Here is a 520,000-nt window from a genome sequence, read left to right on the forward strand (position 1 = left end):
TGGGGAGTGTTTTTTGGAAGGGCCATCCTGCGTGACACTGCAGTGCCACTCCTAGATGGGCCAGGTGTTTGTGTCGGCCACTAGGGTCGCTTATCTTACTCACACAGCTACCTCATTGCGCCTCTTTTTTTCTTTGCGTCATGTGCTGTTTGGGGAGTGTTTTTTGGAAGGCCATCCTGCGTGACACTGCAGTGCCACTCCTAGATGGGCCAGGTGTTTGTGTCGGCCACTAGGGTCGCTTATCTTACTCACACAGCTACCTCATTGCGCCTCTTTTTTTCTTTGCGTCATGTGCTGTTTGGGGAGTGTTTTTTGGAAGGGCCATCCTGCGTGACACTGCAGTGCCACTCCTAGATGGGCCAGGTGTTTGTGTCGGCCACTAGGGTCGCTTATCTTACTCACACAGCTACCTCATTGCGCCTCTTTTTTTCTTTGCGTCATGTGCTGTTTGGGGAGTGTTTTTTGGAAGGGCCATCCTGCGTGACACTGCAGTGCCACTCCTAGATGGGCCAGGTGTTTGTGTCGGCCACTAGGGTCGCTTATCTTACTCACACAGCTACCTCATTGCGCCTCTTTTTTTCTTTGCGTCATGTGCTGTTTGGGGAGTGTTTTTTGGAAGGGCCATCCTGCGTGACACTGCAGTGCCACTCCTAGATGGGCCAGGTGTTTGTGTCGGCCACTAGGGTCGCTTATCTTACTCACACAGCTACCTCATTGCGCCTCTTTTTTTCTTTGCGTCATGTGCTGTTTGGGGAGTGTTTTTGGAAGGGCCATCCTGCGTGACACTGCAGTGCCACTCCTAGATGGGCCAGGTGTTTGTATAGGCCACTAGGGTCGCTTATCTTACTCACACAGCTACCTCATTGCGCCTCTTTTTTTCTTTGCGTCATGTGCTGTTTGGGGAGTGTTTTTTGGAAGGGCCATCCTGCGTGACACTGCAGTGCCACTCCTAGATGGGCCAGGTGTTTGTATCGGCCACTAGGGTCGCTTATCTTACTCACACAGCTACCTCATTGCGCCTCTTTTTTTCTTTGCGTCATGTGCTGTTTGGGGAGTGTTTTTTGGAAGGGCCATCCTGCGTGACACTGCAGTGCCACTCCTAGATGGGCCAGGTGTTTGTGTCGGCCACTAGGGTCGCTTATCTTACTCACACAGCTACCTCATTGCGCCTCTTTTTTTCTTTGCGTCATGTGCTGTTTGGGGAGTGTTTTTTGGAAGGGCCATCCTGCGTGACACTGCAGTGCCACTCCTAGATGGGCCAGGTGTTTGTGTCGGCCACTAGGGTCGCTTATCTTACTCACACAGCTACCTCATTGCGCCTCTTTTTTTCTTTGCGTCATGTGCTGTTTGGGGAGTGTTTTTTGGAAGGGCCATCCTGCGTGACACTGCAGTGCCACTCCTAGATGGGCCAGGTGTTTGTGTCGGCCACTAGGGTCGCTTATCTTACTCACACAGCTACCTCATTGCGCCTCTTTTTTCTTTGCGTCATGTGCTGTTTGGGGAGTGTTTTTTGGAAGGGCCATCCTGCGTGACACTGCAGTGCCACTCCTAGATGGGCCAGGTGTTTGTGTCGGCCACTAGGGTCGCTTATCTTACTCACACAGCTACCTCATTGCGCCTCTTTTTTTCTTTGCGTCATGTGCTGTTTGGGGAGTGTTTTTTGGAAGGGCCATCCTGCGTGACACTGCAGTGCCACTCCTAGATGGGCCAGGTGTTTGTGTCGGCCACTAGGGTCGCTTATCTTACTCACACAGCTACCTCATTGCGCCTCTTTTTTTCTTTGCGTCATGTGCTGTTTGGGGAGTGTTTTTTGGAAGGGCCATCCTGCGTGACACTGCAGTGCCACTCCTAGATGGGCCAGGTGTTTGTGTCGGCCACTAGGGTCGCTTATCTTACTCACACAGCTACCTCATTGCGCCTCTTTTTTTCTTTGCGTCATGTGCTGTTTGGGGAGTGTTTTTTGGAAGGGCCATCCTGCGTGACACTGCAGTGCCACTCCTAGATGGGCCAGGTGTTTGTGTCGGCCACTAGGGTCGCTTATCTTACTCACACAGCTACCTCATTGCGCCTCTTTTTTTCTTTGCGTCATGTGCTGTTTGGGGAGTGTTTTTTGGAAGGGCCATCCTGCGTGACACTGCAGTGCCACTCCTAGATGGGCCAGGTGTTTGTGTCGGCCACTAGGGTCGCTTATCTTACTCACACAGCTACCTCATTGCGCCTCTTTTTTTCTTTGCGTCATGTGCTGTTTGGGGAGTGTTTTTTGGAAGGGCCATCCTGCGTGACACTGCAGTGCCACTCCTAGATGGGCCAGGTGTTTGTGTCGGCCACTAGGGTCGCTTATCTTACTCACACAGCTACCTCATTGCGCCTCTTTTTTTCTTTGCGTCATGTGCTGTTTGGGGAGTGTTTTTTGGAAGGGCCATCCTGCGTGACACTGCAGTGCCACTCCTAGATGGGCCAGGTGTTTGTGTCGGCCACTAGGGTCGCTTATCTTACTCACACAGCTACCTCATTGCGCCTCTTTTTTTCTTTGCGTCATGTGCTGTTTGGGGAGTGTTTTTTGGAAGGGCCATCCTGCGTGACACTGCAGTGCCACTCCTAGATGGGCCAGGTGTTTGTGTCGGCCACTAGGGTCGCTTATCTTACTCACACAGCTACCTCATTGCGCCTCTTTTTTTCTTTGCGTCATGTGCTGTTTGGGGAGTGTTTTTTGGAAGGGCCATCCTGCGTGACACTGCAGTGCCACTCCTAGATGGGCCAGGTGTTTGTGTCGGCCACTAGGGTCGCTTATCTTACTCACACAGCTACCTCATTGCGCCTCTTTTTTTCTTTGCGTCATGTGCTGTTTGGGGAGTGTTTTTTGGAAGGGCCATCCTGCGTGACACTGCAGTGCCACTCCTAGATGGGCCAGGTGTTTGTGTCGGCCACTAGGGTCGCTTATCTTACTCACACAGCTACCTCATTGCGCCTCTTTTTTTCTTTGCGTCATGTGCTGTTTGGGGAGTGTTTTTTGGAAAGGCCATCCTGCGTGACACTGCAGTGCCACTCCTAGATGGGCCAGGTGTTTGTGTCGGCCACTAGGGTCGCTTATCTTACTCACACAGCTACCTCATTGCGCCTCTTTTTTTCTTTGCGTCATGTGCTGTTTGGGGAGTGTTTTTTGGAAGGGCCATCCTGCGTGACACTGCAGTGCCACTCCTAGATGGGCCAGGTGTTTGTGTCGGCCACTAGGGTCGCTTATCTTACTCACACAGCTACCTCATTGCGCCTCTTTTTTTCTTTGCGTCATGTGCTGTTTGGGGAGTGTTTTTTGGAAGGGCCATCCTGCGTGACACTGCAGTGCCACTCCTAGATGGGCCAGGTGTTTGTGTCGGCCACTAGGGTCGCTTATCTTACTCACACAGCTACCTCATTGCGCCTCTTTTTTTCTTTGCGTCATGTGCTGTTTGGGGAGTGTTTTTTGGAAGGGCCATCCTGCGTGACACTGCAGTGCCACTCCTAGATGGGCCAGGTGTTTGTGTCGGCCACTAGGGTCGCTTATCTTACTCACACAGCTACCTCATTGCGCCTCTTTTTTTCTTTGCGTCATGTGCTGTTTGGGGAGTGTTTTTTGGAAGGGCCATCCTGCGTGACACTGCAGTGCCACTCCTAGATGGGCCAGGTGTTTGTGTCGGCCACTAGGGTCGCTTATCTTACTCACACAGCTACCTCATTGCGCCTCTTTTTTTCTTTGCGTCATGTGCTGTTTGGGGAGTGTTTTTTGGAAGGGCCATCCTGCGTGACACTGCAGTGCCACTCCTAGATGGGCCAGGTGTTTGTGTCGGCCACTAGGGTCGCTTATCTTACTCACACAGCTACCTCATTGCGCCTCTTTTTTTCTTTGCGTCATGTGCTGTTTGGGGAGTGTTTTTTGGAAGGGCCATCCTGCGTGACACTGCAGTGCCACTCCTAGATGGGCCAGGTGTTTGTATCGGCCACTAGGGTCGCTTATCTTACTCACACAGCTACCTCATTGCGCCTCTTTTTTTCTTTGCGTCATGTGCTGTTTGGGGAGTGTTTTTTGGAAGGGCCATCCTGCGTGACACTGCAGTGCCACTCCTAGATGGGCCAGGTGTTTGTGTCGGCCACTAGGGTCGCTTATCTTACTCACACAGCTACCTCATTGCGCCTCTTTTTTCTTTGCGTCATGTGCTGTTTGGGGAGTGTTTTTTGGAAAGCCATCCTGCGTGACACTGCAGTGCCACTCCTAGATGGGCCAGGTGTTTGTGTCGGCCACTAGGGTCGCTTATCTTACTCACACAGCTACCTCATTGCGCCTCTTTTTTTCTTTGCGTCATGTGCTGTTTGGGGAGTGTTTTTTGGAAGGGCCATCCTGCGTGACACTGCAGTGCCACTCCTAGATGGGCCAGGTGTTTGTGTCGGCCACTAGGGTCGCTTATCTTACTCACACAGCTACCTCATTGCGCCTCTTTTTTTCTTTGCGTCATGTGCTGTTTGGGGAGTGTTTTTTGGAAGGGCCATCCTGCGTGACACTGCAGTGCCACTCCTAGATGGGCCAGGTGTTTGTGTCGGCCACTAGGGTCGCTTATCTTACTCACACAGCTACCTCATTGCGCCTCTTTTTTTCTTTGCGTCATGTGCTGTTTGGGGAGTGTTTTTTGGAAAGCCATCCTGCGTGACACTGCAGTGCCACTCCTAGATGGGCCAGGTGTTTGTGTCGGCCACTAGGGTCGCTTATCTTACTCACACAGCTACCTCATTGCGCCTCTTTTTTCTTTGCGTCATGTGCTGTTTGGGGAGTGTTTTTTGGAAGGGCCATCCTGCGTGACACTGCAGTGCCACTCCTAGATGGGCCAGGTGTTTGTGTCGGCCACTAGGGTCGCTTATCTTACTCACACAGCTACCTCATTGCGCCTCTTTTTTTCTTTGCGTCATGTGCTGTTTGGGGAGTGTTTTTTGGAAGGGCCATCCTGCGTGACACTGCAGTGCCACTCCTAGATGGGCCAGGTGTTTGTGTCGGCCACTAGGGTCGCTTATCTTACTCACACAGCTACCTCATTGCGCCTCTTTTTTTCTTTGCGTCATGTGCTGTTTGGGGAGTGTTTTTTGGAAGGGCCATCCTGCGTGACACTGCAGTGCCACTCCTAGATGGGCCAGGTGTTTGTATCGGCCACTAGGGTCGCTTATCTTACTCACACAGCTACCTCATTGCGCCTCTTTTTTTCTTTGCGTCATCTGCTGTTTGGGGAGTGTTTTTTGGAAGGGCCATCCTGCGTGACACTGCAGTGCCACTCCTAGATGGGCCAGGTGTTTGTGTCGGCCACTAGGGTCGCTTATCTTACTCACACAGCTACCTCATTGCGCCTCTTTTTTTCTTTGCGTCATGTGCTGTTTGGGGAGTGTTTTTGGAAGGGCCATCCTGCGTGACACTGCAGTGCCACTCCTAGATGGGCCAGGTGTTTGTGTCGGCCACTAGGGTCGCTTATCTTACTCACACAGCTACCTCATTGCGCCTCTTTTTTTCTTTGCGTCATGTGCTGTTTGGGGAGTGTTTTTTGGAAGGGCCATCCTGCGTGACACTGCAGTGCCACTCCTAGATGGGCCAGGTGTTTGTGTCGGCCACTAGGGTCGCTTATCTTACTCACACAGCTACCTCATTGCGCCTCTTTTTTTCTTTGCGTCATGTGCTGTTTGGGGAGTGTTTTTTGGAAGGGCCATCCTGCGTGACACTGCAGTGCCACTCCTAGATGGGCCAGGTGTTTGTGTCGGCCACTAGGGTCGCTTATCTTACTCACACAGCTACCTCATTGCGCCTCTTTTTTCTTTGCGTCATGTGCTGTTTGGGGAGTGTTTTTTGGAAAGCCATCCTGCGTGACACTGCAGTGCCACTCCTAGATGGGCCAGGTGTTTGTGTCGGCCACTAGGGTCGCTTATCTTACTCACACAGCTACCTCATTGCGCCTCTTTTTTTCTTTGCGTCATGTGCTGTTTGGGGAGTGTTTTTTGGAAGGGCCATCCTGCGTGACACTGCAGTGCCACTCCTAGATGGGCCAGGTGTTTGTGTCGGCCACTAGGGTCGCTTATCTTACTCACACAGCTACCTCATTGCGCCTCTTTTTTTCTTTGCGTCATGTGCTGTTTGGGGAGTGTTTTTTGGAAGGGCCATCCTGCGTGACACTGCAGTGCCACTCCTAGATGGGCCAGGTGTTTGTGTCGGCCACTAGGGTCGCTTATCTTACTCACACAGCTACCTCATTGCGCCTCTTTTTTTCTTTGCGTCATGTGCTGTTTGGGGAGTGTTTTTTGGAAGGGCCATCCTGCGTGACACTGCAGTGCCACTCCTAGATGGGCCAGGTGTTTGTATCGGCCACTAGGGTCGCTTATCTTACCCACACAGCTACCTCATTGCGCCTCTTTTTTTCTTTGCGTCATCTGCTGTTTGGGGAGTGTTTTTTGGAAGGGCCATCCTGCGTGACACTGCAGTGCCACTCCTAGATGGGCCAGGTGTTTGTGTCGGCCACTAGGGTCGCTTATCTTACTCACACAGCTACCTCATTGCGCCTCTTTTTTTCTTTGCGTCATGTGCTGTTTGGGGAGTGTTTTTGGAAGGGCCATCCTGCGTGACACTGCAGTGCCACTCCTAGATGGGCCAGGTGTTTGTGTCGGCCACTAGGGTCGCTTATCTTACTCACACAGCTACCTCATTGCGCCTCTTTTTTTCTTTGCGTCATGTGCTGTTTGGGGAGTGTTTTTTGGAAGGGCCATCCTGCGTGACACTGCAGTGCCACTCCTAGATGGGCCAGGTGTTTGTGTCGGCCACTAGGGTCGCTTATCTTACTCACACAGCTACCTCATTGCGCCTCTTTTTTTCTTTGCGTCATCTGCTGTTTGGGGAGTGTTTTTTGAAGGGCCATCCTGCGTGACACTGCAGTGCCACTCCTAGATGGGCCAGGTGTTTGTGTCGGCCACTAGGGTCGCTTATCTTACTCACACAGCTACCTCATTGCGCCTCTTTTTTCTTTCGTCATGTGCTGTTTGGGGAGTGGTTTTTGGAAGGGCCATCCTGCGTGACACTGCAGTGCCACTTCTAGATGGGCCAGGTGTTTGTGTCGGCCACTAGGGTCGCTTATCTTACTCACACAGCTACCTTAGGAGGAGTACTACTACTTGCTGAAGTGATAGTGTGACTGTATATCTGACTTGTGGGGGAGACAGTGGGGAGCAGTTAGAGTCTGAGAGCAGGAGTACATATTTTAACGTACAGTGCACACTTTTGCTGCCAGAGTGCCACACTGCCATTGTGACCACACTGACCACCAGTATATATTGTGATTGTCTGCTTAGGAGTACTACTTGCAAGTTGCTGATAGTGTGACCAGTGACCTGACCACCAGTTTAATTAATCACCACCAGTTTAATATATATATATATATATATATATAATTGTATATAATATATATATAATTGTATACCGCCTACCCGTGTTTTTTTTTTTTTTTTCTTTCTTCTTGATACATACTACTATAGTAGCTTACTGTAGCAGTCTGCGGTGCTGCTGAGCTGACAGTGTCCAGCAGGTCCGTCATCAGTCATTACATAATAAATATATATACCTGTCCGGCTGCAGTACTAGTGATATTATATATATATATATATATATATTAATTTCATCTCATTATCATCCAGTCAATATTAGCAGCAGACACAGTACGGTAGTCCACAGCTGTAGCTACCTCTGTGTCGGCAGTCGCTGGTCCATCCATAATTGTATACCACCTACCCGTGTTTTTTTTTTTTCTTTCTTCTTGATACATACTACTATAGTAGCTTACTGTAGCAGTCTGCGGTGCTGCTGAGCTGACAGTGTCCAGCAGGTCCGTCATCAGTCATTACATAATAAATATATATACCTGTCCGGCTGCAGTACTAGTGATATTATATATATATATATATATATTAATTTCATCTCATTATCATCCAGTCTATATTAGCAGCAGACACAGTACGGTAGTCCACGGCTGTAGCTACCTCTGTGTCGGCAGTCGCTGGTCCATCCATAATTGTATACCACCTACCCGTGTTTTTTTTTTTTCTTTCTTCTTGATACATACTACTATAGTAGCTTACTGTAGCAGTCTGCGGTGCTGCTGAGCTGACAGTGTCCAGCAGGTCCGTCATCAGTCATTACATAATAAATATATATACCTGTCCGGCTGCAGTACTAGTGATATTATATATATATATATTAATTTCATCTCATTATCATCCAGTCTATATTAGCAGCAGACACAGTACGGTAGTCCACGGCTGTAGCTACCTCTGTGTCGGCAGTCGCTGGTCCATCCATAATTGTATACCACCTACCCGTGTTTTTTTTTTTTCTTTCTTCTTGATACATACTACTATAGTAGCTTACTGTAGCAGTCTGCGGTGCTGCTGAGCTGACAGTGTCCAGCAGGTCCGTCATCAGTCATTACATAATAAATATATATACCTGTCCGGCTGCAGTACTAGTGATATTATATATATATATATATATATATTAATTTCATCTCATTATCATCCAGTCTATATTAGCAGCAGACACAGTACGGTAGTCCACGGCTGTAGCTACCTCTGTGTCGGCAGTCGCTGGTCCATCCATAATTGTATACCACCTACCCGTGTTTTTTTTTTTTTCTTTCTTCTTGATACATACTACTATAGTAGCTTACTGTAGCAGTCTGCGGTGCTGCTGAGCTGACAGTGTCCAGCAGGTCCGTCATCAGTCATTACATAATAAATATATATACCTGTCCGGCTGCAGTACTAGTGATATTATATATATATATATATATTAATTTCATCTCATTATCATCCAGTCTATATTAGCAGCAGACACAGTACGGTAGTCCACGGCTGTAGCTACCTCTGTGTCGGCAGTCGCTGGTCCATCCATAATTGTATACCACCTACCCGTGTTTTTTTTTTTTTTTCTTCTTGATACATACTACTATAGTAGCTTACTGTAGCAGTCTGCGGTGCTGCTGAGCTGACAGTGTCCAGCAGGTCCGTCATCAGTCATTACATAATAAATATATATACCTCTCCGGCTGCAGTACTAGTGATATTATATATATATATATATATATATATTAATTTCATCTCATTATCATCCAGTCTATATTAGCAGCAGACACAGTACGGTAGTCCACGGCTGTAGCTACCTCTGTGTCGGCAGTCGCTGGTCCATCCATAATTGTATACCACCTACCTGTGTTTTTTTTTTTCTTCTTGATACATACTACTATAGTAGCTTACTGTAGCAGTCTGCAGTGCTGCTGAGCTGACAGTGTCCAGCAGGTCCGTCATCAGTCATTACATAATAAATATATATACCTGTCCGGCTGCAGTACTAGTGATATTATATATATATATATATATATTAATTTCATCTCATTATCATCCAGTCTATATTAGCAGCAGACACAGTACGGTAGTCCACGGCTGTAGCTACCTCTGTGTCGGCAGTCGCTGGTCCATCCATAAGTATACTAGTATCCATCCATCTCCATTGTTTACCTGAGGTGCCTTTTAGTTGTGCCTATTAAAATATGGAGAACAAAAATGTTGAGGTTCCAAAATTAGGGAAAGATCAAGATCCACTTCCACCTCGTGCTGAAGCTGCTGCCACTAGTCATGGCCGAGACGATGAAATGCCAGCAACGTCGTCTGCCAAGGCCGATGCCCAATGTCATAGTACAGAGTATGTAAAATCCAAAACACCAAATATCAGTAAAAAAAGGACTCCAAAATCTAAAATAAAATTGTCGGAGGAGAAGCGTAAACTTGCCAATATGCCATTTACCACACGGAGTGGCAAGGAACGGCTGAGGCCCTGGCCTATGTTCATGGCTAGTGGTTCAGCTTCACATGAGGATGGAAGCACTCAGCCTCTCGCTAGAAAAATGAAAAGACTCAAGCTGGCAAAAGCACCGCAAAGAACTGTGCGTTCTTCGAAATCCCAAATCCACAAGGAGAGTCCAATTGTGTCGTTTGCGATGCCTGACCTTCCCAACACTGGACGTGAAGAGCATGCGCCTTCCTCCATTTGCACGCCCCCTGCAAGTGCTGGAAGGAGCACCCGCAGTCCAGTTCCTGATAGTCAGATTGAAGATGTCAGTGTTGAAGTACACCAGGATGAGGAGGATATGGGTGTTGCTGGCGCTGGGGAGGAAATTGACCAGGAGGATTCTGATGGTGAGGTGGTTTGTTTAAGTCAGGCACCCGGGGAGACACCTGTTGTCCGTGGGAGGAATAGGGCCATTGACATGCCTGGTGAAAATACCAAAAAAATCAGCTCTTCGGTGTGGAAGTATTTCAACAGAAATGCGGACAACATTTGTCAAGCCGTGTGTTGCCTTTGTCAAGCTGTAATAAGTAGGGGTAAGGACGTTAACCACCTCGGAACATCCTCCCTTATACGTCACCTGCAGCGCATTCATAATAAGTCAGTGACAAGTTCAAAAACTTTGGGCGACAGCGGAAGCAGTCCACTGACCAGTAAATCCCTTCCTCTTGTAACCAAGCTCACGCAAACCACCCCACCAACTCCCTCAGTGTCAATTTCCTCCTTCCCCAGGAATGCCAATAGTCCTGCAGGCCATGTCACTGGCAATTCTGACGAGTCCTCTCCTGCCTGGGATTCCTCCGATGCATCCTTGCGTGTAACGCCTACTGCTGCTGGCGCTGCTGTTGTTGCTGCTGGGAGTCGATGGTCATCCCAGAGGGGAAGTCGTAAGCCCACTTTTACTACTTCCACCAAGCAATTGACTGTCCAACAGTCCTTTGCGAGGAAGATGAAATATCACAGCAGTCATCCTGTTGCAAAGCGGATAACTGAGGCCTTGACAACTATGTTGGTGTTAGACGTGCGTCCGGTATCCGCCGTTAGTTCACAGGGAACTAGACAATTTCTTGAGGTAGTGTGCCCCCGTTACCAAATACCATCTAGGTTCCACTTCTCTAGGCAGGCGATACCGAGAATGTACACGGACGTCTGAAAAAGACTCACCAGTGTCCTAAAAAATGCAGTTGTACCCAATGTCCACTTAACCACGGACATGTGGACAAGTGGAGCAGGGCAGGGTCAGGACTATATGACTGTGACAGCCCACTGGGTAGATGTATGGACTCCCGCCGCAAGAACAGCAGCGGCGGCACCAGTAGCAGCATCTCGCAAACGCCAACTCTTTCCTAGGCAGGCTACGCTTTGTATCACCGGTTTCCAGAATATGCACACAGCTGAAAACCTCTTACGGCAACTGAGGAAGATCATCGCGGAATGGCTTACCCCAATTGGACTCTCCTGTGGATTTGTGGCATCGGACAACGCCAGCAATATTGTGTGTGCATTAAATATGGGCAAATTCCAGCACGTCCCATGTTTTGCACATACCTTGAATTTGGTGGTGCAGAATTTTTTTAAAAACGACAGGGGCGTGCAAGAGATGCTGTCGGTGGCCAGAAGAATTGCGGGACACTTTCGGAGGACAGGCACCACGTACAGAAGACTGGAGCACCACCAAAAACGCCTGAACCTGCCCTGCCATCATCTGAAGCAAGAAGTGGTAACGAGGTGGAATTCAACCCTATATATGCTTCAGAGGTTGGAGGAGCAGCAAAAGGCCATTCAAGCCTATACAATTGAGCACGATATAGGAGGTGGAATGTACCTGTCTCAAGCGCAGTGGAGAATGATTTCAACGTTGTGCAAGGTTCTGCAACCTTTTGAACTTGCCACACGTGAAGTCAGTTCAGACACTGCCAGCCTGAGTCAGGTCATTCCCCTCATCAGGCTTTTGCAGAAGAAGCTGGAGGCATTGAAGGAGGAGCTAAAAGGGAGCGATTCCGCTAGGCATGTGGGACTTGTGGATGGAGCCCTTAATTCGCTTAACAAGGATTCACGGGTGGTCAATCTGTTGAAATCAGAGCACTACAGTTTGGCCACCGTGCTCGATCCTAGATTTAAAACCTACCTTGGATCTCTCTTTCCGGCAGACACAAGTCTGCTGGGGTTCAAAGACCTGCTGGTGACAAAATTGTCAAGTCAAGCGGAACGCGACCTGTCAACATCTCCTCCTTCACATTCTCCCGCAACTGGGGGTGCGAGGAAAAGGCTCAGAATTCCGAGCCCACCCGCTGGCGGTGATGCAGGGCAGTCTGGAGCGACTGCTGATGCTGACATCTGGTCCGGACTGAAGGACCTGACAACGATTACGGACATGTCGTCTACTGTCACTGCATATGATTCTCTCCCCATTGAAAGAATGGTGGAGGATTATATGAGTGACCGCATCCAAGTAGGCACGTCAGACAGTCCGTACTTATACTGGCAGGAAAAAGAGGCAATTTGGAGGCCCTTGCACAAACTGGCTTTATTCTACCTAAGTTGCCCTCCCACAAGTGTGTACTCCGAAAGAGTGTTTAGTGCCGCCGCTCACCTTGTCAGCAATCGGCGTACGAGGTTACATCCAGAAAATGTGGAGAAGATGATGTTCATTAAAATGAATTATAATCAATTCCTCCGTGGAGACATTGACCAGCAGCAATTGCCTCCACAAAGTAGTACACAGGGAGCTGAGATGGTGGATTCCAGTGGGGACGAATTGATAATCTGTGAGGAGCGGGATGTACACGGTGATATATCGGAGGATGATGATGAGGTGGACATCTTGCCTCTGTAGAGCCAGTTTGTGCAAGGAGAGATTAATTGCTTCTTTTTCGGTGGGGGTCCAAACCAACCCGTCATTTCAGTCACAGTCGTGTGGCAGACCCTGTCACTGAAATGATGGGTTGGTTAAAGTGTGCATGTCCTGTTTATACAACATAAGGGTGGGTGGGAGGGCCCAAGGACAATTCCATCTTGCACCTCTTTTTTCTTTCATTTTTATTTGCGTCATGTGCTGTTTGGGGAGTGTTTTTTGGAAGGGCCATCCTGCGTGACACTGCAGTGCCACTCCTAGATGGGCCAGGTGTTTGTGTCGGCCACTAGGGTCGCTTATCTTACTCACACAGCTACCTCATTGCGCCTCTTTTTTTCTTTGCGTCATGTGCTGTTTGGGGAGTGTTTTTTTTAAGGGCCATCCTGCGTGACACTGCAGTGACACTCCTAGATGGGCCAGGTGTTTGTATCGGCCACTAGGGTCGCTTATCTTACTCACACAGCTACCTCATTGCGCCTCTTTTTTTCTTTGCGTCATGTGCTGTTTGGGGAGTTTTTTTTGGAAGGGCCATCCTGCGTGACACTGCAGTGCCACTCCTAGATGGGCCAGGTGTTTGTGTCGGCCACTAGGGTCGCTTATCTTACTCACACAGCTACCTCATTGCGCCTCTTTTTTTCTTTGCGTCATGTGCTGTTTGGGGAGTGTTTTTTGGAAGGGCCATCCTGCGTGACACTGCAGTGCCACTCCTAGATGGGCCAGGTGTTTGTGTCGGCCACTAGGGTCGCTTATCTTACTCACACAGCTACCTCATTGCGCCTCTTTTTTTCTTTGCGTCATGTGCTGTTTGGGGAGTGTTTTTTGGAAGGGCCATCCTGCGTGACACTGCAGTGCCACTCCTAGATGGGCCAGGTGTTTGTGTCGGCCACTAGGGTCGCTTATCTTACTCACACAGCTACCTCATTGCGCCTCTTTTTTTCTTTGCGTCATGTGCTGTTTGGGGAGTGTTTTTTGGAAGGGCCATCCTGCGTGACACTGCAGTGCCACTTCTAGATGGGCCAGGTGTTTGTGTCGGCCACTAGGGTCGCTTATCTTACTCACACAGCTACCTCATTGCGCCTCTTTTTTTCTTTGCGTCATGTGCTGTTTGGGGAGTGTTTTTTGGAAGGGCCATCCTGCGTGACACTGCAGTGCCACTCCTAGATGGGCCAGGTGTTTGTGTCGGCCACTAGGGTCGCTTATCTTACTCACACAGCTACCTCATTGCGCCTCTTTTTTTCTTTGCGTCATGTGCTGTTTGGGGAGTGTTTTTTGGAAGGGCCATCCTGCGTGACACTGCAGTGCCACTCCTAGATGGGCCAGGTGTTTGTGTCGGCCACTAGGGTCGCTTATCTTACTCACACAGCTACCTCATTGCGCCTCTTTTTTTCTTTGCGTCATGTGCTGTTTGGGGAGTGTTTTTTGGAAGGGCCATCCTGCGTGACACTGCAGTGCCACTCCTAGATGGGCCAGGTGTTTGTGTCGGCCACTAGGGTCGCTTATCTTACTCACACAGCTACCTCATTGCGCCTCTTTTTTTCTTTGCGTCATGTGCTGTTTGGGGAGTGTTTTTTGGAAGGGCCATCCTGCGTGACACTGCAGTGCCACTCCTAGATGGGCCAGGTGTTTGTGTCGGCCACTAGGGTCGCTTATCTTACTCACACAGCTACCTCATTGCGCCTCTTTTTTTCTTTGCGTCATGTGCTGTTTGGGGAGTGTTTTTTGGAAGGGCCATCCTGCGTGACACTGCAGTGCCACTCCTAGATGGGCCAGGTGTTTGTGTCGGCCACTAGGGTCGCTTATCTTACTCACACAGCTACCTCATTGCGCCTCTTTTTTTCTTTGCGTCATGTGCTGTTTGGGGAGTGTTTTTTGGAAGGGCCATCCTGCGTGACACTGCAGTGCCACTCCTAGATGGGCCAGGTGTTTGTGTCGGCCACTAGGGTCGCTTATCTTACTCACACAGCTACCTCATTGCGCCTCTTTTTTTCTTTGCGTCATGTGCTGTTTGGGGAGTGTTTTTTGGAAGGGCCATCCTGCGTGACACTGCAGTGCCACTCCTAGATGGGCCAGGTGTTTGTGTCGGCCACTAGGGTCGCTTATCTTACTCACACAGCTACCTCATTGCGCCTCTTTTTTTCTTTGCGTCATGTGCTGTTTGGGGAGTGTTTTTTGGAAGGGCCATCCTGCGTGACACTGCAGTGCCACTCCTAGATGGGCCAGGTGTTTGTATCGGCCACTAGGGTCGCTTATCTTACTCACACAGCTACCTCATTGCGCCTCTTTTTTTCTTTGCGTCATGTGCTGTTTGGGGAGTGTTTTTTGGAAGGGCCATCCTGCGTGACACTGCAGTGCCACTCCTAGATGGGCCAGGTGTTTGTGTCGGCCACTAGGGTCGCTTATCTTACTCACACAGCTACCTCATTGCGCCTCTTTTTTTCTTTGCGTCATGTGCTGTTTGGGGAGTGTTTTTTGGAAAGCCATCCTGCGTGACACTGCAGTGCCACTCCTAGATGGGCCAGGTGTTTGTGTCGGCCACTAGGGTCGCTTATCTTACTCACACAGCTACCTCATTGCGCCTCTTTTTTTCTTTGCGTCATGTGCTGTTTGGGGAGTGTTTTTTGGAAGGGCCATCCTGCGTGACACTGCAGTGCCACTCCTAGATGGGCCAGGTGTTTGTGTCGGCCACTAGGGTCGCTTATCTTACTCACACAGCTACCTCATTGCGCCTCTTTTTTTCTTTGCGTCATGTGCTGTTTGGGGAGTGTTTTTTGGAAGGGCCATCCTGCGTGACACTGCAGTGCCACTCCTAGATGGGCCAGGTGTTTGTGTCGGCCACTAGGGTCGCTTATCTTACTCACACAGCTACCTCATTGCGCCTCTTTTTTTCTTTGCGTCATGTGCTGTTTGGGGAGTGTTTTTTGGAAAGCCATCCTGCGTGACACTGCAGTGCCACTCCTAGATGGGCCAGGTGTTTGTGTCGGCCACTAGGGTCGCTTATCTTACTCACACAGCTACCTCATTGCGCCTCTTTTTTTCTTTGCGTCATGTGCTGTTTGGGGAGTGTTTTTTGGAAGGGCCATCCTGCGTGACACTGCAGTGCCACTCCTAGATGGGCCAGGTGTTTGTGTCGGCCACTAGGGTCGCTTATCTTACTCACACAGCTACCTCATTGCGCCTCTTTTTTTCTTTGCGTCATGTGCTGTTTGGGGAGTGTTTTTTGGAAGGGCCATCCTGTGTGACACTGCAGTGCCACTCCTAGATGGGCCTGGTGTTTGTGTCGGCCACTAGGGTCGCTTATCTTACTCACACAGCTACCTCATTGCGCCTCTTTTTTTCTTTGCGTCATGTGCTGTTTGGGGAGTGTTTTTTGGAAGGGCCATCCTGCGTGACACTGCAGTGCCACTCCTAGATGGGCCAGGTGTTTGTGTCGGCCACTAGGGTCGCTTAGCTTAGTCATCCAGCGACCTCAGTGCAAATTTTAGGACTAAAAATAATATTGTGAGGTGTGAGGTATTCAGAATAGACTGAAAATGAGTGGAAATTATGGTTTTTGAGGTTAATAATACTTTGGGATCAAAATGACCCCCAAATTCTATGATTTAAGCTGTTTTTTTGTGTTTTTTGAAAAAAACACCCGAATCCAAAACACACCCGAATCCGACAAAAAAAATTCGGTGAGGTTTTGCCAAAACGCGGTCGAACCCAAAACACGGCCGCGGAACCGAACCCAAAACCAAAACACAAAACCCGAAAAATTTCAAGTGCACATCTCTAGTTAGTGTACCGTCCTGTCCACAAAGCCGCCAGCAGAATTTGGAGGATGCAGGCCAAATTTTATGTAGTTTAGCCAGCGTGTAATATAAATTATACTTTAGTTTAAACATCAATTCTGAATGGTTGATGCATCTAGACATTTTAAAAACATTTAGAAAAATCTTTTCCCAATCATTGTTTGTGAGGTTAATATTTAGCTCTGATTCCCATCTAGCTTGAATTTGACGTTTTGTGACCTGGAGAAGCCAATTTAGATAAGATATATGGTGGGGGGCTGGGAAGAGAGTGTGAATCAGGTGAATTTTTCAGGATCCAATGTCTAATACGTAGATACATATAGAAATCAGAAGTTGGGATAGAATATTGCACTTGTAATTGTTGAAAAGATTTGAGAGTCGAATTATCATAAAGATCATTAATTGTAGAGATTCCTAGGCGGATTTAGTTCTAACATTTTGATATATGACTGGGACTAGTCTTTTTATAGCCAGTTCTTTTTATATATATATATATATATGTGCTTATGTATACAGTTCTATAGTTTATTGTATGTGTTTACTGTATGAGGATTTCTGGCTTGTGGACACCCCCACCCCCGATGTGTTCTGTTTTGTTGCCAGGAGTTTAAGACAACAAACACTGTAGCTCTAATTTCAGGGTTAATGTAGTTTCCCTTTTTGTTTTAGGTTTTTTTTTCTGTTTTTTTATTTCCCTTTTTCTGCTCTACTAGTAATGTTTTCCCTACAATTGTGTTCCTTGATATTTCCCTCTCTCCTCCTTGGAGTCCTGATGTGACGCCTGACACATCTCTTTCAGGTTATCGTGACTATTGACATCTCATGGTTAAGTTTTATTCCTTAAATGTCCACGTTTTAAATTCCCCTAAGAGACAATTGGCTTTAGAGACCTTCCATAAGGAAAAGGCAAAATTGTTCGCCCTCCAAGAAACCCACTTTTTATCGATTGCCCCTCCCCTCTTACATAATGCTCGTTACCCTATTACCCTAACAGCTATTTTGCAAATGGGCCTTTTAAAAGACATGGGGTGGCAATTCTATTCCATACAAAATACATTCTATTCCCAACAAAATTAACCCTAGTGTGAATGTGTGTGTACATGTGATAGGGAATATAGATTGTAAGCTCCATTGGAGCAGGGACTGATGTGAATGGCCAAATATTCTTTGTAAAGCGCTGCAGAATATGTGTGCGCTATATAAATAACTGGTAATAAGTAAAATAAATAACTCTTTACTTTGAATTATCTCATCAAACCTCAGATAAAAATGGTCGATACTTTATATTAGTGGGGAAATTAGAAGATAAGGACATAACGTTGGTATCTTTATACGCCCCTAATTCTCAACAATTACCGTTTCTGAGGACATTATTTGAAACTTTGCATAAAGTTCAGAAGGGGTCACTTGGTTATTATTGGAGATTTTTATTTGGTCCCCGATGAGAAAATAGATAAAGCACCGTCCTCTAAAGTTACAACCCCGAAACTGGGTTCTCAAAAAAGGTTACAACTTTTATTAGCGGAATTTGATCTCTACGATGTTTGGCGTATCCGCTCCCTAACTGTGAAAGACTATACTTTTTTCTCACATGTACACAACTCCTCGAATAGATTTGATTTTACTAGATAAATGGTCGTTGCAACATACGCGTCGATCTACTATCAGTTCGGTAGTCTAGTCTGATCATGCGGCAGTAACATGGACATGGGACTGCTGTTCCTCGACAATACCTCCACGCCCATGGCAGTTTACAGAATACTTATTAACCTCCCCTGAAGCAATTGAATCCATTACAGATACATTGACTTCTAGTCATGTCTAGCCACAAATTCACTTGACGACACCTCAGTACCTAACCAGTGGTGTGCTTTGAAGGCTGTCTTGCAAGGCTCAGTTATTCAGGTAGGAGCCAGATTGCAAAGATAGTTTCTCAAGCAACAGACTGATCTTGAAGAGAGACTACTCCAAGTAGAATCTTTAAATAGGGCTCATCCTACTCATTCATTGAAATGCGAATTAGTATCACTTCGCAATCAACTTCATACACTGTTCCTAAACTGTATGAAACACGCATACGCTAAACTGCAACAAAAATTTTATTCTTTGGGTAATACAGCGGGTACATTTTTGGCACGTAGGCTTCGGTCGAGACAGACTAGGAACAGAATTAAAGCTATTCATTCTTCTGAGGGGACATTGGTACATAACCCAGCTGATATTGCGGAGACTTTTGCCAACTATTATGAAAAAAAAAAAATCTGCAGTCTGACTCTTCTCTGTCTCAGCCTAATCCCACAATAATCTCTTCATTTTTAAAAGACATACGCCTCCCTAGACTTCCACCTGAGGAGCTTAACGCTTTAAATGCGAAATGGTCAGGAGAGGAAATGAAAGCTGTAATCGCTTCACTGCCAGCGGGTAAATCCCCAGGACCGTATGGTTTTACTAATTCTTTTTATAAGCAATTTATAAGCAATTAACTCCCGACAAGACACCTTCTCTTACTACCCTTTACAGATATGCCACTGATCAAGGGTATCTACCTATGGAAGTGATACAAGCTCAGATTATTACTATCCCCAACAAGGGAAGTACCCTACACAGTGCCCAAACTACAGGCCCATCGCACTCCTTAACATGGCTAAACTCATAGCGAATAGACTCTCCCCTCTTAATCCCCCAGTTAATACATGCTGATCAGGTAGGCTTTGTAAGAGGTAGGCAAGCCTCTGATATTACAAGAAGGGTATTTGATTTAGCGGAGCACCTGGTAAAAATAGAGAGAGAAGCTGTATTTCTCTCTGTAGACGCTGAGAAGGCGTTCGACCACCTACACTGGGGATTCCTTAAGGAGGTTTTACTAAAGGCAGGTTTACATGGGGTGATCTTATCTTGAATATTAGCATTGTACTGCTGCCCGTCAGCCTCGGTGTTTAGTAATGGTTTAATGTCCTCTCCCTTTCTAATCTCAAATGGCACCAGACAGGGATGCCCCCTATCTCCCCTTATGTATGTCCTAGCCATTGAACCTTTCGCTGCTTCATTACGACAATCTTTACTTTTCCCGGGCATACGTGTAGGCTCCACTCACCATAAATTGACTCTCTTTGCAGATGATGTCCTGGTTTTTATTACTGATCCTGATACTTTGTTCCCTATTCTTCAAGAGGTGATTAACCATTACAGCAATGCTTAATATTATAAATTCAATACATTTAAAATGGAAGTCTTGCCATTCAATCTGAGCCCTAACAAGATATCCAGGTTTAAATTCTTATATAAATATAATTGGAAAAAAGACTACATCATCTACCTTGGTCTCAATATCTCCAACACCTTGTCCACGATAGCAGAGATTAATTATGCCCCTTTACTCGCTCAAATAGAAGAGATCTTAAAAAGATGGAGGGGTCTGGAGATATCATGGCTAGGTAGACTAACAGCCTATAAAATGTCAGTCCTCCCAAAATTGATGCATTTATTTTGCACGTTCCCTTATTTAATCCCTCTGAAGAATATTAGTCAAGTCCATTCAGTGATACTCCAATACATTTGGAAGGGTAAACCCCCACGTATAGTTTACAGACACTTAACAAGGGCTAGGAAATTAGGAGGACTGGAGGTACCGTATCTACGCTCATATCAAATTGTATGCCTAGCGGCTCAATTAAGTGATTGGTCCCTTCCTGAGGGATACGAAACAATGGATAGATTTAGAGAAAGAAATATACCCACAGTTTAACCTATTAGACTTTCTCTGGACTCCCATTCAACAAAGACTCTTCACAACATATTCCGCATACTATCTTGGACTCTCTTAAAGAATGGGACGATGTGGTAACCAATTCAAAAGCTCTTTCTTTACCTTCTCGTAAATTGTCTTTAAAAGCTCTTTCCAGATTAATCCCTGATTTAAACATTTCTAAGTGGTTGGCCTGTGGTATTACTACTATAGCAGACATCGCTACCCCCTTCCCCACATTACAAAGCCAATTTAATCTGCCCAATACTGAATTATTTACATATAACCGTATAACACATTGGATTACTGTCTCGATAAGAGCTTCAGGGCTGCTATTGCTCCCTCCTTCTACTATGCTGTCAAAACTGATAGCAGGTAATAGCAGAGGTTCCATTAGATTTTGGTACACCACAACTCAAGATAACTTGTTACAAGACAAGACCCTGGCTTAATTACACTGGGAGGCAGACTTGAATTGTACATTTACACAGCAACAGTGGGAGTCAATATACCTTAATACTCACACTGTGTCTAAATGCAATAACCATAAGGAAATGCATTTCAAGCTCCTACATAGATTATATTTTACACCAGCCAAACTACACAAAATTTGGTCTACCCATTCGAAGTTTTGTTGGAGAAATTGCACAGAGATTGGGGATATTTTTCATGTTTTTTGGACTTGTTCTAAGATACGTCAACTTTGGCGCGATGTTTTCACTTTAGCTTCTACAGTGCTTAAAATGACTCTCCAAGAATCTCCCTCATTGGCCCTTTTCCATATTTTCCCTACACATCTCTCCCATGCTGATTACTACTGTATGTGTTGGGCCATATCTTCATAGCCACTAGGGCCGCAATAGCCCAAAACTGGGGGGAAAAACCTACTCCCATTGTTTCTTAAAATTGTCCGTAAAATGCACCAGGCCTTTGTCATGGAGACTCAGGGTCTATCCTATTCGTTTACTGCAAAATATCTTCTAGCTAAGTGGTATAGCTGGCATGTATATTCAACTACTGGTGAAGGAGTAAATACTGTACATTGCTTGAATTTGACGATTGATTTACCATTGTAATTGCCTTGTTGTTCATTTATATTTTAGTACTTTTCCTGTCTATCACACTATTATATACACTGTTTTATATTTTGATATAACCATTATGTATCTGCATAATTTGTTGTACGATATGTGATTACTTTGGATGACTCCTTGCTCCCCCCCCCCCCCTCCTCCCTCCCATTTTTCTTTTTTGTATCCTTACCCTTTCCATATACACGGAAAAAATCGTAATAAAAAAATGATTGATGGAAAATGTGATCCATGATAAATGGCCTCTTAACCACTTCACTGACTAATATGTTTAAAAAAAAATGTCCCCATAAATGTCAATTTTGTTTATTATCAAATTTATGTAAATAGTAGATATTTAAACCCAATTTAGTATAATTTTATAAACAGATGTGCAGATTTATTAATAAAATTACACTGAATTAGGGCATAGGCATCACAATGTGGGTGCGGCCCACATCTGGATGTTAACTAGCAAAATGCGTCTCCTCTCAGTGACAGAGAGACAAATGCTGTACTGTGCATTCTCATGCCGTACCCGGCTCCTATCATTGAGGAAGAGCCACAGTGCATGCACAGTCTTTGGGGGAAGCCCAGCATCTCCCGAAATGCTGAGCACACCCCAGTGCCTTAACTAGGCATTTTAGTGCTGTGTGCAAGAAACGGCATTGGCGCCCCCCCTCCCCCACCCCACCTATGCAAGATAAAGGCAGTGCGCGACGCAGGAGCGTGAAAAATATATAGGGGTGTGGCTTCATGGGGAAGGGGCGTGGCCACAAAATAATACCAATTCATACTACGGTGCACAGTAGTCTACATTATTCAAATTACGCTGCACAGTAGCGCCACTACACCAGGTAGAGCCCCTTTTTACACATTACGGCAGACAGCGTCCCCCTTTTTACACATTACAGCAGGCAGCATCCCCTTTTTACACATTATGGCAGACAGTCCCCCTTTTTAGACATTACAGCAGGCAGCGTCCCCCTTTTTACACATTACGGCAGACAGCGTCCCCCTTTTTACACATTACGGCAGACAGTGTCCCCTTATTACACATTACGACAGACAGCGTCCCCCTTTTTACACTTTACAGCAGGCAGCGTCCCCCTTTTTACATATTACGGCAGACAGTCCCCCTTTTTACACATTACAGCAGGCAGCGTCCCCCTTTTTACACATTACGGCAGACTTCGTCCCTATTTTTACACATTACGGCAGCCAGTCCCCTTTTTACACATTACGGCAGACAGTCCCCCTTTTTACACTTAACAGCAGCCAGTCCCCCTTTTTACACATTGTGGCAGAGAGGAGAGAAAGAGAGAGAGAGAGAGAGAGAGAGAGATACTTAACATCTCTCCCTGCTGGCAGTCAGGCTCCTCCTGCAGGCAGATCCATTCCCGGCAGCGGAGAAGGAGGAGGAGGGAGGGAGACTGGAGCCGCAGCAGCGCTATGTAATTGGTAGAGGCGCCGCTGCAGCAGCCCCCTCTCCTTCCACATTGGCTGCCCGCCGCTGTGAATGCTAGGATGAGGGAACCGCATCCCAGCATTCACAGCAGCGCCGGGCATCCAATACGGAAGGAGAGGGGACTGCTGCAGCGGCGCTACTACCGATGACATAGCGCTGCTGCGGCTCCAGTCCCCCTCCCTCCTCCTCCTTCCCTGCCTCCGGCGCTGCTGCTCTCCTCCAGCGCGGCGCACGGCACAGAACAGGTGGCTTGTAATGAGTCGATTTGACTCATTACAAGCCGCTGGCCGTGCGCCCTCAGGGCAACTGCGCTGTGTGCCAGGCCCACCTGGCACACAGGTAGTTACGGCGCTGGCACACCCCATGAGTGATATAAAAGGGGGTTCCACAAGGCCAGGTCCACTCACCTGCGAGACCATGCTCCCAATATTACAGCAAACAAGGACTTCCCAAGAGGGGTGGTATACATGTGACCGGCAGTCAGGAGACCGACGGTCACATGACCTCCCCCAACATCCCGCCCCCTCACTATCCCCACAGTCGGCATGCCGACCAATAGGGACTACTTCCACTTGTGGGTGTCCACGACCGCAGGTCACCACCGAGCCCGCAAGGGGCTTGCTGCACTTGCCCCCCACCGTCAGTATGCTGCCGGGATTCCGGCGTCGGTATGCTAACGTCAGTCAGCCATACCACCCCCCCCCAAAGAAAACTTGCCCTCTTTTTGGACGCGCGCGAGCGGGCTACTTGTCTTACTGGGTGTCACCAACCCCACTACTGAATTAGTTTTTTACTTAATTTGATCATTTTGAAGATCTACAATTTTGGGGACATTTAAAAAAAATGGTTTTATAATGTCCCCAAATTTTTTTTACAGTATTAAAATTCCCAAGGAACACCCTTCAGTGCTGATGGGAAAAGAGACCAGGTCTCCTCCTGTGCCAGAGTTTACTGCACTTGAGCAAAACTCTGGGAAAATAGCTGTTGCACCATGTTCCCGGTGAATTGTGCAGTTCTGTGACTGCTGACATGGGACTACAGAGATGTATGTATTGAATAAATGGGTGGAGGGTGTACAGTGTGGGCCTCCCTGGACCCAGGGGCCTGTGTGCACCACACACCTTGCACCCATTATAGATGGGCCACTGTTAGCATGGTTGCATCAGATGAAACCATGCCAGTCTAGTGGTTAAGAGGTTAATGCCACCAAAAGCAAATGCTGTTTGATCTTAAGTAAGATCCATTAAGCCCCGAAACTTAATGCCCCCCCATACATTTGCTGCGGTGCCCGACAGCCGATTCGGCAGACGGATGACCCGGCGGGGGGGGGATTGACGGAGGGAGTGAAGTTTCTTCACTCCCTGACATCACCCGGCCCCATAGCCCTGCATGCTGATGTGGACGATATTGTCCATATTGACTTGCAGGCATAAACGAGCCGACACCAACGATGAACGACCACAGGGCCGCGCATCGTTCATCGTTGATGTATACACACTGACAGATAAGAACAATTTGTCGTTCATTACCGAACGAGATTGTTCATATCGGCCGCACACATCGGCAAGTGTGTAGGGCACTTAAGGGCTATAACACACGCGACGGCTCCCGCCGCCCGGCAAAATCCCGGACAGCTTTTTCATGCCGCCATGCTGCTGAGACACATTCTAGCAATGTGTCCTTTCACACGGTACGGCCCCGGCACAGCTGCCGGATTGCAGTCAGAAATATCCACTGGAAGGTCCGGCTGCCAGGCCGGGGCTGTGCCGTCTTTGTAGGCAGAGAACCGTGTGTGTGAAGGGGAACTTTCACACACGTTTTTTTTAGCCACTGCTGCTGCGCATGCGCACAGCATTACACACGGATCAAAGCCGTTGTGTGTGAAAGACCCTGCCGGATGGCAAAAAGCCGGACAAACTTTGGGGGTCATTCCGAGTTGTTCGCTCGTTATTTTTTTCTCGCAACGGAGCGATTAGTCGCTAATGCGCATGCGCAATGTCCGCAGTGCGACTGCGCCAAGTAAATTTTCTATGCAGTTAGGTATTTTACTCACGGCATTACGAGGTTTTTTCTTCGTTCTGGTGATCGTAATGTGATTGACAGGAAGTGGGTGTTTCTGGGCGGAAACTGGCCGTTTTATGGGAGTGTGTGTAAAAACGCTACCGTTTCTGGGAAAAACGCGGGAGTGGCTGGAGAAACGGAGGAGTGTCTGGGCGAACACTGGGTGTGTTTGTGACGTCAAACCAGGAATGACAAGCACTGAACTGATCGCACTGGAAGAGTAAGTCTCGAGCTACTCAGAAACTGCACAGAGAAGTCTTTTTGCAATTTTGAGAACCTTTCGTTCGCAATTTTGATAAGCTAAGATTCACTTCCAGTAGGCGGCGGCTTAGCGTGTGCAAAGCTGCTAAAAGCAGCTTGCGAGCGAACAACTCGGAATGAGGGCCTTTGTCCGGCTTTTTGCCATCCGGTGTAAACCGGGTAATGTGCAACAGCCCTGACTCTCACTCTTTCCTGGTAAGCCAGGCCTTCATCAGGTTGTTAAAGTTCCTCCCCGTTAGTTATGCATTTGCATGAGAGTCATCAAGAAAAAGGGCCATGTCGGTGCTCTGTACATGCGAATAACATACTGTAGATTGAAGTAAGATATTAGGCACCGCCCCACAAAGTACTAAGGGACAGATTTATTAAGCCTGGTGAAGTGATAAAGTAGAAGGTGATAACGCACCAGCCAGTCTGCTCCTAACTGTCATTTTTCAAACCCAGCCTGTAACCAGAGCTGGATTAAGGCTTCGGGGGGCCTGGGGTACTTAAGACAGGGGCGCCCTAAGATATAAAATTAAAATCATAGCGTTTTCAATCACTACAACGAAAATTACAATTAGGTTGTAAATTTGAAATAATCTTTCAGACTAATCCATCTTAAATGGAATATTTAATATTATTGCATATTTTACACAAAAACAATAATATACAATATTTTTTTATCAAAGTTTTTTTTAATACAGTTGTCTTAATCTAATTTCTCCCTAGTTCCTAATAATACAAGTAGATATAATACACCCCAGAGAAATAAAATGAAACATAATGGTGTGACCACTAGACGGTACTGACTGTCCACTAAGGCATAACCCTGAGTCCTAGCTGCCGCTGCATCCTATCGTTACTTACACTTCCCCAACCTATCCCTGACCTAGTGGCGGAACCAGAGACTGGTGTGCCTTGGTGCCAAATTCACATTACACCACACAGTACGAGTCAAAATGAACATTTCACCACACGATATGAAACGAAATTCACATTACGCCACATGGTATAAGCCAAAGATCACATTACGTAACATGGTATAAGCCAAAATTCACATTACGCCACATGGTATAAGCCAAAATTCACATTACGTAACATGGTATGAGCCAAAATTTACATTACGCCACACAGTATGAGCCAAAATTTACATTACGCAACACAGTATGAGCCAAAATTTACATTGCGCCACACACCAAGAGATAAAATTCACATTATGCCACACTGTATGAGCCGCAATTCACATTACGCCACACTGCATGAGCTGCAATTCACATTACACCACATGGTATGAGGCAAAATTCACATTACGCCACGTGCGAATGAGCGGCTGCGGCCCGGCCTGAATAGACCCCATAGTGCTCTCCAAACACATTATATAATACACAGTGCCCCCAAACACATTATGTGACACATGGTGCCCCTCCAAATACATTATATAACACACATTATACATTACTTGTGGGTGCAGTCCTGTTGACATGTGGATTCCGGTAGCAGGTGCTGCTGACAAATGTACCCTCTACTGCCCCTGCAGCGGCATGTCTGTCACCGGGCATAGAGGGCGAGTGTAGAGAGGGAAGGGTCGGGTGGATGACAGGCGCGGGTGTAGAGAGCGGGTGTGGGCGGGCGTAGCGAGCGGCCGTAGGTAGCGGGATGTCTCTGCACGCAGGAAGTCTGTGCGGGCGGATGGCCGCAGAGAGCGGGCTGTCAGTGCTGCCGGGCGTAGAGCGTGTGCGGGCGTACGGTGTAGTCACAGTCAGGAATAGAACTGCACGCTCAGTAATGAGTCAGCTACAGGCGTGTGTGAGGGGGGTGCTGGACATTAGGGGTTGCCTGTGTGCACCAGGCACCCACCCATGTGCACGCCTATGATAAATATGTCTATAATACATATATATATATATATATATATATATATATACACAACACACATATATATATATATACACAACACACATATATATATATATACACAATACACATATATATTCACACACACATATATATATATATATATATATGTATATACATACACACACATGTGTGTGTATATATATATATATTATATATATTTTCTCTGACGTCCTAGTGGATGCTGGGAACTCCGTAAGGACCATGGGGAATAGACGGGCTCCGCAGGAGACTGGGCACTCTAAAGAAAAGATTAGGTACTATCTGGTGTGCACTGGCTCCTCCCTCTATGCCCCTCCTCCAGACCTCAGTTAGAATCTGTGCCCGGCCAGAGCTGGGTGCTCCTAGTGGGCTCTCCTGAGCTTACTAGTAAAGAAAGTATTTATTAGGTTTTTTATTTTCAGTGAGCTTCTGCTGGCAACAGACTCACTGCTACGTGGGACTAAGGGGAGAGAAGCAAACATACCTGCTTGCAGCTAGCTTGTGCTTCAAAGGCTACTGGACACCATTAGCTCCAGAGGGTTCGAACACAGGCACCTGTCCTCGATCGTCCGTTCCCGGAGCCGCGCCGCCGTCCCCCTCGCAGAGCCAGAAGAACAGAAGCTTGAAGACGACAAAATCGGCGGCTGAAGACTCCTGTCTTCATTAAGGTAGCGCACAGCACCGCAGCTGTGCGCCATTGCTCCCAGCACACTTACACACTCCGGTCACTGTAGGGTGCAGGGCGCTGGGGGGGGGGGGGCGCCCTGGGCTGCGATTGAAGTACCTTTTGGCATAAAAATACATATATACAGTCTGGCACTGTATATATGTAAAAACCCCCGCCATTTTTTCACACAGAAGGCGGGACAGAAGCCCGCCACTGAGGGGGCGGGGCCTTCTTCCTCAGCACACCAGCGCCATTTTCTCTTCACAGCTCCGCTGGAAGCAGCTCCCCAGGCTCTCCCCTGCAGTATCCAGGTACAAGACGGGTTAAAAAGAGAGGGGGGGCACATAAATTTAGGCGCAAATAAGACATATAAAGCAGCTATTGGGTAAATCACTTATTATCAGTGAGAATCCCTGTGTTATATAGCGCTGTGGTGTGTGCTGGCATACTCTCTCTCTGTCTCCCCAAAGGACTTTGTGGGGTCCTGTCCTCAGTCTGAGCATTCCCTGAGTGTGTGCGGTGTGTCGGTACGGCTGTGTCGACATGTTTGATGAGGAAGGTTACGTGGAGGCGGAGCAAGGGCAGATAAGTGTGGTGTCGCCCCCGTCGGGGCCGACACCTGATTGGATGGATATGTGGAAGGTCTTAAATGACAATGTAAACTCCTTACATAAAAGGTTTGATGACGCTGCAGCCTTGGGACAGCCGGGGTCTCAGCCCGCGCCTGCCCAGGCGACTCAGAAACCGTCAGGGGCTCATAAACGCCCTCTATCTCAGATGGTTGACACAGATGTAGACACGGAGTCCGACTCCAGTGTCGACGATGCTGAGGCACATTTACAGTCTAAAATTACCAAGGCCATCCGATACATGATTATTGTAATGAAAGATGTATTACACATTTCTGAGACTAACCCTGTTAATACCAAGAGGGTTTATATGTTTGGGGAGAAAAAGCAGCCAGTGACTTTTCCCCCATCTGATGAATTAAATGAATTGTGTGAAGAAGCGTGGAGTTCCCCTGATAAGAAATTAGTGATTTCTAAGAGGTTACTGATGGCGTACCCTTTCCCACCAACGGACAGGTTACGTTGGGAAACATCCCCTAGGGTGGACAAGGCACTGACACGCTTATCTGAAAAGGTGGCCCTGCCGTCTCAGGATACGGCCGCCCTAAAGGAGCCTGCGGATAGAAAGCAGGAAGCTATCCTGAAGTCAGTGTATACACACTCTGGTACTCTACTGAGACCTGCTATTGCTTCAGCCTGGATGTGTAGTGCTGTAGCAGCGTGGACAGATACTCTGTTAGACGACATAGATTCCCTCGACAGAGATACTGTTTTGCTAACCCTGGGCCATATCAAAGACGTCGTCTTATATATGCGGGATGCTCAGAGGGACATTTGCCTGCTGGGCTCTAGAATTAATGCTATGTCCATTTCTGCCAGGAGGGTCTTATGGACTTGGCAATGGACAGGAGATGCTGATTCTAAAAAACACATGGAGGTTTTGCCTTATAAGGGTGAGGAATTGTTTGGGGACGGTCTGTCGGACCTCGTGTCTACAGCGACAGCTGGAAAGTCGACTCTCTTGCCTCAGGTTTCCTCACAGCCTAAGAAAGCACCGTATTATCAAATGCAGTCCTTTCGTTCCCAAAAAGGCAAGAGGGTCAGGGGCGCATCCTTTCTTGCCAGAGGCAGGGGTAGAGGTAAGAAGCTGCACCATGCAGCCAGTTCCCAGGAACAAAAGTCCTCCCCTGCTTCCACTAAGTCCACCGCATGACGTTGGGGCTCCACAGGCGAAGCCAGGTGCGGTGGGGGTGCGTCTCCGAAACTTCAGCAACCAGTGGGTTCGCTCACAGGTGGATCTCTGGGCTATACAAATTGTATCTCAGGGATACAAGCTGGAATTCGAAGCGACTCCCCCCCGCCGTTACCTCAAATCAGCCTTGCCAGCTTCCCCCATGGAAAGGGAGGTAGTACTGGCGGCAATTCACAAGCTGTACCTCCAGCAAGTGATTGTCAGGGTCCCCCTCCTTCAACAGGGAAAGGGTTACTATTCCACAATATTTGTGGTACCGAAACCAGACGGTTCGGTGAGACCCATTCTGAATTTAAAATCCTTGAACACTGTTAGGGTCTCCTGCCCTGTGCTGCCACGTCGTCATGGCAACCGGGAGACAAGTGCTAGCAGAGTAACCTGAGCGCAGCTGATACTCCGGTTCGGGTCTTTTGCTGTGCAGTGGTTACAGGCTCTGTGCATGGTAGGGGATCCGGTGCTGGTTTTTGTGCTCACAGTCTGTGAGGTCTGAGTGGGGCGTGGACAGCACCTGCTTTATAAGGCCTCTTCTTAGGGTAAGCAGATGCTGCTGAATCTTTGTTGGTTAGTCAGTTCCTGAAAGTTAGCCAGTACTGTGTAGCTTTGTATTTGTTTGTTGCTTACTGCAAATATGCCTGGGGATTTGGTATTACACTCTGCCAATCCAGACCTAGCAGTAAGACTGGAGTCAGTCGTTTAGCTTGCTGGGGTTCTGTTACTACTCTGTGAACTTAGCAAGTTTGCGGCTGTATTCTAAGACTTGCCTGTCTAATCCTGTCTCACTGTGCTAGGTGTCAGGGGTCAGTTTAGTGGCAGTAAGCTGAACCTGTGCACTGCAAGTGAGAATTAGGATTGTGGAGACTCTCCTTGTGTCTATCATTCCATCTCTGACCAAGGAGTTTACTGCCACACCCGTTGGTAACCCTTTAGGGTTTTGCTGTTGCCCTTAGCAACAGCATTTCGGGTTCTCTACGTATTAAAACACAACATCTTGCTTTTCTCATCTGAGCATTACTAATACAAGGGAGACACCTAGTTCCTTAGCCTCTGGGCTTCTCTGTTCACTTTGTGTGTATTTTGTTACCCTATCACCTTCTGTGTACGTTATGTCATATTCCCCAGTCTGTCTGTGAGTCCATTTGTTTTGCATAACAGTTCAAACACCAGTACATTCCTGCAGGCACTGGTGTGCATAACATATTCAGCAGCCTAATACTCCTGTTGAAATTCTGTGGGAATATGGAGCATACCCCTCAAAATACGTTGCAACAGGTGGTCGATCAGGTGCAGGTCCTGACTCGACAATTTAATGATTTGTCCATTAAAATGCACACCTCCCAGGCTGCTGGCGGAGCTCCCGCAGCAGCAGCACCTGCAGGGGTTAAGGAGCCGAAAGTAAATCTCCCGGATCGTTTTTCTGGAGATCGCTCGCAGTTCTTTTGTTTCAAGGAGAGCTGCAAGCTATACTTCCGGCTTAGGCCTCAGTCTTCTGGGTCGGAGATTCAGCGGGTGGGCATAGTGATTTCCTTGCTACAAGGAGACCCACAGGTCTGGGCATATGGGTTGCAGCCTGACTGTCCGTCGCTTAAAAGTGTTGATGCTTTTTTTACGGCACTGGGCATGTTGTATGATGACCCTGACAAGACGGCCTCAGCCGAGGCTCAGATTTCGATCCTTAAGCAAGGGCGAAGGCCAGTTGAGGTTTACTGTACGGAGTTTCGGAGGTTGGCCCATGATACCCAGTGGAATGACCCAGCCCTGAGACACCAGTACCGAAGAGGTCTTTCTAACCAGATAAAGGACCAACTGGTACAATATCCCTTGCCTGATAGCTTGGATCAGCTCATGCAGTTATCCATCCAGGTGGATAGACGGCTGAGAGAGCGTAGGCTTGAAAGGGAGACTGAGATTTCCTTCCTTCCCAAGGGAACTTCAGACTCTGAGGAATTTTCCGAGGAACCTATGCAGATTGGGGCTACCCGCCTCTCCTCGCGTGAGAAGACGCGGAGGAGACAGCAGGGGTTGTGTTTGTACTGTGGGAATAAAGGTCATGTGGTAGTATCATGCCCAGAAAAGCCGGAAAACTTCAGGGCCTGAGGGTGATGGGAAATATCCTGTCAGGCCAGAAGTCAGAATTTCCCAAGAAGACTTTTATCATTCCGGTGACCTTGAAGATCCTCGGTCAAACTGTCAAGACTGAGGCCTTTGTGGACAGTGGGGCCGACGGGGTTTTTATGGACTGCCAATTCGCCCTGAAACACTCTGTTCCCTTAGTACCCTTGGCATCGGAAATTGAGATTTGTGGGTTAAACGGGGAACCATTATCCCAAGGTAAAATTACCTCTTGCACTAGCCAGATTTCTTTGTTTATTGGAGCCACACACTCTGAAAAATTGTCCTTTTATGTGACTGTCTGTACTTTTGCCCCATTGGTGTTGGGGTTACCCTGGTTAAGGGCCCACAATCCTCAATTTGACTGGGTCTCTGGGGAGATTCTTAGTTGGGGTACTGATTGTTTCAGGAGTTGCTTGAGCCTTCCAGTCAGGCTCTCGCAGCTAAGTTTGCCAGGATTGCCAGGGTGTTATGCAGATTTTGCGGACGTGTTCTCCAAAAAAGTTGCAGAGGTACTACCTCCCCATCGCCCCTATGACTGTGCCATTGATTTGTTGCCAAATGCTAAGCTTCCCAAGAGCAGGTTGTACTCCCTGTCACGTCCTGAGACTCAGGCTATGGCAGAGTACATTCAGGAGAACTTGGCTAAGGGATTTATCAGACCTTCACAGTCTCCAGTTGGGTCGGGGTTCTTCTTCGTGGGTAAAAAGGACGGTTCGTTGCGACCCTGCATCGACTTCAGGGAATTGAACCGTATCACGATTAAAAACTCATACCCACTGCCTCTCATTTCGGTCTTGTTTGACCAGCTTCGTACTGCCACCATTTTTTCTAAGATTGACCTACGCGGTGCGTACAATCTAATCCGAATAAGAGAGGGGGATGAATGGAAGACTGCCTTTAATACCCACTCAGGGCATTATGAATATTTGGTGATGCCTTTTGGGCTCTGTAATGCCCCGGCAGTCTTCCAGGATTTCATGAATGATGTGCTCAGGGAATATTTGGATAGATTCTTAGTTGTATACTTAGATGACATCCTAATCTTCTCCCATTCCCTGGAGGAACATCGGAAGCATGTACGCTTAGTCCTCCAGAAACTCAGAGACCACCGGCTTGGGGCGAAGCTGGAGAAGTGCGAATTTGAAGTTCAGCAAATCGCATTTCTAGGATATATTATCTCCCCAGAAGGTTTCCAAATGGAGGGTTCCAAGGTACAGGCAGTCCTGGATTGGGTGCAGCCCACTAGTTTGAAGGCGCTTCAGCGTTTCCTGGGCTTTGCGAATTTTTATAGACGATTTATCGCTGGATTTTCGTCTATAGTGGCCCCCTTGGTGGCACTCACTAAGAAAGGGGCGGATGTTGCTCACTGGTCTTGTGAGGCTAAAGCGGCTTTTGCCCGTCTCAAAAGGGCATTTGTTTCGGCCAAGGTGCTGCGACACCCAGATCCAGAGCGTCCTTTTGTGGTGGAGGTGGATGCCTCTGAGATGGGTATTGGGGCAGTGCTTTCTCAGATGGGAGTGTCTGATAATCGCCTTCATCCCTGTGCTTACTTTTCCCGTAAATTTTCGCCTGCCGAGATGAATTATGACGTGGGTAACCGGGAATTGTTGGCTATTAAGGATGCACTCGAGGAGTGGAGACACTGGCTTGAGGGGGCTAAGTTTGTGGTCTCAATTCTCACTGACCATAAGAATCTGGCATATTTAGAGTCAGCGAAGCGTCTCAATGCCAGGCAGGCACGATGGGCTTTGTTTTTTGCTCGCTTTAATTTTTTGATAACATATCGCCCTGGGTCAAAAAACATCAAGGCTGATGCGCTCTCGCGGAGTTTTGCTCCAATCCAGGAGACCACCGAGGAGCCGTTGCCCATTGTTTCCCCATCATGTATTAAAGTGGGCATTACCCAGGACCTCTTATCATTAGTCCTTAGAGCACAGGAGCAGGCTCCTCCAGACCTTCCGGTAGGTCTTTTGTTTGTGCCTCCTAGGTTAAGACAGCGAGTGTTCCAGGAATTCCATGCCAAGAAGTCGGCAGGTCACGCGGGTATTGCCAGAACTCGGGAGTTGCTATCTAGGGCGGTGTGGTGGCCCTCGGTGGCTAAGGATGTGGATCAGTGGGTTCGGGCATGTGACATCTGTGCCCGAAATAAGACTCCTAGAGGGGTTCCTGTTGGCCCATTACATCCACTCTCTATCCCATCTAAGCCATGGACCCACATTTCAATGGATTTTGTGGTGGACTTGCCCAAATCCTCGGGGATGACAGCCATCTGGGTTGTCGTTGACAGGTTTTCGAAGATGGCGCACTTCGTTCCACGGGTTGGGCTGCCATCGGCCAGACGCCTGTCTGAATTATTTATGCTGCATGTTGTGCGTCTCCACGGGTTGCCACTTGATGTGGTCTCTGACCGCGGATCCCAGTTTGTGGCCAAATTCTGGAGGGCATTTTGTTCCGATCTCCAGATTTCTGTCAGCTTGTCGTCAGGCTACCATCCGCAGTCTAATGGGCAGACTGAAAGGGTGAACCAGTCCTTGGAGCAGTTCCTCAGGTGTTATGTCTCCAAGTGTCAGACTGACTGGGTTGCTCATCTGTCCATGGCGGAGTTTGCCTATAACAACGCGGCTCACTCTGCTACAGGGATCTCTCCCTTCCTTTGTGTGTATGGGCATCATCCTAAGGCCAATTCTTTTGACCCCCTGGACTCCACGCCTGGTGGTTCCTCTGTTGTTTCGGTCCTTAGAGGTATTTGGCGGAAAGTGAAGAAAGCCCTTGTGTCTGTGTCATTAGTGACCAAAAGGGTTTTTGATAAGCGGAAAAGACCCTGCAGCTTCAAATTAGGAGACTTCGTCTGGTTGTCTACCAAGAATTTGAAGTTGAGACAGCCATCTCATAAGTTAGGCCCCCGGTTCATCAGCCCTTATAAGATCACCAGGGTTATCAATCCGGTGGCATTTCAGTTAGATCTGCCCCGTTCTTTGGGTATCAATAAAACATTTCATTGTTCCCTTTTAAAACGGGCGATTAGTAATCCTTCTTCCAGTGGAAGACCTTCCCCTCTTCTGATACGTGGCCAGAGGGAGTTTGTTGTTGAAAGGATTCTTGACTCCAAGGTGGTTCGGGGTCGGCTGTCATTTTTGGTGCACTGGAAGGGGTATGGCCCGGAGGAGCGGTCGTGGGTGCGCAGTTGTGATCTTCATGCCCCCAGACTGATACGCTCTTTCTTCTCGCAGTTCCCCGATAAACCCGGTGGTAGGGGTTCTTTGACCCCTCGTCAGAGGGGGGGTACTGTTAGGGTCTCCTGCCCTGTGCTGCCACGTCGTCATGGCAACCGGGAGACAAGTGCTAGCAGAGTAACCTGAGCGCAGCTGATACTCCGGTTCGGGTCTTTTGCTGTGCAGTGGTTACAGGCTCTGTGCACGGTAGGGGATCCGGTGCTGGTTTTTGTGCTCACAGTCTGTGAGGTCTGAGTGGGGCGTGGACAGCACCTGCTTTATAAGGCCTCTTCTTAGGGTAAGCAGATGCTGCTGAATCTTAGTTGGTTAGTCAGTTCCTGAAAGTTAGCCAGTACTGTGTAGCTTTGTATTTGTTTGTTGCTTACTGCAAATAGGCCTGGGGATTTGGTATTACACTCTGCCAATCCAGACCTAGCAGTAAGACTGGAGTCAGTCGTTTAGCTTGCTGGGGTTCTGTTACTACTCTGTGAACTTAGCAAGTTTGCGGCTGTATTCTAAGACTTGCCTGTCTAATCCTGTCTCACTGTGCTAGGTGTCAGGGGTCAGTTTAGTGGCAGTAAGCTGAACCTGTGCACTGCAAGTGAGAATTAGGATTGTGGAGACTCTCCTTGTGTCTATCATTCCATCTCTGACCAAGGAGTTTACTGCCATACCCGTTGGTAACCCTTTAGGGTTTTGCTGTTGCCCTTAGCAACAGCATTTTGGGTTCTCTACGTATTAAAACACAACATCTTGCTTTTCTCATCTGAGCATTACTAATACGAGGGAGACACCCAGTTCCTTAGCCTCTGGGCTTCTCTGTTCACTTTGTGTGTATTTTGTTACCCTATCACCTTCTGTGTACGTTATGTCATATTCCCCAGTCTGTCTGTGAGTCCATTTGTTTTGCATAACAGTTCAAACACCAGTACATTCCTGCAGGCACTGGTGTGCATAACAAACACTTATATAAAGAAATTCAAGTTCAAAATGGAATCGCTCAGAGCGGTTATTGCAAGCCTGGAAGAGGGGGATTTTATGGTGTCGCTGGACATCAAAGATGCTTACTTGCATGTCCCCATTTACCCACCTCACCAGGAGTACCTCAGGTTTGTGGTACAGGACTGTCATTACCAGTTCCAGACGTTGCCGTTTGGCCTGTCCACGGCACCGAGAATATTTACCAAGGTAATGGCCGAAATGATGATACTCCTTCGGCAGAAGGGAGTTATAATTATCCCGTACTTGGACGATCTCCTCATAAAGGCGAGGTCCAGGGAGCAGTTGTTGATCAGCGTAGCACTCTCTCGGGAAGTGTTGCAACAGCACGGCTGGATTCTGAATGTTCCAAAGTCGCAGCTGATTCCTACGACGCGTCTGCTTTTCCTGGGCATGATTCTGGACACAGAACAGAAGAAGGTGTTTCTCCCGGTGGAGAAGGCCCAGGAATTAGCATCTCTGGTCAGGGACCTCCTGAAACCAAAACAGGTATCGGTGCATCACTGCACGCGAGTCCTGGGAAAGATGGTGGCTTCATACGAAGCCATTCCCTTCGGCAGGTTCCATGCGAGGATCTTTCAGTGGGATCTGTTGGACAGTGGTCCGGATCGCATCTTCAGATGCATCGGCTGATCACCCTGTCCCCAAGGGCCAGGGTGTCTCTTCTGTGGTGGCTGCAGAGTGCTCACCTTCTCGAGGGCCGCAGGTTCGGCATACAGGACTGGGTCCTGGTGACCACGGATGCAAGCCTCCGAGGATGGGGGGCAGTCACTCAGGGAAGAAACTTCCAAGGGCTGTGGTCAAGTCTGGAGACTTCTCTACACATAAATATACTGGAACTAAGGGCCATTTACAACGCCCTGAGTCAAGCAGAGCCCCTGCTTCGAAACCGGCCAGTACTGATTCAGTCAGACAACATCACGGCGGTCGCCCATGTAAACCGCCAGGGCGGCACAAGAAGCAGGATGGCAATGGCGGAAGCCACAAAGATTCTTCGGTGGGCGAAGAATCACGTGCAAGCACTGTCAGCAGTGTTCATTCCGGGAGTGGACAACTGGGAAGCAGACTTCCTCAGCAGACACGACCTCCACCCGGGAGAGTGGGGACTTCATCAAGAAGTCTTCACACAGATCGCAAAGCGATGGGAACTGCCACAGGTGGACAGGATGGCGTCCCGCCTCAACAAAAAGCTAAAAAGATATTGCGCCAGGTCAAGGGACCCTCAGGCGATAGCTGTGGACGCCCTAGTGACACCGTGGGTGTACCAGTCGGTATATGTGTTTCCTCCTCTTCCTCTCATACCCAAGGTACTGAGAATAGTAAGAAAGAGAGGAATAAGAACAATACTCATTGTTCCGGATTGGCCAAGAAGGACTTGGTACCCGGAACTGCAAGAAATGCGCACAGAGGACCCATGGCCTCTGCCTCTCAGACAGGACCTGCTGCAACAAGGGCCCTGTCTGTTCCAAGACTTACCGCGGCTGCGTTTGACGGCATGGCGGTTGAACGCTGGATCCTAGCTGAAAAAGGCATTCCGGATGAAGTTATTCCTACGCTGATAAAGGCTAGGAAAGACGTGACAGCAAAGCATTATCACCGTATATGGCGAAAATATGTTGCTTGGTGTGAGGCCAGGAAGGCCCCTACAGAGGAATTCCAGCTGGGTCGTTCCTGCACTTCCTACAGTCAGGGGTGACTATGGGCCTAAAATTGGGGTCCATAAAGGTCCAGATTTCGGCCCTATCCATTTTCTTTCAAAAAGAACTGGCTTCACTGCCTGAGGTTCTGACGTTTGTTAAGGGAGTGCTGCATATTCAGCCCCCTTTTGTGCCACCAGTGGCACCCTGGGATCTTAACGTTGTGTTGGATTTCCTGAAATCCCACTGGTTTGAGCCACTTAGGACCGTGGAACTAAAGTATCTCACGTGGAAAGTGGTCATGCTATTGGCCTTAGCATCGGCTAGGCGTGTGTCGGAATTGGCGGCTTTGTCATGTAAAAGCCCATATCTGATCTTCCATATGGACAGGGCAGAATTGAGGACACGTCCCCAATTTCTCCCAAAGGTGGTATCATCGTTTCATTTGAACCAACATATTGTGGTGCCTGCGGCTAATCGGGACTTGGAGGACTCAAAGTTACTGGACGTAGTCAGGGCTTTGAAAATATATGTTTCCAGAACGGCTGGAGTCAGGAAGACTGACTCGCTGTTTATCCTGCATGCACCCAACAAGCTGGGTGCTCCTGCTTCAAAGCAAACTATTGCGCGCTGGATCTGTAGCACGATTCAGCAGGCTCATTCTGCGGCTGGATTGCCGCATACAAAATAAGTAAAAGCCCATTCCACAAGGAAGGTGGGCTCTTCTTGGGCGGCTGCCCGAGGGGTCTCGGCTTTACAGCTTTGCCGAGCGGCTACTTGGTCGGGTTCAAACACATTTGCAAAGTTCTACAAGTTTGATACCCTGGCTGAGGAGGACCTTGTGTTTGCTCATTCGGTGCTGCAGAGTCATCCGCACTCTCCCGCCCGTTTGGGAGCTTTGGTATAATCCCCATGGTCCTTACGGAGTTCCCAGCATCCACTAGGACGTCAGAGAAAGTAAGAATTTACTCACCGGTAATTCTATTTCTCGTAGTCCGTAGTGGATGCTGGGCGCCCGTCCCAAGTGCGGACTTTCTGCAATACGTGTATATAGTTATTGCTTAAATAAGGGTTATTGTTATGAGCCATCTGTTAGTGAGGTTCAGTTGTTGTTCATACTGTTAACTGGGTAAGGTTATCACAAGTTGTACGGTGTGATTGGTGTGGCTGGTATGAGTCTTACCCTGGATTCAAATTTCCTTTCCTTGTAATGTCAGCTCGTCCGGGCACAGTTTCCCTAACTGAGGTCTGGAGGAGGGGCATAGAGGGAGGAGCCAGTGCACATCAGATAGTACCTAATCTTTTCTTTAGAGTGCCCAGTCTCCTGCGGAGCCCATCTATTCGCCATGGTCCTTACGGAGTTCCCAGCATCCACTACGGACTACGAGAAATAGAATTACCGGTGAGTAAATTCTTATTATATACACACACATATTTATATATACACATATATATATATATATATATATATATATTATATATATATATTATATATATATATATATATATATATATATATAGTACTACAGTAACTCCGGCACTCCACTATATGAGCTGAAACTTGAATTACTTGCTCCTGTGCCTTCCATCAGGGGAGTTACCCCAGAATCACAGCAAAGAAACAGGCGGCACTCGAAGTCAGCAAAAACAAGGTTTGTATTAAACAAAAGAGCGTTGACGTTTCGGGGACGTGCTCCCCTTCCTCAGAACAATTTAACACTGTGCAAATCAAACAATAAATACCCACTTACCCCATGGGCCTCCCCCACCAGCGTGCGTCCCCAGTTACGTTGCCTGCAAACTCCGACTTGCACTCCCAGCTTCTGGCGGCGGGGCGGATGTGACGTAGCAGGGCCCGGCCTGGTGACCATGGCAACCCATTGTCCCGGCCAACAGCAGGACTCCCGCGATGCCTCCAACTCCCTACAGCCGAGCGGAAGTGACGTCCCGGAGTTCGGCTCGTGACCATGGAGACACTGTGTGTACAAAACATAAACAAAGCAAATGTACAATGATTAGGTGAAAAAACATTAGGCATTATTTAAGCTGTTCCACATACTATCAAATTTAAGAACAGGTTTAAAAAGTGAAATGTGATACAAACAACAACCTTAAAAACATCATAAGAATAAAACCATCAAAGAACCCAGCAATCAGCATTAAGTGACTGGTAAAGGGAAAGGGTCAGATGGCAGACCCAACAACAATATTATTAAAACCACTACTGTACTGATAAATTATCAATGACCACAATTTGACATCATGACCCCCCAGTCTAACAAAACAGCTATATTATCTATTATACTAAAAATATTGCTGGATAGCCCCTCACGGCCTAAAGTGCACCCAAAATGATACTAATTATTGATTCAGAGCAACCCAAGAACCCAAAAGACACTGATTAAAAGAGGAAATCACAGAAAGTGAATGAGACCAAGTGTGTCATTCAGACCCTTAGGTCGCAACGTCTGTAATTTAAAGATCCACCGGGACTCCAATTGCAGGAGCTTCTTCCCCCTATTCCCCCCTCTGTGGGACTCAGGGACATGGTCTATAATCCTGTGTCTCAGCATAGCCATATTGTGTTTACGTTCCAGAAAATGTCTGGCTACTGGTTGTTCAGCCACCCCCGTATTTAACGCATTACGTATGGCTTGTCTATGTTGTGCCATGCGGGTTTTGAATTGGCACTCTGTCTTTCCAATGTAATAAGTGCCACACGGGCACATAATTACATATATGACAAATTTAGTGCTGCATGTCAAATTTCCAATTAAATGGCCTTTAACATGCAGCACTAAATTTGTCATATATGTAATTATGAAGTCAGTGGAACCGCCGGGACAGCAATTGCTGAGCTGCCCTGCCGCTGCGTGTGGCGACGGCTCCCGGGAGCGCAATACCGCAGATCGGATCTCTGTGGCGGCGACGGGGGTCCCTTTGAAAAAAGGGGGCCCGGGGTACTTATCCCCAGGACCCCCCTCTTAATCCGGCTCTGCCTGTAACATGGAAGTTTGGAGCTGATTGGCTGGTGCAATGTGTACCATTGTTACGCACACCAGTGCTAACAGGAGTATACCGGTGTATGAACAGAGAGGGAAGCGAAGCAAACGAACTCACAGACAGTATAACATAACATACACAGGAGGTGATGGAATAACTAATAAACACAAAGTGAACGGAGAAGCCCAAAGGCTCAGGAATTGGGTGTCTCCCTAGTGTCAGGAATGCTCAGATGGAATAGAGCGGACAATGAAGCGATGTGTAGTGATTTAACATGTGGAGCACCTGAAATGATGTTGCTAAGAGCAACAGAAAAAACCCCAAAGGGTTACCAACGGGTGTGGGAATAAACTCCTTGGTCAGAGCTAGAAATATAGACACAAGGAGAGTATCCACAATCCTAACCCCCACTTGCAGGGCACAGGTTCAGCTTACTGCCACTAAACTGACACCTGGACAGTGAGGGAGGATTAAGCAAGCAGGTCTGAGAGTACAGCCGCAAACCTGCTGGGTTCACAGAATAGCAAAAGAACCCCAGCAGGTCAAACAACTGACTCCAGTCTTATTGCTAGGTCCGGATTGGCAGAATGAAGTACCGAATCCCAAGGCCTATTCGCAGTAAGCAACAAGTAAATACAAAGTCACACAGTACTAGCTAACTCTCTGGAACTGACTAACAAACAAAGATTCAGCAGCATTTGCCTAGCCTGAGAGGATGGTTTATATAGCAGGTGCTGTCCACGCCCCACTCAGACCTCACAGACTGTGAGCACAAAACCAGCGCCGGATTCCCTGCCGTGCGCAGAGCCTGTAACCACTACACAGTAAAAACCCGGACCGGAGTATCAGCTGCGCTCAGGTTACTTCGCTAACACTTGCCTCCCGGTTGCCATGGCGACGTGGCAGCACAGAGCAGGAGATCCTAACAGTACCCCCCCTCTGACGAGGGGTCAAAGAACCCCTACCACCGGGTTTATCGGGGAACTGCGAGAAGAAAGAGCGTATCAGTCTGGGGGCATGAAGATCACAACTGCGCACCCACGACCGCTCCTCCGGGCCATACCCCTTCCAGTGCACCAAAAATGACAGCCGACCCCGAACCATCTTGGAGTCAAGAACCCTTTCAACCACAAACTCCCTCTGACCCCGTATCAGAAGAGGAGAAGGTCTTCCACTGGAAGAAGGATTACTAACCGCCAGTTTTAAAAGGGAACAATGAAATGTTTTATTGATACCCAATGAACGGGGCAGATCTAACTGAAATGCCACCGGATTGATAACCCTGGTGATCTTATAAGGGCCGATGAACCGGGGGCCAAACTTATGAGATGGCTGTCTCAACTTCAAATTCTTGGTGGACAACCAGACGAAGTCTCCTAATTTGAAGCTGCAGGGTCTTCTCCGCTTATCAAAAACTCTTTTGGTCACTAATGACACAGACACAAGGGCTTTCTTCACTTTCCTCCAAATACCCCTAAGGACCGAAACAACAGAGGAACCACCAGACGTGGAATCCAGGGGGTCAAAAGAATTGGCCTTAGGATGATGCCCATACACACAAAGGAAGGGAGAGATCCCTGTAGCAGAGTGAGCCGCGTTGTTATAGGCAAACTCCGCCATGGACAGATGAGCAACCCAGTCAGTATGACACTTGGAGACATAACACCTGAGGAACTGCTCCAAGGACTGGTTCACCCTCTCAGTCTGCCCATTAGACTGTGGATGGTAGCCTGACGACAAGCTCACAGAAATCTGGAGATCAGAACAAAATGCCCTCCAGAATTTGGGATTCACAAACTGGGATCCACGGTCAGAGACCACATCAAGTGGCAACCCGTGGAGGCGCACAACATGCTGCATAAATAACTCAGACAGGCGTCTGGCCGATGGCAACCCAACCAGTGGAACGAAATGCGCCATCTTCGAAAACCTGTCAACGACAACCCAAATGGCTGTCATCCCCGAGGATTTGGGCAAGTCCACCACAAAATCCATGGAAATGTGGGTCCATGGCTTAGACGGAATAGAGAGTGGATGTAATGGGCCGACAGGAACCCCTCTAGGAGTTTTATTTCGGGCACAAACGTCACATGCCTGAACCCACTGATCCACATCCCTAGCCACCGAGGGCCACCACACCGCCCTAGACAGCAACTCTCGAGTTCTGGCAATACCCGGATGCCCTTCCGACCTCTTGGCATGGAATTCCAGGAACACTCGCTGTCTTAACCTAGGAGGCACAAACAAGAGACCTACCGGAAGGTCTGGAGGAGCCTGCTCCTGTGCTCTAAGGACTAATGACAAGAGGTCCTGGGTAATGCCCACTTTAATACATGATGGGGACACAATGGGCAATGGCTCCTCGGTGGTCTCTTGAACTGGAGCAAAACTCCGCGAGAGCGCATCAGCCTTGATGTTTTTTGACCCAGGGCGATATGTTATCAAAAAATTAAAGCGAGCAAAAAACAAAGCCCATCGTGCCTGCCTGGCATTGAGCCGCTTCGCTAAATATGCCAGATTCTTATGGTCGGTGAGAATTGAGACCACAAACTTAGCCCCCTCAAGCCAGTGTCTCCACTCCCCGAGTGCATCCTTTATAGCCAACAATTCCCGGTTACCCACATCATAATTCATCTCGGCAGACGAAAATTTATGGGAAAAGTAAGCACAGGGATGAAGGCGATTATCAGACACCCCCATCTAAGAGAGCACTGCCCCAATACCTATCTCAGAGGCATCCACTTCTACCACAAAAGGACGCTCTGGATCTGGGTGTCGCAGCACCTTGGCCGAGACAAATGCCCTTTTGAGACGGGCAAAGGCCGCTTTGGCCTCACAAGACCAGTGAGCAACATCCGCCCCTTTCTTAGTGAGTGCCACCAAGGGGGCCACTATAGACGAAAATCCAGCTATAAACCGTCTAAAAAATTCGCAAAGCCCAGAAAACGCTGAAGCGCCTTCAAACTAGTGGGCTGCACCCAATCCAGGACTGCCTGTACCTTAGAACCCTCCATTTGGAAACCTTCTGAGGAGATAATATACCCTAGAAATGCGATTTGCTGGACTTCAAACTCGCACTTCTCCAGCTTCGCCCCAAGCTGGTGGTCTCTGAGTTTCTGGAGGACTAAGCGTACATGCTTCCGATGTTCCTCCAGGGAATGAGAGAAGATTAGGATGTCATCTAGATAAACAACTAAGAATCTATCCAAATATTCCCTGAGCACATCGTTCATGAATTCCTGGAAGACTGCCGGGGCATTAGAGAGCCCAAAAGGCATCACCAAATATTCATAATGCCCTGAGTGGGTATTAAAGGCAGTCTTCCATTCATCCCCCTCTCTTATTCGGATTAGATTGTAAGCACCGCGTAGGTCAATCTTAGAAAAAATGGTGGCAGTACGAAGCTGGTCAAACAAAACCGAAATGAGAGTCAGTGGGTACGAGTTTTTAATCGTGATATGGTTCAATTCCCTGAAGTCGATGCAGGGTCGCAACGAACCGTCCTTTTTACCCACGAAAAAGAACCCCGACCCAACTGGGGACTGTGAGGGTCTGATAAATCCCTTAGCCAAGTTCTCCTGAATGTACTCTGCCATAGCCTGAGTCTCAGGACGCGACAGGGAGTACAACCTGCTCTTGGGAAGCTTAGCATCCGGCAACAAATCAATGGCACAGTCATAGGGGCGATGGGGAGGCAGTACCTCCGCAACTTTTTTGGAGAACACATCTGCAAAATCTGCATAACATCCTGGCAATCCTGGCAAACTTAGCTGCGAGAGCCTGACTGGAAGGCTCAAGCAACTCCTGAAACAATCACTACCCCAACTAAGAATCTCCCCAGAGACCCAGTCAAATTGAGGGTTATGGGCCCTTAACCAGGGTAACCCCAAAACCAATGGGGCAAAAGAACAGACAGTCACATAAAAAGACAATTTTTCAGAGTGTGTGGCTCCAATAAACAAAGGAATTTGGCTGGTGCAGGAGGTAATTTTACCCTGGGACAATGGTTCCCCGTTTAACCCACAGATCTCAATCTCTGATGCCAAAGGTACTGAGGGAACAGAGTGTTCCAGGGCGAATTGACGGTCCATGAAAACCCCATCGGCCCCACTGTCAACAAAGGCCTCAGTCTTGACAGTTTGACCGAGGATCTCCAAAGTCACCGGAATGAGAAAAGTCTTTTTAGGAAATTCTGACTTCTGGCCTGACAGGATATTTCCCATCACCCTCAGGCCCTGAAGTTTTCCGGTTTTTCTGGGCATGATACTACAACATGACCTTTATTCCCACAGTACAAGCACAAACCCTGCTGTCTCCTCCGCGTCTTCTCACGCGAGGAGAGGCGGGTAGCCCCAATCTGCATAGGCTCCTCGGAATATTCCTCAGAGTCTGAGGTTCCCTTGGGAAAAAAGGAAACTGCGGTCTCCCTTTCAAGCCTAAGCTCTCTCACACGTCTATCCACCCGGATGGATAACTGCATGAGCTGATCTAAGCTATCAGGCGAGGGATATTGTACCAGTTGGTCCTTTATTTCTCAGGGCTGGGTCATTCCACTGGGTATCATGAGCCAACCTCCGAAACTCCGTACTATAAACCTCAGCTGGCCGTCGCCCTTGCTTAAGAACCGTAATCTGAGCCTCGGCTGAAGCCATCTTGTCAGGGTCATCATACAAAATGCCCAGTGCCGTAAAAAAAGCATCAACACTTTTAAGCGATGGACAGTCAGGCTGTAACCCATATGCCCAGACCTGTGGGTCTCCTTGTAGCAAGGAAATCACCATGCCCACCCGCTGAATCTCCGACCCAGAAGACTGGGGCCTAAGCCTGAAATATAGCTTACAGCTCTCCTTGAAACAAAAGAACTGCGAGCGATCTCCAGAAAAACGATCCGGGAGATTTACTTTCGGCTCCTTAACCCCTGAACTTGCCGCTGCTGCTGCGGGAGCTCCGCTAGCGGCCTGCGGGGTGTTCATTTTAATGGACATCTCATTAAATTGTCGAGTGAGGACCTGCACCTGATCGACCACCTGTTGCAAAGTATTTTGAGGGGTATGCTCCATATTCCCACAAAATTTCAACAGGAGTACGGCTGCTGAATATGTTACGCACACCAGTGCTAACAGGAGTATACCGGTGTATGAACAGAGAGGGAAGCGAAGCAAACGAACTCACAGACAGTATAACATAACATACACAGGAGGTGATGGAATAACTAATAAACACAAAGTGAACGGAGAAGCCCAAAGGCTCAGGAATTGGGTGTCTCCCTAGTGTCAGGAATGCTCAGGTGGAATAGAGCGGACAATGAAGCGATGTGTAGTGATTTAACATGTGGAGCACCTGAAATGATGTTGCTAAGAGCAACAGAAAAAACCCCAAAGGCTTACCAACGGGTGTGGGAATAAACTCCTTGGTCAGAGATAGAAATATAGACACAAGGAGAGTATCCACAATCCTAACCCCCACTTGCAGGGCACAGGTTCAGCTTACTGCCACTAAACTGACACCTGGACGCCCTGCACAGTGAGGGAGGATTAAGCAAGCAGGTCTGAGAGTACAGCCGCAAACCTGCTGGGTTCACAGAATAGCAAAAGAACCCCAGCAGGTCAAACAACTGACTCCAGTCTTATTGCTAGGTCCGGATTGGCAGAATGAAGTACCGAATCCCAAGGCCTATTCGCAGTAAGCAACAAGTAAATACAAAGTCACACAGTACTAGCTAACTCTCTGGAACTGACTAACAAACAAAGATTCAGCAGCATTTGCCTAGCCTGAGAGGATGGTTTATATAGCAGGTGCTGTCCACGCCCCACTCAGACCTCACAGACTGTGAGCACAAAACCAGCGCCGGATTCCCTGCCGTGCACAGAGCCTGTAACCACTACACAGTAAAAACCCGGACCGGAGTATCAGCTGCGCTCAGGTTACTTCGCTAACACTTGCCTCCCGGTTGCCATGGCGACGTGGCAGCACAGAGCAGGAGATCCTAACAACCATGCAGGAGAGCTGGTGCAATGTGACCAGTGGAAGTGAATGGATGTGCAACAGTGAGGATGGTGACTGGCACCACTAACCAGCCACATTGGACGGGATATTTGCGGATTCCAGCTGCTACTACTTAATGAATGACTGTGGCATATTTAGTATATGAAGTTGTGGCCGCCTATTCACAAATTATGTCATTTAAATTTCTATTTGGACTGCAATAAAGAATTTATAAATGGAAAAATAACAGATGTTTATAATTGAATTTAACTTAAATTAACTGAGTTTTATGTGTATTTAATTATATGTGTATGGTGAACATGACTTTCACATGTAATAATAACACTGTCCAAATAAGAAACAAATTGCATAAGAAATGTGATCTGACAAAATGCTTTACTTTCTGAATAAAGATCACATAAAAAAAAAATAATAACACTGTCCAGACATTGGGGGTCATTCCGAGTTGTTCGCTCGGTAAAAATCTTCGCATCGCAGCGATTTTCCGCTTAATGCGCATGCGCAATGTCCGCACTGCGACTGCGCCAAGTAAATTTGCTATGCAGTTAGGATTTTTACTCACGGCTTTTTCATCGTTCTGGCGATCGTAATGTGATTGACAGGAAATGGGTGTTACTGGGCGGAAACAGGCCGATTTATGGGCGTGTGGGAAAAAACGCTACCGTTTCCGGAAAAAACGCAGGAGTGGCCGGAGAAACGGAGGAGTGTCTGGGCGAACGCTGGGTGTGTTTGTGACGTCAAACCAGGAACGACAAGCACTGAACTGATCGCAGATGCCGAGTAAGTCTGAAGCTACTCAGAAACTGCTACGAGGTGTGTAATCGCAATATTGCGAATACATCGTTCGCAATTTTAAGATGCTAAGATTCACTCCCAGTAGGCGGCGGCTTAGCATGAGCAAATCTGCTAAAATCCGCTTGCGAGCGAACAACTCGGAATGACCCCCATTATTCTCTGTTGTGCATTGTACACTTCATGACAATATTATATTGCGTAGAGATAGGGTAAGGCAAAGTATGTATTTACTGCTACTGCCGTCAGCCCACCGTTTTACCTTTCTTTATGCTATGTTATGCCTGATAGACAGAAAGATAGATAGATAGATAGATAGATAGATAGATAGATAGATAGATAGATAGATAGATAGATAGATAGATAGATAGATAGATAGATAGATAGATAGATAGATAGATTTGTATTTATTTATTTATTTAGGTGTCCATAAAAAAACAGCACTCAGGAGTCTTCTCACATAAGCAAAGCATCTATATTCAGTAACAAGACATGGTGTATGTCAAATGTTTTCGGGGACACACACAGCCCCTTCCTCAGGACAATGAACCAGCTACAGTTATGCTACAATTTTAGAGACGAATACATAGGTGCGTTCGACTGAGTATATGTGCACAAATACTTGCGTCATTTTATACTATCATGATCCTAGAGACCTCAATGTTCAAAGGTAACAGAGACATATCTGAAAATACTACAACTTGGGGGTAATTCCAAGTTGATCGCAGCAGGATTTTTGATAGCAATTGGGCAAAACCATGTGCACTGCAGGGGAGGCAGATATAACATGTGCAGAGAGAGTTAGATTTGGGTGGGGTGTGTTCAATCTGCAATCTAATTTGCAGTGTAAAAATAAAGCAGCCAGTATTTATCCTGCACAGAAATAAAATAACCCACCCAAATCTAACTCTCTCTGCACATGTTATATCTGCCTCCCCTGCAGTGCACATGGGTTTGCCCAATTGCTATCAAAAATTCTGCTGCGATCGACTTGGAATTACCCCGCTTGTTATAATTGCTAGAGATGGTTTAACAGACTATGGAGGTCTAGGACTAGACAGTGAACTCTACAGTCCTGGTCTAGGAATGTAACGATGACTGAGTGTTTTACAATACAAAATTCACATTATAGAAAAAAAATCAAGGCTGCAAGATTTTTTTCAATGCAAAAAATATCTAGAAAGGTGCATATTTGTCAATCCCCACAATAAAAGCCCTGATAAGTATCATTTTTTTTGCTGCATATCGCACCTATAAGAGATTCATTATTGGTCTGATTCAAGTGCGATTGTTGCAATCATAGCTGCTGCTTCCTTGGAAGTTGCAGCAATGCTTACATATGATAATGCAGTAAGAGGCATCTGGTATAAGTAGATGCCATGTTGGATCACTCTGTGATACCATTGTCTGGCTGAGTAACCTTGAAGTTACCCAGACCGAACACCGCAGCTGTCACCGGCGTCAGGAAATCTACATCGAAAGACGTAGACCTTGGCCTTGGCACTCCCACAAAATTAAGGCGACACACCTCTGTTCTGTGAAACAGAGGCCATTGCCGTCCAAGCCACCTAATGTCTGTGGCCTAACGGCAGCCGAGAACGCAGGGCCCATGCTGCACATATGCAGCATGGGTCCCGAGTATACGCAATATACCAAACATCGGTACAGTATGAATTTTACATAATAGCGAAAGGATCTGACTCAGACCCACTACTTTCACTCAGAGGGGACAAAGCCTCCAATAGGAGTCCGCCCCTGAGTGAAGTCATCGCTAATGATGGGCACAGACCAGTGGTTCCCAAACTTTTTGAATCATGAAACCCTAGAGTATCAGATTTTTTTTCACAGCACCACTAAGCCAATAGTTTCTTATTGAAAAATGTAGAAAGAAATGTTAAATTAAGTAAATTGTCTTTAGATGTTTTCCTTAGGGTCACTACTGGTAAGGGACAAGATTTGCTTCTGAATGTCAATATATTTTATGATTAGAAGCCACCAACACTGATTTTGCTTTTTGCATTTACCATGCATAATTTCATTTAGTTCTGGACCACCCCTGCAAGTGTCCCGAGGCACCCCAGGGTGCCACAGCACACAGTTTGAGAACCACTGGCATAGACCATACAATTATCTGGCTTAGCCGCCTGATATCAGCAGGTCAATGTACAGTGTACAGTATTTATGCGTGACTGATCCAAAAAAATATCCATCGATCGGACATGCCGCATCATCCTTCATGTCCGTCCGATCAGTGGCGTAACTAGAAATTTTCCTCCCCCAAGCCAAAAAATCCTTCGGCGCCCCCCCCCCCCCATACCCCCCATAATTGGCATTAGCAAAGGGACAAATATGTGCGCGCCGTAGGCGCGTGCCGCCAAAAGGGGGTGTGGCTTCGTTAAAATGGGCGTGGCTTTACATAAAGGGGCGTGGTATTGCAGGAAAAGACTACCTTATACCCCAGTTTTGCAACCTGCACGCCCAGACGTTAGCCACCACAGGAAAGAAAAATAATCCTGATTCATGCCCCTTACATTATTTGTCATTTTTCCTCCTTATAGTAATGCCCAGTATACATTATTCCACATACTGCAATGGCCCTTAGACATTATGCCACACACAACAATGCACATGACACAATATGCACACACTGTAATGCCCCCGACACATTATGCCACACACCGTAATGCCTGTGACACATTATGACAGGAATCGCAATGCCCGTTATACATTATGCTACACACTGCAATGCCCCTGATACATTATAGCACATACAATGTCTGTGACACAGTATGACACACACCACAATGATCCTGAGACATTATACCACATACCACAATGCCCGTGATATAGTATACAACACACCGTAATGCCCGACACATTATGACACACACCGCAATGTCCGTGATACATTATGCCACACACCGTAATGCCCATTACACATTAAGTTCTACAGTAAGGCTTCTAATTACTTTTAAATTACCTGCTCGTTGTCAGGGGTTTCATGCTCTTGGTTCCATGCATGGTGCCAGGGGTTTTCATGCTCAGGGTGTCATGCTCGTTGCCAGGGGTTTCATGCACTGGGTGTCATGCTCGTTGCCAGGGGTTTCATGCACTGGGTGTCATGCTCGTTGCTAGGGGGTAGTGCTTGTTGCTAGTGCCGTGCTCCCAGTGCCACATATGCCCCCAGTGCCAGATATTCCCCCACAGTGCCAGGTATATGCCCCCAGTGCCAGGTACATGCCCCCAGTGCCAAATATACCCCTCCCCCAGTGCCACATGTGCCCCCTCAGTGCCTGCTACCCCCAGTGCCAAATATTCCTCCACAGTGCCACATATGCCCCCTCAGTGCCTGCTCCCCCACAGTGCCAGGTATATGCCCCCAGTGCCAGATCTTCCCCCACAGTGCCAGGTATATGCCCCCAGTGCCAGGTATATGCCCCCAGTGCCAGATCTTCCCCCACAGTGCCAGGTATGTGCCCCCAGTGCCAGGTATATGCCCCCAGTGCCAGATCTTCCCCCACAGTGCCAGGTATATGCCCCCAGTGCCAGGTATATGCCCACAGTGCCAGGTATATGCCCCCAGTGCCAGGTATATGCCCCCAGTGCCAGATCTTCCCCCACAGTGCCAGGTATATGCCCCCAGTGCCAGATCTACCCCCACAGTGCCAGGTATATGCCCCCAGTGCCAGGTATATGCCCCCAGCGCCAGATCTTCCCCCACAGTGCCAGGTATATGCCCCCAGTGCCAGGTATATGCGCCCAGTGCCTGCTCTCCTCTCCCCCCCCCCCCCCCGCACCTTTGTGTTGGAGGGACACTGAGCGCATAGCGCGTCTCTCCTGTGTCCCTCCTGGCTCTCCCCCGGCAAGTCTAATAAAGGAAGTGCCGGTTCGTGAGCCAATCAGAGCTCACGAACGGCACTTAGACCGGCCGGGGGAGAGCCAGGAGGGACACAGGAGAGACGCGCTATGTGCTCCGTGTCCCTCCAAGTCCTTACAGCAGGGAGGGAGACCGCAGATTGACATGCGGACGCTCGTCCGCATGTCAATCTGTGCAAAGTCAGTGGCGCCCCCGCAGCCCCTCGCCCCCAAGCCACCGCGAGGACTGCGGGGGCAGTAGTTACGCCACTGCGTCCGATGCAATATTTTTAAGTTGCAAGTCAGTAGCATCAGGCAGTGTATGCACTGCCGCTCCCAACCAATGATCTGTTCCTTCACAGCGGAGAAGCGGGAAATGCAGTACCTCAGTCCCCATAGACTTCATAGATAACTGCTGCGACACCTTCGTAATACATTCGAAGGAAACTTAATTACTGTCCAAAAAAAGCACAGCATAAATATGCCCATAGTGTAAATTGTTACTTTTACACCTTTATAAATACAGCCCTATGGGGCAGATTTATTAAGCCTGGTGAAGTGATAAAGTGGAACGCACCAGCCAGTCAGCTCCTGTCATTTTTCAAACCCAGCCTGTAACATGGAGGTTTGGAGCTGATTGGCTGGTGCAATGTGTACCATGCAGGAGAGCTGGTGCAATGTGACCAGTGGAAGTGAATGGATGTGCAATAGTGAGGGTGACGTCTGGCACCACTAACCAGCCACATTGGACGGGATATTTGCGGATTCCAGCTGCTACTACTTAATGAATGACTGTGGCATATTTAGAATATGAAGTTGTGGCCGCCTATTCACAAATTATGTAATTTAAATTTCTATTTGACTGCAATAAAGAATTTATAAAGGGAAAAATAACAGATGTTTATAATTGAATTTAACTTAATTTAACTGAGTTTTATTTGTATTTAATTATATGTGTATGGTGAACATGACTTTCACATGTAATAATAACACTGTCCAAATAAGAAACAAATCTGGACAGCCCCCCATTTAACCCCCTAACACTCACCCTTTTCCCTACCCTAACCCTCCCTTGTGGGTGCCTAACTCTAACCGTTAGGTGGCTAACCCTAACCCTCCCTTCCCCGCTGTCTAAACCTAACTCTCCCCGCTTGGTGCCTAATACCAGGGGTGTATCTAGGGGTCTGAGCGCCCCTGGCAAAGTAAGGAACTGACGCCCTCCACCTCCCTCCCCCAGGGACACAGAGGGGGGAGTTACAGATACAGTAGGCTGAGGTCAGGGACACTGAGGGAGAATTACAGGGTGGAAGGCTTACAGGGAGGCTGAGGTCAGGGACACTGAGGGGCAATTACAGGGAGGGTGTGGGCAGGGACACTGAGGGGGAATTACAGGAGTGTGTGGGCAGGGACACTGAGGGGAAATTACGGGGAGGGTACGGGCAGGGACACTGAGGTGGAATTACAGGAGGGTGTGGGCAGGGACACTGAGGGGGTAGTCACAGGGAGACAGGGACACTGAGATGGAATTACGGGGAGGGTGCAGGCTGGGAGACTGAGGGGGAATTACGAGGAGTTTGCAGGCAGGGACATTGAGGGGTAATTACAGTTAGGGTGCGGGTAGGGACACTGAGAGGGAATTACGGGAGGGTGCGGGCAAGGATACTGATGGGGAATTATGGGAAGGGTGCGGGCAGGGACACTGAAAGGGAATTATGAGGAGGGTACGGGCAGGGACACTGAGGTGGAATTACAGAAGGGTGTGGGCAGGGGCACTGAGGGGGGAGTCACAGGGAGGCTGAGGTCAGGGACACTAAGGGGGAATTACAGGGAAGGTTCGGGTAGGGAAAATGAGCGGGAGGAGCTACAAGGAGGCTGAGGTCAAGGACACTGAGGGGCAATTACAGAGAGGGTACGGGAAGGAACACTGAGAAGGAATGACAGGAGTGTGCAGGCAGGGCACTGAGGGGGGAGTCACAGGGAGGCTGAGGTTAGGAACACTGAGGGAGAATTAAAGGAAAATGGTGTGGGCAGGGACACTGAGATGGAATTACGAGGAGTGTGCAGGCAGGGACACTGAGGGAATTACGGTTAGGGACACTGAGAGGTAATTACGGGGAGGGTGCGGGCAGGGATACTGAGGGGGAATTATGGGAAGGGTGCGGGTAGGGACACCGAGAGAATTACAGGAGTGTATGGGCAGGGTCACTGAGGGGGCAGTTACAGGGATGGTGCGGTCAGGGACACTGAGGGAGAATTACAAGAAGGGTGCAGGCAGGGACACCGAGGGGATATATGCACACATACATACAGTTAAAAACCCCTCTCTAATTATGATGGCACTACATGTCCCAGCAAATCCAGTTGACAAGGTGTCCTGGCACTTGTAGTCTCAACACAGCTGGACAGGCAGTCACTGGTCTAGATACCTCTCCACCAGTGACTGCCTGTCCAGCTCTTTGTAACCTGTGATCCAGATTGCCAGGATAGACTATGCAGTGCAGCTACGGTATCGCAGAAAATGTACAGATGTACAGATTGCTGCACTGCTGACTGGTGCTGATTGTAGGGGTGGTCTTCAGTATGCCGACTGTCGGGATCCCGGCGCACAGTATACCGGCGCCGGAATCCCAACAGCCGGCATACCGACACTTTTTCTCCATTGTGGGGGTCCACGACCCCCTGGAGGGAGAATAAAACACCGTGCCCGCAGCGTGGCGAGTGCAGCGAACCCGCAAGGGGCTCATTTGCGCTCGCCATGCTGTCGGTATGCCGGCGGTCGGCCTCCCAGCGCCGGTGTGCTGGTCGCCGGGAGCCCGGCCACCGCCATACCATCCATACTACACCCGATTGTAGTGACTGGTGGTTGGTGACAGACCATGTGGGACCAATGAGAAGGGGAGCGGATGAGGAAGAGGAGGTGCCTCGCCCCTCCCCATACCTGGAAGTGCCCCGCTCCCCGGCTATAGTCACCATCATTGTGACTGTAGTCAAAGAGAGTGTCAGACTGCAATACGCTTCTGAGAGTCTGGCAGTGGATGAGCACTGCTAAGGAATGTACTCAGTGAGAACTACTATATCATTCTGGCACTGCCGGGTGGTGCCCCCCCCCCCCCCCCCCCCCCCCCCCCTTGGCCAGCGCCCCTGGCAAGTGCCATCCTGGCCAGAGCCGGCCCTAACTGATATGATGTCCTAGGCAAGATTTTGGCTGGTGCCCCCTAGCACCGCCGCTAGTTCTGCAGGAGAAGCCTGGCATGAGTCAGCTGTCAGCTCTGCTAACGTCGGGCACCTTTTGTTTATGAAAATGCATATTATTTGCATTACTATATGGCTAGGGTGCACAAGCAGCTTCTGCTGATTTAAATGATATGCAGCATGCCTATGCGACTGCAGCTGTATCTGCATACGAAATGCTACATTACAGTGATTTCCAGGAATACACGCAACGTAGCATTTCGTATGCAGATACAGCCGCAGTCACACACAGAATATAGGCATGCCGCATATCATTTTAATCAGCAGGAGCTGCTGGTGCCCCTAAGCATGCCAAATGCCCTAGGCATTTGCCTAGTTTGCCTATGCCTAAGGCCGGCTCTGATCCTGGCCAATAGGAAGATACACGCCTGCCTAACCCTAACATCCCCTTCTATGTGCCTAACCCTCCCTCCCACAGTCCCTAACCCTAACCTTCCCGTGCCTTCAACTTAACTCCCCTTCTGCTGCCTAAACCTAAATCAGGACAGTCGTGATGCCAGCTGTTGATATTTTGACGCCAGCACCCCATTTGGCGTCTGTATTTCCCTGCCGGGATTGTGTTCTCCCTCTGGATCCTGGCATCGGTATATCGACCACTGGGATCCCAATGCTTTGGGAAGCTGCTTCCCATAAAAGGTATAGAATGTTGGCTTAAACAATACAACACTGGACGTGCAGTCAGGGGAGGCAGTGCCTCCTCTGTCATTAATGATTACAACAATACAAAGATACTTATGACACATTCTGTGTTATAAGTATATGCTTTATATTGTTGTAATAATTTTTACAATTTAAAAACATGCTTAAAATAACTTTCGGAGACACAGAGAGCAGTGCCTCCCGTGGCCAATAATAAAGGGTCGGAAGTGGGTGGCGGGGCCAAGCAACGGGCAGTAAAAAGCCCATTCAAAAAAGTGGGGTAAGCGGCACTAGTATAAGTGCCAGCGACGTTCGGTGAGGTCAGGGGCTGGGGAGGCACTGCAGCTAAACCCCCCCCCCCCCCCCCCGAAAAAAAAAGTGCTGTCCCCCCACACCGCTAACACCAGCACCAGGCAGAACCAGCCAGGGGGGGTAATGCCATAGCAGGGGAGACACTCAGTGTGGGGTCCCTCTGCCATGCCATTAAACACCCCCCAAACCAGTCAGCCCAGGGCTGGAATTCCTCGGAAAGTGGGGCCCCCAAAAAATGAAAATGGGGTCCCCCCTCCTGAGCAATAACCAGCACTGGGCTGATAGCCCAGTGCTATGCCCCGCACCCCTTGTGGCGGTGGGTGCGGGGTTCATTGTATGCTAATACTGTTCTTTACAGGTGGCCTACAGATCCCAGCAAGCCTGCCCCAGCATGGAGAACCACAAGTGCCAGCATGCCCGGACATAAATGGCCCACTGGCACCTGTAGTCCACCTGTAAAGAATAGTAATATTGTTCTTTACAGGTGGCCTATAGGTCCCAGCAAGCCTGCCCAAGCATGCTGGCACTTGGAGAACCACAAGTGCCAGCATGCCCGAACATAAAGGGCCCGCTGGCACCTGTAGTCCACCTGTAAAGAAAATATAAAAAAAACACACTACACGTACTTTAAAAAAACCTTTATTAAACAGGGTCTTCACCTGGGGGCGGCGGCCTTTAAGCTCTTTTGCGTGGCCGCCGCCTTCCCAGGGCTTCTGGCGTCTTCACCTGGGGGGGGCGCCACCTCCCCAGGGCTTCTGGCGTCTTCCCCCAGCGTCTTCACCTGGGAGGCGGCGGCCTTTAAGCTCTTTTGCATGGCCACCGCCCATCCAGGACTTCCACGGCGTCTTCGGTCTTCAGGAGCTCTTCTCAGCTCCTCCTCCGCCGTCGGACTGACAGCCGCTGCCTCGCGCTGACTTATATAAGTCAGCGGTGGGGGTGGGGCGATGACGCGGCGAGCCATGATTGGCTCGCGGCGGCCATCTTGAATTTCAAAAATGACGCTGAGGCGCCATTTTTGAAATGGGTACCGCTTCCGCTGCCAAACTCTGCAGAACTGTCCGTACTGCCGCGTCCCGCTACCGCCGCCCGCATCTCCACCGCCAGCACCTCCGCCGCATCCCGCACCTCCGCCGCCCGCACCTCCGCCGCCACACAGTGATTTACAGCGGATCCAGTGACGGATCCGCTGGCCAATCACTGTGGCCTCACTCACAGGGACGTGCTTTCATAGGTTGAAAGCACGTCCCTGTAGGAAAGCGGCACCTCTAATGGTGCCGCTTTCCCATGCAATTTCAATGGGCTTTTCCTGCCCATTGCTAGGCCCCGCCCGCGCCCGCCCCCTGCTCCCATATCTTTTCTCAATCACTACGGGAGGCACCACGATCGGTGCCTCCCAAACTAATTCTGCACACTTTAATGATGAGTAAAATAATAAAGAAGATACTTATGTGTCATAAGTATCTTCTTTGTATTATATTACTCATTAATGACAGGGGAGGCACTGCCTCCCCTGCCTCCCCTGACTGCACGTCCCTGATAAGTGCCTCAGTGACAGGGGCGTGCTTTCAGCCCATATGAAAGCACATCCCTGTCACTGATGCATATATGATTGGGCACCAGAATCCCAGCTCTCGCTAAGATCCAGCCCACCCTCCACCCCGAGAGAGGCTCCTGCACCAGTGCACCTGTTCCCCTGCTCACCTCTCACTGCCATCACTCCATGTACAGACGGGCTGGCCTCACACTTAGGGGGGCGCCGTAGCCCGACATACTGGAGCTTGTGAACTATGCGCTCCGGCCCTTCCACAGGTCAGTGTCCCCGCTGTCAGCAGCGCTGCCAGACAGCCGGCGGGGGTGTATAACCCGCCATCTCCCGGAGTCCGTGCTGAGCGCTGCTGTGTACTGACCATGTGTTTCAGAGCGCAGGGCAGCCCATGGTCAGTACACAGCAGTGCTCAGCAAGGAGATGTGCGCACTGTGCTGGGAGTATAAGGAGAGGGGGGGGGGGAGGGGACTGAGTACTGTGTGTCTGCCGGGTGTGTGTGTGTGGGGAGGGGGGGGGGGGGTGATTACTGCAGTGAATATGTGCTGGGGTATAAGGGGTGGAGGGTTATTACTGTGTGTCTGCGGAGGGAGGGGGGTGAATACTGCAGTGCACAAGGGAGCATAGGCGCCAAAATGGCGCTGCAGCGATATAGGGGAGAGGGGGGGCACACGCGGCCGCGGGCCAAACGGGGAAAAGGGAGGGACGGGGGCAGGTATACCCGTCCTCCCCGTCACACCTAGGAGAGCAGGGCTGCCAGTAGGCTAGCAGGGGGAGGGAAGAGCCATGAGGGGGTTGAAAGGCTGAGGCAGAGGGGGGGAGGCTGCATTCCAGGCTAGAGCTGCAAACAGATCCCACCCACCCACCACTTTTGTGAATGTATAATTTCTACTTTATGCCTGTCAGCATTTTGTGTGTTTTAAAAAAAATAAAAATAAAAATAAAAAATAAAAGGAAAATAAATAAATAAATAAAAGAAATAAAAAACACTGAGAAAAAAAATGGGACGTTTATGGATGCATTGGTGGTCAAGAATTTTGTAGGGTAACAAGGTTTGTAAAGATACAGTCGGTTTGGGTAACCGGGTTGGAAAGAAGTTGTGTAATGTCTATGCAGTTTGTCTTTTGTCACAGTTGGTACGGAGATATATGTAGCAGGGCAGGCGGGAAGAAGCGGTGCGCAAGGCAGGTGGAGCAGGGGAGCCAGCTGAGGTTGCAGATTCACCGTCGTCGAGGTGCCGCACGCCAGGCTCCAGCTGTCGGCGGCGGACCGTCGGGTGCGCACCAGGCCAGAGTGATCTGTGGGGGCTGGCTCCATAGCGGGGGCGTTGCTGAGGGCCTACGGCGTAGGTATGTGGCACGCCCCGTCATAAATCAAGGAGGAGCATGGCTCCATAGCGGGGGCGTTGCCGAGGGCCTACGGCGTAGGTATGTGGCACGCCCCGTCATAAATCAATGATAGGCATTGATAGGGTTTTGTGCCTTGCCCACCGTTCTCTGTCCCTACCCTGCAAAATGTAAATAAGGTAATGTTTAATAAAACTGTGGCCAATGATTAAATCCCAGATCTTGTCTCCGAGTATGATTTCAGTAGAGGAGATATTGGGGTTGGTTTAGCAGGGACGCAGCAGGCCACCCTCTCTCCCTTATGTGCTGAGGTATAAGGGGGGGTGATTACTGCATATTTGCTGGGGTATAAGTGTGGGGGGGTGATTACTGTGTGTCTGCGGAGGGAGGGGGGTGAATACTGCAGTGCACATGTGCTGAGGTATAAGGGGGGGGGTGATTACTGTGTGTCTGCGGAGGGAGGGGGGTGAATACTGCAGTGCACATGTGCTGAGGTATAAGGGGGGGGGTGATTACTGCATATTTGCTGGGGTATAAGTGTGGGGGGGTGATTACTGTGTGTCTGCCAGGGTATAAGGGGAGGGGGGGTATTACTGCATATGTGCTGGGGTATAAAGGGGAGGGGCGTTGATTACTACATCTGTGCCGGTGTATAAGGGCAGGGGGCAATTACAACTGCTGTCTCGATCAACTGCCCTGCAGCTGTAATCCTGCTTCCAGGCAGACCCTCCACTGCTCTCTTTAACCTCGGGCGCCTCTGCTGCCCAGTCTATGGCTGCTGTTACTCTCCAGACTTTGCGGGCATTGGTGGTGGTATCAGATGGGGAATTAGCTGCGGGTGTGGCAACTTTAGCAGGCACTGGCAGCTGGTATGGGCGTCAGTACAGTAGCGGGCACTGGCGGCGGCCATAGCGGCAGTGGTAATAGGCATGCCTCACCAGCCACTGACCTCACCGCACCCCACTGGTAGATATCTGACGAGTAATAAATAGGCAAACCCTGTCAGTCAGAGGTAATACTGCAGCTGTGACAGAAAGATGAAGAATGACTGCTGACACTGAATGGGAATATGCCAGTAACATTAATAGCAAAGCCCAACCCCTGCAGCATTCATCATTATACAGAGACCGCTGGCTCCAGTGAATTGCTACTAGTTGTTACTCTGTAACACAGTAAACAACCAGCTAATCCACACAACACGTTATGCACGATAAAGACACTGCAATCAATTCAACATTTCCTAAACTTCCCATAGCAACATGTGTTTTCTGCACTACTACAGGGAGCGCGAGCGCTGTGGACATTGCATGCAACCCTGCTTCTAGCCTGGCACCAGCAACAACAAACAAAAGGCAATGCATGCTTCCTATGAAGGGTCTGGCGTCACTGGGAGGGCGGGGCATATCAAGAGTGGGTTGGGCCTCTGGCAGATCTGGTACTGCAGTAAACTCACTGTAGAGGTGTCAGCATTTACTCAGACTCCTCACTGCTTACAATCACAGGCTTACTCACACAAGAGGGAACACAAACAGCTCATTTTGGGATCATTGCAAATTGGGCATCAAGGTCTATTGCAGCATCAGCCAAAAGGATTTAACTCAGAGCTGTGGGAAATCTGTCCAGTGTTGTCCCAGCTTGCAGAGATGTGACTCTATACTGTGCCTGAGACCAAAAGCCCCTGCACAGCCTGCAAAGCACACATCTATCTGTAAGTTCTGTTACCAGGCTCATGCTCTGGCTATTCTGCAAGTGCTGTATGTATGTGGTCTTGTGTGCATGGAATGGAATGCACACACATTACTCTATAGTTGTAGAAGCAAAATAAGCTTTGCGCTAGTACAAAGAATACGGTCTTAAAGTGTGCATGTATTTATAGATATGTATGTGTATATATATATATATATATATGCGTGTATACATTTTTCTAAAAAAATGTATATATATATATATATATCTATATATATATATATATATATACGTGCAATATGTGTTCATGTATGTACTTTGACTTATTGCCTTGAAAACAATTAGTATACTAGATAATTCATTATTTATTTACCCTATCTCTATGGTACTATTGATGTGATAGATAGATAGATAGATAGATAGATAGATAGATAGATAGATAGATAGATAGATAGATAGATAGATAGATAGATAGAGATCTATACACTATATATATATATAAATTTTATAATGTGTGTGTGTGTGTGTAAATCCTCAGGTTAGGATGCCACCCTGTGTATCTAGAGAAGCATGCCGGCTTTGGAAGGCATAAATGAACCCACTGCAGGGTTGTAAGATTGGGTGCTGACATATTGCTCAGTGATGAGAATAACCCATACGTACAACTACTGGGGGCTATGGGCTTTATGTAAATGGCTGTGGCTGGACGTGGTGTGTATTCTTAGTTACATAAGCAATGTGTAAGCAGACACAGGGTAAAAATATCATGATGTAGTGATTGTAAAAGTGGGAAAGCATGGCAGTAATGTGATGAGAGAGCAGTTGGTGTCATGTCCAGGCTGCATCCACACACTGCGAAACCAGTGACATGCTATATACTGTACTCTGTATAAGCAGGACTGGTGTTGTGTCATGCGCAGTGCCAGATCTACCCCAAGGAGGGGTGCAAACAATCGTCTTGAACTAACTTGCCTACATAGAAGATAAGTGTCTATCCAGTGGGTGTGATGTGCACTGATGTTGCCTAATAACAAGGAATAACAGTTTTGTGTAATGGTAACTTCTCTGTCCCTGTGCTGTACACAACTGCACCAACTCAACATAACTATACTGTAACATAACATATTGTAGCATCCTGTATGTTTTTTTTGCGAAATGCTGATGGTATGAGATTACTGCACTCATAGCGCCTCTTATTACATGGTACAGCTGTTGTACTACTTTAGTAAGCCAAATAAGTAGTAGCATTGGTGGGGGTACCCCTCAAGCCATCTCTTTGTTCCCTGCAGCCTGCACAGAGGGTCCTGCTATTGTCTGTGGAGGCCAAAGTCCCTCTCTTATTACATATGCAGACGGGCAGGAGATATGTTTCCCATACTCTAACAGGCAGCTCACTGCAGTGCATGTATAACATCTTTGCAGTACCCATTGACCCAACTGGTTCCTTCTGGTTTCAGCTTGAAAACATGGCTTCTTATAGGACACAGAAAAGAGGGACATATTACTCATATACTGGTCATATTACAATTACGGGACACTGTTCCGTTGCAGACAAATACACATACCCCTTGTACCTTCTTCTGACATGTGGTCGAGGTTAAACTGTTCCAGAGCAGACCTACTGCAAGGGTCAAGAGGAGATTAAGTTACCCCAGGCCTCTTAAAATCCTAAAACAAACCTAATGAGCTAATCATAGATGACAGCAATAAATCTTTTAAGTGTTTGCCACAAGAGGGGTCCCCAATGTCTGCGATTTCTTATTGTGATTAGAGCTGTCCGTTTATGCAAAGAGAAACTTAAAGTGGGAACCGCTTGGCCCCATACTTCCAGTTGATCCGAGGAGGTTTTTGCTGTACAATTTACTGACAAGGAAAGCAGCCTTGCTAAAAATCACAACTTGATTCTTTCTTGTCATTTCCGACTAATAGATGTGACCTATAGAGAGATGTATTTATTATGATTACAGCTGGAATGTTTTATGCAGTTTAAGAGACATTAAAGTCAGCGTTTGTGTAAGTGTTATTAGCAGGCAGTCATCAGATGTGAGTTTTGCTGTGTTTTTCCTGCGTCACATGTTGCTGGGCCCACTCAGATGTATCATGAATACAGATTTCTACAGTCAGCTCACTATACAAAAGTAGACTTGGAACATAGATCACACTCTTTAAAAACAGAAAACAGTTGGGTCATTCACTGATGCTTTGTGCAATAGGGGTAAGGCATGTTGGGTCTGTCACGTAGTCTGTTGCAACAGTTTTAGCTAATATTTATTGAAAGGATCCATATTAAGGAGATTACGTTTCAGGTATGTCAAGGACATATTTGAGAAGTCACAATTCCATTCACACATTCCTCTCCCGCTATGAATGGAGTAAAAAGGAGGGTGGGATTGAAACTCAGTGGTGTTGTGGTTTATTGAGTCAAAGGCTTGGGACACTTCAATTAACTCTGATTTTCTCACCATTATATGACGTGGTTTGTTACTACTTAAGTATGTTTGTTAGTACAGTGGCGTAAGTTTGTCCCAGTTGCCCGGAGGCAAGAAAAATATTGGTGCCCCCCCCACCCCTATATATCATCCGTAAGCCAATAAGATACCGTTTTGAGATCCAAGTAAAACCGAACCCGCTCATCTCTAATTCTAACTATATGAAGCTACTACAAAACCCGTTGCAACTAGGCAGATCTATGTAGGGGTCCAGCCACACGCTACATAGATCTGCTCAGTCACTCACAATGCTGATTATTTCTCTGACAATTATTTTGTAAGTGTCATATCCAGGATTAGAACCCACAACCTATTACACTGGAAGCATGCACCTTACTGATGGAGATATCTGCTCTTGAATAGGAAGTATGAGAATTCTAACTACAGTATATGAAGATACTTGTAATTGTCAGAGAAATAACTTCATATAGTTAGAATTCTCATGCTTCCTTTATAGGAGCAAACAGCTTCATCAGTAAGGTGTCTGCTTCCAGTGTATCTATAATAAAGAGGGTGTGATTGGTGTAGTGACTAGTGGGGAAGTCGGCTACAGAAGAGATACCAGCTGCTGTCAATTAACTTAATTGATTAATGTTGCTGAACACACGGAACAGGAGGAGAGGTGCCCCCCTTCAAAGCAGGAGCCCGGCGGCAGCTGACTCTGTTGCCTCCCAGAGTTCTGCCTGTTTGTTACAGATCACAGCATTTTAGAACAGCTTCACGTTCTAGGTGTACTTTGCTGCTACAAACCTGCACCTGTATATTTTATGAATGCATAAAAGCTAAGCAGGGACGGGGTATGGCACCTCCAAACATTATATGAGTATGTAAATTATTTAAATGGATTATATTTGAAAACGTTCCTTTTGAAAAATATGAATTTATATGACAATGGCAAGCAGCCAACATACAAACAAGGACATGCTCAGCAGCAACGTAACATAGAAAGACAGATCTGTTATTTCCTTAGGCGGAATCCGGTCTCCACTATTGGTCGACAGTAACTAGGTCAACAGGGTTTCTAGGTCAACAGGGCCTCTAGGTCGACATGTTCTAGGCCGACAGGTCAAAAGGTCGACATGAGTTTTTCACGATTTTTTTCTTTCTTTTTAACCTTTTAATACTTAACGATCCACATGGACTACGATTGGAATGGTAATCTGTGCCGAGCGAAGCGAGCCATGCGAGGGGACACGGTGCACTAATTCGGGTTCCCGGTCACTCTACGAAGAAAACAACACCAAAAAAACCTAAAAAGCTCATGTCGACATTTTGACCTGTCGACATAGCCATGTCGACCTAGACACTGTCGACCTAGTTACTATCTGCCTTCCATACCACACCCCCTTAGGCTGTCCTTGGTAGATAGGCATAATTGGCAACTATGGATGAATTTGTCATACAGTCTGGAAGTGGAATGGTTAAAGAGAGAGGAAATAGATGGATGTTTTTGTTAACTTTTTGCAAAGAGGCATTTTTCTGTCAGACAGGTTATACATGCAGTGACAGAGCACATGCCCACCTGCATTAGGCCGTACTGTATGGATTATTTCATGGTAGGGTACAATATGAAGGGGGTGGGGAAGAGCATATAAATAACAGGCTTACCTTGCTCCTCACCTCTATAGGGGGATTCTAGTGTTTTGCACGCCGGCAGTCCACTAAATGGCACCTGACAGAGCAATTCAAGTGTTACTCCGTTAGGCCGCGCACAGCCGCCAGTGCTGACATTACTGTTATGTTGTTCCATAATTTTGACAGGGTGGTAACTAGTGAAGCAATGATTTCCAAATAGTGGGCGGGATGTACTAAGCGGAAAATGCAGTAAACCCCCTGTTTACTGCATTTTCCTGATGTACCATCCCCCGGCCGGCAGGTCAGCGCCGCGGCGGGGTTCGCCAGCTTTATCCTATGGGCTTCTCTCCGCGGCGCTGTGTGAGGGATCCGATCGGATCCCTCCCAGCATGCCTTGCGGCCACCCCCGTCACCCTGCGCATGCGCAGACTGACTCCTGGGGCCGAATCCCGGAAGACAGGCTGCCGCTGTGCATGGCGGCGGACAGCTCTTATCGGAAGAGCTGTCCTCCGCAATGCTGATCGCATATGTAAGTACATATGCGATCAGCATCGTGGCGCAGGGCGGCGATGTACATTAGTACATCCCGCCCAGTATGTGTACTAATTGGATTTCCTTCCATAATACATGTTTCTATCTGCTGGGGTCGGGATTCCAGCGTTGCTTATGTATCCAACAACACATTTCTGTAGAATGTGTCTGCCACAGTGCATATAGCTGCATTGCATCCCATACATGATTAGCGTGGTCCGCTCATACCCTGCTGAGGAGCAGGCTCACCCATTCTATAGACTGTGAGATCCCAGCCAGAAAGAGTCAGATGTTATTATGCAGGGTGGAAAGGTGGGGGTCTCCTGCTGCATACTAAGCAGATAGGCTTTGTTATTCATCATCATTTTGGAAGCAGATGTCTGAGACGTGAAGTCGCATCATTCAGCGTTAAGAAAGCTCTGTGATGGGATTCAGTATGCAGCACCGAGTGCAGTGCTTTGTCACCGGACCGATAATTTATTCCTTGCCGAAACACTGGAAATATCCACATAGCACATTCTTTCACACAGTTTATGATTAGCGCTTTGCTACATGTTACATAAGGGCACGAAGATCATTTCATTTGCATAGCTAATGAGTAATTGTTGTGTCGCTGTATAGCATTATTTTGGGAACAGCATACAATGCTATGTGTTTGCTAGACTATTTGTAAGTTGTTGTTTTTTTGTGGTACTGTTGCTATTTGTGTTTGTGGAAAATATTCATGGTTTCCTTAGAAAAGCTCTGCCTGGCAGGTTTTTCAAGGATGTGGAAATATGTAAGTAAACAATGTTCATCAGGCCCGATTCAGCATGGAACGCAACTATGATCCGTTCACATGCTGAAGCCCTTTTGCAGTGCACACGCGCGCAGAAAACGCACTGCGCGTGTCTCGGTCTGTTTGACAGGCAGAGGCGTTCGCGGGGCGGGAGGGGGGCATCAATGTGGCGTTTAGGGGGCAGCATTGGGGGGAGCGTTTGCGGAAGCGGGCCACGGCAGATGCGACCCAAAACATGGCAGATAGCTGTCTGCCTTCACAGCTAGGCTGAGTGCTACCCTTATCATGCGTGCACTTCGCTGCTGAGCGAAGCGTTCACATATCAGCGGGGGGGGGAAGGGCTCGGCATGCAGCGCGGACTTGCCCTGTCCTGGGTGTCCCCCCGCATGCTAGTGTAAAGGGTTGTAGTTTTTTTTTCTCACAACTACAATCCATGCTGAATTAGGCTCATAATGCACTATTAATTATACCCACATGTTTAACATGTATTTAAGCATACAGAAAGTCTTCTCATAAATAAGCCAAGCTTTGCCTCTGATTGTTACTTTGAAGAACAAATGTCAGATTTACGAAGTTATACTGTAGGAAAAATCTTTGCAAACATTTTTGGAAATGGAGTGGCACTAATGTATTCTCAAGAGTGTTCCTTCAGTCTGCAAAATGCAGAACGAGAATACCTAATAACCACTAGCTTCCCCCCCCCCCCACACACACACACACACACACACACACACACACACACACACACACACACACACACACACACACACACACACACACACACACACACACAAAACCCGCCCCACACCCCAATAATCATTCCACCCCAGGCTAATGTCCGGCCAGGATGTCAGGAGCCATCAACGGTAATTAGCTCCTGATCAGGCCGTGTTTTTGACTTGAGGCCATATGGTTTTACTGAGTGGTTTTACTTTTAAGATGGGTTTTGTGGTAAAAGCCCTGGTAGGTACAGTTCCATAATATGCAATTTTGCTGCTCTGATGTGGTAAAATTAGTCATCCATAGACAGCAAAACAGCAGTGCCACCAGATGACTATTGGTTCTTGATAGAAATGGCATGGCAAAGCAAGAGGTTCCTCTAAAATGCACAATTCATGTTCATGTTGTTAAAAGTTGTTTTAATTATTTTTATGACATAAGTAGCAGTTACACAGCATTTTATATTTGTAGCAATGTGTTTATCTTGTGATGTACTTACTCCAGTACACACACACATTTTGTAAAGCAGTTGGCAAAACCATTGATCTATCCAGTTCAATGAGGATTTCAGAGACAATAGCCTATTGAGATACCGCAGGAATAACATGGGTGAGGTACAGAAACTCCAGTGCTTTTTAAAATAATTGGATAAGTGAAATCACTTACGAAAACAAAACCATTGTATGGAACTAAGCTTGCTGGGGGAAAAATGTACAGTTACAATATGGCGGTATTTCAGAAGGGTTCACTACGATCTGCCGGCGGTCGGGCTCCCGGCGACCAGCATACCGGCGCCGGGAGCCCGACCGCCGGCATACCGACAGTGTGGTGAGCGCAAATGAGCCCCTTGCGTGGACCCCCACGAGGGAGAATAAGTGTTGGTATGCAGGCTGTCGGGATCCCGGCGCCGGTATACTGTGCGCCGGGATCCCGTCAGTCGGCATACTGAAGACCACCCTTTCAGAATATTTACTGAAATGCAGCAAGTCGCAGTAGTTATAGGTGGAAGGTTGGAAAGAACGGTGGTTCAATAGCCACGGGCAAACAGATTGCAGAGTTTCCAGGCATAGGGGGACATTTACTAAGCAGTGATAAGAGCGGAGAAGTGAGCCAGTGGAGAAGTTGCCCATGGCAACCAATCAGCACTGAAAATAAGAATTTCTCTATCGTCCTAGTGGATGCTGGGGTTCCTGAAAGGACCATGGGGGAACAGCGGCTCCGCAGGAGACAGGGCACAAAAAGCAAAGCTTTTCCAGATCAGGTGGTGTGCACCGGCCCCTCCCCCCATGACCCCCCCCCAGACTCCAGTTAGATTTTTGTGCCCGGCCGAGAAGGGTGCAATTCTAGGTGGCTCTCATAAAGAGCTGCTTAGAGAAAGTTTAGCTTAGGTTTTTTATTTTACAGTGATTCCTGCTGGCAACAGGATCACTGCAACGAGGGACAGAGGGGAGAAGAAGTGAACTCACCTGCGTGCAGGATGGATTGGCTTCTTGGCTACTGGACATCAGCTCCAGAGGGACGATCACAGGTACAGCCTGGATGGTCACCGGAGCCGCGCCGCCGGCCCCCTTGCAGATGCTGAAGTAAGAAGAGGTCCAGAATCGGCGGCTGAAGACTCCTGCAGTCTTCTAAAGGTAGCGCACAGCACTGCAGCTGTGCGCCATTTTCCTCTCAGCACACTTCACACGCAGTCACTGAGGGTGCAGGGCGCTGGGGGGGGGCGCCCTGGGAGGCAAATGAAAACCTATTAAAAGGCTAAAAATACCTCACATATAGCCCCCAGAGGCTATATGGAGATATTTAACCCCTGCCTGGATTCACAAAATAGCGGGAGACGAGCCAGCCGGAAAAGGGGCGGGGCCTATCTCCTCAGCACACGGCGCCATTTCCTCTCACAGCTCCGCTGGTCAGGACGGCTCCCAGGTCTCTCCCCTGCACTGCACTACAGAAACAGGGTAAAACAGAGAGGGGGGGCAAATTTAATGGCAATATTTTGATATATATAAAGCAGCTATAAGGGAGCACTTATTATAAGGCTATCCCTGTCATATATAGCGCTTTTTTGGTGTGTGCTGGCAGACTCTCCCTCTGTCTCCCCAAAGGGCTAGTGGGTCCTGTCTTCGTGTAGAGCATTCCCTGTGTGTCTGCTGTGTGTCGGTACGTGTGTGTCGACATGTATGAGGACGATATTGGTGTGGAGGCGGAGCAATTGCCAAATATGGGGATGTCACCTCCTAGGGGGTCGACACCAGAATGGATGCCTTTATTTGTGGAATTACGGGATAGCGTCAACTCGCTTAAGCAGTCGTTTGACGACATGAGGCGGCCGGACAATCAATTAGTGCCTGTCCAGGCGCCTCAAACATCGTCAGGGGCTGTGAAACGCCCTTTGCCTCAGTCGGTCGACACAGACCCAGACACAGGCACTGATTCCAGTGGTGACGGTGACGAATCAACCGTATTTTCCAGTAGGGCCACACGTTATATGATTTTGGCAATGAAGGAGGCGTTACATTTAGCTGATACTACAGGTACCACTAAACAGGGTATTATGTGGGGTGTGAAAAAACTACCTATAGTTTTTCCTGAATCAGAAGAATTAAATGACGTGTGTGATGAAGCGTGGGTTGCCCCTGATAAAAAGCTGATAATTTCAAAGAAATTATTGGCATTATACCCTTTCCCGCCAGAGGTTAGGGAGCGCTGGGAAACACCTCCTAGGGTGGACAAGGCGCTAACACGCTTATCTAAACAAGTGGCGTTACCCTCTCCTGAGACGGCCGCACTTAAAGATCCATCAGATAGGAGGATGGAAAATATCCAAAAAAGTATATACACACATGCAGGTGTTATACTACGACCAGCTATAGCGACTGCCTGGATGTGCAGTGCTGGGGTAGTTTGGTCAGAGTCCCTGATTGAAAATATTGATACCCTGGACAGGGACAATATTTTACTGTCGTTAGAACAAATAAAGGATGCATTTCTTTATATGCGTGATGCACAGAGGGATATCTGCACACTGGCATCACGGGTAAGTGCTATGTCCATTTCGGCCAGAAGAGCTTTATGGACGCGACAGTGGACAGGCGATGCGGATTCAAAACGGCATATGGAAGTTTTGCCGTATAAAGGGGAGGAGTTATTTGGAGTCGGTCTATCAGATTTGGTGGCCACGGCTACAGCCGGGAAATCCACCTTTCTACCTCAAGTCACTCCCCAACAGAAAAAGGCACCGACTTTTCAACCGCAGCCCTTTCGTTCCTTTAAAAATAAGAGAGCAAAGGGCTATTCATATCTGCCACGAGGCAGAGGTCGAGGGAAGAGACAGCAACAGGCAGCTCCTTCCCAGGAACAGAAGCCCTCCCCGGCTTCTACAAAAGCCTCAGCATGACGCTGGGGCTTCTCAAGCGGACTCGGGGACGGTGGGCGGTCGTCTCAAAAATTACAGCGCGCAGTGGGCTCACTCGCAGGTAGATCCCTGGATCCTGCAGATAATATCTCAGGGGTACAGGTTGGAATTAGAGACAGATCCACCTCGCCGTTTCCTGAAGTCTGCTTTACCAACGTCCCCCTCCGAAAGGGAGACGGTTTTGGAAGCCATTCACAAGCTGTACTCTCAGCAGGTGATAGTCAAGGTACCTCTTCTACAACAAGGGAAGGGGTATTATTCCACTCTATTTGTGGTACCGAAGCCGGATGGCTCGGTAAGGCCTATTCTAAATCTGAAGTCCTTGAACCTGTACATAAAGAAGTTCAAGTTCAAGATGGAGTCACTCAGAGCAGTGATAGCGAACCTGGAAGAAATTTACCCCTCACACCAGGGGTACCTCAGGTTCGTTGTACAAAACTGTCACTATCAGTTTCAGACGCTGCCGTTTGGTTTGTCCACGGCACCTCGGGTCTTTACAAAGGTAATGGCCGAGATGATGATTCTTCTTCGAAGAAAAGGCGTATTAATTATCCCATACTTGGACGATCTCCTAATAAGGGCAAGGTCCAGAGAACAGCTAGAGATGGGATTAGCACTATCTCAAGAGGTGCTAAAGCAGCACGGATGGATTCTGAATATTCCAAAATCCCAATTAATGCCGACAACTCGTCTGCTATTCCTAGGGATGATTCTGGACACGGTTCAGAAAAAGGTTTTTCTTCCCGAGGAAAAAGCCAAGGAGTTATCCGACCTGGTCAGGAACCTCCTAAAACCAGGAAAGGTGTCTGTACATCAATGCACAAGAGTCCTGGGAAAAATGGTGGCTTCTTACGAAGCAATTCCATTCGGCAGATTCCATGCAAGAATTTTCCAAAGGGATCTGTTGGACAAATGGTCAGGGTCGCATCTTCAGATGCACCTGCGGATAACCCTGTCTCCAAGGACAAGGGTATCTCTTCTGTGGTGGTTGCAGAGGGCTCATCTATTGGAGGGCCGCAGATTCGGCATACAGGATTGGATCCTGGTGACCACGGACGCCAGCCTGAGAGGCTGGGGAGCAGTCACACAAGGAAGAAACTTCCAGGGAGTGTGGTCGAGCCTGGAAAAGTCTCTTCACATAAACATTCTGGAACCAAGAGCAATCTACAATGCTCTAAGCCAGGCGGAACCTCTGCTTCAAGGAAGACCGGTGTTGATCCAGTCGGACAACATCACGGCAGTCGCCCATGTAAACAGACAGGGCGGCACAAGAAGCAGGAGTGCAATGGCAGAAGCTGCCAGGATCCTTCGCTGGGCGGAGAATCACGTGATAGCACTGTCAGCAGTGTTCATCCCGGGCGTGGACAACTGGGAAGCAGACTTCCTCAGCAGACACGATCTTCACCCGGGAGAGTGGGGACTTCATCCAGAAGTTTTCCACATGCTAATAAACCGTTGGGAAAGACCAATGGTGGACATGATGGCGTCTCGCCTCAACAAAAAACTGGACAGGTATTGCGCCAGGTCAAGAGATCCGCAGGCAATAGCTGTGGACGCGCTGGTAACACCTTGGGTGTACCAGTCGGTGTATGTGTTTCCTCCTCTGCCTCTCATACCAAAGGTATTGAGAATCATACGGCAAAGCGGAGTAAGAACGATACTAGTGGCTCCGGATTGGCCAAGAAGGTCTTGGTACCCGGAACTTCAAGAGATGGTCACGGACGATCCGTGGCCTCTACCTCTGAGAAGGGACCTGCTTCAACAGGGTCCCTGCCTCTTTCAAGACTTACCGCGGCTGCGTTTGACGGCATGGCGGTTGAACGCCAGATCCTAAAAGGAAAAGGCATTCCAGAAGAAGTCATTCCTACCTTGATTAAGGCAAGAAAGGAAGTCACCGCGAAGCATTATCACCGCATTTGGCGGAAATATGTTGCGTGGTGCGAGGATCGGAGTGCTCCGACGGAGGAATTTCAACTGGGTCGTTTCCTACATTTCCTGCAATCAGGATTGTCTATGGGTCTCAAATTGGGATCTATTAAGGTTCAAATTTCGGCCCTGTCAATATTCTTCCAAAAAGAATTGGCCTCAGTCCCTGAGGTCCAGACTTTTGTCAAAGGAGTACTGCATATACAGCCTCCTGTGGTGCCTCCGGTGGCACCGTGGGATCTAAATGTAGTTTTAGATTTCCTCAAATCCCATTGGTTTGAACCACTAAAAAATGTGGATTTGAAATATCTCACATGGAAAGTGACTATGTTACTGGCCCTGGCTTCCGCCAGGAGAGTATCTGAACTGGCGGCTTTATCTTATAAAAGCCCTTATTTAATTTTCCATTCGGATAGGGCAGAGCTGCGGACGCGTCCGCATTTTCTCCCTAAGGTGGTATCAGCGTTTCACCTGAACCAGCCTATTGTAGTGCCTGCGGCTACAAGCGACTTGGAGGACTCCAAGTTGTTGGACGTTGTCAGAGCTGTAAAAATATACATTTCAAGGACGGCTGGAGTCAGAAAATCTGACTCGCTGTTTATACTGTATGCACCCAACAAGTTGGGTGCGCCTGCTTCTAAGCAGTCGATTGCTCGTTGGATTTGTAACACAATTCAACTTGCACATTCTGTGGCAGGCCTGCCACAGCCTAAATCTGTTAAGGCCCATTCCACAAGGAAGGTGGGCTCATCTTGGGCGGCTGCCCGAGGGGTCTCGGCATTACAACTCTGCCGAGCAGCTACGTGGTCAGGGGAGAACACGTTTGTAAAATTCTACAAATTTGATACCCTGGCAAAAGAGGACCTGGAGTTCTCTCATTCGGTGCTGCAGAGTCATCCGCACTCTCCCGCCCGTTTGGGAGCTTTGGTATAATCCCCATGGTCCTTTCAGGAACCCCAGCATCCACTAGGACGATAGAGAAAATAAGAATTTACTTACCGATAATTCTATTTCTCGGAGTCCGTAGTGGATGCTGGGCGCCCATCCCAAGTGCGGATTATCTGCAATACTTGTACATAGTTATTGTTAACTAATTCGGGTTATTGTTTAGGGAGCCATCTTTCAGAGGCTCCTCTGTTATCATACTGTTAACTGGGTTTAGATCACAAGTGGTACGGTGTGATTGGTGTGGCTGGTATGAGTCTTACCCGGGATTCAAAATCCTCCCTTATTGTGTACGCTCGTCCGGGCACAGTACCTGACTGGAGTCTGGGGGGGGGTCATGGGGGGAGGGGCCGGTGCACACCACCTGATCTGGAAAAGCTTTGCTTTTTGTGCCCTGTCTCCTGCGGAGCCGCTGTTCCCCCATGGTCCTTTCAGGAACCCCAGCATCCACTACGGACTCCGAGAAATAGAATTATCGGTAAGTAAATTCTTATTTTACTTACCGATAATTCTATTTCTCGTAGTCCGTAGTGGATGCTGGGGACTCCGTAAGGACCATGGGGGGGATAGCGGCTCCGCAGGAGACTGGGCACAAAAGTAAAGCTTTAGAACTACCTGGTGTGCACTGGCTCCTCCCCCCATGACCCTCCTCCAAGCCTCAGTTAGGATACTGTGCCCGGACGAGCGTACACAATAAGGAAGGATTTTGAATCCCGGGTAAGACTCATACCAGCCACACCAATCACACCGTATAACTTGTGATCTAAACCCAGTTAACAGCATGATAACAGAGGAGCCTCTAGAAAAGATGGCTCACTACAGCAATAACCCGATTTTTTGGTAACAATAACTATGTACCAGTATTGCAGACAATCCGCACTTGGGATGGGCGCCCAGCATCCACTACGGACTACGAGAAATAGAATTATCGGTAAGTAAATTCTTATTTTCTCTAACGTCCTAAGTGGATGCTGGGGACTCAGTAAGGACCATGGGGATTATACCAAAGCTCCCAAACGGGCGGGAGAGTGCGGATGACTCTGCAGCACCAAATGAGAGAACTCCAGGTCCTCCTCAGCCAGGGTATCAAATTTGTAGAATTTTACAAACGTATTTGCTCCTGACCAAGTAGCTGCTCGGCAAAGTTGTAAAGCCGAGACCCCTCGAGCAGCCGCCCAAGATGAGCCCATCTTCCTTGTGGAGTGGGCATTTACATATTTTTGGCTGTGGCAGGCCTGCCACAGAATGTGCAAGCTGAATTGTACTACAAATCCAACGAGCAATAGTCTGCTTAGAAGCAGGAGCACCCAGCTTGTTGGGTGCATACAGGATAAACAGCGAGTCAGATTTTCTGACTCCAGCCGTCCTGGAAACATATATTTTCAGGGCCCTGACAACGTCTAGCAACTTGGAGTCCTCCAAGTCCCTAGTAGCCGCAGGCACCACAATAGGTTGGTTCAGGTGAAACGCTGAAACTACCTTAGGGAGAAACTGAGGACGAGTCCTCAATTCCGCCCTGTCCGAATGGAAAATTAGATAAGGCTTTTACAGGATAAAGCCGCCAATTCTGACACGCGCCTGGCCCAGGCCAGGGCCAACAGCATGACCACTTTCCATGTGAGATATTTTAACTCCACAGATTTAAGTGGTTCAAACCAATGTGACTTTTTGGAACCCAAAACTACATTGAGATCCCAAAGGTGCCACTGGAGGCACAAAAGGAGGCTGTATATGCAGTACCCCTTTTACAACGTCTGAACTTCAGGGACTGAAGCTAGTTCTTTTTGGAAGAAAATTGACAGGGCCGAAATTTGAACCTTAATGGACCCCAATTTCAGGCCCATAGACACTCCTGTTTGCAGGAAATGTAGGAATCGACCCAGTTGAATTTCCTCCGTCGGGCCTTACTGGCCTCGCACCACGCAACATATTTTCGCCAAATGCGGTGATAATGTTTTGCGGTTACATCCTTCCTGGCTCTGATCAGGATAGGGATGACTTCATCCGGAATGCCTTTTTCCTTCAGGATCCGGCGTTCAACCGCCATGCCGTCAAACGCAGCCGCGGTAAGTCTTGGAACAGACAGGGTCCTTGCTGGAGCAGGTCCCTTCTTAGAGGTAGAGGCCACGGATCCTCCGTGAGCATCTCTTGAAGTTCCGGTTACCAAGTCCTTCTTGGCCAATCCGGAGCCACGAATATAGTGCTTACTCCTCTCCATCTTATCAATCTCAGTACCTTGGGTATGAGAGGCAGATGAGGGAACACATACACTGACTGGTACACCCACGGTGTTACCAGAGCGTCTACAGTTATTGCCTGAGGGTCCCTTGACCTGGCGCAATACCTGTCGAGTTTTTCCCAACGGTTTATAATCATGTGGAAGACTTTTGGGTGAAGTCCCCACTCTCCCGGGTGGAGGTCGTGTCTGCTGAGGAAGTCTGCTTCCCAGTTGTCCACTCCCGGAATTGCTGACAGTGCTATCACATGATTTTCCGCCCAGCGAAGAATCCTTGCAGCTTCTGCCATTGCCCTCCTGCTTCTTGTGCCACCCTGTCTGTTTACGTGGGTGACTGCCGTGATGTTGTCCGACTGGATCAACACCGGCTAACCTTGAAGCAGAGGTCTTGCTAAGCTTAGAGCCTTGTAAATGGCCCTTAGCTTCAGGATATTTATGTGAAGTGATGTCTCCAGGCTTGACCATAAGCCCTGGAAATTCCTTCCCTGTGTGACTGCTCCCCAGCCTCGCAGGCTGGCATCCGTGGTCACCAGGACCCAGTCCTGAATGCCGAATCTGCGGCCCTCTAGAAGATGAGCACTCTGCAACCACCACAGGAGGGACACCCTTGTTCTTGGTGACAGGGTTATCCGCTGATGCATCTGAAGATGCGACCCGGACCATTTTTCCAGCAGGTCCCACTGGAAAGTTCTTGCGTGGAATCTGCCGAATGGGATTGCTTCGTAGGAAGCCACCATTTTACCCAGAACCCTTGTGCATTGATGCACTGAGACTTGGCTCGGTTTTAGGAGGTTCCTGACTAGCTCGGATAACTCCCTGGCTTTCTCCTCCGGGAGAAACACCTTTTTCTGGACTGTGTCCAGGATCATCCCTAGGAACAGAAGACGAGTCGTCGGAACCAGCTGCGATTTTGGAATATTGAGAATCCAATCGTGCTGCCGCAACACTACCTGAGATAGTGCTACACCGACCTTCCAAAACTGTCTCCCTGTCAGAAGGAGACATCGGTAAAGCCGACTTTAGGAAACGGCGAGGGGGAGACTTCTCGAATTCCAATTTGTACCCCTGAGCAAATGCCGTTTGAAATCCGCATCACCTGACCACTGTCGTGTCCATAACCCTCTACTGGTAGAAATGGACAACGCACTTAGACTTGATGCCAGTCGGCAAATATTCCGCTGTGCATCACGCATATATAGAAATGCATCTTTTAAATGCTCTATAGGCAAAAATATACTGTCCCTATCTAGGGTATCAATATTTTCAGTCAGGGAATCCGACCACGCCAACCCAGCACTGCACATCCAGGCTGAGGCGATTGCTGGTCGCAGTATAACACCAGTATGTGTGTAAATACATTTCAGGATACCCTCCTGCTTTCTATCAGCAGGATCCTTAAGGGCGGCCATCTCAGGAGAGGGTAGAGCCCTTACAAGCGTGTGAGCGCTTTATCCACCCTAGGGGGTGTTTCCCAACGCACCCTAACCTCTGGCGGGAAAGGATATAATGCCAATAACATTTTAGAAATTATCAGTTGTTATCGGGGGAAACCCACGCATCATCACACACCTCATTTAATTTCTCAGATTCAGGAAAACTACAGGTAGTTTTTCCTCACCGAACATAATACCCCTTTTTTTTGGTGGTACTCGTATTATCAGAAATGTGTAAAACATTTTTCATTGCCTCAATCATGTAACGTGTGACCCTACTGGAAGTCACATTTGTCTCTTCTCCGTCGACACTGGAGTCAGTATCCGTGTCTGCGTCTATATCTGCCATCTGAGGTAACGGGCACTTTAGAGCCCCTGACGGCCTATGAGACGTCTGGACAGGCACAAGCTGAGTAGCCGGCTGTCTCATGTCAACCACTGTCTTTTATACAGAGCTGACACTGTCACGTAATTCCTTCCAACAGTTCATCCACTCAGGTGTCGACCCCCTAGGGGGTGACATCACTATTACAGGCAATCTGCTCCGTCTCCACATCATTTTTCTCCTCATACATGTCGACACAAACGTACCGACATACAGCACACACACAGGGAATGCTCTGATAGAGGACAGGACCCCACTAGCCCTTTGGGGAGACAGAGGGAGAGTTTGCCAGCACACACCAGAGCGCTATATATATATACAGGGATAACCTTATATAAGTGTTTTTCCCCTTATAGCTGCTGTTTTATTTAATACTGCGCGTAATTAGTGCCCCCTCTCTTTTTTAACCCTTTCTGTAGTGTAGTGACTGCAGGGGAGAGCCAGGGAGCTTCCCTCCAACGGAGCTGTGAGGGAAAATGGCGCCAGTGTGCTGAGGAGATAGGCTCCGCCCCCTTATCGGCGGCCTTATCTCCCGTTTTTCTATGTATTCTGGCAGGGGTTAAATGCATCCATATAGCCCAGGAGCTATATGTGATGCATTTTTTTTGCCATCCAAGGTGTTTTTATTGCGTCTCAGGGCGCTCCCCCCCAGCGCCCTGCACCCTCAGTGACCGGAGTGTGAAGTGTGCTGAGAGCAATGGCGCACAGCTGCAGTGCTGTGCGCTACCTTGTTGAAGACAGGACGTCTTCTGCCGCCGATTTTCCGGACCTCTTCTGTCTTCTGGCTCTGTAAGGGGGCCGGCGGCGCGGCTCTGGGACCCATCCATGGCTGGGCCTGTGATCGTCCCTCTGGAGCTAATGTCCAGTAGCCTAAGAAGCCCAATCCACTCTGCACGCAGGTGAGTTCGCTTCTTCTCCCCTTAGTCCAGTGATTTTCAACCTTTTTTTACTCGCGGCACACTGAACAATATTTTAAAATTGCCAAGGCACACCATCAGTTCCCCACAGAAAAAAACAAAACACACACATTGGCCCTCACAGTAAAAAAAAAAAAAAAATCCACACATACATTGGCCTACACTGAAAAAACAATCACATTGTTCCCCACATAAATCCTATTGCTCCCCACATGAATTATTCACATTGTTCTTATTCTCCCCACATAAATCCTATTGAAATACTATTGTTCCCCACAGGAGAAATAAAATAACAAATATTATTATCAGCTGTCTTCCTCCCTGTCCCTCAGTGGCGGGGGTTGTTCATAGTGGAGTTCTGCGAATACAGAGCAACGGGCGGTTGGGCAGGTGTGGAGGTGGGTAGGCAAGGAAAGCTGCGTATGCAAGCGGGAACTGGAAGATGTGTATGCAGGCAGGTGGGCTGGCTGGGTGGTGAGATGCGGCGGCTGTGACCTATGATATCACATAGTTTTCAAGGCATAGGTCATGGCAGGAGCACGACTGATCCTCTAAGAAGATCCCGGGCCAACAGTTCACTCTGACGGTGCAGGAAGCTGCTCTGGCTCCGCGGCACACCTTGCAACTGGTCGCGGCACACTAGTGTGCCACGGCACACTGGTTGAAAAAGCCTGCCTTAGTCCCTCGATGGAGTGAGCCTGTTGCCAGCAGGTCTCACTGAAAATAAAAAAACTAAAACTAAACTTTTCACTAAGCAGCTCAGGAGAGCCACCTAGTGTGCACCCTTCTCGTTCGGGCACAAAAATCTAACTGAGGCTTGGAGGAGGGTCATGGGGGGAGGAGCCAGTGCACACCAGGTAGTTCTAAAGCTTTACTTTTGTGCCCAGTCTCCTGCGGAGCCGCTATCCCCCCCATGGTCCTTACGGAGTCCCCAGCATCCACTTAGGACGTTAGAGAAATAACATCTATAATTTGCATACTTTAAAATGATATAGAGCTGCTGATTGGTTCATGGGGCAACTTCTCCACTGGCTCACTTCTTCGCTCTTATCACTGCTTAGTAAATGTCCCCCTCAGTCAGATTTATCCCTGTAAATTTCCCTATTTTTCAGTATTGGTGATGTACACTATATACTGTATCCTGTGTTTCTACAATATATAGAGTACTCATCATTCATTCATTCTTGTCCTCAAAGATTCCGAAGTTAATATTTGTTATCTAAAAGTACAAGAAAACCAAGCTCAGCAAACATGACACTATGGGGCTTGTAGTCCTCCAAGGTTAGTGCTGTGGACACTTTATAAGCCACAGTGTGTCCATCAGCTGTGGACAGCGCTCGAAGGGCTGAGTTTCTCCTGTAAAGCGGAGTGGGCTGCAGGCTCCTCTGACATCTGGGGGAGAGAGGGGCGTGAGTTACCAGTAGCGTAGCTCGGTGTATATAATTTTATCTATTTTTCTGTATATTTACCTACTACATGTACACTGGCAATCACAGCATAACAGTATCAAGCACGCAGTATATTGTCATACTGCCGCCGATGTAGTTGAACTGGGCTAATTTATCCACGTGTGACCCGAAAACAACACACATGTCCCAGAGTGGCATAAACTAGTCCAGCTTCAGCCATGTCTGAAAATCCTTTCAGCAGGTGAAGTAGCATACCCTCCAACTGTACCTTTTTAATAGGTACAGTACCTTTTTTTCATGGTCTGTACCGATTTTTGCCTCTCCAAACTTCCATTGAAAGTATAGGAAAAGGGGCGTGACCACGCCCCCTTTACACGCGACCACGCCCCTTTTTCGGATTTGTACCGATTTTTCTGTGTAAAATGTTGGAGGGTATGAAGTAGCCGGCCTTTAGGGGAGATCTGTCAGACCCTCTACAGTGGACAAGTAGATACATTGCACATATACAATCAATTAATCAGGCCTGGGATTGTTCATGTCTGAGTGTCAGTGGTCAAATTGTGGTAAAACAAATAATAATAGGGTTTTAATAAAACAAAAACAATAAAACAAAAAAGGGATGGAGCTGGAGAAAATGTAATAATGGACAGGAGATGTAAAGGTATCAATGTAAGGGTGTTGGTGCTAACGAGTTTGGGCCCTCATTCCGAGTTGATCGGTCGCAAGGCGAATTTAGCAGAGTTACACACGCTAAGCCTACGCCTACTGGGAGTGTATCTTCTTAAAATTGCGACCGATGTATTCGCAATATTGCGATTACACACTACTTTGCAGTTTCTGAGTAACTTCAACCTTACTCTGCCTGTGCGATCAGTTCAGTGCTTGTCGTTCCTGGTTTGACGTCACAAACACACCCAGCGTTCGCTCAGACACTCCCCCGTTTCTCCAGCCACTCCTGCGTTTTTTCCGGAAACGGTAGCGTTTTCATCCACACGCCCATAAAACGCCGTGTTTCCGCCCAGTAACACCCATTTCCTGTCAATCACATTACGATCGCCGGAGCGATGAAAAAGCCGTGAGTAAAAATACTATCTTCATTGTTAAATTACTTGGCGCAGTCGCAGTGCGAATATTGCGCATGCGTACTAAGCGGATTTTCATTGCGATGCGATGAAAAATACCGAGCGAACGACTCGGAATGAGGGCCTTGGTTCATTAAAGGAAAATGTGTAGTTGCTGGTGTGTGACAAATGTTTGGTACATAGGGCAGAGGTTCCCAAACTGTGTGCCGGGGTGCCCTGGGTTGGTGGTCCAGGACCAATTCAAATTATTCATGGTCAATATAATAGGCAAAACCAGTGCTGGTGGCTGCCAGTCATAAAATATGTGGCCAAACAGAAGCAAATCTTGTCCCTCACCACACAATTGACCCTAAGGATGACATATAAACGTGATCTACTTAATGTAATATTTCTTTCTAAATTTCTCAATAAGAAATCTTTGGCCAAGGGGTGCCGTGAAAAAAATTATGATATTCTAGGGCGCCGTGATTCAAAAAAGTTTGGAAACCACAGACATAGGGGTCAAACTGCAGTCTCCATTGGCAGTAGCATCACTAGGAGGGTGCAGGGGGTCCGCACCTGGTTCTCACCATCTGGGGAGGGGGGAGGTGACACAAAAATGTCAACTCCTCCTCAGTGACAGAAACCAAGTGCTGCACTGTGACATTACAAGCGGCACTCAGCTTCTGTCATAGTTTAGGAGCTGGCAGTGCAGGCAGACAGGTCTTCGGGGACAGTTTAGCATTTGCGGGAATGCTGGCCACGCCCCCAGGGTCATGAAAACAGGTTCCGACTGTTAAGCCACGCTCCTTTCCATGAGACCACATGGGAGGCTTGTTGGCACACCGGGTGTCACTGACCACAGTGATGCCCCTTCCCATTGATAATGAGGACTTCTGTCTGCAGTGGTAGTTAGCCTTTTGCAGATTTCTGTGAAATCTCCTGCATCAGGCTATTAGTACATAGCGGTGATACACCAACTGATGCAGACAGTGCAGTTTCGGCATCATTTTATGAAAGACTTGCTTGACAAATAGGCCCCTCCCTATGTCTTGCATTCTATTGTATACAAAAGTAAAAGAAGATCATTTTGAGGTGATTGTGCCTTATCACTTTTATATGTATGTATGAACAGATGTCTCCACAGAATGTTAAAAAGAAAAAAGACAAAAAAGTGTCCAAGTGTTTGGGGATTTTTTACCATGTTAACGCTGTCTTCAGACACCTCAAGCAGTGCTAAGCGGACAGCTTTCTTTGCTTCGGCTCTTTCTGTGCTTCGGATGAACTTTGGAGGTCTACCAGCAGAGGCGTAGCTAGGGTTTCCGGAGCCCAGAGCAAGATGGAAAATGGCGCCGCGCCCCCCCCCCCCCCCAAAAAAAAACAAACACACAAAAAGAAGCATGTGCGCGCGCAGCGGAAAAAAAATGGGCGTGGTCACACACCAGAAGGGGTGTGCCACGCTCCCAGAAGGGGTGTGGCTACTGAAAATGGCCCACAGTGCCAGTTACATTGCCTTACAGTGCCAGATACAATGCCCCACAGTGCCAGATACATGCCCCACAGTGCCAGATACATTGCCCCACAGTGCCAGATACATTGCCCCACAGTGCCAGATATATTGCCCCACAGTGCCAGTTACATTGCCCCACAGTGCCGGATACATGCCCCACAGTGCCAGATACATTGCCCCACAGTGCCAGATACATTGCCCCACAGTGCCAGATACATTGCCCCACTCACTGCCAGATACATGCCCCACAGTGCCAGTTACATGCCCCACAGTGCCAGATACATGCCCCACAGTGCCAGTTATATGCCCCACAGTGCCAGCCCCACTCAGTGCCAGTTACATGCCCCACTGTGCCAGTTACATTGCCCCACAGTGCCAATTACATTGCCCCACAGTGCCGGATACATGCCCCACAGTGCCAGATACATTGCCCCACAGTGCCAGATACATTGCCCCACAGTGCCAGTTACATTGCCCCACAGTGCCAGTAACATGCCCCACAGTGCCAGTTACATGCCCCACAGTGCCAGATACATTGCCCCACAGTGCCAGTTACATTGCCCCACAGTGCCAGTTACATGCCCCACAGTGCCAGATACATGCCCCACAGTGCCAGTTATATGCCCACAGTGCCAGTTATATGCCCCACAGTGCGAGGCCCCACTCAGTGCCAGTTACATGCCCCACTGTGCCCGTTATATGCCCCACAGTGCCAGTTATATGCCCCACTGTGCCAGTTATATGCCCCACAGTGCCAGTTATATGCCCCACAGTGCCAGTTATATGCCCCACAGTGCCAGGCCCCACTGTGCCAGTTATATGCCCCACAGTGCCAGGCCCCACTGTGCCCCCCCCACCCCGGTCACTCACCGGCGCCTGTTGTGTATGTGAGGGGAGGAGAGCGCAGCACAGCGCCTCTCCTTCCCCTCACCGCTCCAGGTCTCCGGCGGCTGTCTGGCGCCGGTTCGCTAGCCAATCAGAGCTTGCGGACCGGCAGCCAATCAGGAGCCGGTCCGCAAGCTCTGATTGGCTAACGCCGGAGACCGGGCGGACACAGCAGCGCTGCTGGCAGCGCTGCTAGGGCTTCCAGCGGCGGTGAGGGGAGGGAGAGACGGTGCGCTCTCCTCCCCTCACATCTCGGGTTGACAGGGGCGAGTGGGGCATGATGCCCTTGCCGCCGGCGGCACCCCCCTCTCCTGGGCCTGCCAAGGCGCCCAGGGCACGTGCCCCACTCGCCCTACCCTAGATACGCCTCTGTCTACCAGGCATTCATTTCCCAACCTCCCGAACCATATTCAGTGCCACGCAGACAGGAGTTACAGCCTTGACATGAGCCTTTATAATGACTAGTGCAGTGGTTCCCAAACTTTCTTGAGTCACGATGCCCTAGAGCAGAGCTGGCCAAACCAGTCCTCGAGATCTACCAACAGTTCACATTTTTCAGACCACCTAGCTGGTGCACAGGTGTAGTCATTACTAATGAAGATGTGCTGCATTCATTCCTAGCTGACAATTCTACAGATCTCCAGGAGGCCTGGAAAACGTGAACTGTTGGTAGATCTCGAGGACCGGTTTGGCCAGCCCTGCCCTAGAGTATCAGCATTTTTATCACCGCACTCCTATGCCAAAAGTTTCTTATTGATACATTTAAAAAAAAAATTATTATTATTTTTTCAAATAAATAAAATTAAGTATACTGTTCCTACCTGCAATCCTTAGGTTCATTAATGTGGTGGTGTACAGCTGTGCTTCTGATTGTCCATGTTTTATGATTGCCAGACATTAGCACTGGTTTTGCCTATCACTTTAACCATAAATAACCAATCTGAGGCACCCCTGCAAGAGCCTCGCAGCACCCCAGGGTGCCTAGGCACCTAGTTGGGAACCACTGGACTAGTGGCTATAATGACAAGCTGTTACATTCTATATTGTTTGTATGCATTAACTCACGTCAGTGGCCATAATAGCATTCCATCTGAAACTGCTTTATGAGTCGGCAGAGAAATACATAAAGCATTCTGGAAATTGTCTGTTTTAAAATTGCTTCCAAGGTGTTCTGCAGCAGCAGGTCCTTGTTTTTTTGTCTTGGCAATGTCAATGGTGAGCACTCTGCAGCTTGTCACTGAACACTACAGGGTAGCCTACTAAAGTGGTCAATTAGCCTATAGATTTGGCACCATGGAGGCCGGCTAACGGACTGCATTACACTAATTACAGTAAATTGTCTCTGTCATATTTTGTTGTCCTAAAACAGCATCCTACAAAGAAAATCTTCTGTGTTGACAGACGTGTGATATATTTTTTTCACACTGATATTGGAATGGCAGGTAATTTTAGAAAACAGCAGGTAACTATTCCACAAGTGTTACAACACATCTTAGCACAAACAAAGGCAGCAGTAATTAGTATGAGAAAAAGAAAATGCTAAACTAGTGGTTCCCAAACTTTGTTCATGGCACTCCTAGGGCCAAAAGTTTATTATTGAGAAATTCCCGAAAAACTATGACGTAAATTGTGCTTGTGAGTTACAGTTCTGTGTGTCCACATATCTCATGATTGGCAGCCACCAGCTCTGGTTTCTTTTACATGGATCAGAAATAATTTGATTTGGTCTTGGACTACCAACTCGTGGCACCCCTGCAAGTGCCCTGCGGCACCCAGTTTGAGAACCACTGTGCTAAACCCTTACTTTACCTATATGTCACTTACCTGTACTGGGTTCTGTACAGGGAATGACACGGGCCATGAAGCAGCCTCGGCATGTGACTGTAGAGCGTGCATGCACTGCTCACGTGCCATGAGTCAGAGTGGTCTAGCACCACGGCATGCCCCTTTTATTTGGATATGAGCCACAGGTGGGATGGAGGTCAAGGGGGAGGTCTAGCAGAGAGCTGGAAGGCTGTGCTGCTGAGCCAGCTCCACTCTTTGTATGGCCGGACCGGCCCATCTGGCCTTCAACCCTTCTGGCATTTGCCTGAAGTGCTAGATGGACAGTCCGACCCTGGTTCTGTATTATAGGTTTCTGCTCAGGAGATAGCACATTTGTGCAAAAGTACGCAATGGGTGTGTGGTTCATTTGGTCGACCATATTTAGTCATTAGGTTGACCCCATATGGTCGACACTGAAAAGGTTGGAATGGTCAAATGGTCAACAGGGTCATTAGTTCGACAGGTAAACCGTAGACAATGGAAATGGTCAATAAGTACAAGTCGACACATGAAAGGTAGGCATTAAAAATGGTTGACACAAAAAAGGTTGACACACCATTTTTATGTTTTCTTTTTTCTCTTACGTCCTAGAGGATGCTGAGGTCCACATTAGTACCATGGGGTATAGATGGGTCCCTTGGGAGCCATGGGCACTTTAAGAGTTTAATAGTGTGGGCTGTCTCCTCCCTCTATGCCCCTCCTACCAGACTCAGTTTAGAAAATGTGCCCGGAGGAGCCAGTCACAGCTAAGGGAGCTCCTAGGAGTTTTTCTAGTTTTATTGTTTTTCTAAGAGTGCTAGGTACAGGAAGGCTGCTGGCAACAGCCTCCCTGCTTCGTGGGACTTAGGGGGGGGGGGAGTAGGAACCAACTCTAGAAGTTAATGGTTCTCTATCTCCACTGACAGGAAACTGAGCTCCTGAGGGTGCTGATCGCAAGCCCACGAGGCGACCGCTCACTCCTGCAGCACGGCCGCCACCCCCTAACAGAGCCAGAAGATAGAAGAGTGGTGAGTATGACGCCGGTGACCTGGTAAGCGGGTCGCCGGCGGGAATGGCGGCACAAGGGTGGGAGCGCAGCCTGTCAGAGGGCTCAGCGGTACTTGATGTGCAGCACTGTGAGGGGCGCCCTGGGTCAGCGCAAATACCCTACACTAGTCACAAATGCTAACAGGGGCATATCCCACTGTTATCAGCTAAATCACCCCAGGCCAGTATAATCTGTGAAAGCGGGAAGACGCGCCATTACAGGGGACGGGGCTTCTCCTCAGAGCGGATCCAGCGCCATTTTCTCCCTGCAAATCACACTGAAGAGACGCTGACAGGAAGCGCTGCCCTCCACATAAATCCAGCATACCTCTGCGGTACCAGGGTGTTATAGACAGGGGGGGGGAGGGGGAGAGTGTAATAATCACTGTTTAATCTATTAAGGTTATTCAATCATGCCGTTTAGTGTATTAACTGCCTACTGAGGCACTCTGTGGCTGGCTCCATATACTCTGTGTCTCTCTGAAGGTACTCTGGGGGAAACTATGTCTGCATTTTCCTGTGTGTGTGTGTGTGTGTGTGTGTGTGTGTGTGTGTGTGTGTGTGTGTGTGTGTGTGTTTGTATAGCTCACATAAACATGTCTAGGAACTCTGTATCTTGTGCTGCAGAGTGTGTTTCTTCTTCCTGAAGAGTCTATTCCATGTACTCATGACTGTAATATACTGTCTCAGCCTTCTGAATTTGAACCCCCATGGGTGGATTCTATTAGGGGAATGATATCCCAGATTTCATTTTGGATAGCTCAAAATGAGACTAAAACACAGGTTTTGAGAAAGTCTGTTGATGTTTTGTCATATTCAGCTCCCACTACCTCATCAAAGACCCCAATTGTATACCCTGAAAAGCGTGCTCTTGCCCAGATAATGCAAGCTGACATGGATACCGACTCTGATACAGGGGATGGTGATTGGGATATGCAGGGGGGAGATGCATCCCTTGCTAAGGGGGGTACAACTCATGATTGAGGCTATTAGGGACATTTTACACATTACTGATAAAGTGCCTGAGCAAGTAGAGGAGGCTTACTTTACTGACAATAAGAAATCCTCCTTTACATTCCCTGCTTCTACGGAACTAAACACATTGTTTGAAAAATCCTGGGAAAACCCAGAGAAAAGATTCCAGATCCCAAAAAGGGTTCTCATTGCTTCTCCTTCCCCTGAGGAGATCAGGAAAATGTGGGAAATCCCACCTGTAGTAGATGCTTCTGTATCTAGGTTGTCAAAGTAGGTGGTTTTACCTGTCCCTGGGTCCACCGCTTTAAAAGAGCCGGCTGACCACAAGATTGAGACTCAGCTCAAATCACTATACACAGCTACTGGCGTAGCTTTAAGACCCACTATTGCCTGTGCATGGATTTCTAAAGCCATAGTAAAGTGGTCAGGCATATTATTAGAGGAATTGGATTCTATGGATAGAAGTGACATTGAATTGTTTTTACTTACATACAGGATTCTGCAGGTTTCATGGTGGAGGCCATGAAGGACCTTGGCCATCTTAATGCGAGGGCTTCTTCCATGCTGGTCTCAGCACGCAGGGGACTCTGGCTGCGCCAATGATCTGCGGATGCGGAATCCAAGAAAAGTGTGGAGAACCTGCCCTCCACAGGTCAGGCTCTGTTTGGGGAAGCATTAGATGCGTAGATCTCCACGGCAACTGCGGGTAAGTCAACCTTCCTTCCCTCAGCAACACTGCCGACTAGGAAATCTTATCCTACGTCTACTATGCAGTCCTTTCGGACAGCGAAAGTTAAAAAGTCCAAACCCCCTTCCACTTTCTTTAGAGGAGATCGGGGGAAATCCAGAAAACCTGCTCCAACAGGTTCCCCGGAACAGAAACCTGTTTCTGCTTCCTCAAAATCCTCAGCATGACGGTGGACCTCCCAGCCTGGAGAACGGGTAGGTGGGAGCAAGACTCAGAAATTTCAGTCATGTCTGGGCGTCATCATGCCTAGACCCCTGGGTACAAGATATTGTTACCCAGGGGTACAGACTGGAGTTTCAAGAACTCCCACCTCACAGATTCTTCAAATCAGGCTTACCAGCTTTGCTGACAGAAAGTGCTATCCTACAGGAAGCCATTCAAAAATTGCTAAAGTCAAATGTCATTGTTCCAGTTCCACCTCACCTAACAAACAAGGGTTATTACTCAAACCTGTTTGTGGTACCGAACCGGATGGTTCGGTCAGGCCAATATTGAACCTAAAGTCATTGAACCCTTATTTGAGGGAATTAAAATTCAAGATGGAGTCTCTGAGAGCGGTGATCTCAGGTCTGGAGGAAGGGGAATTTCTGGTATCCCTAGATATCAAGGATGCGTACCTTCACATTCCGATCTGGCCGCATCACCAGGCTTATCTAAGATTTGCGCTGCTGGACTGTCACTATCAGTTCCAGGCACTGCCTTATGGCCTCTCCACGGCACCGAGGGTGTTTACCAAAGTCATGGCGGAGATGATGCTACTCCTCCGCAAGCAGGGTGTGAACATAATTCCTTATCTGGATGATCTGATAAAAGTGTCTTCCAGGGAGAAGCTGTTACAGAGCATTGCTCTCTCAACTCAACTACTCCAGGATCATGGATGGATCCTGAATCTTCCAAAGTTGCATTTGGAGCCGACAAGGAGACTGTCCTTCCTGGGGATGATCCTCGACACGGAAGTACAGAGGGTGTTTCTACCGGCGGAGAAAGTGTTGGTGATACAAACAATGGTCCGGGATGCCCTGAAGCCAGCCTGGGTATCGGTCCATCAGTGCATTTGCCTTCTGGGGATGATGGTTGCCTCCTACGAGGCTCTACAGTACGGAAGATTTCATGCACGGTCTTTCCAACTGGATCTCCTGCACAAATGGTCGGGATCTCATCTTCACATGCACCAGAGGATAAGTGTGTCACCAAAAGCCAGAATCTCGCTCCTCTGGTGGCTGCAAACTTCTCACCTACTAGAGGGCCGCAGGTTCAGGATTCAGAATTGGAACCTCCTAATCATGGATGCAAGTCTCAGAGGTTGGGGTGCAGTCACCCAAGGGGAAAACTTCCATGGAAGGTGGTCAAGTCTGGAATCCATCCTTCCGATAAACATTCTGGAACTAAGGGCCATGTACAACGGTCTTCTATAAGCGGCACATCTACTGAAAGATCAGGCCATTCAGGTTCAGTCGGACAATGTAACGACAGTGGCCTTCATAAACCGTCAAGGCAGAACGAAGAGCAGAGCTGCAATGTCAGAGGTAACAGGAATCATCCTCTGGGCGGAAAAGCACGCGGTGGCGCTGTCAGCAATCTTCATTCTGGGAGTGGACACTTGGGAAGCAGACTTCCTCAGCAGACACGATCTCCATCCAGGAGAGTGGGGCCTCCATCCGGAGGTGTTCGCGTAGGTGACAAGTCTTTGGGGCGTACCTCAAATAGACATGATGGCCTCCCGCCTCAACAAGAAGCTTCGGCGGTACTGTTCCAGGTCGAGAGACCCACAGGCAGTGGCGGTGGATGCCCTGGTAACTCCGTGGGTGTTCAAGTCAGTGTATGTGTTCCCTCCACTTCTACTCATCCCAAGGATTCTCAAGCTAATAAAAAGAACAAGAGTTCAGGCGATCCTCATTGCTCCAGACTGGCCAAGAAGGGCTTGGTATGCGGATCTTCTGGAGTTACTGCTGGAAGATCCGAGGCCTCTTCCTCTTCGCGAGGACCTTCTGCAACAGGGGCCGTTCGCTTATCAAGACTTACCGCAGCTACGTTTGAAGGCATGGAGGTTGAACGCCTTCCGCATTCCGAACAAGGTTATTCTTACCCTGATACAGGCTAGGAAAGGAGTAACGTCTAAACATTACCATCGAATGTAGAAAAAGTATGTGTCTTAGTGTGAATCCAAGAAGTTTCCTACGGTGGAGTTTCAACTAGGGTGGTTTCTCCTCTTTCTGCAAGCAGGTGTGGATGTGGGCCTGCGTTTGGTCTCCATAAAAGTCCAGATTTCGGCCTTGTTCATTTTCTTCCAGAAACAATTGGCTGTCCTCCCTGAGGTTGAGACTTTCTTGAAAGGGGTACTGCACATCCAGCCTCCCTTTGTGCCTCCTATGGCACCTTGGGATCTTAATGTGGTGCTGCAGTTCCTGCATTCGGATTGGTTCGAACCTTTACAGAAGGTTGATGTCAAATTTCTTACTTGGAAGGCGGTCACACTATTGGCATTGGCATCTGCTAGATGTGTGTCGGAATTGAGGGCATTGTCCTTCAAGAGCCCCTACTTGATTTTCCATGAAGATAGAGCTGAGCTCAGGACACGTCAGCAATTTCTTCGGAAGGTTGTGTCGGCTTTTCATATCAACCAAACAGTGGCTACTGAATCCTCAATTACTTCAAAATCCTTGGATGTAGTAAGGGCTTTGAAGATTTATGTGAAGAGAACTTCTCGTAACAGAAAGTCGGACACTTTGTTTGTCCTTTATGATCCCAAAAAGGTTGGGTGTCCTGCTTCTAAGCAATTTCTCGCTGGATCAAGTTTACTATCCAGTATGCTTATTCTATGGCAGGCTTGCCGTGTCCAAACTCTGTTCAGGCCCACTCTACTCATAAAGTGGGTTCTTCCTGGGTGGCTGCCCGGGGTGTCTAGGCTTTACATCTTTGCCGAGCAGCTACTTAGTCAGGATCGAACACGTTTGCTAAGTTCTACAAGTTCGATACTTTGGCCTCTGAGGGCCTAAAGTTTGGTCATTCGGTTCTGCAGGAGCCTCCGAGCTCTCCCTCCCGTACTGGGAGCTTTGGTACATCTCCATGGTATTAATGTGGACCCCAGCATCCTCTAGGACGTAAGAGAAAATAGGATTGAAATTACCTACCGGTAAATCCTTTTCTCTTAGTGCGTAGAGGATGCTGGGCGCCCGCCCAGTGATTCGTTTTCCTGCATTTGTTACTTAGTTAAGTACTGCATTGTTACTTGGTTAAGTACTGCTTTGTTACTTGGTTAAGTACTGTTGTTCAGCCATTGCTGACTTGTTTTGAGCTGGTTAGCTTGTTTTTCTGTTGTTAAGTGTGAGCTGGTGTGAATCTCACCACTATCTGTGTATTTCCTTCTCTCGAAGTATGTCCGTCTCCTCGGGCACAGTTTCTAGACTGAGTCTGGTGGGAGGGCATAGAGGGAGGAGCCAGCCCACACTATTAAACTCTTAAAGTGCCCATGGCTCCCAAGGGACCCATTTATACCCCATGGTACTAATGTGGACCCCAGCATCCTCTACGGACTACGAGAAAAGGATTTACCGGTAGGTAACTAAAATCCTATTTTAACTCCAATTCCGCTCAATGTGCTCCAGGCAAGGTGCCTCGCTCTGTTACATCTGCGCTCGGCATAGGTTATTATTCACAATCTTTGGCCATGGATGGTAAAGTATGAAAAAGTTGGGGGAATGGGGATAAGGGGGGAACGGCAAAAAATCCTAAAAAGTTGTGTCGACCATTGTCACATCGACCATTGAACATGAAGACCTTTTGTAACTGTCGACAATAAGCACTGTCATCCTTTTACATGTCGACATAATGTCCATGTCGACATATAGCCAATGTGGACCCAATGTACAGTATGTTGACCATTAGTGGTTGACAATCAACCTTGTTACTGTCAACCTATAGTTTGGAAACCCTGCAAAGTGTATAGATTCCTTTTTAATTCCATAAGGTTTTACTGATATGTGGTGCAGATTACCTTGCACTGTACTGGGGGCATTATGTGTATCTGGCACTATACTTGGGGCATTATGTGTACCTGGCACTATACTGGGAACCTTATGTGTACCTGGCACTATACTGGGGGTGTTAAGTGTACCTGGCACTATACTGGCGGCATTATGTGTATTAAAATATTCTTGCTCAGAATGTTAGTGGGGCTGGAGCCAACCCTGTTCAGTACAACTATTAGAACTTTAACAATTATTGATTTTTATGTGTGCAACAATTTATTGCTGTGAGCCTTATCCATAGTTGGACACAAACGGATTTGCAACCTTTTCAGAGCTTGTTCGTGTATCTGGGTTAGATGCGGCTGGACTTTGACTGGAGGCTTCACTGTGTGTATGTGTGTATATATATATATATATATATATATATATACACTGCTCAAAAAAATAAAGGGAACACTTAAACAACACAATGTAACTCCAAGTCAATCACACTTCTGTGAAATCAAACTGTCCACTTAGGAAGCAACACTGATTGACAATCAATTTCACATGCTGTTGTGCAACTGGAATAGACAACAGGTGGAAATTATAGGCAATTAGCAAGACGCCCCCAATAAAGGAGTTGTTCTGCAGGTGGTGACCACAGACCACTTCTCAGCTCCTATACTTTGTGGCTGATGTTTTGGTCACTTTTGAAAGCTGGCGGTGCTTTCACTCTAGTGGTAGCATGAGACGGAGTCTACAACCCACACAATTGGCTCAGGTAGTGCAGCTCATCCAGGATGGCACATCAATGCGAGCTGTGGCAAGAAGGTTTGCTGTGTCTGTCAGCGTAGTGTCCAGAGCATGGAGGCGCTACCAGGAGACAGGCCAGTACATCAGGAGATGTGGAGGAGGCCGTAGGAGAGCAACAACCCAGCAGCAGGACCGCTACCTCCGCCTTTGTGCAAGGAGGAACAGGAGGAACACTGCCAGAGCCCTGCAAAATGACCTCCAGCAAGCCACAAATGTGCATGTGTCTACTCAAACGATCAGAAACAGACTCCATGAGGGTGGTATGAGGGCCCGACGTCCGCAGGTGGGGGTTGTGCTTACAGCCCAACACCGTGCAGGACGTTTGGCATTTGCCAGAGAACACCAAGATTGGCAAATTCGCCACTGGCGCCCTGTGCTCTTCACAGATGAAAGCAGGTTCTCACTGAGCACATGTGACAGACGTGACAGAGTCTGGAGACGCCAAGGAGAACGTTCTGCTGCCTGCAACATCCTCCAGCATGACCGGTTTGGCAGTGGGTCAGTAATGGTGTGGGGTGGCATTTCTTTGGGGGACCGCACAGCCCTCTATGTGCTCGCCAGTGGTAGCCTGACTGCCATTAGGTACCGAGATGAGATCCTCAGACCCCTTGTGAGACCATATGCTGGTTCGGTTGGCCCTGGGTTCCTCCTAATGCAAGACAATGCTAGACCTCATGTGGCTGGAGTGTGTCAGCAGTTCCTGCAAGACGAAGGCATTGATGCTATGGACTGGCCCGCCCGTTCCCCAGACCTGATTCCAATTGAGCACATCTGGGACATCATGTCTCGCTCCATCCACCAATGCCACGTTGCACCACAGACTGTCCAGGAGTTGGCGGATGCTTTAGTCCAGGTCTGAGAGGAGATCCCTCAGGAGATCATCCGCCACCTCATCAGGAGCATGCCCAGGCGTTGTAGGGAGGTTATACAGGCACGTGGAGGCCACACACACTACTGAGCCTCATTTTGACTTGTTTTAAGGACATTACATCAAAGTTGGATCGGCCTGTAGTGTGTTTTTCCACTTTAATTTTGAGGGCAACTCCAAATCCAGACCTCCATGGGTTAATACATTTGATTTCCATTGATAATTTTTGTGTGATTTTGTTGTCAGCACATTCAACTATGTAAAGAACAAAGTATTTAATACGAATACTTCATTCATTCAGATCTAGGATGTGTTATTTTAGTGTTCCCTTTATTTTTTTGAGCATTGTATATATATATATATATATATATATTTATATATATATATATATATATATATATATATATATATGTGTGTGTGTGTCCACTGTGTAGGATAAAAGGCACTCTCCATCCAAGTATATTCAAATGTATTATTTTTATTGTTCAATCGCATGCTCACAAAGTCTTTTTTTTTTACTGTTTTCTTTTTTTATTGAAGCAATATATGTAATACATACAGTGACACCCAGATTGGACGTAACAAATGTCATAAAAATAAATACAGATGCATATAGAATACAATCGAGTCGTAAATTTAAATACATTATCTATTGCTGTAATAGGATAATACCAATCAGAGAATTAACTTTGCTAGGGAATCTCAGGATTCATGCTCACAAATTCTTTACAAACATTGCCAACGTTTTGATTCTAGTTCAGAATCTTTCTCAAGGCTAATGTAACACTGCAGAGATAAAAACAAAAAAACAAACCACATAAGTGAAAGATACATGATAACATATTTATACAGCAACATAAAAGCCTGACAGGCCCATACAATGTGCAAAATCACACATTGTCTTCAGAATTATAATGGTCAGATAGCTATCTATCAGGGTTATCTATCAATACATAAATGTTGCTATACAGTAACATATAAGGTGAAAATGTGAAAAGAAAAACTCACCCATGTCAGCATCAGTCAGGCATACACAAGCTTGCTTGATGACCTGTTGACACCGGGTGCTACATTAAATAGGTCCGTGCCCAGAAGTAACGATCCATACCAGAAGTGTCAATGTTTATAGTGTAGTGTATATATAAATACTAGTGCGTACTTATATAACTGTGGACAGGCCAAAATGCCGCCATGGTTTTTGTGTGTATGTCGACATAGGTCAATATAAGTGCACCGCGTCCCCTCGCATGGCTTGCTGCGCTCGCCATGCTTTGGGCACGGTGCCTCGCTGCGCTCGGCACACTATTATGTTCCTCCCTCCAGGTCCACTGGGATGGTAAAGAAGGAACAAGTCGGTTTCAATGAAAAAAACATGAAAAACTCATGTCGGCATTTTGACCTGTCGACATTTTGCATGTCGGTATTTTGACCTCGTCGGTAGTTCAAATGTCGGTATTTTGACCATGTCGGTATTTTGACCATCGGTCAATTGCTGTCGGGATTTTGACTGTCGGGATTTTGATTGTCGTAAATTGACTGCATCCCGGTGGTTGGCCATCCTTTCCCTAAAACATCTAGTAGTGAGACCAACATAAAACAAACCACATGGGCAGACCAATATGTAAATTACAAAATCCAGTCTGCAATGTAGGTTCCATTTGTTCGGTATCTTATTTCCATTATGCGGATGATTGAACTTTGTACCCGGCATCATCGAGCTGCAAGTTACACAGCCAGATAGTGGTTTATCAGGATTCAATAACGGACAAAGTAATAACTGTTTCAAATTTGGACCATGTCGATAAGACATCATCGGAGGACCCATACATGTAAAAGGTAACGAATTATCTGTTTTAATGATTGGCCAGTGGTGCAGTAAAGATTTCTCGATCTGCTTAGACCTAACACTAAAGTTGGTGACACACAGTGGACGGTCAATGGCTTCTTTGGGCTAACTTGGTTGAGTTACTTTACATCTGGCTTTTTTCAAAGATTTTTCTAGTAGTTTAGCAGCGTATCCTCTGTCAATAAATCTACTGGTCATCTCTTGTATTTGTTTCTCTCGTTTGTCTTCAGTGGCGTTATTCCTCAGTACTCACAGATATTGGGAGATGGGTTGGCTATCCTTTTGTGCAGGTGGATGGTGACTTTATGATAATAAACACGTGTTCTGGTCTGTGGGTTTTCAGTATAATGTCATCTCCAGAACCGTATTTTTTGTTAAAATAGTCATGTCCAAAAAATTGATAGTTGAGCCATCTAACGTCGAAGTGAATCTGATCGGTTCAGGTAAGCGATTAAGATTATATACCATAGTTATAAACTGCTCCTCCAATCCATGCCATAAAATAAAGACATCATCAATAAACCTCACATAAAATAATAAATGTTTACCATAGTCAGGGAAGATACATCTTTCTTCATAATCGAGGTTGGCATATGCCGGTGCCAGGTTTGACCCCATGGCTGTACCAGAGATTTGCATGTAGAAGTCATCCTTATATTGAAAATAATTATTATACAGCACCATCTGTGCCAAATCCAGTAAAAAGTGATGGGGAGGGTCCGATGTTTGGCAATTTTGTAATGCTTTATCAAGAACTTGTAGCCCAGCTATATGTGGTATGACTGTATATAGTGACGAAACGTCCATAGTTGCTAATAATACGCTTTCAATCCTGGATAATGGACTTAGCTTCTGTAAAAAGTCATTGGTGTATTTGATGTAACTAGCACTCTTTTGGACCATCGGTTGTAAGAAATCTTGATAAAGGTCACATGACCCAAACGCGTTGATACTGCCATCAGGAGTGTGAGTAGCCAACATCAATTTTTCATCTGTGAAAGTTTTATTCTTGTATACACTTTTTTTGGGACTATTTTTGTTTTTATTTTTATTTTTTCTATGCGGATGGTTTTTTATTCTATAGATTTTTTTATTGTTCTGTATCAATAAATTTGTTTTTATGAAAAAAACTGTGGATACATGCCATTTGGGTGGATGTAAGCTGGAAAGAAAGACACCCCACTGAGCACCCAGTAAAGATACCTTGATAGGAGCTGCATTCCACTTCAGAGTGGGAGTCCGGGTACGAGATTTTTTTTGGGATAGTATACATGCTAAAGATACCGTGATGTGTTTGATCCCTACATTGCTTCTTTGAGTGTTGTGGTACGCATCCTTTAGTGATCAGTTTTCCTCTGAGGGCTCCCATTTCGATTGTTTGACCTGCTAGGATAAGAACATCTAAAGATACCTTGATATGTGTACACCATTCTCAATTTGTGTGAGTGGGGGTACGCTTCAATTGGATTACTGTTGTTAAATTTGTCAGCGTATTCCAGAACCTACTACACATTCTGTTCTATTTTTTCCTCTTTTTCCCGTTTCTGAGCCTATAACGCCATAAGGGTCGGAGACGTATGGATGGGAGTAAACAGTGTTTGAAAGAACCTTTATAGGAGTCACCATACATCCTTCTGTGGGAGTTCGGGTACGCTGTATAATTTACCCCAAAGATACCTAGATGTGCTTACCAGCTGTATTCTTTCTGTGAGTTTTGGGGTACGCATCCCACACGGCTCTTTCTCCTTTCTGGACAAATTTCTCTTCCATATTTTCCCCCACACTTTGTGGTGTACTTTTAATACACAAAGGAGTTAAAAGGAAGGACACATAGAAATATTTTGGGCACATGTTATGTTTGGTGCGTAGGTACGAGTTGGTCCAAATTGCTCTTGTTGAATTCATATATTGACCCACAAGAACGTACCACACACTATTGTATATTTTGTTTTTCACGCTAACACTGAACACACAAGACATCTGGGTGGAGAAAGGACTGACGGATCACAATTTCTGAAAGATACCTTTATGAGAGTCATCTTACGTCGTGCATTGTGAGTTTGGGTACGCAGTGCGCTATACCCCAAAGAAACCTAGATGTGTTTGCAGCTTGCATTTCTTGTGTGAGTCTGAGGGTACGCTCCCAACCAGACTATTCTTCACTTAAATATTTCACACTACCTTCACATTCTTTGGTGAATTGAACACTGGATGACTGAAAGGAAAGGATAAAGATACCTTTATGAACACATATTATTTTTACTTTGTGTGAGTCCTGGTACGCTGGAGTTAAACCTCGATATAGAGACATTTGATATAGAGACTATTTACAAACAAGAAAATACTACACATTGGTGGTTGTTATTTCTGTTTTTTATTTTCACATTCTGGAGTTCACGGAATAGAGATTAAGCTGTCAGAAGATTTGCAAGAAGGAGTCATCAACGTCCAAGGAAGGAAACAAAGGGACGTATATACATTTTTATGTTGCGCTGAGTGTGTAGAAAGGGCTTAAAATTCTTGTATTGTATTCCTTGTTTTAAATGTGGTGACATTTATCTAAGCCTTTAACACCTTAGCTGCATTGCGCCTGTTTGGTCAACTCTCCAGACCCAGCCGAAATTGCCAGTGGTTGCAGTAGTAATATGTTCGATATATGAGTCCCGGCACTCCTTCCAATAATTGATAGTTACCCAGGTCCCCCCGCAGACTGCAGTACACATAGAATTGAAATAAGGCAGCTCCAGGATTTGTAAGCGTGGAAAAAAATCCTATTGAAAAACAACACATACAGATGGAGCCATGCTCATCTAGGCTTCTCTGCTGCACCTAGGTGCACCAAGGTTTATTAGCATAAGCCTTTCATCTATTGTTCTCAGCTGCAATACAATAAGAGAGAACAATACAGCAGAGGATTAAGTCTGACTGCCCTGGCTCAGTTAATCCTATTAAAGGCAAATATGAAGAGGGCTCCATCTATAGATACCAACGTTTTGGGGCCAGTAGCCCCTTTATTAAGGTGTGAACCCTCTTACCTTATAAAGATAGTGTTCCCCATACGTGAAGAGGAGCATCACCTGCGCCGCCCGCTCCAGTGTCCGCCAGAGGATTTAGGGCGTTTTACGGAGATGACATCACGCAAGGTTGGCGATGCGGTAACCATAGCAACCCGTGCCGCTTCCCACCGCGCATGCGCCCAGACTCTGCAAGAGAAATTGAAAAATGTGCATAATAGAATATATATGACCCTGTAGGATGCGGGGATGTTTGTGGAATACATAAATTGTGAATAATTAACATGAATATAGTATTCTGTATGCCATCCTGGGAGACTCAAAGGGGCCTAAGTGGAAATTATCTTACAAGCGGGAATACTACTGACTATCAGTCTTTATAGTGATAAGTCAGAGCCAGTGTGCTATATAGAGTGCTATGAGGGAACTGCTTGTAATGGTCTATGGATAGCCTATATTTATATAGTAGATGGATGGTCATATAAGACCTAGCTTTGGAAACAGGTATGTGTCACTACTATGGAATACGTCCACAATATGGCATGTACAACACCTTCACATTAACATGTGTTTGCAGTATGTCAAGTAGATAGCCACCACTTGCAATCACAAAAGTCTGCTTACATACTGTATAATGCAGTGCCGTTTGTATAGATAGAAAGAGAGAGACAAAGAAAAGAAAATTGAATAAAGGGAAATAGGAAAAGGAGTGATTAAGACAAAATAGAAAAGACAAATAAGACCAATTGTAACACAGAAGCAGAGGGACTGAGAGTAAAATCAAAAGATATTCCATGAAAGCTTTTCATTGAGTCCATTGGGGTGTATGTTGTCTAATTTGAAGATTCACCGTGCTTCCAGCTTCAGTCGTTTTCTATCCCTGTATCCGCCCCTGAGGCTAAAAGGTACGTGATGTCACGTCATGTCCTTTACATGCAAAGTGTTGTGTCACCGGTTGATCAGATTTTCTACTCTTGATGGCTGCATTTATTGCTGACCTGTGTAGCGCCATCCTTTGTCTCAGTGTTCTCATGGGCTTCCCCAACATAGCTGAGTCAGTTTCCTGTGTTTGCATAAATTTTGTCTTTTAGACATATGTGACCAATCAAATTCAGCCATCATCATCGGCATGTAACTTACAGATCCTCTAGCCAGCTACATTGGCAAATATAGTTGCCGTTCATGACTGTGCGCTCTCACCACACCCGTACTTTGGCTGCGCCTGCATACCCACTGCCTGTGTGTGTACTCCTATTACAGCCCTGGCTGGTCCCCTAGTTGTATGCTGTCGCAGATACGCAGTATGCCTGAAAAAAAATGTGTATTGGTAAATTGCAGGCATGCACACGTAATAAAAGTTGCAGCCAAACAAAGCCGCAGATCGCATTTATGATTAAGGCCGTTTGTGGCTGGGACGCAATAGTCTTCTAAAAAGATTATCTGCTGGGTTTAACATGTTTGAATGTTCACCATCATTAAGGCCAGTAACCAACTGTTTGTAGCATGTAATCTGGTATGGAGATGGACGTATATGTTCTAATGAGCTCATACCCATGTGACCATATACAGGCTCAATGCTGCAGGCTGAGTCACGGAACCCAAGGTGAATTAGAAAACCTATACAGTAGGGAACAGGGACAAAGTTCAGTTCTCTAGATCGCCCTACTGCCAAGGGTCAGAGCATGCACCAGGAAGCCCTGGTTGGGGCCTCATTGAGCAGGAACGTATAGGGAAGGGCATCTCGAAAACGTTGAATGGCACCCGCCAGCCTGCTCACAGAAAATACGCTATTCTTCCACTTTCTGGCCTTGTTCTGCAAATTTACTTAATGAACACTGAAATCACAGCATCAGAATTAAACATTTTTAATTATACAGGAGAATAAATATAGATTAACATTTGAGAACCACGAGAAACCATAACGGAATTTTTAAAGTATGAACCATGAAAATAGAATATATATTGTTAAGTGTAAACCTACTGTTATAGTCCACTGATTTTTGACAACTATTATAACTATTTGGGGCAGTACAGAAAGTATAATGGTTAGCATTACTGCCTCACAGCACTGAGGTCATGGGTTTGATTACCACCATGGCCCTAACTGTGTGGAGTTTGTATATTCTCCCCGTACTTGCATGGGTTTCCTCCTGGTACTCCGGTTTCCTCCCACAATCCAAAAATATACTGATAGGTTAATTGCCTCCCAAGAAACATTAACCCTAGTGTGAATATGTGTGCGTGTACAAGTGGTAGGGAATTATGGGGGTCATTCCAAGGTGATCGCTAGCTGCCGTTGTTTGCTGTGCAGTGACCAGTGAAAAAAACGGCTAATCTGCGCTTGCGTATGCACCGCAATGCGCACGCGCGACGTACGGGTACAAAGAGCATCGTGGTTTTGCACAGGTTCTAACGAAGCATTCAGTCGCACAGCCGATTGCAAGGAGATTGACAGGAAGAGGGCGTTTCTGGGTGACAACTGACCGTCTTCTGGGAGTGTTTCGAAAAATGCAGGCGTGGCCGGGCATTTGCTGGGCGGGTATCTGACGTCATTACCGTATCACTCGTCGCAGCAATCATGGCACAGGATAAGTAACTACAGGGCTGGTCTTGTTTTGCAAAAAATTTGTTTGCAGGCGCTCTGCTGCACAGGCCTTCACACTCCTGCAAAGCGAAAATACACTCCCCCGAGGGCGGCGACTATGCGTTTGCACGGCTGCTAAAAACTGCTAGCGAGCGATCAACTCGGAATGACCCCCATAGATTGTAAGCTCCACTGGGGCAGGGACCGATGTGAATTGCCAAATATTCTCTGTAAAGCGCTGCGGAATATGTGTGCGCTATATAAATAACTGGTAATAATAATAATAATAATAATAATAAAATCCAGACTCTGCTACAGAAAGTTGAAACCTCTTCTATAACTCATATGGGTTACTGTGTGTATGCGTATGCTCCTCACAGAGCCGGAAGATAGAAGCCGGGTGAGTATGAGAAGAAAGAAGACTTCAAAGGCGGCAGAAGACTTCATGATCTTCACTGAGGTAACGCTGCGCGCCATTGCTCCCACACAGATCACACACAACAGGCACTGTACGGGTGCAGGGCGCAGGGGGGGGGGCGCCCTGGGCAGCATTATTAACCTCAAAGAACACTGGCATATAAAATAGATACTGCAGAGGCAGTATATTAATAAACCCCCGCCAGTATAAATAATTTGAGCGGGATCGAAGCCCGCCGGTGAGGGGGTGGGGCTTAATCCTTCCAGCACTAACAAGCGCCATTTTCTCCACAGCACACTGCAGAAGCTGGCTCACCGGACTCTCCCCTGCTGAATACGGTTACAGAGGGCATAAAAGAGGGGCACAGTGAAGTGTATTTATATATATATTACTATAAAAAGCGATGTACTACTGGGATTTTATTCCAGTCCGGTGGCGCTGGGTGTGTGCTGGCATACTCTCTCTCTGTCTCTCCAAATGGCCTTATTGGGGGAACTGTCTCCATATAGATATATCCCTGAGTGTGTGGGGGTGTCGGTACGTGTGTGTCGGCATGTCTGAAGCGGAAGGCTTACCTAAGGAGGAGGTGGAGCAGATGATTGGTTGGACATGTGGAATGTTTTAAATGCAAATGTGACTTTATTACATAAAAGATTGGACAAAGCAGAGTCCAGGGAAAAAGCAGGGAGTCAATCCATGGCTTTAACTGTGTCACAGGGCCCTTCAGGGTCTCAAAAACGTCCCCTATCCCAAATAGCAGACACTGATACCGACACGGATTCTGACTCCAGTGTCGACTACGATGATGCAAGGTTACACCCAAGGGTGGCCAAAAGTATTCATTATATGATTATTGCAATTAAAGATGTTTTGCATATCACAGATGACCCCTCTGTCCCTGACACGAGGGTACACATGTTTAAGGAAAAGAAACCTGAGGTAACATTTCCCCCATCTCATGAGCTGAACGCATTATTTGAAAAAGCTTGGGAAACTCCAGACAAAAGACTGCAGATTCCCAAAAGAATTCTTATGGCGTTTCCTTTCCCTGCACAGGACAGGGTACGGTGGGAATCCTCGCCCAGGGTGGACAAGGCTTTAACGCGCTTATCCAAGAAGGTGGCGCTACCGTCTCCAAAACACATATGGGTGCTTTGCTCAGACCGGCAATAGCATCGGCTTGGGTTTGTAGCGCGGTAGCAGCTTGGACAGATACCTTGTCAGCTGATATTGATACCCTAGAGAGGGATACCATTTTGTTGACCTTAGGTCATATCAAAGACGCAGTCTTATATATGAGAGATGCTCAGAGAGACGTCGGGCTACTAGGTTAAAGGGCCAACGCCATGGCGATCTCGGCTAGGCGAGCACTGTGGACCCGCCAATGGACGGGTGATGCCGACTCAAAGAGGCATATGGAAGTTTTACCTTACAAGGGTGAGGTTGTATTTGGGGAAGGTCTCGCGGACCTGGTTTCCACAGCTACCGCGGGTAAATCTACTTTTTTGCCTTATGTTCCCCCACAGCAAAAGAAAATACCACAGTATCAGATGCAGTCCTTTCGGTCGCATAAGTCCAGAAGAGGTCGGGGCTCTTCCTTCCTCGCCAGAGGTAAGGGTAGAGGGAAAAGAATGCCTGCTACGGCCAGCTCCCAGGAACAGAAGTCCTCCCCGGCTTCTACTAAATCCACTGCATGACGCTGGGGCTCCACCCAGGGAGTCCGCATCGGTGGGGGCACGTCTTCGACTCTTCAGCCACGTCTGGGGTCAGTCGGACGTGGATCCTTGGGCGATGGAAATTGTATCCCAAGGCTACAAGCTGGAATTCGAAGACATGCCTCCTCGCCGATTCTTCAAATCAGCTTTACCAGCTTCTCCCCCAGAGAAGCTGCGATTCAAAAGCTGTGTCAACAGCAAGTGATTATCAAGGTTCCCCTAATACATCAGGGAAAAGGGTACTATTCAACCCTATTTGTGGTCCCGAAACCGGATGGCTCGGTCAGGCCCATTCTAAATTTAAAATCCCTGAACCTGTACTTAAAAAGTTCAAGTTCAAGATGGAATCGCTCCGGGCGGTTATCTCCAGCCTGGAAGGGGGGTATTTTATGGTGTCACTAGACATAAAGGATGCATACCTTCACGTACCCATATATCCTCCTCATCAGGCATACCTGAGATTCGCTGTACAGGACTGTCATTACCAGTTTCAGACGTTGCCGTTTGGGCTTTCCACGGCCCCGAGGGTGTTCACCAAGGTAATGGCGGAAATTATGGTGCTCCTGCGCAGGCAAGGAGTCACAATTATCCCGTACTTGGACGATCTCCTGATAAAAGCGAGATCAAAGGAACAGTTGCAGAAAAGCGGGTCGCTCTCCCTGAGAGTACTACAGCAACATGGCTGGATTCTAAATCTACCAAAGTCACAGTTGGTTCCAACGACTCGGCTGTTTTTCTTAGGCATGATTCTGGACACCGAACAAAAGAGGGTTTTTCTCCCGATGGAAAAAGCCCAGGAACTCCTCATGGTCAGAGACCTGTTAAAACCGAAATGAGTGTCAGTCCATCAATGCACTCGAGTACTGGGGAAAATGGTGGCGACCTACGAGGCCATCCCCTTCGGCAGGTTTCATGCGAGGACTTTTCAGTGGGACCTTCTGGACAAGTGGTCCGGGTCCCACCTTCAAATTCATAAGAAAATAACCCTGTCCCCCAGGGCCAGGGTGTCTCTCCTGTGGTGGCTGCAGAGTGCTCACCTTCTAGAGGGTCGCAGGTTCGGCATTCAGGACTGGGTTCTGGTGACCACGGACGCGAGCCTCCGAGGATGGGGAGCAGTCACACAAGGAAGGAATTTTCAGGGACTGTGGTCAAGCCAGGAGGCTTGTCTACACATCAACATACTGGAATTGAGGGCCATATACAACGGCCTATGACAAGCGGAGAATATTCTTCGCGACCTACCGGTTCTGATTCAATCAGACAACGTCACAGCCGTGGCTCATGTAAACCGCCAAGGCGGGACAAGGAGCAGAGTGGCAATGGCAGAAGCCACCAGGATTCTGCGCTGGGCAGAAAATCACGTAAGCGCTCTGTCAGCAGTATTCATTCCGGGAGTGGATAACTGGGAAGCAGACTTCCTCAGCAGACACGATCTCCATCCAGGAGGTGGGGACTTCATCAAGAAGTTTTTGCAGAAATAACAAGTCTATGGGGACTTCCTCAAATAGACATGATGGCGTCACGCCTCAACAAGAAGCTTCGGAGGTATTGTGCCAGGTCAAGGGACCCTCAGGCAGTAGCGGTGGACGCCCTGGTGACACCATTGGTGTTTCAGTCGGTCTATGTGTTCCCTCCTCTTACTCTCATCTCAAAAATATTGAGAATCATAAGACGAAAAAGAGTGCAGACAATACTCATTGTTCCAGATTGGCCTCGAAGGGCCTGGTATTCAGATCTTCAGGAGATGCTCACAGAAGATCCTTGGCCTCTTCCTCTCAGGGAGGACCTATTGCAGCAGGGGCCCCGCGTGTTCCAAGACTTACCGCGGTTATGTTTGACGGCATGGCGGTTGAACACCGAATCCTAGCTGGGAAAGGTATTCCGGAAGAAATCTTCCCTACTCTGATAAAGGCTAGGAAGGAGGTGACGGCGAAACATTATCACCGTATCTGGAGGAAGTATGTTTCTTGGTGCGAAGCCAAGAATGCTCCTACAGAAGATTTCCATTTGGGCCGGTTTCTCCACTTTCTACAGACAGGAGTGGATATGGGCCTAAAGTTAGGCTCCATTAAGGTACAGATTTCAGCCCTATCTATATTCTTTCAGAAAGAATTGGCTTCTCTCCCAGAAGTCCAGACTTTTGTAAAGGGAGTGCTACACATCCAGCCCCTTTTTGTGGCACCATGGGACCTTAACGGGGTGTTACAGTTCCTAAAATCTCACTGGTTTGAGCCTCTTCAAACGGTTGAATTAAAGTTTCTCACTTGGAGGGTGGTCGTGTTGTTGGCCTTGGCATCTGCAAGGTGGGTGTCCGAATTGGCGGCCTTGTCTCATAAGAGCCCCTATCTCATTTTCCATGTGGATAGAGCAGAGTTGAGGACTCGTCCTCAATTTTTACCTAAGGTGGTGTCATCGTTTCATATGAACCAACCTACTGTGGTGCCTGTGGCTACGGGAGACTTGGAGGATTCCAAATCCCTTGATGTAGTCAGGGCCTTAAAAATTTACGTAGCCAGGACGGCTCAGATTAGGAAAACAGAAGCTCTGTTTGTCCTGTATGCAGCCAACAAGGTTGGCGCTCCTGCTTCTAAGCGGACTATTGCTCACTGGATCTGTAACACGATTCAGCAGGCTCATTCTACGGCTGGATTGTCGGTTCCAAATTCGGTAAAGGCCCATTCCACTAGGAAGGTGGGCTCTTCTTGGGCGGCTGCCCAGGGCGTCTCGGCTTTGCAGCTTTGCAGAGCGGCTACTTGGTCGGGTTCAAACACTTTTGCAACATTCTACAGGTTTGATGCCCTGGCTGATGAGGACCTCATGTTTGCTCAATCGGTGCTGCAGAGTCATCCGCACTCTCTGGCCCGGTTTGGAGCCTTGGTATAATCCCCATGGTCCTTACGGAGTCCCCAGCATCCTCTAGGACGTAAGAGAAAATAAGATTTTAAACCTACCGGTAAATCATTTTCTCCTAGTCCGTAGAGGATGCTGGGCGCCCGTCCCAGTGCGGACAAAATTCTGCAAGACTTGTATATAGTTGTTGCTTACATAAGGGTTATGTTACAGTTAAGATCAGTCGTTGGCTGATACTGTTTTGTTCATACTGTTAACTGGTTGCGTATATTCCAGGTTATACGGTGTGGATGGTGTGGGCTGGTATGAATCTTGCCCTTAGATTAACAAAAATCCTTTCCTCGTACTGTCCGTCTCCTCTGGGCACAGTTTGTTTAACTGAGGTCTGGAGGAGGGGAATAGAGGGAGGAGCCAGTGCACCCCCATTCTATCCTAAAGTCTTTAGAGTGCCCATGTCTCCTGCGGAGCCTGTCTATACCCCATGGTCTTTACGGAGTCCCCGGCATCCTCTATGGACTAGGAGAAAAAGATTTACCGGTAGGTTTATAATCTTATTTTTAGTTGGCTACAAACAGAAAATGTAAATAATACAACTGTGCAAACATGACTGCAAACCATAGGTTCTCAAACTCGATCCTCAGAACCCCAAACAGCTCATGTTTTCCAGGACTCCTCACAGAATCGTAAGGGAAATAATTGACTCCACCTGAGGATCTTGTAAAATGTGTCCGTGTGTAATGACTACACCTGCTCAACTGCTAGGTGACCTGGAAAACATTTGGGAATCCTGAGGATCAAGTTTGAGAACCACTAGGCTAGACCACAGGTTCTCAAACTCGGTCCTCAGGACCCCACACAGTGCATGTTTTCCAGGTCTCCTCACAGAATCACAAAATAAATTATCAGCTCCACCTGTGGACCTTTTAAAATGTGTCAGTGAGTAATTAATACACCTGTGCACTTGCTGGGTTAACTGCAAAACGTGCACTGTGTGGGGTCCTGAGGACCGAGTTTGAGAACCTGTGGGCTAGACTAATGCAAAATTCCAGCAGAAAGTTACTGTCGCTTTAAGAAAGTTTTTCTATTATTAAAATCACACATTCCTTGCAGTTGAGGTATATACGGTAATCTTACAGGCTTAATTAACATATTACTTTATTAGTTTTGGAAATTATGATATTATTTCTCTACATGATCATTGATTTTTGCGAGGAAATAAAATAAAGATTATTGCAGCCTGTATTGGTAAAGGTCTACAGTATTTTACACATTTTAACAATGTCTTAAGGCCCATACACATTTGACGATGCACACGTCGTTAACGACTTCCCTTGAACTTCCCTTGAACAGCTGAGCAAACGACATGAGCATACACACTACCAACAACCAAAGACCAAAGACCATTCATCGTTGAAGCATCCAAGCTGAACAGTTTATTAAAATAATGAGCTGTGAACAGTGGCTTGGTCGTTGGTCGTTCACACCATACACATTCAACGACGTCTCTGGTCGGTAACGACCATAGTGGAAATTGAGCATACGTGCTCCACAGATAAGCGAGGGTCGTTAACGTCCCGCGGGGCCGCGCATCGGTGGTCGTCGGATGCATACACACTTGACGATATAATGAGCGACGTCGTTGATGAGGGCTGAAATGAACGACGTCGCTCATTTTATCGTCAAGTGTGTATGGGCCTTTAATGGGAAAAATCTTGCATATGTTCACATACTGTAGCATATGTCCTGGTATTCATGTAAGATATATACAGCTACAGCAAGTTACGTATTCATTATTTGATAATGCGTTCTATGTTTGTGTAGCCAAAGATTTAAAAACAAAACAAACATTTTTTTTATACTCTCTCATTTGAAACAAGGGAGTTTTACACTTCCATAATATAAATAATTTAGTTATGAAAGGGAAATTGATCTTGAGATAAGCATGAGTGTAGCATTGTGTCTGTGTTTTGGGTATACTGAGAATCTCCATAGGAACTGTCAGCTAAAATAGTTTGGTCACGAGGATTTTGTGCTGAGAATAGGCAATTCAGAAAAGTTTCACAAATGTTTCATAGTCTATAATAATGTATGTGATCATCTGCTTATGTGGGGTGGGTGCTTTGCAGATTTCAGATGGGGTTTGTGAGTTCAAATCATTTAACTTTGTTGAAACCAAAAACAAGATTGTTTTAATCGCCAGATTCCTAAGAGCCCTAAATGAGCCATGGCCCTCATTCCGAGTCGTTCGCTCTGTATTTTTCTTCGCATCGCAGCGTTTTTCTGCTTAGTACGCATGCGCAATGTTCGCACTGCGACTGCGCCAAGTAATTTTGCTATGAAGATAGTATTTTTACTCACGGCTTTTTCTTCGCTCCGGCGATCGTAGTGTGATTGACAGGAAATGGGTGTTACTGGGCGGAAACACAGCGTTTTATGGGCGTGTGGATAAAAACGCTACCGTTTCCGGAAAAAACGCGGGAGTGGCTGGAGAAACGGAGGAGTGTCTGGGCGAAAGCTGGGTGTGTTTGTGACGTCAAACCAGGAACGGCAAGCACTGAACTGATCGCAGATGCCGAGTAAGGTTGAAGCTACTCAGAAACTGCTAAGTAGTTTGTAATCGCAATATTGCGAATACATCGTTCGCAATTTTAAGAAGCTGAGATTCACTCCCAGTAGGCGGCGGCTTAGCGTGTGTAACTCTGCTAAAATCGCCTTGCGAGCGAACAACTCGGAATGAGGGCCAATATACAGAATGGCCTTACTTCTAGGGGCCTTCAGTATAAATAAAATGAGCAAACCTTTATGTCACTGAGAGGTGCTAGAGACTTCGGTTTGAGCGCATTCATTGTTAGTCCTTTGACAAAGCCATCCCTCAAAAAATCAGAAGGTAAGCTTTATGGTACAGGGAGAATGTATATGAACAAACATTGGAGGTCATTCCGAGTTGATCGTAGCTGTGCTAAATTTGGCACAGCTACGATCATCTTCCCTGACATGCGGGGGGACGCCCAGCACAGGGCTAGTCCGTCCCGCATGTCAGTCCGGCCACCCCCTGCACAAATACAAAAACATTGCACAGCGGCGATGCCTTTGTATTTGAGGAGTAACTCCCGGCCAGCGCAGCTCCTGCAGCTGGCCGGGAGTTAAGTGACGCAGCCGCAGCGGCTGCGTGAGGTGTCAAGCAGCCGCCGCGGGCCGCCCCCCCCCCCCCAATGGTCCGGCCACGCCTGCGTTGGCTGTACTGCTCCCCCTAAACGGCGCCATTCAGCCCCCTCCCACCCAGCGACCGCCTCTGTCTCAAAGGCGATCGCTAGGCAACGAAAGCTGCCCTGCTCCGGCGACTGCGGCATCGGCGCATGTGCAGTTCCTACCCGATCGCTGCGCTGAGACAAACTGCAGCGAGCGATCGGGTCGGAATGACCCCCATTGTACTTTTAAATGATAATGTGACCTTTAAGTGAAGGGATTGTCCTATTATATATATATATGGGTGCAGAGAAGGGTGGGGAGGGCAGCAGAGCCACGCAGGCACATCTTGACCATGCCCCAGGGCTAAACAGTGTTTCAGATATCTCTGGTTAAATGAAGTAATAGCCTTGTGTCTTTATGCAGGGCTGTAACTAGGTGGGTGCCAGCGGTGCCTGGCACACAGCCCATATGCACTGTGGGCGCAGAATCGCTGGCAACACCCGCATTTCAGTGCAGCAATGTGTGTACACAGTAGTTAGCTGCTACTGGTGGCTACTTGTTATGGCCGGGCAGCGCCGCAGTTTGGCGGGTACAGTCTGTGGTCCTTCTGGCTTCTCGCAGTAGTTAGCTGCTGAGGGCAGCTACTTATTACAGCTGGGCAGCACTATCTTCTCACGCCTTCCAGCTATTGCAGCATTTACTGTGAGGTAAAGTGTGCTCCAGGGACAGACAGGGACCGACACACATACTCTCTCTCTCACACACATAATGTGGGCTCTACCTGGCATAATGTGTATCATGGAGTCTACCTGGCATAATGTGTATAAGGGGCCCTATCTGGCATAATATGGGCTCTACCTGGCATAATGTGTATAAGGCGCTCTATCTGGCATAATGTGGGCTCTACCTGGCATAATGTGTATCAGGGGTTCTACTCTACTGTAATGTGTATAAGGGGTACTATTGGTGGTGTAATGTGAATAACAGACACTACTGTGTAATGTGAATTGGTATTATTATGTAGCAACGCCCCTTCCCCATAAAGCCACGCCCCTATATTTTTTCAGCACGCACTGTCCCTATTTTAAATATGGTGGGAAAGGGGGCTCTGATTCTTTTTCTGGCACAGGGGACCAAAATGTCTCGTTACAACACTGTCTTTATGTATGTGGGATATGAGGGTCAGTAAATATATGAGGATAAAAATTGTTTGGAAATGGTGAGAGGTAGATCATGATAGAAACGTACGTAGTAGATGCATTTGGCATCCCGGTGGTCAGTTTAGAACGTGGCCCCTCATCTACATTTGTTTTAAAAGCCTTTTGCGTCTTTTATTGTAGACATAAGTGCATTCTACTTATACCAGTTTACCTTGGTCATGCAGAGAGGCAGGAAAGCAGTTGTCTCAGTAATGGCCGCAATCAAGTGCATATGGATGCACGCTGCAGCTGCACATGGTACATCTGACAATAAAAGTTGCAAGGTATCAGATTCCTGATTGCAACTATGGGGTGATTCTGAGTTGGATGTGTTGACATGATGCTGTGGAGGCCAGATTTATTACCTTATGCTAATGCCAGGTTCCGTAGTACTAAAGCGTGAATCCGACAGGTCCACTAGGAGCCATGGGCACTTTAAGAGATTAATAGTGTGGGCTGGCTCCTCCCTCTATGCCCCTCCTACCAGACTCAGTTTACAAAATGTGCCCGGAGGAGCCGGTCACAGCTAGGGGAGCTCCTAGGAGTTTTCTTAGTTTTTATTTTATTTTATTAAAACATTATGTACAGGAAGGCTGCTGGCAACAGCCTCCCTGCTTCGTGGGACTTAGGGGGGGAATAGGAACCAACTCTAGAAGCTAAAGGTTCTCTATCTCCACTGACAGGACACTGAGCTCCTGTGGGTGATGATCGCAAGCCCACGAGGCGACCGCTCACTCCCGCAGAACAGCCGCCACCCCCTATCAGAGCCAGAAGATAGAAGGTGGTGAGTACAGCGCCGGATCTCGGTTAGCGGGTTGCCGGCGGGTATGGCGACACAAGAGTGGGAGCGCAGCTCTGACAGGTTGCGCTCCAGGAAGGCTCAGCAACAATTAGTGTAGGCGCTTGGAGGGGCGTCCTGGGCCAGCGCGGTCACCCTAAACTGGTCACAGACGCTAACAGAGGCTATTCCCGCTGTTAGCATAGATACCTCCGGCCAGTATAATCACATTTGTGCGGGAAGCCGCGTGTCATTACATGGGGCGGGGCTTCTCAGAGTGGATCCAGCATTCACCAGCGCTATTTTGCTCCCTGCAGACATACAAGAAGACCCTGACAGGGAGCGCTGTCCCTCCAGATAACTCCAGTTACTGCAGTACCAAGGTGTTATAGACAGGGGGCGAGTGCATTGTTAGTAATAATCAACCTTTTAAAATTGGTTACTCAGCGCCGGGCTTTTATCATAATATCTGCTCACAAGGACACTGTGTGGCTGGCTCCTTAGACTCTGTGACACTCTGAAGGTACTCTGGGGGAAACTGTATCTGACATTTTCCTGTGTGTGTGTGTATATTCCACATTACCATGTCTAAGGACTTTGTGTCCTGTGCTGCAGAGTGTTTATCTTCTCCTGAGGAGTGTATTCCATGTACTCAGGACTGCAATATACTGTCTCAACCTTCTGAATCTGAACCCCCATGGGTGGATTCTTTAAGGTGAATGATATCCCAGATTTCTACAAGGATGTCACATACTGAGAATGAGACGAAGTTTTTGAGGAAATCTGTGGAGGGGGTTACAGTATTTGGCCCCCACTACTTCATCAAAAACCCCACCTACATACCCACAAAAGCGTACACTTGCCCAGATAATGCAAGCTAACACTGATACCGACTCTGAGACAGGGGACGGTGATGGGGATATGCAGGGGAAGGATGCATCCCTGGCTAAAGGGTTGAAACTAATGTTTGAAGCCATTAGGGATGTTTTACACATTTTTGAGAACGTACCTGAACAGGTGGAGGAATCTTATTTTACAGAAAGTAAGAAATCCTTGCTTACCTTTCCGGCTTCCAAGGAGTTAAACTCTTTGTTTGAAAAATCTTGGGAAAACCCAGAGAAAAGTTCCAGATCCCAAAAAGGGTTCTCATTAATTTTCCTTTTCCTGAAGAGGATAGGAAAAAGTGGGAAAACCCACCTATAGTTGACGCATCTGTATTTAGGTTGTCAAAAAAGGTAGTTTTACCTGTTCTTGGATCATCCGCTTTAAAAGAACCGGCCGTAAGATTAAGACTACACTCGAATCACTATACACAGCTAATGGCGTCGCTTTACTGCCCACTATTGCTTGTGCGTGGATTTCTAAAGCCATAGTAAAATGGTCAGGCACATTGCTAGAGGACTTAGATACTATGGATAGAAGTGACATTGATTTGTTCTTACGTCACATACAGGATTCTGGAGGGTTCATGGTGGAGGCCATAAAAGACCTTGGCATGCTGAATGCACGGGCTGCTTCTCTGGCGGTCTCAGCACGCAGAGGACTCTGGCTACGCCAATGGACTGCAGATGCAGAATCCAAGAGAAGTGTGGAGAACCTACCCTTCACAGGTCAGGCTGTGGTTGGGGATGCTTTGGATGCATGGATCAACCTTTCTTCCCTCAGCAGCACCAACAGCTAGGAAATCTTATCCTTCGCCTACACTGCAGTCCTTTCGGACTGCAAAATTTAAGAAATCCAAACCCTGTCCCACTTTCTTTAGAGGAGGTCGGGGAAAGTCCAGAAAACCTGCACCATCAGATTCCCAGGAACAGAAACCAGGTTCTGCTTCCTCAAAATCTTCAGCATGACGGTGGACCTCCTAACCTGGAGGTCGGGCAGGTGGGAGCGAGACTAAAAGCTTTCAGTCACGTTTGGGCGTGATCATTCCAAGACCCCTGGGTAAAGGATATTGTGGCCCAGGGATACAGACTGGAGTTTCAAGAATTCCCACCTCACAGCTTCTTCAAATTAATACCAGTTTCGCTGACAGACAGCGCTATTCTACAGGAAGCCATTCAAAAATTGTTTCAAACAAATGTCATTGTACCTGTTCCACTCCACCTACAACACAAGGGTTATTACTCAAACCTGTTTGTGGTACCGAAACCGGACGGTTCGGTAAGGCCGATATTAAACCTAAAGTCATTGAACCCCTACTTGAGGGAATTCAAATTCAAGATGGAGTCTCTGAGAGCGGTGATCTCAGGTCTGGAGGAGGGGGAATTCCTGGTATCCTTGGATATCAAGGATGCATACCTTCACATTCCGATCTGGCCGCCTCACCAAGCTTATCTCAGATTTGCGCTGCTGGATTGTCACTATCAGTTCCTGGCACTGCCTTTTGGCCTCTCCACGGCACCAAGAGTGTTCACCAAGGTAATGGCAGAGATGATGCTACTCCTCCGCAGGCAAGGAGTGAACATAATTCCATATCTGGATGATCTGCTGATAAAGGCATCTGCCAGGGAGAGGTTGTTGCAGAGTATTGCTCTCTCAACTCGACTACTCCAGGATCATGGGTGGATCCTTAACCTTCCAAAGACACATTTGGAGCCGACAAGGAGACTGCCCTTCCTAGGGATGATACTCGACACAGAAGTGCAGAGGGTGTTTCTGCCGGTAGAGAAAGCGTTGCTGATCCAATCAATGGTACTGGATGTTCTGAAGCCAGCCCGGGTATCGGTTCATCAGTGCATTCGCCTTCTGGGGAAGATGGTGACCTCCTACGAGGCACTTCAGTACGGAAAATTCCATGCGAGGTCCTTCCAACTGGATCTCCTAGACAAATGGTCTGGATCACATCTTCACATGCAGCAGTGGATACGCCTGTCACCAAAAGCCAGAATTTCACTCCTCTGGTGGCTGCAAACCTCACCTACTTGAAAGCTGCAGGTTCGAGATTCAGAATTGGATCCTTCTAACCACGGATGCATGTCTCAGACATTGAGGAGCGGTCACCCAAGGGGAAAAACTTCCAAGGAAAGTGGTCAAGTGTGGAATCCATCCTTCCGATAAACATTCTGGAACTACAGGCCATATACAACGGCCTTCTACAAGTGGCTCATCTTCTGCAAGATCAGGCCATTCAGGTTCAGTCAGACAATGTAACGGCATGGTGGAATGAAGAGCAGAGCGGCAATGTCAGCGGTAACAAGAATCCTCTGGGCAGAAAGGCACGCAGTGGCGCTGTCAGCAATCTTCATTCCGGGAGTGGACAACTGGGAAGCGGACTTCCTCAGCAGACATGATCTCCATCCAGGAGAATGGGGCCTCCACCCGGAGGTATTCGCAGAGGTAACAAGCTGATGGGGTGTCCCTCAGATAGACATGATGGCCTCTCGCCTCAACAAGAAGCTTTGGAGGTACTGTTCCAGGTCAAGGGACCAGCAAGCAGGGGCGGTGGACCCACTGGTAACTCCGTGGGTGATCCAGTCAGTGTATATGTTCCCTCCACTTACACTAATCCCAAAGATTCTCAAACAAATAAAAAGAACAAGAGTTCAGACGATCCTCATTGCTCCGGACTGGCCAAGAAGGGCTTGGTACGCGGATCTTCTTGAATTACTGCTGGAGGATCCGAGGCCTCTTCCTCTTTGCGATGACCTTCTCCAACAGGGGCCGTTCACCTATCAAGACATCCGTGGCTACGTTTGATGGTATGGAGGTTGAACGCCAGATCTAAGCTCGGAAAGGCATTCCGAAAAAGGTAATTCCTACCCTGTTACAGGCTAGGAAGGGAGTAACGTCAAGACATTACCATCGGATTTGGAAAAAGTATGTGTCTTGATGTGAATCTAAGAAGTTTCCTACGGTGGAGTTTCTCCTCTTTCTGCAAGCAGGTGTGGATGTAGGCCTACGCTTGGGCTCCATCAAGGTCCAGATTTTGGCCTTGTCCATTTTCTTCCAGAAACAATTGGCGGCTCTTCCTGAGGTTCAGACGTTCTTGAAAGGGGTTCTGCATATTCAACCACCCTTTGTGCCTCCTACGGCACCTTGTGATCTTAATGTGGTGCTGCAGTTCCTGCAATCGGATTGGTTCGAGTCTTTAATCGGATTGATTCGAGCCTTTACAGGACGTGGACGTCAAGTTTCTTACTTGGAAGGTGGTCATTCTGTTGGCATTGGCGTCTGCTCGACGTGTGTCGGAATTTGGGGTATTGTCATTCAAGAGTCCCTACTTGATTTTCCATGAGGATAGAGCTGAGCTCAGAACGTATCAGCAATTTCTTCCAAAGGTTGTGCCGGCTTTTCATATCAAGCAACCTATTGTGGTGCCTGTGGCTACTGACTCCTCAATTACCTCAAAGTCCTTGGATGTTGTGAGGGCTTTGAAAATCTATGTGATGAGAACTTCTCGTCACAGACAGTCGGACTCTCTGTTTGTCCTTTATGATCCCAACAAGGTTGGGTGTCCTGCTTTTCTCTGACGTCCTAGTGGATGCTGGGTACTCCGTAAGGACCATGGGGAATAGACGGGCTCCGCAGGAGACTGGGCACTCTTAAAAGAAAGATTAGGTACTATATCTGGTGTGCACTGGCTCCTCCCTCTATGCCCCTCCTCCAGACCTCAGTTAGAATCTGTGCCCGGCCAGAGCTGGATGCACTTAGTGGGCTCTCCTGAGCTCACTAGAAAAGAAAGTATTTGTTAGGTTTTTTATTTTCAGTGAGATCTGCTGGCAACAGACTCACTGCTACGAGGGACTGAGGGGAGAGAAGCAAACCTACCTGCTTGCAGCTAGCTTGTGCTTCTAAGGCTACTGGACACCATTAGCTCCAGAGGGATCGAACACAGGGCCCGACCTCGATCGTCCGTTCCCGGAGCCGCGCCGCCGTCCCCCTTGCAGAGCCAGAAGACGGAAGAACCAGGAGAAAATCGGCGGCTGAAGACTCCGGTCTTCAATAAGGTAGCGCACAGCACTGCAGCTGTGCGCCATTGCTCCCACAGCACACCACACGCTCCGGTCACTGGTGGGTGCAGGGCGCTGGGGGGGGGGGGGGGGGCGCCCTGGGCTGCAATATGTATACCTTCTTGGCAAAATGCACATAATACAGTTATAAACTGTATATGTGCCTAATCCCCCGCCATAAATATTATTAAAAAAGCGGGAGAAGCCCGCCGCTGAAGGGGCTATCTTCCTCAGCACAGCCAGCGCCATTTTCTCTTCACAGCTCCGCTGGAAGGACGCTCCCCAGGCTCTCCCCTGCAGTATACACTACGAGAAGGGTAAAAAAGAGAGGGGGGGCACATAAATTTAGGCGCAAAAGGTGATATAAGCAGCTATTTGGGGAAAATTCACTTTGTATTAGTGTAAATCCCTCTGTTATATAGCGCTCTGGTGTGTGCTGGCATACTCTCTCTCTGTCTCCCCAAAGGACTTTGTGGGGTCCTGTCCTCAGTCAGAGCATTCCCTGTGTGTGTGTGCGGTGTGTCAGTACGGCTGTGTCGACATGTTTGATGAGGACGCTTACGTGGAGGCGGAGCAGGAGCCGATAAGTGTGATGTCGCCCCCTGCGGGGCCGACACCAGAGTGGATGGATATGTGGAAGGTATTAACCGACAGTGTCAACTCCTTGCATAAAAGGTTCGATTACGTAACAGCTTTGGGACAGCCGGCATCTCAGCCCGAGCCTGCCCAGGCGTCTCAGAGGCCATCAGGGGCTCAAAAACGCCCGCTACCTCAGATGGCAGACACAGATGTCGACACGGAGTCTGACTCCAGTGTAGACGAGGATGAGACAAATGTACAATCCACAAGGGCCATCAGATGCATGATTACGGCAATGAAAAATGTGTTGCACATTTCTGACATTAACCCGGTTACCACAAAAAAGGGTATTATGTTTGGGGAGAAAAAGCAGCCAGTGACTTTTCCCCCATCTGATGAGTTAAATGAATTGTGTGAAGAAGCGTGGTGTTCCCCAGATAAGAAATTAGTGATTTCTAAGAGGTTACTGATGGCGTACCCTTTCCCGCCAACGGACAGGTTGCGTTGGGAAACATCCCCTAGGGTGGACAAGGCGCTCACACGCTTATCAAAAAAGGTGGCACTGCCGTCTCAGGATACGGCCGCCTTAAAGGAGCCTGCAGATAGAAAGCAGGAGGCTATCCTGAAGTCTGTGTATACACACTCAGGTACTATACTGAGACCTGGTATTGCTTCAGCATGGATGTGTAGTGCTGCAGCAGCATGGTCTGATTCCCTGTCAGATAACATTGATTCCCTTGACAGGGATACTATTTTGCTAACCATAGAGCATATTAAAGACGTAGTCTTGTATATGAGGGATGCACAGAGGGACATTTGCCGGCTGGCATCGAGAATGAATGCAATGTCCATTTCTGCCAGGAGAGTATTATGGACTCGGCAGTGGACAGGTGATGCTGATTCTAAAAGGCACATGGAAGTTTTGCCTTATAAAGGTGAGGAATTGTTTGGGGACGGTCTCTCGGACCTCGTATCCACAGCAACAGCTGGGAAGTCGACTTTTTTACCTCAGGTTCCCTCACAGCCTAAGAAAGCACCATATTATCAAGTACAGTCCTTTCGACCTCAGAAAGGCAAGCGGGTCAGAGGCGCGTCCTTTCTGCCCAGAGGCAGGGGTAGAGGGAAAAAGCTGCACCAGACAGCCAGTTCCCAGGAACAAAAATCCTCCCCTGCTTCCTCTAAGTCCACCGCATGACGCTGGGGCTCCACAGGTGGAGCCAGGTGCGGTGGGGGCCCGTCTCCGGAACTTCAGCGACCAGTGGGTTCGCTCACAGGTGGATCTCTGGGTTCTACAAGTGGTATCTCAGGGATACAAGCTGGACTTCGAGGCGTCCCCCCCTCGCCGTTACCTCAAATCAGCCTTGCCAGCTACTCCCAAGGAAAGGGAGGTAGTACTGGCGGCAATTCACAAGCTGTTCCTTCAGCAGGTGATAATCAAAGTTCCCCTCCTTCAACAGGGACGGGGTTACTATTCCACAATGTTTGTGGTACCGAAACCAGACGGTTCGGTGAGACCCATTCTAAATTTGAAATCCTTGAACACTTATATAAGGAAGTTCAAGTTCAAAATGGAATCGCTCAGGGCGGTTATTGCAAGCCTGGAAGAGGGGGATTTTATGGTGTCACTGGACATCAAGGATGCTTACCTACATGTCCCCATTTACCCACCTCACCAGGAGTACCTCAGGTTTGTGGTACAGGACTACCATTACCAATTCCAGACGTTGCCGTTTGGTCTGTCCACGGCACCGAGGGTATTTACCAAGGTAATGGCCGAAATGATGATACTCCTTCGAAAGAAGGGAGTTATAATTATCCCGTACTTGGACGATCTCCTTATAAAGGCAAGGTCCAAGGAGCAGTAGTTGGTCGGAGTAGCACTATCTCGGGAAGTGCTACAACAGCACGGCTGGATTCTGAATATCCCAAAGTCGCAGCTGGTTCCTACGACGCGTCTGCTGTTCCTGGGTATGATTCTGGACACAGAACAGAAGAAGGTGTTTCTCCCGGAGGAGAAGGCCAAGGAGTTGTCATCTCTGGTCAGAGACCTCCTGAAACCAAAACAGGTGTCGGTGCATCACTGCACGCGAGTCCTGGGAAAGATGGTAGCTTCTTACGAAGCAATTCCCTTCGGCAGGTTCCATGCAAGGATCTTTCAGTGGGATCTGTTAGACAAGTGGTCCGGATCGCATCTTCAGATGCATCGGCTGATCACCCTGTCCCCGAGGGCCAGGGTGTCTCTGCTGTGGTGGCTGCAGAGTGCTCATCTTCTCGAGGGCCGCAGATTCGGCATTCAGGACTGGGTCCTGGTGACCACGGATGCAAGCCTCCGAGGTTGGGGAGCAGTCACTCAGGGAAGAAACTTCCAAGGACAATGGTCGAGTCAGGAGACTTCCCTACACATAAATATTCTGGAACTAAGGGCCATTTACAATGCCCTAAGTCAAGCAGAATCCCTGCTTCAAAACCAGCCGGTGCTGATTCAGTCAGACAACATCACGGCTGTCGCCCATGTAAACCGACAGGGTGGCACAAGAAGCAGGATGGCGATGGCAGAAGCCACAACGATTCTCCGATGGGCGGAGAATCACGTGCTAGCACTGTCAGCGGTGTTCATTCCGGGTGTGGACAACTGTGAAGCAGACTTCCTCAGCAGGCACGACCTCCACCCGGGAGAGTGGGGACTTCATCCAGAAGTCTTCCAGCTGATTGTAAATCGTTGGGAAAGGCCACAGGTGGACATGATGGCGTCCCGCCTCAACAAAAAGCTAAAAAGATATTGCGCCAGGTCAAGGGACCCTCAGGCGATAGCTGTGGACGCTCTAGTGACACCGTGGGTGTACCAGTCGGTTTATGTGTTCCCTCCTCTTCCTCTCATACCAAAGGTACTGAGGATAATAAGAAAGAGAGGAGTAAGAACTATACTCATCGTTCCGGATTGGCCAAGAAGAACTTGGTACCCGGAACTACAAGAATTGATCTCAGAGGACCCTTGGCCTCTGCCGCTCCGACAGGACCTGCTACAGCAGGGGCCCTGTCTGTTCCAAGACTTACCGCGGCTGCGTTTGGCGGCATGGCGGTTGAACGCCGGATCCTATTGGAAAAGGGCATTCCGGTTGAAGTCATTCCTACGCTGATTAAAGCTAGGAAGGATGTGACAGCAAAACAGTATCACCGCATATGGCGAAAATATGTTGCTTGGTGTGAGGCCATGAAGGCCCCAACAGGGGAATTTCAGCTGGGTCGATTTCTGCACTTCCTACAGTCAGGAGTGACTATGGGCCTAAAATTGGGATCCATTAAAGTCCAGATTTCGGCCCTGTCTATTTTCTTTCAAAAAGAACTGGCTTCACTGCCTGAAGTTCAGACGTTTGTTAAGGGAGTGCTGCATATTCAGCCCCCTTTTGTGCCTCCAGTGGCACCTTGGGATCTCAACGTAGTGTTGGATTTCCTAAAATTACATTGGTTTGAGCCACTTCAGACCGTGGAGTTGAAGTATCTCACGTGGAAGGTAGTCATGCTGTTGGCCTTGGCCTCAGCTAGGCTTGTGTCAGAATTGGCGGCTTTGTCCTGTAAAAGCCCATATCTGATTTTCCATATGGACAGGGCAGAATTGAGGACTCGTCCCCAATTTCTCCCAAAGGTGGTATCAGCGTTTCATTTGAACCAACCTATTGTGGTGCCTGCGGCTACTCGGGACTTGGAGGATTCCAAGTTGCTGGACGTAGTCCGGGCCCTGAAAATCTATGTTTCCAGGACGGCTAGAGTCAGAAAAACTGACTCGCTGTTTATCCTGCATGCACTCAACAAGCTGGGTGCTCCTGCTTCAGGGCAGACTATTGCTCGCTGGATCTGTAGCACGATTCAACTTGCACATTCTGCGGCTGGACTGCCGCATCCTAAATCAGTAAAAGCCCATTCCACGAGGAAGGTGGGCTCTTCTTGGGCGGCTGCCCGAGGGGTCTCGGCTTTACAACTTTGCCGAGGTGCTACTTGGTCGGGATCAAACACTTTTGCAAAATTCTACAAGTTTGATACCCTGGCTGAGGAGGACCTTGAGTTTGCTCATTCGGTGCTGCAGAGTCATCCGCACTCTCCCGCCCATTTGGGAGCTTTGGTATAATCCCCATGGTCCTTACGGAGTACCCAGCATCCACTAGGACGTCAGAGAAAATAAGAATTTACACACCGGTAATTCTATTTCTCGTAGTCCGTAGTGGATGCTGGGAGCCCGTCCCAAGTGCAGATTTTCTGCAATACTTGAATATAGTTATTGCTTAACTAAAGGGTTATTGTTATGAGCCATCTGTTGAATGAGACTCAGTTGTTATTCATACTGTTAACTGGGTATAGTTATCACAAGTTGTACGGTGTGATTGGTGTGGCTGGTATGAGTCTTACCCTGGATTCCAAATCCTTTCCTAGTAATGTCAGCTCTTCCGAGCACAGTTTCCCTAACTGAGGTATGGAGGAGGGGCATAGAGGGAGGAGCCAGTGCGCACCAGATATAGTACCTAATCTTTCTTTTAAGAGTGCCCAGTCTCCTGCGGAGCCCGTCTATTCCCCATGGTCCTTACGGAGTACCCAGCATCCACTACGGACTACGAGAAATAGAATTACCGGTGAGTAAATTCTTATTTTAAGCAGACAATTTCTCGCTGGATTAGGTTCACTATCCAGCATGCTTATTCTATGGCAGGCTTGCTGTGTCCGAAATCTGTTAAGGCCCACTCTACTCGTAAAGTGGGTTCTTCCTGGGCGGCTGCCCGGGGTGTCTCGGCTTTACAGCTTTGCCGAGCAGCTACTTGGTCAGGGTCGAACACGTTTGCTAAGTTCTACAAGTTTAATACTTTGGCCTCTGAGGACCTAAAGTTTGGTCAATCAGTTCTGCAGGAACCTCAGCAATCTCCCTCCCGTACTGGGAGCTTTGGTACATCCCCATGGTACTAATGTGGACCCCAGCATCCTCTAGGACGTAAGAGAAAATAGGATTTTAATTACCTACCGGTAAATCCTTTTCTCGCAGTCCGTAGAGGATGCTGGGTGCCCGCCCAGTGCTTCATATTCCTGCATTGTTACTTTGTTCAGTTTGTTAGTTCAGCCGTTGCTGAATCGTTCCAAGGGGGTCATTCCGAGTTGTTCGCTCGCTAGCAGATTTTTGCAGCATTGCACACGCTAGGCCGCCGCCCTCTGGGAGTGTATCTTAGCTTAGCAGAATAGCGAAGGAAAGATTAGCAGAATTGCGAATAGAAAATTCTTAGCAGTTTCTGAGTAGCTCCAGACCTACTCACAAATTGCGATCAGCTCAGGCCGTTTCGTTCCTGGTTTGACGTCACAAACACGTTCGGCCAGCCACTCCCCCGTTTCTCCAGACACTCCTGCGTTTTTTCCTGGCATGCCTGCGTTTTTCCGCACACTCCCAGAAAACGGCCAGTTTCCGCCCAGAAACACCCATTTCCTTTCAATCACACTCCGATCACTTCAACGATGAAAATTCTTCGTTCGGACGTGAGTAAATCTACTAAGTTTTGTGCTAAAATACTTACCGCATGCGCACTGCGTACCATGCGCATGCGCATTTTTGCCTTAATCACTCCGTTGCGAAAACCGGCAACGAGCGAACAACTCGGAATGACCCCCCAAGTTGGTTAGCTTGGCTTTCCTTTTGTTGTATGTGTGAGCTGTGTGAGTCTCACCACTATCTGTGTATTTCCTTCTCTTAAAGTATGTTGTCTCCTCGGGCACAGTTTCTAGACTGAGTCTGGTAGGAGGGGTATAGAGGGAGGAGCCAGCCCACACTATTAATCTCTTAAAGTGTCCAGTGGACCCATCTATACCAAATGGTACTAATGTGGACCCCAGCATCCTCTACGGACTACGAGAAAAGGATTTACCGGTAGGTAATTAAAATCCTATTTTCTCCTTTAGGTTTTCACAGCACACAGACGGCAGCATAAGCAATGCTGTTAGCTACAGGTGCAGTCTGTGTGCTTAGCCTGATCTTGTGAGACCAAGCTAAGAGTACCGCACTAGGGGGGACATTCCGATCCGATCGCACGCTGCACTTTGTCGCAGCCGTGCGATCGGGTAGGAACTGTGCATGCGCTGCGGCCGCATTGCGCAGGCACGTCATTGCCCAGCGACGGCCGTCGCCAGGCAGCGACGCCGCTAGCGAAGAAAGCGGTTGCAGCGGTGACCGCAAGAAGATTGACAGGAGGGAGGCATTCCGGGGCGTCAACTGACCGTTTTCTGGGAGTAGTGTGGCGATCGCAGGCGTGTCCAGGCGTTTGGAGGGCAGATGTCTGACGTCAATTCCGGGACCATCAATGCTTGATTCATCGCACAGGGTAAGTAGCTCATACCCTGGTCTTTTTCTACACAAAACTTTTTTTACATAGCAGGGCTGCACTCGCAGCCTTGCTATGCAAAAAAACACTCCCCTATAGACGGCGTCTAGTTGATCGCACAGGCTGCAAAAAGTTGCAGCGTGCGATCAACTCGGAATGACCCCTTAGGGCAGCTAACAGCATCGGATTTGCTGTTAGCTGCCTGCATAACTTAGCCTGGGTGTTAGTGACAGATGGGGCCGCCCCCTTGAAACCAGGGGTGGCCCCGATGACAGCTTAGGGCAATTCACCGTTGATGGCAGAAATGAGCGGCGCCTTCACTGCTTAGAGGTGAAAAAAAAGAAGAAAGAAACCTAATGAATCTGTTGTGCCGGTGCTGCCCCCCCTTCCCAGGACCCAGCGCTCCAGGCTGCAGCTTGATCACGGCTAATCAGGCCCTGCTCATATCACATGAAGCTAGACCTGGCACAGATTTGTCCATGCTGTATGCACAAACAGGAGCAGGGTTTTTATCGTGTGTTAAATTGCAACTGTTTAAACATTGTACAGAAAGCAAGGTTCCTTCCTTAGTGCAATCAGTTTGCTTTGATTCTGCCTGCAAACACCTTGGATAAATAACCCACGTGATTTAAACAGGTGCTTTTTGTCAGCAAGATAAAGGCAAGTTCAATGTAGAATTGGACAAACACACATACAGGTCCTAATTTATGTTTGTACGCAAATCATACTTGCCTACCTGACCCTCTCCATGAGGGAGAAAATGCTCTGTTCCTGGACTTTCCTGGTAATGTATGATTGCCAGCACCCAGGGGCAGATTGGGAACAAAAAGTGGCCCTGGAAAAAATTGTACTAGTGGCCCCACATGGGCAGCAGCAGAGGTGTAAGGTCTAGCCATGGGCCATGGCAGCAGCACCCTCCCCCCCAAGACTTTCCAGATAGTGGGCATGTCCAGCATCAAGGGGGAAGTTAAAAAGAAATAAAATTAAATATTATGAGCACATTATATGATACACCTTTAGAATTTAGGAAACTATATAATTCTTTAGAAAGATATATTTTCTTGCTTATTACACCAACAGTGGGGGTCATTCCGAGTTGTTCGCTCGTTGCCGATTTTCGCTATGCTGCGATTTATTGCATGGCACGCAGGGCGCATGCGCTTAGTTATTTAACTAAAAACTTAGCAGAATTGCTGAGGATTCTGCGGCGCTTCTCAGTCGCACTGCTGATCGGTAAATGATTGACAGGAAAGGGGCGTTTCTGGAGAAACGGGGGAGTGGCTGGCCGAACGCAGGGCGTGTTTGTGACGTCAAACCAGGAACTAAACGGACTGAGCTGATCGCAATCTTGGAGTAGGTCTGGAGCTACTCAGAAACTGCTAAGAATTATTTAGTAGCAGTTCTGCTAATTTTTCGTTCGCTATTCTGCTAAGCTAAGATACACTCCCAGAGGGCGGCGGCCTAGCGTGTGCAATACTGCTAAAAGCAGCTAGCGAGCGATCAACTCGGAATGAGGGCCAGTATCTCAATCACTATTCACTCAATCTTATATGTCAGCCAAGCAGGCAGACAGAGCATACACTAGATCATCTGCAATCACAGGCTAAGTGGCAAAGTAATTTTCATATATGCAAATTATTTTGCATCTTATTCATTATGTCTATAAAAAGGACCACATGTCCTCAAACAAAACAGGCCCCGCCGGTGCGCCGGCCCACCGGGAATCTTCCCTTTGAGCCCTGTGGCCAATCCGCCTCTACCAGCACCTGTGGTGAAACACCTTTCTTATCAATTAACTAGCTCACCACAGGTGATGGCAATCATACATTACCAGGAAAGTCCAGGAACAGAGCATTTTCTCCCTCATGGAGAGGGTCAGGTAGGCAAGTATGCCATGCACAGAAACAATGTAACCCACCCAAATCTAACTCTCTCTGCACATGTTACATCTGCCCCGCCTGCAGTGCAACATGGTTTTGCCCAATTGCTTACTTTTTTTGTTTGCAAACAAGGTTGTGCCTTGTAAATGTTTGCTGCTTTAAAAAAAATGTACAAGTTCGTCCGGAAGCTCCATTACATCCAGCCCCATATCTTTATTTTACATAAGGCAAGAGCTTTTCAGTTCCAGTCCTTAAGTACCCCAAACGGCTAATTTTTTTCAGGATTTCTTTATTCAAGCAAAGGTGATTGAATCTTTTTTTCAGTAATCGTCCCATCTCTTTCTGCAAACAGAAATCCTGAAAACTTGACCTGTTGGGAGTCTTTGAGGAAGATGAAAACCCCTGCACGAGAACTTGGAGTCAGCACGGGAGCACACGTATACCGCTTTCACATCGCAAATGCCGGATCCCACCCGGTAAGAGAAACGTGTCCTTACCGGGTGGGATCCGGCATTTGGTCTCCTTTGATGGCTTTCCGACCCGGCAATATACCGGGTCGGTTGCCATAGCAGCGGGGGGGGGGGCGCAGCAGCAGCAGGGGTGGAGGTGGCGCTGGGAGATGAGCTCATCTCCTGCGCCGCCTCTCCCTATGCTGTGAATGGGAACCGTGTTGCATCGACGCGGCTCCCATTCACACTGCGCCTGACCCGGTATTCAACCCGGGTATAATCCTTCTTTTATACCGGGTTGAATTACCGGGTCAGGCGACCCGCTAATTCGCCGAAAGTGCTTTCACATCGCACACTGGCCCGTGTCGACACGGCAATATGCCGTGTCGATACCGGGTTATTTGTGCGATGTGAAAGGGGTAGTACTTGTTTTGTACCTTATACAAGTCATATATAGTTTCACAAGAACAAAATTGTGCTCTGTAATCCTGTTAAACATTGAAAACATGCACAGACAGAGATGTGCATAGAGGAGAAGATGTTACATGAATGAAGCTTTCATTTGCCAAAATAGTAAAACAGCAGATAAAGGTGTTAAGGTGTTTTGTCGCCATTGAGGTAATTATTGGTTTGGGGATGTTCAATCTGTGCAGTTATTGCTGTCTGGATAACAGTCTCCGGAAACCACACAGTGTATAACATAGTCACAACAACACATTAACATATGGATTATTAATCAGAAAATTGTTGAGGAGAATGTGGTTCATATTTTGATGCACAGTGTTATTCAGATAATAGCGTATCAGGCTTATGTAAGACACTGCCCAAACTAATTCTCTGAAACATAACTGTTCTAAGATGGTTATCGTTACTTTCTAAATTCTGCATAGTGTTCGTTCTACAGTGTAACCCACAATGTATTGTCATTGGACTTTTTGTTTTGTATTCTTGACCTGTTCCTTAATATAAATTCAGCTGCTGTTTTGCACTATAATAAATACAGATTAAAAATTGAGATAACCCAAGTGAAAATAAGAAGGATTCTCATTCAGAAGTTTAGTTCACAGGTTCTCAAACTCGGTCCTCAGGACCCCACACGGTGCATGTTTTTCAGGTCTCCTCACAGAATCACAAGTGAAATAATTAGCTCCACCTGTGGACCTTTTACAATGTGTCAGTGAGTAATTAATACACCTGTGCACCTGCTGGGTTACCTGCAAAACATGCACTGTGTGGGGTCCTGAGGACCGAGTTTGAGAGCCACTGGTTTAGTTCATTACAAGCACACGAAGACTCAATTTTACGTTTTTTAGGGCCTCATCAGTTTACAAATTCCTTAATCAAACAGGTGACGTACTTGAATAATGCAGCAGGTTGCATGAAGTGTGCCAACCCATCATTCTGGTATGTGAGGTTTTGTTTGAGATGGTATTTCAAGAGATTAACTTGACTTAAGTGATATTTAAAGTATGTGTGTTGTGTGTGCTTGAAAGGGCCTTGACACTTCAGAGACTTTACTCCTAAACCCTTATATAAAGGAATATTGTTCTAAATGTTTATTTTTTTATATTTACATTGCATGCAGGAAAAGAACTATGAAGTACAGTCTATTTCATCGGTAGCCTGCCTTGGTGGACTTCTTTTTTCACCTTTCCTTCCACTCTTATCCTGCGTCGGACTTGCTGACCGGGGAACCTCTTCCAGTCCATTTATGCCGGTACAATGTTTAGAGGCCCCCCGGTTCTCTACACTTGCACATGCAATCACCTGAGATGCTGGTAGTGGGTGTAAAGAGCCAGGAGCTTCTAAACATTGGGAATGGATATGGACAGGAAGCGGTTTCCCCGGTCAGCCAGTCCGACTTTGCCCTTATCCTCCTCCCCACATAAGACAATTATATCATTCTAACTATATAATGGAAGGAGTGGTCCATGGAGGTGGGGAAAGGAATTGTCAGCTTGCAAGTCTAGGAGAATCTCTGAACTTCAAATTGGCTTTTAGTTGATTTTAGTTGCTGTCTGTAGCAGAAGTTGTCACAGTATGTAAGGAAAGCAGTTTTATATATATATATATATATATATATATATATATATATATATATTTTTATAATGTGACAAGTCATATGGAAAACCATTGCAATATAGGGTTGGTGTGCCTTTAAAAATAAAGTGCAAAGAGAAACGTGCTGTAATGCATTGCAAGCAGTTAAGTTTAGTCAGGCAGTTTAGTCAGTAGGCACACTACTATCTTTCTTTGGGTTACAATTGTGTAATAGTGGAAATGTATCAAACCTTCTAAAAAGTGGAGAAGTGGAGAATAGCCAATAGTTGGCAATAGCTACCAATCAGCTTCGAGGTAGCAATTATCAAGTACATGCTATAAAATGATCGGTAGAAGCTAATTGCCGATGCAATGGTGTGACCCTGCAATGCGGCTATGTGTCGTAACGATGCATCGCATCCACCATACACACTGCCCGACATTCTGTATGACAGCAAAATGTATTGCTACCTGTTGCATGTAACTATACCGCGGTCTCCCATGGATCGTCCAATCTGACGTGCAGCACATCAGATGGGAAGATGCGATGAACAACAATGTGTATGATATTTCATTCCGATCCTATTTGGAATGATACAATATATCATAGGCCGGGTACGCATCAGAATGATAACGATAAGTTCCCAGACAATCTGACGGGCAAAAATATCATGCCACCTGTACACACTGCAGTGGCACGACGGTGCGATGTACCATGCCTTGCTGCTTTCAGCATTACATCGTACATAATATCTTCTGATTGTCCAGAAGATATCTCTTACAACTCACGGGCGTGCGTAATCGGGCGTACACACTATACGATCTAGCTGATATGTCACTCTGATTTGGCCGGAAACGACATACAGTATAGTGGCAAAATCGTTCAGATGTGTACCCGGCCTTATAGCTTGTACCCAGCTTTATCCAATCTTTAAAAGGTTTGATACATTTCCTCCTTAGTCTGCTAGTCCCCTCTATTCTTTTCCAATGCTGCAGTGTTGTTAGACATCAGTTTAAGTAGAGCTTAGTATCCTGGCATGAATAATCCTAAACCTAGTCATTTATAACATGTATTTCCTACTTTTTTTGTTGTATTCAGAAACATGAAAACCCACCCAGCTGTTATCCTACTCTTCTTTTTCGTGATTGGCTATGGCTCAACTGAAAATTCTACCACATCAAGGGGTTGTGGACTGGACATCTTCCCACGCTACGTATATCTTTGCGATCTGGATGCCATTTGGGGGATAGTGGTGGAGGCAGTTGCTGGAGCAGGTGTGCTTACAACCTTGCTGCTAATGTTGATCTTACTGGTAAGACTTCCATTCATCACAGAAAAAGAGAAGAAAAGTCCACTGGGAATACATTTCCTCTTTCTTCTTGGAACTCTGGGACTGTTTGGCTTGGCCTTTGCGTTCATCATACAAGAAGATGAAGCAATCTGTTCCAGTAGAAGGTTCTTGTGGGGGGTCCTCTTTTCACTGTGCTTCTCATGCCTACTTGCACAAGGCTGGAGGATTCGTAGGCTTGTCCGGCATGGCAAGAGTCCTTCAGGGTGGCATCTTGTTGGAATGGTCATATGTCTCATGTTGGTTCAAGTCATTATTGCTACTGAGTGGATTGTCTTGACAGTCGTCAGAGATAAGAAGATGGCTTGCAGCTATGAGCCAATGGATTTTGTCATGGTTTTAATCTACGTCATGTTTCTCATGGTTGTTACCTTGGGTCTCTCCCTTTTTACACTGTGTGGAAAGTTTCAGAAATGGAAAAAAAATGGAATATGCCTTATTATTACAACTTTTCTTTCTGTTTTAATTTGGGTAGCTTGGATGACTATGTACCTTTTTGGCAACAATGAGCTGAAGAGAAAAGACCAGTGGAATGATCCTACTTTAGCCATTGCTCTGATATCAAGTGGATGGGTGTTTCTTATTTTCCACGCAATCATAGAGGTCCATTGTACCATTCTGCCAGCACCACAAGAGAACACTACTAATTATTTTGATACCTCGCAGCCTCGGATGCGAGAAACACCTTTTGAAGAAGATATCCAGTTACCCCGTAGCTACATGGAGAATAAAGCTTTTTCTATGGATGAACATAATGCAGGTAAGATAAACAAATTATTTGTTTACATACATGTCATAACATCAAGTCCACTTCATATGGCCAACGTGTTTAAGATAAATTAATGTGTAGCTGCAGTCTTGCCAAACAGCCCCTCTTGGCGCGCTAAGTCTCATGAGACTCTGCAACAGTTGGATGTCTTTTGTGCCTCTTTTTATTTAAATGCATCTTAGTCGCAATGCAATGCAACTAGAATGCACCAGTAGACGGTGCTGATTTATATGATATGTGACACTTGTATATCTGTGTTCGACTGAGTCTCTGAATCTGTATACAAAATGCTACAATGTAGTGGACGCAGCTTTTTTCCACTTCAAGTTCCATTGTGCTTCATATACAGACTCAGTCACACACCAAGTGTCGCATATCAGCTTAATCAGCACAGTCTTCTTGTGGGTCCTAGGTGCATTGCATTTCATCTAAGATGCAGTTTCAGGTGAAAAAGTTGCTCAGAGCAAGCAGGGACGCGTCTGTTCACTCCCGCCGGGTATCTCGTGACGCATGGTGAATGTATGGTGAATGCTAGATGTATGAGGACACATCTGTAATATGTTAGAAGGAATGCTGAAGGAGACAGCACTTACAAATTACCTGTAAAATGTGTCTGTTGTGCAAAAACGTTAGCATACCTCCCAAATATCCAGATTTTGACAGGACAGTCCTGATCTCTGTTGCGTTTAGCAGTAAAGTTTTTCTTAGGGGAATCCAAGGGGGTTGGGGATAGCTACAGAATTGTCCTCATACACTAACCCTCAAGACGTCCGGAGCAAGTGAGCTGCGCCGAGAGGTGTAGCATAGCGTCTTTTTTTGTAAACTTGCATCTTATTTACACCACAGATGCCGCAAAACAACACTTAGTCTGTACCAGAGACGCCGGGCGGTGACTTTGTGACTTTAATCACACACAAATTCATTTTAAACACGTACAGAGTTGCAGATGAAAATCAACGGAACTTGGCGTGAAAAAAACTGCTGCATCGTAGCGCTTCATATACAGATTCAGACTCTGTCGCATACAGATGTACAATTGTCACATATCAAATGAATCAGTGCAACCACATTAAGCGGTTTAGTCTGATTGTTTAATTTGTATGACTAAGATGCACGTGTCAGTTGAAGGGGACCAGATGCGCTAAGAAGGGCTGTTTGGTGTGACTGCTCCAATAGTGAGGACACATCTTCAGTCATGCTCCCAGAGGATATGGCATACCCTAATCATGATGTGGCTACAGTCTATGAACAAGCACACAGCCACACACACTCTCATTGTGGACAGTGAATATGCTGGGGGATTATGGATTTTTTTATAGACATCGTATTAAGTAAAATTGAGATTCAAGACTACGGGGTGACTCAGACCTGATTGTAGATGTGCTAAATTTAGCACATCTACGATCAGTTTCTCTGAAATGCAAGGGGATGCCCAGCACAGTTTTAGTCCGCCCCGCATGCCCCCCCCCCCCCCTCCCCCTCCCCTGTTCACAGGTGCAAAAGCACTCCCACGGTGGCAAAGCTTTCGCACCCGCCAAGTACCTCCCTACCTCCGCATCCGCGGCGGCCCGCCCCCTCAACAGATCGGACATCCCTGCGTTGTCTGGACCACGCTCCACCAATGGCATTCAAATGCCGTTGGCACGCCCGCTCACGCCCCGCGACCGAAGCGATTGCACCAATGAGATGTTTTCGCATCTCACTGGGTCTTACTGGGTGTGCTTGCGCACTCCTGAAATGGCTTCAGACTGCGATCGCTGCCGTTACAGCGGTCGGGTCTGAATTAGGCCCTATGTTGTAATGTAAATATTGTGGAGCCACATATATAATGAGTAGCTCCCTAATAATATAGACAGCATGGTTACTGTTTTCCCAGCTAGAAGGAGAGGGAGATGTGTCTCATCATTGGCTAGCTGCGGTTCGTTGGATTGTAGTCGCCTGCCATGTTTTAGTTGTCACTGTTGCCTCTTTCCCTCAGTCTCTGTCTAGTGACTTTTTACACTGCTGCAAGACACAGGTCCTTGGCATTCCCATAGCTCTCTATAACAGAGGTAGTGCGCAGTAGCTTCATTGCATAGATGAGTGGAGCAAAAGATATACTAAAGTGGAACAAGATGCTGTGAATGCCTTCTGTAGACATACCGTACCGTGGGCTAATACAGTGTTTCCAAAGCCTTTCATGATAGCTTAGTGTAAGATTACTGGTAGAGGTCCAGAAGATACTAAAAGTGCTACAACATGGACATATGTTTAAGTGTTTATATTCTCAGATCTGGTAAAATATGAGGCCAAAGGTAAAAAAGGTTGTGAGCTGCGGCCATTTGTTTTTAAAGCAAAATCAAACTGCCTTTCGAAGTATTTTTGAGCTGAAATGTTTTCATGTCATACTCGGCCTTGGCTGGTGTAGGTTAGAGTAAGCATTGATTGGGGCATTGGATTTTCAGATCATCTGTACAGTGCACTTGATTAGATGAAATGAACTAGTGGTTTATGTGGCTGGACACTGATTTGTTTCACTAGTTGTATTGTGTTTTAGAAATGACAGAGAAAAGAATAAACTACAGAGAGAAACAGATTTTTAATAAAAACTACTACCTTTGTCTTGTAAGACCTCCGAATTAAGAAGCTATTATCCCATTTTGAATTGACTTTAGTTCAGTGCTACAGCACAGCAGACACAAGCAAGCATTGTGCCATAATATAGCTACACCGGAATCTGACATGGGGGTTATCAGTGTTTTTCTGTACATACTTGTGTAGCTTATGATGTGCTCCACGTTCCGTTGGAATGTATAGATCATATTTTATTTACCATCGTAATTCTCCTCTGTAAACGTGTTTACAATTCTGTGTGCGTATCCTCTTACCAATGAACTTTACGTGTGATATTCCTATCAATGTAAAACATCTTGTATCATGAAAAACATCAGACTCCTCCTAGATTTCTTCATAGGTTCTACCAAGAGATAATGTAAAACTATGTCTAACATACACATTCACATACCTGCCCACACAGTAACATACATTCCAGGAAGACATTCGGGTTAAGCAGATACATGTGCACACTTTGGGCCTTTTTCCATATAGGGCGATCACATACTGAACTATTTTTACGCCCAGTGCGCAGGAGCCATACTGCACGTGCGCACACAGTGAGATGCAATTGCATCTCACTTCAGTGAATGCCTCTACGTGAATGACAGGCAGAGGCGTCTGCAGGGCGGTCCGGGGCGGCGACGCCGCAGCATTGCGGGGGTGACAACTCAGCGTTGTGGGGGCATGCCGATGAAATGGAGCGGGTTTGTGGTGGCCACGTGACTTCACATGCTGCCACTGCGACTTGAAAAATGGCAAGGCAGGGGGCATCCACAATTCAGCGATGCAATTGAATTATGATCGCATCGCAGCCAGGCATTTGCAGGGCAGCCTTGCCCTGTGCTGGATAGCCCCCAGCATGCGAGCAGAAGCACTTGCATTTTTGCTAAAGTAGCAAAACTGCAAGGGGGGGGGGGGGGCGTGGCTTGGCTGAGCATGGACTAGGAAGCAAGGTGGAAGAGCTTTGTCAGTAATCCTACATATTTCCTCTCATCCCCGCTGGTGAACGCTATTTTTCCTACCTACAATAACCTGGTGATGCAGCGCTCATTCTGAGCTGCCTTTCCTCCTGTGTATCTGCGGAGAAAAGCTCCATTATGCCCAGAGACCTGCGCCGCACTGTTCCTCCCGCTACACTCAGCCGGAAGTGAAGCGCCATCTTAGTCTCCCTGCCTCCCAGTCTGAATCGCGCAGTGCCAGACCCACTGGTGACCGCGTCTCCCGCTCTCCCTGCCGCTGCTGTTAGAGGCCGAAGCCTTGAAGTTACTGCCGCCAGCCTTCTGTAATCAGTGGTCCGGACGGGACTCCTCATAAACCGCCGCTGCTGCTGCTATGACCCACGTGCGGCACCAATTCTCCTCTCTGCAGAGCTGCTGGGGTTCTTTACATTATCCACTCCTGTGTCCCAGCTCGTCACAAGTGCTGTTACACTGACTGCCTGAGGTGAGAACCTACCTCCTCCATTTTTATTCTGCACCCCACACTTCCTTTACCTCTAGAGTGGGGGAGGGGATAACCTCCACTCCTGGCCCCCACATCACTATTGGGACTGCTCTCTGGGGGCTCCTGGTCCCTGGTGGACTCTACACCCTATATTGAAAGCCTGTGTAACAGGTAGGTACGGTGTAGTGTTGCTGCAAGTGCAGGTGTCGGTTGACGTACCTAGATTCTTCACCTGGAATCACCTCTTCGACTGGATATCACTGCTGGAACCCTAGGCAGAGGAACAAGGAACCCCAACCCCGGAGGACCCAACACAATAGTCACCACGCGTTAGCACGGTGACATAAAGATTTATTATTCAGGATGAAGACTGGTCACCACTGTAGTAATTAAATGGATAAAAGGCAAAGGCACTTCACAATACACGGCAAACCATAAAGTGAAATCACAGTGTACAATCAGGACAAACCATTAAACCCTTTCTCTTACGTCCTAGAGGATGCTGGGGACTCCAAAAGGACCATGGGGTATAGACGGGATCCGCAGGAGCTTGGGCACACTAAAAAGACTTAATCTGGGTGTGAACTGGCTCCTCCCTCTATGCCCCTCCTCCAGACCTCAGTTAGACTTTGTGCCCAGGAGTGACTGGATGCACACTAGGGGAGCTCTACTGAGTTTCTCTAGAAAAGACTTTATGTTAGGTTTTTTATTTTCAGGGAGACCTGCTGGCTACAGGCTCCCTGCAGCGTGGGAGTGAGGGGAGAGAAGCAGACCTACTTCTTCTTAGTTAAGGGCTCTGCTTCTCGGCTACTGGACACCATTAGCTCCAGAGGGTTCGATTACTTGGTGCGCCTAGCTGCTTGTTCCCGGAGCCACGCCGTCACCCCCTCACAGAAGACAGAAGACAGAAGTCGGGTGAGTATGAGAAGATCAGAAGACTTCAGGACGGCAGAAGACTTCAGTAAAGGTACAGCGCAGCGGTAACGCTGTGCTCCATGCTCCCACACACATCACCAACGGTTTTCACTGGGAGGGGGGCGGGGGGGGGGTGTTGCCCTGGGCAGCATGTTACTGGAGTTTGTTGGGCGGCTTAAAGACTGTAGGTGCCTCGGCACCGTTTACAGACCCTCGCCGGCATCTTTTTTTCAGATTTAAAATTGGCGGGCCGAAGCGCGCCGGGAAGTGGGCAGAGCTTCGTCCCGCAGCTCACGGGCGCCATTTTCCCTACAACACGCGGCTGAGGGATAGACGCTGCCGGGACCTCCACGCTTCTCTCCCAAGTAACGGGGGGCATTTTCAGAGGGGAGCCGCAGTGTGGTGCTTAATATTAACATAAGGCAGCGCTGGGTACATATATCGTTTCTTGCGATATATGGGCGCTGGCGTGTGAGCTGGCATACTCCCTCTGTGTCCTCTATCTGGGCTTTATTGTGGGCCTGTCACCTAGCTGGGACGTTCTGTGTGTTGTGGTGTGTCGGTACTACGTGTCGGCATGTCTGAGGCTGAAGGTTATTCACCGGAGGAGGTTATTGGCGGAGCGGATGCGGGGCTAGAGTTGGGACTGTCGACGCAGCCGACACCTGATTTGCTAGCATCGCTCAGTACGATAAATTCAAATGTAGCTTCCTTATCAAAGAGGTTAGATAAGTCTGAGTCACAGACGCAGGTGTGGAAAAAGTCCATGGAAGAGGCTTTGTCTCAGGTACAGACCCCATCCGGGTCGCAAAAGAGGCCATTTACTCAAGTGGTAGATACTGATACCGACACGGACTCTGATTCCGAGGTCGATTTCACTGAGGCAGCTTTACATCCACGGTTAGTTAAGAGTATTCAGTACATGATTGTGGCTATAAAAGATGTTTTACACATTTCTGATGAACCTGCGGTACAGGAAACAAGGATTTGCTTGTTCAAGGGAAAAAAAACCTGAGGTGAAGTTTCTCCCCTCTCATAAAATGAATACTCTTTGTAAAAAGGCTTGGGAGTCGCCGGATAAGAAATGGCAGATTCCCAAGAGGATTTACATGGCGTATCCTTTCCCCTCTGATGACAGGGAAAAATGGGAGGCATCTCCAAATGTTGACAAAGCTCTATCTCGTTTGTCTAAGAAAGTGGCACTTCCGTCTCCTGACACAGCAGCTCTCAAAGATCCGGCGGATCGCAAACTGGAGACGTCTCTGAAGTCCATTTTCGCTAATTCGGGTGCATTGCTCAGACCGTATGGGTGAGTAGTGCTATTGCTAAATGGGCTGAGAATTTAGCTAATGATATGGATACTCTTGATAAAGATAATGTCCTTTTAACTCTCGGTTATATTAAGGACGCTGCAGATTACATAAAGGACGCGGCAAGGGACGTCTGTCTCTTGGGTTCAAGAACCAATGCCATGTCGATATCAGCCAGGAGGGCGCTGTGGATCCATCAATGGAACGCTGATGCCGACTCCAAGAGGGCTATGGAAGCACTACCCTTCAAAGGTACTGTCTTGTTTGGGGACGGCTTGGCTGACCTGGTCTCGACCGCGACTGCGGGTAAGTCCTCTTTTCTTCCTTATGTTCCCACACAACAGAAAAAGGCACCACATCAAGGATGCCTACTTACATGTCCCGATATATCTTTCACATCAGGCCTTTCTCAGGTTTGCGATACAGGATTCTCATTACCAATTTCAGACGTTGCCGTTTGGGCTTTCCACGGCTCCGAGGATTTTCACCAAAGTCATGGCGGAAATGATGGTTCTCCTTCGCAAACAAGGGGTTACAATTATCCCGTACTTGGACGATGTCCTGATAAAGGCGAGATCCAAGGAACGGTTGCTGAGAAGTGTAGAGTTGTCACTGTCGGTTCTGTGACAGCACGGTTGGGTGCTCAATTTGCCAAAATCCCAGTTGATTCCGACCACTCGGCTTCCTTTTCTGGGCATGATTCTGGACACGGAATTACAGAAGGTATTTCTGCCAGAAGAAAAGGCTCTGGAACGGCAGACTATGGTCAGGGAACTTCTGAGGCCGACGAGTGTGTCGATCCATCAATGTACTCGGGTTCTGGGGAAGATGGTTGCGGCGTACGAAGCCATTCCATTCGGCAGGTTTCACGCCCGGGTGTTTCAGTGGGACTTGCTGAGCAAATGGTCCGGGTCTCACCTGCACATTCACCGGAAGATAAGTTTATCTCCCAGAGCCAGAATTTCTCTCCTGTGGTGGCTACAAGGTCATCACCTCCTAGGGGGACACTGATTCGGTATCCAGGATTGGGTACTTCTAACAACAGATGCAAGTCTCCGGGGCTGGGGCGCAGTCACCCAAGGAAGAAACTTCCAGGGGAAATGGTCGCTTCAGAAAGCCTGTCTCCACATAAATGTTCTCGAGTTAAGAGCCATTTACAACGGCCTGCTGCAAGCAAGAAGCCTTCTTCAGGGTCGACCTGTCCTGGTGCAGTCAGACAACATCACAGCGGTGGTGCATATAAACCGTCAAGGCGGAACGAGGAGCAGAGCGGCAATGGCGGAGTCCACAAGAATCCTTCGCTGGGCAGAACAACACGTGTGCGCCCTGTCAGCAGTCTTCCTACCGGGAGTGGACAACTTGGAAGCATATTTCCTCAGCAGACACGATCTCCATCCGGGAGAGTGGGCTCTTCACCAAGAGGTATTTGCAGAGGTGACAAGATGCTGGGGAATTCCGTTGATCGACATGATGGCGTCTCATCTCAACAAGAAGCTCCCAAGGTATTGTTCCAGGTCAAGGGACCCCCAAGCCACTGCAGTGGACGCCCTGGTGTCTCCGTGGGTGTTCCAGTCGGTGTATGTGTTCCCTCCACTTCCTCTCATTCCAAAGGTACGGGGGAATCATTCGACGAGCAAGGGTTCAGGCGATTCTCGTCGTTCCGGACTGGCCAAGAAGGGCCTGGTACCCGGATCTTCAGGACTTACTGGTGGAAGATCCGTGGCCGCTTCCTCTAAGTGAGGATCTGTTGTTGCAGGGGCCATGCGTGTTTCCAGACTTACCGCGGCTGCGTTTGACGGCATGGAGGTTGAGCGCCAGATCTTAGCTCGTAAGGGTATTCCCAGGGAGGTCATTCCAACTCTCATTAAGGCTAGGAAGGAGGTTACGGCGAAACATTATCACCGTATTTGGAGAAAGTATGTTTCCTGGTGTGAGTCTAAAATGGCTCCTGCGGAAGATTTTCACTTGGGTCGCTTTCTCCACTTTTTACAGGCAGGGGTAGATGCAGGCCTGAAATTGGGTTCCATCAAAGTGCAGATTTCGGCTTTGTCTATTTTCTTTCAAAAAGAGTTAGCTGCCCTCCCAGAGGTTCAGACTTTTGTGAAAGGAGTAATGCACATCAATCCTCCGTTTGTGCCTCCTGTAGCTCCATGGGACCTTGATGTGGTCTTACGGTTTCTCATGTCTTCCTGGTTTGAACCTTTGCGTAAGGTTGAGTTGAAGTTTCTCACTTGGAAGGTAGTTATGCTTTTGGCGCTGGCGTCTGCCAGGCGGGTGTCAGAGTTGGCGGCTTTATCTCATAAGAGCCCGTACTTGATTTTTCATTCGGATAGGGCGGAATTGAGTACTCGTCAACAATTTCTGCCGAAGGTGGTTTCTTCATTTCACATTAACCAACCTATTGTGGTTCCGGTGGCTACGGAAGCGGTGGCGATTCCAAAATCTCTGGATGTTGTAAGAGCGTTGAAGATCTACGTCACTAGGACAGCTGTTGCTAGGAAGACTGAGGCGTTGTTTGTCTTGTATGCTGCCAACAAGATTGGTCATCCTGCTTCAAAACAGACTATTGCACGCTGGATTTGTAGTACGATCCAGCAGGCTCATTCTTCGGTCGGACTACCGGTGCCGAAGTCGGTGAAAGCCCATTCTACCAGGAAAGTGGGCTCATCTTGGGCGGCTGCCCGAGGCGTTTCGGCGTTACAACTTTGCCGAGCAGCTACTTGGTCGAGTTCTAACACGTTTGCTAAGTTCTATAAGTTTGATACCCTGGCCGATGAGGACCTGGCGTTTGCTCAGTCGGTGCTGCAGAGTCGTCCGCACTCTCCCGCCCGTTCTGGAGCTTTGGTATAATCCCCATGGTCCTTTTGGAGTCCCCAGCATCCTCTAGGACGTAAGAGAAAATAGGATTTTGGTACTTACCGATAAATCCTTTTCTCCTAGTCCGTAGAGGATGCTGGGCGCCCGTCCTGGTGCGAACTATTACTTGCAGTGTTTTCTTGCTGGTTAAATTAGTTTATACACGGGTTGTGTGTTGTTTTGTTTCAGCTTGTTGCTGGTGTTAATGCATACTGTTATCTGGTTTAAAGTTACTCCGGTTGTACGGTATGTTTGTGGTGTGGGCCGGTCGGTTTGTAGCCCTTAGTTTAAACAAAAATCTTTTCCTTGAAATGTCCGTCTCTCCTGGGCATAGTTCCTATAACTGAGGTCTGGAGGAGGGGCATAGAGGGAGGAGCCAGTTCACACCCAGATTAAGTCTTTTTAGTGTGCCCAAGCTCCTGCGGATCCCGTCTATACCCCATGGTCCTTTTGGAGTCCCCAGCATCCTCTACGGACTAGGAGAAAAGGATTTATCGGTAAGTACCAAAATCCTATTTTCCATTGGCATTAATATACTAGTACTCTGTAGTATTCCAATGTGCCCACACGGTGCCGATATAATCTCGGTTGTCACTGTAAGCTACTCGTATTTAGGCATGTACCTAACACAATAGTTACTCTAAGTAATGTAGAAGTCAATTTAAGGGAGCCCTTTTACTAATTCATAGTCTTAAAGGTAGCAAATAAAGCTGGTAATTGCCAGTCAATAGCACAGTATATACGAAGCACAGTTCCGTAGTGCATGTTAGTTGTAGCAGATACGTAGTATAGAGCAAGCCGTTCAGTGCAGGCATATAATTGCAGCAGATTTCTAATATGAACCAGTTAATATTATCCTAGCCACTGTCTATGTTGTAGTTTTTTTTTTTAAAGGACAGTAAAGATATACCTGCAGCAGCCTTGTGACAGAAAGCAAGGGGTAGAGGATGAAGCAGAGTTAGGTGGTATTGGAGGAAGTAATATGGTTTCCGTGTCGCGACCTTTCCCCTTCTGACAAGGTGACTTCTCTTAATCTGAGAATAAGGCTCCCCCTTTTTATTATAAGATGAGTCTCTCCTTATCTCCCCTGGGATCCGACATCCCTGAGCAACTGTACAGTCTGTGGGCAGGCTGCTATATAGGTGACCGCTGGTAGGGATGGCACTACTTCCCAGCACTATCACTCCTTTCATCAGTCAGTAGCATGAGGTGAAGAGCAGCTAGAAGCAGGGGATGATAGGTGTAGCCCTGTTACTTTCCCTGGAGTGTACTTCCTCACTGACAGGTCGAAGATAGGGCTAATTAGAGGGCAACAGTCTCTCCTTCTTCGCTTTGGGATACCCCCCTGATTGCCGGGCAGTGCCCCCCCTTGAGTAGGTGAAATCCCTGGCTGCTTTAACTCGATGCTGGGTTCCTAAGCAGTGTGACAGCAGCAGAGGGAGAGGCTGACAGTGATAAGGACACTTCATTGACCTCTCTTCTCAATATTGATACCTTTGGATTTTATTCTGGCCTTTCCATTAATTCGAACAAATCTCATATTCTGGTGTTATCGGTAACCCGTTGCCTATTTTCTGTTCACTACAATGGACCCTGCTCTTCCGGTATCTTGGTGTCTGGATCACTCCTAATATTAAGTGGGAGCAAGACATTGATCCACTTGAGGATGACCAATGTCTCCAGATGTTGTGCTCTCTTAAATATACTACCCCGTGTATCAAATATCAACAAGTCTACTTTTTTATCCTTCATAGATCATATTAAACCCCAGTCTTTTTATGTAAAGCGGGGTTGAGACCTAGTGTGGTTTGTCCATGATGTGGTGCCACTGAAACCGTTTTCTGGCACTTATTATGGTTATGTCCAATGGTGTATGCTTTTTGGGAGGCAGTTTGGACAGATATATTACTTACTGAACCGACGTTACCCCCTTTCTCCCCTAAAATGTGTATATTTGCTCTAGACTTAGAGGAAACCTACTGCCCGGCAATATAATATATAAATATGTTCTTTGCCTGACTACCTTGGCAAAATTGATTATAGCAAGGGACTGGTTTGCTGCATCCTTTCCTAACCTGTATAACTGGCGGGCTTTGGTTAACGAGGTATCTGGGCATGAAAGGTTCACACATATATCTTGAGGGACCCTGGGATAGATGGAACACCTCCCGTCTGGCTACAGCTATGGCAACTCCAGCTTAACTCTCTGATTAATTGAACATAGACTGAGAGGGTGCCTGATATATTTTTGAGATTTCTATTGTGGTACTTTCTCCTTTTATTTTCTGGTCTACTCTCACTCGTAAGTCACTGGACTCCTGGTTGATTTTGAGATACCGTTGAAAAAAAAAAAAACCTGAACTTTGCTAGCACTAGACAACATGCCAGCGGTTCTCAACATCCGGCCTTCCAGCTGTTGTGGAACTACAAATCCCAATTTATCGTACCACAATTTTAGCATTCCCTAATATAAAAACCTGTGGTAAGGCATGCTGGGATGTTTAGTTCCACAGCACCTGGATGGCTGCATGTTGTGCACCCCTGCTTTTGACATTCACTGTCTTCAGCATTTAATGCAATGCCAGTGTGTAATTAGCCTTACACAGGCCAGAGAATAGGAATCTACACTTAGATTTGATATTAAATATACAAACTAAGAGGAAATTTACTGTTGCATTTGGTCAACAGAGGAAAAAATTTGGATAATTCCAGGGACACGTATATAAATACATATATAAAAATATATAAAACCTGTGACTGTCCCTTCAGGGACAGCTGGCTACCATGCATTAGCATGTACTATGGACTATTAAACACACAAGATGTTTGAGATTACAGTGCCTATAATAAAAAAAACGGTGGCACGGGGGCGTGGCCTGGCTTCTGAGGCAGCAAGACGTGTGGAGCTGGAGCTCCTGCCCGGGCCTCTGAAACTTGCCCTTCCCGCACCCTGCTGTTCTCCTGGGACCCCCACAGCCCGCCATCCTTGCTCCTGGGGTCCCCCTGCCCTGACCTGCAAGGTCCGCGGAGCCGGCAGACACCTCCTGTGTCTGTGCGGGTTGCGGCCTGCAGGTCTCAGTGAAGCCGGGACCTCTCCTGCCGCCGAGAGCCGAGACGCAGCTCCTGCTTCCGGGCCCGGGGTGCCGAGCGGTGCCTCACAGGCCGGACCCCCGCCGCCTACCTCCAGCCTGGTCCCTCCGAGCTGTTTCGGAGCTCCCCTGTATCCACTCCCGCCCGAAGTGCAGCATCGCTGACGCCGCGGACCTCCGTCCTCCTCTACAGCCGGAAGCTGGGACCCGACGCCACCGGAGTGGAGGTGAGGGCCGGGGGCGCCGAGCGGCTGGGGGGAGAGCTATAGATGATAGGACACCCGCCCTACGGTGGAGGCTAGTGTGTAGCACCAGCCTGCCTCTGCCCTGGGCCATCTTGTCCACCCTCCCTGGCCCTGCTGGATGAGCCCTCGGAGCGCTCCGGTGCCCGGTATACTATCGGCGGCCCGGCAGGCCCGGGTCCTCACGCTGAGGGCCCCCCTGTAGTGACCCCGCGGAGCCTGCATCTCACCTGGCCTCGGGCCCCCTGTGTTGGCTCTCCTTCTGGGGCCTCCTGGAGCCCACACCTCAGCGGCCCTCCGACCTTTCTAACGCCGGCTCTACCTGCGGCCCCCTGCCTCTCCCGGCGCCTGGGATGACATTCTCCGCTGCCAGGACCTCTTACCCCTCCTCGCTCCCCGGAGGTTGGCACCGTCCCGGTCACTGGCTGGTCCGTGGCCGGGCTCCCTCCTCCCACAACCATGCGTGTGGGATAACGGGCGGATTGCGCCAGCCCATCTCCGGTGATTTCTGACTGGTGGTCTCCCCTCCGGGACTGCGCGGGCCCTCCCGGCCGATGGGGCCCCTCGCCCTGCCCCACCCACGCTGCCTTGTTGGCCACGCTATGATATCTCTCTAATGCTCCCGCCTTACCCCCCCTGGGCCTTAGCCACACTGCTGGAGCGCCATCTCTACCCCCTTTGCGGCTGTCTACCCTCCTTCTCAACCGTGCAAGATGCCTAGAGGTGGCAAAAAACCACAGGGATCGGACCTCACACCATTCTTTACCAAAAAGAGCACCCCTGCCAAGAATGGGTTTGACGTTCCCGACCACCCTCAGGGTACCCCCGACTCTGACCCCGATGACGACGATCTCACGCCTCTTACCCGCAGAGACTTCCTCTCCCTCCTCAAGAAGATGCGGGATGTCAAGACCTCCGTTCAAGCTCTCCACTCCCTGAAGTCTGTCATTGCCGAAATTGGCTCCAGAACGGACCAACTCGAGCGGCGATTGGAGGAGGTGGTGACGTTCCAGCAAACTGTCAAGACTGACTTCCACCAACTCCGACAGGATGTTGCCCGGCTGCGGGAGGAGCATGAGGACCAGGATAATAGAGCGAGGAGGAATAATCTAAAGATTCGGGGCATTCCAGAAGACGTTGAAGCGGCCCACCTTGAACTTTACCTCAAGCGCCTTTTCATCTTCCTGTCACCTGATACCCCCGAAGACCACCTACTCCTGGACCGAGCACACCGAGCTCTTCGGCCCCGCTCCCAAGACTCTTCTCAGCCTAGAGACGTCATTCTCCGAATGCACTACTTCACCGCGAAATAGTCCGTCATGAGGGAAGCACGGCGATTGAGGTCTGTGACTTTCCAAAATGTCTCCCTGCAGATCTTCCAAGACCTATCCCCCCTCACCCTGGCCAAGCGTAGGGACTTTAAGCCCATCACTTCCCTCCTCTCCCAGCACAATATCAAGTATCGCTGAGGCTTCCCATTCCGTATCCTGGTTTGGCATCGGGGGAAACTACTAACAGCCAGAAATCCACCCGAGGCTCAATCGCTGCTCTCCAAATTGGGCATCCACACCAACGTACAAGACCCCTCTGCTTCCTCTCTACCTCCCCGGTCGCAGCGGCACCTGCCTCTGCCCCCAGCTCAGAGTGGTTCACGGTTCCAGCGTCTTCGACCTCTCGGACTCCTCCACCAGTTCCCTGATGGACTTGTAGCTCTTTGAGTTGTTATACTTTGCCTATGTTTATGCCGGCCTTTCCTGGTCGTACTCCCCACCTGGGGAGCTGTTTATCTTTAGATCTCCCACGTTCTCACCCCTAGATCCCTTAGTCGCTTCTCAACTGTTTTATTGTTACCTTTTGTTACGATATGACCCTGTTTATGGTTCTTATTTCCCTTTTTCCTCTTTCTCCTGCTTCTTTTTCTCTCTCTTCTTCACTACCTCTCAGGAGCTGGCGCTCCACCCGTTCTTCACTCCAGTTTTCTCTCCAACCTCTCTTTGAAGGTCCCTCCAGGGGGGACCCGCTTATTGGACATCACCAAGCGGTTGGTGATGCATCGCCTGGATGCCAGGCGGCGCCCCCTACGGGCTTCGAGCCCGTTTGCTGACCTAGGTGCCCTCCCGATGCTTAGCATCCCTTCCCCGTCAGCACCATTGGTCCTGGCCTCTACTGCTGGACGACCACCTACCCTCCCCCCCCCCCCCCTCCGGTGCTCTTTCCTTCCCCCCTCCTTTCTGACCACGCTATCCTCTGCTCTGCTTCTTCGTCTATTCTGCTTTCCTCTTTACTGCTTGCCCATGGGTCTCCGGGTACTCTCTTTTTTAATGTGAAGGGCCTGAATAGCCCTCAAAAGAGAGGTAAGCTCTTTGCCACCCTTAAACTTCACAGAGGTGACCTGGTCTTCCTCCAGGAGACTCATTTTCTACATGATGCCCACCCTACCCTACAATGTAAACCGTACCCTGACGTGTCTCATGCCTGTGACCATTTGGCTAAAAAGCGGGGAGTTGCGATCCTATTTGCCAGCCATCTCACCTTTGAACTCCTCGACTCCCACGAGGACAGGGAAGGCCGGTTCCTTGTGTTGGTGGGGAAACTCAATCACAAATTGTGCACCTCAGTCAACATCTATGCCCCTAACCAGGGACAGGAGCGGTTCTTTGCGAAACTAGACACGCTCCTCACTCAAGTCCGGCAGGGCGACCTCATACTAGCTGGAGATTTTAACGCTGTGTTAAATCCGAACATAGACCGCTCTCCCTCTCTCTCCTCTGCTTCCCCGTCGGACTCTCTCTGCTCTAGATCCCTCCTCCGTCTCATGCGATCCCAGCTTCTCTACGACTCCTGGAGGATCAAAAATCCCGCAGCACGTGACTACACCTTCTACTCCGCTCCTCATAACTCTTACTCCCGCATCGATATGATCATGCTCAGCCACGAACTTGCCTTGAACCTCCGGGCTGCCCATGTTCACCCACTGATATGGTCTGACCATGCCCCTATCTCCTGCGATCTCTCGGGTCTTCTCTCTCGCCCCCGCCCCATGACTTGGCGCCTCAACGACTCCCTCCTTCACAACCCGGAGACACGCTCCCACCTTCGGGATAAGCTTTCTGACTATTTTACCCTGAACGATTCCCCCGACACTTCCAGGTCCACTCTTTGGCTGGCACACAAGGCGGTCCTCCGGGGGCACATCATCAGCCTAGCTTCACGGGCCAAGAAACAATCCCTCACCCAGCTTAATAGACTTTCTATCAGACTCCATTCCCTCGAGACCCAGCATAAGACGTCCTCCGACCAGACCATCTTGTCCGAACTCCGTACTGTTAAGGCGGAACTTGATCTCCTTCTCTCCAGACGGGTGGCTAAACGTCTTAAATGGCTTCGCCAGTCTTTTTATGAGAAGGGGGATAAGGCGGACAAGATTCTGGCGGCACGACTCCGCTCTGCTAGGGCCAAAACTAATATTATTTCCATTAGAGACCCTCTTAATCGGTTAGTCCATGACCCTACCGCCATTAGGGCGACGTTTCAATCCTATTACAATAACTGATATAATCTCCCCCCCCCCGCCAGGTCCCTCCTCCCAGCCCCACTCTGACTTGATCTCTCACTTTCTCTCGGCCTCCAACCTGCCTAAATTGCCCCGAGACGCCATAGACCATCTTAACAGGGAGATCTCGGTGGAAGAAATTACCCAGACCATTCTCTCACAAAAGATTGGTAAATCTCCTGGCCCGGATGGGTTTACAGCTCTTTACTACAAACAATTCTCCGATCTCCTCTCCCCCCACCTTCAATCCCTGTTTAATAAGATCATCCATGGCGACCCCCTTCCATCCGAGATGTTGGAGGCTAGAATTGTGGTGATCCCTAAAGAAGGCAAGGACGCCCTCAACTGCGCTAGCTACCGCCCTATATCTCTCCTGAACCTGGACCTTAAAATTTTTGCTAAGATTCTAGCTAACCGCCTCAACCCGTATCTCCCTTCCCTTGTCCAGTACGACCAAGTGGGGTTTGTCCCGGGCCGCCAGGCGAGAGACAACACCAGATGCGCTATGGATCTTATACATATCTCGAACTCCAGGGGATCCCCCACTATCATACTCTCCTTGGATGCTGAAAAAGCTTTCGACCGGATCTCCTGAAGTTTCTTAAGAGCCGCCCTGGAGGCCTTCGGCTTGTCTGGTGCCTTCCTCTTTGGTGTCCTGGCGCTATACTCCTTCCCCTCTGCCACAGTCCTAATTAATGGGGTCCCATCCGCCCCGGTCAATATATCGAATGGTACACGTCAGGGCTGCCCCCTGTCACCATTGATATTCGCCCTTGTTATCGAGCCTCTCACCTCTCAAATTAGAGCTCACCAGGGTATACATGGTCGTACCGAGCCCAAAATTTCCCTCTTCGCCGATGACGTCCTACTTTCCTGAACCCAGCCCCTTATCTCGCTCCCGAACCTATTTTCAGTCCTCCATTCCTACAGTCTCGTATCAGGCTACAAGATCAATTATTCCAAGTCCGAGGCCATGCTACTTCATGTTTCCCCCCCGTGAGGCTGACTCCCTCCATGCCAATTTCAATTTTAGGTGGCAGCCTACGAGGATCAAATACCTAGGGATTTATTTGACTTCCCGTTACGACTCTCTCTTTAGAGAAAACTTCCCACCCCTCCTCACCAAAATGCTTGCTGATCTGACATCCTGGAGGAGTCTTTTTATTTCGTGGCTGGGCAGGATCATTGCGGTTAAAATGAACATAATCCCCAAATGGCTCTACCTTTTCCAGACCCTCCCTGTGGCAGTCCCGGCCTCCTTTCTCCGTACTATCCAGCGAGCACTTGTGCGCTTTATCTGGAACCACAGACCTCCCCACATTGCTGCCAATACCCTAAAACGGCCGACCTCCGCGGGCGGCAGCGGTCTCCCGGATATTAAACTCTACTATCTGGCCTCTCAGCTCTCCCATATTGTTGCCTCCTATGCCCCCTCGGGGTCTGCTTCCTGGCTAGATATTGAAGCAGCCTATCTCAACCTATTGGACCTGTCTCCCCTGTGGGGTTTGCCCTCGACCTCCCGACCCCCAGCCTCCAAACTCCTCCCCACGATCAAATTTAATCTTAAAATTTGGGATTCCTATCCCTTGAAGATGGGCCTTACCACTACCCCCTCACCCTTGACCCCTATCTGGCAGAACCCTTTGTTTCCTCCTGGATACTCGGCTACGAGATTCCGTACATGGATAACGTTGGGTTTTAAATTCCCAACCGATTTTGCCGATCGTGGCCAATGGTTGTCTCTCCCTGACCTACAACAGAAGACCCCCTCGCACCCACTTAATCCCTTTCAATTCCTGCAAATCCGGCACTTCTTAGGCTCCCTGCCCTCCGACGAACCCTCACGCCCTGAAAAGTTTATGCGTACACTCTCCCCTCTCCAAAGGCTCAATCTCTTCACTCTACTCCCTTTTACTGGATTCGTCCCTTCCTTCCTCCTGGCCTCACGAGCTCGCCTCGGAACGTGATCTCGGGCCCCCTCCGGAGGGTGGCGACTGGGAGGACATGAGACTGGGGATTGCTAAGTGCTCCATTGCTACCGCCTTCAAAGAGACGGCTTACAAAATCTACTACCGTTGGTACTATACCCCGGACAGGCTACATAAACTATTTCCGTCTACTTCCCCTGCTTGTTGGAGGAATTGTGGATCGAGAGGCGACATGCTACATATATGGTGGACATGTCCGTCCATCATCCCCTTTTTGAACTTAGTCCACTCTCTCCTCGTTTCTCTCCTAAATTCCCCCGTACTGAGAGATCCCTGGATCTTTCTGCTGTGCTACCCCCCTCCAACACTTGATAAATTCTCCCGTAAACTGACTACACATATTTTATCCGCAGCTAAATCACTGATAGCCCTCCACTGGAAAGAGTCCTCCCCTCCCTCTCTCTCAGCCCTCAAAGCCAAAATTTGGCATATTGCATCTATGAAACAGATTACGTACTACCTTCATGACCGTGGTCATGTTTTTGAGCAGGTTTGGGCCCTCTGGCTCACAGCTGAACGTCAACCACCACCTCGCCTCTCACGTGGACCCATGGGCATCGCCGACTGACCTCTCTCTGCCTCCTTCTTATTCTACACTTGCATTCGTTCTCTATCTTTTACCCTATACCCACTAGTCTCAGCAAATATACTGTGATTGGATTCCTCTGTCGTGGTCTTCCCTTTCCCCTACCCTCCTCCCCCCTCCTTCCCGTCCCCCCCAAATTGGATACTTAATTACTGCTATGTTATTTTTGTTTGCTTTTATGGCTTATTCTAAAATTGTGGCTTCCGTTGGACGTTGGTACTTCTGACCACCAGTCCCCCCTCTCGATATCTGTTTATCTATTGTAATTTGCCACGCAAAATAAAGAATTTAAAAAAAAAAAACGGTGGCACTTTATTCTCAACCATCCATGAGCTACTAGTTAGAACTTGCTCATCCTTATGAAGAGTTTATGTCTTGTGTCCATCTGGAAGCTGAGGCAACACAGGGACAGGACACCGCTGTGTTAGGTATATACGTACATTAGACTGGACTATCTATGTGCAAATGAGACATAATAAGCCTGGTACACCTGTCATTGTTTGTCTACGATATGGATTCTTCTTCATGTGAACAAAAAAATTAAAAAGACCAGTTTTCCCCAAAAATAAAGTGTGAAACCATTCTTACTGCTTAGACCATGTTCCTGAAATACCATAGAGAAGCAACATGTACACTATGATAGTTATTTGCTAGAGTCTAACAGTAATAAAGCACGTCTTCCAGTAGTATCTGCTTATGAAACTACCACCTATAAGAAAGTTTAGAAATGTCAGTTTAATTTGTAGGTCTTAACAGAAATCATTTAAGGTGCATTAAATCTGACAGACAAAATCGTTACCGCTGCTCTATGAATAGACTGTCTCCAGGAGTCTGAGAACTGAAGTTTGATATTTCTGTAGCTGTGAATTCATAAAAACACTGGGTAACGCCTCTCCTGATATCATTAGTCGGGTGGTATTCATGTGACCGCCGGTCTGCTGACCGACAGTCACATGACCTACTCCACCATCCCGCCGGCTCAGTATCCTGATGGTCGGCATGCCAACCAACAGGGACTATTTCCACTCGTGGGTGTCCATGACACCCATAGAGTGGGAATAGAACCCGTGGCGACCGCAGGTCGCCACCAAGCCCGCAGCGTGGCGAGCGCAGCGAGCCCGCAAGGGGCTTGCTGCTCTCGCCCCTCCCCGCCGGGATCCAGGCGTCGGTAAGCTGACCGGCAGTCAGGAGACCGCCGGTCAGCCATACTACACCCCATTAGTCTCCTCATGAGGGTTACTATCAGTAACTTTTACCAAATATCTGTGCTGTACTCAAGGTCAGAAGTAGTTATATGGTCTAAGAAGAAAGATACAGTAGTTTCCTTTTTAATGAGTGTCTGTTACTGGATAGCTGGTATACCATGACTTCATGTGCATGCACCCCAACCCTCACAGTTTAGGTGGAACAGTCCTAATTGTAGGGGACTCTCCTATCAATGATTTTTGTCCAGATTTCAGGACAATTGTTGAATGGTTTGTTATGTATTGAGGAGGTGGTGGAGGAGGGTAAGTGGGCTGAGGGTTGCACAATGCTATGGATGTGATGGTCATACTCCAGGGGGCGATGCAGTCAAAATGTCGGCGGTTGGGATCCCAGCGTTCAGGAGACTGACGACGGAATCCCAACAGCTGGCATTTTACTGATAGACGGAAAGCAAACACACGGCCGGAATTTCTACTCAGTTGGTGGGTCCACGTCACCAACCGAGTGGGCTGAAGCATGGCGAGCCTGCAAGGGAACTTGGTAACAATAATCCTGCAGATGAGATGTCTTTGTCGGTATACTGACAGCCGGCATCCCGTCTGCCGGTATATAATACCGGATCCTCCAAGGGTATGTGGCAAGATCGAGTGTATGACATAAATAACTGGATAAATGGATTAGCTCTGTATTCCCACCTCAAATCCGATAAAAGAGATTTACTGTTGACATCTTCAAAACGTTGTTGCTAGTGCGTCTCACTGTCACACATTGCTGCTTTTCCCATATATACACAACGATCAGTCATAACATCTGCCTAATATTGTGTAGGTCCACGCCTAAACAGCTCTGACCCATTAAGCGTAGACTCCATAAGACCTCTGAAGGTGTCTCGTAGTATCTGGCACCAAGGCGTCAGCAGCAGATCCTTTTAGTCCTGTAAGTTGCGAAGTGAGGCCTCCATGGCTCAGACTTGTTTTTCCAGCACTTTCCGGGAAATGTGGAGCATAAAACCAACACCTTGAACTGTTTGTCATGTTCCTTAAACCATTCCTGAACAATTTTTGCAGTGTGGCAGATTGCATTATCCTGCTGCTATTATTATTCAGCAACAATGTTTGGATGGGTGGTACAGGCCAAAGTAACATGCACCTGAATGCCAAGACACACAGTTTCATTGCAGAACATTGTCCAGAGCATCACACTGCCTCCGCTGTCTTGCCTTCTTCTGGTGCTATCTCTTCCCCCAGGTAAATCACACACGCGCACCCAGCCTTCCACATGATGTAAAAGAAAATGTGATTCATCAGACCAGACCACCTTCATTTCGGCAGTGGACAGGGGTCGGCATGGGAACTCTGACCGGTCTGTGGTTACGCAACCCCATACGCAGTGGGCTGCAATGCGCTGTGTGTTCCGATACCTTTCTGTCATAGCCAGCAGTAGCTGCTGTGTGGCATCAGACCAGATAGGCTAGCCTTCATCCCCCACACGCATCAATGAGCCTTGGGTGCCCATGACCGTATTGCTGGGTCCCTGATTGTCCTTTCTTGGACCATTTGTAGTAGGTACTAACCACTACACACCAGGAACACTTCACAACATGCCATTTTGGAGATTCCCTCACCCATGGATCTAGCCAGCGCAATTTGGTCCATGTCAAAGTGGCTCACATCCTTACCCTTGCCCAACTTCAGGAACTGACTGTTCATTTGTCTCCTAATATATCCTACCCCTTGACAGGTGTCATTGTAACAAGATAATCAGTGTTATTCCCTTCACCTCTCAGAGGTTTTAGTGTTTTGGCTATTTCGTGTATATTCCATCTCTGATTTCCCAAGCACTCAGGAAATGCCAAGTTGTAAATCTAAAAATTTGCTGCAATAATGCACGTTTCTTTAGAATTGTCTGGTCAGGAAGAGAAAAAGTGTTTCACAGTCTGTGCGGCTCTTCCCAGTACTTTGTCATATTAGGGCACTAAAAAGCATGTAGCTTGCAGCAATTCTGCATGAAGCTTGCAACTACGTGAAGCATAGACTAGATACTTACCATAGGTGACAGTCATAGATTTCTCATTATTCCTAGTAGGCCAACATGATGTGCTTTCCCTGCACATTGGGCCTAATGCAGATGTGGTTGTTCTTGCGATTCCTGTTGCCATTCACAATCGTGACTATATGCTGATATAGGCAGAAGCTAACCTGAGCATTGCTGCCTTTGCATTTCCATCTAACGGCGTACAACTGCTGATACATTGGTACCATCGTCACATATCATTCCATAACCCAGTTTCAGAGTGCCTCTGAAGACGCGCAGGCTGAGCTGCTCTCCTGGGACGCAGACAGTAGCAAGTAAGAGCGCAACTGATAATTTATGCGAGCCCAGAAAACGCTGTCTGAACGCCCATGACACTCCTGCATTTACCCGCCAACTCCGCATTACCACTCCCAATCACTGTCTTTTTGTCACTCACTTCGCGACTAATCCCTTGTTGGAACCGCCAATCACTGCGGCTCAGATGCATGCGCAGTATGAAAACATGGACCGATTTGTGTACAATAGCTGCTTTGCAACCGCATCTTAATTAGACCAGTTGTGCATGTTAGAGAGAAAGCAAAATACCTAAAACTATTAAGCTGGGTTCACACTAGACAATGTATCGTCTGTTCAAGTAAACGGACGATATATCACTAGTGAGTCGGCAAGACATATCGCACCGGCCCTGCACACAGCCGATGCCTGATATACTGTATCTACAGAGATATCTGCACATCTGATTGTGTGTGTGGGCAGTCAGCTGACTGTCTGCACATTGGCTGCTGGGACTGACGTCAAAGCTGCCCGTCCAGCTATAATGTCAGGATGGCATGTCGAGTTGCTGATCGATGGGTGTATATGCTTACCTGAATCGGATGCTTGGAAGGCAGATCCGGTAGTCGGCAGATATCTTGGGTAAGTATGTATCCAGCTTTAGTTTAGGTGGAGAAATATTTAGAAATTGATGTCTGAGTCTTATAGCACTGGTAAACAGTTATTCCCATTGAAATCTGACTACAGTAATCTGGCCTAAATAACACACGCCCAGACGAATGGAAAATGGCACGTGATGCACCAAAGAAAACATGGCTACATCAGACTGCCCAACACCTTTAATCATTGCACTTCCATATTGATGATGCCACGCAAGCCACCCTAAGCCTATCACAGTAGCGTGCGATTAGTGCCGGCCAGCTTACCCTACCAGCGCTAAGGACAATTAAGTCTAAGTTAACTCGAAGTCTACAGTAACATATAATCTATGGCCTTTAACCTCATGTATCAAACTCCTGTTTTCCTGTAGATTGTAAATAGGATCACGGCCACCTTACCTATTTGTTTGTTAATAGCTGGTTCTGTTTCATTACTGTGTTTCTTCCCACTTATAAGGTATAGTTAGAATGTCTGGAAGACTGCGGAGAGTGTAGGACAGCCTCTGTGATGCAGGCAGTCTGTGATTTTGATTACACGATCCGTGGATAATCGCATCAACACGGACGGCCCCCTGCTGATTGCCACCTGCGCCTGTCCTCCCCCACAGTATCCACCAGTATGTTGTAAATTAATGTGGAATATGCTGTCATTATCTCAAATAAAGGTTTAATAATAAAGTTCGTCAATGAGCACTCAAATCAAGTTACAGGGTATAGAACAAATGTATAAAAAGTGACCTGATCATGGCTCTAGATAAGCTCTGATAATAATATATACTAGTAGGTTAATTCCTTCTTTAAAACTCCGATTGCACAGCACATAGTATATCTCTGCCACTTTGAATTTTTTTTTTTCACTGCTAAGCATTAGAATAGAATATTGTAAACATGAAAATAAGAAACATGTAATTAGAATGGATAGAGGCCATTAAACTCGGTCCTCAGGACCCCACACAGTTAATGTTTTCCAGGTCACCTGTGGTGATACAGAGCGCACCTGCCGGGTGACCTGGAAAATGTGAACTGTGTGGGGTCCTGAGGACAGAGTTTGAGAACCACTGAGGTAATAGACTGAGGAAGGAGACATCCTATGTAATACTAATGCTATGTTTTCTGCTCTAATTTATGCAGCCATGAGGTCTGGGGGATTTCGCAATGGTAGTTTAGGGAGCAGACCCAGCGCCCCCTTCAGGAGCAACGTGTACCAGCCTACTGAGATGGCCGTGGTGCTGAACGGTGGAACAGTAAGTATTAAGACTATGTAAACCTGTACAGTCTGTTACTTATATCCATAAATGTAAGACCTATAGCTACACCAAACAAGCGAATCCTCCTGTCTGATTAAGTTGTGATGCAATCATCTCTATTTCAGTTTTGACACATTGTTTTTAAATGGAGTGGCTATACATTAGCCCAGTCTAGTCTATTCTGCACAGATTATAGACACTAAGTGGCAGACACTGTTTCATTATATACAGACAAATGATTGATATGCAGTAATATATATATATATATATTGCTCTAAAGATGGGTACAGTCATGCTGGCTTAAAAGAGTTACCCAGAACGCTTGAAACATTGTAGTGTTCTATAATATGGTAATCAATATGGTAATTCCTGTGTGATATTAAATCAATACATTAATGCCTAAAGCATCTACCAACACCCAAATAAAATAAATAAATTTCTTGTAATGTACTTACTGTTCCGTGAGCCCTACAGAAGGTTTGGTGCTGTTGTTGTTAGGAGGGATTAGATTGTGGTGTAAGTAAGGAAGGGAAATGCCCATGAGAGAAGATGGCCCTGCTCCTGAGAGCTTACAATCTATATTTATAAATGCGATCCGGATCCTTTCTTCTTCTCTCGTTATTATTATTATTATTATTATTATTATGATCCTTTATTTATATGGCACCACAAGGTATCTGTACTCTTTAATTGGCGCCCAATTACAGAGTACATATACATATAATAAAAAACAGGGAAACAGTGACTTGAAGTTGAAGACAATATAGGACAAGTACAGGGTAACTAGGCATAACTACAACAGTAGACGACACTGAGATAAGTATCAAGGTGGCCGAGAACTGTAGGATTTGGGGAGTTGAGGATTAGTAAAGTAAGAAAAGGATAAGCACATGAGGGAAGAGGGCCCTACTCGCAAGAGCTTACATTCTAAAGGATAACCAGAACATTTGAAGGGACACTCCTAAAGTAAGAAGTAACTCTTGTAAATAGTGATTGTTTTTGAATGAGATAAAATTAAGACATAATGAAATATATACAGAATATACAGATGTGTTCTCATACATCTAGCCGCGGTACGCCATGCAGGGTGAGATTCCTGGTGTGAATGAGCCGCCAGATCCTGTGCAACTCTGCCAACCTCAGGCGTCTTTTTTGACTAAAATGCCTTTCAGTCAGAAATCAATGTGACTAGGACACACAAGGAGACTGTGCTGATTCATTTCATATACAGTATGTCACTAATACAGTGGTTCCCAAACTTTTTGGAATCACGGTCCCTAGAGCAACAGAATTTTTTTCACGGTGCCTCCAGGACAAAAGCTTCTTATTGAGACGTAGAAAGAAATATTAAATAAAGTCAATTGTGTTTATGTCATCCATAAGTTAAATTGTGTGGAGAGGGACAGGATTTACTTCTGTTTGTCCACATACAGTATTTTATGATTAGCAGCCACCAGCACTGGTTTTGCCTATTACATTTAACATAAATAATTTTAATTGGTCCTGGACCACCAATCAAAGGCACCCCTACAAGTGTCCAGAGGCATCCCAGGGTGCCTACGCACACAGTTTGGGAACCACTGCACTAATATATTGTGTGCGACTGAGTCTGTATAAGGCGTAGAACAGAACTTGTATTGGAAAAAAAAAAGATTTAGCTGCTACTGTGCAGCAGTTCATGTACGGATTCAGACAAGTGTCTTATATCAAATTAATTAGGACAATCTCCTCATGTGTCCTATTCGCAATTCGTTGCGAATAAGAAGCTTTTTTGGCGGAAAAAATAAGCAAAAAAGACGCCTGACGCTAGAAGAGTCTCACTCCATCTGGCTTGCCAAGAGGGGTTGCTTGGCCTGACTGCAGCAAAGATCTATGAGGACACATCTATAACTCCTTCCATTCAGTGGTGCAATGGAGGCGGCTTTATTCATGTCTTTTCCTGAGAGCTCTGTCGTTTGCCTCACAGTCCTAACTGAAAGCTAAAGGCTATGTGAAGCTTTGGTATGACCTTGCAGCACTATATCGCTGAGCCTGCAGTTTCTTATTGGTTCTGCTGCTCATACCCTCGCCACAGCCATTTTAAAGTGATGAGAGAAAATAATCCAAGGGGTTCAGAGATAAAAGAGCTCGGCTGTCAGGTCCCGGAACTCCATCACAGTTAAGTAGCTAGTCAGTGAGAAATCACCCAAATAATTGGTAATGCTGCTATAGGCATTAACATACTAGGGGACATTTCTGAACATCAGTGTACGGGAATAAGGTAATGTTGTTCATATCATCCAGATTTTCTGTCATTTCTTTAGTCCAATTTAAAAACTAAAGCAATAGTCTGATTAGCTGCTAGGGGTAACACCCACTTTTCCTTTATACCGATTTTCATAAAAGTTCCTCATTACTTCTAGTCCTCCCTAGTTGTATAGAATGAATACCAGGATGCTGTAGGCAGTACCTCAATTAGTGATTGGATATTTGGTACAATAAATTAATAAAATGTTTGTAGAGAGTGATATAGCAATGCAATATAATATATTCTTTTAAGCTGGTAAAACATATACACTTAATGTTAGACCTGAAACACTCCTGCCTGGGTTTGTAGTAGAAAATGTGGATTTATTTGGGATAACATGCACAAAATCTATAAATTTTCTCTCTTTTTACACATTTTTACTCATTACAAAAACAGATCGATAATTTTTCACTTAGCCGCTGGTTCCCATCCTCTGGGTGAGGATGCATCAGACAGCTTGCTGCTGGAGTGATTTGTTCTAGGCTTATTAGTCATTACCCCTCTCCCTCTGTCTGTCTCTCTCTAGAAACAGTGGTTAGATATCCCTGTAAGCTTTTAATGAGATATTCCCATCTGTGGTCATCTGCAAACATCGCACAATCCATGTAAACCATTCATAGCACATGACAGTCTGCTGTACATGTTATTCCCAGTCACAATTAATCAACCCATGTACTCATGTAATCATCACCGGACATGCTTATTATACGCTCTTCATTTAATAATAAACATGATGGATTATTAAAGCATTACAATCTCAGCAAGATTGACAGGTTATTATATTGTCTTGTGGTTAATAATATTTATTTGGAACACATGAGTAAAAAATCTGTTCCGCTCTAAAGACACAACATGCAACGTTTCAGAGCTTGACCGTGGTCATGTGACAGGAAATGAGTCATACTTTATTAAGTTGCCATGAAGCTGCACTTTTTTAGGTGGAAAAGCTCAGTGTGACTTGACTTTTAGCCTTCAGTTCACATGTTTAATATGGAGCAACCTCATAATCCTGAGATTGTCAACACATTAAATATAATGTGTGTATGTATATATATATATATATATATATATATATTGTGCTTAGGCAACGGTAGCCAGCTAGACATCTTACAACTTGCTGTCAAATGTTTATTTAATTTTATAACACTTTAAGTATACAATATTAAAATAATTCCCTTCTAAGCATAAAGGGTGAAAATGTGACATTTTTCAAATCAGCCCTCCAGGCATCCAGGGATTTTACCCCAGTGTTTCGTATTGTACTCAAACATATGACTAAGCCTTAAATACAAATTACTTTTTAGTCAGATGGCCTGTTGTTTTAATTTTAGATGGTTGTCACGGCTCTGAAAAAGTTAAATATGTTTTCCGTTTGATTTTCTTCCAAGGGAGAAAACTAGGATAAGTCTACATAGAAGCATTGTAAATTATATATGATAAATGTATGGCTTTTACAGGAGTTTACACCAGAAAAGCTTTTTTCGTTTTTAAACAAACTCAGATATCATAAAACGACAAAGAAAAACAAGTAATTGTTCTGCCTAATTATCTATGGGATACATAATGTATACGTCTCCTTTCCTGACAATGTAGCTGAAGTGGCCATAAAGATTGCCATTATTATTAAGCAATCTTAGTATACATTAATTACGAGATAGTAGACGGGGTTCTAAAATTACCTTGCAGCCTTTCCTAGGAAAATCACACACACAGGCAGCTTTGTACCTTCCTGACCCAAGATTACTGAAATAAATGTTTGTGTGTAATTAGCAGTTTGACAGTTTTACAATAAGACCCACACTGTTGATAAAATTATCAATGGTTAACAGTGAGATCCCCTGGGCCTTGGGTATGTGCACCAATTTGTTACACATGGTTCACAATGATCATAACCCAACTTCGTGTGAGGTATCATTCTAGCCGCAGCACAGTAGGAATCGCCTTGAGAGTTGCACCAACACTCCATTGGAAGAGTTATGAAGGGTCCCAACAGCATCTATATTCCAAATTGGCTCCTAAACCTTGTATCGGTGGTTATACCAACATCAAACAGTTGGAGTGATACAATAGATAGAAGTTCCACTGAGAAATAGATGCACTAATGTCGTTTAATGAATCATCAGCTGGCTTGTTAAGTACTTAAGACCTATTAATGTTGTTCATTGGTTTTGCACAATTTGGCAAAGCTAACAACTCTTCTGAAATAGCCAACAATGAATGATCTGATTATTACAAAAAAAACACCCTGTGCCCATATATAAATAAAACCTCCAGATTGGAATGCATTATAATTATGGCCAGCCAATCAGTGGCCTAAATCAAATGCTTCTTTGGCTCTAAGCTTGTGTGTGAAATGTACAGAAGAGCTACAATATTTAGTGATATACTTGAAAAGGTCATGACCACGACCACTCCAAGGCAGGCTTAAGAAACATCAGAATTCTGCATGATATCACTATTATAGTACAATAGAGACCACGTCTGGTTTAAATATACAGCGGTGACATTACGCATGTTGAAGAAAAAAGTCTGCCCAAATTCAAAGTGTAAATGGATCCTAACCAGTGGAGACAGCCATTTTGTAAGTGTGGTCTAAGATTTAGTTATACCATTGAAGGATGACAATCAAGCTTAGGGTCGCTAGCTCCTTGCATAGGCTGCTCACGAATATTAGTTCTGTGTAGATAAAGGTGCACTTTGAGAGCTATTTGGCTACTGCACATGGCATGTCCAGTAGTTTCATCGTAGTAAATCAAGCTCTCTGTATAATAAAAGTAGAACATACTTTGCTTTAAGCTTTTATCTAGCTATTTATCATTCCTAAGTGGATGTAGCATTTACCTGCATCCAGGTAATTATCAGCACTGTGTGATGTACTATGCATTATAGATATCATTGATTTATCAATTACTCTAAGTCAAGGCCACCTTATACACCAACAGCCGTCACCGAATGATAATTATCCAGCTATATTTCTATGTAAGTAGCAGTTTTTACAAAGTCTGCTGAAGATTGCCAAAGTTATCCAACATGGCTGATGCACATACACTATTTGCTAGGCCAGGGACAGCTGTAAGACAGGGTACATGTGGGATTGATGATCTTGCCTTGTGAAGTTATATTCACTGTTTCCTGGAATATGAGCATAGTAGCAAAGTTGGGTCTTTTAAATATTAATGGAAAGGACTGTACTCAAACATAAATGAAATGTGATTAATAAACTTGCCCTACATTAAAATGCTGGAACTGAGTTCCCCCAAATGCACTTGTCCCTAACATAATTTCAGACTCATATTGAGGTTTCTGTCTTTTTTATAAACTGCAGTGGACACAGTGGAACTTTCAGTCAAATCAAGGAGCCAGCAGGATCTTCTAAGGAGCCGTGGAAGATTTACATCTATAGGATTCAATAGACATGATGCCATAAGGCCTTTTACACTTTGGCATACATGTCTTTTGGCGGTTTCAAAAGCTAATGCAGCGCATGTAATCAGGGACCATTGGAGCTCAATGTTTCCAGTGTTGTCGTACCCACTTGCGTTTAGGAGCGTTGCATTGCTTTGTGGTGTTTTGAACACTTCTTGCTCCATTTTTGTGTTCAGCACAAGTCATATTCATTGAGGTCAGTTAAATACTCTTCGTTGATTTCCCCAAACACAAGTACCTGTGCTCTTTAACCACGGCATGTCAAACCTGTTTATGTCTCGTGTGTGTTGCCACAGGCATTTCCACTCGTCTCGTTCCAATGTCAGGGGTTAGCTGGCCTAGAGTTAGTTGATTGTAGTTATGTTTTGTCCCATTGGCTACCTCTGCTTGTCCAGATTCCCCCCCCCCACCTTTCCCCATCACCATAACCCCCCCCCCCTCCCCCAGTAATCTGCCCTATAGGCTTCTGTCTCTACGCAGCCAACACTGGGTCATTTTTAATGATGTAATTCCAAATAGACATTAAGTATAATTTTATTTCCCTGGTTTTGCCATATATCCCAAACATAACTTTTAGTACACCTTAGAACACCACAGAACGTATAAAGGGTTTATTGAACTCTCAATGCTTATGCTTATTAAATGTGTTTAGATTGACATAGAGTCCATATTCTCAGATATCCATTTGTTGTCCTTATTTCCAGATCCCAACTGCTCCTCCAAGTTACACTGGACGACATCTGTGGTGAAAGGCACATAGGTTCCAGAGTCACAGACTATTTCACCTACTGTCCCTGTCTTTATGAGGGAGAAATCAGTAAAGGTAGCAGGACACAACCGCACAACACTCAAGAGCTCTGGTAATCCTATCTAATAGGGTTTATCTAAATGTGAACAGCTGTGAACTCTTAAAATAACATCTAAAGACGGATATTGTCGCAGCTGACTTGAAGTGACTCCACACACTCAACAAGATTCACTTTTACAGAACAACTGTTTGTTGATGGACGATAACATTAAACAGTAAAGGGACACAATCCTGTCTGCTTGCTTGGTCACTAAATCTCTATTTTAAATCAAAGTCAATATTTCAGTTAGTAAACAAGAAAACAGGCCAAGTAGTGTCCATGGCGGCTATTTGGGCAAAACAAGGGGTTTTCTATGGCTTCAAAGTTTAAGATGCTTCGTCTCTGAAACAGGAAATTCATCACTGAAGACTCAAACCAGGATAAAGGAAGGCCTTATTGCTCTATAATATACAGTATGGCTTAGAAGACTACTAAACTGCAAGCTGATGTTTGTTTTTGCAAATACAGTTCTACAGGGTACTGTGCTGAAATGGTCACATTGCAATGATAATTTATAACATGCCAAGGCCCGAATTAACAACGTGGTTAGATGGAAAGTGGGGGGGTGCTCGCCCCTCTCCAAAGCAATAGTTCTCATCAAGACATGCAGACTTTTAAACAAAGAAAACATAACCGATTTTAGTGTTCTCATCTGTCAGGATTGCACATTTAAATAAAAAAAAGAAAAACAAATTTCCGTGGTTTTAACTAAAGCTGTACTTAGATGGGAATCTAAAGGAGCCTTTAATTAAGATAATAAAACACAAGACAACTATTTTAAATCTAATCACAAAGAGACTATTGTGTAGTTTAATTCTACATGGTGCAAGTTTGCAAATATAAATTCAATGTGTATGACTTAGTATTAAGGATTTAGTGTTAGTAATTTAACACTTGACAACAAGAAGTTGTTTTTTTAATGCAACCACTGGTGTAAACAATAGAGATCTCTATCCTTACAAAAAAAATATTGTGGTGTCAGTTAATGGGGTAACTCGGCTCTTTCACTGATATGTTTTATTGTAAGACATGATAATAATCAGCCGGCCAGATCATGTCTTTTAAAAAGTAATCCATAAGATTATTTACCAGTAGGTACAGTATAACAATAGCCTAAAGATAAACTAAATCTGGCGTTTATATTTCCGTAAGACTGATACACATAACACACGTTCCCAACTACTGTTATGATCCGAGTAACTTTCCATGTGGATATAAAAAAGTAAGAGGAATTTCCCTCAGCAGTATTTTTGTGATTGGAGGAAAAAAGGTTATAATAAATGCTTATTATATCTCATCTTCATCTGTGCTATGATAGCTTTCCTGCAGCCCATTATTATTTTTACCATGGTTTCATCACATTTTAAGTCACACATTCCTTTACGATCATAAGTCATACGTGGTCACTCATTCGCTCTACTTTCCTGTAAGAAGTAAGTCAGTCGTGAATTGTATGGCAGGGTTATTGGGTTACATTGTGATATTCTTGTTTACAGTAGCAAATTGGTTGCCAAGGGCATAGGAAACCTTTGAGGGAAAGTCACATAAACTGAACAGTATCACTGCCATGAAAATTACACGAAATGTGTAGGAGAGGGATTGTTACGTAATAGTCTCATAACTTGTAGTATACCTTATTCGTATTCATTACAATTTGCAGAACAGTCTCCTCTCCCCAACTCTTGCCCTGTAATCGGCACTAAACACCGGCCTAACCCATACCTCCCAACATGACCCTCTCCAGGAGGGACAGAATGCTCTGCTCCTGGACTTCCCTCTTAATTTATAATTACCATCACCTGTGCTGAAACACCTTTCTCATCCATGAACCTGTTCAAAACAGGTACCCGCAATCATAAAAGAAGAGAAAAGTCCAGAAGCAGAGCATTGTGTCCCTCCTGGAAGGGGTCATGTTGGGAGGTATGCTAACCACCAGGTGATAAAATCTCTGTTAAGATTTCAGAAACTCATACAGGTCTGTGTGTGGGCTTATCTAGCCAGATCCTAGAGGGCACAGCTGCTATTCTGGCAATGTCTGCATTCTTCGACCATCTTGTTCAAGCCTTGATCAGGGGCTGCACGCTTAAGCTAAAACCTATTATGTACTTTAAGTACTTTATACGGGGGGTACATTTTATTTGAATTATAGAACTGAGGTATTCATGCACCACCCCTACACACACACACACTTGCTGCCAATGGGACGCTCATGGATTACACAGGTTCTGTGGCTGGCTGACTTCAAGCCTGCATTTCAGCTGGTTTTAATCAGCCACAGAACCTGTGTAATCCATGAGCGCCCCAGGAAGAAAGGGATAATATGGTCACTCTGCTTTACCAATAATGTTTTAATGTTATTTTTAGGGAATCTTCTTTCTAAATTGGTTGTATTTCTATTTGGGTTTCCTATTGTAGCCTTGCTATTGCAGCTTAAGGGATACTTGTAAATAATCTAATCTCATTGGATCATTACAGGGCATACCTGAAGAGAAGTCAGAAGGTTTCCGTTATTGGTCTGTGTGGGCAATTATATGAGTGCAGTTACAGGCCCCAGTATGTTCCAGAAGTAATACATATGAGGTCATACTGGAGAGTGATCCCATCGCTCGCTGCTGAGGATGAGTGACAGAATATCTTAGCCTGTATTCCAGTAATAGGGATAGTTCTGCTGGATGTTTTTCAGAATTTGCTGAAGAGTAAGCAAAAATGTCTGTTTACTGTAGCTTCAACTTAGTCACATAAGGAGCTACAGTTGTTAGCGCTTGAGGTGGTGCACTCCAAGCTCTTCCAATTTCAGTCCCATAGCAAATGCAGATCAAAAGCAGTTACAGACAGTAGAAGCAATTAGAGTAGCCTATCATTTTAGTTACGTATTTTAGCCCTGTATTGACACTATTGCAAATTTGTGTCGGCCTTGCATCACTATGTGCATGACCGGACATAATAGTACCTGCCCATTTTTGTGATTCCACAATGGTGGCTGGAATTAGAGGAATTTTGCAGGAAAAATATTCATAGTGAAGCAAATGAGCATCTGTAGACATGTTTTACCTCATACAAAAATTTTAGTTAGACATTAAAAGTAAAAACAAATAAAATGCTGGTTTTGGTGAGCGTTTTGTAGTTGGCTGTTATATAGCCCAGACATACACATTATGACATGGCTTTATAGCCCCAGGTGCCTTAGGAAAATTATAATATATATATGCAGTAGCACTTAAACCATACTTGCCTACCTGACCCTCTCCATGAGGTAGAAAATGCTCTGTTCCTAGACTTTCCTGGTAATGTATGATTGCCATCACCTGTGGTGAAACATCTTTCTTATCAATTACCTAGCTCACCACAGGTGATGGCAATCATACATTACCAGGAAAGTCCAGGAACAGAGCATTTTCTCCCTCATGGAGAGGGTCAGGTAGGCAAGCATGACTTAAACCTACCCAAAGATTATGATGCAGTTTGCACTATAAATGATCTGTTGCGCAGTACATGCACTAGCACAGTGGTTCTCAAACTCGGTCCTCAGGACTCCACACAGTGCATGTTTTGCAGGTAACCCAGCAGGTGCACAGGTGTATTAATTAGTCACTGACACATTTTAAAAGGTCCACAGGTGGAGCTAATTATGTCACTTGTAATTCTGTGAGGAGACCTGCAAAACATGCACCGTGTGGGGTCCTGAGGACCGAGTTTGAGAACCTGTGTACTAGCATACTGATACAGTAGTTACTTATGCTAACATTATCCTAAATAGATTTTATGGTAGAACCAATGTTGTGTTCCAGTGACATCTGATATATGTATGCGTCAGAAAAACAATGTAAGTAAACCATGGCAAAAATAAAATGGCTGCTTAAGTTCTGCCTGTTGGATACATATAGTGGTGGAGGTATTGAATGAGCTGAGCTAATTATCATATAACTACAACCATTTTGTGAATTTTGGCTGAACCCACAAAATGGCTGCCACCTACGAGATTTATTTACTAGTTTTGAATGCAAGTGGAAAATAAGATTTGATCAGGATTTAAACATGAGAAGAAGGTGCATTTAGGGAAGCCTTCCTAGTTTTTACCAACGCAAAAGGATCTTATTTATTCAACTGTGCAAAGAGGTTATCCCATATTTTTAAAGGGATGTATTTTTCATCTTCCAGTTGTGCATGTCTCAGTGCACCTTGAGGGATGTAATAAAAACTTTCAAATGCACAAACTTGACGCATGTAATAAAGTGGGTCCTAATGACTTACTCTCATGAGTAATGTTTTCAGCATGAAATGGCAAAAACATGTTAAAATGAATAAAAGGAGTGGTACTAAGATGGCTTTACTTTCTTTCCACCATGCACATTTTGAAGTGTACCTGCACCCTTGCAAAGTAGGCGCATCCTCCTTTTATGGGGGTACAAAGAACCAGGAAGTGGGTGTGCAGCTTCCAATGCTCTATTATTGCACAATTCTTCATTGAGCCTGCTCCCAGGTAACAGGTGCAATTCAAAAGGGAAACTAGCACTTGGAATGCGAAAGGGGGTCATACAAATTTAATTATTCTGTTCTTCTGTCCAACTTCTGTAAAAGAAAATGTACGTATGTACAGAATGTGAGGTTAGTATTCTTATGTGTGGGCAGTTATCTTGTGTTTGCTGTTTAGTATTTATTTCAACATTTGTAGTGACAGACCTGCAAATATAATAGGTTAAGTAAAGCTACTGTATAACCTGTAGTTTTTTTAGTTTTCAGGTATTACTATCTTATTACATACTGTATTTGTCTATTGTGAGCCCCTTCTACATTATTACATTTTTAAATGTTTGTATGCATATTAGCAATGTATTATGTAGACAGAAGTATGTGGAAATGTTTTAAATTTTGTTTTGTTGAATCTCTGTCAACTCTGAGGCACATAGTAGGTCCTATAACCTTTTTTCTGTTCAATTTTTTTTTTATCCTAAAAAACCTATTAGACAGTGCTGTTCTTCTGTTCTTGTAGGGTACAATATTGAGGGGAGTTCCCCCTTAAGGAAGTACAGTTATTTTGAATCAGTCTTTTAGACCCAGTAGCTGGAAACTGTGTCAGTCTTGTCATTGAGAGCCCCAAATGTATATTTATCCAGGCATCGCCAACCACAGCAGTTCCTAGAACACATTTTTGGGTCTATTTACTAAAGTGTGAGATTTTTAGAAGTGGAGATGTTGCCCATAGCAACCAATCAGATTCTAGCTATTATCTTCTAGAAGGTGCTTGATGAATGATAAGTAGAATCTCCATCTCCATTTCTAAAAAAAACTCACACTTTAGTAAATATACCCCTTTGTCGCATTGCAGATTATTCTAATCTGTTATTAGCTTCCATCACTCTTCTAAAATAAATTGATAGAATCACTTATGGGGATATCCAATTTCCGGTGAATTAACATCGGGTTTTCAGACTTTTTTTCCGATGTTTCACTGATTTTTTTTTTTTTTACAGGCTATCCAATATGGATCGCCCGTAAAAAAAAAAAAAAAAAAAAAGGTTGTCCTCCCCAAAAACACACAGGTTCAGTGAAACCTGTGTGTTTTAGGTAGAAACAGCCCCGTTTTCGCAGGCGAAACAAAATCCCCGATAACTGTGGCGATCTGCAGTGTCCCTTGCCCGCCGCAGGCTGGAACTGCAGGGAGGGCGCCACGGCACAGGAGCCGGCACTTGGCACTTAACCCCGGCGGGGAAGCTGGGGCAACGCCACGACCCGAATCCCCCATCTTCCCCCGCCCCCGGTCACATGGGGAGCGGTCATGTGACCGAAGGGAGACGGAACTGCAGCGCTGCACCGGGAGCTTCAAGAGCCAGCACCCAGTGCAGCATCAGGTAACCCCCAGTAAGCCGGCGCTCGTGCCGTCTTATCGAGGCTAATAGGATAGCCCCCAACAAGGCAATTAGCCCTGGTAAATTACCGGGGCTAATTGGATATCCAGCTTAGTCTAGTCACACTGGGGATAGATGAGAGTCTGTGTGAGAGTCTGTGATTGTTATAGTGCTGGTGATTTTCTTCAGTATTCTCAATGCAGTTGTCTTGTTGAAAATATTGTGCTTTTAAATGAATGTCAGGTCACTTTGCTTTCAATAATTTAAGACCACTACCAGTTCAGCATAGCGATATAACATGAATTTTGTAGTACAGACACATACATATTCATACAGCAGATTGACAGAAAGGCAGATTTAGGACCCTCTATTGAAGGCTTAGTTTTATGGTCTGAAATGTTGTTAAAAAATTATTTAAAAAAATAAAATAATTTTAATTAGAAAATCTACAATGAAAAAAATATTTTCAGGGCAATCTGTAGTAACAGAAGTCCAGTGAGAAAAAAAACAAACATTATACATTTATACACTATACAATTATCTGGCAGATCTGGCTGGTTGGAATGAAAATCTGGTACTGAATGAGAGCAAATGACAATCGACCACTATACAGTTATCTGCCGGATAACTGCATAATGTATGTCCTGCTTTACACGGTGGTGTGGGACTGTAAGGCTTGAGCAGCACATACACTATACAGTGAGTAACTTACATATTTGAACTCATTAAACTCCACCCAATAGTACAATTTTAGTTCTGTATGGATGTAGCAATGATAGCTAAGAAGTGACGGTAAGTCGGGGAGGCACAGTGCGCAATATGTCAGGAGGCAGGAGAGCCAATCAGTGTCAGCTGACTATATATTTTTCCTAGCTTTGTCACTACTGGTTTGGCCTTCTGATAAAGCCACAATCTTGTAATCCCTTTGCTAATCTAAATTACTTTGTAACTTCCCTGCAGCCGAACTCACAACAGACAATCCAGGATGCTCTAATGGAAAACTCCATGAATTTCTTCTTTTATTTGCTTTTTTATTTAATATATCAGCATCCCCTGATAGTTTTCAAGACACTCCCTAGTGTTTGCGGTCATATAATGCTATAGGACTCGCAGGATGTAATTGGACTGTAGACTGTGGAGCTGCAGGCTGAGGTTGTAGATGTAGCTTGACCAGACATCAGGGCCAACAACCTCTGCCTGTATACAGTAAATTGACACTAATACTCCAGGCTGAACTGTGTGCCGTGGCTCCTGGGGTGCCTCGGGACACTTGCAGGGGTGCCCTGGGTTGGTGGTCCAGGACCAATTCAAATTATTCATGGTCAATATAATAGGTAAAACCAGTGCTGGTGGCTGCCAGTCATAAAATATGTGGCCAAACAGAAGCAAATCTTGTCCCTCACCACACAACTGACCCTAAGGATGACATAAACGCGATCTACTTAATATAATATTTCTTTCTAAACTTCTCAATAAGAAATTTTTGGCCTAGGGGTGCCGTGAAAAAAAATCTGATATTCTAGGGCGCCGTGATTCAAAAAAGTTTGGAAACCACTGCTCTAGGTCATCATAACCAGCATATGCTGGACAGTGAGAGACTCTCCCAAGCCACAAGGTTCCAGAGAGGGAAACTCTACTGGTATGATAGTTGGGTGTTAGGGGCTGTTCATTTAGAAAAACAAAAATCACTTTTCTTTTTTTATTTCACGTGCAGCTCACTATACTGGTTGAATGTGACTGAGCAAATAAATAAATGAGTGGTTTTTTTTAATATGTGTGTATGTGTATATTTTTATATATCTCTGAATGTTTATGCATAGAGTGAGAGGGACAGTTATCCACTGGATTTACATTATTTGCTTTAGAGGCATTAGATGTAAAGATAACAAACACTATTCAGCGCTATTAAAGTTCCAGAACAATAAAGCTATACTGTACTCCGGACTATATTTTGAACCATTCAAAAATGGTTGTTGTTGGGAGAGTTCTGACATACAGTAATGTACCCCAGCAGGATTTTTTTTAAACTTTGGGGTACATTTACTAAGCAGTGATAAGAGTGGAGAAGTGAGCCAGTGGAGAAGTTGCCCATGGCAACCAATCAGCACTGAAGTAACATATATCATTTGCATACTATAAAATGATACAGAGCCGCTGATTGGTTGATGGGGAAATTTCTCCACTGGCTCACTTTTCTATTCTTATCACTGCTTAGTAAATGTACCCCTTAATCTCAGAAAAAGTAATCATTGTATACTGCATAAACTTGATTATCCTATAGGAATTTCCAGGAGAATGCTGAATATAGGGATGTCCTGAATTCCTGGGCTAGTAAGACACCATCTGGGATCTTGCTTCTTGTGAAGTGGACGGGGCAATGATGATTCAAATAGCATAATCAGACTCCTCCTCCACTATGCAGAAATGCAGTTCGCATCGTCGCACAGTGATGGGTAGAGCCTGATGATGTAAATCGGGTAAACATGGCCCTGCGTCTTTGTTCCACAAATCATGTCCTTGCGTATTGGTGGGTGTGATGATGCAGTTCACATCACATTCCCCTACGCTCGCTTGGCCCAAAAATAAGCCAAGCATGATATAGCAGTGTATATAAACATTTATTACCTTTGGTTGTCTATATTTTGTTATCATTTTGTATATAGTTTTATGGACAGGGGTTGTAATTTTTTAATTATGGTTCAGCCTTCTCTGACATTTGGTTAAGGATGGCTGATTACTTACAGTAAAATCCTAGTAGCCTGTTAACCTGGATTAAAATGTTTAGCAGCTTTCATTGACCAAGGCGACTGTGTTATGTTAGAAAAGACCAGGCATGGGGAAATTCTGTCACTGACCCCTGTCAGCCTTCACCTTGACATAACCAGCACATCAAATAGGGTGGTCTTCAGTATGCCGCTGGCCGGGATCCCGACCGCTGGCATGCCGACACATATTCTCCCTCTTGGGGGTCCACGACCCCCTTGAAGGGAGAATAAATAGCGTGGCACGTGTAACGCGCCACCGTGCCCGCAGCGTGGCGAGCGCTAGCGAGCCCGCAAGGAGCTCATTAGCGCTTGCCCAGCTGTCGGTATGCCGGCGCCGGTATACTGATCCTCGGGATCCCGGCCGCCAGCCACTCATACTATACCACATCAAATAAAAACATCCATTTTAATGGAGAAATTACCACTAGTTAATATTATTTTGATTCTCCCAATTCTCCAGTTGACTGGTTGATGGATTTCCCATGGTAGTATAGTAATAGGGATCATGTTACTAAATTATAGCACCAGGATTATCAAAGATGGACAGCAAGAAAACAGTAAGATTGCAAGCTACACATATGGCCCCATTTCCCAGCATGGTAAAGGGATAGTCACAGTAGCCAGTCCCTTACTAAAAGTCAGTAGGTAACTGATCTGTTCTACAGTATTTCACCAATTGCAGATTTTGTTAGTGAAAATACACAACAGTTTGTTCTGAACAGCCCTATATTTATTACTTGCATATTTGGGTGTTTTATATTGTATTCTTTTGCTGCTGATTGTTACATTTCTGGTATTTCTTTAAATCTGGTTGAATTTAAAGACAATCATAGATATTTATGTACTATAATGACTATAGCAAATAAAACAAAAGTTTGTATAGCATGGGAAATGTTTTATTTTCAATATGCTGTTAACAGAAAATAAAGACTTTACCATTTATTCTCTTTGTGGTGAATATCCCTTTATAGACTAATACATTTTGCATTTTCTATGTCAATTACCATATGTACATTTCTAAAGTAATAATACATCATAACATTCTAAGTAAACAGGTACTTTCTCTTACAAGCTGCACTACCACCTAGGGTAATATTTTACTAAGGTACCCCTCCTAGTCAGAGATGGCGCCCATCAGGCTATCTGCCGCAGCTGTTTTCCTCGATGCTCTGCCAGTTCTAGAGTACTATAATAATGTGATTGGTCCTCCTTCCATCTTTTTCCTAAGGCTGTATGAGAAACGGAGAAGCTGTGGGGATAAAGGCCCAGGGTTTCGGTTTGGTGGAGGGGCCAGGGCTGTCTTAATAGCATTGAAGGTCCTGGGCAAAGTAATGCACTGGGGCCCCTACCCACCTATTTACTGGAATACATTTTTAAAAATCATAACTTACCCCTCCTCTGGTCCTGAACTGACTCTCCATATGCTTCCATACAGTGAATGGCCGTCAGCACTCTGATTGCTGGATAGCTCCAACCATCTACCAATCAGCAAACTGACAGCCAGAGAGTACTGCAGTCTGATTGGTGGATAGCGCCAGCCATCCACCAGTCATTAAGCAGACACCATTCGGTTACTTGTTGCAGCCTGGGAGACAGGTATGGAATGCCGACCCAGCCCACCTCTGCTGAAAGGCCCCTAGAATCGTGGGTCCCTGGGCATCTTCCCAGTGTGCCTATATGTTATGATGGCCCTGGTAGGGGCACCTTAGTAATTAATGTTACTAGGTGGTAATGCTGCCTTAAGTTACTATATTCGTGGAGTTTGTGAGAACACTTTAATAAAACATCAGCATAATTTGGAGTCATTTGTCCTCCAGATCCTTGAATTCCATTTCCACTGCAAAAGAGAACAAAAATAATTAACTAGGTTTAACGTGTGACTTGAGATTATTCTCTTGTGAAAAGATAAAATGCTTTTATTGTGGTCAGACATTCAATATAAAAATAAACAGCACACCCTGTACCAGAGGCACAATCGTCAATTAACAAAGCATCCTCGTACACTGGGAAGCCAGCGACGGTATCTTGCTGAGGCGATGTACACATGGAAATAATGGGCAAGTCATGGTTGAATTCTATCAATAGAGCAGAAACTAAACAGTTTAGTGAATGATGTAGAAGAGGCAGACAATGTAAGAGCCTTCTAAACATGATACTTTAGACAAGACCTACAAAGGAAAGCCATTTGTGCCGAGAAGTGCTTAAATGGTGCTAAGCATCCATTCAGTATTTAATACTCTGTTTTGGTAACACCAATCATAATTACATATAGCATTAATCTTATATAAACATTTGCTATAGACACAATACACAGGAAGGTAGTATGTGTAATCAGAGATAACCATGAACAGAGCTTTCATTATACATTATACGTTGTAATAAATAAGGTCATAAAAATACTTTTTAAAGGCTGATAGTATGATGAGTAGGATTCATTAATTTCATGTTATATAGAGATGTGGTTGATATCAGTTTTTCCACATCAGGTTTTTGGGAACCTCTTATTACTACTGTATTGGGGGATCCTACTCTTCTTACTATTCAATGCTATCTCTGGCTTCCTGCATGCCTCTGTGCTAAGGATGGACATCAACCATTGTGTTTAGCAAACACTGATGGTTTTGATTCTGATCACTGATCTATGCTGTGGCAACATACCCCCATCACACATTGCTAATCCTTACCCTCATGTCAGCAGTCTCTTAGCCCTGCTCTCCTCTGACTGTCCTGCTGCAGTCACATGTCCCCACCTGTGCCACCCACCGATGGTACATACTATCAGTGTTCTTCCATTGATGGTTTTCTGCCATCGCGGGAAGGTACAAATGACATCATCAATGGTGACCCATTCAATATCTATTCCTACTCCATGCCCCTCCCTGCATCATATAGGGCACTTGTTTTTCTCTGTAGTTTTCCTTTAAATTGGTCTTCACCATCAGCATTACCGGATTGCAGCCCAATACTAGAACTGCCAACATCCAGAAGTCTAAAAATCTGATATACCTGACATCCTACAGTTGTTCCAAATGCTGGGGCGAGAGTATGTAGCTAAGACAACACTTTATTTAACCCCTTCGCTGCCGAGGGTTTTCTCACGCCTGTGCCTAGGCCATTCTTCATTGTTTGCGCTCATCCAACATGAAGTACCCACACAAATTATACCTTGGGTTTTTTCAGAAGCCATCATATTTTCAGGATGTTAATTAAAATGAAACCAAATTGGCCAACAAAGTAATTATTTTATATTGACATTTTAAGAAAATGAGACTAAAAAAAACAAACTTTTTTTTTTCCAATAAACATCACAAATAAATATTTTGGGTTTCTAGCATAAATCAACCATTCCAAATTGCAACTGGCAGGATACTATGTGTTATGCAAAGAATTCTGAAAATGGTAATGTGTATGTATGTATATATATATATATATATATATATATATATATATATTCCTCTTTAATATGTATGTCCCCCCTTTTGCAGGTGCAGTCATGTGATAGTACCCAAAATGCCCTCGCTCCCATATATTGAGAATGGGTTTTCTGCAGTGCAGGGTAATACTCTCTGGTGATCACCAGACAATAGGTATACGTTGGCAACATCACAGAACACAAACCTAACCAGCTAAGACTACAACTGAAACATTTCCAGTATTAAGTTGTTTCCATTTGGGAAATGTCTTCATCTCCTTCCAAGTGGTGGCATCTCTTCAGAAGCTGGTGGTGTCAGGCATTCAGTAGCTGACAGGCATTCTGCACTGATACCTAAGCCAAGTATAAAAATACTGTAGAATCCTCCAGGCTGAAGCCAGAAACAGAAGTAAATCTCTCTGCTTTAGGGTGGATTTACAAAAGCTTCCAAAAATAAAAAGTGTCGGTGTTGCCTATAGTAATTAATCAGATTCTATAATTTCTCTATTGCATCCTTGAAAATGATAGACATGATCTTATTGGTTGCTATGCGCAACACCATGTTTCATTTTATAAGCTTTAGTAAATCTATCCCCTTAGTGTTTCAATAATAGAATGTTAAGAATTTTCTGTGGTTCAACCACATGTACTTGATACAGCAAGGAGAAGTTATTAATCTTAGACACTAAAAGCTACTCAACTTTTCTCAGAATATCCTCGATGATCTTGGATACGCTTACATATTAAGATTATTTTCCGCTATTGCCCTTTTTCTCTTCATCCCCTGGTAGTTCCAGTACTTCCTTTATGTCAGAGACAACGATCTTCCACTCAAGGTTGCTGTATACAGTCTTCATCATGCAAGTGACATGTAGGGAATGCATCCCGAGCCTCTCTACAAAGGCTGAGTGAGCTACCGACTCTTGCTTCACCTGTAGTAGATGGGCTTTCTTATCTCCTTCATTCTGGTACAGTAATCTTCCAGTGACACCATGCCGTCTACAGATGGTGTTTGGAAGTATCTCAGGATCAGAAAGTTTGTTATGTTTCTAAGAGTGTTAATGAATACAAAGATGAATGTATTTAAAGAACTGATTTCCTGTGTTCTAATTAAGTTGAGATACCATGGATTCAGCTCCTCACATTTGCCCATAAAAAATAATAATCTGTGCAGATACAAGTTGATGTTACAAGGAGCTTCACATCCAAGTGATTACTCCAGTCGTTAGTGAACTTGTAGAACTCTCCATACTCCTCATTAACATGCAGGTTACTGGTCCAGATTAGTTTGGCACAAATCCTTCCTGGGCAATGTATATTTATTTGATTTCTTTTATTATCTCCGTTTTTATCTTACTCCTCAGCCAAGACAATGGGGGTAATTCAGACCTAATCACTCGCTAGCATTTTTTGCAGTACTGTGATCAGGTCAGAACTGTGCATGCATATGCACCACAATGCACAGGCGCAGCGCACAGGTACAAAGCGGTTCGCTGCTCGGCGATGGGTTTGTGCGAAAAATCCATTCGCACGGTCGATCGCAAGGAGATTGACAGGAAGAAGCCGTTTGTGGGTGGCAGCTGACCGTTTTCCTGGAGTGGCTGGAAAAACGCAGGCGTGTCCAAGCGTTTGCAGAGAGGGTTCCTGACGTCAGTTCTGGTCCCGGACAGGCTGAAGTGTTCGCAGTGGCTGAGTAAGTCCTGGGCTACTCAGAGACTGCACAAGATCTGTTTGTACATCTCTGCTACACAAGCGTTCGCACACTTGCTAAGTGAAAATACACTCCCCTATGAGCGGCGACTATCTGTTCGCAGCAGTGCAAAAAAAAACCTAGCGAGCGATCAGGTCTGAATTAGGCCCAGTGTCTCCTATTTTTGGCTTCTTGTCTTTTACTTTCTCCAGCTCTTTTTTTCCTATTCCACTCAGCTTCATCATCATCATCATCATCATCAATGACTACCTTATTACTCTACACAGTGTATTATGAGGTAGCCAATGTGCTGGAAGTATTTCTTTACTATCTCCCCCAAGCATTCAGATTGTTTCAGGTGTAAAGTATCTTTCGTAACATGCCTTGAAGCTCTGAAAGATGATCCCCAGGCATACTGCTCACCATCAATGTGCATAATGATCACTGTGTATTTCTCAGCTACAAAGCTGAAAGACTAGAGAGTAATAGGAAGTATAAGAAGGTGTTGCTGTGTGTAGTTTTAAGACACATGTGTCCTCATACACCTAGCCTCAATACTCCATGGGGCAAGAGATGACTGGTGCGAATCAGCCGCACGCAGCGGTTTAGCGTCTTTCTTGCATAAATGTGCTTCTCAGAATAGGATGCAGCAAAACTGCTTTGTGAGACTGCAATACTTCATTTGATAAGCAACACTTGTATATCTGTGTGCGACAGTCTGTATCTGCATACAAAGCACAACGGAAACTTGGCGTAAAGTACGTCACATCAAATGAATCAGTACAGTCTCGGGTTCTGTTGCATCACATTGCGATTAAGGTGCACATTCATGTGAAAAAGACATTTGGCGCAAGTCGAGACAAATAATAGCGTGCAGAGACAGGACGTTTGGCATGACTGCAGCAATAGTGTATGAGGACACAACTGTAAGTGCCAAGTAAGAGATATTCTTTCTGAGAGAACGTGTTAAATACGGTATGACTTCAAATTGTATAAAAGAAAGTAATAGGGTAAATAATAACAACTAGGTGATTCATCGCGCCCTACGGCGCTCTTCACACCGTCGTGAGGGGCTATGGCCACTTAACCCTTGCACGCTCTTGTGGCGTGCAGTAGTTGTATTATATGGAGTATTACTTCCAATCATAATTGTGTGAGTGGTTAAATATTGCACGGACAAAGGGCGTGCGATGGTTAAGGGGTCATAGCCCCTTGCAACGGCGTGAACAGCGCACGCAGGTCATGATGAACCACCTAGAGCTGCAGCTCCATCAGCCCCACTGTTAATCCTGCTCTGAGTACACACAGCAGCCAAAGGACAGAGCCTCCCATTTGATGTAACCTGAGTTATCAGGGTGTGATAGACCTGCTGCTCACCCAATGAGAGCTCCTAGCCACAGCCAGCGTTAGCCACACAGTCACAGAGTGACAGATCTGGGCAATTATATCGGAGATAGCTTTAAGCAGCTTTTCTCTATGGTGTGATGTACATGTAGGGCCTGATTTGGGATCATATAGGGGGTCATTCCGAGTTCATCGCTAGCTGCTTTCGTCCGCAGCGCAGCGATCAGGCAAAAAATCGCCACTTCTGCGCATGCGTATGATGCGCAGTGCGCACGCGCGACGTACTTTCACAAAAGCCGATGCAGTTTTACACAAGGTCTAGCGACGCTTTTTAGTCGCACTGCTGATCGTTAAGTGATTGACAGGAAGTGGGTGTTTCTGGGTGGTAACTGACCGTTTTCGGGGAGTGTGCTGAAAAACGCAGGCGTGCCAGATAAAAACGCAGGAGTGGCTGGGGAAATGGGGGAGTGGCTAACCGAACGCAGGGCGTGTTTGTGACGTCAAAACAGGAACTAAATAGTCTGAAGTGATCGCAAGGTAGGAGTAAGTCTCGAGCTACTCTGAAGCTGCACAATTTTGTTTTGTAGCAGCGCTGTGATCCTTTCGGTCGCACTTCTGCTAAGCTAAGATACACTCCCAGAGGGCGGCGGCCTAGCGTTTGCACTGCTGCTAAAAGCAGCTAGCGAGCGAACAACTCGGAATGAGGGCCATAGTCACTGTGTTTGCATGACGCCATAGCAGCATGATTAACTACCTGATGCTAAAGTGAGAATCCATACTGCTAATGCGAGAATCAGTACAACTTCAATCAGAAAGCAGAACCGCCCACTCTTTCCATCCACAGCCACAACCATCATTAGTACGTATTGGCAGTTGTGTAAGGGGTCAGTCAGAATCAGGCTTCCCTTTCCATATGCCTGACGCAGAATAGTATATACAAAGGGAAATAAACTGTCCTATCGTGAATACAATCACACTTAACTTGTATTAATGATAGAATCCCAAATAGTTTGATCATTAGCAAACTGGCAAATAGTTAACAACAGAGTTACTGTAAGTGTTCAAAAAAATGTGAATACTGTGACTATGGCTCATGTGCCTTAATCCAAGTTGCTGAGTAAATGGCTGTGTAGAATTGTAATGTATATACCCATATATATGGGGCAAGGTGGGTTTCAAACCTGCAAGGAGAGACTATTAGGAAGATTGTTTACTCCCACTTTGCTGAAAAGTTTCAAAGAATATCTGGCAATTCCCGAATATAGGGCCTTATTCAGAGATGTACAGAAGCCTGATGTGTACGTACATCTCTCATGTTTTTAGGTCTACTCATGCACAGATGCTGTACTACACATGTGCAGATCTGGGGTTGCGATGTCCCTTGCAGTGCCCCAAACGCTGCGGCATGACTGACATGCTACTGTCTTTTGTGGGCGGTGATAAGCAGCATTCGAGAAAATGTAGCTGTCGGCCCCGTTTTTCGGGTGTGCTGAAGACGGGTAACTCTAATGTCCGATGGTCACGTTGATGATCTGATGCTACGTTCTCGGAGGCAGCAGCGGATCACAGAAGCCATCAGTGGGCGTCTTTTAACTGAAGACTTGTCCTGCGTCTTTTGCACATTTTAGCACAGCTGCTGTGTACGAAGACTCACTGCGGCCATATCTGAATCAGGCCCGCAGACAGGCAGACCGATAGTAACACAATTATACAGTAATGTGTTCATCTGTTTATACGGACATGTATCTATGTAGCAAAATCTAAATCTTCAAATCTTAGAAAAGTTTAGAGACTCATGGGGCAGTTGTTATATTAAGCAAAAGATCTCAGTCCCTAAGGGTGCATACACACGGTGAGATTCGGACTTATCCGATTCTCACCGTGCGACAGGGGGCCGGGTCGGCACTTAGCCAGTATCGCAAGCACATAATAACTGTGCTTGCGATGCTGGCTATGTGCGATTTCAATCCTGACTATCTCTTCTATAGAGATAGTCAGGATTGACTTGCCTGCACAGCCTATTTTTTCTTCCGATGCCGACCGCGCGGGGCCGCGCATCGGCATCGATTCGGGATCGCAAGGTGACTGTCACCTTGCGATCTGCACTATATTTTCTTCCGATTCTGACTATATAGTCAGAATCGGAAGAAAATATCTTACCGTGTGTACACATTAAACGTTGCGCTTACAGATCTTGCACTCTTACAGTAAATATCAATATCAGGTTAATATGAGTGTGAGAGCTACAAGTACGACGTTCAAGGGGTGATATCAGAAATATCAATGCACATCCATATTGTCTCTATATTTTATTAATTAACAACAGCTATGATACTTTACACCAAATAAAAAATCTACTTTGCTAAAAAGCCACAACATATGAGCTCTGACTACATACAACCACAACAATCTACTGGAAATCAATAGATGTTTAATATAACTGCTATTAATAACAAGATGCATGAATCTTGGAATAATACTATTGATTTTAGGAGAGACAGATTGTTTTCCTCACTGCATATTGTTTAATGACGTGCTGAGTAGAAGGATGCAGTGTTGTACAAAACAGACAGATTTCATGGCCGGGATGTAATGAAGTCCAAGTTTGGTGGCAGTGCGGGATGCTGGATGAACTCGGATGTTTTTCTTAATAAATACTTAATCATTGCCTCTTTACAACAAGTCTGAGTTCGTCCGGCATCCCGCATGGACGCTTAACTTGGAATTACATGCCACCCTATATTACCATGGTGGTAGCAGCAATCAAACCTCAACCACTACTAGTGTAGGTAATCCTTTTATGCTTCCTAATTTTATGTCAATTATCTGTACCTTCAACAACTTGTTCAGAACACCCTGGCAATATCAGCGCAGAGCAATTTATTTTCTAATGGGCAACTGCACTGGATAGTCCTTCCTATTTATATCCTCCTACATTACAAAATACTAAGACACTCATTGTTAACTGCACGTTGACTCACCAAGATCTTCAGCTCCTCCTTGATCTCACATCTTCTTTGCTATTTCCACATGGATGTCCCAACACTACACAAAGCTCAGTATGTCCATAACAGAACTTACCAATTTCCTTTCTCCCCTAGTCACCAGATTCCTTCACACCACTCCCAAACCCACTGCCGGGGGCGGATTGGCCCACCGGAACAGCGGGTAAGTTCACTGATGAGCCGGTTCACCGGTGCAGGTCGGCTGACACTGGCTGCTGGATTTGACCTCACTTCTGGGATTTGCATTCCAGCAGCTGGAACCAGGCCCGGTAACAAGGGGGTACAAAGGGTACACCTGTGCCGAGCCCCGAGGTTCAGAGAGACCCCGGTGCCTGATTTTGAACTATAGTTTGCGCCGGTAGCACAAACGATCTGCTGCTTGTGTGCAGCATCAGAAATCAATGACGTTGCAGTGGCAATGTCATTACTTGCGATGTTGCACCATGCCAGCCAGCCTTTCTTGTGCCAGAGCCTACCTCCCTCGGAAGCCACCACCTAAGAGGAGCAGGAACAAGTGAGTCGGGCCGGTAGGGATCAACACACGGGTCGGGCTGCAGTTTAGCAGAAAGCACCCCATCATCTACTGCAGTGCAGATGCCGTCCCCATCCCTGAGACAGCAGCAGCTCCATGGACACAAGCTACAAAAAGTACACACTGACTGTTACCAGCCTTTATCTTCACTGAAGGTGAACAGTGTGGTAAGTGTATTTTTTAGTTTAATTGCAATGTCAAACCTGGGCATTTTTCTCTCTCCCCTCCTTCCCTCCTCTCTCTTTCCCGCTTTCACTCCTCTCTCTCTCTCTCTCTCTCTCTCTCTCTCTCCCCCCTCCCTTTCCTCTCTCCCTCCCCACTATCTGTTCCCTCCCCCTCCTCTCTCTCTACTCTTTCCCCTCTTTCTTCACTTACTCTCTCTCTCTCCACCCTCTCTTTCTCTACTCTTTCCCCTCTCCCTTCCATCACTTTCCTCTCTCACTCTCCCCCTTTTTCCTCACTCTCACACTCCCTCTCTTTCCCTTTCTTTATCCATTAGGCAGAGAAGGCTGCTGCTTCATATTCAGTGGTACTACTGCCCAAGGGATAAGTTAAATAGAGGGTCAGATTCTATTAGCTATGGGACTTAATGCGTGACTGTAGCTCTGCCGTGAACTATTCAGTTACTGTAGCTACCCTGTGCAATAAGCCCCAGACGCAGGATAATTCCATAGCTCTGGGCACTTAACCCAGGAGCCATGAGTTAACATGCGTCAGCTGCATGCTTACAGCATGTGGAAATTGGCAAGTTATTGAATAGCTTCAGGCGTTAAATCCGGGAGCTGCAGCCATGCTACACCTACAGATGGAGCCTTCTTTATCTTACCCTGCCTAGTCGCAGGCATGCACTCCCAGCGTGAGTAGGCGATCCGTCTGCCTAGTCACGCCGGGAGTGCACAGAGCCGCTTCCCATTGTAAGAATTTCTGCCTGGGCACGCACGCGCGCGCCTGGATGGAGACGCTCACAGTGACTAGCATGGCTCCATCTGTATGTCTAATTGAATCTGCCCTAAAGTGTAAATGAATGCCTTGTGGCTCATGAATTTGCCCCTCTTATTTCTCCTACTCCTACCCAGTCTGTGGTGTAATAACATTTGGTACTTAGGTGTTACGTGTATTTGGCACACACAGGGGAAGCATGTGTGGGTGTGGGAGTCGAGGGTAGTGGGCTTGGGGGTGGTGTGGGAGAGGGGGCCCAAAATAAATCAATGTACTGGGCCCCAAGATTTCTGTTGCCATCCCTGGCTGGAACACAAACTGGAAGCTATCATCTGCTTCAGCTAGTGGGCACATCCGGGTGCCGTTAGCCAGGAGCAGGCACTGGGGGCATCTGTTGGGCTCCAGCAGCAGCTGTCTAGGTGCTATTTGAGCCATGGAGGGGAGAAAACGCTATGAAGCCAAGAGTCACTGCTGCCAGTTGGGTCAGTGTGTCATCACTGACACCCTTGGACCATGGAAATCCTGAGGCTCGTGTTCCTGCTCTTCTGGGCGGCTAGTTCAGGAGGTGAGATGGTAGGAGGGAGAGCAGGGGGCAGCTCTCTGGTGTTATTGCAGCCTGGCTATCCCAGAAGGAGGGGGATGTAAGGCTGGGCACACAGTGCACACATCCAGAGTTTGTCCCTATGGGCGGTCTGGCCAGCCATCCTCCCTCAACACATTAGTTTGCCAAGTGCAGCAGCCAGCAGGGCACATTGCCAGTCTGGCAGGCACAGTGCTGTGCCCCAGCAAGGCTGCTCTTTACATTCCCACTATGGGCAGTATTCAATTGAAGTTGGAACTGCCGTCTAATTGGGAAGACGGCAGTTTCCGTCTTTTTAGGTAGAATCATGATTCGACCTATTCAATGGTGCTGCCATTTTTCCAACTTGTCGGCAATTCCGACTTGTCGGAAAACACATGGATCGGCGGATTAGCCGCGGGAAAATCTGCATCTAGCAAGGGGCTGGTGCAAGTTTGATGGTGAGAATGGTGGTTGAGTCTAAAGATGCACAAAGTGGACCTCTCAGTCTTTGCATATTAGGACACACGTTTCTACATCGGGGGAAGGGCTTATACGGGCATTAGCATAAAGTCCAAGGTGCGACTATGGCAAGTGTATGCAGCAGCATGCAACTTGTAATTAGCCCCCTTATCAGAGACTCCACAAGCGTTCAAGCTACACCGCCTGCCCCACTCCCAGCTACACCGCCTGCCCCACTCCCAGCTACACCGCCTGCCCCACTCTCAGCTACACCGCCTGCCCCACTCTCAGCTACACCGCCTGCCCCACTCTCAGCTACACCGCCTGCCCCACTCTCAGCTACACCGCCTGCCCCACTCCCAGCTACACCGCCTGCCCCACTCCCAGCTACACCTCCTGCCCCACTCCCAGCTACACCACCTGCCCCACTCCTAGCTACACCGCCTGCCCCACCCCCAGCTACACCACCTGCTCCACTCCCAGCTACACCACCTGCCCCACTCCCAGCTACACCACCTGCCCCACTCCCAGCTACACTACTCATACTGTAAACGCTCACCCATGCCCAATCTCCACTTGGGATATGGTCATTAGGTCAACAACACTTAGGTTGACAGTCATTAGGTCAACATGTACTAGGTCGACATGGAAAAACGTCGACATGAGTTTTTCACATTTTTTTCTTAATTTTTTGAACTTTTACATACTTTACGATCCACGTGGACTACGAATGGGCACAATAACCTGTGCCGAGCGCAGCGAGACACCTTGTCCGAAGCATGGCGAGCGAAGCGAGCCATGTGAGGGGACACGGTGCACTAATTGGGGTTCCCCGTCACTTTCCGAAGACGACACCAAAAAAAGTAAAAAAAAAACCCTCATGTCGACCTAGTGACCATGTCGACCTAATGCATGTCGACCAATAGTGGCCGACCTAATGACTGTAGACCTAAGTGTGGTCGACCTAATGACCCATACTCCTCCACTTTGAGCCACAAACAATGGGCTAAGGGGGTTATTCAGGTTTGTTAGCAAACTAAAAGAACACAATAATGGGAAAACCATGTGCACTGCAGGGGGGGCAGATATAACATGTGCAGAGAGAGTTAGATTTGGGTGGGTTATATTGTTTCTGTGCAGGGTAAATACTGGCTGCTTTATTTTTACACTGCAATTTAGATTTCAGTTTGAACACAACCCACCCAAATCTAACTCTCTCTGCACATGTTATATCTGCCCAACCAGCACTGCACATGGTTTTGCCCATTTGTGTGCTTTTTTGGATTGCTAACAAATCTGAATAAGGCCCTAAAGGCCAGTACTCACTGGCCGATGCGGGAGAGATGTGTGCTGAGCGTGCGGGGAGAGACGGGGGGGGGGGCACTCATTTCACCCAGCAGGTGAAATGAGCAACCTGCTAGATTGGCCTGCACGGCAGGCCAATCTAGCACCAGCAATAGCGATGCGCGGGGCTGCGCATCGCTATCGCTGTAGGGGGTACACACGGAGCGATCCTGCTTAAAATCTAAGCAATCTAGTCAGATTGCTTAGATTTTAAGCAGCGATCGGTCCGTGAGTACCCCCCTTAAATGTAATAGCCTGCAAGCTGCCAGATGTGTGTAACTTTGTGCAAGTCTGACCGTATTTTTAAAGCAGCAATCATTTACAAGACAAGACCAACCTAGTTTTGCCTTGTAAATGATTACCGGTTTAAAAATACAGGCAGAGTCGCACTAACTCCCGCACCTCTGGCATCTCACAGGGTATTGCAATTAGCACTGTATGGTGGTCATTCCGAGTTGATCGCTCGTTGCCGATTTTCGCAGCGCAGCGATCAAATGAAAAAACGACAATTCTGCGCATGCGCATGGTATGCAGTGCGCATGCGCTATGTACTTTCACACAAAAGTTTGTCGTTTTACCCAAGCTCGAGCGATGTTTTTTCATCGCTCGAGTGATCGTAGTGTGATTGACAGGAAGTGGGTGTTTCTGGGCGGCAACTCAGCGTTTTCAGGGAGTGTGCTAAAAAACGCAGGCGTGCCAGGTAAAAACGCAGGAGTGGCTGGAGAAACGTGGGAGTGGCTGGCCGAACGCAGGGCGTGTTTGTGACGTCAAACCAGGAACTAAACAGACTGAGGTGATCGCAGTCTAGGAGTAGGTCTGGAGCTACTCAGAAACTGCAGGGAATTATTTAGTAGCAATTCTGCTAACCTTTCGTTCGCTATACTGCTAAGCTAAGATACACTCCCAGAGGGCGGCGGCTATGCTGCTAAACGTAGCTAGCGAGCGAACTCGGAATGAGGGCCATTGTGTATAAGTGAATCACAGTAAGTCCTCTAGTTTGTCTTAAAAGAGAGGGTGGTGTTCTCAAACAATATGGGGGGTGTAAATCAGATCTGATCGCAGCAGCAAATTTGTTAGCTAATGGGCAAAACCATGGTGGTCATTCCGAGTTGTTCGCTCGTTGTCGATTTTCGCTATGCTGCGATTTGTTGCTAAATGCGCATGCGCATTGTACGCAGCGCGCATGCGCTTAGTTATTTGCTGTTGATCCTGCGGCGCTTTTCAGTCGCACTGCTGATCGGTGAGTGATTGACAGGAAAGGGGCATTTCTGGGTGGTAACTGGGCGTTTTCCGGGAGTGTGCTAAAAAACGCAGGCGTGTCAGGGAAAAACGCGGGAGTGTCTGGAGAAACGGGGGAGTGGCTGGCCGAACGCAGGGCGTGTTTGTGACGTCAAAGCAGGAACTAAACGGACTGAGCTGATCGCAATCTGTGAGTAGGTCTGGAGCTACGCAGAAACTGCAAGGAAATATTTAGTAGCAATTCTGCTACTCTTTCGTTCGCTATTCTGCTAAGCTAAGATACACTCCCAGAGGGCGGCGGCTTAGCGTGTGCAATGCTGCTAAAAGCAGCTAGCGAGCGAACAACTCGGAATGAGGGCCCATTTGCACTACAGGGGGGGCAGATATAACATTTGCAGAGAGAGTTAGATTTGGGTGGGTTATTTTGTTTCTGTGCAGGGTAAATACTGGCTGCTTTATTTTTACACTGCAATTTAGATGTCAGTTTGAACACACCCCACCCAAATCTAACTCTCTCTGCACATGTTATATCTGTCCCCCCTGCAGTGCACATGGTTTTGCCCAATTGCTATCAAAAATCCTGCTGCGATCAACTTGGAATTACCCCCATGGTTTTGCCTATTAGCTAACAAATGTGCTGTTGCTATCTGAATTAGGCTTATAGGTGGTCATTCCGAGTTGATCGCAGCCAGCAACTTTTAGCTGCTGCTGCGATCAATAGCCCACGCCTATGGGGGAGTGTATTTTAGCTTATCAGGGCTGTGATCGCTTGTGCAGCCCTCCTAAGCTAAAAAAAAATCACACAAAACAAGACTAGGCCTATACCTACTTACCCTGTGCGATGGATCCAGCGATGATGGGCCTGGCTTTGATGTCACTCCTCCGCCCTCTGTTGTCCTGGACACGCCTGCGTTTTTCTCACCAATCCCCGAAAACGGCTCCAAACGGTCCGGATCCGCCCTGCACCACCCTCTTCCTGTCAATCTTCTTTGCGGTACGTCCTGCGACCGCTTTCTTCTTAAGCCGCTGCGTAACCCGGCGACTCCTGGAGCTACTGCGGGTACTGGAGGGGGTGTGTGGGGGTGCGACGGATGGGGCCCAGAGGTACTGCGATTGGGGGAGGGCCGGGTAATGCTTTTTCTGCTTCTCCTCCTGTCAGCAGCTAAGCTGCTGTCCTCCATTTGGCAGTGGCTCTCCCAGAGAGCAGGCAGTCACTTTTGTTAGCACCGGTGTCCCAACGCGCCGCATTACAGGGAAGAAGATGCACTCACTAAACTACAGCTCCCAGCAGCCCTAAGGGCCGGAATGCTTTGGCGCTAAGGGCTGCTGGGAGCTGTAGTTTATGTAGTGCGTCTACTTCCCTGTAATGCAGCGCGTTGGGACACTGGTGCTAACAATAGTGACTGGCTGGCAGAACTGACTGACTGGCTGAATCAATGTAAAAGGTGAGAATGCTGTGCAGTGTCAGTGACACTACACACAGGCCCGGCGCTAGGCGCTCAGCAAAGGGATGCAGTGCAGGGAGGTACCAGGAAGGAGAGACGTTCTCCCTGCTCTGCATCCCTGTGCTGTGCTGCTGCTGCTGCTGCTATCCCTGCTGCCAACTGCTGTCACACATGCAGCGGCACCGGCATCACAAAACCTCCTCTCCCCCTCGGCGCCGGCAGCACAAAGCCTCCTCTCCCCCTCCACTCCCCTGTGTGACATTCAGTGGCCGGGCGGGAGCCAAAGGGGGCGGAACTAGATGGGAATAGGGGGCGGAGCTAGACTGGACCATGTTGCAGCAGGAGGATGAGCTGCTACAGCTTCGGCCAGCCGGACTTCATTAGGTAAATGTCTGGAAAGAGAGTGAGTGTGTGTGTGTGTATATACAGTGTCTGTGTATACTGTATATATGTGTGACTGTGTATCTGTGTAATGTATGTACAGCATGTATGTGTGTTTGTTTGTATGTATATATATATATATATATATATATGTGTATGTTGTGTGTGTATCTGTGACTGCGGCATAATGTGTGTAAGCGTCACTGGAACTGGGGGCGTTACGTGTGTAAACGACACTGGTACAGGGGGCGTTACGTGTGTAAACGTCACTGGTACAGGCGGCGTTACGTGTCTAAGCAGCACTGGTACAGGCGGCGTTACGTGTCTAAGCAACACTGGTACAGGGGGGCGTTACGTGTGTAATCGTCACTGGTACAGGGGGGCGTTACGTGTGTAAGCGTCACTGGTACAGGGGGGCGTTAGGTGTGTAAGCGTCACTGCTACAGGGGGCGTTATGTGTGTAAGCGTCACTGGTACAGGGGGCGTTACGTGTCTAAGCGGCACTGGTACAGAGGGCGTTACGTGTCTAAGCGGCACTGGCACAGACGGCGTTACGTGTGTAAGCGTCACTGGTGCAGGGGGCGTTACATGTGTAAGCGTCACTGGTACAGGGGGCGTTACGTGTGTAAGCGTCACTGGTACAGGGGGCGTTGGGCGTTACGTGCGTAAGCGTCACTGGTACAGGGGGGCAGGTGTGTAAGCGTCACTGGTACAGGGGGCGTTCCGTGTGTGTCACTGGTACAGGGGGCGTTCCGTGTGTAAGAGTCACTGGTACAGGGGGCGTTACGTGTGTAAGCGTCACTGGTATAGGAGGCGTTACGTGTGTAAGTGTCACTGCTACAGGGGGTGTTACATGTGTAAGCGTCACTGGTACAGGGGGGCGTTACATGTGTAAGCGTCACTGGTTCAGGGGGCGTTACATGTGTTAGCACCTCTGGTACAGGGGGCGTTACATGTGTGTCTCTACTACAGGGGGTATTATGTCCCTTTGTAAAGTATGAGAGGGTGCAAATTTCTAGTTTGTAGGGGGGCACCGAACACCCTAGCACCGGCCCTGACTGCACACCCACTGCACGGCACTGTCATCTTTTACATTGATTCAGCGTCCATACATTACCCTCCGCGATATCACCCACTCTATCCGTTACATTAGCCATCTCGGGGCTGTGTTGCGGAGTCAGGGCATCTGTGGATCTGGGCGCGGCTGTGGTGGGGAGGCACTTCTGTTACATCAGGCGCAGAGGAGGCTCCGGGGCTCAGAGAGTATGCGGCGCAGGGAGGGCTATAAAAGCCTTCCGCTACGTCGCTTTCATACACATCTATGCTGGTGGCCGCAGCAGCTTTTGTTCCACCTGCCCTGCGGCTAGAGAGTGGGGATTGTTGATGCCGGAGGGGGCAGGCGGACTGGCAGCAGGACATAGGATGCTGCAGTAAAAGTTTTTTTTTTTTCCCTATCAACAGTGCAGAGACTTGCTGCAGATGCAGTGGCATACCCTCCAACTGTACCTTTTTGGCAGTTTTACAGTACCTTTTTTTATGGTCTGTACCGATTTTTGACTCTCCAAACTTCCATTGAAAGTATAGGAAAAGGGGCGTGACCACGGCGCTCTACCCATGGCCACGCCCCCTTTTGAATTTGTATCAATTTTTATGTGTAAATTGTTGGAGGGTGTGTTACTGCAGATGCAGTGGGACTATTTTGGGGTGTGGGGCTGGCGCTGCAGCTCCATCAGTCCCATTGTTGATCCTGCTCTGGGAACACACAGCAGCCAAAGGGCAGAGCCTCCCATTGGATGTAACCTATGTGGGAGGGCGTTTCTCGCCCAATCAGCTGTGGACTGGGTGTGGTAGACCTGCCACTAACCCAATGAGAGCTCATAGCCACGCCCAGCGTTGGAGACACAGGCACAGAGTCACAGATCTGGGCTATTATATTGGAGATAAACAGTAAACATGGGCCCTCATTCCGAGTTGTTCGCTCGGTATTTTTCATCGCATCGCAATGAAAATCCGCTTAGTACGCATGCGCAATGTTCGCACTGCGACTGCGCCAAGTAACTTTGCTATGTAGAAAGTATTTTTACTCACGGCTTTTTCATCGCTCCGGCGAACGTAATGTGATTGACAGGAAATGGGTGTTACTGGGCGGAAACACGGCGTTTCAGGGGCGTGTGGCTGAAAACGCTACCGTTTCCGGAAAAAACGCAGGAGTGGCTGGAGAAACGGTGGGAGTGCCTGGGCGAACGCTGGGTGTGTTTGTGACGTCAACCAGGAACGACAAGCACTGAACTGATCGCACAGGCAGAGTAAGTCTGGAGCTACTCTGAAACTGCTAAGTAGTTAGTAATCGCAATATTGCGAATACATCGGTCGCAATTTTAAGAAGCTAAGATTCACTCCCAGTAGGCGGCGGCTTAGCGTGTGTAACTCTGCTAAATTCGCCTTGCGACCGATCAACTCGGAATGAGGGCCATGGTCATAATCTTTGAAGAGTAGAACTAAACAATATGAAACATAAAGGCATGTCTTAACTTCTAGTTTACAGCCACAGACCTTGATTTTTAAGTTTTTTACTTTCTGCAAAGTGCATAGTACCATTTGTACCATCTGTGTGAGGTATGTCATTCTCAGCATCTGCTGTGTAGGATTACATACGTAATACCAGCGGATGGGATGCCGGCTGTCAATACCCCGACAGCATCATCTAGCCTGCCAGAATGCCGGCAGCGGCGCGAGCGCTAAGAGTCCCCTTGCGGGCTCGCTGCGCTCACCACAGGATTGGTACACACTCTATGGGTGTCGTGGACATACGCAAGTGGGAATAGCCCTGGTGCACCGGGATTTCGGCGTCAGTATCCTGAACCCTGGGATCCCGGCAGCCGGCTTTTTTTAACTGCATCCTGCTATGTATCCTGTATAATACAGTGCAAGATTTATTGAAGGTAATTAATCAAAACACAATGGAATCATATCGCGGCTGATGCAGTGTTGAATGCAAGTCAGTTTTGCAGCCGTATCTGTTTTGCAGATCTGATGCTGAGTCATGTGTAATCTGGTTGCATTTCCACTTACGGGTTAAGGGACGTAGCTTGGCGGTAATGGAGCGTTTGCATAGTTTGGTTCAGATATGTAGAGGGTGTGTCGACACAACTGTGGGCTGCGCATAAATATGTCTGTTGTAAGTCACATTTCTAGTACTAAAGGGCCCTACACATTTAACGATCCGCCGCCGAGCTGCCCAGTGGCGGATACAGCCGACGGGCGACACGGCGGCGGGGGGGGGGGGGGGGGGGGGGGGGGGGGGTGGAAGTGACGGGGGGAGTGAAGTTCCTTCACTCCCCCTGTCACCCAGTTCCATAGCAGTGCAGGCAAATATGGACGAGATCATCCATATTGGCCTGCATGCACAGCCGACGGGGCACCAGCGATGAACGAGCGCGGGGCCACGCATCGTTCATCGCTTGTGCCTCCACACTGAAAGATATGAACGGTATCTCGTTTAATAATGAACGAGATCGCTCATATCTTTCAGTCAGATCGACCAGTGTGTAGAGCCCATAAGAATAGGTATAGATAATGAGAAAGTTAATGAATAGAGGCAAAGAGGTTACATTGGTATGTACAACTCTACATAAGGTTGCATTTATGCATTTAGGGGGTAATTCTGAGTTGATCGCAGCAGCAAATTTGTTAGCAGTTCGGCAAAACCATGGTGGTCATTCTGAGTTGTTCGCTCGCTAGCTACTTTTAGCAGAAATACAAACACAAAGCCGCCGCCCTCTGGGAGTGTATCTTAGCATAGCAGAATTGCTAACGAAAGATTAGCAATTCTGCTTTTAAGTATTTCCTTGCAGTTTCTGAGTAGCTCCAGACCTACTCCTAGATTGCGATCAGCTCAGTCCGTTTAGTTCCTGGTTTGACGTCACAAACACGCCCTGCGTTCGGCCAGCCACTCCTCCGTTTCTCCAGCCACTCCTGCGTTTTTACCTGGCACGCCTGTGTTTTTCTCTGACGTCCTAGTGGATGCTGGGACTCCGTAAGGACCATGGGGAATAGCGGCTCCGCAGGAGACAGGGCACAAAATAAAAGCTTAAGGATCAGGTGGTGTGCACTGGCTCCTCCCCCTATGACCCTCCTCCAAGCCCCAGTTAGATTTTTGTGCCCGGCCGAGAAGGGTGCAATCTAGGTGGCTCTCCTGAGCTGCTTAGAATAAAAGTTTAGTTTAGGTTTTTTTTATTTTCAGTGAGTCCTGCTGGCAACAGGCTCACTGCATCGTGGGACTAAGGGGAGAAGAAACGGACTCACCTGAGTGCAGAGTGGATCGGGTTTCTTAGGCTACTGGACATTAGCTCCAGAGGGACGATCACAGGTTCAGCCTGGATGGGTCACCGGAGCCGCGCCGCCGTCCCCCCTTACAGAGCCAGAAGAGACGAAGAGGTCCGGTGAAATCGGCGGCAGAAGACATCCTGTCTTCAGACTAAGGTAGCGCACAGCACCGCAGCTGTGCGCCATTGCTCTCAGCACACTTCACACTCCGGTCACTGAGGGTGCAGGGCGCTGGGGGGGAGCGCCCTGAGACGCAATATAACAGTATATACCTTAGGTGGCAAAAAGAATACATCACATATAGCTCCTGGGCTATATGGATGTATTTTAACCCCTGCCATTTTTACACAAAAAAGCGGGAGATAAGGACGTCGTGAAGGGGCGGAGCCTATCTCCTCAGCACACAAGCGCCATTTTCCCTCACAGCTCCGCTGGAAGGACGGCTCCCTGACTCTCCCCTGCAGTCCTGCTTCAGAATCAGGGTAAAAAAGAGAAGGGGGGGCATTTTTGGCAGCAAATAACGATAATAACGGCAGCTATAAGGGAATAACACTTATATAAGGTTATCCCTGTATATATATATAGCGCTGGGTGTGTGCTGGCAGACTCTCCCTCTGTCTCTCCAAAGGGCTAAGTGAGGTCCTGTCCTCTATCAGAGCATTCCCGGTGTGTGTGCTGTGTGTCGGTACGCGTGTGTCGACATGTATGAGGAGGAAAATGATGTGGAGGCGGAGCAGTTGCCTGTGTTGGTGATGTCACCCCCTAGGGAGTCGACACCTGACTGGATGATTGTATTTAAACAATTAAGTGATAATGTCAGCAATTTGCAAAAAACTGTTGACGACATGAGACAGCCGGCAAATCAATTAGTGCCTGTCAAGGCGTCTCAGACACCGTCAGGGGCGCTAAAACGCCCGTTACCTCAGTGGGTCGACACAGACCCTGACACAGATACTGAGTCTAGTGTCGACGGTGACGAGACAAACGTAATGTCCAGTAGGGCCACACGTTACATGATCACGGCAATGAAAGAGGCATTGAACCTTTCTGACACTACAAGTACCACAAAGATGGGTATTATGTGGGGTGTGAAAAAACTACCAATAGTTTTTCCTGAGTCAGAGGAAATAAATGAGGTGTGTGATAAAGCGTGGGTTTCCCCCGATAAAAAACAGCTAATTTCTAAAAAATTATTAGCATTATATCCCTTCCCGCCAGAGGTTAGGGCGCGTTGGGAAACACCTCCTAGGGTAGATAAGGCGCTCACACGTTTATCTAAACAAGTAGCGTTACCGTCTCCTGATACGGCCACCCTCAAAGAACCAGCTGATAGAAGGCTGGAAAATATCCTAAAAAGTATATACACACATACTGGTGTTATACTGCGACCAGCAATCGCCTCAGCCTGGATGTGCAGTGCTGGAGTCGCATGGTCAGATTCCCTGACTGAGAATATTGATACCCTGGATGGGGACAATATTTTGTTAACTATAGAACATTTAAAGGATGCATTACTATATATGCGTGATGCACAGAGGGATATTTGCACCCTGGCATCAAGAGTAAGTGCTATGTCCATCTCTGCCAGAAGAGCGTTATGGACGCGACAGTGGTCAGGGGATGCGGATTCCAAACGGCACATGGAAGTATTGCCGTATAAAGGGGAGGAGTTATTTGGGGCTGGTCTATCGGACCTGGTGGCCACGGCAACGGCTGGAAAATCCACCTTTTTACCCCAGGTCACTTCACATCAGCAGAAAAAGACACCGTCTTTTCAAACTCAGTCCTTTCGTTCCCATAAGTACAAGCGAGCAAAAGGCCACTCCTTTCTGCCCCGGGGCAGAGGAAGAGGAAAAAGACTGCACCATGCAGCCGCTTCCCAGGAGCAGAAGCCCTCCCCTGCTTCTGCCAAGTCTTCAGCATGACGCTGGGGCTTTACAAGCAGACTCAGATATGGTGGGGGCCCGTCTCAAGAATTTCAACGCGCAGTGGGCTCACTCGCAAGTGGATCCCTGGATTCTACAGGTAGTATCGCAGGGGTACAAACTGGAATTCGAGGCGTTTCCCCCTCGTCGGTTCCTGAAGTCTGCTTTACCAAAGTCTCCCTCCGACAGGGAGGCAGTTTTGGAAGCCATTCACAAGCTGTATTCCCAGCAGGTGATAATCAAGGTACCCCTCCTGCAACAAGGAAAGGGGTATTATTCCACGCTGTTTGTGGTACCGAAGCCGGACGGCTCGGTGAGACCAATTTTAAATCTGAAATCCTTGAACACTTACATAAAAAGGTTCAAATTCAAGATGGAGTCACTCAGAGCAGTGATAGCGAACCTGGAAGAAGGGGACTATATGGTGTCTCTGGACATCAAAGATGCTTATCTCCACGTCCCAATATACCCTTCTCACCAAGGGTACCTCAGGTTTGTAGTACAAAACTGTCATTATCAGTTTCAGATGCTGCCGTTTGGATTGTCCACGGCACCTCGGGTCTTTACCAAGGTAATGGCCGAAATGATGATTCTTCTACGAAGAAAAGGCATTTTAATTATCCCTTACTTGGACGATCTCCTGATAAGGGCAAGATCCAGGGAACAGTTAGAAGTCGGAGTAGCACTATCTCAAGTAGTGTTACGTCAGCACGGGTGGATTCTAAATATTCCAAAATCGCAGCTCATTCCAGCGACACGTCTACTGTTCCTAGGAATGATTCTGGACACAGTCCAGAAGAAGGTGTTTCTCCCGGAGGAGAAGGCCAGGGAGTTATCCGAGCTAGTCAGGAACCTCCTAAAGCCAGGCCAGGTCTCAGTGCATCAGTGCACGAGGGTCCTGGGAAAAATGGTGGCTTCTTACGAAGCGATTCCATTCGGAAGATTCCATGCAAGAACGTTTCAGTGGGATCTACTGGACAAATGGTCCGGATCGCATCTGCAGATGCATCAGCGGATAACCCTGTCGCCAAGGACAAGGGTGTCTCTCCTGTGGTGGCTGCAGAGTGCTCATCTACTAGAGGGCCGCAGATTTGGCATTCAGGATTGGATCCTGGTAACCACGGATGCCAGCCTGAGAGGCTGAGGAGCAGTCACACAGGGAAGGAATTTCCAGGGCTTGTGGTCAAGCATGGAAACATCTCTTCATATAAACATTCTGGAACTAAGGGCCATTTACAATGCCCTAAGTCAAGCAAAACCTCTGCTTCAGGGTCAGGCGATGTTGATCCAATCGGACAACATCACGTCAGTCGCCCACGTAAACAGACAGGGCGGCACGAGAAGCAGGAGGGCAATGGCAGAAGCTGCAAGGATTCTTCGCTGGGCGGAAAATCATGTGATAGCACTGTCAGCAGTGTTCATTCCGGGAGTGGACAACTGGGAAGCAGACTTCCTCAGCAGACACGACCTTCACCCGGGAGAGTGGGGACTTCACCCAGAAGTCTTCCACCTGATTGTAAACCGTTGGGAAAAACCAAAGGTGGACATGATGGCGTCACGTCTAAACAAAAAACTGGACAGATATTGCGCCAGGTCAAGGGACCCTCAGGCAATAGCAGTGGACGCTCTGGTAACGCCGTGGGTGTACCAGTCAGTGTATGTGTTCCCTCCTCTGCCTCTCATACCAAAAGTACTGAGAATCATAAGAAGGAGAGGAGTAAGAACTATACTCGTGGTTCCGGATTGGCCAAGAAGGACTTGGTACCCGGAACTTCAAGAGATGCTCACGGACGAACCGTGGCCTCTACCTCTAAGAAAGGACCTGCTACTGCAGGGGCCTTGTCTGTTCCAAGACTTACCGCGGCTGCGTTTGACGGCATGGCGTTTGAACGCCGGATCCTGAGGGAAAAAGGCATTCCAGAAGAAGTCATCCCTACTCTGGTCAAAGCCAGGAAGGACGTAACCGCAAAACATTATCACCGCATTTGGCGTAAATATGTTGCGTGGTGTGAGGCCAAGAAGGCCCCTACAGAGGAATTTCAACTGGGTCGTTTCCTTCATTTCCTGCAAACAGGACTGTCTATGGGCCTAAAATTAGGGTCCATTAAGGTTCAAATTTCGGCCCTGTCGATTTTCTTCCAGAAAGAACTGGCTTCAGTACCTGAAGTTCAGACATTTGTAAAAGGGGTGCTGCACATACAGCCTCCTTTTGTGCCTCCAGTGGCACCTTGGGATCTCAATGTGGTGTTGAGTTTTCTAAAGTCACATTGGTTTGAACCACTTTCCACTGTGGACTTAAAATATCTCACATGGAAGGTATCGATGCTGTTAGCCTTGGCTTCAGCCAGGCGTGTGTCAGAATTAGCGGCTTTATCATATAAAAGCCCTTACTTAATTTTTCATTCTGACAGGGCGGAATTGAGGACTCGTCCTCAATTTCTACCTAAGGTGGTTTCTGCATTTCACATGAACCAACCTATTGTGGTACCTGCGGCTACCAGGGACTTAGAGGACTCTAAGTTGCTTGACGTTGTCAGGGCCTTGAAAATATATGTTTCCAGGACGGCTCGAGTCAGAAAATCTGACTCGCTGTTTATCCTGTATGCACCCAACAAGCTGGGTGCTCCTGCTTCTAAGCAGACGATTGCTCGTTGGATTTGTAGTACAATTCAGCTTGCACATTCTGTGGCAGGATTGCCACAGCCAAAATCAGTAAAAGCCCATTCCACAAGGAAAGTGGGCTCATCTTGGGCGGCTGCCCGAGGGGTCTCGGCTTTACAACTTTGCCGAGCAGCTACTTGGTCAGGGGCAAACACGTTTGCTAAATTCTACAAATTTGATACCCTGGCTGAGGAGGACCTGGAGTTCTCTCATTCGGTGCTGCAGAGTCATCCGCACTCTCCCGCCCGTTTGGGAGCTTTGCTATAATCCCCATGGTCCTTACGGAGTCCCAGCATCCACTAGGACGTCAGAGAAAATAAGATTTTACTTACCGATAAATCTATTTCTCGTAGTCCGTAGTGGATGCTGGGCGCCCATCCCTAGTGCGGATTGTCTGCAATACTTGTATATAGTTATTGTTACAAAAATTCGGGTTATTATTGTTGTGAGCCATCTTTTCAGAGGCTCCTTTGCGTTTATCATACTGTTAACTGGGTTCAGATCACAAGTTGTACGGTGTGATTGGTGTGGCTGGTATGAGTCTTACCCGGGATTCAATATCCTTCCTTATTATGTACGCTCGTCCGGGCACAGTATCCTAACTGAGGCTTGGAGGAGGGTCATAGGGGGAGGAGCCAGTGCACACCACCTGATCCTTAAGCTTTTATTTTGTGCCCTGTCTCCTGCGGAGCCGCTATTCCCCATGGTCCTTACGGAGTCCCAGCATCCACTACGGACTACGAGAAATAGATTTATCGGTAAGTAAAATCTTATTTTTAGCACACTCCCTGAAAACGTCCAGTTTCCGCCCAGAAACACCCACTTCCTGTCAATCATTCTCCGATCAACAGGGGGACTGAAAAGCTTTGTTCGCCCGTGAGTAAAATAGCATAGTTTTGTGTAAAATTGCTTAGCGCGTGCGCCCTGCTGTGCATACGCATGCGCAGAACTGCCAGATTTTAGCCTATTAGCAATTCTGCTAAAAATAGCAGCGAGCGAACAACTCGGAATGACCACCCATGTGCACTGCAGGTTGGGGGAGATGTAACGTGCAGACAGAGTTAGATTTGGGTGGGATGTGTTCAAACTGAAATCTAAGTTGCAGTGTAAAAATAAAGCAGCCAGTATTTACCCAGCACAGAAACAAAATAACCCACCCAAATCTAACTCTCTATGCACATGTTATATCTGCCACACACACACAAATTTGCTGCTGCGATCAACTCTGAATTACCCCCAACGTGCACTGCAGGTGTGGCAGAAATAACATTTGCAGAGAGAGTAAGATTTGGGTGGGTTATTTTGTTTCTGTGCAGGGTAAATACTGGCTGCTTTATTTTCTCTAACGTCCTAGTGGATGCTGGGGACTCCGCAAGGACCATGGGGAATAGACGGGCTCCGCAGGAGACTGGGCACTCTAAGAAAGATTTAGTACTACTGGTGTGCACTGGCTCCTCCCTCTATGCCCCTCCTCCAGACCTCGGTTAGAATCTGTGCCCGGACAGAGCTGGGTGCATTTTAGTGAGCTCTCCTGAGCTTGCTAATAAGAAAGTATTTTAGTTAGGTTTTTTATTTTCAGAGAGCTTCTGCTGGCAACAGACTCTCTGCTACGTGGGACTGAGGGCAGAGAAGCAAACCTACTAACTGCGGCTAGGTTGCGCTTCTTAGGCTACTGGACACCATTAGCTCCAGAGGGATCGAACACAGGAACCTAACCTTGGTCGTCCGTTCCCGGAGCCGCGCCGCCGTCCCCCTCGCAGAGCCAGAAGACAGAAGCCGGCGGGTTGAAGCAAGAAGACGTCAAAATCGGTGGCAGAAGACTCCTGTCTTCATATGAGGTAGCGCACAGCACTGCAGCTGTGCGCCATTGCGCCCACACTAACCCACATACTCCGGTCACTGTAGGGTACAGGGCGCAGGGGGGGGCGCCCTGGGCAGCAATTGATTACCTACTGGCAAAAAGCAGCATATATACAGCTGGGCACTGTAATATGCATGAGCCCCCGCCATTAATTTTACACAAAATCGCGGGACAGAAGCCCGCCGCTGAGGGGGCGGGGCCTTCTTCCTCAGCACTCACCAGCGCCATTTTCTCTCCACAGCTCCGCTGAGAGGAAGCTCCCCAGGCTCTCCCCTGCAGAAGCACGATAGAGAGGGTGAAAAAGAGAGGGGGGGCACATAAATTTGGCGTAAAAACAATATATACAGCAGCTACTGGGTTAACACTAAGTTACTGTGTGATTCCTGGGTCATATAGCGCTGGGGTGTGTGCTGGCATACTCTCTCTCTCTGTCTCTCCAAAGGGCCTTGTGGGGGAACGGTCTTCAAATAGAGCATCCCGTGTGTGTGTGTGTGTGTGTGTGTGTGTGTGTGTGTGTGTGTGTGTGTGTGTGTGTGTGTGTGTGTGTGTCGGTACGTGTGTGTCGACATGTCTGAGAAAAGGCTCCCCTAAGGAGGAGATGGAGCTAATATGTGTGTGAGAGGGTGTCTCCTTCGACAACGCCGACACCTGTTTGGATATGTGTAAGTGCTAAGGTGAATTTATTGCACAAAAGATTAGAGAACAGACAGGAAATCTACCCATGTCTGTCCCTATGTCGCAGAGACCTTCAGAGTCTCACAATGCTCACTATCCAAGATAATAAACACTGATATCGACACGGAGTTTGACTCCAGTGTTGACTACGATAATGCAAAGTTACAGCCAAAATGGCATAAAAGTATTCAATATATGATTATTGTAATAAAAGATGATTTGCATATCACTGATGACTCATTTGTCCCTGACACAAGGGTACACATGTTTAAGGGGAAGAAAGCTGAGGTAAATTTACCTCCTCTCATGAGGAAAAAGAGCGGGAATCTCCAGACAAGAGACTGCAGCTTCCCACAAAGAATTCTCAGGCAGTATCCTTTCCCCACTAGAGCCAGGATGTGATGGGAATCTTCCCCTAGGGTGTCACGTTTGCCCAGAAGGTAGCCCTAGCTATTCTCAGGGATCCTGCAGATAGCGTGCACATTCTGGTACACTACTCAGACCGGCGATTGTGTCGCATGGGTTTATAGCGCTGGGGCGGCGTGGACAGGTACCTTATCAGCAGAAATTGAGACCCTAGTATGTATATATATATATATATATATATGTATATAGAGAGATATGTATATATATTAAAGATGCTGTCTTAAGAGATATATATAATCAAACATGCCCAAAGAGACATGAGTATACTGGGTCCTAGAGTCAAAGCTATGTCGATTTCTGCTTGACGTGTCCTGTAGAATATGCAATGGACAGATGATGCCAAGTTAAGTGGCATATGGAAGGCTGAGGATTGTGTGGAGAAGGGTTCTCGGACCTGGTCTCCACGGCTATAGCTGGTAATTCTGATATTTTGCCTTGTATTCCTGCACAGCCTAGGAAAGCACGTCATTAGCAAATGCAGCTTTTCGAACAAAGAAACAAGAAAGTCCGAGGTGCGTCCTTTCTTGCCAGAGGCGGGGCCAGAGGAAAGAAGCTGCACAACACAGCTAGTTCCCAGGAACAGAAGTCCTCCCCGGCCTCTATGAAAATCCACCGCATGTCGCTGGGGCTCCACAGACGGAGCTAGGCCCGTGGGGGCACGCTTTCGTAAGTTCTGCAACAAGTGGGTTCACTCCCTGTTAGATCCCTGGGCAATAGATATTGTGTCTCAGGGATACAAGCTGGACTTTGAGAAGAGGCCTCCTCACTGACGGCCCTGCCGGCTTCCCCCCGACGAGAGGGAAACAGGGTTAACTGCAATTCACAAATTGTATCTTCAACAGGTGGTGGTCAAGGTTCCCCTCCTTCGACAAGGAGGGGGTTATTATTCGACCATGTGGTAGTCCCGAAACCAGACGGTTCGGTCAGACCCATATTGAATTTAAAATCCCTGAACATATACCTGAAAAGGTTCAAGTTCAAGGTGGAATCGCTAAGAGCGGTCGTTACAAACCTGAAAGGGGGAGATTTTATAGTGATTCGGGACATAAAGGAGGCATACCTTCATGTCCCCATTTATCCACCTCATCAGGCGTACCTCAGAATTGCGGTACGGGATTGTCATTACCAATTTCAGAGGAAATGTTGGTGCTCCTGCGGAAGCAAGGTGTCACTATTATCACGTACTTGGACGATCTCCTCATAAAAGCGAGATCAAGAGAGCAGTGGCTGAACCGCGTATCACTTTCTCTGGAAGTGTAACGGCAACACGGCTGGATTCTATGTATTCCAAAGTCGCAGTTGGTTCCTACAGCTCATCTGCCTCTCCTAGGCATGATCCTAGACACAGACCAGAAAGGGGTTTATCTCCCGATAGAGAGAGCTCAGGAGCTCGTGACACTGGTCAGGAATCTATTAAAACCAAAACAGGTGTCAGTGCATCACTGCACTCGAGTCCTGGGAAGGATGGTGGCATCATACGAGGCCATTCCTTTCGGCAGGTTCCATGAGAGGACCTTCTAATGGGACTTACTGGACAAAGTGGTCCGGATCACATCTTTAGATGCATCGGTTAATCACCCTATCCCCCAGGGCCAGGGTGTCTCTCCTGTGGTAGCTGCAGAGTACTCACCTTCTCGAGGGCCGCAGGTTCGGCATGCAGGACTGGGTCCTGGTGACCACGGATGCAAGCCTCCGAGGGTGGGGGGCAGTCACTCAGGGAAAAAGTTTCCAAGGGCTGTGGTCAAGTCAGGAGACTTGCCTTCACATCAATATCCTGGAACTAAGGGCCATATACAACGCCCTAAGTCAAGCGGAGACCCTGCTTCGCAACCAATCGGTGCTGATTCAATCAGACAATATCACCGCAGTGGCTCATGAAAACCGCCAAGGCGGCACAAGGAGCAGGGTGGCGATGGCGGAAGCCACCAGAATTCTTCGATGGGCGGAGAATCACGTACGAGCACTGTCAGCAGTGTTCATTCCTGGAGTGGACAACTGGGAAGCAGACTTCCTCAGCAGGCACGACCTCCACCCGCGAGAGGGGGGACTTCATCAAGAAGTCTTCACGCAGATTGTAGGTCGGTGGGAACTGCCACAGGTGGACATGATGGCATCCCGCCTCAACAAAAAGCTACAGAGGTATTGCGCCAGGTCAAGAGACTCTCAGGCGATAGCTGTAGACGCACTGGTGACACCGTGGATGTTCCAGTCGGTTTATGTGTTTCCTCCTCTTCCTCTCTTACCCAAGGTGCTGAGAATCATAAGGAAAAGAGGAGTGAGAACAATACTCATTGCTCCGGATTGGCCAAGAAGGACTTGGTATCCAGAGCTGCAAGAAATGCTCACAGAGGACCCATGGCCTGTTGCAGCAGGGACGACAGGATATGTTGCACCAGGGACCTTGTCTGTTCCAAGACTTACCGCAGCTGCGTTTGACGGCATGGCGGTTGAACGCCGGATCCTAGTAAAAAAAAAAAAAAAGAAGGGATTCCGGATGAGGTTATTCCTACGCTGATAAAGGCTAGGAAGGACGTGACGGCTAAACATTATCACCGTATACGGCGAAAATATGTTGCTTGGTGTGAGGCCAGGAATGCCTCTACAGAGGAATTCCAGCTGGGCCGTTTCCTTCACTTCCTACAGTCCGGAGTGACTTTGGGCCTAAAATTGGGGTCCATTAAGGTCCAGATTTCGGCCCTATCCATTTTCTTTCATAAAAAACTAGCTTCTCTACCTGAAGTTCAGACATTTGTAAAGGGAGTGCTGCATATTCAGCCCCCTTTTGTGCCACCAGTGGCACCTTGGGATCTTAACGTGGTGTTGAGTTTCCTGAAATCTCACTGGTTTGAGCCACTTAAGACCGTGGGGTTAAAATATCTCACGTAGAAAGTGGTCATGCTATTGGCCTTAGCTTCGGCTAGGCGTGTGTCAGAATTGGCGGCTTTGTCATGTAAAAGCCCCTATCTGGTTTTCCATATGGACAGGGCAGAATTACGGACTCGTCCGCAATTTCTGCCAAAGGTGGTGTCATCTTTTCATTTGAACCAACCTATTGTGGTGCCTGCGGCTACTCGTGACTTGGAGGATTCCAAGTTACTAGATGTAGTCGGGGCTTTGAAGATTTGTGTAGCCAGAACGGCTGGAGTCAGGAAAACTGACTCGCTGTTTATCCTGTATGCATCCAACAAGCTGGGTGCTCCTGCTTCAAGGCAGACTATTGCTCGCTGGATCTGTAACACGATTCAGCAGGCTCATTCTGCGGCTGGCTTGCCGCCTCCAAAATCAGTAAAAGTCCATTCCACAAGAAAGGTGGGCTCTTCTTGGGCGGCTGCCCGAGGGGTCTCGGCATTACAGCTGTGCCGAGCAGCTACTTGGTCGGGTTCAAACACTTTTGCAAAGTTGTACAAGTTTGATACCCTGGCTGAGGAGGACCTTGTGTTGGCTCATTCGGTGCTGCAGAGTCATCCGTACTCTCCCGCCCGTTTGGGAGCTTTGGTATAATCCCCATGGTCCTTACGGAGTCCCCAGCATCCACTAGGACGTTAGAGTAAATAAGATTTTACTCACCGGTAAATCTATTTCTCGTAGTCCGTAGTGGATGCTGGGCGCCCGTCCCAAGTGCGGACTTCTTCTGCAATACTTGTATATAGTTATTGCTTAAATAAGGGTTATGTTATGGTTGCATCAGGTTTGTCTGATGCTCTGTTGTTGTTCATACTGTTGACTGGGTATGTTATCACAAGTTATACGGTGTGATTGGTGTGGCTGGTATGAGTCTTACCCTGGATTCCAAAATCCTTTCCTTGTAATGTCGGCTCTTCCGGGCACAGTTTCCTTAACTGAGGTCTGGAGGAGGGGCATAGAGGGAGGAGCCAGTGCACACCAGTAGTACTAAATCTTTCTTAGAGTGCCCAGTCTCCTGCGGAGCCCGTCTATTCCCCATGGTCCTTACAGAGTCCCCAGCATCCACTACGGACTACGAGAAATAGATTTACCGGTGAGTAAAATCTTATTTTTACACTGCAATTTAGATTTCAGTTTGAACACACCACACCCAAATCTAACTCTCTCTGCACATGTTATATCTGCCCCCCTGCAGTGCACATGGTTTTGCCCAACTGCTAACAAATTTTCTGCTGCGATCAACTCCGAATTAGGTCCTTAGGGGGTAATTCTGAGTTGATCGCAGCAGGATTTTTGTTAGCAGTTGGGCAAAACCATGTGCACTGCGGAGGGGGGGGGGTTGGGGGCAGATATAACATGTGCAGAGAGAGTTAGATCTGGGTGGGTTATTTTGTTTCTGTGCAGGGTAAATACTGGCTGCTTTATTTTTAAACTGCAATTTAGATTGCAGATTGAACACACCCCACCCATATCTAACTCTTTCTGCACATGTTATATCTGCCTCCCCTGCAGTGCACATGGTTTTGCCCAACTGCTAACAAAAATCCTGCTGCGATCAACTCGGAATTGCCCTCTTAGTTCTGTGAACGTAATGCGAGCGCAATTGGAGCTGAGTTGCATTCAGCCCTACATAAGCCCCATTATTGTGATGCCTACTTGCCATGTTCAAGCTCCATACTACAGCTGGCATACATAGATCTCTCATGGAAGACGCATGTGATTGCTGGCAACTGAAGAAAATGTATATAAAACAACAAAGGCTCAATAAATATGTCACCCCAAATACATAAGCACTGTACATTGTGTTATAAGTATTACTGTATTATTTTGTTCACTTTCAGGTAAGCAAACTTGAACCTAGAAGCTGGTAGAATGCATGCCATGGGGAACCTAATGTACATCAGGTTAGTGGACGGATGTGGCAGTGGCTCTTGATAATATCAGATATTAAGCAGTTATTAAATGATGAAATGGTGTGACATAATTACAAGGTTCTCGGGTTACTAAATATTGCTTCAGTGCTGATCACCTACAGTGTGTGTATAACTGAAATTGGGAACTGCCAACTCAAACAGCCCTATCACATTGCTTCCTGGGCAACAAGTCACAGTCACCCTGCGATTAGGTTCATCATAGAACAATGGAACAAAATAATTGCTGAAGCGGAGGACTAATTCATTAGGAAGAACTCCTGGTGGTATGACGTGGTATGATATGTCGACAATCATAATGTCAACATTGGCCATGTCAATATTCATCATGTAAATACTGATGACATGTCAACATGCTAGAATGTCAACATATGGTCACTGGTGGTACAGCGCTGACTTACTTGCTCCTGATGGCTGCAGCGGCTTCATTAGCATCTTCTGGGTCCAGGCGTTCAGGTGAGTGTGACTTCCGGTGCCGACATATAACAGAGCTGCAGTTTTGGAGAGTGTTCTCCTTCTAACCCATAATCCTCCCCTTAGTGCCTAGCCCTAACCTTCCCCTAGTGCCTAACCCTCCCGCAGCCTAACCCTTATGTCATCATTCTGAGAATGTTGAACTATTGCCTGTCGACATTTTAAATATGTTGACATTGCGGTGTCGACATTAGTACTGTCTACATTGTTAATGTTGGACTAATCTCCTGGTGGTATTATTGGTGATTACGGTTGTGTTTCTTTTTATGTAATCCAGCGTTCACTGTATAGGAAACTGTTCAAGCACTGTGGGGGTCATTCAGGTGCAGTCGGATTTGCTATCACTACTGCTTCCTTGGAAGCAGCAGTGATAGCGCCGGATGTAAATGCAGCAGGAGGTGTCTATTACATGCAGACACCTCCTGCTGCACTAGTGGTCCGAGCTGCGTCCTGGGATGCAGCATCGGATGAAAGCACCCACCATCGGGCGGCTTGCTGCACCCATGATGCTACACAACCCACTCATTGCAAAGGCCAGGAAATCTACGTCCTACAAAGAAGATCCCTGGCCTCTTGCCACCCTCTAAACTGCAGCGACATGCCTCCGTTTTTCCAAACAGAGCCCATCGCTGCCTCTTCCCCGCCCCCAAAATGACACTTTGCTGCAGTACTTTGCGCTGATGGTCTCAGGTGCCACCGCACCTGAATGACCCCCAGTATGCGGTGACAGCTCTGCCTGCAAAGTAATAGTATTGCTGGACTCTTTGATGCTGAGTCAGAGTTGCACTCAATTCCGTTTTGCAATTTTTTGCACTTTGGGGGTAATTCCGAGTTGATCGCAGCAGGAACTTTGTTAGCAGTTGGGCAAATCCATGTGCACTGCAGGGGAGGCAGATATAACATGTGCAGAGAGAGTTAGATTTGGGTGGGGTGTGTTCAATCTGCAATCTAAATTGCAGTGTAAAAATAAAGCAGACAGTATTTACCCTGCACAGAAACAAAATAACCCACCCAAATCTTATTTTTTCTACACATGTTATATCTGCCTCCCCTGCACTGCACATGGTTTTGCTCAACTGCTAACAAAATTCCTGCTGCGATCAACTTGGAATTACCTCCTTTGTCTGCTCCAAGTCCAAGCTTACGCATCAATGAGCAATAAGTGGTAAACCTCTCATTCACATCTCCATTCGAGACTGAAGATTCTAATTTATTTCCCACCATGCATTTGCGTATAACTTGATCTGCCTCTTAGTTTTTAAAAAACATTCTTACAAAAACAATACAAGCACAATATACACTTATAAAAACAAAACAAAAGTCTTATTTTGTGGGTTAAATAGATAATCTTGAAAATACGCTGGGTGGAAACAGCTAAAATGTCCATGTCTCCTATATCACCACCACATTAACTCATATTAGCTTACTAATATTCCTCATAAAATATTGATAAGTTTATAGTCACCTATAGCTTAATCATGAGAGAGGGGAGACACCTGCACTGTAATTTATACAGGAGTCACTACTTTGTGTCTGAAACGTAGTACACACCTAGAAATGTGCAACTAGAAGGTGCAAGGTGTATCCTGTTGTAAGGGAGGTTGTGTAGGGAGGTCAACTATGGAACCTGTGGAAGTGGTAGATAATTCAGTTATTGTATCACAGGACTGCATCTACACTATGGGGTCTATTCAATTAGTGTCGGATCCTCTCCGCCGGAGAGGATCTGACACTGCACTATTCAATTTCCAGGCATTTCCTACAGCTTTAGCCCGTTTTCGACAATGCCGATCCGACTTTTATTAAAGTCAGATCGGCATTTCCGAAAACGTGCCAAAAACCTGTCAAAAATGCCCGGAAATCTGCCAAAATACGTGTTTTCCGAACAGTTGGAATTCCCGACTTGTCGGAAAAATGGCACTTCATTTGAATAGGTCAAATCCAACTTCGACCTATAAAAGTCGTAAACTGACGTTTTTCCGACTTGTCGGATCAATTGAATACTGCCCTATGTAGACAAAAGTGATTGGACACTGTCACAAATAGATCAATGAGATTTTATTGACATCAGTACTTTGTAGGTGCAGTGATTACTGCAGACACACCTCTTGGCAAATTGCCCACAAGTTCCTGGACAACAGCAGGCAGTATGTTTTGCAATTCCGCCCTATGGGGGTCATTCCGAGTTGATCGCTAGCTGCTGTTGTTCGCTGCGTAGCAATCAGTGAAAAAAACGGCTAATATGCATATGCACTGCAATGCGCACGCGCGTCGTACGGGTGCGAAGTCCTTTGTGGTTTTGCACTGGTTCTAGCGACGATTCCAATCGCACAGCCGAACGCAAGGAGATTGACAGGAAGAGGGCGTTTCTGGGTGTCAACTGACGGTTTTCTGGGAGTGTTTGGAAAAATGCAGGCGTGGCCGAGCGTTTGCTGGGTGGGTATCTGATGTCATTACCGTGTCACTCGTCGCAGCAATCATCGCACAGGATAAGTAACTACAGGGCTGGTCTTGTTTTGCACAAAATGTGTTTGCAGGCGCACTGCTGCACAGGCGTTCACACTCCTGCAAAGCGAAAATACACTCCCCCGTGGGCGGCGACTATACGTTTGCACAGCTGCTACAAACTGCTAGCGAGCGAACAACTCGGAATGACCCCCTAAATACAGTGACAAACTACGTCGCTGAAACTCGAGTCGATTTAGAATGCACCTGTTGCTCCAATTCGTGACAGATCTGAACTCTGAACTGGCCAGTCTATCTGGATTCTCTGTACAGAAGTCCAGCGTTGCCCTGGAAACATGACATTGCGCAGCCTACAATGATCTCCTTTTTAAATTTGGTTAGCTCCTTCCAGCAAGCCATTTTGTTAGCAAATGATCTAATCAGTGCCCCTCTACCTGTCTTATACCTTCACAAACATGCATTTGCTGCAGGAGCACACCATTTTACTTGAATGTGGGGGGGATATCCAATCACTTTTGTCTACATAGTGTAGTAGGCACTGGGATCGGTATGAAATACCTCCAATCAAAATCCCGACGGTCGAAATCCCGACAGCAATTGACCGATAGTCAAAATACCGACAAGGTCAAAATACCGACATGGACAAAATACAGACATTTAAAATACTGACAAGGTCAAAATACCGACATGTAAAATGTTGACAGGTCAAAATACAGACATGAGTTTTTCATTGTTTTTTGGTGTGTATGTCGACATAGGTCGACATGGAGACCATATAAGTGTACCGCTGCGCTCGCCATGCTTCGGGCACGGTACCTCGCTGCGCTCGGCACACTATTGTTTTCCCCCTCCAGGTCCACTGGGATGGTAAAGTATGAACAAGTCGGTTTCAATGAAAAAAATCATGAAAAACTCATGTCGGCATTTTGACCTGTCAACATTTTACATGTCGGTATTTTAGCCTTGTCGGTATTTTAAATGTCTGTATTTTGTCCCTGTCGGGATTTTGACCGTCGGTCAATTGCTGTCGGGATTTCGACCGTCTGGATTTTGACTGGAGGTAAATTGGCTGCATCCCACTCCACTATATGGTGGCTATGAAGCTGCTATGCTGGGCATATATGTGAAGGGTACAGGGCTTTATATGATGGACTTCTGTTGTATTAAATGCTGGTGATGTGCACAATATTTACTATTCTCTCCATATCTGACTACTCCCCAGGGACGTGCAGCTATCTCTGACTCCCAGGAGAGTAGACCAGCCTCTCAGTTCCGGGGATTGAAGACGGGATTTGCAGTGAATCACATCATAATGCCCCGCCCCTGCTGCAATTTGCAGCACTGTACAGCAGGAGGCAGAGCCAGGATGATGTATTTGCAGCGTTATGTCCCCATATTTTGATGCAAACCTACGGGATCTACCGAAGGCAACATAGAAAAGAACGTTTTTGAGGCGTACGATAATTACGCACAATTACCGGGGTTATTTCCGGTTTAAATCACTTTGCGGCTCAGTGGAAAAGGGTCCCAAAAAATAACCCAGGTCCAGTGACCTGGGAATCCCAGCCAGGTAGCGAGCAGGGTCGGACCCGGTAAGGGCATGGGTAATGGAGCATTGTAAACAGGTGACCTGGGTCCTGTTAAGAGCATAGGTAGAGCCGTCTCACCGGCGCTTGGAGATGATGTCATCTTCAAATGCCGGCAGAAGAGAAACATACTGCATACAGGAGCATTGTTAATGGGGCCGACCGTGGAACAATGAAGCGGTGGTGTAAACAGGGTTTGTCTCAGGTTGGAACCGTTTTCAAAACCCCGGGTCAGACCTGGGATTTAGGTGGAAAAGAGGTATAATGTGCATACTGCGGTTTCTAAATGAATACCATATGGTTAGCTAATCACACTGAGAAGAAAAAGGTTCAGTGTGATTGGCAAGTTTGCGAAATGTATAAATATAACTTTTCTACCAATTAGGTTTTATGTTTAATTCTAGAATTGTTGACCTTAATTCTCATTAGAAATGATATGAAGCTATTTATCGGAGTAGATTATTTTCAGTTTGAGAGGAACACGTCAGTAAACCCTGATAATTGCCTCTGAAATGTACTTGCAGCAATCACCAGAGCTTGTACTTTGCCAGTGTATTTTTGCTGAGCCCACTGTGATTTTATACATCAAAGTGAAGACTTTTCTGCTAACACAAAATGCCCCAGAGGTGACTGGCTGCTTGGCTTACATACAGCTCTGATGTTTACAGCTGGGAGCACAGTTATAATACGGATATACTTAGTGACCAAATTACTTCTATTTCTCTCTCTATAAGCTGCCCTATTTCATTCAGTTTGACAAAACGCCACATCTAACCAATGTATTATTACGTCCCCTTAGTGTCACTTTTACAGTCTCTGTTGTGAGGCAGAGAGGTGTTGATTGTGCTGGAGGTGTAAATGAATGAGGTTATACAATAGAAAGTCTGCACAATTTGATAATTGAGGCATTAGATCAACATATAATAGGGAATTGTGGCAAGCTGCAAAGTCAGATGCTTAAGATTAAGATACATCTGTTATGGAAAAGGATAATAGCCATTTTACATTACATTACATGCTATTAAACCATAACTATTTAGTTAGACAATTGCTAGATAGCAAGCGTTTGTGTGTACTGTATTGGTGCTAAATTTATGCTGCGCTAATCTACACAGTTAATCAGTGGCGTTACTAGCGGGGTGCAGGAGGGTGTGGACCACAACCGGGTGCAGGCCCGCCATCAAGGGGGGGGCAGTGGGAACTCCATTCCCGGGCCTGGACTGAGATGGGGCACGGGTGGCTGGAGCTAGAATCGAGGCCCATGACAGTTGCCTGTCTGTGCACCTGCAGGCAGCCTCGGAGGCACAGAACCAAGGTGCTATTTATACAACAGAGCCGGCCGTGAGCCAATCAGCTCACAGACCATGAGAAAATCAGGAGCTCCCAAATGGCTCTGATTGTTCACGGCTGGCTCTGTAGTAAAAATACTGCCGCTGCTCTGTCCTTCCGTGCGGGTGGTCTTCAGTATGCCGGCTGTCGGGATCCCGGCACACAGTATACCGGCGCCGGGATCCCGACAGCCGGCATACCAACACTTATTCTCCCTCGTGGGGGTCCACGACCCCCCTTGAGGGAGAATAAAATAGCGTAGCGCGCGTAGCGCGCGTAGCGCACCACCGTGCCCGCAGCGAGCCCGCAAGGGGCTCATTTGCGCTCGCCACACTGTCGGTAAGCCAGTGGTCGGGCTCCCGGCGCAGGTATGCTGGTCGCCGGGAGCCCGACCGCCGGCATACCATACTACACCCTTCCGTGCTGTGGCTGCCTGCCAGTGCGCAGGCAGCTGGCCCTGTCCCCAATCTTCACTGCTGCCTCCTGGACATTAGCATATAATGTAATGTGTCATTCGGACGGGGAATCGCATTGCAGGCAGGGAGTCAAGCTGCGTGGCCGGAGTTAGGCTGTGGGAGACACGCTGCAGTGGATGGGGGAGGGGGGTGAGATGATGTCAGGATGTCACTGACACCACCGTCGCCGATACCACGGATAATCCGCAATAAAATATAATCCGGCACAGTGCTGGAACCGAGGGTGTCGGATTATTTGTGGCGTACCTTTACTTTGATGTTACTATATTACAAACATTATGTTGGTATTAAGAGCCACTCACTTTACAATTTGTTTCACGATTTAAAACTATCTGTAAAGTCACATGTATACTTCTACATGCAATACAATTAGATAATAATGAGGTAAATATATGTCCGAGATGTATATATTTCCAAAGCGACAGCTTTTCTACGCCACCACTTCTCAGCGGGTAAGAGCTGAAAATTTATAGCAGCACTAACATTCAGTGTAAAGACCGGCATGCTTTACACCAATTGAGAGAGCCTTTTTACATGTATGAGCCATTGGGCCCCTTATCTGTACCTGAATGACACACTTACAGTATTCATTACTTGTCAGACTTCACATTGATGTTTTTATTTATGTTTTGTGCTCTTTGAGAGCTGTATATATTTTAATATGATAGATTTATATTTTAACCAAGTCTGAGTGCCCTCAACGGAGTTACTTTTTCTTCTTGATCTAAACATTCACTGTCGACATTCTGAACGTCAACTTGATGACTACATTCCATATGTATTAATCTCAAACAGTAAAAAGGGAATTTGCTTCACAGGAAAGTTGTACGGTGCCAAATGTACATTAACAAAAAAACTCTTATTTGCTAAGTTGGTGTAAGAGTCATGACATGATTTGCAAGCATTTGGTCATAATAATGTATAATTATTTGACAATATCTATGTTTAGTCTATGTTTCATTCTATTCGGTCTTCTGAAGATAATGTTATCTAAAGCTAAACATCTTCCAATGTGGTAGAATGAGCGAGCATCTATTGCACATTTACTATGACTTGTTCTAAAGCGCTGAATGCTGGACTGGACGTTGTAATGTGAGAACTCTACAGGCCGAGCAGCTGACATTCTGTCCAAGGTCGTAACTTTAGTCTAAAAAGCACGTCTTATGTTTGTTATATGAAACATGCTACTACCTACTTTGAATAGTCACATGAGCAACTATATATAGATGCATGACCTGGCATCAGCATTAAAGGGTATTTACATGGCAAAATCTGTTATGAATATCAGATAAGACTGTATAGTAGGCAGAAGGTCTTGATTAATTGACTAAATTCCAGAAAAGTGCTAGTGTTATAACAGTGATAAAGTCCTCAGTAATTTGTTGGCTGTATACAAATAAAGATGAATAAAATCTATACTTTTAGTGGGATAAGGATTGTATTGCAGCACATGAATAATAATAATATAATAATATAGGGGTTGGGTATGAAATACCGTCAGTCGGGATCCTGACAGTCGGGCAGAATCCCGACACATTCCAGTAAATATTTTTACCCTGCAGCCTAACCCTAAAGGCCTCCCCCCCTCCCAGTCATTCCCTAACCCTATCCCCAGTGCAGTGGTTCCCAAACTTTTTTGAATCACGGCGCCCTAGAGTACCATAATTTCTTTCACGGCCAAACGTTTCTTATTGAGAAATTCTGAAAAAGATATTAAATTAAGTAAATTAAGTAAATTGTGTTTTTATGTCATCCTTAGGGTCAGTTATGTGGGGAGGGGCAGGATTTGCTTCTATTTGTCCATATATTTTATAATTGGAACCTACAAGCACTGGTTCTGTCCACTACACTGACTGTAAGTAGTTTGAATTGGTTTTGGACTACCAACCCTGGGCACCCCTGCAAGTACCCAAAGGCACCCCAGGATGCCTAGGCACATAGTTTGAGAACCACTGCCCTAGTGCCTAACCCACCCTGTACTTACCTCCAGGATGTGTCTGGATTCTGGCCGTCGAGATCCCACCTGACTGACGGTATTTTGACCGCATCCCATAATATAGGTGTGGTCATGGTAAATAGGAGCCTTAGCTTAAATGACGATTGAGCTAGATAAAGATGATTGGATGACTACATAGAAAATGTTTACACCATTACTTTAAATTTCTTCATTTATGAAAAGCATTTACATATATATTTACGAGTAACTTATACAATTTATCATTTAAAATGTAAAAATATTTTAACAACACAATTTATATTTTAGGTTAAATTGTCCTTTAAGCACTAGCTTTATGGTATGGGGGACTTTCAAGCATATCTGTGTTACTGATATCTGGCTTTTAAGATGTACTTGTGCTGTTTCTTAATAATGCTGATATCACAGATAATGTTGCTTTGTGTTGATGCGGGAACCCATTACACTGGCTTTTGTCAGCAGTTTCAGTAGAAGATGTCCTATACTTTCTATGTGAAGTCATCCCCATGCATGAAGCTTGGATTATCCCTCTGCTGATGCACACAGATCACATCTTCAATGTCTGTACTTATCAGCAGGTTTGTTAAACCATTAATTAGTTCTTGTTGTTTCCTGTCTTACTTAACAGGACATCCTGCAGTTCATTTTGAATCAGAAGGACGGAGCAAAGAGCCAGGTTTGAAGATGAGCTGAATATTTGGGGTGTACTGCAGGGCTTATAATATCGCACTGGCCAGAACGAAGAATGCAAAGATCACATGAAGAGGGGGGAAAAAATCATATTAGAATAAATACAAACTGACCTTTTCAGGTATTTTACTACAAACCCATTTTGATTGGGTTTTTAACAGTTGTAAACTGATTGAGCATGTTCCTAATATGTCTTGTAAAGCACAAACATTTGATATTGCGTCATTACATGGAAAAAGTATGTATACATACTGTATCTTAAAACAGACTGGCTGTAACGTTAATACACTCTATTAGGTATAGGAGCCAGATGTACTAACATGGAGAAACTTTTAAAATGTACCAGTTGATTGGAGCCAGCGATTTTGTATCAACATTTACTGGGAATTAGGGACATTGCTGCGGCAAGAAGCACAAAGTGTTTCATCCCTCTGAGATGTCATTGGCTCCTAGTACATGGATAAGTTGCATATCCAATAATAGTTCTGTATACAACATGGCTGCCTCCACAGAGTGTGATGAGTACACTTTAAGTGTAGATAAGTAATATATTATAGTCCATTACTTGGGTGTTGGCCATTATGTATCTCTATATTCAGAGTACTAGTTCGGATACCCACCATTTGTGAGATACCACCCACTTCATCTGGTCAGCTTCCCCCCCAGAAGATGGAGATGAAATTCTAATTTCAGGGCTCCGCAACCTCATAAGTAGAGCAAACACTCCTCTGCTAGTTGGGATAAAGGGATTGTCTGAACCAAGTTATGTCTGATTGTTATTCTAAAAGTGAAAGGAAGCACAATTTTGTTGTACATGAGTACATGTTTTATTACTGGTAATATAATAACAAAATATCACGTAATATAGCATATTTAGAGAAATAAATATATTTTTTGTTCATTGTAGCTTTGGTTTTGGAAACATAAAATGTAACGGACAAACTGGTTATCTCATATGATGATACTTTAATGGCAGGAATCCCTCATACGATAAAGGTCCACTAGGTTATTCCTGTAAACATCAGTTTAAATAGTTTCACTTTGCCACCAATTTTTCCTCAAGAAACACAGATTATGGGGGATATTCAGTTACCCGGACATGCTGTCGGGTGTAATGTATCGCTGGGGGGGGGGGTATCTAATTAGCCCCGATAAGCCGGCGCGTGCCGCGGTTTATCTGGGATTTTGTTTCACCTGCCTCCGGCAGGCGAAGCAAAATCCCAGATAACAGCCCCGTTTTCATCCGAAAATGGGGCTATTTCACCCGAAAACACACAGGTTTCAATCAAATAGCCCGAACGCAAAACCCGAAGAAACATCAGGGGTTTTTAGTCCCGATGTCTCATAGGGGATAATTGAATATCCCCCTAAGGATCTGGGGAATAATAATTTAGTGAAGATATTTACAAAAGGTCCTTATAATTTGATTATACATGCCACAGTTACATGTGTCTTTAAAAGAAGCAGAATAAGTGCTCATTAAGCAAGTATCAGGGATCCTGGTTAGATCATTCAGGTTTACCTATCGCCTACATAGGAGGACCATTTTTGCAGCCACTTGTTCCAAGTGAATTAATATACTGTATTCGCAATGGCTGTCTTTTCTGTGGTAAAATTAGGAGGCCAATTACTGTTTCAGGATGCACCACCACAAGGGGGGACACAGACCTAGATAATAAGAAACAGAGGAGCTACATGGCTTTTGCTAGTCTTGCACAAGCTACTGTATGTACAACTAGTCATGCTTGCATAATAATTTAAATCAGACACATATGTCTGGACTAAAAAGGCTTGTTGGTGATGAGAGCCCAAGCAACTGTGGATAGTTTGCAGTCTGCCTATATATGACCGGCTGCGGGAGGTTTAGGATGACTGCTTTGGAGCCTGCAATTATGGCCAAGAGATGGACCACACTGGCTCTGGGTACTACAAAGGAGTCTTCTTTATCAAAATTATTTTAATTGGTTATTAGAGAAGCAAAGTGCAGGAGTGAGGCAGCAGGTAAGCCGGCAGCTAAACTGTAGGTTTCTACCATCATTGGTGCTGCCTCAGAGGCTCATCTCTAATACCAATAACATCATGTTGGCGTGTAAAGTCTGCTTGCAGTACATGAATCCAGCATGAACGCACTCAGAGCATAATTCAGACCTAATTGCTGTTGTGCAAAATCGCACAGCGGACGATTATGGAACAACTGCTCATGTGTACGGATCGTAATGCGCAGGCGCGAGGCCAAACTGCAAAAAAATACGACTTTTTTTATCACTAAGTGATTGACAGGAAGCGTACGTTTGGGGGTGGTAACTGGCCGTTTTGTGGGAAAGCCTGGAAAAACGCAGGCTTTCCCAAGCATTTTCAGGGAGGGTGTGTGACGTCAGCTCCGGTCCCGATCAGCCTGTTTCTGTCGCACTGTAATGGTAAGTCCTCGGCTACACATAGACTGCACAGACTGGAAAAATCATTCGATGGCGAGTGAGTTGCGAATGGATTTGCAGCCGACTGGCATTTGCAAAGCTTTTCGCACGGCATATGCAGACTTGCACGGGGCGGTATTTCACTCTGTCTGGCCGGCGACTAGCCGATCACAAACCTCTGCAAATTCGCAGGGAAGCGATCAGGTCTGAATTAGGCCCTCAGTTATTACTACTGACTGATCATTTGGCAGGGGATGCGGTCAAGATGCCGCCGGCCGGAATCCCGGCGGTCGAAATACCGACGCCGGAATACTGACCGCCACAATCCCGACATATTCTCCCTCCGTGGGTGTCCACGACACCCATAGAGGGAGAATATAATAGTGTGCCGAGCGTAGCGAGGCGAGCCCGCAAGGGGCTGCGTTCCGCTCGCCACCCCTGTCGGGATTGTGTGGTCGGGATTCCGGCGTCGGTATTTCGATCGCCGGGATTCCGGCCGGCGGCATTTAGTACTGATCCCTTTGGCAGTACTGGGGGGGCAGATATAACATGTGCAGAGAGAGTTAGGTTTGGGTGGGGTGTGTTCAAACTGAAATCTAAACTGCAGTGTAAAAATAAAGCAGCCAGTATTTACCCTGCACAGAAACAATATAACCCACCCAAATCTAACTCTCTCTCTGCACGTTGTATCTGCCCCCCTCTGCAGTGCACATGGTTTTGCCCATTTAACAAATCTGCTGTCAGATCTGAATTAGGTCCATTGTGCAGTGTAGGCAATGGCCTGATTTAGAGGTGGACGCAGTGTCTATGTTGTATGCAGTGGAGTGATATCTAGGCACTGTGCTTGTGTATACATCTCACTGTTCGTTCATGTTCCGCAATGATCTTGCAATGGTGGTTGCTGTGAGGATTTATTTGCAAAGTGATTGACAATCAGGGAGTGTTTATGGGAGTAACACGGGGGGAGTGGCGGCTCAAGTGCAGGTGTGTTGCAGCTGCTTCGGGGGCATGTCTGCGATTCCATATGCAGTACAGATGGCTCTGATATCTTACTTCTGATGGCCATGCTGCACGATTATAGGCTTTCTCAAAAGGCTGATGATCAACTAATGTACGTTTGATGGTCGCGTCTTCACACACAAGCATCTTAATAGAAATCCCGGTGGCTGCCACATTTGCATGTCTTTGCACAGCCTCTGCGTACGGAATCGCAGCTGCAACGGGATTTGCGCTCATCTCTAAATCAGGCCCAATGTCCTCAGAGCTTTCAGTAATGTTTCATAGTACACGTCTCATTTATAGAGCCACCCTCTGTCATAGAATACAGGCTTTTGTTGGCACCATGCACGATTCCAGATCCTATAAGGTGCAACATACTGCTTGCTAAGTCAATATAAAGAGATCATCTGGTTTATAATGATACAGGAAAGGGTATATTTGATTTGGTAAAGCAGATGTCTAGAGTAATGTGTACTAGATATACAACTTGTGCAATGTGCACACATACAGCATGCCTTCTATCCATTGACCACTGTTACTAACTAAGCCTCAGACTGAGTGGTGTCTACGATTGGTAAGTTTCAGACCAGTTTCTGCTCTGGTTCTTGCACTTTTCTTGACTTGTGACACTTTCTAGCCAATTAGGTTTAAAACACCGTAGGGCATTATTAATTAGGAATGCCCTAGGGTTTTTTAAACCTAATTGGCTGCAACAGGGAGTATGTATGGGCCCAAAATAAATGCCACTCCACATAAGGATGTATAAGATATCGAACTGAATGATGACAGCATCTGACTTCATACGTGGCTACTGTCAGAATGCACTTATGGCGCCCAACCAGATCTATCAGAAGTGGCCACCCATGTATGACTGAAATTGGCCTCTTGGCAGTCAGATCAGTCTATGTTTCGGCACATTTAGGGTAGTAGAATTCAATCTTTAGTATTAGTAAAATGCAAAACTTGCTTGCCAGGAAGTTGGTGTATGACCTTCCCGCTATGTCACACATCCTGTGATATCACTACTGGCCCAATATCCCCACTTGCATAGACCCAAAACAGGAACTGTGCCCAGCAATGGTTGAATTGCAATCTTTCCAATAACTGTTCAGTTAATCCAGATTTGATCTAATTTAGCCATCCACATGTGTGCCAAACTGGGACAGTGACCCTATCCCTTGCAGCTGTTTCCAGGATAAGCTTACTGTTTGCCTAACTTTAGTTGTACTATTATGTACTATTATGTTGCAATTTTTGGGCAGAGGGAGCAGCGATACTTTCACTTGAACTGAAACTTAAATAAGCACAGTGTTTGCTTTAGGGTTTTTTATAATTACTTATTATTACTTTCTCAACTAATTACTAAGTATAGTGGCGCTGCTATAAAGACGAAATAAAAAATAAAAATGAATAATTATATAGCCATCTTAATGTACTGGCACACAGTGCAGCTGCTCAGTGTAGTGCCCCACAATTCTAGGGGCCTCCGAGCAGGAGCGGGTGGTGGTCACACAATCAGCGGTAAGGCAGCATTTTCTACCTGCCTTGCAGCCTGTAGCCAGATAGTGAATGGCTGCCAGCATACTGATTGGTGGATGGCTGGATCTGTCCACCAAGCACAGCGCTGACAGCCATTCCCTGCAAGACGGCAGGAGGGCCATGTTATGATTTTATTTTTTAAATTGGTTCTCAGTGAATGGGTGTGTAGGGGCGTGAGTGCATTGCTTTGCCCAGGCCCTACAATGCTGTTAAGATGGCCCTGACACAGCTAAGTCTCATACTTCTCAAACACTATGAGATTTCCCAGAAAGGGGGAGCTATGTATAATATTCTGAATAACTAGAAATGTTTTTTTTACCATTTATTATGACATATCATGAAATGCCTTAGAAACAGGGCTGTAATTAGGGGTGTGCGAGCAGTGGTGTCGCACTGGGCGCAGGGCCCTGGGGTCAACACTCTGTAGCCAGTAGCGCTACTGCTGAGCCGCCTGGAGCATTCCTTGGAGGCACCCTGCAGCGTGTGGAGCTGATGGCAGTGTTCTATTTCCCAGAGCCATGGCCCTGCCCCCTAGTTGTGACACCATAATGTCATGGGTTTAGGGGGCGGGGCCCGGCACAGGACACAAATGGCACCGCACAAAGGGGGTCATTCAAAGTTGATTGCAGCAGCAAATTTGTTAGCAGTTGGGCAAAACCATGTGCACTGCAGGGGGGGGGGCAGATATAACATGTGCAGAGAGTTAGATTTGGGTGGGTTATTTTGTTTCTGATCAGGGTAATTTAGATTTCAGTTTGCACAACCCACTCAAATCTAACTCTCTCTGCACATGTTATATCTGCCCCCCCCCCCCCCCCCTGCAGTGCACATGGTTTTGCCCAACTGCTAACAAATTTGCTGCTACGATCAACTCTGAATTAGGCCCAAAGTGGGTTTGAACAATGCGCAAACTGAGTGAGTTGCAGCGCAAAAATCCCTTTGATGGCATTGTGCGCCTCGATTTGCACACATGGACGTAGATTTGTGGTTTGTGGAACAAACTGGTGCATTTGCAGACAATTCGACCTAAAGTTGGGAGGAGCTGTTTGAAATGGGGACGTCCATTGATAGCATGGAAAAGGTGCACCTGCTTTTGCATAACAGGGAAAAAAATGTAATTAATTTTGCTGAGTGGAATTGGGCAAACAAGATACAGCGGTGAAGAGTTGCCATTTTCACTCAACAAGCCCATTTACACCATCTTTGAGCTAGCGGAGATATAACATATGTGTATATATTGGTTATAGAATGCGGTACCTTCCAGTTTTATCCAATATTGAAAAAAACAATGTCAAACACACAAAAGTGCCATATTAAATACAGAAGTCCTGTTAGAACTGATCTAAGGCATAAGTAGGGTTGCACTGAGCAAAAGTGTAAGACGTTAGAACAGTTTAATTACATTAAAAGAGTTCTACAGTATCAGAGGAGGTTGGACTTTGATGTAAATCTTCCACTTGGCGCCTCTGCATATTCTTATGTAAAGGTACACTTCTGGGTTTGGGAGAAATTATCAGACAGCAGAGTGCAAGTATGTACCGTGAAATTGGGTTGGGATCGAGTGACCAGTGGTCGGGATCCTGGTGTTGGTATGCTGACCGGCGGGATCCCGGCCGCCAGGGGGGCGAGCACAACAAAGCCCCTTGCGGGCTTTGTGCCTTGCTGCGCTTGCCACAGGTTCTATTCCCACTCTATGGGTGCCGTGGACACCCACGAGTGGGAATAGTCCCGGTCAGTCGGCATGCCGACTGTCGGGATTTCCAGCGGTTGGGATTCCGGGGTCGGTATACTGACCGGTGGGATCCCGACCGTTGGTAACATGATTGCATCCCTTGGAATCTAAAACACCATCTAGGCACACCATTTGAAAACTAAGACATTTTGAGCTGTGCATCATGTACACTTCATAATTGATGTCCAATGTAGAAAACCTTTCTTTGAACTGAATCAACGTTTAGCCAATCATTACATTAGAAACTAATGACATCATTGGAGAACTTTACATTTCAGTAATGTTAATAGTTCACAAGAAATAGAGATGATTTACCAAAACTTGTTCAGCAGTGTGTAGGCAACGTGTGCACTGTAATGGTAATGGCCATTTTTTTAAGCCATTTGCCATAGGTAATGAATATTGTATTTTCCATATTGCCATTCCATTCTTAAACTGTATGGTATCTGAGATATGACAATGCTGTTGATTAGCATGTGCATGGCATATGTTCTTGCACTGTGTCTTGAGAAATGACATGTTATCTGAATTTCCCAATTTCCACTAAATGTTTGAAAAGACTGTAAATGAGGGATGGGGAGGGTATGGGGTTTCTATTGAAGAATGCTTTTGATTTTGTATAAAACACATTGTAAGGGTGTTTCTGTGTTAATACAAACAATAAAGATTTTATATAAACTGTTTTGGCTAGATTACGTCATTAAAAAAACTTACTTAACTGTTGTTTATTGACTTAAATAAAAAAAATGTTGTATACAGCAATAGGTCACAAAGGCCAATACAAAGTAAAAAAAAGAAAGACATATAAAGCTTACTACTTATAAGGTAAGCGCATGTGTTGAGCTGAATGTAAGAGGAACACGTGTATTATGAAGTGGACTGGATATTTTGCCACCTCTCTGGGTAATGTGTGAGAAGGGTTTGGAAGATGTGAAGTGAACAAATTTGCTAAATATTTTGTTTTTGAACTTTCCAAATGTAATAGTACTGGATTGAAACATAAATCCAAGAGTTTAAAAATGAAACTAGTTATATAAAATCGAAAGCATACCATACAGTATCCTATGCTGGTGGTTTGTGTACCATACAGAACCAAATGCTGATGACTTGTAGATCAAGAAGACCCAAATTCTGACGGCTTAGGAGAACACGGAATGCTGACTGGCGGTTGGCATTCCCTCTACTGTCAGATCAGTGCCAGTCTTTAAAATAAAAAATGACCACAACCACCACCAAAATGCTTGGGCTATTGTCTGCACTATAAAATCCCGGCAATATGTAAATGATTAGAATTGTGGCAGATGGACAGTACCGCACTGTAGACTGAGAGGGAAGGGCTTCAGTAGACATTACTCTGTAATGACTCTGTAAAGACTGATTAGCGGCTCAGTATTAGACATGTGTATCTTATGGCTTCTCACTGCTATTCATGCAGAAAAGCCTATGAGCCAGACACAAACGTCTTATTGTACTTGGGACAGGTCATGAGGTCAGGAGTAAACAGAAAGCTGAGCATCGTCTGCATACAGATGGCATTAAATGCCAAGTGAGCTGATTATCTTACCAAGGTGAACAAGCGAGACTGTCCTAAAACTAATTATTGGTCAACAGTTACTAAAAGATCTAAGGAGGTATTATTAGCTGTGCTTCGAATGAATGATATGCATTTTCAGAATGGCTGCAGGGAATTTTGTAAGATTTGTGCTGGAAACTGGCCCTAAGTGTTCTAACCTACAATTCCCCTATCACTTTCCTTTAGTGCAATATACCCAATGAGTTAGTTCCACTACGACTTCTCCCTTGTAATACACCAGCACAATAATTGAGAAAAATGAACTGAAATTGTCCTAGCGCCAGATCTACGTAGGGGCAACATTTTGTGAAATGTGCAATGTATAAATACAATGCAGAAAGTCATATGCAAAATGAAAAGTGTAACGCCAATCTCGTACTGTCGGGACTCTGGGAAATGATGTGTTGTTGATGAATGATCCAGTAGGATATTATTGTAGCTCTAGCAAATGTAATAAGTTAAAGCACCAGGGTCCTAAGGTAATTCCTGATGTTATATGAGCCCTGTCATATAAGACTACAGATATTCCACTTGTAGAAGTATGCTAAATTGCCCATTCTAAATATACTAGTTACCAGCCCATCAAAAAAACAGAACAACACTAATGTCAGCGCAGGCTACTGTGCGCGCCCGAACAGAGCAACAATTGAATTGCTCCATCAGGCGCCATCTAGTGTCCGACAGTGCGCAAAACACTTGAATTCCCACCATAGAGACTGAGTAATATAGAAAATAGGATTTTAATTACCTACCGGTAAATCCTTTTCTCTTAGTCCGTAGGGGATACTGGGAATCTATTTAGTACCATGGTGTATAGACGGTCCACTAGGAGCCATGGGCCCTTTAAGAATTTGATAGTGTGCGTTGGCTCCTCCCTCTATGCCCCTCCTACCAGACTCAGTCAAGGAAACTGTGCCTGAGGAGACGGACATACTTTGAGAGAAGGATATAGAAAAAAGGAAAGTGGCGAGATTACGAACCATCACACACAAAACAAGAGGAAAGCCATGCTAACTAAACTTGAAACCAGGAACAGCAACAGCTGAACTAAACAACATTACTGAACCAAGTAACAGTGCAGGAAGAACGAAGCAGTGTATCCCCTACGGACTACGAGAAAAGGATTTACCGGTAGGTAATTAAGATCCTATTTTCTCTTACGTCCTAGGGGATACTGGGAATCCATTTAGTACCATGGGGATATACCAAAGCTCCCAAACCAGGTGGGAGAGTGCTGAGGTTCCTGCAGAACAGATTGACCAAACTGAAGGTCCTCAGAGGCCAAAGTATCAAACTTGTAAAACTTTGCAAACGTGTTCGAACCTGACCAAGTAGCTGCTCGGCAGGGCTGTAAAGCCGAGACACCCAAGGCAGCCGCCCAAGAAGAACCCACTGACCTAGTAGAGTAGGCCTGTACAGATTTTGGAACCAGCAAGTCTGCCGTGAAATAAGCATGCTGGATAGTAAGCCTGATCCGGCATGCAATTGACTGCTTTGAAGCAGGACACCCAATTTTATTGGGATCATAAAGAACGAACAGCGAGTCCGATTTCCTGTGACGAGCTGTTCTCTTTACATACACCTTCAAAGCCCTGACAACATCCAAAGACTTTGAAGTAGCGGAGGTGTCCGTAACAACCGGAACCACAATAGGTTGGTTGATGTGAAATGCGGACCCCACCTTAGGAAGAAATTGCTGACAAGTCCTGAGTTCAGCTCTGTCCTCATGGAAAATGTAATAGTAGGGGATCTTGTAGGACAATGCCCACAGCTCCGACACACGTCTTGCTGAAGCCAAGGCCAGAAGTGTGACAGTCTTCCACGCAAGGAACTTTACGTCCACCTCCTGCAACAGTTCAAACCAGTCCGATTGGAGGAAGTGTAGAACCAAATTGAGATCCCAAGGTGCCGTGGGAGGCACAAAGGGAGGTTGGATGTGCAAAACACCCTTCAAGAACGTCTGGACCTCAGGGAGAGAAGCCAATTGTTTCTGAAAGTAAATAGACAAGGCCGAAGTCTGGACTTTAATGGAGCCTAGACGAAGGCCCTCATCCATTCCTGACTGCCGAAAAAGCAGGAAATTTCACCGTAGAATACTGTTTGCTTTCACACCAAGAAACATACTTCTTCCACATACGGTGGTAATGTTTAGACGTTACCCCCTTCCTGGTTTGGATCATAGTCGAGATGACCTTGTCAGGAATCCCTCTCCTGGCTAGAATCAGCCGTTCAACTTCCATGCCGTTAAACGTAGCCACAGTAAGTCTTGATAGACGAACGGGCCCTGTTGCAGAAGATCCTCACGAAGATGTAGAGGCCATGTATCTTCGATCAGCATCTCGAGGAGATCCGCGTACCAGGCCCTTCGCGGCCAGTACGGAGCAATGAGTATTGCTTGAACCTTTTCCCTTTTCATTCTTTTTAGGATTCTTGGAATCAGAGGAAGTGGAGGACACACGTACTCCAGCTGGTAGACCCACGGAGTTGTTAGAGCGTCTACTGCCACTGTTTGTGGGGGATCAGTACGAAATCCCACTGGACGGGATCCCGGCGGTCGGAATACCGACACTGGAATCCCGACCAGCACAATCCCAACAGGGGGGCAAGCGCAACGCAGCCCCTTGCGGGTTTGCTGCGCTCGCCACGCTGCGGGCACGGTTCCTCACTACACTCGGCACACTCATTTATTCTCCCTCTATGGGTGTCGTGGACACCCACGGAGGGAGAATATGTCGGGATAGTGCCGGTCGGGATTCCGGTGTCGGTATTCCGACCGCCGGAATTCCGTCCGGCGGGATGTTGACCGCATTCCGCTTTTGGATCTCTCGACCTGGAACAATACCGCTTGAGCTTCTTGTTGAGTCGAGAGGCCATCATGTCGATCTGTGGATATCCCTATCGGGTGCAGGTCGTGTCTGCTGAGAAAGTCTGCTTCTCAGTTGTCTAATCCCGGAATGAAGACAGCCGACAACACCACGGTGTGTTTTTCTGCCCAGAGGAGAATTCTTGACACCTCTGACATTGCTACTCTGCTTTTCGTTCTGCCCTATCGGTATATGTACGTTACCGCCGTCACATTGGCCGACTGGACTTAAATGGCCTGATTCCGAAGTTGAGATGAGGCCTGCAGATGGGCATTGTAGATAGCCCTGAGTTCCAGGATGTTTATTGGCAGGACGAACTCCTGACTTGACCATCTTCCTTAAAACTGCACCCCCTGGGTGACTGCTCCCCAACCTCTGAGGCTTGCGTCTGTGGTCAACAGAATCCAATTCTGAATCCTGAACCTGCGACCCTTGACGAGGTGAGAAGTCTGTAGCCACCACAGAAGGGAGATCCTGGCCCTTGGCGACAGACGGATCCTTTGGTGCATGTGGAGATGTAATCCGGACCATTTGTCTAATAGATCTAGCTGGAAGGGCCTCGCATGAAACCTTCCGTACTGAAGCGCCGCGTAAGAGACCACCATTTTTCCCAGAAGGCGAATGCACAGATGCACCGAGAGCCGGGTTGGCTTCAGGACAGCCCAAACCATCGACTGGACTACCATCGCCTTCTCCAAGGGAAGGAACACTCTGTGAGACAGTGTGTCCAGTATCATTCCCAGGAAAGGAAGCCTCTGTGTCGGTTCCAGGTGAGATTTTGGTAGGTTCAGAATCCACCCGTGATCCAGGATTAGTCTGGTTGAGAGGCCAATGCTGTCCAACAACCGCTCCCTGGACGTTGCCTTTACCAGAAGATCGTCCAGGTACGGAATTATGTTCACTCCTTGTTTGCAGAGTAGTAGTAACATCATCTCTGCCATCACTTTGGTGAACACCCTCGTTGCCATGGCGAAACCAAATGGCAGGGCCTGGAACTGGTAGTGACAGTCCTGCAGTGCAAACCCTAGATAAGCCTGAGGTCAGATCGGAATGTGAAGATACGCATCCTTGATATCCAGAGACACTAGGAATTCCCCCTCCTCCAGACCTGAGATCACCGCTCTCAGAGACTCCATCTTGAATTTGAATACACGTAAGTACGGGCTCAATAACTTGAGGTTCAGTGTCGGTCTTATCGAATAATCCAGTTTCAGTACTACAAACAAGTTGGAATAGTACCCATTGTTTTGTAGATGAGGCGGAACTGGAACAATGACCTGAGTCTGTACCAGTTTTTGAATGACGTCCTGTAAAGTCATACTTGCCTCTTGTGAAACTGGTAAGCCTGATTTAAAGAACCTTTGAGGTGGGAGCTCCTGGAACTCCAGTCTGTTGCCCTGGGAAATAAGATCTATGACCCAGGGATCCTGGCACGAACTTGTACAGATGTGACTGAAGAATTTTAGCTGGGCTCCCACCTGCCAGTTTTCCAGGCACTGCGGTCCACCGTCATGCTGAAGGTTTTGAAGAAGCAGAGCTTGAGTCCTGTTTCTTTGAACCGGCAGTTGCTGGTTTGCGTGGTTTACCTCTAGTGCCTCTGGTGGCTGTAGAAGAACCTCTGGGTCTGCCCCTAAACTTGGCCGTCCAAAAGTACTGTAAATTGGGACCAGAGTAAGCCTTCCTAGCTGGGGGAGCTGCAGAAGGAAGATATGTGGACTTACCCGCAGTAGCTTTGGAGATCCATTTGTCTAGTTCATCTCCAAATAAGGCCTCTCCTATGAAGGGGAGGCCTTCCACTCCTTTCCTGGAGTCTGCGTCAGCAGTCCATTGGCATAGCCATAAGCCCCTGCGTGCTGACACTGCCATAGCAGTGGTGCGTGCATTAAGCAATCCTATTTCCTTTATGGCCTCCACCATAAAGTTCGCAGAGTCCTGTATATGTTGCAGGAGAAAATAATCTCCCCTTGAGGTAAAGCATCTAACCCCTCAATTAGGTGACCCGACAATTTGACAATGGCTCTTGTAATCCATCCGCATGCTATAGTGGGTCTCTGGGCCACCCCCGCAGCTGTATACAAGGATTTGAGTGTGGTCTCAATTTTACGATCAGCCGCATCTTTCAGGGAGGCTGCACCCGGGACAGGCAATACAATTTTTGGTGACACCCTAGATACTGATGCATCCACTATCTGTGGATTTTCCCATTTTTTCCTATCCTCAGGAGGAAAAGGAAAAGTTGATATCAATCTTTTAGGGATTTGAAATTTCCTATCAGGATTAACCCCCGGTTCTTCAAACAGGGTATTTAGTTCCTTTGATACAGGAAAAGTGGTTGAGGATTTCTTTTTTTATATTAAAATAAGATTCCTTACTCTTCTCTGTCACCATATCAGGGATATGCAGAACTTCTCTGATTACCTCTATGAGAGCCTCTATTCCCTGTGACAGAGTACCCTCCCCCACCTCTGAGTCCACCTCCCCCTCGTCCATGTCTGACCCCTCATCATCAGAGTCACACTGCAGGATATGGGCCACAGTACATTTTTGCGGACAAATGGCAGGGGACTGAGACGCTGGTTTGGTACTGAGTGTCTTTTCATAAACTCAGTCATAGATTGTCTTAAGTATTGCATCTCTTTCTCATTACGGGACAATTTAGTAGAAATATTGGAAATCATTCCCCTAATGGAGTCCAGCCATGCTGACTCTGCCCCGCTAGCTTGGGAAGGTACATTACACTGAGTACACACTAGAGAACTCCCTGGAGAAGAGAAACACTGTGCCTTACATGAAACACACTCTTTGCCTGACATACTGTAACAGTGACAGCACACATACACAGGAACAGGTTAAATGCCCAATTAACCTACAAAGAGCCCTTCCAGGGAGCCACAGAGAAGGTATGGAGCCAGCACATGGCGCCCTTACCGCTAATGCCAAGCTTAGCCGTGTCGCAGACTAAGTACCTAGATTAGGGACTTAGTACACTAATAACCGCTCCCCCCTGTTATGACCCCCTGGTACCGCTGAGGTAATCTGGAGTCTCTCCGGAGGAGCTGCGCGTCACTGTCAGTCATAGTCTGTGTCAGCTGCAGAGGGAAAATGGTGCCTGTGAGCTGCTGGATCCGCTCACAGTGAAGCACCGCCCCTTCAATGGCGTGCGGTCTTTCCGCTCTTTTTTATTCTGGCTGAGGTAATTTTGTGCCTAAAATGGAGTCAGCCCCCTTTTAAGTCTGTAATGCCAGTCTGGGTACTGTGTACACATATAGTGTACTGAGACTCAGTTCGCCTCCTCAGTAGCTGTGCGTCTGCACTGTGTGCACTGGAGACCCAGCCGCCCCCTGTAGAAGCTCATGCTGCCATAACGCCGGCTTAGTACTCACCACTCTTCTTTCTTCTGGCTCTGTTAGGGGTGGCGGTGTGCTGCGGGAATGTACGCTCGCCGTGGTGGGGCTTGTGAATAGTTCCCTCAGGAGCTAGTGTCCTGTCAGCGGAGAACGGGACCATTAACCCTTCAAGAGCTTGGGCCGTTCTCCCCCCTATGTCCCACGAAGCAGGCAGGCTGGTGCCATCCAGTCGTGCCTGAAAATAACAAATATATAAATTAAATGCAGGAAACTCTTCAGGAGCTTCCAGAGACATGACCAGCTCCTCCGGGCACATATTCTAAACTGAGTCTGGTAGGAGCGGCATAGAGGGAGGAGCCAGCGCACACTATCAAATTCTTAAAGTGCTCGAGGCTCCTAGTGGACCCGTCTATACCCTATGGTACTAAATGGATTCCCAGCATCCCCTAGGACGTAAGAGAAAATATAGAAAGAAGACATTTCTTGCACATAAGGACCTATACCTATACTGTCTCTTTAAAGGGAAAACCTAGCAAAGATTTTCTAAATATGATCCCATGCAAGGAAATAGTACGTATGTAAATAAAATCTGTATATATATATATATATATATATATATATATATATATATATAATAAAAATAAAATATAGTCGCGCATTCGAACAATAAAGTCTTGAAATATATATCAGTCCAGATGTATTTATTGCAGCAATCCTCCTTCAAGAGTAACCCATACTCCTCGGCACATGTAGAAAAGAAAACAATGGAGGGCGCAATGGTGAGTGTAAAATCAGACATAATTTACTAGCAAAGTATTCACTCACATACATTAAAGGTAAAAGGTAACCAGCGCAATGTAGACAAAAGGTGTAGCCTCCGGATGGTCCACACCGATGACCACCGTTGCTCCCTGGATACCACCAGCCGCTGTGATCTTTCAGCCGCACGGACTCCAAAACGGACCTCACACGCCGGTACTCCGGACACTGGATCCAAGTCACAAGTCCTGCTGGCCACGCCCAATGCGTTTCGTCACGGGACTTCGTCAGGGGGTGTCACACAAAAACTGTGTGCAAGTGTACCTAGAAGAATTGATACTGTTTGGAAGGCAAAGGGTGTGACACCAAATATTGATTTGAATTAGATTTATCTTCCGCTCTTTCACTTTGATTTTGTTAATCGGAAAAAAACAAACCTATTAACACTTCTATTTTTGAATGCATTCTTACTTTGCAGCATTTTTTCACACCTACCTAAGATTTTAGCACAGTGCTTTATATATAAATTATATATATATATATATATATATATATATTACGTGAGTGGACGGCACTCTGGACGCTTTAAATCAGGTAAACGTTAGCCCCTTCTTGCTGTCAACGTTTTAATTTATTAAATTTTCCTCAGTTACCTTCCACCAGGAGGCAAGTACAGGCACCGGACCAAGCTATCCCTGCATACCAATGAGTGCCGGACTGAGAGATAGATATATATATATATATATATATACATACACAGAGAGAGAGAGAGAGAGAGAGACAGATTTCCGTACTGCGAATGTGTGTCAGAATGCAATAGCATTTAGATTTGAGCGTATCTTAGGGTTGAGCACCCTTATGCCACGAAGATGCAGAACAGGGACGGGTAAGCTTTAGGGGAGTACAGTAAGCGCACGCGTGTTGCATGTCCCTTGGAGATGTGAGCTAATGATGCTTGAACAGAAGCCCATATATGCTTCTTAAGAGGAGTGTCTTACCAGAGTCATGGTGTAAATATATGTGACAATGATGATGATGACGACGACATCAAAAAAACTATCTGATTTACTAGCCTTGAAAAAGAGTCCAGTTAGGCTTGAAATGCGTCGGATGCTGTGACTACAAGGACTATCAGGAGAGGCTAGCCTGTTTTTCAAGCTTTGGAGTCCAGCAGGGTGCGCAATCCAGATAGCACTCTGCTAATAGTACCATCAGTGCCTCCATCCACAAAGACCAGGTAAGGACACTCTATTTCACATCCATTGAACTTGCTGAAACAGAATTCAACTGTTCACCACTGCACTGACCCATGCCAGGGTCTGAGGATAACCTGGTTTAAGCACCTTTTGCACAGACTTTTGCAATACTTTAGTTTATCCTGATTTACTGGATTTTATCTCTCTTGTCAGGACTTCAGGCATAATCCTGTTTTTTTTACGCACCAATATTTCACTGTGTTCTTTCTCTATGTACCATTTTACTGTCTGTATCATTCTCCATTTTTTATATTCACATTGTGTAATTTAGTTTTTATAATTTTATATTCCCATTATGCCATTTAATTTTTAGAATATTATATTCACATTGTGCCATTTAGTTTTATTTTATTGTGCTAAATAAATGTCTCTGTGAAAACACTGAGCGCACACTGTTGCTATACCATATACACTGCCGCTTCTGATTGGCTGTTTACATAATATCCCTGCCAGCTAATAATACTTATTTCATTATTATTGTTAGTATATAAAGATGTTTTGGCCGTCTATTCTTATTTCTCATTTGTCATTTGCATATGGACTATTAAAGAAAAGTTGATTCCCATTGGATTTATAAAGCAGTATATAATACAAATGGGGGTATTTGTATTCAATTACATTTTATATGAAAAATGCGACTTTTGCATTGGTTTCTAACACTGTCAAGCTCCATCTCTACACTACTGGTGAATATAAGCATAGAAATGTGTGCACCTACTGTATTCTAGAAATACTGCTCTGGTTTCAATTGTACTCATCTTGTGATACATGTAACAAAACATACAATAGACACGTAAAACTAGATACATGGTGCAAATGCATCAGACTGTAACTGATGTCCAACACAAACAATGGAATAAGCATTAGTTGCATTTTGAGCTTTGTTTTATACATACTGAACCGGGTGTGGTATGGAAGGTAGATAGTAACTGGGTCGACAGTGTCTAGGTCGACCACTCTTGGTCGACAGTAACTAGGTTGACAGGTTCTCTAAGGCGACAGGGTCTTTAGGTCGACATGGTCTAGGTCAACAGGTCAAAAGGTCGACATGAGTTTATGTTTTTTTGTCGTTTTCTTCGTAGAGTGACCGGGAACCCCAATTAGTGCACCTCGCATGGCTCGCTCCGCTCAGCACTGGTTACCGTTCCCAATTTTAGTCCACGTGGATCGTTAAGTATGAAAAGGTTAAAAAAAAAGAAGAAGAAAAAAACGTGAAAAACTCATGTTGACCTTTTGACCTGTCGACCTAGAACATGTCGACCTAGAGACCCTGTCTACCTAGAAACCCTGTCGACCTAGTTACTGTTGACCAATAGTGGTCGACCTAGATAAGTGTCTAGGGAAAGGCCTAATCTATTCCTTCACTCTGAGCTCTCAATGCCTGCCTGACACCTGAAAACATCACCTGCAGTGAAAACCCCCTACCCCAGAAGAGTAAAAAAAAGGTCCTAAACCTGTCCCTCTTCCCTCTACAACTGAAAATCAAAATATGGGAAAATAAGAATTTACTTACCGATAATTCTATTTCTCGTAGTCCGTAGTGGATGCTGGGGACTCCGTCAGGACCAAGGGGGGGATAGCGGCTCCGCAGGAGACAGGGCACAAAAGTAAAAGCTTTAGGATCGTGGTGTGCACTGGCTCCTCCCCCTATGACCCTCCTCCAAGCCTCAGTTAGGATACTGTGCCCGGACGAGCGTACACAATAAGGAAGGATTTTGAATCCCGGGTAAGACTCATACCAGCCACACCAATCACACTGTACAACCTGTGATCTGAACCCAGTTAACAGCATGATAACAGCGGAGCCTCTGAAAAGATGGCTCACAACAATAATAACCCGATTTTTGTAACAATAACTATGTACAAGTATTGCAGACAATCCGCACTTGGGATGGGCGCCCAGCATCCACTACGGACTACGAGAAATAGAATTATCGGTAAGTAAATTCTTATTTTCTCTGACGTCCTAAGTGGATGCTGGGGACTCCGTCAGGACCATGGGGATTATACCAAAGCTCCCAAACGGGCGGGAGAGTGCGGATGACTCTGCAGCACCGAATGAGAGAACTCCAGGTCCTCCTCAGCCAGGGTATCAAATTTGTAGAATTTTGCAAACGTGTTTGCCCCTGACCAAGTAGCAGCTCGGCAAAGTTGTAAAGCCGAGACCCCTCGGGCAGCCGCCCAAGATGAGCCCACCTTCCTTGTGGAATGGGCATTTACAGATTTTGGCTGTGGCAGGCCTGCCACAGAATGTGCAAGCTGAATTGTACTACAAATCCAACGAGCAATCGTCTGCTTAGAAGCAGGAGCACCCAGCTTGTTGGGTGCATACAGGATAAACAGCGAGTCAGTTTTCCTGACTCCAGCCGTCCTGGAAATATATATTTTCAGGGCCCTGACAACGTCTAGCAACTTGGAGTCCTCCAAGTCCCTAGTAGCCGCAGGCACCACAATAGGTTGGTTCAGGTGAAACGCTGACACCACCTTAGGGAGAAACTGGGGACGAGTCCGCAGTTCTGCCCTGTCCGAATGGAAAATCAGATATGGGCTTTTGTGAGACAAAGCCGCCAATTCTGACACTCGCCTGGCCGAGGCCAGGGCCAACAGCATGGTCACTTTCCATGTGAGATATTTCAAATCCACAGATTTGAGCGGTTCAAACCAATGTGATTTGAGGAATCCCAGAACTACGTTGAGATCCCACGGTGCCACTGGAGGCACAAAAGGGGGTTGTATATGCAGTACTCCCTTGACGAATGTCTGGACTTCAGGAACTGAAGCCAATTCTTTCTGGAAGAAAATCGACAGGGCCGAAATTTGAACCTTAATGGACCCCAATTTGAGGCCCATAGACACTCCTGTTTGCAGGAAATGCAGGAATCGACCGAGTTGAAATTCCTCCGTGGGGGCCTTCCTGGCCTCACACCACGCAACATATTTTCGCCAAATGCGGTGATAATGTTGTGCGGTCACCTCCTTCCTGGCTTTGACCAGGGTAGGTATGACCTCTTCCGGAATGCCTTTTTCCCTTAGGATCCGGCGTTCAACCGCCATGCCGTCAAACGCAGCCGCGGTAAGTCTTGGAACAGACATGATCCTTGCTGAAGCAAGTCCCTTCTTAGTATCTCTTGAAGTTCCGGGTACCAAGTCCTTCTTGGCCAATCCGGAGCCACGAGTATAGTTCTTACTCCTCTTCTTCTTATAATTCTCAGTACCTTGGGTATGAGAGGCAGAGGAGGGAACACATACACCGACTGGTACACCCACGGTGTTACCAGAGCGTCCCAGCTATTGCCTGAGGGTCTCTTGACCTGGCGCAATACCTGTCCAGTTTTTTGTTCAGACGGGACGCCATCATGTCCACCTTTGGTCTTTCCCAACGGTTCACAATCATGTGGAAGACTTCCAGATGAAGTCTCCACTCTCCCGGGTGGAGGTCGTGCCTGCTGAGGAAGTCTGCTTCCCAGTTGTCCACTCCTGGAATGAACACCGCTAACAGTGTTATCACATGATTTTTCGCCCAGCGAAGAATCCTTGCTGCCATTGCCCTCCTGCTTCTTGTGCCGCCCTGTCTGTTTACGTGGGCGACTGCCGTGATGTTGTCCGACTGGATCAGCACCGGTTGACTTTGAAGCAGAGGTCTTCCTAGGCTCAGAGCATTGTAAATTGCCCTTAGCTCCAGGATATTTATGTGGAGAGAAGTCTCCAGACTTGACCACACTCCTTGGAAATTTCTTCCCTGTGTGACTGCTCCCCAGCCTCTCAGGCTGGCATCCGTGGTCACCAGGACCCAGTCCTGAATGCCGAATCTGCTGCCCTCTAGTAGATGAGCACTCTGCAGCCACCACAGAAGAGACACCCTTGTCCTTGGAGACAGGATTATCCGCTGATGCATCTGAAGATGCGATCCGGACCATTCGTCCAGCAGATCCCACTGAAAAATTCTTTCGTGAAATCTGCCGAATGGAATCGCTTCGTAAGAAGCCACCATTTTTCCCAGGACTCTTGTGCATTGATGCACTGACACTTGGCCTGGTTCTAGGAGGTTCCTAACTAGCTCGGATAACTCCCAGGCTTTCTCCTCCGGGAGAAACACCTTTTTCTGGACTGTGTCCAGAATCATCCCTAGTAACAGCAGACGTGTCGTCGGAATCAGCTGCGATTTTGGAATATTTAGAATCCACCCGTGCTGTCGTAGAACTACTTGAGATAGTGCTACTCCGACCTCCAACTGTTCTCTGGACCTTGCCCTTATCAGGAGATCGTCCAAGTAAGGGATAATTAAAAAGCCTTTTCTTTGAAGAAGAATCATCATTTCGGCCATTACCTTGGTAAAGACCCGGGGTGCCGTGGACAATCCAAACGGCAGCGTCTGAAACTGATAGTGACAGTTCTGTACCACGAACCTGAGGTACCCTTGGTGAGAAGGGCAATTTGGGACATGGAGGTAAGCATCCTTGATGTCCAGGGACACCATATAGTCCCCTTCTTCCTGGTTCGCTATCACTGCTCTGAGTGACTCCATCTTGATTTGAACCTTTGTATGTAAGTGTTCAAAGATTTCAGATTTAGAATAGATCTCACCGAGCCGTCTGGCTTCAGTACCACAAATAGTGTGGAATAATACCCTTTTCCTTGTTGTAGGAGGGGTACTTTGATTATCACCTGCTGGGAATACAGCTTGTGAATTGTTTCCAATAATGCCTCCCTGTCGGAGGGAGACGTTGGTAAAGCAGATTTCAGGAACCTGCGAGGGGGAGACGTCTCGAATTTCCAATCTGTACCCCTGGGATACTACTTGTAGGATCCAGGGGTCCACTTGTGAGTGAGCCCACTGCGCGCTGAAACTCTTGAGACGACCCCCCCCACCGCACCTGAGTCCGCTTGTACCCAGCGTCATGCTGAGGACCCAGCGTCATGCTGAGGACTTGGCAGAAGCGGTGGAGGGCTTCTGTTCCTGGGAAGGGGCTGCCTGCTGCAGTCTTCTTCCGTTCCTCTACCCCTGGGCAGATATGACTGGCCTTTTGCCCGCTTGCCCTTATGGGGACGAAAGGACTGAGGCTGAAAAGACGGTGTCTTTTTCTGCTGAGATGTGACTTGGGGTAAAAAGGTGGATTTTCCAGCTGTTGCCGTGGCCACCAGGTCCGATGGACCGACCCCAAATAACTCCTCCCTTTTATACGGCAATACTTCCATGTGCCGTTTGGAATCTGCATCACCTGACCACTGTCGTGTCCATAAACATCTTCTGGCAGACATGGACATCGCACTTACTCATGATGCCAGAGTGCAAATATCCCTCTGTGCATCTCGTATATATAGAAATGCTCTATAGTCAATAAAATACTGTCCCTGTCAAGGGTATCAATATTTTCAGTCAGGGAATCCGACCAAGCCACCCCAGCGCTGCACATCCAGGCTGAGGCGATCGCTGGTCGCAGTATAACACCAGTATGTGTGTATATACTTTTTAGGATATTTTCCAGCCTCCTATTAGCTGGCTCCTTGAGGGCGGCCGTATCTGGAGACGGTAACGCCACTTGTTTTGATAAGCGTGTGAGCGCCTTTAATTTTCTATCGGGGGAAACCCACGCATCATCACACACTTCAATTAATTTATCTGATTCAGGAAAAACTACAGGCAGTTTTTTCACACCCCACATAATACCCTTTTTTGTGGTACTTGTAGTATCAGAAATATGTAACACCTCCTTCATTGCCCTTAACATGTAACGTGTGGCCCTAATGGAAAATACGTTTGTTTCTTCACCGTCGACACTGGAGTCAGTGTCTGTGTCTGTGTCGACCGACTGAGGTAATGGGCGTTTTAAAGCCCCTGACGGTGTTTGAGACGCCTGGACAGGTACTAATTGGTTTGCCGGCCGTCTCATGTCGTCAACCGACCTTGCAGCTTGTTGACATTATCACGTAATTCCCTAAATAAGCCATCCATTCCGGTGTCGACTCCCTAGAGAGTGACATCACCATTACAGGCAATTGCTCCGTCTCCTCACCAACATCGTCCTCATACATGTCGACACACACGTACCGACACACAGCACACACACAGGGAATGCTCTGATAGAGGACAGGACCCCACTAGCCCTTTGGGGAGACAGAGGGAGAGTTTGCCAGCACACACCAAAACGCTATAATTTTACAGGGACAACCTTATATAAGTGTTTTCCCTTATAGCATCTTAATATGTAATAATATCGCCACAAAAATGCCCCCCCTCTCTGTTTTAACCCTGTTTCTGTAGTGCAGTGCAGGGGAGAGCCTGGGAGCCTTCCCACCAGCAGTTCTGTGAGGGAAAATGGCGCTGTGTGCTGAGGAGAATAGGCCCCGCCCCCTTTTCGGTGGGCTTCTTCTCCCGTTTTTCTGACAACCTGGCAGGGGTTGAATACATCCATATAGCCCCAGGGGCTATATGTGATGTATTTTTAGCCAGCATAGGTACTTTCATCGCTGCCCAGGGCGCCCCCCCAAGCGCCCTGCACCCTCAGTGACCGTTGGTGTGAAGTGTGCTGAGAGCAATGGCGCACAGCTGCAGTGCTGTGCGCTACCTTAAGAAGACTGGGAAGTCTTCAGCCGCCGATTTCTGGACCTCTTCTCTCTTCAGCATCTGCAAGGGGGTCGGCGGCGCGGCTCCGGTGACCCATCCAGGCTGTACCTGTGATCGTCCCTCTGGAGCTAGTGTCCAGTAGCCTAAGAAGCCAATCCATCCTGCACGCAGGTGAGTTCACTTCTTCTCCCCTAAGTCCCTCGATGCAGTGAGCCTGTTGCCAGCAGGACTCACTGAAAATAAAAAACCTAACAAAACTTTTACTCTAAGCAGCTCTTTAGGAGAGCCACCTAGATTGCACCCTTCTCGGCCGGGCACAAAGATCTAACTGAGGCTTGGAGGAGGGTCATAGGGGGAGGAGCCAGTGCACACCACCTGATCCTAAAGCTTTTACTTTTGTGCCCTGTCTCCTGCGGAGCCGCTATCCCCCCCTTGGTCCTGACGGAGTCCCCAGCATCCACTTAGGACGTCAGAGAAAAGAGAGATTGGGGAAAAGGATAGTACAGAGACTGGAGTAAGAGGGAGAGATATGAAAAGAAGAGGGGGAGAGTGATGGGAGGAAGAAGGAGAGATAGAGATGGCAGGGAAATGTATTTCAAAGTGCTGCGCTCCGTCCTAAATTGTTGATTGTAATAGAATGAATCAGTATTAAAATGCTAAGGTGGTATAGTTGTAAAATTGTATCCCAGTAGTAGCTAGAAATAATATGGGTTGTTAGGCATGTAGTCAATTCAAAATGCTTTACTGTTTGAAAATGCACTGACATTGATGGCTGGAAAATGGACTGAGAGATCGCAGGAAAAGGGACAGGGATGGAAAGAAGAGAGGGTTAAAGATATGAAGAGTAGAGAGATATTGGAGCAACAGGGTAGAAGAGACATGGGAGGAAGAGGAAGAGAGATGGGAAGAATATAGTGAGAGATGGAAGTAAGAGATGGAGAGATTGGAAGAGGAGGGAGAGAGATGGCTGGAAGAGAGAGAGGAAGAGAGATGGGAGTAAGAGGGGAAGAGAGAGGGAGATGGGAGAAAGAGTGTGTGTGATTGAGGAAGAGGGGCTAAGAGAGATGGAAGAGGGGGAGAGACATGGGAGGAGGGAGAGAGAGAGAGAGAGAGAGAGAGAGAAAGATGGGAGGAAGAAGGGAAGAGAGATGAGAGGAAGATAGTGGAAAGAGATTTGAAGGTGGGGGTAGAGAAATAGCTAACGAAGGGACAAAATACTAATAAAACACCAGACCACAAAATGTTTTAAGCTCTGAAATAGTGACAATGAAGTAAACATTATCTGCAGTATAGAAGACAGTACTCTGTTATCAGCAGCAGCCAAGCATCTAAATCAGGCACTAGAGCAGCCGGGTTCTTGCATTCATGCAGAGTAGAGGAGACGTGATTGACAACAGCTGTAATTGTTTTTCTACACAGCATGGGTCACGATGCCCTGGTTGACCAATAGAAGCACTAAATTTAGTTTCTTCCCTGCTGCTCTGCCCTGTCTGCCCAATTCAGTAGCTAATAACTAGATGGAATCTGATTGGCTGAAGCATCAGTTTCTCTGACAGCATGTAAATCTAGGCACTATGTTTTAAATTAATCTAAATTAATCGTCGCCTCAATAGGCTTATATACTTAAAGAAGAAGCGTCTGTAAAACAAATTACATATAGAGGTTTCATTTAAAAAAATAAGAATTTACTTACCGATAATTCTATTTCTCGTAGTCCGTAGTGGATGCTGGGGACTCAGTCAGGACCATGGGGAATAGCGGCTCCGCAGGAGACAGGGCACAAAATTAAAAGTTTGACCACTAGGTGGTGTGCACTGGCTCCTCCCCCTATGACTCTCCTCCAAGCCTCAGTTAGGATACTGTGCCCGGACGAGCGTACACAATAAGGAAGGATTTTGAATCCCGGGTAAGACTCATACCAGCCACACCAATCACACTGTACAACTTGTGATCTGAACCCAGTTAACAGCATGATAACAGAGGAGCCTCTGAAAAGATGGCTTCCAACAATAATAACCCGATTTTTGTAACAATAACTATGTACAAGTATTGCAGACAATCCGCACTTGGGATGGGCGCCCAGCATCCACTACGGACTACGAGAAATAGAATTATCGGTAAGTAAATTCTTATTTTCTCTGACGTCCTAAGTGGATGCTGGGGACTCCGTCAGGACCATGGGGATTATACCAAAGCTCCCAAACGGGCGGGAGAGTGCGGATGACTTAGCCAGGGTATCAAATTTGTAGAATTTTACAAACGTGCTCTCCCCTGACCACGTAGCTGCTCGGCAGAGTTGTAATGCCGAGACCCCTCGGGCAGCCGCCCAAGATGAGCCCACCTTCCTTGTGGAGTGGGCATTTACAGATTTTGGCTGTGGCAGGCCTGCCACAGAATGCGCAAGTTGAATTGTGCTACAAATCCAACGAGCAATCGTCTGCTTAGACGCAGGAGCACCCAGCTTGTTGGGTGCATACAGTATAAACAGCGAGTCAGACTTTCTGACTCCAGCCGTCCTTGAAATATATATTTTTAAGGCTCTGACAACGTCCAACAACTTGGAGTCCTCCAAGCCGCTAGAAGCCGCAGGCACCACAATAGGTTGGTTCAGGTGAAACGCTGATACCACCTTAGGGAGAAACTGAGGACGCGTCCGCAGTTCTGCCCTGTCCGAATGGAAAATCAGATATGGGCTTTTGTACGATAAAGCCGCCAATTCTGACACTCTCCTGGCCGAAGCCAGGGCCAGTAGCATGGTCACTTTCCATGTAAGATATTTCAAATCCACCGATTTAAGTGGCTCAAACCAATGGGATTTGAGGAATTCCAAAACTACATTGAGATCCCACGGTGCCACTGGAGGCACAACCGGGGGCTGTATATGTAGTACTCCTTTGACAAAAGTTTGGACTTCAGGAACTGAAGCCAATTCTTTCTGGAAGAAGATCGACAGGGCCGAAATTTGAACCTTAATGGACCCCAATTTGAGGCCCATAGACAATCCTGTTTGCAGGAAATGTAGGAATCGACCCAGTTGAAATTCCTCCGTCGGGGCCCTCCTGGCCTCACACCACGCAACATATTTTCTCCAAATGCGGTGATAATGCTGTGCGGTCACTTCCTTCCTGGCCTTAATCAGGGTAGGAATGACTTCTTCCGGAATGCCTTTTTCCTTCAGGATCCGGCGTTCAACCGCCATGCCGTCAAACGCAGCCGCGGTAAGTCTTGGAATAGACAAGGTCCCTGCTGAAGCAGATCCCTTCTTAGGGGTAGGGGCCACGGATCTTCCGTGAGCATCTCCTGAAGTTCCGGGTACCAAGTCCTTCTTGGCCAATCCGGAGCCACGAGTATCGTTCTTACTCCCCTTTGCCGTATAATTCTCAGTACCTTGGGTATGAGAGGCAGAGGAGGGAACACATACACTGACTGGTACACCCATGGTGTTACCAGGGCGTCCACAGCTATTGCCTGAGGATCTCTTGACCTGGCGCAATACCTGTCCAGTTTTTTGTTGAGGCGGGACGCCATCATGTCCACCATTGGTTTTTCCCAACGGATCGCAAGCATGTGGAAAACTTCTGGATGAAGTCCCCACTCTCCCGGGTGAAGGTCGTGTCTGCTGAGGAAGTCTGCTTCCCAGTTGTCCACTCCCGGAATGAACACTGCTGACAGTGCTATCACATGATTTTCCGCCCAGCGAAGAATCCTCGCAGCTTCTGCCATTGCCCCCCTGCTTCTTGTGCCGCCCTGTCTGTTTACGTGGGCGACTGCCGTGATGTTGTCCGACTGGATCAACACCGGCTGACCCTGAAGCAGAGGTTTTGCCAGGCTTAGAGCATTGTAGATCGCTCTTAGCTCCAGTATATTTATGTGAAGAGACGTCTCCAGGCTTGACCACACGCCCTGGAAGTTTCTTCCCTGTGTGACTGCTCCCCAGCCTCTCAGACTGGCATCCGTGGTCACCAGGACCCAGTCCTGTATGCCGAATCTGCGGCCCTCTAACAGATGAGCACTCTGCAACCACCACAGAAGAGACACCCTTGTCCTCGGAGACAAGGTTATCCGCTGATGCATCTGCAGATGCGATCCGGACCATTTGTCCAGCAGATCCCACTGAAAAATTTGTGCGTGGAATCTGCCGAATGGAATCGCTTCGTAAGAAGCCACCATTTTTCCCAGGACTCTTGTGCATTGATGCACAGACACTTTTCCTGGTTTTAGGAGGTTTCCGACAAGTTCGGATAACTCCCTGGCTTTCTCCTCCGGAAGAAACACCTTTTTCTGAACAGTGTCCAGAATCATCCCTAGGAACAGCAGACGTGTCGTCGGGCTCAGCTGGGATTTTGGAAAATTTAGAATCCACCCGTGCTGTTGCAGCACTACTTGGGTTAGTGCTACCCCGGCCTCTAACTGTTCTCTGGATCTTGCCCTTATCAGGAGATCGTCCAAGTAAGGGATAATTAATACGCCTTTTCTTCGAAGAAGAATCATCATTTCGGCCATTGCCTTGGTAAAGACCCGGGGTGCCGTGGACAATCCAAACGGCAGCGTCTGAAACTGATAATGACAGTTTTGTACCACGAACCTGAGGTACCCTTGGTGTGAAGGGCAGATTGGGACATGGAGGTAAGCATCCTTGATGTCCAAGGACACCATAAAGTCCCCTTCTTCCAGATTCGCTATCACTGCTCTGAGTGACTCCATCTTGAACTTGAACTTTTGTATGTACATGTTCAAAGACTTCAGATTTAGAATAGGTCTTACCGAGCCGTCCGGCTTCGGTACCACAAACAGCGTGGAATAATACCCCTTTCCTTGTTGTAGGAGGGGTACCTTGACTATCACCTGCTGAGAATACAGCTTGTGAATGGCTTCCAATACCGTCTCCCTGTCGGAAGGAGACGTTGGTAAAGCAGACTTCAGGAACCGGCGAGGGGGAGACGTCTCGAATTCCAACCTGTAACCCTGAGATACTACCTGCAGGATCCAGGGGTCCACTTGTGAGTGAGCCCACTGCGCGCTGAAATTCTTGAGGCGACCCCCTACCGCACCTGAGTCCGCTTGTAAGGCCCCAGCGTCATGCTGAGGACTTTGCAGAAGCGGGGGAGGGCTTCTGCTCCTGAGAGGGAGCTGCTTGCTGCAGTCTCTTACCCTTTCCTTTGCCTCGGGGCAGATATGAATGTCCTTTTGCCCGCTTGTTCTTATGGGAACGAAAGGGCTGCGGCTGAAAAGACGGTGTCTTTTTCTGCTGGGAGGTGACCTGAGGTAAAAAGGTGGATTTTCCGGCTTTTGCCGTGGCCACCAAGTCCGATAGACCGACCCCAAATAACTCCTCCCCTTTATACGGCAATACTTCCATATGCCGCTTGGAATCCGCATCACCTGACCACTGTCGCGTCCATAAACTTCTTCTGGCAGAGATGGACAGCGCACTTACCCTTGATGCCAGAGTGCAAATATCCCTCTGTGCATCTCGCATATAAAGAAATGCATCCTTTAAATGCTCTATAGTCAATAAAATACTGTCCCTATCCAGGGTATCAATATTTTCAGTCAGTGACTCCGACCAAGCCACCCCAGCACTGCACATCCATGCTGATGCGATAGCTGGTCGCAGTATAACACCAGTATGTGTGTATATACTTTTTAGGGTATTTTCCAGCCTCCTATCAGCTGGGTCTTTGAGGGCGGCCGTTTCTGGGGACGGTAACGCCACTTGTTTTGATAAGCGTGTGAGCGCCTTATCTACCCTAGGGGGTGTTTCCCAGCGCGCCCTAACCTCTGGCGGGAAAGGGTATAATGCCAATAACTTCTTTGAAATTAGCAGCTTTTTATCGGGGGTAACCCACGCTTCATCACACACTTCATTCAATTCATCTGATTCAGGAAAAACTACAGGTAGTTTTTTCACACCCCACATAATACCCCTTTTTGTGGTACTTGCAGTATCAGAAATATGCAAAGCCTCCTTCATTGCCGTGATCATGTAACGTGTGGCCCTACTGGAAAATACGTTTGCTTCTTCACCGTCGACACTGGAGTCAGTGTCCGTGTCGGTGTCCGTATCGACCGACTGAGGTAATGGGCGTTTTAAAGCCCCTGACGGTGTCTGAGACGCCTGGACAGGTACTAATTGGTTTGCCGGCCGTCTCATGTCGTCAACCGACTTTTGCAGCGTGCTGACACTATCACGTAATTCCATAAACAAAGCCATCCATTCCGGTGTCGACTCCCTAGGGGGTGACATCACCACTACAGGCAATTGCTCCGCCTCCACACCAACATCGTCCTCATACATGTCGACACACACGTACCGACACACAGCAGACACACCGGGAATGCTCTGATAGAAGACAGGACCCCACTAGCCCTTTGGGGAGACAGAGGGAGAGTTTGCCAGCACACACCCAAGCGCTATAAATATATAGGGACAACCTTAAATAAGTGTGTTCCCCTTATAGCAGCTTAAATATTATGAATATCGCCAAATAAGTGCCCCCCCTCTCTGATTTTACCCTGTTTCTGTAGTGCAGTGCAGGGGAGAGCTTGGGAGCCTTCCTACCAGCGGAGCTGTGTGGGAAAAATGGCGCTGTGTGCTGAGGAGATAGGCCCCGCCCCCTTTTCGGCGGGCTCTTCTCCCGGTTTTTTCTGTAATCCTGGCAGGGGTTAAATACATCCATATAGCCCAGGGGCTATATGTGATGTATTTTTAGCCAGTATAGGTAATCTCATTGCTGCCCAGGGCGCCCCCCCCAGCGCCCTGCACCCTCAGTGACCGCGGTGTGAAGTGTGCTGAGAGCAATGGCGCACAGCTGCAGTGCTGTGCGCTACCTTAAGAAGACTGGGAAGTCTTCAGCCGCCGATTTCTGGACCTCTTCTCTCTTCAGCATCTGTAAGGGGGCCGGCGGCGCGGCTCCGGTGACCCATCCAGGCTGTACCTGTGATCGTCCCTCTGGAGCTAATGTCCAGTAGCCTAAGAAGCCCAATCCATCCTGCACGCAGGTGAGTTCGCTTCTTCTCCCCTTAGTCCCGCGTTGCAGTGAGCCTGTTGCCAGCAGGACTCACTGAAAATAAAAAAACCTAACAAACTTTTATTCTAAGCAGCCCTTTAGGAGAGCCACCTAGATTGCACCCTTCTCGGCCGGGCACAAAAATCTAACTGAGGCTTGGAGGAGGGTCATAGGGGGAGGAGCCAGTGCACACCACCTAGTGGTCAAACTTTTAATTTTGTGCCCTGTCTCCTGCGGAGCCGCTATTCCCCATGGTCCTGACGGAGTCCCCAGCATCCACTTAGGACGTCAGAGAAAAAAATATTTTTGGTTTGTTTTTCACACAGTTTCATACAGTACCTCTTTTGTACTATAAGACTGAAAAAAGTTTAAATAAAGACCTATAGGGGTGTAGTAGTTACAGTTAGCAAGAAAACTGCTAACATACAGTATATCAGTGTGTATATAATAGGATTTTAATTACCGGTAAATCCTTTTCTCGTAGTCTGTAGAGGATGCTGGGGTCCACATTAGTACCATGGGGTATAGACGGGTCCACTAGGAGCCATTGGCACTTTAAGAGTTTGAGAGTGTAGTCTGGCTCCTCCCTCCATGCCCCTCCTACCAGACTCAGTCTAGAAACTGTGCCCGAGAAGACGGACATACAGTACTTCGTGAGAAGGATTTAACACAGATAGATTCACACCAGCTCACACATGCAAGGCAAACCAAGCTAACTAGCCTGAACTCAGCAATGGCTGAAAAACATTACTTAACCAAGTAACAAGGCAGTACTTAACTAAGAACAAAGTCGTACTGAACCAGATAACCACTGCAGGGTAACGAAGCGCTACGGACTACGAGAAAAGGATATACCGGTAGGTAATTCAAATCCTATTTTCTCTTACGTCCTAGAGGATGCTGGGGTCCACATTAGTACCATGGGAATGTACCAAAGCTCCCAGAATGGGAGGGAGAGCGCGGAGGCTCCTGCAGAACTGACTGACCAAACTTTAGGTCCTCAGAGGCCAAAGTATCGAACTTGTACAACTTAGCAAACGTGTTGGACCCCGACCAATTAGACGCTCAGCAAAGCTGTAAAGCCGAGACACCCCGGACTGCCGCCCAGGAAGAACCCACCTTACGAGTAGAGTGGGCCTTAACAGATTTTGGACACGGCAATCCTGCCGTAGAATACGCATGCTGGATAGCGAATCTGAACTGATCCAGCGAGAGATCGTCTGCTTAGAAGCAGGACACACAATTTTCTTGGGATCATACAGGACAAACAGAGAGTCCGATGTTCTGTGACGAGCAGTCCTCTTCACATAGATTTTCAGAGCCCTTACAACATCCATGGACTTTAAAGTAATTGAAGAGTCATTAGCAACTGGCACCACAATAGGTTGGTTGATATGAAAAGCCGACACAACCTTTGGAAGGAACTGCTGACGTGTCCGGAGCTCAGCTCTATCTTCATGGAAGTTCAAGTAGGGACTTTTGCAAGACAAAGCCCCCAACTCCGACACACATCTAGCAGAAGCTAAGGACAACAAAGTGACAGCCTTCCACGTGAGAAACTTGACCTCAACCTCCTGTAGAGGCTCAAACCAATCTGACTGGAGGAACTATAACACCACGTCAAGTTCCCAGGGCACCGTTTCTGTAAGAAAATGGATAAGGCAGAAATCTGGACCGTTACGGATCCCAACCTCAGGCCCATATCCACACCTGCTTGCAGAAAGAGGAGAAACCGTCCCAGTTGAAACTCCACCGTAGGAAACTTCTTGGATTCACACCAAGATACATACTTTTTCCAAATGCGATGGTAATGTTTAGACGTTACTGCTTTTCTAGCCTGTATGAGGGTAGGAATGTCTTTGTTCGGAATGCCCTTCCGAGTTAATATCTGGCGTTCAACCTCCATGCCGTCAAACGTAGCCGCGGTAAGTCTTGATAAACGAACGGCCCCTGTTGCAGAAGGTCCTCGCGAAGAGGAAGAGACCTCAGATCTTTCAGCAGTAAGTCCAGAAGATCCGCGTACCAAGCTCGCCTTGGCCAGTCCGGAGCAATGAGAATTGCCTGAACCTTTGTTCTCTTTATGAGCTTTAAAATTCTTGGAATGAGTGGAAGTGGAGGGAATACATACACTGACTTGAACACCCACGGAGTTACCAGGGCATTCACCGCCACTGCTTGTGGGTCTCTCGACCTGGAACAGTACCTCCAAAGTTTCTTGTTGAGACGTGAGGCCATCATGTCTATTTGAGGCACGCCCCAACGACTGGTCATGTCCGTGAACACCTCCGGATGGAGGCCCCATTCTCCTGGATGGATGGAGATCGTGTCTGCTGAGGAAGTCCGCTTCCCAGCTGTCCACTTCTGGAAGGAAGATCGCTGACAGCGCCAATACGTGCCTTTTTGCCCAGAGGAGGATTCTTGTCACCTCTGACATTGCAGCTCTGCTCTTTGTTCCTCCCTGTCGGTTTATGTAGGCCACCGCCGTTACATTGTCCGACTGAACTTGAATGGCCCGATCTTGTAGAAGATGTGCCGCCTGGAGAAGACCGTTGTACACGGCTCTTAGTTCCAGAATGTTTATTGGAAGAATGGCTTCCAGAGTTGACCATCTTCCTTGGAAGGTTTCCCCTTGGGTAACCGCTCCCCAACCTCTGAGACTTGCATCCGTAGTTAGAAGGATCCAGTCCTGAACTCTGAACCTGCGGTGCATGTGCAGGTGAGATCCTGACCATTTATCTAGGAGATCCAGCTGGAAGGGTCGCACATGGAATCTTCCGTGCGGTAGAGCCTCGTAGGAGGCAACCATCTTCCCCAGAAGGTGAATGCACTGATGAACCGATACCCGGGCAGGCTTTAAGACATCCCGGATCATTGATTGTATCACCAACGCTTTCTCCACTGGGAGGAATACCCTCTGCACTTCCGTGTCTAGGATCATCCCCAGGAAAGACAATCTCCTTGTTGGTTCCAAATGTGACTTTGGAAGGTTCAGGATCCAACCGTGATCCCTGAGCAGTCGAGTCGTGAGAGCAATGGACTGCAACAACTACTCCCTGGACACTGCCTTTATCAGCAGAACGTCCAGGTATGGAAATATGTTCACTTCCTGCTTGCGGAGGAGAGCCATCATCTCTGCCATCACCTTGGTGAACACCCTCGGTGCCGTGGAGAGGCCGAATGGCAGTGCCTGGAACTGATAGTGACAGTCTAACAGCGCGAATCGGAGATAAGCCTGATGTGGAGGTCAAATCGGAATGTGGAGGTACTCATCCTTGATATCCAGGGATACTAGAATCTCCCCCTCCTCCAGACCTGAGATCACTGCTCTCAGAGATTCCATTTTGAATTTGAACTCCCTCAGATAGGGATTTAATGATTTCAAATTTCAAATTCAAAATTGGCCTGACTGAACTATCCGGTTTCGGTACCATGAAAAAGTTAGAATAGTAACCCTTGTTATGCATATGAGGTGGAACTGGAATAATGACCTGTGACCCTTCCAATTTTTGGATGGCTACCAGTAGGATAGCCCTGTCTGCCAGCAAAGCTGGTAAGCCTGATTTGAAGAAACGGTGAGGCGGGAGCTCTTGAAATTCCAGCCTGTACCCCTGGGACACAATATCTTGCACCCAGGGGTCGAGGCCCGACGCCACTCAAACGTGACTGAAACTTCTGAGCCTCGCCCCCACTGGTCCTTCCTCCAGGCCGTGTGGTCCACCGTCATGCTGAGGATTTTGATGTACCAGAAGCAGGATTCTGGTCCTGGGAGCCTGCAGTAGCAGTTTTTTTGGATTTTGCCCGCCCTCTTCTAAAGAAGGTGTTATGCTGTTTGCTCTTTCTTGATTTAGGAGTCCGAAAGGACTGTGATGTAGCTGAAGAATAGGGTTTCTTCGTAGCAGGCGCAGCAGAAGGAAGAAAAGGTGACTTATCTGCAGTTGCGTGGAAATCCATCTAGCACGCATCTAGCACTTCCCCAAAAAGAGCCTGACCTGTGTAGGGTAGGTTCTCCACGCCTTTCCTGGATTCCGTGTCGGCAGACCATTGGCGCAGCCAGAGTCCTCTACGAGCTGACATGGAAGATATCCCTGCAGCCATCGAACCCAGGTCTTTCATGGATTCCACCGTAAATCCAGCAGAATCCTGTATGTTACGTAAGAACAATTCAACGTCACTTGTATCCATTGTATCCAATTCCTCAAGTAACGTGCCAGACCACTTTACTATAGCTTTAGAAATCCATGCACAGGCAATGGTAGGCCGCAGTATCGCCCCCGAAGCCGTGTATATGGATTTGAGCGTAGTGTCAATCTTGCTATCAGCTGGTTCTTTCAACACGGCAGATCCCGGGACAGGTAAAACCACCTTCTTTGACAGTCTGGATACAGATGTGTCAACTATGGGTGGATTTTCCCATTTCTTTCTATCCTCCTCAGGGAAGGGGAGTGCAACCAGAACTTTTTTTGGGATCTGGAATTTTTTCTCTGGGTTTTCCCAGGACTTTCCAAATATAGCATTTAACTCCTTAGACGCAGGAAAGGTTAGCGAGGCATTCTTATTATCCGTGAAGTAAGCCTCCTCAACCTGCTCAGGTTTGCGTCAGCAATATTTAACACATCTCTAATGGCTTCAATTATCAACTGCACCCCTTTTGCAAGAGATGCCGCCCCCCTCAGCACATCCCCATCAATGTCTACCGTGTCAGAGTCGGTATCCGTGTCATCTTGCATAATCTGGGCAAGAGCACGTTTTTGAGAGTGAGTGCCAGGGGGCCCTGAAGGTGCCGACCCGGACCAAACAGCCAGTTCTGTAAAACCTGAGTTGCAGTTTCATTCTGTGCTACCCTAGTAGAAATCTGAGAGATCATATCCTTAATAGAGGTTAACCACTCAGGTTCTCTGATTGGAATCTGTGCTAAAACCGAGCAATCCTGATTACATGGAATGGGATCATCCTGGCATATGACACGGAGTCCCTAGACATGGCGTTTTGTGAGACAACAAGCACCCACACTCACACACACGGAAATGGCAGACAGCATTTTCCCCTAAGAATGCCAAGAGAGACACAGAGTTTGGAGCCAAACCACACACAGCGCTTTTTAAGATAAAGGACACCCCTCACCAGCACTAACTGTGTACCTTAATAGGTTACACAGTCTATTACACAGCCTCCCCCTCCCCCCCCCCCTTCTACCTACCCCCTGGTACCGTACAAGGCAGCTGGAGTTGATGTGGAGGGACAGCTCTCCCCTGTCAGCGTCTCTGCATGCAGGAAAGATGGCGCTGAACGCTGCTGGGTCTGCTCTGAGGAGAAGCTCCGCCCCCTTTCATGGCGCTGCTTCCCGCTCTGGTTTGAATTTATACTGGCCTGAGGTATGTGCTGGCGGGGATCTGGGGTCCCCAACAGGCTTGCCGACCAGTGTAGGGTGTAGGCGCTGGCTCTGGGTGCCCCTCACAGCGCCGCACCAAGTACTGATGAGCCCTGATGCGCGTTAGTATTGCGCTCCCTACCCCGTTGCCGCCATCTTCACACTGGCTCCCTGCTTGCCAGGGGGGGCGTGACTAACTCGCCACTCTGAAGTCTTCTGGCTCTGTAAGGGAGTTAGCGGCATGCTGCTGGGGTGAGCGATCCCCTGTGGCGGCAAACGTTCGATCCCCTCAGGAGCTCAGTGTCCTGTCAGCGGAGATAGTGGCTCAGACCCCTTAGGGCGGACACTACTTCCCCCCCCCTTAGTCCCACAAAGCAGGGAGGCTGTTGCCAGCAGCCTCCCTGTGCCTAAACGCTATTGAAAAAAAATAAAACTAAAGAAACTCCTATGAAGCTCCCCTAGCTGAGACCTGCTCCTCCGGGCACATTTTCTAAACTGAGTCTGGTAGGAGGGGCATAGAGGGAGGAGCCAGCCCACACTCTCAAACTCTTAAAGTGCCAATGGCTCCTAGTGGACCCGTCTAAACCCCATGGTACTAATGTGGACCCAGCATCCTCTAGGACGTAAGAAGAAAAAAAAGGGGGGGAAAAAGTATGTATATATATGTATATATATATATATATATCTATCTATATATACACACACAAACACAGTATATATATATATATATATATATATATATATCCCCTGTTGAGTTCATGTATGAAACACAAATAATAAAAGCATAGTGCAACCTGTTTCAATACAAATTAAGAATTTACTTACCGGTAATTCTGTTTCTCGTAGTCCGTAGTGGATGCTGGGAACTCCGTAAGGACCATGGGGAATAGCGGGCTCCGAAGGAGGCTGGGCACTCTAGAAAGATCTTAGACTACCTGGTGTGCACTGGCTCCTCCCACTATGACCCTCCTCCAAGCCTCAGTTAGGTACTGTGCCCGGACGAGCGTACACAATAAGGAAGGATTTTGAATCCCGGGTAAGACTCATACCAGCCACACCAATCACACCGAATAACTCGTGATATGAAACACAGTTAACAGTATGAAACGATAGAGCCTCTCAACAGATGGCTCAACAATAACCCGATTTAGTTAACAATAACTATGTACAAGTATTGCAGATAGACCGCACTTGGGATGGGCGCCCAGCATCCACTACGGACTACGAGAAACAGAATTACCGGTAAGTAAATTCTTAATTTCTCTAACGTCCTAGTGGATGCTGGGAACTCCGTAAGGACCATGGGGATTATACCAAAGCTCCCAAACGGGCGGGAGAGTGCGGATGACTCTGCAGCACCGAATGAGAGAACTCCAGGTCCTCCTCAGCCAGGGTATCAAATTTATAGAATTTTGCAAACGTGTTTGCCCCTGACCAAGTAGCTGCTCGGCAAAGTTGTAAAGCCGAGACCCCTCGGGCAGCCGCCCAAGATGAGCCCACCTTCCTTGTGGAATGGGCATTGACAGATTTAGGCTGTGGCAGGCCTGCCACAGTATGTGCAAGCTGAATTGTACTACAAATCCAACGAGCAATAGTCTGCTTAGAAGCAGGAGCACCCAGCTTGTTGGGTGCATATAGGATAAACAGCGAGTCAGATTTTCTGACTCCAGCCGTCCTGGAAACATATATTTTCAGGGCCCTGACAACGTCTAGCAACTTGGAGTCCTCCAAATCCTTAGTAGCCGCAGGCACCACAATAGGCTGGTTCAGGTGAAACGCTGACACCACCTTAGGGAGAAACTGGGGACGAGTCCTCAATTCTGCCCTATCCATATGAAAAATCAGATAAGGGCTTTTACATGATAAAGCCGCCAATTCTGACACTCGCCTGGCAGATGCCAGGGCCAATAACATGACCACTTTCCACGTGAGATATTTCAGATCCACGGTTTTTAGTGGCTCAAACCAATGTGATTTTAAGAAATTCAACATCACGTTGAGATCCCACGGTGCCACTGGAGGCACAAATGGGGGCTGAATATGCAGCACTCCTTTCACAAATGTCTGAACTTCAGGTACTGAAGCTAGTTCCTTTTGAAAGAAAATCGACAGAGCCGAGATCTGTACTTTAATGGAGCCTAGTTTTAGGCCCATATTCACTCCTGCTTGCAGGAAATGCAGAAATCGACCCAGTTGAAATTCCTCTGTTGGGGCCTTTTTGGCCTCGCACCATGCAACATATTTCCGCCATATGCGGTGATAATGTTTTGCCGTAACATCTTTCCTGGCTTTAATAAGCGTAGGAATGACTTCCTCCGGAATGCCCTTTTCCTTCAGGATCCGGCGTTCAACCGTCATGCCGTCAAACGCAGCCGCGGTAAGTCTTGGAACAGACAGGGGCCCTGCTGTAGCAGGTCCTGTCTGAGCGGCAGGGACCAAGGGTCCTCTGAGATCATCTCTTGAAGTTCCGGGTACCACGCTCTTCTTGGCCAATCCGGAACCACGAGAATTGTGTTTACTCCTCGCTTTCTTATTATTCTCAGTACCTTTGGTATGAGAGGTAGAGGAGGGAACACATACACTGACCGGTACACCCACGGTGTCACTAGGGCGTCCACCGCTATCGCCTGAGGGTCTCTTGACCTGGCGCAATACTTCTCTAGTTTTTTGTTTATGCGGGACGCCATCATGTCCACCTGTGGACGACCCCATTGATTTACAATCATTTGGAAGACTTCTGGATGAAGTCCCCACTCTCCCGGGTGGAGGTCGTGCCTGCTGAGAAAGTCTGCTTCCCAGTTGTCCACTCCCGGGATGAACACTGCTGACAGTGCTAGTACATGATTCTCCGCCCATCAGAGAATTTTTGTGGCTTCTGCCATCGCCGTCCTGCTTCTTGTGCCGCCCTGTCGATTCACATGGGCGACTGCCGTGATGTTGTCTGACTGGCTCAGCACCGGCTGGTGTAGGAGCAGGGATTTTGCTTGACTTAGGGCATTGTAAATGGCCCTTAGTTCCAGAATATTTATGTGAAGGGCAGTCTCCTGACTTGACCATAGTCCCTGGAAATTTCTTCCCTTTGTGACTGCCCCCCAGCCTCGTAGGCTGGCATCCGTGGTCACCAGGACCCAGTCCTGTATGCCGAATCTGCGGCCCTCCAGAAGATGAGCACTGTTCAGCCACCACAGAAGAGACACCCTGGTTCGTGGAGACAGGGTTATTAAACGATGCATCTGAAGATGCGATCCGGACCACTTGTCCAACTGGTTCCACTGAAAGATTCTGGCATGGAACCTGCCGAATGGAATTGCTTCGTAAGAAGCTACCATCTTTCCCAGGACTCGCGTGCAGTGATGCACCGATACCTGTTTTGGTTTTAGGAGGTCTCTGACTAGAGAAGACAACTCCCTGGCTTTCTCCTCCGGGAGAAACACTTTTTTCTGGGCCGTGTCCAGAATCATTCCCAGGAACATTAGACGTGTCGTGGGGACCAGCTGTGACTTTGGGATATTCAGAATCCAACCGTGCTGGCTCAGCACTTCCTGAGATAGTGCTACTCCCACTAACAACTGTTCCTTGGATCGTGCCTTTATTAGGAGATCGTCCAAGTATGGGATAATTAAAACTCCCTTTTTTCGAAGGAGTATCATCATTTCCGCCATAACCTTGGTAAATACCCTCGGTGCCGTGGAGAGTCCAAACGGCAGCGTCTGGAATTGGTAATGGCAATCCTGTACCACAAATCTGAGGTACTCCTGGTGAGAATTGTAAATGGGGACATGTAGGTAAGCATCCTTGATGTCCAGGGATACCATGTAATCCCCCTCGTCCAGGCTTGCAATACCGCCCTGAGCGATTCCATCTTGAACTTGAATTTCTTTATGTATGTGTTCAAGGACTTCAAATTTAGAATGGGTCTCACCGAACCGTCCGGTTTCGGTACCACAAATAGTGTGGAATAGTAACCCCGGCCTTGTTGAAGTAGGGGTACCTTGATTATCACCTGCTGGGAATACAGCTTGTGAATTGCCGCTAGCACTGCCTCCCTGTCTGAGGGAGCAATCGGCAAGGCGGATTTTAGGAAACGGCGGGGTGGAATCGCCTCGAATTCCAGCCTGTATCCCTGAGATACTATTTGAAGGATCCAGGGATCCACCTGTGAGCGAACCCACTGATCGCTGAAATTCCTGAGGCGGGCCCCCACCGTACCCGGCTCCGCTTGTGAAGCCCCACCGTCATGCGGCGGACTTGGAAGAGGAAGCGGGGGAGGACTTTTGTTCCTGGGAACCTGCTGTTTGCTGCAGCCTTTTTCCCCTGCCTCTGCCTCTTGACAGAAAAGACCCTCCTTTTCCCCGCTTATTTTTCTGGGATCGAAAGGACTGAACCTGATAAAATGGCGCCTTCTTAGGCTGCGAGGGGACATGGGGTAAAAATGCTGACTTCCCAGACGTTGCTGTGGAAACTAGGTCGGAGAGACCATCCCCAAATAATTCCTCCCCTTTATAAGGCAAAACTTCCATGTGCCTTTTGGAATCTGCATCTCCAGTCCACTGGCGAGTCCATAAGCATCTCCTAGCAGAGATAGATAGTGCACTTACTTTAGATGCCAGCCGGCAGATTTCCCTCTGTGCATCTCTCATGTATAAGACTGAGTCTTTTATATGGTCAATTGTTAACAGGATCGTGTCTCTGTCTAGTGTGTCAATATTTTCTGACAGGTTATCTGACCATGCAGCGGCAGCACTGCACATCCAAGCTGACGCAATTGCTGGTCTGAGTATAATGCCTGAGTGTGTATATACAGACTTCAGGATCGCCTCCTGCCTTCTATCAGCAGGTTCCTTAAGGGCGGCCGTATCCTGGGACGGTAGTGCCACCTTTTTTGACAAACGTGTGAGCGCTTTATCCACCCTCAGGGGTGTTTCCCAACGTAACCTATCCTCTGGCGGGAAAGGGAACGCCATTAGTAATTTCTTAGGAATCACCAATTTCTTATCAGGGGAAGCCCACGCTTCTTCACATACTTCATTTAATTCATCTGACGGGGGAAAAACTACAGGTAGTTTTTTCTCCCCAAACATAATACCCTTTTTTGTGGTACCTGGATGTAAATCAGAAATATTTAACACCTCTTTCATTGCCTCAATCATGCAGCGAATGGCCTTAACGGGCATTAAATTTGACTCATCGTCGTCGACACTGGCGTCAGTATCCGTGTCGACATTTACTTGTGCCACCTGAGATAACGGGCGTTTTAAAGCCCCTGATGACTTTTGAGACCCTTGGACAGGCACGAGCTGAAGACTCGGCTGTCCCACAGTCGGCATGTCGTCAAATTTTTTATGTAAGGAGTCTATACGTGCACTCATTTCCTGCCATAATACCATCCACTCAGGTGTCTGCCCCGCAGGGGGTGACATCTCTGCTAAAGGCATCTGCTCCCCCTCCACATTATTATCCTCCTCAAACATGTCGACACAGCCGTACCGACACACTCCACACACACAGGGAATGCTCAAATAGAGGACAGGACCCACAAAAGCCCTTTGGGGGGACAGAGTAAGAGTATGCCAGCACACACCAGAGCGCTATATATATACAGGGACTAACTGAGTTATGTCCCTAATAGCTGCTTATACTGTATACAGTGCCAATTTAGTGCCCCCCTCTCTTTTCCCTCTTACTGTACTGTAGAAATGCAGGGAAGAGCCAGGGAGCTTCCTTCCAGCCGAGCTGTGAGGGAAAAATGGCGCCAGTGTGCTGAGGAGATAGGCTCCGCCCCTTTTTCGCGGCCTATTCTCCCGCTTTTTTTGGGATTCTGGCAGGGGTATTTACCTCATATATAGCCCCAGGGGCTATATATTGAGGTATTTTAGCCAGCCAAGGTGTTTTTATTGCTGCCTCAGGGCGCCCCCCCCCAGCGCCCTGCACCCTCAGTGACCGGAGTGTGAAGTGTGTATGAGGAGCAATGGCGCACAGCTGCAGTGCTGTGCGCTACCTTGGTGAAGACAGGATGTCTTCATGCCGCCGATTTTCCGGACCATCTTCCTGCTTCTGGCTCTGTAAGGGGGACGGCGGCGCGGCTCCGGGACCGAACATCAAGGCTGGGCCTGTGGTCGATCCCTCTGGAGCTAATGGTGTCCAGTAGCCTAAGAAGCCCAATCCGGCTGCAAGCAGGCGAGTTCGCTTCTTCTCCCCTTAGTCCCTCGCTGCAGTGAGCCTGTTGCCAGCAGGTCTCACTGAAAAAAACAAATTCTAAGACTATAACTTTCTAAGAGCTCAGGAGAGCCCCTAGTGTGCATCCAACCTCGGCCGGGCACGAAATCTAACTGAGGCTTGGAGGAGGGTCATAGTGGGAGGAGCCAGTGCACACCAGGTAGTCTAAGATCTTTCTAGAGTGCCCAGCCTCCTTCGGAGCCCGCTATTCCCCATGGTCCTTACGGAGTTCCCAGCATCCACTAGGACGTTAGAGAAATAATGATTGCATATATACTATGGAGAAACTGTGCTAGGAACTAATGCAAGTTCCATATAGCCAGTATGGGTTTTCTTAAAAACAATAATTTAATTTACACAGTATTCCAAGTGAGAAGTAATAGGTATTACATGTACAATGTAAAAAATAACAATAGGCTTACCTGCCCAACCAATGTTTCCAGAAAAAAACGGGTTTCTTATTCATAGAAATTCCAAATGATAACCGATAGGTAGAAAACGTACAAGAAATTAGTTAAATAAACGTGTTTCGTCCTAGCTTGTGGACTTTATCATCAACTTGATGAAGTCCACAAAACTGTGTAAATGAAATAATTGTTTTTAAGAAAAACAATTCACACAGGTTATTTGGAACTTGCGATAATTCCTAGCACAGTTTATCCATAGTATATATGCAAAAAATAATTATTTGTATTGAAACAGGTTGCACTATGTTTTTATTATTTTAATTTTTAATTCATACATGTTGAACTCAACAAGGGTCATTGAAATGAAGATTATATCATAAAGGAAGCTAAGTGTTTTTGCTCTCTATTTCAAAAGAATCTTTTATTCTATATTTATACACTATTAGACGCTTCATTCACTTCGGTGTATTATGGTGGTCATTCCGAGTTGTTCACTCGCTAGCAGTTTTTAGCACCTGTGCAAACGCTATGCCGCCTCCCACTGGGAGTGTATTTTAGCTTAGCAGAAGTGCGAACGAGGGGATCGCAGAGCGGCGGCAAAGTTTTTTTGTGCAGTTTTAGAGTAGCTCAATACCTACTCAGCGCATGCGATGACTTCAGACTGTTCAGTTCCTGTTTTGACAAACATGCCCTGCGTTCGCCCAGCCATGCCTGCGTTTTTCCTGGCACGCCTGCTTTTTTTCGAACACTCCATGAAAACGGTCAGTTGACACCCCGAAACGCCCACTTCATGTCAATCACTCTGCGGCCAGCAGTGCGACTCAAATGCTTCGCTAGACCTTGTGTGAAACTACATCATTCGTTGTAATAGTACGTCACGCATGCGCATTGCGCCGCATGCGCAGAAGTGCCGTTTTTTTGCTTCATCGCTGCACAGCGAACGAATGCAGCTAGCGATCAACTCAGAATGACCACCAATATTTCTTGTGTGTCTCACTAACACACGTCCTATTGTGATAAGCTGCCGCTCATATATAACTTGGGGAGTGTTTAAGTATCTGGGGTGATCACGTAGTTTACACACTTTGGCGCCTATATCTTCATTTACTATATGAAGACATATATACACACACACACACACACACACACACACACACACACACACACACACACACACACACACACACACACACACACACACACACTATAGTTTCTCTAAATGTTCTTTCCATGAACCCAGAAGGGGCCATTTATCAAAATCTGAATTGCTCAGTACTTCCACAGTATTTCTGCTAAATTGTTTTTAAGATACATTTAATTTAGACTTTGAAAGTCACGACCATTTATCCATGACCTCAATTGAGCTTCATCACGAGAGTTTTGTTGAGGAATTAAAGAACCAGAAACTTCATAAAGATGCAATTCTCACTACTTAGTTAATGATAGAAACTGCCAGTAGTGTAACATTGTTGTCAGGGGCAGATTAACCATGGGGCAGATGGGTCTACAGCCCCAGGCTTCCACAAAAAATAGGCCCATCATTATGACATCATGATGATGACCAGCCACCAGTCGGGCACACGGTCAGGAATAAATCATAAGTTAAAAAATTTAATTTCTATTTTCCTCACAAACTGATGCAATTTTTCTACTTTTATGTCATTACGGAATACTTGCCTACTTTCCTGTAAGCTGGAGGAGACTCCCAATTTTTCTGTATGTAGTCACCTGCACCAACCGGAAGAGATGCCAGCTTTCATGCATCCCACCCACTTCCTAGTGAAGTGGGCAGGATGGGGAGATAATACCTGGTGATATTGCGGTTCCTTATGGGATTATGCAAAACCATGTCATTTCGGCCTTACCCCTTCCTCGCCTATTCACAAATGGTAGCATTTTGTGGTGATGGGGCCTAATGACATAAGAGCCGGCCACGCCCCCCGATGTGGCCAGCATGGTCTCCTCTCTGGGCTTCTCTCGAAGAGGAGACACAAAAAGTTGGCAAGTATTATTTAGGGAGACATTCAGGTTGATAGTGTAGGGGATGTACACGCCCACATGGCACTGGCCACACCCACACAGCACTGGTCACACCTCCTCCAGATCTCACAATACGCCCTTGATCATTTTTAGCCCCAGGCCCATGTGCCCCTTAATCTGGCCCTGATTGCTGTAAAGGTTATAGAGCAGCGAGAATAAATGGACTGTGCAACAAAAGGAAGCTGTTATGAAGTATCCTTCTATCTGATACTCTAACAATGAAACCTGCATTATTTTGAATAAAAGAGAGCAAGCTGGATGGGTTTTCATGACATTAAACCACATGGATTTACAGGGGGAAAAATGGCTAAAATACAATTTCCTAACTCATAAACATTTTTCATTTAAACCTTGTGAACTCAACCAACCTTTACTTTCTTGTTTGTCCCAGAATTCTTGCACTTTTTTAGAAATATCCTTAGACTCTCTGAGATTTTTTTGCCACTGGCGTAATTCTTGGACTTCTGGATCACAACGCACCTGGCAGAAACAAAACAAACAAAACAACAAGATATGTTGTGGTAGAACTCATGTCTGCTCTTGCCCAAAGCTACTGCTGCCATGGAAAGGTTACTGGGAGGTAAAGGGTGTGCTGGCAAACAGAGAGCTACAGCTAATTCCTTCATATGGGCCAGTGTAGCATGCAGAAAGGTTATTAGGGAATGCAGTATGTAACCCTGCTTTATGCAATGTTAATTATGTGTGCTGTATTGTAACTGTGGCATGTATTACCTGATTGGCCACAGCATTTGTCTCATGTTATTATAAAGGAGAGTAACCTATAAAGACAGGAGACATAATGGTCTCCGGGCATTTGCACGGTTTGCTACAGAATGTTATTTGTATTCACACTGGCGCCTGTGAAGCTCAAGGGGGAGAAAAGCAGCATCAGAGGCTTTAAGAGAAACAGGAACAGTAGAAAGACAAACAGTAGGAAATAGCAGCTCTGATTTTCTTATACAAAGGGATCCATTGGTGCAAGACAATACATAAAAATGACCAGTAAAGTGTACTACACCTAATCTATATGTTATCTTCTTTATAGATTTTTGAATAGGGGATGGGGTTGAAGAGGTCTTCATCCTATCCACCTTGCTGGCTTTCAAGAATGACATAGACAAAATGGCTGAGCACAAGGGAGTAAGGGCCTAATTTAGGTTGCATCGCAAAGGCCATGTGACCGCAATTTCAGTGACAGGATCCGTGTGCGCATACTCAGGTCCTGTCCTGCATGTGCAGTTAATGCGGTCGGCCGGCATTAACTGCGAACGCCTCTGCCTAACTGACAGGCACAGGCGTTCGAGGAGTGACCACCGAGCGTTTTGGGGCAACGCTGGGAAAACAGGAATGTGTCAGCTGCATTTTCAGCCCATCCGATCATAAAAATGTAGGCGGGACAGTTTCTGTGACCACGGCATAATTGCGGCACGATCGCAATGACAGCGTGATCAAAAAGCAGAATCAGCAATCCTTACTGAATAAGGTCCTAAATGTGGCAGCCGTATGCTGAATGCAGTCTTCACTGGCATTTTAGTTAAAAGTAAAATGTCTGCAGTGCTCACTTGGGCAGCCTCTCTGCCAATATGTACACAAGAAACTCTACTAAAGGGGTGGCCAAGGCATCGATTGCGACCGACCAGTCAGCCGTGAACACTCAACCGATTGATCACGATGGACGCCCAGCAGCAGCCAATAAGAACCAGGCTGATTCTTATTGGCTGCGGCACCAAAGTCACTGCTGGTTGATTCTGCGGTTAGGTCAAGCCGCGTCTGTCATGTTTTCGTTGGCATCAAATGTATCAGCAGCAGTTTCTATGACACATCACAGAAACAAACTGGATTCAGAAAATCGCATTCCTTATATGCATGATAATACCCAGTTCTGTGAATGAGAAGGATATTAGAAGTCACAATGGCTTTCAGTGACAGGAAGTGACCATGGTGAGAATGATGTAACAGCATCCAATGCACCAGTGGTTATCTTGAGGACCCTGACGATTTATATAATAGTGATACACAGAATGGAAGTTGCTCAAATCAATTTATTGGTCCATCACAAGTGCATTTAAGGGAGTGGTTCATCTAAACTAGATTTAAATAAAAAAAAAAAATTCCCTCCAGCACACTGCAATGAACCAGTAAAATAAACATACATCCTGATTCATTGTGGTGTGCTGTGGAAACCTGTTTATTTATAAAACATTATTTTACCGTATAAACCCTTCAAAAACCCTGTGACCAATCCACAGACTGGAAGATTGTGAAGAGTTAGCAAGTGAATTATATATTTATATATCTATATACTGTACACAGCGAGTAACCAAAATATTATGACCACTAGGCAACTTTATACAAAGTAGGTATTCTGCAGATAATGCGGACGTTGGATGTCTGAATCTGCCTGAGAACGCAAAGGCGAAGGTAAAAAGACACTAATTAAGTGGATCACTCATGAAATAATGGGGGTCATGCCAACCCGATCGTACGCTGCACTTCTTCGCAGTGGTAAGATCGGGTTAGAACTGTCGCCGTGCAACGACGTCGGGAACGAGGAAAGTGGTCGCAGCGGTGACCGCAAGAAGATTGACAGGAGGAAGGCGTGTCAGGGCGTCAACTGACCGTTTTCCGGGAGTGGTCCAGCGAACGCAGGCGTGTCCAGGCGTTTTGAGGGTAGATGTCTGATGTCCAATCCGGGACCTGCATCGCTGGATCCGTCGCAAATGGTAAGTAGGCATAGGGCTGGTCTTGTTTTACGTGAAACTTTTTTAGCATAGCAGGGCTGCACAAGTGTTCGCAGCCCTGCTATGCTAAAATACACTCCCCCATAGGCGGCGTCAGATCGCACGAGCAGCAAAAAGTTGCTTCGTGCGATCAACTCGGAATGACCCCCAATGGGTATACTGTAAACACTGGTTTACTTACAGGACTAAAAAGCATATACCTTAAACACACTTGATACACTTTAAAATTGAGGCGCTGCGGCCGCAGTAATTAACTTTCACCTTTATATTATTCACAAACCTTACGTACACAAAGTCGCACAGTGTACGCATTCTGCGTACGTACGCCTAAAGGGCGTAGTGACTACACAGTTTGCGTACACAGGCCTATACGCTGTTAGCATAATGCAGCAGCCCGAGTGTCTGCAAATACACTTTAATACCTTCACAGGGAAAGGAAACATGACACCAGATTGTATTTAAAATGCCGGATTCCGACACACCAACATATAATTACTGAAAGGGTGTTACAATAACAATACAATACAATAGAATTATGGCTACAGTCAATGGTACATACGTGTTTGGTTTTCGCCTGCGCTTCCCAGTCTGGTCCTCAGTCATCTGGGTAGATGACCTTTAGAGTCTGTGATAGTGGGCATGCAGCTGGCTCTTTATACAGTGGATTAAAACATAATACAATAGACAATGTGTTCTCTTCTACCATTGGTTCGGGGGGTGATCATTGGTCAGCTCAAGAAGTGAGCGATGGCCTTGACTTGAGATGTGATTTCTGTTGTTTGCATCTGAGTTCTTGCCCCATGACCAGTTAAACCCATCACATTAATCATACATAAATCTGGTATTATTAATAATTTAATGCGGTAATATAAGATAATATTCTTATTCCCACCAGATTAATGTTTACGTGACTCTGAACAATATGATCCCACACATGATATGATTATCTATTTCCATCCTCAAGATATACATATCTCCATATATATCCATATACTTATATATATATATACACACACAGACACACACAGACACACACACACACACACCTGCTATTACAAATTGTTAGGAATTATATCTATATATATACACAAATACTATATATATATATCTCTAAGAGTTTAGACTATGAATGTTATTACCTCAGATTTCTAAATGTCTGGTTTGTATTTTTGTTAGCTATTGCTAATTGAGTTTCTCCTCAGCCTAGGTTCCTGGGTATTGTCTTTTTGTTTGTCTTGTCTTCAGACAAGACCATGACAATCCAGTATTTATTGTTATCGACATAAACTAGGCTACTCTAGAATAATAGGAGTAAACAAAGGTGTTTGCCTTCTTCTTAGAATTTCAAAGCTTTGTGTAAATAAGGCCATTGTATTTGAGTCTCTGGGAGTTTAATTTATGTGTGACCGATCTTCATGCTATTAGAAGAGGAAGCAGTCAGTGGGGGATTTATGCAATATATGGATTAGATATATGATATGTCTTTGTGGCTTTTCCATGCGAGTACAAATTCCACTGTAATTACTCATACCACGCTCTAATGCGCAGGACAGCGGAAGCGACCATATGCAAATTGCGAATATGTGCACGCACGGCCGAATACGTACGCACACGGAGGCCATCTATGTGGTGTTTCTACGTAATGTGTGTACTGTAATATTTTCTGACTTCGACAGTCCACCCTTTGGCAGTCATCAATAACTGCCATTAACTAATCAATAAACAGGAAAAAAATATTACCTATACAATATATACAAAAGCTTGGATGATCGGGGGAGAGTTGTAGGTGGGAAATGTATGACCAAGTGGGATAGTAAAAAGCATGTATGTATGAATCCATGTCTGAGGGGCATGTATCATTGTGCCGTATATGTTCTAAATAAGCTTTGAGGTATTGCGAAATATACTTTAAATCCTTCTCATCCCGTATTAAGGGTCTGTAAATGGGCCAACAAACACTACCGAGCTCTTTTCGGCTTCTTGTTCCAACAAATGGGGTGCACATTTAGTTGATGATACATGGAGGGGGAACATATGTGAGTGCTAGTATATGTGGATATCACCTGTCGACTATGTGTGCCATTAACTGGAGGTTGAAGAGATGAAGATGAGACACATATATAAAAATACATTCACATAAACATTTTGGGTAGGGCTGACGTCTTTTCCGGTTGGATGTATCTGGGCAGAGGGGCAGACAAAGAAAAACGAGTGAAAGAAACAGGCCATGAAATTCATTTGCAATCCTTATCATAACGCTGTCTCTATGGATGGATCGTAGATTAAATCTGCTGCTATAACAGCGCCCTCGCTCCTTAGACTCATCAAATTTGTGCCGTGCTTGCGCCGCGTTAGAATTTGAACACACCTAAATATCAAACCAATAATTATGATGACTCCCAGGATACAAAGGAGAAACTTCCCCAAACTCATAATGACATTTTGAGCCCACTCTCCTAAACCTGAGAACCATTTGCGTGGGTTCAGCCATGAGACCCAGCCGGTCAGTTCATTACTCACAGTCGCTAAGGTAAGGTTATGTTTCCTCCTGAACTCCCACTTCAACTGCAAGATCTCGTCCATCTTCTGATCGATGATCTCCGTTGGGTCGTAAGTGCTGTTCGTAATATATGTACAGCACTTCACACCATATTGAGTTGCCAGAGTAACACAGTACCCACATAATTAAGGACCATCCTGTGCTGAATCAGTTCCTTCTTGTAGGCTTGTAACTCCCTTCCTGTGTACCTGAAGGTGTCATCATACATCTCAGTGGTATTATCTATCAAGTTCGCTAGTGCATGGATATACTTATAATTTATAGTTCCTCTGGCAGTACGGGTGATGTCTAATGCGAGAAGGAACTGAATCCCGGTGGATTCGTGGATCAAATCAGAGGTTGCGTGCTCTGCCCTATCTATGAGGTGTCTCTTGATGATGTGTTCATAGGGAGTATGAGTATAAGGAGCCTGAGCACTGCAGTGAACGTCTTTCATTTTATCATGGGTTATGGTCATGACCTCCGGTAGTACTCTCCCAATATAACACAATCCCTCTGAGATCGGGGCAAGCCACTTGTACGCCTTCCTCCCACATGTCAAAGTCAGAAAAATATCTCTATGCACACTACCATATTTGCACCTCACACAGGTCCGTGCTGCGCATGCGTACGCTCTCCCGTACGTGCGCATACTCACAGTCGCGGGCACCCGCAGGCGCATGGTATGCGTATTTACGGTAGAGTTTATGCGATCGTAGCGTGCGACTCAATCATTACATATTTTCACTATATAATGTATTTTGTAGATCATGGTCCCTTTGATAGATTCTGCAAGTTTGGTTAATATAGAATGTTCATGAACAGAGAAATCCCTCTTTGTTTGATACGAAGGGTCAGACAGGAGTAATACAGTGGTGTTTAGTATCCATCGGAAGAATATTTAATTAGAAATATTCCGGTGTTGGTTTGAAGCAGATCAATCGCTCGTGCGAATAGTTATGGACATAAGAAGTTTATGAACATTTACTTTATTTGCACTTTATTACCCATGCGGCGGGAAACCCAGTTTCCCTCCCACCTGAGCTGTTGGAAATAGTCACAGCCCACCTGTATGAATCAACCTATGACCTTTTGTTATAGTACGAAGTCGAATTCCTGTGTCCAATGAACAATAAGATTGTAGGGACCATTGAATTGCATTGTGTGTGGGGCATAAATAGGCAGGCCGACCATATCCAGTTCACTCTCTTCAACGGTTCTCATTGCTGATAATCGGGAGCTGGATATCGAGGCGCATGCGATCGTTTCCCCTTGTGCGTAAGTGTTTCTCCGCAATCATATTGTCTTGATGTTATTGTGAGCCATCTCTCTCTCCCCTCTTTCTCCCTTATTTTCCCTTGATTGTATTGATTGTATTGTATTGTATTTCCTGTGTAGTTATCTGGTTAGTTAGTCTATGTTATATTGTAGTGTATGCTTTGTACTGTGATTCTTTTGCAAGTATAATAGTCATAATACATATAATAGGTTTTGGACCCTAAGCCCAGGTATCTGTGTATTTCTTATAGTGTTAAGTATTCCCTGAGCGTCGGTGACGCTCAAGCAGCTTTGTAGTTAATCAGGTTACACCAGGTTGCACTTACACTCTGTCACCACACTAAGGTTTACTGTATATTTCGTTGTTAAAGGTATAGATATAAAGGTTTAACGTTATAAGCGTCTGCACCGCTGGTGATCTCCTCGTGGTCCCGAGCGTCCGCTACGCTATAGCGAATCATTACGTTAGTCGGCAGCCAATAGCGTGCCTGCCTGTGATCTCTGGGCCGTAAGCGAACGTGACGCTTGAGCGTCTCGACTACGGTTGAGCGATCGTTACGCAACTTGCGTACCCTTACGGTACTTCTTACGTAGATAGCGTACAGTGTTCTTAGACCTCTTAAAGTGTTTTATATACGATAAATATTTAGCTTTATCAATTGGGGGCCGTCCAGTCCTTCACATATCTGCACTAGGTAATATCAGCAGACATTATCCATCAGCAAAGGGCGGGAGGTTGTATCCCTCGTAGTGCTGACGGGATAAGCGTCTGCTTCGGTTAGGTAAAGGGTGCTGAAGGAATCCGGGAACCGGAGGTAAGAGCAAAACGCTAGTGTCTTTTAAAACTGTTTATTTTTCTGTCTTGCGTACACACGCACGCACACATATATATCTGCATTTCTTTTCCATTTGTGTATTTTCGTATATCACTCTCCTGTTTGCCAGGTTTATAGTTGATAAACGTGCTAAAAGAGATTTGCCGTTATTTCATAGTTTAAGAATAGAGGTAATATAGTTAAAGTGTAGACAAACACACAGTTTTTGCCTGGGAGATAAGGCGAAGTCAGTGTGGTGTGTGGTAGATGATCAAGGATCATCTACATTGATAAAAGTATAAATTGTGTTACGGTGGATCTTTGCTTTGCGTACACGTGTCTCTAACAAAGACTTGCGTACGCAATCCAAAGGCCGACGCACGCAGCGTATATTACGCAACGGAGCGTCTGGGTACGCCCACGTAACTCAAACAACAGGCGATAAGTAGAGCAACACGGTAAATAACGCAAAGCGATAAATAGCACAAATTGATTTCAGCTTTCCAAAACTTAGTTTAAATACCTTACTTTACTGCAACACCTCTGGGGAGAGCTACGGGAAATGATTTTTTTTTCTGATCAGAAAACTATAAGAATGATAGTGGGTTGAAAACGGTATGAGTGTATTGAATCCCGCTTTGTGGACTTTGTGGTCTATGTGATAAAACGGTATTAAATCCCGCTTTGTGGACTTTGTGATCTGTGTGATCTATGAGCACGGCCTGAAGTGAAAACGTGCAACAGAGTGTGATAAAGTTTTCGTTGTGTTACGCTCTGGCTGTTTTGGAGCACAGTAGGGAGACTCCAATGATCCTACCATTTATGGGCAACAAGTGTCTATAAGTGGTACGATTGGACCGCACGGTTGTATGTGTGACCAATAACGCAACGTGATATGAGGTCGTATATCTTGCCCTCATACGTGTTGTAGGGAGCACATGCAAGCGTGATTTGTGTAAAGAAAAAGGAAGGGAATGTTCTCAGGAAAATCTCTAAAGATAGGGCCTGCAACGGCTACACGTGTCTGCTAGAAGGCGGACCGGAGATACCCGGAGCAGAAGAAGTTCAGTGGAAGAGCTTTAAGGATTTCCAACGAAGTTCTGTGTTTGGTGCATTTTAGGAAGTTTTTCTGTGTTAGAAAGGTCCACAATGGCAGCCAAGTGCACAATACAGAGACGGTCGGAGGTCAGGATTCAGACTCCAGAGGCTTGCAGACCCCGAGGGTCTGCTCGGTTAGTAATGTGGGGGAAATATGGTCCCCACACTGAGACCTTTTGTGATGAATGGACACGAATGACTGCGGGGGATAAGGCACCATTTCCCGGGATAGGTAGTTTTGACTCAGAGGTGTTGCATAATTTAAGGAGAAGGATATGTCTCATTAAATCAGCAAAGAGACGAATCAAGCATTATGATTGTTTGCAGATATGGCTACAGGAAAGTGACATGCAGAGAAATGTAACTTACTTACCTAACTTTCATCTTGAGAGGAGAGACATGGCAATGGAGGGGATTGTGGTTGCGGAGAAAAGCACAAGGGTGAACAATAAAAACGCTCTTAGCAACTGTAGTATAGATGATAAGAATAAGTGTAATAAATGTAACAATGCTAATTGTAATACTGTTGAATGTACAACTATTAACCCATGCAAGTCGCACCCCATGTTAAACTTCCCTCAGGAACACCAACAAGAAAGTGAACCCAGAAAGATGTCGGCACCTCTTCCAGAAGCCATCACACAAGACATCCAGGTGGACGCGACCCAATCGGTAAAGACTGTAAACAAACCCCCTAATGGAGGGTCAGGTGAGGTCGTGTCCACAGGTACGTATGGTATTATACATTACGCACAAACAAATGTACCTCATATTGTAGAATCAATTCAGAATGACGTTACTGGACTTAATCCTGTCAGGGTAATTGCAGTACCAAATGGGAAAACTGACTCTTCAGGAGTCACCCCCGTCAGGAACATCGCCATGTACTGCCCCTTTTCCCGAACAGAATTAAGAACAATTCTGTCTGAATTTCCTGATCCCAGGAAAGACTTAGTTGCTTGTCAAAGATACATTAGAGTGCTAGGACACACTGCAGAGCCAAATAACAAAGATTGGAGGACAGTTTTGAGGGCATGTTTACCCCCCGATGTTGATTCATTGAAATTTATCGCTGATTGTAAGCTAGATGAGGAAGTGCCACTAACAAACGAGTATAACCAAGATAATGTAAAAAGAATCAATCTACAGTTGAAAGAATATTTTCCTACAGTAGTAAAGTGGAATAAAATCTTTACAATAAAACAAAAAGAAGGTGAATCCGCATCAGAGTATTTTCACCGGGCTCTGCAGGATATGGCTAGGTACACTGGTATAGATGACATTGAAACTAATGTACACCACAGAGAGGTAGCTGTGTCCGTATTAATGAACAACTTAAAAGACACACTAAAAATTAGGGTACAAACTTCCATACCACATTGGAGAGGTATCTCGGTGGCGGCATTAAGAGAGTCCGCTATCGAGCATGACCGAAATATCCAAAGAACCAGGGAAGCGCAGGGAGAGCGGTTGATGGCACTGAACATCCAAGCACTAGAGGATGCATCAAGTCGACCGGAATCCCAGGCCCCTAGCACATGGAGAAAGCCAAGGATTTGTTATCATTGTAGAAGAGAAGGGCATTATGCCAGCAACTGTAATAACCCACATAAAGTCAGACCCCCTAGACCAAGAAATGAGCAAAATTATGACACACCAAATCACAATCAGGGATCATATAGGCCACACCCATGATATGTAGTCAGGAAAGGTGATCATTAGGACTGATGGTAAGCCTGAGGTAACGGTTAATAAATTGGGAGGTCATTCACTGAAGACACAGGAATGACCAGGTGAAACGTTGTAAATGTATTTGTGAAGAAAAATGTTTTTCTCTCTCTCTCTATCCCCATCTCTGACGATTATTGGTAAGAATTCACACATTGCATATCCACTTGGTCCTTGCAGAAGTCTACCAAACCCCAGCATGACCTATCCGCCACAATGTATTTCTGGCCAGATACAAACAGTGGAGTAATGCAGGTGCTGGTGGGGAGGGACTGTTCAAGGAGACCATTAGACACGTAGATATGACAGCCTGATAATGCTAACAATGTTTTCTTAATGTTGAAAAATGTTTGATAAAAATGCTTTGTTTCTCGTTTCCTATTGATGTTTGTTGTTGAGTTATGTAATATATATATGCACATGAAGTGTTCTCTCTCTCTCTTTTGTTTTTTTTTTCGTTTTCTCTCTCTTCTCACTCATGTTTTCATGGTTTAAAGATGGTATGTCACCCCTCAGTTGGACCAATGGTAATGCCAGATTTTTGCTCCTTACAGAAAGATCGCTGATTAGGAAGGAATATTGCATCACCAGAATGTTCATTTGGAAGACTGAAGAGACAGCACCTTTTTGAGAGGACAGCAGAACAAAAAGAACAACAAGACGAGAGAACTTATTATCGTAACAAGTTCTCTCCCCCTCAAACTGTTTTCTTATACCCCCATTACAAATTTCTTCTTTTCTCCTCCTGTAAGATGGACTTGCCCCAAGAGACTGTGATATGGATTTTCCTGTTGACCATGATGTTGACCAGAGCAGTCTGTTTCGGTGAGAGTACCAGTGAGGTCGAGAAAGGATCCAGAAAGGTCCTGATGACTGAGACGGAGGTGTAAATTTCCAATAGCAACCCAATCACCAAGCAAAGGCGAGTACCGGACACGATCTAACGACCTTGTTATTTGTAAACATTTTGAAGGATTGTTAGTTTAAGAAGAAAACTGTATCTGTAGGCTCTGTAACAATGTCATTGAGGATGGGTGCATTAAGAAATGCCAATCCAGTTTTAATATCCATATGGACCGGCATCTATTGAGTGACTATCACTCCTTAGTGGGTAGTGTGTTAAACAAAACAGATTGTTGGGTATGCTCTCAAGTACCTCAAGGTCATAGCAAATCAGGGCTAGTACCATTTCCTTTAACGATAGGGGAGGTACTTGAGTTAAATGGTGGGAGACCGGTGGACCGGAGGTTTAATATCTCCAGCCCTCCTAGTTTGAAGCTCCACCAATACCACGTGGATAGGTCCCTATTATGTTTCAACATCTCCAATCCCAGAAAGCCGGGAAATTGGGAAGTGTCATGGAGTAACCACACCATGACCTTTTCGCATAGAGCAGATAGAATGCCTACAGATACAGAGCTTGTACGCCACATAGCCAGTAGAGGAAAATCTTTCCGGTATAGGTATACCTTAGGAAATAGGATTACTAAAGTTGGAGAAGTATCACCAGGATACTGTGCACATATCGTACAACCTGATACGTGTACTAAGCAGATGGAAGAATTAGGGTCAGGAGATTTCACATGGAAGGTGTGTAATATGGTTATGTCCTACTCCGTCCCATATGTTCTCCCCGATGATGCATATTTCATATGCGGGAGAAAGGCGTACAAGTGGCTTGCCCCAAACTCTGAAGGATTGTGTTATATTGGAAAAGTACTGCCTGAAGTAATGACTGTATCACATGACAAAATGAAAGACATACACCGTGGTGCCCAAGCTCCTTATACTCACACCCATTACGAGCACGTTGTTAAAAGGCACCTGATAGAGAAGACAGAGCATCCGGCCTCTGATCTGATAAGTGAATCCACCGGGATTCAATTCTTAATCGCGTTAGATTTCACCCGCACCGCTAGAGGAGTGCTGAATTATAAATACATATCGGCGCTCGCAAATTTGTTAGATAATATCACTGAAATGTATGATGACACGTTTAGATATACTGGAAGGGAACTTCAAGCTTATAAAACAGAACTGGTGCAGCATAGAATGGTTCTTAATTACCTCACAGCAGTGACAGGCGGATATTGTGTTACATTGGCAACACAGTATGGCGTGAAGTGTTGCACGTATATCACGAATAGCACCGAGGATCCGGTCGAGGTCATAGACCAAAAGATGGACGATATTCTCCAATTGAAGTGGGAATTTCGCCGAAAACACAATCTCACTCTTGCTGCTGTAGGTAATGAGCTGACTGGTTGGGCGTCATGGTTGAACCCGCGAAATTGGTTCTCCGGTTTAGGAGACTGGGCTCAAGGAGTCATAATGGATGTTGGGAAGTTTCTCCTATGTATCTTAGGTGTTGTCATATCAATTGGATTGATATTTAGATGCGGGCAGGCTTTAATGAAGTGCAAACAAAGTACAAGAGTGATGAGTTTGAGGAGTGAGGAAACTGTAATTAACCTGGACTTGATTTATGACCCAAATGTAGAAACAATGATGTGATGAAAATGCGATTATACGGTCCGTTTCTTTCACCTGTTTTTTTCTTTTTTTCTCCAAGATAAAAAGACCCACTTGGACAAGGAAGTTGACGAGACGCTATACAGACAACGGATTGACCAAAGAAGAAGTTTTGACCACTGTAGATACGGACATTTGATGAACTTTGCCATGGATCCCCAGTTTCCCTAGAATTCTTAAACTTACGCTAGCCCAACATTTTTTTTTGTAAATCTAATGGCATTGACAAAGCTTTTTGCTCGCACCTAATGGGCAAAACAGCGCAAAGAAGACGACTTTCAACTGATACCGAACAAAACTTCAACCGACAGATGTACATTAACCTGACATAGAATACCACTGCATTTTCCAAAAGTGTTCTTTATCTTCATCTCTACAACCCTCAGGTAATAACACACATAGTCGATAGGGAATACAGGCACAGATATCAGCAACCACATACCTCCCCCATTCATGTATCATCAACTAAAATGTGCTCCCCCATTTTGTTACAACCAAAGCCGAAAAGAGCTCGGTAAAGTTTGACAGCCCATCCACAGACCCGTACCACGGGATAAGAAGGAATTCACATGTATACTTCGCAATACCTCGAAGCTTGATTTACAACACGTACGGCACGATGATACATGACCCCCCCAAACATGGACTCATACACACATGCTTCTGCTATCTCACTAGGTCATACCCTCTTCCCACCTACTCCTCTCTCCTCCCTTACCCAACCATGTAAATGTATTAACCCCTAACATATATTTTTCTCCTTTTGAAATGTTTTCAGGAAGTGGCAGTTATTGTTGACTGCCAAAGGGTGGACTGTCAAAGTCAGAAAAATATCTCTATGCACACTACCATATTTGCACCTCACACAGGTCCGTGCTGCGCATGCGTACGCTCTCCCGTACGTGCGCATACTCACAGTCGCGGGCACCCGCAGGCGCATAGTATGCGTATTTACGGTAGAGTTTATGCGAACGTAGCGTGCGACTCAATCATTACATATTTTCACTATATAATGTATTTTGTAGATCATGGTCCCTTTGATAGATTCTGCAAGTTTGGTTAATATAGAATGTTCATGAACAGAGAAATCCCTCTTTGTTTGATACGAAGGGTCAGACAGGAGTAATACAGTGGTGTTTAGTATCCATCGGAAGAATATTTAATTAGAAATATTCCGGTGTTGGTTTGAAGCAGATCAATCGCTCGTGCGAATAGTTATGGACATAAGAAGTTTATGAACATTTACTTTATTTGCACTTTATTACCCATGCGGCGGGAAACCCAGTTTCCCTCCCACCTGAGCTGTTGGAAATAGTCACAGCCCACCTGTATGAATCAACCTATGACCTTTTGTTATAGTACGAAGTCGAATTCCTGTGTCCAATGAACAATAAGATTGTAGGGACCATTGAATTGCATTGTGTGTGGGGCATAAATAGGCAGGCCGACCATATCCAGTTCACTCTCTTCAACGGTTCTCATTGCTGATAATCGGGAGCTGGATATCGAGGCGCATGCGATCGTTTCCCCTTGTGCGTAAGTGTTTCTCCGCAATCATATTGTCTTGATGTTATTGTGAGCCATCTCTCTCTCCCCTCTTTCTCCCTTATTTTCCCTTGATTGTATTGATTGTATTGTATTGTATTGTATTTCCTGTGTAGTTATCTGGTTAGTTAGTCTATGTTATATTGTAGTGTATGCTTTGTACTGTGATTCTTTTGCAAGTATAATAGTCATAATACATATAATAGGTTTTGGACCCTAAGCCCAGGTATCTGTGTATTTCTTATAGTGTTAAGTATTCCCTGAGCGTCGGTGACGCTCAAGCAGCTTTGTAGTTAATCAGGTTACACCAGGTTGCCCTTACACTCTGTCACCACACTAAGGTTTACTGTATATTTCGTTGTTAAAGGTATAGATATAAAGGTTTAACGTTATAAGCGTCTGCACCGCTGGTGATCTCCTCGTGGTCCCGAGCGTCCGCTACGCTATAGCGAATCATTACGTTAGTCGGCAGCCAATAGCGTGCCTGCCTGTGATCTCTGGGCCGTAAGCGAACGTGACGCTTGAGCGTCTCGACTACGGTTGAGCGATCGTTACGCAACTTGCGTACCCTTACGGTACTTCTTACGTAGATAGCGTACAGTGTTCTTAGACCTCTTAAAGTGTTTTATATACGATAAATATTTAGCTTTATCACACATATGAAATAGGCATCATCTGGGAGAACATAGGGGACAAAATATAACATCACCATATTGCAAACTTTCCAAGTAAAGAAACCAATCCCTAGTTCTCCCATCTGCTCAGTACAAGTGTCGGGCTGGATGATATGGGCACAATACCCTGCCGATACTTTTCCAACCCACATGGTCTTGCTTCCACGGGTATACTTATACCGAAAATACCTCCCACTGTTGGCTATTTGGCGTACAAGTTCAGCATACAATATCCTTTCACAGTGCCTCCGAGCTCCATGACTACCAGAGCGCTTACTGATACCAGCCGTTACTCGAGTGATGTGCTGCTCCTGAGATCCTACAAATTCGTACTCGCCATCAGAACCCATTCCAGATCCCTGCTCGACCTCTCTGGGACCCTCACCAAAACAAATTGTCCCGATCAAAAACAGAATTACTAGTAGAACCCGAAAACGCAGTCTCTTGTGATCAATCCATTTTGTTAGGGGAAAGAAGGAAAATAAGAAGGAGAAAAGAAAGGAAAATGCAGGGGGAGGTGAAAAAAAGAAAATTGTGCGACAACCGTTCTAGATCTTGTTGCTCTCTGTGCTCAGATGAAAAGACACAGGGTACCAGCGCTGGCTGTAAAAATTATAAAAAGACGGTTTGCTGAATATAAAATCACAATTTATTAAACCATTAAAAAACAGGAATCGATTCCTATTATCTGATTGATAACACTTATGATCATAATCTCTCCCTGGATGAGATATATTAAAAGTCCACTCTTCTCTGAGACATATGTTGTTAAGGCTAGGACAATCTCCAGATGGCATTCACTGTAGCAGAAATAGTTACCAGTTCCACAATAGATGTATATGATGGCATCAGCTTTAGGAAAAGTCCATTGCTAGCTGCAGGTGTGGATCGGTCTTTGTTTGTAGTAATTTCCCAGTGATAGGAACAGTGTCCAATTATAGCCAAAAGTATCAGAGTCTCAATGTAATGTCGGAGAGTGGTGTCCAGGTAAGTGAGTAAGCTCAACGCGTTTCGCTGGCAACAGGGTGATCCAGCTTCCTCAGTATTCTCATTCTCCACCCTTTGTGCATGACCAGGCACACTGCATTAATACTGGTGTCCTTATGTCCTTATGCTGGTGAGATATACTGGATTTGGGCAGAGCTCTGAAGGACCGAGTAGGCATGTGGCGTTTGAACTGTGATCGGGTCCATGTATTGTACCCTCCTGTCGGTGAACGTAAGAGATGAGGTGGAAACTTTGAAGAAAAATCACATAGAGGTTGGTAACAGATAAGTTTGTAGAGGCAAAGAGGATTTTATAAAATTTGACAACTGGATTGGGCACTATGGGGAAGTGATTCTCTACTGTCTACACCCCAAAAAAAAATTCTATGTGTCGTATCTCTACTGGGACTATCCCAGCCATCAATCCAGTGTCCTGTCCATCCTAAGTTCATAGGGAACCCGGTATCTGTGAGATAATTTCCTCTACCTGTGATGGACATGAATCTAGAACCGTGAAATGCAACATTAGTCTTCGTGGGTATCCAACATACTTTGTGCTTCCTGGGCGATAGCACTCTATATGTATACCATCTCTAACAAAACTCCTGTTAAGTTAATCAGGGGCCATTTCTGCTAGAGAAAGAAGCAAAAGTTTAGAGGCCTCATCTTAACCCCAGCAAGTTTTGTCAAAAGGGTAAAGTTGCATTTATTCCATTCTTCCCATTAACCGAATCTGTGTTTTCTATATGGCTCGTGATTCCTTACTATATGTCCCTTGATCCCGTCTACGTGTTTAATAATGTGGCTTGTTTTCTCTGTCTAGGGGTCTATATTGACTATGTGTTCTACTACTCCTACAGTCTCTGGCAAAATCCCCTTTATTTCTACAAATGTAACATATTCTCGGTCTTTTCCAACTACCAGGGTTTTGGGGTTTAGTCTGATGAGGCTTTGCTGCAAGAGCCTGTAGACTTATTGTCATCAGCTTCTCCTCCTGTTGTTTTCTGCGCCTAGCAATATTCTTATGATGTTCAATTGCGCACTCTCTAAGACAAGCTACTGTGGCTCCTCTCCAATTAGGCAAAGATGTTTGTACCCTGTCCCTTACTGTCTTATTGAGTCCATCCATTAGCACAGAGACAGCCACCTCCCTGTAATTCGCATCGTTCCCTGTATCTGATATCCCAATGTATCTATCCATTATTTGCAGAGACCGATGGAAATATTCAGATGCCATTTCATTTTCCCTTTGTTTTATGGAGAAAATTCTTCTGCACTTACCAGTAATGGGGAAATACAACTCTAGTTGCCTGTTAATTTGTTCCACATTCTCCTGATTGTGTTCGTTAGTCATAGGACCATCCGACTCTAATCTACAATCAGTGATACATTTTTGGGTGTCAATATTAGGGGGTAGGCACGCTTTCAAAAATATCCGCCAATCTTTGTTAGCTGGTACATGAGCATTACCCAGATCTCTGATAAACTTTTGATATCTGGCTAAATGCTTCCGGGGATCGGGGAATTCTGAAATGATTGACCGCAGCTCAGCTCTGGACCACGGGCAATAGATTGCATTATTCCTGGTGAGGATTACTCCTTAACTATCGGTTCCCCCATTGGGAGTTACTATTTCCAAGACAGGATGTAATCCTACCATTCCGTTCCTAATCTGTTTGCTGTAAGGTGTTGTCGTCTCTGTGTAATGACCCGTCTCACACTTACCGGTAGCTGTGACCTCACCAGTTCTTTCACCGGGGAATACCGTTACTGCTTTAACTGGATGGACAGGCCCCACCTGAGTTTCCTGCAAGGCGACTGCCTGAATGAGAGCTGCGATTTGGCTGGGTCCTTCATCTTCCTGTGACCTATAACCCTGAAAAGACTTCAAAACAGAATACATCTTGCAAAAATTAGGGTTAATACATTTCTCTTGCATTATACTATCATTCATAGATATACCATTGACTGTAGCCATCTCTTCCCTCTCGATCTGTGTCGATAATGGTGTGTTTGTGTCCTCATTCCTGCTAGGTTTGGAACCTGCTTTGCGGGTTTGTTCCCTTTGCATTTCCCCCTCTTGTTGCCATAGTTTTAAACAATCATTACGTCTGATCCTTTGTTTTCTGGATTTAATTAGACATATTTTACTACTTACGTTCTGTAGTACCTCTGGTTCAAAGCTGCCCACCCTAGGGAATGATGCCCTATCGTTGTCAGTCATACGTACCCATTCATCACAATAAACTTCAGCGTGTGGACCATATTTTCTACACATAATAAACCTTGCTGACCCTCTCGGCCGCAATTCTGACCTTCTCGGTCCCAACTCTTCTGCCTGAACCCTGGCTACCAGACGTCCCTTAGTTGAGCAACTGGTTCCCATAATTTGCTGGTCTTGCCTTCTCGGCTAATCCCACAAATACCAAAATACTCAATATAAGGCGACGGTGAAAGTTCTCCGAGTGCTTCCACCCACTCTCGCCCACGTTGGCCGGTACTACCATACACTGTCGATAGCGAAGGCGATGTACCCAAATTAGGGCCCCTAATTGACCTATATTTACTGGAAATTTTTTAGGAATAACTTACCCTTTCCAGTAAAGTATCTGTCGTTGGAGATTTTCCTGAGAGAGACCAGCGAAAACTCCCTATGCACTTTTTATACACAAATCACGCTTGCGTATGCTCTACACAGCGCTAATGATACCGTGATTTTATGCAAAAGTTCGTAAAAGGGGTATCAAGTTGCGATATATATCGCACCCACAAACGCGCAGTCCAATCGCACAGCGTATAGGTACTTGTTACCTATCCGCCTGACGACCACTGGAATCGAATCCCAAGCTGCGAAACCTCAGCCGGAGCGTATCAAAAAAACTATATGGGTCACAAAGTTCACAATTCCCTACCAAGCTCATGTGTAAGTCTCCTCACGACTTACGTATTCCAATCTATACTAACGTGAGTCAGCCACCTCACGCCGCCAAGCCTCCACTCACTTGGTGTACCAACTACGGGATCCCGAATTCCCGGGTTCAATCCATTCACTCCTACTTTCGCTCACTCAAATACACTTTGTTTTTCTGTACAGAAAATTTTTCACTCGTTCTGATTGGCAGCTTTACCCCCAGAGGCAATACAGTTTAAACAAAAGTTTTATACTAATCTGCTTTAGAAACTGGATAGTTTTGTGCTATTGTAGCATAGCTACTGTCCCACCTTTTAACTAAAAGAAACTATTGTGTAATTTGTACTTAGCATCCACACTCTTACGCACTTTGCGTAAACACGCGGCCGTGCGTGTCTTTTACGCTGCGTGACTGGTCCTGTACTTTGTTCGAGACACGTGTACAAAACTGTGCGTCCGCAATAAAACAAATCCCACAACCTCTATAAATGTGAGCAATGCTAACTATAATCGCTCACAAGCACAACCGCTTGTTCTGTGTAACCTTTAACGACCGGGCCAGACCTGTGTGTTGTTCTTTATATTTACTTCCTTAAACACTTTTATTTCAAATGTAACTATATAGCAACAAATGTATCCGATTTCACACAGATCTAAATTAATCTAGCAATCTGAGTCTTGTGGCAACAATGTGAGAGGGTATGCAAAGTATCGGTGCCCTTTGTGTACGCTTTTTGGCGCCAAAAAAAAATCAGATTTTTTAAATAGCTTTTTTCCTGTTTTACGGGTTCTATCAGCATCTCTGCAGACCAGACAGAGCAGACGCAATCTAACAGCACACAAATAGGGTTTTCAGCACATCCATCGACCATGAAAAGGTTACGTAGGATGACTTTCCGCCCTTTGCTGATAGATTAAGTCTGCTATGACATGTTAGGCTGTGAGCATGTGAAAACCGGACGATGCCCACAATTGTAAACGCTGGTTTACTTACAGGACTAAAAAGCATATACCTTAAACACACTTGATACACTTTAAAATTGAGCCGCTGTGGCCGCAGTAATTAACCTTTCACCTTTATATTATTCACAAACCTTACGTACACAAAGTCGCACAGTGTACGCATTCTGCGTACATACGCCTAATGAGCGTAGTGACTACACAGTTTGCGTACACAGGCCTATACGCTGTTAGCACAATGCAGCAGCCCGAGTGTCTGTAAATACACTTTAATACCATAGCAGGAAAGGAAACATGACACCAGATTGTATTTAAAATGCCGGATTCCAACACACCAACATATAATTACTGAAAGGGGGTTACAATAACAATACAATAGAATTTTGGCTACAGTCAATGGTACATACGTGTTTGGTTTTCGCCTGCGCTTCCCAGTCTGGTCCTCAGTCATCTGGGTAGATGACCTTTAGAGTCTGTGATAGTGACCTGGCATGCAGCTGGCTCTTTATACAGTGGATTAAAACATAATACAATAGACAATGTGTGCTCTTCTTCCATTGGTTCGGGGGTGGGACATATCCTGTGCACCGGGGATCATTGGTCAGCTCAAGAAGTGGACGATGGCTAAGACTTGAGATGTAATTTTTGTTGTTTGCATCTGAGTTCCCGCCCCATGACCAGTTAAACCTATCACATTAATCATACATAAATCTGGTATCATTAATAACTTAATGTGGTAATATATGATATTATTCTTATTCCCACCAGATTAATGTTTACGTGACTCTGAACAATATGATCCCACACATGATATGATTATCTATTTCCATCCTCAAGATATACATATATCCATATACTCATATATATACACACACACACACACACACACACACACACACACACACACACACACCTGCTACTACAATTTGTTAGGAATTATATATATATATATATATATATATATATATATACAAATATATATATCTCCAAGAGTTTAGACTATGAATGTTATTACCTCAGATTTCTAAATGTCTGGTTTGTATTTTTGTTAGCTATTGCTAATTGAGTTTCTCCTCAGCCTAGGTTCCTGGGTATTGTCTTTTTGTTTGTCTTGTCTTCAGACAAGACAATGACAATCCAGTATTTATTGTTGTCGACAGAAACTAGGCTACTCAAGAATGATAGGAGTAAACAAAGGTGTTTGCCTTCTTCATAGAATTTCATAGCTTTGTGTAAATAAGGCCATTGTATTTGAGTCTCTCTGAGTTTAATTTATGTGTGACCGATCTTCATGCTATTAGAAAAGGAAGCAGACAGTGGGAGATTTATGCAATGTATGGATTAGATATATGATATGTCTTTGTGGCTTTTCCATGCGAGTACAAATTCCACTGTAATTACTCATACCACGCTCTAATGCGCAGGACCGCGGAAGCCACCATACGCAAATTGCGAATATGTGCACGTACGGCCGAATACGTACGCACACGGAGGCCATCTATGTGGTGTTTGTACGTAATGTGTGTACTGTAATATTTTCTGACTTCGACAATACGATACAATCTGAAGGACTGGAGTGATTGTTGGTACTCTGAAGCATTAGTAAAATGACTGCACTGGTGATTGCTCGGGAGCAGCAATTGTTAAAGTGTACACATAGTGGAAAAGTAGACGAAAACTGGGTCTAAGAGTAAGGCATGTGGTCTATTGGAAGCGTGTGCAGAACAGAGAGTGGGCAGACTTGTTCAATCCCACAGACGAGTAACAGTGCTTAAGATTAGGGATAATCGGAACCAGGGACCAATTCAGATCGTCTCTCAATGGACAGTACGCCGCACATTACATTGTATGAACTACAGAAGCAGAAGGCCTGTCCATACACCACTGTCATCTGCTGCAAACATGGTGAGACGTCTCCAGTTTGCTCAGGAACACGGGAATAGGACAGTTAATGATTGGAAACATATCATGTGATCTTATTTCAATTACACCATAAACATTCTTTCTTCATCACTAAAGGCTTGCAGAGGCAACAATATGGCACGTGGTATGTTTTTATGGGAGTGTCTGGGCCGTTTCATTTGTGTGGAGAGTTAGTAGAATCTATGAGTAGAAGAATATTAAGTGTGTGCAGAAGATGACCCAACAAAAAAAGTATCAACCTGCAGGTCATAATAATTTGTTCACTCAGTGTATACAGTGCATCCGGAAAGTATTCACATCGCTTACATTTTTCCACATTTTGTTATGTTACCGCCTTATTCCAAAGTGGAATACATTTATTTTTTCCTTCAAAATTCTACACACAATACCCCATAACGACAATGTGAAAAAAAGTTGTTTTTAGATTTTTGCAAATTGATTAAAAATAAAAAACTAAGAAATCACATGTACATAAGTATTCACAGACTTTGCTCAATACTTTGTTGATGCACCTTTGGCAGCAATTACAGCCTGAAGTCATTTTGAATATGATGCCACAAGCTTGGCACACCTATTTTTGGACAGTTTCGCCTATTCCTCTTTGCAGCACCTCTCAAGCTCCATCAGGTTGGATAGGAAGCGTCGGTGTACAGCCATTTTCAAATCTCTCCAGAGATGTTCAATCAGATTCAAGTCCGGGCTCTGGCTGGGCCACTCAAGGACATTCACAGAGTTGTCCTGAAGCCACTCCTTTGATATCTTGGCTGTGTGCTTAGGGTCGTTGTCCTGCTGAAAGATGAACCGTCGCCCCAGTCTGAGGTCAAAAGCGCTCTGGAGCAGGTTTTCATCCAGGATGTCTCTGTACATTGCTGCATTCAACTTTCCCTCTATCCTGATTAGTCTCCCAGCTCCTTCCACTGAAAAACATCCCCACAGCATGATGCCACCACCATCACTGTAGGGAAGACTATTGGCCTGGTGATGAGCGGTGCCTGGTTTCCTCCAAACATGACGCCTGGCATTCACGCCAAAGAGTTCAATCTTTGTCTCATCAGACCAGAGAATTTTGTTTCTCATGGTCTGAGAGTCCTTCAGGTGCATTTTCGCAAACTCCAGGCGGGCTGCCATGTGCTTTTTACTAAGAAGTGGCTTCCGTCTGGCCACTCTACCATACAGGCCTGATTGGTGGATTGCTGCAGAGATGGTTGTCCTTCTGGAAGGTTCTCCTCTCTCCACAGAGGAATGCTGTAGCTCTGACAGAGTGACCATCATGTTCTTGGTCACCTCCCTGACTAGGGCCCTTCTCCCCCGATCTCTCAGTTTAGACGGCCGGCCAGCTCCATCATCCATGTATGGATGATAGAGGCCACTGTCTCATTGGGACCTTCAAAGCAGCAGATATTTTTCTGTACCCTTCCCCAGATTTGTGCCTCGAGACAATCCTGTCTCGGAGGTCTACAGACAATTCCTTTGACTTCATGCTTGGTTTGTGCTCAGACATGCACTGTCAAGTGTGGGATCTTATATAGACAGGTGTGTGCCTTCCCAAATCATGTCCAATCAACTGAAATTACCACAGGTGTGCTCCAATTACACTGTAGGAATATCTCAAGGATGATCAGTGGAAACAAGATGTACCTGAACGCAATTCTGAGCTTCATGGCAAATGCCGTGAATACTTATGTACATGTAATTTCTTCGTTTTTTATTTTAATAAATTTGAAGAAAAATCTAAAAAAAAACCCTTTTTTTTAACGTTGTCATTATGGGGTAATGTGTGTAGAATTTTGAGGGAGAAACTAAATTATTCCATTTTGGAATAAGGCTGTAACATAATAAAATGTGGAAAAAGTGAAGCGCTGTGAATACTTTCTGGATGCACTGTATATTAGATAGATAGATAGATAGATAGATAGATAGATAGATAGATAGATAGATAGATAGATAGAATCTTTTAAATATTATAGCAAGACAGAGAAGAATAGGTTAAAACAGGGGAATTGATCTAGTACCCACAGGAAACGTTCACTGGGCCACCTGTTGTCCACCACTACTGACCTAAAGGCTCCAAATAGACAGACATGTTATCTATCATTAGTAACATGACAAAACACATTCTTTATAATCAAAACAATGACCATCTAATGTAATTTTAGGAAACATATTTCATTTAATTTTGATAATATTACAAGGGATTTGCTGACATACAAAAGGGGGAATTCAATTGGCGGCAATCATTTACAGAATGCTAATTGATCCCCTGGAGCAAATCAATTAACCCATAAGTCAGTGGTTCTCAAACTGTTTGCCGTGGCACCCTGGGGTGCCTCAGGACACTTGCAAGGGTGCCTTGGATTGGTGGTCCAGGACCAATTCAAATAATTTATGGTCAATGTAATAGGCAAAACCAGTGCTGGTGGCTGCTAATCATAAAAGATATGGACAAACAGAAGCAAATCTTGTCCCTCACCACATAACTGATCCTAAGGATGACATATACACACAACTTACTTAATTTAATATTCCCTTCTAAATTTCTCAATAAGAAACTTTTGGCCTAGGGGTGCCGTGAAAATAATTCTGATATTCTAGGGCGCCGTGATTCAAAAAAGTTTGGGAACCACTGCCCTAAGTCACTTTTTTTTTTTTTTTTTGCATCTAAATTGACACAAAAAAAAATCCCTGATAACTAGCGGGTTAACGGGTGCCGCGATCCTGTTATCACATAGGTCCCTGAACTTTTCACGGAATCTAGGTGTTAACACCCATTAACACATGTTAACCTGACGCCCGTTATCACATTAAGCTAATGGGTGTTAAAAAGGGGATCAGGTAAAAAAGGGTCTGGAAATGAATAGCCCCAGGATATAAATTTTGAGGCTAATTGAATTCCACCCAAAGTCGTACCCTATGGGGCATATCAGAGCTAGAAAAGCAAACTAAAAAACAAACAAACAAACAAACAAACAAACAAACCAAAGAGGAGCAAATTTACCTCTGGACAAAACATGTTATAAAGTAAGGGGTGCAAATGCATTCTTATTTTTTAATATTGACTCATTTGGCATGTACAGCACCGCACACATTCTGGGCAGCTTTGTTTTCACACTACAGTTTTGAATTGAGCTCGGAAACACCGCTTCCCAACTCTATCTGTTTGCTCATATTACACCTGCCTCCATGCAGTGCAACATGGGATTGCCAAGGTGCATTTTGCTACTTTTTTTAGTGCCTAACTAATTCTGCATCCGGGTGTGGTATGTAAGGTCGACAGTAAGTAGGTCAACAATGTTTGGGTCGACCACTATTGGTTGACAGTGAGTAGGTCGACAGGGTTTTTAGGTCAACATGGTCTAGATCGATATGTCAAAAGGTCGACATGAGTTTTTGATGTTTTTTTGGTGTAGTTTTATCCGTACAGTGACCTGGAACCCCAATTAGTGCACCGTGGCCCTCGCATGGCTCGCTTCGGTTACCGTTCCCAATCGTAGTGCACGTGGATCGTTAAGTATCACAAAGTTCAAAAAATGAAAAAAATTTGAAAAACTCATGTCAACCTTTTGACCTGTCGACTTAGAACATGTTGACCTAAAGACCCTGTCGACCTACTTACTGTCGACCAATAGTGGTCGACCTATACACTGTCGACCTACTGTCGACCTAAAGACGGAATCCCCTGCATCCAGCCCCCACGCTTTATGCTCCTTAATTGAACATTTAATACAAATGGCAGGTTAGCAAGCAGGAAAAGTGCTATCATTGATGCAATTACCTCAATTACAGAATGTAATACAGGATAGGGTTTCATCATTGAGAAGTTTGATTGCATATGGCCCAATTTCCAGAATGGGAATAGCAAGGTATAGATGTTTAGAGACAATATAATAACGAGATTTATGGTAAGAACTTACCGTTGTTAAATCTCTTTCTGCGAGGTACACTGGGCTCCACAGGGAATAACATCGGGGTGTAGAATAGGATCTTGATCCGAGGCACCAACAGGCTCAAAGCTTTGACTGTTCCCAGGATGCATAGCGCCGCCTCCTCTATAACCCCGCCTCCGTGCACAGGAGCTCAGTTTTTGTTAACCAGTCCAATGCAGTAGCAGTAAAAGAGACGACAATCGTGAGGATGTCAGCGGCTAATGCCATACCAACCCAAAGAAGCTAAGTGTGTCAGGGTGGGCGCCTTGTGGAGCCCAGTGTACCTCGCAGAAAGAAATTTAACAACGGTAAGTTCTTACCATAAATCTAGTTTTCTGTTGCGGGGTACACTGGGCTCCCCAGGGAATAACATCGGGGATGTCCTAAAGCAGTTCCTTATGGGAGGGGACGCACTGTATCGGGCACAAGAACCCGGCGTCCAAAGGAAGATCCTGGGAGGTGGAAGTATCGAAGGCATAGAACCTAATGAACGTGTTCACTGAGGACCACGTAGCTGCCTTGCTCAACTGTTCAAGGGTCGTACCAGGGCGGGCCGCCCAAGAAGGTCCAACAGACCGAGTAGAATGGGCCTTAATGGTAGCAGGAGCTGATAGACCAGCCTGTACATAAGCATGTGCAATCACCATTTTATTCCATCTGGTCAAGATCTGTTTATTAGCAGGCCAGCCACGTTTGTGAAAACCAAACAGTACGAGGAAAGATTCAGACTTCAGAAGCAGTTCTCTTCATATAGATACAGAGAGCTCGTACCACAACCAAAGACCGCTCTCCAGAAGACAACTCCGGAGAATTAAAGGCAGGAACCACAATCTCCTGGTTAAGGTGGAAGGAAGACACCACCTTAGGTAGGTAACCAGGAAGTGTTCTAAGAACTGCCCGATCACGGTGAGAAATCAGATAGGGGGACTTACAGGATAAGACACCCAGGTCTGAAACGCGTCTAGCAGAGGCAATGGCTAGCAGAAACAAGACCTTAAGAAAAAACCACTTAAGATCTGCGGATGCAAGAGGTTCAAATGGAAATTCTTGCAAGGCCTCCAAGACCACCGACAAATCCCAAGGAGCCACAGGTGGGACATAAGGAGGCTGAATGCGCAACACACCCTGAGTGAAGGTATGAACATCAGGCAGAGATGCAATTTGTCTCTGAAACCATACCGACAAAGCAGAAATATGAACCTTGAGGGAGGCTAGACGAAGACCTAAGTCCAGGCCTTGCTGTAAAAAAGTCAAATGTTTGGCTGTACTAAACTTGTAAGCATCATGATTGTTATTTGCGCACCAAGCAAAGTAAGAATTCCAGACCCTATGGTAAATCCGAGCAGAAGCCGGCTTATGGGCCTTTAACATAGTTTGAATGACCGCCTCCGAAAAACCTTTGGCCCTCAGTACGGAAGCTTCAAGAGCCACGCCGTCAAATCCAGTCGGGCCAGATCCTGGAAGACACAAGGGCCGTGAACGAGGAGGTCTGTTCATTGTGGAAGTAGAAGTGGACGCCCTAGCATGAGGCCCTGAAGGTCTAAGAAGCAATGCCGTCTGAGCCACGATGAGGGGGATGTTTCTTGAAGGATACGGCGTAACCTTGAGTGACGACTTCCCGTACCCAGGCATCGGAAGTGGTCTTCAACCATTCCTGGGTAAACGCTAGAAGTCGGCCCCCCACCCTGGGATCCCCTACCGGGAGGCCACCCCGTCATGCGGCAGGCTTGTCAGGTTTGGAAGCAGGCTGACGGGCAGCCCAGGCCCGTTTGGGTTTAGTAGGTTTGGAAGTGCGACCGTGTCTCGGGTACGCCTGACCTTTTGCTTTTCCCAGAGGACGAAAGGAACGGGAGGAAGTACTCTTAGCCTTCGGCGCAGTACTAGACAGACATGCTGTTTTAGCAGAAGCTAAGTCAGCCACTATCTTGTTGAGGTCTTCTCCAAAAAGAATGTCTCCCTTAAAAGGGAGCACCTCCAGGGTTTTCTTGGAGTCCAGATAAACGGACCAGGACCGCAACCAAAGAATACGGCGAGCCAGGATAGATGTAGTAGAATACTTGGCTGCCAGAATACTGGCATCAGAAGCCGCCTTCTTCACATAATGTGAAGATGTGACAATATACGACAGGCATTGTCTAGCGTGATCAGAAGCATTGGAAGGCAACTCTGAGTCCAACTGCTGGGCCCACGCCTCAATGGCCTCTGCTGCCCAAGTTGCTGCAATAGTGGGCCTATGCGCAGCACCAGATAGGGTGTAAATTGCCTTTAAACAACCCTCCACGCGCTTATCCGTCGGTTCCTTCAGAGATGTGACGGTAGTCACAGGCAGAGCTGAGGATACTACCAGCTGCGCCACTTGCGAATCCACTGGCGGGGGTGTTTCCCAATTTTTACTTAGCTCCGCAGCAAGAGGATAGAGAGCCAGCAACTTCTTGTGAGGTGTGAATTTCTTACCTGGAGTTTCCCAGAATTCCTGACATATGTCCACTAAGTGGTCAGAGTGAGGTAAAACTTGCTGAACCACTTTCTAACGTTTGAACCTGTCCGGCTTATTAGGAATGGCATCAGGCTCTGCGTCAGTGATCTGAAGAATCATCCTGATCGCCTCCAACAAGTCAGGAACATCAACCTGCGACCCAGCCTCCACATCAGAACTATCATGTTCAGAATCTGCGGGGTCAGTATAAACACCATCCTCATCAGATGAGGTGTCTGGGACAGTGGTAGACTGTGAGGAAGTAATGGCCCGTTTAGATGACCCCTTGGTCTTATGCGGGCAAGTGTCAGTTTTCTTTTTAGACAGTGACTGGTTTAATTGCTGTAACTAACTGAAGATTTGATTTGCCCATGGCGGATTAACTGCAGGGACCATAATCTGTTGTACCGGCACAGGAGGTCCCATAGGGGGTGTAAGTTTAGTTACAAGCATAGTTACTATAGAGGAAAATGTAGCCCAAGGTGGGTCATTTTGAACCCCCGTTGCCACTATTCCACTGGGGGGTAGGGAACCCCCAGAACCTGAACTCTCTGCTGCCAAGTTTTCCTCAAACATGCCTGCAGCGTCACCTCCATACACTGTGGGATCAGCTCCAGCTCTGTTGCCCCCTGTAGCTGACATAGCTAAAAGCACAATCTCAGGCAACACAGTACAATATCAGCAGCAATATACCTGACAAGCACCCCCTGTGCAGCTTATATATTCCGCAAACAGGGAATTCAAGAGGTATATGGTGACTAAAGATCACAAATAAAACGAGTTTTATGATAAGAACTTACCCTTGTTAAAACTCTTTCTGCGAGGTACACTGGGCTCCACAAGTCTGGACAATGGGGTGTAGAGTAGGATCTTGATCTGAGGCACCAACAGGCTCAAAGCTTTGACAGTTCCCAGAATGCACAGCGCCGCCTCCTCTATAACCCCGCCTCCCAGCACAGGAGCTCAGTTTAGTTAACCAGCCCAATGCAGTAGCAGGAAAAGAGACAACGGTTAGTAGCACATACACCACACTCTCACGACAAGAGAAGTATCAGCGGCTAATGCCACATCAACCCAAAGAAGCTAAGTGCGTCAGGGTGGGCGCCTTGTGGAGCCCAGTGTACCTCGCATAAAGAGTTTTAACAAGGGTAAGTTCTTACCATAAAACTCGTTTTCTGCTGCGAGGTACACTGGGCTCCACAAGTCTGGACAATGGGGATGTCCTAAAGCAGTTCCTTATGGGAGGGGACGCACTGTAGCGGGCACAAGAACCCGGCATCCAAAGGTAGCATCCTTGGAAGCGGTAGTATCGAAGGCATAGAACCTTATGAACATGTTCCCGGAGGACCACGTAGCCGCCTTGCACAATTGGTCAAGGGTCGCACCACGTTGGGCCGCCCAAGAAGGTCCAACAGACCGAGTAGAATGGGCCGTAATGTGAACAGGAGCTGACAGACCAGCCTTCACATAAGCATGCGCAATCACCATTCTAATCCACCTGGCCAGGGTCTGCTTGTGAGCAGGCCAGCCACGTTTGTAAAATCCAAACAAACCAAAGAGAGAATCAGACGGTGAAAAATCAGATATGGGGAACTACAAGACAAGGCACCCAAATCCGACACTCTTCTAGCAGAGGCAATAGCCAGCAAGAACACCACCTTAAGGGAAAGCCACTTAAGGTCAGCTTGAACCAAGAGGTTCAAATGGAGGCTCCTGCAATGCCTCCAAAACCACGACAAGTCCCAAGGAGCCACAGGCGGGACATAGGGAGGTTGGATACGCAACACATCCTGAGTGAAAGTATGAACATCAGGTAAAGTCTCAATTTTTCTCTGAAACCACACCGACAACGCAGATATATGAACCTTGAGGGAGGCCAGACGCAGGCCTAAATCTAGGCCCTGCTGTAGAAAAGCCAAAAGTTTGGCTGTACTAAACTTGGAAGCGTCATAATGGTTAGATGCGCACCAAACAAAGTAGGAATGCCAGACCCAATGGTAAATCCGAGCAGAGGCCGGTTTCCGGGCCCGCAACATAGTTTTAATGACCTCTTCAGAAAAACCCTTAGCTCTTAAGACGGAAGCTTCAAGAGCCACGCCGTCAAAGACAGCCGGGCTAGGTCCTGGTAGACACAGGGGCCCTGAACGAGGAGGTCTGGGCGTTGTGGAAGTAGAAGTGGACGCTCTGACGATAGGCCTTGCAGGTCTGAGAACCAGTGCCGTCTGGGCCACGCCGAAGCTATGAGAAGCAGATTTCCTTTTTCTTGCTTGAACTTCCGAATTACCCTGGGCAGGAGTGACACCGGAGGGAACACGTACGGCAGCCGAAACCTCCACGGCACTGCCAGCGCATCCACGAATGCTGCTTGAGGATCCCTTGTCCTTGCTCCGAAGACCGGAACCTTGCGATCGTGTCGAGACGCCATCAGATCCACATCTGGAAGACCCCACCTTTCCACGAGGAGTTGAAACACTTCTGGATGGAGGCCCCACTCGCCGGCATGCACGTCCTGACGACTGAGAAAGTCTGCTTCCCAATTCAGGACTCCCGGAATGAATATTGCCGATATTGCCGGTAGATGGCGTTCTGCCCAACGTAGAATCCGTAAGGGCTTCCTTCATTGCCAAACGGCTTCGAGTGCCGCCTTGATGATTTATGTAAGCCACTGTGGTGGCGTTGTCCGACTGTACTTGAACAGGACGGTTCTGAATCAAATGCTGGGCTAGGTTCAATGCATTGAAGACCGCCCGCAATTCCAGAATGTTGATCGAGAGGAGAGATTCCTCCTTGGTCCACCGACCCTGCAAGGAGTGCTGCTCCAGCACCGCGCCCCAACCTCTTAGACTGGCATCTGTCGTCAACAGGACTCAGTTGGATATCCAGAAGGGACGGCCTCTGCACAATTGTCGGTCCAGGAGCCACCAGAGCAGCGACAGACGGACCTCCGGAGTCAAAGAGATCATGTGAGACCTGATCCGGTGAGGCAGGCCGTCCCACTTGGCTAGAATCAGCTTCTGGAGGGGGTGAGAATGGAATTGAGCATACTCCACCATGTCGAATGCTGAGAACATGAGGCCCAGCACCTGCATTGCCGAATGTATCGACACTTGCGGATGAGAAAGGAAGCAACGAATCCTGTCCTGAAGTTTCAGGACTTTCTCCTGAGACAAGAACAACCTCTGGTTGTGAGTGTCCTACAGTGCTCCCAGATGCACCATGCTCTGAGCAGGGACCAGGGAGGATTTCTTCCAGTTGATGAGCCACCTGTGGGCTTGTAGAAACCGGACCGTCATATCCAGATGACGCAGAAGAAGATCTGGGGAATTTGCCAGGATTAACAAGTTGTCCAGATACGGCAGTATCCTGACCCCTTGACGGCGGAGTACAACCGTCATCACCTCCATAACTTTGGTGAAGACTCGTGGAGCCGTTGTTAAACCAAAAGGTAATGCCCGAAACTGGTAATGGAGGTTGCCAATAGCGAACCTCAGGTATTGTTGATGTGACACTGCTATAGGAATATGCAGGTAAGCATCCTGTATGTCCAGGGAGACCATGTAGTCCCCAGGTTCCAAGGCCAGAACTATAGAGCGAAGGGTTTCCATACGGAACTTGGAAACCTTCACAAATTTGTTCAGTGCCTTGAGGTTGAGAATGGGCTGGGAGGACCCATTCGGTTTCAGGACTAGAAACAGCGGAGAATAGTACCCCTGGCCCCTCTGAGCAAGAGGCACCTGTAATACGACTCCTGTATCCAGGAGGGTCTCTACCACCGAATGCAGAGTGTTTGCCTTTGTCTGGTCCGACAGGACGTCTGTCTGGCAAAATCGATGAGGGGGTCGGTTTTTGAAGGCTACGTCGTAACCTCGAGTGACGACTTCCCGTACCCAGGCATCTGAAGTGGTCTTCAACCATTCCTGGGTATACCCTAGAAGCAGGGCCCCCACCCTGGGATCCCCCAGGGGAGGCCCGCCCCGTCATGCGGCAGGCTTATCGGTCTTGGCTGCTGGCTGACGGGCAGACAAGGCTCTTTTGGGCTTCGGCTTACCAGGTTTGTAAGTGCGGGCCTGCTTATGGTACACCTGACCTTTTGCTTTACCTGAAGGACGAAAGGGGCGAAAGGACGTGCCTTTGGCCTTCGACACAGAAGGAGCTGTATTAGGCAGACAGGCAATTTTGGCAGTAGCCAAGTCAGCCACTATCTTATTTAAGTCCTCCCCAAACAGAATATCCCCCTTGAAAGGGAGTACCTCCAGGGTTTTTCTAGAGTCCCCACAGACCAGGATCTCAGCCACAATATCCTGCGAGCCAGGACTGACGTAGCAGAGGCCTTGGCTGCTAGGATACCGGCATCAGAAGCCGCCTCGTTAATATAGCGAGAAGCTGTGACAATATATGACAAGCATTGTCTAGCATGGTCAGAGGAGATTTCAGCCTCTAACTCCAAGGCCCATGCTTCAATAGCCTCTGCCGCCCATGTAGCTGCAATAATGGGCCTTTGTGCAGCCCCCGTGAGGGTGTAAATCGCTTTTAGACAACCCTCGACACGTTTATCCGTAGGCTCTTTTAGAGACGTGACGGTAGTGACAGGTAGAGCTGAGGAAACCACCATCCTAGCCACATGTGAGTCTACTGGAGGAGGTGTTTCCCAATTCTTAGACAGCTCTGGCGCGAGGGCATAGCGAGCCATCATCTTCTTTTGAGGCACAAACTTCGTACCCGGGCTTTGCCAGGGTTCCTGACGTATATCCACTAGGTGGTCAGAGTGAGGTAAAACTTGTTTAACCACCTTCTGACGCTTGAACCTATCTGGTTTCTTAGGAGGAACGGATGGCTCGGGATCATCCGTAATCTGCAGATTTAACTTAATAGCCTCCAAAAGATCAGGAACATCCACATGTGAAAAACCCTCCCCATCAGCCGTATCTGAGTCAGAACCTGTGGGGTCAGTGTATGTGCTGTCTTCATCAGACGAGGTGTCAGTGACAGCAGTGGATTGTGAGGAGACGAGCGCTCGCTTAGAGGACCTCTTGGACTTAGGCGAGCGTTGGTCAGACTTTTTAGTAGTCAGGGACTGGTTCAACTTCTTTAATTGAGCAGATAAATCGTCCGCCTACGGCGGGTTAGCTGCAGGGACCACATACGGTTGTACCGGCATTGGGGGTCCCATAGGGGGTGTTAGTTTATGAACTAGCGTATGCAGAAGCGTGGAAAAAGCGGCCCATGGAGGGTCAGTATGTGCCTCCGTTGCCACAGTACCACTGGGGGGCAAGTAGCCCCCAGGACCAGAGCCCACAGCTGCTATATTCTCCCCATATGTGCCTGTGGCTTCAGCAACACCAGCAGTGTGTTCCGCCCCAGAACCGTTACCCTCAGAAGCAGACATGATACAACTTGCAGTATGAGGTAACACAGTACAATTATTAGCAGCACTATATCCCTAAAGCCAAACCCCTGCGCAGTGTACTCAGCACCAGCAGAGATAAAGGAGAGATATGGTGACTAAATCACAGAGAATAATACGTAATACAGTATATCTTTGTGAAAATCCTATATTAAATAACACCTGACACACCAAGCCCCCTCAGGTTATAGAATATAGGGAAAGCAAGTTGAGTGAAAGACACGAGATGGACACCACACTCAGCTATCAATGCACACACAAATAGTCACAGTTTGTACAATGCAGAGGTTATTACAGACAATAATACTGCACTGGACTAGCTTACACAGCTATATAGTCAACAGATATAACACTACACAGTAAGAAACTAGATGTATATCACAGGGTAATTTTACTATAAACCCCTGACTAAATGCACTCTTTCTTAACTAACACTGACTAAAAAGGCAGGTAGAATACTTAAGTGTCATGTAAAGTCACAGCACTGACAACCAGGCGGCTTTACATAGGAGGATTTGCCCAAGCAGTCCCAGGAACAGTGAGCTGAGGAGTAATGGCGCCGCAGACACTGACAGGGAGTGAGGAAAGACAGAGATGCAGCTCCTGGGCGGGAACACTTGCTGGAAATGGCGCCCTGGGGCTGGGGGAGGGGCTTCAGGTCTAAGCCTTATCCCCCTTGCTGGCAAAACCACCGGGTACTGTAGGCGATATTAAAATCGGTTTTAAGAGAAAACCTGACCTGTGCCCATGCCCTGGTGATCTAGTGGGATCGCCTGTATCCACAGTGTCCACCGCCAGCGCGCGCGGCCCGCCTCCCACTGACCGCGCCGGATCGTGATAAAGACCGGGTCCCGCGAGCGGGACCCACTTACCACCTCCTGAAGCGCGGCCACGCGATCCTGGAGAGCCCCAGCCTTGTGTGCCTAACGTGAAGTAAACCGGAGCCTCCGCTGTAGGTACCTGGCAACCAGGGCTCGGGAGTGTACAGCGTCGCTGGGGAGAGCTGGAGCTGCAGCAGAGAATGTCAGAAGACATTTACCACCGCTGCTGCCCTTGAAGTCTTCACTTTTTACCTCATAAAAAGCTTTTCTTAGGGCTGCTTGGAGCAGCCCCTCTGTTTAGTGCCTGCTTACTGCAGCACCAACTGACAAACTGAGCTCCTGTGCTGGGAGGCGGGGTTATAGAGGAGGCGGCACTGTGCATTCTGGGAACAGTCAAAGCTTTGAGCCTGTTGGTGCCTCGGATCAAGATCCTACTCTACACCCCATTGTCCAGACTTGTGGAGCCCAGTGTACCCCGCAGCAGAAACATACACAATGAGTATATCTTGTGAGACGCCTATATCAGATAATAAACCTGACGCACTGAGCCCCCTCAGGTCATAGAATATAGGGATAGCAATCTGAGTGAGGGACACGAAATGGAGGTCACACAGCAACTACATGCACACACATATAGTCACAATGTACAATGCAGAAATTATGACATGCAATAAAACTGCACTGGACTAGCAATACAAAGTAATACTCAGTATAGCTATATAATTAGTAGATATATCAATGCACAGTAAAGACTGGACGTATATCACAGGGTATTTGTACTATATAACCCTGACCAAATGCACTGTTTCTTAACTAACACTGTCAACAGACATGTAGAATACTTAAGTGTCTTGTAAAATGCACAGCGCTGACATGAAGGCGGCTTTACAAAGGAGGATTTGCCCAAACAGTCCCAGGAACAGTGCTGCTCTGTGTAATGGCGCCCAAACACTGACTGGGAGTGAGGGATAGAGATATATGCAGCTCCAGGGCGGGAACATTACTGTAAATGGTGCCCTGGGGCTGGGGGAGGGGCTACAGGTCCAAGCCTTATCCCCCTGCTGGACCTCACCACAGGTACTTTGGGCTGTAATAAAAACGTTTTTTATGAGAAAAAAATGACATGTGCCCTTGCCTTGGTGGTTTAGTGGAGTCCCTGCCCAACCACAGTGTCCACACCAGCGCGCGCGGCCCGCCTCCCACTGGCCGCCCCGGACCGCGATTTCAGCGTGACCCGCCTAGGGGACCCACTTACCTCCTCCCTGAGTGCAGCCACGCGATCCAGGAGAACTTCGGCGAGTGTGTGACTAATGGGGAGCAAACCGGAGCCTATGCTGTAAGTACCCGGCAACCAGGGAGCGGCAGTATACAGCGCCACTGGGGGAGGTGATGGAGCAGCAGCAGGAGATGTCAGACTGACATCTGTCACTGCTGCAGCCCTTGAAGTCTTCTATCTTCGCTTAGAAAAGCTCTCTCAGGGCTGCTGGAGCAGCCCACCTGTTGTATGCCTGCTTACTGCATGGCACCCCAATGTTATTCCCTGTGGAGCCCTGTGGAGCCCAGTGTACCCCGCAGCAGAAAAATAAATATTGGCATATATTTCATTTGCAAAATTAAAACAGTTTGTACAGTATGATTACTGATACTAAACGTGTTACCTAATAAAAAATCTAGGAATCCACACACACACTTACAACTCGCTAACCATTTCCTGTGCATCTGATCTCTGCCAGGAGGAAGGTGATGACACCTAAACGTCCTCTCCCAACACCTCTTAACAGCTTTGTATTATTCCTGTGGCCCCTTTACAGTCTACTATGCAAGATGAAAGCAGATACTCTGTCCTCTTCAAAATTAAAGTGACATAGAAACAGAATTTGGTAGCAGATTAGAACCACATGGCTGCCCTTTAGGGTTAGGATATTAGGAACAGGGCATTAGGATTACTTTAGCAGTTTGGGATAAGGTATTAGGGTTAGGATTTATCATTAGAGTGAGGTTTAGGGCTAGGGTTGAGTTAGAGTTAGGGGTGTTAGGGTCAGGAATAGGGTAGGTAGTGAAAGAATGAGAGAACTAAGAGCCAGATTCAGAGGTGGACACCATACCGATATTTGCGCATGCTGATTTATTATCAGTGGCAGATGCAGTGAGAATTTATTTTGTTTGTTGTAGCTAACAGGGGTGTGGCTACAAAAACACAGGTATGTTGCAACCATTTCTGGGCCTGCCTGAGCCCGCGACTGCGTCTTCTTGTGCAGTAGTAAAGGCTCCATTTGTTACTTGCAACGGACATTCGAGCAACCACAGGGGTATTGAGAGGTCCAAAGGTGCCACCGATGGTTCACCTCTGTACACAAGCGGTGGATCAGAGATGCTGTCAGTGGGCGCTCTGTACAAATCCCCGTAGCTGCGGCATTACATACTTTCACAAATGCAACTGCGTCGGAATATGCTGCAAATGTAACTGCATGCACCTCTGATTTAGCCCTAAGTCTTCTACTTTGGAGAGTTTTATTTATTGTTTCTTAAAGTACTTCACGAGTACTAAGAGGTGCTAAGAAATTGGTTTTAGATACCAAAATAAGCTTTGGTACTATCAAGATAATTTTAAGTATAACTTTTTCTGTTCCGTTAAGTAACTATTAATGTAATTTTGTATGTATGGGAAGACCATGGGCTAAATGACAGGTATCCGGGTGCAGAGAAAGGTATGACCTATATGAACCCTATGCTGTTAATGTTCCATGGAAACAAGCAATGATATATTCTGTGGATAAATCTGAGATTTTGCTCTGTGCTATGTATTGCAATGACACACTGTAAATACATCAGGCATTCAGGGCTGTTATATAATGCTCGCTGTCATGAATTACTCAGTGACCTGACAATATTTCATTATCAATGCTCTGCTAGACAAACTACGCAACATGCACAACACAATCTAATGTAGTCTCCCTCAGGAAATAGATTTGCATTTTACAGTTGCTAATTATATCTTTTCTTCAGTTCTGCCCCCATTTCAATGTTCTCAGGAGTCTCTTTTAAATTATTTACAATTAATGATTAAAAGTGATGATATGTCTGGAATTCAGCTGGTAGACATTTGAAAAAAAAAAAAAAACAAGAACAGAAAAAGATTTAGCCTAGTGTCAACAGTTCTCAAGCCGATATGCATCAGGTCAACATGAGAATGTCGATACAACTGCAATGTCAGCATGCTTAGCATGTCGATATGCATGTGTCATCCGTGTACAAGTCAACGTGAAAGAATGTCAAACTAATGTCCCTCGTGGACCACCAGTCACTTACCTATTCCCTGTCTTCTTCTGGGTCCTGGCTGTGACGTGTGCGGCATTTCCAGCACACACCTCTGAGGAGCAGCGGTTCTAGTAAGTGTTCCTCCGCTATTCCTAACTCTAAGCCCTACCTCTAACTGTCCCCCTAGTGCCTAACCTTAATCCCCCCCCCCTTCCCCAACAGCCTAACCCTACTCTCCCCCAGCAGCCTAATCCTCCTGGCGGCACCTAGTCATAACCATCGACACTCTATAGAGACTGTCGATACAATATGTCAAATGCACATGTGCAGTACGGGTTTGGTGCGTGTGCAAAGTACTAAACATCTGTACTTTACACTATGCGCAGCAACTCCGTCCACATCTGAATAAGGCCTACTGTCAGGCTACATCTCTAAGTAGCCCTACTTTACATGAAAATGTCATTATTAACCACCGATTGAGTGACCACCTCTAAGCCTTGGTACACAGATGCTATATTGATGACGCAGTAATCATCAAGATCCCATGCTTGCAAAATCTGAGTATTTTAGAGGTGTTCTGTTTTAGACACCTTAAGTATCCATATCAGTCGACGTTTTTTAGTGTTACTTCCACGTCGGTAAAAGCTGCGTTACAAATACTATACGTTCGACAAGAAATATCAATAAAGGAAAAAAATAAGAATTTACTTACCGATAATTCTATTTCTCATAGTCCGTAGTGGATGCTGGGGACTCCGTAAGGACCATGGGGAATAGCGGCTCCGCAGGAGACTGGGCACATCTAAAGAAAGCTTTAGGACTAACTGGTGTGCACTGGCTCCTCCCCCTATGACCCTCCTCCAAGCCTCAGTTAGGATACTGTGCCCGGACGAGCGTACACAATAAGGAAGGATTTTGAATCCCGGGTAAGACTCATACCAGCCACACCAATCACACCGTATAACTTGTGATCTGAACCCAGTTAACAGTATGATAACAGAGGAGCCTCTGAAAAGATGGCTCCCAACAATAATAACCCGATTTTTGTAACAATAACTATGTACAAGTATTGCAGACAATCCGCACTTGGGATGGGCGCCCAGCATCCACTACGGACTATGAGAAATAGAATTATCGGTAAGTAAATTCTTATTTTCTCTAACGTCCTAAGTGGATGCTGGGGACTCCGTAAGGACCATGGGGATTATACCAAAGCTCCCAAACGGGCGGGAGAGTGCGGATGACTCTGCAGCACCGAATGAGAGAACTCCAGGTCCTCCTCAGCCAGGGTATCAAATTTGTAGAATTTAGCAAACGTGTTTGCCCCTGACCAAGTAGCTGCTCGGCAAAGTTGTAAAGCCGAGACCCCTCGGGCAGCCGCCCAAGATGAGCCCCTTTCCTTGTGGAACGGGCTTTTACAGATTTTAGCTGTGGCAGGCCTGCCACAGAATGTGCAAGCTGAATTGTACTACAAATCCAACGAGCAATAGTCTGCTTAGAAGCAGGAGCACCCAGCTTGTTGGGTGCATACAGGATAAACAGCGAGTCAGATTTCCTGACTCCAGCCGTCCTGGAAACATATTTTCAGGGCCCTGACAACATCCAGCAACTTGGATTCCTCCAAGTCCCTAGTAGCCGCAGGCACCACAATAGGTTGGTTCAGGTGAAAACGCTGGAACCACCTTAGGGAGAAACTGAGTCCTCAATTCCGCCCTGTCCGAATGGAAAATCAGATAAGGGCTTTTACAGGATAAAGCCGCCAATTCTGACACGCGCCTGGCCCAGGCCAGGGCCAACAGCATGACCTCTTTCCATGTGAGATATTTTAACTCCACAGATTTAAGTGGTTCAAACCAATGTGACTTTTGGAACCCAAACTACATTGAGATCCGAAATTGCCACTGGAGGCACAAAAGGAGGCTGTATATGCAGTACCCCTTTTACAAACGTCTAAACTTCAGGGACTGAAGATAGTTCTTTTTTGGAAGAAAATTGACAGGGCCGAAATCTGAACCTTAATGGACCCCAATTTCAGGCCCATAGACACTCCTGTTTGCAGGAAATGTAGGAATCGACCCAGTTGAATTTCCTCCGTCGGGCCTTACTGGCCTCGCACTACGCAACATATTTTCGCCAATTGCGGTGATAATGTTTTTGCGGTTACATCCTTCCTGGCTTTAGATCAGGATAGGGATGACCTCATCCGGAATGCCTTTTTTTTTTTTTTTTTTCAGGATCCGGTGTTCAACCGCCATGCCGTCAAACGCAGCCGCGGTAAGTCTTGGAACAGACAGGGTCCTTGCTGGAGCAGGTCCCTTCTTAGAGGTAGAGGCCACGGATCCTCCGTGAGCATCTCTTGAAGTTCCGGTTACCAAGTCCTTCTTGGCCAATCCGGAGCCACGAATATAGTGCTTTCTCCTCTCCATCTTATCAATCTCAGTACCTTGGGTATGAGAGGCAGAGGAGGGAACACATACACTGACTGGTACACCCACGGTGTTACCAGAGCGTCTACAACTATTGCCTGAGGGTCTCTTGACCTGGCGCAATACCTGTCGAGTTTTTTAATCATGTGGACGACTTCTGGGTGAAGTCCCCACTCTCCTGGGTGGAGGTCGTGCTGAGGAAGTCTGCTTCCCAGTTGTCCACTCCCGGAATGAATACTGTTGACAGTGCTATCACATGATTTTCCGCCCAGCGAAGAATCCTTGCAGCTTCTGCCATTGCCCTCCTGCTTCTTGTGCCACACTGTCTGTTTACGTGGGTGACTGCCATGATGTTGTCCGACTGGATCAACACCGGCTGACCTTGAAGCAGAGGTCTTGCTAAGCTTAGAGCATTGTAAATGGCCCTTAGCTTCAGGATATTTATGTGAAGTGATGTATCCAGGCTTGACCCTAAGCCCTGGATATTCCTTCCCTGTGTGACTGCTCCTCAGCCTCGCAGGCTGGCATCCGTGGTCACCAGGGCCCAGTCCTGAATGCCGAATCTGCGGCCCTCTAGAAGATGAGCACTCTGCAACCACCACAGGATGGATACCCTTGTCCTTGGTGACAGGGTTATCCGCTGATGCATCTGAAAATGCGACCCGGACCATTTGTCCAGTAGGTTCCACTGGAAAGTTCTTGCGTGGAATCTAACGAATGGGACAGAACCCTTGTGCATTGATGCACTGAGACTTGGTTCGGTTTTAGGAGGTTCCTGACTAGCTCGGATAACTCCCTGGCTTTCTCTTCTCGGGAGAAACACCTTTTTTCTGGACTGTGTCCAGGATCATCCCTAGGAAACAGAAGACAAGTCGTCGGAACCAGCTGCGATTTTGGAATATTGAGAATCCAATCGTGCTGCCGCAACACTACCTGAGATAGTGCTACAACGACTTTCAACTGTTCCCTGGATCTTACCCTTATCAGGGAATCGTCCAAGTAAGGGATAACTAAAATTCCCTTCCTTCGAAGGGATATCATTTCGGCCATTACCTTGGTAAAGACCCGGGGTGCCGTGGACCATCCCTACGGCAGCGTCTGAACTGATAGTGACAGTTCTGTACCATAACCTGAGGTACCCTTGGTGAGAAGGGTAAATTTTGACATGAAGGTAAGCATCCTTGATGTCCCGAGACATCATGTAGTCCCCTTCTTCCAGGTTCGCAATCACTGCTCTGAGTGACTCAATCTTGAATTTGAACCTCTGTATGTACGTGTTCAAAGATTTTAGATTTTAGATTTAGAATCGGTCTCACCGATCCGTCTGGCTTCGGTACCACAATAGTGTGGAATAATACCCCGTTCCCTGTTGCAGGAGGGGTACCTTGATTATCACCTGCTGGGAATACAGCTTGTGAATGGCTTCCAAAACTGCCTCCCTGTCAGAGGGAGACGTCGGTAAAGCCGACTTTTGGAAACGGCGAGGGGGAGACGTCTCGAATTCCAATATGTACCCCTGAGATATTACCTGAAGGATCCAGGGGTCTACTTGCGAGTGAGCCCACTGCGCACTGAAATTCATTGAGAACGGGCCCCCACCGTGCCTGAGCTTGTAAAGCCCTAGCGTCATACTGAGGGCTTGGCAGAGGCGGGAAAGGGTTTCTGTTCCTGGGAACTGGCTAATCTCTGCAGCCTTTTTCCTCTCCCTCTGTCACGAGCAGAAAAGAGGAACCTTTTGTCCGCTTGCCAACAAAGGACTGCGCCTGATAATACGGCGTCTTATTTTGAGAGGCGACCTGGGGTACAAACGTGGATTTCCCAGTTGTTCCCCTTTCAAAGGCAATACTTCCAAATGTCGTTTGGAATCCGCATCACCTGACCATTTTACTGGTAGAATTGGACAACGCACTTATACTTTATGCCAGTCGGCAAATATTTCGCTGTGCATCATGCATATATAGAAATGCATCTTTTAAATGCTCTATAGGCAATAATATACTATCCTTATCTAGGATATCAATATTTCCAGTCAGGGAATCCGACCATGCCAACCCAGCACTGCACCTCCAGGCTGAGGCGATTGCTGGTCGCCGTATAACACCAGTATGTGTGTAAATACATTTTTGGATACCCTCCTGCTTTTTATCAGCAGGATCCTTAAGGGCGGCCATCTCATGAGAGGGTAGAGCCCTTGTTCTTACAAGCGTGTGAGCGCCTTATCCCCCCTAGGGGGTGTTTCCCAACGCACCCTAACCTCTGGCGGGAAAGGGTATACAGCCAATACTTTTTAAGAAATTATCAATTGTTATCGGGGGGAAACCCACGCATCATCACACACCTCATTTTATTTCTCAGATTCAGGAAAACTACAGGTAGTTTTTCCCTCACCGAACATAATACCCCTTTTTGGTGGTACTCGTATTATCAGAAATGTATAAAACATTTTCCATTGTCTCAATCATGTAATGTGTGGCCCTACTGGAAATCACGGTTGTCTCTTCACCGTCGACACAGGAGTCAGTATCCGTGTCGGCGTCTGTATCTGCCATCTGAGGTAACGGGCGCTTTAGAGCCCCTGACTGCCTATGAGACGTCTGGACAGGCACAAGCTGAGTAGCCGGCTGTCTCATGTCAACCACTGTTTTTTTATACAGAGCTGACACTGTCACGTAATTTTCAACAGTACATCCACTCAGGTGTCGACCCCCTAGGGGGTGACATCACTGTTACAGACACTCTGCTCCGTCTCCACATCATTTTTCTCCTCATACATGTCGACACAAACGTACCGACACACAGCACACACACAGGGAATGCTCTGATAGAGGACAGGACCCCACTAGCCCTTTGGGGAGACAGAGGGAGAGTTTGCCAGCACACACCAGAGCGCTATATATATACAGGGATAACCTTATATAAGTGTTTTTCCCCTTATAGCTGCTGTATTGTTAATACTGCGCCTAATTAGTGCCCCCCTCTCTTTTTTAACCCTTTCTGTAGTGTAGTGACTGCAGGGGAGAGCCAGGGGAGCTTCCCTCCAACTGAGCTGTGAGGGAAAATGGCGCCAGTGTGCTGAGGAGATAGGCTCCGCCCCCTTTTCGGCGGCCTTATCTCCCGTTTTTTTGTACATTCTGGCAGGGGTTAAATGCATCCATATAGCCCAGGAGCTATATGTGATGTATTTTTTTGCCATGTAAGGTATTTTAATCGTGTTTTATTGCGTCTCAGGGCGCCCCCCCCAGCGCCCTGCACCCTCAGTGACCGGAGTATGAAGTGTGCTGAGAGCAATGGCGCACAGCTGCAGTGCTGTGCGCTACCTTATTGAAGACAGGAACGTCTTCTGCCGCCGCTTTTTCCGGACCTCTTCGCTCTTCTGGCTCTGTAAGGGGGCCGGCGGCGCGGCTCCGGGACCCATCCAGGCTGAACCTGTGATCGTCCCTCTGGAGCTAATGTCCAGTAGCCAAGAAGCCCAATCCACTCTGCAGTCAGGTGAGTTCGCTTCTTCTCCCCTTAGTCCCTCGATGCAGTGAGCCTGTTGCCAGCAGGTCTCACTGAAAATAACAAACCTAAACTAAAACTTTCACTAAGAAGCTCAGGAGAGCCCCTAGTGTGCACCCTTCTCGTCGGGCACAGAAATCTAACTGAGGCTTGGAGGAGGGTCATAGGGGGAGGAGCCAGTGCACACCAGTTAGTCCTAAAGCTTTCTTTAGATGTGCCCAGTCTCCTGCGGAGCCGCTATTCCCCATGGTCCTTACGGAGTCCCCAGCATCCACTTAGGACGTTAGAGAAAACCTGAAAAACAAAAGATTAGCTTGTAATTGACAATCATAATTGCACTACTTTTATCTCTATAGTCACAATTTTAAAATGTCAGTAGAGAGTTTACAGACTATTCTGGGTGAAATATTTAGCACACAGAAAACCTCCTTCAGATATTGGGGGTAATTCCAAGTTGATCGCAGCAGGAAATTTTGTAGCAGTTGGGCAAAACCATGTGCACTGCAGGGGAGGCAGATATAACATGTGCAGAAAGAGTTAGATTTGGGTGGGTTATTTTGTTTCTGTGCAGGGTAAATACTGGCTGCTTTATTTTTACACTGCAAATTAGATTGCAGATTGAACACACCACACCCAAATCTAAGGGTGCATACACACGGTGAGATTTGGACTTATCCGATTCTCACCGTGCGACAGGGGGCCGGGTCGGCACTTAGCCAGTATCGCAAGCACATAATGAGTGTGCTTGCGATGCTGGCTATGTGCGATGTCAATCCTGACTATCTCTTCTATAGAGATAGCCAGGATTGACTTGCCTGCACAGCCTATTTTTTCTGCCGATGCCGACCGCGCGGGGCCGCGCATCGGCATCGGATCGGGATCGCAAGGTGACTGTCACCTTGCGATCTGCACTATCTTTTCTTCCGATTCTGACTATATAGTCAGAATCGGAAGAAAATATCTTACCGTGTGTACACACCTTAACTCTCTCTGCACATGTTAAATCTGCCTCCTCTGCAGTGCACATGGTTTTGCCCAACTGCTAACAAAATTCCTGCTGCGATCAACTTGGAATTACCCCCATTATACTATCCTCATCTACTAAAATACAAAATATAAAGAACTCAGATTTAGCTGCTAATATCTACTATGGCTGGAATTTAGTAGCCTCTGATTTGCAGAAGTTGCAGCTTTCCATCAGTATTTCAGGGACTAGCAAATTACTTTATGTAATAGAATGGAAATAACTGTAACTTTTACATATTTGAAACTATATTTATCAAAATGCATCACCGTAACTCCCCGCCCAGTTTTTTTGCAGTATTCAAGGTACTCTACAAGTCACCAGATGTACAGTAATAGGCTGCAATTTTTAAAGTAGCCAAGAAAGCAACATAAAAGCCCTGAGAAACAGCAGAGGTGCACCCTGCCAACATGATAGTTGGAACCATGTGTGAAAAATATAGGGGGGGGGGGGGGGGCTGAGATCCGGCTTGCCCCCCTTTAGATCTACCAAAATAGGGGAACAACAGCAGCCCAGCTGACTGCAAACTTGATCCTGTTCTGTGAGTAACCAGTTTTATTAGACATGGGGGGTCATTCTGACCCAATCGCACGCTGCAGTTTTTCACAGCGTAGCGATCGGGTCAGAACCGCGCATGCGCCGGCGCCGCAGTGTGACGGCGCATGGCCGCCCGTCGCTGTACTACGATCGCCTCTGCCTGATTGACAGGCAGAGGCGGTCGATGGGCGGGTGGGGGCGAAACGGCGGCGTTTGTCCGCCGTTTCGTGGGCGTGGTCCGGCCAACGCAGGCGTGGCTGGACCGCGCAGGGAGTGGCCCGCAGCAGCTGCGTAACATCACACGCAGCCGTTGCGGGCCGGGGAGCGAAGAGTAGCTCCCGGCCAGCACGCTAATGTTGCGCTGGCCGGGAGCTACTCTTGAAGTGCGATGCCTTTGCACTTCTGTGGGGGAAGGCAGGGGGGCTGGCACTGACATGCGGGGCAGACTAGCCCTGTGCTGGGCGTCCCCCCGCATGTCTGAGGTCATGATCGTAGCACAGCTACGATCAACTCAGACTGACCCCCATGGACCACCAAGAACTCCACTAAGCAGGATAATTCAGTTGTAGTGCTTAAGCCACCAATAAGACCTATTATAGTAATGAAGTTTGCAAGTTCACTGGTGGCAGGTTATATGATAATATGAATCATCCTTCACTAATGGTCATATCAATCATCCATCACTTTGTTCTTCATGATTTTGTGCACTTGTGGACCCAACTTTAAGAACAATGGGGCAGATGTATTAACCTGAAGACAGGATAAAGAAGTGATAAGCGCAAGGTGATAATGCACCAGCCAATCATTACGGATTTGAAAAATGACAGGAGCTGATTGGCTGGTGCTTTATCACCTTGCACTTATCACCGCTTTATCACTTCTTTATCCCTTCTCCAGGCTCAATACATCTGCCTCAATGTCTGAGACATCTTTCTCCATCACCATTATCCAGGCAACAGTTGAATGTGGAAGAATAGAGCTGATCTCCTCCTGTAGTTGGTGTCCCAGTGACTTACTGAGTGACTTTATATTTGTGTGTGCATTTTCTCTCCACTGCCTCTACATAAGTACATACATACAGAAATGTATTCACCTACTAAAACTATTGGCAAGCTCCTGAAGCCCTAACAGATGTACAGATTTGTGAAAAATGATACAAAGGTAAACATAGCATTGCCCATAGCAACTAATCAGATGTCTGCATTCTCTTTCTAAACTGTACTGGTCATTACAATGCTAGCTCAAATCTGATTGGAAGCAGTGCCGGCTGCCGCCCTTGGCCTGAACACCATCCAAAGGCTGCAGGGGGGGACTGGCCAGGATATATGAACATACATGTGAAGTTGTATGTAACATATGTCCTGGCTTCCTTTCCCGGGATTCAACAGCTACCGCAGTATGCCTCACACTGCTCAGCCTGTCACTCGTCATTTAGCCCGCCCCCGGACTCCTGTAAAAACAGCCAATGGGAGTCCGGGGGCAGGGGGGGGGGGGGGGGACTAAATGACGATTGAAAGGCTGAGCAGTGTGTCCCATGCTGCGGTGACTGCTGATTCCCGGGGAAGGAAGCCAGGACATATGTTACATACCACTTTGCATGTATGTTCATATGTCCTGGCCAGCTCCCCCTTTCAGCCTTCGGACGGTGTTACAGCCAGGTGCAGGAGACACCAATGCTAGCAATTATTGGCAACAACACCGTTTTCCTTTGCATCCATTTTCTTTAAATCTGTTTACAAGAAGTCCATTTAGAGACATTTTAATACATTTTGATTTCATAAGTTGATTTGTAAAACAACCCAATTTCTCTATTACAGAATAATATTTACCCGATACCCTTTCCAAAATGACTGTATCAGTGTCGCTGCCTCCTCATCTGATAGTAGTAGAGATAGTGGAATGGGTGGTCTTGGACTACAAAAAAATATATAATTCTATTAGTAATATTAAGTAATACACAGTGTATAATAACTAGTTATGTCCATGCATATATGTACATTTGTTTTATTCTATCACTCTAAATATTACTTTTGTTCTTCCCATTTCCTTTTGTATGTATTTACTGTAGCTTTCATCAATAGCATATACCATTTTTATGCAGCACCATACACACAGAATTTGTCAGGCAGTTTTCCCTGACAGACTCGTCTACAATCTAGTATTTGATGTCTGGGATACAAAGTGACTTGCCCAAGGTCACAATGAGCGGAGACTGAATTTCTGAGGCAGCTGGAATGAGGCCTGGACTACAATTGTCACTGGAAGGGGAAGACCGCAAAAAAAATGTTCATGAAAGAGATTGTTTCTTTCTTATTTATTAACAGTTACTTATACAGGGCACACATATACCCCTTTTACACTCGCATGAAAATCCCGGGATATTGCACGTGAACGCGCATCATCCCGGGATTTTTGTCAGTGTGAAAGGGTACAGGGACAATTTCCCGGGTCGAGCATCCCGGGATTTCAACCCTGGTCTCGAACCAGGGTTGGTCCCGGGACCGTCCCGGGAAGCTGTGTAGTGTGAAAGGGCCCATCCTGGGATTCACTACCCGGGACTGTTAAAAGGCCTCCGATTGGAGCTTTCATGGGCTCAGAAAAGATGATGTCATCTTTCAGAGCCCTGGGGAGCGTCCTGCATGCGTGTGAGGAAGCAAGCATGGCGACCTGGACAGACCAGGAGGTTAGAGAGTTGCTGAGCATTAGGGGAGAGGAGGAAATAATGAGGCAGATCACAGGCAGTTAAAGATGCAGTGATTTATAAAAACATCTCCAAGATGCTAGAAGCCAGGGGAATCATCCGCACACAGCAGCAAGTGTTAAACAAAATGAAAACTCTTAAAAAGCAGTTCCTTAAGGTGCATGACAACAACAGGAAAAAGAGCGGTGTTGGCCGTATCGACTGGCAGTACTATGACATCTGCGCCAATATCTTTGGAAACACAGCTATATGCAGTCCGGTGAGTCTGTCTTCCAGTTCACAGTACACTGCTACAGAAGGCACTCCAGAAGAGACACAGACAAGCAGTGACGTCTGTCCGCCATCACCGTTGTTAATTGACGACACACCTGAGGACAGCGACACATCCTCCCAGCCGTCCATAAACACATCCAGAAACGACGACAGCATAACTGCAACCATTGAAGACGTCGTGGATGCTCAGACCAGTGACAGTGGGACTGTACAAAGTGCCGTCACCGTCACCCCAACTTTACAGAAAAACAGTAAGTACATGTTTAGAAATTAACACTCATAGCACAAATCCACAATTGTTAATCATCCGGTTATGTGCGTAGTATGAGTGGCCAGTGTGGCAGCAGCGTGGCGAGCGCAAATGAGCCCCTTGCAGGATCACTGCGCTCAGCACGCTGCTGGCACGGTGGCACGCTTTGCAATTTCTGCCCCCACCCAGGGGGGCTTTGCATTTTTAGAAATAGTTCAATGTTGCAGAGTAGCTAGTGTGTAGGTGGATTAATGCCACAAACACGTTTGCTAACGCTGCTATTTTTATATACGCTCATTTTGTATTTCTTCTCTTCACAGTTTACACCGTACCGCCTAGAAGGAAGAAACTGAACAGAGCGGAGCAAGTGGCTAAAGCCATGTCAAATGTCCTTGTCGAGCAACTCCGAGAGATGGACGCTACAATGGCCCTCATTCCGAGTTGATCGCTCGCAAGGCGAATTTAGCAGAGTTGCTCAGGCTAAGCCTACGCCTACTGGGAGTGTATCTTAGCTTCTTAAAATTGCGACCGATGTATTCGCAATATTGCGATTACAAACTACTTAGCAGTTTCAGAGTAGGTTCAGACTTACTCGGCATCTGCGATCAGTTCAGTGCTTGTCGTTCCTGGTTTGACGTCATAAACACACCCAGCGTTCGCCCAGACACTCCCCCGTTTCTCCGGCCACTCCTGCGTTTTTTCCGGAAACGGTAGCGTTTTTATCCACACGCCCCGAAAACGCCGTGTTTCCGCCCAGTAACACCCATTTCCTGTCAATCACACTACGATCGCCGGAGCGAGGAAAAAGCCGTGAGTAAAAATACTATCTTTATTGTAAAATTACTTGGCGCAGTCGCAGTGCGATTATTGCGCATGCGTACTAAGCGGAATTTCACTGCGATGCGATGAAAATTACCGAGCGAACGACTCGGAATGAGGGCCAATGTCCGCACAGGAGGATGCAAGTCTCGACAGGTTTCTAGAGGCAGAACGCCAAATGCATGATGCATTTCTTTCCCAAGTCATGACAATGCAGGTACGCATGAGTAGAGAGCAGTATGACCGCCACAGGGAATTGCACCAACTGAACATGGCGTTCTATGAGCGTATGACCAATACCTCAAGAGCACCAATCCAACACCACAACTCACAATACCCTGGGCCCAGGTGCGACAAAATGCTTTGGGCCCCCCCCCCCCATCCCATCCAAGTCCACCCCCTCACCCCTTGAGAGGATCTGGTGAGGGGGACCTGCTCAGGGCCAGAGAAATGGATACCTAGCAACAGTGCCGTAACTAGACATTTTAGCACTGTGTGCAAGAAACGGCATCGGAGCCCCACCCCTGCATGCAAAACAGGGGCAGTGCGCGCCGTAGGCGCGTGCAAAAATACATAGTGGCGTGGCTTCGCGGGGAAGGGGTGTGGCCACAAAATAATACCAATTCCTAAAACGGTGCACAGTAGTCTCCATTCTTCAAATTACACCGCACAGTAGCACCACTACACCAGGTAGAGACCCTTTTACACCTTACAGCGAACAGATTCCTCTTTTTACACATTACGGCAGACAGCGTCCCCTTTTTACACATTACGGCAGACAGCGTCCCCCTTTTTATACATTACGGCAGACAGCGTCCCCTTTTTACACATAACGGCAGACAGCGTGCCCTTGTTACACATAGCGGCAGACAGCGTGCATTTTTTACACATTATGGCAGACAGCGTACACTTATTACACATAACGGCAGACAGCGTGCCCTTGTTAAACATAGCGGCAGACAGCGTACACTTTTTACACATAACGGCAGACAGCGTCCCCCTTTTTACACATTACGGCAGACAGCGTCCCCTTTTTACACATTACGGCAGATTGCGTACACTTTTTACACATAACGGCAGACAACGTACACTTTTTACACATAGCGGCAGACAGCGTGCCCTTGTTACACATAGCGGCAGACAGCGTGCCCTTGTTACACATTACGGCAGACAGCGTGCCCTTGTTACACATTACGGCAGACAGCGTGCCCTTGTTACACATTATGGCAGGCAGATTCCCCCTTTTTACACGTTGCGGCAGGCAGTCCCCCATTTTTACACATTGCGGCAGGCAGATTTCCCATTTTTACACATTACGGCAGGCAGATTCTCCCTTTTTACACATAGCGGCAGGCAGATTCCCCATTTTTACACATTGCGGCAGGCAGATTCCCCATTTTTACACATTGCGGCTGGCAGTCCCAACAAATAAAGAAAGAAAGAGACAGAAAGAAATAAAGAAATAAAGAGACAGAAAGAAATAAAGAGAAAGAAAGAAAGTAGAATCATACTTACCCTCTCCGCTGGCTCAGGCTCCTCGTGCAGCTTGACGATTCCCGGGCAGTAGACGAGGTGGAGGAGGGAGCCGCAGCAGCGCTGTGTTATTGGTGGAGGCGCTGCTGCTGCTGCCCCCCTGCTTCACTATAGGCTGTTCTCGGAAGACAGCCTATAGTGAAGCAGAGGGGCAGCAGCGCCTCCACCAGTAACAAAGCGCTGCTGCGGCTCCCTCCTTCACCTCCGTCCTCCTCCTTCCCCCGTCCGTGCCGCTGCTCTTCTCCTCTGTGGGCGGCTGTGCGCTGCGGGCAGCGGTTGCCCGCAGCGCACAGCGGCATGTAATGAGTCAGTTTGACTCATTACATGCTTGGGCCCCTGGACAGAGGCGGGCCCCAGTGCAACGCACTGCTTGCCCTGCCGGTAGTTCCGCCTCTGGCCCCAAATACTGCACCATCTAGTGCGCAAAGCACAGAGTTTACTGTATTGCGCAATTTGCCGTGAAACACAGTGAATTTCTTATTGTTGTTATTTGTTGTTAAATAACCACAGTGTGGTCAGTGTTTATGCACAACTGTTTGTGCCTTCTTTAATTTTTTTTCTATGTTCTGTTTTGTATAGTGTCTACATTAAAGCACTTTTTATTTATTTTTTACACAGTAATAATATACTGCAGGGACACTGTGGTTTATGGTGTTGTATCTACAAGCCTACCAGTGTTTGTTTTTTTTGTTTTTTTATGCCAATCAAAACTTGATTGCAAATCTATGCATAACATTCCCATTTGTGCGTAACAGTAGACCATGTTTTCAGTGTTTTCTACATTGTTTCTGCATATATACACAGTTGCTGGCAATGTGTTTTTTTTTTGGAAAATCAGAAATATTGAAACCAAAGATCAAAGGTGGAATACAAAATAAAAAAATTGTAATTCACCAAACATGTTGTGCTGATTCTTAAACACTATTGTACCAGTGCTGCAAGGTTGGACTTAATAGTGTGGCGTATTTGTTCTGCAGCAGAGTTTGAGGCAGTCCCAAACAAAGCACCTTCCACATGTGGGTTCATAACCTCAGGGTCCTGCACAGTCCACTCAGGAAGGAATAGCTCATTTTTCAGTTCATAGATGTTGTGCAGTATACAGCACGCAGCTACTACATTAGGCATATTCTTTAGGTCCACATCATTGCGCTTCATCAAACAACGCCATCTTCCTTTTAACCTGCCAAAGGCGTTCTCAACCACCATCCTTGCTGAACTCAGGGTGTGAGTATAGGTTTGTTGCTCTGGGGTTAACTGGACCTGTTGGGTGTAGCCTTTCATAATCCAGGGGCGTAAAGGGTATGCAGCATCCCCGATGATGTGGACAGGGATCTCCACCCCATTCACAATCTTTGCACACTCTTTGGGGTACAGCCAGCCTCCCTGCTTCTCCTCTACGATGTTGTACAGGTCAGAATTGGCAAGAACTCGGGAGTCATGAGATCGGCCTGGCCAGCCAATAAACACATCTAGGAAACTAAAGAACAGTAAAATTTAAAAAAAGTTAGAATGCAAAACTCACACATGCAAATCATCCCACCACCCCAAAAATAAACACTTACCAATATTTGTGGTCCACAACAGCCTGTAATATGATGGAGTGCCAGCCCTTCCTATTAAAATAGTCAGCATGGTTGTCACGTGGGGCAATAATGGGGATGTGTGTCCCATCAATCGCTCCTCCACATTGCGGATAGCCTCGCTTCACAAATCCTTTGATGGTATCCTGTAAACGCTGTCCTTGTGGTAGAGATATGAAGCGCTTGTATAAGGTAGATACAATTGCTTTAGTCACCTGGTGGACTATGACACAGCAGGTGGAGATCGCAACACCGAACAAGCATGAGACTGAGCGGTACTCTCCTGGGGTAGCATACCACCACAATGCAATAGCTAATCTCCTGCGTGCCTCGATGGGTCTCCTAAGCCTGGTGGTCTGCATGTCAAGTGCTGGGGTAAGTAATTCCAGGATGTAGTTAAAGGTTGCACGAGACACACGGAAGTTAGCCATCCACTCCTCATCCTGGTAAGCTTCCACGGTCCTCATAAAGGCTTCTCCGTGCCGGCGATCTCTGGACCAAAATGAGCGGTTAGGGCCCATACTCACGCTCAGGATGGTACTCACCCTGGATGATATGAGGGCTCTCCTCCTGCGCAAATATTGGCGGCGACTAGCAGCCCTATCCAGCATAAATTGCGCCCTCCTCCTCCTTATAAAATATATGTGCAGTATACTGCACAGTGTGACAAGCTGCATCATGCTCTCACTGGCTGTATGAAACATCTGCAAAGCAGAAAGAATCATGAACTCAGGCATACACACTGGTACTCCGTCGGCCATGACTGCAGCAATGGTGTGAGCAGGCACCACCCCTCCCTTTGTTGACAACTGTGACCTCATCTATGTGAGCCAGAAAAGGCCATTTCTAATGACATACATATGCATTTGCAGGGATATCCCGGGATCAGTGTAAATGGGGCTGTCCCGGGTCGATCCCAGGTCTTAGTGCAGTGTGAAAGGGGTCAGTCCCGGGAAGGCATCCTGGGACGCATCCCGGGAGTGACCCGGGAGTGCGAGTGTAAAAGGGGTAATACAGATGTGTCCTCATACATCCAGCCTCAATATGTCATGAAGTGCGAGATGCCTGGCATGAGTGAGCCACTAGGTCCAGTGCAACTATGCTAATGTCAGGCATCTTTTGTTGCGGAAAATGCGTCTTTGTTGCAACACAATGTGACTAAGATGCACAAGGAGACTGCTGATTAATCTGATATTCGACACTTGTACATATCTGTCTTTATACACTGTTGCTGCGTGAGGCTGCATACTGTGGCGATGCCATGATAGCGCAGCCTACCGCAGTCATAGAGTTGCAATTTTCTGCAACTATTTGCATAAGCAAGCTCCCGCTGTCCCCGACGCCTTCCCCTAGCTAAAGTAACGGGTAGTGGGGGCTCAAGACCCCGCTAACCCCGCTCACTACCGTGTGCAAGCTCCCTCTATGATCGGGTAGCAGGAGCACTGCCGCCCACTACTGTATCTGGCTCCCCCCCCCCCCCCCATTACCTTTTGCCACTAGCGGGAGCGTGCATACACTGCGCTATGCCGCGACTTTTAGTGCAATGATCTAAAAGGACACATCTGTATATTGTGTGACTGAGTCTGTATACGGAGCAGAACAGTGCTTGTATTGGAAAACAACTGCGACTGCTACATTGTAGCACTTTGTGTACTGATTCAGTCATATGTCATATATCAAATTAATCAGCATTACGTTGCGACTAAGATGCATTTTTGGCTGTTTGGCATGACTGCAGCGTAGATGAATGAAGACACATCTGTTTATTCAGTGTCGGACTGGGGCATGAAGGGCCCACCGGGGGATGCAGTGGTAGGGGCCCATGTTTAGGGGTGTGGTCAGTCTCCGGAGGGGGTGTGGCCAGCTGCTACATTGGATTGCCTAACCATTAGTGAGTGCATGGGCTGGGCACCTTGACAAATATATATAAATACTGCTAGTACGTGCATGATAATGTACCAAATAAAAAATTGCAAAACACTGTAGAGAATACATCATAGTCCTGTGCAGTATAAGGTAACATATGTATAATGTATAATTCAAGAACACAGTCTGGAACCTGATCACTAGAGGAGGAGGGCCCCCAGGCAGTGGGTCCCACCGGTGGTTTCCCTTGTACCCCTGTGGGCCAGTCCGACCCTGTGTATGTTACACAGCGCTTTAGAGAACATTCATTAATTTTCATCAGTCCCTGCCCCTATCACAATCAGTGGCGTAACTACTGCCCCCGCAGCCCTCGCGGTGGCTTGGAGGCGCAGGGCTGCGGGGGGCGCCGCCACTGATTTAGCGCAGATTGACATGCGGACGAGCCGTCCGCATGTCAATCTGCTGTCTCCTCTCCCTCCTTCCCTCCGCTGCTGTGAAGAAGGGACACGGAGGGCACAGCGCGCGCCTCTCCTGTGTCCCTCCTGCGTCTCCGGCGGGTCTATTAAATGAAGTGTCCGTTCGTGAGCTCTGATTGGCTCACGAACGGGCACTTCATTTAACAGACCCGCCAGAGACGCAGGAGGGACACAAGAGAGGCGCGCGCTGTGCCCTCCGTGTCCCTCCTTCACAAAACAGCGGGGGAGTGGGGGGGGGGGTTAACTGGCACTGGGGGAGCATATTCGCCACAGGGGGAGGGGGAGCATATTTTGCACTTCGGGAGGCATATGTGGCACTGAGGGGGCATATGCGGCACTGGGGGGGTATATGTGTACCTGGCACATGGGGGGGCTATATTTGGCACTGGGGGCATGTGAGTACCTGGCACTGTGGGGGAATATCTGGCACTGGGGGCATATGTGGCACTGGGGGTGTATATGTGTACCTGGCACATGGGGGGGGGCTATATTTGGCACTGGGGACATGTGAGTACCTGGCACTGTGGGGGAATATCTGGCACTGGGGGCATATGTGGCACTGGGAGCACAGCAATAGCAACAAGCACTACCCCCTAGCAACGAGCATGACACCCAGTGCATGAAACCTCTGGCAACGAGCATGACACCCAGTGCATGAAACCCCTGGCAACGAGCATGACACCCTGAGCATGAAAACCCCAGGCACCGTGCATGGAACCAAGAGCATGAAACCCCTGGCAACAAGCAGGTCATTTAAAAGTAATTAGAAGCCTTACTGTAGGACTTAATGTGTAATGGGCATTGCGGTGTGTGGCATAATGTATCACAGACATTGTGGTGTGTGTCATAATGTGTCACAGACATTACGGTGTGTGGCATACTATATAACGGGCATTGTGGTATGTGGTATAATGTCTCAGGGGCATTGCAGTGTGGCATAATGTATAACGGGCATTGCGGTGTGTGGCATAGGGTATAACGGGCATTGCGGTATGTGTCACAGGCATCACGGTGTGTGGTATACTATATCACAGGCATTGTGGTATGTGGTATAATGTCTCAGGGGCATTGCAGTGCAGCATAATGTATAACGGGCATTGCGGTGTGTGGCATAGGGTATAATGGGCATTGCGGTATGTGTCACAGGCATTACGGTGTGTGGTATACTATATCACTGGCAATGTGGTATGTGGTATAATGTCTCAGGGTCATTGCAGTGTGTGGCATAATGTATCACGGACATTGCGGTGTGTGTCATAATGTGTCAGGCATTACGGTGTGTGGTATACTATATCACGGGCATTGTGGTATGTGGTATAATGTCTCAGGGCCATTGCAGTGTGTGGCATAATGTATCACGGACATTGCAGTGTGTGTCATAATGTGTCAGGCATTACGTTGTGTGGTATACTATATCACGGCATTGTGGTATGTGGTATAATGTCTCAGGGTCATTGCGGTGTGTGTCATAATGTGTCACAGGCATTGTATGTGCTATAATGTATCAGGGGCATTGCAGTGTGTAGCATAATGTATAACGGGCATTGCGATTCCTGTCATAATGTGTCACAGGCATTACGGTGTGTGGCATAATGTGTTGGGGGCATTATGGTGTGTGCATATTGTGTCATGGGCATTATTGTGTGTGGCATAATGTCTAAGGGCCATTGCACAGTATGTGGCATAACGTATACTGGGCATTACTATAAGGAGGAAAAATGACAAATAATGTAAGGGGCACGAATCAGGATTATTTTTCTTTCCTGTGGTGGCCAACGTCTGGGCGTGCAGGTTGCAAAACTGGGGTATAAGGTAGTCTTTTCCTGCAATGCCGCGCCCCTTTATGCGAAGCCACGCCCATTCCAACAAAGTTACACCCCTTTTTGCGGCGCACGCAGATTCATCGCTTTACTAGTGCCAATTATGGGGGGGGGGGGGGGGGCAGAGAATTTTTTGGCTTGGGGGAGAGGAATTTCTAGTTACGCCACTGTTCACAATGACACTTACACACAGCGTTCATTTTTGTTATGAGCCAATTAACCTACCAGTATGTTTTTGGATTATGGGAGTACTTGGAGGACCCCCACAAAGACACAGAAAGAACATAAAAACACAAATAGGGCCATTGTTGGAGTCAAATCTATGATCTCAGTGTTGTGAGGCAGCAAGAGTCAGTGTTGTGAGGCAGCAAGAACCACTGCACCACTGTGCTTTGTTGTGCTTGTCTACACAAATCCATTACCATCATAAACACCTACTACAGTGGAAGTTGCAAAACATACAACAACAAACACTAAAAGGAAATGTAATCTACAAAAAGAACTGCTCTACTCTTTGACAATTCCATTGTAAATGGTATAGAATTGAGAACAGGAACTAACATGAAGCAGATGGGATACGGTCATTAGGTCGACACCACTTAGGTCGACAGTCATTAGGTCGACACTGTTGGTCGACGTGCATTAGGTCGACAGGGTCACTAGGTCAACATGTACTAGGTCGACAGTTCAAAAGGTCGACATGAGTTGTTTTTTAAATTAAATTTTCTGGACTTTTTCATACTTTACGATCCACGTGGACTACGATTGGGAATAGTAACCTGTGCTGAGCGCAGTTGTAGCGTAGCGAGGCACCTTGCCCGAAGCATGGCGAGCGAAGCGACACGGTGCACTAATTGAGGTTCCCTGTCACTTTACAAAGAAAACAACACCAAAAAAGTAAAAAAAAAACCTCATGGCGACCTTTTGACCTAGTACATGTCGACCTAATGACCCTGTCGACCTAATGCATGTCGACCAATAGTGGTCGACCCAATGAATGTCGACATAAGTTGTGTCAACCCAACGACCCATACCCAAGCACATAATGTGGTGTCTACCAGAGATACAGCTCCAAAGGATAAGGAACACATAATAAAAAGCATGAAGTCAGCATGAAAGGAGGGGTGGGTAGGTAGATGCAATTGTACACATAAAGACAAATTAACTGATAAGTGCTAAAGTTACTTAGGATGTAAAGAACTGATCTTAAGAAGGTTACAACTACTGTGAGTATTTCAGAAGTTTTACCAATACCTAGAGGTGAGTAGGTACAGTATTACTTGTTGCATCAGTGTCACAATCTGGAGTTTCAGGCTGGGTTACTTGCTGTTACGCTGGGGCTGAGGTCATCCCCTGTGGTTACCACGTCACCTTCCACAGTGTGTCCTGCTGTCACCATGCATGCCTGAGTTACCGCTGGCAGTTGGAATGTTTCAGCTGTCTCCTCCACTCAGAGTATCCGATGACAGCACCTGACTCCACCAGCCAATCAGGTCTCAACCGTTGGTATATTAGTGTTTCCTGTGCACTGGCTCACTGCCAGGACTATCAGATACTCACCTGGTCCCGTGCTCCCAGCCGCACTGGTCACAGGTTACTTCTACGACTCCAGTCCGGTTGACACCGCAGCTCCAGTCCGGATGCGTCTCCAGGTATAGTCAGGTTGCTTCTCCGGGTCCAGTCCGGTTGCTTCTCCGGCCCCAGTCCAGAAGCCTTTCTGGTTCCAGTCTGGTCACCATTCTGGTTCCAGTTCGGTTATCATCCTGTATCCACTCTCTCTGCTACCTACATCATACAGCCATTACTCTGGTGCCAGTTTACTGTCTACCTTGGCCTCAGCTCCAGTTACATCTCTAGCACTAACCAAGCTAATAAAGTTCATATATTTCTAGGGCTGTACTACCACGCCTTTGGGCAGTTCCTGCAAAGATCAGCTCAGTATCATGTTACATCCTAACAGGTTTCCATCACCATTGGGTATTCCATTGCATCCTATGTCATCTGTCCCATGAGTAAGAACTGGATTAGGCCTCCCAGTTTCCAGTACACTACCTCCACCTCTGTTCCAGTCACACCTCTCTCAACCAAGTCCAACCCTAAGGCATGACAATCAGGACCTTCAATTTGTGACTGGGGAAGTGCTGTGTAGAGAAGAAATTTGAATTTATGGAAAACAGAGAGTCCATTTGGGAGATAGAAGTATTTACAAAAATTAAGATCTGCATCCATCTTTAACGGGAACCAAGATATTAAGTGATCAATTTGAATGCTTCAGGAATAATTTAGACTAGCAGAAGGGGCAGTAAAATAACTAGAAGTATTTGTGTGGACAGGCTTTTAAAATAAGAAACATAAAAAAAAAAGGCTTCTGAGTTACAACAAAATAAACAACACAGAATGAATGAAGAATATGGGAGGGAATAGAAGAGATACCAACAATATTGTGGCTATTATGGAGGAACAGTGCAAAAACATGACAAGACATAGCTATACCAATATACTTTCATGGAGAAGGACAGAGAGGGATGATTAGGGGTGGAATATCAATTGCTGCACAGCAGGGGGAAGGGCCATGATTATGTGATCCATCGCAAATTGTGTCATTGAGCCCCAAGACTGACAGCCACATCTACTCTCCTGACTCCTGGTAGAGCTCCCAAAATTTGTAAGTCTTCCGAACGTTCCTGGGGAGTAGGCGAGTATGGTGAGTGTCCCAGTAATCAAATGTAGACAATGAGCTATGAACTTCTCCTATGTATTTGATCTTCATGTCACCTAAGTAACTGCTGATTTATGTGTAGCTATTGATGAGTGATGGCAGCAGAAATAATAAGAAAATAATCCATGATTGCCTGGCCCTGAATGTGTAAGGGTTAGTAAAGCTTAACCCCAATGACTTGTGACTTTACCACTGTGGCGCAGAACTCCTGTCAGCTACTTCCTTGTCTGTGCAGCAGACTGCAGGTCATATAAAAATAGAATGATAAGTATGGGCATAGACCAGTATACAGGCAACAAGGAAAGGATGAGTGCTGTCACCCATGGCAGCTGTTCTGGACAGACAGGAATTGGATCTATCACTAATTCACACTATGTAGAGACTGTGTGTGTTATCTTATCCCAAGAACTGAAAAACGTAGCAGGCTAAGATCATCCTGTCTGACTACATGTCCAGGTTTATAGCTCACAACTGTATATATGGACATTAACAAAGGATACACAGACTAACCATATACCGACTCCTTTTGCCAAAGATTCAGCAAATACTGATCAAAATATAAACCCTAGTATATATATTACGGTTCAGTAGGGGCCTAAACAAAGTCATTTTATACAGACTACTGTAGTTATCTGTGCACTAAGACTTGAAGGAACATAACGTCGGTACAACGTGCCCTCTCGATTAAAAACTATGTACCCATATACCTCAGATAGATGTTGGAGGGGCTTGCCTACTGAAGGAACCTATATGCATGTTTGGTGGGCTTGCCAAAAACTAGCGACTCTATGGCGTTAAATCATTTGGCTCCTATCGCTCCTATTTGCCACTCCAATCCCCCTAGACCCCAAATACTTCCTTCTGCCTTTAGAACTTCCGCTATTGACAAAACATCAGAATAAGCTATTATGCCATGTCGCTTCTGCAACAACATGCCAAATTGCAAATGCCTGGAAATTGCCCTCTCTCCCATCCCTACAATCGGTCATTGCTCGCATTTGGTACGTTTACAGAATGGAGAACATGACCAGTATAATTAAGCAATCTGCCAAAACATTTGATAACATCTGGGGCCCTTGGCTGGCTTCTTAGAATGCCTCCTCCCCATTTTGTGGCTACCTGGGTTAAAATCTCTTCTTTGGATAAGCTACCTGGCTGAGACCCCCACCACTCGGACCTTCTTCCTTCTTCTCTGTCTCTCTTTTTGCTCTTACCCTTGATTTCTTTTTCTCTGTTTTCTTTTTCCTCTCTTTATTATCTCTTAATCCTCTTTGCTGGCTCGCCACGCTATAGACTTATAGACTCATGAGCTTACTTTTTTTTTTTACTTGTTATAGGTATAACAATAGCTGTATGTATTTGTGCACTTTTGATACTCTGCTGATATTTGCGGCGGCGGGGGGAGGCGCTGCAGGGAGAGAAGTGTCTGCAGGCTGCTGGGGGAGCTGGGCCCGGTGGGAGGAGCTGGCTGCGGGGGGACATGTCTGCGGTGGCGGGGGGAGGTACTGCAGGGAGAGAGGTGCCTGCGGGCGGCTGGGGAGGACTGAGATCGCGGCCCGGTGGGAGGAGCTGGCTGCGGGAGGACATGTCTGTGGCGGCGGGGGTAGGCGATGCCCGGCCAGGCACCTGTCTACCTGCAGCGCCTCTCCCCACCGCCGCAGACATGTCTCCTCCCCCCCCCCTGCAACCAGCTCCTCCCGCCGGCCACCGATCTCAGCTTCCCCAGCCGCCTGCAGCACCGCTCGTCTCTTAAGCTCAATCCGACTTGTTTTCAAGTCAGATTGAGTTTGTTGGAAAGGGGGCCAAAACCTGTCGGATCTGTCCCCATTTCAGAGAGATGCACGCGGATCGGTGGCTATTCCACCGATCCACGTGTTTTCCGACAAGTCGGGAATTCTGCTATATTGTTCAACGATATAGTCATTTAACAATACGATATAGTCATCCATCGCCGGCATTTCTCCATTGCCTAGTGTGTACCTGCCTTAAATTTTGTGAAACCCTAAGGATTTGTCCAGATTCAATACTGAATGCATCTCTAATAGTAAGGCTCTGTAATGACAACAATTCTAATTATGGTAGGAACCTTTATACTGATTTATGGTGTGTTTACCTCATGCCCTTTTAAAAGCTTTGAAATCTATCCATGTTACAGTTTGTTCATTACCAGAGTTGAAGTATTCAAAATATTTTTATATCTTTTAACCAGCCGCCAATAGGCATTCTATCCAGAGGGTAATTTTTATCTTTTAGGAACATACTACTACCCTTTCTATTTGTCTCTTTTGTAGTTAGTCAATTAATCAAACCTGCAGTTCAGTATTCATGGGATAGCATTATAATTCTCTCCTGTTTGCATTTCCTTATAATGGTATATGTAGGAGTAGATAATGGAGAAACAAGACACCCATCTGTGACATATAGGTAGATTACAATAGTTTATTCACAGTACACTGAACATAAAGATTAAAACGATGCATGATTTACATAACAGGACAAAGGGGGTCATTCCAAGGTGATCGTAGCTGTGCTAAATTTAGCACAGCTACGATCATGTTCCCAGACATGCGGAGGGACGCCCAGCACAGGGCTAGCACGCCCCGCATGTCTGTCTGGCCCCCCCACACAAGTACAAAAGCATCGCACAGCGGCGATGCTTTTGTACTTGTTGAGATAGCTCCCAGCCAGAGCAGCTCCTGCGGCTGACCGGGAGTTGCTCGTCGCTGCCCCTGGTCGCAGCGGCTGCGTGTGACGTCACGCAGCCGCTGCGGCCCGCCCCCCGCACGGTCCAGCCACGCCTGTGTTGACTGGACTGCACCCCCAAAACGGCGGGCAAACGCCGCCGTGCCACCACTTCCCACCCAGCCACCGCCTCTGCCTGTCAATCAGGCAGAGGCGATCGCTAGGGAAGGACGGTCTTCGGACTGCAGCGAGCGATCAGGTCGGAATGACCCCCAATATCTGCAAGTTCATGTGACCTAAAGCATGGGCTCATGTTAAAATGGGAATTGTAGTCTATATAGTCAGTCTCCCGGACTTGCACCCAGGTCTGTCAGTCAGTTTGTCCCAGTCAGTGGTTTTGCCAGCCTTCTGTTCAATCAATGTTGTCAGATATGGAATCACCTTGCTTGACTAAATGGCAGAATAGCCTCCAGATTGCTGGGATGCATTTGCTAGGTCATTGTTTGACTAGGATTAAGCCTAGGATTAAACACAGGACCTCTGTGCATCAGTGTCTGTTCCTTTTCCTCTAGGTTACTAGAGTAGGTGCTGCTGTTTTCCTCCCTTTAAATCTGGTTGTGTGTATTGCCCTGAAATCTTTGGGGGATATTTAGTAAGAGGTGGCTTTGTCAAACTGCATGGTTTTGGTGCTTCATTGTGCATTGGATTCTTCTTTATAATGATGGTATTTCTTAATGATTCCCTATTTTATACAGGGCTCTTAGACCCTGTTAGACTGTCTCAATCCCAGAATTTAATGCAGAACTTTGATATAAGTGCTTATGTAGAGATATCCTGTTGGTTATGTAGTTATGTGAACGGAGGTCTCCTGACAATACCTCCCCCTACATCTCGCACCGTCACAATCCCGACGGTCGGCATGCCGACGAACAGGGACTAATCCCACTCGTAGGTGCAGATGCCTGCAAGAGGCTTGTTGCGCTCGAACCCCCTTTCCCCCCCAACCGGCATTCCGCTGCCGGGATCCCGGCGGAGGTATGCTGACCGCCGGTCACGCATGCCACACCCTCCTGTTGTGTACCCTCCCATCCCACCTTCCCCAATTTGTAATACTGATAGCCATTTATATCTTCACATCTTATAATAACTTGCATAAGGAAAACTTGGTGGAAAACCTGTTATATGTTGTGGATTGTTACCTGTACACGTTTGTAGACCATATATTGTAAGTAAAGAATTCAGAAAAAAGGCATTCTGCTCCCTGAAGAAATACGAATACAGAGCAAAACTAGGAACATCTTTACATTTGCCCAATCTCAATTCATAAAAGGGCATTAGCTTATTGCACTGAATTAAGTTTCTGACACCTGTTTTGTATTTCCATCAACAAACAGCCAGAGCAATCCTGCATGCCCATGCTAAAGCCGACATCTTGGTTTGCAAAACCCAGTCCTAAAGTAAATGCAAACATAGCTGCTGTACCATCAGGTCAGCAAGGAGCTCATTCCCCCAAAGACGCGGATTGTAATTATACCCCATTTCACTCTTTGCTCTCAAGGATTATTGGCCTGCCCTCCCTGCTACCCTTCTTACTGCCCCCTTCAATCTGTCTTCCATGCATTACCTTTTGCCTTGTGGTTCTTTTAATCTTATGAAGCTTGCACTCTAGTTCTTATGTGTAGGTGACAGTCCCTATTAACTGTCCAATCATTCATTGTGCCAATAGTTTATTATAATTTCCGAGATATTGCTGTCTGACTTTTACATGTAACAAATCTGAACAGAATGTGTGCGCTATATAAATAACTGGTAATAAATAAATAATAAATATCACATATACACGGTCGAGTCACATTATTATGACCACCAGGCTAATAGCAAGACTAACCGCCGTGTGCAACACGGACAGCAGCTAGATGGGCTGAACTGTCGTTTTAGACACACGTCTGGTAGCCCCCAGGTTCATTTAGATGGTGAGCTGCTCCACTGTAGCGTGTTGGTCGGCCGTGAGGCACCTTCGAAGCAGACGTTCATCTCTGACATCTCATAGTTTCTACGTCGGTTATTCGCAATGGTGCCATTTGTCCAGTCACGATGCACCTTCACCACAGCAGCACGCGGACAGTTCACAAACTGCGCTGTATCAGAAATACTGCCACCCTTGGCCCGAAAGCCGATAATCTTCCCTTTTTGTAATGCAGATAAATCGCCCCTTTTACCCATGACAACAACAAGTGATACTGTATGTGTGCAGACGGCCTATCGCACACCTTATACTGTATACCCACCAAGCCAGCGCATGATACGTGACATACTTCATGGGCTGCGCACTGCCGACGTCAAATGTAGGAGGTGGTCATAATAATAATGTGACTGGACCATGTAAAATGTAGCCAGGACTTAAAAAAGTTGTGTGTTATGTTTGTTGGTATACAGTACTTTGTGATAAATGTATACATTAGATGTATAATGCAAAATTTAAATGAAAGAAATGCTTCAATGATTTGTCATTATGTGCCAGCATAATATTTCTAGAGGTATGCAATCCTAGATGGCATAGAGTTTGTGCTGGAGAAGTAATTTACAGACAGGCGGTAATGAATATTTTAAGACATTTAACGGTGTACTGTAATATGGATAACAATGTTTACTATGCAGAATGTTATAATGCTTATAATGAAATTTATAAAAAATAAAATGGGATCTTAGATTAGATTTCTATGATGTATTAGCAACAAATGGCAACGCCTGTCTAAAGTCAGCATACTCAGATAAAATATGCACTAGACTGGTCAATGCAATGTAAGTCCTAATGACCAAATAACTGTAACCGAGATGGCCTATAACACTCAGTGCAGAAGGAGAGAACACAGTTACAGTTGGCTATTGGAAGGGCGGCATGAAATGGTTACATTTTTGCTGCCACCATGTTTAACAATGCCATGTATGAATCGTTTCTAAACCATTTGATTGTTTAAACCAGGGGTGTCAAACTCGCAGCCCCTACCACATTCTCTTGTGGCCCGCGGCCAGGGATCATTTTGCGGCCCAACCGCCTTGCTTGTAGCGAGGGCAGGAGAGCACAGAGAGCGCCTCTCCTGCTCCTCATTCCGGTCTCCAGCAGCAGCACAGGTATTTTATATCAGGCGCCGGTTCGTGAGCCAATCAGAGCTTGCGGACCGGCAGCCAACCAGGAGTTACCAGTCCGTCAGCTCTGATTGGCTCACGAACTGGCGCCTGATTTAAGATACCCTCGATGCCGCCGGAGACTGGACTGAGGAGATGGAGAGGCGCGTGCTGCGCTCTCCTGCCCTCACACACAGCCAGGCAGCAGCGGTGGTGAGCACATTAGGAACAAATGTTATCTGGCACTGTGGGGGCATATGTAATCTGGGACTGTGGGGGCATATGTTATCTGGGACTGTGGGGGCATATGTTATCTGGCACTGTGGGGGCATATGTTATCTGGCACTGTGTGGGCATATGTGTATCTGGCACTATGGGGGCATATGTATATCTGGCACTGTGGTGGCATATGTTATCTGGCACTGTGTCGGCATATGTGTATCTGGCACAGTGTGGGCATATGTATATCTGGCACAGTGTGGGCATATGCGTATCTGACACTGTGTGGGCATATGTTATCTGGCACTGTGGGGGCATATGATTATCTGGCACTGTGTGGGCATATGTGTATCTGGCACTGTGGGGCATATGTATATCTAGCACTGTGTGGGCATGTGTGTATCTGGCTCTGTGTGGGCATATGTGTATCTGGCACTGTGGGGGCATATGTATATCTGGCACTGTAGGGGCATATGTGTATCTGGCACAGTGTGGGCATATGTGTATCTGGCACAGTGTGGGCATATGTGTATCTGGCACAGTGTGGGCATATGTATATCTGGCACAGTGTGGGCATATGCGTATCTGGCACTGTGGGGGCATATGCGTATCTGGCACTGTGTGGGCATATGTGTATCTGGCACTGTGGGGGCATATGTAAATCTGGCACTATGGGGGCATACTGTATGTGTATCTGGCACTGTGGGGGCATATGTATATCTAGCACTGTGTGGGCATATGTGTATCTGGATCTGTGTGGGCATATGTGTATCTGGCACTGTGGGGGCATATGTATATCTGGCACTGTAGGGGCATATGTGTATCTGGCACAGTGTGGGCATGTGTGTATCTGGCACAGTGTGGGCATATGTGTATCTGGCACAGTGTGGGCATATGTGTATCTGGCACAGTGTGGGCATATGTATATCTGGCACAGTGTGGGCATATGCGTATCTGGCACTGTGGGGCATATGTTATCTGGCACAGTGTGGGCATGTGTATCTGGCACTGTGGGGGCATATGTATATATGGCACATTGTGGGCATATGTGTATCTGGCACTGTGGGGGCATATGTTATCTGGCACTGTGTGGGCATATGTTATCTGGCACAGTGTGGGCATATGTTATCTGGCACAGTGTGGGCATATGTTATCTGGCACAGTGTGGGCATATGTGTATCTGGCACAGTGTGGGCATATGTGTATCTGGCACTGTGGGGGCATATGTTTATCTGGCACTGTGGGGGCATATGTTTGTCTGGCACTGTGGGGTCATATGTATATCTGGCACTGTGGGGGGAAAAGGTATATCTGGCACTGTGGGGGCATATGTGTATCTGGCACTTTTAGGGGCATATGTGTATCTGGCACTATTGGGGGCATATGTGTATCTGGCACTATTGGGGGCATATGTGTATCTGGCACTGCACTACTGAGGGCAGGTCCGGTGCTACCCGCTCAGCAAAGGGATGCAAAGCAGGTAGGTACCAGGGTTGGAAAGGTGCTCTCCCTGCTTTGCATCCCCGCTGCTGCGCCTGGGCCCCCTGTCGCTGCCGGCTGCTGTGCCTGGCACACTGTTTGACAGGCAGAGGCGCCGGCAGCATGAAGCTTCCCCCTACCTCCCCTGACAGTGTCATCTTTAGTCCAGCGTCTGTGTGTGTCCAGCACAAAAAGGGGTGGGGCTTACTGATGCTGAGGGGCGGAGCTACACTGGACCATGGCCATGCTGCAGAGGAAGACAGAAGAAGGCAGAATTGTGAGTTGTGGGAGAGTGAGTGAGAAAGTGTGTGTGTGTGTGTGTGTGTGTGTGTCTACAGAATGTGTGTATTTGTACTGTATGCGTGTAATGTATGTACAGTATGTGTGTGTATGAATATGTGACAGCATAATGTGTGTAAGCGGCACTGGTACAGGGGGCGTTACATGTAAGCGTTACTGGTACAGGGGGTGTTACGTGTGTAAGCGGCACTGGTACAGGAGGCGTTGCGTGTGTAAGCGTCACTGGTACAGGGAGCGTTATGTGTGTAAGCTGCACTGGTACAGGGGGGCGTTACGTGTCTAAGCTGCACTGGTACAGGGGGGAGTTACGTGTGTAAACTGCACTGGTACAGGGGGGAGTTACGTGTGTAAGCTGCACTGGTACAGGGGGCGTTACATGTAAGCGGCACTGGTACAGGGGGGCGTTACATGTAAGCGTTACTGGTACAGGGGGTGTTACGTGTGTAAGCGGCACTGGTACAGGAGGCGTTGCGTGTGTAAGCGTCACTGGTACAGGGAGCGTTATGTGTGTAAGCTGCACTGGTACAGGGGGGCGTTACGTGTCTAAGCTGCACTGGTACAGGGGGGAGTTACGTGTGTAAACTGCACTGGTACAGGGGGGAGTTACGTGTGTAAGCTGCACTGGTACAGGGGGCGTTACATGTAAGCGGCACTGGTACAGGGGGGCGTTACATGTAAGCGTTACTGGTACAGGGGGTGTTACGTGTGTAAGCGACACTGGTACAGGAGGCGTTGCGTGTGTAAGCGTCACTGGTACAGGGGGCGTTATGTGTGTAAGCTGCACTGGTACAGGGGGGCGTTACGTGTGTAAGCTGCACTGGTACAGGGGGCGTTACATGTAAGCGGCACTGGTACAGGGGGCGTTACATGTAAGCGTTACTGGTACAGGGGGTGTTACGTGTGTAAGCGACACTGGTACAGGAGGCGTTGCGTGTGTAAGCGTCACTGGTACAGGGGGCGTTATGTGTGTAAGCTGCACTGGTACAGGGGGCGTTACATGTAAGCGGCACTGGTACAGGGGGCGTTACATGTAAGCGTTACGTTACATGTAAGCGTTACGTGTGTAAGCGGCACTGGTACAGGAGGCGTTGCGTGTGTAAGCGTCACTGGTACAGGGGGCGTTATGTGTGTAAGCTGCACTGGTACAAAGGGGCGTTACGTGTGTAAGCGGCACTGGTACAGGGGGCGTTACGTGTGTAAGCGGCACTGGTACAGGGGGTGTTACGTGTGTAAGCGGCACTACTACAGGGGACGTTACGTGTGTAAGCGGCACCGGTACAGGGGGTGTAACGTGTGTAAGTGTCACTGGTACAGGGGGCGTTACGTGTGTAAGCGGCACTGGTACAGGGGGCGTTACATGTAAGCGGCACTACTACAGGGGACGTTACGTGTGTAAGCGGCATCGGTACAGGGAGCGTTACGTGTGTAAGCGGCACTGGTACAGGAGGCGTTGCGTGTGTAAGCTGCACTGGTACAGGGGGGCGTTACGTGTCTAAGCTGCACTGGTACAGGGGGGAGTTACGTATGTAAGCTGCACTGGTACAGGGGGCGTTACGTGTGTAAGCTGCACTGCTATAGGGGGCGTTACATGTAAGCGTCACTGGTACAGGGGGCGTTACGTGTGTAAGCGTCACTAGTACATGGAGCATTACGTGTGTAAGCGGCACTACTACAGGGGACATTACGTGTGTAAGCGGCACCGGTACAGGGGGCGTTACATGTGTAACGGCACTGGTACAGGGGGCGTTACGTGTGTAAGCGGCACTGGTACAGGGGGCGTTACGTGTGTAAGCTGCACTGGTACAGGGGGCGTTACATGTAAGCGGCACTGGTACAGGGGGCGTTACATGTAAGCGTTACTGGTACAGGGGGTGTTACGTGTGTAAGCGACACTGGTACAGGAGGCGTTGCGTGTGTAAGCGTCACTGGTACAGGGGGCGTTATGTGTGTAAGCTGCACTGGTACAGGGGGCGTTACATGTAAGCGGCACTGGTACAGGGGGCGTTACATGTAAGCGTTACGTTACATGTAAGCGTTACGTGTGTAAGCGGCACTGGTACAGGAGGCGTTGCGTGTGTAAGCGTCACTGGTACAGGGGGCGTTATGTGTGTAAGCTGCACTGGTACAAAGGGGCGTTACGTGTGTAAGCGGCACTGGTACAGGGGGCGTTACGTGTGTAAGCGGCACTGGTACAGGGGGTGTTACGTGTGTAAGCGGCACTACTACAGGGGACGTTACGTGTGTAAGCGGCACCGGTACAGGGGGTGTAACGTGTGTAAGTGTCACTGGTACAGGGGGCGTTACGTGTGTAAGCGGCACTGGTACAGGGGGCGTTACATGTAAGCGGCACTACTACAGGGGACGTTACGTGTGTAAGCGGCATCGGTACAGGGAGCGTTACGTGTGTAAGCGGCACTGGTACAGGAGGCGTTGCGTGTGTAAGCTGCACTGGTACAGGGGGGCGTTACGTGTCTAAGCTGCACTGGTACAGGGGGGAGTTACGTATGTAAGCTGCACTGGTACAGGGGGCGTTACGTGTGTAAGCTGCACTGCTATAGGGGGCGTTACATGTAAGCGTCACTGGTACAGGGGGCGTTACGTGTGTAAGCGTCACTAGTACATGGAGCATTACGTGTGTAAGCGGCACTACTACAGGGGACATTACGTGTGTAAGCGGCACCGGTACAGGGGGCGTTACATGTGTAACGGCACTGGTACAGGGGGCGTTACGTGTGTAAGCGGCACTGGTACAGGGGGCGTTACGTGTGTAAGCGGCACTGGTACAGGGGACGTTACGTGTGTAAGCGGCACTGGTACAGGGGACGTTACGTGTGTAAGCGGCACCGGTACAGGGGGCGTTACATGTGTAAGCGGCACTGGTACAGGGGGTGTTACGTGTGTAAGCGGCACTGGTACAGGGGGCGTTACGTGTGTAAACTGCACTGGTACAGGGGGCGTTACGTGTGTAAGCTGCACTGCTACAGGTGGCGTTACATGTAAGCGGCACTGGTACAGGGGGCGTTACATGTAAGCGTTACTGGTACAGGGGGTGTTACGTGTGTAAGCGGCACTGGTACAGGAGGCGTTGCGTGTGTAAGCGTCACTGGTACAGGGGGCGTTATGTGTGTAAGCTGCACTAGTACAGGGGGGCGTTACGTGTCTAAGTTGCACTGGTACAGGGGGGAGTTACGTGTGTAAGCTGCACTGGTACAGGGGGCGTTACGTGTGTAAGCTGCACTGCTACCAGGGGCGTTACATGTAAGCGTCACTGGTACAGGGGGCGTTACTTGTGTAAGCGTCACTAGTACATTGAGCGTTACGTGTGTAAGCGGCACTACTACAGGGGACGTTACGTGTGTTAGCGGCACCGGTACAGGGGGCGTTACATGTGTAAGCGGCACTGGTACAGGGGGAGTTACGTGTGTAAGCGGCACTGGTACAGGGGGTGTTACGTGTGTAAGCGGCACTACTACAGGGGACGTTACGTGTGAGAGCGGCACCGGTACAGGGGGTGTTGCGTGTGTAAGTGTCACTGGTACAGGGGGCGTTACGTGTGTAAGCGGCACTGGTACAGGGGGCGTTACATGTAAGCGGCACTACTACAGGGGACGTTACGTGTGTAAGCGGCACCGGTACAGGGAGCGTTACGTGTGTAAGCGGCACTGGTATAGGAGGCGTTGCGTGTGTAAGCTGCACTGGTACAGGGGGGCGTTACGTGTCTAAGCTGCACTGGTACAGGGGGGAGTTACGTATGTAAGCTGCACTGGTACAGGGGGCGTTACGTGTGTAAGCTGCACTGCTACAGGGGGCGTTACATGTAAGCGTCACTGGTACAGGGGGCGTTACGTGTGTAAGCGTCACTAGTACATGGAGCGTTACGTGTGTAAGCGGCACTACTACAGGGGACGTTACGTGTGTAAGCGGCACCGGTACAGGGGGCGTTACGTGTGTAAGCGGCACTGGTACAGGGGGCGTTACGTGTGTAAGCGGCACTGGTACAGGGGGTGTTACATGGGTAAGCGGCACTACTACAGGGGACGTTACGTGTGTAAGCGTCACTGGTACAGGGGGCGTTACGTGTGTAAGCATCACTGGTACAGGGGGCGTTACGTGTGTAAGCGTCACTGGTACAGGGGGCGTTACGTGTGTAAGCATCACTGGTACAGGGGGCGTTACGTGTGTAAGCGGCACTGGTACAGGGGGCGTTACGTGTGTAAGCGGCACTGGTACAGGGGGCGTTACGTGTGTAAGCGGCACTGGTACAGGGAGCGTTACGTGTGTAAGCGGCACTGGTACAGGGGGCGTTACGTGTGTAAGCGGCACTGGTACAGGGGGCGTTACGTGTGTAAGCGGCACTGGTACAGGGGGCGTTACGTGTGTAAGCAGCACTGGTACAGGGGGCGTTGCGTGTGTAAGCGTCACTGCTGCAGGGGGCATTACGTGTGTAAGCGTCACTGTTGCAGGGGGCGTTACGTGTGTAAGTGCCACTACTACAGGGGGCGTTGTGTATAAGTGTAACTAACACAGGGGGTGTTACGTGTGTATGCGGCACTACTACAGGGAGCATTCTGTGTAAAAGCATTATGTGCGCTGTCCCTTTGTAAAGTATGGGAGGGCGCAATTTTATAGTTTGCAGATGGGCGCCGAACACCCTAGCACCGGCCCTGACTGAGGGCAAATTTGTATCTGGCCCCATATGTGTATCACACATCCATTCTTTTGGCACGTGTGCGCGCACAGTACCACTAAGAAATTTTTCCTACTTGCACCACTGCATTAAAGTAAATGTTTTCTTCATGATACTTGACATATCTTTGATTATACTATATTGTTGGTTTTTCAAAATAAACTTTAAAAATTGCATATAAGACTCTTTCTTTTTCTTGCAGCCCACACCAGACTTAGACCTTGATTATTCGGCCCAGTTGGGATTTTGAGTTTGACATGCCTGGTTTAAACCATTGATGGTAGTCATGCACATGAGGAGAATGGAGAGTTGGTCTGCACAAAAGGAATACTGCCGCTGAGCCAGTGTTTTCCCTGTGGGGTATTACATCACTGCGCATTAGAAGAACACACATCAGGAAGAGGAAAGCAATGGTGGCAACCATCACAATCCTGAAATTGAATACCAAAACCATTGCCATCGCCAAAAACATTGATGGGTGGGATCCATCGGTTACACCTGGCCATCGCTAGAGCACACTACAGTTTATATAAGTACAGCATTCAGTTCACAAAATATTTGTTTAGGATGAAAGCTCAGCATGAGAGTGATCCACGGTACCGTAGAGATGAAGCATGCAGTGAGGATTTATCTGCAAAGTGATTGACAGTCAGGGAGCGTTTGGGGAGCGGTAAAGGGGTATAGCAAGCAAAATTAAGGCATTTCGTGACCGTTATCAGGGAGTGTCTCGGCCTACAACTGTGATCCCGTACGCAGAAAACATGGCGCCAGCATCTCAATCCCGCAGCCATTCTGCACAACCGTAGTATAACTCACGAAGGTTATCGAATGTTCTGCAACCACCACTGCATATTTGCACACAGTTGCTGGGATCTGCGATGCAGCCAGTGGGTGCCCCAATACATTCCCAAGCGGCAGCAGCAGCATTAGCATGCGGGATCGCAGCTGCAAATGTATTAGTGTACACCTTAGAATGGGGCCCTAACCCAGTTACAGACATGCATTTTATATCACAGGAAATGTCAGGCTCTTTCTAGTTGGTACTTACTGCTCCTTCAGCCATTCATGAACAAATGGAATCTCAATGAAGTCTTTACACTGTGGATTTTTCCTTATTGGATTTTGACTGAAACAAAAATTAATGTATTAAGCCATCAGAATATACTGTATCATGGCCCTCATTCCGAGTTGGTCGCTAAGAGTCATCGCAACGCAAATGTACGAAATGTAAGTATCTGCGCATGCGCAAATGCGTGATTACGCATGCGCGAGTACATACGTACGACAACTGTGCTAAATTACTCAGAAAAAAAAAAGCCGTAACTTGCAAACGAAAACGAGGAGTGGCGTGGGCGTGGCGGAGGCGAGACTTCGCAATGCTCCGACATGGGCGTGAAAGTGGGCGTACAGTGTGGGAGTATGCAACTCGCAATGGGCGTGTTTTTCGCAAATAAACATTGTCGCTGTTAAAACTAACATAGGAAACCGTAGCAACATTCACGCAGCAGCCGAGTAGGTCTGCAGTTACTCTACATTTGCGAAGTACTGGTACAAGTGTGTATGCAGTAATTAACAGTTAATTGGAGAGCACATTCATCTGATGTCCAATTACTTGTTAATTAATGAGCAGATGAAAGTTACCAACCAGCAATTGTCTGAACACACATTACATGTTTATTCTACTCACATATAAATCGCACACACTGTCAAATAAGGGTGTTATTGTGGTTTTCGTTGGTGTGTAAGCATTTGTGAAATGTTTTAATGTGTGTTAGACTACCAAATGCAAACAAGTGAAATTATTTGTGTAAGTTATTGAAATCTGCAACATTTTTTAAAAATAAACCAACACCCACATAATGCAGCATGCACTATTATTTAGTCTTAAAAGTCACAATAATATTTGTTTTTAATATCTGACAATGTTTTAAATTATGTCCTGTTGACCATAGATATTTCTACAAAGTGTCGGGTCTGTTTACTTAATATGGACATTAAAGTGTGGTGCAAAACATACCTTTTTAAGTTTTTTTTTTTTTTTTTCGGAGAAATTGCAGATTGGTCTCCAAGTGTCTATATGCTGACCTAATCTTTCTGGAAATAAGATTTACCTAATGCATTACCTTGAAGAAACTGCACCAATTTTTAATATATATTTTTTATTACTGAAATAATATTTCACACCATTTAAACAACATGGCTCCACGTGAGTCTCACAGGCAGAGATGGACCAAGCAGCAAGCAGATGGCACTGACAATAATTATATAGCAGAACTCAGTACTCTGCAAAATTCTGCTTCTGACAAAAGTATATTTTTAAAGCATAAATAAAACATATTACACACCCTGCACACACAAATTTTATACCAAATGAGAAAGAATTAGGATCCACCACACAAACACAACAATACATAGCACACTAGTAAGAGGAAGATGGCTCTGGTGTTTATACAAATAAACTCACAGGCTACAATACCTCCAAACAGAAAGAAAACATTTCACTAAGAGGGAGTTATCCATTCTGGCCACACAAGCCAACTCCAAAATAACATAGAGGCAACAACAAAAACATGGGTGCTGCCCATCTGGAGAGACATCATTTTCTTCTTTTTCTACCCGCCTGAGGCTGTTCTTCTTTGGAAGGTCTGCGGAGCGACCTTCGTTGGGCCTGCCCAGTGTCCTGTTCTTCCTGGGCAGGGGATGGAGCCGATGTGGTTGGCTCTCTGCCACTGTGGGCAAGGGAGACAGCGATGTCCTGGAGCCCTTGCAAGATGTTATTTGCAAGGCTTTGGAATGAGGAGGCAAGTTGTTCTTGGCCCTGCCTGATCTCTGCCAGACTTTGGCAGAGTTGAGCAACACCTTGCTCAACACAGGTTCGGTGCTCAGTGAGCCGGACAGCTATCTGGCTTACCTCCCGGATGACCCCGTCTTGAAACCGATTTAGGCTCTCACCATACCTAGCGATTTCAAGCAGGATCTCCGGGATAGCAGAGGGTTGGGTGGGGGGGCCAGTAGGAACCTGCAGAGGTGGGATTTGTTGGCCCACACTGCCAGACCCACTAGGTCCCTCCACCTCAGCCTCAACCACATAACCGGCCTGTGACTCAAACTGTTCACCCCCCTGTGCTGTGTTTTGTGGCAAGCAAATTGAAGAATGTGTGGGGGAAAAGTAGGATACAAAATTAGTTTATTATTCTAAATACAGTTCAAATTACAGACAAATTAATGTGTAAACTTACCTTCCAAGTCATGTCCCGTCAGAATCTCAGGCAGGTCCGTGTCCATATGAGACACCCCTTGGCCCTCCTCATAACTGACACAGGGCATCGCCATCTCCTCCAAGTCAGTATACTCCACAGCGACAGGTGTTCCACCCCCTGTAGCCCTTGAGGCATTCCACTCCGCAGCCCTCTTTGCCTTCAGGCGGGATTTGAAGTCGGCCCACCTACATATGTATTGTGAAAGAGGGACAAAGTGGAGTATTATTATTGGTCTAAGTAAATATATAGCACATGTGTTCTGCTTGTGTTTGCTAGACATAACATCACATGTAACTACATTTTTTAGTCAACTTAGCACAGAAAAAGGACTGTCAAGATGCACTTACCGTCGTCTCACTTCCTGCGATGTTCTGACGACAGAGCCAACTTCATTCACAGATTTTGTGATGTCTCTCCAGATGCGATCTTTTGAAGCAGCCCCCATGTTTTTGGGGCCTCTATGGATTTTGGACATGGCCTGCGTGACCAAGACACGCAACTCCCTCTTAGTGAATGCAGGCTGTCTTTTCTTCCGTCTGGAGGTAGCCTGTGAGGTTTCTTCTTGTTGGTCATCACCATCTTCCTCCTCACTAGCAGCTTCTGTCTGTTGTGTTTGTGTGGCTAAAGCCAATTCTCCCTCAGTTTGGTCACTCTGTGTGTGTGGCAGGGTATCCCCACTCAATTGTTGGGGTACAGAAGCAGAAATTTGCAGAGTACTAGGTCCTGCCTCTTCACCATCCGCAGAGGCGCATTCCAACATGCGCCTTTGGCAATCTAGGCGTTTTTTCATCAATGCCATCTGCTGCTCTGCAATGCGGTCCATCTCTGCTGCTATTTGCTCACGAGAAGCCATGTTTGCGATGACGTGTTTACGCCGAGGTGTGTGCTTATTTATACCTACGTGCGTCGCGTTAATTCACACAGGTGTACAGTATGTTAATCTGGATAATGATTGCACTGCTTATTTAACGGCCTACTTTGCACGCTGTGAGTGTAGGTAGTTTGGAGTTTCACAGTTGAGTTTGCAGGCTTGTGCGTGAAGGTGCTATTGGAATTTTATGAGTGAGTAATTGTGAAGCATACATTTGTACTTTTGTTCGCGTTTAGAATATAGACAGTGTAGCATTTTGTCTGCGAATTAACGTTAGTGAGTATTCTGGGATTCGTCTTGTTTATATTTTTAATAAACGATTTTAGTTTATGTTGATTGTTTGTTAATCTTTTTAACACATATATTTTGCAAGTCCATTTTTAACAAAAAACCTGTGCTTCATTGTTTTTAAGCTAATTTAAGGTCTCTTGTAGGATATTTTGTTTGGCTGACTGAACCCTACAGTCTTATTGTCTTTTTGTGTGCCAATTAACACAAATTGATACAACCTTTATTTTGGATCAGGTAAGTGCCCTTGGCCTGTGTTGTTGCCTGTTTGTGTTAATGGTCTGTATGTTGTTTTTGACTGTTCTTTTTGGTCTCTTGTAGGTTCTTTTGTTTGGCTGACTGAACCCTACAGTCTTATTGTCTTTTTGTGTGCCAATTAACACAAATTGATACAACCTTTATTTTGGATCAGGTAAGTGCCCTTGGCCTGTGTTGGTGCCTGTTTGTGTTAATGGTCTGTATGTTGTTTTTGACTGTTCTTTTTGGTCTCTTGTAGGTTCTTTTGTTTGGCTGACTGAACCCTACAGTCTTATTGTCTTTTTGTGTGCCAATTAACACAAATTGATACAACCTTTATTTTGGATCAGGTAAGTGCCCTTGGCCTGTGTTGGTGCCTGTTTGTGTTAATGGTCTGTATGTTGTTTTTGACTGTTCTTTTTGGTCTCTTGTAGGTTCTTTTGTTTGGCTGACTGAACCCTACAGTCTTATTGACTTTTTGTGTGCCAATTAACACAAATTGATACAACCTTTATTTTGGATCAGGTAAGTGCCCTTGGCCTGTGTTGTTGCCTGTTTGTGTTAATGGTCTGTATGTTGTTTTTGACTGTTCTTTTTGGTCTCTTGTAGGTTCTTTTGTTTGGCTGACTGAACCCTACAGTCTTATTGACTTTTTGTGTGCCAATTAACACAAATTGATACAACCTTTATTTTGGATCAGGTAAGTGCCCTTGGCCTGTGTTGTTGCCTGTTTGTGTTAATGGTCTGTATGTTGTTTTTGACTGTTCTTTTTGGTCTCTTGTAGGTTCTTTTGTTTGGCTGACTGAACCCTACAGTCTTATTGTCTTTTTGTGTGCCAATTAACACAAATTGATACAACCTTTATTTTGGATCAGGTAAGTGCCCTTGGCCTGTGTTGGTGCCTGTTTGTGTTAATGGTCTGTATGTTGTTTTTGACTGTTCCTTTTGGTCTCTTGTAGGTTCTTTTGTTTGGCTGACTGAACCCTACAGTCTTATTGACTTTTTGTGTGCCAATTAACACAAATTGATACAACCTTTATTTTGGATCAGGTAAGTGCCCTTGGCCTGTGTTGGTGCCTGTTTGTGTTTGTTCAAAGTGTTTTGATTATGTTTGTTTTCCCTCTTGATAATAAATGTTTTTTTGGTTACCAGGATGGATCTGCAAAGTAGTGTTTTTCTTGGCTGGACTAGCTACTAAATGCCTATATTGTTTGTTGTTTTTTTTTAAATTTGTTAAATGTTTTTTTGTTTTTTTTAAGGTGTTTGTGATGTGTTTGATGCTCAGAATTTAAATTAGTTAAAATGTAATAAAATTTCAATTTAACATGTGTAGCTTTTTAAAAAATATTAATATATTATGTTTTTTGAATTTTTATTTTCCATTTCTTCCTGAATTGAACCCAGAAAAAATGTCGTACGCTCCTGCAGTAAGTTGACACCCCCTTTTTTTAACCATTTATTGTTTTTCTATTTTTAGGACTTTGTTTTTTTATTATTCAACATCTCTATTTTTTTTTATATAAAAGTGTGTGATGTCTATATTTATCGCAGCCGAAGCCCTACCTCCCCAACCCACGCCAGCACTCCCACCCCAACCGCCAGCCCCACAACCACAACCGGCTCCTCATCAACCAAGGCAACGGAGGCGTGCTAGGCCACCAATTTTCCGAACCCGTGTCCTACTTTTTGGGATGCCAGATGATGTGGTGGTGCGTAGATACAGGCTGCCACCACATCTAATCCTAGACACTCTCTCCATAATAGAGAGTGATCTGGAGTCAGAAATTCGGTATCCTACAGCAATACCACCATTGACACAATTCCTTGCTGTGTTACATTTTTTGGCTACAGCCTCATATCAGCATGTTGTGGGAGACCTGGTTGGCATGTCGCAGGGCCAGTTCAGTAAGGTCCTGCGGCGTGTCTGCCAGGCTTTCCTAAAGCGTGTAAAGCAATTTATTGATATGCCTTTGGATGTTGGTGCCCTAGATGTGGTGAAGCGGCAATTTGAGGAAGGTGGTAGTCGCTTCCCACATGTTATTGGGGTTGTGGATGGCACACATGTAGCTATTCAGCCACCAAGACATAATGAAGAAATTTATAGAAACAGGAAACTGTTTCATTCTCTGAATGTAATGGTTGTTTGTGGGCCATCCCTCCAGATCCTTTCCCTGAATGCAAAGTTTACTGGAAGTTCACATGATGCATATGTCATTAGACAATCAGGGATATGGCAGAGATTAAGATCAAGTCAACGAGCAGACATGTGGTTATTGGGTGAGTTGGTGCCCTTTTTTTTTTCCCACTAATATTTTGAGTAAAAAATATACTATTTTTAATTTTGGGTTTTTCATCAAACAGGAGACCGTGGATATCCTTGCACCCCCTGGCTCATGACTCCTTACCGTAATCCCAGGCCAGGACCACAGATGGCATTTAACTCCGCGCTTACTGCCACTAGGCAGCTGGTGGAGCGCACAATTGGTGTCCTTAAAGGGCGGTTTCGTGTGCTCCACCGCACTGGTGGCGACATCATGTATTCGCCGGAGATGGCAAGTAAAATAGTGGTCCTGTGCGCAATACTACATAATATCGCGGTAAGGAGTAGTGTAGAGCTTCCACAGGCAGAGGAATTGCCTGATGAGGAGCCAGGGGTTGTTCGACACTTCGGTGGGGGGAGTGTTACACGGAGGGGGAGCCAAGTCAGGGCAAGGATTGTTGCCGAATATTTCAGGTATAGTGTTTTTATATTATCTTTTTTATTAAAATTAAAAGCACAGTATGCTTATGTATTATTTTTAATGTTGTCATTTTTTTTGTTATTGTAAAGTGATTGTGTAATGCTTTTGTTGTGTTGGAATGTGTATTATTTCTTATAGTAAAAATCCGGAAACATGTTAAGGTTTATTTTTTTTAAGTGAAAAAAAAAAACAATGTGATGTTGCTAAATAGTGTCCTTATTTGTTTTATATCCTAAAATCCTGATTATGTAAACAAACACACAAAAAATTGATACTGAATGTTGCCCACTTTGTGACTGTCCAGCTGAATGATCACAAAAACTGTGGTGAGTACACAGATATGTATAGTAATTTAGACAAAACTGTGTGTCTGTGTCTGTGTTTGTTTTTTTGTGTAATTTTTTTTTTGGTTTAAAATTTGCTTCTGCGAATGCGTATTTCCGCTCGAGCGAAATAACACTCTGCTCTTCACAGCATTGCAAAGATCAATAAAGTTATTAGAAATGACAACATAGATTTTTGACCAATCACATGCTAACAGACACTATAAATATATGCCCAAATAAGGAAAACGCCATTGCCATGATGCGTGCTGCACCTTTCACCAGGCGGGAGCTCCGCGTCCTGGTTGCGGTGATGGACCGCCGCGTAGGCCGCGTTGGGCGCTTCATCCCAAATAGGGTTAAGCGTGAGGCCTACGCGGAGGTCCGCCGCCTGCTGCGTTCTCGCGTCCGCAGCAGGCGGACAATCATACAACTAGAGAGGAGGTGGAGTGATCTCCGCAGGAGGACTCCAGAGCTGTTGGCGGAGATCCGCCAGCAAATACGTTCAATGCATACACGAAGTAAGTTACATTACATAAGATTATTAGCATAAATTGTGCTAATGGGGGTAATTCCAAGTTGATTGCAGCAGGAATTTAGTTACCAATTGGCAAAAACCAAGTGCACTGCAGGGGATGCATATTTAACATGTGCAGAGAGAGTTAGATTTGGGTGGGGTGGGTTCAATCGGCAATATAATTTGCAGTGTAAAAATGAAGCAGTCCGTTTTTACCCTGCACAGAATAAAATAACCCACCCAAATCAAACTCTCTCTGCACATGTTATATCTGCCTCCCCTGCAGGCCACATGGTTTTGGCCAATTGCTAAATAAATTCCTGCTGCGAACAACTTGGAATTACCCACAATTTACACTAAGTGGTAGGCTAATTGCAACACTGAGTGTCTATTTTGGTACAATAGGACAGTGTGTGTGGTTAGGGCAAACAGTACTGACTGTAGCAAAGTGCCACCAAACAAGTGCATGTTTTGCAGAATTAATAACCATGCAGGAAACTGTACCCAAAATCTTGATCAGTGCTGTCTATATAATAAGGTGCCTTGAATAGTGATCTGGTGATGTTGCCTAGACCATTCAATATGACTCAATGGAATAGATTAAGGAATGAGCTTCAAAATAATAGTTTGTTCTCATTTTGATTGCTGTGGGCAACATGAAGAGGTTTTTACAATGTTTTTTAAGCAAAATAAAATAAAATAAAAATTAACATGGAACAGAACAGTGAAATTTCTACTTGTTTAGTATGTAATTTAACATGCTAACTAAATTTAATAAAAATTATCTTTATAGGACGACAACAACGCCAGAGCTCTCAGCCCCCTTCCCCTTCCCAGTCCCCCTCCCCTTCTCACTCCCCCTCCCCTTCCCAGTCCCCCTCCCCTTCCCAGTCCCCCTCCCCTTCCCAGTCCCCCTCAGCTTCCCAGTCCCCCTCAGCTTCCCAGTCCCCCTCAGCTTCCCAGTCCCCCTCAGCTTCCCAGTCCCCCTCAGCTTCCAACGCCCCCTCAGCTTCCCAGGCCCACTCCACTTTCCACTCCCCTTCTCACACCACCTCTCCATCTCTTTCTGTGACCCCTTCTCCTCCTTCCCATACCCCTTCTCCTTCAACTTCAAAATCCCCTTCTCAGCCCCCCTCACCCTCTATTGGCTTAACTTTCTCTCCGCCCCCCTCGCCCTCTCAATCAGACCCACCCTCTGAAATTTTTAGCCCAATCCAGCCTCCTTCCCCCATCCCTCCTCCTTCCCCCATCCCTCCTCCTTCCCCAATCCCTCCTCCTTCCCCCATCCACCCGCCTTCCCCCATCCAGCCGCCTTCCCCACCCAGTGAGTGGGCACAAGAAGCACCTGATGATTTTCCTGCCAACCATCATGTTGCAGAGGAAAGTAAGTGTTTGAACATGTTGATAAAAAAAAAAAACCTACTTACACTTACAATGACAAAACATGCAGTGTTGTACTGTTGGAATTGTTGTACCAAGGACAACTATTTGTGTGATTCTTCATGGTCTACATGTTGCATTTACATTTTTGAGAGTGTCATTATATGTACAGTGTTTATGTGGGCAATGTTTTGTGTGTCCACTGTAGGTCGACACTCATTAGGTCGACAGGGTTGCCAGGACAACAGGGTTTATATGTGTTAGTTTTTCGGGGAAACAGTTAGACCAGAGTGGAGTTTAGTATGTTGTTGGTCTTTTACACTTGTGCCTGTGTAGTCTTAATATTTTCACTTACAAATCACATGCTTCACTTTGTTAGGCAGCCTAATGACACAATGATTGGTGGTGTGAAAGTTACACTCACAAAATGTTTTTGGGATAAATTCAAACCTGTTTGACCTTATTTAGTAAGGGCAGCTTTCAGGGAGTGTGGGCATGCTAGGATATGTTGTCCTTCTGAAGATGTTGATATGCAGTGTGATGAGGCTGGACCAAACCCATAAAAATTAGAAAATAAACACAACAGATGTGAATGAATGCCAACATGGTGTAACATTGACGAAGATGGTAGTTATCTTGAACATGGGATGTCGCCCATAGCAAACAATAAGATTATACTTTACAATTGTGTAACCACTTCTACAAGATAAGATTATTATTTTTGCTTGTTTGCTATGGGCAACGCTCCATCTTAAATAGAACTCACATAGTAGTAAATGTACCCCATGGTCTCGTAAACTGTTAAAATATTAAAAAAAAGGCTGAGCAGGCTTGTGTGTTCTGATAATGAATGTACCATAAAACAGCCATGATGTAGTAACTTTGCCATTAAGCAGGCCTGTCCAAACTGCGGACCTCCAACTGTTGAGAAACTACACATCCCAGCATGCCCTGACACAGCTTTGGCATTCCCTGGCCCCTGAACTGTGTCAAGGCATGCTGGTATATGTAGTTTCACAACAGCTTGAGGGATGCAGTTTGGACATGCCTGCATTAAAGTGTGCTTTGTGCCTTGCTTGTATAATAAGTAATGTGAGTAAGTTAGTAATGTTTATGTTGGCTCTTAATTTCAGATGTTGCCGTTGGAGATCCCACTTCTTTTGGGGACATTCTTCAAAACATGAAGATACATTTACAGGCCTTGCTGGGTGTGGTTGACAAAATGCAAAAGTTGCATTAGTTTTGTTTAACAAATGTTAATATTTTAATTTTTTCTATTATAAAAATCAAAAATGTTACCAAATAAAATAAATAATTTTTTCTAGTTAAGCGGGTGTTTAGTATTTATTAATGCAATACAGGAGCAGCAGATTGCCTATCACACATTTATTACCTTCAACATTTCATACATCTAACGTAAGTTTGGTTTAAAATTAAAAAATACATATGTTGTTATTGTCTTAAAAAACATGCAAACACCTTCATTCACATACTACAACTCTATAAAAAAAAAAAAAAAGAACAAGTAGACCAAGCACAAACATCTATATTTCTAGTAAAAAAAAACAAATAGATGAGGTACAATTATGGCTACAAAGTGTTCTTCAGGTATTTTAAAAAGACTTAATTGATCATGAACATTCCAATTCATTTCACTAATTGAATTCGTAATTGAGGAGGGCTTGTGGACTTTCAATTGTAAGGTGTTCTTCCACTTAATAGTTGAAAAAAACCATTGTGGTGCGTTTTTCCTTTAAAGTGAGCGCTTTTAATGTAAAATGTGTAAATCTACTACAACTTAGTATTTTGACGATGAAGTATGTGTTAATGCGATGGTTTCGCATTGCTGCGATGTTTTCGCATTGCTGCGATGTCATTTGGCGTACGCCCACTTTGTGTAATACTGCGTACGAATGAGCAACAATACGTTGGGGGCGGATGTTCGCAAATTTACTACATTAACGCAAATTTACGAATAGGTTGTGCGAACGAAAAACTTAGCGACCAACTCGGAATGAGGGCCCATGTACAGTAGCTAACGTGTGGATACTGTGGGACATAAACTTACTTGTAAAGCCACTGGGTGAGAAAGTCACATGCAATGAATTTTGTCCTTTTTTTCTAGAAAACAAAACAAAACAAAAACAATAAAATAATGTTATATCACAAAGATAAAATGTTTATGTTTACCTTAGCATAATAGTAAGGATTTGTGCATATAAATACAAACAGAGGAATTAATGCAAAAGAGCACGCTACACTCTGGCCCTCATTCCGAGTTGATCGCTCGCTAGCTGCTTTTAGCAGCAGTGCACACGCTAAGCCGCCGCCCTCTGGGAGTGTATCTTAGCTTAGCAGAAGTGCGACCGAAAGGATCGCAGAACGGGGTTAATTTTTTTTCTGTGCAGTTTCAGAGTAGCTGCAGACCTACTCCTTCCTTGCGATCGCTTCAGTCTGTTTAGCTCCTGTTTTGACGTCACAAACACGCCCTGCGTTTGGCCAGCCACTCCCCCGTTTCCCCAAGCACGCCTGCGTTTTAACCTGACACGCCTGCATTTTTTTAGCACACTTCCGGAAAACGGTCAGTTATCACCCAGAAACACCCACTTCCTGTCAATCACTCAACGATCAGCAGTGCAACTGAAAAGCGTCGCTCGACCTTGTGTGAAACTGCATAGTTTTTTGTGAAAGTACGTCGCGCGTGCGCACTGCGGCCCATATGCATGCGCAGAAATGCCGATTTTTAGCCTGATCGCTGCGCTGCGAACAACGGCAGCTAGCGATCAACTCGGAATGACCCCCTCTGTCCATACAGTAGGTCTGCATTGGAGTTCTGCTGTGACGCTGTGGAAGAACTGAGGGCCCGAATCAGAGACGGATGCAGGAGTGCTGCAGCACGCAGATTACCGATTTTCGGGAACCTGTGGCTGCGCAAGGTCCATTCTGTGCATTCGCAGAACGTGCCTTGTAATGCCGCCCGTAGATTCCCTATGCTGCCGCCTCATAGACAGGCAGCAGTGTCTAGGGGGGTGGCCTGCCTTCATTCCCCCCGTTTTATGGGAAGGAAAAGTCAAGGGTCTGCACATCACCACACGAACTTCCTGGCCTCGCAGATTCCCATTCAGTTAGTCAGCTGCGTAAGCTGAGGTCGAGGTGCTGGGATCACAGCTACTTGCAGTAGGTGTCTCTTCTACTGAGACACAGACCCGCCATCAGGGGGGTGCTGCGGGCACAATAGTCCCGGGCCCGGCCTCTCTAACAGAGAAGAGAGGGCCCGGGCCACTCATGCCGCCGTCCGTGGTGCACCCGCCGCTCTGCCCCATTTTCATGCCTGAGATCTGACTGTCACAGGAGGGAGAGAGGACGCTGGAAGCATCAATTGTAAGCTTCCCTCCCAAAATGGCCGCCGCTTCATAAGAGACAGTTATTAAAGATACTAGAGGAGGCTCCTTTAGTATCTTTAATAACTGTCTCCTTTGAGGCGGCTGCCATTTTGGGTCGTTTTCAATTGAAGTTTGCAGCATTCTCTCCCCCCTCCTGTGACAATGTCAGAACTCGGGCATGAAAAGGGGGCAGAGCTACCAGAAAGGAGGGTGCGTGGCTACACGGGACCAGGCCGGCTGCTACGACAAGGAGTGTGAATAAGAGAGAAGGTGGGTGTGGGTGTATGTATGGGGGTATGTGTGTGTGTGTTGGTGTGTGTGTTAATATGGGACATTAATATGTTGCAAGGGGCATTAATATAGTGTTGCTCCATATGTGCACAGGGTTTTTTTTTTAAATATATATCTATTTATTGTTTTACTATATATATATATATATATATATAAATTTAAGGGGGAGGGGGGCCCTGCCTATTTTGTCAGTCCCGGGCCCCACAATTTCTGATGGCAGCCCTGATGAGACATCTCCTGCATGTTCCTCATTCAAATTAGACTTCCATCAGAGTTCTTCAGCGCCAAAAGAGCCACAGCATAAGCAGGCTCGTAGCTTCAGGATAACAACCAAGTTTAATAAACATATCACACCCACACAAATAGCTCAGTAAGGATCATTTAGACAGCCCTGCACTTGACATGTTTACATGCAACTACTCAGCTGAAACTTTTTTTTTTTTTAAGGTCAAGAGAAAATTTATGCATTGCACATCACAACCACTGTCAAAGTTTAGAAGCTAAAATTGATCAGTATCTCGGCTGGAAATGTAAAAGGGCATTGCTTTCACTTGTCTTACAATCGTTGCCCTTTTTAAAAATATCGGGCGTAAACATGACCGGAAGCACCGAGGTTAAGAACCCAACGGTTAGCAAATAAACCCCCTGGTCTCTCCCAAAACTCAAGCCTGTTCAGTGGTTCAAGCTCAACAAGGACATCACCACTTAGGATGTTGCTTCAGCTATCAAATTCTTTAAAAAGGAATTAGCCTCTATCCTGGTTTACCTTTCATAATCATAGGGCCGATATAGTAGCCTAGCAGGAAACCCATTTTTCAGCATTGCCCCCCCGACCCCCCGGTTTGAAAGATCAGAGATATCCAGTAGGCTTTTTTGCTAATGCCCCCTGTAAACAAAATGGCGTGGCCATTGTTTTTCGGAACTCAGTTTCCTTTGAATTACGGGGGTCATTCCGAGTTGATCACTCGCTAGCAGTTTTTAGCAGCCGTGCAAACGCTATGCCGCTGCCCACTGGGAGTGTATTTTAGCTTAGCAGAAGTGCAAACGGTTTTATCGCAGATAGCCTGCAAAAGTTTTTGTGTAGTTTCAGAGTAGCTAAAAACCTACTCAGCGCTTGCGATAACTTCAGACTATTCAGTTCCGGATTTGACTTCACACACCCGCCCAGCGTTCGCCCAGCCACGCCTGCGTTTTCCCTGGCACGCATGTGTTTTTCCTAACACTCCCTGAAAATGGTCAGTTGCCACCCAGAAATGCCCACTCCATGTCAATCATTCTGCGGCAACCAGTGCGACTGAAATGCTAAACCCTGTGCAAAACTGCATCGTTTGTTGTGCCCGTACATTGCGCCGCATGCGCAGAACTGCCGTTTTTTAGCCTGATCGCTGCGCTGCGAACAAATGCAGCTAGCGATCAACTTGGAATGACCACCTACAATCCCAAAAGGCTAATAAAAACGGACAATATTTTATCTTTACCGGAAAACTGGAAGATAGTCCGGTCACTATAGTCCCTCTTTACGCTTTGAGTTTTAACCAAGTCCCCTTCTTAAAACAAGTATGCTCTGCTATAATGAAGGTCCATCAAGGTGCCTTGATTGTATTGGTGGATTTCAATTTAGTGGTGGATCCAAAATTAGACAGATCCCTTCAGTCCACTTCACAGTCTGCTAAATCACGAAATAGCCTATCTTTAGCATTCAGTAATTTAATGGCAGAGAAGGATTTATGTGATCTATGGAGAGTTCAGAATCAGACGGGGCGTGACTATACTTATTTTGCGCCAGTCCACAATTCTTACTCTCGCATAGATATTATTTTATGTGATAAATGGACATCACAGCATTCAGATAAGGTAGATATTTTACCAATATCATGGTCAGACCATGCTCCGATCCTTTGGATGTGGAATACCTTCCACCAATTTTCTCCTCCTAGGCCGTAGCGCCTATCCCCTCATCTTCTTTCAGACCCTAATCTAAGAAGACGATTATTGATTGTATATCAACTAATATGGCTACCAATTCTCCCTCAGATACCTCTATTTCAAACTTTTGGTGTGCCCTTAAGGCAGCAGTGCGGGGCTCCGCGATCCAAGCAGGGGCTAGAATTAAAAGACAGCCCATACAACAGCAACAGGACTTAGAAGCTAAGCTTAAAGAAGTGGAGGACAAAAATAAACTTCATCCCTCCGTAGGGAACTGTCCAATAGTAAATGCCAGCTCCAGAAACTCCTTATGAGACAGACTCAATTCGCCCTTAGTAGGCCGAGGCGGAAATTCTACTTGACTGATAATAGACCAGGTAGGATGCTGGCTCGTAAGCTTCGTGTTCTGCAAGCTAGAAACAAGATCAACATTTAATCTCCCCCCAAGGAAATAAAGTGGCCAATCCCTCTGACTTAACAAAACAATTCGCTACTTACTATACAAATCTCTTTAACTTATCATCTGACTCTCTCACCTTTCAACCCACTCTTGACTCTATTCAATCCTTCCTATCTGATGTTAACCTTCCATCTCTTTTTTTGAGGGGGCAATATATGTTTATTTAGAGAGACAAAAGGGGGGATGAAAGGAAATAGGGGAGTGTGGCACTCCATCAGTCCATGCAAAGTTCAAGAAAAAAGGATTTTCACCTCTGAGCAGTGAACCGTTTTGTTCCAAGTTAAAAGGTCTGAAGAAAAATAAAGAAATTGATAAATATACAGTACATATGCGGGCCTCAGGTCACATGTAATTGGTATGTCTGCGCGGACTTAAAGTCAAGCCAAGGATACCATTGTAGTTATAAAACCCTGGTGGCTTTCAGGCGTCACAAGTAGTTTTTCCATCGACGTATACATGTCGATCCTACCAAACCACTCCTTCACAGTAGGCGGGGAGGTACACTGCCAGCGTACAGGAATCACTGCTTTGGCTGCATTATTGAGGAACTTTAGTAGAGACTTCTTGTAAGTGGCTATAAAGCCAGGGAAAGGTTAAAGAGCCAATAAGCGGGTTCAGGAGGGACATCCAACCCCACTAACATCCTATAGCGAGAGATAACCGTGTTCCAAAAAGGGCGTAAAGAACAACAGTCCCACCAGATATGTATCGGGGAACCTGTGTCACTGTTACATCTCCAACACATGTCCGGTACACCAGAAAACATTTTAGCCAATGTCTGGGGGCATTTATACCAATGTGTTAGGACTTTAAAGTGAGATTCAATTACAGAGTAACTAATCGAGCTAACAAAAGTGGTCTGGAAGCATTTTTCCCAGTACTACTCTGCCAAGTCGATTTGCAAATCAAGGCCCCAATCCCTTGTGTATTTAGGGAGATCTGGGAACCTGTTTTCAATTTAAAGTCTATAGCATTTGGACAGAAAATGTGCTGGACGAGAAGGTCCTACGCACATATTCTCAAAAATAGCCAAGGGTCTAGTGGCGCCAGAGCGAACTGAGCCTCCCATTACAAAATGCTTTAATTGAAGATATTTCCAAATCTCTGCTGGTGGGAAATTTAATTTTGCCTGCAAGATAGGGAAAGGAATTATCTCCCTGTTTTCCACCAGTTGGCTGACACGCAGAACCCTATTTAGTTTCCAGGAATCAAATCCCCAGCCAGAAATACCCGGAAGGAAATCAGGATTGTGGAACAATGGGGTCAGGGTGGAAAGTTTCGAGGACATATAAGGAAGGATCCTCAATCTGTTCCATCATGCAAGTGTAGGGCCAATAGTGGGGTGAGAAATAATCTGAATTTTTGAATGCCAAGGATACTGGGCTATCAGCGAGGGAACTGTCACCTTCTCTAAGAACCCACTGCTTAATATCATAAGTATGTGAGCATTCCATTACTCTAATGAGAATGATTGCATAATAATACAAAGTAAAATGAGGTAGCTGCAGGCCCCCCATATGTTTATTCCTAAAGAGAATGGCATGTCGGAAACGCGGTCTTATTCCCCCATACAAAGTTCCTAACTGAATTATGCAGCGCTCTAAACCAAGACTTCGGCACATGAACTGGGAGTGTCTGGAGAAAATAAAGAACCCTGGGTAGAATATTCATTTTAATCACGACAAGTCTTCCTAGCCAAGAGAGTCCTTTGTTACCCCAGTCCCTAAATTCCAAGCAATTATTTTAAAGTTCTCGTCAAAGAGGTGCGTAAGATCAATGTGAATAACAACACCCAGGTACTTAATACTAGTAGGATGACAGGTAAACGGGAAAGATTTTATAAGATCCTCTAATGATTGAGAAGAAGCCAACACATTCACTGCCACATACTTTGAAAAACTGATTTTAAAGTTGGATAGGGAACTAAACCTACGAAATTCAAGCATCAGGTTGGGGATTGAAACAGTGGGGTTTGATAGAACAGTCAATAGGTCGTCCGCGAATAGTGCAAGTTTATACTCATGGGTTTGTGCCTGCTAGACAGGCCTCAGATAACACCCATAGAGTATTTAATCTACTTGATACAATTGGTTCTAAGAACGGCCTTCTCCTACTCTCTTTAGATGTGGAATAGGCCATTTGACAGGCTAAATTGGCTATATATGCGTGCAGTCTTGGATAAATTTAGAGGTCAAATTCTTGCTTCAGTATTAGCTTTATACAGCTCTCCCTCTGCTAGGGTGTTTAACGGCTTCCTGTCGGATGCATTCCCAATCATAAACGGAACTCGACAGGGCTGCCCTCTGCCACCCCTTATATTTACCTTGGGTACAGAACCACTTGCTGCAAAAATTTGGCTGACTGAGGATTTTCCAGGGATCACGGTTGGTAATAGCACACATAAACTATGTTTATTTGCGGCGATGGGGGTCATTCTGACTCGTTCGCACTCAGCTGTTCTTTGCTGCGGTGCGAACGGGTCAGAAATGCGCATGCACGACGGACACTTTGCGCACGCGCGTCGTTGGGCAATGACGACACCAGCGAGAAAAGTTATTGCAGCGGCGATCGCAAGAAGATGGACAGGTGGGAGGCATTCTGGGGCGGATACTCACCGTTTCCAGCCATTTTTGGGGAGTGGTAAGAAAAACGCAGGAGTGTCCAGGCGAAGGGAGGGCGGATGTCTGACGTCAAAGCCGGGACCTGCATCGCTGGATCCGTCGCACAGGGTAAGTAGGTCTAGGGCTAGTCTTGTTTTGTGTGAAACTTTTTTAGCATAGCAGGGCTGCACAAGAGTTCGCAGCCCTGCTATGCTAAAATACACTCCCCCATAGGCGGAGATTAGTTGATCGCACCAGCAGCAAAAAGTTGCTTGGTGCAATCAACTTGGAATGAGGGGCAATGTCCTTTCATTGTTATTTCGAACCATACCCTTTTCTTTTCCTAAAAAATATTTAGATAAGTGCCGCACCTTACTATTACGCTATGTAGGAAAGCTAAATCCCCTAGATTAGCCGGGACGAGAATGATTTTAACTCGTAGAAATGGAGGTTTGGCTCTGCCCGATCTCGTTTTATACCAGGAGGCTTGTGTGTTAGCCCAACTTAAAAATTGGTTAGGAGAATCTTTTATCGCCAGTTGGGTGTCCATTGAAAGAGCGGGGAGTCAAAAATTTCCATTAGAAGACCTTCTAAAGATACCACCGAACTTCAGAACATCATCTTTGGCCCTGCGACCGGCTGTGAAAATGTCCTTACAGATTTGGGACAAACTAGTAAGCAGTCTACCGGGTTATCTATTCTCTTACTACGCTACATCATTGTGAACTAAAGCTAAGTTAATCCCCAATCTCAACCTCTCTGCCTGGTGTGCTCACAACCAAACTTCATTAGGGGACCTCTTAGATGGTAATGTTATGCTCTCATTTTCTATGCTTTAGACTCAATATAATCTTCCCAGTAGGGAATTACTTCACTATTTACAGATTCAACATTGGTTCAATAGTTTGCCCAGACCCTTGGAGAACCCGGGTCCCTTATCCCAGACTGTTATGACACGCATAGCATTATATAATTCGAAGAAAAATATCTCTTTCTGGTACAATACTCTTCTAAGCCTAAACCCATTGTAAAATCTAATGCGCAGTTGAAATGGGAGATAGATCTGGGGATCTCACTGTCAGAGGTTCAGCTGGAACAGATATTTATTTCATCTTATCGTATATCGAAATGTCTGAACCACACGGAGATGCATATTAAGCTTCTGAATAGATTATACCTAACATCGGATAGACTGCATACATTTTGGACATCTGGTTCAAAATTTTGCTGGAGGGACTGTGGGGAAATTAGAAATATACAGTGCATCAGGAAAGTATTCACAGCGCTTCACTTTTTCCACATTTTGTTATGTTACAGCCTTATTCCAAACTGGAATAAATTATTTTTTTTCTCCTCAAAATTCTACACACAATACCCCATAATGACAACGTGAAAATTTTTTTGAGATTTTGGCAAATTTATTAAAATTAAAAAACTAAGAAATCACATGTACATAAGTATTCACAGACTTTGCTCAATACTTTGTTGATGCACCTTTGGCAGCAATTGCAGCCTCAAGTCTTTTTGAATATGATGCCACAAGCTTGGCACACCTATCTTTGGGCAGTTTCTCCCATTCCTCTTTGCAGCAACTCTCAAGCTCCATCAGGTTGGATGGGAAGCATTGGTGCACAGCCATTTTCAGATCTCTCCAGAGATGTTCAATCAGATTCATGTATGGGCTCTGGCTGGACCACTCAAGGATATTCACAGAGTTGTCCTGAAGCTACTCCTTTGATATCTTGGCTGTGTGCTTAGGGTCGTTGTCCTGCTGAAAGATGAACCGTCGCCCCAGTCTGAGGTCAAGAGCGCTCTGGAGCAGGTTTTCATCCAGGATGTCTCTGTACATTGCTGCATTCATCTTTCCCTCTATCCTGACTAGTCTCCCAGCTCCTGCCACTGAAAAACATCCCCACAGTGTGATACTGCACCATCATGCTTCACTATAGGGATGGTATTGGTGATGAGTGGTGCCTGGTTTCCTCCGAACATGATGCCTGGCATTAACGCCAAAGAGTTCAATCTTTGTCTCATCACACCAGAGAATTTTGTTTCTCATGGTCCAAGAGTTCTTCAGGTGCATTTTGGGAAACTCCAGATGGGCTGCCATGTGCTTTTTACGAATAAGTGGCTTTCATCTGGCCACTCTACCATACAGGCCTGATTGGTGGATTGCTGCAGAGATGGTTGTCCTTCTGGAAGGTTCTTCTCTCTCCACAGAGGAATGCTGTAGCTCTGACAGAGTGACCGTCGGGTTATTGGTCACCTCCCTGACTAGGGCCCTTCTACCCCGATTGCTCAGTTTAGACGGCTGGACAGCTCTAGGAAGAGTCCTGGTGATTCCGAACTTCTTCCATTTACGGGTGATGGAAAAACGGATGATGCAAAAATCCCCCAAAACTTTTTTCACGTTGTCATTATGGGGTATTGTGTGTAGAATTTGGATGGAAAAATTAATTTATTCCATTTTGGAATAAGGCTGTAAAATAACAAAATGTGGAAAAAGTGAAACACTGTGAATACTTTCCCTATGCACTGTATATCATATTTTTTGGACATGTCCCTCTATCCAAAGTTTTTGTTACAGATATTTACGCTAACAAATAAAGTGCTTAATCTACCATTAATTCCCTCTCCGGCCTTAGCTCTGTTACACCTCTTTCCTGCCGAGGTATTACAGCATCAACGATACCTGTTAGGATATATTTGTATAGCAGCCAGGGCTGCATTAGCCCAAAGTTGGAAACAAATCTCTCTGCCCCCTGGTTATTAACAAGATTCAATTTCATTATACTGAATTCATACCTTATTACCCGTCAGCTTCCTCTTCTATGGTGAAATGGATGCTATGGCATGAGCATGTGACGGATGGTGAAGGTGCTTTCCCTCCATCCTAAATAATCTTGCCTTTCCTTCTACATCTATTGAATGATCTTTGTAGTTTAACTGGTCTGATGGGTCTAATGTTTACTGTTACGTACTTCTGTGTGGCCCTTTGTATATTTTTTGTTTATTATGATTGTTATATCTGTATTTATGACATGCTTGGATTGTTTGTCTTCATCCCATCCCCATGGTTCTGTAACCTCTTCCCTCTCTCCCTTTTTCTTTTCTGTACCCCCTTTCCCCCTACAAAAAAAAAGAAGAGAAACTATGTTCTCAATAAAAATGATTGATGATAAAAAAAAAAAATGTATTAGCCCCTTGTCCGGCTGGCTATTCAACAATATATTTTAACCAATTTCACAAATTTCTTGTCTGTACTGAACAACCTAACACACTTCTGAATGACTCTAAATTCATGGTATCACCATTAGCTTCAAAGTTGTGGTCATCCCTATGCCAGTCACAGGTCCAAACAGCTTTTGTAACTATAGCCCGATTTCTCCGCTTCATGTAGATTTCAAACTTTCTTCTACACTCCTGGTGATCAGTCTTGGAGGTTTCATCCATCATTTATCCACCCTGACCTCGTGGGGTACATTCAAGGATGCCAAGATTTAGATAATATTTGCAAAAAGATTAATACACTTATAGTTCAGTAAGCTTAGTATAAACAGCCTTGCACTTGGCATGTTTCTATATACCTACTCAGCAGCAATGTTTTTCTAGCAATTAGTTTCATTTAAAATCAGGTTTATTTGATTGGACTTTATAGATATACAGATCAAACAATCCCATACAATTAACGAATACAAAACAAAATGAACGTTTCATAATACCATCGTATAGACATCTCACATAGTTTTAAGCTGTTAAACTGCATGTAAGAAATCTCGTACATTGTAAATCAGTTTATGTTTCTTGACTGGTGACCAGGTGCTTACAAGAGCCAGAAAGAAGAAGAAATGTTATCTATGTTTTGCATTCATTAATTCTAAATACTGTATGTTCATATTTTAATATACAAATTATACTTGTATACAGAGTTCCCAAGCTGTAGCATTAACAAATACTAGGCTTTCATTGGAATATAGGAATCTTTGGGGCTATCCACATTCTTGCAATGCACACTTTTGGCAAAATAATATATTGCTGGATTATTTTGTTCACTAGATCTATAAATTTTGTCTGAGTCCTAAGAGTACATCTGAGACATCCTAAGAGTACAGAAAATTAGGGGAACACAGACACTAACGGTAAAAGTTTGTACTTTACTGTAGGTTCCACATAAGATACCAGGATGAAGCCTTGACAAATCGCTACATTTATGGGAAGTTTGGACTCTGCTCACCACCAAACTTCATTTGCCTAAATTTCACCAATAAGTTTCATTTGTACATGTTTTCCAACACAAGTGCCCGATTTTCATGGGGAAAGTTACTATTATAGGTATTCATGCCACTTACCTTGCAAATTTAACAGGACAATCTGCATTAAGTCCCCAAGTACAAATGTGTCATCATATATCTACTTTTGTTGCACCAGTGATGCAAATAAGATGCACATTTGGCACAAAACTGTGTGGCGGGATGTATGGTGTGGCTTTGTCACAAAGTCCGTGGCACACCAATTGGGGCTATCTGGCTCGACTTGAGGATAATTGTATGTGGACTCATCTGTACGTAGAAACATATAGTTTATATACTGTAGGTTATCTCAACCCCATGGAGAAGTCTCTTTATAAGGACCGCCAATAAATCTCATGTCCTGTTGCCAAACTGTGCCTCTAAAACATGTATAATTTGCATATACCGCCCCCTAGCACCACCTCCCACCTCCCATGGAAGTCAACTTAATTATGTACTTCACCACAAGGGAGCATCAGGATAAATTCCAGATCCTCCCATCACTTCATGACTTAGGTTCCAAGCAGAAATAGCGTGTGGACTGTGGGCCTAATTCAGACCTGATCGCTGCTGTGCGTTTTCGCACAGCGGGCGATCAGGTCTTAACTGTGCATGTGCCGGCGCCGCTGTGCGTCGGCGCATGGCAGAGAGCCGATGGCCATCTCAGCCCTGCGATCGCCTCTTCCTGATTGACAGGCAGAGGCGTTCGCTGGACGGGAGGGGGCGGCTGGCTGTGTTTGGCCGCCGTTTTGGGGGCGCGGTCTGGGCAAGGCAGACGTGCCCGGACCTGGGGGGGGGGGGGGGGGCGCTCCCGTGGCGGCTGCGTGACGTCACATGCAGCCGCTGCAACCCAGGAAGCGACGAATAGCTCTCTGCCAGCGAGCAGAAGCTGCACTGGTAGGGAGCTACTACTCAGGTACAAAAGCATTGCCGCCGTGCAATGTTTTTGTACCTGTGCGGGGGCGAGGGGGGGAGCAGAACCAGACATGCGGGATGGACTGTCTGTCCCCCGCATGTCTGTGAAACTGATCGTAGATGTGCTAAATTTAGGTCTGAATTAGGCCCTGTGTCCTTTCTTGCCCATAATACGTAGAACAGGGGTGTAGTAAGGTTTGCCGGCGGTCGGGGTCCCGGCGACCAGCATACTGGCGCCAGAATCCCGACCGTCGGCATACCGACAGCTGGGCGAGTGCAAATGAGCCCCTTGCGGGCACGGTGGCGCGCTACGTTGTCTATTCTCCCTCCAGGTGGGTCGTGGACCCCCAAGAGGGAGAAAAGATGTCGGTATGCCGGCAGTCGGGATTCCGGCGCCGGTATGGTGGTCGCCAGGAGCCCGGCCGCCGGCAACCTGAAGACCACTCGTAGAACAGTGGTCTCCAACCTTAAGTGGGGTGTGAGCTACTTTTGGAAAATAAAACCTCTGAAGGAGCTACCCCTTACCCCAATGCGCGTGCGTTCCTACGAAAGTGGGTGTGACCTCACAAAAGTGGGTGTGACCTCACAAGTACAAGTTATGCCCCCCCGCGTAGTGCCAAATACACAAATAATGCCCCTCAGCAGTGACAGATACACAAATAATGCCCCCAGCAGTGCCAGATACACAAATAATGCCCCTCAGCAGTGCCAGTTACAATTCCCCCCACAGTGCCATTTATAATGCCCCCCGCATCGCCAGATAAAATGTTCCCCCGCAGTGTACGATACAGTGCCCCACACAGTGCTAACCCTTGCTGGCTTCTTCTACTGCCACCGATGCTGCTCCTCCTGTATGAGGGACGGAAGGGGAGGAGAGCGCAGCGCTCGCCTCTCCTGTGAAGTCCGGAGAGCGGCTGCGGTGAGGGTGACAGAGTCTCCGGCATCGGCGGGCATTTCAAATATGGTGCCAGTAAGTGAGCCAATCAAAACTCATGGTCCGGCAGCCAATCAGGTGCCGCCACTGCCGGTCCATGAGCTCTGATTGGCTGACAGCCGGCACCATATTAAAAATGAAAGGAGGAGGAGTGCCAGTGACCGCCCAAGCCTGTGCGCTCTGTAAGGTACCGAAAATACGACGGCGAGCTACCGGTAGCTCGCGAGCTACGGGTTGGAGATCACTGATGTAGAACTTCCTGTAGTAGAGTGATGACATGATAACATCTGTTCAACCAAAAATGTTGTTCATAATCTTTGGAACCTATAAGCAATTATCTAATATGTGACCGCCACAATGCGTAGCACTAGGGCTTGAGGATGGAGAGTCTGAAGCTCTACGGCTTTTATTTTTGTTCCATAGAGTATACTACATCTTATCCTGGCATCTTTGCATGCCCATAGTGCCCAGACCAGAGAGGAAATATGTTTTGTAACATATATATATATATCCAGAATGCAGGCGGCACTCACGGCGTGAAATAAAACAACAGACGCAAGTCTGGGATGCAATATCAACGTTTCAATGTTAAGTAAACATTTTCGTCAGGATGTTTACTTAACATTGAAACGTTGATATTGCATCCCAGACTTGCGTCTGTTGTTTTATTTCACGCCGTGAGTGCCGCCTGCATTCTGGATATATTATTGGACACAGCGCCTGCTGTAACCACTGGAAGGCACCGGCTGTCTTATATATTTCAACCCCAGCTGAGGACACAGTGAGTGCCGTGCAACAAGCATTGATATATATATATAATTTTTTTTTATTTTTTACTTGACTTGAATAGTCAGTCATAAGAGGAAACATGTATGTACGGTCATTAGTTCATAGTCAAAGGATACAATCAGATGAAAAGGGGAGCTGGTTGTTAGGAAAAATGTGACACATAAAATGACCTACATTCATGAACCTCTGGCACAGACCGTGTCCAAATTTGACAATAGTAAAAACACAGGAAGGCTTCACAATGTGAATTGTTTGCTGTGAGATAAACTGTATAAAACAGCACATGTGTATTCAGTATCCTCTCCCTGAACTCTGAGATTTCTGAATCTGTGATGCATTCCCTGTACAGTATCCTGTTGTTTTATATTAATACTAGTATCTCTGTCATTTAAGTATTTATCTGTATGTATACATCTACAACATATTATGCAGCACTATACAGATAGAGCTTAATCATTCACATCAGTCCTTCCGTGTCTCGGTGTATATTCTCTACCACACAACACACAAAGGGCGGTATTCAATTATTTTCACCCCCTTCCATACCCGTTCTGTTTCTGCTGATGGGTGTGGTATAATCTACCCCTGGTTTACTGGGGGCGCTCAACCCTTGATGCAGCTAAACCTTAAGACCATGGGCACGATAACGGGTATCACTTTACAAAGGAGATTGGGCGTGATTTATCATTCAAAGAGTTTGGGCCTGGTTCTCTGCTGAATCTATGTATGGAACAGGAGCGGTTCTTGGTGCGGGCAAGCAGTGCCTGCGCCCGGGGCGCAGCGGCCACAGTCACCCCGCACCCCGACTGCAGCAGACACCGTAGGCTGTGTGGGCGCCCGCTGCAGACGGCTCTAGTGACAGACATTAGAGGTCATAATTTTGGTGATACAACTACTGGGGGCACAGCGACAGGGAGCAAAACTACAGGGGGCACAACTACTGGGGCACAGCGACAGGGGGCACAACTACAGGGGGCACAGCGACAGGGGGCACAACTACTGGGGGCATAGCTATAGGGGGCACAACTACTGGGGCACAGCGACAGGGGGCACAACTACTGGGGGCATAGATATAGGGGGCACAACTACTGAGGCAAATCTACTGGGGGCATAGCTACAGGGGGCAAATATACTGGGGGCATAGCTACGGGGGGCACAGCTACTGGGGGCACAACTACTTGGGGCAAATCTACTGGGGGCATAGCTATAAGGGGCACGGCTACTAGGGCAAATCTACTGGGGCATAGCTACAGGGGGACAAATCAACTGGGGGCACAACTACTTGGGGCAAATCTACTGGGGGGCATAGCTACTGGGGGCACAACTGTGGCCACGTCCCTCCCCTATGAAGCCATGCCCCTATCTTTTGCCACGCCCCTTTGGCACCCGCTAATTATTTTACCACTGGGGGTGGGGGGTGCCAGTGGAAACTTTCGCACTGGGCGCCACAAGGTGTAGAACCAGCCCTGGTATGGAACATATGATCTCAAACTCCAGTTGCGACGGAAGAGATGTAACTGGGCTGTAAAGGGGTGTTCTCACATAGACAAACGTCAGTGATGGTCTGCTAAGTGTGCCTTGATGTTGGCAAGCAGCGAACCAAGCATACAGATAGCGGGGTCAGGACTGCAATGTTCCCTGCAACTCTGTATAATAAACATATATATTATGGGTGGAAAGCGGAAGCACACGTCCGATATACGTTCAGCTCTGCATCACAGCCTTTATGTATCTGGACTGTGGAACATACTTATGAATGTTTAATGTAACCCCCGAAACCCAGAGGGGGGGGATGCTGATAACAGCTGATGGGGGTGAGGACAGGAGTTTTGTATCATTAGGCTTCACTCCTTGTGGTGCAATGCTGCCAATCACAAGTCTATGAAGAGAGGTGTCCATATGACACGATTCTCATAGAAACACATCATATTGGCCCCGCCCCTTCCACTTGGACCAGATATTTGCAGCATTATAGTCCCTGTTCTCCCCACTTCACTATGAAGAGGGTGGAGGACGGGATTTGGGAGGACCACCCACTTCCCCTGAGGTCTGTATTTGCAAGTCTCCTGGAGGTTCCAGAAAGTAGGTAAGTGTAAATAAAAGCACCTGGAGGAAACCATTAGGTAGCATAGTGATTAATCATTTTCAAGTTTAATAAAGATGGAGATCTGTAATTCGGATAACCTAACAACACTATGTTAATATCCTCTGATTGTACCATAGTGCATCAGGGGAATTTGTGTAGTTGAAGGAATATTTTCTATATTTTGAAATAAACATAATAACATTGAGGTAGATTGAGGCAAGGTCCTAGACAGTACAGAACTATTCTCCCATAATGGTTGGTCTTCTGTATGCCGAATGTCGGGATCCCGACACCCCCCATAATATATAGACAATGTCAGACTGGTGCATGAAGGGCTTTGCAGTGATAGAGGCCCATGCTTAGGGGTATGGCCAGCCATCACAGAGACTTGGCTAACCATTAGAGAGTGCATGGTCTGGGCCCCTAGATAAATATATAGGGCCTGAATCAGACCTGATCGTAAATGTGTTTAAAAACGCACATCTATGATCAAAAATGCAGACATGAGGGGGAACGCCCAGCACAGGGCTAGTTCGCCCCACATGCCTTGCCCTACCCCGCCCCCCAGCACATGTGGGAAAAGATCGCACAGCGACGATGCTTTCACACCCAGCGAGTAGCTCCCTGCCTATGCAGCCTAGCTGCGAAGGCAGACGTCAACCCACCATGTTTTGGGTTGCAACGGCTGCGTGTGGTGTCTCGCAGCAGCAACAGTCCAGACACGCCTGCGTTGTCCAGACCACACCCCCCAACAGCGTTCATACACCGCTGGCACGCCCTCTCCCGCCCCGCATCTCACTGTATGTGCATGCGCAGTGCGGCCGCTGTACGTGCGCACACCACCTAGGGATTCAGGATGCGATTGCTGCCGTTGCAACGATCGGCTCTGAATTAGGCCCATAGTAAATATTGCTAGTGCATGCATGATAATGTACAAGATTAATAACAGCAATGCACTGTAGAAACTACACCATAGACCTGCCCAGAATAATGCAAGCTATGTATACCTTCATGTGCACAGTGTGTAACCTGATCCCTAGAGGAGGGGGTGAACCCTCCAATTTTGAAGCCCACCAGGGGGGTTCCCCTGTGCGTCTCTGAGCCAGTCCGTCCCTGTATATAGAACTACATGATCTAATTCAATTTTATGTATAAAGCATACCTAACTTGACAAAGCGATATATACATTTGTGGATGGAGATTCACTGAAGTACAGTACATAATATGTGTAGGCGGTACTCCAAATTATACAGTAATGATATCCACCTGGACCATAGGCTGTGTATATCGGACGCATTAAAAGATCAGATAAATCATACTCTCTTATGCTAAGGAGCTGATAGCACTTACTTAGCACCAGGGGGGAAATTTACTAAGGGTCGATTTGACAATTTTTTTAGCGATTTTGCAAATTGCATGGAAATCGCATGTCAAACATGAACTTCCCAACAAAATTGCAGCAAATCGCCATCGGAACAAACATCATCAGAAAAATATTGGGAATGATCAATGGTAATGCCACAGCCAGGGGACACAGTTATATTGTCACCCCTGGCCGAAGCAATCAGACCCCCAACCAGCTAGTCACAATAAAGTGATCCCCCATATTGAAGATCCGCCAGGTTTAGGGTGAAGCCTGGGGCTATCCCTGGCACCGGTGGGTGCCGACTTGATAGTCTGTTAAAAGTACAAATAATATTGTCTTTACAGGAGAACTACACTGACGCCAGAGTCCTGAATAAGGTCACAAGCCCGGCGCTGAAATTCCGACCACCGGGATCCCGGTCGAGTATGTGCTCTATGATGTTAGGTGCCGGGGGAAGGGGGGATGTTAGGTTTAGGTTGCTAGATGGTTAAGCGGCCATTGGGGAAGGGTAAGTATACCTTCCCCCAATGGTAATTATACTTACCTTCCCCCTGTTGGGATTCTCAGCATTGGGATGCCACAGTCGGTATTCTGACCGCCTGCATCCCGACCAACCGGCATTTCAATCCCAACCCTGTTATGGCATATTGTGATAGTTGCATACTCTCCTAGAATGTATGGGAGACTCCCAGACTATTAGAATACTTACTGTACTGCCTGCATAGTGGGCAGGAACATGTAAAATGAAGCAAATAATGTAATCAAAACCCTCTACCGCAGTGAACACTGAGTGAGTTGGGGCATAAGGACAAGATTTGCATCCCCAAACCCCACTCGTTATTTTTTCCTTACAAAAATGAATAAAAAAACAGGTAATTATATGTTGCATACAAGAAATTCAAGTGTCTCTGTCTACACCAGCAGTTCCCAAACTCAGTACTCAAGGATCCCCAACAGTTCATGTTTTCCAGATACTTAGCAGGTGCACAGGAGTATTCATTACTCACTGACACATTTTACAGATCCACAGGTGGAGCGGATTATTTCACTTGCAATTCTGTGAGGTGACCTGGAAAACATGAAATGTTGTGGGTACTTGAGGACGGGGCCTGATTCAGACCTAATCGCTGCTGTGCGTTTTCACACAGCAGGCGATTATCAAACTACTGTGCATGCATATGCACCGCAATGCGCACGCGCGTCACCAGACAGCAACACGATGGTGTGAAAATTTCGATCGCACGGGCATTCGCAAGTTAATTGACAGGAAGAGGCCGTTTGTGGGTGGTAACTGGCCGGTTACAGGGTGTGTCCGGAAAAACACAGGCGTTCCCAAGAGTTTTCAGGAAGGGTGTGTGATGTCAGCTCCAGACCCAATCAGCCTGATTTCTTCGCAATGGAGAAGTAAGTATTGAGCTCCGCACAGACTGCACAGAATGGGAAAAACATTTGATGGTGAGTGTGATGTGAACGGTTTTGCAGCTGTCCGCTGACTGGGGGGAATTTTCGCACAGCGTACACATGCATTCGCACACTTGCACGGAGCGAATTTTCAGTCCCCTTGGGCGGGGACTATCTGATTTTAGGACAGTGTAATTTGCAGTACAGCGATCAGGTTTGAATTAGGCCGAGTTTGTGATCCACTGACACACAAGTGCCCACCTTGAGTGTCCGCCACGATTTGAGATATGCTACATCAACAGACTGTTGGCGCCAAGTCACTGATAAAATAGAGACACTTAGTGGTATATTTACTAAAGCATCTAAAAATTAAAAGTGGTGATGTTACTCATCCTAACCAATCAGATCCTGTCTATCATTTCTCTACTGCATCCTAGAAAATTACAGACAGAATGTGATTATCACCACTTTTCATTTTTAGAAGCGTTAGTAAATTTACATCTCAAGTGCTTAATTTCCCTCCTACTCATATCTACTCAACAGCTCCCACAGCACGTGCTGGCTCATTACACTACTTTATTTACAAACCAAGATAAAAAAGCCATTATTAAGTAGGAAGATATTTGGAAGGTACAACACGACTTCATCCAGCTTAGCTTACATCCCAGCCCACCTTGTCACACAGTTGAACAGGGCAATGATAAAAAGAGCAGTAAATTACATACACACTAACTACGGGGATCTGAAAATGTACCAGATGTTACTAGTGCAAAGATATCACTGCTTGTTTACATACACAACCAATGTTAACTGCTGCTTTGCCTGTGCGCTGCAAGGGAAATATAGCTCCAAGTGATAAATATGGATAATAATGATAATGATGATGATGATGATAATAGCATATATCTTACGTGGGGTCTTTGGGGGGGTATCCAATTAGCCACGGTAATTTACCACAGCTAATTGGCTCCCCGGGTGTTATCCTATTAGCCCCGATAGCCAGCACTTATCTGGGATTGTTTCACTTGCCTCAAGCAGATGAAGTAAAATCCCTGATAAGTGACTATTTTTGTCGCGATAAGTGCCACAAAAATATATAGGTCCACGGAATTTCATGGACCCTATACATTTTTGTGAGAAAAATGGGGTGATATAATTGGATGCTGGTGAAAAATCATCAGTGATTAAAAAAAAAAAAAACCCACCTTTTTCATGGCCGCGGCTAATTGGATACCCCCTTTATATGCTCTGATTTTATTATTATTATTATTATTATTATTATTATTGTTACTACTATATGAAGGACAATCTTGGTTGGCAGCAACTGAGTGTCTTATAATTTATACAATGACTAATTAATCTTCCATGTCTACTTACACTGCCTATCAGGCAGTGGTATGAGAATGTCAGCATGGTCATAATGTTGACATTGAGCATGTCAACAGTCATTATGTAGACAGTAGTGTAATGTCAACATGTTATAATGTTGACATATCTCCCCTGGTGATGTAGCAGTGACTTACCTGCCTCAGCAGCACCTGTTGGGTCATGTGACTGTAACTTCCAGGTCAAACCTCGATCAGGTAAGTATTTCTTTCATCCCTAACCCCTAATCCTCCCTCTAACGCATGGGGTGTTTTCACCTGGGGTGGTTTGCACTCAGTTGCAACCGGTACGTAGGTTGTGGCTGGAGGGTGGTCAGATAGCAGGATTCGGTGTACAGAGCTGATGCTACAGAGCCAAGAGGGTAATGCAAAGTATAGTGATTCACAATCCAAAGTCCTACATAGGATTGCTGGATCAGAGCAAGTGGATGTAGCATGAATCAGGTTAGAGACAAGTTGGGTCATACACATGTATTTATCAGAAGCAGGTACTCAGTAAGGCTGGAAACTCGGGGGTATATATACTAAAGTGCAGGTTTGTAGAATGGAGCAACCAATCAGATTCTACTTATCATTTGTCTAGCACCTGCTTGAAAATAATACCTAGAATCTTATTGGTTGCTGTGGGCTACATCTCCACTTCTGAAAACCCGCACTTTAGTAACTATACCTGGGTTTTATAGGTACAGAATTCAAACTTGCTCCCTCCTGGGACGCCAGCAATCACCTGATTGCTGGGGGACAATTTACTAAGAATCGTTTTAATCGCCCCCTAATAGCCAGAACAAAAAGCATTTTCCCTCGTGTCATTGTCTTCTGATAGTGTCGTGTGACACATTGTAGCGTGTGTGCGTTTTGTTGATTTGACAGAATTTGTAGTAGAAAAGTTGCACACCAACACAAATGTAAGCACATTTGTTGGAGAAGAGAGTTATTTTTACGATTGTTGCCTAGTATTTGCCTTGGTCCACTTTAAAGTTTGTTTTGTTTTTGTCCTGTGTCATTAATCTGAATGTGCCATGGTTGAGAGCAGAATGTGAGTACTGCGGATGAGTAGGTGGGCTTTTAGTAGCATTCTGATTGAGTTAGTGTCAATTACAATGGATTTCACATGTTCCTTTTTTGTGGTAGTGGTGCATCGAGGTGCAACGTTGGTGTTACTTTCGATGGGTCTTAGACAAGAAAACGTTTGTTCCATGTTAACACGCTCAAAATGAAGCGGAGCGATTTGACAAAAATTATTTTACGTAAATTTGCAATTTCCAATGATACCAATGTTATTTGTAATGGTGAATTGCCGCGATTTGGAGTAACAAGCGGCATTTGAAATGCGACTTTTAAGCAAATTAATCCTTAGGAAATTAGCGATTTGCAAAATCGAGTATTTTTCACAAAAGAACCCCACAAATTAACCCAAAACACCCTTTAGTAAATTTCCCCCCTGGAATAAGAATCAAGGTGAGTTGTGCTCCCAGAGAGGAAAGAGAGCTGAACATGAATGTCTATCAAAAAGGCAGACAGCAAGAGGAAGAGTCAGTGGACTAGGCCCCTGGTGCATACCTCCCAACATGACCCGCTCCAGGAGGGGCAGAATGCTCTGCTCCTGGACTTCCCTCTTAATGTATGATTGCCCTCACCTGTGCTGAAACAACTTTCTTATCCATGAACCTGTTCAACACAGGTGCCGGCAATCATAAATTAAGAAAAAAGTCCAGAAGCAGAGTATTGTGACCCTCCTGGACAGGGTCATGTTGGGAGGTATGCTGGTGGCAGCAGCGTGTAAACCAGTAAGCACTTGATAAAGGCCCACGATGTCTGACACACAACCAGTAACTATACGTAAACGTCATTCACCAGTTATTGTGTGGCTGACACTGCTCCTGTCTTACAGTAGCCAACACACTTTTACCAGCGGCACAGTGAAGGGCTAATGAGAACACCAGCATAGAGAATAAGATCGACAAGACTGGCAAGCAGTTTGAAAGCACATATGTAATCCATCCTTATCACTTCAAAAGCTCCGTGCGGAGAATGATATCTGCCACTGCAAGATAGAATCTCACAGCTCTGCAGCTCCTTCCCAAGGAGATAGTAACCATTAGGGAGATGTAAGAACACTCGTTATAGGGGAGAAATGGTATCAGTGCACGTTATGTACCCTGATACCGCTTCTCCCCCATGTATGACCGCATTAATTACCGGCAAATGACAGGAGCGCCTAATATTAAATGTGTGTGGTTGCTGACATGGGTTGTTGCTAGGATTTCAAATCATACTGACCAACTGGGTTTGCATGCTCACACCATGTTCCGTTGTGCTTTGTATACAGATTGAGACTCAGTCACACACAGATATACAAGTGTTGCATATGAAATTAATCAGAGCAATATAATGAAACGGATTTGTCGCTACGCAATTAAGATACACATTTGCGTGAAAGAAACATTTGGTTATATAGGCGTACAGAAGCTAGGTGTGTGAGGATACATCTGTACTTGGTAAGCTTTGTGAACTCCAATGTGTCTTTGATAACGTGAAAGCAGAAAGCTCCAAGGGATTTTTTCTGTTCTGTTAATCCTTACAATTGTAATTATAGTGGCAGCAGTAGGCGATGTTAAGGGCCCATGTCTCTTCATTTTTACATCTATCTCCGTCTATTTATTCCCTAGTAGCATTTTATGGGCCTGAGTTGAACATAAAGATGTCCCATGTGCATATAAACGAAATGAGTCTGCACGATTGCATTCCCACATCTGTATTTTGATCTGCACAAATAAGCAACCTCAAATCTAGCATACAGAGCATTCAGAATAAAGATCTTCACCATCATCAACTCCGAGGATTGTACCAATTTGCTGAATCTACACTTCATAGGCAATATATTTTAAGATCTGTGTAACTCAAAATAAGAAGCATTTTAGTATACAGCACTTGCACATTAACTCCCATGATCCATCTCTCCACATGCAAGCGACTTCAACTTTAAATACAGATGTTTTACGCATGCGCAGTAAACAAAAACACATTCTACATTGCATTTTACTATGCAGCACTTGCATATTGACACCCCATAAAGTGTACAGGGCATGGGTGTGATAATGCAAGTCACTATGAATAATTAATTGTGGCCCCACCCCCCTACATAGTGTCACAAATCACTGCATTCTCATTGAGCAGGGGCACGATGATGAGATTATCAGCACCATGCCCCTCCCCCCTGGACTTTCTCTTGCTGGATCCTCAGACCATAGGCAGAACTACCATTGGTGTAGAAGGTGCATTGCACCGGGGCCCCTGAGTACTAAGGAGCCCACTGCTGCCAAGATCAGCAATGAGTTATCCCCTGGCTCCCCCGCAGACTATTTTGAGTATTGTCAGATGAATGGCCCAGTGCAGAGAGCAAGGTAGTCCCACTGCCTGAGGGACCTGCCTATCACCTGATGGAGGCAGGGCTGACCTTGTGTTTGCAGGACTGATAGAGGAGTCCTCTCACCTATCAGCGCTGATGATCACAGCCACTTACTGCCTCTAGTTAACAGACAGTTGTACATTTTTTCTGATTCTGCTGTCTGTGAATTAAAGGCAGCTCACAACCGGTGTAACTGGAACAGTCAGAGTCTGCCTGACCGAGTGCAAACTGAGGAAAGCGAAAGGGGCGGGGAGCCCCTGTCATGGACAGAGCAGAGGCCGCTGTGTTCCTGCCCCCACCAAGGTACATGCCCCCTGATCTCCACACCACACAAGATATTGCATCCCCCCCCCCCCCCCCAATGTTGGTGGATCAGGGAGCAGGACTCTACGCGCTGAAGGTGGGTGTGACCAAAAAGGGGTGGAGCCTTGGTGAAAGAGGCAGCGCTTCACCCCCTCCCCATTCCCGTCCGTCATTGTAGGGGCATACCCTGCACTCTCAGAGAGGCTGGCCTGCTCCCAGGTTCTCCCAGCACTGTGAATGGATGCAGTCTGCATAAGCATGGTTGCTCCTTACCCTCTGCACTGCATAGAAAAATGTGACAGTCCTGCTGTACGTGTCACCCGCTGTCTCCCCCTATCACTCTGCCTCCCCCTGCATTCCACTGTCACCCTCTGCCTCTCCCTGTCACCCACTGCTGTGTGGAATATTGTGAACTTGGGTTGGAGTGGAGGAGGGAGGCCCAAATTATATTTTTGCGCCTGGGCCCACCCCTCACAAGTTCCGCCAGTGCCCCAGAAAGAAAAGTTGGCAAGTATGACTTATGTGTATCTTTAAATCAAGACTTATGCGTCTATGTTAGCCTGGTGCCACAGTTGGTAATTGCATAATATGTAGGGACTGAAGTCATAGTGTATGAAAACACATCTGTACTACTGGGTTATATGAAGCCAGGACAGGGCAGATTCCTCCATGACTGGACTTCATGATGATTTCTGTAGTACTTTATTTATAGGGAGTTATTGTCTGATAAATCCACTGATTGTACAATAACTACTACGAGGGGCCTCCTTGTGAAACAAGGGTGCACTTGAGTCTACAGATGACATGATGGGGGAGATAGGGAGATTTTAGTGCTCTCGCCACTCTCCAGGCTTTTTACAATAGAACCATCTTGTTTGGAGGGGTCGATTTGTCATTGATCCCCACATGCACTCTGGCTTACATCAGTAACAAGCAGCAGAAAGGAAATTCAGGTACTGTAAGTCCACTCACTTCCCCTCATCATAAACTGTATGCAGGGGCGCCAAGAGGTGGGGAACTCATTACCCAGGCTTGGAGAGGGGTTCAGGTCAGCTGCTGAGGGGGACATTGGCCCTTATTCAGATGTGATTGCATTTGCCATCGCTGCTGCTTACATAGAAGCAGCAGCGATAGCACTAATATGGTAATGCAGCAGGAGGTGTCACATCTTTTGCTGCATTACTGTTCCGAGCTGCATCCTAGAACGCAGTATTGGATCATCTCTGACTCCATCAGCCAGCTGTATGACCCATGGGGAAGCGCAAGACGCCTGCCTCATTTGCTACACAGAAGATAGGAAATCTCCATCCTCTGAGAGATATCCTGGGCTTTTCCCTCTCCTACAATGCCAGTGACATGACTCCTTTTAAGAAACAGAGGCTGTCGCTGACCCCTCCCTACCCAGAAAATGGCATGAGACTGTCAATCTGATGCTGTCCTGCATCGACCATTGCAGACCCATAGAGCACATGTGCAGCACATCAGTACTTCTGCTGAGGGGGAAATTGTTCCCCTTTCAAGAGTGTGGTGCCACACTTGTTGGAGGAGTATGGGTCAGCTGCTGAGGGGGAAATTGGTTTCCTTTGCAGCGTGTGGTGCTACACTTGTTGGAGGAGTGGAGGAGTAGGGTTCAGATGCTGAGGGGGAAATTGTATTCCTTTGCAGCGTGTGGTGCTACACTTGTTGGAGGAGTAGGGGTCAGATGCTGAGGGGGAAATTGTATTCCTTTGCAGCGTGTGGTGCCACACTTGTTGGAGGAGTAGGGGTCAGATGCTGAGGGGGAAATTGTTCCCCTTTGCAGCGTGTGGTGCTACACTTGTTGGAGGAGTATGGGTCAGATGCTTAGGGGGAAATTGTATTCCTTTGCAGCGTGTGGTGCCACACTTGTTGGAGGAGTAGGGGTCAGATGCTGAGGGGGAAATTGTTCCCCTTTGCAGCGTGTGGTGCTACACTTGTTGGAGGAGTATGGGTCAGCGTTTGAGGGGGAAATTGGTTTCCTTTGCAGCGTGTGGTGCTACACTTGTTGGAGGAGTATGGGTCAGATGCTTAGGGGGAAATTGTATTCCTTTGCAGCGTGTGGTGCCACACTTGTTGGAGGAGTAGGGGTCAGATGCTGAGGGGGAAATTGTTCCCCTTTGCAGCGTGTGGTGCCACACTTGTTGGAGGAGTATGGGTCAGATGCTTAGGGGGAAATTGTATTCCTTTGCAGCGTGTGGTGCTACACTTGTTGGAGGAGTAGGGGTTAGCTGCTCAGCGGGTCATTGTCTTCCATTGCAGTGTTGTTGTCCCCTTTTGCAGTATGTGGTGCCACATGGTATTTTTTCAAAGTGTTTGTAAGGGGGCAGGGCCCGATTTTGCCACGCCCTCCAGTACCCAGGATCTTGTCTCTTGACAGCCCTGAGTCGGTATCATTTGTAATAATATTTAGACAGACCAAGTGGTGTGTTTTAAACAAAGCACGACTAAGACCTATAATAGGTCGAAACGCGTCGGAAGCGAGTGTACCGAACCGGTGTAGTGTCTCCAGTTGCCTGATATTGAGATAGATGCATTAACGGAGCACGTCAAGCTTATCAAAGAAACCGTTATAGGAGGTGTACCATTCTGTCTATCAGTGAGTATGGTACGCATTAATTGAGATTGGTGGTGGCTTTATAGAATTTTGACACAGACGACATAATGGTGATTTAAAGATACCTTTACGAGTGGAATTCACATGTTTGATGTGTAAGTCGGGTACGCAATTGATTTCAAGCGTGATATGAAGAACCTTTTAATTTTGTTCTATTGTTGAACATACTACACCATGATTTGTTCATATTGTTGTTTTTCATAACTCAAACATCTGGAGGATTGGACGAGACGTATAACATCTTCTAGGAGCGATCCAATAGAGACTTGACATCTTCACAGAGACTGTTTTGGACTTAAGTATCAGTATAACCACTGAAAAATCTTTTTCCATTTTATATGATGAACACAGTGAGCGCATGATGATTGGTTAATTGCTTTTGTGACTGCAAGTGGTGTGTTTTGACTGACCCTTTGACAACCACATGTTATGCATGCTCAGGAAGGTACTGTTTGTCTGTTTCATGTATTTTCAGTGTTGTCATTTTAGTTAAAATCCAAAATTTTACACCAGGTGTAATGCAGACTAGAATAATGTTTTCCCATACCCCAAATTATATGTAAAGGGCTCTAAATCACAAATAAAACTCTTTCTGAGATACATACAAAGCAGCCAGTATTTTCTTTGTAGAACGCCCCCCCTGCATTTGCATCCCCATGTGCCGCTGCTACCAAACTTCCCATGTACAGTAGTTTCAAAGGCACTGAGTTCAATTAAATTCCCAGTACCAGAGCAGGATAATGTGCTGCCAACGACCACCGAGCATGTTATATCATGACATCACACTGATGGGGCATGGCTTCTGGCACCAGGAAGTAGAACACTGCCCGCAGGAGCATCCTTAAAATATTCCAGGGTGCGTGATTTCCCACCAGAACTTCATCCAGTAATACATAATTCTATTAACATGTTTACATTTTTGTACCATAATCATCCTTCAATTATGGACTCAAAATATTAAAGGTCAGATTTTATTTAGGCCACGTTCTAAGAACAGCATCTTAGTAAGGAGTTATCCTGGGATCAGATCACCCACATTTTTCCATGAAAGAATGAAAGTGTCAAAGTTGGCTTAGAGCAGGGGTAGCCAACCCTGGTCCTCGAGAGCTACCAACAATGCACGTTTTCCAGGTCTCCTCTTTTAAAATGTGACAGTTAGTAATAACTACACATGTGCACCTGCCAGGTGAGCTGGAAAATGTGAACCGTTGGTAGCTCTCGAGGGACAGGGTTGGCTACCACTGGCTTAGAGTGTTTTCTCCTATTTGTAAATGCAACTTACATTTATTTTGGAAAATTAACATTATCCCTGTTTTTAGGTAGGTATTTCCCCTGTCGTAAGCAGTGGAGCAAGTGACATTTATGAAAGGATAGCAGACTAGCACTTGTTAAGCATGTCCACTGGAGATGTGGCCACACCCACTGGGAAAATGTGACCACAACCACTAGGCTGCAGCCACGTTCTTGTGTCCAGATACACACTTTATTAGTGTTGGGAGGTATGTCTTCTATGCTTGATATGTTTCGAGACGAGTTTCATTGCATACAGAGGTGCAGTTAATAAGTCAGTCTACATACATGAGATCGACAAGCACTGCACATCACTTCCGTGTGCAGTTGGGGAACCTCTTCCTCCGCTATGACATTTAGTCTCTCTTCTTCCTGACCATTATGCCTGCCACTGCTGACCAGGACCCTATCTCTCCTTTTCGCCTTACTCTACTTCTATCTCCTAACTTACTGCCAATGTGTGAAGCTGCAAACTCTTGCTTCTGTGTTGGTGATGAGCTTTCACATATCTCACAGGTCCGTTTACTGTTGTATAACAGGTAATGAGAACAGAATGCACATCAGTATTAAAAGGATATTATGAATTTTGTTTATATTATGCTTTTTTTTTTTTTTTTAATGTATTCCATTGGTTGGTTGGTTACTTATACTGCTTATCTAATAACTCAGGGGGCAGAATGGGTCATTTACCACATTGGGCGGTATCCTATTAGCCCCGATGCTATTTCAACCGGTAACAAAAAACGGCTGGATGACGCTATGTATGACCGATGGTGACTATCGCGGTATCCAATTAGAAGCCATTTTTATCAGCTGAAATTGAACCTGTGATTGTACAATAAACATGGGATCGGGGATAAGTCCCCGATACCATATGTTTTTGCGGCTTCGGCAGCCCATTATTGTGGATAATCCCCAATAAGTGCCTGCATCGGGAGAAAATTATGCTGGCATCGGGGCTATTAGGATAACCCCCGGCGATCCTATTGGCAGGGGGAAAGTACCACTACTAATAGGATACCGCCCATTGTATTTAATATCTGTAATAGCATTTAATGCTATAGTATAATTATTCACAGCTTATTTCTTGTGTCAGCATAGTGGACTTTTAGTCCTAATTTTCTGCTGCCATTCAGCCCCTATTGATACATACTGTAGCAACAGTATATTTTGATGGATATATGTCCACAATACTAAATATTGCATACATTACCCCTCTTCAACTTCAGTAATCATTCCTGACTCTCATACTCATGCTTGCTCTCTGTGTTTTTGTCTTCCATGTCTTAGAAGAAAATATGAAGTTTATTTCCAAGACGTGGGCTGCGGCCGTATCTCCAGTCCTTTTTTCTTTGGTTTGGAAAATTAAAAATGAAGGTTGTTAGATGCGTTGCATCTGTTTGTAGTGTAGATTTGTTTAGTGCTTTAGAGCATTTAGTGCTTCCTTGTGTCTTTTATTCGAATAATTGTTATTATATATATTATGCTATATTCCCTTTAGAATGACATATTATCTCAGCAAGTCAGCAAACATTTAAGGCCTGATTGTGAATCAGACACTGCAGCGACCTTGTGTGCACTCTTTGCCCGCATTTTTTCTGCGACTTTATGCAAATCCTTCCTTGCTGTACATCCAGAGGTGTTTTAAGAGAGATGGGGTCCCGCGTGCATCCTCTGTCGTGGGACCTCTCCTCTCCGGCAGCAGTAGACTCTGGCATAATGCACAGGTCTACTGTGCATGCGCAGGTCTCCGGGAACATGGCACCCGAGCCTTGTTCACGGGGACATCTCCAGTGCACAGGTGCAAATCACTCGAAAATGGCCACGGCAGCCATTTTCCGAGTGATTTCTGTCCGCAGTGCAGGGCCGCCGTTGCGGGACTAGGGAGGGGTAAGTACAATATATGGGTGCTTATAGAAACACCTACGTGTACAACCATGTGTCTGCATGTGCAAGTACTTCAGTGTCTTCAGACACTCAAATACAACTTGGTGCATCTCTAGATGCTCAATCAGTAGCACCATTGAAACTTGCACCAGCCCTATGGCAAGTGTGGATTATCCATCCTAATATGGCACCTATGTGAATGATTCTGTGTCTCTAAACACAACCACTATCAGAAACACACCCGCAATACTACCATTAGACACCCATAAGAAGGAATATCTTTGTCTCTCTCTTAGCGACTTCCATGTCACCACAGGGTCATCTTAACAGCAGTGTAGGCCCCTGGACAAAGCAATGCACTGGGGTCCCTACCCCTCCTCCAGCGGTAGGGGTTGCTATCAGCGGCGAACTTTGATGTCCCGCGGGCGGTAGGGGTGGTTATATCTTCAGCTCAGCATGTAGGACCTGGAGCAGTAATTTCTGCTAATTACTCCTTTACTGCACAGATGATGGGAGATGCGAGTGGGAGGGAAAACACTAAACTGTAGAAGGGGGCATTGGGCTGAATGAAAGGGGCCTCGGACCATGACTTCCAGGGTGGTAATGGGTGTTTAATACGCAGGGGAGTGGTGGATAGTGGGCCTAATATTCATCATTTTATGGTGGAAGGGCAGCTTGCTTGACTGCAGATATCTCCAGTTTCTGGAAATAAAGTTCTTAGCTTTCAATGGGATAAAAATTTAGAGAGTCCCACTTTTCAGGAGGTACTGGGCCAAAGCAATCCACTGATGAAAATATAAAACTGCATACCACGTGTGAGGAGCTGGAGCAGGGACCAGGGGCTGGAAGGGTGATAGCTCTGGGTCTGGGGATGGCCGAGACAAGCTGTCAGTGTCCACCGAAAGGGGAGAGACACAGTTTTTGGAGTACATTGTCAGAAAAACGAAGTCAGACAGAACCCGAGATATCTGGCCGGGAAGAACAATTAACAGGCTCGGATGGGGATCACTGCTTTGAGTTGGATATCTCTGGTTCCCCAGGGACGAATTTCAAAAATCTGGTACCTCTGGAAAAAGAGGAACCTCAGCTGTCAGCCTACAGCCCTTATACTCCAGGGGCCCTTGGTCAACTGCCCATTAAGCCCATACAAAAAGACGCCCTGTGTCACCATCAAGGAATGCCTAACATATTTTCATTTCTGAGACCGTGTATCTTTCCTGCACCTCAATCACAACTTTGACTCTGATAAACCCAAAGCACCCATGAACAAAATATATGAGGAGGGCGGTCCAAAGTGTTCCTTTCTTCAATGTCAAAGTGTTTTTTCTTAACTGGTGTTATTTGCTTTGATGGTTTTGGCAAGTTTTTTTTTTTTTTTTTAATTGTTGTGGCCAATGTGTTATTTTCTGTATTGGTTTTAGCAAGATTGTTTTTTTTTTTCTTAATAGGTGTTTCAAAGTGTTCGTTACTTCACTGGTGTTGCCAGCCTGTTCTTTACTTCACTGGTGTTGCCAGCCTGTTCTTTGCTTAACTGCTGTTGCCAGCCTGTTCTTTGCTTCACTGGTGTTGCCAACCTGTTCTTTGCTTCACTGGTGTTGCCAACCTGTTCTTTGCTTCACTGGTGTTGCCAACCTGTTCTTTGCTTCATTGGATTTGGAAAAGTATTATTTTCATAATTGTTTTTAGAAAGGTGTTCTTACTTCATTAGTGTTGCCAACATATTCTTTCCTTCATTGGTATTGCAAGGTGTTCTTTCTTCATTGGTGTTGCCAACATGTTATTTTCTTCACTGGATTTGACAAGTGTTTTGTTTTTTTCATTAGTTTTGGAAAGGTGTTCTTTTCTTCATTGGTATTGCCAAAGTGTTCATTCTTCATTAGTTTTGGCTAAATGTGTTTTTCTTTATAGGTATTGTAAAGGTGTTCTTTTCTTTAATGGTGTTTGCAATGAATTATTTTACTAATTGATGGTGGCAAATTGTCCTCTTCTTCATTGGTTTTGGCAAAGAGTTATTTTCTTCACAGGTGTTTACTGGTTTTAGCAAGGTTTTCTTGTTTCATTGGTTTTGGAAAGGTGTTCTTTTTATAATTGGTTTTGGTAAGGTGATTTTTCTTCATTGGTTTTGGAAAAGTATTATTTTCTTAATTGGTTTTAGAAAGGTGTTCTTAATTCATTGGTGTTGCCAACATGTTCTTTTCTTTATTGGTATTGCAAGGTGTTCTTTTCTTCATTGGTGTTGCCGTGTTATTTTCTTCATTGGATTTGGCAAGTGTTTTTTTTATTCATTAGTTTTGGAAAGGTGTTCTTTTCTTCATTGGTATTGCCAAAGTGTTTCTTTCTTCATTAGTTTTGGCTAAGTGTGTTTTTCTTTATAGGTGTTGGAAAAGTGTTCTTTTCTTTATTGGTGTTTGCAATTAAATATTTTACTCAATGATGTTCGCAAATTGTCCTCTTCTTCATTGGTTTTGGCAATTAGTTATTTTCTTCACAGGTGTTAACCAAGTGTTCTTTTCTACATTGGTGTTAGCAGGAGGTTAATTTCTTCATTGGTGATGACAGAGTTCTTGTTTGTATTGGTTTTGACAAGGTGTTCTTTCTTCAATGGTGTTATAATGGTGGTTACTTCTTAAAATGGGTCACACGTTCCTTCGACTTGTGTTTTGACAGGTTTTCTAGTGCATCCTGGATGATGTGCTATGTTACGCTTTATAGCTGAAAGCTAAAATTGCATCACCCAATATAATTTCCCAGGGAATGTAGGTCTGCCACATGCTATCTGGGAAATAATGGTTTTCATGTTGCCACCCTTCCATAACATACAGACTGATTAAGTGCTTGGGCTTTAATTGTGCCAAGGACAATTTCTCCCATCTCTGGCATGAAAGACTAATTCTGCGACAGTTACAATAGGCCTTTTTATTACCTTACTAACAAATGCCTTTCTCACATGGATGCTTAGACTTGTTGGACAGCCTATCCTAAACAAATTCACAGTTGTGCCTTATCCTCTCAATTTCTTTATGAGCAACTTAACAGTGCTCCAGGACATTTTCCATGTCTTTGAAATTTTCTTAACTTGCAATAACCTTTTCTCAGACTTGCTTTGAACAGTTTTTGATCTATATTATTATCATCATCATTTATTTACATGAACCACAAAATTCCATAGGATTTTACAGTGGGGAAAAACAGAATAATACAAACAGAGGACAATAAGCAAAATAAAAATAAAAAAACAACAAGTAAAGGTAAAAATAAAGATGATATACAAGGTATTAATGCAGCATGAAAATAAGCATATTATACATAATAATTAAGATAACAAACAAATGTCTTACAGAACATGCAAGAAGCACAGGTGAATGATGCTGAAACACACAAGAAGACATAAGGGTCATGCTCTTGAGAGCTTACAATCTGATGGAGAGAATTAAAGATCAGAGTGATAAATTGATATATCAAGCAGTGAAAAGAGTCTACCAATGGAGAAACTGGCCATAGCAACCGAACAGCTTCCACCTGTCATTCTTTAGAATGCACTTGATAAATGCTACCTTGAAGCTGATTGGCTGCTATGGGCAACTTATCCACTGGTCCACTGCTACATAGGTCACCCTTTTTATATACAAAATTAGCATTTTCCCGCTGCTTCACTAGTGGGATGTCTATTATTGCTCAGCGGTACAAATTTTACAAACAGTAGTGCCATCTAATATTATTATGTATATTTTATATTGTACACATTGATCACAAAATTTCTTTGTAATCAATATTTGCCGTTTTTCCTTAAGGGATTAACACAAAAAGATGTTTTGGGCTACTAACTCCTGAGCAAGCCATGTAAAGCTGACCATACAATAAGCAGCCGGTCCTGACATCTACACCTGCAGCCCTGAGCATTTGCCTCTGTGACTTGTTGATCGTCATAGCGAAGCAGACACTTACCGGAAACTACAGGAGCTTGAATTGAAAAGCAAAATTGTTGGGGATAAGGGGTACACGTGGTATAAGCACAGTCTCACCTGCACCACATCCCATTAGAATCTCTGCCTCAATTTGTTTCCTCTGCAGAGCAGTCACTTTAAGTCAGGTTCCGTTGCATAACTGAGTCAGAGTCAAGTTCTGCAGAAGCATGACCGGAAAACCAACTTTCAGTGTCAAGTGTCTGTTTTTTCATTTATTGCTTCTCTCCATGATATCACATCGAGATCACACATACCTCAGTTTCTTTCTAGGCCATTAAGGTATACAACAGTGAAACCACTATCCAAATTCATTAAGTAGTTTTTGCGTGACGCCGAAACGAACAGACAGACAACATTTTGAAAAAAAAAGGTAATCTCCATAGTTCATAAACTATCAAGATCTTGTTAAAGAAAAAATTGCTATGTACAGACACAACCCTTACAGTTCTATTGTAATATGTAGATAAACATACAGAAAGCATTTAGGGGGCGTGGCCTGGATGCTGAAGGGGGCGTGGCCTGGATGCTGAAGGTAGCAGACGTGCATTGCATGGGCTCCCGCAGCTGGAAGTCTTATTAACCCTGCTATATAGACCTTTTGCTGTCCCTGCTTCCAGCTAAGTTGATTCCGGATTCCTTCCGACTCCCCTGAAGTGCCCCTGCAAGTGCCGCGGAATCGGGGAGCACCTTTTGGAGCTCCCGCGGATTGCGGCCTGCGGGTGCCTCCCAGACCGGGACCTCCATTTTCCCCCCAGACCGGAAGGCCTTCCAGGACCAGTGGAGCGGCGCCGCGGATCCCCCCCCCCCTACCTCCTGGTGACGGAGCGGCTGATGAGTGCTACATGCGGCAGCTTCTGGAGACCGGCGGCCGCGTTCTGACCCCGGCCAGCCTGAGCCGTCGGAGGGGAGACGGAGAGGAGCGGCGCTCGGCAGCCGATTGTGAAGGAGGACTTGCACCGGGCTCGGAGCTCATGCCCGCGCTCGGCGCTCAGTGACACGCCGCCTGTGGATCTCCAGCGACGGGTAAAGTAGACACCACGGTGCTGTGCTCCCAGGCAGGGAGGCAATGCATCAGCCTCACTCCTTTTGCAAATCTACCCTGGTAAGGCACCTTTCTATTGTTACAGTCACACCCTGGAGCCCCTGCATAACTGCTGGCCCCCGCTACCCCACGTGGTCTACGGGCTCCTCTATACTGAGTGCATTCGAGGGGCCGCAATATTCAAGCCGGCTCCTGGTGTCGACAGTTGCCTCCCCGACTCCTGAACCACTCACTATCGGCCAGACGGCTTGTGACTGTGCCATATAATTGGAGAACGGGGTTCGGCCCCTAAGCGACTGCTGGTGTATCTGCTTTCTGGTTACAACAAATTCACGGCTGCCTCCGCCTGGAGTCGGCCATCCGGCTGATATATCCTGCATCTTTTTTCTGAAGTTCGCTACAGACGCAAACCGCAGCTCCGCACATAATCATGTGAAGACCTCCGGTAGTCGCTTGAAAGATGATGCTGCTGGCCTGATGTTTCCTTAAAGCCACGTGGGGGGCTACTGCACGGCGACGATCCGCACGTTTTTATGCTACCTGGGATATGTAAATGTGACACATTATACCACCTTTCTTAATAAACCGATCTCATGGTGAGAGGCACGAAGAAAAATAAGGCCAAGACCAAGCCAGACGAGACTCCAAACTCTACGGCCCGCCGTTCCTCAGATCTACGTCAGTTCTTGACGGCACCCATAACAGGCCCAGCCTCCACTCTAGTTGTCCCTGACTCCCCAATTCTCGGTACGCCAGTGGAGGACATGTCGGCTCCTCCGACCCCACAATCATCATTGTCCGCCTCCTTGACAACTGATATTAGCGAGATTCTTTCCCATGTCAAGTCACTTCCCACGAAGCAAATTTATCAGCGTTAGAGACCCGCTTACTGTCTACCATCAAACGGGAGGTGACTGCGTTGCAACAAGACATATCGCAGGTCGCGACTCGCGTCGACGTTTTGGAACGACATGAAACATCTAGCTTTGCTTCTTTAACTAATTTTCAAGAGGTGATTTCCCATCAGAGGAGTGATATTGCCTTCCTTAAATCCCGTGTTGAAGATATGGATAACCGTGGGAGGCGGAATAATATCCGGGTCAGGGGACTCCCGGAAAGCGTCCAACAGGCTGATCTGACGAATGTACTAACAACGATATTTGGAGAGCTTATTGATTTGGATCCAAATGGAGACATAATGTTCGATAGAGCGCATCGTGCTCTTCGACCTCAAGGCATCCCATCGGACAGGCCGAGGGATGTGATCTGTAGGCTCCATTATTATGGTCAAAAGGAGGGGATACTGAGAAAGGCCCATCAACTGGATAACATTGATTTCCAAGGTGACAAGATTCAATTATTCCCTGACCTGGCGTGGTCACCCCTACAACAGCGTAGAGCCTTGAAACCCCTTACTGACTCCCTTCGGAAACTCGAACTGAAATATAGATGGGGCTTCCCTTTCTCTCTTCAGGTTTCCCATAATGGTAAGGTAGCGGTGCTCTCTAAACCGCCTGATTTGCCGGCCTTCCTCACGACTCTCAGCATTCCACCAATCCTGCTGCCTGATTGGGACTCTTACCATCATCAGCCTATTATTCCAACCGTGACTCCTCCAGATGACATGTGGCAACAAGTGCGTTCCCCACGAGGACGGGCGACCCCTCCTACAAGTTCACAATCTTCGAGGCCTCCATGATTGGATTCTTCGGCCTGTATTGACATGATAGTTCCTGTATCCACGGACACATATGTTGCTCTTTATTTACGTGCTAATTCATGCTTCTAAAATATGTGATCTGTTATGTTTAGGTTCCTTCGGTTAGGTGGTTTCTAGCTATAATTGTTGCGTTGTGGTTGAAACGTATTCGAGCTGCATCTTATATGCTTTTGATTGCGTTTCTTCGCAATATTTGGATTTCTCATTTTTGTATTTCATATGATGCTCATTATTATTCCTAGTTAAATTTTTTCATAGAGTCAATTTTTGAATTGTGGGTGGTCGCCGTCCCTGGCCCCCCGTTTAGACCCCCACCATGCTGCATCCCCTATCCTCCTGGGTTGGGAGACGGCGGGTTCCCGCTTCCATCCCCTTTGCAGCAGTTCTCTTTTTCATATTGTTATTCCCAAAGCTTATTATTGATGCATTTTGCAGTGTATCTTTCCACACTGCACTTTCTTCATTTATTCGACAGGGTTAAATTTTCTTACAGGAAGTGCCGAAGCAGATACTACCATTGGGGCAACAAACCTGGGAAATTGCTAGCTAAAGCTCTTCGTGAGCAACGTGCACTTACCTTTATTCACTTGATTAAGGATGACATGGGCTGACCCCAACACGAGACTGCTAGAATTGCTAAAACCTTTCAGGATTATTATTCCACTTTATATAATCTTTCAGGGCCGACTGGGCGGGCGGATAAATCATCCCATCGAGCAGATATATCTTCCTATTTGAGATCCCTAAGCTTCCCAACATTGTCCAAAGAAGATGCAGACGATTTAGATGCTCCCTTCTCTGACGAGGAGGTCATGAAAGCCATTGATTCCTCGCCCAATGGTAAAAGCCCGGGCCCCGATGGGTTTACTATTGCTTACTATAAGGCTTTCAAAGAGCAGCTAACACCTCTCCTTACGAGAGCCTTCAACACCATCTCTGACACGTCGCATTTCTCCTCTCAATCCCTCGAAGCACATGTCACTGTTTTACCTAAAGAAGGTAAAGATCCCAGTCTCTGTTCTAGTTACCGACCGATTTCGCTGCTGAATATAGATATAAAACTTTTTGCTAAATTGGTTGCAAACAGTCTTAAGTTTTTGTTGCCGGACTTGATTCATGGAGACCAGGCAGGTTTTGTCTTGGGTCGCGAGGCCAGAGATAACACGTTCAAGGTACTTAGTATGATCCACTATGCCAACCAATCCACGTCCCCCTCGATCCTATTATCAACTGATGCTGAAAAGGCATTCGATAGGGTGGACTGGGATTTCTTGTTTGGTATTTTGAAGCATCTGGGGTTGGGCAATGCATGTCTCCATAGAATCTTGTCTCTCTGCTCTACCCCTTCCACCAGAATTAAAATTAACGGCTCCTTATCAGACCCCTTCACTATTTCAAATGGCACAAGACAGGGCTGTCCACTATCCCCATTACTTTTTGTTCTGTGCATGGAAGCTTTAGCTAGAAGCATAAGGGCCAACCAAAATATTTCCGGTCTGCAGGTGAGAGGGAATGAATACAAATTGGCCCTATATGCGGATGACTTACTGGCTCTAATTTCGAACCCGGTCACCTCACTCCCTAACCTGATGTCGGAATTTGATAAGTTCGGAGCCCTTTCTAATTTCAAGATTAATTACTCCAAATCTATTGCACTGAACTTGACTACCTCTTCTACTGTGGTTTCGGGTTTGAAGTGCTCCTTCCCCTTCACCTGGCATGACCATAAGTTGAAGTACCTAGGGGTTTTCCTTTCTAACGACCTGTCTAAATTATTCTCCCTAAACTTTGGCCCCTTGTTGAAAATGCTCCGCATAGAATTCCAAAAATGGAGGAAACTACGACTATCCTGGTTTGGTAGAATTAACGTAGTTAAAATGAATGCCCTGCCTAGGATATTGTTTTTTCTCCAAACCCTCCCCATACACATTCCTCCCCAATGGTTTCGGGACATTCAGAATCTTATACAAGCTTTCGTTTGGGGCAGCAACACACCTAGATTCAAACACAACATATTATTTAGGAGGAAACATCAGGGGGGACAACAACTTCCACACATCCCCAGTTATTATCATGCCGTACAATTGAATAGTGTCCTGGAATGGACACGGGCAAAGGACTGTAAGCGGTGGGTGCTTCTGGAGGAGGGTTGCCTGCCACATTATATTGAAATCACACCGTGGCTTCCCAACCTCCCGAAGGTTTCCCACCCCACAGTCTCCCCACGCTTAAATTGTGGAACACACTTAGGATGAGAGGTCAAATATCTTCCAAATGGTCACCTTTAACTTCTTTTCTCTCTAACTCTGAGTTTATCCCAGGTCTCCATGGAACGGCCTTCACCTCATGGGCGGGGGCGGGACTTTTCAGAGTCGGCCAGCTGGTGAGTTCGGCAGGGTGCGTTCATTTTCAGATATTCAATCTCTTTGGACTATACCGAATCCCAATTTTTGGAAATTTCTATAGGTTCACCACTTTTTAACATCCTCCAAGAATCTCTCTGCTATAACTAGAGATCTTACCGCTTTTGAAAAAAATGTGCGTTTCTCCTTAAACTCTCACACACACCATATCCCAGATCTATGTGATTATCATGGAGGACCTCTTCCCACAGCCCCCTACTTTCATGAAAAGCTGGGAGAAGGTCATGCCGAAGTTAGCATTACAATCTAATTGGGAATCTGTATTTCGCAACACCCAGGCTAGCTCTTTATGTTTGTCGACAATGGAGACTCTTTATAAACTCATATATAGATGGTACAGGACTCCTTTGGTGCTTAATAAGATTTTTCCTGCTATTTCGAACCTTTGTTGGCGATGTAAGGGAGCCCCAGGAAGTTTTCTGCATATATGGTGGAATTGCCCTCTTATAGCTTCCTTCTGGAGGGAAGTTTTTAAATGCTCAGAATTGATATTGGGAGATATAGTCCCTAAAGACCCGGAGTTCTGGCTCCTCAACCTCACTCCTGTAGTTTCACACACCTATAAGGGCTCACTACTAAGACATCTTAATAATGCAGCCAAGGCCGTGATAACGACTCTATGGAGATCACCCTCACCCCCTTCGATTAAACAATGGTCTAATAGGATTGATTACTTTCTAGATATGGAGGATCATATTTCCTTCTCATCAAGAAGAGCTGTTGACTTTACAGTCATTTGGTTTCCCTGGTATGATTTTAAAGAATCATCTGTATATAAGACTTACATGTCTATTTAGACCCTGTTCTACTACTAATCCTGATGGCTTTTCAGCATATTTCAGACAACCTGACAGTTGTACCCTTCTCCTAATCGACTGAGACCCATTTAAACATTTAGACAATTTATTCTATTTTTAATCCTTACATCGCTACCCTTTCTCCCCCCTCTCTTCTATCTGTGCCTTCTTCTTTCTTTTCTTTTTTCTTAACTCCTCTGTTTTACCATATGGCTACTTCTATATGTTTGTTTGAAACTAAAAATGGACAATGTTTTTTTGTATGTTAGGAGACTATATTGTGATTTATTGCTATGTTTGATTTGCAAGGATTCTGTCTTCCATTGTCAGAAATTTGTTGTTCATCCTGTATTTCCATTGTCGCAATAAAAACAGTTTACGTAAAAAAAGGAAGCATTTAATGTCCATTAATTTGTATCCTTGCTCACGAAGGGACTAATAAGATTTTACTTACCGATAAATCTATTTCTCATAGTCCGTAGTGGATGCTGGGGACTCCGTCAGGACCATGGGGAATAGCGGCTCCGCAGGAGACAGGGCACAAAAGCAAGCTTTTAGGATCACATGGTGTGTACTGGCTCCTCCCCCTATGACCCCCCTCCAAGCCTCAGTTAGGTACTGTGCCCGGACGAGCGTACACAATAAGGAAGGATCTTGAATCCCGGGTAAGACTCATACCAGCCACACCAATCACACCGTACAACTTGTGATTTGAACCCAGTTAACAGTATGATAACAATGAAGTAGCCTCTAAAAAAGATGGCTCACAACAATAATAACCCGATTTTTTTGTAACAATAACTATGTACAAGTAATGCAGACAATCCGCACTTGGGATGGGCGCCCAGCATCCACTACGGACTATGAGAAATAGATTTATCGGTAAGTAAAATCTTATTTTCTCTAACGTCCTAGTGGATGCTGGGGACTCCGTCAGGACCATGGGGATTATACCAAAGCTCCCAAACGGGCGGGAGAGTGCGGATGACTCTGCAGCACCGAATGAGAGAACTCCAGGTCCTCCTCAGCCAGGGTATCAAATTTGTAGAATTTAGCAAACGTGTTTGCCCCTGACCAAGTAGCTGCTCGGCAAAGTTGTAAAGCCGAGACCCCTCGGGCAGCCGCCCAAGATGAGCCCACCTTCCTTGTGGAATGGGCATTTACAGATTTTGGCTGTGGCAGGCCTGCCACAGAATGTGCAAGCTGAATTGTACTACAAATCCAACGAGCAATAGTCTGCTTAGAAGCAGGAGCACCCAGCTTTTTGGGTGCCTACAATATAAACAGCAAGTCAGACTTTCTGACTCCAGCCGTCCTGGAATTATATATATATATATATATATATATATATTTTCAGGGCCCTGACAACGTCTAGCAACTTGGAGTCCTCCAAGTCCCTAGTAGCCGCAGGCACCACAATAGGTTGTTTCAGGTGAAACGCTGACACCACCTTAGGAAGAAACTGGGGACGAGTCCGCAGTTCTGCCCTGTCCGAATGGAAAATCAAATATGGGCTTTTGTAAGACAAAGCCGCCAATTTTGACAATCGCCTGGCCGAGGCCAGGGCCAACAGCATGGTCACTTTCCATGTGAGATATTTCAAATCCACAGATTTGAGTGGTTCAAACCAATATGATTTGAGGAATCCCAACACTACGTTGAGATCCCACGGTGCCACTGGAGGCACACAAGGGCTGTATATGCAATACTCCCTTGACAAACGTCTGGACTTCAGGAACCGAAGCCAATTCTTTCTGGAAGAAAATCTATAGGGCCGAAACTTGAACCTTAATGGACCCCAATTTGAGGCTCATAGACACTCCTGTTTGCAGGAAGTGCAGAAATCGACCTAGTTGAAATTTTTTCGTGGGGCCTTCCTGGCCTCACCCACGCAACATATTTTTACCACATGTGGTGATAACGTTGTGCGGTCACCTCCTTCCTGGCTTTGACCAGGGTAGGTATGACCTCTTCCGGAATGCCTTTTCCCTTAGGATCCGGCGTTCAAACCGCCATGCCGTCAAACGCAGTCGCGGTAAGTCTTGGAACAGACAAGGTCCCTGCTGGAGCAGGTCCTTTCTTAAAGGCCGATGCCACGGTTCCTCTTGGAACAGACATGGTACTTGCTGAAAGCAAATCCCTTCTTAGCTCCCGAGGCCATTAGTCCTCTGTGAGCATCTCTTGAAGTTCCGGTTACCAAGTCCCTCTTGGCCAATCCGGAGCCACGAGTATAGTTCTTACTCCTCTATGTCTTATAATTCTCAATACCTTGGTTATGAGAAGCAGAGGAGGGAACACATACACCGACTGTTACACCCACGGTGTTACCAGGACGTCCACAGCTATCGCCTGAAGGTCTCGTGACCTGGCGCAATACCTGTCCCATTTTTTGTTCGGGCGGGACGCCATCATGTCCACCTTTGGTCTTTCCCAACGGTTCACAATCATGCGGAAAACTTCCCGATGAAGTTCCCACTCTCCCGGGTGGAGGTCGTGCCTGCTGAGGAAGTCTGCTTCCCAGTCGTCCACTCCCGGAATGAACACTGCTGACAGTGCTATCACATGATTTTCCGCCTAGCGAAAAATCCTTGCAGTTTTGCCACTGCCCTCCTGCTTCTTGTGCCGCCCTTTCTGTTTACGTGGGCGACTGCCGTGATGTTATCCCACTGGATCAATACCGGCTGACCTTGAAGCAGAGGTCTTGCTAAGCTTAGAGCATTATAAATTTGCTCTTAGCTCCAGTATATTTATGTGGAGAGAATTCTCCAGACTTGATCACACTCCTTGTGTGACTGCTCCCCAGCCTCTCAGGCTGGCCTCCGTGGTCACGAGCATCCAATCCTGAATGCCGAATCTGCGGCCCTCTAGAAGATGAGCACTCTGTAATCACCACAGGAGAGACACCCTTGTCCTTGGATATAGGGTTATCCGCTGATGCATCTGAAGATGCGATCCGGACCATTTGTCCAGCAGATCCCACTGAAGAGTTCTTGCGTGAAATCTGCCGAATGGAAGCGCTTCGTAATAAGCCACCATTTTTACCAGGACTCTTGTGCAATGATGCACTGACACTTTTCCTGGTTTTAGGAGGATCCCGATTAGCTCGGATAACTCCCTGGCTTTCTCCTCTGGGAGAAACACCTTTTCCTGGACTGTGTCCAGAATCATCCCTAGGACCAGCAGACGTGTCGTCGGAACAACTGCGGTTTTGGAATATTTAGAATCCACCCGTGCTGTCGTAGAACTACTTGAGATAGTGCTACTCCGACCTCCAACTGTTCTCTGGACCTTGTTCTTATCAGGAGGTCGTCCATTTTCTTTGAAGACGAATCCTCCTTTCGGTCATTACCTTGGTAAGGACCCGGGGTGCCTTGGACAATCCAACGGCATCGTCTTGAAACTGATAGTGACAGTTCTGTACCACGAACCTGAGGTACCCTTGGTGAGAAAAGGCAAATTTTGGGACATGGAGGTAAGCATCCCTGATGTCCCGGGACACCATATAGTCCCCTTGTTCTTTGCTATCACTGCTCTGAGTGACTCCATCTGGATTTGAACCCTTGTAAGTGTTCAAATTTTTCAGATTTAGAATAGGTCTCACCTAGCCTTCAGTACCACCATATAGTGTGGAGTAATACCCCTTTCCTTGTTGTCGGAGGGGTAATTTTATTATCACCTGCTGGGAATACAGCTTGTGAATTGTTTTCAATACTGCCTCCCTGTCGGAGGGAGACATTGGTACAGCAGACTACAGGAACCTGCGAGGGGGGAAACCTCTCGACATTCCAATCTGTACCCCTTGGATACTACTTGTAGGATCCAGGGGTCCTGTACGGTCCCAGCGTCATGCTGAGAACTTGGTAGAAGCGGTGGAGGGCTTCTGTTCCTGGGAATGGGCTGCCTGCTGCAGTCTTCTTCCCTTTCCTCTATCCCTGGGCAGATATGACTCTTATAGGGACGAAAGGACTGAGGCTGAAAAGACGGTGTCTTTTTCTGCAGAGATGTGACTTAGGGTAAAAAACGGTGGATTTTCCAGCAGTTGCCCTGGCCACCAGGTCCCATGGACCGACCCCAAATAACTCCTCCCCTTTATACGGCAATACATCTTTGTGCCGTTTGGAATCTGCATCACCTGACCACTGTCGTGTCCATAAACATCTTCTTGCAGATATGGACATCGCATTTACTCTTGATGCCAGAGTGCAAATATCCCTCTGCGCATCTCGCATATATAGAAATGCATCCTTTAAATGCTCTATAGTCAATAAAATACTGTCCCTGTCAAAGGTATCAATATTTTTAGTCAGGGAATCCGACCAAGCCACCTCAGCTCTGCACATCCAGGCTGAGGCGATCGCTGGTCGCAGTATAACACCAGCATGTGTGTGTATACTTTTTAGGATATTTTTCAGCCTCCTATCAGCTGGCTCCTTAAGTACGGCCCTATCCGTAGATGGTACCGCTACTTGTTCTGATAAGCGTGTGAGCGCCTTATCCACCCTGAGGGGTGTTTCCCACCGCGCCTTAACTTCTGGCGGGAAAGGGTATACCGCCAATAATTTTCTATCGGGGGAAACCCACGCATCATCACACACTTCATTTAATTTATCTGATTCAGGAAAAACTACAGGTAGTTTTTTCACCTCACACATAATACCCTTTTTTGTGGTACTTGGAGTATCAGAAATATGTAACACCTCCTTCATTGCCCTTAACGTGTGGCCCTAAAAGAAAATACGTTTGTTTCTTCACCGTCGACACTGAAATCAGTGTCCGTGTCTGGGTCTGTGTCGACCGACTGAGGTAAATGGGCATTTTTACAGCCCCTGACGGTGTTTGAGACGCCTGGACAGATACTAATTTGTTCGCCGGCCCTCTCATGTCGTCAACCGGCTTGCAGCGTGTTGACATTGTCACGTAATTTCCATAAATAAGCCATCCATTCCGGTGTCGACTCCCTAGAGAGTGACATCACCATTACAGGCAATTTGCACCGCCTCCTCACCAATATTTTCCTCATACATGTCGACACACACGTACCGACATACAGCACACACATAGGGAATGCTCTGATAGAGGACAGGACCCACTAGCCCTTTGGGGAGACAGAGGGAGAGTTTGCCAGCACACACCAAAACGCTATAATTATCCAGGGACAACCTTTATATAAGTGTTCCTCCCTTATAGCATTTTAATATATATACATATCGCCAAATCAGTGCCCCCCCTCTCTGTTTTAACCCTGTTTCTGTAGTGCAGTGCAGGGGAGAGCATGGGAGCCTTCCCACCAGCCTTTCTGTGAGGGAAAATGGCGCTGTGTGCTGAGGAGAATAGGCCCCGCCCCCTTTTCGGCGGGCTTCTTCTCCGGAGTTTTAGATATCTGGCAGGGGTTAAATACATCCATATAGCCTCAAGGGCTATATGTGATGTATTTTTCGCCATACAGGTATTATACATTGCTGCCCAGGGCGCCCCCCTCCAGCGCCCTGCACCCTCCGTGACCGCTGTGTGAAGTGTGCTGACAACAATGGCGCACAGCTGCAGTGCTGTGCGCTATCTGATGAAGACTGAGAGTCTTCTGCCGCCTGGTTCCGGACCTCTTCATCTTCAGCGTCTGCAAGGGGGGTCGGCGGCGCGGCTCCGGGACGAACCCCAGGGCGAGCCCTGTGTTCCGACTCCCTCTGGAGCTATGTCCAGTAGCCTAAGAATCCAATCCATCCTGCACGCAGGTGAGTTGAAAATCTCTCCCCTAAGTCCCTCGATGCAGTGAGCCTGTTGCCAGCAGGACTCACTGAAAATAAAGAACCTAAAAACTTTTTCTAAGTAACTCTTTAAGAGAGCCACCTAGATTGCACCCTTCTCGGCCGGGCACAAAAACCTAACTGAGGCTTGGAGGGGGGTCATAGGGGGAGGAGCCAGTACACACCATGTGATCCTAAAAGCTTGCTTTTGTGCCCTGTCTCCTGCGGAGCCACTATTCCCCATGGTCCTGACGGAGTCCCCAGCATCCACTAGGACGTTAGAGAAATGGGGGTGATTCCAACTTGATCGTAGCTGTGCTAAATTTAGCACAGCTACGATCAGGAACACAGACATGCGGGGGGACGCCCAGCACAGGGCTAGCCAGCCCCGCATGTCAGTCCCTTCCCCATCACAGAACTGCAAAAGCATTGCACAGCGGGGATGCTTTTGCACTTCAGGAGTAGCTCCTGGCCAGCGCAGCTTTTGCGTGCTGGCCGGGAGCTACTCGTCGCTGCCCGGGTCACAGCGGCTGCGTGTGACATCACACAGCCACTGCGGCCCGCCCCCCGTACGGTCCGGCCAAGCCTGCTTTGGTCTGACTGCGCCCACAATACAGCGGCCAAGCGCCGCCATGCCTCCCCCTCCCGCCCTGTCAATCAGGCAGAGGCGATCGCTAGGCGACAGCCGTCAGCTGTCAGCCATGTGCCGGCGCACTGCGGCGTCGGCATATAAACAGTTCTGACCTGATCACTGCGCTGCGAAGAACTACAGCGAGCGATCAGGTCAGAATGACCCCCTATAAATGCACCTACAACCATGGAAAATAATGGTACACCAAATGTTAATCTCTGTTTGCTTTTCTTATCAGAAAGTACTTAACAGGTCAATGAAGTAGAAATGGGGAAATGATTGGAGTTACAGCTTCCTGAAATGTAAGTAGTAACAGAAATAATTAGCATCCAGCAGTTAGGCTAATGCTAAACATGAGATCAAGCTGCTGGAAAATCGCACAGCTCGCCCCATGAAAGGAAACATATCAAGCCATGATGGCTCTTCATAATACCCATCATTAAGTCTTTCAGGAACCCAATTATCTGCTCTGTTAAGGATGGTGTAGGGAAGAATGGCACAGCTGCATCAGACGTTCTGGAAAAGATGAGCCCCAGACACTTTCCAAATCAACACAAAAAACACATCTCTGCGAACAACACACAAAGTGCCACTCCTAGAGGGATACACAAGAGACCCTTCATGCCGTGATGTCAATGGTAGATCTACTTATAGCAGGGGTCTTTATCAGTCATTCATAGAGTTATATACTGGAGCTGATAACAGATATAAATAAAACTAAATATTTTACTGAACTCATTGAAAAGGAATGCACACACCAAAGCTGGAGTCAAATCATATTGATGCCAAATGCATCAGAGCATTTCGCTGCGTACATATGAATCTACGGGAGTGATTCTTAAGCTAACAACATAAGGGAAGATCAAAACTTGGCCGGAGTGTTCAATTACTGAATTTCTGTACCTCACATATACACAACAAAGGCCTGTAGCTAAGTGGGTGATAGGGAATATGTTTGTGTACAACTAATCGATTGTGGGTGCAAGCCGCATGTATAAAACAAAATACCCAAAGATGTGTCCTCATACACCCAGAATCACAGTATTGGGTGATATCTGCTGAAAAGTCGCACACCCACAGTAATTGACGCTGTCCACCATCTGCTAAAAAGTTGCACACCCAGAGCTGGATGTAATGAAGTCTGAGTTGGCAGGAGATGAGGGTTCCTGGTCAAACACGGACATTTTTTTTTTAAAGCGCCAATCATTTACAAGGCATGGTTTTGCCTTGTACATGATTGCTGCTTTAAAAAACATCCAAGTTCGGGCAGGAACCCGCACCTCCGGCCAACTGGGATTTCATTACATCCGGCCCCAACTGTTTAATAATAATAAGAGGTGTTCCCACGTTGAGACTTGTAGTCCCATGTGGGTGTCAACTGTGCAACAAAAGAAATAAAAACCATACTCCCAGATGTGTACTCATAAATCCATATTTACATGTTCATGTTGGTATAGTGACCTGTCGGTAATTAGATCATGTCATTATAGTGATTTGTTAGAATTTAGATTTTTGGGATTTTGTCCCTGTCTGTACTTTGATGATCAGTATGTTGATTGACGGTAATTAGTCCATGATTATGGTTGCCGGGATTTAGACCAGTTTGGGATTTCGGTGCCGGTAATTTGACTTCTGGTATTTTTACCGTCGGGATAAATTTGGTATTCACGTACAGTAGTAAAATTGTGCTTCATAGTCAAGAAAAATCGTTGCATGCCGCTCGTTTCCATTGAGAATTTGTGTAATGTATTACAATCTGATTTATCCATCTGTGCCCAACGATGGATATCCTTAAAACCGGGGTGTTCTCAGCCTTCACAGAAATTGCCGCTAACTGCTCTGCAGCAAATGACTCCCACTCCGGCAGCGACATTTTATATAATACGCCTATAGTAGAGTATGTGCAAACCGTGTGCCACAATTATACTTCCGTAACTTTGCGGTAACAGCTGAAAATGTACTTCATATGCATCAATTATTGCAGGGTGCACGTCTTAATGCAAAAATTGCCTCTACCCGCTTAGAAAACATGCCGCAGATCATTGCGGACACTGTCGTAGATGCTATACATTCACTTAACCGCTGTATAGTGTACTGTGTGTAAGAAATTACAAGACACACTGTAGAGAATTATTTATATAATTTATTATATTCTGTAGGGTCTTGCACTTACAGTAGGAGCATGAGAAATTTCGCATACAGTAGTACAATTGTGCTTTATAATACTGCATGTTTCCCTGTCACTGTTTACACTGTACGTGATTGCCCTCCTGTCTTGGCTTGCTACTGTGTAGTGACATCTCCATCACCTGCTTCTGTATACAGTACTGTAGTTTTCATGAGTGGAGCACTGGCCACCTAGCGGTTAAGATGTGTATTGCATGGCAAGTACCCTCTCATGTTTAAGCGCCCTGACCAGCAGGTTTTTCATGCTATGGGGGATATTCAATTAAGGTCGAAACTGCCGTCTTGTTGAAAAGACAGCAGTTTTCGACTTTTTCAGGTCGGAAGGGGTTCTGACCTATTCAGTCCCCAGCTTTTTTATTCGACAAGTCGGGGAATTCGACTTGTCGAATAGTACGTGAATCGGCGGTATTGCTGCCGATTCACACGCTTCTGAGGGAAACGGGGCCAAATTTGACAGGTTTTGGACCCGTTTCCGACCATCTCAGTTAAAAAAAAGTCGAACTGAGATGAGGGACTTGAGAGGAGGAGAGGGGTGAGAGCCGCGGGCAGACGGGGGACAGCAGGGCAAAAAGCACAGCGCTGTAGGAGGATGTGGCACAGCCGCCACTGACGGCAGCGTCCACCCGGCTCCAGCAAGTGAGGTCCTGCTTGCTACAGCCGGGTGGACGCTGTCATAAGCTCTGGCGGCGGTGCCACATCCTCCTGCAGCGCTGCTGTCCCCCGTCTGCCCGCTGGTCTCCCCCCTCTCCGGTCCCTCATCTCAATTCGACTTTTTTAAAGTCAAATTGAGATGGGCATTGTATAGCCCTTGTCGGATCCATTCCGACAAATACATGTCAGAATAGATCCGACCTTAACTGAATATACCCCTATGACTAAGATGCCCATTTGGCGCAACTTGAGCAAAATGTATAAGGACACAACTGAATATTTTGCTTTGGGTTGGTCATCAACCATTAATGGTTTGCAAACATCAACGGTTTTGTATTGGGCCTAAATGGTCTATGGTTTTGCCATAGATGGCAGAGGTCATATGTTTCTCCATTATCTGTGATTTAATAACACAGCGTTTGTTTTGAATCACTTAGCCCTTAGAGCTTCCCTCCTTTTGCATATTTCAAAGACCAGTCCTCCTTCTCTGATTAGTTCTATGTTGTCACGTGACGCTGGATAGTGATGCCCATCAATGGTTTCCTACCATTGATGAAAAGTCCAGATGGTGCCATCGATGGAGACCAAGCGATCGAAAACCTTAGATTGTCTGAATGAAACTAAAGCTACTTGCTAAAACCTTAGCAAACATATGTGCACTGGTTATTACATCGCTAGTTGACAATGACATAACAGGTTTCATACCTGACTAGAAAGCCACAGCTAACATCAATTAACGTTATCTATACCATGAGCCAATGGTTATTGGTTTGTTTTACTTTGCAATGTAAATGCGGAACATTGTGGAAATTTGTCTGTATTATTTTTCTCTGCCCTCCCCAGAAATTATTTCATGGTTCAATTTAGATCCTTAAAAGACACTGACCAAAGTGGGACTTTACAGGATCAAATTATTATTTACCAAATTGTACTCATTGTACATGTCAACTTTGACTCTTAGTAAATGCTCTGACCAACCACATGATGATATCTCTGTAACTATAGTGACTAATTCTGTTTCATGACAGCTGTATAACAGTATAATTATCAGTATTTGAGTTAAATGACAGCTGCATTACAACATAATAGTACAACAGTCAGCATGTGAAAACTGTACTTTATGTGTTTGCACCTGTAGAAAGCTTAATAGATGGTTACTGAATATATAACCAGTCTGTAAAAACAAACAGCTTATTAAGTCTCCTTTTTCAGTAATGTGTTTCTATTTTGTAGCTTAAATTAAGTGTAGTGCTCTTTACTCAAATGCATTCAATTAAAATTCAATTAACAATGGCACACAGACACTTGGCTCTCTCCTGGGGTCCAGCGCTCCATCTCCTGGATTCCTAATTGCTCCTGTGCAGCGACGACCGTGATGCCTGCACCAACCACCGTGTGGTTGCACCCTACAGCACCGCTCATCCCCACCTGCAATACCCAGCATCTTCCCTCAGCTGCAGGCTCTACAGAGCACCATATCGGGCATCATGTGTCACTGCCTCCTGACCTCCGTGCAATCCACAGCCTGCAGCTCCGATCGCACAGCATACTGCCCCTGCTCCACTGCCTGTGTAGATCCTCCGGCTGGGGCTAGGGACATCTTAGCTTCACCCACCTCTACCTGACTGGATCTCATCGCAGCCTTCAGGTACTTTGGGCCTGGTCCTTCTTCCTGGGAAGGGGGGGGTGGGAGAGGGGCACTGGGGGACATATTGGGGGTGGGCGCCAAATTATGTCTTGGCACTGGTGACCAAAATCCTAGTTTCGGCACTGGTATACTGTATTTGTATAAAAGGCCTAACGGATGATGACTCCTGATAGAGAGAACAGGATTGGCATTAAAAAGATCAAATTTATATTGACAAATAGAAATTAAAGAAGGGCGATTGCATAAAAAAAGGACAGCCAGCAACACTCAAACATGCACTAAGACCTAAACACTGGTGAATAACTCTCCTTTACCTTTGCCCGCTGGACCCATTCGGGTGGTGTCACCAATATCCTGTATGGTAGTATTGCTTTATAGGAAACTTTATCAGGAGAGTGCACTCAAATACATGAACACTTTATATCAGCAAAACTTTACCGCAATAAAGCAATTTTATCACTGTACTGTACCTGCTATTGCCATCCCAAGATACTGACAGGATAGGAGACCTATCGGTAGTACAGGCACTACTACTGTCTTTATAAATAGGAGGTAAAAGTCCCTATGCTTTGCATCAGAGCACCATGTGGAATACCCAGCAATGGCCATTGCATCCTGCATACATTAATAAATAGGGAGAATCCCCAAATCCTGCAAATCATTTGTTTTTGCCGGATTTAGGAATCTTCTCCAATTGCTAAAAAGGCCTGTGAGCATTGATAAGGGCACATTTAGTCATCCATTTTTCTTCACACTATTTACTTGTTGATAACACAGAAAAAGAGCATTGCAGAGAGGTCAAATATGAGTCACTTAGGCTGTTCTGACCACTTCCAGCACATTGAGGTAAAACATTTCAACACCATATTTATTGGCCACCACTGAGGCTTTGACATAAAAGAAAACTTTCTTTCAAAAAAAGACTACTTTACTAGCAGAAACACTGATGAGCACATGGAAGATGTGTAAAAGAAATGAGTAAAATGCATTTTAGCCTTTGATAACATGCATTAGCCTGTCATAACATAAGAAATAAACAGTGATCTGGTGCACTGTCTGCCTGCTAGATAGATGCAAGCTGCTGTACTCCTCCTTTTTGAGTTGCTCTCTTATTTAGTGATGAGCGGATTCGGTTTTACTCGGTTCTCAAAACCGAATCTTATTGGCTATCCAAAACACGTGACATCAGTGAGTCAATAAGATTCGGTTTTGAGAACCGAGTAAAACCGAATCCGCTCATATTACATTTTTTTGAACAGATCCGTGTAACAGACCATTGTCTGACGGATCACCTCTAGCGTATGGCAGAGCAATGTTTCCTTTAATGGCTGCTGCTACTGTCATTAAATAACTGCAAAGTGCTCGTTACTGTGGCTAAATCTGATGATCATCACATGATTAGAGGTTATCAGTTCTTAGTTACATGTATATGTAAACCCATGACCAGAATGTGAGGAGCAAGAAATAGAATCAATGAAGACATATTCCTCATGGTATAATGAGTGAATGGTATCATATCATGCTGTCTGTGTATAATCACTCAATCTGTATTATTTGTGCATGTAAAGCTCTCTGTCTCTCCCAGGTACAGCTGAACTAGACGTCTTAATTGTACTGCCCTCTACTGGTCAATACATGCTTTCATAAGCAAAATACTCATCCATTTCCTGATGATCTCATGTTTCTTCTTAGTAACATACTAATTGCAAGCACTATGCTAAAAATGTATTTACTGCCAAAGGACCAATCATATAAAAAATGATTAGCATTTAAATCTCATATTATGCACAACATAACAACATGGTAAAGTGATTATATACATCGACAATTACATACATTTTTTTGCATGCAGGTTAAATACTGGCTGCTTTTGTACCCCACAAATGCTGGGTGGCTTTATTTTTACACTGCAATTTAGATTTGAGCTTGGACACGCCCCTCCCCAATCTAAATCTGGACATTTTAAATCTCTCCCAACTGCAGTGCAACATGGCTTTGTCAAGGTATAAAGCTAATTGATTTTTTTTTGCTTTACTCTCATCTCAGAATCAACCCCCATGCGTGAAACACATCTACTAACAGTTAGTGACAGTAGGGCTGAACTGGACCAAAGAGGTACCAGGTCAGTTACCTGGTGGAGGACCACTGTTTAACATGGGTGTCTGGCTCGCTCCTATAGAAACTACACCAAGATTCACTATCCTGCCAATCAAAGTGGGTGGTCACAGCCACGACACAAACCTGTCCTCTCCTCTCGTTGCCTGTGGGCTTTATCGTAATGAGCACAGTACAGACAGTGAGTGGAATGGCATTGTAGCCATTCACTAACCTACAATTAATGGGCCCTACACACTTAAAGATATAAGTGAACGATATGAATGTTCTCGTTCATTAATGAACGAGTACTCGTTCATATCGTTCAGTGTGTAGGCACCAACAATGAACGATGTGTGGCCCTGTGCTCATTCATAGTTGGTGCCGGGTCGCTTATGCATGCAGGCCAATATGGACAATCTCGTCCATATTAGCATGCATTGCTATGGAGCCGGGTGACGGGGGGAGTGAAGAAACTTCACTCCCCCCCGTCACCTCCCCCCTGCCGCCGGGAAGCCCATCGGCTATATCGGACGTCGTGCTGCTCGGCGGCGGGTCGGCGAGTGTGTAGGGTCCATAACTCATCCCGTGGTAAAAGCTGAGATAGATGACTTTTATTTGCAATGGCATCGATCTCCCCTTTACTAGCCCTAATGCAGTTCCCACTGAGTATTAGACACTGGCCAGTCAGAGCATTAATGTGGAATATATACAGGCAGGATCACCATCATGTGATTAATTATTATATATGTTACATTATACTCAATTACTGTCGTCTGTCTTGTATATTACAAAAACTTACCAAAAAGCATTTTTCTTTCTCTGCCTCAACCAGCATTTCAGCCATTGCTGGTAATAACACGGGAAATATGTAGTTTTCCAAATATTTCTGAGGTGAACCTATTTAGGGAGAGTGGTCATTAATATTTACTTCAATTAAAACGTAATTTTATAAAAGTGCAAAAAAGAGCAGCAAAACAAAATACTGAATAGTAGTACGCATTAGTCACGTGCATCGGTGGCTGCGTATTGTTATAGGAAAATCTTACACTAGGATTTCTGTGGCACAGCAAGCAAGTCTACTAAGAAAATATCTCTCTGAAATATATACATTCACAGAACTAAGCAACGTTGGCTTCTTAACATGTTTAGGTGCGTATTCTATTAGCCGCAGTAAAATGCCCATTCACAGTGGCTTGAGATAACCCCCTATCACACAGTAAATTCACTTAGAGCGGCTAAGAACACTCCTAATTATTGCACAATTCAAAGTGGTTTTGCGGTCACTTAATATGATATTAGCCATGTTAAGTGAGGGGGAAAAAATGGGAAATCAGCCTGTATCCCACAAAAGTGCAAAATGACAATGGAATACAATACTGATGTATACTGGTGTCCAAAAGTAATGTAATTAGGGCTCTTCAAAAGGTGTCAAATGGCTGATTTTCTTTTTATTATTTTTTATAACATTGAAACAATATTAGTAGACAAGTGCTTTTCAGCAAGTTAACTGCTCTAGATTATTTTGGAATGCATACAAATGCCTGTAAGTTCATTTTTGTGTCATTTTAACTTTTAAAAAATGTGTTAAACACCTGTAACTCCCTAAAAACCTAAAAACACTGCCTCCATACAACGTTCCCATATACCAACCCTACATAAATTAACTCATTATTCTGCACTTTGCAGAATATCACCTCATAAATGAATTGTCATTATTAGTTAAATTAACATAATTCAAAACTAAATGTCTTGTTAATTGTCATTAGGGAGGTGTCCCAGGGGTTCTGAACAAGTCCCAACAGTTTTGCCTAGGGATTGTCCCAAACTTTTCACCTGCTCAGGAGCTGCATTAAATCCTAAGGAAAGTCATCACTGCTAAATTTACTTTGCTAAATAGGAAAAACTCACGTCTGAGCACAGTAATGTTGGGTACACACTTATAGATATATCTGCAGATGTATCTATAGACGGACTAGGCAGTGTGTTGTGCATACACACTGCCCGATCCGTTGTGTGCCCGCTCAGTTGTGCTGTCAATCAGCGTCGGCTCTTGCAGGGAATGTACGGGCGGTTGGCAATATATCTGTAGATATATTGGTCATCGCGTGTGCTGCAGGGCCGATGCAACATGTCTATGAATGACATATCGTTGGTACACACTGCCCGACGGCTAGCCATATATAGTGGCCTTTCAATATGTACCCAGCATAAGTTAAATTTAGCCACATTAACCCCTGTAAACGGGTTAACGTGGCTAATTGAATATGACAATTACCATTAATTTGTGAATTTGTCTCGCTCCAGGATTATACATTGAAAGTAAGTTTCTCCTTTAGCAATTATTTCTAAGTGATTCTTTGTTAAGGAGTTAGATGAAGTTAGTGGTAGACAGCACAGTGTAGTATTCCGGAGCCAGTCAATCAAATGTAGCATATTATTCCATATACAGATTAAGCAGACTATCTAGCAAGGGGTTCTTTTCATAAAATGATATAGAAACTGCAGCTTTTTATAAACTTTTCTGTATCACCACTATGTACTAATAGCCAAATGCAGGAGATTTAACAGGAATCCCCATTTGCCCTAAAAAATTTGCGAAAAGTGCCTACCCCCCCCAACAGGACTCTTAGAGAGGAACAGAGGAGGAAGAAAGAACAGACAGTTTAGTAAGAAAGAAGATAAACAGACACTTTTATCTGAAGGTAAGTGAGTACCACTTGAACTACACCCATTCTGCATATTGGATTCCATCTATACCTGTACTGCAGGTAATTTTTAGTGTGTTAGGGGGGCACCAGGAAAGGTGGAAAGCACCCCCCTCTATGTCTGCTGTTTGTTTGTGACCTCTACCCTTTTCTAGCACCTAATATATAATTATCCCCAGGAATGATTGAGCAGCTACCACTGTTTGTCTGCTTTTCTCTACTTCATCAGTCCATATGTCATAGACTGTTACATTAACAGGCAATCCTAATCAATGGATCATTAGGGGCCATTCAGATCTGATTGCTGCTGTGCGTTTTCGCACAGCGGGTGATCAGATCCTAACTGCGCATTCATATGCACCGCAATGCGCACACACATCGGACAGCACGGGCGTTCACACGGTGATTGACAGGAAGAGGCCTTTTGTGAGTGGCAACTGGCCGTTTACAGGGAGTGTCTGGAAAAAAAAGCATCTGCCCCACCTACAGTGGAACATGGTTTTGCTTATTAGTGCACATTTTTGGTTTGCTAACAAACCTGGGGTTGGGTTCGTAATGCCAGCAGTCAGAATACTGACAGCGGCACTGAGACAGTGTGAATCTTACCTTCCCCCAATGGCTCCCTAACTTTCCCTTCCCACAGCCTAAACCTCCCCCCCCCTTCCCCCGCAGAGTAACCCTAACCCTACGTTCCCGCATCCTAAATCTAACCATCCCCTCTCCAGCGCAGCCTAAGTCTATCCCTCCCTAGGGGTGTCAAAACTTAACCCACCCTCCCCGCAGACTAACTTTCCCTCCACAGCCTAAACCTCCCCCCCCCCCTTCCCCCGCAGAATAACCCTAACCCTCCCTTCCCACATCCTAAATCTAACCATCCCCCCTCCAGCGCAGCCTAACTCTATCCCTCCCCAGGGGCACCAAAACTTAAACAACCCTCCCCGCAGACTAACTTTCCCTCCACAGCCTAAACCTAACCCCCCTGTCCTATGGGTCGACAGTAGGACATTCAGAATCCCTGGTGTCGGTATTCCGACGCCGGGATTGTGACCTCATCTAGGATTCTGACCCCGGCATTCTCAGCTGTGTGGGGATTCTGCCATCTGTATTTTGACAGCCGAGATCCTGACCATCGAGATCTTAACCGGATCCCCAAACCTGAATAAGCCCCTAGATTTACTATTGCGATAACATACTAAGAACCCATATTATGCCTAAACAGAATGTATTTTAAATCTATTTGCCACAACTCCAAATTTAAGATATTATTTATAAATGATTTTTTATTCCTGTTTTATAATAAATATATTGATTGCAAAAAATTGTTTTGGGCTGATGTGTCACCAGAATTTTTTGTGTTTTAAATCTAAATTTTGCCAATTCAGTCTCAAATGCTATATATCAGTATACCTATATTGTAGCACAGATAGGGCTGTTTGTTTTTATTGATGTTATACTCAAATCAGCCTGTAGGATCTTTCTAAAGAGCCAGACAAGGTGTCAGAAAAGGTGAGCATCCACAGTTACTGTAGCCGGCTCCTGGGATCTGTCCAGTCCTGCATTAGATAATATTCATTGCAGAAACAATGAGCTTTTAAAATATTAGAATATTGATCTGTTGCACAAGATACTTACACGTCTTTGGATCAGGCCGTTGTGTGGAAGATGATATCTTAGCATCAGATTCATCAACGTTTAAGTGCTGTTTAACTTTCTCCTGAACAGTAAAATAAGATATAATAAAATTGGGTTTGGAAAGATTAACTATTCAATACACCATACAGAGTTTACAAGTACATTTTCTCGGTCCACTGATATTTATTAGCTGTCACATAATACTTTTCTATAGGTTGCAGAGGCAGTTTGCTGTGAGCTGGTCCATCAGAGCAAATCATGGATGAAGCTGTTTACACTGTAATCATACCTCCCAACATACACACATGCGGAACTGAGACAACGCAAGCCCCTGCACCACCCAAACCCAACCCATAATACTCCCAACTTTATGGTGACGCCCTGGCACCGTTGCAGTCTCCAATTTGGGACAATGGGGCTAATTCAGACCTGATCGCTGCTCTGCGTTTTCGCACAGCAGGCGATCGGGTCTGAACTTTCGCATGCGCAGGCACTGCAGTGCGCCGGCGCATGCCATAGATGCAATCAGCATCTCTGCCCAGCGATCACCTCTGCCTGATTGACAGGCAGAGGCATTAGTTGGCCGGCAGCGTTGGGCCGCCGTTTTAGGGGCGCGATCCGGGTGATGCAGGCGTGCCTGGACCGTGCGGGGGCAGGGCCGCGGCGGCTGCGTGATGTCACACATGCAGCCGCTGCGACATGGAGAGTGACGGGTAGCTCCCTACAAGCGTGCAGGAGCTGCGCTGGTAGGGAGCTACTCTTCAGGTACAAAAGCATTGCCGCTGTGCAATGCTTTTGTACCTGTGCAGTGGGGGGAGGGCCAGACATGCGGGGCGGACTAGCCCTGTGCTGGGCGTCCCCCCGCATGTCAGTGTGGCTGATCGTAGCCGTGCAAAATTTTGCAAGGCTATGATCAGGTCTGAATTAGGCCCTATACCTCCAAAATATGTATATAGTAACCAACAAATAGATTGGTAGAAAAGTGTAAACAAACTCTTAAGCTGGGTACACACCGGAACGATGGTGCGACCCATTTGAGAGTCTTCACAGCCTGCCACCGCATGAATAGATGCCGTGCGCACGCCCCTATCAGTGATGCCATGGCTGGGGTATGCCCCAATTAGTAACACTGAGGGGGCCGGACCGCCCCCCATAGTGACAACGGCGGGGCACACTATGTGATATTACGATACATCACATTGTCGTACACACTACACGTTCTGCTGTACGATGGCATAATATATCATTACATGCTGCATGTAACGACACAGCGTCGGCTGTGGCATTATCCCACTGGACGTGAAGAACATCCAATGCGACTAATTAATGACGATGGCACTAAATGACGGATTGGGTACACTACATGCTGATCGTGCACAATGGTAAAAAGTACTAATATAGCACAATAAATCCTATAGTGTGTGCCCACCTTAACAGAATTTGTTTATGAAAGAAAATATCACGAGCATTTGTTGTCACCACCAAGAGGGTTTGTTTACTTTATTTGAAGGGGACATTGATAATGTCTGATATGGGATGTAAACACAATGTCAACAGTCACAATATTGTCAGTCATAGGAGCTGATTCAATAGTTTTAATCGCACCTGCCACTAGATGGGGCCCGATGGCAGCAATTCAATTGTTCTGCCGTTAAGGCGTCCAGCAGCCACTGAGGTCACATATTTCTTTTAGCCTCCTGAGGTGAGAGAAAAAATGTGTGCAAACTCGGCACTAGTTCAAACATTGGAGGTCATTCCGAGTTGATCATAGCTGTTCTAAATTTAGCACTGCTACGATCATGAACTTAGACATGCGGGGGGGCGCCCAGCACAGGGCTAGTCCACCCCGCATGTCGGTGCCGCCCTCCCCCCCTCCCCGCACAAATACAAAAGCATCGCACAGCGGCGATGCTCTTGTATTTGTGGAGTAACTCCCAGCCAGCGCAGCTCCTGCGGCTGGCCGGGAGTTGTGTGTCGCTGGCCGCAGCGGCTGTGTGAAACGTCACGCAGCCGCCGCGGCATGCCCCCCAACGGTCCGGTCACGCCAGCGTTGGCCGGACCGCGCCTACTCTGTCTCAGAGGCGATCGCTAGGCAGCGACGACTGCCATGCACCGGCACACTGCGGCGCCGGCGCAGTTCCGACCCGATTGCTGCGCTGTGACAAACTGCAGCGAGCAATCGGGTCGGAATGACCCCCATAATTTGGACGCCCAAAGCACGACGTTAGACAGGTTCAGCCATTTGAGGCGGCTAAACCCTGTCTATTTGGGCGCAACATGCATGTGCGCACAAACATAAATTGAATTGTGAAATTGTTTGGGCATCTAAACAGTCATGTTTAGACAGGAAAAGTAGACGCCCTAAACATTTGAATCCCCCCCCCCCATAACGTCAACACCATAATTTCAACAGTTATGACATTGTTCAAAATGTTCACATTCTGCACAATGCGGACATTAGGGCTAGGTTGCCAGTGTGCAGGATAAGGGTTAGGCACTAAGGGGAGGGTTAGGCTGCATGAGGGAAGAGTTAAGGTTGGGCTGCAGGAGCAGAGGCTGGGTCTGGGTACTAGAGGGAGGGTTAGGAGAGTTAGTGTTAGAATGTGGGAGCAGAGGGTTAGGCATAAGGGGAGAGTTAGGGTTAGGCTGCAGGGGCAGAGGGTTAGTGTTAGGCACTAGGGGGAGGGTTAGGCTGTGGGAGTGAAGGGTTAGGCACTAAAGGTAGGGTTAGGCTGCATGAGTGGAGACTTAAGGTTAGGCTGCGAGTGCGGAGGGTTAACGTTAGGCACTACAAGGAGGGTTAGGCTGCATGAAGGGAGAGTTAGGGTTAAGGGGGGTACACACGGAGAGATCCGTGCTGAAAATCTAAGCAATCTGACTAGATTGCTTAGAACTTAAGCACGGATCTGTCGTGTGTATGCCACCCAGCGATAGGGATGCTCGGCCCCGCACATCGCTATCGCCGGAGCTAGATTGAGCATGCAGGCTCAATCTAGCAGGCCGCTCACTTCAGCGCTGTGTGAAGTGAGCGGTTGCCCCCCCCCACCCCCCCGCTCAGCACACATCTCTTTAGTGTGTACCCCCCTTTAGGCTGCGGGAGCGGAGTGTTAAGGTTTGGAATAGGGGTAGAGTATTCACCATTGGGACTGTTTCATTAGATGACTCACCCAGAACTCTGAATCAGCTGACCAGCGCACCAATAGACACTGCCGAAGCCGGTAACTGAGGCTGCTGCACCTGGTTTGTCCAAGTGCAAAGTTACTTGCCGTTTCCTTTTTTTCCCACCTCAGAATCAGGCCCCATGTACCAGATTCTGCAGTGCAGTCTGAAAGGGTCCAGTTGAAATAATCCTGGTCGAGCGACCTAGTATTTCAACTCGGGTAGTGACCAGATGTGGCATCATAGATTACATTACATAAAGCTTCTATTATTGACTTCATCTCATTTTTTTAACACAGTTTCAGCTTGAACTAATCACTTCAAAACAGAGTTGTGGTTTCCAGTCCCACGGTCAACAGTTATTATAAGTTGTTCAGAATGTAGACACTAGACAGGCACCGTGCTGACATCCTCAGAATGTCGACATGTTCACAAACTCGACACCTGAAATGTCACCATGTGAAATGTCGACATCCTGAGGATGCAGACGGTTAGGGTTAGGTGCAGCTGGGAGGGTTTAGGTTAGGCCACTGTGACCCAGGAGAAGATGCTGGAGCCACCTCTTCCGCCGGGAGAAAGTAACAGACCGCTAGGCCACCAGGTTTGCTGAAAGTTCATCATGTAGAAATGTCATCTGTATAATCACGATGAATGTCGACATGGCCAGGGGAGCCACAACATTTTTAGTTTGGGGGTGAGGGGGGCAGAGATATCATTTCACTTAGGTGCCCCAAAATCACTGAATGTCGCTCCCTCAGAGGAAGCTGGACTTAACCGCCACACCAACGACCTGATGAAAGAGATACTGTATGTACTGTATATATACCGTACAATTTCATCAGCGATAAAGAACGAAGGAGAAGCTGAGAGGGAAGATGGGAGAACCATATTAAGTGGGAGATGAGAAGTGCACAGGGCTATTCTCAGAGGAGGGGCCAGCCCACAGTAACTAGCCACACACTGTGGGGCCGGGGGCTGGAGCAGTGTGCAGGGGATGAGGGCCCAAGAGGTAGACAGAAAAGGGCTGTGGGAAAGGGCGGAGGTGGAGCAAACGTAAAGGGGATTATTTTGGTCAGGACTGTGCTCGTGGTAAGCCTAGATGGCAGCTGCACTGTGCCCCGTGACCCACTACATTGACTGGGGCATCTCAAATGTTTTTGGAGGGGCAAGCTGCCCCATTGCCCGTCCCATTCCAACACCTATGGACATGGCCATTGTCCACAAGTTAAGCATGTTGTCATGCTGCATGTCAACAGTGCGACCATGTCAACCTGATAACGGTCAACATAATTGTTGACAAATCATACAACACTCCTTGCTGGTATACAGTGCATCTGAAAAGTATTCACAGCGCTTCACTTTTTCCACATTTTGTTATGTTACAGCCTTATTTCAGAAATTAATAAATTAATTTTTCCCTCAGAATTCTACACACAATACCCCATAATGACAACGTGAAAAAAGTTTTTTGAGATTTTTACAAATTTATTAAAAAAACAAAACAAACTAAGAAATCACATGTACATAAGTATTCACAGCCTTTGCTCAATACTTTGTTGATGCACCTTTGGCAGCAATTATAGCCTCAAGCCTTTTTGAATATAATGCCACAAGCTTGGCACACCTATCTTTGGGCAGTTTCGCCCATTCCTCTTTGCAACACCTCTCAACAGAGCCGGCCATAGGCATAGGGAAACTAGGCAATTGCCTAGGGCATGTGATATGCCATGGTGCATCAGCAGCTTCTGCTGATTAAAATTATATGTGGCACGCCTATATTCTGTGTGTAGCATTTCATATGCAGATACAGCCACAGTCGCACACAGTATATAGGCATGCTGCATATCACTTTAATCAGCAGAAGCTGCTTGTGCATCTTAGCCACATAGCAATGCAAAGAAGATGCATTTTAAAAAAAAAAGGTGCCCGACGTTAGCATTGAGGCAAGATTTATGAGGACACATCTGTATCCAAGCAGGGGCAGAGGTCACAGTGTTAGTGGCAGTGTGAGTGCTGTGTGCTTGTGAGTTGGTTGGTTGTGCAGTAGTGTTCAGAATATGTGTAAGGAGCATTATATGTGTCATGTAAAAATGCATTAATAATGTGCAACATATGTGTAAGGGGCACTGTGTGTGTCATTATGTGTATAAGGGCATTAATAATGTGTGGCATATGTGTAACAGGGTACTACTGTATGTGTGTCATTATGTGTATAGGGGCACTAATAATGTGCAGCAAATGTGTAGGTGGCACTATGTGTGTCATTATGTGTATAAGGGCATTAATAATGTGCGGCATAGGTGTAAGGGACATTATGTGTAAAAGGGCATTAATAAAGGTTGTCATAATGTGTAAGGCGCATTATGTTTATAAGGACATTAATAATGTGTCTCATATGTGTAAGGGGCATTACTGTGTGGAATTATGTGTATAAATGCATTACTAATGTGTGGGATTATGTGTATAAGGTGCTCTACTATGTGGCGTTGCGTATAGAAAGGGCACTACTGTGTCGTCTAATGTGAATAAAGAGCAATAGGGTGTGGTATAATGTGAATAAGGAGCAATTCACTGTGATGTAATGTGAATAAGTGGCTCTACTGTGAGGAGTAACGTTTATAAGGTAAAGTGATACTACTGTGGGATGTAATATGAATTATGGACACTATCGCATGATCAAATGTGAATAAAGTTGCAGTACTGTGTGGCGTAATTGGAGTTTGGGTTACTATTGTGTGGCCATGCCCCTTGCCAGCAAAAACACACCCCTTTTTGGGCTGTGCGCCAAATGTGCGAACTGTTCCTATTTAAAATATAGGGTGTACAAACACCAAAATAAGGACTGCTATGGGTGAGGGGTGATGGTGCTGGGAAAGAGGTGCAAGGTCAGAGGTGGAACCAGCGGTGGTGCTAGGGGGCACCAGCCAAAATCTTGCCTAGGGCATCATATTGGTTAGGGCCGGCTCTGCCTCTCAAGCTCCATCAGGTTGGATGGGAAGCGTCGGTGCACAGCCAGCCATTTTCAGATCTCTCCAGAGATGTTCAATCTGATTCAAGTCTTGTCTCTGGCTGGGCCACTCAAGGACATTCGCAGAGTCCTTTGAAGCCTTTGATATCTTGGCTGTGTGCTTAGGGTCGTTGTCCTGCTGAAAGATGAAGTCGCCCCAGTCTGAGGTCAAGAGCGCTCTGGAGCAGGTTTTCATCCAGGATGTCTCTGTACATTGCTGCATTCAACTTTTCCTCTATCCTGACTAGTCTCCCAGTTCCTGCTGCTGAAAAACATCCCCACAGCATGATGCTGCCATCACTGTAGGGATGGTATTGGCCTGGTGATGAGCGGTGCCTGGTTTCCTCCAAACATGACAACTGCCATTCACACTAAAGAGTTAAATTTTTGTCTTATCAGACCAGAGAATTTTCTTTCTCATGGTCTGAGTCCTTCAGGAGCATTTTGGCAAACTCCAGGCGGGTTGCCATGTGCTTTTTACTAACGAGTAGCTTCCGTCTGGCCACTCTACCATACAGGCCTGTTCGGTGGATTGCTGCAGAGATAGTTGTCCTTCTGGAAGGTTCTCCTCTCTCCACAGAGGAATGCTGTAGCTCTGACAAAGTGACCATTGGGTTATTTTTCACCTCTCTGACTAGGGCCCTTCTCCTCCGATCGTTCAGTTTAGACGGCCGGCCAGCCCTAGGAAGAGTCCTGGTGGTTCCGAACTTCTTCTATTTACATATGATGGAGGCCACTGTGCTCATTGGAACCTTCAAAGCAGCAGATATTTTTCTGTACCCGTCCCCAGATTTGTACCTCGAAACAATCCTGCCTCGGAGATCTACAGACAATTCCTTTGACTTTATGCTTGGTTTGTGCTCAGACATGCACTCTCAAGTGTGGGACCTTATATAGACCGGTGTGTGCCTTTCCAAATCATGTCCAGACAACTGAATTTACCACAGGTGGACTCCAATTAAGCTGTAGGAACATCTCAAGGATGATCAGTTAAAACAGGATGCACCTGAGCTCAATTTTGAGCTTCATGGTAAAGGCTGTGAAAACTTATGTACATGTGATTTCTTAAGTTTTTTATTTTTAATAAATTTGCAAAAATCTCAAAAAAAACTTTTTTTAATGTTGGCATTATGGGGTAGTGTGTGTAGAATTCGGAGGGAAAAAATTAATTTATTCCATTTTGGAATAAGGCTGTAACATAACAAAATGTGAAAAAAAGTGAAGCGCTGTGAATACTTTCTGGATGCACTGTAAGTTATTGCTAAGACTATAAAGACCCAAACAATTATATTTCTAAACGAATGACCGCCTATACCATTCCAGCAGCCAAAATATTTGACCAACCAACTATCTTGAGTTTTGCAGCACAGTCCCGACTCATGGTCCGCAGAATGAGCACAAAAATAGTTAGTTCTGGGAGGATTGGGGTAGGGTTATATGTCTAAATCTTTCTCTATGATTAATAAATGGTTCCATTATTTCTCAAACCTTCCGGCGAGCAGTAATACACACATACTGTACAAATGTATTAATCCCTTACACAGTGTTAAAGACAATATTACAGAATAAAACGTTTATCTTCTATTTATGGCCCCTGTGTGTAGCAGAATGAGTGTGTTTGGCCTTTGTATTTTCCACATACGAAGAAAAACAAACTGAAGTGTAGAAATGAGCTTCCTTTATGAGTCAGAATTTTCCAAAACCAAAACTATGTTGTTATCTTTTATAAGTATATCAAAGGAGACGCTGTGTCCCAGGCCGTGGTACGAGGGATGTAAAGCCGGCTTCTTCTACCAGCCTCACATCCTTCATACTATTCATACTAAAGAGCTCCTTTGTACTCACTCGTATCGCTGGTTTTCCTCTTGCTTTTAAACTCACAGGTAAAGATGGTTGTTCCAGTTCATATTCTAAACACAAAGACAAGATGCCAACATAATAAATGAGAATTAACCATACGACAATACTGTCAACAATATGCTGGTTATTCCTACCTTGTCTAACTGGCTCACTATCTACAGTATGGGACAAAGTTTGATGAAAGATAACACAAATATTAAAGTCATGGCCCCCAGACATCAGCAACATATTGCAGCTATTTGCTGATCCCCCGACGGCCAGGCAATCGGGAATATTAAACATGTTTAAAAATCTGGTCCCTGATATTGACCATTTTTTCGTGCATTTTTAACAAGTTTAATATCAGGTGGATTGATCAGCAGTTCCGGCAAGGTTGGGGAATCGGTACTTAGATGTATGGGGACCTTTAAAGTGGGTACACACTGGTAGATATATCTGCTGATCAATTGATCGGCAGATATATCTATGGACGGATCGGGCAGTGTACACACGCCCGCCCAGTTCAGCTGTCAATCACCGCCGGCTGTCGCAGCATGTGTACGAGCGATCGGCCGACAGCCCGTACACACACAGCGACGCGCCAATATATCGGTAAATATATTGGCCGTCGGCTGTGCTGCGGGGCCGACGCGATACGTCTGTGAACGACGGACTTCACAGACGTATCGCCCGTACACACTGGCCGACAGACCCGCAATATATCGGCCGATCAAGAGAACGGCCGATATATCGGCCAGTGTGTACCCACCTTTAGTCTGAGGAACAAAGACAGAAAGATACACTGATACATTTCATTTTTGTAGCCAATGAGATCGGGGGCACAGACCTCTTCCACTGCTGCCTCTCAAATTGTAGTGCAGCTATGCCACACATTAGTTGACCTCCAGCAAGGGTAAGACCGTAAGAGGGTCTAGAAGGCAAGACTCTGCACCTGCAGAGACACAACCCATGTATACTGGGAACTCACGACAACAAGACGCACCATACCAAGTGCTATGCACCTAACGTGCAAATAAGCTAAGACTTCCACCAGGGAGCAGACGTTAACACGGACAAATTAGTAGAGTTGCTCAGGGTAAAGGTGACCCTAGTGAAGTGCAGACAAAGGAAATAGGTGCACTTCAGTTTTAAGAAGCAAGATTATTGTACTGAGAATTTTCAGGGACATTCCTTGCCATGCACTGCCATATCTGCTCTGCATAAGCACACGAGCTGTGCACAACCTCTGAGCTCAGTGGCGCACCCAGGGGGGGGTTCCGAGCACCCAGAAACCCCCTCCACTAAAAAAAAATTTTTATTTTTTTAAGCTGCATTAGTATTATTAATGGCTGTCTAGGGTCCTCTGCAGCCTGCTGTCTTCCTGGTGGCACTTGTAAATGCAAAAAAGTTTACTTTATTTTAATTAAAATACATATATATCCATGTGCATACACATATACACATGTATATACATACATACATACATACATATATATAAACACACACACATATGATATATATACATGTGTATATATACGTGTACTGCATGTATATATATATATATATATATATATGTATTCATGTTTAATATGCTATGTACATGTGTATATGTATGTGTGTGTATGTATATATATATATATATATATATATATATATATATACGGTACATATATATATATATATATATATATACATACACATATACACACACACACGCACACAGACACGCTAGTTTTATTGACCCAGCATATACGGAGTCACCTCAGTCCCCACCCCCGTGATTGGCTCCACCCAGTTCTGGAAACCCTCCCATGCAAATCCTGCGTTTGCCACTGGAGCTGGAGGAGATCAGTCTGGTTCTACGCCTTTAATAAGAAAAAACTCTCAAAGGCTTATTGCTACTGCCCCAATGATAGTGACCCCCACCATAGGAAAAACAGAGCACACCTCCCAGTGAAGCGGGTATTGGTAGCACTGGGTCTACTATTTATGAGGTCCTCTGGGCTGTGGGGGCAAGGGTAACTAGATTTGGAATGTTGGAGGGGAGAATTACACATTATTTGAAACTCATTTATGTATCTATGTTTTCTATACTGTTTTTGTGCAATGGGCGCGGGCAGGGGAACATTGGGGTGGCACAGTTGCTACTTCAGGGAGTCCAATCTTGTTAATTACAATGATTAGCGGTGATTACAATGCATCCTGCCACCACCTGCTCACTGCCAGCATCCCACCACACATGAGAAGACGCTAAATCACATAATCGTAGCACCGCCCCGGCTTAACAATGAAGGTAATACGGGTATTGTAAAGCGGGGCCAGGGCTACAATGACAAGACCGTATCTCCACACCCCCCGCCTGTGCGACCTGGCTGCTCCCTCCTGGAAGGGGGGGGGCGTACTCCTGGAGGGAGCTGCCAAAAGGTAGGCAACTATGTAACTGTTACAGGGAAGGTGGCCCCTCTCAGCTCTGGGCCCCATAGCAGCTGCACTCCCTGCACCTATGGTAGTTCCACCCCTGTATATAACACATGTAACTGTGACAGGGAAGGTGGGCCCCTCTCAGCTCAGCGCCCCATAGCAGATGCTCTGCTTGCACCTATGGTAGCTACACCCCTGTATATAATACATGTAACTGTGACAGGGATGGTGGGCCCCTCTCAGCTCTGGGCCCCATAGCAGCTGCACTCCCTGCACCTATGGTAGTTCCACCCCTGTATATAACACATGTAACTGTGACAGGGAAGGTGGGCCCCTCTCAGCTCAGCGCCCCATAGCAGATGCTCTGCTTGCACCTATGGTAGCTACACCCCTGTATATAATACATGTAACTGTGACAGGGATGGTGGGCCCCTCTCAGCTCTGGGCCCCATAGCAGCTGCACTCCCTGCACCTATGGTAGTTCCACCCCTGTATATAACACATGTAACTGTGACAGGGAAGGTGGGCCCCTCTCAGCTCAGCGCCCCATAGCAGATGCTCTGCTTGCACCTATGGTAGCTACACCCCTGTATATAATAAGATTTTACTTACCGATAAATCTATTTCTCGTAGTCCGTAGTGGATGCTGGGGACTCCGTCAGGACCATGGGGGATTAGCGGCTCCGCAGGAGACAGGGCACAAAACTAAAGCTTTAGGATCAGGTGGTGTGTACTGGCTCCTCCCCCTATGACCCTCCTCCAAGCCTCAGTTAGGATACTGTGCCCGGACGAGCGTACACAATAAGGAAGGATATTGAATCCCGGGTAAGACTCATACCAGCCACACCAATCACACCGTATAACTTGTGATCTAAACCCAGTTAACAGTATGACAAACGTAGGAGCCTCTGAACAGACGGCTCACAACAAATAACAACCCAATTTTTTTTTGTAACAATAACTATGTACAAGTATTGCAGACAATCCGCACTTGGGATGGGCGCCCAGCATCCACTACGGACTACGAGAAATAGATTTATCGGTAAGTAAAATCTTATTTTCTCTGACGTCCTAAGTGGATGCTGGGGACTCCGTCAGGACCATGGGGATTATACCAAAGCTCCCAAACGGGCGGGAGAGTGCGGATGACTCTGCAGCACCGAATGAGAGAACTCCAGGTCCTCTTTAGCCAGGGTATCAAATTTGTAGAATTTTACAAACGTGTTCTCCCCCGACCACGTAGCTGCTCGGCAGAGTTGTAATGCCGAGACCCCTCGGGCAGCCGCCCAGGATGAGCCCACCTTCCTTGTGGAATGGGCCTTGACAGATTTAGGCTGTGGCAGGCCTGCCACAGAATGTGCAAGTTGAATTGTGCTACAAATCCAACGAGCAATCGTCTGCTTAGAAGCAGGAGCACCCAGCTTGTTGGGTGCATACAGTATAAACAGCGAGTCAGATTTTCTGACTCCAGCCGTCCTTGAAATGTATATTTTCAATGCCCTGACAACGTCCAGCAACTTGGAATCTTCCAAATCGCTAGTAGCCGCAGGCACCACAATAGGCTGGTTCAGGTGAAACGCTGACACCACCTTAGGCAGAAACTGAGGACGCGTCCGCAGTTCTGCCCTGTCCGAATGGAAAATCAGATATGGGCTCTTATACGATAAAGCCGCCAATTCTGATACTCTCCTGGCTGAAGCCAGGGCCAGTAGCATGGTTACTTTCCATGTAAGATATTTCAAATCCACCGATTTGAGTGGCTCAAACCAATGGGATTTGAGAAAATCCAAAACTACATTCAGGTCCCACGGAGCCACTGGGGGCACAACCGGGGGCTGTATATGTAGTACTCCTTTTACAAAAGTCTGGACTTCAGGAACTGAAGCCAATTCTTTCTGGAAGAAAATCGACAGGGCCGAAATTTGAACCTTAATGGACCCCAATTTGAGGCCCATAGACAATCCTGTTTGCAGGAAATGTAGGAATCGACCCAGTTGAAATTCCTCCGTGGGGGCCTTCCTGGCCTCACACCACGCAACATATTTTCTCCAAATGCGGTGATAATGTTGTGCAGTCACCTCCTTCCTGGCTTTAACCAGTGTAGGAATGACCTCTTCTGGAATGCCTTTTTCCTTTAGAATTCGGCGTTCAACCGCCATGCCGTCAAACGCAGCCGCGGTAAGTCTTGGAATAGACACGGTCCCTGCTGAATCAGGTCCCGTCTTAGAGGTAGAGGCCACGGATTTTCCGTGAGCATCTCCTGAAGTTCCGGGTACCAAGTTCTTCTTGGCCAATCCGGAGCCACGAGTATCGTTCTTACTCCCCTTTGCCGTATAATTCTCAGTACTTTGGGTATGAGAGGCAGAGGAGGAAACACATACACTGACTGGTACACCCACGGTGTTACCAGAGCGTCCACAGCTATTGCCTGAGGGTCTCTTGACCTGGCGCAATACCTGTCCAGTTTTTTTTGTTGAGGCGAGACACCATCATATCCACCTTTGGTTTTTCCCAACGGTTCACAATCATGTGGAAGACTTCTGGATGAAGTCCCCACTCTCCCGGGTGTAGATCGTGTCCCGGAATGAACACTGCTGACAGTGCTATCACATGATCTTCCGCCCAGCGAAGGATCCTTGCAGCTTCTGCCATTGCTCTCCTGCTTCTTGTGCCGCCCTGTCTGTTTACGTGGGCGACTGCCGTGATGTTGTCCGACTGGATCAACACCGGCTGACCCTGAAGCAGGGGTTTTGCCAGGCTTAGAGCATTGTAAATTGCTCTTAGCTCCAGTATATTTATATGAAGAGACATCTCCAGGCTTGACCATACTCCCTGGAAATTTCTTCCCTGTGTGACCGCTCCCCAGCCTCTCAGACTGGCATCCGTGGTCACCAGGACCCAGTCCTGTATGCCGAATCTGCGGCCCTCTAACAGATGAGCACTCTGCAACCACCACAGAAGAGACACCCTTGTCCGTGGCGATAAGGTTATCCGCTGATGCATCTGCAGATGCAATCCGGACCATTTGTCCAGCAGATCCCACTGAAAAGTTCGTGCGTGGAATCTGCCGAATGGAATTGCTTCGTAAGAAGCCACCATCTTTCCCAGGACTCTTGTGCATTGATGCACAGACACTTTTCCTGGTTTTAGGAGGTTCCTGACAAGTTCGGATAACTCCTTGGCTTTCTCCTCCGGAAGAAACACCTTTTTCTGAACCGTGTCCAGAATCATTCCCAGGAACAGCAGACGTGTTGTCGGGGTCAACTGAGATTTTGGAAAATTCAGAATCCACCCGTGTTGTTGCAGCACTACTTGGGTTAGTGCTACTCCGTCCTCCAGCTGTTCTCTGGACCTTGCCCTTATCAGGAGATCGTCCAAGTAAGGGATAATTAATACGCCTCTTCTTCGCAGAAGAATCATCATTTCGGCCATTACCTTGGTAAAGACCCGAGGTGCCGTGGACAATCCAAACGGCAGCGTCTGAAACTGATAATGACAGTTTTGCACCACGAACCTGAGGTACCCTTGATGTGAAGGGCAAATTGGGACATGCAGGTAAGCATCCTTTATGTCCAGGGACACCATAAAGTCCCCTTCTTCCAGATTCGCTATCACTGCTCTGAGTGATTCCATCTTGAACTTGAATTTTTGTATGTACAGGTTCAAAGATTTCAGATTTAGAATAGGTCTTACCGAGCCGTCCGGCTTCGGTACCACAAATAGCGTGGAGTAATACCCCTTTCCCTGTTGTAGGAGGGGTACCTTGACTATCACCTGCTGAGAAAACAGCTTGTGAATGGCTTCCAATACCGTCGCCCTGTCTGAGGGAGACGTTGGCAAAGCAGACTTTAGGAACCGGCGAGGGGGAGACTTCTCGAATTCCAACCTGTAACCCTGAGATACTACCTGCAGGATCCAAGGGTCCACCTGTGAGCAAGCCCACTGTGCGCTGAAATTCCTGAGTCGACCCCCCACCGCTCCTGAGTCCGCTTGTACAGCCCCCACGTCATGCTGAGGGCTTTGCAGAACCCTGGGAGGGCTTCTGTTCCTGGGCAGGGGCTGCTTGCTGCCCTCTCTTACCCCTTCCTCTGCCCCGGGGCAGATATGACTGTCCTTTTGCCCTCTTGTTCTTATAGGACCGAAAGGACTGCGGCTGAAAAGACGGTGTCTTTTTCTGTTGGGAGGGGGTCTGAGGTAAAAAGGTGGATTTTCCGGCAGTTGCCGTGGCCACCAGATCCGATAGACCTACGCCAAATAATTCTTCCCCTTTATACGGCAATACTTCCATATGTCGTTTGGAATCCGCATCACCTGACCACTGTCGCGTCCATAAACTTCTTCTGGCAGATATGGACATCGCACTTACTCTCGATGCCAGAGTGCAAATATCCCTCTGAGCATCTCGCATATAAAGAAAAGCATCCTTTAATTGCTCTATAGTCAATAAAATACTGTCCCTATCCAGGGTATCAATATTTTCAGTCAGGGAATCCGACCAGACCACCCCAGCACTGCACATCCAGGCTGAGGCGATGGCTGGTCGCAGTATAACACCAGTATGTGTGTATATACTCTTTAGGGTAGTTTCCAGCCTCCTATCAGCTGGATCCTTGAGGGCGGCCGTATCAGGAGACGGTAACGCCACTTGTTTTGATAAGCGTGTGAGCGCCTTATCCACCCTAGGGGGTGTTTCCCAGCGCGCCCTAACCTCTGGCGGGAAAGGGTATAATGCCAATAACTTTTTTGAAATTAGCACTTTTCTATCTGGGTTAACCCACGCTTCATCACATACATCATTCAATTCCTCTGATTCAGGAAAAACTACAGGTAGTTTTTTCACCCCCCACATAATACCCCTTTTTGTGGTACTTGCAGTATCAGAGATATGCAAAGCCTCCTTCATTGCCGTGATCATATAACGTGTGGCTCTACTTGAAAATACGTTTGTTTCTTCACCGTCGACACTAGATTCAGTGTCCGTGTCTGGGTCTGTGTCGACCGACTGAGGTAAAGGGCGTTTTACAGCCCCTGACGGTGTCTGAGACGCCTGGGCAGGTACCAACTGGTTTTCCGGCCGTCTCATGTCGTCAACTGATTTTTGTAATGTGCTGACATTATCACGTAATTCCATAAACAAAGCCATCCATTCCGGTGTCGACTCCCTGGGGGGTGACATCACCATTACCGGCAATTGCTCTGCCTCCACACCAACATCGTCCTCATACATGTCGACACACACGTACCGACACACAGCAGACACACAGGGAATGCTCTTATCGAAGACAGGACCCCACTAGCCCTTTGGGGAGACAGAGGGAGAGTTTGCCAGCACACACCCAAGCGCTATAATATATATGGGAACAACCTTATATAAGTGTTGTATCCTTATAGCAGCTTAAATATATAAAATATCGCCATAAAAAGTGCCCCCCTCTCTGTTTTACCCTGTTTCTGTAGTGCAGTGCAGGGGAGAGTCCTGGGAGCCTTCCTCACAGCGGAGCTGAGCAGGAAAATGGCGCTGTGTGCTGAGGAGAATAAGCCCCGCCCCCTATTCCGGCGGGCTTTTCTCCCGTAGTTTGTAATATCTGGCAGGGGTTAAATACATCCATATAGCCTCAAGGGCTATATGTGATGTATTTTTTAGCCATAAAAGGTATTTACATTGCTGCCCAGGGCGCCCCCAGCAGCGCCCTGCACCCTCCGTGACCGTTGGTGAGAAGTGTGTGACAAACAATGGCGCACAGCTGCAGTGCTGTGCGCTACCTTCAAGAAGACTGAAGAGCCTTCTGCCGCCGGTTTCTGGACCATCAATCTTCAGCATCTGCAAGGGGGGTCGGCGGCGCGGCTCCGGGACGAACCCCAGGGTGAGACCTGTGTTCCGACTCCCTCTGGAGCTAATGGTGTCCAGTAGCCTAAGAAGCCAATCCATCCTGCACGCAGGTGAATTGAACTTCTCTCCCCTAAGTCCCTCGATGCAGTGAGCCTGTTGCCAGCAGGACTCACTGAAAATAATAAACCTAAAAACTTTTTCTAAGCAGCTCCTTAAGAGAGCCACCTAGATTGCACCCTGCTCGGACGGGCACAAAAACCTAACTGAGGCTTGGAGGAGGGTCATAGGGGGAGGAGCCAGTACACACCACCTGATCCTAAAGCTTTAGTTTTGTGCCCTGTCTCCTGCGGAGCCGCTAATCCCCCATGGTCCTGACGGAGTCCCCAGCATCCACTTAGGACGTCAGAGAAAATACATGTAACTGTGACAGGGATGGTGGGCCCCTCTCAGCTCTGGGCCCCATAGCAGCTGCACTCCCTGCACCTATGGTAGCTACGTCCTTGTATAGAACACATGTAACTGTGACATGGAAGCTGAGCTCCTCTCAGCTCTGGGCCCCATAGTAGATGCACTGCCTGCACCTATGGTAGCTACACCCTTGTATATAACACATGGAACTGTGACATAGAAGGTGGCCCCTCTCAGCTCAGGGCCCCATAGCAGATGCACTGCTTGCACCTATGGTAGCTACACCCCTGTATATAACACATGTAACTGTGACAGGGAAGGTGGGCCCCTCTCAGCTCTGGGCCCCATAGCAGCTGCATTCCCTGCACCTATGGTAGCTATACCTTGGGAGTAAAACGCATGGACCAGGAAAAATTGCACAAATTACACCATACTTGTTACTCCAAAAGACTCCTGTATTTCATGCTCCTGGGAGAGTAGTACAACCTCAATGATTTCCCCTGACCTCCTAGTGAATTGGGTAGGGCCACTGATGCCACGCATCCCACACTTGCCCCTAAGATACCACTGAGGAGTCTTAAAAAGCAGACACGTACAAATTATGTATTTGCCGTCCTAATGGTCATAACTGTCCAAATTACATAAAATAGGTGGTGCTAATGAACGGATACTCTGTATTCTTATTAAAATTAATATTAACTCACATATAAAACTCAGCCTGTGGAAAAATAAGAATTTACTTACCGATAATTCTATTTCTCGTAGTCCGTAGTGGATGCTGGGAACTCCGTAAGGACCATGGGGAATAGCGGCTCCGCAGGAGACTGGGCACAAAAGTAAAGCTTTAGGACTACCTGGTGTGCACTGGCTCCTCCCCCTATGATCCCCCTCCAAGCCTCAGTTAGGATACTGTGCCCGGACGAGCGTACACAATAAGGAAGGATTTATGAATCCCGGGTAAGACTCATACCAGCCACACCAATCATACCGTACAACCTGTGATCTGAACCCAGTTAACAGCATGATAACAGAGGAGCCTCTGGAAAGATGACTCACAACAACAATAACCCGATTTAGTTAACAATAACTATGTACAAGTATTGCAGACAATCCGCACTTGGGATGGGCGCCCAGCATCCACTACGGACTACGAGAAATAGAATTATCGGTAAGTAAATTCTTATTTTCTCTGACGTCCTAGTGGATGCTGGGGACTCCGTAAGGACCATGGGGATTATACCAAAGCTCCCAAACGGGCGGGAGAGTGCAGATGACTCTGCAGCACCGAATGAGAGAACTCCAGGTCCTCCTCAGCCAGGGTATCAAATTTGTAGAATTTTGCAAACGTTTTTGCCCCTGACCAAGTAGCTGCTCGGCAAAGTTGTAAAGCCGAGACCTCTCAGGCAGCCGCCCAAGATGAGCCCACCTTCCTTGTGGAGTGGGCATTTACAGATTTTGGCTGTGGCAGGCCTGCCACAGAATGTGCAAGCTGAATTGTACTACAAATCCAATGAGCAATAGTCTGCTTAGAAGCAGGAGCACCCAGCTTGTTGGGTGCATACAGGATAAACAGCGAGTCAGATTTTCTGACTCCAGCCGTCCTGGAAACATATATTTTCAGGGCCCTGACAACGTCCAGCAACTTGGAGTCCTCAATTCTGCCCTGTCCGTATGAAAAATCAGGTAAGGCTTTTATAAGATAAAACCGCCAATTCTGACACGCGCCTGGCCGAAGCCATGGCCAACAGCATGACCACTCTCCATGTGAGATATTTCAAATCCACAGATTTAAGCGGTTCAAACCAATGTGATTTTAGGAACCCCAAAACCACATTGAGATCCCAAGGTGCCACTGGAGGCACAAAAGGAGGCTGTATATGCAGCACCCCCTTGACAAACGTCTGAACTTCAGGAACTGAAGCCAGTTCTTTTTAGAAGAAAATCGACAGGGCCGAAATCTGAACCTTAATGGATCCTAATTTTAGGCCCATAGACACTCCTGTTTGCAGGAAATGCAGGTATCGACCCAGTTGAAATTCTTCTGTAGGGGCCTTCCTGGCCTCGCACCACGCAACATATTTACGCCAAATGCGGTGATAATGTTTTGCGGTTACATCCTTCCTGGCTTTGATCAGGGTAGGGATGACTTCATCCGGAATGCCTTTTTCCTTCAGGATCCGGCGTTCAACCGCCATGCCGTCAACGCAGCCGCGGTAAGTCTTGGAACAGACAGGGTCCTTGCTGGAGCAGGTCCCTTCTTAGAGGTAGAGGCCACGGGTCCTCTGTGAGCATCTCTTGAAGTTCCGGGTACCAAGTCCTTCTTGGCCAATCCGGAGCCACGAATATAGTTCTTACTCCTCTCCGTCTTATAATTCTCAGTACCTTGGGTATGAGAGGCAGAGGAGGGAACACATACACTGACTGGTACACCCATGGTGTTACCAGAGCGTCCACAGCTATTGCCTGAGGGTCCCTTGACCTGGCACAATACCTGTCCAGTTTTTTGTTGAGGCGGGACGCCATCATGTCCACCTTTGGTTTTTCCCAACGGTTCACAATCATGTGGAAGACTTCTGGGTGAAGTCCCCACTCTCCCGGGTGGAGGTCGTTCCTGCTGAGGAAGTCTGCTTCCCAGTTGTCCACTCCCGGAATGAACACTGCTGACAGTGCTATCACATGATTTTTCGCCCAGCGAAGAATCCTTGCAGCTTCTGCCATTGCCCTCCTGCTTCTTGTGCCGCCCTGTCTGTTTACATGGGCGACTGCCGTGATGTTGTCTGACTGGATCAGCACCGGCTGACCTTGAAGCAGAGGTCTTGCTAGGCTTAGAGCATTGTAAATGGCCCTTAGCTCCAGGATACTTATGTGAAGAGATGTCTCCAGGCTTGACCACAAGCCCTGGAAATTCCTTCCCTGTGTGACTGCTCCCCAGCCCCGCAGGCTGGCATCCGTGGTCACCAGGACCCAGTCCTGAATGCCGAATCTGCGGCCCTCTAGAAGATGAGCACTCTGCAACCACCACAGGAGAGACACCCTTGTCTTTGGTGACTGGGTTATCCGCTGATGCATCTGAAGATGCGATCCGGACCATTTGTCTAGCAGGTCCCACTGGAAAGTTCTTGCGTGGAATCTGTCGAATGGAATTGCTTCGTAGGAAGCCACCATTTTTCCCAGGACCCCTTGTGCATAGATGCACTGACACTTGGCCTGGTTTTAGGAGGTTTCTGACTAGTTCGGATAACTCCCTGGCTTTCTCCTCCGGGAGAAAAACCTTTTTCTGGACTGTGTCCAAGATCATTCCTAGGAATGGAAGACGTGTCGTCGGGATCAGCTGCGACTTTGGAATATTGAGAATCCAACCGTGCTGCCGCAACACTACTTGATAGTGCTACCCCGACTACCAACTGTTCCCTGGATCTTGCCCTTATCAGGAGATCGTCCAAGTAAGGGATAAATAAAACTCCCTTCCTTCGAAGGAGTATCATCATTTCGGCCATTACCTTGGTAAAGACCCGGGGTGCCGTGGACAAACCAAACGGCAGCGTCTGAAACTGATAGTGACAGTTCTGTACCACAAACCTGAGGTACCCTTGGTGAGAAGGGTAAATTGGGACATGGAGGTAAGCATCCTTGATGTCCAAAGACACCATATAATCCCCTTCTTCCAGGTTCGCAATCACCGCTCTGAGTGACTCCATCTTGAATTTGAACCTTTGTATCTAAGTGTTCAAGGATTTCAGATTTAAAATAGGTCTCACCGAACCGTCCGGCTTCGGTACCACAAACAGCGTGGAATAATAATACCCCTTTCCCTGTTGCAGGAGGGGTACCTTGATTATCACCTGCTGGGAATACAGCTTGTGAATGGCTTCCAATACCGCCTCCCTGTCGGAGGGAGACGTCGGTAAAGCAGACTTTAGGAAACGGCGAGGGGGAGACGTCTCGAATTCCAATTTGTACCCCTGAGATACCACCTGAAGGATCCAGGGGTCCACCTGTGAGTGAGCCCACTGCACGCTGAAATTCCTGAGACGGGCCCCCACCGTGCCTGAGTCCGCTAGTGAAGCCCCAGCGTCATGCTGAGGACTTGGCAGAAACGGGAGAGGGCTTCTGTTCCTGGGAACTGGCTGTTTGCTGCAGCCTTTTTCCTCTCCCTCTGCCACGGGGCAGAAATGAGGAGCCTTTTGCCCGCTTGCCCTTATGGGGCCGAAAGGACTGCGCCTGATAATACGGCGTCTTCTTATGTTGAGAGGCTACCTGGGGTAAAAATGTGGATTTCCCAGCAGTTGCCGTGGCCACCAGGTTTGATATACCTACCCCAAATAACTCCTCCCCTTTATAAGGCAATACTTCCATATGCCTTTTGGAGTCAGCATCACCTGACCACTGCCTCGTCCATAACCCTCTTCTGGCAGAAATGGACAGTGCACTTACTCTTGATGCCAGTCGGCAAATATCCCTCTGTGCATCACGCATATATAGAAATGCATCTTTTAAATGCTCTATAGTCAGTAATATACTGTCCCTATCTAGGGTATCAATATTTTCAGTCAGGGAATCCGACCACGCCACCCCAGCACTGCACATCCAGGCTGAGGCGATTGCTGGTCGCAGTACAACACCCGTGTGAGTGTATATACATTTTAGGATATTCTCCTGCTTTCTGTCAGCAGGTTCCTTAAGGGCGGCCGTATCCGGAGACGGTAGTGCCACCTGTTTAGACAAACGTGTGAGCGCTTTATCCACCCTAGGGGGTGTTTCCCAACGTGCCCTATCCTCTGGCGGGAAGGGGTATGATGCTAATAACCTTTTAGGAATTATCAGTTTTTTATCGGGGGAAACCCACGCTTCATCACACACTTCATTTAATTCCTCAGATGCAGGAAAAACTACAGGCAGTTTTTTCTCACCAAACATAATACCCTTTTTAGTGGTACTTGTATTATCAGAAATATGTAAAACATTTTTCATAGCCTCAATCATGTAACGTGTGGCCCTACTGGAAGTCACATTCGTCTCTTCGTCGTCGACACTGGAGTCAGTATCCGTGTCGGCGTCTGTATCTGCCATCTGAGGTAACGGGCGTTTTAGAGCCCCTGATGGCTTTTGAGACGCCTGGACAGGCACAAGCTGAGTAGCCGGCTGCCTCATGTCATCATTTTTGTCACTTAATTCCTTCCATAAGCTCAGCCACTCAGGTGTCGACTCCCTAGGGGGTGACAACTCCATTACAGGCAATTGCTCCGCCTCCACACCATTTTCCTCCTCATACATGTCGACACAATCGTACCGACACACAGCACACACACAGGGAATGCTCTGATAGAGGACAGGACCCCACTAGCCCTTTGGGGAGACAGAGGGAGAGTATGCCAGCACACACCAGAGCGCTATATATATACAGGGATAACCTTATAGAAGTGTTTTTCCCCTTATAGCTGCTGTTTTATTAATACTGCGCCTAATTAGTGCCCCCCTCTCTTTTTTAACCCTTTCTGTAGTGTAGTAACTGCAGGGGAGAGCCAGGGAGCTTCCCTCCAACGGAGCTGTGAGGAAAAATGGCGCCAGTGTGCTGAGGAGATAGGCTCCGCCCCTTTTTCGCAGACTTTTCTCCCACATTTTTATGGATTCTGGCAGGGGTTAAAATGCATCCATATAGCCCTGGGGGTTATATGTGATGTATTTTCGCCAGCCAAGGTGTTTTTATTGCTGCTCAGGGCGCCCCCCCCCCAGCGCCCTGCACCCTCAGTGACCGGAGTGTGAAGTGTGCCTGAGGAGCAATGGCGCACAGCTGCAGTGCTGTGCGCTACCTTGGTGAAGACTGATGTCTTCTGCCGCTGATTTTCCGGACCTCTTCTTGCTTCTGGCTCTGTAAGGGGGCCGGCGGCGCGGCTCTGGGACCGGACTCCGAGACTGGGCCTGTGTTCGGTCCCTCTGGAGCTAATGGTGTCCAGTAGCCAAGAAGCCCAAGCTGGCTGCAAGCAGGCAGGTTCGCTTCTTCTCCCCTTAGTCCCTCGATGCAGTGAGCCTGTTGCCAGCAGGTCTCACTGAAAATAAAAAACCTAAAACTAAACTTTTTCTAAGAAACTCAGGAGAGCCTCCTAGAATGCACCCTTCTCGGCCGGGCACAAAAATCTAACTGAGGCTTGGAGGGGGGTCATAGGGGGAGGAGCCAGTGCACACCAGGTAGTCCTAAAGCTTTACTTTTGTGCCCAGTCTCCTGCGGAGCCGCTATTCCCCATGGTCCTTACGGAGTTCCCAGCATCCACTAGGACGTCAGAGAAACTATGGATTTATATAAACTCTAACTTCTATTTTTCTTATTCTCTCAACCTGTCTGCCCATCCTAATACCACACTCCACTCCTCATTTTAGCTCTCTATCCCCCAAACCTATTATTATCGCAATTCTGTAGCATTTAGGATAACAGCCCTTGTACACAGCAGCAGATACAGTATGTGGTGAATGTGTCCTCTGCAAAGATGGCTGAGCAGTGTCTTCCAGCATGTCATTTGTATTGTAAAACATCCAGATCCTAGTTTACTAGAGGCCGGACAAGACTGGTTTAGGGCCAGAGAAACAAGATGAGTAAATAAACACTTTATCATCCAGCACAAGCAGCGTGTTTGTTCCCAGCCCTGCAGCTGCACCGTCTGAGAGGACTGGAAGAGGTAGCATCCTGCAGCTGTGACAGCACTGGTCCAGGCTCCGTATCAAACATGTAGTGGACACAACAATAAAAGACTGAAATATGTTTTTCGCCGTTTCATACAAGCACCGCCACCGCACAATAATGGGCTGATTCTGACTTGGGAGCAAAGTGGAGAAAACCAAGTAACTTTGTAGCTGCATACTTCTCAATCATCACGATTTCAGCAGGAGAGTCATGATCTTTGGGCACTGTCCTGCCATCCCACCCTTAAGCCGCTGTGTCTCATGGGCGAGAGGAGGTTAGGGGGCACTGCCACGGGCAAAGGCGCTTTAAGAGAGGAGGGGTCTTGTGCAGGCTCTGATTGGGCCTCCTCCTCCCGACGGTGCAGTAGACTCTGGCATTGAGCCAGAGTCTACTGTGCATGCCCAGGTTTCCGGTAACATGGCGCCCGTGCCTCGTCCCGGGGGACATCTCTATTGCGCATGCAAGAATCACAGGAAAATGGCCGCAATGGCTATTTTCCCAGTGATTTCTGCTGCTCTGCAGACAGCGTCTTGCCGACGGACTAGTCAGTATAATTAAAATGGTGCAGGGTGTGTGGGCCCCTATGGATCTATAGGCCTGTATGCACCACACACCTTGCACCTATTACAGGTAAGCCAGTGGCCATGCCAAAAGGCACGCACAAGGCCCATAGCAACCAATCAAATTCCAGGTATTATCTTCTAGCAGGTGCTAGATAAATGAGAAGTAGAATCTGATTGGTTGCTATGGGCAACATCCCATCTTAAATAGAACTCCCATCTTAGTAAATTTACTCCAAGGAGTTTAGATAAAGAATTTTCCAATGTTGTGAGCAGTGGTGTCAGAAGAGGGTGTGGCCAGCAACCAGGTGTCACCCTCGGAGGAGGTAACACCAAAATGCTGGCTTCTCCACACTTGCAGTAGCGGATGCTGCAGTGTGACATTCTCTTGCAGCACCCGGCTCCTGTCATACAGGAGCACCTGACAGTGCGGTCACTGGTCTCCAGGGGTAGCCCACAGGGACGTGCAGTCAGGGGAGGCAGTGCCTCCCCTGTCTTTAATTATTAAAATAATATAAAGAAAATACTTATGACACATATTCTGTGTCATAAGTAATTTCTTTATATTAACCTATACATTTTCGTGATTTAAAGTAGTGCCTCCCATTTACAATAGGGACAGGTTAAAGCCAGGGGGGGGGGAGGGTTTGGGGGGGGGCAAAGCGCTGGGCTGAAAAAGGCCATTAAAACTAGAGGGGAAAGCATCACTTCTGCAAGTGCCTCTTTGACAGGGGAAACCCGCCCCTGTCAGTGAGGCAGATGTGATTGGACAGCGGATCCAGTGCTGGATCCGCTTGTCCAATCACGTGGCGTGGTGAAGCGGAGGCGGCTCCCGGGACCAGCTACTGTAGAGCTGTCACTACAGCAGCAGCAGCCCCGGAGCCAGCGGGACCCGGCGGTTGGGTTGCTGCTTCACCGGGAGTAGAGGATGCACAGGGGAGAGCTGGCGGCTGTGCGCGCTTCCCTCCCAGTCCTCGCTGTCCTGTTCGGGGTGTGCTACGGTGGGAGAGCCATGCCTGCTCTCAGTGATGACATTCCCTTCTGCCTCAACTGGCCCGGGCCGGACTTCTTGATGGGCAGTCACCCTGGATCATTCAATCTATATATTCTGTCTGCCATTATGTGTAAAAAGGGGGATGCTGTCTGCCCTTATGTGTAAAAAGGAGGACGCTGTCTGCCGTTATGTGTAAAAAGGGGACACTGTCTGCCATAATGTGTAAAAAGGGGGACTGTCTGCCATAATGTGTAAAAATGGGGACGCTGTCTGCCGTTATGTGTAAAAATGGGGACGCTGTCTGCCGCAATGTGTAAAAATGGGGACGCTGTCTGCCATAATGTGTAAAAATGGGGACGCGGTCTGCCGTAATGTGTAAAAAGGGGGACGCTGTCTGCCGTAATGTGTAAAAAGGGGGACGCTGTCTGCCGTAATGTGTAAAAAGGGGGACGCTGTCTGCCGTAATGTGTAAAAAGGGGGACGCTGTCTGCCGTAATGTGTAAAAAGGGGGACGCTGTCTGCCGTAATGTGTAAAAAGGGGGACGCTGTCTGCCGTAATGTGTAAAAAGGGGGACGCTGTCTGCCGTAATGTGTAAAAAGAGGGACGCTGTCTGCCGTAATGTGTAAAAAGGGGGACGCTGTCTGCCGTAATGTGTATAAAGGGGAACTGGCTGCCGAAATGTGTAAATGGGGACGCTGTCTGCCGTAATGTTTAAAAAGGGGGACGCTGTCCGCCATAATGTGTAGAAAAGGGGACGCTGTCTGCCGTAATGTGTAAAAAGGGGACGCTGTCTTCCGTAATGTGTAAAAAGGGGACGCTGTCTGCCGTACTGTGTAAAAAGGGGACGCTGTCTGCCGTAATGTGTAAAAAGGGGAATATGTCCGCCGTAAGTTGTAAAAGGGGCTCTACCTGGTGTAGTGGTGCTACTGTGCGGCATAATTTGAATAATGGAGACTACTGTGCACGGTTATATGAATTGGTATTATTTTGTGGCCACACCCCTTCCCCATGAAGCCACGGCCCTATATTTTTTGCGCAGCACCTATGGCGCGCACTGCCCCTGTTTTACATGGATGTGGGGGGGCTCCGATGCCGTTTCTTGCACACAGTGCTAAAATGTCTAGTTACGGCACTGTTGCTAGGTATCCATTTCTCTGGCCCTGAGCAGGTCCCCCTCACCAGATCCTCTCCAGGGGTGACATTTTGTCGCACCTGGGCCCACCGCTTGCTAGTTCCGCCACTGGCTGGCGTGATTATGTAGGTGTCAGTGATGCACCGGAGGTGCTGATGGGGTTACTATATATCTTAGTGCCTCCCCAGCCAATGACCTCACCGCACGTCACTGGTATCCCAGCATCTTCGGGCATGGGCTGCCCCTGGAGTGATGTCACCAGACCCGGCGGTGACACCTCTGGTTGTGAAGTATGTAACTGGAACAAAACATGTTGCAATGCAAGGGGTGCAATATTTATTTTTTTGCATGAAGGGTAAATACTGGCTGTTTTTGCATGCAGCCCACATAGACAGCTTTATAATTACTCTGCAATTTAAATTCGAGTCTGGACATGTCCCTCCTACATATAAATCTCTCCGCACATTTTACAGCTGCCTCACCCGCAGTGCAAAATGGTTTTACCAGGTGCAAAGTACAGTACTTGCTCTTTTTTGCTTAGCTCCCAACGCAGAATTAGCAAATAAACTTGAACGCTAAACACATATGCCTAAAATACCACACACAGCAGGCACACTATGGAGAAAGTGATATGACGTGCTCAAGGGTATGGTGAAATGATAAATATGGTTAGTATGCGCAGTACATTTAGTATGATGTCCTGGACCAGCTGCTCCAAATCTTAGGGTAGTGTCGGCCAAGCACTTTCTATCCACAGTGTATACCTGCCCAGGACCTCTACAGTTTATGCTCCTCTCCTCCCTGCACATTTACTAGAAGAAGCAAGGTAGAATAATAAATAACAACAAATGATTTAGAATGATAAACTGTACCAAGGTCATAAATAATCTAAATTAAGACTAAAGCTGGGTACATAATATCCGAATGTGGATCAGAATAATATATCATACACATCATATAGTGTAACGCCCATCGTTCCGGGCCATCACTCACTGAATCATCCTATTGGATATACTGCTAACGTTGTGTTGTAACATGCCGCATTTAATGACACATCACGCCATCATACAGTGCATCGTTTAGTGTGTATGGCGGATGTGATGTATCGTTACATCTCATCGCAGTATGGCACGTCGCATGGTGTGTACCCAGCTTAAATGTGCATACCAATATTTAAAGGTCATATTATTTGACCTTATAATGGACTTACGTATTATTTTACCTGGTCCTTCTTTCATTTCGTAATATGTGATGTTGTAATGTCATAACTGACTGGCTGATACACTGGCGGCAAATAAATGAATATTCTGAATATTCGTTTTCTTCCAAGAGTGACCGGGAAACCCAATTAGTGCACCGTGTCCCCTTGCATGGCTCGCACGGGTAATGAGGAGCTCGGCACAGATTACCATTCCCAATCATAGTCCACGTGGATCAAAAAGTATGAAAAAGTTCAAATAATGACATTTAAAAAAAAACTCATGTTGACCTTTTTTCATGTCGACCTAGTACATGTCGACAGAGTGACCATGTTGACCTAGAAACCATGTCGACCAATAGTGGTTGACCTAATGACTGTCGACCCAAGTGTGGTCGACCTAGAGACCGGATACCGTTCTTGTCCTACATCTGTATGCATTTTGTGGGAAATAATTTGCCTGTACTGTTTCCTGCAGCATTGGTTTCCTACATATACAGTACATGACAGAAAAATCATCTGATCACCATGTCCTCTTCTTCCCAAGATGTGCATAGCTTCATTCATAATTCTTGCCCAAGAAACACAGTTCCTCCACTTAGAGCCAGCCTCATCTACAGCAAATCAGAGGTGTAAATACACATTCACATTGTTGACAGTAAAGGTGGGTACACACTTAGGGGGACATGTACTAAGCAGTGATAAACGTGGAGAAGTGAGCAAGTGGAGAAGTTGCCCATGGCAACCAATCAGCATTGACGTAACATTTCTAATTTGCATACTATACAATTGTATGGAGCAGCTGATTGGTGCCATGGTAAATTTCTCCACTGGCTCACTTCTCCACTTTTAGCACTGCTTAGTACATGTCCCCCTTAGTGATAAATTAAACGTCACTCATTTTGACCCTTCCTGAGTGACATTGTTTACTTTATTGCTAAGGGTGTATGCCGCCACCGTTAACGATCCTTGCAGTCGGCCGTGCATGCAGCTCAATTTGAACTGTCGTCTAAACACTGCATGCACGTCCTGGACGCGAAGCAGAAACAGAATGCTTACCACTGCCAGCCTGACACTTCAGGGAGCGGCTCTGGAAATATTTTATTGTTACATAGCACTGATAGGAAGTTTCCTATTGCTGTAATATAATACCACTCGGATCTTCACTTATTAGTAAATAGGGCAATTGTTAGTGGCTACCTTAACGTAACAACTAATTTTACCCAATATTCAGTTAAGGAGAATTAAACATTTGAACCTTCCCTTCTGCCATCTACAAGTAGTCTTATGTTTCTGGAGATGAGTACTGTTGAATTAAATGGATCCTTAATGTGTACAATGTGCAGGTCTGGGCGCAGTAGCTTGTAGCAGTTGGAATGTTTAAGATTTAAGCAGTTGGACTGATTAAGATCAGTAATATATGTAGAGCACAGATTTTGGGGCATTTTTGGGTACTGAAGGCAAAAACACTAGTGATGAGCGAGGTTCGGTTTTACTCGGTTTTACTCGGTTCTCAAAACGGCATCTTATTGGCTATCCAAAACACGTGACATCCGTGAGCCAATAAGATGCCGTTTTGAGAACCGAGTAAAACCGAGTAAAACCGAGTAAAACCGAATCCGCTCATCACTAAAAAACACTACAAAAGGAGCCATTGTCAGAGACAAATGTTCTTGATTATATAGAACAGACATGTAAAACTCGCGGCTGTCCCACAATGTACACTTTTGCAGCCCACGTTGAGGTCTTCTTTAAAACAATGGAATATGACACGCCACCGCCAGATGAGTTACTGTTGGCCTGTCTGCCGTGATCGGAGCTTAGCTCTGATCGAGCAGCATTTACTGGCAACCATTGGCAACAACCAATGAGACCCCTGACAACAGGCAGATCATTTTAAAGTAATTAGAAGCCTTACTGTGTGGCATAATTTGTAAGGGGCATTATTGTGTGTGGGGCATAAATTGGTGTCAGGGCCATAACTGTGTGTGGCATAATATGTAATTGGCGTTATGGTGTTTGGCATAATAGGTGTTACGGTGTGTGGCATAATGTGTAATAGACATTACGGTGTGTGGCATAACGTGTAATAGGCATTATGGTGCGTGGAATATTGAGTAATGAGCATTACAGTGCGTGGCATATTGTGTAATGGGCATTACGGTGCGTGGCATATTATGTAATGGACATTACCGTGTGTGGCATAATGTGTAATGGGCATTACGTTGTGTGGCATAATGTGTAATGGGCATTATGGTGCGTGGCATATTGTGTAATGGACATTACGGTGCGTGGCATATTGTGTAATGGACATTACGGTGCGTGGCATATTGTGTAATGGACATTACGGTGTGTGGCATAATGTGTAATGGGCATTACGGTGTGTGGCATAATGTGTAATGGGCATTACGGTGTGTGGCATAATGTGTAATGGGCATTACGGTGTGTGGCATAATGTGTAATGGGCATTACGGTGTGTGGCATAATGTGTAATGGGCATTACGGTGTGTGGCATAATGTGTAATGGGCATTACGGTGTGGGGCATATTGTGTAATGGGCATTACGATGTATGGCATATTGTGTAATGGGCATTACGGTGTGTGGCATAACGTGCAATGGGCATTACAGTGTGTGGCATATTGTGTAATGGACATTACGGTGTGTGGCATAATGTGTAATGGGCATTACTATAAGAAGGAAAAGTGATAAATAATGTAAGGGGCATGAATCAGGATTATTTTTTTTCCTGTGGTAGGCAATGTCTGAGCATGCAAAGGTCCCCCACTGTAGCTCCTCCCACACTACCCACAGCTCCGCCCACCACTGCCCAACAACAGGTGTTCCTGAACCTATTTTTCTACAAAAATAGCACTGAGTATATACATTATAGCACACGGTATGAGCCAAAATTCACATTATAGCACACGGTATGAGCCGAAATTCACATTATAGCACATGCAATGAGCCGAAATTCACATTATAGCACACAGAATGCGCCAAAATTCACTATATGCCACACGGAATGAGACAAAATTCACAATATGCCACATAGTATGAGACAAAATTCACAATATGCCACACAGTATGATCCATAATTCAGGGACATGGAGAGAGAGTGACAGCAGGGACAGGGAGCGACAGCATAGACAGGGAGAGTGACAGCAGGGACAGGGAGAGTGACAGCAGGGACAGGGAGAGTGACAGCAGGGACAGGGAGAGTGACAGCAGGGAGAGTAACAGAGGGACATAGGGAAGCAGGGGAACATTACCTGAGATGAGCAGCAGAGGTGCGGAAGGGACTGTGGTCAGCGGCGGCGGAGGAGCCCATGGGCAGCGGTGGCAGTGAGAGGGAGGCCTTTGGTGTGGCGGCGTTGAGTTCCCTCTGACCGCCGCCATTTGTGGTCAGTGGTAGGCGGTTGTGGGCGGCGGGTGGCTGTGAGCCTTGAGCCTCACAGGTTCGGCGCTCTACACAGCCACCTAGTCGTCGTGGGCACCTGTCAGGGACGGGAGCCGCATCCTCAGTGCAGCAGGCTGGCCACTTCCCTCGCCTCCTGCTGCACACACTTTAATTTAATAATAAATAAAAGACTTCCAGGTCAGTGGAAGAAGTGCCGGTATGCCATACCGCCACATACCGGCCCACTTCGAGCACTGGGCGGAACTGAGGGAGGCAATGGAGTCGGCTGCCGCCGGGCTCCTGCCCTGAAGGGGGCACATCTCCTCCGTTGTCTCCCATTGCCCGCCGATCCATCTTCGCTGCTGCATTATTTTCTCAGATGGAAGAGCAGAACTGTGTCAGGGACACGGCAGCTGCCTCCTCGTATCTCCAGGGAGTTGGCACTTGCAGCAGCTAGGGGGAGTTCTAGCGCGCAGATCCTCGCAAACCTTTTCAACTGAGCTGGCCGAGTGAAGCTCTCTCTGACTCTGCCTCCGTCCAGGCTGAATCTGATAGTCACAGGTAGGCACTGGCAGCACCAGCCTCAGGGTGCAGAGTGTGTGTGTCGCATGTGAGGAGTGGTGGGTGCTGGGGGTGACTTTAATAAATGTTGGCAGCACTGTGTTTATCTGTGCGCATGTTTTTAAGTGGTGTGTGTATGTCTGTGTTTTTAAGGAAAGTTGTGTGTTTAAGTGAGAGAGACGTGTGTGTGTGTGTATAAGTAAAAGGCATGTGTGTGTGCGTGTGTAAGCGAAAGAGGCATGTGTGTAGGTGAAAGAGGTGTACTTAAGTGAGAGGCATGTGTGTGTTTAAGCGAAAGAGGCGTGTGTAAGTGAAAGAGGCATGTGTGTGTTAAGAAGCATGTTTGTTTAAGTGAAAGAGGCATGTGTGTGTAAACGAAAGATGCATGTGTGTAAGTGAAAGAGGCGTGTGTTTGTGTAAGTGAGATGTATATGTGTGTGTTTAATGGGCCCCACACACTGGCAGATCAGCCGCCGAGCTGCCCGACGGCGGATACGGACGACGGGTGACCTGGCGGCGGGGGGAGGCTCCATAGTGCTGCATACTAATATGGACAATCTCGTCCATATTGGCCTGCATGCATAAGCGACGGGGTACCAACGATTGAAGAGTGCGGGGCCGCGCATCGTTAATCGTTGGTGCCTACACACTGCACGATATGAACGAGTTTTCGTTCATTAATGAATGAGAATGTTCATATTGTGCATTTTATCTGCCAGTGTGTAGGGCCCTTAAGTGAAAGAGGTCTGTGTGTGTTAAGAGGCATGTGTGTGTGTAAGTCAGGCTTTCCCAACCACGGTCCTCAAGGCACACCAACAGTGCAGGTTTTAGTGATATCCAGGCTTCAGCACAGGTGACTTAATTAGTAGCTTAGTTATTTTGATTTAACCATCTGTGCTGCAGCCTGGATATCACTAAAACCTGCACTGTTGGTGTGCCTTGAGGACCGTGGTTGGGAATGACTGGTGTAAGTGAAATAGGCATGTGTGGGTGTAAGTGAAAGGAGTGTGTGTAAGTGAAAGAGGCATGAGAGGCGTGTGTGTGTAAGTGAAAGAGGCATGTGTGTTTTTTGTATATATCGTCATACCGCTGCGCCGAAGCATCTCCATCGGGTGAGGGAGCATTGTAGATGTGCTATAAAGGTATGCTGGTGTCTATTTTATTGTGATGACAGATGATATATATATATATATATATATATATATATATATGGCATCAACATTTATCATGCCTCTGGGCGACTACATACATACATATACACGCACACATACACATATATATATATATTTTCATACACACACACATATATAATTGAATAGTATGCTGAGAGAAAGGGCTCTATAGGGGCTACCTTAAGATTAATATAAGGTTTGCCTCCATTAATTGGTATATCCTTTGGGGCTTCTGCCTACCACATACAGCAAAAAATGTAGCTGGACAGTTAATCTGCAGGATGGTGGGAAAATACAGTATGGAATGGGTAAAATAATAAATGAATAAATTAAATATCAGTATAAAGGAAAATAAAAATGAGTGAATGAAAAAATATTTAGGTATACTTGGATCTAGCAGCACTCCGGTAATAAGGCTAACAATTTATTAAACCAATACTAATAAAACATATACATTTAAATTGCAATGTCTTAACCATTACCTAAAGCATACTTGCCTACCTTACCCTCTCCATGAGGGAGAAAATGCTCTGTTCCTGGGCTTTCCTGGTAATGTATGATTGCCATCACCTGTGGTGAAACACCTTTCTTATCAATTACCTAGCTCACCACAGGTGATGGCAATCATACATTACCAGGAAAGTCCAGGAACAGAGCATTTTCTCCCTCATGGAGAGGGTCAGGTAGGCAAGTATGACCTAAAGCTGACAATTTTATCAACAGTGCAGAATGATAACTTGTGCCTCATGTAAGCGACTCCAGTCCTATGAACATATACAGTCCCGACTCCCAATGCGGACACTGGCCAGCTCACTGTGCTGTGCACACCAATATATATATCCTTCTGCACCTGGTCTCAAGCGCAGAAATGCCAGACACACTCAGCTATTACACTACCTTCACAGATCTGGTGCCACAGGCTCCCGGGCACCGCATCCCCAGTGCACCCCGCAGCAGCCATTGCCTGGCGAGTGCCGGGTGTCATAGTAACGCGTATACAGAGACCTGTTACCCAGGATGCCGTGCGAGTGTGACTTCCGGGTACAGGAGTAGCTGGAACACGTGTTGGGTACACTCACTCCAGGCACTACAGGTATGTCTCTACTGCACAGTATACTGATAACCCCGTACAAAGGGTGATCCTGGTATCCCTAATAACGCTGCCTAGTGTCCTGGAGAAGTCAGATACACATACTATACCCTTCATAATGCCACGGGAATTTGTGGTTTACTGCGGATCTACATGTCCCATCGTGTCCTGGCATCCTGGTAGAAAAATAGTGTGGGCTATATGTAACAATAAGACTTTGGGGCAGATGTATTAACCTGGAGATGGCATAAGGAAGTGATAAACCAGTGATATGTGCAAGGTGATAAAGGCAGCAGCCAATCAGCTCCAATATGTAAATTAACAGTTAGGAGCTGATTGGCTGCTGCCTTTATCACCTTGCACATATCACTGGTTTATCACTTCCTTATGCCATCTCCAGGTTAATACATCTGCCCCATTGTCCCTTTAGCTGCGTTCGGCGGTATGGCCCTCGTGGGAGCGCGCATCGTCAGTGTCACAGTGTGTACACACTGTACTGGGCCCTACACACTTTAAAGATATAAGTGAAAGATATGAACGATCTCGTTCATTAATGGTATATCATATCATTCAGTGTAGGCACCAGCAATGAACGATGCGCGGCCCCGCGCTCGTTCATCGTTGGTGCCTTGTCGATTATGCATGCAGGCCAATATGGACAATCTCGTCCATATTAGCATGCATTGCTATGGAGCCGGGAGACGGGGGGAGTGAAGAAACTTCACTCCCCCTGTCACCTCCCCACCGCCGCCGGGTCGCCCGTCTCCGCCGTCAGGCAGTTCGGCAGCGGGTCGCATAATGTGTAGGGGGCTTTAAACAAAACAATGTTGGGTACACACTAGGCGACTTGCTCCATGAGTGATATCGCCTAGTGTTTCCCCTGCACTCCCAGGCAGCCAGTGTAGTTCGTGCACACTAGTGGGGCAGATGTATTAACCTGGAGAAGGCATAAGAAAGTGATAAACCAGTGATAAGTGTAAGGTGATAAACGCACCAGCCAATCAGCTCCAATATGTAAATTTACAGTTAGGAGTCGATTGGTTGGTGCCTTTATCACCTTGCACTTATCACTGGTTTATCACTTCCTTATGCCTTCTCCAGGTTAATACATCTGCCCCACTGAACGATATTGCTAGAGATATCGTTCAGTGATGTCACGCCACGGCCGGCCCGAACAGTCGATAAGTCCAAATTGACCTGCATGCACAGGTGACGGAGGGGGCTGATAACGATGCGCGGGAGCACGCAGCGTCCATCGGTTGTAGCGTACACACTAGGCGATATTTTAAACAATATTGCTCAGAAGGGTGAAGGAAGCGGCAATAAGTATCGTTGAGAAATGGAGCCCTTGGACTTGTACTTCCACAACATCTATCAAGCCACACTTTACGTTCCTTAGTACATACAATTATAGGTAGACCATGTCTGTGTATATCTGCTTTACATCATACACACTGGCAGCATTGAGCTGGACATTTCAGGCAGTGCAGTCTGAGATTGATGATTTGCCAGTCCTTATGAAATCGGATTGTTAAGGTGGGTACACACGGAGCGAAGTTCACTTAATTTCTAAGCAATCTGACTAGATTGCTTAGAAATTAAGAACACATCGCTTCGTGTGTAGGGGTGCCGGAGACAGAGATGCGCGACGTCGCTATCGCTGGCTCTAGATTTGGCATGCATGCATGCCAAATCTAGTAGATCGCTCATTTCACCGCTGGATGAAATGAGCGCCCCCCCTCCCTCGCTCAGCACACATTGCACTGTGCTTAGTGGGGGGGGGGGGGGGGGGAGATAGTTCGCTCAGCACACATCTCCGGGAGAAATCTCCCGTGTGTACCACCTTAAATTAATGCAGTTTTCCATCTCTGCCCCCCTTTAATTTAAGGGCAATTAGAGATGCTTTGACCGGCAGAACATTTACATTCACCACTTTAAAAAGGCTGCATAGTGAGGGGACCAATTATAATGTGGTCTGTCACACTCTTCTGCTCTCCACCTGGAGTGTAATAGACCAGTGATGAGAACCACAGTGGTTCCCCTGTATGGCACCAACATTAGGGTTAACCGTCACACTGGGAGTGCTGCGATTAGCCGTGTAATTCCTCACTAAGTGAAGGTATGATGGCAGATTCACTTATAAGAATGAAAACTAGATTTTGGGGGTGTTGATACAAGGCTGCTTTTTGTATTGCCTTCCTCTGGATTTACATAATTAGGTGCAGATGCCGTTAGCAGCAGGACTTACCCAGAGGCTGCAGCTTCATGGTTTAATGCCGAAAGTTATTGAATTATTTGTCAATTTCCATGCACGGTAAGCCTGTAGCTCCAGGTTGAAGTGCCTGGTGCTATGGAATTACACTGTACGCTAAGCCCGGATGATGCATTTATTGCGGATATTTCCTCCCAGCCTCAGGAGCTGCAAGAAAAAATTGCGTTAAGTGCACACTCTGCGCTTATCGAGGAGGGTCGCGGGCAGTAATCCAGAAGCTCCGCTCAGGGCATGGTGCATTCGGGCGGCAAGTCCCACAGCTAATTGAATCTGCTGCTTAGAATTTGTAAGGGTTGAACTGCAAGGGTCAGTGTATGTTTTAGGAAACTCCTTTGTTTTTCCAATGCCGGGCAGCACTGAGCACCCTCAGGAGGCTCGGACGCTGCCCGGCTCCCCCTGCTTACCTCCCTGTGCTCCTGCTCCTGTCAGTGCACAGCGGCGGGCGGTGTGCGGCTGTCTGCGAAGCATGACCTTCGACTTCGCGTCACGCTGCGCAGACAGCCGCCCGGACCTCAGCGCTGCAGTAGGCAGGCCCACCCTTCGACCCGGTCATATGGGTAGGTTTTTATGTGGTCTGTGCAGGGTGGAACGGCAGCGGATATTGCAAGGAAACCAATCCCGGGATTGTTAATTTTTCAATCCTGATTCCCGGGATTGAAAAAATGGCCCGGGATTGGCCTCCCTAACTGCAACCCATACAGAACAAATCACAGCAGGTAAGGAACATTGAAGACTTGCAGAAAAAATTGTGCAGTGCTTCTAATCTCACACATTGGGTCATATAGAATAACATTATTATTACCAAACTGTCAGATCCTAGCTATAATCTATCTAGTGCAGTCTATAAAAAAACTTTTTGGTTACTATAGGCAATACCTCCACTTGTTCTCTTTAAAATGTTTGCTAAATCTCTCCCTAGGAAATATGACTCAAGCCTTGGAGAGAGAGAAAGTGAAGTAGTTGCCCAAAGCAACAAATCAGCTTGTGTCATTTTAAATAGTGTTCTAAAGGGCCCCATACACTAGAGCGATTATGCCTGATTTCAGCCCAGTTCGGGCATTCGGCCCGATATATCGGGTGAAATCGGACATTTTTGAGGTGACTCCGTTTCAATCCGATGCGTGTTCCCGTGAGCATCGGATCGGATCCTCCAGATTGAATGTGCTGCACATTCAATCTGGTCTGACCTGGGGGCATGCTGGGATCGCCCGGGATACATCGGATGCAAAAAGACAGCATCCGATGTATCTTGGGCGATCCTGCCCCCCGACATGCGGTCGGATAAGTGTATGGGTCCCTTTAGTAAATGACAGTTAGATGTTGATTGGTTACTTTGGGCAGCTTCTCCACTTTATCCCTCTCCAAGGCTTGATACATTTACCCCCCCCCCCCCCCCCCCTTCACATGGGAAAGAAAGTAAGGAGTAGTATTCAGTCAGTATTGACATGGTGATTAGGGGTCTATGTGCTAAGCCTTGGAGAGTGATAAAGTACCTACTAACCAGCTCCTGTTTTTTTCAAACACAGCCTGTAACATGGCAGTTAGGAGCAGATTGTCTGATACTTTATCTCTATCTACGTACATAGTACATACATAGATAATGAGAATAAGCTAGAAAATGTTAATTGCTTTATTCCTGGGGCGCATAATGGGGCTTATTTAGCAAGGTGTAAATAGCAGTCATGTCCTTTTAGCAATGTATTGTTTATTTACATCTCTGGTTGCTATGAGTAACTGCACATATGTTGATTACAGTTTTGTTATTGACTGTTTATCATCATTAATGAAGAAAATGGATTTCAGTTAATTCACTATAACTAATATCTTGTAGAGTAATGACCAGCGATGATGAGGCAACTACACCTTCCAGTAAATCCATAGGCAAGAAGAAGCCAAAGACTGGAAAAAGGACACCGGTGGAACCACAGTGTAATAATAATGAAGACGTAACAAAAAAGAAACCTAAAAAGAAAGCTTTGGCCCAAGAGGATGCCATTTCTTCTCATGAGCCTGAAACAATTGAGATGGTCCCCAAAAAGGAAAAAAAGAAAAAGGTCCCAGCTGAGGATACTGCCTCTTGTGACTACAAAAGTAACGATGCAGCCAAAAAGAAGAAAAAAAATAATGTATTGAATAAAGAAATTACATCATGTGATGCCAACGCTAATTATGATGCCAACACTAATTATGATGCCAAAAAGAAAAATATCTCAGATGAAGATACTGCATCACTTGACTGCAAAAGTAATGACGTCCCAAAACAGAAAAAAAAGAAGAATTTATCGGATGAAGATAATACAATATGTGATAGCAAAACTAATGTTGTTCCCAAAAGGAAAAAAAAGAAAAATGTACTGGAATATAATAAATCATGTGATCCCAAAACTAATGATGTTTCCAAAATGAAGAGGAAAAAAAAGGTCTTGGATAACGAAATTGTGCTATGTGACCCTAAAACTGACGATGATGTTCCCAAAAAGAAAAAAAAGAATGACTTCCATGAAGATATTGTATCACGTGACGTGAACACGAATGGTGATCGCCCTAAAAAGAAAAAGAAGAAGGTCTTTGATGAAGAGATTGAGCCATGTGAACCGAAAGCTAATGTTCATCTCCGTACAAAGAAAAAGAAGACTGTCCTAGAGGAAGATAATACTGTACGTTTACCAAAATGTAAAAGTGAAACTGCAGGCGAGAATAGCCAAGCTCCTTCTTTACCGAAGTCCAAAATTGTCAACAAAAAGAAGAAAAATGGCACAGAGAGCTCTCTCGCTTCTTCAGACAATCCGAAGAAGGACAGAATAAACTCCAGAAACAAGAACACTACTGGCACCTTGACTGTGGTTGAGAAGAATAAAATAAAGACAACAAAAAAGGTCTTGGATAACGAGATTGTGCCATGTGACCCTAAAACTGACGATGTTTCCAAAAAGAAAAAAAAGAATGACTTCCATGAAGATATTGTATCATGTGATGTGAACACGAATGGTGATCGCCCTAAAAAGAAAAAGAAGAAGGTCTTTGATGAAGAGATTGAGCCATGTGAACCGAAAGCTAATGTTCATCTCCGTACAAAGAAAAAGAAGACTGTCCTAGAGGAAGATAATCCTGTACGTTTACCAAAATGTAAAAGTGAAACTGCAGGCGAGAATAGCCAAGCTCCTTCTTTACCGAAGTCCAAAATTGTCAACAAAAAGAAGAAAAATGGCACAGAGAGCTCTCTCTCTTCTTCAGACAATCCGAAGGAGGACAGAATAAACTCCAGAAATAAGAACACTGCTGGCACCTTGACTGTGGTTGAGAAGAATAAAATAAAGATAACACAATCTAATTCATCCATTGATAATAAAAGTTACTCAAAACCAAAGAAAAACAAGAAAAAGAATTCTCAGCCCGACAAAGGCGACAGCGGTGATGAAACTACAGTGAATGGAAATGCTGTCACTGAAGACTTAAAGGTCAAAAAGAAGAAGAAAGATAGATATGATAGTGTGCTAAAAGACTCAGAATCATCTGCCAAAAAGTCTCCTCCTGAGCTATCAGAAATTGTAGAATTAAAAAAGAGAGGAAAAGCATCTTCCTTGAACTTGGAGGATGCAGACATTGATAAACATAGCGTCTATCTTTCTGAGTTGTCAAAAAATCCTGGCAAAGATGTTTCGTGCCCTAGAAAGACAGATGGTGTCAACTCTAAACAAAAGAAAAAGAGGAAAGCTGCATCTCCCGATGAGCATCTAGTATCCAGCAACATCAGTAAGATGAGAGATGGAGAATACTATGAGGATCTTAACGGAAACTGTGGTGGTGAGGATACAGACATTGTTTTAAAAAAGAAAATCAAGAAAGGAAAAGAAAAGTCTCTAAATGCTGCTTCTCTCAAGGAGGTGAATAAAGAAATGTCAACACGTACCTCATTGTAGACGGTTATTATACAACAACATTTTCTCAGTGCTGCCCAAAAATGGGCTTCGTGTGATAATTCTTGCCGTCAAAACCAGAGAAAAACGTAGGTGAAAGGGGGAAATTTGCCTGTATCCCAAAAAAAGCCAAACTATAGGAAAATAGTATCGAAGTCTATTAGTGGTCATAAGAAAAAGATTTGGGGTGCTTATATTACAGGTTGAGTATCCCATATCCAAATATTCCGAAATACGGACTTTTTTGAGTGAGAGTGAGATAGTGAAACCTTTGTTTTTTGATGGCTCAATGTACACAAACTTTGTTTAATACACAAAGTTATTAAAAATATTGTATTAAATGACCTTCAGGCTGTGTGTATAAGGTGTATATGAAACATAAATGAATTGTGTGAATATAGACACACTTTGTTTAATGCACAAAGTTATAAAAAATATTGCCTAAAATTACCTTCAGGCTGTGTGTATAAGGTGTATATGTAACATAAATGTATTCTGTGCTTAGACTTAGGTCCCATCACCATGATATCTCATTATGGTATGCAATTATTCCAAAATATGGAAAAATCCCATATCCAAAATACCTCTGGTCCCAAGCATTTTGGATAAGGGGGACTCAACCTGTATTGTGTTTTACTCAAAAATAAATGGTCTACTTAAGTTTGGAGGTTCATAAAAAAAAAAATACTTCCTCCTGCAAGCCTAAAAAACACTTGTCCCACTCATAAAGCACCCCTATATAATATTAAAAAACGTCCTAATTAGTAATTAAAGGGGGTTCTGATCCAAATCTCAACATATTTACCTTAAAATAAGGTTTTTCCCCAAACTTTTCACCTGGTCAGAGGTGGTGAAACAAAATTTGCGATAAATGGAGAATTATTGCCAGAATTTTTTGTCGGACAGTTGAATAGCGGCCCGTGGCCCTGTTTTTACCGCAAACACGGTTACTACAGCTAACCTAATTCCCCCACAGTAGTATAACTTGACATACTATAAGTTAAATACAGTTTAAATTGACATAGTAAAACAACATACAGCAAATAACAGGGCAGAGTAGGTAGAGCAACTCTATCTTGGAGGATAGGTAGTTTGGCACTTAATGTTTAAATCAGAACTAAAGGTAAACTATAGTATTGTTAATTGATTCCTCTGGTCAAAGGCTTTTTGTTTTTTTAAAGCTTATATTGAATATTATCATTGATAATTTGCAATTACAGTCATTAAACAAAAGTAAACACTACAACCTGGAAAATTAAACCACATGTTGGCATGTACAGTCTGCTACACTCACTATATGTAAGTACAAACTAGGTTACGCTACTATAAATGGAACTAACAACACATTTTCATATACTATAGGCGAACAGTGATGTCCAGTTGGTGTCGGAAAAGGCTGGGAACACAGATGAATTGCACATTGATACGGTAAATATGCACAGGAATATGCTTTAAAGCTGAGCAATCACCTATACACAGCGAAGACGGCCATCTTCTACATGTGACCAGGCTGAACTAATGGCCTCAGTGAGGCATCTCTTTGTTCCTTTGGGGATTAATAGGCTGCATACTCATGAATATTGGTTCCTCCTGCAAATGACTGCTTCCACTTTGTGTGAGTAAATGGGTATGTTTTAAGCAGTAACTAAAGATATACCTATATATATATATATATATATATATATATATATATATATATATATATATGTATATATATATATATATATAGAAACAAGACGGTAGCACTCACATCTTCATGATGAACAAATGCTGGGGTGTCCACTCAAATACCGAGGTATTAAAATTGTAGATAAAATTCAGAGGGGCACTCTTCAGACTTTTCAATATCAAATGTTCATTTATTGATAATATACTTTCTCTAACGTCCTAGTGGATGCTGGGGACTCCGAAAGGACCATGGGGAATAGCGGCTCCGCAGGAGACTGGGCACAAAGTAAAAGCTTTAGGACTAGCTGGTGTGCACTGGCTCCTCCCCCTATGACCCTCCTCCAAGCCTCAGTTAAGATTTTGTGCCCGAACGAGAAGGGTGCAATCTAGGTAGCTCTCCTGAGCTGCTTAGAGTAAAAGTTTAAATAGGTTTTTTATTTTCAGTGAGACCTGCTGGCAACAGGCTCACTGCATCGAGGGACTAAGGGGAGAAGAAGCGAACTCACCTGCGTGCAGAGTGGATTGGGCTTCTTAGGCTACTGGACATTAGCTCCAGAGGGACGATCACAGGCCCAGCCATGGATGGGTCCCGGAGCTGCGCCGCCGGCCCCCTTACAGATGCTGAAGCAAGAAGAGGTCCATAAATCGGCGGCAGAAGACTTTCCTGTCTTCATAAGGTAGCGCACAGCACTGCAGCTGTGCGCCATTGCTCTCAGCACACTTCACACTTCGGTCACTGAGGGTGCAGGGCGCTGGGGGGGGGCGCCCTGGGAAGCAATGAATTTACCTTATTTGGCAAAAAATACATCACATATAGCTCCTGGGCTATATGGATGTATTTAACCCCTGCCAGTTTTCCAGAAAAAAGCGAGAGAAGAGCCCGCCGTGAAGGGGGCGGGGCCTATCTCCTCAGCACACAGCGCCATTTTTCCCACACAGCTCCGCTGGTAGGAAGGCTCCCAGAATCTCCCCTGCATCCTGCAACTACAGAAACAGGGTAAAAAAGAGAGGGGGGCACTTATTTGGCAAAATAACAGATATAAGCAGCTATAAGGGATAGACACTTATTGTAAGGTTGTCCCTATACATATATAGCGCTCTGGTGTGTGCTGGCAAACTCTCCCTCTGTCTCCCCAAGGGGCTAAGTGGGTCCTGTCCTCTATCAGAGCATTCCCTGTGTGTGTGCTGGGTGTCGGTACGTGTGTGTCGACATGTATGAGGAGGAAAATGATGTGGAGGCGGAGCAATTGCCTATAATGGTGATGTCACCCCCTAGGGAGTCGACACCTGAATGGATGGCCGTAATTAAGGAATTACGTGACAGTGTCGGCACGTTACAGAAAACTGTTGACGACATGAGACAGCCGGCAGCTCAGTTAGTGCCTGTCCAGGCGTCTCAAACACCGTCAGGGGCTATTAAACGCCCGTTACCTCAGTGGGTCGACACGGACACAGACACTGACTCCAGTGTCGACGGTGAAGAAACAAACGTATTTTCCAGTAGGGCCAGACGTTACATGATCACGGCAATGAAGGAGGTTTTGCACATCTCTGATACTGCAAGTACCACAAAAGGGGTATTATGTGGGGTGTGAAAAAACTACCCGTAGTTTTTCCTGAATCAGATGAATTGAATGAAGTGTGTGATGAAGCATGGGTTACCCCCGACAAAAAACTGCTAATTTCTAAAAAATTATTGGCACTATATCCCTTCCCACCAGAGGTTAGGGCTCGTTGGGAAACACCCCCTAGGGTGGATAAGGCGCTCACACGCTTATCAAAACAAGTGGCGTTACCGTCTCCAGAAACGGCCGCCCTTAAGGAGCCAGCAGATAGGAGGCTGGAAAATATCCTTAAAAGTATATACACTCATACTGGTGTTATACTGCGACCAGCAATCGCCTCAGCCTGGATGTGCAGTGCTGGGGTGGCTTGGTCGGATTCCCTGACTGAAAATATTGATACCCTGGACAGGGACAATATATTATTGACTATAGAGCATTTAAAGGATGCATTCCTATATATGCGAGATGCACAGAAAGACATTTGCACTCTGGCATCAAGAGTAAGTGCGATGTCCATTTCTGCCAGAAGAGGATTATGGACGCGACAGTGGTCAGGGGATGCGGATTCCAAACGGCATATGGAAGTATTGCCGTATAAAGGGGAGGAGTTATTTGGGGGCGGTCTATCGGACCTGGTGGCCACGGCAACAGCTGGGAAATCCACCTTTTTACCCCAAGTCACCTCGCAGCAGAAAAAGATACCGTCTTTTCAGGCTCAGTCCTTTCGTCCCCATAAGGGCAAGCGGGCAAAAGGCCACTCATATCTGCCCCGGGGCAGAGGAAGGGGAAAAAGACTGCAACAGACAGCTTCTTCCCACGAACAGAAGCCCTCCCCCGCTTCTGCCAAGTCCTCAGCATGACGCTGGGGCCTTACAAGCGGACTCAGGCACGGTGGGGGCCCGTCTCAAGAATTTCAGCGCACAGTGGGCTCACTCGCAAGTGGACCCCTGGATCCTGCAGGTAGTATCTCAGGGGTACAAATTGGAATTCGAGACGTCTCCCCCTCGCCGGTTCCTGAAGTCTGCTTTACCAACGTCTACCCCCGACAGGGAGGCGGTATTGGAAGCCATTCACAAGCTGTATTCCCAGCAAGTGATAATCAAGGTACCCCTCCTACAACAGGGAAAGGGGTATTACTCCACGCTGTTTGTGGTACCGAAGCCGGACGGCTCGGTGAGACCCATTTTAAATCTGAAAGCCTTGAACACTTACATAAAAAGGTTCAAGTTCAAGATGGAGTCACTCAGAGCAGTGATAGCGAACCTGGAAGAAGTTGACTACATGGTGTCTCTGGACATCAAGGATGCTTACCTCCATGTCCCAATTTGCCCTTCTCACCAAGGGTACCTCAGGTTTGTGGTACAGAACTGTCACTATCAGTTTCAGACGCTGCCGTTTGGATTTATCCACGGCACCCCGGGTCTTTACCAAGGTAATGGCCGAAATGATGATTCTTCTTCGAAGAAAAGGCGTCTTAATTATCCCTTACTTGGACGATCTCCTGATAAGGGCACGGTCCAGAGAACAGTTAGAGGTCGGAGTAGCACTATCTCAAATAGTACTACGACAGCACGGATGGATTCTAAATATTCCAAAATCGCAGCTGATTCCGACGACACGTCTGCTGTTCCTAGGGATGATTCTGGACACAGTACAGAAAAAGGTGTTTCTCCCGGAAGAGAAAGCCAGGGAGTTATCCGACCTAGTCAGGAAACTCCTAAGACCAGGCCAGGTTTCAGTGCATCAGTGCACAAGGGTCCTGGGAAAGATGGTGGCTTCTTACGAAGCGATTCCATTCGGCAGATTCCACGCAAGAACTTTTCAGTTGGATCTGCTAGACAAATGGTCCGGATCGCATCTTCAAATGCATCAGCGGATAACCCTGTCTCCAAGGACAAGGGTGTCTCTCCTGTGGTGGTTACAGAGTGCTCATCTCCTAGAGGGCCGCAGATTCGGCATTCAGGATTGGGTCCTGGTGACCACGGATGCCAGCCTGAGAGGCTGGGGAGCAGTCACACAGGGAAAAAATTTCCAGGGCTTGTGGTCAAGCATGGAAACGTCACTTCACATAAATATCCTGGAACTAAGGGCCATTTACAATGTCCTAAGTCAGGCAAGGCCTCTGCTTCAGGGTCAGCCAGTATTGATCCAGTCGGACAACATCACGGCAGTCGCCCACGTAAACAGACAGGGCGGCACAAGAAGCAGGAGGGCAATGACGGAAGTGGCAAGGATTCTTCGCTGGGCGGAAAATCATGTGATAGCACTGTCAGCAGTGTTCATTCCGGGAGTGGACAACTGGGAAGCAGACTTCCTCAGCAGACACGATCTTCACCCGGGGGAGTGGGGACTTCACCCAGAAGTCTTCCACATGATTGTAAACCGTTGGGAAAAACCAAAGGTGGACATGATGGCGTCTCGCCTCAACAAAAAACTGGACAGATATTGCTCCAGGTCAAGGGACCCTGGGTGTACCGGTCAGTGTATGTGTTCCCTCCTCTTCCTCTCATACCAAAAGTACTGAGAATCATAAGAAGGAGAGGAGTAAAGACTATACTCGTGGCTCCGGATTGGCCAAGAAGGACTTGGTACCCGGAAATTCAAGAGATGCTCACGGAAGACCCGTGGCCTCTACCTCTAAGACAGGACCTGCTCCAGCAGGGACCATGTCTGTTCCAAGACTTACCGCGGCTGCGTTTGACGGCATGGCGGTTGAACGCCGGATCCTGAAGGAAAAAGGCATTCCGGATGAAGTCATCCCTACCCTGATCAAAGCCAGGAAGGATGTAACCGTACAACATTATCACCGTATTTGGCGTAAATATGTTGCGTGGTGCGAGGCCAGGAAGGCCCCTACGGAGGAGTTTCAACTGGGTCGATTCCTGCATTTCCTGCAAACAGGACTGTCTATGGGCCTCAAATTAGGGTCCATTAAGGTTCAAATTTCGGCCCTGTCGATATTCTTCCAAAAAGAACTAGCTTCTGTTCCTGAAGTTCAGACGTTTGTCAAGGGAGTACTGCATATACAGCCTCCTTTTGTGCCTCCAGTGGCACCTTGGGATCTCAATGTAGTGTTGGGATTCCTAAAATCACATTGGTTTGAACCACTCACCACTGTGGACTTGAAATATCTCACATGGAAAGTGGTAATGTTGTTAGCCCTGGCTTCAGCCAGGCGTGTATCAGAATTGGCGGCTTTATCCTATAAAAGCCCTTACCTAATTTTTCATACGGACAGGGCAGAATTGAGGACTCGTCCTCAATTTCTCCCTAAGGTGGTTTCAGCATTTCACTTAAACCAACCTATTGTGGTGCCTGCGGCTACTAGGGACTTGGAGGATTCCAAGTTGCTGGACGTAGTCAGGGCCCTGAAAATATATGTTTCCAGGACGGCTGGAGTCAGAAAATCTGACTCGCTGTTTATCCTGTATGCACCCAACAAGCTGGGTGCTCCTGCTTCTAAGCAGACGATTGCTCGTTGGATTTGTAGTACAATTCAGCTTGCACATTCTGTGGCAGGCCTGCCACAGCCAAAATCTGTAAAAGCCCATTCCACACGGAAAGTGGGCTCATCTTGGGCGGCTGCCCGAGGGGTCTCGGCTTTACAACTTTGCCGAGCAGCTACTTGGTCAGGGGCAAACACGTTTGCTAAATTCTACAAATTTGATACCCTGGCTGAGGAGGACCTGGAGTTCTCTCATTCGGTGCTGCAGAGTCATCCGCACTCTCCCGCCCGTTTGGGAGCTTTGGTATAATCCCCATGGTCCTTTCGGAGTCCCCAGCATCCACTAGGACGTTAGAGAAAATAAGAATTTACTTACCGATAATTCTATTTCTCATAGTCCGTAGTGGATGCTGGGCGCCCATCCCATGTGCGGATTGTCTGCATTACTTGTACATAGTTATTGTTACAAAAATCGGGTTATTGTTGTTGTGAGCCATCTTTTCAGAGGCTCCTTCTGTTATCATGCTGTTAACTGGGTTCAGATCACAAGTTGTACGGTGTGATTGGTGTGGCTGGTATGAGTCTTACCCGGGATTCAAAATCCTTCCTTATTGTGTACGCTCGTCCGGGCACAGTATCCTAACTGAGGCTTGGAGGAGGGTCATAGGGGGAGGAGCCAGTGCACACCAGCTAGTCCTAAAGCTTTTACTTTGTGCCCAGTCTCCTGCGGAGCCGCTATTCCCCATGGTCCTTTCGGAGTCCCCAGCATCCACTACGGACTATGAGAAATAGAATTATCGGTAAGTAAATTCTTATTTTACATAGTCAGCATAATGACTACCCTGTCATTATGCTGACTATGTAAAGTATATTATCAATAAATGAACATTTGATATTGAAAAGTCTGGAGAGTGCCCCCTCTGAATTTTATTTACATATATATATATATATATATATATATATATATATATATATATATGACAAGAATTACTCTCCCACTGCGCTATTTCAAATAAAACACTAAAATTAATTAATTATATGGCTGCCTGTATCCTCTAAGTTCCCTGTTAGGAGGAACTAAATGTGTGAAAATATGAAACGAAATAGAGGAGATGGCGCCAAGGGAGTTATATCAACGCCCTACCTAAAAACGGACCCTTACAGTACTCTCCGGATAAATTACGTCAGATAACAAATACTAACATAAAAATTTATTAAAACAACATATAAACCCGACACAAATGTTCATAAGTATACAGAGTTGATACATTTACATTTGTCGCACAATTTGAACAATCAGTTTGTAGTGATGAGGAAAAAGCGTAGATATATCACTACGATTTCCTCCTTCTCCTTATTGTAGATTCGGAGGTAACATCAGATAATAGATAGATAAATAACCCAACGCGTTTCGTCTTGTTCCAAGACTTCATCAGGGGTAAAATCTCTTCATTTCAGAACATATTGTCAGCACATAAAAGGTCATTCAAAGATGTATGAACAACGTTTCAATATTTCAATGGGACTTGATTGATACAGCGAGGACCATACCTCATATATCATCAGCTTGAGTCTGACATTCAGATATTCGAATATGGGGAAGATTCATATGTGTATAGAATCTAACTGGTTCGCAAGCAAAAGGAACCTCGTCGGTCAGCAGCTTGAACCTGACACTCAGAGACTCAGGAGTGAAGGCAATTCAAATGGGTTTAATGTCTAACCAATTTAGAACACGTGGTAGACCCTCCAGTGGTGCAGTGCTGACAGCCAAGTCTCTGTATAATCATATTATACAGAGACTTGGCTGTCAGCACTGCACCACTGGAGGGTCTACCACGTGTTCTAAATTGGTTAGACATTAAACCCATTTGAATTGCCTTCACTCCTGAGTCTCTGAGTGTCAGGTTCAAGCTGCTGACCGACGAGGTTCCTTTTGCTTGCGAACCAGTTAGATTCTATACACATATGAATCTTCCCCATATTCGAATATCTGAATGTCAGACTCAAGCTGATGATATATGAGGTATGGTCCTCGCTGTATCAATCAAGTCCCATTGAAATATTGAAACGTTGTTCATACATCTTTGAATGACCTTTTATGTGCTGACAATATGTTCTGAAATGAAGAGATTTTACCCCTGATGAAGTCTTGGAACAAGACGAAACGCGTTGGGTTATTTATCTATCTATTATCTGATGTTACCTCCGAATCTACAATAAGGAGAAGGAGGAAATCGTAGTGATATATCTACGCTTTTTCCTCATCACTACAAACTGATTGTTCAAATTGTGCGACAAATGTAAATGTATCAACTCTGTATACTTATGAACATTTGTGTCGGGTTTATATGTTGTTTTAATAAATTTTTATGTTAGTATTTGTTATCTGACGTAATTTATCCGGAGAGTACTGTAAGGGTCCGTTTTTAGGTAGGGCGTTGATATAACTCCCTTGGCGCCATCTCCTCTATTTCGTTTCATATATATATATATATATATATATATATATATACACAGGTTGAGTATCCCTTATCCAAAATGCTTGGGACCAGAGGTATTTTGGGTATCGGATTTTTCCGTATTTTGGAATAATTGCATACCATAAAGAGATATCATGGTGATGTGACCCAAGTATAAGCACAGAATGCATTTATGTTTCATATACACCTTATACACACAGCCTGAAGGTCATTTAATACAATATTATTAATAAATTTGTGTATTAAACAAAGTTTGTGTACATTGAGCCATCAAAAAACAAAGGTTTTACTATCTCACTCAAAAAAGTCCGTATTTCGGAATATTCCGTATTTCGGAATATTTGGATATGGGATACTCAACCTGTATGTGTGTGTATATATATATATATATATATATATATATATATATATATATATACTAGGTGCTTCATCGCGCCCTACGGCGCTCTTCACACCGTCGTAAGGGGCTACGCCCCCTTAACCCCTGTACGCCGTTCGATATATGTATTATATGAAGTATTACCTGCATTCCTAGTTTTGTGAGCGGTTCAATATTGCACAATTAAAGGGCGTTGGATGGTGAAGGGGCGTAGGCCCTTGCGACGGTGTGAACAGCGCCTGCAGGGCACACTGTACAGAATGCAGCGGGTGTGGGGGGGAAAGTGGATGGGGTCGTTAGGCGCTGCGGGTGGGGATGTGCGGGGGAGTGGGATCCAGAGGCGGTATGGGTGGGGGAGGGTGGGGGGTGCTGCGGGTAGGGGAGGGGCAGGTACGGGGATCTGGAAGCTGGGTGAGGGGGTTCCGGAGGGGCTGCAGGTGGGGAAGGGGCGAGTGCGCTACTGGTGGGGTAGGGGGTCCGGAAGCGATGCACGTGGGGGATGGGCAGGTGGGGGGGGGGGGCAGATGGGGTCGGGAGGAGCAGCGGGTAGTGGAGGAGCGGATGCAGTGGGGCCATGCGAGTGGGGCCATGCAGGTGGGGTAGGGGGTCAGGAGGTACGGGAATCTGGGGGCTGGGTGAGGGGGTGCCGGAGGCGCTGCAGGTGGGGAAGGGGTAGGTGCGCTGCTGGTGGGGTAGGGGGTTCGGAAGAGATGTGCGTGGGGGAGGGGCAGGTGCGGGGGTGCGGCAGATGGGGGAGGGGTTCCGGAGGTGGTGCGGGGGCAGCGGGTGGGGTAAGGGGTCAGGATTGGGGTAAGGGGTCAGGATGTGCTGCGGGTAAGGGAGGGGCAGTTGCGGGGGTTGACGGCGGATGGGGGAGGGTGTCTGTAGAGGCTGTGGGTGGAGGGGAGGTGGATGGGCGGGTGCAGGGGTGCTGCAGGTGCGGTATGGGGTGAGGAGGCGCTGTGGGTGGGGGATGGGCGGCTGCGGGGGTTGACGGAAGATGGGGGAGGGTGTCTGTAGAGGCTGTGGATGGAGGGGGCGGGGGGGGGGTATGGGGGCTGTGGTTGATGGAGGGGCAGGGGAGTGGGGGCCGTGGGTGGTGTAGGGGGTCTGGAGGCGCAGCATGTGGGGGAGGGGTGGTGGTGCAGTGGATGGTGGAAGGGGCTGCAGGTGGTGGATGAGCGGGGTGCGGGGGTGCCGCAGGTGGGGTAGGGGGTCAGGAGGCGCTGGGGATGGTCGTTCATCAGTAGCAGCAGGGCCGCAGCGCACACGGGCGCAGTGTCAGGGTAACTGTGTCGCGGCCAGCCAGGGAGCACACCAGTGTGGGGTGTCCCTGGTCCCGGTGAGTCGGGCGCTCTGCCTCATATGTTCCCCCCCCCCCCCCCCCCCCAGGCACATTCTCCCACCCCCGCCAAGCCCTTCTCCCTCGGCAGCCGGGGAGCACACCAGTGTGCGCTGTCCCTGCTGCCGCGTGAGCCGCTGTGCCGCACATGTCCCCCCCCGCTAGGCACACATTCCCCCTCGGCAGGCACATCTCTCCCTTCCCCCCCCGAGGCAGCCGGGGACTTGCTGTACCTGGAAGATCGTAGCCGGCAATAGGAGCGCTATGCAGGGTTTCCTCTCCTCACTGGGGCAGACGGCAGGGGAGAGGCACCGGGGCTCAGGCGGGGAGCGGGAGGCGCTCAGTGTCAGAGAGTCGCCTCCCGCCCTCACACATCTTCGGCGCGGGACCGGAGGGACGATTGGAAGCCTCTACACCAAGGTGCATGGTATGTGGCAGCGCTGCATAGAGTAGATCAGCCCATATCTGTGACTCCGCCCAGCGTTACGGGCACGCACAGAGTCACAGACTTGGGCTAATATATAGGAGATATATATATATATATATATATATTTCTAAGTTGTAGTAGAGTACACAGGCTTACCTTTATTGTAAAGGCTGAACAGCTTTGACATATATATAATAATCACCATCTTAATGTAAGACTTCTGTTGTAGTTGATGTTGCTTTATGAAGATTTGTTTTATTTTATAGGTACGGCGGAAGGCCCTGCAGGAGGATATTGACAGAGAGTCTGGGAACACCAAGGTTGTATAGTGAAAGTTTTCTCTGTTTCTTTTTTCTTTTTTTATTTGCTTGTACAGTATGCTTTATTGGTAGGTTGCTTGACTGAATACTACATATAGGGCCTTGAGTAATAGCTTGCGAGATGCAGGCTGTGCAGGAATTCTGGTGAGTATGCACGTATTTTTAAAGCGCCAATCATTCACAAGGCGAAAGCACTTTGATTTTGCCTTGTAAATGATTGCCTCTTTTAAAAACCGGACATACTTGCCGAAACTCCTGCACAGCAGGCTATTACGTAGCCCCTATATGTAGTATTCAGTGAATCTCCATGGTTTATTGTGTTAAGCCAATTAACACACCTGTGCCCCAGCTAGATGACCTGGAAAACATGCACTGTAAGAGTGATATCCAGGCACCATTATGACACCCTCATCAAAATATCGACATGGGTTAAACTGTCAACAGGCTCCAGGTGGACAGCCTCAAACTGTCGACAAGTTCACATTGTCACCATGTGAAATTTTGACATTCTGAGGAAACTGTTAGAGTTAAGCTTAAAACTCCAATCTATCCTCAATGCTGCTGCCCAGCTCATCTACCTCACCAAACGTACTGCATGCACCTCTCCTCTCTTACAAGCCCTTCACTGGCTCCCCTTCCCCTTCAGAATCTATTTCAAGCTTCTCACACTCAACTACAAAGCCCTCACCCACTTCTCTCCCATTTACATCTCTGACCTTATCTCCCTTTATATTCCTGCCCGTCCTCTTCACTCCGCCGTGTACTGATTACCTCATCCCACTTCTACCTTCAAGGTTTTGCACGTGCTGCTCCCTTTCTCTAGAATTCTCTACCTCTCTCCCTTAGACTCTCCACAAAACCTTAACCGACAGAGTGGCAAGCGCAAATGAACCCCTTGCGGGCTTGCTGCGCTCCCCACGCTGCGGGTACGGTGGCACGCTACGCACGCCACGCTATTTATTCTCCCTCCAGGGGGGTCGTGGACCCCCAAGAGGGAGATAAAGTGTCGGGATTCCGGCGCCGGTATATAGTGCGCCGGGATCCCGACAGCCGGCAAACTGAAGACACACTTCTTCACCAAACCCAGCTGTCTCTCATCCTAAATTGTATGTCCCAAGCTCACTTTTGACCCAATCTGGGTCACCCCTGTCTGTGTGCCCCTCCCCTTTATGTAAGCTTTCACAAGCAGGGCCCCCTTCCCTCATGTGCTTTTCCATCTCTGACTTCACCTATCTTTTCTTCAACGGCACTAAATCCCCCAGTTTTCTGCCACCCTGATATGTATTTCAGTGACGTCTGCTGAGTAAATAAGAATTTACTTACCGATAATTCTATTTCTCGTAGTCCGTAGTGGATGCTGGGGACTCCGTAAGGACCATGGGGAATAGCGGCTCCGCAGGAGACTGGGCACATCTAAAGAAAGCTTTAGGGCTATGTGGTGTGCACTGGCTCCTCCCCCTATGACCCTCCTCCAAGCCTCAGTTAGGATACTGTGCCCGGACGAGCGTACACAATAAGGAAGGATTTTGAATCCCGGGTAAGACTCATACCAGCCACACCCATCACACTGTACAACTTGTGATCTGAACCCAGTTAACAGCATGATAACAGAGGAGCCTCTAGAAAAGATGGCTCACTACAGTAACAACCCGATTTTTTTGGTAACAATAACTATGTACCAGTATTGCAGACAATCCGCACTTGGGATGGGCGCCCAGCATCCACTACGGACTACGAGAAATAGAATTATCGGTAAGTAAATTCTTATTTTCTCTAACGTCCTAAGTGGATGCTGGGGACTCCGTAAGGACCATGGGGATTATACCAAAGCTCCCAAACGGGCGGGAGAGTGCGGATGACTCTGCAGCACCAAATGAGAGAACTCCAGGTCCTCCTCAGCCAGGGTATCAAATTTGTAAAATTTTACAAACGTATTTGCTCCTGACCAAGTAGCTGCTCGGCAAAGTTGTAAAGCCGAGACCCCTCGGGCAGCCGCCCAAGCTGAGCCCACCTTCCTTGTGGAGTGGGCATTTACAGATTTTTGGCTGTGGCAGGCCTGCCACAGAATGTGCAAGCTGAATTGTACTACAAATCCAACGAGCAATAGTCTGCTTAGAAGCAGGAGCACCCAGCTTGTTGGGTGCATACAGGATAACAGCGAGTCAGATTTCCTGACTCCAGCCGTCCTGGAAACATATATTTTCAGGGCCCTGACAACGTCTAGCAACTTGGAGTCCTCCAAGTCCCTAGTAGCCGCAGGCACCACAATAGGTTGGTTCAGGTGAAACGCTGAAAACCACCTTAGGGAGAAACTGAGGACGAGTCCTCAATTCTGCCTTGTCCGAATGGAAAATCAGATAAGGGCTTTTACAGGATAAAGCCGCCAATTCTGACACGCGCCTGGCCCAGGCCAGGGCCCACAGCATGACCACTTTCCATGTGAGATATTTTAACTCCACAGATTTAAGTGGTTCAAACCAATGTGACTTTTGGAACCCAAAAACTACATTGAGATCCCAAAGTGCCACTGGAGGCACAAAAGGAGGCTGTATATGCAGTACCCCTTTTACAAACGTCTGAACTTCAGGGACTGAAGCTAGTTCTTTTTGGAAGAAAATTGACAGGGCCGAAATTTGAACCTTAATGGACCCCGATTTCAGGCCCATAGACACTCCTGTTTGCAGGAAATGTAGGAATGGACCCAGTTGAATTTCCTCCGTCGGGCCTTACTGGCCTCGCACCACGCAACATATTTTCGCCAAATGCAGTGATAATGTTTTGCAGTTACATCCTTCCTGGCTTAGATCAGGATAGGGATGACTTCATCCGGAATGCCTTTTTCCTTCAGGATCCGGCGTTCAACCGCCATGCCGTCAAACGCAGCCGCGGTAAGTCTTGGAACAGACAGGGTCCTTGCTGGAGCAGGTCCCTTCTTAGAGGTAGAGGCCACGGATCCTCCGTGAGCATCTCTTGAAGTTCCGGTTACCAAGTCCTTCTTGGCCAATCCGGAGCCACGAATATAGTGCTTACTCCTCTCCATTTTATCAATCTCAGTACCATGGGTATGAGAGGCAGAGGAGGGAACACATACACTGACTGGTACACCCACGGTGTTACCAGAGCGTCTACAGCTATTGCCTGAGGGTCCCTTGACCTGGCGCAATACCTGTCGAGTTTTTCCCAACGGTTTATAATCATGTGGAAGACTTCTGGGTGAAGTCCCACTCTCCCGAGTGGAGGTCGTGCTGAGGAAGTCTGCTTCCCAGTTGTCCACTCTCGGAATGAATACTGCTGACAGTGCTATCACATGATTTTCCGCCCAGCAAAGAATCCTTGCAGCTTCTGCCATTGCCCTCCTGCTTCTTGTGCAGTGGCGCACCCAGGGGGGGGTTTCCGAGCACCCAGAAACCCCCCTCCACTAAAAAAAAAAAAAAAAAAATTTTTTTTTTTTTTTTTTTTAGCTGCATGAGTACTATTAATGGCTGTCTAGCGTCCTCTGCAGCCTGCTGTCTTCCTGGTGGCACTTGTAAGTGCAATAAAAATTTACTTTATTTTAATTATAGTACATATATATCCATGTGCATACATATATACACGTGTATATACATACATATAAACACACAGACACATATGATATATATACATGTGTATATATACGTGTACTGTATGTGTGTATATATATATATATATATATATATATGTATATATATGAATGTTTAATATGCTATGTATATATGTGTGTGTGTGTGTGTGTATATATAGATATACTTGTGGTAATGGTCGGCACTCTCAAGTATAAAATCACGTACGTACGTACGTACGTACGTACGAACATACATACATATATATATATATATATATATACATACACGGTATATATATGTGTAGATATGTGTGTATATATATATATATAATACACACACACACACGTTTTACGGACCCAGCATATACTGGGTCACCTCAGTCCCCACCCCCGTGATAGGCTCCACCCAGTTCTGGAAACCCCCCCATGCAAATCCTGCGTTTGCCACTGTTGTGCCACCCTGTCTGTTTACGTGGGTGACTGCCGTGATGTTGTCCGACTGGATCAACACCGGCTGACCTTGAAGCAGAGGTCTTGCTAAGCTTAGAGCATTGTAAATGGCCCTTAGCTTCAGGATATTTATGTGAAGTGATGTCTCCAGGCTTGACCATAAGCCCTGGATATTCCTTCCCTGTGTGACTGCTCCCCAGCCTCGCAGGCTGGTATCCGTGGACACCAGGACCCAGTCCTGAATGCCGAATCTGCGGCCCTCTAGAAGATGAGCACTCTGCAACCACCACAGGAAGGACACCCTTGTCCTTGGTGACAGGGTTATCCGCTGATGCATCTGAAGATGCGACCCGGACCATTTGTCCAGCAGGTCCCACTGGAAAGTTCTTGCGTGGAATCTGCCGAATGGGATTGCTTCGTAGGAAGCCACCATTTTACCCAGAACCCTTGTGCATTGATGCACTGAGACTTGGCTCGGTTTTAGGAGGTTCCTGACTAGCTCGGATAACTCCCTGGCTTTCTCCTCCGGGAGAAACACCTTTTTCTGGATTGTGTCCAGGATCATCCCTAGGAACAGAAGACAAGTCGTCGGAACCAGCTGCGATTTTGGAATATTGAGAATCCAATCGTGCTGCCGCAACACTACCTGAGATAGTGCTACACCGACCTCCAACTGTTCCCTGGATCTTACCCTTATCAGGGAATCGTCCAAGTAAGGGATAACTAAAATTCCCTTCCTTCGAAGGAATATCATCATTTCTGCCATTACCTTGGTAAAAACCCGGGGTGCCGTGGACCATCCCTACGGCAGCGTCTGAACTGATAGTGACAGTTCTGTACCATAAACCTGAGGTACCCTTGGTGAGAAGGGTAAATTTTGACATGAAGGTAAGCATCCTTGATGTCCCGAGACATCATGTAGTCCCCTTCTTCCAGGTTCGCAATCACTGCTCTGAGTGACTCAATCTTGAATTTGAACCTCTGTATGTAAGTGTTCAAAGATTTTAGATTTAGAATCGGTCTCACCGAGCCGTCCGGCTTCGGTACCACAACAGTGTGGAATAATACCCCGTTCCCTGTTGCAGGAGGGGTACCTTGTTATCACCTGCTGGGAATACAGCTTGTGAATGGCTTCCAAAACAGTCTCCCTGTCAGAAGGAGACATTGGTAAAGCCGACTTTAGGAAACGGCGAGGGGGAGACGTCTCGAATTCTAATTTGTACCCCTGAGATATCACCTGAAGGATCCAGGGGTCTACTTGCGAGTGAGCCCACTGCGCGCTGAAATTCATTGAGACGGGCCCCCCACCGTGCCCGATTCTGCTTGTAAAGCCCCAGCGTCATACTGAGGGCTTGGCAGAGGCGGGAGCGGGTTTCTGTTCCTGGGAACTGACTGATTTCTGCAGCCTTTTTCCTCTCCCTCTGTCACGGGGCAGAAATGAGGAATCTTTTGCCCGCTTGTCCATGAAAAGACTGCGCCTGATAATACGGCGTCTTCTCATGTTGAGAGGCGACCTGGGGTACAAACGTGGATTTCCCAGCTGTTGTCGTGGCCACCAGGTCTGAAAGACCGACCCCAAATAACTCCTCCCTGTAATAAGGCAATACTTCCAAATGCCGTTTGGAATACGCATCACCTGACCACTGACGTGTCCATAACCCTCTACTGGTAGAAATGAACAACGCACTTAGACTTGATGCCAGTCGGCAAATATTCCGCTGTGCATCACGCTTATATAGAAATGCATCTTTTAAATGCTCTATAGGCAATAATATACTGTCCCTATCTAGGGTATCAATATTTTCAGTCAGGGAATCCGACCACGCCAACCCAGCACTGCACATCCAGGCTGAGGCGATTGCTGGTCGCAGTATAACACCAGTATGTGTGTAAATACATTTTAGGATACCCTCCTGCTTTCTATCAGCAGGATCCTTAAGGGCGGCCATCTCAGGAGAGGGTAGAGCCCTTACAAGCGTGTGAGCGCTTTATCCCCCCTAGGGGGTGTTTACCAACGCACCCTAACCTCTGGCGGGAAAGGATATAATGCCAATAACATTTTAGAAATTATCAGTTGTTATCGGGGGAAAACCACGCATCATCACACACCTCATTTAATTTCTCAGATTCAGGAAAACTACAGGTAGTTTTTCCTCACCGAACATAATACCCCTTTTTGGTGGTACTCGTATTATCAGAAATGTGTAAAACATTTTTCATTGCCTCAATCATGTAACGTGTGGCCCTACTGGAAGTCACATTTGTCTCTTCACCGTCGACACTGGAGTCAGTATCCTTGTCGGCGTCTATAACTGCCATCTGAGGTAACGGGCGCTTTAGAGCCCCTGACGGCCTATGAGACGTCTGGACAGGCACAAGCTGAGTAGCCGGCTGTCTCATGTCAACCACTGTCTTTTATACAGAGCTGACACTGTCATGTAATTCCTTCCAACAGTTCATCCACTCAGGTGTCGACCCCCTAGGGGGTGACATCACTATTACAGGCAATCTGCTCCGTGTCCACATCATTTTTCTCCTCATACATGTCGACACAAATGTACCGACATACAGCACACACACAGGGAATGCTCTGATAGAGGACAGGACCCCACTAGCCCTTTGGGGAGACAGAGGGAGAGTTTGCCAGCACACACCAGAGCGCTATATATATACAGGGATAACCTTATATAAGTGTTTTTTCCCTTATAGCTGCTGTTTTATTTAATACTGCGCGTAATTAGTGCCCCCCCTCTCTTTTTTAACCCTTTCTGTCGTGTAGTGACTGCAGGGGAGAGACAGGGAGCTTCCCTCCAACGGAGCTGTGAGGGAAAATGGCGCCAGTGTGCTGAGGAGATAGGCTCCGCCCCCTTATCGGCGGCCTTATCTCCCGTTTTTCTATGTATCTTGGCAGGGGTTAAATGCATCCATATAGCCCAGGAGCTATATGTGATGCATTCTTTTGCCATCCAAGGTGTTTATTATTGCGTCTCAGGGCGCTCCCCCCCAGCGCCCTGCACCCTCAGTGACCGGAGTGTGAAGTGTGCTGAGAGCAATGGCGCACAGCTGCAGTGCTGTGCGCTACCTTGTTGAAGACAGGACGTCTTCTGCCGCCGATTTTCCGGACCTCTTCTGCCTTCTGGCTCTGTAAGGGGGCCGGCGGCGCGGCTCTGGGACCCATCCAGGCTGGGCCTGTGATCGTCCCTCTGGAGCTAATGTCCAGTAGCCTAAGAAGCCCAATCCACTCTGCACGCAGGTGAGTTCGCTTCTTCTCCCCTTAGTCCCTCGATGCAGTGAGCCTGTTGCCAGCAGGTCTCACTGAAAATAAAAAACCTAAACTAAAACTTTCACTAAGAAGCTCAGGAGAGCCCCTAGTGTGCACCCTTCTCGTTCGGGCACAAAGATCTAACTGAGGCTTGGAGGAGGGTCATAGGGGGAGGAGCCAGTGCACACCAGATAGTCCTAAAGCTTTCTTTAGATGTGCCCAGTCTCCTGCGGAGCCGCTATTCCCCATGGTCCTTACGGAGTCCCCAGCATCCACTTAGGACGTTAGAGAAACATATATACCCTGTACTTGTCCTATATTGTCTTAAACTGTAAGTCACTGTTATCTTGTTTTGCTTATTTGTTTATACACTCTGTAGCTGGGCGCTGCAGATCCCATGTGATGCCATATAAATAAAGGATAATAATAATAATAATAACTGATCCTCAAGTGCCTGCCAGGACCCATTAGAAGATGCCAGAGCTGCCGATGCAAGATCACTACAGCACCAGGGACAGTTTGCCGACAGCTCATCTTGTCGACATGCGGCACTTCATTAGTTTAACCTTGTCAGCATTCTCATGTTGACCAGATGACTGTCGGCAAGTCATACCACACCTGTTAGGGTTGCATGAGGACTGTGTTTGAGAAACACCGAGCTAGAGGATGTGGAAGGGGCATGAAAGCTTAATCTCTGGGCTGGTTACAGATGATGGGTTGTAAATAAAACAGCATGAAGGGCCAAAGATTGCAAATCATGGCAGTGGGGCTGGGAGAAACTAACCTTAAAGAGCCCCAGCCACTCATTACCGTTTAATAACCCAGCAGCATTTTCCATCAACCTATGGCGGCCTATACAGAGATAAAATGCTGCTTAATTGCACATTTGCTAAAACTACGAGATCTGATAAAGGGTTGCTATTCTCCTAGGCAACAAGTCAGCATTTAGGTAATTTGTGTCCAAGTCAAGGGAAGAAAAGAAAGTAATTCTGATGTAAATGAAGAACTGAATTGATCTTTCTCTCATGTTATATTATCGTTGAAAATGTAAATTTCGGTTCAGTTCCAAAAGCATTAAAATGTGACAAATTGCTGAAGAATTGTAGCAATTTGAGCCTGATTGGAAGCTGATTATAGCCATCCGCAGACTGAAGTTAGGCAGGGTAATTATTTGGGGTTTGGGAAGAGCAAGGGGAGAAGCGCTGTGTTTGCTGGAAGAGTAATTGCCTGTAGTTATCTTGCAAAAGCAGACAGTGAAATGTGGTAATTATGTGCTCAGGCCAACAATGGGTTAATAACACCTCTGGAAAGTCGGAAAAGTTTAGGGCTGAAACAGCTTTTGTCATAATCAGGGCGGTGTCCCACAAAGATGGCGAGACAAGCTCCAGCATATATCGCAGAGTATACACAATTTGTTATCTATTGTTTATTTAGTGGCAATATTGTTTGCAGCACTTATGTAAAAGAGGGAGACTTAGGGGGTAATTGAGACCCGATCACTCGCTAGCTGTTTTTTGCAGTCCTGCGTTCACATAGTCGCCGCCCACCGGGGAGTGTATTGTACTGTACAAGTGTGCGATCGCATGTGCAGCCGAGCAATACAAGAAAACTTTGTGCAGTTTCTGAGTTGCCCAGGACTTACTCAGCCGCTGCGATCACTTCAGCCTGTCCGGGGCCGGAATTGACGTCAGACACCCGCCCTGCAAACGCCTGGACACGCCTGCGTTTTTCCAACCACTCCCTGAAAACGGTCAGTTGCCACCCACAAACGCCTTCTTCCTGTCAATCTCCTTGCGATCGGCTGTGCGAATGGATTCTTCGTAAAACCTATCGCACAGCAACGATCCGCTTTGTACCCGTGCAACGTGCCTGCGTATTGCGGTGCAAAAACCGCTAGCGAGCGATCAGGTCTGAATTACCCCCTTAGAACATATGATTATAACACGCAAATATAAGGACACTCCTTGCCAGACCATGGGAATCTCCTGAAGTGGCTGGTAATGAAACCGATAAGAGAAAGAGAAAATGACTGTGTCGGGCGCTAAGTGTAAATTTAATTTTCACCTAGACATGCAGTCCGGTACTAATTAATAAATAAATGAATACATTTATTAAATTAATAAATGGCTGCCTTCACACTGTGGACCTGGAAGTCCACAAAAATAGGGAAAATCAATAGATACATATAGTGAAGGCACACTTCACTATACATATCTATTAATAATGAAACCAAAGGTTCAGTAGAAATGGATGAGCCACATGTGTCGGGGTTGGGGATGTTTCACCGAAGCGGGGCCACAGGCTCTATTCCTACTCTTTGGGTGTTGTGGACACCTACGAGTGGGAATAGTCCGTTAGTCGGCATGCCGACTGTTGGGATGTTCAGGGGGCGGGATGGAGGTGTCGGTATTGTGACCGGCGTAACTACATCCCATATACACAGCTAGGGGCCAATTCAGAGCTGCTCACAAGTTGACTGCAATTACGCTCCCATTGGTTGCGGATAATCGCATGTATGTCGAGTTTTACACTTCTGTGCGACCATACTAACCCTATGCATATGCTTATCAGTGCGCACATGTAGGGGCATATCAAATTCCAAGGGGGCCAGTGTGGAGCAGGCTTCTGAGCATCACGTCCACTCCACCAGCACCGAATCTTACCTTGTGCAGGCAAGCGGGACCCCTCTCCTCCGCGGCACCATCTTACCGGTGATATTCGGGAAGATGGAGCATGCACACAAAAGAGTAAAGGCTCTGGCACAACAACCACAATAAAACTGGTAACTAATTTTAAAATTTGCTTAGGTGAAAATAGCTTAAAGTTCCGGTTAGCTGTAACTGTAGCCCATATATAACTGCCTTGTAAATCAGGTGAGCTGTTGGCGGTGTAGTACTATATGGGCATACCTGCATGGATAGCTGGGGGTTTTCTGGATACTTGACACAAGTAAGATTATCTACTTGTTCCCTTACATTAATCATACAGGTACAGTACTTGATGGTATTTTTTGGTATCTGTATAGAAGTTGGGTACGGGATGCCGGCGGATACCGACCCAGACATCTTGACTGCCAAAGTCCCAACAGGGGTGGGAAAGTAAGGTAACCCTAACCTCCCCCTGATACTTACGTTCGGGATTCCGTTGTCGTATTCTGACAGGTGTTGGGATTCTGGCGCTGGTCTTCTGACCGCCGACATCCCATACGTAGGAATGTCAACTACATCCCTTGTATATATTCTCTGACAAACCAAACCCAGTTACTGAATGGGAATATTTTGTTTTCTCAACAGGGTTCTGCCTTTGGACAGTGGGCAACTGCTTCATTTCAAACTTCAGACCAGCAAACAAAGTTCTTTAGACTTTTGGGAGGATTCAAGAAGGGGAACCAGATCACACCACCATCAACTTCAAGCCAGGAGAAAGCCAATATGGCTTTGGGAAAGGAAGGGGCCCAGACTCTAGAAAGGAACCTGCAAGTGGAGTTTGACAAAGCCCTCACCTGGAAACAGAACAGGGGAATTGGATTGGGGTGCCAGCCTGCCCAGAAAAAGGCATTTTATATTGACAAAACAATATCTAAATCTGTGAAATTTGAGGACTAGATTGACTTAGGCTTTGTCTCATTCCAGCCTACAATTGTGAATCTAGATTGTTGTTATATCTAAATTCCCTTGTGTAGTAGAAATAGAGAGACCGGAAACCAATATTTACTAATAATAATTTGAGAAGGAAGCTACTGAAAGGCACATTTCAGGTAGTTTGTGAAATAGCACAGCTTACAGGAACCAGACTGCACCCCCTGGGTGTGGAAATAGGATACTTCATTCCTCAATGACCTAGACCGTACAGTCTAGAATATGGAGTGTTAGTTCTTCACAGGAACCAGGAGGACTCAGAGTAGACACTATGCTACAAGTTTAGAGGAGGGTCTTATACTGGAATTCCATGCCATGTTAATATCTGCCAAATTTACTCTTGATATATATTATATCTTTTATATATATATATATATATATATAACTTTATGCCTTAACTATTGTGCAGCAGAAATAAAAAGAAAGAACTGTGAGTTGGGTCTCTTACATTTAAAAAGGCACTATTGTATGCTAGCATGTTCTTTTTTTTTTTTTTTATAGTTATGATCACTTGTGTGCCTACATTGTATAAAAGCAATGTATATTTGGAATGGTTGGCTTGTTGTAAACATTCTCAAGCTGGGTACACATTAGACGAAGAGTACCCAGCACCACATCGGCGATAGGGTGCCAGCATCGAAGAGCATACACACTTGCCGATGCTGTCTACCCAGCTCTAGACAAGTGTAGGATCAGCTCTATCGTGATATCCCGACTGCATTGTGATTCACATTTCATCTTGTCGGCAATGTGTCAACTGGCCAAAAACTAAAGACTCACTGCGACCATCTTCCTGATGGGACAATAAGTATAGGACAGGTAAGCGATTTATACAGTTTACTAGAGAGTATACACATCAAACATAAAGAAACATAATATGGTTTATTTCTCTAACGTCCTAAGTGGATGCTGGGGACTCCGTCAGGACCATGGGGTTTAGCGGCTCCGCAGGAGACAGGGCACAATAATAAAAGCTTTAGGATCAGGTGGTGTGCACTGGCTCCTCCCCCTATGACCCTCCTCCAAGCCTCAGTTAGATTTTTGTGCCCGGCCGAGAAGGGTACAATCTAGGTGGCTCTCCTGAGCTGCTTAGAATAAAAGTTTAAGTTAGGTTTTTTATTTTCAGTGAGTCCTGCTGGCAACAGGCTCACTGCTACGAGGGACTTAGGGGAGAGAAGTAAACTCACCTGCGTGCAGGATGGATTTGCTTCTTAGGCTACTGGACACCATTAGCTCCAGAGGGAGTCGGAACACAGGTCTCACCCTGGGGTTCGTCCCGGAGCCGTGCCGCCGACCCCCCTTGCAGATGCCGAAGTTGAAGAGGTCCAGAGGTCCAGAAACAGGCGGCAGAAGACTTTCAGTCTTCATAAGGTAGCGCACAGCACTGCAGCTGTGCGCCATTGTTGTCAGCACACTTCATACCAGCGGTCACTGAGGGTGCAGGGCGCTGGGGGGGGCGCCCTGGGCAGCAATGTATTATACCTTTTTTATGGCTAAAATACATCACATATAGCCCTTGAGGCTATATGGATGTATTTAACCCCTGCCAGATCTCACAAACTCCGGGAGAAGAGCCCGCCGTTTTAGGGGGCGGGGCCTATTCTCCTCAGCACACGGCGCCATTTTCCTGCTCAGCTCTGCTGTGAGGAAGGCTCCCAGGCTCTCCCCTGCACTGCACTACAGAAACAGGGTTAAAACAGAGAGGGGGGGCACTTATTTGGCGATATGATTACATATGTGAAAATGCTATAAGGGAAAACACTTGTATAAGGGGTTGTCCCTGTATAATTATAGCGTTTTTGGTGTGTGCTGGCAAACTCTCCCTCTGTCTCCCCAAAGGGCTAGTGGGGTCCTGTCCTCTATCAGAGCATTCCCTGTGTGTGTGCTGTGTGTCGGTACGTGTGTGTCGACATGTAGGAGGACGATGTTGGTGAGGAGGCGGAGAAAATTGCCTGTATTGGTGATGTCACTCTCTAGGGAGTCGACACCGGAATGGATGGCTTATTTAGGAATTACGTGATAATGTCAACACGATGCAAGGTCGGTTGACGACATGAGACGGCCGGCAAACAAATTAGTACCTGTCCAGGCGTCTCAGACACCGTCAGGGGCTTGTAAAAACGCCCATTTACCTCAGTTGGTCGACACAGACACGGACACTGACTTCAGTGTCGACGGTGAAGAAACAAACGTATTTTCCTTTAGGGCCACACGTTACATGTTAAGGGCAATGAAGGAGGTGTTACATATTTCTGATACTACAAGTACCACAAATAAGGGTATTATGTAGGGTGGGAATAATCTACTTGTAGTTTTTCCTGAATCAGATAAATTAAAGTGTGTGATGATACGTGGGTTTCCTCCGATAGAAAATTATTGGAGGTATACCCTTTCCCGCCAGAAGTGAGGGCGAGTTGGGAAACACACCTTAGGGTGGATAAGGCGCTCACACGCTTATAAAAACAAGTGGCGTTACCGTCTCCAGATACGGCCGCCCTCAAAGAGCCAGCTGATAGGAAGCTGAAAAATATCCTAAAAAGTATATACACACATACTGGTGTTATACTACGACCAGCAATCGCCTCAGCCTGGATGTGCAGCGCTGGGGGGGCTTGGTCGGATTTCCTGACTGAAAATATTGATACCCTTGACAGGAACAATATTTTATTGACTATAGAGCATTTTAAGGATGCATTTCTATATATGCGAGATGCGCAGAGGGATATTTGCATTCTGGCATCAAGAGTAGATGTGATGTCCATATCTGCCAGACGATGTTTATAGACACGACAGTGGTCAGGTGATGCAGATTCCAGACGGCACATGGAAGTATTGCCGTATAAAGGGGCGGTCCATCGGACCTGGTGGCCATGGCAACAGCTGGAAAATCCACTTTTGTTACCCCAAGTCACATCTCAGCAGAAAAGGACACAGTCTTTTCAGTCTCAGTCCTTTCGTACCCATAAAGGCAGGCGGGCAAAAGGCCAGTCATATCTGCCCAGGGTTAGAGGAAAGGGAAGAAGACTGCAGCAGGCAGCCCATTCCCAGGAACAGAAGTCCTCCACAGCTTCTGCCAAGTCCGCAGCATGACGCTGGGGCCATACAAGCGGACTCAGGTGCGGTGGGGGGTCATCTCAAGAGTTTCAGCACGCAGTGGGCTCACTCGCAAGTGGACTCCTGGATCCTACACGTAGTATCCCAGGTGTACATTGGAAATTCGAGACGTCTTCCCCTCACAAGTTCCTGAAGTCTGCTTTACCAACGTCTCCCTCCGACAGGGAGGCAGTATTGGGGAAAAAAAAAAATTCACAGGCTGTATTCCCAGCAGGTGATAATCAAAGTACCCCTCCTACAACAAGGGAAGGGGTATTATTCCACACTATATTGTGGTACTGAAGCCAAACGGCTCGGTGAGATCTAAAAGATTTGAACAATTACATACAAGGGTTCAAATCAAGATGGAGTCACTCAGAGCAGTGATAGCGAACCAGGACGATATGGTGTCACTGGATATCAGGGACGCTTACCTACATGTCCAAATTTTGCCCTTCTCACCAATGGTATCTCAGGTTCGTGGTACAGAACTGTCACTATCAGTTCAGACGCTGCCGTTTGGATTGTCCACGGCACCCCGGGTCTTTACCATGGTAATGGCCGAAATGATGATTCTTCCTAAAAGAAATATGGACGCTTTCCTGATAAGGGCAAGGTCCAGAGAACAGTTGGCGGTCGGAGTAGCACTATCTCAAGTAGTTCTACGACAGCACGAGTGGATTCTAAATATTCCAAAATCGCAGCTTTTTCCGACGACACGTCTAATGTTCCTAGGAATGATTCTGGACACAGTCCAGAAAAGGATGTTTTCTCCCGGAGAAGAAGGCCAGGGAGTTATCCGAGCTAGTCAGGAACCTCCTAAAACCAGGAAAAGTATCAGTGCATCATTGCACAAGGGTCCTGTGAAAAATGGTGGTTTCTTACAAAGCGATCCCATTCGGTAGATTTCACGCAAGAACCTTTCAGTGGAATCTGCTGGGAAAATGGTCCGGATCGCATCTTCAGATGCATCAGCGGATAACCCTGTCTCCAAGGACAAGGGTGTTTTCTTCTGCGGTGGCTGCAGAGTGCTCATCTATGAAAGGGCCGCAGATTCGACATTCAGGACTGGGTCCTGGTGACCACGGATACCAGCCTGAGTGGCTGGGGAGCAGTCACACAAGGAAAAAATTTCCAGGGAGTGTGATCAAGTCTGGAGACTTCTCTCCACATAAATATACTGGAGCTAAGGGCAATTTACAAGGCTCTAAGCTTAGCAAGACCTCTGCTTCAAGGTCAGCCGGTATTGATCCAGTGGGACAACATCACGGCAGTCGCCCACGTAAACAGACAGGGCGGCACATGAAGCAGGAGGGAAATGGCAGAAACTGCAAGGATTCTTCGCTGGGCGAAAAATCATGTGATAACACTCTCAGCAGTGTTAATTCCGGGAGTGGAAAACTGGGAAGCAGACTTCCTCAGCAGGCATAACCTCCACCCAGGAGAGTGGGGACTTCAGCGGGAAGTCTTCCACATGATTGTAAACCGTTGGGAAAAACCAAAGGTGGACATGATGGCGTCCCGCCTGAACAAAAAACTAGACAAATATTGCGCCAGGTCAAGGGACCCTCAGGCAATAGCGGTGGACGCTCTGGTAACACTGTGGGTGTACCAGTCAGGGTATGTGTTCCCTCCTATGCATCTCATACCAAAAGTACTGAGAATCATAAGAAGGAGATGAGTAAGAACGATACTCGTGGTTCCGGATGGGTCAAGAAGGACTTGGTACCCGGAACTTCAAGAGATGCTCACGGAAGAACCGTGGCCTCTACCTTTAAGAAAGGACCTGCTCCAGCAGGGGCCTTGTCTGTTCCAAGACTTACCGCGGCTGCGTTTGACGGCATGGCAGTTGAACGCCGGATCCTGAAAGGGCATTCCAGATGAAGTCATCCCTACCCTGGTCGAAGCCAGGAAGGATGTAACCGCAAAACATTTTCACCGCATTTGGCGAAAATATGTTGCGTGGTGTGAGGCCAAGAAGGTCCCTACAGAGGAATTCCAACTGGGTCGTTTCCTACATTTCCTGAAAACAGGACTGTCTATGGCCCTAAAATTAGGGTCCATTAAGGTTCAAATTTCGACCCTGTCGAATTTCTTCCAGAAAGAACTGGCTTCAGTGCCTGAAGTTCAGACGTTTGTAAAAGGGGTACTGCATATACAGCCTCCTTTTGTGCCCCCAGTGGCACCTTGGGATCTCAATATTGTTTTGAGTTTCCTAAAGTCACATTGGTTTGATCCACTCACCACTGTGGAATTAAAATATTTCACATGGAAGGTGAAGATTCTATTAGCCCTGGCTTCAGCCAGGCGTGTGTCAGAATGGGCGGCTTTATCATATAAAAGCCCTTACTTAATTTTCATTCTGACAGGGCAGAATTGAGGACTCGTCCTCAATTTCTCCTTAAGGTGTTTTCTGTTTTTCACATGAACCAACCTATTGTGGTACCTGCGGCTACTAGGGACTTGGAGGACTCCAAGTTACTTGACGTTGTCAGGGCCCTGAAAATATATGTTTCCAGGACGACTGGAGTCAGAAAATCTGACTCGCTGTTTAGCCTGTATGCACCCAACAAGATGGGTGTTCCTGCTTCTAAGCAGACGATTGCTCGCTGGATTTGTAGTACAATTCAGCTTGCACATTCTGTGGCAGGCTTGCCACAGCCAAAATCAGTAAAAGCCCATTCCACAAGGAAGTGGGCTCATCTTGGGCGGCTGCCCGAGGGGTCTCGGCTTTACAACTTTGCCGAGCTGCTACTTGGTCAGGGGCACACCCTGACTGAGGAGGACCTGGAGTTCTCTCATTCGGTGCTGCAGAGTCATCCGCACTCTCCCGCCCGTTTGGGAGCTTTGGTATAATCCCCATGGTCCTGACGGAGTCCCCAGCATCCACTTAGGACGTTAGAGAAAATAAGAATTTACTTACCGATAATTCTATTTCTCGTAGTCCGTAGTGGATGCTGGGCGCCCATCCCAAGTGCGGATTGTCTGCAATACTTGTACATAGTTATTGTTACAAAAATCGGGTTATTCTTGTTGTGAGCCATCTTTTCAGAGGCTCCTTCGTTGTTATCATACTGTTAACTGGGTTCAGATCACAGGTTGTACGGTGTGATTGGTGTGGCTGGTATGAGTCTTACCCGGGATTCAATGTCCTTCCTTATTATGCACGCTCGTCCGGGCACAGTATCCTAACTGAGGCTTGGAGGAGGGTCATAGGGGGAGGAGCCAGTGCACACCACCTGATCCTAAAGCTTTTATTATTGTGCCCTGTCTCCTGCGGAGCCGCTAAACCCCATGGTCCTGACGGAGTCCCCAGCATCCACTACGGACTACGAGAAATAGAATTATCGGTAAGTAAATTCTTATTTTTAATAGCCCCTGGAATTGGTGTACCACTTTCAGGTCTGCTGGTGCACAGTGGCAATGCCGGCAGCTAGGGTAGAAGAGAGTTGGCTCTGAAAATATTCAAGGAAATTCAAACACCGCATCGGTATGCGCGTAGTAAATGCAGCTTCTGCTGGAAGAGGTACGTGACTACACATCTGTCCAAGAACTGACATCTCCTGTCACTCCCACACTTCTCGTTACAGAACAACTGTATCTAAACAAATCAATCCAATATAATGTATCATAGAATGACTTCAAAGTGTAGCCGTCATTGCTACATAAATGAATGTAAAATAATGTTCTCTAAGCTAGTTGGAAATCCTAGATGTAAGACAGGAATGGGCTATACACACCTATCCACAATTTCCAAATAGTAGACCAATAATAATGGCATTTTCTCTGACGTCCTAAGTGGATGCTGGGGACTCCGTCAGGACCACGGGGATTAGCGGCTCCGCAGGAGACAGGGCACAAAAGTAAAAGCTTTAGGACTAGGTGGTGTGCACTGGCTCCTCCCCCTATGACCCTCCTCCAAGCCTCAGTTAGGTTTTTGTGCCCGGCCGAGAAGGGTGCAATCTAGGTAGCTCTCCTGAGCTGCTTAGAATAAAAGTATAGACTTAGGTTTTTTTATTTTCAGTGAGTCCTGCTGGCAACAGGCTCACTGCATCGAGGGACTAAGGGGAGAAGAAGCGAACTCACCTGCGTGCAGAGTGGATTGGGCTTCTTGGCTACTGGACATTAGCTCCAGAGGGACGATCACAGGCCCAGCCATGGATGGGTCCCGGAGCCGCGCCGCCGGCCCCCTTACAGAGCCAGAAGAGTGAAGAGGTCCAGAAATGGGCGGCAGAAGGCATCTTGTCTTCAAGAAAGGTAGCGCACAGCACTGCAGCTGTGCGCCATTGCTCTCAGCACACTTCACACTCTGGTCACTGAGGGTGCAGGGCGCTGGGGGGGGGGCGCCCTGAGACGCAATGAAAACACTATTTATGGTAAAAAATACATCACATATAGCTCCTGGGCTATATGGATGTATTTAACCCCTGCCATTTTACCTCATAAAAAGCGGGAGAAAGGCCGCCGTGATGGGGGCGGAGCCTATCTCCTCAGCACACAAGCGCCATTTTCCCTCACAGCTCCGCTGGAAGGACGTCTCCCTGACTCTCCCCTGCAGTTCTGCACTACAGAAACAGGGTAAAAAAGAGAGGGGGGGGGCACTAAATTGGCATATAAAAACAAGCAGCTATAAGGGAGAAACACTTATTTATAAGGTTGTCCCTATACATATATAGCGCTCTGGTGTGTGCTGGCAAACTCTCCCTCTGTCTCCCCAAAGGGCTAGTGGGGTCCTGTCCTCTATCAGAGCATTCCCTGTGTGTGTGCTGTGTGTCGGTACGCGTGTGTCGACATGTATGAGGAGGAAAATGGTGTGGAGGCGGAGCAATTGCCTGTATTAGTGATGTCACCCCCTAGGGAGTCGACACCTGACTGGATGGTCTTATTTAAGGAATTACGTGATAGTGTCAGCACTTTACAAAAAACTGTTGACGACATGAGACAGCCGGCAAGTCAGTTAGTGCCTGTCCAGGCGTCTCAAACACCGTCAGGGGCTCTAAAGCGCCCATTACCTCAGTCGGTCGACACAGACACGGACACTGACTCCAGTGTCGACGGTGAAGAAACAAACGTATTTTCCAGTAGGGCCACACGTTACATGATCACGGCAATGAAGGAGGCTTTGCATATTTCTGATACTACAAGTACCACAAAAAAGGGTATTATGTGGGGTGTGAAAAAACTACCCGTAGTTTTTCCTGAATCAGAAGAATTAAATGAAGTGTGTGATGATGCGTGGGTCTCCCCCGATAAAAAATTGCTGATATCTAAGAAATTATTGGCATTATACCCTTTCCCGCCAGAAGTTAGGGCGCGTTGGGAAACACCCCCTAGGGTGGATAAGGCACTCACACGCTTATCAAAACAAGTGGCGTTACCGTCTCCTGATACGGCCGCCCTCAAGGAGCCAGTTGATAGGAAGCTGGAAAATGTCCTAAAAAGTATATACACACATACTGGTGTTATACTGCGACCAGCGATTGCCTCAGCCTGGATGTGCAGCGCTGGGGTGGCGTGGTCGGAGTCCCTGACTGAAAATATTGATACCCTGGACAGGGACAGTATTTTATTGACTATAGAGCGTTTAAAAGATGCGTTTCTATATATGCGTGATGCACAGAGGGATATTTGCAACCTGGCATCAAGAGTAAGTGCGATGTCCATTTCTGCCAGAAGATGTTTATGGACACGACAGTGGTCAGGTGATGCGGATTCCAAACGGCATATGGAAGTATTTTCGTATAAAGGGGAGGAGTTATTTGGGGTCGGTCTTTCGGACCTGGTGGCCACGGCAACAGCTGGAAAATCCACCTTTTTACCCCAACTCACCTCTCAGCAGAAAAAGACACCGTCTTTTCAGCCTCAGTCCTTTCGTCCCCATAAGGGCAAGCGGGCAAAAGGCCAGTCATATCTGCCCCGGGGTAGAGGAAAGGGAAAAAGACTGCAGCAGACAGCCTCTTCCCAGGAACAGAAGCCCTCCACCGTTTCTGCCAAGTCCTCAGCATGACGCTGTGGCCTTACAAGCGGACTCAGGTGCGGTGGGGGGTCGTCTCAAGAGTTTCAGCGTGCAGTGGGCTCACTCGCAAGTGGACCCCTGGATCCTACAGGTAGTATCCCAGGGGTACAGGTTGGAATTCGAGACGTCTCCCCCTCGCAGGTTCCTGAAGTCTGCTTTACCAACGTCTCCCTCCGACAGGGAGGCAGTATTGGAAGCAATTCACAAGCTGTATTCCCAGCAGGTGATAATCAAAGTACCCCTCCTACAACAGGGAAAGGGGTATTATTCCACACTATTTGTGGTACCGAAGCCAGACGGCTCGGTGAGACCTATTCTAAATCTGAAATCTTTGAACACTTACATACAAAGGTTCAAATTCAAGATGGAGTCACTCAGAGCAGTGATAGCGAACCTGGAAGAAGGGGACTATATGGTGTCCCTGGACATCAAGGATGCTTACCTTCATGTCCCAATTTGCCCTTCTCACCAAGGGTACCTCAGGTTCGTAGTACAGAACTGTCATTATCAGTTTCAGACGCTGCCGTTTGGATTGTCCACGGCACCCCGGGTCTTTACCAAGGTAATGGCCGAAATGATGATTCTTCTTCGAAGAAAAGGCGTCTTAATTATCCCTTACTTGGACGATCTCCTGATAAGGGCAAAGTCCAGGGAACAGTTGGAGGTCGGAGTAGCACTATCTCGGGTACTGCTACAACAGCACGGGTGGATTCTAAATATTCCAAAATCGCAGCTGATCCAGACGACACGTCTGCTGTTCCTAGGGATGATTCTGGACACAGTCCAGAAAAAGGTGTTTCTCCCGGAGGAGAAAGCCAGGGAGTTATCCGAGCTAGTCAGGAACCTCCTAAAACCAGGAAAAGTGTCAGTGCATCATTGCACAAGGGTCCTGGGAAAAATGGTGGCTTCTTACGAAGCGACTCCATTCGGCAGATTTCACGCAAGAACTTTTCAGTGGGATCTGCTGGACAAATGGTCCGGATCGCATCTTCAGATGCATCAGCGGATAACCCTGTCTCCAAGGACAAGGGTGTCTCTTCTGTGGTGGCTGCAGAGTGCTCATCTACTAGAGGGCCGCAGATTCGGCATTCAGGATTGGATCCTGGTGACCACGGATGCCAGCCTGAGAGGCTGGGGAGCAGTCACACAGGGAAGAAATTTCCAGGGAACGTGGTCAAGTCTAGAGACTTCTCTCCACATAAATATACTGGAGCTAAGGGCAATTTACAATTCTCTATGCCTAGCAAGACCTCTGCTTCAAGGTCAGCCGGTGCTGATCCAGTCGGACAACATCACGGCAGTCGCCCACGTAAACAGACAGGGCGGCACAAGAAGCAGGAGGGCAATGGCAGAAGCTGCAAGGATTCTTCGCTGGGCGGAAAATCATGTGATAGCACTGTCAGCAGTGTTCATTCCGGGAGTGGACAACTGGGAAGCAGACTTCCTCAGCAGGCACGACCTCCACCCGGGAGAGTGGGGACTTCACACGGAAGTCTTCCACATGATTGTGAACCGTTGGGAAAAACCAAAGGTGGATATGATGGCGTCCCGCCTCAACAAAAAACTGGACAGGTATTGCGCCAGGTCAAGGGACCCTCAGGCAATAGCTGTGGACGCTCTGGTAACACCGTGGGTGTACCAGTCAGTGTATGTGTTCCCTCCTCTTCCTCTCATACCCAAGGTACTGAGAATTATAAGACGGAGAGGAGTAAGAACTATACTCGTGGCTCCGGATTGGCCAAGGAGGACTTGGTACCCGGAACTTCAAGAGATGCTCACAGAGGACCCATGGCCTCTGCCGTTAAGAAGGGACTTGCTTCAGCAAGGACCCTGTCTGTTCCAAGACTTACCGCGGCTGCGTTTGACGGCATGGCGGTTGAACGCCGGATCCTAAGGGAAAAAGGCATTCCGGAAGAGGTCATACCTACCCTGGTCAAAGCCAGGAAGGAGGTGACCGCACAACATTATCACCGCATTTGGCGAAAATATGTTGCGTGGTGTGAGGCCAGGAAGGTCCCCACGGAGGAATTTCAACTCGGTCGATTCCTGCATTTCCTGCAAACAGGAGTGTCTATGGGCCTCAAATTGGGGTCCATTAAGGTTCAAATTTCGGCCCTGTCGATTTTCTTCCAGAAAGAATTGGCTTCAGTTCCTGAAGTCCAGACATTCGTCAAGGGAGTACTGCATATACAACCCCCTTTTGTGCCTCCAGTGGCACCGTGGGATCTCAACGTAGTTCTGGGATTCCTCAAATCACATTGGTTTGAACCGCTCAAATCTGTGGATTTGAAATATCTCACATGGAAAGTGACCATGCTGTTGGCCCTGGCCTCGGCCAGGCGAGTGTCAGAATTGGCGGCTTTGTCTCACAAAAGCCCATATCTGATTTTCCATTCGGACAGGGCAGAACTGCGGACTCGTCCCCAGTTTCTCCCTAAGGTGGTGTCAGCGTTTCACCTGAACCAACCTATTGTGGTGCCTGCGGCTACTAGGGACTTGGAGGACTCCAAGTTGCTAGACGTTGTCAGGGCCCTGAAAATATATATTTCCAGGACGGCTGGAGTCAGGAAAACTGACTCGCTGTTTATCCTGTATGCACCCAACAAGCTGGGTGCTCCTGCTTCTAAGCAGACGATTGCTCGTTGGATTTGTAGTACAATTCAGCTTGCACATTCTGTGGCAGGCCTGCCACAGCCAAAATCTGTAAATGCCCATTCCACAAGGAAAGTGGGCTCATCTTGGGCGGCTGCCCGAGGGGTCTCGGCTTTACAACTTTGCCGAGCAGCTACTTGGTCAGGGGCAAACACGTTTGCTAAATTCTACAAATTTGATACCCTGGCTGAGGAGGACCTGGAGTTCTCTCATTCGGTGCTGCAGAGTCATCCGCACTCTCCCGTCCGTTTGGGAGCTTTGGTATAATCCCCATGGTCCTGACGGAGTCCCCAGCATCCACTTAGGACGTCAGAGAAAATAAGAATTTACTTACCGATAATTCTATTTCTCGTAGTCCGTAGTGGATGCTGGGCGCCCATCCCAAGTGCGGATTGTCTGCAATACTTGTACATAGTTATTGTTACAAAAATCGGGTTATTATTGTTGTGAGCCATCTTTTCAGAGGCTCCTCTGTTATCATGCTGTTAACTGGGTTCAGATCACAAGTTGTACGGTGTGATTGGTGTGGCTGGTATGAGTCTTACCCGGGATTCAAAATCTTTCCTTATTGTGTATGCTCGTCCGGGCACAGTATCCTAACTGAGGCTTGGAGGAGGGTCATAGGGGGAGGAGCCAGTGCACACCACCTAGTCCTAAAGCTTTTACTTTTGTGCCCTGTCTCCTGCGGAGCCGCTAATCCCCATGGTCCTGACGGAGTCCCCAGCATCCACTACGGACTACGAGAAATAGAATTATCGGTAAGTAAATTCTTATTTTCTGTATGGAAATGCAGTTAAGAAGGTATCAAACCCAGAACATGGTTATGGACCTGGACTCTCGAGTACAGTACATTAGATGAATTTAGAATAACATAAATAACTAATAGGAAATCTTATAAAAACATGTTTTTGGTTTAAAAATATATCCTTTTGTAACATTTAAAGAGAAATATTGGTTTATCGGTGTAAAAAGAAGGTATGTTACTGAGAAGACAGAGTCTTATGGCAGGAATTCTAGGAAATGTCCACTGGGGTTTACTGCGATGACTATATCCACATTTAGGCAATAATAGCATAGAAAGCATAAAATAGGATTTTAATACCTACCGGTAAATCCTTTTCTCTTAGTCCGTAGAGGATGCTGGGGATGTTTCAAGAACCATGGGGTATAGACGGGACCCGCAGGAGACATGGGCACTCTAAGACTTTAAAAGGGGTGTGAACTGGCTCCTCCCTCTATGCCCCTCCTCCAGACTCCAGTTATAGGAACTGTGCCCAGGGAGACGGACATTTCGAGGAAAGAACTTATTGTTAAACCACGGTGAGCATTTTACCAGCTCACACCTCCAGTATGCCGCAGAACGTGGCATTCAATAGAATACCAGCCGTCGGCATGAAGAATATGCAGCAATACGCTGACATAAAACGTAACACAATCTATGTGTGTAAACACAACCAGTAACAGCATAACGCATGTTATGGCCTGAATAACGTCAGCAACAGGCTGACTTAAACACAACACACCATGTGTGTAAACATACCCAATGACTGCAGATACAGTACGCACTGGGACGGGCGCCCAGCATCCTCTACGGACTAAGAGAAAAGGATTTACCGGTAGGTATTAAAATCCTATTTTCTCATACGTCCTAGAGGATGCTGGGGATGCTTCAAGAACCATGGGGTTTATGCCAAAGCTCTAGAACGGGCGGGAGAGTGCGGATGACTCTGCAGTACCGATTGACCCAACAAGAGGTCCTCAACAGCCAGGGTATCAAACTTGTAAAACTTCGCAAAGGTGTTTGAACCCGACCAAGCAGTTACTCGGCAGAGTTGTAATGCCGAGATCCCCCGGGCAGCCGCCCAGGATGAGCCCACCTTTCTGGTAGAATGGGCCTTCACCGATTTTGGCAACGGCAAACCTGCCGTAGAATGAGCTTGCTGAATCGTATTACAGATCCAGCGTGCAATAGTCTGCTTGGAAGCAGGAGCCCCAATCTTGTTGGGAGCCCACAGGACAAACAGAGTCTCTGTTTTCCTAATATGAGCCGTTCTGGCGACATAGATTTTAAAAGCTCTGACCACATTGAGAGACATCGATTCCGCTCAGGCGTCAGTAGCCACTGGCACCACAACAGACTGGTTTACGTGAAACGATCGAACCACTTTTGGCAGAAATTGCTGACGAGTTCTCAACTCCGCTCTATCTGCATGGAAGATTAAATAGGGGCTTTTGTGAGACAAAACCGCCAATTCAGACACCCGCCTTGCGGATGCCAAGGCCAACAGCATGACCACTTTCCAAGTAAGGAATTTCAACTCAACCTTACGTAAAGGTTCGAACCAATGAGAATTGCAGGAACTGCAACACCACATTAAGATCTCACGGTGCCACCGGGGGCACAAAGGGAGGGTGGATGTGCAGCACGCCCTTCACGAAGGTCTGAACTTCTGGAAGGGAGGCCAATTTTTCTGAAAGAAAATAGATAAGGCCGAAATTTGTACTTTAATGGAGCCTAACTTTAGGCCCGCGTCCACACCTGCTTGCAAAAAATGGAGCAAAAGCCCCAGCTGAAATTCTTCCGTAGGAGCCTTCTTGGATTCACACCAAGACACATACTTCCTCCAAATACGGTGGTAAAACTTCGCCATTACTTCTTTCCTAGCCTGAAGCAGTGTGGGAATGACTTCACTTGGAATACCCTTTCGGGCTAGGCTATGGCGGTCAACCGCCATGCCGTCAAACGCAGCTGCGGTAAGTCTTGGTTCACGCACGGTCCTTGCTGTAACAGGTCCTCTCGTAGAGGAAGAGGCCAGGGATCTTCTATGAGTAATTCTTGAAGATCTGGATACCAAGCACTCCTTGGCTAGACCGGAACAATGAGGATCGCCTGAACCTTTGTTCTTCTTATGACCTTTATCACCTTCAGAAAGAGTGGAAGTGGAGGGAACACATAGACCGACTAAAACACCCACGGTGTCACAAGGGCGTCCACCGCTATTGCTTGAGGGTCCCTCGACCTGGAACAATATCCCTGAAGGTTCTTGTTGAGGCGAGATGCCATCATGTCTATTTGAGGAATTCCCCAAAGACTTGTCACTTCTGTGAAAACCTCTTGATGAAGACCCCACTCTCCTGGATGGAGATCGTGTCTGCTGAGGAAGTCTGTTTCTCAGTTGTCTACACCCGGAATGAAGACCGCTAACCGAACGTTTGCATGCCTTTCCGCCCAGCGGAAAACCTGCCGCTTTGCTCTTCGTTCCGCCCTAGCGGATTACTTACGCCACTGCTGTTAAGTTGTCCGACTGAATTAAGACGGGCAGATCGCGAAGAAGATGTTCCGTTGTAAATAGCTTTTAATTCCAGAATGCTTATTGCAGACAAGCTTCCCGGCTTGACCTTTTTCACTGGAAAGACTGCTCCCCAGCCTTGGAGACTTGTATCCATGGACACCAGGATCTAATCCTGGATCCCGAACCTTCGTCCCTCTAGGAGGTGAGAACTGTGAAGCCACCACAGGAGAGATATCCTGGTCCTGGAAAAATAAGATTTTACTTACCGATAAATCTATTTCTCATAGTCCGTAGTGGATGCTGGGGACTCCGTCAGGACCATGGGGAATAGCGGCTCCGCAGGAGACAGGGCACAAAAGCAAGCTTTTAGGATCACATGGTGTGTACTGGCTCTTCCCCCTATGACCCTCCTCCAAGCCTCAGTTAGGTACTGTGCCCGGACGAGCGTACACAATAAGGAAGGATCTTGAATCCCGGGTAAGACTCATACCAGCCACACCAATCACACCGTACAACTTGTGATTTGAACCCAGTTAACAGTATGATAACAATGAAGTAGCCTCTAAAAAAGATGGCTCACAACAATAATAACCCGATTTTTTTGTAACAATAACTATGTACAAGTAATGCAGACAATCCGCACTTGGGATGGGCGCCCAGCATCCACTACGGACTATGAGAAATAGATTTATCGGTAAGTAAAATCTTATTTTCTCTAACGTCCTAGTGGATGCTGGGGACTCCGTCAGGACCATGGGGATTATACCAAAGCTCCCAAACGGGCGGGAGAGTGCGGATGACTCTGCAGCACCGAATGAAAGAACTCCAGGTCCTCCTCAGCCAGGGTATCAAATTTGTAGAATTTAGCAAACGTGTTTGCCCCTGACCAAGTAGCTGCTCGGCAAAGTTGTAAAGCCGAGACCCCTCGGGCAGCCGCCCAAGATGAGCCCACCTTCCTTGTGGAATGGGCATTTACATATTTTGGCTGTGGCAGGCCTGCCACAGAATGTGCAAGCTGAATTGTACTACAAATCCAACGAGCAATAGTCTGCTTAGAAGCAGGAGCACCCAGCTTTTTGGGTGCCTACAATATAAACCGCAAGTCAGACTTTCTGACTCCAGCCGTCCTGGAATTATATATATATATATATATATTTTCAGGGCCCTGACAACGTCTAGCAACTTGGAGTCCTCCAAGTCCCTAGTAGCCGCAGGCACCACAATAGGTTGTTTCAGGTGAAACGCTGACACCACCTTAGGAAGAAACTGGGGACGAGTCCGCAGTTCTGCCCTGTCCGAATGGAAAATCAAATATGGGCTTTTGTAAGACAAAGCCGCCAATTTTGACAATCGCCTGGCCGAGGCCAGGGCCAACAGCATGGTCACTTTCCATGTGAGATATTTCAAATCCACAGATTTGAGTGGTTCAAACCAATATGATTTGAGAAATCCCAACACTACGTTGAGATCCCACGGTGCCACTGGAGGCACACAAGGGCTGTATATGCAATACTCCCTTGACAAACGTCTGGACTTCAGGAACTGAAGCCAATTCTTTTTGGAAGAAAATCTATAGGGCCGAAACTTGAACCTTAATGGACCCCAATTTGAGGCTCATAGACACTCCTGTTTGCAGGAAGTGCAGAAATCGACCTAGTTGAAATTTTTTCGTGGGGCCTTCCTGGCCTCACCCACGCAACATATTTTTACCACATGTGGTGATAACGTTGTGCGGTCACCTCCTTCCTGGCTTTGACCAGGGTAGGTATGACCTCTTCCGGAATGCCTTTTCCCTTAGGATCCGGCGTTCAAACCGCCATGCCGTCAAACGCAGTCGCGGCAAGTCTTGGAACAGACAAGGTCCCTGCTGGAGCAGGTCCTTTCTTAAAGGCCGATGCCACGGTTCCTCTTGGAACAGACATGGTACTTGCTGAAAGCAAATCCCTTCTTAGCTCCCGAGGCCATTAGTCCTCTGTGAGCATCTCTTGAAGTTCCGGTTACCAAGTCCCTCTTGGCCAATCCGGAGCCACGAGTATAGTTCTTACTCCTCTATGTCTTTTAATTCTCAATACCTTGGTTATGAGAAGCAGAGGAGGGAACACATACACCGACTGTTACACCCACGGTGTTACCAGGAGGTCCACAGCTATCGCCTGAAGGTCTCGTGACCTGGCGCAATACCTGTCCCATTTTTTGTTCGGGCGGGACGCCATCATGTCCACCTTTGGTCTTTCCCAACGGTTCCCAATCATGCGGAAAACTTCCCGATGAAGTTCCCACTCTCCCGGGTGGAGGTCGTGCCTGCTGAGGAAGTCTGCTTCCCAGTCGTCCACTCCCGGAATGAACACTGCTGACAGTGCTATCACATGATTTTCCGCCTAGCGAAAAATCCTTGCAGTTTTGCCACTGCCCTCCTGCTTCTTGTGCCGCCCTTTCTGTTTACGTGGGCGACTGCCGTGATGTTATCCCACTGGATCAATACCGGCTGACCTTGAAGCAGAGGTCTTGCTAAGCTTAGAGCATTATAAATTTGCTCTTAGCTCCAGTATATTTATGTGGAGAGAATTCTCCAGACTTGATCACACTCCTTGTGTGACTGCTCCCCAGCCTCTCAGGCTGGCCTCCGTGGTCACGAGCATCCAATCCTGAATGCCGAATCTGCGGCCCTCTAGAAGATGAGCACTCTGTAATCACCACAGGAGAGACACCCTTGTCCTTGGATATAGGGTTATCCGCTGATGCATCTGAAGATGCGATCCGGACCATTTGTCCAGCAGATCCCACTGAAGAGTTCTTGCGTGAAATCTGCCGAATGGAAGCGCTTCGTAATAAGCCACCATTTTTTACCAGGACTCTTGTGCAATGATGCACTGACACTTTTCCTGGTTTTAGGAGGATCCCGATTAGCTCGGATAACTCCCTGGCTTTCTCCTCTGGGAGAAACACCTTTTCCTGGACTGTGTCCAAAATCATCCCTAGGACCAGCAGACGTGTCGTCGGAACAACTGCGGTTTTGGAATATTTAGAATCCACCCGTGCTGTCGTAGAACTACTTGAGATCGTGCTACTCCGACCTCCAACTGTTCTCTGGACCTTGTTCTTATCAGGAGGTCGTCCATTTTCTTTGAAGACGAATCCTCCTTTCGGTCATTACCTTGGTAAGGACCCCGGGGTGCCTTGGACAATCCAACGGCATCGTCTTGAAACTGATAGTGACAGTTCTGTACCACGAACTTGAGGTACCCTTGGTGAGAAAAGGCAAATTTTGGGACATGGAGGTAAGCATCCCTGATGTCCCGGGACACCATATAGTCCCCTTGTTCTTTGCTATCACTGCTCTGAGTGACTCTATCTGGATTTGAACCCTTGTAAGTGTTCAAATTTTTCAGATTTAGAATAGGTCTCACCTAGCCTTCAGTACCACCATATAGTGTGGAGTAATACCCCTTTCCTTGTTGTCGGAGGGGTAATTTTATTATCACCTGCTGGGAATACAGCTTGTGAATTGTTTTCAATACTGCCTCCCTGTCGGAGGGAGACATTGGTACAGCAGACTACAGGAACCTGCGAGGGGGGAAACCTCTCGACATTCCAATCTGTACCCCTTGGATACTACTTGTAGGATCCAGGGGTCCTGTACGGTCCCAGCGTCATGCTGAGAACTTGGTAGAAGCGGTGGAGGGCTTCTGTTCCTGGGAATGGGCTGCCTGCTGCAGTCTTCTTCCCTTTCCTCTATCCCTGGGCAGATATGACTCTTATAGGGACGAAAGGACTGAGGCTGAAAAGACGGTGTCTTTTTCTGCAGAGATGTGACTTAGGGTAAAAAACGGTGGATTTTCCAGCAGTTGCCCTGGCCACCAGGTCCCATGGACCGACCCCAAATAACTCCTCCCCTTTATACGGCAATACATCTTTGTGCCGTTTGGAATCTGCATCACCTGACCACTGTCGTGTCCATAAACATCTTCTTGCAGATATGGACATCGCATTTACTCTTGATGCCAGAGTGCAAATATCCCTCTGCGCATCTCGCATATATAGAAATGCATCCTTTAAATGCTCTATAGTCAATAAAATACTGTCCCTGTCAAAGGTATCAATATTTTTAGTCAGGGAATCCGACCAAGCCACCTCAGCTCTGCACATCCAGGCTGAGGCGATCGCTGATCGCAGTATAACACCAGCATGTGTGTGTATACTTTTTAGGATATTTTTCAGCCTCCTATCAGCTGGCTCCTTAAGTACGGCCCTATCCGTAGATGGTACCGCCACTTGTTCTGATAAGCGTGTGAGCGCCTTATCCACCCTGAGGGGTGTTTCCCACCGCGCCTTAACTTCTGGCGGGAAAGGGTATACCGCCAATAATTTTCTATCGGGGGAAACCCACGCATCATCACACACTTCATTTAATTTATCTGATTCAGGAAAAACTACAGGTAGTTTTTTCACCTCACACATAATACCCTTTTTTGTGGTACTTGGAGTATCAGAAATATGTAACACCTCCTTCATTGCCCTTAACGTGTGGCCCTAAAAGAAAATACGTTTGTTTCTTCACCGTCGACACTGAAATCAGTGTCCGTGTCTGGGTCTGTGTCGACCGACTGAGGTAAATGGGCATTTTACAGCCCCTGACGGTGTTTGAGACGCCTGGACAGATACTAATTTGTTCGCCGGCCCTCTCATGTCGTCAACCGGCTTGCAGCGTGTTGACATTGTCACGTAATTTCCATAAATAAGCCATCCATTCCGGTGTCGACTCCCTAGAGAGTGACATCACCATTACAGGCAATTTGCTCCGCCTCCTCACCAATATTTTCCTCATACATGTCGACACACACGTACCGACATACAGCACACACATAGGGAATGCTCTGATAGAGGACAGGACCCACTAGCCCTTTGGGGAGACAGAGGGAGAGTTTGCCAGCACACACCAAAAGCGCTATAAATGTATATAAACAACCCTAGAAGGTGTTGTTTACTATATATGCGCTCTTAATATATAAATATCGCCAATTTATGCCCCCCTTCTCTTTGTTACCCTGTTTCTGTAGTGCAGTGCAGGGGAGAGTCCTGGGAGCCTTCCTCACCAGCGGAGCTGAGCAGGAAAATGGCGCTGAGTGCTGAGGAGAATAAGCTCCGCCCCTTTTCCGGCGGGCTTCTTCTCCCGGTTTTTAATAAACTGGCCTGGGTTAAAATACATACATATAGCCTTAATGGCTATATGTGATGTATTTATTTTGCCACTAAAGGTAATTATATTGCTGCCCAGGGCGCCCCCAGCAGCGCCCTGCACCCTCCGTGACTGAGTCAGTGAGCCGTGTGACAACAATGGCGCACAGCTGCAGTGCTGTGCGCTACCTTCATGAAGACTGTGGAGTCTTCTGCCGCCTGTTTTCCGGACCTCCGTTCTGCCGTCTCTTCAGCGTCTGTAAGGGGGATCGGCGGCGCGGCTCCGGGACGAACCCCAGGCTGACCTGTGTTCCGACTCCCTCTGGAGCTAAGTGTCCAGTAGCCTAAGACTCCAATCCATCCTGCACGCAGGTGAGTTGGAAATCTCTCCCCTAAGTCCCTCGATGCAGTGATCCTGTTGCCAGCAGGAATCACTGAGATTGAAACCTAAAAAAAAACTTTTCTAAACAGCTCTTTAGGAGAGCCACCTAGATTGCACCCTCTCGGACGGGCACAAAAACCTAACTGAGGCTTGGAGGAGGGTCATAGGGGGAGGAGCCAGTACACACCATGTGATCCTAAAAGCTTGCTTTTGTGCCCTGTCTCCTGCGGAGCCGCTATTCCCCATGGTCCTGACGGAGTCCCCAGCATCCACTAGGACGTTAGAGAAATAGGATTATTTTCCGGTGCATGTGCAGGTGAGACCCGGACCACATGTCCAACTGGTCCCGCTAAAACCACTCTGGCATTTAACCTGCTCACCGAATGGCCTCGTAGGCCGCAACCATCTTCTTCATCAACGGAATGTATTGATGGGTTTTCACTGTTTCAAATCTGATCCGACTCTGGATCCTCAGATCTCTTTCCACTGGAAAAAACAAACTCTCAACAGTTCTGTATCTAACCTTATTCCCAACTCTGACATCCGCGTCGTTGGGATAAACAGTGATTCTGGCAAGTTCAGGAGCCAACCACTGTGTTGAAGAACTGTCAGAGAGAAACGACTTGCACCACTTGTTTCTTGACCTCGCCGTAGTCAGGAGAGCGTCCCAGTACAGAATAATAATGGCTTTTACTATTGAAGGAAAACCATCATACTGCCATCACACCAGTGAACTGGCAATGACAATCCTGAATAGCAAACCACACTTAAAAACTCTTTCTCCTTTAACAGATTGGAGATCCCTGCCCTGAGAGATTCCATATTGTAGTTCAACTTCTTAAGTAGAAATTTTTGGAATTGTTCTGACCGAGCTGTCCGGGCTCAGAAGCACGAAAAAGCTTGAATAACAGCTTTTTTTTTTCTTCTTGTGACTTGGACAGCAGGCTAATGTCCTGATCCTGACCCAACTCTTGTATGGCGTTGCATACTACCTCCCCGTCCAGAGGAGAATCGGTAAGATCTATTTGAAAATCAGTGAGAGGAATTATCTGGACACTCCAGTATGTTCCCATTGGGACTCTATTCTTAACTCACTGGTCCATGTCCATTCCAGGACTGACTGAAAAATATTAGACGTGGTCCCACCGGTGTGGGCTCCCGCAAGATAGACCCAGCGACATGCGGTGGATGTGGTAGAAACAGAGGATGATTTCTGCTTTTGCGAACTTGAAAAGGCTGCTGACCTTTTACCTTTTCACCTTCCTCTACCTGCAAAGAAGGGGAAAAACCGTATCCATCCGGTCGAAATGACTGCATCCTACAAAAATGCATCACCAACCGTTGTGAGGGAACATAGCTCAGTGGCATCTGCCGAGATCAACATAACAAAGCCATCCCCAAACCAGGTTTCACCTTCATAGGGAAGATACTCCAGTAATTCTCAGCATTCCATTGGTGAATCCACAACGCCCTCCTAGCCGAGACCGCCATGGAATTGACCCGCGAATCCAAGAGTCCCATACCTCTTGTAGTTGCACGGCAGCATGCTGCAATGTTTTAGATATGACCCAACTTAAGGAGTATCCCATCTCTCCCCAGGGTAATTATATCGGATGACAAGGTAACCGACCATTTCTAAATACAAGCACTCCCCCATGCGCATGTAATGCAAATATAATCAAAGCATATGATTAAAATATCACTTAGTTTCCTGTATACGATCCTTTGTGACAGGGTCCCGTGCAGACCAGGGGTTGACTCTCACTTTATTCTATCCATGGCGGGAAAAGAATAAACCCTCGGACTCCTCGTGAGGATTCGAAACCATCTTGTCACGGCTGACCTAGACTTTTTCAACAGAGCGATCAGCACGAGAAGGAATAACTTTACTTCAGCATTCATTATAAATTTCAACATGAATATACACATTTAAATACACATATACACACATATATCTACCTCGAGGGGGTGATCGCACCCTCTTGCTCAGAAAAAGGGAAAGTTCATGGATCCACAGACTGGATACTATTGCCCCCAGGGGCATGAATGAAAACCCGTTGTCCATTTTTTTGAAATAACTCTGAATCTCCACATGTATAATGTTGATGACCCCAAATCCATGTACCCCATACCTCTTTGATACACATAGTTTCACCTAGTGTGATTAGTTATCACTATATTCTGTACCTTTTTGTTTATGGTGATCTATACACGTATGTTTTCTTTTTAGTGATCTCACAGGTCTCTTTATATACCGTTCTTCATATTTTTCCATTTTGTCTTAAATGTTTATTCTATTATTCTATTTTTCTGCTATATCTACTAGCAATGGGCAATCGCAGATGGATTCCCATGGTTACCGGTTAATACCGGAAGTGAGGTCAGCATCACAGGCCTGCGGTTTACCATAACACCGCTGTATCTCTAAAGTTACCTATAGCATTATGTCCTCACATTGTGTGTATAAACCATGTGCGCCACTGTATGCTCTCACTATGCCCAAGTATTGCACAGTAGTGATGTACTGAATATTTACTCTATACCACACATTACTCAGTAGCGCCGCGCGGCTCACTTCCGGTATTACCGGAAGTGACGCCTGCGTTCCACCCCGGCTCCGGCGCAACTGGCGCCCCACACTATTTAATTTAAGTTTATCACGAGCATTATGCTCTCCTGTGATGACACGTGTGCCATTAGAGTGTACACTATACACACATTGCTAGTTTAGTGCTGCGCGGCTCACTTCCGGTATTACCGGAAGTGACGCCTGCGTTCCGCCCTGGCTCCGGCGCCACTGGAGGCGGAACTGGCGCCTTTTTAGGTATATAATAGGGGCCTGTGAGGCTTTTATCTGGTGCTCCAGTTTCCTACCACCACTTTGACTCATGCTGTACTACTGAACCTGTTGATTGTGTTGCCGTATACCTTGAGAAAGGTCCTGGTGTGGACCGAAACGTTGGACACTTCCTGGAAACTGTGAGATTGACTTTGAAATAAATGTGAACTTTTTTGATTTTTGATACTCTAATCTGGAGAGTGACAATTTTTTCCGCATAGTGGAGATACTGTATGTTGTACTATGGGTCCCATCTTATAAGGTTGGACCTTGATTGGCACCCCAGCAACTGCCTGTGATGAGTGAGAGTGCAGGGACACCTACCCATGTATAGACTCAATCCGGTTAGCCGCGTTGTTTCTTTTTCTTGCACCCACCTTGTATTATACCATTTACTTGTAGTAGGTACTGTTAACACTGGATTCATCACTTTGGGATACATATGTGTTTATTATGTGTCAGGGTATGTTTGTCTAATGGTACAGTCTGATTATCTGTCTATTTGGTTGTATTTACTGTCATACCGCACTGGTCAAGCCCGATACCATCCGAACTTGGAAGCTAATCAGTTCTGGGCCTGGTCAGTACACGCTAGGGGGACCTCGTGGAATACCAGGTACGGTAAGTAACAGTACCCGCACAGACAGGTGTGCTATTGTTGCACCAATCCACTGGTATGGCGCAGCACAGGCTGAACATGGTGTGATTTCCCTCACGGACGATGATGCAGAGAAAGTCTTATTTGACCAACTAGACTTTGACACACTCCCGGCTGAGACCCCGACTGATTTATACCATCAACTCCTCAGACTTAGGAGAAGGGAAATAGACTTTACCCTACACGGACAGTTTTTGTCCGAATATCATAGGAAGAAATAGATACCCAGGGGTTTCAGGGTCAATAACATCCTGACACTAGGTAGAAATAACCCGACTTTTTGTAGCCGGTGGTGTGGGGTCCTGAATAAGTGCTCCCTGGACCTTATGCTTCTGGTCATAGAGGAGGTCGGTACCGAGTTGAAGAATGTTAAAGCACAAATTAATATCTTCAACGACACACACCTGGTCACCATTAGGAATGACAAGACTAACAACTTGATCGATAAATTACAGACCCAGGTAGACACCTATAAAAAAGAGATTACAGCATTCAAACGCAGTAAATGCTCTACTGTTGCATCTGATTATCAAAACCATACGGTGTATAGGTGGCTGATTGGCGAATCTAGATCAAATAGACCACAAAGGCCCTACAGAACACGTAGAGCAGGGCGTAGACAGCCTAACTTTAACGAAACTGGTTCTTCCGCATCGGCCTCTGAGACAGAATCTTCTGATAGCCACCCACCACAAAGACCTTTTTTAGACCACACCACCACCGCCAGCCGACCACCAGCCACAAATCGCGGCGAGCGCACCCAAGGAAGGGCAGACACATAGCGCAAATGCACAGACAAGAACCTGCACTAGTCTTCAACTTATCTAGTAGGACCCTAGATGAGGCTACATTAAAACTTCTTTCCAGAGGCCTCTCATTTGTCCCCACCACTCCCCATAGCCAGTTTGACACCACTGTCGATATATACAAATTTGGCCGTAAGCTCAGACTTTGAGAGCATTTCCCCACAGACCTGGAGGGAGAGAGCACACGTCTCCATAGGCCATACACATTCGATCCGATCTCCTTTAACCCTAGTATTAGGACCTTCACCCGACTCGTTGAACATGATGTACTTATGCCCACCCCTAAAAAACGCTTTGATAACTTGTCCAGTGCAGAACGCAAGGCTCTCACTGCGCTAAAGAAAGATACCAGCATTGTTATTAGGCCAGCTGACAAGGGTGGTGCGGTGGTAGTACAGGATTGGATGACTATAATACAGAAATAATGAGACAGTTGACTGATGACTTGACCTATACCTGTCTCCAGACCAACCCCATCCCAAATATAAAAACAAGGGTTGATGACCTACTACGTTTAGGGTTCCAATCACAGTATATCGATAAACACACATATGATTTTTTGACTGTTGACTTTCCGGTATGCCCCATCATTTACACCATTCCCAAGATTCATAAGACCCTCTCACACCCACCAGGCAGGCCAATTATTTCAGCCAGGAACTCGCTTCTACAACCACTGGCCATCTATATCGACATCTTTTTACAACCCATAGTACAACTCAGTAGTAGCTATGTGCGGGATACTTCAGATGTTCTCCACAAATTGTCCACTTTACCTCCAAATTTGGACAATATCTTACTGGCGACAATGGATGTGAGTTCCTTATACACTATCATCCCCCATGAACAAGGCCTTCAAGCATTGGAAAGAGCACTACTACAACAACCACCTAACGGACCACCGGTAGAATTCCTTTTGGAACTAGCAAGTCTAGTCCTTAAACAAAACCATTTCTTGTACCGAGGAAAGTATTATTTACAACGAGAAGGGACAGCTATGGGATCGAACCTCGCACCGGCCTATACGAACATATTTATGACTGAGTATGAGCAATCGCATATCCTGTCCAGATATGGGACACAGATACTATTCTATAAACGATTTATAGATGATATCTTCTTACTATGGAAAGGCCCCATGGAAACATTCAATCAGATGGTCAGCTCTTTGAATGGACTCGAAAACCCGGTCAAATTCACCTGTCACAGTGACTCACGAAGCATCAATTTTTTGGATATCACTGTTACCTTGGAGGAAGGCCGCATCAGCACGAGTCTATACAGAAAACCCACTGACCGAAACACTCTGCTACTCTCAAGTAGTCAACACCCACCGGCCTTGAAAAACAACCTCCCAGTCTCACAATTCCTCAGGGTGATGCGGAACAATTCTGAAAATGAGACTATGGAGAACCAATTGACCGAGATGACCACGCGGTTTTTACAACGAGGCTATAAGAAGGAGATAATTGCAGGGTGTTTACTAAAAGCCAGGAAGAAGTTTGCTGCACCCACAACCAGCACACAGGGTACACCGACTACAAACCGAATGGTGTTTACCACCACATACAGTAACCAATCTAATAATGTCACCAGATCAATCCGTAAGCATTGGCCGATCCTTACAACAGACGACCACCTTAGATAGACTGAAAAGAAGTACTCCCCCTATGATGGCTTTTCACAGAGCAGCAAACCTTAAACAACTACTGATGAGACCCCTGGTTGAACATAGCCCCTCCACGACATCAACATGGCTACATGAACGACGCCCTGGTTGTTTCAAATGCACAGGTTGCACCACTTGCAAAGGTATGCTTACAGGAACAACTTTTCCCCATCCCCACTCTGGACGACCGATAGCGATTAAATATAGATTGCACTGTATGATGGACCACCTTATCTATATTTTAACCTGCCCATGTGGACTTTACTACGTCGGGATGACCTCCAGGCGATTCCGTGACAGGATGGCCAATCATAGAACGTCCATCCACCAAGCGATCTCATCAGGGACAGCGACATTGCCAGTAGCCCGGCATTTTATGACATCCCGACATCAAGTATCGGACCTCAGATCGAAGCTCATCGATTGGATCCCACCACTACCTCGAGGGGATGATCGCACCCTCTTGCTCAGAAAAAGGGAAAGTTCATGGATCCACAGACTGGATACTATTGCCCCCAGGGGCATGAATGAAAACAACCCGTTGTCCATTTTTTTTAAATAACTCTGAATCTCCACATGTATAATGTTGATGACCCCAAATCCATGTACCCCTTACCCCTTTGATACACATAGTTTCACCTAGTGTGATTAGTTATCACTATATGCTGTACCTTTTTGTTTATGGTGATCTATACACGTATGTTTTCTTTTTAGTGATCTCACAGATCTCTTTATATACCGTTCTTCATATTTTTCCATTTTGTCTTAAATGTTTATTCTATTATTCTATTTTTCTGCTATATCTACTAGCAATGGGCAATCGCAGATGGATTCCCATGGTTACCGGTTAATACCGGAAGTGAGGTCAGCATCACAGGCCTGCGGGGTTTACCATAACACCGCTGTATCTCTAAAGTTACCTATAGCATTATGTCCTCACATTGTGTGTATAAACCATGTGCGCCACTGTATGCTCTCACTATGCCCAAGTATTGCACAGTAGTGATGTACTGAATATTTACTCTATACCACACATTACTCAGTAGCGCCGCGCGGCTCACTTCCGGTATTACCGGAAGTGACGCCTGCGTTCCACCCCGGCTCCGGCGCCCCACACTATTTAATTTAAGTTTATCACGAGCATTATGCTCTCCTGTGATGACACGTGTGCCATTAGAGTGTACACTATACACACATTGCTAGTTTAGTGCTGCGCGGCTCACTTCTGGTGTTACCGGAAGTGACGCCTGCGTTCCACCCCGACTCCGGCGCCACTGGAGGCGGAACTGGCGCCTTTTTAGGTATATAATAGGGGCCTGTGAGGCTTTTATCTGGTGCTCCAGTTTCCTACCACCACTTTGACTCATGCTGTACTACTGAACCTGTTGATTGTGTTGCCGTATACCTTGAGAAAGGTCCTGGTGTGGACCGAAACGTTGGACACTTCCTGGAAACTGTGAGATTGACTTTGAAATAAATGTGAACTGTTTTGATTTTTGATACTCTAGTCTGGAGAGTGACAATTTTTTCCACATAGTGGAGATACTGTATGTTGTACTATGGGTCCCATCTTATAAGGTTGGACCTTGATTGACACCCCAGCAACTGCCTGTGATGAGTGAGAGTGCAGGGACACCTACCTACACATATATCTATATCTATATATATATTTTTTTTTTGTTTTTTGTTTTGTCAGGAACAGCAGGGTCCCTAGTGACGTTAATACGTTCTCAATGTGTATGAAACATGTACTAAATGCCGATGTTGAGGATCTAATTAGGAAACATCATGGTCGACATAAGAAATAGTATTCGTGTCGATATCAGGGAGTAGTAACTGGGCAAAATAAAATTTTTGCGACCCCGAGGGGTCTGAGGGAAATAATAAGATTTTACTTACGGGTAAATCTATTTCTCGTAGTCCGTAGTGGATGCTGGGGACTCCGTAAGGACCATGGGGAATAGACGGGCTCCGCAGGAGACATGGGCACTTTAAGAAAGAATTTAGATTCTGGTGTGCTCTGGCTCCTCCCTCTATGTCCCTCCTCCAGACCTCAGTTAGAGAAACTGTGCCCGGAAGAGCTGACAGTACAAGGAAAGGATTTTGGAAATCCAGGGTAAGACTCATACCAGCCACACCAATCACACCGTATAACTTGTGATAACTTTACCCAGTTAACAGTATGAACAACAACAGAGCATCAGATAAACCCTGATGCAACTATAACTTAACCCTTATTTAAGCAATAACTATATACAAGCATTGCAGAAAAAGTCCGCACTTGGGATGGGCGCCCAGCATCCACTACGGACTACGAGAAATAGATTTACCGGTAAGTAAAATCTTATTTTCTCTAACGTCCTAGTGGATGCTGGGGACTCCGTAAGGACCATGGGGATTATACGAAAGCTCCCAAACGGGCGGGAGAGTGCGGATGACTCTGCAGCACCGATTGAGCAAACAATAGGTCCTCCTCAGCCAGGGTATCAAACTTGTAGAACTTTGCAAAAGTGTTTGAACCTGACCAAGTAGCAGCTCGGCATAGTTGTAATGCCGAGACCCCTCGGGCAGCCGCCCAAGAAGAGCCCACCTTCCTAGTGGAATGGGCTTTAACTGATTTTGGCAGCGGCAATCCAGCCGCAGAATGAGCCTGCTGAATCGTGTTACAGATCCAGCGAGCAATAGTTTGCTTTGAAGCAGGAGCACCCAGCTTGTTGGATGCATACAGGATAAACAGTGACTCCGTTTTCCTGACTCTAGCCGTTCTGGCTACATAAACCTTCAAAGCCCTGACCACATCCAGTAACTCGGAATCCTCCAAGTCACGAGTAGCCACAGGCACCACAATAGGTTGGTTCATATGAAAAGATGACACCACTTTTGACAGAACTTGTGGACGGGTTCACAATTCTGCTCTATCCATATGGAAAACCAGATAGGGGCTTTTATGTGACAAAGCCGCTAATTCTGACACACGCCTGGCCGAAGCCAAGGCTAATAGCACGACCACTTTCCACGTGAGATATTTTAACTCCACCGCTTTAAGTGGTTCAAACCAGTGTGATTTCAGGAAACTTAACATCACGTTAAGATCCCAAGGTGCCACTGGAGGCACAAAAGGAGGCTGAAAATGCAGCACTCCCCTTTACCAACGTCTGAACTTCTGGTAGAGAAGCCAACTCTTTTTGAAAGAAAATGGATAGGGCCGAAATCTGGACCTTAATGGAACCCAATTTTAGGCCCAAATTCACTCCTGACTGTAGGAAGTGAAGGAAACGGCCCAGCTGGAATTCCTCTGTAGGAGCATTCCTGGCCTCACACCAAGAAACATATTTTCGCCATATACGGTGATAATGTTTAGCTGTCACGTCCTTCCTAGCCTTTATCCGCGTAGGAATGACCTCGTCCGGAATGCCCTTTTCTGCTAGGATCCGGCGTTCAACCGCCATGCCGTCAAACGCAGCCGCGGTAAGTCTTGGAACAGACAGGGCCCCTGTTGCAACAGGTCCTGTCTTAGAGGAAGAGGCCACGGGTCCTCTGTGAGCATTTCTTGCAGATCTGGATACCAGGTTCTTCGTGGCCAATCTGGAACAATGAGGATTGTTCTCACTCCTCTTTTTCTTATTATCCTCAGCACCTTGGGTATGCGAGGAAGAGAAGGAAATACATAGACCGACTGGAACACCCACGGTGTCACCAGTGCGTCCAAAGCTATCGCCTGAGGGTCTCATGACCTGGCGCAATACCTCTGCAGCTTTTTGTTGAGGCGGGATGCCATCATGTCCACCTGTGGCAGTTCCCACCGACTTGCAATCTGCGTGAAGACTTCTTGATGAAGTCCCCACTCTCCCGGGTGGAGGTCGTGCCTGCTGAGGAAGTCTGCTTCCCAGTTGTCCACTTCCGGGATGAACACTGCTGACAGTGCGCTTACGTGATTCTCCGCCCAGCGAAGAATTCTGGTGGCTTCTGACTGAATCAGAACCGGTTGGTCGCGAAGCAGGGTCTCCGCTTGACGTAGGGCGTTGTATACGGCCCTTAGTTCCAGGATGTTGATGTGAAGGCAAGTCTCCTGACTTGCCCACAGACCTTGGAACTTTTTTTCCCTGTGTGACTGCTCCCCACCCTCGGAGGCTTGCATCCGTGGTCACCAGGATCCAGTCCTGAATGCCGAATCTGCGGCCCTCGAGAAGGTGAGCACTCTGCAGCCACCACAGGAGAGACACCCTGGCCCTGGGGGATAGGGTGATTAACCGATGCATCTGAAGATGTGATCCGGACCACTTGTCCAGTAAGTCCCATTGAAAGGTCCTCGCATGGAACCTGCCGAAGGGAATGGCCTCGTATGATGCCACCATCCTTCCCAGGACTCGAGTGCAGTGATGCACTGACACCTGTTTTGGTTTTAACAGGTTCCTGACCAGTGTCATGAGCTCCTGAGCTCTCTCTATCGGGAGATAAACCCTTTTCTGGTCTGTGTCTAGAAACATGCCTAGGAAAGGCAGATGAGCTGTAGGAACCAACTGCGACTTTGGAATATTTAGAATCCAGCCGTGTTGCCGTTACACTTCCAGAGAAAGTGATACGCTGTTCAGCAACTGCTCTCTTGATCTCGCTTTTATGAGGAGATCGTCCCAGTACGGGATAATTGTGACACCTTGCTTCCGCAGGAGCACCATCATTTCCGCCATTACCTTGGTGAAGATTCTCGGGGCCGTGGAGAGACCAAACGGCAACGTCTGAAATTGGTAATGACAATCCTGTACCACAAATCTGAGGTACGCCTGATGAGGTGGATAAATGGGGACATGAAGGTATGCCTCCTTTATGTCCAGAGACACCATAAAATCTCCCCCTTTGAGGCTTGCAATGACCGCTCTTAGCGATTCCATCTTGAACTTGAACCCTTTCAGGTATATGTTCAGGGATTTTAAATTCAATATGGGTCTGACCGAACCGTCCGGTTTCGGGACTACAACATGGTCGAATAATAACCCCCTCCTTGTTGAAGGAGGGGAACCTTTGCCACCACCTGTTGAAGATACAATTTGTGAATTGCAGTTAACACTATTTCCCTCTCGTGGGGGGAAGCCGGCAGGGCCGTCGGTGAGGGGGCATCTCCTCAAAGTCCAGCTAGTATCCCTGAGGCACACTATCTATTGCCCAGGGATCCAACAGGGAGTGAACCCACTTGTGGCTGAAATTACGAAGACGTGCCCCCACCGGGCCTAGCTCCGCCTGTGGAGCCCCAGCGACATGCGGTGGATTTTGTAGAGGCCGGGGAGGACTTCTGTTCCTGGGAACTAGCTGTGTTGTGCAGCTTCTTTCCTCTGCCCCTGCCTCTGGCAAGAAAGGGCGTACCTCGGACTTTCTTGTTTCTTTGTGATCGAAAGGCTGCATTTGATAATGTCGTGCTTTCCTAGGCTGAGCAGGATTATAAGGCAAAAGATCAGAATTACCAGCCATAGCTGTGGAGACCAGGTCCGAGATCCCTTCTCCACAAAATCCTCAGCCTTCCATATGCCTCTTAAGTCGGCATCACCTGTCCATTGCATATCTACAGGACACGTCAAGCAGAAATTGACATAGCGTTGACTCTAGAACCCAGTAGACTAATGCCTCTTTGGGCATGTTTATATATATATATATATATATATATATATATATATATATATATATATATATATATCTATATCTATCTTAAGACAGCATCTTTAATATATATATACATATATATATATATATATATATCTATCTTAAGACAGCATCTTTAATATATATATATATATATATATATATATATATATATATATATACATACTAGGGTCTCAATCTCTGCTGATAAGGTACCTGTCCACGCTGCTACAGCGCTATAAACCCATGCCGACACAATCGCCGGTCTGAGTAGTGTACCAGAATGTGTACGCTATCCGCAGGATCCCTGAGGATAGCTGTTAAGTCAGGGCTACCTTTTGGGCAAACGTGACACCCTAGGGGAAGATTCCCATCGTATCCTGGCCCTAGTAGGGGAAGGATATTCCCTGAGAATTCTTTGTGAGAAACTGCAGTCTCTTGTCTGGAGATTCCCGCTCTTTTTCATCATGAGAGGAGGGAAATTTACCTCAGCTTTCTTCCCCTTAAACATGTGTACCCCTGTGTCAGGGACAGATGAGTCATCAGTGATATGCAAATCATCTTTTATTACAATAATCATATATTGAATACTTTCCTGCCATTTTGGCTGTAACTTTGCATTATCGTAGTCGACACTGGAGTCAGACTCCGTGTCGATATCAGTGTCCTATTATTTTGGATAGTGAGCATTGAGAGACTCTGAAGGTCTCTGCGACATAGGGACAGACATGGGTAGATTCCCTGTCTGTTCTCTAATCTTTTGTGCAATAAATTCACCATAGCACTTAATTACACATATCCAAACAGGTGTCGGCGTTGTCGACGGAGACACCCCTCACACACATATTTGCTCCATCTCCTCCTTAGGGGAGCCTTTTACCTCAGACATGTCGACACACGTACCGACACACCACACACTCAGGGAATGCTCATCTGAAGACAATTCCCCCACAAGGCCCTTTGGAGAGACAGAGAGAGAGTATGCCAGCACACACCCCAGCGCTATTAACCCAGGAATAACACAGTAACTTAATGTTAACCCAGTAGCTGCTGTTTATAATGATTTTTGCGCCCAATTATGTGCCCCCCCTCTCTTTTTACCCTCTTCTACCGTGTATCTGCAGGGGAGAGGCTGGGGAGCTTCCTCTCAGCGGTGCTGTGGAGAAAAAACATGGCGCTGGTGAGTGCTGAGGAAGAAGCCCCGCCCCCTCGATGGCGGGCTTCTGTCCCGCTTAAATATAAATTTTCTTGGCGGGGGCTCATACATATATACAGTGCCCAACTGTATATATGCTAAACGTTTGCCAAAGAGGTTCCAATTGCTGCCCAGGGCTCCCCCCCCCTGCGCCCTTACAGTGACTGGAGTATGTGAGGTGTGTGTGGGAGCAATGGCGCACAGCTGCAGTGCTGTGGCGCTACCTCAGTGAAGACTGGAGTCTTCTGCCGCCGATTTCGAAGTCTTCTTGCTTCTTATGCTCACCCGGCTTCTATCTTCCGGCTCTGCGAGGGGGACGGCGGCGCGGCTCTGGGATCGGACGACGAGGGTGAGATCCTGTGTACGATCCCTCTGGAGCTAATGGTGTCCAGTAGCCTAAGAAGCAGGACCTATCTTCAGAGAGTAGGGCTGCTTCTCTCCCCTCTGTCCCACGATGCAGGGAGTCTGTTGCCAGCAGAGCTCCCTGAAAATAAAAAACCTAACAAAATACTTTCTTACAGCAAGCTCAGGAGAGCTCACTGAACAGCACCCAGCTCGTCCGGGCACAGATTCAAACTGAGGTCTGGAGGAGGGACATAGAGGGAGGAGCCAGAGCACACCAGAATCTAAATTATTTCTTAAAGTGCCCATGTCTCCTGCGGAGCCCATCTATTCCCCATGGTCCTTACGGAGTCCCCAGCATCCACTAGGACGTTAGAGAAATATTATTAATATTACGCCCTCCACAAAATTACTACGTCTGTGCATCACATTATCATGTCCATTTTTTTTACCCAGTCAGATTAGTTGGTGCCGACAGGGTCACCCACACACGTCTGTGTCTCCCATATAGTTTTCTCATTGGAAAAGCATACATCTACTGACATTATTTACATGAACCAAGTACCCTCAGGAGTCGGCAGTGCCGACAGACATTCCTATAGCCGTTTGTGGCAGAGCCCTCAGCCTCAGACATGCCGACTGTAAGGAATAGACCCAGTACTTTCTGTCAGGGAAACATAGCAGACGTTTACCAGCTCCATTTACACCATACTCATTATACATTGTGCTTTATTTCTAACCCTATATTGCACTAAACAACTGCGCCCCCCCCCTCCCTGTTTTTCACTGTGATCTGCTCAGCAGTGCTGTTTGGCAGGGCCAGCGTTTTTGAGGAGAAAATGGCGATAGAGCTGAAGAGCTAAGCCACGCCCCCTTAATGGCGCGCTTCAGCCCCGCTATTTTCTAGATATTTATACTGGCGGGGGTCTGTATTAAGTGCCCAGGCACTTAATATCTCTCTTGCCAGTCTAACTCTGACGTATACATGCTGCCCAAGGCGCCTCCCCCTGCGCCCTGCACCCTTGCAGTGCCGCTTGTGTGTGGGAACAATGGCACACAGCGCGTGGTACCTCAGAGCCACAAAGTCTTCTGCCGTCACTGAAGTCTTCTGTTCTTCATTTACTCACCCGGCTTCTTCTGACTCTGCAAGCTCCGAGAACGAGTTGCTAGGCGCACCAAGTGATTGGACCCTCTGGAGCGAATGGTGTCCAGTAGCCTAAGAAGCAGAGCCTTTGAACTCAGAAGTAGATCTGCTACTCTCCCCTCAATCCCATGATGCAGGGAGCCTGTTGCCAGCAGTGCTCCCTGAAAATAATGAACTTAACAAAGTCTTTTCCAAGAAACTCAGTAGAGCTCCTCAGGGTGTGAACAGTCTCTCTGGGCACAGAATCTAACTGGAGTCTGGAGGAGGGGCATAGAGGGAGGAGCCAGTTCACACCCCTTTTAAAGTCTTAAAGTGCCCATGTCTCCTGCGGATCCCGTCTATACCCCGTGGTTCTTGAAGCATCCCCAGCATCCTCTAGGACGTATGAGAAATAACAGTTACATAAGATGTACAGTACCATACTGTAATGGCTCCCTGCCATAGCTGCAGAGGAAATAGCTGCACAGTATCACACCCATAGATTGTTTATATTTAGACAATATGCATTTGGCAACTAGCAGAGGTAGAAATGTCCTGTGATCGGAGGTGGTGGTCCAGTGAAGGAGACATGGTCATGCTCATCCAGAAACCGTTCATTACGAAGCCTTTAAGGTCACTTCATTTTTCCACCTCCATTGCTGACCCAAACAAGCCGGGTTCTGGGCAATCCATACCCAAGTCCCTTTCCCCTCTAAGTGCCCTGCTTGGGACTTCTGCGAGTTCCACACAGAAAAAAAAAGAGAAATTGAAGGTGTACTCTCTAAATACTGATAATCAGAATAATTATAATAAACTCTGCAATATAGCGGCGTAAATTTGAGGTGCGTAGCATATGTTTGTCCAAAAATGTGCACACCAACCACGACCAGGTAACCTCATCTGGTGGGTCCCTAAGGCTCAAGTCCAGGGTACACGGGACCTCCCAGGTCAGCACACGCCAACCGCCCCAAGGCACCACATTAGTGAGAGGTTTAAGTATTGGAGAGTGTTACATTAAGAAGCAGCAGCTATGTGTTGAGAGTGTTACATAGGTGAGAGATAATAGAGTGTTAAAGTGTTACATTGGTAAAAAAAATAATAAGGTGCCAGACTAAGTATTACAATATGATACCCAAAGCAGCCAGGCCACACCTACCCAGGGGGCTCTGCTCCCCGAACTCATCAAAAAAACGGACATTGTATACATTTATTCAGGACTTACCATTCATAGTGCCTCTCCCAATATGCAGTTTGTAAATGCCAGATATCCATGCTAATTAAAAGCACCCTCGGGCAGGTGGAAGGGGTGCCAATCCAAGCTGGATTGAAGCGCATACACACTTGCCGATGCTGGCAATGACGATGCCTCTCAGTAGTGTGTTGTCTTGGGGTATCTGGCTTGTGCTGGCCTGGGGTTTCTCATGACCTGGACTTAGACCTACCAGATGATATCGCTGTTGGTGGGCCCATATTTTTTGGGCAACATGCTAAGCACCTAAAATTTATGCTGTTATATTGCAGAGTTTATTATAATTATTCCGATTAGGATTGTTCAGTATTTAGAGAGCGGGCCTGCAATTTCTCTGTACTTTTTGTGGAACTACAAGTCTCAGCATGGTAGCACCTCTAATTATGCTTAGAATTAGGATGTGCAGTCCAACACTCCTCCCCCTGGCCCCCATAACTTCTGTGGGTTCCATTACAAAGTTGACCCGCACACTTTACTGTTTCCAGGACAATAGAAGAGAGCATGGAGGTAAGGGGTACAGACTAATGCACCCGACACACTGGGCGATGTTGCAGGGTGATAATGAACGTTCTCGTTCATTAATGACGAGAAATCGTTCATATCGCTCAGTGTGTATGCACCCGGCCCCGTGGTCGTTCATCGTTGGATTTCCGTTGTTTTGCAATGGAAGACAATTTGGACGATTTTGAGATCGATCATCGTCCAAATTGCTGCCATCGCCCAGTGTGTAGTGTGCATTAGAAAGGAGGCCTGCATTAGATACTCACCCACCAAACTCGTTGCTGTTTATTTAATATAGAGATCTTTGTAAAGGTGGGTTCCATGGGGATTTCAATTTGTCCCCCTCCCAGCTAAAGTACACAAATTTAAAGTGAATATTGGTTTAAGCAAGAAAATCAACAAATTTGAAATGAAGAAACTTTATTTTACAATGTTGACTTACATAGGAATGGTGTACATACATGTTACACTACACATCCCCAGAGAATGGATAACGCATTTCCTTTCCAGCTGTAAAAGATATGCATATCAGAAGTCACAACTGTATAAAAGCACTGTATAGTCTCATGTTTTTATAAGGTCAGGTGACAGTGAGGTGACTTATGACACCCAAATACTCACGTTTTCTATCAGATCTCATATGTATATTATTTATTGGAGTTTATACACATATTAAACCTCACTTGTGTATTATAATGTATAATCAGATTTATATTATAGTCAGATGTGCCGTGATAGCCTCAATAGACCCTAGAAACACTGTTAAAAATGCATTAGAAGGAATAACATACCCCTTCATGTAGCTTATACAGCAATATCACAAGCCTGAATCTCCATAGATGCGCATTACACTCTTTAACTTGTAATATGTTTATAATAAACAGTGGTGGTTTCATTTCGCATGTATACTAAAATGCTTCTGAACAAAAAGGATTACGGACATGGCCTTTGATTAATAGGCAGGTGTAATTTAAATCAACCTACATACTAATGTTCAAATATAAGGATTGTGAATACAGAAGGCAGTATAAAGTAAGTGCGTGTTAATGTAGACAAGAAAAAGCAGCAATGAGTCTGTGGAAACAATACTTCAATTATTCTGCTAACCATGTGCCAGGTGTTTGTGGATAGGATGGACATAGGGTTTAGAACACATTTTTAAAATGACTTGTTACACTGATAGAGGTCATTGTGTTCTACACATATATACAATACTTTAGAACTACCAGGCTGAATTGACAGGAGACTACGATCAGGCAGTTCTCAGTTTCTCGTCTGGCATTCTAACTGCAGTATAAAACACCCAGCTTCTTAGGCAGGCACTCCATTGTAACTCTTGGCTGTTAGCAATTCATATGTAGACACACCTCATCAGGTTCTAGACTGCAAAGGAAGCCTGACTGCCAAGTCGCCCAAGTAACTTGATTCGGGCTGTTTACTTCTTCTCTTGATGTATTCCAATGTTTTAACCTAATTAAAAGACAAATTATTATGTACAATTAGATTTGTGATAAGAAATATATACATACCAGGCATCGGGGAATTGTTTAATACTCTAATATGGTGCCCAATGGGAAACATTCATGCAAATCAGAAAGCAAGGACGTGGCACAAAAGGCATAGTAACCAAGGAGCAAGCTAAAAGTAGGATAAGGGAAGGTGAATGTAAAACCTGCCTACTATTATAACTGTAACTAGGGTTGTCCGTCGACGGTCAACGGTTTGTAACCATCCCGAGGGTTAAACCAACAATGGTTCAGATCTATGCATGCAAATGAAATGGGACTGCAGTACTGAAAAGCGATTGGATTTTTCCATAAGTGGTTGCTTATCGGGGGCTACCTGATGCTGCCCCGGGTGCCGGCTGCTGACCGCTCCCAGTGCATCGCTGCTCCTCCGGCTACCCCAGTCACATGGGTGCTCCCCCCCGTCATGAGACCGCTGCCAGGGGCGGAGTAGTGGGGAGGATGCAGTCACGGCGCTGCCCAGGCTTCTCCGCCAGGGGTCACCGCACCGGGGGCAGCTTCCGGGCTGTGGTGCCATGCCTGCAGTCCCAGCCTGCTGCTGCTGCAGCAGACATGGGACACTGCAGGTTGTCCCGGTCATCTGGGATTTTGTTTCACCTGCCTCAGATTCTGCAATTCCCCAGAAACAGCCCCGTTTCCGTGTGAAAACGGGTCTGTTTCTACCAAAAACACACAGATTTCACTAAACCTGTGTGTTTTTGGGAGAAAGTGCTTTTTTTTTTTTACAGGCGATCAATCTGGATAGTCTGTAAAAAAAATAATGGTGAAACATTGGGAAAAAAAATCACGAAAAACATATGTTTTTCACACTCGATGTTTTACCGGGCCTAATAGGATATCCCCCTAAATCTCTCTCCTTCATAGAATACTGCCCACAAACAATGATTCGGATGATATCCAGGCTCTAGGTCGACCTTGTAAAGGTCAAAAGTCATTAGGTCGACCACTAACGATTGACATGCATTAAGTAGACATAGTCAATAGGTCAATGTGTAAAAGGTTGACAGTGCTTATGTTCGACCGCTGCAAATGAGACACACATATGGTCGACACAGCTTTTTTGGGGTCTTCAGCACTTTGATCAACTTTTCCATACTTTACCATCCACGTTGACTACGATTGGGAATAACAACCTGTGCTGAGCCGAAGCCCTTGCCCAAAGTATGGCGAGCGAAGCAGTACACTAATTGGGGTTCCATGTGCTTTGACATTAAAATTTTTATTGTGTCTTCCTTTTTTTCTATCGACGTTTTGGCATGTCAACCTTTTCATGTGTCGACTTTTTAACCCTGTCAACATTTCCTACCGTCTACCTTTTGTCATGTTGACATTTTGACCCTGCCAACCTTATGACTGTAGACCTTTTTCATGTAGATCTGATGATCTATACCCAATCCGGACATAACACATTGTTAAAAATGTAATTTTATTTTACAACATATATTAGAGCTTCTGAAGCAGAGCGGGGCTCCAGGCTCTCCTTTACATGTAAAAAGTAATTGAATCACTAAGAAACAGGATTAAGCCACTTTACAACACACCCGATTACCTGCCAAGTCAGGAGGTTTATATATGCATACATACAACTGTCTATTATTGTATATGCATTCAACATTGCTATCAAATAGTGTCTGTACTTGAGCAGACGTCCTAAGGTTTATCATGTCTAATGTACTATACAGGAGGCCTGTTACATTTTCGGTGTTACTGGTCTTTTTAAGCTACAATTGTGTTTTGCATTACAAAAGTAGCAAGGCATGGTGGGACTTATGGTTCATCAAGAGCTGAAGATAGAGGAGATTACAAATTCCCCTTAATTACAGTAAGCCCTCAGCTGGAGTCCTCTGTTGCAGTAAGGTACTATAGGTGTAGATGGTAGCCAAGAAGGAGCTACTGATTTGCATTTATTGACTATGGAACACATTAAGGTTACAAAAAAATTATGTGCTTAGATAATATGGTCAGGAACGTATACACATGAGCTGCATAAAACATCAATCCTATAGACTATTGGATGAACGCTCTTCTCCTATACGCCTTTGCTCACCATAGTCTTGGTGTCAGCAAAGCCATGTTTCTGAACCAGGTTCCACAGGTTCACAGCCAGCTGGTTCAGCTTGTTATTCCTCAGGTCTCCGTGAGTGAGAATACTATTAAAAAAGAGCAGTGCAAGGGCGCTCTGACGCTTTAGAGTCTACAACAAGAAAAGATAACAGTCACATTACATTAAGCTTGGTCACTGATATACAGTATGACTTTTCCTGACATGTATTCCAGCCCAAATATGTGTATATATATATATATATATATATATATATATATATATATATATATATATATATATATGTGTACATATACAAACATACATACATACATACATACACACGTATGTACGTACACTCACTCACTCTGTGGACACTTTCCTAGGATCACTTTTGTAGTACTTGGTAGGACTCCCCTTTTGCTCTAGAACAGTTAAATTCTATGTGGCATGGAAGCATTTCCTTGACAATCTGGTCCATGGTGAGATGACGGATTCACGTTTAGTTTGTTGACTGCACATTTAGCAACAGTAATTACTTATGTAGGCTGGTCAATTAAAGTATGTTCATTTGTTAATAAAGGGCCTAAATGTGTGCCAAGAAAACATTCCCACACCACTGCATCACCTGAACCAATTCTGCCCAATCAGAATGTTACAGTAATGCTAAAAAAAAATATATAGGTAAAGATCACAGGTAAAGCTCTAAGACTGGTCAAAAGAAAGATCAGTCTTTCGGACTGGACAAAAGAATACAGCCATCAAAGGGGGTAATTCAGAGTTGATCACAGCAGCAAATTTGTTAGCAGTTGGGCAAAACCATGTGCACTGCAAGTGGGGCAGATATAACATGTGCAGAGAGAGTTAGATTTGGGTGGGTTATTTTGTTATTGTGCAGGATAAATACTGGCTGCTTTATTTTTACACTGCAATTTAGATTTCAGTTTGAACACACCCCATCCAAATCGAACTCTCTCTGCACGTTATATCTGCGCCCCCCCCCCCTGCAGTGCACATGGTTTTGCCCATCTGTTAACAAATTTGCTGCTACAATCAACTCTGAATTAAGCCCAAAGTGTACCTTAATTGATGGTCTAAAGGATATCACAAGTTCTAGCACAAAAGACACCTCATCTACCAACACATTTCGAGCTATGCAGGTTCTTCTTCAGGGCTGGATACAGCCCCAGGGAAGAGACTGCATAGGAGGAAACTTGAGGTGTTTTTTTGTGCTGGGACTTGTGGTATCCGAAAGACTGATATTGCTTGTGGACTATACCATTGTTTGTGGTTCTCTTGGATTACCTGCATTATCATGTTGCATTTTATATGTTTTATTGCGATTCAATAAATTGTTCAACTTTTACTGGATATTCTGGATTGAATTTAATCTTGAACAAATTAAATCTATAAATATTGGTACAAAGATACCTTATGTGTTTATTCCACCATTTTGTGAGTGAGTAGAGTATGTTTTGTATCTCTAAACTCATGGGGAAGATTTGGTTGGTGATATAGAATAAGTGCCACGGGGTGAAACCCAAAGATACTTTGATACGAGTGTCTACTCTGTAATTAGATGTGAGTACAGTACATTGTCCCACCCCATTACGCTGAGGAGAACAGCCCCATCGATTAAATAGCTTTGGTGTGATTTGCACTCGTTATTTTGTATGCTACTACGAGACGAGTAAGAATAAACAGTGGATTAACCATACAAAGACCATAATTGTATACGCCAAATTCTGACACTACCATCTGTAAGCTACACTAGAAAGCAAGATTTGTCAGACCAGGTAACATTTATCCAATAGAAACCTGAGCCTGTGTCCAGTGCTGTAACTACAGTAGGAGCCCGGGGCCCATGGCAAAGTGAGAAACTTTCTGCCCCCCCAACACACACACACACACACACACACACACACACACACACACACTTTTCTAGCTTTAGTTGAGGCAAAGTCTCTGAATACAGTTTGAGTATCCCTTATCCAAAATTAAAAAACACACATTTTTTGTTCCCCCTTCTGAGATGACACATATATATGTATATTATGTTATATATCTATATAATATATCTAAATATACACAATATATAATATATATGTCATTATCTCAGTAGGGGATCCAAAAATGTGGGATTTTGAATTTTGAATCAGGGATACTCAACCTGTATTTCCTCCAAATCCAAACTCTCCACCACCTTTTGCTCAGATGAAAGTATGGCAGGTCCCTCTAACCTCTCCTACCCAAGCAAACTGCCAATTTCTATTACCACAACACCCCAAAATACATGTCTTACATAATAAATTGATTTTTGAGCTTTTTAAAGAAAATCAACAAAAAAAAATAAGAATTTACTTACCGATAATTCTATTTCTCGGAGTCCGTAGTGGATGCTGGGGTTCCTGAAAGGACCATGGGGAATAGCGGCTCCGCAGGAGACAGGGCACAAAAAAGTAAAGCTTTTACCAGATCAGGTGGTGTGCACTGGCTCCTCCCCCTATGACCCTCTTCCAGACTCCAGTTAGGTACTGTGCCCGGACGAGCGTACACAATAAGGGAGGCAATTTGAATCCCGGGTAAGACTCATACCAGCCACACCAATCACACCGTACAACTTGTGATCTAAACCCAGTTAACAGTATGATAATAGAAAGAGCCTCTTAAAGATGGCTCCTTAACAATATAACCCGAATTTGTTAACAATAACTATGTACAGTATTGCAGATAATCCGCACTTGGGATGGGCGCCCAGCATCCACTACGGACTCCGAGAAATAGAATTATCGGTAAGTAAATTCTTATTTTCTCTATCGTCCTAAGTGGATGCTGGGGTTCCTGAAAGGACCATGGGGATTATACCAAAGCTCCCAAACGGGCGGGAGAGTGCGGATGACTCTGCAGCACCGAATGAGAGAATTCCAAGTCCTCTTTTGCCAGGGTATCAAATTTGTAGAATTTTACAAACGTGTTTTCCCCCGACCACGTAGCTGCTCGGCAGAATTGTAATGCCGAGACCCCTCGGGCAGCCGCCCAAGATGAGCCCACCTTCCTTGTGGAATGGGCCTTAACAGATTTAGGCTGTGGCAGGCCTGCCACAGAATGAGCAAGTTGAATTGTGTTACAAATCCAACGAGCAATCGTCTGCTTAGAAGCAGGGGCACCCAACTTGTTGGGTGCATATAGTATCAACAGCGAGTCAGATTTTCTGACTTCAGCCGTCCTTGAAATGTATATTTTTAAGGCTCTGACAACGTCCAACAACTTGGAGTCCTCCAAGTCGCCAGTGGCCGCAGGCACCACAATAGGTTGGTTCAGGTGAAACGCTGATACCACCTTAGGGAGAAAATGCGGACGAGTCCTCAGTTCTGCCCTATCCGAATGGAAGATTAGATAAGGGCTTTTATAAGATAAAGCCGCCAATTCAGATACTCTCCTGGCGGAAGCCAGGGCCAGTAACATAGTCACTTTCCATGTGAGATATTTAAAATCCACCTTTTTCAATGGTTCAAACCAATGGGATTTGAGGAAATCTAAACCTACATTTAGATCCCACGGTGCCACCGGAGGCACCACAGGAGGCTGTATATGCAGTACTCCTTTAACAAAAGTCTGTACCTCAGGAACTGAGGCCAATTCTTTTTGGAAGAATATTGACAGGGCCGAAATTTGAACCTTAATAGATCTCAATTTGAGACCCATAGACAATCCTGATTGTAGGAAATGTAGGAAACGACCCAGTTGAAATTCCTCCGTCGGAACACTCCGATCCTCGCACCACGCGACATATTTTCGCCAAATGCGGTGATAATGTTTCGCGGTGACTTCCTTCCTTGCCTTAATCAAGGTAGGAAAGACTTCTTCTGGAATGCCTTTCCCTTTTAGGATCTGGCGTTCAACCGCCATGCCGTCAAACGCAGCCGCGGTAAGTCTTGAAAGAGACAGGGACCCTGTTGTAGCAGGTCCCTTCTCAGAAGTAGAGGGCACGGGTCGTCCGTGACCAACTCTTGAAGTTCCGGGTACCAAGTCCTTCTTGGCCAATCCGGAGCCACTAGTATTGTTCTTACTCCTCTTCACCGTATAATCTTCAATACCTTTGGTATGAGAGGCAGAGGAGGAAACACATATACTGATTTGTACACCCAAGGTGTTACCAGTGCGTCCACAGCTATTGCCTGTGGATCTCTTGACCTGGCGCAATACTTGTCCAGTTTCTTGTTGAGGCGAGACGCCATCATGTCTACCATTGGTCTTTCCCAACAGTTTATTAGCATGTGGAAGACTTCTGGATGAAGACCCCACTCTCCCGGGTGAATATCGTGTCTGCTGAGGAAGTCTGCTTCCCAGTTGTCCACGCCCGGGAAGAACACTGCTGACAGTGCTATTACGTGATTCTCCGCCCAGCGAAGAATCTTGGCAGCTTCTGCCATTGCACTCCTGCTTCTTGTGCCGCCCTGTCTGTTTACATGGGCGACCGCCGTGATGTTGTCCGACTGAATCAACACCGGTTTTCCTTGCAGGAGTGGTTCCGCCTGGCTTAGAGCATTTTAGATTGCTCTTAGTACCAGAATGTTTATGTGAAGAGACTTTTCCAGGTTCGTCCATACCCCCTGGAAGTTTCTTCCTTGTGTGACTGCTCCCCAACCTCTCAGGCTGGCGTCCGTGGTCACCAGGATCAAATCCTGTATGCCGAATCTGCGGCCCTCCAATAGATGAGCCTTTTGCAACCACCACAGAAGATATACCCTTGTCCTTGGCGACAGGGTTATTCGCAGGTGCATCTGAGGATGCGACCCTGACCATTTGTCCAACAGATCCCTTTGGAAAATTCTTGCATGGAATCTGCCGAATGGAATTGCTTCGTAAAAAGCCACCATTTTTCCCAGGACTCTTGTGCATTGATGTACAGACACCTTTCCTGGTTTTAGGAGGTTCCTGACAGGTCGGATAACTCCTTGGCTTTTTCCTCGGGAAGAAAAACCTTTTTCTGAACCGTGTCCAGAATCATCCATAGGAACAGCAGACGTATCGTCGGAAAACAGCTGCGATTCTTGGAATATTTAGAATCCAGTCGTGCCGTCGAAGAACTACTTTAGATAGTGCTCTTCCGACCTCCAACTGTTCTCTGGAACTTGCCCTTTTCAGGTCGTGCAAGTAAGGGATAATTTAGATGCCTTTTTTCTTTGAAGAAACATCTTTTCGGCCATTACCTTGGTAAAAAGGCCCGGGGTGCCGTGGATAATTCAAACGGCATCGTCTGAAACTGATATTGACAGTTCTGTACCACGAACCAGAGGTACCCTTGATGAGAAGGACAAAATTTGGACATGGAGGTAATCCTTGATGTCCAGGGACACCATATAGTCCCCTTTTTTCCGGTTCGCTATCAATGCTCTGAGTGACTTTATCTCGATTTGAACCTTTTATGTAAGTGTTCAAAACATTTTAGATTTAGACTATGTGTCACCAAGCCGTCTGGCTTCAGTACCACAATATAGTGTGGAAAAATAATACCCTTTTCCTTGTCGTAGGAGGGGTACTTTGATTATCACCTGCTGGATATACAGCTTGTGAATTGTTTCCAATGCTGCCTCCCTGTCGGAGGGAGCCGTTGGTAAAGCAGACTTCAGGAACCTGCGAGGAGAAGATGTCTCGACTCTCCAATCTTTACCCCTGGGATAATACTCGTACGATCTAGGGGTCAACTTGCGAGTGATCCCACTGCGCCCTGAGACTCTTGAGACTACCCCCCCACCTTGAGTCCGCTTGCACGGCCCCAGCGTCAAGCTGAGGACTTGGCAGACGCGGTGGAGGGCTTCTTTTCCTGGGAAAGGGCTGCCTGCTGCAGTCTACTTCCCTTACCTCTATGTCTGGGCAGATATGACTGGCCTTTTGCCTGCATGCCCTCATGGGAAAGGAAAGATTGAGGCTGAAAAGACGGTGTCTTTTTTAGCTGAGATGTAACTTGGGGTAAAAAGGTTGGATTTCCCAGCTGTTGCTGTGGTCCCCAGGTCCGATGGACCGACCCCCAAATAACTCCTTCCCTTTATACAGCAATACTTTCATCTGCCGTATGGGATCTGTATCACCTGACCACTGTCGTGTCCCTGAATCTTCTGGGAGATATGGACAACGCACTTATCTTGATGCCAGAGAGCAAATATCCCTCTGTGCATCTCACATACATATATATAGAATGCATCCTATTAAATGCTCTACATGAATAAAATATTTTCAGTCAGGGAATCCGACCAAGCCAACCCAGCACTGCATCTCCAGGCTGATGGCGATCGCTGGTCGCAGTATAACCACCGTATGTGTGTATATACTTTTTAGGATATTTTTCCAGCTTCCTATCAGCTGGCTCCTTGAGGGCGGCCGTATCTGGAGACGGTAACGCCACTTGATAAGCGTGTGAGCGCCTTATCACCCTAAGGGGTGTTTCCCAACGTACCCTAATTTCTGGCGGGAAAGGGTATAACGCCAATATTTGCTATCGGGGTAACCCTACGCATCATCACACACTTCATTTTATTTTATCTGATTCAGGAAAAACTACAGGTAGTTTTTTCACTCCCACATAATACCCTTTCTTGTGGTACTTGTAGTATCAGAAACACGTAACACCTCCTTCATTGCCCTTAACGTGTGGCCCTAATGAGAAATACGTTTGTTTATTCACCGTCGACACTGTATTCAGTGTCCGTGTCTGTGTCTGTGTCGACCGACTGAGGTAAATGGGCGTTTTTAAAACCCCTGACGGTGTTTCTGAGACGCCTGGACCGGTCCTAATAGATTGTCGGCCGTCTCATGTCGTCAACCGACCTTGCAGCGTGTTGACATTCTCACGTAATTCTCTAAATAAGCCATCCATTCCGGTGTCGACTCCCTAGAGAGTGACATCACCATTACAGGCAATTTCTCCGCCTCCTCACCAACATCGTCCTCATACATGTCGACACACACGTACCGACACACAGCACACACACCGGGAATGCTCTGACAGAGGACAGGACCCACTAGCCCTTTGGGGAGACAGAGGGAGAGTCTGCCAGCACACACCAAAAACGCTATAATTATATAGGGACAACCTTATATAAGTGTTTCTCCCTTATAGCATCTTTTATATATATACAATATCGCCAAAATCAGTGCCCCCCCTCTCTGTTTTAACCCTGTTTCTGTAGTGCAGTGCAGGGGAGAGCCTGGGAGCCTTCTCTCCAGCTTTTCTGTGAGAGAAAATGGCGCTGTGTGCTGAGGAGATAGGCCCCGCCCCTTTTTCGGCGGGCTCGTCTCCCGCTATTTTTGAAGTTAGGCAGGGGTTAAATATCTCCATATAGCCTCTGTGGGCTATATGTGAGGTATTTTTTGCCTCTAATAAGGTTTTTATTTGCCTCTCAGAGCGCCCCCCCCAGCGCTCTGCACCCTCAGTGACTGTTGTGTGAAGTGTGCTGAGAGGAAAATGGCGCACAGCTGCAGTGCTGTGCGCTACCTTAAGAAGACTGAGGAGTCTTCAGCCGCCGATTTTGGACCTCTTCTCTCTTCAGCGTCTGCAAGGGGGCCGGCGGCGCGGCTCCGGTGACCATCCAGGCTGTACCTGTGATCGTCCCTCTGGAGCTAGTGTCCAGTAGCCAAGCAGCAAATCCACTCTGCACGCAGGTGAGTTCACTACTTCTCCCCTAAGTCCCTCGTTGCAGTGATCCTGTTGCCAGCAGGACTCACTGTAAAGTAAAAAACCTAAGCTAAACTTTCTCTAAGCAGCTCTTTAGGAGAGCCACCTAGATTGCACCCTTCTCGTTCGGGCACAAAATCTAACTGGAGTCTGGAAGAGGGTCATAGGGGGAGGAGCCAGTGCACACCACCTGATCTGGTAAAAGCTTTACTTTTTTGTGCCCTGTCTCCTGCGGAGCCGCTATTCCCCATGGTCCTTTCAGGAACCCCAGCATCCACTTAGGACGATAGAGAAATGACATTTCTGTATTGGCCAAATTATGCTAAATAATTGCCTCCGCTCCAAGGCCCTCATTCCGAGTTGTTCGCTCGCTAGCTGCTTTTAGCAGCATTGCACACGCTAGGCCGCCACCCTCTGGGAGTATATCTTAGCTTAGCAGAATAGCGAACGAAAGAGTAGCAAAATTGCTACTAAAAAAATTCATGCAGTTTCTGAGTAGCTCCAGACCTACTCCTAGATTGCGATCACCTCAGTCAGTTTAGTTCCTGGTTTGACGTCACAAACACGCCCTGCGTTCGGCCAGCCACTCCCCCGTTTCTTCAGCCACTCATGCGTTTTTCCCTGGCACGCCTGCATTTTTTAGCACACTCCCGGAAAACGCTCAGTTACCTCCCAGAAACGCCCCTTTCCTGTCAATCACTCACCGATCAGCAGTGAGACTGAAAAGCGTCGCACGAACACCAGCAAATCTACTAAGTTTTGTGTTAAATAACTTAGCGCATGCGCGCTGCGTACCATGTGCATGCGCATTTTCCACCTAATCGCTGCGTTGCGAAAAACGGCAACGAGCGAACAACTCGTAATGACCACCCAAGTGCATGCTTAGTCACTGGGAGGGGTGCACTGAGTCCCGACAGCACTGCCCCTCACTGGATGTTGTTTTATACACCTTTCACTGTAAACTCTAGATACTGTTGTGCATGAAAATGCCAGATCACCAGTATCCGAGATCATCAAACCTCCCACAACCAAAGTCACTTAGATCACATTACTCATACATTCTGGTGTTTAGTATAATAAGCAACAAGTAAACAATTATGTTAATGTAAATGCTGCCAGTTCACATTATATGCCACACTGCGTATTCCCCAAGTCCCATTATATGCCACACTGCGTATTCTCTAAATCCCGTTATATGCCACACTGCGTATTCTGTAAGTCCCATTATATGCCACACTGCATATTCCCCAAGTCCCATTATATGCCACACTGCGTATTTCCCAAGTCCCATTATATGCCACACTGCGTATTCTCTAAATCCCATTATATGCCACACTGCGTATTCTCTAAGTCCCATTATATGCCACACTGCATATTCCCCAAGTCCCATTATATGCCACACTGCGTATTTCCCAAGTCCCATTATATGCCACACTGCGTATTCCCCAAGTCCCATTAAATGCCACACTGCGTATTCCCCAAGTCCCATTATATGCCAAGCTGCGTATTCCCCAAGTCATATTATATGCCACGCAGCATATTCCCCAAGTCCCGTTATATGCCACGCTGTGTATTCCCCAAGTCCCGTTATATGCCACACTGCGTAATCCCAAGTCCCATTATATGCCACACTGCGTATTCCCCAAGTCCCATTATATGCCACACCGCATATTCTCCAAGTCACATTATATGCCATGCTGCGTATTCCCCAAGTCCCATTATATGCCACGCTGCGTATTCCCCAAGTCACATTATACGCCACACTGCGTATTCCCCAAGTCACATTATATGCCACACTGCGTATTCCCCAAGTCACATTATATGCCACACTGCGTATTCCCCAAGTCCCATTATATGCCACACTGCGTATTCCCCAAGTCCCATTATATGCCATACTGCGTATTCTCCAAGTCACATTATATGCCACACTGCGTATTCCCCAAGTCCCATTATATGCCACACTGCGTATTCCCCAAGTCCCATTATATGCCACGCTGCGTATTCTCCAAGTCACTTTATATTCAACACTGCGTATTCTCCAAATCACACTGCATAATCCCCAAGTCCCAATATATGCCACACTGTGTATTCCCCAAGTCCCATTATATGCCACACTGCGTAATCCCCAAGTCCCATTATATGCCACACTGCGTATTCTCAAGTCCCATTATATGCCACACTGCGTATTCTCAAGTCCCATTATATGCCACACCGCATATTCTCCAAGTCACATTATATGCCACGCTGCGTATTCACCAAGTCCCATTATATGCCACGCTGCGTATTCCCCAAGTCACATTATATGCCACACTGCGTATTCCCCAAGTCACATTATATGCCACACTGCGTATTCCCCAAGTCCCATTATATGCCACGCTGCGTATTCCCCAAGTCCCATTATATGCCACACTGCGTATTCTCAAGTCCCATTATATGCCACACTGCGTATTCTCAAGTCCCATTATATGCCACACTGCGTATTCTCAAGTCCCATTATATGCCACACTGCGTATTCTCAAGTCCCATTATATGCCACACCGCATATTCTCCAAGTCACATTATATGCCACGCTGCGTATTCACCAAGTCCCATTATATGCCACGCTGCGTATTCCCCAAGTCACATTATATGCCACGCTGCGTATTCCCCAAGTCACATTATATGCCACACTGCGTATTCCCCAAGTCACATTATATGCCACACTGCGTATTCCCCAAGTCACATTATATGCCACACTGCGTATTCCCCAAGTCCCATTATATGCCACACTGCGTATTCCCCAAGTCCCATTATATGCCACACTGCGTATTCCCCAAGTCCCATTATATGCCACGCTGCGTATTCTCCAAGTCCCATTATATGCCACGCTGCGTATTCTCCAAGTCCCGTTATATGCCACACTGCGTATTCCCCAAGTCCCATTATATGCCACGCTGCGTATTCTCCAAGTCCCATTATATGCCACGCTGCGTATTCCCCAAGTCCCTTTATATGCCACACTGCGTATTCCCCAAGTCCCATTATATGCCACGCTGCGTATTCTCCAAGTCCCATTATATGCCACGCTGCGTATTCTCCAAGTCCCATTATATGCCACACTGCGTATTCCCCAAGTCCCATTATATGCCACACTGTGTATTCCCCAAGTCCCATTATATGCCACGCTGCGTATTCTCCAAGTCCCATTATATGCCACGCTGCGTATTCTCCAAGTCCCATTATATGCCACACTGCGTATTCCCCAAGTCCCATTATATGCCACACTGCGTATTCCCCAAGTCCCATTATATGCCACGCTGCGTATTCTCCAAGTCCCATTATATGCCACGCTGCGTATTCTCCAAGTCCCGTTATATGCCACACTGCGTATTCCCCAAGTCCCATTATATGCCACACTGCGTATTCTCCAAGTCCCGTTATATGCCACACTGCGTATTCTCCAAGTCCCGTTATATGCCACACTGCGTATTCTCCAAGTCCCGTTATATGCCACACTGCGTATTCTCCAAGTCCCGTTATATGCCACACTGCGTATTCCCCAAGTCCCATTATATGCCACACCACATATTCTCCAAGTCCCGTTATATGCCACACTGCGTATTCTCCAAGTCCCATTATATGCCACACTGCGTATTCCTCAAGTCACATTATGACACGTCCCACTTCCAATTATATGCCACACTGTCCCCCCACCATATTACTTTTTTACTAACTTGCTGATCTCAGCTTCTGTGAATGCTGCAGCAGCCCTGTCACTTTTTCCAAGTGACGTCTCGTTATCGCCATGCAGGCCAGTGAAGGAGGAGGGAGAGGTGAGCCAACAGTTGGGATCACCACCTGCATTTATAATGCTTTGCAGGGCATGGTTGTCCTAGCATTGTGACTCCCATGAGAGGGGACTCATTGATTGTCAGACCTGGGAGACTGCTGTAGTTTTGCCTACGGCTAGGATGGAGCCCCCCCTTCGACCGGGATCCGGACTGAAAGTCGACAGTAACTAGGTCGACCACTATTGGTCGACAGTAACTAGGTCGACAGGGTCTTTAGGTCGACATGTTCTAGGTCGACAGGTCAAAAGGTCGACATGAGTTTTCCACAATTTTTTTCTTTTTTTGAACCTTTTCATACTTAACGATCCACGTGGACTACGATTGGAACTGTAATCTGTGCCGAGCGAAGCGGTAGCGGAGCAAAGGCACCATGCCCGAAGCATGGCGAGCGAAGCGAGCCATGCGAGGGGATGCGGTGCACTAATTGGGGTTCCCGGTCACTCTACGAAGAAAACGACACCAAAATAACTTTAAAAACTCATGTCGACCTTTTGACCTGTCGACCTATAACATGTCGACCTAAAGACTCTGTGGACCTAGACACCCTGTCGACCTAGTTACTGTCGACCAATAGTGGTCGACCTAGACATTGTCGACCTAGTTACGGTCGACTTTCAATACCACACCCCCTTCGACCAGCGCCCTTGGCAGTTGCTATTCCTGGCCAGCCTCTAGTTACGGCTCCGCCTCTGCCCACTGTAGCCTCCGTTTTCTGTTCTGCCAGGAGTGGAACCTGGTGTGGTGTTCTGCTGCTGTAGCATATCCACTTCCATTCTAAAAGTGCTGTGCATACCGATAGGATCTTCTGCATATTATAGTTGGAACACATGGTTATCCGAGTTACTGTCGCCTTCCTATCAGCTTGAAAAAGTCTGGCCATTCTCCTTTGACTTCTCTTAAGAACAAGGTATTTTCACTTTTCACCCACAGAACTGCCCCTCACTGGATGTTGTATTATGCCAGGAGATCAACTGTATCTGAGATGATCAAACCTTTCATGGTCAAAGTCACTTAAATCACATTACTTATCCATTCTGGTGTTTAGTATAAGCACAAAGTATATCTTCATCATGTCTGTATCTCTTTCAGCTGCCCCATGACTGACTGATCAGATATCTACATTACAAAGCAGATTTCTAGATGTACCTAATAAAGTGGTCTCCAAGTGTATTTGCGTGCACACACATATTCTGTAAGGGAGTGTGTGAAAGCTCCGGATAAATGCCTTCCTACTATAGATTACAGTTCTCCCTGACACTGCTTTGAAGATATTGATTTGGGACACCATGCCAATAACTCTCTTCCCATGTTAAAACCTCATCCTGAATGTTGTGATAGGATCAGTTTGACAGCGTATGATGAATTAATGACGATGAGTGGGAGAACCAGGAATAATGTAACAAGGGAGATCATTCACAGTTCATGTAACGCTCTTCTCCCAAAGGCGTAACAGGACAATCTGTTGCTGATTATCTGATTAGGTCATTGTAAGTAAAAAAACACAGCTGCATTATCAGAGTGTTTTTAAAGTGCACTTTGTAGAACCAAACTCTACAAAACCAACACAGACGTACAGAACAAGACTACAAGTTACTATGAGCTGGACCTAATGTCACTATAGGAGATCCTTGATGAGTGATTACTATGGGTGTGGGCAAGTTATGCTGCCACTTCAATCTTCATATCAGTGTCCAAGTATCAGCTTTATAGTACTAAACTTATTCATAGTATACAGCAATGTAGTGTGACTCAATTACGGAAATAGTTTAAACCATAATTAGCACAATTGTTGTTTACATAGCTCCTTTTGGACCTCCTTTATTTACTGCTGGGGAACAGAACAAAAAAAATAAGATTTTACTCACCGGTAAATCTATTTCTCGTAGTCCGTAGTGGATGTTGGGACTCCGTAAGGACCATGGGGAATAGCGGCTCCGCAGGAGACTGGGCACAACCAAAGAAAGCTTTAGGACTACCTGGTGTGCACTGGCTCCTCCCACTATGACCCTCCTCCAGACCTCAGTTAGGATACTGTGCCCGGAAGAGCTGACACAATAAGGAAGGATTTTGAATCCCGGGTAAGACTCATACCAGCCACACCAATCACACCGTATAACTCGTGATACTATACCCAGTTAACAGTATGAAATACAACTGAGCCTCTCAACAGATGGCTCAACAATAACCCTTTAGTTAGGCAATAACTATATACAAGTATTGCAGACAATCCGCACTTGGGATGGGCGCCCAGCATCCACTACGGACTACGAGAAATAGATTTACCGGTGAGTAAAATCTTATTTTCTCTGACGTCCTAAGTGGATGCTGGGACTCCGTAAGGACCATGGGGATTATACCAAAGCTCCCAAACGGACGGGAGAGTGCGGATGACTCTGCAGCACCGAATGAGCAAACTCTAGGTCCTCCTCAGCCAGGGTATCAAACTTGTAGACTCTTGCAAAAGTGTTTGAACCCGACCAAGTAACAGCTCGGCAAATTTGTAAAGCCGAGACCCCTCGGGCAGCCGCCCAAGAAGAGCCCACTTTCCTCGTGGAATGGGCTTTTACAGATTTAGGGTGCGGCAGTCCAGCCGCAGAATGTGCAAGTTGAATCGTGCTACAGATCCAGCGAGCAATAGTTTGCTTAGAAGCAGGAGCACCCAGCTTGTTGGGTGCATACAGGATAAATAGCGAGTCAGTTTTCCTGACTCCAGCCGTCCTGGAAACATATATTTTTCAGAGCCCTGACTACGTCCAGTAACTTGGAATCCTCCAAGTCCCCAGTAGCCGCAGGCACCACAATAGGTTGGTTCACATGAAAAACTGATACCACCTTAGGAAGGAATTGGGAACGAGTCCTCAATTCCGCCCTATCCATATAAAAAATATTTAGATAAGGGCTTTTGCATGATAAAGCCGCTAATTCTGATACACGCCTGGCCGACGCCAAGGCCAACAGCATGACCACTTTCCACGTGAGATATTTTAGCTCCACGGATTTAAGTGGCTCAACCCAATGCGACTTCAGGAAATCCAACACCACGTTGAGATCCCACGGTGCCACTGGAGGCACAAACGGGGGCTGACTATGCAGCACTCCCTTAACAAAAGTCTGAACTTCAGGCAGTGAAGTCAGTTCTATTTTGGAAGAAAATCGATAGAGCCGAATTCTGGACCTTAATGGAACCCAATTTTAGGCCCATAGTCACCCCTGACTGTAGGAAGTGCAGAAATCGACCTAGCTGAAATTCCTCCGTTGGGGCCTTCTTGGCCTCACAGCACGCAACATATTTCCGCCATATGCGGTGATAATGGTTTGCGTTCACTTCTTTCCTAGCTTTAATTAGCGTAGGAATAACTTCCTCCGGAATGCCCTTTTCCTTCAGGATCCGGCGTTCAACCGCCATGCCGTCAACGCAGCCGCGGTACGTCTTGGAACAGACAGGCTGCAGCAGGTCCTGTCTGAGCGGCAGAGGCCATGGGTCCTCTGAGATCATTTATTGGAGTTCTGGGTACCAAGCTCTTCTTGGCCAATCCGGAACAATGAGTATAGTTCTTACTCCTCTCCGTCTTATTATTCTCATTACCCTGGGTAATTAGAGGCAGAGAAGGGAACACATACACCGACTGGTACACCCACGGTGTTACCAGAGCGTCCACAGCTATCGCCTGAGGGTCCCTTGACCTGGCGCAATATCTTTTTAGCTTTTTGTTGAGGCGGGACGCCATCATGTCCACCTGTGGCCTTTTCCAACGGTGTACCATCATTTGGAAGACTTCTGAATGAAGTCCCCACTCTCCCGGGTGGAGGTCGTGTCTGCTGAGAAAGTCTGCTTCCCAGTTATCCACTCCGGGAATGAACACTGCTGACAGTGCTAACACATGATTTTCCGCCCATCGGAGAATCCTTGTGGCTTCTGCCATCGCCATCCTGCTTCTTGTGCCGCCCTGTCAGTTTACATGAGCGACCGCCGTGATGTTGTCTGACTGGATCAGCACCGGCCGGTGTTGAAGCAGGGTCTAGCCTGACTTAGGGCATTGTAAATGGCCCTTAGTTCCAGAATATTTTTGTGTAGGGAAGTCTTTTGACTTGTCCATAGTCCTTGGAAGTTTCTTCCCTGTGTGACTGCCCCCCAGCCTCGAAGGCTGGCATCCGTGGTCACCAGGACCCAGTCCTGTATGCCGAATCTGCGGCCCTCTAGAAGATGAGCACTCTGCAGCCACCACAACAGCGACACCCTGGCCCTTGGAGACAGGGTTATCCGCCGATGCATCTGAAGATGCGACCCGGACCACTTGTCCAACAGATCCCACTGGAAGATCCTTGCATGGGACCTGGCGAATGGAATTTCTTCGTAAGAAGCTACCATCTTTTCCAGGGCTCGCGTGCATTGATGCACCGACACCTGTATTTGTATTAAGAGGTCTCTGTCTAGAGACGACAACTCCTTGGACTTCTCCTCCGGGAGAAACCCTTTTTCCTTGTTCTGTGTCCAGAACCATACCCAGGAACAGTAGACGCGTCGTAGGAACCAGCTGCGACTTTGGAATATTCAGAATCCAGCAGCCGTGCTGTTGTAGCACTTCCCGAGATAGTGCTACTCCGACGAACTGCTCCCTGGACCTCGCCTTTATAAGGAGATCGTCCAAGTACGGGATAATTATTTCGGCCATAACCTTGGTAAATACCCTCGGTGCCGGGGATAGACCAACGGCAACGTCTGGAATTGGTAATGACAATCCTGGTGAGGAGGGTAAATAGGAACATGCAGGTAAGCATCCTTGATGTCCAGTGATACCATGAAATTCTCCAGGCTTGCACTAATCGCCCAGAGCGATTCCATTTTGAACTTGAACCTTCGTATATAAGTGTTCAAGGATTTCAATTTTAGAATGGGTCTCACCGAACCGTCTGGTTTCGGTACCACAAACATTTTGGAATAGTAACCCCGGCCTTGTTGAAGGAGGGGTACCTTGATTTCACCTGCTGGAAGTACAGCTTGTGAATTGCCGCCAGTACTACCTCCCTTTCTCCGAGGGCAGCAGGCAAGGCTGATGTGAGGTAACGGCGAGGGGGAGTCGCCTCGAACTCCAGCTTGTATCCCTGTGATACTACTTGCAGAACCTAGGGATCCACCTGTGGGCAAGCCCACTGGTCCCTGAAGTTCCCGAGACGCGCCCCCACCGCACCTGTCTCCACCTGTGGAGCCCCAGCGTCATGCGGTGGACTCAGAGGAAGCGGGGGAAGATTTTTGATCCTGGGAACTGGCTGTCTGGTGCAGCTTTTTCCTTCTTCCCTTGTCTCTGTGCAGAAAGGAAGCGCCTTTGACCCGCTTCCTTTTCTGAAGCCGAAAGGACTGTACCTGAAAATACGGTGCTTTCTTAGGCTGTGAGGAAACCTGAGGTAAAGTTTTTTCTTCCCAGCTGTTGCTGTGGATACGAGGTCCCAGAGACCATCCCCAAACAATTCCTCACCCTTATAAGGCAGAATCTCCATGTGCCTTTTAAAGTCAGCATCACCTGTCCACTGCCGGGTCTCTAATACCCTCCAGGCAGAATGGACATTGCATTAATTCTGGATGCCAGACGGCAAATATCCCTCTGTGCATCCCTCATATATAAGACAACGTCTTTAAAATGCTCTATGTTAGCAAAATATTATCCCTGTCTAGGGTATTAATATTATCTGACAGGGTATCAGACCACGCTGCAGCAGCACTATTCATGCTGAGGCAATTGCAGGTCTCAGTATAGTACCCGAGTGTGTATATACAGACTTCTGGATAGCCTCCTGCTTTTTATCAGCAGGCTCCTTCAAAGTGGCCGTATCCTAAGACGGCAGTGCCACCTTTTTTGACAAACGTGTGAGCGCCTTATCCACCCTAGGGGATATCTCCCAACGTGACCTATCCTCTGGCGGGAAAGGGTACGCCAGCAGTAACTTTTTAGAAATTACCAGTTTCTTATCGGGGGAACCCACGCTTCTTTACACACTTCATCCACTCATCTGATGGGGGAACAAAACACTGGCTGCTTTTTCTCCCCAAACATAAAACCCCTTTTATGTGGTACTTGGGTTAATGTCATAAATGTGTAACACATTTTTCATTGCCGAGATCATGCAACGGATGTTCCTAGTGGATTGTGTATATGTCTCAACCTTGTCGACACTGGAGTCAGACTCCGTGTCGACATCTGTGTCTGCCATCTGAGGTAACGGGCGTTTTTTGAGCCCCTGATGGCCTTTGAGACGCCTGGGCAGGCGCGGGCTGAGAAGCCGGCTGTCCCACAGCTGTTACGTCATCCAGCCTTTATGTAAGGAGTTGACATTGTCGGTTAATACCTTCCACCTATCCATCCACTCTGGTGTCGGCCCCACAGGGGGCGACATCCCATTTATCGGGCTCTGCTCCGCCTCCACGTAACCTTCCTCATCCAACATGTCGACACAGCCGTACCGACACACCGCACACATACAGGGAATGCTCTGACTGAGGACAGGACCCCACAAAGTCCTTTGGGGAGACAGAGAGAGAGTATGCCAGCACACACCAGAGCGCTATATAATGCAGGGATTAACACTATAACTGAGTGATTTTTCCCCCAATAGCTGCTTGTATACACATATTGCGCCTAAATTTGGTGCCCCCCCTCTCTTTTTAACCCTTTGAGCCTGAAAACTACAGGGGAGAGCCTGGGGAGCTGTCTTCCAGCTGCACTGAGAAGAAAAAATGGCGCCAGTGTGCGGAGGGAGATAGCCCCGCCCCTTTTTCGGCTGACTTTTCTCCCGCTTTTTTCATGGATTCTGGCAGGGGTAATTTATCACATATATAGCCCTGGGACTATATATTGTGATGATTTGCCAGCCAAGGTGTTAATATTGCCCTCAGGGCGCCCCCCCCCCCCCAGCGCCCTGCACCCATCAGTGACCGGAGTGTGAGGTGTGCATGAGGAGCAATGGCGCACAGCTGCAGTGCTGTGCGCTACCTTGTTGAAGACAGAAGTCTTCTGCCGCCGATTTTCCGGAACACTTCTTGCTTCTGGCTCTATAAGGGGGCCGGCGGCGCGGCTCCGGGAACGAACACCAAGGTCGGGTCCTGCGGTCGATCCCTCTGGAGCTAATGGTGTCCAGTAGCCTAAGAAGCCCAAACTACCACCAGTTAGGTAGGTTCGCTTCTTCTCCCCTTAGTCCCTCGCTGCAGTGAGTCTGTTGCCAGCAGATCTCACTGTAAAATAAAAAACCTAAAATATACTTTCTTTCTAGGAGCTCAGGAGAGCCCCTAGTGTGCATCCAGCTCAGCCGGGCCCAGGATTCTAACTGAAGTCTGGAGGAGGGTCATAGTGGGAGGAGCCAGTGCACACCAGGTAGTCCTAAAGCTTTCTTTGGTTGTGCCCAGTCTCCTGCGGAGCCGCTATTCCCCATGGTCCTTACGGAGTCCCAGCATCCACTTAGGACGTCAGAGAAATATAAAGAATAAAATATGCTCAACAGTAAATAATATACTGCAAGGGGCTTTATTGTGCTCGTCCCACCCCCCACCCGCGCCGGCATTCCGCGCCGGCATTCCGCTGCCGGGTTGGTATGCTGACCGCTGGGATCCCGAGGGCCGGTCTCCCATCCCCAACCCCGCTGAACATGTATAATTTGATGGATTTATTGTAGATTTTATTAAAAGCACAGTTTTTATTCTAGAAATAATGGTTTAGAAGTCAGAACCCTGACACAAGGGATACTGGTACTTAGAGGGCCTTGTACTTTATGTAATACGCTTTCCTATTATCTACATTAAGAGGAACAGTAGTATTACAGACAACTAGATAAAGAAGTCCAGAAAGAATGACAGGTCACATACACAGAGTGGGACTTACCTTTTCCTTCCCAAGAGCTTTCAGATGCTCCAAAATCTGTCCTATGACCGTGTCGCACAGCTTGTTGATTTCTGCCAAGAATTTTGAGTCCCCACCATAGAGATTATCATTGGAATCAACTACAGGTAAAAAGAGATTAAGCATGTATGTTACCAGGGGTGTAAGCCAGACATGTGCCATCCACTGTGGAGGTCCCCACTCCGCTCTTCCGAGCTCTGCAAATTCTTCATGGGCCTCCAGCGGCTGCCGCACATGCTCAGAAGGGCAGAGCAATGATATCCAGAGCAGTAAGGATACAAATATCTCTGGGATCACCACAAATTGTTTTATTATTTATAGGGGATGTAGTCATGTTACCGGCGGTCAGGATCTCGGCCATCAGCATACAGACACCGGGATCCCGACCGCCAGAATGCCAGCTGGGGGCCCAGGGCTATTCACCCTATTAGGTTTTGTGCTCCTTCCTAAATCATCACCATGTAACACCACTGCATGTGTCTTTCCATTGGGCAAAGCAATATAGAAGTGTCTATCCCTGGGATTATGGAAAGCCCCTGACGTCTCCTAAAGCCGGGGCTGCCAGCAGGGGCAATTGCCGGGATTGGTGTCCCAGGCCTGGTCAGAGAGGGGGACCCGCCCTTCGCTCCTACTGCCAATACCTGGAAAGCCGCAACAGGCTGTGCAACAACAGCGGGCCGATGCGCAGGAAGACTTATTAAAACAGTCCTACCCTGCACAATGGACCTCTGTGCATTATTCCTGCAGGCCTGCAGCACTCCACCTATATGTCAAGTCACAATGTATGACATCACCTAAGGGTGAAGAGTCACAGATCGGCGGAGGGGTGGAGGGAGGCCTGTCTATTTGGCACGTCCTGGGTCCCACAAATTCTGATGGAAGCCAGGCCCACAGTCACACTATTATCGCTCTTCTCTCCGGGATACCAGTCTGAAGATCAACACTGTCTAGGTCGACAATGTTTAGATCGACCACTATAGGTCGAAAGTTACTAGGTCGACAGGGTTGGAAGGTCGACATGGTTTCTAGGTCGACATGTGCTAAGTCGACAGGTCACAAGGTCGACATGAGGTTTTTTTTAAAAAAATCTTTTTTTTTTCATATTTAACGATCCACGTGGACTACGATTGGAACGGTAACCTGTGCCGAGCAAAGCGGTAGCGGAGCAAGGAACCTTGCCCAAAGCATGGCGGTGCACGGTGCACTAATTGGGGTTCCCGGTCACTCCACGAAGAAAACTACACCCAAAAAAACCAACAACTCATGTCGACCTTTTGACCTAGCACATGTCGACCTAGAAACCCTCTCGACCTTCCAACCCTGACAACCTAGTGACTGTTGACCTATAGTGGTCGACCTAAACATTGTCGACCTAGATACTGTTGATCTAATGATCCACACCCTTCTCTCCCTGGAGAAATCCCTGTTTATATGTCTGAAGCATTTTAGTTTCTACAGTGAAATAAAGACTGGATACCACTTCTATTAATATAGAGCTGGCATGTTCCTAACAAACTGAGGGAAGCATTTAATAAATGTCTTTCTAGATGTAATAACTGCCCTTCATCCCGGATGTGTTGTTGTACCACAGCGTGTTTGTGTACATTTCATTGCAGCTTGCTGATTGTTTTATGCATTGGTAAATAAACCATCTATTGTTTGCTGATTTAGGATTTTCCAGATGAGCACAATGGCTCCCAAATGGCCATGAAGTCGGGATTAGCAGTGCACACCGAAGCTGTATTAGGTTATAGGGAGATTAGCCAACTACAAAGGATTTTATTTTGGGTTCCTCAGAGACATGCCAATTGTAAGCAACAGCTGTTAGAGAAACCTGCCAAGTGCAAGGACTGGTGTATAAACAATACGATGAGCTGGGGACATAGGAACTCGTTGTCTGTATTTACTGACAACTAATCAAAGCCAGCGTCTGCCACCCAGGAGATATGGACTTCCTAACGGTGACATCATTAGGTAGCCAAATCTATTTATTGCATCTTGCTGAAGAAATATTGCGCGTATAACCGGCTGAAGTAAATAGGACACTTTACATAATGTCAGAAGATGTATTCAGTTATTATACATTTAGTACTTCCCCTGCTCCCAGACATGTGCTGAAAAATATATCTTCCAGCTACAACCCTGATGTATTGGTTTGTACATACTTCCTGCAGCTCTAACTAAATCTATTGCTCGGTCTATTGCTGTGTTTACACCAAAGTCTTTGTGGGAGTCCTTTAGTAACATTTAGACAACACAGATCAACTTTTTAGATACAGTTGTTATCCTTCAACAGTTTTGTATTATATCCAAGAACTAAGAAAACGGATGACTGCTTTGAGCATATAAAGTCTTTGGTGAAAAACAAAGAAGGAAGCCAAGACAGAGTGTATGGACATTGGGGGGTATTCAGACCTGATCGCTAGTTTAAAAAAAAAACGCAGAGACAGTTTTCGCCCGCCTGCGCATGTGCCGCGATTGCATTGCACATGCCTTCACTATACAATCGCATCCTGGAAAGATGCAATCGAATAGTGATTGACAGGCAGTGGAGCTGCGGTGTTGGTGGGCAGTGGTGCAGGAAATGCAGGTGTGTCATGCCCGTTTTTTGGGGTGGCCGGATGACGTTGCCTGCATTTTCGGCGACGGGAAACGTGGCGCCGAACCCCCTGCACGTGCAGCCTCTGTTTATGCAGGGGTCGACCTCTATTTGCCGCTTTCGGTGATGCGATCGCAATTGAATTGCGCCTACATCGCTGGGTGGCGCTACACATGCTGGGTGGCCCCCACCATGCAAATCAGTAGAAGATTTTACCAACTCTGAATAACCCGCCATTGCTTGCTAAACTGTAATAATCTAGAGTCAGGATTCTGGGATGGAGATAGAGAGTACTGATTAACCAAACTGCAATGTGGAATGGCTAGCAACTGAAGGGCGCCAGTGCAGACTCTTCCTAATTCAGTGCACGCTAAGGAAAGGGAGTGATGATACAACCAGGGCTCTAGCAAATTATCACAGCCGAGCAAAATGCCATCATTTCATATCGTCTTGTGCAATGTAATTTCCCACAAGCTAAATCTATCTGTGGTACTATACAGGGGAGCGTTGTCCATGGGCATCCAAAGTAGATTTCCTGGTAAGCCAACAGCGACCATATAGTCCACATTGTGTTGGGTTCTTCCTGGGCGCTGGCTCCTTTATTAACAGTTTCTTATATAGCGCAGCATATTCCATTGCGCATGCTTCCAAGAGTAAAGAAACAGGGCAGGAATCTGTTGCTCTGCCCCTCCCCCCATTCCTACTTCTGCCCTCCCACTATGCATGCAAGGCATGGGGGCACAAAGAGGAGATGCTCCCACAGCATTTAAGAGATGGTAAGTGTGTTCAGAGAGGGTACTAATGTACTATGCGGGATCTTTATTAAATATGTGGGTTAATAATAGAACATTGGGCTTAGTGGGGGCTAGTTATGCAATGTGATAACTCTGTATTAAATGTAGGGTCAAATATTTTAAAGTCAGGGCTCTGTGGGGGGGGGGATTTATATGTTGCTAACATTATATTGTGCCTCATTGGGAGGATCCAGGTCTGTTTATTAAATGTGTATGTTATCAATTAAAGGTCAGGGCTGGTTGAGTTGTAAGGTTATTTATGAAACGTGAATGCTATTAACTTAATGTTGAGGCAAATAGGCCTATTTATTAAATGTGAATGTCATTTGGGGCTGGTTGAGATGGAAGGAGGCATACTTATTAAACATTAGTGCACTGATTTAATGTCGGGCTGGTTGGTGGGGGGAATGACCTTACAGTGGTGGTCAAACTTGGTCCTCAAGGACCCCTAACAGTTCATGTTTTCCAGATCTACTGGCGAGTTTACACAGGTGTATTCATTATTAAGGGACACATTTTAAAAGAGCTGCAAATATAATCTGCCATGAGATGCATAGTAGCCATCTTTTTTTAAACAACGTTCCAGGTTCCAAGGAAGCAACAACTGAACTTTAGACCGCAGCAGCAGGTAGTCAAAGCTCTTCCATGAGTGACACTTTCACAACGGAGATGCACCACTGCCTCCTTGTTAATCTGACCCCATCTACTGGGAAAATGCCTGTCTACAACAAGAGGCCACTTTCACAACATTTTTCCAAATTGCCCCAGGTTGTCAGCACTCTAGTCCAGCAAAGGGTTCACTACGATATTCCGGCGGTCGGGCTCCCAGCGACCAGCATACCGGCGCCGTGAGCCCGACCGCCGGCTTACCAACAGTGTGGCAAGCGCAAATGAGCCCCTTGCGGGCTCGCTGTGCTCGCCACGCTACGGGCACGGTGGCGCGCTACATGCGCCACGCTATTTTATTCTCCCTCCAGGGGGGTCGTGGACCCCCACGAGGGAGAATAAGTGTCGGTATGCCGGCTGTCGGGATCCCGGCGCCGGTATACTGTGCGCCGGGATCCCGTCAGTCGGCATACTGAAGACCACCCCCAGCAAATAGTTGGGAGAATTTTGCTGTAGTTCTGAATTCCATGACAAAATGATAACTTAAGAGCGGGATACCTTTATCTACATGATACAGATAGCTTTCTTGACTCAAGGCAGCCAGCAGATGCAGAACGCTGGTGTAGATTCGAACTTTATCATCGCTGTTATCCTCCCAGGTGTAATCTTCAATCACATTTAAAAGGCCTCGTACCAGGAACAGAACCCCTTGTTCTGGGTGGTCCTACAGAAAAGACATTTGTACAGTGCAAGGGAGTATATATTATTCAAAGACCATGAGAAATGAGCACACACTCCCCTCACAGCCC

At 46.6% G+C, this 520,000-nt stretch overlaps 5 protein-coding genes and 1 long non-coding RNA gene across 14 annotated transcripts in view; 4 read left to right on the forward strand and 2 right to left on the reverse strand.

Annotated features, from left to right (window-relative positions):
- The first annotated feature begins 59,633 nt into the window (after nucleotides 1-59,633).
- On the forward strand, nucleotides 59,634-215,094 carry GPRC5B (G protein-coupled receptor class C group 5 member B). Of its 2 annotated transcripts, none has more exons than XM_063934439.1 (4): nucleotides 59,634-59,921; nucleotides 127,252-128,261; nucleotides 152,151-152,263; nucleotides 209,434-215,094. In XM_063934439.1, the coding sequence occupies exons 2-4, from the start codon at nucleotides 127,256-127,258 to the stop codon at nucleotides 209,485-209,487; spliced, it is 1,173 nt and encodes a 390-aa protein (XP_063790509.1). In that variant the 5' UTR covers nucleotides 59,634-59,921; nucleotides 127,252-127,255; the 3' UTR covers nucleotides 209,488-215,094. The 2 variants fall into 2 exon arrangements, with proteins under 2 accessions (XP_063790509.1, XP_063790510.1); XM_063934440.1 differs by lacking the exon at nucleotides 209,434-215,094 and adding an exon at nucleotides 158,684-162,144 and having other exon boundaries at nucleotides 59,636-59,921.
- On the reverse strand, nucleotides 168,313-427,055 carry IQCK (IQ motif containing K). 7 transcript variants are annotated; one of them, XM_063934443.1, is made up of 9 exons: nucleotides 426,667-426,786; nucleotides 401,425-401,489; nucleotides 393,414-393,495; nucleotides 389,876-389,973; nucleotides 336,897-336,949; nucleotides 326,260-326,337; nucleotides 300,511-300,595; nucleotides 253,953-254,064; nucleotides 168,313-169,275 (listed from the first exon to the last, which is right to left on the reverse strand). In XM_063934443.1, the coding sequence occupies exons 1-9, from the start codon at nucleotides 426,752-426,754 to the stop codon at nucleotides 169,241-169,243; spliced, it is 696 nt and encodes a 231-aa protein (XP_063790513.1). In that variant the 5' UTR covers nucleotides 426,755-426,786; the 3' UTR covers nucleotides 168,313-169,240. The 7 variants fall into 7 exon arrangements, with proteins under 7 accessions (XP_063790513.1, XP_063790515.1, XP_063790511.1 ...); XM_063934445.1 differs by lacking the exons at nucleotides 168,313-169,275; nucleotides 426,667-426,786 and adding exons at nucleotides 224,648-225,061; nucleotides 426,970-427,055; XM_063934441.1 differs by lacking the exon at nucleotides 168,313-169,275 and adding an exon at nucleotides 224,648-225,061 and having other exon boundaries at nucleotides 426,667-426,788.
- On the forward strand, nucleotides 331,491-332,695 carry LOC134943248 (putative nuclease HARBI1). Its single transcript, XM_063932198.1, has 2 exons — nucleotides 331,491-332,144; nucleotides 332,229-332,695. Exons 1-2 carry the CDS (start codon nucleotides 331,559-331,561, stop codon nucleotides 332,693-332,695), a joined length of 1,053 nt encoding a protein of 350 aa, XP_063788268.1. The 5' UTR covers nucleotides 331,491-331,558.
- LOC134943694 (uncharacterized) lies at nucleotides 332,878-336,037 on the forward strand. The gene is made up of 3 exons (XR_010181682.1): nucleotides 332,878-332,934; nucleotides 334,242-334,832; nucleotides 335,962-336,037. It is a non-coding gene; the product is annotated as an uncharacterized LOC134943694 (long non-coding RNA).
- Nucleotides 426,774-456,044, forward strand: KNOP1 (lysine rich nucleolar protein 1). Of its 2 annotated transcripts, XM_063934438.1 has the most exons (5): nucleotides 426,774-426,862; nucleotides 430,963-433,015; nucleotides 434,411-434,476; nucleotides 444,624-444,677; nucleotides 455,266-456,044. In XM_063934438.1, exons 2-5 carry the CDS (start codon nucleotides 430,967-430,969, stop codon nucleotides 455,575-455,577), a joined length of 2,481 nt encoding a protein of 826 aa, XP_063790508.1. In that variant the 5' UTR covers nucleotides 426,774-426,862; nucleotides 430,963-430,966; the 3' UTR covers nucleotides 455,578-456,044. The 2 variants fall into 2 exon arrangements, 1 of the variants encoding a protein (XP_063790508.1); XR_010182085.1 differs by lacking the exons at nucleotides 444,624-444,677; nucleotides 455,266-456,044 and having other exon boundaries at nucleotides 430,963-433,137; nucleotides 434,411-434,474.
- A 36,593-nt stretch (nucleotides 456,045-492,637) lies between these two features.
- VPS35L (VPS35 endosomal protein sorting factor like) overlaps nucleotides 492,638-520,000 on the reverse strand; it is a 154,104-nt gene continuing 126,741 nt past the window's right edge. The window contains exons 28-31 of the mRNA XM_063934448.1: nucleotides 519,750-519,915; nucleotides 515,175-515,293; nucleotides 495,808-495,954; nucleotides 492,638-493,704 (exon numbers count right to left, since the gene is read on the reverse strand). Coding sequence (XP_063790518.1) covers nucleotides 493,606-493,704; nucleotides 495,808-495,954; nucleotides 515,175-515,293; nucleotides 519,750-519,915 — 531 coding nt within the window. The 3' untranslated portion in view covers nucleotides 492,638-493,605. The remainder of the gene's footprint in view (nucleotides 493,705-495,807; nucleotides 495,955-515,174; nucleotides 515,294-519,749; nucleotides 519,916-520,000) is intronic.

This window comes from Pseudophryne corroboree, chromosome 7 (assembly GCF_028390025.1).
Source record: "Pseudophryne corroboree isolate aPseCor3 chromosome 7, aPseCor3.hap2, whole genome shotgun sequence".
NCBI lineage: Eukaryota > Metazoa > Chordata > Amphibia > Anura > Myobatrachidae > Pseudophryne > Pseudophryne corroboree.

Excerpts from the sequence above, each read along its gene's own strand:
- GPRC5B (XM_063934439.1), top strand. The coding sequence starts at position 127,256 with ATGAAAACCCACCCAGCTGTTATCCTACTCTTCTTTTTCGTGATTGGC. Across the intron at positions 128,262-152,150 it reads TATGGATGAACATAATGCAG|CCATGAGGTCTGGGGGATTT; the intron begins GTAAGATAAACA and ends TAATTTATGCAG. Across the intron at positions 152,264-209,433 it reads TGGTGCTGAACGGTGGAACA|GACATCCTGCAGTTCATTTT; the intron begins GTAAGTATTAAG and ends CTTACTTAACAG.
- LOC134943248 (XM_063932198.1), top strand. The coding sequence starts at position 331,559 with ATGCCAGATGATGTGGTGGTGCGTAGATACAGGCTGCCACCACATCTA. Across the intron at positions 332,145-332,228 it reads AGCAGACATGTGGTTATTGG|GAGACCGTGGATATCCTTGC; the intron begins GTGAGTTGGTGC and ends TTCATCAAACAG.
- IQCK (XM_063934441.1), bottom strand. The coding sequence starts at position 426,754 with ATGACACCCGGCACTCGCCAGGCAATGGCTGCTGCGGGGTGCACTGGG. Across the intron at positions 401,490-426,666 it reads GTGGCACCAGATCTGTGAAG|AATATGAACTGGAACAACCA; the intron begins GTAGTGTAATAG and ends CTTTGTGTTTAG. Across the intron at positions 336,950-389,875 it reads AGAAAGAAAAATGCTTTTTG|AAAAAAAGGACAAAATTCAT; the intron begins GTAAGTTTTTGT and ends TTTGTTTTCTAG.
- KNOP1 (XM_063934438.1), top strand. The coding sequence starts at position 430,967 with ATGACCAGCGATGATGAGGCAACTACACCTTCCAGTAAATCCATAGGC. Across the intron at positions 434,477-444,623 it reads ATGAATTGCACATTGATACG|GTACGGCGGAAGGCCCTGCA; the intron begins GTAAATATGCAC and ends TTTATTTTATAG. Across the intron at positions 444,678-455,265 it reads GAGAGTCTGGGAACACCAAG|GGTTCTGCCTTTGGACAGTG; the intron begins GTTGTATAGTGA and ends TTTTCTCAACAG.